This window comes from Taudactylus pleione, unplaced genomic scaffold (genome assembly GCF_031769625.1).
Source record: "Taudactylus pleione unplaced genomic scaffold, aTauple2 ptg000021l, whole genome shotgun sequence".
Taxonomy (NCBI): Eukaryota; Metazoa; Chordata; class Amphibia; order Anura; family Myobatrachidae; genus Taudactylus; species Taudactylus pleione.
The window spans coordinates 10,621,566-11,198,281 of record NW_028284423.1 but is presented as its reverse complement, the minus strand read 5'-3'; the positions used below and the strand labels follow the sequence as shown (position 1 = coordinate 11,198,281).

The window sequence follows — 576,716 nt, the reverse complement described above, 5'->3', positions numbered from 1 at the left end:
TTTACATCCCCGTGCTATAGCATCAGCTCCACGGCTGGTTCAGCCGGTGCTATGGGACAATACGGAAAAACTCCATGCAGTGTCTTCCCCCTATTTTCCCATACCAGCCCAGGCTGGAAGGTCTGGGGCTGGTTATTGATTGGGTGGGGGAACTCATTTTTATTTTATTTTACATTTTTCTTTACAGTTCACAGTAATGAAACCTGCAGAGGTCCCTACTGATCTGCGCAGTGATTCTCCCAAACACGCCTAACACAGGCAGGTCTATTGTTTGGGTGGGTTTGCCGTCGCTTTCCCATCTGGTTTCGGTTGGTTTTAAAACGGACCATTAGTAAATCTGCGGATCCTATTCTACTCTGTATAAAAATAAAATAATTGATTGTTGGTCCTATGTTCTAAAGTCGAGTTTTTGGTCAGCTTTCCTTCAGTTTTGGTCAGTATGCAAACCAATGGATAATCACCCAAAAACACAAAACCAACCTTTAGTAAATTTACTTCCTGGACTTAAGATGTTTCTCAATGGAACTAGAATAATACAGATCTTAAAAAAAAATCATATGTATCATGTATGTGCACATTTATATACTCAGACATTGGGGTTTATTTAATAATTGAATCTAATGTGCAAAAATGTGCCACTATCCATAGCAACCAATCAAATATTTGTTTTCATTGCCTAAGCTGCACTGGAAAATAATAGCTTAAATTTGATTTGTTCATAGGAGTAAAAAACAGTAAAATTTTATCAAGATCTGTTAAGTGGCTTTACTTATAATAATGATTTATAATAGTGATTCATTCATGAAGCCACTTCATTTTATTGTATATTAATGCTGTAATTTCACTCTGATCTATTCAAAGGATCATTGTATCCTGGGTCAGTTCTTGGAGGAGGAGCTGGCGAGTCTTCAGATTGTCATCAAGCAAAAAAATTAACTGATCCAGGCCCAGAAAAAAGATCTGGAGATCATGAAAGAGACAGTGAGTATTGGGTTATAGTAAATATTGCCCATGCACTATACAATGTCCCATCTACCCATGGTGTTATTATCAGTCATCAGACTGACTGCGCCACATTGGGAACTGTTGTCCAACAAAAGGACAACTGTCACAAAGGGCCCGATTCAGAGGTGGACGCAGCGGTATGCAGTCAGGAAGCCGACGGTCGAAATGCTGACCACCGCCGGCTTCCCGACTGTCATATCCCGGCAAGGTACTAATGATAGACGTAGAAATCCCAACGCCTATCATTAGACCTACGCTGCAAGACCGACGCCCGGCATACAAAACTAAGGTAAGGTAAGCCAGGCGGCAGAGGGCAGATGTGGGGGGGAGGGTTAGGTTAGGGGCTCCTGGGGGGGACTTAGGGTTAGGTACCCCCCCCGGGAGGGTTAGACTAGGGGAAGGGGGGGTTAGGCACCCCTGTGGGGAGGTTAGGTTTAGGCACCCCCCCGCGACGGTTAGGTTTAGGGGGTGGGGAAGGGGGGTTAGGTTTAGGCAACCTTGGGAGGGTTAGGCTAGGGGAAAGGGGGGTTAGGCACCCCCGTGGGGAGGTTAGGTTTAGGCTCCCCCCCGGGACGGTTAGGTTTAGGGGGTGGGGAGGGGAGCTTAGGTTTAGGCAACCCTGGGAGAGGTTAGGGTTAGGCACTTGGGGGGGAGGTTAGGGTTAGCACCCCTAAAGGAGGGTTAAGGTTAAGGGGGGAAAGGTTAGGGATAGATTAGATACTTACCATGTTGGGATCTAGTCCTGTCGAGCATCCGGCATCGGTATTACATTTGCCGGGCTAAAGTCCGGCGGGATATCGTACCGATCCCGATGCAGCAGCGATACCAAAAAGTTATTACCCCAGGAGGCATCTGAAGAACATAGATGCCTCCTGTCGGCATCTTAGCTCCGAGTGCTACATCTGAAGATGCAGCATCCGATCACCATCATGGTCATCGGTCGCAGCCATTGTCCACCTGAGTAAGCCTAAGCTTACTGGCCTTGACACTCCCAAAAAATGGGGACACACGCTGCCCAGTGCCGCCCCCAAAAGGCTCCTGCCTGTCAACTATGCTGTGGCTCAGGGAGCACATTGTGCGACGACACAGGACCCATTTTGCACATTCACAGACCACCCACCATCATAGCTGTATGCAAACCATTGATAGCTATGAATCAGGCCCAATTATCGGAACACTAACATCTTTATTATAGCAAAATAATCCAATCTGGTTTGAGCATTATATAATATCTAATATAGAGGAATTGCATTATATAATATCTACTATAGAGGAAGTGCATTATATAATATAGAGGAAGTGCATTATATAATATATAATATAGAGGAAGTGCATTATATAATATAGAGGACGGGTACTAATCAGAGTATGTTGTAAATCACTATGTAATACTGTATGCCTGTGGTTAGAATTCTGAATAACAGAATGACGCATTGTAATGTTACATAGCAACTGCCTAGTGAAACCCTGTAGGGATGCTGGAGCATAATATATGTTTCCTTCTTGCTATATTGTATATGACGGCCGCAGTCAGAGGTGCGCTATTTTGCTGTAATACAGGTATTATTGTTAAGGGCAGAGGGTTAGTCTTGGTCTGACCTAATTTATGAACAGCCTTGAGGGCTGATTTACATGGATTATTTGTAGCCAAGAGGCTAAGGGTGAGAGACAGTCTTTGAGCTGTTGAAGCAGCCTTGAGGGCTGGTGTGCCTTGGCAGGCAGTGGCCTGAGGGCCCGGAGTAAGATGCAGCCTTTGGGCCAGTGAAGCAGCCTTGAGGGCTGCTTTGCCTTGGCTGGTAGTGACCTGAGAGCCTGGAGCAAGATGCAGCCTATGGGCTGGTGGAGCAGCCTTGAGGGCTCATTTGCCTTGGCAAGTTGTGACCTGGGGCCCCAGGGTTAGATGCAGCCTTTAGGTTGTTGAGTCTTAAATGGTGGAAGCACAGGGACGTAGCGCTGCTACCAATGTCACCGGGTTGACACCGGCGGTGGTGCGCCGGAATGCGCACTGGAGATGCTGAGTTGCTACCAGGGTCGCCGGGATGACACTGGCAACGGTACATTGGTTTGCGCACTGGGGACGCTGAGTTGCTACCAATGCCGCCGGGATGACACTGGCGGCGATGCGCTAGATTGTGCAGTTAGAACGCTGAGTTGCAGCTAGTGCCGCCGGAATGACACTGGCGACGGTGCACTGGATTGCGCACTCGGAACGCTGGATTGCGGCCGATGTCGCCAGGTTGACACAAGCCGCCGGGCTAGGCTGGTGCTTCAGGAGGAAGAAGCACACCATGCTGCCTAGATGACACAAGCAACAGGAGCAGGTGGAATGCAGACTGTGCAGCCTGGATGATACAAACGGCAGGAGACAAACACAGTGAACTGGCTCAGGAACTCGACTGGGATTCAGGAGACTGGAACAACCGGAAGTACGAGAAACTCTATCACCGGCATGGATTGAAGGACTGACTGGAATTTAACAGAACCAGAGCAAGCCTTCCTTAATGACAAACTGGTGTGTATCTGGGCAGTGCACAGACAGGATAATCAATCAGTGTGCACCTGACACTGCACACAGACAGGCAGTAATTAGTGCAGTGCCTCAGCAACTACTAAAATGATCTGTTAAGTGCAGATCCTAACAATGATTAGTTTTCCAGGTCACAATAGTTGTCCTCTTATATCCTTGTTCCACGTTTACTTAAACCCCCTTTGTATTAAATGCTAAAGATTATAAATAAATGCTATACTGTGTTATAGCCATTTATATGTTCCTATTACACATTATGGTGTTATCCATTCTCCGGATGCTGCCAGTGGAGTCACACAACAAGGGAAATGATGGGTGTGGACATACATGTGTGCTGATGCTTCATGTTGCATTGTACCAGCTACGCCCCATCAGCGTGCAGCAGTATTGTGCATGGCTCCCCCGCTGGTGACCCTGTGTAGTTACATGCCAGGGCAGATTATTAGTCCCAGTCTGGCCCTGATATTACACCACAATAGCTGCCGGCCACCTGTGTTACACATACTGGAAGACCTGCCCATGCTCTCTTCCCTTACGGATGGAATTGTATGCAGGTGATGTTACACATGGCAGTCAGTACAGGCTCTCATGCTGATGTAGGCCTGATTATGGTTATACACAGTCTCACTATATGTGATCTGGCCGTTGTCCTTCTACTAATGTGATCATTTCCTTCTTTCCTTATGGCAGATGGAAACCAACATCAATTTAGAGAGAAAAGTGAGCATTGTGAAGCAGGAGAATAAGGAGCTGGGATTGTGTCTTTTCAGAGGCGGATAAGTAACGACAAATAATGGCCTTACACCCGGCCTACCCACCACCACCATCCCTACAAACAACACCTGGGACCGGAATATAATATAACATCCTTGTTCTCGTAATAAAGATCTTCGCTGGGGATGCTAGTGCTGAGTCGTCTTTGTGACAGAATAAAAATATAGTTACTATCTATATCTATCTAGCATTATAACTGTGTCGGCAATATGGTGTCGACGTAATGCTGCAACAGTGACTTTGCAGACAATATCACTGTGGACATAGTGACGTTATCCCATCTGCCGTTATAGCATGGACCTCCTGTTGCAGAGTATGTTATATACATTATTATGGATGGGAAGTCTCATTATGGTATATGTGTTACCAGTGCTGATTACTTATCACAGTTATATTGTTATCTTTCTTATGCTCAGATCATTGATTGGTAATAATATAAAGCACCTGGGAGCTTTGTCACATTGTATTTGATGTTTATACCAAGAAATCGTCCCCCTCTCATACATAGGGCCGTATTCAATTAGGCTGTGAAAACCCATTATCGGCGATAATTAATCGCCGATGACGTCATTTTCGCCTGTTTCACTTATCCCCATATTCAATTACAAAGACTGTTCGCAGGTGTGAGAAGTCTTTGTAAAAAAAACGGGGATACATTTTCACCACTGTTTAGATGGCGAAAAAAGTACAGAATTGGGGTTTAGGGGTGCAAGCTTAAAAAAATATAGCCTGCAGCCTTTGTAATGTCTCCATAAAGTAATCTGTGTCAAAAAATGTTTTAAAAAAGTTTCTTAGGGCACCCCAAAAAAAGGTATTTTAATTTTGGGGGGAAAAAATATTCTAAACTAGTGAAATCGATCCGAGGGGGGGGGGGGTTTTGCAGGGTCCCCAAGTATGCGGCAGGAGTTTTCTAGAATGCGGCTGGTAGCGGCAGGTGCATTTTTGAAGAATTTTTTAAAATAATTTTAGGGACTTAAAAATATGCTTGCACCCATTTTCATGTACCCCACATTTGATGGGCATAGTTATTCCCCCACCCCCCCAAAAAAAAGATAAATGCTATTCTTCACCCCTTCTTCACAGGCGCATTTATGCACCTGCCACAGCTATTTAAATACCCATAGTGAAACCCATAGAGCTATTTTAGTACCCATAGTGATCCCCCATGTCAGACCATCTTTAGAGGGGTGCCAGAATGATTTCCCGAAAATTGGCAGGACTTTTCGATACTTACCTATCCCGTTACTTCGCCGGATCCTAATTGAATACTGGGATAAGCGGGCACGCGCCAGGATACTTTATCCGAGTAAAAAACGGCGATGATGTTGAAAAGTCCGACCTCAGACTTTTTGCCTCTAATTGAATATGGCCCATAGAGTCTCATGGGATATATACTGATGGAGCCCTGGGTAATCTCGTGGCTGGGAAGGACCATGGCTATCAAAATTAACATACTCCCTAAATGATTATATACTGTGACCCCCGTCCATTAGCAGCCCCATAGTCTGTCCTCATTGTCAGATCAGAGAGCGTTTCCCAGGTGTCTGTGGTGGAGGCGCCCGGGGGGTCACATACATGGTTCTTACACAAAGCAATGATGGTGATTGGCTGGTGGTTTCCCTGACATAGGCTGTAGTATATCAGTCTCTCATCATCACTCCCAGCCAGCACTCACATACATCATATAACCTGGCTCCTGCTGGCTCCTAGATGTGGTGAAGTTTGGATGGATACTGGAATGAGGTATTTAGCCCATCGCTCTGATAATGGTCATTTATCTCCATTAACTAATATCCAGCACAATCATCCCTCACTGGGGGGCCTATTCATTAAACCTAAAAATTCTCTAGAGATAATTAGGTTTAGAACTCGCATGGAGTTCTACTTAATTATAGGGGGAATTAATCATTCCACCTCTCCATAAGTATCTATTCCGAAAAGCTGTCATTTTTGCGATGACAGCTTTTTGGGAAATAGATACTTTTCCCTGCCTACACTACCTTATCGCATCTGGAAACAGTGCTGCGCATGCGCTGTTACATCTGCCTACAGATGCGTTAAGTTTGTGTATACCCCCCTCCGCTCACCTCTCTCCCCCCCGACTTACCTGTCCACGCAGCAGCCTCCGGCTCCGTCCTGCTGGTCTGTCATGTGGTTTCCCAGTAGACCACATGACAGATTAGAAAAAAAACTTTCTTGTGCTCTGCTGGGGAGCACACATGTCCGACCAGCCTCCGGAGCCTGAGGACGGAGCAGAGCGCCGGAGGGACTCGTCGGGGGACCTGCACACACGGATACAGGTAAGTGGATTCTGCTATTCCAAATTTTCGGAATTTGATGAATACCACAATTTCCACATCCACATACTAATGTATGTGGAGTGTGGAAATTAACGCAGGGGAACTTAGCAAGGAGATATCTGTGATATCTCCTGTGCTAAGGGGCCTATTCATCAACACTAAAATAAAGTTTTTAAGGACATTTTCCTTAAATAACGTTATTTTGGTATTCATGAACAGACTTAACACAGGAGATATCACAGATATCTCCTTGCTAAGTTCCACTGCGTTAATTTCCACACTCCCCATACATTAGTATGGGGATGTAGAAAGTGTGGTATTCATCAAATTCCGAAAATTATAAATTTTCGGAATTTGATGCAGTTACTATTCGCCACTGTGAGGTGGCGAATAGTAGAATCCACTTACCTGTATCAGCGTGTGCAGGTCCCCCGACGAGTCCCTCCGGCGCTCTGCTCTGTCCTCAGGCTCCGTCCTGCTGGTCTGTCATGTGTGCTCCCCAGCAGAGCACAAGAAAGTTTAGAAAAAGAAAAAATATATATATATTTTTTTCTAATCTGTCATGTGGTCTGCTGGGAAACCACATGATAGACCAGCAGGACGGAGACGGAGGCTGCTGCGCGGACAGGTAAGTCGGGGGGGGGGGAAGGTGAGCGGCGGGGGGAGGGGGGTGGGGGGGGATCAAGGGGGGTACAAAACTTAACGCATCTGTAGGCAGTGCTGCGCATGCGCTGGTTTTACAGATGTAAAAGCGCATGCACAGCACTGTTTCCAGATGCGATAAGGTAGTGTAGAGAGGGAAAAGTATCTATATCCCGAAAAGCTATCATCGCAAAAATGACAGCTTTTCGGAATAGATACTTATGGAGAGGTGGAATGATGAATTCCACCTATAATTAGCTAGAACTCCATGAGAGTTCTAAAGCTAATTATCTCCAGAGAATTTTAATATTTAATGAATAGGCCCCTAAGTCTGTTCATGAATACCAAAATAACGTTATTTAAGGAAAATGTCCTTAACGTTATTTTAGTGTTGATGAATAGGCCCCTGGGTCTGTAACTCTCTGTGGGGTCTATTTACTAAGCAGTGTTAGGAGACAGAGTGAAAAGTGATAAGGTGCCAGCCAATCAGCTCCTAACTGTAATCTCACAGGCTGTGTTTTAAAAATGACAGTTAGGAGCTGAATGGCTGGCACCTTATCACTTTTCACTCTGTCTCCTAACACTGCTTAGTAAATAGACCCCTGTATTCCTGCAGATCGGGAACTTTGGGCATGATACAGAGCTCGGAGCAAAAAGAAACAACAATAAAAAGGATTATGCAGTGTAAATACTGTGGGCAGGATGTATCAAAGCTAAAAAATGCCATTTCCGGGGGATTGACCGCATTTTCCATATGCGCCCAGCTTGGACCCGATAGGCAACATGTTCCCTATTGGAATCCTATCGGCTTCTTATCAGGAAACTTCTCTAATAGGGATCTAATAGGATCCCTTCCAGGGTCCCTGCGGCTCATTTCAAGCGGTAGTTATATCCCTCCTCCATCTTCTTCCCTTCCAAGCTCAAGCCGCATCTAATTATAATCATACGTAGTAAATGTATGTTACTAACGGCTATTCACATTTTATTATTGTATTTAAATATGTTGTGAAAAAATTAGGGGTGTGCAGCGGCAACTTTTCGTGTTTTGTGTTTTGGTTTTGGATCTGGATCTTTCTTCGTGTTTTGGATCTAGATTGGTTTTGCCAAAACCACCCTTCCGTGTTTTGGGTTCTGGGTTTTGTGTTTTGGATCTGTATTTTTTTGAAAAAAAGCATAAAAACAGCTAAAATCACAGAATTTGTAGGTTTTTCTGCTCCTATGCTATTATTAACCTCAATAACCTTAATTTCCACTAATTTCCAGTCTATTCTGAACACCTCACACCTCACAATAGTGTTTTTATGTCCAAAAGGTTGCACCGAGGTAGCTGGATGACTATGCTAAGCGACACGAGTGGGCGGCACAAACACGTGACCCATCTAGGTGTGAAACTGCAGTGGCAGACAGGATGGCAGTTTGAAAAACTAGGCCCCACACTGTACATAATGCAAAGAAAAAAAAGAGGTGCAAGATGGAATTGTCCTTGGGCCCTCCCACCCACCCTTATGTTGTATAAACAGGACATGCACACTTTAACAAACCAATCATTTCAGCGCCAGGGTCTGCCACACAACTGTGGCTGAAATGATTGGTTCGTTTGGGCCCCCACAAAACAAGCTGGCAATTAATCTGTCCCTGCACAAACTGGCTCTACGGAGGCAAGATGTCATCCTCATCCTCCTCATCCACCGATTCCTCACCCTCTTCAGTGTGTACATCCTCATCCTCACAGAGTATTAATTCGTCCCTGCTGGAACCACAGGTCCCTCTGTACGTTCTGGAGGCTGGTCTCCCTGGAAGAGTTGATAATTCATTTTATGAACATCATCTTCTCCACATTTTGTGGAAGCAACCTCCTACGCCTTTCGCTGACAAGGTTCCCGGCTGCACTAAACACTCTTTCGGAGTACACACTGGAGGGGGGGCAACTCAGGTAAAATAGAGCCAGTTTGTACAGGGACCTCCAAATTGCTTCTTTTTCCTGCCAGTACAGGTACGGACTGTCTGACATGCCTACTTGGATGCTGTCACCGATGTAATTCTTTAACAGACAGACGCACGCTTGTCGCTGCTGCTTTGAGGATGCAAGTGCGGCTACAGCCCACACAATTCACAAAGACAGGAAAAAAAAAAGAATATTTTTATTGTTTGTGGAGCGCACTTTGAGGGTTACACCACCCTTTAACAGACAGACGCACGCTTGTCGCTGCTGCTTTGAGGATGCAAGTGCGGCTACAGCCCACACAATTCACAAAGACAGAAAAAAGAAGAAGAATATTTTTATTGTTTGTGTAGCACACTTTGAGGGTGTCACCACCCTTTAACAGACAGACGCACGCTTGTAGCTGCTGCTTTAAGGATGCAGGTGCGGCTACAGCCCACACATTTCACAAAGACAGAAAAAAAAAGAACAATATTTTAATTGTTTGTGTAGCACACTTTGAGGGTGTCACCACCCTTTAACAGACAGACGCACGCTTGTAGCTGCTGCTTTAAGGATGCAGGTGCGGCTACAGCCCACACATTTCACAAAGACAGAAAAAAAAAGAACAATATTTAAATTGTTTGTGTAGCACACTTTGAGGGTGTCACCACCCTTTAACAGACAGACGCATGCTTGTCGCTGCTGCTTTGAGGATGCAAGTGCGGCTACAGCCCACACAATTCACAAAGACAGAAAAAAAAAAAGAATATTTTTATTGTTTGTGGAGCGCACTTTGAGGGTTACACCACCCTTTAACAGACAGACGCACGCTTGTCGCTGCTGCTTTGAGGATGCAAGTGCGGCTACAGCCCACACAATTCACAAAGACAGAAAAAAGAAGAAGAATATTTTTATTGTTTGTGTAGCACACTTTGAGGGTGTCACCACCCTTTAACAGACAGACGCACGCTTGTAGCTGCTGCTTTAAGGATGCAGGTGCGGCTACAGCCCACACATTTCACAAAGACAGAAAAAAAAAGAACAATATTTTAATTGTATGTGTAGCACACTTTGAGGGTGTCACCACCCTTTAACAGACAGACGCACGCTTGTCGCTGCTGCTTTGAGGATGCAGGTGGAATCTAGACGGGATTTGGAACCGAGGACACACTACCTCCATCAATTGTCTAAATCCCACTGCACTAATGGCGGATACCGGACGCACGTCTAACACCAACATAGCAGTCAAGGCCTCAGTTATACGTTTTGCTTCAGGATGACTGCTGTCGTACTTCATCCTCATCGCTAGGGACTGTTGGAGGGTCAATTGTTTAGTAAAAGTAGTGATGTTCCTACTTCCTCTCTGGGATGATGAACAACTCCCAGCAGCAGCAACAGCACTAGGAGGAAGTGGTTCTTGATCTTTCCCTATTTTATTTTTATCGGAGAAAGTTTGGTCCTCCATTTATGTTATATTGATATATACGTTAGGCTAAAGCGCACACAAACACAGAAAATATTTTTTTATTTTTGCTGGAGAGTAGTGCACTTTGTGGGTTACACCACCCTTTAAGAAATGAGCCAGCCGGCTCTTTACTTATGGGACACAGGCGCACGCTTGGCGCTGCTCCTTTGTTGATGCACGTGCAGCCACAGTGCACACAAGTCACAAACACAGAAAATATATATTTTTTTGGTTTGGAGTGTACTTTGGGGGTTACAGAACCCTTTAACGGTCAAGCCAGCCGGCCCTTTACTTATGACACAGGCGCACGCTTGGCACTACTTTGTTGATGCACGTGCGGCTACTGCGCACACAATTCACAAACACAGAAAATAATTTTTTTTTTGGTTTGGACTGGAGTGTACTTTCGGGGGTTACAGCACCCTTTAACGGTCAAGCCAGCCGGCCCTTTACTTATGACACAGGCGCACGCTTGGCACTACTTTGTTGATGCACGTGCGGCTACTGCGCACACAATTCACAAACACAGAAAATAATTTTTTTTTTGGTTTGGACTGGAGTGTACTTTCGGGGGTTACAGCACCCTTTAACGGTCAAGCCAGCCGGCCCTTTACTTATGACACAGGCGCACGCTTGGCACTACTTTGTTGATGCACGTGCGGCTACTGCGCACACAATTCACAAACACAGAAAATAATTTTTTTTTTGGTTTGGACTGGAGTGTACTTTCGGGGGTTACAGCACCCTTTAACGGTTAAGCCAGCCGGCCCTTTACTTATGACACAGGCGCACGCTTGGCACTACTTTGTTGATGCACGTGCAGCTACTGCGCACACAATTCACAAACACAGAAAATATATAATTTTTTTAGCACTTGGGGGGAGCACCCCTGATGGACAGAGCACCCCCTGGACAACACTACAGCACCCCTTTAGGACTGGGACACTGCACAGGACTTTGGAGTGGACACAGCCCCTATGGAGAACTGACTGCACAACACAGTCCAGCCAGCCCCTATGGACTTTGAAGTAGTGGACACAGCCCCTATTAACAACAGCAGCACAGCACAACACAGCCAGCCCCTATGGACTTTGAAGTAGTGGACAACAGCAGCACTACACTACACTACACTACACTACACAGCCCTAACTCCCACCCTCCCTCTTCACTGTCCACAGCCGAGTGAGAAAATGGCGCCGACGCGGGTACCTTATATAGGATCCAAAACCCGCGAGACTCGGAAGGCGGGATGATGATGTTTTGCCTCGATTTCAGATCCGAGTCAGGCGGGAAAAGTCGAGCCTGACTCGGATCGGACTCGGATCGGGGGGGCTCGGGGGGGTTCGGATTTCAGAAATCCGAACCCGCTCACCCCTAGAAAAAATGGACTATGTAAATCTCCATTAGGCTGAGCTACAGTCATTTTGTGTGTGTTGAAAATAAAGAGCTTAAATAACAAAGGACATGAATGAGGTAGAGCCACCCTGCGGACTGTGGGTAAGAAGATGACAAACGCTGAGCGCTCCTACACTAAGTACCTGCCACAGGTGGCTACAAGCGCTAGTCACGTCATAATTACTAAGGGGTTAGGCCAGGAGGAAAACCATCATTGATCCCGATCATCAAGAATACATCTCCTTTGTGGAATAGTTGGGGGGGGATATCTATTATTTGAGTCTCTTATATAGATAATGTAGGGAGCCATGTACAGGAGGCATCCAGGAGATGAGGCACAGTAGTGGCCCATAGCCATCTCTAATATATAAGACCCACTAATGTCCACTCTCCCTCTGCACACAGGGCCCGATTCAGACCCGCTCGCTAGGCTGCTGGATGATTCTCGCATTCTGTGCATGCGTAAAAGTCGCAGTGCGCGTGCGCGAACCAGTCATTGCAATCGGGAAGAGAACGCAGCACGTACACATACTGCCCACAAGATTGAGTGACAGAATGTGCCATTTGTGGGTGGTCACAGGGGAAGGTCGATGGAAACGGGTGTGTGGTGATGCGAACGCAGGCGTGCCTGAGCATCAAAACGCCGTTCCTAGGACGTGCATAGTGAAGACACAGCGTCGTAGTACATGTCACATGGCTGTTTAAAACACTGCAGCGCTTGCGGTAGGGTAGGGTCAACCACAAGCGCTGTGTATGCATCTGATGGCACTCGATGTTACTGATTGTTGCATAGACTTCTTGGAGATGACGTGTGTAACAAAGGGAAAGTGGGGGGTCTTAAGACTGGCTGGCGATCGCACGTAAAGACATAGTGGGCGTACTAATGTCTTGCCGTGCAATCGCGGGATTTGCATACTTTAGCAGCTGATGGCTGCGTGCCAACACATCTAGCGAACGGATCTGAATCGGGCCCACAGACTCCTGCACTGTGGTAAGAATAGGGAACATAAGAAGCAATGCTTATTGGTAATGAGAGACTAGCAAGCAGGACTGGTTGGGGGCTACAGCTAATGCTGGACTGCTGAGGACCAAAGGCTGTGAAGAAAGGCTTGGCAATAACCGGCATAACCATTCTCCGGCAGACCATACTGGGTGGGTATAGTAACCGAGTGTACCTGCCAAGTCTCAAGCACCAACCAGCCAAGGAGTGTACCCAATTATAGAAATACCCCAGGAATTGGCTCAATGGCGGAAAATTATATAGAATTATCTGGATATTAATTTGGGTGTTTAAATTAGGGGTGTGCACCGGCCACTTTTCGTGTTTTGTGTTTTGGTTTTGGATCTGGATCTTTCTTCGTGTTTTGGATCTGGATTGGTTTTGCCAAAACCACCCTTCCGTGTTTTGGGTTCTGGGTTTTGTGTTTTGGATCTGTATTTTTTTTTTAAAAAGCATAAAAACAGCTAAAATCACAGAATTTGTTGGTTTCTCTGCTCCTATGCTATTATTAACCTCAATAACCTTAATTTCCACTCATTTCCAGTCTATTCTGAACACCTCACACCTCACAATAGTGTTTTCATGTCCAAAAGGTTGCACCGAGGTAGCTGGATGACTATGCTAAGCGACACGAGTGGGCGGCACAAACACGTGACCCATCTAGGAGTGACACTGCAGTGGCAGACAGGATGGCAGTTAGAAAAACTAGGCCCCAAACTGTACATAATGCAAAGAAAAAAAAGAAGTGCAAGATGGAATTGTCCTTGGGCCCTCCCACCCACCCTTATGTTGTATAAACAGGACATGCACACTTTAACAAATCAATCATTTCAGCGCCAGGGTCTGCCACACAACTGTGGCTGAAATGATTGGTTCGTTTGGGCCCCCACAAAACAAGCTGGAAATTAATGTGTCCCTGCACAAACTGGCTCTACGGAGGCAAGATGTCATCCTCATCCTCCTCATCCACCGATTCCTCACCCTCTTCAGTGTGTACATCCTCATCCTCACAAAGTATTAACTCGTCCCCACTTGAATCCACCACCACAGGTCCCTCTGTACCTTCTGGAGGCTGGTCTCCCTGGAAGAGCTGATAATTCATTTTGATGAACATCATCTTCTCCACATTCTGTGGAAGCAACCTCCTACGCCTTTCGCTGACAAGGTTCCCGGCTGCACTAAACACTCTTTCGGAGTACACACTGGAGGGGGGGCAACTCAGGTAAAATAGAGCCAGCTTGTACAGGGGCCTCCAAATTGCCTCTTTTTCCTGCCAGTACAGGTATGGACTGTCTGACATGCCTACTTGGATGCTGTCACCGATGTAATCCTCCACCATTCTGTCAATGGTGACAGTATCATATGCAGTGACAGTAGACATGTCAGAAATTGTTGCCAGGTCCTTCAGTCCAGACCAGATGTCCAAACTTGGTCCTGCCTGCCCTGCATCACCGCCAGCGGGTTGCTTAGGATACCTAAGTTTTTTCCTGGCAGCCCCAGTTGCGGGAGAAAATGAAGAAGGAGCCGTTGACGTGTCACGTTCCGCTTCAGCTGACAGTGTGTTCACCAGCAGGTCTTTGCACCTCTGCAGGCTTGTGTCGGCCGGAAAGAGAGACACCACATAGGCTTTAAACCTAGGATCAAGCACGGTGGCCAAAATGTAGTGGTCTGATTTCAACAGATTGACCACCCTGGAATCCTGGCAAAGCGAATGAAGGGCTTCATCCACAAGTCCCACATGCCGAGCGGAATCGCTCCGTCTTAGCTCCTCCTTCACTTTCTCCAGCTGCTTCTGCAAAAGCCTGATGAGGGGAATGACCTGACTCAAGCTGGCTGTGTCTGAACTGACTTCACGTGTGGCAAGTTCGAAGGGCTGGAGAACCTTGCACAACACGGAAATCATTCTCCACTGCGCTTGAGTCAGGTGCATACCCCCTCCTTTGCCTATGTCATAGGTGGATGTATAGGCTTGTATGGCCTTTTGCTGCTCCTCCATCCTCTGAAGCATATAGAGGGTTGAGTTCCACCGCGTCACAACCTCTTGCTTCAGGTGATGGCGGGGCAGGTTCAAGAGTGTTTGCTGGCGCTCCAGTCTTCGGCACGCAGTCGCTGAATGGCGAAAGTGGCCAGAAATTTTTCGGGCCACCCAAAGCGTCTCCTGCACGCCCCTGTCGCTTTTCAGAAAATTCTGCACCACCAAGTTTATTGTGTGAGCAAAACATGGGACGTGCTGGAATTTGCCCAGATGTAATGCCCGCACAATATTGGTGGCGTTGTCAGATATCACAAATCCCCAGGAGAGTCTAAGTGGGGTAAGCCACTGGGCGATGATTTCCCTCAGTTTCTCTAAGAGGTTGTCGGCGGTGTGCCTCTTACTGAAACCGGTGATACACAGCGTAGCCTGCCTTGTAACGAGCTGGCGTTTCTGAGATGCTGCTACTGGTGACGCTGCTGCTGTTGCTGCGTAAGGTGATACATCTACCCAGTGGGCTGTCACAGTCATATAGTCCTTAGTCTGCCCTGTTCCACTTGTCCACATGTCCGTGGTTAAGTGGACATTGTGTACAATGGCATTTTTCAGGACACTGAGGACACTTTTTCTGACGTTTCTGTACAGTCTCGGTATCGCCTGCCTAGTGAAGTGGAATCTAGACGGGATTTGGAACCGGGGACACACTACCTCCATCAATTGTCTAAATCCCACTGCACTAATGGCGGATACCGGACGCACGTCTAACACCAACATAGCAGTCAAGGCCTCAGTTATACGTTTTGCTTCAGGATGACTGCTGTCGTACTTCATCCTCCTCGCTAAGGACTGTTGGAGGGTCAATTGTTTAGTAAAAGTAGTGGTGTTCCTACTTCCTCTCTGGGATGATGAACGACTCCCAGCAGCAGCAACAGCAGCAGCGGCAGCAGTAGGCGTAGCAATGCAGGATCCTCCAGAGGAATCCCGGATAGGAGAGTCAGTCATGCCAGTGACATGGCCTGCAGGACTACTTCCGATCCTGACTAAGGAGGAAATTGACGAGGAGGGAGTTGATGGTGTGGTTTGCAGGCGCTTGGATACAACAGGACAACGGGATTTAGGTGTCCCTGGACTGCTTACGGTCTTAGCCAAAGTTTCTGAACTTGACAGTAACTTTTTATGAACGCGCTGCAGGTGCCGTATAAGGGAGGATGTTCCTAGGTGGTTGACGTCCCTACCCCTACTTATTTCACCTTTACATATGGTACATATGGCAAGACAGTTGTTGTCCGGATTTGGATAGAAATATTGCCAGACCAAAGAGGTGGAATGTTTGGTCTTCTGCCCAGGCATGACCGTGATGGGCTTTTTCATCCCACGGACAACAACTGTCTCCCCCGGAGCCTGATTTAAACAAACCACATCACCATCAGAATCCTCCTCGCCAACTTCCTCCTCAGCGCCAGCTACACCAGTATCCTCATCCTGTTGTACTTCAACAGTGACATCTTCAATTTGCATATCAGCAAGTGGACTGTGGGTGCTCCTTTCAGCACTTGCAGGGGGCGTGCAAATGGTGGAAAGAGCCACCTCTTCCCGTCCAGTGCTGGGAAGGTCAGGCATCGCAACCACCACCACACTTGGACTCTCCTTGGGGATTTGTGATATCTTCTTAGAAAGCACAGTTCTTCGCTGTGCTTTTGCCAGCTTAACTCTTTTGATTTTTTTAGTGGGAGGAGGGCTTCCATCGTCATGTGAAGCTGAACCACTAGTCATGAACATACTAGGGATCGACCTTAGCCGTTCCTTGCCACTCCGTGTCGTAAATGGCATATTGGCAAGTTTACGTTTCTCTTCAGCTGATTTAAATGTCTTTTTCAAGGTCATTTTCCTGAACTTTGCCATTTGGGATTGTATGTGCCCTCTACTATGACATTGGGCATCGGCCTTGGCAGACGACGTTGATGGCATGTTATCGTCTATGTCATGACTAGTGGCAGCAGCTTCAGCACTAGGAGGAAGTGGTTCTTGATCTTTCTCTATTTTATTTTTATCGGAGAAAGTTTGGTCCTCCATTTATGTTATATCGATTTGATATATACGTGCGGCTAAACACAGAAAATAATTTTTTTTTTGGTTTGGACTGGAGTGTACTTTGTGGGTTACAGCACCCTTTAACGGTCAAGCCAGCCGGCCCTTTACTTATGACACAGGCGCACTCTTGGCACTACTTTGTTGATGCACGTGCGGCTACTGCGCACACAATTCACAAACACAGAAAATAATTTTTTTTTGGTTTGGACTGGAGTGTACTTTCGGGGGTTACAGCACCCTTAACGGTCAAGCCAGCCGGCCCTTTACTTATGACACAGGCGCACGCTTGGCACTACTTTGTTGATGCACGTGCGGCTACTGCGCACACAATTCACAAACACAGAAAATAATTTTTTTTTTGGTTTGGACTGGAGTGTACTTAGGGGGTTACAGCACCCTTTAACGGTCAAGCCAGCCGGCCCTTTACTTATGACACAGGCGCACGCTTGGCACTACTTTGTTGATGCACGTGCGGCTACTGCGCACACAATTCACAAACACAGAAAATAATTTTTTTTGGGTTTGGACTGGAGTGTACTTTCGGGGGTTACAGCACCCTTTAACGGTCAAGCCAGCCGGCCCTTTACTTATGACACAGGCGCACTCTTGGCACTACTTTGTTGATGCACGTGCGGCTACTGCGCACACAATTCACAAACACAGAAAATAATTTTTTTTTGGTTTGGACTGGAGTGTACTTTCGGGGGTTACAGCACCCTTAACGGTCAAGCCAGCCGGCCCTTTACTTATGACACGGGCGCACGCTTGGCACTACTTTGTTGATGCACGTGCGGCTACTGCGCACACAATTCACAAACACAGAAAATAATTTTTTTTTGGTTTGGACTGGAGTGTACTTTCGGGGGTTACAGCACCCTTTAACGGTCAAGCCAGCCGGCCCTTTACTTATGACACAGGCGCACGCTTGGCACTACTTTGTTGATGCACGTGCGGCTACTGCGCACACAATTCACAAACACAGAAAATAATTTTTTTTTGGTTTGGACTGGAGTGTACTTTCGGGGGTTACAGCACCCTTTAACGGTCAAGCCAGCCGGCCCTTTACTTATGACACGGGCGCACGCTTGGCACTACTTTGTTGATGCACGTGCGGCTACTGCGCACACAATTCACAAACACAGAAAATAATTTTTTTTTGGTTTGGACTGGAGTGTACTTTCGGGGGTTACAGCACCCTTTAACGGTCAAGCCAGCCGGCCCTTTACTTATGACACAGGCGCACGCTTGGCACTACTTTGTTGATGCACGTGCGGCTACTGCGCACACAATTCACAAACACAGAAAATAATTTTTTTTTGGTTTGGACTGGAGTGTACTTTCGGGGGTTACAGCACCCTTTAACGGTCAAGCCAGCCGGCCCTTTACTTATGACACAGGCGCACGCTTGGCACTACTTTGTTGATGCACGTGCGGCTACTGCGCACACAATTCACAAACACAGAAAATAATTTTTTTTTTGGTTTGGACTGGAGTGTACTTAGGGGGTTACAGCACCCTTTAACGGTCAAGCCAGCCGGCCCTTTACTTATGACACAGGCGCACGCTTGGCACTACTTTGTTGATGCACGTGCGGCTACTGCGCACACAATTCACAAACACAGAAAATAATTTTTTTGGGGTTTGGACTGGAGTGTACTTTCGGGGGTTACAGCACCCTTTAACGGTCAAGCCAGCCGGCCCTTTACTTATGACACAGGCGCACGCTTGGCACTACTTTGTTGATGCACGTGCGGCTACTGCGCACACAATTCACAAACACAGAAAATAATTTTTTTTTGGTTTGGACTGGAGTGTACTTTCGGGGGTTACAGCACCCTTTAACGGTCCAGCCAGCCGGCCCTTTATTTATGACACAGGCGCACGCTTGGCACTACTTTGTTGATGCACGTGCGGCTACTGCGCACACAATTCACAAACACAGAAAATAATTTTTTTTTTGGTTTGGACTGGAGTGTACTTTCGGGGGTTACAGCACCCTTAACGGTCAAGCCAGCCGGCCCTTTACTTATGACACAGGTGCACGCTTGGCACTACTTTGTTGATGCACGTGCGGCTACTGCGCACACAATTCACAAACACAGAAAATAATTTTTTTTTTGGTTTGGACTGGAGTGTACTTTCGGGGGTTACAGCACCCTTAACGGTCAAGCCAGCCGGCCCTTTACTTATGACACAGGCGCACGCTTGGCACTACTTTGTTGATGCACGTGCGGCTACTGCGCACACAATTCACAAACACAGAAAATTATTTTTTGTTTGGTTTGGACTGGAGTGTACTTTCGGGGGTTACAGCACCCTTAACAGTCAAGCCAGCCGGCCCTTTACTTATGACACAGGCGCACGCTTGGCACTACTTTGTTGATGCACGTGCGGCTACTGCGCACACAATTCACAAACACAGAAAATAATTTTTTTTTGGTTTGGACTGGAGTGTACTTTCGGGGGTTACAGCACCCTTTAACGGTCAAGCCAGCCGGCCCTTTACTTATGACACAGGCGCACGCTTGGCACTACTTTGTTGATGCACGTGCGGCTACTGCGCACACAATTCACAAACACAGAAAATATATTATTTTTTTAGCACTTGGGGGGAGCACCCCTGATGGACAGAGCACCCCCTGGACAACACTACAGCACTCCTTTAGGACTGGGACACTGCACAGGACTTTGGAGTGGACACAGCCCCTATGGAGAACTGACTGCACAACACAGTCCAGCCAGCCCCTATGGACTTTGAAGTAGTGGACACAGCCCCTATTAACAACAGCAGCACAACACAGCCAGCCCCTATGGACTTTGAAGTAGTGGACAACAGCAGCACTACACTACACTACACTACACAGCCCTAACTCCCACCCTCCCTCTTCACTGTCCACAGCCGAGTGAGAAAATGGCGCCGACGCGGGTACCTTATATAGGATCCAAAACCCGCGAGACTCGGAAGGCGGGATGATGACGTTTTGCCTCGATTTCAGATCCGAGTCAGGCGGGAAAAGTCGAGCCTGACTCGGATCGGACTCGGATCGGGGGGGCTCGGGGGGGTTCGGATTTCAGAAATCCGAACCCGCTCACCCCTAGTTTAAATACATCCCTCTTATACAGTATTTGGGCTTGAAATACAGACTGATGTGTCCTAGTAAACACTGAAACGGTGCAGTCATGGTTACTTATCAGCTACAAATGCTCCGTAAGTGTATGTGGCTTTGTAGCATGAGGGTGCCACGGCATTGTGTGTCACATGACCATGCCACTATTTTAGAATGTGGCGTTTAGATTCAGAAACAACTCTTTGAAGTTGAATCATACAAGAACTGTGAGCTTTGCTCTAAGTTTTAGTAGCTCTAATGGCCTCGTATTACACTGTTTTGGTTAAACCACAAATATTCTCACCTGGTCACTGCCGGCTTATGTCACTGCTGCCATTTGCCATAAAACAGAGAAAAATGTATCAGCAGAAAGGCAAACAAACACATTTTAACAACATGATAAAGATTTTCTTTTGTAGAAAAGTTTTTTCTAATTTGAAACACACCAAGGGCCACAATTAGCGTTAGGAGAACATCCAGCAGGGTGGTTTAATTTGGGACTTTGGGCCTGATTCAGAGCCAGACGCAATTAGCGCTCGCTCGTCCAGAAAATGGGGGTGGCTATTCAAATGAACCGTTTGCTCTTTGTGGTCTGTTCACGCCTCTAAGTCTGAACGAGCGAACAAAACTTGCGGTAGTTTTTTGGAAAAATACGCCCCCTGGCCGCTCGCATCCTACGTCATGTCCACTATTTCTTAGATTAATCGAGTACATCGACCAGCGTATGAACTGACAAGACCCTAGGGTAGGGTCTCACTTGTCATAAGCCCCGGAGAGCTTCTGGCTCTGTCAGAGCCGGAAGCTTTCCACTGATATCACTAGTGATGTCAGTGGGGCCTCCCCCAAATGGCAGGTGTTCCCATGGGAACACCTCCGTTTGGGCTGCCACCCCCCCGGCCCGCCTTCCAAATGGGGCGAGCTGTCAATCAACATCGACAGCTCGCTCCCTTTGGAAAGAGACCCACTATGACCAGCGCTGTCGGTCGTAGCGGGTCTCACGCATGCGTACGAAGGAGCCAGCTCCCTTGTGCGCATGCGCACTGGGCAAACATCGAGGCGGCCGTGCGGTCATAGACCGTACGGCCGCCTCTGAATGAAACCATCAAACACACAGCTGTACACCAGAGGAAGGACTGATACCAGCATTAGCATAATGTCACACGTGCAGCTGGAGCAGAAGACACTAGTGCAGTTGCAGCAACCTCCGACTCTGAATGAGGCCCAGAGTGTGGAAGGACTGGGACGTCCACTGTGACCGGCTGCAGTTGCAACCATTGGTAGCACCATTGGGACTTCCACCAGCTCCATGCTAGGTACAGAATCTCCGTCAGAGTATGGCCTCCAATGTGAGTGAATAAGCGACTGAGGGCCTGTCTCAGAGATGTACACTAACCTAATGATTAGCATATATCTCCAATAGTGATTGGTCTGCGCATGCACAGGACCTGGTTTGCGTGAATGCGCAGAATGGGTCCTGTGATCTCGCCTGCAGACCCTCTTAAGTCGCAGCACAATTGACATGCTGCTGTGTTTGGGGGGCAGAGTGGGTGGTGGCTGGTCACAATTCCCAGAAACAGGGGCGTGTCACCCCCGTTTTCCGAGATGTACGAGGTCAGGGTCTGTGTCGATGGATGCAGATTTCGCCGTCTCCCGAAGCCTGGCCAAAGGATCAACAATCAAGACCATCGGTTGCAATGGTGATCACAAGCTGCGATCGACTCGGAATCAGGCTCTTTAGTGCGAGTTGCTGTTATCTCTACACAAGTCTCCAAATCCATCCTCACGTTTGGAACTCAGCAACTATCCCTCCCCCTTATAAACCCTCTTGTGTCTGACAAGCGATGACTTATTTCTGTAACATTTCCCACATCCGTAGCAGGCATAGGTATTTTCTCTGGTGTGGCTTCTCAGATGATTAGCAAGTGACAGCTTTGCTCTAAAGTCTTTCCCATATTCAGGACACATACAATTAACACCCGTTTGATTTCATTGGTGTCTTAGCAACCTCCTTTTGTCGGCAAACCGGTCTCCACAGTCAGAACACCGAAACGGCCGCTCTCCCATGTGAGTCCTCTGATGGGTAACAAGTAGTGATGTGCGCCGGACCATTTTTGCCGGATTTGGATTTGGTTCTAATTCGTCATCCGGCTTTGGATTTGGATTTGCCAAACTGCGGTGACTGGCTTTGGATTTGGATTTGGATTTGGATTTTTTTACAAAAATTGACAAAAAAAGCTAAAATCACATAAATTGGTCTTTTTTTTCTTCCTAGAGTATTATTAACCTCAATAACATTTCCAGTCAATTTAGACCATATCACAGCTTATAATAATGTTTTCAACATTATTGGCCAAAGGTTGCAGTGAGCTGACTGGTTACTAAGCGACAAAGCAGCGGCACAATGACACAGACACCACAGTATAAAGCACATCTATGACACATTGCCACACAGCAGTGGCAGAAATGAAAAGTAGTGCACCCACCCAGTGGGGTACGGCCAGCAGAATCACAGTACTTGTTTACATAGTGGGCTACGGCCCAAGGAGTCACAGTGCACAATCTTATTCACATTACACCGCACATAGGGCCTGATTCACATTACACCATAAAGTAGTGTCTCTTATTTATGTTACGACACACAGTAGTGCCCCTTTTACACAATGCCCACAGTAGTGACCCTTTTACACAATGCCCACAGTAGTGCCCCTTTTACACAATGCCCACAGTAGCGGTGTCCCTTACACAATGCCCCCAGCAGTGGTGCCCCCTATGCAGTCCCCTTAGTAGTAGGGTCCCCTATGCAGTGCCCCCAGTAGAATGCCCCCCAGTAGTATGCCCCCCATTATCAGGCCCCCCCAGTAGTATAGTAGTATGCCCCCCATTAGCATGCCACCCAGTAGTATGCCCCCCATTAGCAGGCCCCCCCAGTAGTATGCTCCCCATTAGCAACCCCCCCAGTAGTATGCCCCCCCCAGTAGTATGCCCCCCCAGTAGTAGGCTGCCCCAGTAGCAGGCCCCCCCAGTAGTAGGCTGCCCCAGTAGTAGCCCCCCTGTAGTATGGCCCCCCCAGTAGTAGTAAGCCCCCCCCAGTAGTATGCCCCCCCAGTAGTAGTAAGCCCCCCCAGTAGTATGCCCCCCCCAGTAGTATAGCCCCCCCAGTAGCAGGCCCCTCAGTAGTATGGACCCCCAGTAGCAGACCCCCCCAGCAGCAGAACCCCCCCCGTGTGATATAGCCCCCCCCAGTAGTATAGCCCCCCCAGTAATATAGCCCCCCCAGTAGTATAGCCCCCCCAGTAGCAGGCCCCCCCAGTAGTATGGCCCCCCCCGCACCCCCCTGTAGCAGCCCCCCCAGTAGCAGACCCCCCCAGTAGCGCCCCCGGCCCTTGCACAAGTAAAAAAAAACAAAAAAAAAAACTTACCTGTATCCCCGCTCCCGCGCCGTCCGCTCTGCTATCACACGCTGAGGAGGGAGCCGGAAGACGGAGCTCATGTGTGAGCTCCAGCCAGCTCCCTCCGTGCAGCAGCCAATGAGAATCTGTGTGACTCTCATTGGCTGCTGTAACAAACACACAGCTGCCGCTGGCGGCTGTGTGTTTGTGCCTGTGTAGGGCAGAGCGCTATCACAGCGCTCTGACCTACACAATAGGAGCCCTGATGTCGGATTCTCTAGTGAGAATCCGACATCAGGCGGCCGCTTTTCGGCCCCGAACGGGGATCCGAGTCAGGCGGTGAACACCCGAACCCTGTTCGGGTGGACTCGGATCCCCAATGTTCGGAGCGGTTCGGATTCCACAGAATCCGAACCGCTCATCTCTAGTAACAAGTGACCATTTTCACCTAACACCACGATCCTGGATCACGTCGCTGTGCTGCAGTCTTGAAAAATAAAGGATACCCAACGAAATACTGATAGGACAGTAACACAGGGATTTTCACCCTAAGTGTTGTTTTCACAGCATAACTTCCCTTGTAATGCAAATATTTGACCTCCGTTTATTGTGTTGATTTCAGCATAAAATTTCCTTTCATTTGATATATGAATCATTGCACTGCGTGAAGTGAAACAGTTTTTATAAGCATTCGAAGTTGATAAACATTCAAATTTCAAAAAGTGTCCGCAATTTTGGCCACCACTGTATTTTCATTTTGGGGGCAAACAAGATCAAAGTTGGGGGACAAACTTAAGTACCAAAATAGACTTCTGGTGGGTTCCCAAGTATGGGGCAGGTGTTTTTTTTTATTGCTTGTGGCTGGTGGATTTTTTTGATGTTTTTTAAAACTTCACATTACTAAACTTAAATATGCTTGCACCCATTTTCAAGTACCCCAAATTTGCTGGGAGTAGTTATTTTCTTCAAAAAATACTGCGAAATGCTATTCACAACTAATTTATTACCAGTTATTTATATAGCGCACACATATTCTGCAGCGCCTTACAGAGAATATTTTCCATGAAGGGGTTGGGTATGAGATGACTCGCTCGGGCTCCCGGCTGTTAGAATCCAGGCGCCGGCATCCCGAAAGGGTTAACATACTGACACTTGTTGGTCGTTACGCTAACCCTCTCCCTACCCTAACCCCCCATCCCCCTTTGGTGCCTAACCCTCCCTCTAGTGCCTAAACCTAACATCCCGATACTTACTCTCGGTATCCCGGCGGCCGGGTTTTCGGTGCTGGTAATAGGAGTGTTGGCATCCAGACTGCTGGGATGCCAAACACAAGTCCCTAAACATAACCTTCCAGCACCCTAAACCTAACCCTCCCCTTAACACCGCTACTTACATTTGTTATGCCAGCGGTTGGAATTCTGGAGCCAGGATCCTGACACTGGTATTTCACACGCTGGGATACTGACTTCGTCCCATATGAAGATATGCATCCGTGATATCTGTGTGCCACCTCCATCCAATTTATCACTGATCTTTTGGACTCCATCCTGAATGTGGTTATCTTTTAACCTTGAATTCAATTATTTTAGGATTAAGATAGGGCTGTAATTTCCATCTGGCTTCTGAACCAGAAATAAATTTGAATAAAACACTTCTTATCCTATCAGTGCCTGGATAATTACTCTTGAATCTAATAGACCCTTTATAGCCTGATTTAGAGTGATCATATTTTTGACTGTCTCTGCCATTTTGCCTCAAAAAAACACCTTGGGACTAATCCTAACATGCTGATAACCTAACCACTTTGTATGGTTCTTGTTGCCCAACTGTCTGGAGGAAATCATTCATTGCTTTGCAAATGACATGAGACGGGCATCTACCCGAGATTTCGCTGGGGGCATGCCCTCCCCGTCAAACAGATTTGTCCTGGACCTAGCTACTCTGTATTCCATGGTCCTTACTAACTTAATCCCCCATCTTCTGAATGAGGAAAAGTGTCCTCTACCTCAAAAGGACTGACTAGACCAGAGGTTCCCAACCATGGTCCGCAAGGCACACTACAGTACAGGTTTCAAGGATAGCCATAGTTGAGCACAGGTGTCTTAATTAGTTATTTTTATTTAACCATCTGTGCCCAAACATGGATATCACTAAAACCTGGAATGTTGGTGTGCCTTGAGGACCGAGGTTGGGAAACCCTGGACTACACCGTTTAAAGGAGTGGTTCCCAAACTGGGTGCCACGGGTTGGTGGTCCAGTACCAAATAAAATTATATTTAGTCAGTGTGATTGGCAGCAGTCAGACCTGGTTTTGCCTATCAAAAAAATATGTGGACAAAAAGAATTGCAGCCGTCAACCACCACATAACTGATCCTAAGGGTGACAAGAAAAAAAGCGCAATTCACTTCATTTAATGTTTGCTGAGTTTCTAAATAAGAATCTTTTGCCCCAGGTTTGCCGTGGATTTGAAAAAGTTTGGGACCACTGGTTTAAAGGGAGGTCTAAATGACCTCAGCTTATATATTGCCAAATCTTTTCTAAGACCAAATGGGTCTCCTTCCTCCCTTAGCCTCTGAAATTTGTTCTAAACAAATCCGTAGATATATTGTTCTGATTTACCTCATCCGTTATCCGCTAGATCCAGAACCTGACAGACTGCCTTAACGAAGTAATCTATACCTTGTACTCCCACACTGTCCTCCGTAAAAGAAACAGATTCCTCAATATCTGAAGGTGCGCCATGTAGGGCAGACGGATCGTTCTGGACCCCACGTCGGCAATCGCGCGGTCCCTGCAGACTGCACGATATGCCGGCTCCCCCTCCACCATTTCAATGGGATCGTACATCGCATCCCAGATCTCTTGGGTCTGCAGGAAGATCTGGGGATGCGATGTACAATCCCGCGGGAGCACGCAGCACGATATCCGGTACGATATCGTGCCCATACACGGCACAATATAGCACCTATATCGTGCCGTGTATGGAGGCCTTGAGTCTTCCAATATACCATTCTCTTCAGAGGATATCTCAGACTCGTCTGCACTTCAATTCCCTGTCTCTTGTGTGACCTAGGCCTTGCAGATCCCAACATCTTTTCAAGAAAAAACAATGTTCTTTCTAAACCCAGAGCTGTCCTTTCCATGGATCTGGCCCAAGAGGGATCCTCTCCCTGAGGCCTCAGCCCTGTTCTCTCTGTACATTTGTCAGCATTGTATATTATTTCCCAATCTGATTATAAAAAAATAAATAAAACAATTCTTCTTTCATAGCTGAAGCTATGGATAATGCAAATGATTTGACCCAGGCCGGCTCTTCCACCACACTGGTCAAAACTCCTGACACCTGGTTATTTTCACAAACAACACTGGTTCCCCCCTCCAACCTTCGTTTTGGTGGTATTTCCTTTTTGTGACATTTTTATGCAAAGAAAATATACACTATTCTATATATACACACCCTGATGCAAACCCTGGATATGTTTTTTTTGGGGGGGAGCGGGGGGTGTAGGTGTGTGTGTGTGTGTTTGTGTGTGTATGTATATATGTGTATGTATGTATGTGTGTATATATATATATATATATACACAGTATATATATATATATATATATATATATATACAGTATATATATATATATATAAGTTAGTACATCCGGAAAGTATTCACAGCGGGGAATACAGGGGGAGGGGCGGGGATGCTAACGGGGGTCCAAAAGTGTCCCCTCGCGGGCTCGCTACGCTCGCCACGCTTCAGGCACGATGGCTCGCTGCGCTCGCCACAAATATTTATTCCCCCTCTATGCCCTAGTGGATGGCAACACAGGAGCGGTCCAGCCTCCTGCAGCGGTCACATGGTGGATACGTCACAGAGGTCCTTTAGCCACATTGGAAATAGCAGCAACCATTAAGGTAGGTACCCCAGTTATGTCTATCACCCTATGTATGTGTGTGTGTGACCCTGCCTGTATGTATGTATGTGTGCTGCCTGCATGTATGAATGTATGTGTGCCCCTGCCTGCCTGTATGTATGTGTGTGTGTGTGACCCTGCCTGTATGTATGTATGTGTGCTGCCTGCATGTATGAATGTATGTGTGCCCCTGCCTGCCTGTATGTATGTGTATGTGTGTGACCCTGCCAGTATGTATGTGTGTGTGTATGTATGTATGTATGTATGTATGTATGTGTGACACAGCCTGTATGTATGTGGATGGATGTATGTATGTTTGCCCCTGTCTGCCTGTATGTGTGTGACCCTGCCTGTATGTATGTGTATCTATGTATGTGTGCCCCTGCCTGCCTGTATGTGTGTGACCCTGCCTGTATGTATGTATGCTCCTGCCAGCCTGTATGTATGTGTGTATGTATGTATGCATGTATGTGTGCTCCTGCCTGCATGCATGTATGTATGTATGAATGTATGTGTTCCCCTGCCTGCATGTATGTATGTATGTATGTATGTGTGACCCTCTGTATGTGTGTGTGTGTTTGTGTATGTATGTATGTATGTATATGTGACCCAGCCTGTGTATGTATGTATGACTGTATGTGTGCTCCTGCCTGCCTGTATGTATGTGTGTGCCCCTGCCTACCTGTGTGTATGTATGTATGTGTGACCCAGCCTGTATGTATGTATGACCCTGTATGTATGATCCTGCATGCATGTATGTATGTTTGTATGTATGTGTTTGTGTGTGACCCAGCCTGCCTGTATGTATGTATGTAGGTAGGTATGTATGACCCAGCCTGCCTGTATGTGTGTATGTGTGATCCTGCCTATATGTATGTATGTGTGAATGTATGTATTTATGTATGTATGACCCTGCCTGCCTGTATGTGTGTGTATATATATTATATATGAATGTATGTGTGTTCCTGCCTGTATGTGTATGAATGTGTGTGTGACCCTGCCTGTATGTATGTGTGTGTGTGTGTATGTATGTATGTATGTATGTATGTATGTGTGACACAGCCTGTATGTATGTGGATGGATGTATGTATGTTTGCCCCTGTCTGCCTGTATGTGTGTGACCCTGCCTGTATGTATGTGTATCTATGTATGTGTGCCCCTGCCTGCCTGTATGTTTGTGACCCTGCCTGTATGTATGTATGCTCCTGCCAGCCTGTATGTATGTGTGTATGTATGTATGCATGTATGTGTGCTCCTGCCTGCATGCATGTATGTATGTATAAATGTATGTGTTCCCCTGCCTGCATGTATGTATGTGTGACCCTCTGTATGTGTGTGTGTGTTTGTGTATGTATGTATATGTGACCCAGCCTGTGTATGTATGTATGACTGTATGTGTGCTCCTGCCTGCCTGTATGTATGTGTGTGCCCATGCCTACCTGCAAGTATGTATGTGTGTGTGTGTGTGTATGTATGTATGTATGTATGTATGTATGTGTGACACAGCCTGTATGTATGTGGATGTATGTATGTATGTGTGCCCCTGTCTGCCTGTATGTGTGTGACCCTGCCTGTATGTATGTGTATCTCTGTATGTTTGCCCCTGCCTGCCTGTATGTGTGTGACCCTGCCTGTATGTATGTATGCTCCTGCCAGCCTGTATGTATGTGTGTATGTATGCATGCATCTATGTGTGCTCCTGCCTGCATGCATGTATGTATGTATGAATGTATGTGTTCCCCTGCCTGCATGTATGTATGTATGTGTGACCCTCTGTATGTGTGTGTGTGTTTGTGTATGTATGTATGTATATGTGACCCAGCCTGTGTATGTATGTATGACTGTATGTGTGCTCCTGCCTGCCTGTATGTATGTGTGTGCCCCTGCCTACCTGTGTGTATGTATGTATGTGTGACCCAGCCTGTATGTATGTATGACCCTGTATGTATGATCCTGCATGCATGTATGTATGTTTGTATGTATGTGTTTGTGTGTGACCCAGCCTGCCTGTATGTATGTATGTAGGTAGGTATGTATGACCCAGCCTGCCTGTATGTGTGTATGTGTGATCCTGCCTATATGTATGTATGTGTGAATGTATGTATTTATGTATGTATGACCCTGCCTGCCTGTATGTGTGTGTATATATATTATATATGAATGTATGTGTGTTCCTGCCTGTATGTGTATGAATGTATGTGTGACCCTGCCTATATGTATGTATGTGTGACCATGCCTTTATGTGTATATGTTTGTGTATGTGTGTATATATATATATATATATATATATATATATTTATTATCTATCTATCTAGGTTATATTATATAGCACACACTTTATTTGTATGGGGGGGGGGCGGTAGCTTGCTCATGCTTCGCGCATCCTGGCCACATGCTACACCTCTGAGTACAGCAGGCAGATTACTGTACACTAGCAGCGCAGCCTCTGTGCACATGTGCAGCCCTGCCTCCACCACCAGTAATCTGCTATTGGGCAGGCAACTCCCGAGTCCTCCTCTCTGCTTTATCCATTTGCCGGGCTGTGTTATGCATCTCACAGTCCTTAGTGAGTGGCTGGATTCATGTGAAGGCCGGGACAGGGGCGGAACTACCGGCGGTGCAGCCGGTGCAGCGCACCGGGGCCCACGGCAGTGAAGGGGCCTGCCATCCGCAGCTGGCTGCGTTGATGAGTCAGACTGACTCATTACAGCACGTCGCGGCAGGCTGGGGACCCTAACATAGAAGCAGGACACCGCTGCGGTCCGGCCAGAGGAGAGAGGAGGGTAGTGGGCGGTCTGGCCGAAGGAGGACAGCCCCTCGGAGCCCGGACAGCGCTCGGGCTGACACTCTGCCTCACCCTCCTCGTCGTGGTCTCCCCCTCTGCCCGCGGCCTGAACTTTCCCCGTGTCCCCCCCTGTCCCGGCTCCTGCCAGCGCCTCCTGTGCGGTCCATGAGCGGGATCGGGGCCACCGCCGGCTCCCTCCTCTCCTGAGAGCCGAGGAGCAGGAGGCTGCCAGCCCCTCGCCCGGAGCCACCGGCCTCCTGCGGTTACTCCCAGCAGCGCTCCCTGCAGACTGACATCACCAGCCGGGTATCTGAGGACACCCGGGGCTGCCCTGTCTCCTGTCACAGCGTCACAAAAAGCACCTGCACCTGCACCCCCTCCCCCAGCAGCCTACAGTATAGCGCCAACACCCCAAATACCCCCACCCGTCCCGCGGCCCCTGTAATATAGCAAGTTCCGACCTCCACACGTGTGACGTCATCATGCCCATCGGACGCCACCCAGCATTCTGGAAGGAGCGCAGCTGCACTACTCCTTTTTGTTCTCGTCCGGAGTCTGATCACTCTGGCAGTCAGCTCGCAGTGATGTATGGAGAGGAGTCTGTGACTGTGCCTCCCCTGTGGATGGTTCTTGTAGAAGTAAGTCTATCTTTATTTTATCTGACGCTTATTTTTTTATCATCATATCCACAGTGGATATGATGCTAAAAAAATAAGCGTCAGATAAAATAGACTTACTTCTACAAGAACCATCCACAGTAGTTGCCCTTTTTCTATAACCCCTGTGTGCACCAATATATATATATATATATATATATATATTGTGTAGAATAACAGAAGGAGTGGGGTCCCGCAGTCCCAGCATAATGGCCATAGTGCCTCCTCCTTTTGGACGCTGGGAACTTGAGTCTTTATAGACTCCAACATCATACATAGAGCCGCATGGCCAGAACGCGACTGCATCCGCCCTGCGTCCCCACTCTTAGTGGAGGTGTAGCTAGCCCATGTCACTGTCTCTCTCCCCCCTTACAGCTGGTGGTCAGCAACTGGTTAATGGTCCCCCTATCGGGTGGTGCCCACGAGTGCCTGCACTGCCTTACAGCCCTGAAGCCGGCCTTGACACTCGCATATTTGAATAAATTACAATTATTATTTTATTGCTTAATCTGCTAAGATTTGATCCACAAGTATTTTGTACACTAACAATAGGGACAGTATCTGCACTTGTATCTTGCTACAAAACCCATTTTTTACTCTCCAGGGGGGTCCCCAAGTATGACCCAAGTGTTTTTAAGTTTGCAGGTGCTTGCGGCAGGTGGATTTTTACACGTTTTTTAAAACTTCACTTTAAAACTTCACTTTACCAACTTTAAAATATGCCAGCACCCATTTTCATGTACCCCAAATTTGCAGGGACTATTTATTTTCTAAAAAGACCCCTGCTAAATGCTATTCTTCACCACTTATGCAAAGACGCAAAATAGCACCTATTGAGAGCATTTAAGTACCACAAATACCTTCAGCAGGGCTATTCGGGGGTATCCATAGTGATCCCCCATGTCAGTGCATCTTTTGGGGGGTGTCAGGCTGATTTTCCCAAATCTGACAGTATTATTCGCCAGTTTCAGTTTCGCCGGGTCCCGTTTTCGCCGATCTCTTATTAAATACGGGGATAAGCGGGGACGAGCGCAATACTTTTTCGCAGGCAAAACCAGTGATGACGGCGGAAAGTGCAGCATGCGAAAACTACGGGACTTTTCACGGCTAATTGAATATGCCACTATAGGGCATAACTATAACTAGGATCAGTGGTGCCACTCACCCTGGTGACACCTGGGGGTAAATTTACTAAAGTGAGAGTTTTTAGAAGTGAGTTTTAAAAGTGATGTGTGTGGCAGGAGAGATCCGCCCACACAGAATACAAAAGCATTCTGGGAGATTGTGTAAGGGCTGTCGAGTGAACTCAGTGCAGGGATGACTGAGGCAGACCAGTCAGACAGAGCTCACTGTGCTAGCAAGCCAGTGTGGGGCCAGGAGGCTTGAGCCTAGACCTGTGAGGTACAGGGAAGGCCATCAAACCCTGGGACTGAGCTATGGTACCTGCAAGGAAGCAGGCCAGACTGTGAGAGGCGGCAGCCAACAAACTAAGGAAGCTATACCAGGCCAAGAGGCCAGCGTCCAGTCCTGCATGTGGCAGGAAGGACCACCAATCTCAGAAACTGTGAGAGACTTTCATACAGAGTAGCTGCTTCTGTAGAGAGGGTTCAAGAAAGGGCTAGGTGTTTATTATTTTCTGTTTGTTCCTGATTATGCTGGAAGGAAGGCACCACGTTCATTTGTTTTACTGTAATGCCATGTGTGGAGTCTGATCCTGCACCTAATCACTGCACCACTGACACTAGTCTACCAAGCTAATTACCCCAAGTTGTCACAATATATATATATATATATATATATATATATATATATATATATATATATGTATATATATATGAACACAATAGATAGCCTTTTATGAGAAAAAATTTGTGATGATAAGGAACAATGATTAAATACAGGAGTTACTGCCAAAACAGTCTGTAAATTACAGAGGTATATTTACTAAAGTGAGGGTTTTTAGAAGTGAAGATGTTGTCCATAGCAACCAATCAGATTCTATCTATAAACTTCTAAAAGGGGCTAAATAAATGTTAAGTAGAATCCGATTGGTTGCTATGGGCAACATCTCGACCTCTAAAATCTGCACTTTAATAAATATACCCCTTACAGTCTACATGAATTGTAACCCCTCCCTCCTCCAACCCCTCAAGCTGCAGCCACAAATTAATAAATGCCTTACATGGAGAAAAGCAAAGCTATATAAATTGTTTTTTTTAAACTTTCCGGCCCCCTTTCCTCTTCTTCTGCAGACAGGCTGGGCAGCTCATTGCTGTAGTCAGCGTGGGTGAGGCCGCAGCGTCCTCCTCCTTTGGGTGTATCTCACAGCACATCAGCTCCTCACTAGAACAAAACGCACCATCAGATTCATCCTACTGGTGCACGAGTGCGTGGTGACGAAATGCCGCCGGGCTGTGCGCGCTCATGCACCAGTAGCTTGAATCAGGGCCAGAGTAAGGTTATGGGGGCCCTGGGCCATTTCAGACAAGGGGACCCTATTACAGAGGTAGGCAGATGAAATTCTCTCTATATATAAAAAAATATGTATTTTTTTACAATATGTGTGTATAATTTATAATGTGTGTCTGCCTTATCTGCTCCCAGATGATATTACTATACCCCTCACCCCACACAGTGAGCCGGTTTCTGAGGTGGACGCAACTATGGTTACCGCCAGGGGACACAAATTGGAATTGCAGAAATCTATGCAATTTCGATAGGAATCCCGACCGCCGCAATTTCGAGCGGAATCCCGACTGCCGGCTTCCCGATGTCTAATCCCGGCAAGGGTTAAATGACAGGCGTCGAGATACCGATGCCTGTCATTTTACCTACGCCGGGAGACTGACGCCCGGATCCCCGATCGAAGGTGCGCCGGGCGCGGACAGCTGCCGGGGGGGGGGGGGTTAGGTGCTCCTGGGGGGGACTTAGGGTTAGGCACCCCCCTGGGAGGGTTAGGTTTAGGCTAGGGCAGTGATTCCCAACCTCGGTCCTCAAGGCATACTAACAGTCCTGGTTTTAGTAATATCCATGATTGTGCACAGATGATTACATCAAAATAACTGAGGTACTAATTAAGTCACTTGTGCTCAAGTATGGCTATCCCTAAAATCTGGACTGCCTTGAGGACCTTGGTTGGGAACCCCTGGGCTAGGGAAAGGAGGGGTTAGGGATAGGCACCCCTGGGGGGAAGGTTAGAGTTAGGCACCCCCCGGGAGACTTAAGGCATACTAGCAGTCCTGGTTTTAGTTATATCCATGATTGTGCACAGATGATTACATCAAAATAACTGAGGTACTAATTAAGTCACTTGTGCTCAAGTATGGCTATCCCTAAAACCTGGACTGCCTTGAGGACCGTGGTTGGGAACCCCTGGGCTAGGGTAAGGAGGGGTTAGGGATAGGCACCCCTGGGGGGGAGGTTAGAGTTAGGAACCCCCCGGGAGACTTAGATTTTGGCAGCGGGGAAAGGGAGGGTTAGGTTTAGGCACTTAGAGGGGGGTTAGGGTTATTCACTTGGGGAGGAGGCCGGCGGTAAATCATACCGATCCCCATTAACACTACCCCCCACAGATAACATGAATGCATATACCCCCATAATATAAGTAATGTACCCCCCTTCATATTAATACACCCCCATCCCATTAACACTACCCCCCACAGATAACATGAATGCACCCCACCCCCAAACTGCATTAATATGCCCCCTACACCTTATACACTGTACTTACCTCAGCAGGTAGATAGTTTCCTTGTCTCACTGCAGGGCTCCGGAGGAGGAGGAGAGAGACAGGCTGCCCTTACACAGACAGGGGACGCGGTGAGAGAGGACTGCGTGGTGGGTGGAGACTAGAGGAGGAGAAGGCTAAACACAGGTTAGAGTGAAAAAGGGGCAAGGCTTAACAGATATGAAGGGGCGGAGTCTCAACTGGAAGGTATGAGGAGAAAGAGGCCTACTCATCCTCACGGCAGTGCAGCAACTCCCACCCCCTCCACAGTGCATAGAGTTCTGGTCAGCACACAGCAGCAGCAGTGCTGGACCTGACCACAAAGTTTCCTACGGGACAGTGATTTTCTGCAGTCACTGTGACTGCTGTTGTTGCTTAAGGGCCTCTTCTGTCCCTGCTTATGAGCCCATTGGTGGTGCCCCAGCAGGATGATCACAAAAAGTTTTAAAATCTGTTTTTTTACTAAGAGATGGTCATTAAAATAAGTCTGTAATTTCTTATCATATTATTATTATTATTATTATCATTTATTTATATGGCGCCACAAGTGTTCCGCAGCGCCTTACAAAGTACAAAAACAAATTGTATACAAGTGACTTACAGAACAATACAATACAGGACATGTATAATATATATTGCTACATTAGTGACCATATCACCCAGATAAGCAACAGAGCATAAGCAACCAAGTGTTAGGTGCCCTAGTGGAGAGAAAGAAGTAAATGACACTATAGTAAGGAGAAGCACAAGAGGGTAGATGGCCCTGCTCATGAGAGCTTACATTCTAAAAAGGTGGGGGAAGACAAACTGGGTTGACACAGATGGGGTAGATGGGGATGAAGGAGCATGTAGCAAGGAGTTAGAATGATAGCTGGAAGGCTTTGATGAAGTAGTGGGACTTGAGAGCCCGTTTGAAGGATTACAAACAGGTGGAGAGTCTGATGGGGAGTGGGAGAGAGTTTCAGAGGTGGGGAGCAGTGCGGGCAAAATCTTGGAGGCGGGAGTGGGAGGAAGTAATCAGCTGGCATGAAAGGCGGCATGCATTAGTTGAGCAAAGAGGGCGGAGAGGAGCGTGAAGGGAGATGAGATCAGAGATGTATATGGGAGAAGATTGGGTGAGGGCTTTGTGAGCGAGCGTGAGAACCTTAAATTGGGTTCTAAAAGGGAAGGGGAGCCAGTGGAGAGCTTGTAGGAGAGGGGAGGCAGATGTAGAGCGCTTGGAGAGGAAGATAAGCCGTGCAGCAGCATTAAGGATAAACTGGAGAGGAGAGAGATGGGATTTGGGGAGGCCAGATAGGAGGAGGTTACAATAGTCCAATCTGGAGATGACCAGTGAGTGTATGAGGGTTTTAGTAGCATCCTGGGTGAGACAGGGTCTGATCTTAGAAATATTTTTGAGATGGAAACGACAGGACTGTGAAAGGTTACGGATATGTGGTTTGAAGGAGAGGGATGAGTCCAGGATAACTCCAAGACAGCGCACCTTGGGACTAGATGAGATAGTTATTCCATCAATTGATAAAGAAATAGTGGGAAGTGAGGTGATGTGGGAGGGTGGGAAGATGATCAGCTCTGTCTTAGACATATTAAGTTTAAGAAATCGCTGGGACATCCAGGAAGAGACAGCAGAGAGACAGTTGGAGATACGAGTCAGAAGAGAGGGGGAGAGATCAGGGGAGGAAAGGTAGATTTGAGTATCATCAGCATAGAGATGATAATGGAGGTCAAAAGAGCTGATGAGTTCACCTAGAGAGGAAGTATAGAGGGAGAATAGGAGAGGACCAAGAACAGAACCTTGGGGAACACCTACTGTAAGAGGCTGTGGGGGGGAAAAGGAGTCGTGAGAGGAAACTGAGAAAGATCGGTCAGAGAGGTAGGACGACAGCCAGGAGAGGGCAGTTTCACGTAGACCAAGGGAGTGAAGGATATTCAGCAGGAGAGGGTGGTCCACAGTGTCAAAAGCAGCAGAGAGATCAAGGAGAATGAGAAGAGAGTAGTGGCCTTGGGATTTGGCAGCAAGGAGGTCATTGCTGACTTTTGTGAGGGCAGTTTCAGTGGAGTGGAGAGAACGGAAGCCAGACTGAAAAGGGTCAAGGAGGGAGTGGGAGGAAAGAAAAGTCATAAGGCAAAGGGGATGAGAGAGATGGGACGGTAGTTAGAAAGAAGGTTAGGATCAAGGGTAGGTTTTTTAAGAATGGGGGAGACAAGGGCATGTTTGAAAGCAGAAGGAACAGTGCCTGATGAGAGGGAGAGGTTAATGAGGTGGGCAAGATGGGAGCAGGCAGAGAGAGAGAGGAAGCGGAGGAGGCGGGAGGGGATGGGATCAAGGGGGGAGGTGGAAGGGGGGGAGGACCGGATGAGGGCCATGACTTCCTCTCCAGATACAGGGGAGAAGGATGTTAGAGTTGGTAAAGTTGATGGGGAGGGGTGATTTGGGAAAGGAGGAGGTGGAGAGCTGGGGGACTGGTTGGATATGATGTCCTGACGTATGGAATCAATTTTAGATGTAAAGTAGGTAGCAAAGTCAAGGGCAGTGAGCAAGGAGGGGAGACGAGGAGGGGGTGGGCGAAGGAGGGAGTTGAAAGTAGTGAAGAGATGCTGGGGATTAGAGGACTGAGAGGAGATGAGGTTCTTAAAGTATGACTGTTTAGAGAGGGAGAGCGCAGCACTATAGGATGAGAGCATAAATTTGAAATGGAGAAAATCTGCCTTAGAGCGTGATCTTCTCCACTGTCGCTCGGCAGACCGAGAACACTTTTGCAGGTATCTGGTGCATTTGGAATGCCAGGGTTGAGGAGTAGATCTGCGAGTGTGAGTAGTGATCGCCGGGGCGACGGAGTCCAGAGCAGAAGTAAGGGAGGCATTGTATAGGGAAGTGGCTTGTTCAGGGCAGGAGTGAGAGAGGATAGGGGAGAGAAGTGAGTCAAGCAGGGAAGAAAAGGAACCTGTGTCGATAGCATCAATGTTACGCTTAGTAATGGAGGCTTTTGGAGGTAGAGGAGGGGAAGGAGAGAGGGACAGGTTAAAAGAGAGAAGGTGATGGTCAGAAAGAGGGAATGGGGAATTGAGGTGGTCAGAAATATCACAACGGTGTGTGAAGACCAGATCAAGCACATGGCCACTCACATGGGAGGGTGAGGAGGTCCATTGGGAGAGACCAAGTGACGACATGAGGGAGAGGAGTTTGGAGTCAGAGGATTCTGTGGGGATATCAATTGGAATATTGAAGTCACCTAGGATAATGGAGGGAAGGTCTGAGGAGAGAAAGTGAGGGAGTCAGGAAGCAAAGTTGTCAAGGAACTTGGAGGGAGGGCCAGGGGGACGGTAAATGACAGCTACTTGGAGGTGTACTGGGTGGAAGAGGCGTATAGCATGGACTTCAAATGAAGAGAATGTGAGAGATGGTTCAGAGGGAATGGGTTGGTATGAGTAACCAGGGGATAGAAGGACCCCAACACCACCACCATGGCGACCCCCAGGTCGTGGGGTGTGGGAAAAGGTGAGGCCCCCAGAGGAGAGAGCTGCAGGAGAAGTGGTGTCAGAGGGTAGAATCCAGGTTTTAGTAATAGCTAGGAGATTCAGGGAGTTGGAGATGAAAAGGTCATGGGTTGGGACCAGTTTATTACAGACTGACCTGGCATTCCAGAGGGCACAGGATAGAGGGACAGAGTTTGTTGGAGAGATTTGAATGAGATCAGGGTTGCTGTAGCGTGGAGGTGAGATTAATTTGGGGGACCGAGCTGAATAGAGTGTAGCGATGGTGCGGACTCCAGTGCTAGAAGGGGAGCCAGTAGAAGGTGGGCAGGAAGGGAAATTAATGATGTGTGGATGGATGTGGGGTAAAGTGACCTGGAGAGGGGAGTGGGAGGAGGGATTAGCAGTGAGGTGGTAGGACCCTGGTGGAGTATAAGAGAATGAAAGTGGAGTAATGGGAGAAGATGGGGAGGAAGGTAAACAGAGGAGAGGAGATAAGGGGAAGAGGAAATGGAACAGACAAGGGGGAAAGGATAAAGGTGGAAGCAAGGGGCAGAACAAAAGATTAGGTAGACACTGAGTGAAGGTGGGAGTTGAAGAAAACATGGTAATGCTAAGGCTGATGTAAATAGGGGAAGAAAAGTTAAAAGTAGGAATGAAGACAGAATGTAGGAGAGAGCAGATTTCCAGAAACGCAAGTAATAGTACAGTGTGGGAAAAGAGTCTGTACTGCAAAAGTTTATTATTGAGTTTAAAAAAGTGGAGATTTGGTGGGAGCAGAAGTTAAATAATAAAATAGACAGTGGTAGGAGCTAGATGATATAAGACTTAGAAAAAGAGTTAAGGTAAAAGTACATTATTATAGAGGTAAACTGACATAACACAGATAAGTATACATTAGGATTATATGTAAAGCACAGAGCCAGCACAAATAGTAGCAAGGGAGGCACCAGGTTTATGCAGCCACCAGACAGGGAGTTCAATAATGAAAGTCCTGGTTATGTAGTCCTCAGGATCTAGTAGTATGGAGACTGTGAACTCACAAGTGTTCATTCCACTTTGTCCATTTAATGGTGAGGTTGTTGTTTGTTTGTAGTTTGGTGGGTTTCCTTCTGTTTCACTGCTGCTTAACGCTGATATAACGCCAATTAATCGATTTAAAATGAAGTCGACACTTTTAAAATAGGACACTTCTAAAGATAGGGCATGCCAGCCAAGGCTAGTCCAGCCTTCTAATGAACCTTACATAGGAGACCTAGCATGTGAAACCACTAATTTCTAATTACCCCCAAAACACTCCCACTATTATTGCAAGCAATAAATTACCTTAAACAAACAAACAGCACATACCATTAAGCTACCATCTGGGTCTATATACCTAGAATCGAACTAAGAAAACACAAACATAAAACTATATTCTAAACCATCAACTACAGATACTATGCAGTGATATACTACTTAATTTAACATTACATCTAAGTTAATTGTTCAAAGCAGTAGTCCTTTACCTAGTACAGCTCGGGCAGGGACAAACAATTATAATGCAGCAAGAATATCATATGTGGTACACAAACTGTATTTAGGTGAAATATAGGTTCAAAAGTAGTTGAACAATATACTGTATATGTGATATAGAATATCAAAATAATAGCTTACCTTTAGTGTGATCTAAAGGTAAGCATATTTTATGTAGCTGGTTAATTCAGTGATTTGTGGTGGTCTAAAAGCAGCCTGTTTAAATACTACCAGGATCCCGTACACAAGGTAGCTCATGTGACTGATAAGTATGCTGTAGTATTACAGATAACAATCCATTCCTCTGATTGGAGAAAGTGGTATTTAATTAAGTGTATCTGGTGTCTGTAATGAATTGGAGGATACTAAAGTTATGGAAAACAGCACAGCCAATAAATAAATATAGGTAGGGCATGCAAGTTGCAGGCAGCCCAGGGTTCACACTGAAATAACATCTACTGTAATACACACAAAAAACATACTTAGCAACATATTCTCAGTCAAGAATATATGTTTAGGGTTGAATTCACACAATATCAAATTGCATTTGGTATTTATTGCTAATGCTGGGCATACACTGCCAGATAAAATGCCTGTCACCCTGCAGATATCTTGGGCATACACTGTAAGATCTCTCACAGTGTATTGGCCCCGATATCTGCGCTCCGCCCCCTGGGAGGAGACATTTCCCCATTCCTTCCATGGGAAATTGCAGGAAGCAATGTCAGTATCAATACTTGCAAAATGTCCTAAAATATACTGTTAGTTGACGCAACGCGCTTCGCATAGCGCATTCTACTATCAACTAGTTTTCAATAGTAGGTAATTATGACCTGATTGGTTTATGTTTTACACCTTTTTCTGTGCACAAGTTTCCATAAATGCCTTCTATTAAGTACAGGTACTCATAATGCCCAATCATAAATAGTTTTAGCTTAAACTGCATTAGGCCAAACACAGCTAATTGTTGACTTGTTACTCTTTAAGTTGCTGCACAATTGTACTGTTAATAAATAAACCACGTTAGTCCGATCCTGATTAGCAGACCTTTGACTTCTTTTGAGTCTATTTGTTGGGGACGACCCTCCACTAGGGGTCTTATTTCTACCATTTACTCATTATTAAGGGAGGAAGTATGTCCCAATCGGGACTCTCATAAATTGGCGTGGGAACGAGATTTGGGGCACTCCATAGATGCTGAGGATTGGACGGAAATTTGGGACAACGCCACCGCCAGTTCTATTTGCGTCGAAATTAAGGAGAACACAAATTGCTATATCATTGGTATTATGTGCCATCGCTGCTTCAAGTAATGTTTCCCGATGTTCGGATAGATGCTGGAGGGGTTGTGGTAGCGAGGGCACTTTTTTGCATATCTGGTGGACCTGCCCCAAACTAGCCAGTATATGGCAGGAGGTTGTCGATCTCCTCTAGCGCTTCTTTGAGACCATGATTCCCTCTGATCCTCAGCATTTTCTACTACCCTTATATCTGCCATCCCTATGCCGATATCAGAATAAGTTATTCCGACACATAGTCTCAGCTATGACCTGCCAAATTGCAGCGGATTGGAAAAACCCTAATTCTTCTCCTATGCAGGCAATATTATAACGTATTTGGTATGTCTACAAGATGGAATAAATGACCACTTTATTACGCAATACTTCAAAATCATTTGATAAAACATGGTCCCCTTGGCTGACATACCAAAACATTTCCTCTCCATTTAACATTTAATTTTTATTTTCTTCTACCACATTTAGGGCCTAATTCAGACCTGCTCGCGAGCGCTGAGCGCTCGCAAGCTGGTCGATGTTGGCCCAGTATGCATGCGCACGAGGGAGCCGGCTCCGTCGTGCGCATGCGCGAGACCCGGATAGCGACGGCCAAGCCGTCGCTATGGGTCTTGCTACAAAGGGGGCGTGCTGTCGATGGAGAGTGACAGCACGCCCCCTTTGGTGGGCGTGCCGGGGGCATTGCTGCCCAGACGGAGGCGTTCCCATGGGAATGCCTACCGTCTGGGGCCGGCCCCACTGACATCACAAGTGATGTCAGTGGGAGCGCTTTTGGCTCTGATAGAGCCGAAAGCACTCCAGGGCTTGCGGCAACGAGACCCTACCACAAGGGTCTCGTCGCAAGCCCGATGGTCGTGATGGTCTTGACCATCGCGACCATCTTTTTGGCCGCTCGCTATAGCTGTGGGTGGTCACCCACAGCTATGCGAGCGGCCAGGGGGCCACTCTAAAAAAGAGAAGGAGGGCACTGATTCATAGCGAGCGCTCTGTCAGAGCATCCGGCTCTGAATCAGGGCCTTAGATTGAAAGAGTGTTTTCCTTCCTAGAGTCCACCCACCCTTCTCTCCTCTTATTTTCCCCTGTATTTTTTTTATGGTTTTCCTCTCTTTTTCTTTCTTGCTTCTATATCTTTTTCTTCTTATACTGAGAAAATGAATCACTATATTATTGTTCTGCAGTGTTACAGTCCTTATTTTAAAAGCATATTCTATGCTGTAATTTATTTTTGAATGTTTGTACTTTTTATTGTGATTTGCTCAATAATAAGAGTTTAAAAATAAATAAATAAACCAAAGTGCAACACAAAATTCTCTCCAGTGTCGTTGTCAGGGTTATATGCACCTAGTTTTCTTCCAAAGCATATGAGTTGCAAAGCAGAGCTTGAAGAGTAGTATTATCTGGGTGACATTAGGGTGTTCCTTCCAATGTACAGAGTAGGCACACTAGTGCAGACAGTTTTGCGAGCATTGGAAACATTAGAAATTAATTTGCAGAAAACAATAAACATGAAATAACATATAGATAAATGCAAAGTATTAGTGTGCTGATGACCAATGAAATGAACAATTAGGGGTAAATTTACTAAAGTGAGAGTTTTTAGAACTGCAGATGTTGCCCATAGCAACCAATCAGATTCTAGCTATTATCTTCTAGAAGGTGCTAGTTCAATGTTAAGTAGAATCTGATTGGTTGCTATGGACATCTAAAACATCTAAAAACTCTCACTTTAGTAAATAAATATACCCCTTAGACTTATCATTATTAGACTAATTAGTAGTGATTAGTTAATTTGTTAATTCAATTGCTCATCAGCACACTTCTACTTTGCCATTTATCTATATGTCATTTCATGTTTTCTTTCTTTTTATCAGTGTTTAATATAGCTCGTTCAGCTCAAAACTGGAAACACCTGTCTCATCAATTACCTAGTTCAACACAGGTGTCTGCAATCATAAATTAGATGGGAAGTCTAGGAGCAGAGCATTTTGTACCTAATGGAATGGGTCATGTTGGAGGGTAGGTGGATGTCCTAATGGTGCCAGCTATGGGCAGGTAAAATGGGTCTGGTGTAGACACTGGTGCTTTGCCACCTTCTGACAATTTCAGTAAAAGATCCATTTTTGCCTGAGGCATCCCTGTATGAATTTTCCTCCATATATACTTTTTCCCCTCATGTTTTACCACCTTCGGGCAGTTTCAGGGACAGATCCATTTTTGCCTGAACTGGCATCCCTGAGTAGTCTCTGGAGGGAGAGGTGTCTTTTGGCAGTGATTTATACCTCAGGCTCTAAAATGTATTCTTCTTATTGTATTTGACAGAAAATATATTTTTTCATCATAAGTAACAGTTTAAGGGGGCTATTCATCAAACGATAAATGGCCCGGTAACCATGTGGAAATGCTAGTTTCCACATATTTAGGTTACCGGGCCATTCAGCCATTCATCATCAGGGGTCCGATAGGACCTCCTGATATTCAGCAAACTCTGAAAACTAAAAGTTTTCGGAGTTTGCTCACTAGAACAAGCACCAACTTCAGAGGGCGCTTGCTCTCGTAGCTCCGCTCCTTTTTATGGGAAGGAGTTCCAGGAATGCGAAGAGGGATCCCTCCGCCGCCTTCTCACGGACTCCCTGGTGGCTGTGCGCATGCGTGACCTCGGGTAATGCATGCGTAGCCGAGCCGAGAGGGAGGAGGTGAGTAACACAGCTACATCTGTAGTTGCGATACTAACCGAGGGGACAGCTGCTTTTCGGAGCAGCTGTCCACGCACCAGAGCAATTCCCCGCTGCGAGTTGGATACTTAAGTATCCCTTGCAGCGAGTCCAATACTTAATCATCAGAGGCCATTGAATAGAGGATAGAGATTACATATGGCAGTGACTTTGCCTCAGACTCTGAGGTAGAAAGAAAAAAATTACACTCACCTGACTATTTAAATCACAGTGTAAATGATAAATATTCACTACCAGCACTGCTTAGTGGCTCTGCTGTCACATTATAACAAGGCAATGGGGACAGCTGTAAGGAGTCTGTTAGAGGAACAGACCCAGCTTCCTCCCATGTCTGCTCTCTAGAAAAATCTACCTGAGGGTGGGCTCCAGCAGTCACATGACCACTAGCTCAGAGAGCAGATGCTTGGCACCGCCCTCCCCGGTAGGGACAAGCAAAGTGAAATTTTTTTCCACTTTACCTTGTCCCAGCGGTAATCGGGAGGCTTGCTGTTGCAGACCCTCCAACATGACCCTTTCCATTAGCTACAGAATGCTCTACTCCTGGACTTCCTTCTTTATGATTGCAGCCAGCTGTGGTGAAACACCTGTCTACTAATTACCTAGATCAACACAGGTGTCTGCCATCATAAATTAAGAAGGAAGTCCAGAGCATTCTGTACCTAATGGAATGGTTCATGATGGAGGGTAGGCTGTTGCTAGGTGGCAAGCCTCTTGGAGTTTCAGCAGCCTAGGGTTCAGTCCTCAAAGTTGCATATGTGAACCCCCTATGCAACAAAAACACATTACAAGCCATATCTTTAAAATTTTCACCTACTTTTGTAGTAATTAAGGATTGGGGTTATTATCACTGATATATCTCCTGCTTACCTTTCAGTCCCAATATGTCCCCGTTCACTAGTATGGGGACCTAAGTTTATCAAGCTCCAAAAATACAGTATTTTCAAAGCTTGACTTCATGAGCATTCGCCATCTTCAGATGGCGTTTACTTCCGCAGACCCGTTCCTTCCCAATGAGAAGAAGTCCCAGGCTGGACGCCGGACATCGGATGAACGTACATCTCCGAATCAGGCCCAAAGTCAATTGAATTCATAAAAAGAAGTCTGAAAATTAGCAAAAATACATTCATATATTAACGTGCGCGTAAATATATGCATGTAATACTACTGTAAGCCAAACTGTAGCTTGCAGCTAAACTGCATTCATTTACATTCACATACTAATACAAAGCATAGTCAGAAATCAACCCTGTCAAAAGACATTTGTACTAGAGGTTCAATGTTAACTAAACAATTTCTGCCATTGACACTACCAATAGTAAAAAGTAGAAAAAAAATACACTTTATTTGTATCGAACTATAGGTCGCAGCATCCCCAGGTGCCTATAAAACATGTTGTCGCTTGTATTACTACACACAAGCAAACCCAAGGCCTCCAGGGCATGCTGGCACTTGGAGAACCTTTGCAGATATCCTGAGCACACAGATACTTGTAGTACCCAAAGGGAAAAAAAAAAAAAACCATTGTAATTAAAAATCACTGGCAACTTCCCATGATATGAGTGTATAGGAACAACACCTTAGTTCACTTTGTGCTTTGATCTCGCATTGTAGTTTGCTTTTCGTAAGTTGAATAATGTTTAATGCTGCATACAGCTGCACGCAAGTTTGTTTTGGTGGAGGAAACTGGCAGATCTTGAGACACAATATCCTCACAAGAGCAGCAGTTGGAGAAAATACGAGCAGCGGAGAGACCCTGGCACGCAGTTCTTTGCACAAATTAGTTTTTTGTTCTTAAAGTGAATAATTTAAATAGGAGATACAGAGCAGCCAAACATCTGTTATCAATATAAAGGCAGCTTCAGAATAGAGTGCATACACAGAAATCATTGTATAGTATAACATAATGACACAAAGTACAGCCACATACAGTGCTGACCTATAGCTGTTGCAGTTGGTGTAGTGGTTGCGAAGGCCCAGAGATGAGCAGGAACACACAGTCGTCGCCTTCCACGTAATGGTGTTAGTTCCTGCGGAATCGGTATGATTTACCCCCGGGCCCATGCCCGGCGGTTGGAATCCCGACAGCTGCATCCCGGCATAGGAGGAAATCCTGATCGTCCAAGGTAAGTATTGTCTAACCTAATTCTACCCCCTAACCCTAACCCTCCCTTAGGGGTGCCTAACCCTAACCTTCCCCCCTAGTGCCTAACCCTAATCCCCTCTAAGTGCCTATACCTAACCCCCCCTTCCCCGCCACCTAAACCTAAGTCCCCCTGGGGGGTACCTAACCCTAAGTCCCCCCCGGGGGTGCCTAACGCTAACCCCCCCTTCCCCTAGCCTAAACCTAACCTCCCAGGGGGGTGCCTAACCCATAGTCCCTCCCGGGAACCCTAAACCTAACCCTCCCCCCCTGCGGCTATCCGCGCCCTTCGATCGGGATACCGGACGCCGGTCAAATGACAGGCATCTAGATTTAGACGCCTGTCATTTAACCTTCACCGGGATTAAGCAGTCGGGAAGCTGGCTGTAAGGATTAGGTCCGCCGGCTTCCCGACTGCATACCACTGGAACCACTAGAATTTCACTGCAACCACAGTGGAGACAAAACAAGGTTTCATTGCGCATGTTCAGGCCCTGACACATGCCGAGAAGAGCAGAGCGGGGGCTGCGGGAGGAGGACTGCATTAACACGGTTCCACGTTTGGAAACAAACATGGGCATTTGGGAGTGAAATCACCTTATGTATGAGAGAAATCCCTTAAAACACAAAGGTATCCAAAATATCCAAATATTATAACTGCAACACTATTATTAAAGTAGGAGTCATTTATTACTATGGTAAAACTCAAACTCTGCAAATATGTAAATAGGAAGTTTGATTAATCAGAGCTACTATCCCTCTCCTTTCACTTACAAAATAATTGTCTTTTGTTGAGTCATGAACACCAGGGACAGAAGAACATACAACAAAGAACTCAACACAAACCTTAATAAATTAAGGATCTCTATTCAGAGCCAGATCAACATTGGGGCAGGTGGAGCTCTGGGCCTCCACAAGGGCAGATGGAGCTCTAGGCCACAGGTTCTCAAACTCTCTTCATCCAATTCCTGGCAGGTGAGGTACATGGGCAAGCAAAGATGCAGTGCAGCTGCCTGGTGTAGGGGCTCAGGTCTCAGAATGGGGCAGTAGGGGCTAGTTGCTGCTGGGCCGGTTGCCCACCTACAGGTATCTTTCTCCAATACATGCAGGGCCGTGGATCACAGACACCACCAGGCTGCTGCTGCCAGAGAGAGTACAGCAGTGACAAGATGAGATGTCAGGAGGAGGGGATCTGTCACTGGAGATGCCCAGTCTGCCCCGATCTTCCTTTTGTCCCTGCCCGCGCACACAGCCCTTCTCCCAGTGACGACAGTCAGGGCTGAGTATGGGCAGGGACATTCCATCCGCTGTCATCTGCCACCTCCTCCCAAAGTGTTGCGTCCCCACGCCTTCCCCTGCCAGCTCCCCCAAGCAACCGCGGGTCTGCAAGGACAGTTGTTATGCCACTGGGCAGGCAGGCACAGGGCCGCGGGTGGTCACATGCTGCGTGACGTCCGCGACCACACACCATATGGTGCAGCAGACATGGAGGAGCGCTGCTGATGCCGATCGGCTGGACATGGAACGACCGGGACACGGGTGACAATGGAGGAGGTGCCCCCTTCAGGGCTGGCGCCCGGTGGCAACAAACTCCATTGTCTCTGGGAGTTCTGCCACTGCTCCTCACAGAATAACAAGTGAAATAATTAGCTCCACCTGTGGATCTGTTAAAATATGTCAGTGAGTAATGAGTACACCTGTGCACCTGCTGGGTGACCTGCAAAATGTGAACTGTGTGGGGTCCTGAGGACCGAGTTTGAGAACCACTGCTCTAGGCAGTACAAGGGAGCAGGAAGAACTGCAATCATGGGAGTCCCACTGGCAATGTTTTCTCTTGTTTTTAAGCAACTTTAGCGCCTGTAGGTCCGATAATCTTTTTTAGTTCATTTGAAATTTACTTGTTCAAAAAGGCTGAGCATACAATCAGGAAAAGTGTCCATGTGGCAGTAGCATAAATATAGGTAATGGACACTTGAAACAGGGATCGTCTATCCAAGTGGAGAATTGCCATATTGTAGACACATGATCGTTTATAGGAAATGGATGGCAAATTTTAGATGCATTACTTTTTCTTGTCCATAATCAACCATCAGTCACCTGGAAACGCTCAATGTGTAGAGGGGTTAGTGAACTCGTAGCCAACACATATTTTGACAATATAAATAGCAATATGCCTAACTTATTTGTGTGAAAAGTAATCCTTAGGGGTATATTTACTAGTGTGGGTTTTTAGAAGTGGAGATGTTGCCCCTAGCAACCAATCAGATTCTACTTAACATGTGTCTAACACCTTCTAGAAGATAATAGCTAAAATCTGATTGGCTGCTATGAGCAACATCTCCACTTCTAAAAACCCGCACTTTAGTAAATATACCCCTTTGGGTCGATCCAACAGAACTTAAAGGGAAAGAGTTCACAAAGATGGCTCCTTTCTTCAACTTTGGATATACCAGAACTTGGGCTAAACTGGTCCATGCCCATAACAAAAATGATTAAGGTGCTTTTGTATCTTCATGATTAGACCAAAGTTTTGCATTCAGACTTTGTGCTGATTAAATGGAGAATAACTTTCATATTACTTTCTATATGCAGCTCACTGTTACAGGTTATTTGGTGCCAAACAGGGCTTTCATTACATAGCATTATGGGATATTTACACTTTCATTTTATTTGTATTATAAGGGAGAATGTGTGTAGTATAATGTTTTTTTCTTGCCATGTACCCAGAATGTAAAACCTGCACTGTGCTAGTATAGAAAAAACTCCACAAAATAACCCGTCTAGAAAATTATACTCCCAAATTTATTCATTTAAGGACAGCTAGTTTACAGGGATTTCACATTATATGTGCATCACAATCTGTACAAACATTTTATTACACATAGTACAGGTTTGAGAAGTTAATTAAGCAGATAGATTAGTAAAATCTTTGGCATAATTAGGGCAGGGCATGTGCCCTGGGCGCCGCTGGCCAGGGTAGCTTATCCGAAAGTTGCCGTTATAGAATAAACATCCGCCCACAGTGTAGCTTCCTGCTTTGTGAGTTCCGCCATCTCCATAATCATCACATCTGCATAATAATCACATCTGCGTATCATCACATCTCCTCCCCTTCAGTCGTATTCACATTTCAAAATACAGTCATAGTTAGGACTCGAACCTGTCACTTCATGCTTTGCAGTCAGACAGCTTACCAATGGAGCTAACTGCTATTTCATGGGAAGAGTGTGAATTCTATATGAAGCTACTACACATTCTTATTAATCTAAAATACAGTCATACCTAGAATTCAAACTTAGGGCCTGATTCAGAGCCGCTCGTAAGCGGCCGCTCGTTCATTCCGAGCGATGTTTGCACAACTGCACATGCGTACGGATCGTAATACGCATGCGCGAACCAGTCAGTGCGGCCGAAAATTGTTTGTTCGCTAAATAGCGAATGCCTGCTATTTTGAGTGACAGGAGGAGGTGTATGTGGGTGGTAACAGGGGAAGGTGCTTGAAAACGGGGAGTGGAGATCAGAACGCAGGCCAAAGGTCAATACGGGCGTTTTAAGGGTGTGCATAATTAAGACAGCATCGTCATTGACCACGTCACTTGGTTATTTTATAGTCAGAACTGCTCGCAAGATTGCGGTAGGAAAAACCAACCACAAGAATAGCGAGCAGTTCATACACTGTTTGATGTACTCGATTAATCTAATAAATAGCGGACATGACGTAGGATGCGAGCGGCCAGAGGGCGTATTTTTCCAAAAAACGACCGCATGTTTTGTTCGCTCGTTCAGACCTAGAGGCGTGAACAGACCGCAAAGAGCGAACGGTTCATTTGAAAAGCCACCCCTTTTTTCTGAACGAGCGAGCGCAAATAGCGCCCGGCTCTGAATCAGGCCCTTAGCACCTTATGCTTTGCAGTCAGTCACCTTACCAATGGAGCATTTATTACTACAGTGAAAGCCTTTGAATTCTAACTATATCAAGCTACTTCACTTTCTCCTTAATTTAAAATACAGTCATACCTGGGATTCAAACTGGAATGGAAAGGAATGCTCCCAGAGTGACGAAAAATGGTGTTGTATCATGTTGACACCCCCCTTTTTTCAGCGGGCAAACGCCCATTTTTTTTCATCTTGTCCTGGGCGCCAAAGACCCTAGTTACGCCTCTAAATAAAATTCTTTATTTTTTCTTCTTTATGTGAAAACTATATTTTGTAAGCAATTGAAAAATCAGCACATAAATTCCAAACAGCAATGGGCAAAAAAGGTATACAGTATTTCAATTAGGCCCCCAAAACAGACAACATGTACATGAACTGCACATGATTTAAATAAGTGTCCAGCTTAAAAACAGACATGTGAGGTATACCCTGAAACATTAATAAAAGCCAAGGTCTCAACTGAAATAGTAATAATATCTGCAATTGCTCCTTTTTTCCTAATTTTCTTTGCATCTCTTTTTTTCTTATACATTGGAGGCTGCTCTTGTTTTTTATTGGGGGAATCAGACCTGGAGAACACCATACAAATGTATATTAGCAGAGTGTTTGATGACACTAGCCTGCATGTAACCTAGTTAGCAGAGTAAACTATCACAGTGCATGTTGAATATGTAACGCAGTTGTTGGTGCTGGTGGCGGTTAGGTCACACGTGGTTCAGCTTAACCAGTTCTTAGATTTTTTGAATCATGTAGAACAAGTAGCATATGACACTGGGATGCCACAGGTGTAGCAGCAGTTTGTAGAATAAATACATGAGAGCCACCTGTAGCTTAGGGTATTGCTGGGCATTGCAGTTTGTCAGGTAATAGAGCAGTAAATGCACCGGTGGCTGGCAGTGCCACACTCCTTTAATATATCGGCGGTGATACAGTGTGAATGTGGCACTATAGAAGCACTTTGGGGTTTGTTATACTTGTGAGTCTCTTAGGTGCGTCAATCAATGCTGAACGCCCATGAGGAAAGATGCGCAGTAGTCAGGCCTGTCTAACTGTACTCCGACAGATCCTAGTGACTGCAGAGTTAGCTCACCTTACAGGGCACTGGGCGGAGGCAATGAAGGAGCTCACTCCTTCTAGCAATATAAGCCTGCTTGCAGATTCTGACTCAGAGCCCTGTGAGGTGTTTTCAGAGTGATATATCAGGGAAAATATTATTTTCTTTCTGTAACAGTGGAAATTATCTCTTCTTCTTTAGAGTCTGGCATACAAGGCAGGACATACTGCCATTTTTCCTGGATATATGACCACTTTCTTATTCCAGGATATAGTTTTACAAATAACCATGAATAGTCCATGTGCCTGGTGTAGCCCACTAGATATACAAGATTTGTCCTTGAATTTATAGCACATCATGCCCAAAAGGTATAATATACCTAGCGCTACTAATATACGCAGAACTATCATGGCCTAGCTGTAGTAACATGCTCAGTAGTATTACTCTGTCCAGCAGGAGTCATATTACTCACCACATCCATCTCCGCTGTCCAGGTATTGCAATCTGCCAAGTGTCATAATGCCGCTCAGATAAGTACATCTACGAGCTATACGAAAAGGGCATCAGATTGCCACTTCTAACCTCTAAGTGATCATCACTTGTGGAATATTTCTGTTAAAAGAATTAACTATAAAAAAAATCCTATATGCGTTCAAACAGGAACAACTATTTGAGGTAATGAGAGTATTTCCTTTATTCATTAGGTCAGATTGACCTGGAATAATAGACAATTTCTTATCTCCCTGTATTGGAGGATGCTCCTACTCCATGATATAAACTATCAATAGATATTAAATTGCACTGCTTATATTGAATTGTCTATTTGTATAAACAAGCAGGGGACTAATGCTGGCCATACACTCTGCAATTATCGGGACGATCCGCCCGATATCGGTGGATCGCCGCGATAATTGCAGCGTGTATGCGGGCGACCGAGGGTTAAATATTGCTCGGGCGGGCATGCTGGATTGTCCAGCATGCCCGTCCGATGCGATATTTACCCGGGAAACTGTCAGCCGCATCGGGCAGTGTATGCCCAGCGCGGCCGACAGACAGACATTTCCTGTGTTCCTTCCTACGGAAGGAACAGGGAAATGTCTCCTCCCCCGGGGGCGGAGCGCGGATGTCGGGCTATACACTGTGAGATTTCTCTCACAGTGTATGCCGGCGACATCTGCGGCTGGCAGGCAGCCAGTTAAAATGTCTGTCGGTCTGACAGACATTTTATCTGGCAGTGTATGCCTAGCATAAGGTGAACTATATCACTGTCTACAAAAATCACATGAAGAGAAATAAGAGACTGCCACTTGGGGGGGACTGATCAATCATTTCATTTGAATTGCAAGAAACTATATTAAAACAAAAATAATTTCAATTAAATTAGGAAAAATTCTTAAAATAAAATAATGTACAAAATAACAAGAATGGCCATAGAGTCTATTATGATCAAGGCATAAAATCCACACTTTTTACTACATCGTGCTGAAGCATGTCAATTGTTTATGGTGGTGTCTGTGACATGATCTGGGTGAAGTCCGGTATGAAGGACTAATGGCTGTCTGCTGTGCTGGTCTTGGACAGCCCACAAAGGGGGCAAAGTTGACAACATAGTGGCTTATAGAACATTGCCATGCATAGAGGCTTATGGATCATTGCCATGTATTGCAAATAGATGATGACATAAGATTGACATAAGTATACTTGTGTTCACAGGACCGTTATAATTACATCTGGTGTTGCCCATGATTTATGGAGCATCGCCATGTTTTCTGAACACATCATGATGATATAGCAGAATTTTAATGTAGCATTGCCACTTTTTCTGAAAGAATGATTTACTGTGAATACACACATTTTAAGCTTATATGTTGCTGCTGAAGATACGTTGAGCAATGCCAGGTTTTCTAGATGTGTAAGCAACATAATGTTAATGAGGTTACTGAAGATATGAGAAGCAATGCCGTGTTTTCTGCATTTGTGAGCAGCATAGTGGTAATTACTGAGTGGTGATAAAGAAATAAATGAAACTTTTTGCATTAATGAAAATTTAAGTAGTGCACTCTGTCTTCTGGACATGGTTGTGGTGATAGCAATATGGCACTAGAGGTTGCACCTTCATCGCTGACGTTTTGAAATGATTGTGCATTTATCTACTATATATATATATATATATATATATATATAGTAACTTAATGTTATTTCCACTTAAATTTACCTTATCCAATGATACTTTTATTACATTTGTAATTTTGATATAAAATATGGATCTCTCAATCCATGGAATAATATGTATATATAATATAATATCAGCATTTCTTCCCTCACTCCAGAAACCATAAAATGTAATAATGTGAATTCCCCCGAGCACCCCATGTAGTCTGACTGTTCTTTTACGGACTGTTCTCTCATTTAATACTAAATCTGTAGCCAAAATAATGACACCCATTACATGTTATGGGACAGCATATGGGCCAGAGCCAATTATCCTTCAATTTCTGCTTCCATTAAGAAAAAATGCACAGATGGGTTATTTCATTGTTTCATTTCATTCAAATGTAACCTTGTTCCTTCCTGGCTGTAATATACTTGGCGTCCATCTGGACTGTCCTGGAGGGCCTCTGGCCAAATAATTGCTTTCTTTTTTTTTTCATGAACAACCGTGAGACTCATCTGGTAGAATTAGTCTAGTAGATTAAACAACAGCACAACTACAGAAGTGCATCAGAGCTCAGAGTATTGCATGAATTTCCCATTTACCAAGGAACAGCAGGCTTCAGCAGCGTGCCCTAGATGGAGTCCAGAAAATTAGCAAATAGGTTATTATGTAGAAAAAGACATCATCATATGGACACTTCAGACAGCAGAATGGAAGTCAGATGGGTTTTAATTAGAAACAAAAATGCGCCACAGTTTTGCCAGAAATGAAACACATTTTACTACTAGTATTCAGCTTGTGTTTTTTATTGTTCCATTTGTATTTTGTCAGTTTATTTTTAGATTTATCATTAACATTGCTTAATTTTAAAAAGTATCTCTACTGAGACAATTCTCATAGCTACTAACAGCCCATGGCTTTCCTGTACCAAAGAGGGTTGTTCCTGCCTGAAATAAGCTAGCTTTGGACTGATCAGTGCTTAATTAGGTGGATAGTGGGACTGCCTCAATTTATCCCAGTTCTTAATGTGGCATCTGCTCTCCGCTAACAGCTAATGTTGTGCCAACCATGAGGCAAAATGTGTGTCTATGTTATATACTGTATAAAAGACAGCGGCCAGCAACTTGTACTGGAGAACTACTGCTCTTAGTAATAAGCAAAGTGACTTATACAGAGTCACACACAAAGTGGCCACATTGCTTGCTTAATAATAGCTGTGGATTTCCTTTCCACCTTTATTAAAGGATGGCCATATATATGAGGCTGCATCGCCCTTATATATTGTCTTATGATGGTGTTACTGTGGATACAAAAAGAGATCTAGGGGTCTATTTATTAATACTTAAATATCCCTGGAGGTAATTAGGTTTAGAACTCGCATGGAGTTCTACCTAATTACCAGAGGAATTCATCATTCCTCCTCCCCATAAGTATCTATTCCGAAAAGCTGTCATTTTTGCGATGACAGCTGTTCTGAAAATAGATACTTTTCTCTCCTATACCTGTCTCCCGGATCAGCCCGGCTAATGTTACAGCAGCCGCTGTGGCCCCCGTCCTGCATCCTAAGTCTCCGCACCCCCCACCTACCCGGCCGGCTGTCAAAGGTTGCAACCATTGGCGCAGACCCTGACCTCCCGCCCAGCCCCGGTCTGCAGCAGCTACAAGGTGACAGGATGGCCTGGCAGAGGGGGCTGTAGATTTATTTTATTTTTTTTACTTTACTATGTTCTCTCCACAACAATGCTGCTGCTGCTACCGGGAAGTGTCTGCCCTCTGTGTGTTCCCTGGTGACATAGTAAATAGACAGTTAATTGAAGAGGCACTTACAAGTCTCACCGGGGGAACAGAGGGGAGACGCTCTCCGGCAACAGCAGCATGCAGCGGCGGGGAGAACACACAGCACAGCCAGGGTCGGAGGAGGGAGCCTGAAAAGGGACCAGGGAGCAACGGAGGGAGCCAAAAGAGCACCTGCCCACCTGAAAGCAGGGTAAGTATATCCCGCTGCTGCAGCCTTACGGGACTGTACACCATCTGAGGATAGCGTACAGTGACACCATCAAATTCTGAAAATACATAATTTTCGGAATTTGATAAATAGCTTAATTTCTACATCCCCATAGTATGGGGATGTAGAAATTAAGCTATTCATCAAATTCCGAAAATTATGTATTTTCGGAATTTGATGGTGTTACTGTGGAAAGTAACAAAAACGCATTTAGCCAGGAGATATCAGTGATATCTCCTGCATTAAGTGTGTTAATGAATACTAAAAATGGTAATTAAGGAAAAATGTCCTTAAAACCGTTAATTTAGTGTTGATAAATAGGCTCCTTAATCAGATCTTTGCATACATTTCTGAACAGGCTGCATTTCTGTCTACGGCAAACTTATGCTAAGTGCTGCCCAGTTGCAACCATATAGCTGCAATTGGAGAACCTGCTGACCTCTGTGCTACTTTGAATAGCCTGTAGATCTGCAGAGATGCATATGTTCACTTTAAGCGACACTGGACACGTGCAGTCTGAAGAATCGGAATTTGCGGCTACTTCATGTTAAACTCTGAACCAGGCATAAAGTGTAAATAAGAGGCCTATTTATCAAAAGGCAATAAGACATTTTGCTGAGTCTAGCCAGGTAAAGAGGTTAGTAACTGTTATTTATCACCAAATGAGTAACTACCACAGGTGCGAGGGGTGTAGCTGCTATGTTGCCCACAGCTGAGGTGAGCTAAACTTGCCTTTACTATATACATTTTTCACCATTGAGTGACCTTTTACATTTTTACTATGGAGCCCCTGCTTATTGCTTAGGGACAATATTACCAGTGTAGCAGACAGAAACGTAATTAGCTGCAATACAAAATGGTGGTTTTGCCAATAAAAATCAAATAATGATAAATAGATTCATAAATGCTGCATAATGATATTGCTATGTTTGCAGGAAAGACCAGTAGGCGGGAGAGGGCCAGACCTTCACACCTCTCTATTGCGAATCATATAATCCATATGCCAACATGAATAAAGATAGGTTAAAACAAAGAACTACACTATTTTTCTTATGAAATTCTGCATCTGATCGATATGTCACATGACTACCTTCCCAATTAAACAATTAGAGTTGCATCCAAGATGGCCAACTTCAAGATGGCTGCCATACCCTAAAAAGTTTTCCTCCACTCCCATATCATATGTGTAGACACTGGGTTAATATTTCCGTACTCATTTCCTTTTTATAAGGGTGTTTCCACACTTATGGACCACACTGTATAATTATGTTCAGGTTTACTTCTGAGAATGAGAGAGAAAGGGTCTGTAATGTACACAGTAGTGCATTACCACAGATAAAGCTGAATGTCTCAGCCAGTAGCCGAGTTTGGGAATCTGGAAAAAGTGTCACTTTGATCTTTCTCTCTACAAGCAGCAGCATTAAGCTCCATTGTTGCTTTACGGTGTTCAGCAGCTTGGCCTCTGTGACTCTGCACCTGCTGCACCAATGGACGTTCCGCTCTTGGCTCCAGAGTTTACAAGTCAATTTTATTATGCACAAGTGCCACGATTTGAGCTCATATAATAAGGGGCTATATCCTCCAATATACTGTGTATTCACCTTCCTCAATTTTACAGCATAAATACGAGTTACACAAACATTCTGCTGGGAGTCTGCTGTATTTTATTCTGTAATTATACTAAGAGTTGTGAGATATAGGTCAATTCTCCTACAGCAGGGACTCATTCTCTCAATGCAATAGCACAGAAATAATGCGTATTTGTGTAACTCTACATCATTTATGCCTGCAATAAACCACTATAAAAACTGAAACCATTGGAGAGAAACAAACACAGTAATGTATGCCTAGTGATTTTATGTGCACACAGAAATATACATATAAAAGAATACCACCCATAATAAACCAATAAAATAAATATATGAAACAAAATATGCTGCTCTACATTGATCAAAGTTTTATATATGTATATATCTATCTAGAAAGAGAGAAAAAGAAAGAAAGAAAGAAAGAAAGAAAAAAAGAAAGAAAGAAAGAAAGAAAGAAAGAAAGAAAGAAAGAAAGAAAGAAAGAAAGAAGAGGTGGCACTCCACGGTCTTGGTAAAAAAATATTACTGTCTTGGATACATTAATGTATATAATCCATATGCCAACATTTCAAGACCTCTGGGGTCTTTTCATCAGGGTGTATAAGTGTACGAATGAAAACGCTTACCGTAAATAATAAAGTGTATGGGGAGGAGACCCAAAGAAAGGGTTACAGCTATATCCCCTTCCGTAGATTGACCCTGTTTTCAGTTACTGTCCAATGTCATTCCCTACCATCCACGTGGGCATAGAGGGGGAATATAATGTTGTGGTGAGCGTAGCGGGGCACACAAATCGAGCCCACGAGGGGACAACTTTCTTTTTTTGATGATATGTTTTGTTGGACAGTATGGGCAGAAAACTGCACTTCCGCCCTCACTTACATCACTTCCAGGTACAGAATCTGAAGGGGAAATATACCTTACCCCAAAGAAAGTGAGCCAAAACAATTCATTCCTCTCCGGGATGCCACAGGGAGTGACGTCATCGGGGGACGTTGGCCACGACACTATCATGGCCAGGGGAGGCACCTGCAGACGGCGTCTTAGGGTGGTGTAGTCTGGCAACAAAAGATGCTAGTGGAAGTTATATGACTTAACTCTGTTGCTCCGTTGTTTAAAACCCTGATGCACACAAGACACCATGTACCTTAGAGCGATAAAATATAATAAGTGAAAGTTGAATTGTGAAAGGGATGTACACCCAGATTAAAATTACAACATGTTATAACTTATAAATGTGTTACCACAAATTGGGATATATAACGGCTATCAGTTACCAAACAAATGTGTTTACATATTATCTAACGATCCTACAAAACTAATAAGCACATTATGCATATCAAAGAGGACTGTAATATATCAATAATCTATTAAGAGAGCCAAATTCTTGTAAAAAACGTTCATTTTTATAAGAATGCATGCCAAGAAATATTATCATTTAATCCTTTTTGGTGAATATCCAACGGGATTCTGGTTTTAATAGTTGTTTAGCCCTGTCTCCACCACGTATATTAGGAGGGATGTGATCTGTTATTTTATATTTCAATGTTGACAATTAATATTTATGCACATAATACTTTGCCACAGGTTGGTCAGATGATTTGTCCTCCATGGCTGCACGTATGGCGGATCGATGGAGGGCCATTCTCTCCTTGCGTGTAGTTTGTCCTACATAGCAAACTCCGCATGGGCAAGTTATTAAATAAAGAAAACATTAGGTTGTACACGTGAGAGCATGCAATATCTTATATTTCTTTCTACCAGTGTGTGGATGATTAAAGGTTGAACCTGCGTCCAAATATCCACAGATAACGCACGATGGACATCTGTAACAGCCATTCTTTTTCCTCACTGATGAAGCTAAATTTTCCTTAGTCAATGCTGAAATTTCCATTTTATCCAAAATGTCCTTTAAGTTGGGGCCTCTGTTGTAAGCTACAATAGGGCTTTTCTGATGGAAACATAGAAGATCAGTGTCACTGCTGACTATAGGCCACAAAGCCCTTCATGCTTTATGTACTACTGTACTTACTAGAGTAAACCCTATTACCAGTGGTATTTTATTTGTATGGTTATTTTTATTTGTCTCTTGTAGCAATTTAGCCCTTTTCATTTTAACAACCTCCTTTTATTGAGAAGAACATTCTCCTTATAGCCCCTTTCACAGAATTTCTCCACAATTTTGTCCACCTGTGACTCAACTTCACTTGGATTGCTTATGATTCAAGCTGCGATTTGGCCAGATCATAGGCCAAATGTAATAGGGTGAGAGTTTAGAATATGTTTTTAAACTGGGCCAATGTAATAGAGCCCGAGAGCCTGCAAACTCGCATATTTTTAGACTAAAAAAACTCTCACGATTTAAACTCTCATCCAGATGTTTTCCCATTTTGAAGATACAACTCGACCAATGTGAGAGAATACTGCCAAACTCTCACATTTTCTAAACTTTCACCCTATTACATTCGTCCCCATTTTTTGGTGCAGGTGGATGAAAGATGTTTGCTGCTAGAAGAGTACTGTGGTCAGTTGGTCTATTATATACAGCCATGTAGATGTGATTGTCGTTCATTCTTACCAATACATCTAGGCAATGTACTTCTGTTCTACTGCTGGTAAAAGTGAGTTGAATTGGGGATTGTCTTTGGTTAATTTCCTGTAGTAGGTTATCTAACGTTTTTCCCCCTCCTTTCCAGACCTTAAAACAGATCATCAATGTAACGAGTGTACATAATGATTTGGTCAGAAATGTGTGTGTCTGGAAAGAAAAAATTCTCATGTAAGAACATTTTGTTGTACAGTAAATAAGACTTATTATTAAACAAAAAGTTATTAATAGTAAGCATAAATTCTAATAATATGAGAAAAAGTGAAATATTCAAATTATCAAATTAATTTTGGAGCTATGTATAGCGATCAAACCATCATTGTGCAGTGTTACTGTATATCAATTTTTAACGTCCATGGTACAGCACCTTCCCGTAGAGTTGGTATTTGATTATGAAGCTTTAAGAATATTGTGGTGTCTTTGAGGTAGGTTTGTTGGCTCATGACATGTGACTAAGTCAGGGGCATATTAAGAGAGGAGGAGGCCCGTGTTCACTTCCCATCCGGGGCCCCCTCCTCTCTCCCCAGCTGCCGTCAGATAACTGACAGCAGCAGTAGACTTTAGGTATGCGCAAGTCAGTGAGAAAATGGCGCAGCAGCCATTTTCCTGGTGATTTCCTACTGTAAAAAACACTGGCAAAATGGCCGCGGTGGACATTTTCCAGGCATTGTGTTTAGCACTACTCCGTGGGACTTCGGAGAGGTAAGTATAAAAAAAAAGGATAAGTGCAGGGTGTGCAGTGCCGGTTCCCCCTGGACCCAGGGGCCCATGCGCACAGCACACCCTGCACCCATTATAAATATGCCCCATCGCTAAATTAGGGCATCAAGGAACTGTGACATGTGTTAAAAAAGGGACCCCCTGACGGAATTAATTGACCTGCGAAGGGGGTGGGTAGGATCTTCATGGAATTTGGGAACTGGATACAAAACTGGTACAATCCTAAACAGCTGGATTAACGTCTTAACCACTTGAGGTGATAGATGTTTGTCCTCTTGTGCTTTGTATAACAGAGTGTCCAATTCCATTATTTATTTATAAGTGGGATCTCCAGATAATCTAATATAGGTATGGGTGTCTGATAATTGCTTACCTATTTCATCAATATAGTCAAGCAAGTTTTGTCTGATGTTTCCACCAGATTTGTCTGCAGGGCGGATCATAATGTCTGTGTATGATGCGTAGAGCTTTCTACCTAAGTCATACAGCTTCCACTAGCAACTTCTGTTGGCAGGCTAAACCTCCCTAAGATGCCATCTGCAGGTGCCTTGCCTGGCCATGATAGTGTCATGATGCGCTGGCATGCCCTGATGAAGTCACTCCCCGCAGCATCCAAGAGAGGAAAGATACATGTCGGCGCACTTTCTTTGGGTCTCCTCCCCATACACTTTAAAGTAAGCGTTTTCATTTATACACTTATACACCCTGATAAAAAGACCCTAGAGGTCTTGAAATGTTGACATATGGATTATATACTTTGATGTATCCAATACAGTAATCGTTTTTTTCACCAAGACCACGGAGTGCCACCTCTTTTTTGCCTAGACAGAGTATAATGGATTATATCTATTCCTAAGGAAGGCACTCAGGCATTTTATTACCTTTACCAGAGTGTCTAACAACATGCAACTGGTGTTTGCATGTGGTTAGGCAACACAGATCATTGAGCCTACAGTGCCCATGACCCTTTCAACAGTTCACCGGCTGTCCTTCCTTGGACCAGTTTTGGTAGGTACTAACCATTGCATACCGGGAACACCCTACAAGACCTGTTGTTTTTGAGGTGCTCTGACCCCGTCGTCTAGCCATCACAATTTGACTCTTACCAAACTTGCTCAGATACTTACGCTTGCCCATTGTTCCTGCTTCCAACACATCAACTGACTGTTCACTTGCTACTTAATATATTCCAAGTGCCATTGTAAAGAGATAACACTGGTAAACAAAGACTTTGGGCGGGATGCACTAATAATTACCGCTAGTCACCGCAATTGTACAGATCGCATATGCACTAACATATGCGATCTGTACAGCAAAGGACAGCTCTTCCGATAATAGCTGTCCTTTGCAATCCCTGCCGCCGTGTGGACTTCCGGGTTTATAACCCGGGAGTCCATCTGAGCATGCCCAGACAGACGCGGCGGCCGCGGGGCATGCTGGGAGGGATCCGATCGGATCCCTCATAGCAGCCCGATGCGGTAGAAGCCCATAGGCTTCTATAGGGTAACGCCAGCAAAAGCTGGCATTACCCTCCGCATCGGGGCCCGATGGCTAGCTTATTGATATATATGGAAAATGCGGTAAACAGGTGTTTTACCGCATTTTCCGTTTAGTGCATCCCGGCCTTTGTCACAGGGTACCTTAGGTGGTATTATATATATGTATTTTCTATGCCGATTAAAAAAATGGTCTTAGAATCTTTCTATCACCCATAGTTTTAATATTATGCCCTCTTTAAGAATATACATTATGATAAGTAACCCATTTATAGAGCATTGAGGACCTTTTTTTTTCTTCAGTAAAATTTTATTGTTTCTTTAATTATACTGTTCTAAGAAGATTAGTATAAGTTAAGAAGGGTACAGAATAATAAACAGTTGAGTCGCATTCTGCTGGTGATACACTTTGGACATGATAGGCGGTATTCAACTGTTTCGCCCCCTTACGCGCCCGACAGGAGCTATGCAATTGTTGCTCCTGTCTGGCACGATCAGCTGCCGATGCCCCATTTCAGCTCACAGTCCCAGGGGTGCGTGAGCTGAAATGGGTGAAAAGTAACCTGTTTGGACCTATATGGCCCAAACAGCACTTTTCACGATCTCACCCAGCCCTTTGGTAGGAGGTAGCCGTTTTTTATGCGGCTAAACCTGACCACTATGGGCGCGATCAGCGTGAAATGGGCATAAATTGAATAGCGCCCCGTGATCTCCTGTCACTTTAGACGGGAGATCCTTACCGCGAAAACAATTGAATACTGCCCAATAAGTCATAGGAATGATGACTAAGCAAGTAATCCTTTCTTACTAAGTCACCATTCCTAGCCAGGTGGTGGTCAGACTTCTATCTGTAAACATTTAATGTTGTGTGTTTCTATTAGAGATGAGCGGATTCGGATCTCAGACATCCAAACCCACCCGAATTTCGGAGATCTGGGGCGATCCTGCCTGCACCGGATCCCTCACCCGAGGCAAAACCTCGCGACCCTGCTGTCGGGTCGTGAGGTTTTGTATTGAGCGGGCTTAATGCTGATTGGCTGAGAGAGCCGTCTGTCACGGCTCTCAGCCAATCAGCGTTAAGCCCATTGAAAATACAAACAGAAGAAAAAGAAGATGGCGCCCGCCATCCCCTGCCGCTTGATGCCGTCGGCACCCCCCGCTGCCGACACTGCTGGCACACCCACTGGCAGCATCCCCGCTGGCGACACCACCACTACCGACACTGCCGGCACCCCTGCACTGCTGCCCCATGTAATGAGGACACCGTCAGCGACCCCCACACTGCCGACCCTGACAAAACTCCTGCACTGAGGACACCACCAGCACCCCTGCACTGTCGACACTGTCAGCACACATGCACTGAGGACACCGCTGGCACCGCCGGCACCCTGCATTGAGAACACCCCTGCACTGCTGACACAGTCAGCAAACCTGCACTAAGGACACCATTGACACCCCCGCTCTGCCGACACCGCCGGGACCCTGCATTGAGAACACCCCTGCACTGCCGACACAGCGGACACCGCTGGCACCCCCGCTCTGCTGACACCGCCATGACCCTTCACAGAGAACACTGCCAGCACCACAGCACTGCCATTCCATGTACTGAGGACACCGCCAGCAACCCCCGCACTGCCGACACAGCCAGTAAACCTGCACTAAAGACACCGCCGGCACCCCCTGCACTGCTGACACAGCCAGCAAACCTGCACTAAAGACACCGCTGGCACCCCTGCACTGCCGACATCACCAATACCCTTCACTGAGGGCACTGCCAGCACCGCAGCACTGCCATTCCATGTACTGAGGACACCGTCAGCCGACACTGCTGTCACAGTAAATGCACTATTGGTGTATCCAACCCACACTGTATAACACACTGTATCCTTGTTGGAAATTAGAACCTGAACTGCCACATGTTAGCTAGCTGTGCAAACAATATAGCGCTACTGATTCCACATGTAAACATAAAGCACCTTAGATTAAAACATGTGACAAAACATATAATAAACAAACAAAAAATGGCAGCTGCTCAATCAATCTAGCAGCACTAATCAGGTGCATGAAAGGAAGGGGTCATACTAAGTAGAAAAAGGAGGGGGGTTCAACCCCCTATTGTTCCGCAGCACACTGAATAGTACCTGCAACAATATATGAAAACTATATGGTCATAGAAATCAGAGATATTAGTCCCTAACACTAAGGGGTTCACATCCGTGGCGCAGTGCTTAGTGTTAGGGACTGCTGGTGACAGAGAAGCCGTGACGTGGCCTAGCAGCTTCCCATGTATTTGCAAATGCATGCAACTAATATCTCTGATTTCTATGACCATATAGTTTTCATATCTTGTTGCAGGTACTATTCAGTGTGCTGAGGAACAATAGGGGGTTGAACCACCCTCCTTTTTCTTCTAAGACATATAACAAATCACATAGGATACTGTCCAATGATTGTTCTTCTTTGTAGGATCAGTCCACCTAGCGATGCAAATGTTTCATAAATGGGAATATCCTTATCCTAAAATGATAAATGTATCTCCCACATATGCAGTTTATGCAAAATAGTGGGTAGACACAGGAGAGAAAGAAAAGAAAAATAGTGCAACACCTTAAGATAAAAGGTATGTTTTAATGACAAAAAACGCACTTACAAGATGTAGGTGAATAAACAGCATGTAATAAAAGTTCTTTGGTAGTGTGGCAGCGTCTACAGAGTTCTCCTTGGATCCCTCGGATGTAACAAGAACTGGAACGCATAGATTGTATTTATGTATGCTCTGCCCTTCCTGGTTAGATCCAGGAAGTCAGGACGTGGAACGCATACATGTGTTATATGATCGGAATCAGCTGCATGTTATTTCCGCTGCAATGGCAATGGAACACAGCGGCTCAGACTGTGGGTGAAGCGCACACTTTGGAACGCAAATTGGCGGGTCATGTGACTCGTGGCGCTGAAAGTGACGTCATTCCTACTGCCACGACAGGAATCTCCTGTGTCTACCCACTATTTTGCATAAACTGCATATGTGGGAGATACATTTATCATTTTAGGATAAGGATATTCCCATTTATGAAACATTTGCATCACTAGGTGGACTGATCCTATAAAGAAGAACAATCATTGGACAGTATTCTATGTGATTTGTTATATGTCTTGTCACATGTTTTAATCTAAGGTGCTTTATGTTTACATGCGGAATCAGGTAGCGCTCTATTGTTTGCACATATATCCATTTTCAATTACAGTGTTTGGGGTGTGGATGTACATCCCTTTGTGTAAACTTTAGCAGCATAACCTTGTTCATTACAGCGCACAGTTTATTAGCAATTTTTTCTTTTACATGTTAGCTAGCTGGCAACCCCGGTGTGACTTAGCTTAGTCAGCCAGCTAGCTGGATGCAACCTTTTGGCCTTAACTAGATGAAGCAAATAATATTGTGAGGTGGTCAATATTGTTTGGAAATTACTGGAAATAAATGTTATTGAGGTTAATTATACTGTAGGAACAAAAACAGGCCTATTTTATGTGAATTTAGCTGTTTTTATGATTTTTAAAGAAAAAATCCAGATCCAAAACCAAAACACGAAAACAAAACACGGAGGTGAGGTTTTTGCAAAACCAATCCAGATCCAAAACCAGGGGGGATCCAGATTCAAAAACAAAACACGAGGGTCGGCGCACATCTCTAGTTTCTATATCATAAGTTGATGTTTATCTAGTTCAGTACAGTGGTCGAAGTGGGAATTATAAAGTGGGGGTATGGAGGTAGCCTGTGCGAGCGCCGTAGGCATGCGTGCAATAAATGGATGTGGCCATGTGTCACAAGGGTGTGGTCACTCAAAATGGGGTCATGTCAGCATTTCTTTAGTGTTTCATGTCACCCCTGCTCCCCTTCCCTTACTTTCCCCCTGCACCACTCAAACATTATTCCTCTTTAACCCTGCACTTTCAGGTGAGACACACAGGGATGGAGGGGTATACAGCGGTGGTGAGGCACACTGAGGTGGTGGGGTACACAGAGAAGGTGAGGGACACAGGGGTGATGGTGTACACACGGGGGGAACAGTGAGGGAAGATAGCGCACACAGAGGGACGGTGAGGGAGGACAGCGCACACCGGGGGACGGTGAGGGAGGACAGCGCACACAGAGGGACGGTGAGGGAGGGCAGCGCACACAGGGGGACAGGGAGGAAGGACAGCTCACACATGGGGACAGGGAGGGAGGGCAGCACACATGGGGACAGAGAGGGAAGACAGCGCACACAGGGGGACAGGGAGGAAGGACAGCTCACACATGGGGACAGGGAGGGAGGGCAGCACACATGGGGACAGAGAGGGAAGACAGCGCACACAGGGAGACAGGGAGGGAGGATAGCACACACGGGGGGACAGAGAGGGAGGGCAGCACACATGGGGACAGAGAGGGAGGACAGCGCACACAGGGGGACAGGGAGGGAGGACAGCGCACACAGGGCGACGGTGAGGAAGAACAGCGCACACAGGGATGGTGAAAGAGGACAGCGCACACAGGGAATGGTGAGGGAGGACAGCACACACTGGGGGACAATGAGGGAGGGCAGCGCACACAGGGGTACAGGAAGGAAGGACAGCACACACAGGGGGACAGGGAGGGAGCCCAGCGCACACACGGGGACAGAGAGGGAGTACAGCGCACACGGGAACAGAGAGGGAGGACAGCGCACACAGGGGGACAGGGAGGGAGGACAGCGCACACGGGGACATAGAGGGAGGACAGCGCCCACGGGAACAGAGAGGGAGGACAGCGCACACAGGGGGACAGGGAGGGAGGACAGCGCACACGGGGACATAGAGGGAGGACAGCGCCCACGGGAACAGAGAGGGAGGACAGCGCACACATGGGGACAGGGAGGGAGGACAGCACACAGAGGGGAACAGAGAGGGAGGACAGCACACACAGGGGGACAGGGAGAGAAGGCAGCGCACACGGAAACAGAGAGGGAGAACAGCACACATGGGGACAGGGAGGGAGGACAGCACACACGGGAACAGAGAGGGAGGACAGCACTCACAGGGAGACAGGGAGGGAGGACAGCACACAGGGGGGAACAGAGAGGGAGGACAGCACACACGGGGACAGGGAGGGAGGGCAGCGCACATGGGGACAGAGAGGGAGGACAGCGCACACGGAAACAGAGAGGGAGGACAGCACACACAGGGAGAGAGGACAGCACACACAGGGGGACAGGGAGGACAGCGCACACGGGAACAAAGGGGAGGACAGCACACACAGGGGGACAGGGAGGAAGGACAGCACACACAGGGGAACAGGGAGGAAGGCCAGCGCATACACAGGGGCAGAGAGGGAGGACAGCGCACACAGGGGAACAGGGAGGGAGGACAGCGCACACGGGAACAGAGAGGGAGGACAGCACACACAGGGAGACAGGGAGGGAGGACAGCACACACAGGGGGACAGGGAGGACAGCGCACACAGGAACAAAGGGGAGGACAGCACACACAGGGGCACAGGGAGGAAGGACAGCGCACACAGGGGAACAGGGAGGGAGTACAGCGCTCACATGGGGACAGAGAGGGAGGACAGCACACACGGGGACAGGGAGGGAGGACAGCGCACACGGGAACAGAGAGGGAGGACAGCACACACAGGGAGACAGGGAGGGAGGACAGCACACAGAGGGGAACAGAGAGGGAGGACAGCACACACAGGGGGACAGGGAGGGAGGGCAGCGCACATGGGGACAGAGAGGGAGGACAGCACACACGGAAACAGAGAGGGAGAACAGCACACACGGGGACAGGGAGGGAGGGAGGACAGCGCACACGGGAACAGAGAGGGAGGACAGCACACACAGGGAGAGAGGACAGCACACAGAGGGGGACAGGGAGGACAGCGCACACGGGAACAAAGGGGAGGACAGCACACACAGGGGGACAAGGAGGAAGGACAGCGCACACAGGGGAACAGGGAGGAAGGCCAGCACATACACAGGGACAGAGAGGGAGGACAGCGCACACAGGGGAACAGGGAGGGAGGACAGTGCACACGGGAACAGAGAGGGAGAACAGCACACACAGGGAGACAGGGAGGGAGGACAGCACACACAGGGGGACAGGGAGGACAGCGCACACGGGAACAAAGGGGAGGACAGCACACACGGGCACAGGGAGGAAGGACAGCGCACACAGGGGAACAGGGAGGGAGGACAGCACTCACACGGGGACAGAGAGGGAGGACAGCACACACGGGAACAGAGAGGGAGGACAGCACACACAGGGACAGGGAGGGTGGACAGCACACACATGGGGACAGAGAGGGAGGACAGCGCACACAGGAGGACAGGGAGGAAGGACAGCGCACACAGGGGGACAGGGAGGGAGGACAGCGCACACATTGGGACAGAGGGAGGACAGCGCACACAGGGGGACAGGGAGGGAGGACAGTGCACACACAGGGACAGAGAGGGAGGACAGCGCACACAGGAACAGAGAGGGAGGACAGCACACACAGGAGGACAGGGAGGGAGGGCAGCGCACACACGGGGACAGAGAGGGAGGATAGCGCACACGGGAACAGAGAGGGAGAACAGCACACACAGGGGAACAGGGAGGGAGGGCAGCGCACACGGGGACAGAGAGGGAGGACAGCACACATGGGAACAGAGAGGGAGGACAGCGCACACAGGGGGACAGGGAGGGAGGACAGCGCACACGGGAACAGAGAGGGAGGACAGCACACACAGGGAGACAGGGAGGGAGGACAGCACACACAGGGGGACAGGGAGGGAGGACAGCGCACACACAGGGACAGAGAGGGAGGACAGCACACACTGGGACAGAGAGGGAGGACAGCGCACACGGGAACAGAGAGGGAGGACAGCACACACAGGGGAACAGGGAGGGAGGGCAGCGCACACGGGGACAGAGAGGGAGGACAGCGCACACAGGGGGACAGGGAGGGAGGACAGCGCACACGGGGACAGAGAGGGAGGACAGCACACACAGGGAGACAGGGAGGGAGGACAGCACACACAGGGGGACAGGGAGGACAGTGTACACAGGAACAAAGGGGAGGACAGCACACACAGGGGGACAGGGAGGAAGGACAGCGCACACAGGGGAACAGGGAGGGAGGACAGCGCACACACGGGGACAGAGAGGGAGGACAGCACACACGGGAACAGAGAGGGAGGACAGCACACACGGGGACAGGGAGGGTGGACAGCGCACACATGGGGACAGAGAGGGAGGACGGTGCACACAGGGGGACAGGGAGGGAGCACAGCGCACACATTGGGACAGAGAGGGAGGACAGCACACACGGGAACCGAGAGGGAGGACAGCACACACAGGAGGACAGGGAGAAAGGACAGCACACACAGGGGAACAGGGAGGGAGGGCAGTGCACACAGGGGGACAGGGAGAAAGGACAGCACATACATGGAAACAGAGAGGGAGGACAGCGCACACAATGGGACAGGGAGGAAGGACAGCGCACACATGGGGGCAGGGAGGAAGGACAGCGCACACACAGGGACACAGAGGGAGGACAGCGCACACGGGGACATAGAGGGAGGACAGCGCCCACGGGAACAGAGAGGGAGGACAGCGCACACAGGGGGACAGGGAGGGAGGACAGCGCACACGGGGACATAGAGGGAGGACAGCACCCACGGGAACAGAGAGGGAGGACAGCGCACACATGGGGACAGGGAGGGAGGACAGCACACAGAGGGGAACAGAGAGGGAGGACAGCACACACAGGGGGACAGGGAGAGAAGGCAGCGCACACGGAAACAGAGAGGGAGAACAGCACACATGGGGACAGGGAGGGAGGACAGCACACACGGGAACAGAGAGGGAGGACAGCACTCACAGGGAGACAGGGAGGGAGGACAGCACACAGGGGGGAACAGAGAGGGAGGACAGCACACACGGGGACAGGGAGGGAGGGCAGCGCACATGGGGACAGAGAGGGAGGACAGCGCACACGGAAACAGAGAGGGAGGACAGCACACACAGGGAGAGAGGACAGCACACACAGGGGGACAGGGAGGACAGCGCACACGGGAACAAAGGGGAGGACAGCACACACAGGGGGACAGGGAGGAAGGACAGCACACACAGGGGAACAGGGAGGAAGGCCAGCGCATACACAGGGGCAGAGAGGGAGGACAGCGCACACAGGGGAACAGGGAGGGAGGACAGCGCACACGGGAACAGAGAGGGAGGACAGCACACACAGGGAGACAGGGAGGGAGGACAGCACACACAGGGGGACAGGGAGGACAGCGCACACAGGAACAAAGGGGAGGACAGCACACACAGGGGCACAGGGAGGAAGGACAGCGCACACAGGGGAACAGGGAGGGAGTACAGCGCTCACATGGGGACAGAGAGGGAGGACAGCACACACGGGGACAGGGAGGGAGGACAGCGCACACGGGAACAGAGAGGGAGGACAGCACACACAGGGAGACAGGGAGGGAGGACAGCACACAGAGGGGAACAGAGAGGGAGGACAGCACACACAGGGGGACAGGGAGGGAGGGCAGCGCACATGGGGACAGAGAGGGAGGACAGCACACACGGAAACAGAGAGGGAGAACAGCACACACGGGGACAGGGAGGGAGGGAGGACAGCGCACACGGGAACAGAGAGGGAGGACAGCACACACAGGGAGAGAGGACAGCACACAGAGGGGGACAGGGAGGACAGCGCACACGGGAACAAAGGGGAGGACAGCACACACAGGGGGACAAGGAGGAAGGACAGCGCACACAGGGGAACAGGGAGGAAGGCCAGCACATACACAGGGACAGAGAGGGAGGACAGCGCACACAGGGGAACAGGGAGGGAGGACAGTGCACACGGGAACAGAGAGGGAGAACAGCACACACAGGGAGACAGGGAGGGAGGACAGCACACACAGGGGGACAGGGAGGACAGCGCACACGGGAACAAAGGGGAGGACAGCACACACGGGCACAGGGAGGAAGGACAGCGCACACAGGGGAACAGGGAGGGAGGACAGCACTCACACGGGGACAGAGAGGGAGGACAGCACACACGGGAACAGAGAGGGAGGACAGCACACACAGGGACAGGGAGGGTGGACAGCACACACATGGGGACAGAGAGGGAGGACAGCGCACACAGGAGGACAGGGAGGAAGGACAGCGCACACAGGGGGACAGGGAGGGAGGACAGCGCACACATTGGGACAGAGGGAGGACAGCGCACACAGGGGGACAGGGAGGGAGGACAGTGCACACACAGGGACAGAGAGGGAGGACAGCGCACACAGGAACAGAGAGGGAGGACAGCACACACAGGAGGACAGGGAGGGAGGGCAGCGCACACACGGGGACAGAGAGGGAGGATAGCGCACACGGGAACAGAGAGGGAGAACAGCACACACAGGGGAACAGGGAGGGAGGGCAGCGCACACGGGGACAGAGAGGGAGGACAGCACACATGGGAACAGAGAGGGAGGACAGTGCACACAGGGGGACAGGGAGGGAGGACAGCGCACACGGGAACAGAGAGGGAGGACAGCACACACAGGGAGACAGGGAGGGAGGACAGCACACACAGGGGGACAGGGAGGGAGGACAGCGCACACACAGGGACAGAGAGGGAGGACAGCACACACTGGGACAGAGAGGGAGGACAGCGCACACGGGAACAGAGAGGGAGGACAGCACACACAGGGGAACAGGGAGGGAGGGCAGCGCACACGGGGACAGAGAGGGAGGACAGCGCACACAGGGGGACAGGGAGGGAGGACAGCGCACACGGGGACAGAGAGGGAGGACAGCACACACAGGGAGACAGGGAGGGAGGACAGCACACACAGGGGGACAGGGAGGACAGTGTACACAGGAACAAAGGGGAGGACAGCACACACAGGGGGACAGGGAGGAAGGACAGCGCACACAGGGGAACAGGGAGGGAGGACAGCGCACACACGGGGACAGAGAGGGAGGACAGCACACACGGGAACAGAGAGGGAGGACAGCACACACGGGGACAGGGAGGGTGGACAGCGCACACATGGGGACAGAGAGGGAGGACGGTGCACACAGGGGGACAGGGAGGGAGCACAGCGCACACATTGGGACAGAGAGGGAGGACAGCACACACGGGAACCGAGAGGGAGGACAGCACACACAGGAGGACAGGGAGAAAGGACAGCACACACAGGGGAACAGGGAGGGAGGGCAGTGCACACAGGGGGACAGGGAGAAAGGACAGCACATACATGGAAACAGAGAGGGAGGACAGCGCACACAATGGGACAGGGAGGAAGGACAGCGCACACATGGGGGCAGGGAGGAAGGACAGCGCACACACAGGGACACAGAGGGAGGACAGCACACACGGGAACAGAGAGGGAGGACAGCACACACAGGGGGACAGGGAGGAAGGCCAGTGCACACAGGGGGACAGGGAGGACTTTATATACACAGGGGGGAGGACAGTATACACATGGGGACAAAGCAGACATGGGGACAGGGAGGGAGGGCAGTATGTGTACAGATAGGCCAGGGATAAAAATATATATAACTCACCTTTTTGCTCCTGCTGTGGCTGCTCCCAGTCACTCTTCCGCGGCCCCTCTCCATCCTCCGCCTCCTCCTTGTACTGTAGTCCTGGATGAAGTATCTGTGCTGCACCAGGCGGTGCCCACCTCCTGCTTCTCCACACACACAGTCACACTTCCTGGCACTGTGGCCTCTGTGATTCTCCTGCTCGGCTATCTGTCCCTGCTGAGCTGTCCCTGCCTGGCTGGCAGGCATTGCATCCAATGTGGTGGTGGCAGCGATGGCTGCCAGAAGTGATGTCACACGTCCATGAGGGGGAAGAGCTGTGGGGGTGGGGCTGAGCTTCAGCTAAAGGTTCAGAATGGGTCCTAGCTCTAGTCTATGCCAGGTGCTGTTGAGCTTGGCCCTGAGAGGCCACCTCCTTCGTTAAGGCCCGCTGTGACTGACCGGCCAACATACTATAAATAATGAGTCACTCAGACTCATTATTAGTACTGCTAATGCCACGGGCCCCGATGCTAAGCACCGGTTGCACTGCACGTAGTTGCACCCCAGGTACCTGTACTTTCATTACAGTGCAGTCCTAAAAACTTGGGAAAAAAAAGTTCAGTGCTTGAAGTGCCGGTATGTCATACCGTTACATACCGGCACACTTCGAACACTGGTTAAGTCAAAAATATTGAATACTCTACAAAATATGCCTTATATTTCAGACTTTAACAAAATCCCAGTTTACATATCAGGTGACCATTGAACATATTTTGTGGACATTTGGACTATCTCCCCCCCACCCCTGACGTCATCTCCCAGTGGGCGCAATTCCAGAGCACGAGCGGCACTCAGACGGAGAGTGCTCGTACAGCTGTGGGACAAGCGCTGGTAAATGGCTGAAGCGGGACGCACTGACGAGTGGTCTGAAGTGGCAGCCAGACGAGGACCCGGCGCTGAGGTCCACGGAGTGCGGCACCATAGGGACAGGTAGGGTTAACTTCTGCTAGCAATTCTAGCATGCTGCCTATCAGGGATGCAATCCTATAAACACCACACTTTTTCTAAAAAGAGCTTTTAAACATTACTGTCTGTCTATATATGTTGATTGTTGGTGTATGTCATTCAAACATTGGTCCTTAGTTACATTGTAAATACCTTATACAATATATCATATTACAAGCGCTTCTTTTTTACAATATAGCTTTTATGTAGCCAGTTTACTGACTACACTAATAGGAAGTTGCTATAGAATATTTGGGAGCGCTAGATATTGGTTCACTTGTTATTTTTCAAATTGACCTAAAACACAATATCAGATTGTTCTGTCCAAAAACTTTTAAAATAGACCTTGGATTGATTGGGAGTGTACTGTAAATACCGTATGTTTGCTTCAATTGTTAGCTTGGACAATTGTAATTTGTTGGTGACCAAATAGACCCTGTACGGTAATTTTCTCTGGTCTGCAGAAAACCAACAAGAAAATCAGATAACATACAAAATGCTAAGGATATGCAGATCTTTAATTGTAGCTCCTGACTACATTGTTTAACACACTTTGTGCATGCCAGTATCTGTGCATTTTGTTTATTCAATATGTATATATAGTACAGATCAGACATTTATATTAGAATTAATAGTGAAATGTCCAATGTATTATATATTTCCAGGCTTTTGTGGCTTACACAATACAAACATGCCTCCTACCCAATAATTTACACATAGTAGTCACACATACAACCAACTGTTTACACCAAAGTACAAATATATTAAAGAGAACAAAACCAGCTATACATATAGTCCAGGGACGGGACCACATATTAACATCGTGTTTGGGGTCATAATGTACAGAATTGTGTTAGCAGTAAGCTGGTGGTTGCGAATAGATTGTCACACATTGCAGCAAGCAGATATTAGCAATGCCAGATTTATGTTTAATATAGCATATAACAAAGGTTGATTTGAACTACCTTTTCGGCGGGAACCCAGAGGTGAACATCTGCAACAGCATCCTGAGCCTAGGCATCGCCCACTGTTTGAACCAACCAATGACCCACAGTGAACTGGAAACATCCCGCCCCTGGACCAATGGAAGAAGACACAGCCTGCTATTATACACACCCATAATTTAACTGTATAAATTAGGCTCCCCTGGTCCAGAGAGGAGTAGCTGTATTCTACTGGTCACTGTAATCTGGATCCAGGGAGCGCATGCGAAAGTATGTATACTAGTTTGTAACTCTGACCTTTTTTTCTGAATTGTTTAATACCGCTGTATAACTTGTGATAATAATGTTATATCCTTTTAATACAATATTTACCTTTGTGCGTTGGACCACAGAAACTGGTGTGTGTGTGTGTTCACTTGTTTTCACCTAAGATTATTATACTGTGATATATATATTGCACTGTAATTCACATTGTGTTTTGATACGAAGATAGCGACTATTACGCATACTGGTGGTGTTACAATAAGTGTAGGTATTGCGTATGCGTCACATGTTGCATACACTGTGCATCCACATTTGCGTATCGCCATACACAAGGTGCGTACACTTGGCATCAACAGCCATAGAGAGATTTAATTAGGATTTCACAGCATATATTTTATAGTGTTTAGAATGCCAAGTGGCACAATGCCTTATTAACCATCCGGACTCTTTTTGCTATATTTGTGGAGAGGTAAAATGTCAATTTCAGAAATGTTGTTTTACTCCAGTCATTAAGAAGAGTTATGAGCTTTACTTTGAATGCAAAGTTGGAGGCCAAGATAATAATTGGGCCCCTCATTTTTGTTGTATCACTTGTGCCAGACTCCCCACAGGTTGGCCAAAGGGTTCTCGACACATGGTTTTTGCCATGTGTCGAGAAAATATTACAAGACCATGGGATGCAAGATGTCTTTGAAAATCCATTGGACTCGCACCTGGATTTATTCCCAGCAAATATCACCAGGATATTTCCATAATGGAAAAGCGGCATCAGGGCAAGTGGAGTCAAGGAATGCTTGTTGGACCCTTAAAAGGGATGCTCCTGAGGCAAGTTACAGTAGAAAATTCTATACTTCTACATTGTAAGTGAGTTAATCGTTTACTATGTATGTATTGTTGCCTTATGCAGCCTGAGTACTCATAGCATGCGATGAAGTTAGAAATTCCTGAGTAAAGTCAGAGCTTGTGCAAGTGTGCGTGAGGCTGTGATTGTACTCGATGTTACCAATGGTTTAGAAGTCTTGCTAAGGATTCCAGATGTGCGTAAGATAAAGTTGGTGTCCTTATGTTGTGCTGCTGCGACATAGCGATCGCAAAGAATTAGCATTCTATCGCATTAAGGCTGCTTGCGTAATCGCTATTGCAATCGTAGTTTCAATCTGTAATGGATCAGGCCCTCTGTCAACTGTTTTGTAGAGTGCAAATTGCTTTCCACTCTTTTATATAATTTTATTAATCTTGCCCCATAAAATATGTAACTTTTACACAGATCTGCATAAATAGACATAAATGCACGGGTGTGCGGCCGGCGGTTCAAATCCTGACAGCGGCAGCCTGGCAAGGGTGAAAATCCCGATTGTCAAAAGGTAAGTATCGCCAACCTAATTCTACTCCCTAACCCTAACCCTCCCTTAGGGGTGCCTAACCCTAACCTCCCACCCAAGTGCCTAACCCTAACCCCCCCTTCCCTGGAACCTAAACCTAATTCTCTCGGGGGGGGGTAACGATACTGAATTAGAACCTCTATATACCCCTGCCTATACCTTCTAATAGCCTACCTATAAACCTCTAATGATGACGCTAATTTGCGTACGCAGTTATACAGTAAATAGAGACTCCAGACTTAGGACATGTGGTTCCAAAGCACAAAGTATTATTCAAGTAAAAGTACAGTCAGTTGCACGCTATTGATCCAGACACAATTCGGCGCAAAGAAATTATACAGACCCAAGTACAGTATACATATGCAGCGCTTCCGGACCAGATGTTAGGCATCAGCAAGAAACCCCTCGTCTATCAGCATTCACCAAGAAGACTAAAAACCCAGCACTGGAGCACACATATTTATACCCCCCAGGAATAGACAAAACAATAGAGACGTTTGTTGCTGATGCCATTGGTTCCCAAGGGGGATACATCTGTTACAGAGCGTTTAACAGGCTGATTCAAATAGACCCAACCTAGCCTCTAACAACTGGGGGTCTCTGGATTCCCGCCACATGCAACATCCTAACAGTTGTTCATATTATATACATTTTGTTGCTTGAAGTCTCTGCGGCCCATAAGTTGAGAATGCATGATGCGATCTCCACACCGACGATACCGGAATACTGTGGAAAGAGTACGCATCAATACAAAACCAAACACGGCTTACTTAGCATGTATAAAACCTTAGTTACCAAATAATCTTTATTTCACAGCATTTATACTAAATGAACGAACTTAAATCTTATACTTTAAAGCTTATGGAACCTTGTACGTGGATATGTAATGTGTGAGTATGCTGGGTTTGATATAACAACGCTAATTAACTGGGGACAGATGCGTGCGCATTTAGCTACTAAACAGCGTTTTCATATAGGGTCTTATGCATTCGCTAATATGCGACTAGTTAACAGCGCAATTGTGCGTATTAATGTGTATATGAGAAATCATGAAAGATGCAATCGCATGGTGCTAATAATAATATCGCCATATGTACTTAATTGTGAGTTTATCTAAAATGGCACTTGGGCGGCCATTCGCAGAATGGTGTCTTGCGATCTCATTTCCAAGATGGCGTCTTGCGGCCAGTCGCAAGATGGTGTCACCGCGATTCAATTTTAAACTGATCTTGTCTCAGCCAATTATCCAGCTTCGACAGTCCACCCTTTGATAGCAAACAACATGCTATCACAATCTGATTTTAAAATTTAGTTTAGGCTTACATTTACATATTATTTAGTGTTATTATGGGATGGCACAAGGTGGTTCTTAATCCATCAATAATGTGTCTCTGGGTGGGGACATAAAACTACTATTATACGCACACCGCGGATCTTGGAAGATCATGTGAAAGGTGTGGGGATGCACCAGTCTTATAAAAGCAGTCTTGAAGGGGAATTGAGACTTTACATTATCTAAGGTGTTTTAAAAATAACATTTCAATAATACATTCTATGTATTTCTAAATATGGTACATTAAATGATGGTATTTCCTAGTTCAGGGTTGTAATGCAGTTATATATTTACCTCGGCATTCATATTGTCATTTCTGACCACCATCATAATTTTGTTCTTTCGTTTTACTCTGTTTTTACATTTTCCACACTTCAACACAATAGGAACACACCGGACACATATGCCAATCATTATGATGACAATTAGTATAAGGATCAAGAATTTGCCTATGCTGGCAATCACTTGCTGAACCCATTCCCCTAGACCTGAGAACCATTTTACTGGGTTCAGCCATGTAACCCATCCTTCTATCTTTTCCCCTACTTCAGCCACTGAAGCGTTATGGTTCTTACGAAACTCCCATTTTAGCTGCAGAATTTCATCCATCTTTCGGTCTATCACCTCCTTGGGGTCGCTAGTATCATTAGTGACGTAGGTGCAACATTTTACTCCAAACTGGGTGGCTAATGTTATGCAATACCCTCCAGTAACAGCAGTTAAATAATTCAACACTAGCCTGTGTTGCACCAGTTCCCTCTTGTACGCTTGCAATTCTCTCCCTGTATACCTGAATGTGTCATCATACATCTCGGTGATATTATCTATCAATTTAGCAAGTTCCTGAATATACCTAAAATTTAATGTACCCCGAGCAATCCTGGTGGCATCCAGTGCGACTAAAACTTGAAAGCCAGTTGTCTCACTAATTAACTGAGTGGCTTTATGCACGTCACCAGGTATCATATTTCTTTTGCTTCTGTGTTCATATTGTATGTGAAGATATGGTGACGGTGTGTTTTTATGTATACCAAGCATTTCAACATGTGTGAGGGTCATAACTTCTGGGACTACTCTTCCCAGGTAACACAAACCTTCGGAACTCGGGGAGAGCCACTTATACGCTTTTCTTCCACATATAAAATATACATTATCAGGGAGAACATAAGGGATGGTATGCATCATTATCATTATTCACATTTCTCTTGCAAACAATCCTATTTCTGGGTCTTCCATCTGGTTCATGCAAGTCTCTGGCTGTATTATTTTAGCACAATAACCATCTGGCACCTTACCAATAATTACTTTGGTGGAACTCAATGTATACCGGTACCTAAAATGTTTCCCACCAGATTGAATTGAGCGTAACAGATCATGGTTTATGGACTCATTATCAGCTCTTTGTGAGAAGGTCATCGTCTGATTATTCCCCGTCACTTCCCAACTCCCGGGGTTATTGGGGTTGGTTATGTTTAAACACAAAAGTGATCTATCTACTTGGAATTGATAGAGTTTGAAATGAGGTGGTTTGGATGAGAGGAACTTTCCATCCAATGTTTTCCCTTTCTGTAATTCTAAAATTTCCGTGATATTCAGCGGAAATGGCACCAACACTACGTTATGCTGTCCCTGTGGCACGTGTGAACACACCCACCAATCAGTTTGGTTTAACACTTTGCCTACCATGCTATGATAATCCTCTAAAGGATACCCACCCCAGTACAGATTATATTTAGGTTGGCACCTTTGGATACAGTTCTCATCAACTAGGGACCCACACAGCTCACAAATACAGGAATCTTCAGATGATAAACCTCCACACCGTCCCTGAGTATCCGGAATGACAGCTCTCTTAACAATAACAGTACTAAGATTGGTCAGACACTCCCCTGATTGGCATTGCACTCCTCCTGACTCCACTCCATCAGCACTGCCATCAGGTCCCCTTTCCTCAATCGGTCTCCCATCACAGAAACTGGATATTCCCGAACCGGCCAGGATGGTGAACACTCTAAAAGAGAATATGAAAATGAACACAGTAGGCCCGTCCATTGTCACAACAAGACCTGCCAATTTCTCTCAGTTCAGGTATCTCACTACGACCTTTTCAATCCTCCTGGAACAAGCTCGCGAGCAACAGGTCCACGCTATCAGCCTTGTCTCCGACTTGTTTCTCCACCGGTTGATTGACCTTTTTGCAGTGAGTGGAATGGACCCAGGTATCTCTCTCGCCCACCTTCAAAGATGTAGTACTTGTCAGCAGCACCTGGTACGGACCTTCCCACCGATCAGTCAAACAACCTGAACGCAAGAAATTTCTGATCATAACATATTCTCCTGGTTCAACATCATGACAGTTAGTTTCAGGCATATCATGGGCAACAATTTCAGTTTCTGCTGCTGTTGTTTTAACTGCTTACTCATTGATATAAGATACTTTACAGTTACCTCGTTGTTACCCTTCAGGTCTTCCTGTGGACTTATAATCAAATGAGGCTGTCTACCGAACAGTATTTCAAATGGGGACAGATTTAGAGGAGGTCTAGGAGTGGTCCTTATGCTATGTAGGACCAAAGAGAATTATAGAACCCACTGGTCAATATGAGTTTAGGGCAAAATTGACCTTTTATAAAAAAAAAGAACCTCATGTTGATTAGTGGATACGTTTGCCATGATATTAGGTTCTTGGCCAATAACCAGATGTAACTGTGAAAGTGTGCAGTGCAGATGTGGTCAGTGTGACTTCTGCAGCAGAATGAGAATTAAACTTGGCAATGCTTACAAGAGAAACATACATGCAAATACGCTAAACATGACTTCAAACTAGGTCTTAAAAAACTATGTTTGAACTTCATATGGTATTTGTAAGGATAACGTGATACATTTTACAAATTGAAAATATCTGTTCCAATTCCTGAATATTAAATAAGTAACAGCCTGTACTGCTTTTATGCCTGGAAATGTTAGATGCATTAATACAATCATTTCAAATCCTAACAGCTGTGTAGGAAAAAGAAAATGATTTGTGAAACACTAAAAAATGGTGGTCCTCCGCTAATCTCTATTGCAAAACGTCAGAAAATGAAATACCGTACATCTGTCATCCCATGTACATTTATTATAAATACTAAGGATTTCACTTCATATGCTACAAAAGAGTGATGTAAATTAGAGTTACTGTCAGACTGATCATATAATTTATTTTTGTATACAAGATGTAAATTATATACAGGGAAAGAGCTTACAAACTGTAAATCCAATTATTGGAACATGTCAGTAATATTAAAAATGATAAATTATAAATAAATAAGCGACTGGTACACACATAATCACAGGGTAAAAGTCCAACATAATGGGCCTGATTGAAAGGTGCATGCACTGCCAATGTCAGACGTTATGGGAGTGTCGTGGGCGTATCAGTGAAAGTGGATGCGCACATAGACGCTCGACCACTCACATCGGATGGAGAAACTGCACATGCCATAAAGCTGGTTAAAGTTTCGATGGTGCGACTGTTGGGGCCATATAAGGAAACACCAATCTGTATTACTGTCAGGGGCGTATTTATAATGGGTGCAGGGTGTGCAGTGTGTATGGGCTCACACTGCACACCCTGCACCCATATGTTTTAATACTTACCCCTCCAAAGTCCTTTCTTCGGGGGGGTCCCTACCTCCCTGAGATCTCCATCTTGGCTTGACTGGCTTGGGGTGTGAATGGTTTGGCTGGGGTGACCCAGTGATAGTGGCATTACAGTGGCATCCCCTGGTAGTGGCATTACACCCCGGCTGGATTGAGTCTGGTGCTGGTTTTAAATATAGGGTTACCCCTATGCAATTTTTCCCCCCTATTTTCAAAACCAGGACTGGCTCAGCCAGGTGCTGGTTCCTAAAATATGGGGAGACCCTATTAATTTTTTTCTGAGCAGCCTGGATCTGGTAATGCTTTTGGGGGGGACCCTACATCAGTTTTTTTTTAAATAAACACTATAGATTAGGTATACAGGCAGAAACATACACAAATCACACTGATCTGTGTATGCTTCTGCCAAACTCGCAGCTCTGGAGGTGGAGTGTTTGAAACTTCAATTTATCAGCGAGTTTGCTACAATTTCACCTGAGATTGAAAGCTCAATTCTTGGCAAATTCCCAAGTTGCAATTTTTACATGAAAAGTACTCCCTAGTTTGGCCGATGGTGAGTTGAGTCGAGTTTGCGATCTCACCCGAGTTTTACCAGTGAAAAGAGAGAAATCTCACACAAGTTTGCCTTTAGTAAATTTGCGAGTTGAAAAAACTGCCTAAAATCACCCGAGATTGCAATCTTGACCAAACCCGAATCCTAGTAAATTTACCCCCCAATGTGACTTCCTGTACCAGTGTAGGATGTCATTAGCACTGTAGATACTAAAAAGTCTATATATATGTAAGTTACTTGTCGCATTTTAATGGATAAATTTGAAATTGGTTTAAAATTTCGCAGTCTCTTTCTTACCATTAGCTTTTGAAAAACAAATAAAATATTTTATAACTTCCAACTCTCATTATACCACTCACATTGTCACACAGAGAACGACATAATTTTTTTTTTTTCTGGTGATCAAATAAGCAGAGGTGGGGAGAGATGAGACAGGCAAGGAACAATACTCAGGCACTGCTCATGATGACCAGATCCACTCAAGTGTGAGCACTTGGGAAGAATACCTCCGGAGTGTACAAGCAGAGACTGGAGTTTAGTGCTGCTTTGGGGCTAGTCGTACTGTGACTAGTCATACCGCGGGTGCCGCTAATTGAATAGCTCTCGGCATTTTACTCAGGAGCTGAAGCCGCACAGTAAAGTCTGCGGCTAATTAAATTCCCCCTATAGTGTCATATGCCTCATATATTTTTGGGGGATATATTAAATTATCATGATAAGACACACCTGGAGATTGTGGGCCTGTTTTAGAGGTGGATGCATTTAAAATATCAGGCGCAAGATACATGGAATTCTGATAGGCATTACTGGACTGGGGGGTGGTTTGTGTCGGCGGTGCCAGTCGGTTCCACTAGCACCAGCGGTCATCTACCATAGGACATTCTGAGCAACCATAGGGCTGCTCTAATGTCCGATGATGCGGCCGATGTTCCGCTCAATGGCGTGACTATTTGCGCACTGCAGTGGATTATCATAGATGCGCAATAGCGGCTGTGACTGTAGCGGTAGCTTTTGAAAAGTACTGTAGTGGTTCCACTGTAAAATACAATAGTTTTGAACTATTTTCACCATTATTACTGCATACCCACAGCCGAAGGGTGCAAGGAAAAGCCCTGGGCTTCAGCCTAACCCTGAGATTTTGGGAGACGGGGGACCCCTTCTTGCTGGGGTCCCCACCTCCCCTGAGAACTCCAGCTTGGGCTGACCAGCTTGGTGTTTTAATGCTTTGACTGTGGAGACCCGGTGATAGGGTCTCCTGGCTGTGGAATTACACCCTGGTCGGTTTGGGTCTGGTGCTGCTTTTTAAATATAGGGGGACCCCTACGCATTTTTCCCCCCTATATTTAAAACCAGGACTGGCCCTGCAGCCAAGTGCTGGTTCCTAAATTACAGGGGGAACCCAACACATGTTTTCCCCGTAATTTTAGGAACCAGGACTGAGCAGCCCGGGCCTGGTTATGCTTTTGGGGGGGAGGGACCCATTTAAAAAAAAAAATTAACCCTTTTTTAAAGGTACAACACACAAGCAGCTTTCACATATCTCACTGATATGTGCAGGCTGCTTGTTCGGGAGAGTTTGGCAGAGAGGAGATATCTTGATCTGCTTCACCATCGGCCAACTCACTTTTAGCTAAACTCACTTCTTAGTAAAGGGAGGGGCTCTAGACTGCACACCCTAATAGTAATGAAAGGTGCTATCATGCTGAGATTTAAAAGTAATATACACAGAAAACGGAGTTGCAGATGCACTATGCGATCATTACTGTTCACATTTAAATGTATTTTCGAATTAAATATAATTTCAGAGGTACAGTAGTTAGCATATCAGTGGCAAATGGTACGGACCTGCCCACCGTCGTCAAGGTCACCTCATTGAGCAGGTCTCTAACACTTTGGGGTTCACACCTGGGACGCAGTGCACCTCAAAAGACAGTACAGCCAAACACCTCCCCAGGGCATCACACGAAAAAAAGAGTGACAGTAAAGTGTTATAAAGTATCAGGTGTGTAAAAGTAGCTAATAAGTGTTAAAATTAGTAATAAAGGTAAAAAATATGTGAAAAAATACATGAATAATAAACAAACATGAAAAGTGATATACAAATTACAAAGTGACTATGTGTATTAAGTGGTGATACCCTGAAAAGGTCCAGCCAGAACAGGTCAGGGGGCCCCACGCTCAAACGCTCACCCCAAATAAACTGCGTATAAGCTATTCTGCTTATACGCACACAACTGCATAGCTAATATCAGCGGTGATATTTGAATGTTTGCATTCACATTGCGATCGCAGCCTGACATAAGTATGCCAACTTCCCCTTACTCATATCCGCACTCTTGGCCAACATAGCGAAACAATCGGTAAAATCGGACCCAGACGCAACGTTAAGGCTGGTCAGACTCACTCAGTAATTGCTAACTTCTGCGCACATTATGAGACCTCAGGAAGCGTCTGGAATCGCAGTGGATAATTTATGCACGCCCATGTAAAATGCCGTTGAAACGCACTCGCATGGCCACCCCCTCGTCACCACCCACAAATGGCACTACCTGTCAATCACTCTGTCATGAGTATGCGTAGCCCCTGCCTACGCAGTTCTCACCGCAGCATCTGGCTCGCGCACGCACGCTGTGATGCATACGCATGCGCACTGCGAATTAATTGAATGACTGCGTGCGTATTAGCAACTGCGTTCCTTGCTGAATCAGGCCGACAGTCTATTGCACATGTACAAATGTTGGTGATTTCTGCAGTGCCGACATCGGACTCCGGAGAGGAAAGTATAATGTATGGGTGCAGGGTGTGCTGTGTGGGCCCCTATGGACCCAGGGGTCTGTGTGCATCAAAAACACTGTGCACACATTATAGATATGCCTATGCTATTTTCTATTGTTTTAAAACAGTTAACAAGTAGTTAATATGTAATTATTATGTGTTGATGCTATGACTGATATCTATATTCCAATCCTTTTGGTCCTCTGAATTGATGGATGCTCTCTAGTTCCACAACAAATTACAATTTACTAACTCGTTCTAAATTTGACTTTAAATAGACACCTGAGGCCAAATGTAATAGAGTGAGAGTTTAGAAAATGTGAGCGTTTAGCAGTAAAACTCTCACACTAATACAGTACATCGATCGAGTTGTATTTTCAAATCAGGAAACACCTGGATGAGAGTTTACATTTTGAGAGTTTTTTGAGTCTGTAAAACATGCACTTTTGCATGTTCTGTGACTTTGTTACATTGGCAGAGTTTAAAAATGTGAGAGTTCACCATCACATGGAATTGGTTGTTGTCACACATTCTATAGTACAGGTTGAGTCTCCCCAGGGCCGGAATATGGTGCGGGACGGACGGGGCGGTCGTCCAGGGGCCCCCACACATTGGGGGGCCCCACACTGCCGCAAGCAATTCGGGCCACTCTGGAGTTTGGACACTTTCTGGCTGGCTCCACCCAGCAGCAGACAGCAGTGACAGCTGAGCACACTGACTGATTTTGGAAGCCCCGCCACCTCGTTGCCGCGATTTGCAGGTGAATGGGTGGAGCGGAGCCTAATGACGTGACCCACATCATTCAGAAGCGCTGTCTGCCTGACCTGATCCTGCAGCAGGTACAGTGTGTGTGTCTGTGTGTGTGTGTGCACTCTCCCTCCCTCTGTCTCTCTCTCCCTCTCACTTTTCCACTCATGACTTCTCTGTGTGCGCTCTCTCTCTCTCTCTCTCTCTCTCTCTCACTTTTTCACTCATGACTTCTCTGTGTGTTCTCTCTTTCTCTCTCCCTCTGTCTCTCTCTCTCTCTCTCTCTCTCTCTCTCTCTCACTTTTTCACTCATGACTTATCTGTGTGTTCTCTCTTTCTCTCTCCCTCTGTCTCTCTCTCTCTCTCTCTCTCACTTTTTTCACTCATGACTTCTCTGTCTCTGGGGGGTACTCAATTAGCAGTGGCCTTTCTCTCTCTCTTCCCCTCCCTCCCTCCCTTTCTCACTGCTCCTCTGTCTCTCTCCCTCTTCGTCTCTCGTCTGTGTCTTGGAACGCATGTACTGTGCAACTCAGATGCATGATCAGTCATAACAGATGCGACTTTGGCCAACTGCTTGCGGCATTGACACTGCGTGCACCTCAGGCCCCTGAGCCCAAATTCCAATGGAAAAATGTCAGGAGAAGGTTCAACAAAACAAATTTTTAAATCTCTACTCACGAGAGATAAAAAAATAAAAATGCAGTCACAGCGCCCCCTATACTGACAGCAGCGTGAAATATATCACTAAAAATGTATTGAAAGGAGGATGGTTGTGTATACCTATCTGTTGCTCATATTGCAGAAAGACCTGAATTACTCCTAGACTCCATCATACCCTCCCCCATCCCATAGTATGCATAAATAGCATTTTATTAAAATGTTATGCTGTGAAAGTAGAAATGGGGCCAGTTGCAGTGGCATACCTGTAATGGTCTCTATCTCTCTCCCTCTCACTTTTCCACTCATGACTTCTCTGTCTCTGGGGGGTATTCAATTAGCCGAGGCCTCTCTCTCTCTCTCTCCCTCTTTCTCATTTCTTCTCTGTATCTCTCCCACATCTTCTCTCTCTCTTCCTCTATCTTGCTCACCCTTCCCCTCCCTATCCCCCTCTGTCTCAGTCTCTCCCTTTCTCCCACCTCCTCTCTCCCTCTCTTTCCTTCCTCTCTCTCTGTCTCTCCCATTCTATCCCCCTCCCTCCTCCCCTCTTCTCTATCAATCACCCCCCACTCAAATTCTGCGTTTGCCTCTGGCAGTATACTAAATCATGGGGCCAATTTATTAATTATCGCATTTGCAATAAGATCTGGGCATGACATTACCACCCATGATCGCACTGCAAGATGCGATAATACCGTTGAATGTATCAACCGGCACATTCAGGGACAGGGACTCCATCCTGTAGTGTGCCCGGAGTAGTGCCAGGGCTTCTGTGCATGTACAGTACTGCTGACTGCACATGCGCGGCCACCATTGCTGGGGAGGGTTCCGGGGGAACCCTTTCCTGGCTAATTATGCGATGTGTAGAACATAGGCTACAGCGGCTAACGCCATCTTGAGATGTCATTAGCTGCGGTAGCCAATCACCAGAATGCATCGCATTCCGCAAGTTGCTAAATTTGGCAGCATCTCATCCCCCATAAAAGCCTATGGGAGATGCGGCTGCCAGCGGGAATGGATACAACATGTATCAGAGATATCTGCTGGTCCCTATGTCATACTTCTGGGGGAAACTTAATATTTGCGGTTAACTCCTCAAAATGGGTGTTTTCGGGGATTAAGTCGCATATATATAATGATAAATGGGCCCCTATGTCCACTATGCTGCCGGGAGTCTGTTCCCAGCAGTGTTGTGGACAGTAGTATGCTGCGACCTTGCCGGTTAGTGGAGAGTCTGGAGACAAGGAAGGTGAAGGGCCATAGTAGTCGCTGCATGTGCAGTGGCAATTTTATTGATGGTGCCCCCACGGGATGTAGTCAGGAAGCTGACGGTCTAAATGCCGACCGCCGGCTTCCCGAACAAGGTGAGCCGGGAGCTGGGCGCGGAGAGCTACGGGGGGGAGGGTTAGGTTTTAGGGCTCCCGGGGGGGCCTAGGGTTAGGCACCCCCCCGAGAGGGTTAGGTTTAGTCTAGGGGAAGGGGGGGGTTAGGCACCCCCCGGGAGACTTAGGTTTAGGCTGTAGGGAAGGGGGGGTTAGGTTTAGGCACTTAGAGGGGAGTTAACCACTAGGGGGGAGGTTAGGGTTAGGCACCCCTAAAGGAGGGTTAGGGTAGGGAATTAGGTTAGCGGTACTTACCATAATTAGGGAATCGGGATCTTCACCCCTGCCGGGCTTCCACTGTCGGGATTTGAACCGCTGACCACATGGCAATTTAGTTGCCCCGGGGCCTTCACAAGCCTTAATCCGACCCTGAGTCTCCCATATCCAAACTGCTTGGGACCAGGGATATTCTGGATATCGTAATATTCCGTATTTTGGAATATTTGCATACCATAATATCTTGGGAAAGGAACCCAAATCTAAACACAGAATTCATTTATGTTTCATATACACCTTATACACAAAGCCTGAAGGTAATTTTATACAATATTTTTAATAATTTTGTGCCTTAAATAAAGTTTGTGTACTTTGAGCCATCAAAAAGCAACAGCTTCACTATCTTAGTCATGCTAAATAAATTCCGTATTTCTGAATATTCCGTATTTCTGAATATTTGGATATGGAGACTCAACCTGTATGGTACATATTTTTTTTTTTCTTTACCAATCATATTGAATTATTATTAGCCTAATGTTTGTGGGCTGCATTACACAGATTGTAATTTGACCAAAGAAAACCGAAGATTATAACACTGATGTAATTAATTCTGTACCATATTGTATATGCCTCAAGGGACATTCATTAACTGCGCAGAGAATGGAAAACATAATTGCAGAATTAAAGATAGTGTCAGATGGAACATCCCTTTTTCTTAATTAGAACAAAATGTGACTAACAGGACAAATTATACAGTGGGCAGGAAACTATTACCCATATCTTCTGTTTCCTTTTATAGATTTTTCCCTGATTACAATAAGCAAGTCAAAGTGAATTGTGCCCACACTTAGCAAAGCATAAAGCAATATACGCATTTATAAATTTGAGTTAAAACCTAGTTGTTAGCAACTCCGCTAGTTATAATTGCCTTTTTCCTTCACATAGAAGTCAGATAAGTAAATTTTTACATTGATGATAAGAATAAAGACTTTTTTTTTTTTAACAAGTTTATTTTGAATTTTACAAAAATCAAATAGTACAACAATACATGCATAGGCAAAGAAGGTATCGGCAATATACAAAAACAAACAAAAAAAAATACGGAGATGCATAATAACGTATAGGCATATATATAGCAATAAACAGATCTGGAAAATAGTAACAAAAAAATACAGAGAAATTAAAACTGCTAGATATAAAAGCATATATTGAAGTAAACTGTAAGCGACATTTCAAAACATAAGAAGAGAGCAAATGGTAATCGTAAGAACATAGAAAAGAGGAAACGAGAAAAGAGAGAGAGGAAGAAGAAAAGGAAGAGACTAATCCTAGCGTCAAGGGCCTCCTTGGAAAAAGAGCCACCAGACATCACGCCGCTGAACACCTCAGCAAGATGGGGGAAGAGTAAGAAGTTAAAAGATTCATAGTTGGTGGTCGTAAAGCCATCTGGGCCAGGGGTCTTATTGGCCTTGATTGTTGATCACTTCTGAGATCTACTGCGCCTCAATTTTGACACATAAGGATTTAAGGGTCGAAGAGGATAGTTTAGGTAGATGACAACTGGTTAAAAAGTTCTGTATAGAGAGATGAGAGGGTATAAAGCTTAGTATAGAATTTTCTAAACTCCTCAGTGGTACTCCCGGGATCCCTGACAGATTCACCTGATTGAGATTTAATCGTCAGAACATTGGGCCTGACTCAGACCGTAATTGCAGTGCGCTCGCTATTGCCGATGGTTGCTAATCTGCGTATGCATCGCAGTGTGTGTGCTCAAACTACACTGTGCGTTCACAGATCCCTCGCTCGCCCAGCAAAACCAGCTCAGCAGAGTGAGTGACAGGAGAGGCCGTTTGTGGGTGGTAACAGGAGCAGTCCAGTAAAAACGGGGGGTTGGAGATGCGAACGCAGGCGTGCCCGAGTGTTTCAACGCCGTTTTAGAGGTGTGCATAATTAACAGGCAGCGTCATAGTACACGTCACCAGCCATTTTTTTCCTCTGTTTTCCTCGTAATGCTGGCGGTAAAAAAAAGCTACCACAAGCACTGCGTTCCCAACCGATAGTGGTCGATGTACCAATGTTTTCATAAACTTCCAGGAGATGACGTGGGGCAGTGGGCGTCTCTGCATACGCTAAGGGGAGTCTGCATACACAAAGTGAACGCTCGTACAGGTAAGATGGGCGTGCTTATGCCTTAGCGAGCGATCGCTCCCCGCCGCGTCACTTTCAAATATTTGCATATGCATCATGCGAGCGTACGCTCATAGCGACCGGGTCTGAATCAGGCCCATTGTTCTGTGAGAGTTTAGATCGTAATCTGGATGCCAGTATTCTATCAGCTTTATCCCCTTTTTCATAAAAAGTTTGGTTAAGCCACTTAAGAGAAGTCTCAGCTTTTGCAGTAAGGAGGAGGCCAAGTTCCCCCTGGCAGCCACAAGTTTACGGTAATCATCAGCCAAGCATGAGGTTTTATGGATTCTGTCTAACTGAGCAGCGAGGTCATATAATTCAAGGAGTCTCTTATTCCTAGCCCTCCTACCAAAGGCCGCTGACTTAATCAGAGTTCCTCGGATCACTGTTTTATGGGCGTCCCAGAGAAGCTGGGGTGAGATAGGGCTGAAGTTAAAAAAGAAATAATCTTTAATCTCAGAGGCCAGTTGTAATCATAAAGCAGGATTTACAAGGAGCCTGTCATTGAGGCGCCAAATATGAGAGTGATTATGAGGGAAAGGACTCAAATCTACTGTAAATGAGGAGTGGTCTGACCAAGTGCTGGGGTGAATACTGGCATCCAGTATTAACTGCGTGGAGTCAACACCTAGAAAAATCATATCTAGCCTTGTGTGGACATCGTGAACAGATGAGTAAAAAGTAAAATATTTAGCAGTAGGCTCTTTCACACGCCATGCATCAAATAGGAGGTGATGAAAGAGAAACTGTTGCAAAGCGTCCGAATTAGTATGAATAGAGCTTACAGATGAACATGGGAAAGGTTTAGATCTATCAAGATGTGAATCTAGGGTGGAGTTAAAGTCACCTGCTGTGGCCACACTTTTCTATGTTGAGACAAGAGCGAACTTAGGGCCTGATTCAGCAAGGATCGCAGTTGCTTATACGAATACAGTTGGCAAATTGTTGCGTACTGCGCATCCAGCCTGAGGCCTCATAGCGTACGCTGATGTTAGCAATTCCTGAGTGAGATCTGACCTGCCTTAACTGTGCGTACGGGTCCGATGTTACTCGTTGTTACCGATTATTTTGCTACTGTATGTTGCAAAAGTATACGGATGTGAGTAAGGGGATGTGGGCGTCCTTATGTCAGACTGCGATAGCAATGCGAATGCAAACATTTACATATCACCACTGATATTAGCAACTGCGTTTTGTGCATATAAGCAGAATAGCGATTTTTGCTGAATCAGGCCCCAGAGTGCGCAAAAAGTGTGGTTGTGCGGCGTTGAGGGCGTAAATATTAACATGTAAAAAGAGTGCCATCTAACTCTCCAAGAAAGAAGAGATAGAATAAAGACTATTTTGCATACACAGGTACTAGTGGATTTCAAGCCTTTGTTTCTAAGCGGAGTGTAGACACTAGACAGCATTTTTTCTTTCTTTTAGTTACTGAAATTAATATATTTTTATTTTAAGGAGAACTTGTCAGTTGATTCGCAATTGGTTACTTATTTATTACATTTACATTAAGAGGTTCTGTTACAATGCTGTAATGGTGACTACTGCAGCACAGCTACAGCCCACAAGCCTCTCTATGCACTCTCCTGTGCCTGAAATGACGAGGGAGCGACTTACATGCAGTGAGATCTGAGATTTCTGAGAAAATTACACTCTGCCTCCTTTTGAGAACCAAATTTGGAGGGAGTAGCCGAGCCGGACTTGGGGCCTGATTCAGAGCCGGACTTGGATTCTACTCGGAAACCCCAAATTTAGTTCTATCGATTTTCTACGAATCCAAACTGTAACGATAAATACAACTGTAGGGGTAAATGGGTGAGGGGATGGCCAGATAATAAGGGCTGCAATAGTCAATGCAGTTAATAATGAAATAATGGATAAGGGTTTTGGGAATATCCATAGTGAGAAAGGGGCATATTCTGGAGGTTTTTGTAGCCCAAACATAAGAGAATTGACTACCAAAAAATGAGTGTATATCTTTATTATAGCTTTAAAGGCCACTGGAAAAATAATTTTTTAGAATTGGGAAAAAGCATAGCTGTCAGGGAATGGATTTCTTCACCAGAACAGGAGACAAGTCCAGTGGCCTTGGACCAGTCTTCCTCCATGTTCCTTTCTGCAATTTAAGCTGTCTATTTGGTGATCTGCTATGTATTTAAGCATAATAAAGTATTTCAGAGATTTTATATGCAACCCATGGTTCTGAAAATAAGACCAATGGATGGATAACCTAAAATACACTCATCTGTAACCCATGTGACTATACAGTTATGGGGGTCAATTATGGTCACTGGAAGATTATCTTTTTCAACACTATTAACATCCTATAGAGCCCAATTCTGCTTTAGTACTCCTTGTTCTACATGCAAAACCCAGTGATTGTTTGGAGGACTACAGAGCAGGAGTGGGATGATTTTTGCTACATCACTAGCAAAACTGACAATGACATGTGCTACTACAACAGATAAGGAGACTATAGGGGCTCCCTGTGGACTACCAAGGTTTCAGCTTTCAGCAAGATCTTTGACAAAAAAAGCAGACAGAGACAGTACTCCCCACAAAGAATAGGACTGTCCAACTGACCTGTGATCAAGTGTTCATGTCAAAGTCTAGTTTACAGGCCAAGTCAGGGTTATTTTATGTGTCAAAGAATGATGGTTTCATAAGACCCTGGACCACAGACAAATACCAATCAACAATGGTAACCCCATCTCACTCAGGTCTCTTTCACATGCTCAGTCAGGCCTAAGTCATCACCAAACTGGGTATGTGAGGGGCCTCCAATTTGATTTGAATATGGAAGGGGACTAATGGACAGTTTTCACGTGAAGTATGGGCACTATGAACACCACTTGGCTTGTGCAGTGCCCAGCAATCCTTCAAGCATCTCTGAATTCCAGGAGGATGAGGACATCAGTCCTCAACTACCTAGATCAGTGGTTCCCAAACTGTGCGCCGAGGCGGACACTTGCAGGGGTGCTTCAGGTTGGTGGTCCTGCACCAAATCAAATAATTTAAGGTCAACTTAATGTAAATATGTGGTAAAACAGGAGCGCAAACCTGTCCACCACCACCACATACCTGAACCTAAAGATGACAGGTAATCACAATTTATTAACTTTACTACTTTACTGCATGTTTTTATGAATCGCTCAATAATAAACTTAAACTTAGGGGTGCCGTGAAACCAATGCTGATACTCTACTGCGCCGTAATTCAAAAAAGTTTTGGAACCATTGACCTAGATGATATGTGAATTTTCTGCAGCATTCTTGAGGAATTTCACAACCATGTGAGAGAAATATTGCAGAGGCTCCTGGACAATCTTCTGCTACATGTACATGGAAACAGAGTAGCTCTCCATTTTATTCCATTGTCTACAGGGACTGCGAAAAAAGCTGCAGAAGAGGTTGAAAATGGTGGCAGCTAAAAAAAAAAAGGTTGAGGAATTGGGACAGCCAATGTTCTCAGAGGGCAATAATGTGTGGTTTTTCAAACATAACATTACCCTAAAGATGTCGTTAACTGGGGGCCTGACTACATTGGTCTGTACCCAGTCAGCTTGAGAATAAATCCAGTAACGTACAAGCTATGGCTACCTCCTTCTTTCTGGAATTACTTGGTGTGCGACATCTCCTTTCTGAAACTGGGGACGTGCTTAGTGTTGGTGGTTTCCCCTGATGAAGATGAAGAGTTAGATGGCCATTAGGAATTAATTATCCAGTTGGTCATTGGACCTGCAGATCTGAGTTAGGTATGCAGTACCTTGTGCACTGAAAGGGCTTTGGTCCTGAGGGGCGCTCTTGGATTAAGTTGATTGATGTTCCTATACCTACTTGTCAAATAATTTGGGCTTAATCCTGCCATCCTAGAGGTTCACCACCAGAGGGGAGACTCTGAGGATCCACCACAGTGATACTGTTGACAGGTGGCTATGACCCCGCAAACTGACAACTTCAGCATAATCACCTTGCACAACAAAAGTATATTGGATGATTCCATAATCTCATATGACACTTAGGGGTAAATGTACTAAACTCTGTGTTTGCCCGTATTAGCATGTATGGGAGTATTTTGACATTTTTACAAACACGGGAATCGGGAATTTACTATGAAAAACAGGGGGATTTTCTGTATTATTATAGGTGAACACGGACGATTCTAAATTAAAAATGCACCCGTAAATACAAGTAGAAATAAATACACCATTGTCTGAACACGTACGGGTGGCAGCCGCCTGCTGGCACTTGTAGTTCCACAATTGCCAAAGGGCAGGCACACTGGCACCTGTAGTTCCACTGTAAAAAACAATAGTACTTATCTATTTTTGATACTATTACCTCGGCTAGGGGTGCAGGGAAGAGTCCCGAGCTTCAGACTAAGCCTGGTGTGCTCGGGAGAGGTGAGACCCCTTTATAAAGGGTCCCCTGGCTGTGCAATTACGCCCCGGCTAGGACTAAGGACCTCATTCAGAGTCGGTCGTTGCGGCCGCACGGTCGTACGCCACCGGTGTTCGCTAAACTGCGCATGCGTAAAATTCGCAATGCACGTGCGCAAACTAGCTATTACGATCAGAAATTGCTCTCTCCTTCACCTTGGCCAGGTCGTTAGTTTGAGTGACAGGATGAGGCGCTTGTGGGTGGTAACAGGGGAAGGTGGTCGTGAACGGGAGATCCGAACGCAGGCGTGCCTGACTATGCAAACGGTGTTTTATGGGAGTGCATAATTAACTAAGTAGTGTCATGGCACATGTGACAAGGGCGGTTTTTACACTGACTTGATCGTAGTGCTTAAGAGAGGGTATGGTCAACCTTAAGGTCTACGAGCAGCTCCGATGGTTCCCGATGGTCTCGATTAATCCTTATATGCCCGGAGATGACGTGTAATGCAAACGAGAAGGGGGCGTTTTTTAGTCTTACGGCCACATCCTCCCCTCGCTCGTCCAGCTAACGATCCCATCTTAATGACGCAACTTGCAAGCGCTTCATTTGCATATCCGGTCCCTTTTACCTTACGACCGTGCGACCGCAAGACCGACTCTGAATGAGGTCCTGAGTCCGGTGCTGGTTTTAAAGAAAGGGGAAACCATATGCCATTTTTTCCCCTAATTTTTAAACAAGGACTGGCTCTGGGAGCCCAGTGCTGGTTCCTAAAATACAGGGGAGCTCTACACATATTTCCCCGGTATTTTTAGAAACAGGACTGGCTTAGGAGCCGGGGCTGGTTATGCTTTGGGGGGTCCCTAGATCATTTAAAAAAAAAATATTAACTCTTTAATAATTTTAACACAAACAAGCAGCCTGCACGTATCTCACTGATATGTGCAGGCTGCTTGTTCGGGAGGGAAACACGGGCAGGAAACAGGGATTAAACAGGGGTAGGAACGATCACATACACGATCCTGACAAACACGGAAGCTTGTTAAATTCCCAAACTTATTTTAAAAAAACTTACCGATTCTGATCGTTCCTATCTGTGTTTAATTAATGACGGACAGACACAGGCAGGACATGATTCTTTTGTAAATTTACCCCTTATTGAACACTTGGCAGTCCTGCTAAGGGTTAAGTTAATCAGGACTAAGGGGTCTATGTACTAATAATCGTGGACCAGCCGCGATGATCATATATCCATATCGCCAGGGATAATTTCAATATTAATGAAAATATCCCCGCTAAGTACAAATGGGAACTTGCAGGAACGGCGGTTGCGGTAACCGCTGTCCCTGCAAGTTATATCCCTGACAAATTGGAGAAGTCTTTCACAGAAATTAAGACTTCTCCGGGGGAAGCTGGCACTGCGCATGTATACAGTGTCAGCTTCCGGAGCTGGCTGGAGGCTGCAAAAGAGAGATCAAAAGATCTCTCTCCTGTCCCTGGAGCCTCCATAGGCTAACAGTAGTTTACACCATCTTAAGATGGTGTAAACTACCAATGCTAAACTCCGAAAAGCTTTGCTTTTTGGCGTTTAGTACATAGTGTTAGATCGTAGTCCTCATTTATAATAATGGGGACTGCTATTTGAAGTGCTAATTAGCCCTTTGCTGGAGATTTCTGTGAAATCTCCTGCATTGTGCTATTAGTACATAGATACACTACATACAATTATGAAGAAATTGCAGTCTCTGCTTAAAATTTATGTAAAAACTGCTTGATACATAGGCCCCTAAGAGACCTCACTGCATGAAGCATTTACAAAGCTCTCTTTGGACATGTGTTTCCTTATTGGTACTTTAAGGAGTCTTATTTTTGGTTTGCCTGTTCATCTACTTTATATTTGACCCTCATGATTCTACCTTCTCCAACCCATCAACTACAGACCTGTCCTGTCAGGACTAAACGGTCTTGTCAGGTGGTAGCGAGTCTCTGATAGTACCTCCAACCAAGTTCTTCTCTACTGTGAGCAACAAGAGCCATGATACTGAATAGTGCATTGTAAATTACTGTTTCTTGCTGTGATCCTTTAAAATGTTACGTATGTCTTTTATGTATGTATGTATGTATGTATGTATGTATGTATGTATGTATGCCTTTACAACCCAGTAAAATGTTAATGTTGATTCAAATTGTAAAGCGCAACGGAATTTGCTTTGCTATATAAGAAACTGTTAACTAAATAAAATGTTTACAAAGCACGCTAAGGTGGAGATGTACTCAGTCTTGAAAATTGATAAAGTGGAGAGTGATAAACTACCAATCAGCTCCTAACTGTCATTTTTCAAACACAGCTGGTAAAGTGACAATTAGGAGCTGATTGGTTGGTACTTTAACTCTCTCCACTTTATCACTTTTCAAAGCTTAGGGGCATATGTATCACAGCTTGATGTGAGATAAAATTGTGAGATATATATCACTAATCAATCAGTTTCTAATTAACATTTTGCAGGCTGTATTTAAGAAATGAAAGTTTGGAGCTGATTGGTTGGTGATATATATCTCACATCAAGCTTTGATACATATGCCCCTAAGTACATCTCCCCCTAATTCTGAAGCTTTTTATCTTAATTTATTAGTCAGTGCTTTCCTTGGCAATCATGACATCTAGTGGTGAATTATGTGCTATTACATACTATCAAATATTATGTAGAGAAGTGCAATGATTTATTTATTAACAGTTTAGTTATTATTTAAAAGTTTCTTATATAGTGCAGCATATTCCGTTGCGCTTTACAATTGGAAACATTAATAGAACAAAACTGGGTAATAACAGACAGATATATAGGTAGGAAGGCCCTGCTCGCAAGCTTACAATCTACAGGGAAATAGGTATTAATAGACAAGGATAGGTGCTATATATTGCAAATTGGTCTAGCCAGAATGCAGAGTTTCTTGGCGGGCTGTATGATCCAGTCACACAGAAATTTTGGCCTAATGTCAGGAGGATGTAAAAGAAAAACAATGTGTGAGGTTATGTGTGGACTGTGAAAAGGGATGTAATTAGATATGGAAGCTATGAAGGTTATGTGGGCAGTTCTTGAATCTGATAAGCTTGCCTGAAGAGATGAGTTTTCAGGGAACACTTGAAGGATTGGAGACTAGAGGAAAGTCTTATTGTGCGTGGTAAGGCATTCCATAGAGTGGGTGCAGCCCGAAAAAAGTCCTGTAACCGTGAATGGGAGCAAGTAATACGTGGGAATGAGAGACGCAGATCTTGTGCTGAGCGGAGAGGTCGGGTTGGGAGATATTTTGAGATGAGTGAAGAGATGTATGTTGGTGTGGTTTGGTTAATAGCCTTATGTGTAAGTAAAAGTATTTTGTATTGAATACGGTAGAAAACAGGCAACTAATGGAGGGACTGACTAAACGGGGCAGCAGACAATGAACGTTTGGCGATGAAAATCAGCCTTGCAACTGCATTCATAATGGATTGTAATGGCAAGAGCCTGTTTTTGGGAAGACCAGTAAGGAGACTATTGCAATAGTCAATGCGGGAAATAATGAGTGCATGGATTAGAGTTTTTGCAGTGTCTTGTGTGAGATATGATCGAATTTTGGATATGTTTTTTAGATGTATGTAACATGATTTTGAGACAGATTGAATGTGGGGAACAAAGGACAGTTCAGAGTCAAGGATGACACCTAGGCAGCAAGCTTGTGGGGCAGGGTGGATTGTCGAGTTATCAACAGTGATAGAGAGATCAGGTTGGTAACTGTTATTGGCCGGTGGAAATATAATTAATTCTGTTTTAGAAATTTTAAGTTTGAGGTGGCGAGATGATATCCAAGATGAAATGGCAGAAAGACATTTAGTGACACAGACCAATACAGATGGTGATAAATCTGGGGAGGATAGGTAGACTTGCGTATTGCATACAGATGGTACTGAAATCCAAAAGAGCGGATTAGTCTGCCAAGAGAGGTGGTATAGATTGAGAATAGCAGAGGACCTAAGACATAGCCTTGCGTTACTCCAACTGATAGAGGCAACGAGGAGGAGGCAGAGTCAGATAAACTAACAGTGAAAGAGAGATTAGATAAGTAGGATGAGGACCAAGAAGGAGCTGTGTCCTTGAGACCTAGGGATTGTAGTGTTTGTATGAGAAGAGAGTGGTTAACAGTGTCAAAAGCAGCAGAGAGATCTAGAAGAATTAGAAGTGAGTAATGGCCTTTAGCCTTGGCAGTGACCAGATCATTCTCTACCTTAGTCAGTGCTGTCTCCGTGGAGTGTTGGGAACGAAAGCCGGACTGAAGTGGGTCCAATAAGTTGTGTGAGTTAAGAAAGTGTGTGAGGCGGGTGTAGACAAGTCTCTCAAGTAACTTGGAGGGGCATGGGAGCTCGGAGATGGGACGGTAATTTGAGAGAGTGTTAGGGTCAGAATTGTATTTTTTCAGAATGGGAGTAATCACTGCATGCTTGAACAGATGCCAGTAGAGAGAAAGAGATCGCAGATTTTAGTTAGGGTTGGGACAAGCACAGGAGACAGAACTTTACTGATTTGTGAGGGTATAGGATCAAGAGGATAGGTAATAGAGTAGGAGGATGAGAAAAGTGTAGATACTTCATCTTCGTTTGTGGGGTCAAATGAAGAGAATGTGCCAGAGGGTTCAGGTAGGGAATTGAGCAGGTCACTAGCTGAGGAAGAGCCTACCATTTCATTTAGGATCTTATCAATCTTGTCCTTGAAATAGGAAGCAAGATCTTATGCACAGATAGTAGCAGGTGGGTTGGGTGAGGGAAGGGTAAGAAGCAGTTAAATATATTAAAACGTTGCTTGTGGTTAGAGGCTTGAGCAGAGATTACAGATTGGAAATATGTTTGTTTGCCAGCGTCCAAAGCAATACGATAAGAGTTGTAGATAGTCTTATATGTGAGGAAGTCGCTTGAAGTACGAGACTTACGCCACTGACGTTCTACTTTACGTGAGAGTTTTTGTAGATGTCTTGCTAATTTAGAATGCCACGGTTGACGTCTAAGTCTACGTGGAGTGTGACGGGTAGCTGGAGCTACTTCATCGAGGGATTTTTCTAGAATCTGGTTAGTTCAGTTAATGATCAGTTATTGGTGGATAACACCAGGAGAGTTTATACAGAACTGCAAATAAAAAGTATAGTGGTCGCTCACATCGGATTAATGATATTGCAAAGGTGCTTGTAAAGGGCAAGGTTTACACCGAACCACAGAAAAAAAGGGATATTCCCTCCAGCACACTAAAGCAATATCAGCAAGAATACTTGAATCCTACATGATAATAGAAATTCAGAGGTATTAGTTGCATACATTTGCAAATATATGATTAAGCGCCGGGCCAGCGTCAAGGCTCCTCTATACCGGCGTCCCTAACATTAAGAGGTTCACGTCCGAGGCGCAGGGCACCCTAAAAGAATAGTTTATACAGGATCCATGATCAGATATTAATTCTGATTTTCACAGCAGGAATCAGCTCAGAACACTGGATCTCATTCAGACCTGCTCGCAAGCGCTATGCGCTCGCAAGCGGGTCGATAGTGAGGGCATGCGCAGCGCTCGCACTGTGCGTTTGCAAGCCCCGGAGCAAGTGTCAAATTCACTTGCTCCGGGGCTCGTTACAAAAGGGGCGGCTGTTGATGTTGATCGACAGCACACCCCGTTTTGTAAGTGTGGTCGGGGGTGGCCGGACAAACGAGGCGTTCCTGATGGAACGCCTGCCATTTGTAGGCATCCCTACTGACATCACCAGTGATGTCAGTAGGGAGCTTCCTGCTCTGCTAGAGCAGGAAGCTGCCTGGGGCTTGCAAGCCCCGATGGTCGCGATGGTCTAGACCATCGCGACCATCACCTGGTCACTCGCTAAAGCTGTGGGTGGTCACCCGCAGCTTAGCGAGCGGCCAGGCCGTCTCTTATAAAAGAAGCGGCCGCCCTCATTCAGAGACAGCACTCGCTTTTTGCGAGCGGCTCTGAATGAGGTACACTGTCCAATACATTTAATATTGTAATGTACTGATTGTGGGTGTGTCTTGTTATAAGTCACCTACAGTAGCATAACAGATTGTACTAAAATTTAATTATTAGTACAAAATGAAAAGACAAAAATAAAACTGTGCTCCACCTCGATTTTAATTATTCAGCTATAAATTGGGACAATGAAACAAATGGTTCTGATTTTAAAAATAGTACATTTGTACCTATTGTAAAAGACAGCCGTATATCACAAGTGGTAGAAAAAACTATAAGTGGTAGACCTGCTTTACTTGGTAAATATTTGTAACCCCCCCTTTTAACACTAAAGGGACAGTAGGTTACTAACTCCCATGTTGTATAATGTTCCCACTTTTTACCTCCAACTAAGTGATGTACCTCCTTTAGATCAGTGCCTCCACCCAAGTAAGTAGTATGGGCAGTAAAGATCCACTAAGAACGAAGGCAGAATTGTTAGTCCCCTAAAGAGATTTAAGTAACCACATTGAGCCCTGTATTCATGTTGCTTCTCCTCTCAGGCCCTAGGTCCTCGTTCTATAATCTTATTCTTATTTCTATTTTACCTAGGCTATTCTAACTTTGGTAATTTGACTTTTACTTTCTCATTGCATGTCATTTTTGCCAAAGGATCACCTGTACCCACCATACTGCATGTTTTACTTCATGGACATGGAAGCTTCCTTACCTTCCGTGTGCCAGAGGAGAAGTTAAGAGATAAGAGACCAACCAGCATGCTGACCTCGGTTTCCCATATGTCTTACCCCCTTCCCCACTACCTAATGAGTCTCTTACTAAGGAAGGTCAAAACTGCTTTCTAACTAATACATTGCTGTTGTGTAGACATAAAGTAGCTCTTTCCGAATACCTTTCATGTTACCCTCCCCTCCCACCTCCACCTACAGTACACCACTAAGTTAAGTGCTGTTTTCCAATAGACATGCTCTCCAATTTTGACTGTGTAAAAAATATGTTTAGCTTGTTGTGTTTTTACTTTACATTGTATACATCATCCATGTGCTATTCTATGTTTATTTCTTTACATTGTTCTGTATTTTTGTCCTTTATCCCCCCCAAAAAATTATATTGCAAAGCTAAAATGATAAATGTTTGAACTTTATTGACCTATGTTTTTTAAACCTTATTATGTAACTATGAATAAATGTAGAATTGTTTTGAACATTAAACCATTTTTGAAAATGTCCTTTGCTATGCAGGTAAGAGATAAGCACATATTTTTCTGTGACATCCTAGTAGACCCTGTTGACAGCATCACAACTACAGTAATGATGATACTGTAAGTGCTATGCAGCTTTAATGGCTGCTGTAGCACTCTGCTTCTTTGTGATGGCAAATATTATATAGAATTTCATGTTTTTATTTATATAACGTGTTCTGGAAGTGGCAGAAAATTCATTTTCAATTCTGTTTTCATATCTACCACTAAATAATTGACACAATTATGTAAATGGATAAAAAAGATAAGAGTGGCTTTTTTGAAAGCAATGTACATAGTCTGAATGTGTTAAACAGCGCTATAACATTGTCAACAACAAAACTACTTATTACAATTTAAACCATGAAAAATGATATTGCTTCTTAACTTTGAGGCTGCTATTGGTGATCAAGCCCGTGGATAATGGGACCTCGCTATACTGGCATTTGGAGAAATTCCGCTATCCTAGCAGACACCGCCTCACATAGGTACTCCTTCTCCTGCCTAATCACTCTATCATCCGATCCGGCGCTGGCTACCAGCTTAGACAGTATCAGGGAGCACGCCGGTTAACTTCTCTATATGGACAGCAGAGGTGATTTATTTCTTACTTTGTGCACGCCGATTGTCTGATCCCCCTCCTACTACTTTCCATGTGTATTTGTTTATTGACAACCAATATTTATAAAAAGTGCTTATCAACAACCATACGGTTTTTCATATATAATATAATTTTTGTTTTCCCCCCTTTTTCTTCACAAAATGGTTTGACTTGATGATTTGTTGAGTAAAGAGGCATATACACTAGGTCTTAGGCGCCTAGTGATTTTTATACAAGATACAATAAAAGTTAAATCTTATCTTCTTGTGGATATTGTCTGCATTATGTTTTGAGGTTTGAGTTCCCATACAGAATTTTTTCTTCCTTGTTACTCCAACGGACTCTTCTCTTATGCTGGGTACACACGGGGCGATCTGTTCAGCGAACGATATCGCTGAACGATCTCCCTTGAAATTCCTGGTGTGCTGGATGAACGATATTGTTCATCCACACACCAAAGATTTCACCAACGATGAACAATCAACGATCGTTCTCCCATATAGAAAATTAATGATATCGTCCAGATTGGCCTGCATGCATGCCCAATGGATGATATCGTTATCGTCCATCGGAGATACCTGCTACAATCCCTCCATTGCCGCTGACAGCCGCCTCCCCCACAGGTTTCTATGGGGGATGCGATGCTCACACCAAAATAGTGTTGCACACCGGCGCATAGATACGTGTTCCTCAAGAATTTGTAATAATTTCTTACATGCACTTTAATGCTTTTTCAAGCAGTCATATTCTTCCAAGAGATATTGACCCCAAGAAAAAATAAGAAAACATATAGTATAATACTGTTTAAGAAACAAAGTATTTTAAATGATGCCAAGTATTATGCTCACATATAAATTGTAAAAATGTGCATATATCACCATATCCTAGGCATTTCTTTTGTTGGAGCATTGTATTTCTTCAGTATTCATTTAGAATCTCAAAAAAAGAAGACTATAATAGTGCAATATTGTTTTTGAAGCAATAAAACACATTTATTAAACATCACACTCACATTGAAAAATAAAACATCAGGCATATATCACCATATCCTTGGTAGCAGCAGATAGAATATTAACCCCTTCAACTGGAAAGTGTGAAGGTTGGAGTCCCCAAGTCCCGGAAACCTGTTTGCTCCAATCCTCAGAAAAAGGAGAATGCCAAACCACCACCGATATGTACTGTAAAAAAACCTCAGCTTAACGCGTTTCAGACACTAAATGGTCCTTCTTCAGAAGCATGAGGTTGAACTAAATTAGGCTTCTATATATACCCCCCTTGATTAACCGATTATTACAGCCAAATGCCTAAACCGGAAGCGTGTCGCCACGCACTCCGTCTTCCAATCCCGGAAGTGCGTCATTGGCCACGGTGTGCATGTGCTCCGAGTCCACACCGGACCGGAGGGGAATCCAGCGTGCCATCCTATCCATTTCCATTTTCCGGAAGTGCGTCATCGGATATGACGACTTGCCTGCCAGCACTTTTGGTCACTCTTAGTTACTTCCGCGTTCCATTTCACTGAAAGTCATTTGGGTATACAAAACGGAGTCCATAAAAGTCCATATAGATACATAAAAAGAACATAATAGAAACTAGAATTAATATATTAATTGGGTAAAAAGAGATTATTAGAAGGTATATTAAAACAATAAAAGTATTAATGAATAATTAATAAATTAATGAATTTAATACATAGGAAAAAGTACATCATAAAAAATACATCATAAAGAAAGGGTACATCATAAAAACCATTTTATCTCAAAATCACTATTGAGGCCCTGGGGGATCAGCGTCTGGAGCTTATAGATCCATTTCATTTCTGTCTTGGCTAAACGGATTTCAGTATCATTATTCTGCCAAGTTAATTGTATTTGCTGAATCCCCCAGAACCTCTTGATAAAACATGAATTACAATTGTGTGCTTTTTTAAAATGTGCAGAAAAAGTATGTGTTTCTAAACCTTTATTTATATTATAGGAATGTTCAGCTAATCTAATTCTCAAGTTCCTACTGGTTTTCCCAATATAAAGTAATCCACATTTACATTCTATAGCATAAATTACATTTTTTTAATTACATGTAGTAAAATCTTTTATGGGGTATGTAGTACCCTTTACTTGAAAATCCTTTATTTTGCTGTCCCCACTCACAGTTCTGCACATTTTGCAAAGCCCACAACGATGGAACCCTTGGCTCCTGATACTGTTTCTTTTAGGGGTTTCAACAGCACTGCGAACCAATTTATCTTTTATTGATGAGGCTCGTCGATGATGGCTTAATTCCTAGCTCTTTACCTAAAACTGGACCTTGTTTTAAAATCTGCCAGTTTCTTTTGAAAACTGCCTCAATTTCTCTATGTTGTGTGTTAAAATTACAAATAAAAGACCATTTCATATTGTCATTTTTGGGTTTTTTATCATTGTTATCCCATATTAAATTATTCCTTTCAACTAATTCTACTCGACAGCGTGTTTCTTCTATACATTTTGTACTGTAACCCTTATCCAGGGAACTTTTACTAATTTTACCAATTTCATCTTTAGACACCTCTGATTCTGTACAATTGCGTTTTATACATAAATACGGGGATGCGATCCTGCCAAATGTATCAATATAAGATATTGGCATCAGCAGCTAACGCCATCTGAAGATAGCGTTAGCCGCTGTAGCCTATGGGGACTTACCGCAAGTCAGCTGGCGGAGGGATCTCCCAGATCCCTCTGCCGGCAATGGGCGCCGCTCATGTGCAGTCCGTGGGACTGCGCATGCGCAGCAGCCTCCGGCCACATCACATGAACCCGTCACCCTGCATGTGCCGGATCATACATTCGGCCGCTATGATCGCATTTTGCATTGCGATCATGGGCGGTACTGCATGCCCTGATCGCATTGCAAAATGCGTTCATTAATAAATGGGCCCCTATGGATGGGAGACATCCTTGGACTGCCAATTTAAAATTAGGCTTCACCCAACTACAATGATGCATATTATTATTATCATTTATTTATATGGCGCCACAAGTGCTCCGCAGCGCCTTACACAGTACATAAAGAAATAGGTGACCAGTGACTTACAGTACAATTCAGTGCAGGACAAGGACATGGTTAGGGATAGCCTTTAGAGGGAGGGTTATGGTTAGGCACTAGGGGGGGAGAGTTAGGTTTAGGGTGCGGGGAGGGGGAGGTTAGGTTTAGGTACTAGGGGAGCAGGTTAGGTTTAGGCACCGGGGAGGGAGGGTTAGGGGTAAGGGTTAGTCTTACCTTAGTTCCCTTATGGGTGTCAGGATTCTGACTGTCGGGATGCTGCTGTCGGTATTCTGGCCAGCAGTATCCCGACAGCCGGCATCTCATACCCAACCCTCTTATTGATGATACAAAATATAGAGAGCACCATATAAAACAGTATACATACAGAAACATTTTAGTGATCTCTATATAATATAGAGCGCATCCTCAATGGCACTTGTCAAAACAAAATACATGCTCAATATGATATCTAATTTTCTGTGAATTATATATGTTATAATAAGGATACAGCACTAGAGGCTACACTGCAGCTTTGTAAAAGCAAGTGCTAGCAGTATTAGGAGGCTTTTGGTCCATGCAATCACTCTACCACACAAAGAAGCCAGCTGTGATAGAACCATGGACAAAGCTAACTTCATCCCTAACCTAATTAAGACCACCAGGCCTGGGGAGGCATGTATTTTACTAATTCCTCCTTCCCATCAACACTCCTACCTGAAGCTGCAGTCTGCAGTTACTCGCCACACCCTCACCACCCTTATTCTTAAGGTGCCCACACACATAGTGATGTGTTCTCAATCCCACGATGTGTACGATTTCCCCAGAACTCTCCCCAGGCAGCTGCCCGGCAGTCGTGGTCACGATTTGGAGTAAAAAATGTCCAATCTGACTTAAGATCTATCATGCATCCAGTGCATTGTGTCCCAGATTGGCTAATCTGCCATACAGCACGGCAGATTTGAAGATGCGAGGTACGACGAGCGGGGACGCGCATCGGCATCGTGAGTAGAAACTCACGATTTGGGCATATTTTACACGATTTGTCCTCAGGATTCATCAAAATCGGCCAAATCGGGTAAAAAATCGCTAAGTGTGTATCCAGCTTAAGTATTACCTACCATAACTACCCTCATCCACCCACCCGCGCACGCAGGGGGGGGTTCCGAGTACCTAGAAACCCCCCCTGGCCGCCGATCTATTGCAGCTGACCAGTGCTCGAAGGTCACTTCACTTCGGCATCTGGCAATATAACCGTCCCCTTTAAATCTGGCTGGTTGCGTGAGCCAATCACGGCTCGCGGACCGGCAGCCAATCAGGGGCGGCCACGTGGCCGCCCCTAATTGGCTGTCAGTCCGCGCGACCAGCATGGTGCACCGGGAATCCAGATGGAGAGGGAGCATGGCTCAGCGCTGCAGGCGATCAGGCGAGTGATGCGGGGCCATGATGTGCGTAACTGTGTTCACACCGAGGAGGTAAGGGGGCTGTGTGGAGGAGGGAAGGGGGCTGTGTGGAGGAGGGAAGGGGACTGTGTGGAGGAGGGAAGGGGACTGTGTGGAGGAGGGAAGGGGGCTGTGTGTGCACAGATAGAGGAGGGAAGGGTAGTGTGTGGTGGAGGGAAGGGGGCTGTGTGGCGGAGGGGAGTGGGCTGTATGTGCACAGATAGAGGAGGAAAGGGTAGTGTGTGGAGGAGGGGAGGGGGCTCTGTGGAGGAGGGGACTGTATGTGCACAGAAAGAGGAGGGAAGGGTAGTGTGTGGAGGAGGGAAGGGGGCTGTGTGGTGGAGGGAAGGGGGCTGTGTTGAGGAGGGGAGGGGGCTGTATGTGCACAGATGGAGGAGGGAAGGGGACTGGTGTTTGCACAGATGGAGGAGGGAAGGGGGCTGTGTGTGTACAGATGGAGCAGGGAAGGGGGCTGTGTGTACAGATGGAGCAGGGAAGGGGGCTGTGTGTGTACAGATGGAGCAGGGAAGGGGGCTGTATGTGTACAGGCTTATTCTGGTTAGACATTTGTCATTGGTTCTGTAACCAATTATTTGGAAACCCCCCATTCAAAATCCTGCGTTTGCCACTGCCACCCCCATACCCTAACTAACTGTTGAAGATTTCCCTGCTGTATCTGTTCCTCTCCTGTAGCAGTCACTCAGCAATGCCAAAGAAACAGCTGCCTGTCAGGCAGATCCCTCTTATACCCCTTTCACATCACTATTGGAAGGTCGCACCCGGGATTTGTACAGGTGTCCATCCCGTGTGCGACCCACCTGAGACCCCATTCAGACTGGCGGCCCGACCAGTCAATAATGCCGGGTCGATGACATCACCGCCATCTCTCCTGAGCTGGCGCTTGGAGATTAGATCATCTCCAAGTGCCGGCTCTCCCTGTGCAGTGAACGGGACCCGGGTTACCCATTCACACCGCACCGTGAGCCGAGTTGAACTCGTATTCAACCCATCTCATTACCTAGGTTGAAATGCCTGACCCGGGTTATTTCAGCTGGGCCCTTTCACACTGTGCAGTAACCCGGGTCCATGTGCAGAAACCCGGGTTCTTTGAGAGCAGTATGAAAGGAGCATTAATCTACACTTCTGCACTGACTTCTATGTCATTACTATCATATAAATATTTGATGTAAAATGTATGTACAGTATGACCAGGGCTCTCCAATATCTGCTTCTGTAACTCTATTCCCATTTGTTAGAACAGTCTGCAATCCCCATTAGTTTAAATTGGGACTGTGATCTGGCATATTTTTAAGCTCCGAAAATGGTCTTAGTCATTGCAGCCCATTGGCTTTTTATGGCGTTAGCCATTTTAACCTATAGGCTACAATAAATATCTCAAAAAACATTCGGAGAGGGATCCTTTGCATCCTTCTCAGTGACTGCTTACTCATGTGCAGCCTAATGTCTGTGCCTGAGCATTATCTATATTGGGTCTGAAGCCCAAAGTAAATACTAATACTGGGCTGGGAAAGCAGGATATTAGAGGTAATGTGCAGGGAAGCTACTAGTTACTGCTTGGCGGTGCAGTCGTGATTGGCCACAAAGTCGGAAATGATCAAATTTTCTGCAAACTTTGATACACCTCATCCCTTTATCTTTATTTTGAGAATTGCACCCCTCACTGCTGATTTAGAGGGGCAGCAGCTGGCAGCTTCTTAATGGTGAAACTGCCAGCTGCTGCTTCTCCATGTGGGAATGGGATGGGATAGCGCCCAGGGTTGGATTAAGGCTTGTGGGGGCCCTGGGGGAAGTAGGTTGTGCGGGCCCTCGCATTAGTGCAGGGTGTGCAGTGAACACTCCTCATAAATAAAGGGGGTTATCACTTGTGGTTCCCCTGCATTCATGAGTCCCAAAATCACTTTAGCATTACTTTGCCAGAATCATTCCCACGAAGGTAGTGAGTGTTATTTTTGCCAGACCGCCACCTTCCCCCTATCATTGTTGAGAGCAGGCAGAGATGAAATGCCATCATCAGTGATGACATACGCACATGTATTAGGGAGAGGGCACAAGCAGTGTTGCAAACAGGCCCGCAGTCAGCATACAGAGGTGCCCATGTTCATTGTGGCTGATCGTGGCACCACGTGCCCGCGAATCACACTATGCCATGCTATGGTGCGTCTCCATTCAATCCTATGAAGTCACGAAAGCGCGTGTACAATGGAGAGGTTGGGGTCCCGATCGGACCTCACGGTGGAGTGCGCTGGACAGAACTTTGACCCAGAGAGCCCAGTTCTGAGCTTCCACTGGATGGATTTGGACGACATCACATAATAAAACTTAATAATTTGAAGATACATCCCTGCACTGATTGGGCTGAAACCAACACGAGGTGGTCCAGTTAGATCCTAGCCAGGTTTTAGGGGGTTAGGGTCCCGGCCGGACATCTCGTTGGTGTACGCTGGGCAGAGCTTTGACCCGGGGAGCCTGTTCTGAGCCTTCCACTGGATGGATCTGGATGAAAACTTCACAGAGTGGTAGATCCCAGAAGACATACTAGGGGGTTGTGGTCCCAGTCGGACCTCCTGTTGGTGTACGCTGGGCAGAACTTTGACCCGGGAAGCCTGTATTGGGCCTTCCACTGGATGGATTTGGACATCACATAATAAAACTAAACCCGGGCAACGTCGGGTACTTCAGCTAGTGATAGTATAAGTAAGGGAAAGAGAAGCACGTGAGGGAAAAGGGCCCTGCCTGGGAAAGCTTACATTCTAAAGGGGAGGGGCAGACAGACATGGGTAACACAGATAGATAAGGTAAACAGTGAGGGAGGAGCATGGAGCAGTGGGTTAGGATGGGAGCTGGAAAGCTTTGATAAACTATGTTAATTGAACAATTTCTGAAAATCATTTTGACTATGAAGTATTTTAGGGTGTCTATTCATAAAGCAGTGAAAAATCCTGTTTAACCGAAAACAGGGCTTTTCACTGCTTTCGGCGATTCCTTGAGGGGGTTAGTGGCACGCCCGCTTCGTGTATGATGTATGGTGAGTGCAATTCATAAAGGAATGGAAAGCTCAGCTCATCTGAGGATGCCGCAGTCTGTACCGCAGAGCAGGGGAGCAGCATACTTTCCTGCTGTCTGCCCGGCACTCTGTGCTGCCTCCGCCCCCTTTGCCCAGGGTCCATTGCAGCAGGTCTGACCTGACCAGCTGCTCACGGACGGTGGCGCATGTGCAGTAAGAATACAGGCATATCGGCCTCCCAGTATGTCTGTATTCTCACTGCGTCCAGGAATCCGAGGGGCCGGACAGCGCCCATGAACGGCTACTAAATATCACATATATTACATCTATGTGATGCGATATATAGTTATGTTTATCGTGAGCCACTTCAAGTTCTTATAGCGCTTAGTGCTTAGTGGGTGTGCGTGTGCACCTGCATTTTCTTTTTCCTGCATACAGTAAAGCACCCCTGCAGGACTGATGTGCAAAGTTATTTGTATGATTGCAATACTCCTGCTACATCAGTTTCCTTTCGAACATGTCAAAGATGTGACCCCACATGACAGGTACAGTATGATTACAGGAGTAGCTGTGCTTGGGAAGAAAACTCAGCCGGAAAGAAGCAATGTGACGGATCTGCATTAGTGTAAGAAGCTAGCCAGGCGTGTACACAAAACTACACTGTTCATTATAGTTCTGCTAGTTTTCTGATTACAAACGTTATTTACCGTGCACTAATCGCTTTATAGACTGTGGCCTGAGTGGAGAACAATGTAGTCGGTTATGATATAGGTCAGGACAGGTGTCAGTGTTATAATCCGGTGCCCGTATGACGATAACGCAGCTGCAAGGTTTGTATCTGCTCCTCATAGACTGCAGTAACACAGCATTGCAGCATGGTGTCCCCATAGCAAATATGTCCTTTGCGGGGACCCGTACTTGTAGTCCGGCCATTGTAGTCCTGTCTGCGTTTCCCGTCCGGCTGTGTGCTGTACTGTAGTGTCCTGTACCATAGCTGCGACTGGTGCGTTGCTTGGGTAGCGGTGTAATGCTGCCTGACAGCGGCGCCGCCTGAGCTGCTGGTGTCACATGGTAATGTTCTCTATGTATACTGTAACTATATATATATATATATATATATATATATATATATACATATACACACACACACACACATACACAGCACTTCCTCCTCCACACAGCCGCTGTCTCACTCACTGCAGTGGTGACATGCTGAGACTTATGGTCCCACAACAGCAGCGTAAGTGCAGGTAGCCTACAGTATTTTTTACATCACCCATGAAATTGTTAAAGCACTGCCTACTTATTGTACTGTATCTAGTACCTATAGTGTACAAGACTGCTGACGGTCCCTGCTTTATTCCTTTATCCCCTACTATCCTGCCCACATTACAGTAGTCCTGGCATCAGGAAGTGTGAGGCAAAGCTTGTCATGTAGATACCAGTATATTTACCGATACATAGCAGCAAATCCCACCTTTTGCCGAGACTTGAATTCTCCCCTTAAGATAATAATAGAAATGTAAGATATATATCTCATATATGAAAAAGGGGAGGGTTAAAAGATAGTGCACAAGTCCGTATCCCTAAATATTTCACAAATAGTAACTAGGTAAAATTGCAATGAAGAATGAAGAAGCACAAATCCTCTCAATAAAGGCGTCAGCAGTCTTCCTGTAGGTCCGTTTGGCGGTAGGATGTAGGGTTTCTGAACAGTGGCGTCCCGCCAAGGGGTGACACCAACTTGCCGACTCCTCCTCAGTGACAGGTGGCGGGTGCTGCAGCATTCGGCTCCTGACACAGTGAGGGGGCCATAACTGCACACAGTATGGTCCCCGGGGGCAGTCCGCACCTCTGGGACCCCCGGAGTGACTAAAATGGGTGTGTGGTCCGTGAGGCCACGCCCACTGTCCGCGAGGCCACACAACCTTTTTCCGACTACAGCCATCCCTGGACCGGGTGTCACCGCGTAGAGGGAGCCACTGTTTCTGAAAAGAGGTTTAGAAAAGACTTTCCTGATAATGTAGTATTTAGTAATACATTTAAAGTGCTCTAGTGAATTGTGTGTACCAAAAATAAAATCTTTAGGCTTATCTGAATTCCACTGAAGAGATTCCAATAGATGAGGTAAACTCTTGATGCCGGCAGCTGGAGACCTTAAAACGGGGGCACTCAGTCATGTGCGGTGTCCCGGCCACAAGGTTTCTGCCACGCTACTAGCGTGATTTGGTAGTTATTAGACCTTTCCTTCATGTTAGTTTTTCCTGTATTTTACACCAATTTTTAATATTTATTAACAAATGTCATATTGGACATGACTGAAATGCATGCACAGTAGTGCCAGTACCGATTTTATACACCGTGCAGGGCAGATGTCTAGTGCTAACAGTATTCACTGCTCTCAGGGGGACGACGACAATAGTATTCAAAGCAAAACGCACTTTTAGTAAATGTACCCATGGCAGTAAACTCCTGCCAGTGTGGAACTTCTTACTGATGTACTGATCACTATTTTTATGTCTCCAAAAGTTGTGTGTGCCTGCTGGGGGCAGCCTTGTCAGAGTAATGTATTTTACTTGTACTCTACTTTTATAAATGCCACAAAGTACGTTTTCCTAATGACCAAACTAATATTCTAGGTTTAGTGACCTTTATATAAAAAAGTCACTGTGTATAATTATACAATCTCATTCTGTTAATTACCAAAGTGGAAATAAAATACCTACTTAATGCATACCTCCCAACTGTCCCGCATTCAGCTGGACAGTCCTGTTTTTTGGGACTGTCCCGCTGTCCGACCCACTGGCTGCAGTGTCCCACGGTGGGGAGGAAGTTGGGTAGAGCACGCAGCATAGCAGAGCAGCGGGTGAGCAGAGAGAGAATAGATGCCGTGCGCATGTGCGCGGCATCTATTCACAGTGCGGGGAGGAATCCCGTGGGCATCTCGGAGATGCTGGGCAAGCCCATTAGTGATGTAAAAGGGGGCGTGCTGATAGGCCATGCCCCTTTTGCTCCCCACCTCGAAGACTCAAATGTTGGGAGGTATGCTTACTGTAGTGTTCATTCTAGCACCCTGCACCTGTTAAAACCCATGCAGTTCCTTTTTCCTGCCTGGGGTGTCACTCTGCTCTGGTGCTTCTAGCACACAAACTGCTGAATCTCAGCAGTTTATTGTATCAGCAGAGTGTGCTACAAGTACTAGAGAGCACAGGTTTTGACAGGTGCAGGGTGCTAGAATGAAGACTATGAAGTTAATTACGAGTGCATGTCAAAATTATTTAGTTATATTATTGCATTAAATTTGGCTAGAGTCATATTGTATAAAATAACAGCCAGTTTTATTATTATTTTATGTAAATGTAGTATATTGCAATAATTAAATGTGTTAGGACAGACAGGAACATCTTGAATACATTATAGGCCTGAGTTTGAACTCATAATAGCCCAAAGTAAAATTTGCTTCATAAAATATATGTACTTAGGGCCTGATTCAGACCCGCTTGTTAGCGCACAGCATTCGCAAGTGGGTCGATGGTCGGCCAGTGCGCGCGAGCGCCTCTGAATCAGGCCCTTAGTTTGCAGATAATGGACTATAAGGAAATTTTTTTGTATATATAAAATGGTTTGATAAACACATAAAACTTGAAAAACAAAATTTGAGAGCATTGTATTATGGTGATAAGTAAACTATTAACTGCATCTTAAGCAGTGTGCCCATTAGAATGATATTGTGTATATATCATCTAATGTGTATACACAATTGTGTGCTCCTGTTTGACGATATACTGTACAATATCGTTTCATTGACTGTGCTGCATTTTAATGAAGGACAGAACAAGGTATCGTCGTTCTAATGTGTACCCGGCCATAGTTATGAGACAGTATAGACTGCACTGGTGACTCAATCACCCATGTAAAACAGAACAAGATAGCTGTAATTTCATTTTTAGTTTCAAAATTACCCATCTACTTCAGTATGTGGGATGCTGGAATTATGTCATGTTTATAGTTATTTAAAATATAGTTACCTTTATTAGACAGGTATATATTGACGTATATCTATCTTATATGCTGGGCATACACCATTAAGGCCCCCACACACGGTATGATTTGCAAACAATCCAATCTCATTTGCGATTTCCCTTGAACTCCTGAACACTCCCGGACAAACGATATTGTGCCTACACATGGAACTATTGTGCAAACGATATAGATGGTTCATTAACAACAGCAAATCGTTAACGATGTATCGTTTGGCAGCAAACAACTGCACAATGCATCTTCTGTCTCTCCGTCGGCTGGTACAAAATGGAGGAGGGGAGTGGCCGATAAAAGTGACAACATATCGTCCATCGTGCACACACAAAACGATGTGTGCCAAATCGTCAAAGACAGGTCAAGGAGCACGCATCGGAATCGTTATCATGCCCACACCCGGCACTTTTTAAACGATTTGTCGTTCCAATCGGTCAAACGCGGCCAAATCGTTTAATAAATCGTGCCCTGTGTGGGGGCCTTTAGATTAAAATGTCTGTCAGACCAAAAGCCCAATCTGACATGCATTGCTGACAACACCCAATATCGTTGCCATACACCATTAGATTATGGAAAAGATGTTGGATGCTTTCAGCATGTCAGATCATTTAAATCGGAGCACCAATCATCAGATCTTATGGAGCTGCTGGACGAATTTACATATGGACCCATATTATTAATTGATTATTGTTGTAGTAATCAAGTCAACAATATATTGACATCCCAGGATCTATATAGGACAAATTGATATGATCACTAGGAATATTCCAGAACCCAGTAATTACATGACCTCTATATATGGAATTAAGTTAACACAATAAGGATAGAGGTCATATGTAAATATCAGAATTAACACACTAAAGACACATTAATTTTCATACTCAATTTTTAATATTTTGCTTGCTTGTTATTTTAAGGATATTTAATAGAAGTTATATTTTACTTTTGGGCAATAACCTTTATTCTTGAATCCCAGATCGTGAGTGAATAATATTAATATATAATATGATTTTGTGAGTGCTTCATAATAGCAACACATGTTCTTTTGTTTCAATTTGGTTTCTGGGTGCACCCCCTCCATAATAAGGTAATAGTCATTGGATGAGAAAGAAAAATCATATTTAAAGCTTAAAATATTAGTCTGTGCGGATACAACTTTGTTTTTGTTCCAATTTGCATGTCCGTCAGATGATTACTGTTCAGTCGCAACAATGTATTGTTCAGTTGTCCATCGGATCAATTGAAAATAACTACTGCCACTGTTCTTAGGTGACTTTAACTCTCTCCTGGTGCTGTGGAATTTATGACACCATACAACAAGCAAACAGTGATGGTGATGATAGGGGCAGTAGCAACCCAACATTATTTTTTATTTTTTACATTTTTAATCAAGTGCCTGGGAGGTTTTAAATGCAAAAGGCACTGTGACACCATTTTAGATCAGAAAAGTACTTAGTCACTCATTAAAATCGTCACTTCAGAGTACACACATTTTGGGCTGTACAGCAATACCCAGTCAGGACCACTCTAGTCCCCCTATTTCTTCATTTAGACATCTACATATCAGTCCTGCTGTCAATACAAAGTAATTAAAAGGATAGTACAAAAGGCGGTGCAGAACAATTAAGCATGTAGACAAAGCATAGAGTACTTAATTGTACGACCAGTTTACACATAGCTGTTTTTTATTATTGTGCTTTTGACGTTACAAATCACAGGCATATGCCAGATATTTACAGACATGTAGAAGTAATACCTGTACCCCTTTCAGACTTAAGCCTAAAATCTGGGTTTTTGCGCATGAACTCGCATTAACCCAGGCGTTAGTCTGAAAGGTGCGACCCGGGTTGACAGTCTTGGTCCGCGATCCTGCTAGCTAGCAGGGCTTTTCCCGGGACTTGCAACCCGGGTCCACGACTCGGCTCAAGTGTGAAAGGTGCGATCTGGATCTTGATGACCCGGGTCACGCCTAAAACAAATTGATTGGCCGGGGACAGTGGCGCTTGGAGATAAGATCAAGACCCTGTGTGGTGTGATGGATGACGACCCAGGAATAACCTGGGTTGTCCCCCTTTGTGTGAAAGGGGTCGTCCGGCTTCAACCTGTGCTCAGTGTCCCGGGTCCGAGCCAGGCTGAAGCCGGGATTTTATATCTGAAAGTGGTATTAGTGGCAACAAAACAACATGATAGAAAATGCAGGCCGTGCTTTCTTCACGTATAACTGTGGTTTACATTTTTTTTTCATGTTCTAATAAACTTTTTTTTTTTTTCCCCGTAGATGGCCAACATTTCTGCTGTATTTGGTGGGTCCAGGGGGATAGGCAAAGCTGTCGCAAAATTATTGGTTCAAAGAGATCATAAGGTGGCTGTTATATCAAGACATTTGGATGTAGCCAAAGCCACAGCTGAAGAGATTGGAGGTTAGTAAATATAATTCATCTTTAGAGGGTGCCTATTGATTTTTGAATTTATGGTTTAGGAGGTGTTTTTCAGTCACTTAATTCTATTTCATATATAAAAGGGAACTGAAACTATTGCTAGTCCTGGGCATTTTTCAAGCTTCCAGTCCTCACTAGACATTATTTTTAAATATGTTTAATTATTCAAGTCACTATCCACTCCATACAACTTTAAGATCAATTTTCTTTAGAATGAAGCAGCGTTGCTACCCCTAAATGTTTTAATATCAAACAGAAGCCACATCCTTCCTAGTATTTTGCATTTAACAATATAAACATCTTCCCAACGCTATCTTTACTCCTTTTCAGGGTCATGCTTGCGTCACTTGAAAGGGGATGTCTAGCCACCCACACTGGGTCCCGAATTACCATTCCAAACACCCTTTTCTAATTAGCCTCTGCTGAAATCTGTAATTATTGTCAGATATAGGGGAGCTCATATTTGAATTGTTATGGGCAGATATTGCCTATATTACATCCAGCCAACAGAACAGAGATTACATTGAGCTTGTACATTCCCAGTAGCTCTAATGCAGATCAGACAGGCCTGCAAATTAGTCATTTAGGGCAAATGTAATAGGGTGAGAGTTTTCTCACACTTTTTAAACTCGGCCAATGTAATAGAATGAGAGAACAAAGCAACAGAGAAAACCAACATGGTTTTCAGACTCAAAAAACTCTCACGATTTAAATCTCATCCAGATATTTTCCCATTTTGAAAATAAAACTTGATCAATGTGAGAGTTTACTGCTAAACTCTCACCCTATTACATTTGGCCCTGAGTGCTTATAAAGATTCCAGTAAACAAAGAGCAGTTTCCTATTTAAATCAGTGTAATCCATTACTCCTAACTTTCCAGAATTGAAAATTAGGCCAATTTAGGGTGCACCCTGTTCCTCTGAGGCCACAGTCACAGACTTACCTTTTATAATGGACATTGCAAATCATGGGGTTTATGCTAATGGATGTAATTGAACTGTAATCCATATAGTACAGTACTAATCGCGCTTAAAGGCTAATGTTGAGTTGACAAAATTAAATTCTCATTTGTTACTGAACGCTATGTCTTCTAGCTCACCTGGCTCTAAGCTGTGATATCGCTGAAGAACAAGATGTTCAACGTACATTTTACGAGATTAGGAAAAATCTTGGCAATGTTAACTATCTGGTTAACGCAGCAGGTATAAATAGGTAATGTACTGTACATATCATCTACCCAATTGTACTAGACTACATTACCCACTGTGCCACTATACTTGTCCTTTGAAAGACTATTAGAATATGTAATACTGATTTAGAGTTTTTGATGTTCGCTAAAATCCTATGTGCATTATACTGAAAATATTTTTTTGTATTAATGGAATCAGTTTGCTGAGTACATTTTTGGTACTCTATACCGTGCTGTTTTCTGATGGTACTTAATGGTACACAGTATCATCACATTTTTCTGTGGTATAATATTGCTGACTGCATTTTCAATGTCATTGGCTGGCGGTGTATGTGGGGGCACCATGGGGATATTGAAAACGTTGTTTTAGTGATGTTATGTCATTCATTCAGGGTTTTAGGTTCCCTCTCACAACTGGTAGTACTGAGCCTGCTGGCTTTTAGCACTTTTATAACCAAAACCCCAAAGTTTGAGGTATTGCAAATCGGGATATACAGCTAATGCCGGGTACACACTAGATGATATATCGTCTGATCCGGCCGGATCAGACGACATGTCGGGCACATTGTCTAGTGTGTACCCTCAATGTCACTGACATTGCTCGTCGGAGCTGCATGCCCAATGCAGCATGGTGCCCACTGTCGCTTCCGACACCGGCAAGTGTGTATGCACTTGGTGAGTGTGTATGCACTAGCCGATGCTGGGACCCCCGCCGGGTCCCGTCCCACAATAGGTCGGCTGGGTACACATTGTTAAATGTGTACCCAGCTTAAGGGTGTGTAGCCACATCACTATGGTAATGTGGTCACAGAGCCTGACACATGCCTAGCACACCTGAAGTTATAGGCCGCCCCTTAGCCCCCTACACTCCTCTCAAAAGACCCATTCATTGCTGCACACCCTAGTGGCAAGTGCATGAGTTCACAGCACCTGTGTTATGTAGATCAGCAGTGAATAGGTTCGACCCCCAAATATCTGATCTGTGGGACAAGAGGTCTTTGCGAACGAGATGGCAGGGCAGGTCCCTCATATCTGGACTGACCCACTTTAATTGGTACAGTTGGGAGGTATGTACACCTTACTTCTGTAGATGGTGCCATAGTTCCCTTTTCAAAGCTGTGCCTAAAGCAGGAAAAGCACATACAGAAGGGAGGGTATGCAACCTGTAAGATATTGTGGCAAGAAAGTTGCACATTGTAACTACCAATATTCTCTTCTGTTCATGTTAGGTCTGTTCATGTTAGGTTGGTTACTGGTCTGATGTCTGGCAACACTTCCCTGCTGACACAAAAACATGTGGCTCTGGTGGAAAGTACCAGATAATTAATTGCGACAAAGTTTCTTACATGGGAGTTATTACATTTTATTCATCCACTGATCTAGGGTGGGGGCAGTGAGGTGAAAACTGCTGGTTAATGTAATTTGTTTTATATATTCTGTAGGCTCAACATCAGGTATGTGTACACTGACAGGCTTTGTAATTGAGCCTACACTTTGTCGGGCTGATTCTGAGTCGCATGTAAAAGTGAACGGTCGCCTGTTTGTAAATGTATGTATACGCCACTATCGGTCGCACCATCGAAAATTGCACCTCTGACCATGGCCTCCTGTCCTTGTTGCTGTGCGTTTGTGAATGCAGCCGTTTGTATTGACACGCCCACGACACTTCCATAATACGCCACTGAACAGCCCTTTTTTGCGTGCCCTACTAACCACCTCCCAGTCACCGCCCATGAATGGCCATCACTTTTCTGCGCAAGCGCAATTGCAAACAACTGCTCAACTATGAACATCAGTATTGCATGCAACTCAGAATTAGACTCTGTATCTGTTTTTGCAGCTGGCAACATTGTAATAAAATACACCAAAATTTATTATCAGGGGAAACCCTTCTCCTAATTGGTACAGGTTGGGTCTCCCATATCTAAATATTCCGAAATACAGAATTTTTTTAACATGACTGAGATAGTGAAGCCTTTGCTTTTTGATGGCTCAAAGTACACAAACTTTATTCAAGGCACACAATTATTAAAAATATTGTATAGAATTACTTTCAGGCTGTGTGTAAGGTGTATTGTATATGAAACAAATTAATTTCATTTATGTACACAAAATTAGTTTGAGACACAAAATGATTGAATATAATGTATAAAATGACCTGCAGGCTGTCTGTATAAGGTGTATATTATTACCAATTGTCTCAGTCCTACGGGCCGACCTTCAAGATACGCCAATCTGAGAATCGCCGCCCATGACTTTCACAGGTTACCTCAGCACGTGTGGTAACTAAACCTGGTAACTGCCACCAGCAGAAGAAGAATATAATGCTAAAGCATGAGGTGAGCTTATGCTCTCACCTGCATACACAATTATTAATACTTAGAAAAGTAGGTGACATGAGCCATATGAGGCCTTGGGTCATTAAAACACAGATCCAGAACTAGAATTAATATTTAATTCAAAAATTTCTTCAAAGCTTATGTACAAAAGGTTACAAAGAATATAATAATGTTAAAAATGAAACATAAATGCATTCTGTGTTTAGATTTGGGTCCCTTTCCAAAATACCCCAAGTATTTTGGATATAGGAGACTCCACCTGTATATTTACAGGGCTCCCAGGTCTGTGTCCACCCTCAGTTCCCACAATACCCAATTCTGCCTCTGCCCTAAAGGGCATGTCTTCATGACTGAAGAAACCCAGGTGAGCTTTCCATTGATCCCCTGCTTGGTGCAGTTCAGTCAGCACTGATTGGACACCTGTGCCTTGTACCCCTGGTTGATGGCCCTATCATAGTGAGAAATGATGGTTACTGAGGAAGGTGGAGATATCTAGGATGCAAGTGGTCCAGGACATGGAAACCCATGGTTATGCCAGTTGGAAGGAAGCGGGTTGCTTCACTATATTAAGTGGGTAGAATTTTTTTACATTTTTGGTCAATGAAATTGCTGAACACAATAGTTACTGTTAACAGAAAGTATTATGGTTATCTCATAAACCATGATTGCCGAGAAGTCCATACAAATGTGATACATACATAAGATATAAGTATGATAAAAGGATTGAATACAGCACATTTACACCCAGAAGTAGCAAGCAGGATCATTTATGTAATTTGCGGACTATGGTGTAGGATAAACCAGGGAACAGACAAACGCATCCTTTAAGGTGCCCACACACATAGCGACATTTTACACGATTTGGCCGATTTCGACGAATCGTGACGACGAATCGGGTAAAAAAAGTACAAATCGTGAGTTTATACTCACGAGCACGATGCCGATGCGCGTCCCCGCTAGTCGTATATATCGCATCTTCTGATATGCCGTGCTGTAGGGCAGATTAGCCAACCATGAACACGATGGATGCCGATCGTGAGGGTTTTTTTCCTCACGATGAATCGTACGATTCATCACACAATGCAGAATTTGACTGACAGAAGCCTGGACACGCCCCATCGCCATCTTTTGCAGCATCATGTATGGAGCAAGTCAGTCGCACTTTGGGAGCCTGCACACTGGATATTTGTTTTGTTGGATATTTGGTGAGTATTTGTACAGTTTAAATGCAACCACACTGACCACCAATATGTGCTCCCCACTGCCCACCAATGTATGCCCCCAGGCAATAAATGCATGACCCAGCCACAGCCCGCCGTATTGAGGCGGGCGGTGGCTGGGTCATGCATGAACTCCCACTGCCCACCAATGTGTGTAATACCTCAAATAAATAAATAAACACGTTTTTTACAAAAAAAACACCATACATTACATTTAAAAACACACATTATTTAAAGCTGGGGGTCTTCTACCTTTCGGTCTCCAGCTGTTGTGGAACTACAGATCCCAGGATGACCTGCCACCCACCTTTGAAACTGTTTTTAGGGAATCCTGGGATCCGTAGTTCTACCACAACGACAGGCCCAAAGGTGGAAAACCCATACTGTCAAACAAAGAAAGACATTATATTACCAAGCAATAAACACATAACATTCCTGTAAAAGAAAACATGATTAGAATACCATAACAAACCTTTAAAAACCTGTAAAAAGAAAATATTAAAACATTAAAAATGTGAACTATAACAACATTACATTTTACAAAACTATATACACAAATATTTAAATGTCCTTTTTTTTCTTATTCATAGATAATGTCCATGGATTCAGAACGTGAATTTGTTACAGGATTCATTGAAATCCTGCACTCGAAAGTCTGTCTGTGGAAGATCAGTTCTCGGAAGTACCACAATAAGTCACAGAAGTTGGCCGCACTCGAGGAACTTTTGGTGTATACAAAAAAATACATATCTGATGCAGACCTGAAAACTGTACGGCAAAAGATACAAAATCTCAGGACAGTATACATCAAAGAAAAAAAGAAGGTGGATGACTCCAAAAAATCATGAGCGGCTACAGATGAAATATATACTCCTGCGCTGTGGTACTACCAAATGATGTCAATCATCAGTGAACAAGAGCCTCAAAGGGAATCAATCATCTTGATGTATGAACGTGAGGGAGATGAGGAGGTTGCAGAAGTCTTGGTAAGTAGTGACACAGTTTAAACCAAAATCCTTAATGTTTTTGTTGTTAAATCCCAAATGTCCAATTTAGTCAGTAGTTCACAGATAGTCCTCCTGCCATGGTACAGCACCTGGTCCATTGAAATAGGTCATGTACTCCTCCCTCACTTCTTTGGCACGTGCGGTGGATGTTGTTGTAGTTGTTGGTGCAGACACAGATGTCAAATGTTCAATGTCCTCCAGGGGTCCTACATCTTCTGGTCTAGCTGGGACTGGTCCTCGTTGAGTAGATTTTCTTTGCAGAAAGTTGTGCATCACACTGCACGCCATCACGACCCAGTCTATCTTCTCCACATGGAGATTGATGGTGGTGTGGAAAATGCGGAAGCGGTTGCTCATTATTCCAAATGCATTTTCCACAATGCGCCGTGCCCGGGATAGACGGTAGTTGTATATCCTTTTCTCTCTGGTCAGGCCCCTGTGTGCAAATGGCTTCATCACATGTTCATGTAATGCAAAAGCCTCGTCTGCAACGAAAACGTAATTTAGGCCGTGCTTTGTCTGGTCCAGTGAGGGCAGGTTGAGGGTTTTGTTGGCGAGTCTCTGGTAGAAAGCCGTCTTTTTGAAGGACCCACCATCCGAAGCACGCCCATTCTTGCCGACATCCACAAACAGAAATTCGTAGTTGGCATTCACCACTGCCATGAGAACGATGCTGAAGAATCCTTTGTAGTTGTAGTAATATGATCCGGTGTTGGCAGGTGGGTTGATGCGGATGTGTTTCCCATCGATGGCTCCTCCGCAGTTAGGGAAATTCCAACGTTGTTCAAAATCTTTCGCGATGCTGGTCCACTCCTCCACGGTGTTAGGAAACTGTAAAAATAGGAAAAAAGATGTTAAAACATGACTATAATATTTTTTATATCTTTTTTCCCTATATAGACTCCCACCCAAGACCCTGATTTAACATCAACACCGGACCTCAGTCTGCTCGGTGGCGACAGTGATCCGGAGAATAGCACACAAGTGGAAAGTCAAGTTCCACCTGGACCCTCATCTTCGCAACAACCCCAAAAGAAGAAAGGCAGAAAGGACGCAGAACGGCTGCTGCAGAAACCCCCAGATGCAATTGATGATTTCACAGCTCATGTGAACAGCACATTGAGAAATCTGGATGTAGATATCCAACAAAATTTTTTAAGGTTAAACTACGACCTCTTGAGTCGCTGTATGAGCAAAAATATCTCAAATTCGACATACACTGCAGATCCAATGCTATTTTCCCCTGCCCCAAATAGGTATGTCCGCCCCCCCCTACCCAGTTAGATATTACTCTCCCACCAAGCACCCCAAGCACCAGCACCACCTTGTATAATGCTCTGCTGGATGCAGCAGATGAGTCGCCCCAATATACACAGATGTAAATTTTTTCTATATTGTAATATCACCAAATTTTAGGAATTCCAATAGGTGCTCGCTGCATGGGATAGGGTGGTGATGACGCCATTTGAACAAGGTCACTACGCACATGGCACAAGTACACATAGCTGGAAGCTGGGGCCACAATGTGTACTTGTGCCATGTGTGTATTGGCCTGTTCAAACTGGCGTCTGACCCACCCTATCACATACAGCCGGCTACCTATTGGGATTCATAAAATTTGGTGATAATGTTCTTTTGTAAAGTTGTAATAAAAAAGTATTTTGCACACAGTTTAGTGCACACTTTCAGTTGCCTGCAGGTCAGTGCACATTGTACTTAATGAAGGCTATTTTTTTCTTTGTTTTAGAAAAGAATAAAAAAAATGTTTTTCTTTACACAAGAAACCAATGTGTGGTGTTTTATTTCAACTTACCTTGCAATACTGGTACTGTAGCACTTTTACGATGGCTTTGCAGGTCTCCGGAATGATGACGCCCAAGGACTGAGGTGAGATGAGTGTCCCAAACTTTATGTCTTCCAGTGACCTTCCTGTAGCCAGGTACCTTAGGGTAGCCACCAGTCTGTCTTCAGCAGGGATTGCCCTCCGCCACCTTGTGTCCTGTCTCTTATGTGGGGGGTCACCAGATGCAGCAATTCTTGGAAGCTGGTGTCATCCATGCGCAGGTAGTTCCGATAGTCCTCCGGGTTGTTCTCCTTTATCTCTATCAGCAGGGACATGTGAGAGCGGGTATCCCTTTGTAGCAGCCACTCCTTGGTCCAGCATGCTCTCGTCCTTCTTCGCTGGGCCCTCTTCCTAATCTCCCGGACCCCGGCTTCAGCGACCAACACTTTATACTGATGGGGACGCATCAGTACAGAATTCAGGAACAGGATAGAATGCAGGTAGGTAGCACACACTTGCAGGTAGAATAAACTTTGTTATATGAATAAATTAAAATATAACTTTTATTAATTACTTATAAAATATATAGGCGAAAATATAATATGTGTATAAAATTACAATACATATATTGTTTACCACTAAACCTTAATGTGTCAGAATTATTGACGTTAAATTGCACACACGTCACTATCCCTTATTATATGTGAGTCGATCTACATTCTATCCACTGTGATGCTGGATTGTACTAGTATGGTATATGTAAAATATCCTGATAATCAAGTGTGAACCACCCTATAGTTCGTGATATCATGGTATCATTATTGCAAGTAAATAGATATATGTACCATGTCACTATATGCATTTCATATGTTATTCATCCGGATACAGATTGCCGCTGAGCAACATCAGGATTAAACTTGATGGATTATTCACATATTTGCAAGAGTAGGTATTAAGGTATGTAATTAACTAATTAACAATGTCACAATTAACAATCTGACGCCATACAGCGCTCAGAGTAAATATTAAAGCTATAAAAATAGCTAGTTTACAATGTCACAAATAATACTCTGATGCCAGGTAGCGCTCAGAGTAAATATTAAAGCTGTATAAGTAGTTAGCAAACAATGTCACAATTGACACTTTGACGCCACACAGCGCTCAAAGTAAATATGTATATGTAACTAGCTGACAATGTTACTATTGACACTCTATCGCCGTACAGCGCTTAGAGTGTATAATGACATATATAATTGTGCAATCCGCTATTCTTATTGAGAGACATACAAGTATCTTTCATATTGTAACACATGCAATAGTTATCAATTATCTCATCCCTCTATGGTTGTTAAATCACCTACATTGTTGCTACATAGGCAGTGTGTAACTCTGCCCAAACAGTTCATTTATTATCAAGGGATATTCTCTCTCATTCCACTACCCTTGTAATCAATTATGACTTCCTCGTTAGTCTCTGCTGCTAATATTCACAGCATTATTCTGCCTGGTTCAATATCTCGTTAATAAGCAGTCACCTCTGTCAACTCAGCTGACAAATCTTATCCGTGATTCACATTTTTTACATGATGTTCACACAGATTTATCACTCTCAGTAGATTAGTATGGGGACAGCTATGTTGATGAATGGTATTAGTCTGCCCTCCCTTATGTAGTTAACAAACCCCATACATGATTACCACATCTATTCTTATATGCAGTGTAACTCTGCCCAAACAATGCACTATTCTGATGAGAATAATCTCTCTTGTATCACTGTTCTATGTAGTAAGATGTGATCACCCTGCTAATCTCTGCTGTTATAACAGCCGAAGTTGCTCTGCTGGGACCGGCATTCCTCTATTATTATAGTGTGGGATGGTCCTCAAGAGAAATTTAGAACATTCATTAGCCTTTTAAATGAGAACAACTTGAATCTTAAACTCACCTATGAAGTGAGTGAGGTAGAGGTGAATTTTTTGGATCTCAAAATACGTAGGATGGAAGATGGAAAAATCGCGACAGATTTATACAGGAAACCAACAGCGACAAATAGTGTGCTACATAACACTAGTGCACACTTTCCACCGGTCCTTAAAGGTATACCTAAAGGCGAATTTTTACATCTGAGGAGGAACTGTTCGGACCCCCAATCATTTGCTATCAGATCTGAGGAATTACGATTGCGTTTACTCAAGAGGGGATACAGTAACAGGGCTATTAAGAAAGCAAGATATGAGGCCACTCAGCAGAATAGAAATTCTTTACTATACTCTAACCGGGTTAAAAAGAATGAACCAGAAGTTATTCGGTTTGTGGGGGATTTCTGTACAGAGTGGCAACACATTCAACATATAATACATAAACATTGGTCAATACTTAGGTTGGATGAGGATCTTGCTCATGCCCTGGGACCTAAAGCCTCAATAAGTTGGAGACGATCAGCCAACTTAAAAGACAAATTGGTTAGGAGCCATTTCAGTAGTAGAAGAGAGAGGAAAGCAGTGGCTGAAGGAACTTTTCAGTGTGCAGGTTGCAAATCCTGCAACTACATGAAACGAACAACAGAGTTTAAGGATAAATATAACAGAATGCATAAAATACGAGACTACATAAATTGTAACACTGTTGGGGTAATCTACTGTATCACATGTCCATGTGAGAAACGATACGTAGGTATGACATCAAGACCCCTGAAACAAAGGGTACTCGAACATGCAGGAAATATTAGGAACTCTGGTTCAGATCTAGGGAAGTTTAAACAACTAACTACAGTAGCAAAACATTTCTATGATCGACATCAAAGTGATCCAAGATATATGAAAGTATTCGGTGTGGAGCGAGTACATCTTGGAATAAGAGGTGGGGATATAACACAAGAATTGCTAAAAAGAGAAAGCCACTGGATTTTTCTACTAGGAGGGTTGCAACCAATGGGTTTGAATGACAACATCAATTATGGGGTGTTCCTTAAGTAAAATCAACAATCATCATAATACCCTTTAATAACTATAGTAGATCTGGATGTATTTCTATTTATTTATTTATTTATTATGTTTAAGTTTTATGGCAATATTTTTATATATAATAAATATTTTTTCACGATAATATGAGGGTTAGTATTTAGATAATAGTCTAGATTTTGGACTATCAATTTTGTCTCACTTGATGGTATATAGTTGATAAATTTTTTGAGGTTTTTTATGTTATATAATTATCTATAGTACACTATAGATATGATACTGGACATTGATGTTTGGAGAATTTATAGTCTAGTTTTGGGATTAATAATTTTATTTCACATTATTTCACTTTTTTGATTCTATTTTGTTTTTTATGTCACTTAATTAATCACATTATATTATATATATTAGATTAGATTTTATCACTTTTATTTATGGATAGGTCCATAACTTATTACATCTTGCTCACAAGATGTAGAAAAAATAATGAGCACTTTATTAGTTTCAATTTGGATTTTCTAATTAAGATAATGATTTTATAAATGAATTTATGTATTGGTGGTTTTAGATATCATTGCCATCTATTTATTTTCTTATCAATATAAGTAATTATATGATATTAACTTGATCCAGTCTAATTTGCTTATACATCAAATTGAGTGTTTGTATCCCAAGTAAATTAAGAGAAAACCAGATAGGTTATTCACATTTTAATCCTTTGTTTATATTTTAAGTTTGACATGGAGTACTGAATAACCAAGGGGAATACTGATAGGAGGTACCCATTGGTTACAAGGGATGTCAATCAGAGAACTCTGTGGTGATTGGGGGGAGACCAGGATATAGCTTTAGGCAGCCCTGAGAACGGGTTGCTCCCCTGACTAAGCCGATGGGCGAAACGCGCATTAGGAATGTACAGACACGCGATGCATAGCGTGGTCTGTTAATTTTAATTCAATATATATGTTTCCACGTTAAACTAAAACAGAATCTATGTGAATATTAAGTGTGATACTAACCGCCGATGTGTTGTGCTAACTGCGGGGCGCATAGCTAAATGAGTGACTGCATAATAGAGGAATGCCGGTCCCAGCAGAGCAACTTCGGCTGTTATAACAGCAGAGATTAGCAGGGTGATCACATCTTACTACATAGAACAGTGATACAAGAGAGATTATTCTCATCAGAATAGTGCATTGTTTGGGCAGAGTTACACTGCATATAAGAATAGATGTGGTAATCATGTATGGGGTTTGTTAACTACATAAGGGAGGGCAGACTAATACCATTCATCAACATAGCTGTCCCCATACTAATCTACTGAGAGTGATAAATCTGTGTGAACATCATGTAAAAAATTTGAATCACGGATAAGATTTGTCAGCTGAGTTGACAGAGGTGACTGCTTAGTAAAGAGATATTGAACCAGGCAGAATAATGCTGTGAATATTAGCAGCAGAGACTAACGAGGAAGTCATAATTGATTACAAGGGTAGTGAATGAGAGAGAATATCCCTTGATAATAAATGAACTGTTTGGGCAGAGTTACACACTGCCTATGTAGCAACAATGTAGGTGATTTAACAACCATAGAGGGATGAGATAATTGATAACTATTGCATGTGTTACAATATGAAAGATACTTGTATGTCTCTCAATAAGAATAGCGGATTGCACAATTATATATGTCATTATACACTCTAAGCGTTGTACAGCGTTAGAGTGTCAATAGTAACATTGTCAGCTAGTTACATATACATATTTACTTTGAGCGCTGTGTGGCGTCAAAGTGTCAATTGTGACATTGTTTGCTAACTACTTATACAGCTTTAATATTTACTCTGAGCGCTACCTGGCATCAGAGTATTATTTGTGACATTGTAAACTAGCTATTTTTATAGCTTTAATATTTACTCTGAGCGCTGTATGGCGTCAGATTGTTAATTGTGACATTGTTAATTAGTTAATTACATACCTTAATACCTACTCTTGCAAATATGTGGATAATCCATCAAGTTTAATCCTGATGCTGCTCAGCGGCAATCTGTATCCGGATGAATAACATATGAAATGCATATAGTGACATGGTACATATATCTATTTACTTGCAATAATGATACCATGATATCACGAACTATAGGGTGGTTCACACTTGATTGATTATCAGGATATTTTACGTATACCATACTAGTACAATCTAGCATCACAGTGGATAGAATGTAGATCGACTCACATATAATAAGGGATAGTGACGTGTGTGCAATTTAACGTCAATAATTCTGACACATTAAGGTTTAGTGGTAAACAATATATGTATTGTAATTTTATACACATATTATATTTTCGCCTATATATTTTATAAGTAATTAATAAAAGTTATATTTTAATTTATTCATATAATTTCTTTTGTTGGGTCATTTATTACTGTTTTTTCATTTAGATTAGTCTGTGTGTGCCCCGTTATAGGAATACTTTGCTCTTCTTTTGCTTATCTATTGTGATGTTTTATTCCTGGGAGCACCTCCCAATAAATATAAAGATAAGAATGTTAGATATTTAATTTATTATTTGGGAAGGACAATTAAAACAATTAGTCTGTGCGGCTATTTTACTATTAACAAGAATAAACTTTGTATAAGGCAAGCCAAATACAAAGAGCACAGTAGCAATGTACAGGATTCAGCAGGAATACACCTAGCCTCATCTAGTAGCAGAGCAGAATGTACACAGAGTTTAGGGTGCCTGCTATTTTTATACTCCCAAGCTAGCCCCTCCCATTGTTATGGCTATTTAAATTTCCCTCCAATAGTCAAGAGCCTGTTTTTTTTTTTTTTTCAACTCACGATTTGTTATGGCCAATCTCACGATGCGTACGATCCGATAGATCGTGAGATCGTAAGACAGATTGGGTGTCTTTTTTCCAAAATCGTGATCACGATGGCAAGGGAGCTCCCGTGAAATGAGGAAATTGGCCATAAAATCGTATCGTGAGCACATCGGTATATGTGTGGGCACCTTTACAGTTGTTCAATGAATAAGATCGGACAGCATCTGCTGTTATTACCATGGTTATTATTATTTAATATGTAGTACAGGGGTGGATTGGGCCACCGGAACAGCGGGCTATTTCCCGCTGGCCTGGTCCCATGCTCCCATCTGCGGGCCGGCTTACAATTCCTAGATGGACGCTACCGCGATTGGAGCTCCGCTGAGCTCTAATCTGGCAGCAGTTCTATACTAGAAGTATAATGGCCGCGCCACGGGAGGGCTGCTGCGCATGCCCAGCAGCAGCTCCCATAGGCACTTGCTGAGCGCTCCAGGACCGGGAGCTCCGGCAGCATGTTGTTGCTGTTCTCTCCGGCTCGCACCGACTCCTTCCTGGTCAGCTGGGGCCCTCCTCCTCTTCACAGCCGTGGTGACAGTTACAGGATCCCTCTCTGAGAGGCAGGGCGGCGTGCAACGGTCCTGGCTGTCCCTGGCTCAGATCAATGGTGCAGAGTGGAGCGCCTGCCCTGGAACATCCTATGCAGGAGGAAACACATCAAGCCACAGTCTGTCTGCTGAAATGTAAGTTAAAACGGTGCTGAAAATATATTAAGGGGGGGACTGTTGTACAGAAAATATATGGGAGATGATGGGTATAAAAGATATATAAGTGGGGGAGGTGATCACTGATGGGTATAAATTATATAAGGGTTGGGAGGTGATGGGTATAAATTATATAAGGGCTGGGAGGTGATGGGTATAAAAGGTATAAAGGCTGGGAGGTGATGGGTATAAAATATATAAGGAATAGAAAGGAAGGGAGCGCTGATAGAGATCATAAAACATTTAATAGCAATTGATGAGTATAAAAATAAAAATCACATATAAGAGAACATAAAATATATATTGCACATATGTACAGATAGAAGCTAAGTCTCATACAATTAGGTATATGAACAACAGCAATGTTACCATATGAGTAGTGTCCGTGGTTTAGAAGGTATTAAGTGCTGTTGTTGTAAGTGACCTGTATAGGATCATGAGTGTCCAATCATAAAAAGATGATTTCCATTCCAGAAAATGGTGGTAGATTAGTGAAAATTCTATGAACCAGTGCTATCCTGACTATTGTGCTTGCACTGTAGTGAAAAAAAGTGTTCCAGTGTATAAAAAAAATAGACGAGGGTTAACCCAGATGAATGAGATGACTAGAATATAAATGGATATTGGATCCAGTACTTAGCTGATGAATGAAAATTACCAGACCGGTCTCGGTGTCACTCGGTCAGTATTCCTCCTGGTCCCGTCCTCTCGTGGCAGGCAGTGTCCGGAATGCCGCTCTAGATGGCCTTAGGAAGGAAGGTAGCGGTGGAAGGGTAATGCTCAGCCTGAGCTGGTCCGTAGGTAGTGGAGCGTGAAATGCAGTCCTAGCTCTTCCTGGTCACACCGCGAGCAGGACGGGTGAAGCTGATGCGAAGCAGCTCACCCTAGATATAGGGGATGCAGCGGCTGACGGATTAGCCAGTCAGGCTAGATAGAAATAGCTCGTAAAAGTCTGAGCAGTCCCTTGATTCAAGGAAAGTAGCGGCTAATTAAAAGCCGGTCAGGCTGGACAGAGACAGCTCGTGGGGGTCTGAGCAGTCCTGTTAGGTGGTAGACTGTGGATGGTGAGAATATAGGATATCCTTTCCCTCTGAGGAAACTGCCAGACTACCACAGGCAGAGAAATGCGTTAGGATATTATATAAGGGCTGGGAGGTGATAGGTATAAAATATATAAGGGCTGGGAGGTGATGGGTATAAAAGATATAAGGGCTGGGAGGTGATGGGTATAAATTATATAAGGGCTGAGTGGTGATGGGTATAAATTATATAAGGGCTGAGTGGTGATGGGTATAAATTATATAAGGGCTGTGAGGTGATGGGTATAAATTATATAAGGGCTGGGAGGTGATGGGTATAAAAGATATAAGGGCTGGGAGGTGATGGGTATAAAAGATATAAGGGCTGGGAGGTGATGGGTATAAAAGATATAAGGGCTGGGAGGTGATGGGTATAAAAGATATAAGGGCTGGGAGGTGATGGGTATAAATTATATAAGGGCTGAGTGGTGATGGGTATAAATTATATAAGGGCTGAGTGGTGATGGGTATAAATTATATAAGGGCTGTGAGGTGATGGGTATAAATTATATAAGGGCTGGGAGGTGATGGGTATAAAAGATATAAGGGCTGGGAGGTGATGGGTATAAAAGATATAAGGGCTGGGAGGTGATGGGTATAAACTATATAAGGGCTGAGTGGTGATGGGTATAAATTATATAAGGGCTGAGTGGTGATGGGTATAAATTATATAAGGGCTGGGAGGTGATAGGTATAAAATATATAAGGGCTGGGAGGTGATGGGTATAAATTATATAAGGGCTGGGAGGTGATGGGTATAAAAGATATAAGGGCTGGGAGGTGATGGGTATAAAAGATATAAGGGCTGGGAGGTGATGGGTATAAATTATATAAGGGCTGAGTGGTGATGGGTATAAATTATATAAGGGCTGAGTGGTGATGGGTATAAATTATATAAGGGCTGTGAGGTGATGGGTATAAATTATATAAGGGCTGGGAGGTGATGGGTATAAAAGATATAAGGGCTGGGAGGTGATGGGTATAAAAGATATAAGGGCTGGGAGGTGATGGGTATAAACTATATAAGGGCTGAGTGGTGATGGGTATAAATTATATAAGGGCTGAGTGGTGATGGGTATAAATTATATAAGGGCTGCGAGGTGATGGGTATAAATTATATAAGGGCTGGGAGGTGATGGGTATAAATTATATAAGGGCTGGGAGGTGATGGGTATAAATTATATAAGGGCTGGGAGGTGATGGGTATAAAAGATATAAGGGCTGAGTGGTGATGGGTATAAATTATATAAGGGCTGAGTGGTGATGGGTATAAATTATATAAGGGCTGGGAGGTGATGGGTATAAATTATATAAGGGCTGGGAGGTGATGGGTATAAATTATATAAGGGCTGAGTGGTGATGGGTATAATTTATATAAGGGGTGAGTGGTGATGGGTATAAATTATATAAGGGGTGAGTGGTGATGGGTATAAATTATATAAGAGCTGAGTGGTGATGGGTATAAATTATATAATCGCTGGGAGGTGATGGGTATAAATTATATAAGGGCTGGGAGGTAATGGGTATAAATTATATAAGGCCTGGGAGGTGATGGATATAAAATAAGGAGTAGGGGAGATGATGGGTATAAACTATATAAAGATTGGAAGCCGAAGGTGATGGGTATAAACTATAAAATATGTATACGGAAAGAGTATATTAAATATAATATATACGGGATGGAGTGGGGCATAAAATAATTAAAAACATATTTGGGAAGGAATGGTGGAGTTTATTACATATATATGTGTAACAAACTAGGGTGTGCAACTGTAATAAAAGAAATAACATGATCAACTCTCTCCAGTTTTGATATAAAGGATATGTTATAAAAAGCTTGATGTCAGCATTTTATAATGTATCTTCTTTAAAACAGTATATATTTTTTATGAAATCAGGAGTGCCGATAGTGTTTATTTCTGTATTTAAAGATGCACACGCTTGGTGGCTTTCCTTCCTATGTGTCTTTTTATTATTATTATTATGTGTTTTAATGTTTAAGACAGTTCAGCCATTTGTTCATATGGTCACTACATTGCCTGTTTGTTCAGCACAATCTCCTTTTGTACATTGTAATTGTCATTTAAGCTGGGTAAACACTGAGATGATATTGTCATGATTTAGCCAAATCGTAACGACATATTGTGCAGTGTGTGTGCACATTATCCCCGCTCCCGTGGTATCGTGTCATCAGGTTTGATGTGCTGCATATTAATCCTGACAATATCCATACATGTTAATGAAAGAGGAAACGTTCCATCGTTCATTACAGCGCTCTAATGTGTACCCGCAGTACGATATGTCAGCCCGTTGGGCCGACACATTGTCTGGGTACACATAGTCAGTGTGTACCCACCTTTAGACAATATGGCATATTCCTCTATTTTTTATTTTATATTTAAATTTTTTACCACACTTAAATGCCTCTCAGACCTACTCACGTGCCACTTTTTTGCCATCTGAACTCTCCACATGCCTCTTTATAAACTGATTCTGTTGAATAACATCCCCTGGTGTGTAATATTGTCCTCCTTCGGGTGACATCCTAGCATTAGCACATATAAGATTTTTTTCCCACACAGAAAGTATTTATCCTTCTATGCACCCCAGATTGAAGTTCACCTTGGCAGAAGAAGACATTTACCACCTGCTCTGTCTCAGCTCAGAGGACAAGACCACTGATTCATTCTTCAGCCATCATGAAAAGTAGAACGGTAAAGTAAAAATTCATATACTGTAGCTATTTTTTCTAAAGAGCCGGTGCTCTCTCTCGCCCAGGGTGATAAAATATGTAGCTACAGCTCTGCTGACAGGCTGACCGGGTGAGTGCAGCAAAGACTGCTGCTGGTAGTAGCGACTCTACGGGTAGAAGGGCTGAGCTACCAGGACTTCCTCTAACCACTCAACACACCCTGCTGCTGTCATTGGCACCTACAGACACAAGCATCACTGCCCGCAGACAGGAGGCAGACAGAGGATGCTCCCCGGTCACAATCAGAGTGGCTGGCCAGCATTCTGTCTGCCTCCTGGCCCATAACTATGTCCGGTCCACACTCCTCCATTCCTGTTTAATTTTTTTTTTCCTTATGATAGGGGCACAGAAAAAAATATATGTGCATTTTAAATTCAGCCAAGTTTGCTTTTTTTTTTTGGCGCAGATGTCCTGCAGACCACAAAGGGACCTACAGCCCTATTAGAGTAAATGTGTCCTACAAACTGTATCTATAAAGGAGCATTGGCTGTGCCTGTTCACATTGGAGGCCATACTCAGTTGGATGATCTGACCTAGCATAGGGCTGGTGCAATTTTTGAGTTGGTGTCGAAAGGTGCACCAAGTGGTACTGCAGCATCTCGGTCATTGCACATACAGACGCATGGCTGTACACAAGGCAAGGGGTTTGTAGTGGCGGCGACTGTGTCCAACTCAACAGATCCCGCCTTCTCAACAGACCCCGCCTTCTCAACAGACTCCGCCCCTATTAGGGCTGCTTCCAAATTTTTCCCGGGCTGGTTTTCCGTCCCAATCCGCCCCTGATGTATTATAAAATGCTTACAACATGTCATCTATAGTATATAATTAGCGAGAAAGTATGTGTGTTTGTCTGTTTGTCTTTTATGCACGGCCACAGTTTTGTACCTAGCTTCACCAAATTTGGCATAGTGGTGTAGTTTGACCAGGGTTAGGTTTTTGGCCATGTTTGAAGTTCGTCAGGGCCATGGAGGACTACATGATGTCCACCAAGTAGGCTGTGATGTCTCTGATTTGAAATTTTGGTTTAAACAAGGTCACTCAGGATTTCTTCCAGTGCCTAAAACTGTACTGATGTGAAGGCACAGGCTGATATGTACCAGTGGGAGGCAGGCAGAACTCCAACGGAAGAGCAGTGAGTCAGAGGATCCACTGTCACACTGCACCTGCACTGACAGTTACTAATTTCCTCCAAGCACATTTTATATGCCATGATCTTCTATGTTGCTCTGCAATGTATACAAAATAAGGCTGTAGATGCACTTCAAGGTCCATTCTTAAACCCGGGCAATTCCAGGTATTCCAGCTAGTAGAATAAAAATGGAAACTTTTCACATGGTGGTAACATGCAAAAAGTATCTTTGCATTTTGAACAAATTACTGTAGTTCATATGCAGAAAGATACAAGGGTTTATTATATTTATTTAGTAAAAAAAAGTGCAGCTATGCAGGATCTAATCAGGACTGACCTTGGTTGAGATGGTGAAAGACAATTAATGTGGAATTCTCATTGGTTGCGCCACATATTTTCTGTTTGCACTGTGGTCTTAATTAAGTCCACTAGAATTTATTATTCTGTATATTAATTATTAGACTAGTACAACCCAACTTTAAAAAAAAAATCACTCAGGTTTTTTTATTATGATGTGACTACAGGCATGGTGCCGTAACTTCTTTAAAGAATCATATTATAAGGGAATCCTTCTGGTATTATTCCACATTCTTGTTGCTTGTGGTCTTCATTTGAGTGAGCTGAACCAATACAGTAAATTTACACACACAACAGGAAATAGGGAGGGTGAACCAGATCAGAGAAGTACTAAATCTGCCTAGCATTAGCTGAGACTCCACAAACTCCTCCCCTAACAATCCTATAGGACAGGAGAAAACTACAACTAACATTCACAGGCTTAAAGGGCAAAGAACTTCAACACATTAAAAAGGCAATACACAGAGGAAACACCTCATGGTTTAATCTCCTTCATGTTTATCTTAATTCAAACCTTTCAGTCCAAATAGCTCTGAAGTGCCGCCCGACGCCGGCACTTATTGTGGAGTTTTTTCAGGGTCTGATGTGTCCCGAAAAAAAATACAGGAAAAGTGCAGTTTTTTCGCCACCGCAATGGTGAAAACACATCTTATGTGTTTTCGTCTGAAATATCCTATTCTTTCGTCTGAAAAAATAGGATGGGAGGATCAGAAAAAATTGTCAAAAATCTGGGATTATCGGCGAAAAATCCAATTTTTTCATTGGTAGCGGGTAATTGGAACTTAAGAAGATCCTTATATGGTCCCTTATTGGCCTTGATGAGTTGTGTGATTTACTCCTTTATTCACATATGAAAAAGTATAGTTATTGCATTCTTGTGTTATCTCCCATTTTCCCAGAAGGTGGCACTGTCTTAGCAGTATACACTGTCTGTTGTCGCCTGTGTCTAAGTTTAAAACATTGGTGTGGAAGCTGATTCTGCCTGAATGACTACTCAACACAACTACGGTATACATTTCTTCTGCTGCCAAAAGAACTGATAGAACAGTATAGTAAATAGTGTAAGGATTATGTACATACAAAGATGTGGGACTGAGCACAAACACACACAAAACATTTATATGAATCCATGTTAGTTAGAGCTATCAAAGTAACATATGTACTTCCAGCATTGTCTAGTGTGCTATTAAAATAAAAGCATCACATAAATGGATATGTAATGTGGAATCCAAACTAATTCAAATCAATATCAAAGGGTAAGGCCATCAAATGTAGGGACGTAGCGAGGACGGCGCCAGGGTAGCATGTGCTCCAGGTGCTTGCTCTGGCCAGGGCGTAGCAGCCGCAGTCACCCAACAGCCGGCGAGCACTAGGTTCTGGCGTGACCACCAACATGCGCCTTCTGCACGTGTGGTTCACCCACCCCTGTGTCTCTCCAATGTTACAGCCGCTGACACTATAACGTAGCATTTTGCATACAGATACACCCGCAGTCACTCAGAGAACATAGGCATGCTGCATATCATTTTAATCAGCAGAAACTGCTTGTGCTATTATGTGAATAAGACGCATTTGAAGGCAAAAAGATGCTCGGTGCTACCGAGTCACAATGAGCTTCCGCGTTATGTGTGGCACGACTTGTAGCACACGGAGGATAGTTATATGTGGTTACATCTGTATGGTGCACTTATATTGCGTACCTGTGGAATGGGAGAAGATTAGTTATTACACAACTTGATTTTTTTTTCATACAAGGAGAGTCAGAATATTAGATTGCATTATATCTCAACTACTGCAGATGAAAAGCATCAGTCTTTCCAAACTCTGTGGTCATCTAACACATCAGAATCATGGACACAGTATGGAACATCTCTGAAAACTGGTGCACATGAAAAAGTTATTGCAACTCAGAGCAACATTTTAATTACTACAGTGTAGAAAATGAAAATATTATGGGTTGAGGCATCTATTTTTATGGACCAGGTTTCATAAATGTTCCATGTCTAAATTAGATTTTTCTGCTTTTTAAAGTTTTGGTTGAATTTCCACTTCAGAGCACCTGGGGGCGCCACATCCTTTTGTTTAATATTCAGGCTTTAATTACAGAAAATTCAAGTATACTGAGGGCCTGCTGCAGAGTTGGTAACAAAAATGGGTGTAAAATAATCTTGAAAAGAAAAAAATGAATGCAAAAGTTGTGTATTTCCAGCCATGTGCAGAGCTCAATATGGGCGGGCCGTGCTATTAATCACCTTTCATTTGCGATACTGTTGTACTACTAACGCAACGTCTTCGCTGGTATGAATAAAGAAATTCCTTGCTGCTCTTCCGCTGCGGTCACTCACATTTCTGTTATGCACAGCTTCCTGGGAATCTTCAGTGTCCATAGATACAGATACGATAGATAGATAGATAGATAGATAGATAGATAGATAGATAGATAGATAGATAGAAATATGTATATGAGATACATCTACTTTCCCTTTGTGTGTACATAAATTTATCACATCAAAATTATTGTAATTAGGATAACATTAAATTCAAGCATAAAAATATAAATGACCGGCTTTTACACAACATTAGTCAAATATGACAAAAAATAATAGTAAGCCAGAGACAGTATATAATCGCCAGGTACAACTGGTGTTAAGAGCTGACACGGTAAAAACCGTGAACCCTGTTAGTACATATGCCCAAGCGGGAATCCCCTAAACCGGCTATGGGAACAACTATCGCCGCGATAGTATCTCAGGATTTGGACGTGTGCGGAAGTAGAGACCTTTTTTATTCAAAGAAACTTTAATAGTACATTCCCGAAGACAACAGCGCAGCGGGACAACGGGCATTAGCATTATGGTAAGCGTTAGTACATATCTGTTATGGTCATCAACAGTAACATACGCTTCTGGTTTACTTCATTCATGTGTCAGAAGTACTTCCGTCCCAGTTGCGTCCATGGTCTAATTCATGTATTTCATGTACAACAAACACACTGCTATTAGGGGTCACTTAAACTAAAAACCTCTCTAATACAGCACAGCAACTCCAGATCCCACTTATGCATAAAAAAACACAAAGAAATTGCTTAAACATGCTAACTAAAGCATAATCCATGCCTCAGAGATGAAAAAAACACCATTCATAAGGAGCATTTAGAAACCACGAATCACAAATGCTACGCTAGTGCTGGCGACTGTTACCATTATCATCACCCATTGTTTGTGTCTGCACTGACCATCTGCAAATAATATGGCTCTCGGACATATTTGCAAACCCCCCCATAGCGTGCATTTGGTTACATTTACTTGAACACACCTGTCTGGACGCATTGTCTCACCCCAGTTCTGCCCCTACAGCCGTGGGCAAAAGTTTTGAGAATGACACAAGTTTTGGTTTTCACAAAGTTTGCTGCTTCAGTGTTTTTAGACCTATTTGTCAGATGTTGCTATGGTATGCTGAAGTAACATTACAGGCATTTCATAAGTGTCAAAGGCTTTTATTGACAATTACATTAAGTTTATGCAAAGAGTTAATATTTGCAGGGTTGACCTTTCTTTTTCAAGGCCTCTGCAATTCACCCTGGCATGCTGTCACTCATCTTCTGGGCCACATACTGACTGATGGCCGCCCATTCTTACCTAATCAATGCTTGGAGTATGTCAGAATTTGTGGGGTTTTGTTTGTCCACCTGCCTCTTGACCACTAGTTCTCAATGGGATTAAGGTCTGAGGAGTTTCCTGGCCATGGACTCAAAATTTCGATGTGATAATAGGTGCTACCATGCTGAGACCTGTAGTTCTACAGCAGAAAAGATAGGAGGGGAGAAGCAGGTGCACTCTGTAAGCACTAAGAATTCTAGTGATCAAAAAGTCTATAATAAAGTGCAACAATTAACATGGTTTTAAAAGTAAGGTTTCTTAGTACATGTTTGGCCACAGATGTTTGCCCACCTACCACGTCATGGTGAACCTTATACAGGTGGGTCCCTAACATCTCTAATAGTGACACACTAATTTATCTAGGACTTACCTATCATAGGGCCCATTAGATGTGTGTACTGCAATGCAAGGACCCATACCAATTAAAATCACCTGGAGCAGGTAGGAGGAGTGCTAGCCCAAGAGAAGGTGGTCTCACCTTCAGAATCTACCTTACATACACACACACAGGAAAAAGGTGGGGCTGGGCTGCACATCCTAATATTACACATGATAATAGGTGCTACCATGCTGAGACATGTAGTATGTGTGTGTACATGTGGTAGGGACTATAGAAGCTTCACTGGGGCAGGGAATGATGTGAATGGCCAAATGTTCTCTGTAAAGAGCTTCAGGATATGTGTGCTCTATAAATAATAACATTGCTTAGGTATTTTTGAATATGTCAGATATTAGGACCAAGGAATAATATTTTGTACACACTATAGGTAAGAGAATCCATAGCACCTAACTTTTCAAATGGATATTTTAGTAATGTGCATTAGACAGTACAGAGCATCTTTTATCTAAGTGTGTTCACTTTGAAAAGTATGAAACATTCAATTGGATGTATGGCCTTAACAAAGGTTAGTTTCCACTGATTTGTATTTCAGTATGCTACAATGTTTACTGTAAACTGCTAACCATTTTGGATGTTGTAACTTTGGTTGAACCTTTTTAAAATTATTATATATTTAATAATGTACATGTTATTGCTGTACCAGGACTCAGATAGGGCTCACAGCCTGGAGAAGTTCAGATAAAAAATGCTTTGAGCTGGTATTTGGATGGAAGCCATGGTGAGACAGTGATTAGTAGGGTGCACAGGACATTTTACGTGGCATGCTCATTTGATTAGCCACCAGACAAATAATATATTGTTTCAGAACCTTCACACTTTAGATACCAGCTATCTTCATACTGTAATTTATTCATTCATGGATAATGGGGGTAATTTATACCTAGTTCAATAGAATGCATTTTGCATTTTTGCTATATACATATTAAATCAAAATATGTGGTATTTCCTAATTCCAATCTATCTTACTGACAGATCTAAAATACATTGCAGCCTTCACCAGACAAAGTTATTTAACACTAGTATTATAGCAGAGCTGCGGTCACTGTAAATGTACAGTACAGATTCAGCAGAGATAAGGAGCATATACATTTTCAAAGCGCTCTTAGTTTATCGAGTGTCTAATAACAAGTGTCATTTAACTAAAATAACACTTAAACTTTTCAGTATTTATAAAATGTGCCCATATCAATCCATTTTATATCAGATGGCGAAAATATGTCAAACGTAGTTTCATCAAATCGCCAATGGTGTTTATGTGACTGAACACAGACCTCACATTAATGAAATCATGTATCAAGGAATTAAGATTTCTAAACAACCGCAGAAAATAAGCAGTATTATTATTATTATAATAAATGTATATTGGTAACATGGAAAGTATAGGTAGAAAAGATCCACTCCTCAGGAGCCAGACTTCTTCTGTCCGCCGTTTGCCATTAGACATTAAATAACGAATGATAGCTTTTGATCACATTAATTAGTGAATATAACAGAAGGATGTATAGTGATGATTTGTTTACAGACTTACATATCAGGGTGTAAATACTAATATTGTACTTCCACAGGTCAGCCGCATGCTCTATTCACAGTGAGGGGAGAGCTTGGGGGCAGCCTATCATGTCCATAAGTGCAGGTCACGCCCCCAAGAGTCATGAAAAGGAGGCACGTCTTAAAGACACGTCCCCTTTTCTCATGCCACCCCCCCCCACAGTAGTCTTTCTGCTGTCCGGCACCCTGCCCCGTGCCAGACGTAGAATGCACACTACATAAATATACATTTATGAGAATAATATTGTTTATTTTCTGTGGTTGTTTGGAAATCTTAATTCATTTGATCCATGATTTAATCAATATGAGGTCTGTGTTCAGTCACATAAACACCATTGGCGATTTGATGAAACTATTATTGTTTGACATATTTTCACCATCCGATATAAAATGGCTTGATATCAGCAAATGTTATAAATACTGAAAAGTTTAAATGTTATTTTAGTTATTTGTCACTAGTTATTAGACATTCGATATACTAAGTGTGCTTTGAGAATTTAAATGCGTGTTTTTTATTTTACTGAGACACTAATAAAATATTTGCAATATTTAAAAGTGCCCCCACAAAAAGGGTTTATTTAGTTCTTTTTTTGTGCTATGTACTATTCTAAACTCTAGGGGAGCATTACCAGTGATGCAGTTATAGCCCTACTGCTATATGGGAATTTACTTTCCCGGAGTTACATTCTCTGTATTCTGGTTTTGCACTACGTTATCTGAACCTGTGCAGGAAACTACACATATACTGTTTATAGTACAGATTGCACTACGTTATCTGAACCTGTGCAGGAAACTACACATATACTGTTTATAGTACAGATTGCACTACGTTATCTGAACCTGTGCAGGAAACTACACATATACTGTTTATAGTACAGATTGCACTACGTTATCTGAACCTGTGCAGGAAACTACACATATACTGTTTATAGTACAGATTGCACTACGTTATCTGAACCTGTGCAGGAAACTACACATATACTGTTTATAGTACAGATTGCACTACGTTATCTGAACCTGTGCAGGAAACTACATATATACTGTTTATAGTACAGATTGCACTACGTTATCTGAACCTGTGCAGGAAACTACACATATACTGTTTATAGTACAGATTGCACTACGTTATCTGAACCTGTGCAGGAAACTACACATATACTGTTTATAGTACAGATTGCACTACGTTATCTGAACCTGTGCAGGAAACTACACATATACTGTTTATAGTACAGATTGCACTACGTTATCTGAACCTGTGCAGGAAACTACACATATACTGTTTATAGTACAGATTGCACTACGTTATCTGAACCTGTGCAGGAAACTACAAATATACTGTTTATAGTACAGATTGCACTACGTTATCTGAACCTGTGCAGGAAACTACACATATACTGTTTATAGTACAGATTGCACTACGTTATCTGAACCTGTGCAGGAAACTACAAATATACTGTTTATAGTACAGATTGCACTACGTTATCTGAACCTGTGCAGGAAACTACACATATACTGTTTATAGTACAGATTGCACTACGTTATCTGAACCTGTGCAGGAAACTACATATACTGTTTATAGTACAGATTGCACTACGTTATCTGAACCTGTGCAGGAAACTACATATATACTGTTTATAGTACAGATTGCACTACGTTATCTGAACCTGTGCAGGAAACTACACATATACTGTTTATAGTACAGATTGCACTACGTTATCTGAACCTGTGCAGGAAACTACACATATACTGTTTATAGTACAGATTGCACTACGTTATCTGAACCTGTGCAGGAAACTACACATATACTGTTTATAGTACAGATTGCACTACGTTATCTGAACCTGTGCAGGAAACTACACATATACTGTTTATAGTACAGATTGCACTACGTTATCTGAACCTGTGCAGGAAACTACACATATACTGTTTATAGTACAGATTGCACTACGTTATCTGAACCTGTGCAGGAAACTACACATATACTGTTTATAGTACAGATTGCACTACGTTATCTGAACCTGTGCAGGAAACTACACATATACTGTTTATAGTACAGATTGCACTACGTTATCTGAACCTGTGCAGGAAACTACACATATACTGTTTATAGTACAGATTGCACTACGTTATCTGAACCTGTGCAGGAAACTACACATATACTGTTTATAGTACAGATTGCACTACGTTATCTGAACCTGTGCAGGAAACTACAAATATACTGTTTATAGTACAGATTGCACTACGTTATCTGAACCTGTGCAGGAAACTACACATATACTGTTTATAGTACAGATTGCACTACGTTATCTGAACCTGTGCAGGAAACTACACATACTGTTTATAGTACAGATTGCACTACGTTATCTGAACCTGTGCAGGAAACTACACATATACTGTTTATAGTACAGATTGCACTACGTTATCTGAACCTGTGCAGGAAACTACACATATACTGTGTATATATACATATATAGTACAGATTGAGGTCACGAATTGATTAAAAGAAAAAAACTGCCTCTCCTACTAGAAGAAAACTCAGCCAGTATCCTTTCGTCTTGTCTGAGCTTAATCTCCTGTCACCTGCTGATATCAGTCACCACAAAAACAAGGAGGCATCATGTCCTGAATCACACCGTATGTGCTAGTGTGGTATGTTCCCAGGCCTGCCATCTGACAGGGTTGCCGAGCAATGTAGTCTTATTGCAGGGTCAGTGGGGCTTTGAATGCAAGTAGACTGTTACTCGTTTCTGTAAGTGATTTACATGTACCAAAAATGATGCCAGATTTAAGTACAAATGTGCTGGTGAGGAATGTAAGCATGTGTTTGGCTGTTTTGGCTTGTGGTCAAATAAAATGTGTGTTTTATGTTATTTCTGTTTCAGAGACGGACTGTTACTGAGAACCAAGTCAGAGGACATATTGTCACAGCTATCCACCAACCTCATAGGATCAATGCACACATGTAAAATGGCGTTGAGGGGTATGGTCCAGCAGCAAGGTGGAGCCATTGTCAATATAGGTAAATATATAGAATTTGAAACAGCTGTTCTGCATAGAAGGATGGATATTTTTCCTGTACTGTATTGAACAGCAAACTATCAGAGTTAAGGTGTGTACACACTAGACGATTTTGGAATGATACGCCCGATTCCGATGCATCGGAACAACATATTGTTCAAAATCGTGTAGTATGTACGCTCTATGTCGACCGGTGCGCGCTCCCGTGGGGTCATCAGTACGCATCATCAGGTTGGCCTGCATATAGGGCCGGCCTGAGGATGCAGCTGACGACCCCATGCAGCGGGCTGCGGCAGGGACTGATATATTGGGCGGTTGGGCACCATATCGACTAGTGTGTACGGGCCGCTCGATATGTCGGCCCGTCGGCGGGGGGCACTGGTCGCATCGCTGCGTACAGACGTCGTCTAGTGTGTACCCAGCTTTACTTCTAGACTGTAATGATCAGCACCATTCTCCCCTGTGTGTCGTATGCTTTGTCACAGGCGTATGCACTTGTCTTGTTTTACAAGTGATTTGTATTTTGTATGATTTGCAATTGTGTCTGTTCTCAGATAAACAGTGATGACAATCTCTTTTAAAATAATGTACATTGCTTAACGTCACAATTAAATGCTCCTATTGGAAAATGGCCCTCATTCAGACCCGCTCGCAAGCGGGTCGATGGTGAGAGCCTGCGCACGCGCGCCAGCTCACTCGCTCCGTGGCTCACTACAAACGGGGCGGCTGTCGATCGACAGCTCGCCCCAATTTGTAGGTGGGGTGGGGGGGTGGCCGGACAAACGGAGGCGTTCCTGAAGGAACGCCTGCCGTTTGTAGGCGGACTTACTGACATCATCAGTGATGTCAGTAGGGAGCTTCCTGCTCTGTTAGAGCAGGAAGCTACCTGGGGCTTGCGGTCACCCACAGCTTAGCGAGCGGCCAGGAGGCCGGCTTTTAAAACAAAAGTGGCCACCCTCATTCAGAGCGAACGCTCGCTTTTTGCGAGCGGCTCTGAATGAGGGCCAATGTTTCCACAACAGATTGTAGGCCAAAAATAAAACTGGTGCACAAGTAACTATGCATTAAAGTTGCAGTAATACAAAGCAACAAATCAGCTATTTGCACGAACTTAGCTACTTGAATTACAAAGTTGATGGTTACAACATGATTGGTTGCTATGGGTAAGAGCACCTTTTTACAAAGTAACCAGTGCACAAGTTGTCATTATCTTCTCATTATGGGGGTCATTCAGACCCGGTCGTTAGCGCCGATGCGCTCGGACCGGGTCGATGGCCCCCCACAGAGCATGCGCACGACGGCGCCGTCGTGCGCATGCGTGAGACCCGCAACGACCGACAGCGCCGGTCGTAGCGGGTCTCGATCCAAAGGGGGCGAGCTGTCGATGTTGATTGACAGCTCGCCCCGTTTGGAAGCTGGGCCGGGGGGGTGGCAGCCCAAACGGAGGCGTTCCCATGGGAACGCCTACCGTTTGGGGGCGGCCCCACTGACATAACTAGTGATGTCAGTGGAGAGCTTCCGGCTCAGACAGAGCCGAAAGCTCTCCGGGGCTTACGACAAGGGAGACCCTACCCTAGGGTCTCGTCATAAGCCCCGATGGTCGCGATGGTCTTGACCATCGCGACCATCACCTTAGGCGGTCGTAAGGCTGTGGGTGTTAACCCACAGCCTTACCACCGCAAAGGAGGACATCTTGAAAATTCAAGACGTCCTCCCCTCATTCAGACCGACCGCACGCTCTGTGCGACCGGCTCTGAATGAGGTCCTATGTCTTTTAGGGATTTATTTTTTTTTTTTTAAATCAAAAGTATTGGTAAATTATTCTAATAAATATGTAATCGATCAATGGCTATTGCTGCAATGCAGGAAAAAACACTTTGTATAGTGGACACAAAGAATTATATATCTAATGGCAAATTTAAAGCTTCAGTACATCCATCTGTAATAATTTTCCGTGCCATATGCTTTCCTAGCTAACATAAAAATATATACAGACGTAGCCAAATTTCTTGGTACCCTTACAGCCAGGGGTTAAGGTGGGCCGAAACAGGGCAGAACTGTGTTCTGTCAATTCTATTTGGAGACTGAACCAGTTCCGCCTCCTCCAGCCCACCTAACCCGGCCTGTCAGTACTGTGCTGCAGGGAGTTGCTGGGCGCCCGCTGAGATTTTGTTACCAGCGGGCACCTGGCTACTTCCCTACAGCGGTAGCCGGAGGCTGTAGTTCACTCCTGTGCTCCGGCTCCTGCAGTGTGCACTATGGAAGAGACATCATGACGTCTCTCCCATAACTCCGAGGAGCGGGCAGCCAGACAGAGTGTAGCGAACGCAAGAGCGGGGCTTAAGGTAAGTATTGTTACTGGTCTTTTTGTGTGTAAGGGGCACTACTACTGGGGGAATTACTAGTGGGCACTATTACTGGGGGCATTACTACTGCAGGCACTAGGGGGCAGTACTACTGGGTTCATTACTACAGGGGGCACTACTACTGGGGGCACTAGGGGACATTACTACAAGGGGCATTACTACTGGGGGTATTACTACAGGGGGCACTACTACTGAGGCACCACTACTGGGGGCACTGCATAAGGGGAACTACTGCTGTGGGCATTGTATAAGGGGCACTACTACTGTGGGCATTATGTGAATAAGGGGCACAACCACTGTGGGCATGGTGTATAAGGGGCACTAATTTGGGCACTGTGTAAAAGGGTCACTACTTTGTATCATAACATAAATAAGGGACACTACTACGTGGTGTAATGTGAATCAGGGGCACTATGGGCCTGATTCAGAGCCGCTCGTAAGCAGCCGCTCGTTCGTTCCGAGCGATGTTTGCATAACTGCGCATGCGTAGGGATCGTAATACGCATGCGCGAACCAGTCAGTGCGGCCGAAAATCGTTTGTTCGCTAAATAGCGAATGCCTGCTATTTTGAGTAACAGGAGGAGGCGTATGTGGGTGGTAACAGGGGAGTGGAGATCAGAACGCAGGCGTGCTTAAAGGTCAAAACGAGCGTTTTATGGGTGTGCATAATTAATACAACAGCGTCATTGACCACGTCACTGGGTTATTTTATAGTCAGAACTGCTCGCAAGTTTGCGGTAGGAAAAACCAACCACAAGAATAGCAAGCAGTTCATACGCTGGTCGATGTACTTGATTAATCTAATAAATAGCGGACATGACGTAGGATGCGAGCGGCCAGGGGGCGTAGTTTTCCAAAAAACGACCGCATGTTTTGTTCGCCCGTTCAGACCTAGAGGCGTGAACAGACCGCAAAGAGCGAACGGTTCATTTGAATAGCCACCCCTTTTTTCTGAACGAGCGAGCGCAAATAGCGTCCGGCTCTGAATCAGGCCCTATGTGCGGTGTAATGTGAAAAGATGCTACTATGTGGCATAAGTTGAATTGGGGATACTATTGTGTGACCACGCCCCTTTCTTTCAAGACCACATCCCCTTTTTGGGATGGGGGGAGATGAGTTCCACCACGTCTCTAGGACCACTTTAAGCACTACTTACAGCTCATTGAAACAATGCTTCATCCTCCTGAAAGTGATGGAATTAAAAGATATTGGCCCTCATTCAGAGCCGTACGCTCTGAGCAGAGCGCACGCTCTGAATGAGGGCCGGCCTCCATTTTCATGGTGCGTCCTCCTGGACGCTCGTATAGCTGTGGGTCACCACCCACAGGCTATACGAGCGTGCATTGTGATGGTCGCGATGGTCGAGACCATCGCGACCATCGAATTTGCGAGCCGGAGCCTGCGGTTGAGGTTTTCAACCGCAAGCTCCGGAGTGATTTTGGCTCTATCAGAGCCAAAATCACTCCCACTGACATCACTAGTGATGTCAGTGGGCCGGCTTCTGACGGGAGGCGTTCCCGTGGGAACGCCCCCGTCAGGGAGGCACGCCCCCGGCACGCCCACCAAAGGGGGCGTGCTGTCAATCAACATTGACAGCACGCCCCCTTTGATCGGACACAACGGGCGAAGGACTTTCCTTCGCTCGTCGCGTCTGGCGCATGCGCACGACGGAGCTCCCTCCGTCGTGCGCATGCTCAGTCCATAACATCGACCCACTTGCGAGCGGACAGCCGCTCGCGAGTGGGTCTGAATCAGGCCCATTGTCTCATGTATAGCTGCAAGCCTTTGCTATGTCATAGAAAGCAAAGAAACTGTGAAAAGAGATCAATTATTGTTTGTTCTTCAAAGATATTCCAAAATGGCCTGAACAGATTTGTTGGTACCCCATAGAAAATATAATAAATAGATGGATTATAGTGATTATTTCAAACTAATTGCTTTCCTGAATTAGCATCACACGTCTTCAGTCTTCTAAACATTCATTCAGCCTATTTAAATGGAGAAAAGTAGTCGCTGTTTGGTATCATCGTGTGCACCACACAGAACATGGACCAAAGAAAACAAAGTAGAGAGTTGTCTGAAATCAGAAAGAAAATTATAGACAAGCACATTAATGGTAAAGGCTAGAAGACCATCAGCAGCTTGATGTTCCTGTGACAATAGTTGCAAATATTATTAAGAAGGGGGACTGTAGTCAACCTCCCTGGACGCAAGAGGAAAATTGACCCCAGAGTAAACAGAAGGATTGTAAGAGTGATATAAAAAGAGCCATTGTAAACGGATTGGGTACGGGATCCCGATGTTTATAATGCCAATGGTCAGAATACCGACAGTGGCATCCCGACGGATTTTGGTAGGTATTCTAACTCTAACCCACCCGTCGCAGCCTAACCGCAACCGTCCCCTCTCGCAGCCTCACCCTGTCTGTCCCTTCCTTTAGCCTAACCCTAACTGTCCCCCCCTGCAGCCTAACCCTCCCCCTAGTGCCTAACCCTAATTCTCATCGTTGGAATCTGTTGGGATTTTGATTGTCAGGATGCCCATGTCGGTATTGTGAACGTCAGCATACTGACCATCGGGATCCTGACTTCATCCCAATGTAAACATCCAAAGAGATACAAACTGAGCTCCAAGGTCATGGAACGTCAGTGTCTGATCGCCCATCTAATGTTTTTATGTGCGACAGTGGACTCCATGGAGGATGACCCAAGAAGACTCAATTTTTGAAAAAACAACCTAAAAGAAACCAGACTGGAATTTGCTGAAATGTATACTGACAAGCTTTGTATAATGTATAAATGTATACTGACAATACTTCTGAAAGAATGTCCTTTGGAAAGATGAGTCAAAACTGAAGTTTTTTTGGCAAGTCACATTAGCTCTATGCTGACAGATGAAAAAATTAAGCTTTTAAAGAAAAGAACACCCCACCTACTGTGAAACATGGGGGAGGCTCGGTTATGTTTTTTGGCTTCTTTGCGGTGTCTAGCATGGGGTGCCTTAAATTTGTCCTGTCAACTGGTTTTGACCAGTTGACAGGTTCAGAAGTCTAATTGATTTCCTCTAAAAGGTTTTGCAACAAAATATTAGGATGAGTCCCATCATTTTTGTCCATGCCATTTTCATTTGTTTTATCATTTAAAATATTCTGTTAAATAAAAAATGAAATGCAAAGTCTGATTTCTATTAAATATGGAATAAACAGTGATGGATGCCAATTATTTTTGTCACTTTTAAATGATTTCAGAGAACAATATGGGTGGTTCTTTTTTCATGGAAGGGAACTAAAAAATGTGTCCACGACTCTACTACTATATTAATGTTTCTGGTAAACATGATAATTAAGAGCCATCTTACGAGGGTGGTTTTATATATAAGGTAACAAGACCTCTCATTTTGTACATTTATTAAACTTGTACATATACGTTTAGTCAATAGCATAGCCTTGGTACAGATTGTTTTTCCACATAGTCCTCATTTCAGCATTTTTCCTAGCTGTACACCAAGCCATCTATCGCGGCATAGAAGAAATCAGTGTTAAGCGCCTGAAGCCAGGACATGACTGCGTGCTGAACTTCACAGTCTGTTGCGAAATGCAATCCACCCAGGAAATCATTTGCTGATAGGTTAGGGCTGTAGGGAGGATGGGCCAGTACCACCCAATGGTAGCGCTGTAATCTGGCTCATACTTGCCTACTCTCTCGGAAGTTGCGGGAGGGTCACGATTTTTCGTGAATAGCCAGATCTGCCGCATCCCATCCCCTTCCTTGTGAAGTGGGCAGGATGGGGAGATTTTACAGGGAATTTGCAGGTCCGGAGGGAGGGGGCGGGGCTAAAATTACAAATGTGTCATTTAGCCCCGTTTCCTTCTCGCGGACCCGCCATTTGCATCCTTTCACCATGAAGGGGAAGGGCCTAATGAAGTCTAAAGTCCGGCCTCGCCCCCCAAAGCTGTCAGTAGCAAAGTTTTGTAAAGTAGGTAAGTATGGTCTGGCCTGGCATTATCATGCAGCAATACGACGCCTGTTGACATGACGTTATAACCGAACACCTTGTTAAGGTGGCGATGAATTTCAGCTATGTGCCCTTTAGAAACAGAAATCTGGTCACACTACGCACCTCAGTGTTTGACCATGTTTCCGCCATCTTACAACTGATGTTGGGATAGTATGACTGATATGAGGCGTAGTCTAATGGTCATGAGGGGAAGCAGTGGTCTGGTCTGGTGGGAAATTAGAATGAAATAGAGAACATTACACATGAGAGGTCTTGTTACCTTACTTATGGAATCACCCTTGTATTTTTACCTTGATTTTTGATAATCCAGGACCTGATAATGCTCATTATTTAAAGGCTAGGAATAAATAATAGCACCAATTAACCTATAAAGAATTGTCATGATATTTTATTATTTACAGAGGGAACAGCATTTTCTGTAACAAGGGCCTAGCAGGACCATTGGCCAAGGCCCTCAGCAGCGACGACCCATGATTTTTTATTTTCTCTTCTCCATTTAGGGGACCCATCTGCCTAGGGCTCCATATAAAACAGTTTATGATCTGGGTGTTATGTGAAAGAGGCTATCTGCCCTTCTTAATAGCCTGTGTGCTTGAATGCTTAAGTATGATTTTGTTGTGGCACTACAGAATCTTGTTTAGCCGGTGGCAGAATGCAGAGCGGTCAAGTACAGCAATATGTGTGAATGTGAGTTCATAGTTTCCACTGGTAACTACAAGGCTTTCCTAATTCTCCTTTTGACTGATCTTTTCCCTTCAGTCCACAATTTTCTTTTTAGTTGTTGTTTTGTTTCATACTTGATCCTTAATGTTATTCTTTTTTTCTGTGCATGTAGGAAGTATTGTTGGTCACAAAGGGAATGCCGGGCAGAGTGTTTACAGCGCCAGTAAGGCGGGCTTAGTTGGATTCTCCAAATCACTGGCTAAAGAAGTTGCCAGGAAGAATATTCGTGTTAATGTGGTCGCTCCTGGTGAGAGTTTGTCCGTAAACCATTTTTATTTCTTAAGTTTATGTTTCTGTGGAAGCTGGGCACTAACTAATTTCTTCCTTCGACCAGAATCATTTTTTATTTACATCTATAATCGGGTTCTAAAACAAATGGCTTTGATGATAATGTATTTAGATGCTTCTAGGTCACAACACATTAGAGTGCCAAATGCGCACTTTCTGCTCTGCTGTTCTTTATTACATCTGTTTGTTCTTCAATGTCTTTTTTTCAAAGGAATTAGTTTGTTAGTGTATAAGTCTATATTCCCTAGGAAGATGAATTATTTTAATTAATTTATAAGGTGATACAAAGTTTCTGCTGTGCTGCACAAAGGGTAGACATAAAAACATCAGTATTCTAGAAATTAAGTACAAAACACAACAGATAACCATAGCGTAAGTACAATAGCATAAGTACTTACGATATAAAAGTATAAAACATTTGAATAACATATGGTAGTTGAGGGACAAGGACATATAACATGATAAAATGACAAACATGACAATTACTAAAAGGATGAAAGGATGCAGCTTGACCAATTTGTACATAAAACAGATTCAACATAAAACATGACAATGACATAAGAGGAAAACAGATAGTGGACAGACATGAGACTTAAAATAGAGGATCGTACTCGTAAGAGCTTACATTCTAAATGGAGGGGGTATTAAGAGACAGAAGGAGCTATTGGGATAATGAACAAGTGACTGATGAGGCAGCCATCTTGGTTGCAAGGCATAGGGGGGCGGCCACGTAGAGTGTTAAAACTTTACAGGCTGCTGGGTGCTTCGGTGGAGTCCATTGTCACAGTGGAACAGGCAGTATATCCGTATGGGTGAGCCTTAAAGTGGGAGAATGGTTATAATGCTTTTACAGAACTTGCTCTTTCACAAGGCTGAAAGTTCCCGTTAGTGACCCCTCGATGAACATCGCCCATTGATTTAGGATTTCTTTTTACTAGGATTCATTCACACAGACATGACTTCAAGTCTGGAAGAGGACTCGCTGAATCAGAATATTCCCCTGGGCAGATTTGGAGAAGCAGATGAAGTTGCTCATGCCGTTGCTTTCTTGCTGAATTCTCCATACATTACTGGTCATGTACTGATTGTGGATGGCGGGTTACAGCTACAGCTCTAGGCTGTCTTTTTAACGCCATTACCAGGAGTAGTTTGCATGGAGGATGAATGAAAAATCATGGACAGTTTTGACTACATTTTCAATCTTGATGGGCAAACATCTGTTTAACCCTAAGAAATCACCTAGATAATGATTTGGCAACATCCCATGCTTGACAAAAGATTAGTTGTACAAATCGCTGACCATAGGCCAGACAATACTTTCCTGTATGTGTCTTACTTCCTAGAGGACTGGTTTAAAAAGAACAGAGTAAAATATCCTTATGTATACTAGTTTTCTGAATCTGCTTTGGAATAGAATATAAATAAATTCTGTAAAAATGATATGCTCTGTCCTAGCGGAATTCCTATAGTAATTTGTTATGCAGTAAACAATGTTCAGATTAATAGGATGAAGACTTCAACAATTAGTGCGTGGTGCAGATGTTGAGCTAGTGTGTTATGGTGAAACCTCATTGTCACACTGTCCCAGCATGAAACAGTTGCGCATAAGCTGTTTGTAATGAATCCCAGACGGTTATTAGACTGCTGCTGACGGGAATTGTAATGTGACATGAGACTACACTAATGTTGGTAGTATTAGTGTAGCCCTAATTTGAAACAATTAATTCATGCTTGAATCTTTAGAATTATTTATTAGCTTAGCGGATTCCCTGCAAACCTCCATTATTGGGTATTTTATTTCTCATAGCATAAAGGCATGTGTTCATCAGCCCTCTGCAGGCCTGGACAGTGTGGCTTGTATTAAAATGGTACAATGTTAGAGTGGCCTGTCTCAGTGACAAGACAGGACACTACCCGTTTGTAGAATGCACCATTCCCCTACGGCAACACAAATTGTTATAAAGATTCTAAGACAGTTAAACTAAACAAACAAAAAAATATCGTACTCATTAGTGCACTGCTTTGCCATTCAAATTTATAATAATAAATGTATATATATATAATATATATATATATATATACACAAACACTGAAGTGCCAAAAGTCATGGGATAGAAGCCTAGTAACATGTAGGACCCCCTCTAGCTAGGCGAAGTGCAGCAGCTAGACGTGACAGATTCCACAAGTGGACGGAAGACCTCTGGAGAGATCCCATGACGCCTGGATAGCTTCCCACAGCTCCCTGATATTTGTGGGTGCAGGATCTTGGGTGTGAATGGACCTCTTCACCACGTCCCATAAATAATTGAGCTCATTAAGGGCGACCGTGGTGGCCACATCAGTCATCGGAACTCTCTAGAATGCTCCTTGAACCAATTATGGACAACTTGGGACCTAGGACACGGTGCATTATCCTGCTGGAATATTCCATCTTTGTGGGAATACATGAAGTCTATAAAGTGCTGCAAATGGTCATCAAGAAATGCAACGTAGCAGTTACCGGTCTATAACTAGGCAGACCAGTGGACCCAACCCATGTCACGTGAACACTCCCCACACCATTATGGAACCACCACCAGACTGCATGGTGCCATGTTGACAACTGGGTGTCATGTAGACAACTGGGGTCCATGGTCTTATGTGCTCTGGGCCACTCCTGAACCCTATTATCAGCCCAAAAACATTGGAACTGTGACTTATCGAACCATGCTATATGTTGCCAGTCTTCCAGTGTCCAATCAGCGATGTCACAAACCCAGGTCAGGCGCTGCGTCTTGGGTCATAGTGTTAACGGGCACTCTGGTGGATCTTCTGCTTCCATATCCCATGGAAGCTAAAGAATGCTGCACTGAACTGGTTGATATACGGCTGGTACCTCCTGCATTGAATGTGGATGAGATTTGAGTCAGTGTCGCTTGTCTGTTACTATAGACAAATCTGGACAGATGCTGCTGGTCACAATTATTAAACACCCATGGTCAGCCACTGCGCTGTCCACGGTGGGTGGTAATGCCTTGCACAACTTCGGAAATGGAATGTCCCATCCATCGGACACGCACTATCTTGCCCCGTTCAAACTCTGATAATGCACGTTGCCTAGTCACGAGCAGCCCAGCCAGTGTGCAAAGTGATCCATGAGATGTCAGATGACAATTAATGCAGGTTTGGGCATTTCCAAGATGTACAGTAGCACTACCACTACCTTTACATACTGCTATCTCATGACTTCTGGTACTTCATTGTGTGTGTGTTCATATATATATATATATATACATATATGTATATATATATATATATATATATATATATATATATATATATACACATTTTTTTTCTTTTCATAAAATGATGTGGTATATTGAGACACATACCACCGACGTGATTGGACACACTAGATCACCGAAAACACACTTCAGGCCTGGTCTACTTCCTACTGTAGTCTGAACCTCATGTTTACACTTGTGGAGTGATACAGCTGTGGATTTGTGATGAGGGTCATTCCATGGTAACTCACGTTACAAAGTGACACAGCAAGTTATCAACAGCAAAATTAATTTATGTGAAATTTGTTTTATTTACTGAGAAAATAATAAGACGGGTCATGCTTTAAAAAACTATTCAGAAATTGCTAATTGTTTGCTATGTCACTTTGTAACGTGAATTACCATGGAATGACCCTCATCACAAATCCACAGCTGCATCACTCCACAAGTGTAAACAATAACATATCTCACAGAGACACTGCTCACAGAAAAGCAGCACATCACTGCCTCACTGACATACACATTTCTGACAGAAAAACTTCAAGAAATGTCCAAATTACTTATAACTCAATGGACCTGATATTAGTTCTCACCAAAGAACTTGAATAGGACTTACCTGAGCAGCACATCAGAATCCAGTACAGCAGTGGTCGGGGAACAGGGGTAAATTACCCCACATGGGGTAAACATGAAATTCCTGGGGGTAATGGACGGACAGCCAGGCATGCATATGAATCATTCTATAATATAGAATGATTCATATGCATACCCGGCTGTGCCGCAGGGAGGCTCTAAGCCGGACGCTCGCTGAGATGTTATTACCAGCGGGTGCCCAGCTCCTTCCCTGTAGCGCCGCGTTAACCGGAGGCTGGAGTTCTCTTCTGAAGTCTGTGCACTGCTGTTTGCGCACTATGGGAGAAACGTTATGACTCTCCCATAGTGCGCAGACAAGTGTGTTTTCGCCTTTTTTCAGATTATGGAGGATTCAGGTCCCGAAGAAAACCCCCGATAAGTGGTAATTGGATAGCCCCAGGCGAGGTAATTAGCCGTGTTTCACTCTATAGTATTCTCCATGTAAAACTATTTTGTCATGCGTTTCATCATCCAGACTTCGTCAGAGGGAGCCCTTTGACGAAGTCTGGATGACGAATCCCATAGGGGCATGGCCTCTGTACACATCTGTGACTGATAAGGAAAAGGATATCTAGTATCGTTGTTATACTGGACTGGGAGCCTTATTTCCTTATGAAACATACTGATTCCACTGTGGTACGCATGTTTGGACCTATGTTGTTTTTTTTTATCTCTGCTTTCCTAAATAAATGTTATCAGATAATGCACTATGTGGCGGGGTAGTGGTTGCAGGGGTACTATGATCCATATATGGTGGACCTGCCAGAATATTGTCCCCTTCTGTACGCTCCTCTCCCTTCCATTAATCACCTGACTTTAGTTGTTTTTATTTTGCTTATCATTGTATTTAAAATTTTTGGCCTATATTGGGCTCTTGTTGCCCTTTTTTCCGTGTTTATTTCTATATTGACCATTTAAAATAAAGAATTTAAAAACATTTTTTTTGGATAATACATATCCCGAGAAGTGGATTTGGGTAAAAAAGGGAAAGATGCAGATCTTATTGAAGAGATCTCAGTGAGGATGAAATTGAGCTCATTGAGTTCTGGACTTGTTTTCTGGCAAAGCTATTTACTCTGGGACTTGTAGTTCCACAAACCTTGTGGGAAGACTGGTAAAAACACACAGATGTCTTTATAATATGTATGTGTGTTGGTTTGTGCCTGGACAGTCCAAAAACAAGACATACATACAGTGGTCCTTGAATTGTAAACCCTTCAGAATTTTCCACATTTCTGCTCAAATTTGGCCTAAAACTACCTTTTTCACACAAGTCCTAAAAGTAGATAGAGAAACATATCAAACAAATGAGACAAAAAAATTAGACATGCTCATTTTTTTTTTTTTTTTTTTTTTTGAGGCGAATGATCCAATATCATATATTTGTGAGTGTCAAAAGAATGTGAACCTTTAGGCTTAGCAGATATTTTGAAGGTGAAATTAGAGTCAGATATTTTCTATTCTATGGGATGACAATCAGGTGTGAGTGGACAACCTGTCTTTTTAAAAGAACAGGGATCTATCAGGTCTGATATTCACAACACATGTTTGTGGAAGTTATCATGCCACGAACAAAGGAGATTTCTGAGGACCTCAGAAGAAGAGTTGTTGATGCTCATCAGGCTGGAAAAGGTTACAAAACCATCTCTAAAGAGTTTGGACTCCAACAATAAACAGTCAGACAGATTGTGTAGAAATGGAGGAAATTCCAGACCATTATTACCCTCCCCTGGAGTGGTCGACCAACAAAGATCACGCCAAGAACAAGGTGTCTAATAGTTCACAAGGTCACAATGGAACCCAAGGTAACCTCTAAGCAACTGAAAGCCTTTCTCACATTAGCTAATGGTAATGAGTCCACCATCAGGAGGACACTGAACAACAATGGTGTGCATGGCAGGATTTCAAGGAGAAAGTCGCTGCAATCCAAAAAGACGCTGTCGGGATTCCGGCGCCGGTATTGTGACTGTCGGCATCCCGCACGCTGGGTTGCCGACTACATCCCTGTCAAAGCATGAGTGACTCCAACCAAAGCAAGTTAATACCTGTAGCATAATTTTATGATATTAAACTGGCACTGCATTCTGTGTACTAGGAGAAATAAATATACGTACACTAATAGGTGCTGTTATTGGATGTGGTTTTTGGAAGCCATGATGACATTTTTGTGCTTGTCCAATGTTTCTGCCATTTGTACACACTCATAAAACAACTACCGAGCAAACCTACCCCCAATGTACTCATTGTTTGTGACTGTTTTCTTTATAATGTCACAATTTTTGAAACTCAACAAAGTTATTTAAATTCCTCCCCACATTCACACTTTATTCACGTCTTTTAAAAAAAGAAAAAAATATTCTGCCATTAAATGAAGAATAAGCTGTTTTATATTGTACATCATAAATCAGTTGATCTCTGGAATGTCAATTTACTGATTGATATTAGCCAGTGCTGTTAAAGTAACTATAAAGTAGATTTGGGTAACCCATGGGGAAGTTTGGCATAGAATGGGGCCACTTTGTGTTGCCTACCTTTGCTCTAGTTCTAGTATCTAGATACATTTGCTTTCCTGTAACCATCTCAACCTCTGGTAGCACAGCACTGATATAAAGCTCTGTCATTTTATGACCATTTAAACAGTAATTTTAGTGACTATGAAGAGTATAGTGCAGGTATATTTATATTTCATTTTGCAAAGTGAGAAAAGCAATCCTGCAGTTAGTAGTTAGCGTCTCACCATTTTTAATACATTTTGTGACTACAAAAGTTGTGTACAGAATGACTCGTTACTTTCTGTACAAAAGACAATTTCCGTCATAATGGGAGTGGGTGTACATTGTATAGCTATACTTTGTGTCCATTCTTTCTTTTAATACTGGGGCATTTCAGGGATCTGTCACAGAAGTAGAACATAATAACTTTTTTTCTTCATGGTGTTCTTTGAAAAAGTGTAGCACAATATATATGAATCACCTCCGTCACACAGTAAATCAGCAGGAGCACCCAATGCACCAATCCACATTCCGTGTAATGCGATGACACAGACAGAAGTCGCACACTGTTTCCTGGAACAATAAATGAACTTGCAACCTCAATATGTACGTGCGGCCTCACTGGGATGTTTATAGACTGTAGCAGACACTGAGCAGGGAAGCTTGTCAGTGACTAAGGAGTCTATTTAGTACACGAAGAAAAGGCTTTTCAGCAGAATTTTAGCTGGTGAAAGGCTAACATTTCAGATCTCTATATTTAGTACAGAGAAATGACAGATTTCCCCACCTTTTCTATTGTCCTGACAGATCCCCATCTCCCCTTTTGTGCAGATTCGATATTTATGAAGATGAGAAATGTATTGTTTATAATGAGAGACTTATAATGATGAAAACATAACGCCATCTCCTTATGGGGTATTTGCTGAGGGGAGTTCTCCCATAGCGCATGGCCTGTCCCAGCATGCATAATATAAATAAGAATAGGGAAATGCTAGAACTGCCGAATATTTTCTTTTCTTTATTTTCCAGCGACTACTACAACGGTCTATTGACAACAGACTTAATATATGAAGGAGTTATATCTCGTATGTAATCAAAACGATCAGCCCGATTCTGAGTTGCATGCACTGCCGCAGTGGAGCGCTTTCTTTATTCTGCGTATGTGTCCACATGGCGGCGCACAGAATCTGGTGTGAATGAGGCGTACGGAAGATCCTCAGAAATTGTTGCAAATGTAGTGAATGTTTCTGGCAGTGACAGGGACGTGACTTGGCGCACGCACAGGATGGCTCATCTTATGGGCATGTTATGGGAATGTCACTGTGTTTGCGTGCACAGACGTCAGATAGGAGGCCATACTGGGATGGCGATACTGCACCTGCCATGGGGCTTGTGGTTGACGCAGCAACCGGTATTACAGCATCTACAGACGCCGTCAGTGGCCGTCTCAGTCCTTACACATTCGGATGCACAGATGTACACCGGGGAAGGGCTTTGTAGACGTAAACGGGCATCCACCAATAGACACAGCCGCGTCCGACTCAGCATCAGCCCCTATATGTTTACATGAATTACATAGGTTAAGCAAATGAAATTATTTGCAAGCATCAATTTCCCATTTATTAACATGTTGAAATAATTCGTTTTTAGTATATATATTACATGTGGTCGTAATGATCTCTCTTTGTAATATATAATCTATAGAGAACTTTTAGTTTTTAATCCTCCATCATCAGTAACAAGTGAATGAGATGAATCATGTACTATCCAACATTCAACTTATAGGGGCAGATGTACTAAACCTTGGAGAGATAAAGTACCAGCCAATCAGCTCCTAACTGTCATTTCTCAAACACAACCTGTAACATTACAGTTAGGAGCTGATTGGTTAGTACTTTTATCTACATCCACTTTATCTCTCTTCAAGGCTTAGTACATCTGCCCCATAATCAGTTGGCTGGTGATTCAGGGGAGATGTGCTAAGCCTTGGAGAGCGATAAAGTGGGCGGAGATAAAGTACCAGCTAATTAGCTCCTAACTGTCAATTTACAGGCTGTGTTGGAAATTGATAGGAGCTGATTGGTTGGTACTTTATCACTCTCCGTGGCTTAGTACATCTCCCCCATTAGTGTTTTTACGGCCACAGATGCATTTTTATATTTAGCATCCCAGTGTAGCACTAAGGTGAGGGTCTCATTCAGGAACTAGTCCTCATATGGCAGTTATTGTGAATGGAAGAATGGAAAAAGGCTTTATTGCCTAGCAAGAATAGCTACTGATGAGGACAACTATAATAGCACATTAGGCAACGGTCTGTGCACAGGGATAATAATAGTAACATGAGCTGTAGGGGCAATGTACACCGGATATTCTCACTCACATCTCTTTGCACGTAATTCTGTGTGAACTGCTGTGAAAGTAAACCTGCAGTGGCAAACGTGTTTTGAAGAAACAATCTTTATTTAAATCCTTGCATAGCAATTATCATAAGAACCTTACCCCACAAAAGTACATTTGTTCTTGTTATTTAACAGACGACGTTAAACTTCAAATTGTCGCAACTCATGACATGACCCATACACACAGATGGAGGCGTTTTCTATAAATACAGATAAATGGTGGTGGCATAGTAACACAGGTGAAATGGATCATTTTCTAAATAACAAGTCATATTAGAGGTGTTTTGGCAGATGATTAAAAAACAGATCTTAGAAGAAAATTAGGAAGCAATGTATGCCATGTTGACTAAGTTGTGCTATTCCATTCCAAAAGCAACACACTCCCTAGCCTTGCTGCATTTGCAGCACAATCTAGTTCCCCCCTGGTGGCTTATGGAATAGCAACATCTAGTAATAAAAAGCAATAAAAGGCATGTGTTGGTACAAGAACTGTACACCTTGGAAGAACATATATATATATATATATATATATATCTATGGTGTAATTCAAATAATGCATATAGTTTATAACTGTTTAAATACAGCACCAACGTCTGTACTGTGCTGTCACACTACAAAAAAAAAGTAAAGGAAAAATAAAAAGACTAAAGATTTGTATAAAAAGCCCCTAATGTCCTACATCGTAACATATGGTGAGTTATTATATGTGTGTAAAAAAAAGAACATACATATGTAATATAGCTGAGATAAAACAGATAAATAATGCTTCATACAAGGTATACAGTGATTTATTTTTTTTTGCTTTTTACCATGGCAGATTACTTTTGTACTGTTAATATTTTAAACAATTTATTTGGCTTTACCTGGTGCTTGTGTAACATAATTCATGACAGAGTAACACCTACAAACACGCAATCAATGTTATGCAAGGTCTGCTGTCACTCTGAAATCTCATCTTATCCATTCATGAATCTCACTGTACGTCTAATTACTGAATGTCATGAGAAGGGTGTTTTATTTTCTTCCTAGTAAAATAGCGTTCAGTGTCCGCAGACTTCTTTTTCCTTTCATTGAGATTACGGCAGTCATACTATAATAATTGTTTAAAGCATGATGGCGCTAAGTCTAACTTGTGTCCTATATTAGCTAAATACGCTGCCATATTCGCACACAATGGTTTGCGAGCATGTCTTTACCCTGGGAAAATGTACGACAAGCGGCAGATATATTAGTGGTATATAACAGGCAGTGTTGTATCAATACTGTGAGGTAGCTGACCAACAGTTTGCTATGTGCTGATTACATTTAAATGACTGTACACTTGTAAGGACTGCTGACAGTGTGCCCACGCTGTCTTCTTATTGCTGTTTGGTACTGTAAATGTTTTAGGAGACATATCAAGCCATAGAAATGGCTACTGGGCAGACAAAGTCTCCTTAGTGTTTCAGACTCAGGATGGTCTCAATAGCTGCTATTTAGTGCCTTTGCAGAAGTGGTGAAGAATAGCGTTTTGCATATTTTTTTAAAGAAAATAACTAGTTCCAGCAAATTTGGGGTACATAAAAATGGGTGCTAGCATATTTTTAAGTTGCTGAAGTGAAGTTTTACAAATCAGAAAAAATCCACCTGCCGCAAGCACCTGCAAACTTAAAAACACCTGGGGCACACTTGGGGACTTCCCTGGAGTATATTTAGCTAGTTTTTAAGTTTGTCCCCCCAACTTTGGTCTTTTTCACCCCCAAAACGAAAGTACTTTTTTAGGGTGATCTAAGGACTTTTAAAAACTTTTTTTTAACGCAGTTTACCATTGGGGGACTGTCCCAATGGTGCAGGGGGTTCCCACAGCTTTGCACCCCAAAACCCCAATTCTGCACTTTTTTCAATACCTATTCATAGGCGAAAATTTAACGCTGGTCCCATTGCACTGAGTTTCCGCACCAGCGAAAAGTCTTTAGAATTGAATATGGAGGAAACTTTTTGCATGGCGAAATGATGTCACCGGCGAAACTTTTCCGCAGAAACGGACTTATCGCAGCTGATTGAATACGGCCCTCAATTGGGAACCAGTTGGCATCTCTTTGTTAAGTAGCTGTCCTGTATTACAGCAAAGGCAGCATTTCCGCAGACTCCTCTGTACACTAACAGTATATGCAGAACCTGGGGTCTCTCATTAATGCATCCAAAGTTCTGTTACTCATTCTAGTTTATAGGACTCATCTTCTTTGCTGGTTGAGAAGGCTATTGATACACCGTCTGGGTCAGGTAATTGCATCATTGGTAAACAAATCTGTTCAGCACCTCCTGCACATGTAAACAGATCAGATCATGCTTCACAATAACTCAGACACTGGTGAGCCTTGCTGCTTGGATGTAAATACAGGGGGGGAACCTTGTCTTACCATAAACATTCCACACAGAGACTCAACGATCATCCACCTTGTTTTATACAAGTTCATCTGTTTGTTTAGTTTGCTTTTCATCATTCTGAAATATAGGGCCATAAACGTATTAGGACTTTATCGTCCATCCTCCTGCCCTGGGAAGGATGCTACAGCATCTTGTATATTAAACATTCACTGAATGACAAAACACTCAAACGCGTCACCTTCACTTTCACTAATCATCTAACAAATTCCAAACAAATGTTTCCCTTCTCTCACACTAAGTTTAAATGGTTTTGTAGATCTTGACTGGAATTCATAAACATTACACAAGACACTGTCCACAGCACTGACCTTGTGCATGGAAGGTCGCTATCTTCTATTCAAGAAACGGCTACAATTCATCAGACCATATCCCTGTAGAGAGCACTAGCTTTCATGTCTCCTATCTTGTTTGGGTATGTGTGGGCCACCCTGCAAGTATCCCAGAACTCCATTCATATCCTGATGCTGAACACTCTGCTTTCCCACCTCGTAACAAGCCCTGTTATTTACTGGGCAGTGGTAAGTTAGTCTTCAGTTAAAGGATATTAAGCTTAATTAAAAGATGTAGAAAGGCTAATGGGTATTGAGTAAACAGCAAGAATCATACATTATATCAGCTATCCCCTGCCATCTAACTGTCTCCATGTACTGTAAATAGTTGAGTGTGCATACAAACAAGCATAGAAGATATGAAGCGCTTTCTTCTGCTGTCTTCATAGAGAGTTCCAAGTCCATAGCCAGCTATGTCCTCTGACATCAGTGCTCGTCTGGTCTTCTCAGATCCTCTGACTTTTCTGGTGATGTCCAAGGTTAAGTAACATGATCATAGCCGTTACAATGCCGCAAAAAAAGCAAGCCGGATAAGTGTTTGTCAAACTCCTGAAGCGTTATAGCATCTCATCTCGACAGCCCTTAGCAATGGACAAATGCAAAAACATAACTGGGGTGTTTGAGGCAGTCCGACATAGAACATTGCACACGGTCATCCTACAGCACGTTGAAGGCACTAGTGAGTGGAGGAAATCCTGTTTTCTTAGACAAACGTGAATGCACAAACAAGCAGAATAAGCAAGAAATCCTTTCATAGAGCAGAAGAGTGATTGATACTTGTGTGCCATAAATACATAAGATTTATCCCTGCTAGCCTATGTTCTAGAAGGCTTACATGTATAATTAATATGCAGTTTAACATGCCTCTATCAGGTTAGCTGAAGGCGTGTCTGACTTGTTACATGATGTGAAAGGGCTGCCAGAGGGCAGCTTTGGCTCCTGGTGACTTCCTCTATGGCTTCTATATAAAAGTTCCCACATGTCCCATCTACAGGTCTTCGCTTTCTACCAGTGCTGGCTGCAGGTGCACAGGGTTTGCTTCTGGCAGGAAAGCTGCCTTGATGTCCAGCCCTTGGTCAGAAAGTGCTGCGTATCGGCTAGTGGCTGGCCGTACTTTCCTCGTTTTGGGAGTGTGTGATTGTTGCCACTGAGCTGTGGAGAAGCAGGAAAACATGGTTGCATGGAAGTCAGTAGGTGTACAACTCATCTGTAAACTTTTTCAACACACCCATTACACATTTAGTGGGATAAGTATTTTTGGGTAACATGGAAAAAGCAACATATTTGTACAGTAGCTGCAGTGTTTTATATCTGATTGTAACTTCTGGGAAACCGTCTAATGTGATGTTATAGACAGATTACAAATATATGACTATTTCATAATATCCAGAAAAGAGTATTAACAAATGTGCTAATATTCCATGAATCCATGGCAGCTTTCAGCAACTCAGATGTAAGGCTAAGAGAGCTATTTTACAAATGTGAGGTAAGACCATTACAAGAGTTGTAATCTGGTAAATTATTTTGTGTTCAGCCATTTACACAGCATGAAACGGGATGCAGTTAGAATAGGATGCATGGGAAGCCGTGTGATGGAATCCCGGCATCGAAATCCTAAATTAGTACTAAAGATAGGCGTGTAAATACTGACACCTATCTTCAGCCTGACGACGGAATCCTGGCAGACGGCCTCCTGAACGAAGGTAAGTGGGGGTGGGTTAGCTGTTAGCCGCAGGGAAGGGGTTAGCTTTAGGCAACCCCCCTCCTCCCCACGGGAAGGGTTAGGCTAGGGGAAGGGGGAGTTAGGGTGAAGGGTTAGGCACCACTGGGGGGGGGGGTTTCTTAGGCAGCACCCCGGGAGGGGTAGGGTTAGGGGGGGAGAAGGGTAGGGTTAGTATACTTAGCTGACCCATCGGGATTCTGGTATTTCGGGCTTCAGGCATCAGCATTTCACCCGGCGGGATTTCATACACAACCCCATGAAACACATATATAGGTAAGTCTAAAGCTGGGTACACGCTAGACGATATATTGGATGATTTGTCATTTTGAGGCGAATCGAAACGACAAATCGTCCACATCATCCAAGTTGTAAACACTATTGCGCACTCCCGTGCATCGTTTTTCGCATCTTCAGATCGCATGCAGTGCATATTAATTAAGCACTTAATGACGTATCATTCTGTTGTTCATTAAATCTTCCGCCAATCTTGCATGGTCCAGGGCAAAGGTAAATCGCCCCGACCGTCAGCAAGATTGCCAGGTCATCTAGTGTGTACCCAGCTTAAGGCATCTATGTCACATTTACTGTATTTCATGTGTGCTCAACTGCGGCAGCATGATCTGCAATCTGTATTCAGAGGGTGTCCAGGGTCATTACGCTGTAACTGCAGTGCTTATTCTGAGCTGGTCACAATCCATCATCAATATCTGTAAATGTTTGTAACCATACAAGTTACTCCTTGTTGGGTTTTTTTTTGTAGAAGACTTTGAATTTCCTAAAAATAACATTAGTAAGCTTAGTTATCCTCACACAGCACAGACAATTTACCCCAAATGGGCTGTTTATTGGTATTGCAAGAAACTGAACTAAATGAAAATGTGTGTATTTATCCTCCTCCCTACCACTGGAAAACCAGCTACTGTCCACAATGGTGGCATCTACAAGAGCTAAGTATATCAGGTACATTACTGAGTGTGAGTCACCATCATGAGTGTATTTAGTTATACAGCCACATGCACAATTATATGTCAATTTATAGGACAAGGCACTTGGGGTTTTTGGTTTCGGAAGTCAGGCCCAAACTTATACAATAGGGCACGTTTTACATTTTCTGTGGGTAAGCACATTTCTAGGTGCATTTCAATGAATGTAATAAAAACATTCAAACACCGAAAATTGACACATGTAATAACAAAAGTCCCTCACTCGTGATTAATGTACAGATGTGTCCTTAGTCATCTATCCTCAATACACCGTGCAGTGCGATATGCCTGGCGTGAGTGAGCCGTCAGGTCCAGTGCACCGCTGCTAGCATTAGGTGTCTTTTTTTGCAGAAAATCCATCTAAGTCACAATGTGCCGCATCTAGGCTGCACTAGGAGACTGCGCTGATTCATTTGATATGTGTTACTTGCATATCTGTTGCGAATGAGGCTGTAAATGGAACTTGGCATGGAAAAAAGCTATGGCCACTGTATCGTAGCACTTCCCATGCTGATTGAGAGACAAAGTTGCGCACAGATATACCAGTGTTGCATAACAAATTAATCAGCACAGTCTCCTGGTGCTTTCTAGTAGCAACGCATTGTGACGTAGACAGATTTTCTGCCAAAAAGACGCCCGGCGCTAGCAGAGTCTCGCGGGACCAGGCGTGTCAAGAGGGTCTGTTTGACGCGACTGCAGCAAATAGGAGTGAGGACGCATCTGTAGGACAGAAATGAGGGTACGTGGCAGCAGGTTGGACTGTGAAGTTGGTGTATCATGTTCAACTCTCAAAGCAGGCCCCTAGTGTCCATGTACTGTATTTTAATAATCATGTATTTACTCACACCTACAACACTTGATAATAATCCTGGTTAGGCTTTAAACTTCGTACGCCCATATCTTACATGTACATGTACTTTTAGAGTGGAAGCTCCTTTGGACAGGGCCACCTCTAACATGTTTAATTTCACTTTCAACTTTTTGTATCATGAGAACCTAATTGTACAGTACAGTGGAATATGTTATCACTATATAAAATATATAATAATAATACAGGATGTATTTGTTTAGTACTGTGATCCTTGTAAACAATTCAATATATTAACCCCTTCACTGCTAATGATGAGTGGAACTCAGGACTGGATAGATGTCTAATGACGTCATCACAACTGACCTGTGACATCATTAAGACCCACCTCTTCCAGAATAAACATCATAGAGCCAGGAAATAGGGGTAGAGAGTAGTTTTAATGCTCTCTCCCCCTATCTCCTGCATCCCGGTAACCACAGAATCAGGGGTACCTCTTTCAAAGAGGGTAGTCTCTTCTATCAAATGATGTGACACCTGAGAAGTTATTCTCTGTGATAACCAGAGAACACCCCTGTACTGCAGAAATCATTATGAAGTTCAGGGATGAAGGAATATATATCTCTCATCATGCCTTCAATAAAGTCAGCGGCACTCTTGTTTGAAAGAGGAGAATCCCTACTTTCAAATGCTGTAGTACTTGCACACTCAGGGGCACACTTGTTTGAAAGAGGGGAGTCTCCTCTTCCAAACATTGTGGACTTTTAGTAGCTATTATTTGGTGATCACCTGACAATAACGCAACATATACAATAGAAAGTGTTAAGAAGTCCAGAGATAGGGAGAGCTTCTAATGCCAAGATAGATCTCCAGCATCCTGACATCAGCAAACACCAGGGTCCCCTCATCTAATTCTGTAGGTTGTCTATTTTTCTAAATGGTATGTGCCTTGTTAGCTGCTATATTACTCTTACACATTACTCTTATGCATTTCTTTCTAACTCGTAAAGAAAAAAGCCATTATCATTTTCAAGTGCAGATTTTACTCTAAAAACGGGGATGGGTACGGGATGGCGGCGTTCGGGATCTGACGGCCAGAATCCTGAGGGCGGCATCCCGACAGGGTTGGAATACCCACACTGGTCGGTCAGTATTCTAACCCTCCCCCTCTCCCTACCCCTAATCCTCCCTCCCTAGTGCCTGACCCTAACTCCCCCCTAGTGCCTAAACCTAACCTCCCCCTCCCCGCACCCTAAACCTAACCCTTCTCCTTTAGTACCTAACCCTAATCCTCCCCCTAGTGCCTAACCCCTAACCCTGACTGTCCCCTAAACCCCGCTACTTACCTTCGGGATTCCGGTGGCCAGGATGCAGGCGCCATGGTTCTGCTGGCGTCTGCACTCTGAGCACTGGAATCCCCGCAGTCGGGATATTGACCGCATACCATAAAAACCTATGTGTAGAATTCAGCTTTCTGCTGGTTTGGAAAGGAGGATTGATGCTGCAGCAAGAACCATAAAGTAATTCTTAGTAGTGGTCACAAAAAAAAAATAAAAAAAAAAATGACACATTTGCTTTTAACTGACTTTCGTGTAACAGCGCTACAAAGGCACTTTTTTGCCCATTTTGGGTAGATTTACCGTGTGAGGAAAAATAAGCTATATTCAGGAAATTCAAAGTCTTCTGGAAAGATAAAACTGTATAGATGTTGGAATGTGACAGCTCAAAAAGGTGCCAGCGATTAACGTGCATGTCCATATATACCTGCATATATTCTGTTATTATTTTTTGCTGAGATTAAATCCTAATTCCTGAAAAACCGGCACATAATTTACAGCTACAAATAGGAGCCCATTAGCTCAGGAGCTGCGACTCAAAACTTACTGTGTACATCAAGTCTGGCAGTACAAGATACAATGCCGGCCTCATTCTTTGCTGATACAGTGTACCAGCCGGCATCTTCTTTGGTGGCACCTTGAATTAGTAGGCAGAGGTAACCATAGTTATCTTGATGCATGCTGGGAAAAGAAAGATAATTACAAGCTAAGTCATTGCTGATAATGTGGGCAACAAAAAACATTTGCAGGTTTAACAATAGTGGGTAGACAGTACAATCATATAACGTACCATTACTTTACACTCCATTGTCAGGGGCATGTAAAATAAACCATATAAAAATAAATCATCTAAAAATAAATGTTCATTTCAGAACATTATTTCTCAACAATTACTATTATGAGTGAGAAGGAGGTACAACAGTGAGGAAAATAACCGGACATTATATGGAAATTGCAGACCTCTGGGTATCCTTATGTGTGATAAATTTTATTACAAACTAAGTACAAAATCCTTTTAAAAATAACCTGTATTTAAGCCACATCTTTCCATAAGTTTGGAATCGGTATGATATACCGGTGGATGGGATACTGGAGGTCAGAAGACCGACAGCGGCACTCCGATGGTGAAGATCCCGACGGGCTGGTAAGTAACCTAACCCTCCCCCTCTACCCCCTAACCCTCCCCTGGTGGTGCCTAACACTAACCTCCCCCCCGGTGGTGCCTAAACCTGACCCCTCTACCCACACCCTAAACCTAACCCTCCCCGGACAGTGCCCAACCCTAACCTCCCTCCTGTGGTGCCTAACCATAACCCATCCCTCCCCACAGGCCTATCCCTAACCCCACCCCGGCAGGTCCCTCAACCTAACCCCCCACCCCCCCATCCCCGGCCTAACCCTAACCCGCATATTTACCGGCGTTGGTATCTTGATCCTTTCAGTATCCTGACGGCCGGCATCCCGTCTGGTGGTATCTTGACCGGATCCCATAAGTTTAAAGGTATTAAAAGATTACCAACAGATCATCATAGTGCCAATACCAACCTGACCCGTTCTGTGTTGTACGTCAGTGAATCATTTTCTTTCTTCCAGAATATTTGTGGAGGGGGCATCCCAGCGACACGACACTCCAGTCTCACTGGGTATCCTTCAGCCACTCCCGTGTTTTGAAGTTTTTCTATGAATACAGGTGGCTTGTGGGCATCTCTTGCTGTGGGAGACAGGAAATATGCAATAATTCTAAACCAAATTAATCATATAACATCTGCATCACTGATAAGATCCTATAACTATCACTGATAAGATCCTATCTATGTGGCCCAGAAATGGAAACATCACAAAACAAAATGCTGTGTACAGTAATGTGCATTAAAGACTGTATCAGCCTGTATGGTCTCTTGGGTATTTGCAAAAAGTTTTCCATATTATTACTAGAGAGGAGCGGCTCAGTTCTGGCTCGGATCTTAATTATTACTGACTGCTTCATTTGTTAGCATGCAACTTTGTTTTCTTTCCCTGATATGTTACTCATTTACTTTTTTAATTTCTTCATGTCCATGAGGAACATTTGTCACATTAGACAATGTTGACTTTGGACACAAAATCTTGATTACTTGTCTTCAATAAAAGTAAAAAAATAAATAATAATATATGTCAGCACAACAAGGTACTGTAGGTCATGTAGTTTTGTCCATAACCCTAGTATCCTAGTATTTGCTGGTGTATGCAAATTATTTTTCCTTGTTACAATAACTCAGTGTTGTGCAAATACTTCCATGAAGTGGGGCTCATTTCTGTAATAAGAACTGTGTCTGCTGATGATTTCAACCTGCGCAAAACACCGGCTACTGCATCGGCTGCAACCCCAAGAAACCAGGTAGGGCTGTCCGAAAGGCAGGGATTGGCAGTCCCAGGGGGAGAAAGCACCTCCCCCTGGGACTGCCTGTCCTGCGTGTGATTGGCAGGTAGTGCTTCCAATGGGAAGTTACAGCCAGTTACAATGCAGCCAGTGCAGTCATGGACTGCAACTGATTCACTGAGGTGGTAGCTTTTACTGGGGGGCTGCAGACTAGGTAAAATATCCCACTGATCAGGACTCCTGTGCATGCACAGGCTACTGACCACACATGTGAGGTGGTCATTCCCAGGGAGGGTTCTGTAGGCCCATATAAACTGTAGCGGCTAATGCCATCTGAAGATGGCGTTAGCCAAACTCCGGAAGTAAATCTGACAGCTTTACAATCCTCATAGAAACCTATGGGGGATGTGGCTGCTGTCGGAAATGGAGGGACCACATCATACATTGGGGTGATACTTAATAATTGTGGGTAATCCTTGAAAGCACCTGTATTCTGTAAATATTTAATGATAAATAGGCCCCTAAGGCTGTTACAGGCTACCTCTCTCCCAAATAGAGAGAAATTGGTGTCTAGCAACAGGAAAATGTTTCACACATGTGGGTGCACTGCTAGTATGTGGTGCCTGCAGACTAGTAATGGTCACCTTGGGCATGCCTGTCAATGATCCATGGACCTTGATCAGAATATTCTCAGGCAGTGCCAGGAATCGCAGGCACAACTGATACCAGCATTACAGTAGGCACAGATGCAGTCTATTGTTCCTTATTATAAATCTAGAAGTGATCTAGAAGCACATGTGAATGTTTCATATATGGTCTCCAATGCTACACAGGTATTGCTCTCATTAAATGTTAATTAAACAAAACATATAGGAACCTGCTAGTTATCTATTGCCTTGGAGCAAAATGGTTATAAAAATGACAATGCTAAACCTTGTAAAGAATCATTTGAAACAAGTGGAAATCTTGCCAAGAATGACTACAAACAGATGACAAGCAGAGCCGGTGCAATACTTTCCAGCCTGTGTATAGACTTTACTTAGCCAAAAAAGGGCTTACAGTTCTGCTGTACAAACGAGTACAGTGCTCCTACCATCCGGCTGCATTGCTCATATAACCAGAAGTCATAAAGCAAATGCACTAAAATAGTTGTGAATTTTAAAGTTGATGCCAAAAAGTTACAGGGAGTCCCCTAATCATCTTACAATGGTCTATGAGACAAAAAACAGCTCTTCTCTAGGCCTCAGTCACCATAGTTACAAATTGAACACACTGATACTAGGGACTGGGTCTATTGGAAATCTGCCTTTCATAGAATAAGCCTTTTGTGAGAACTCATTCTTGGAATGGAATTGGACATAGGTAATGAGCCCCATTCCTACCTTGAATTATAAAAATGAAATGCAACTAAAATGCCCCCAACGGCTTCCATACTTACCTTGTTCCAGGTGGACGGTCTGTCACGTCCCCCTAACAGTGGGAGCCATTGGAGGGTGGGACAGACTTCCGTTGCGAGCGTATTGAGGAGATGGGACAGACCTTACCAGCCCAGAGCTATAGACAATTGAGCATCAGTGATGACACTACAATATTCTGATCAATACCTTGCCCCACGTATAACCATATGTGGTACCTAGGATAATATGCTGATCTATCACCGTTGCTACTTTTGAATCACACCCAATGTCAAGAGTATATGCTGAGAAATATCTGGTGCCAACTATAGAAGATTGAGCCCTTCTGGTACTATTTATTTATACTAAAATTAAGAGTTAGATAATAATAATAGAATATGGTGTTACAACTAAAAGAGAAAAGATCTTTGGCTTAACACACAATAACACAGTCCCCACCCAGCACCGTCCATCAAAGTTCTAATAAAGTATTTTAGTGCTGGAGCCGTTATAATTTCTCATTCTACTGGAGAATCTTTCATTTCTTTCTCATTATAATAATATGAGATATGGTAAGAACTTACCCTTGTTATCTCTATTTCTACGAAGTCCATAGGGTTCCACAGGATACCTTGGGGTATAGGTGTGACGTCAGTCGCAGGGCACCAAAGAGTTAAGCTTTCAGCCTCCCAGGATGCACTAGGTCCCCCTCCTATACCCCGCCCCCAGGCCAAGGCACCTCAGTTAGTTACCAAGCCATAGGCCGGAGGAGGAGAAGGAAGAGAGAGAACAAAGATCTGGACACATACAAGAATCACATTCTCACCAGAGGGAGACGGAAAACCGGTGACCAGAGCAAAGCCCATCTGCAGCACAGGTGCGACAGGGCGGGAGTCCTGTGGAACCCTATGGACTTCGTAGAAATAGAGATAACAAGGGTAAATTCTTACCATATCTCATATTTTCTACTTCAGGGTCCATAGGGTATCCACAGGATACCTTGGGGATGTCCCAAAGCAGTATCCTTTAAGGGTGGGGACGCTCCTGTGCAGAAAGGAGAATCCGCCGCCCGAAGGAAGCATCCTGAGAGGCGAAGGTGTCAAACCTGTAATACCTCACGAAGGTATGGACAGAAGACCACGTAGCAGCCTTGCAGATCTGAACTGCCGAGGCACCACGTCAAGCTGCCCACGAAGGACCCACAGACCTAGTGGAATGAGCCTTCAGAGAAGGAGGGACCGGTAGGCCTTCATGAAGATAAGCTTCAGAAATAGCCATACGGATCCAGGCTGCCAAAGTTTGCTTTGAAGCAGGCCAACCCTTTTTACAGAAGCCATAGAGGACAACAAAGCGTCCGACTTCCTAAACAAAGAAGTGCGGTCCACATAAGTCCTTAAGGCCCGCACAACATCCAAAGAGGCCTCACCCACGGAAAGACCCGGTGAGTTAAAGGCCGGAACAACTATTTCCTCGTTAACCTGAAACTGGGAAACAACTTTGGGGAGAAACTCGGGCCGAGTGCGGAGCACTGCCCTGTTCCCATGAAAAAACCAAGAAAGGGGGTCTACAAGAAAGAGCCCCTAACTCAGAAACACGTCTGGCTGAAGCAACGGCCAGAAGGAAAACAGTCTTAGCTGTTAGCCATTTAATATCCACTGAGCCCAGTGGTTCAAACGGCGGTCCTTGGAGAGTCCTCAGGACCACAGCCAAATCCCAAGGCGCCACAGGTGGAACAAAGGGCGGCTGAATACGGAGAACACCTTGCATAAAGGTGCGCACATCCGGGATTGTAGCAATCCTACGGTGAAACCAGACAGATAGGGCCGAAACCTGTACCTTCAAAGAAGCAAGGCGAAGCCCATGATCTAGTCCCGCTTGCAGGAAGGCGAGAATCCGAGACAGACGAAACTCCCGCGGTGCATAACCTCTCGGTCGACACCACTGGAAGAACGTATGCCACACGCGATGGTATATCCTCGCGGAAGACGGTTTCCGAGCTCGTAACATGGTACACACCACAGAGCTGGCAAACCCCCAGGACCTCAGCATGGCCGTCTCAACAGCCACGCCGCCAAAGACAGCCGAGTCAGGTCCGGGTGAAGACAAGGACCCTGAGACAGAAGGTCCGGTCGTAGCGGCAACCGCAGAGGACTGTCCACGGACAGACCCTGAAGGTCTGAGAACCAGTGCCGTCTGGGCCACGCGGGAGCTATCAACAGGAGCGTCCCTCCTTCCTGTTTGAATTTCCGGATTACCCGTGGAAGAAGGGAGACCGGAGGGAACAGGTATGCGAACCTGAACGTCCACCGGACGGACAGAGCATCCACCAGAGACGCCCCTTCGTCTCTTGTGCGAGACCCGTACACCGGCAACTTGTTGTTGTGCCGGGACGCCATGAGGTCGATTTCTGGAAGACCCCACCTGTCCACCAGTAGTTGAAAAACGTCCGGGTGCAGGGACCATTCCCCTGGATGAACGTCCTGGCGACTTAGAAAGTCCGCCTCCCAATTTAGCACTCCCGGGATGAAGACCGCTGATATGGCCGGAAGATTGCGCTCCGCCCAAACCAGGATCCGAGAGACCTCTACGAGAGCCGCCCGACTGCGAGTTCCTCCTTGCCTGTTTATGTAGGCCACGGTGGTAGCATTGTCCGACTGGACCTGCACCGGGTGACCCTGGAGAAACCGCTGTGCCTGCAGGAGAGCATTGAAGACCGCACGGAGTTCCAAGATATTTATTGGAAGCTCCGCTTCTGTCGGTGTCCACCTGCCCTGGAACAAGTGTGGACCCGAAACTGCTCCCCAGCCCCGAAGACTGGCGTCCGTTGTCAACAGGACCCAATTTGGAACCCAGAACGGACGTCCCTTGTTGAGGTGGGTCATCTTTAACCACCACACAAGGGACAGGCGAACCTCCGGGGTGAGCACAATCGTCTGGAACTTCAGAGACTGAGGCAGCCCGTTCCACTTGGACAGGATCAGGTGCTGCAGAGGTCTAGAGTGAAACTGGGCGTAATCCACCATGTCGAACACCGACACCATGGAGCCCAGTAACCTCATCGCCGAGTGTAAGGACACCCGGCGGCTGTGCAGACAACTGCGCACCCTTGACTGTAAAGCAGAGATCTTGTCCTCCGTCACGAAGATCCTTTGCTGTCCCGAGTCCAATAAGGCTCCAAGATGCAGAATCCTCCGAGACGGGATTAGAGTGGACTTCTGCCAGTTAATTAGCCAGCCGTGCCGTTGCAGCAGTGCAATGGTCAGGTCCAAGTGGTGTAACAGGAGCTCTGGAGATCCTGCCACCAATAACAGGTCGTCCAAGTACGGTAACATGCGGACTCCTTGCAGCCGCAGAGAAGCCGCCATGACCGCCATAGCGTCCTGTATGTCCAATGACACCATGTAGTCCCCAGGTTCCAGCGCCAGAATGATGGACCGTAGGGTCTCCATCCGAAACTTCGGGACCCGCAAAGACTTGTTGAGTGCTTTGAGGTTGAGAATCGGACGATATGACCCATTGGGTTTCTGTACCAAAAATAGATTTGAACAGAAACCCTGGCCCCTCTGGGAGAATGGAACAGGCACTATAACTCCAGCCTGGAGCATAGTGTGCAATACCTTCCGCAGCTCCGTAGCCTTGTTCCGGTCTGATGGTAGACCCGTGGTGAAGAATCGAGCCGGGGGTCTGTGCCGGAAGGAGAGGGCGTACCCGTGAGAGACCACCTCCAGAACCCAAGTGTCTGTCGTAGTGAACGACCAACACCGGGAGAACTGCAGCAGGCGGCCTCCCACCCTGGGATCCCCCAAGGGGAGACCCGGACCGTCAGGCCGCAGGCTTGTCATCTGGCTTGGGGGCCGGACGTCTGGTACTCCATGCCTGTTTCCGGGGCTTGACCAATTTCTTAGGGCCAGCCTGTCGAGGAAACGACTGTGGTTTGGGCCTGCCCTGGGCCCTAGATGACCGAAAGGACGATGGTCCAGAACCAGAAGGAGCAGCGGCCGACGGGAGACAAGCAGATTTGGCTGCCGCCAGCATGGCCACAATCTTATCCAGATCCGGACCGAAGAGAACTTCTCCGGTAAACGGCAACGCTTCCAGACCTTTCTTGGATCTGCGTCCGCCTTCCAGGATCGCAGCCACAAGGTGCGACGAGCAGCTACCGCTGCTGAAGAAATTCTAGACACCAGAGTACTAATGTCTAGAGCCGCCTCGTTGATGTAGGTGGCCGAATCACGGAGATTGCCAATCAACTCCGCTTGTTCGGCCGGACAGTCGGATTCAAAAGAAGCCTCTAATGAATCCGCCCAGCGCTCCATCGCTCTGGCAACCCAGCAAATGGCCATAGCCGGCCGTGCTGCCCCCCCTGCAAGGGAATAAGCGGACTTCAGGCAGATTTCTACCTTGCGGTCCGTAGCATCCTTAAGGGAGGACATGGATGGCATCGGCAATGTGGCACTACGGACAAGACGGGTCACGTGAGAATCCACCTGTGGAGGGGATTCACACTTAGCAAAATAATTATCCGCGAACGGATAAGCCACCGCCAGGCGTCTCTGCGGCTGGTATCTTTTGCCAGGTTGTTTCCACGCCTCCTCTAAATGGTCCACCAACTGACCCGAAAGAGGAAAGACTGTGGCATCGCCCTTCACATCTTTGAAAAAGGCATACTTAGATTTAGCCGCTGGGGGAACTTCGTCCTCAATCACCAAGGCTGTGCGGACCGCCCGAATAAGTCCAGGAATATATACTTTGGACTTAGCATCAGCGTCCTTAGTATGGAAAGGTTCCTGATCGTAAGGATCCAGAATCTCCCCATCATCAGACGTCCCTTCGTCATCCTCATAAGGAGCGGACAGAGACGCCACCGGCCTTTTATGAGGCCGCATCACAGACTCCCCTTGCAATACATCCGACAAGTGCTGTAAAGAACTCGTCAGGGAGTTAACCCACGCTGGCTCCTGAGAACCCGGGAGCGGGGAAATAGGGAGACTGTGGGGTACCACCAATTGTCGTGGGAACCCCTGCATGGGTGACGACACCACAGACTGCTGGGACAAACCCATCGGAGTAAACGCGGGCTGCGGAGCTAACTGGCCCACTAAAGCTGTTAACGCCTGAGCGAAACAAGCCCAGGGCGGCTCCTGTACCGGTGCTGTAACCGTAATAGGCCGCGCCATGGACAACACTGCCGGCAAAGGCCCTCCGCGCTACCCTCCCCCTCCGCTAACGGTACTTTGCACGTGGTACACTGTAGCCGGAGGGGAAAATCACTTTCAGACATGATGGCACCACGTATGTGACCTCTCTCACCAATTAAGTATTAAATAGGCGAGAGACCACCCTGCAGCACCGCACCGCAAGGGCTTTAGCAGAAAGAACAGGGACAGTAATAAAGCTGACAGTTTAGTGAAGAATAGTTACAGGCAGCGCTAGCACAGTCACATACAATGCAGAGAAATAACAATTCCTGCACTAACAGCGCTGATCACTCAACTACACAGACACAGGGCCTGGTAGGACACAGCGCTGCATACACAGACCTGAGCCACAGCGGAGGAGAGGTATGCGGGGGGACCCAGACCACGATGCTTCCTTCCAGACTTCCAGCAGCGTTCACCATGCGTTGCAGAGAAGATGGCCGCCGAGGAGCAGAGAGAAGCTGGCCTGGGGGAGGAGCGCTGACACAGGACCAGTCAGCACAGTGCAGAGAGGGCTGTGTGCAGCGGGGGAGGCGCCGGCTGTGAGACAGGGAAGGCGCGCTCCCCTGGCATGCATTTAACCCCTGGGACGCCGCAGCGCTACCGCTCTGCTGCGGTCCGCTGTCCCAGGGGGTAGTGGAAGCGCAGGTTGGTCGCCTGGCTCCACGCTGCAGCCAGTCCCCAGGGAGCCCCCTGCCTGGGGACTTAGGACCATGTGATCAGCGGGGACCCACCGCGGGACCCCGCTGCTTACCTCTGTCCCCCTTGAATCCGGCCATGGTCCGGAGCATCTGGGGTCACCGCTAGCTGTGACCCCAGACGCCCACCAGCATCCCCGGATCAGTACCGGCGGGGTGTAGGGAAGACAGCATGGACGTCAGGACTGACTGTCCATGCTGTTCATCCAGATGTGCAGCCACAGCTGCATGAAGAAAAAGCTTCAGGGGCTCTTCTAGCCCCCACTCCAACAGGTGCACCCGACTCCGGCCGGGCACCAAACTAAACTGAGGTGCCTTGGCCTGGGGGCGGGGTATAGGAGGGGGACCTAGTGCATCCTGGGAGGCTGAAAGCTTAACTCTTTGGTGCCCTGCGACTGACGTCACACCTATACCCCAAGGTATCCTGTGGATACCCTATGGACCCTGAAGTAGAAATAATCATGACTGAAATGATGTAAGTATATTCAATCCCCTATACATGTAGGATACACAGCATCCGGTAAGGCCGTGTTAGAAGGGATTAGAATATATATAGGTGGATTCTTCCAATGTATGCTTATTGATACTGGAGCACAACATGTGATATTTGCTTGCTTGAAATATATATCAGTAAGAGCATAGTTTTGAGCTACTAATATTTTTTTGTTGATTTGTATTGTATGAAAATAATGGTATAAAAAGCTATACATAATGACCTCCCACCATCGCCAGCCCCACCACAATTTTGAAAAATGCATTAATGGTAAGTAATGGTAACAGGTAATGGCTGAAGTTTCTACCACAGTTGCACGGACTGTGATTTCCTCTCTGTCTCCAAGTGATCCCGCGACTTGAGACCTGCTACTCTTGTTGGGTCTCCCCCTTGGGGGATTTTCTATTGATTTTAATTGTTTGTAATAAGTTCATTGTAATCAAAAATGAGAGTCACCTGTGAGTGTTGATGGTGGAAAGTTTCCTGATGCTCTGTTTATAAGCATGGTTTACATATTCTAATGGGAGTGCAACAGTGCACATTCTTTTAATGTTTCCCTGTCATATTACACTATAGGGACAACTTTTCTTTTTCTGGGGAAAGAATGGAGAGCACTATGAGATGAACATACCACAGTGAGAAGAAAAGGTGAAGTGTCACTTATGTGCAATACTTATTTGAATTTGAGCTAAAATAGTCTGAAAGATTTGACACTATATATTTGGTTCTTTTGGTTCTTGGGAGAATATTTACCATCTATCACTGTGAAAGAAGTTTAAAGATTAACACTGGGGTGGTGGTAGTGATCCAGTGGCAGATTTTACCTAGGGGCTGCGGGGCTGCAGTTCCCCCCCAGTAAAATCAGCCACTTCAGTGAGCCAGTGCAGTCCGTGACTGCACTGTCTACATTGTAACTGGAGGTAGCTTCCCATTGGAAGCGCCACCTGCCAGTCACGCACAGGACAAGCAGCCCCAGGGGGAGGGGACGGCCAGACTAGCCAGCGACAGCCTCCCTCAGGTAAGAGGGCAGGAGATGCTGCTGGTGATCACTAATAAGCACTGGTACATGTGTTTGCTTTTCCCACTGGGATAGGGTTTGTTATTCCATATACTGTTTCAGACAGAAGCCGGGGCTTCGACCCTGCTTTTTCCCGGGTTATTGAACACGAGTTGAACCTGAGTCACAGCTCCTTATCTGAAAAGGATTTGGTTCTGAATTTTATGCAATATCTTTCCTTTGAGGACAGTATAGAAAATTTGACAAGAGAGTAACACTGAATTTGTTTGTAAACATTTGATTTTTTTTATTTCAGCACTGGGATTTGGACCTTTCCTTTGGAACTCTGGGCCTGATTCAGAGCCGGACGCTCTTTGAGAGCGCTCACTCTGAATCAGGGCATCCCTTTTTTCTTTAAAGATGGCCTCCTGGCAGCTCGCATAGCTGTGGGTGACCACCCACAGCTTATGCGAGCGGCCAGGTGGTGGTCGCGATGGTCAAGACCATCGCGACCATTGGGCTTGCGATGAGACCCTTGTGTTAGGGTCTCGTGGCCGCAAGCCCCAGTGGACTTCCTGCTCTAATACAGCAGGAAGTCCACCTACTGACATCACGAGTGATGTCAGTAGGGCCGCCCACAAACGGCAGGCGTTCCTGCAGGAACGCCTCCGTTTGCCCAGCCACCCCCCTGCCCGCCTCCAAAACGGGGCAAGCTGTCAATCACCATCGACAGCTGCCCCGCTTTGGTGCAAGACCCGTAGCGACGGAGCACCCGTCGCTGGGCGTGTCTCGCGCATGCCGAAGCTGGCTCCGGCGTGCGCATGCACAGTGGGGGACCATCGACCCGCTTGCGAGCGCTGTGCACTCGCGAGCGGGTCTGAATCAGGCCCTCTATTCAGGTTGATGGTAATCTTTTCTGTAAAAAATGCTGCACTGTGAGGAGTGCTGAACGAAAAATATCTCTACACTTTGCAAAGTACCTGCATGGTACACCAATCTGTACAAAAAAACACCCCAAATGTTATTAGTAAATACAGGCTAAAAGTTCTAAGTTTTTCATTGCACTGTACGCCGATCTTCAATCAGCCTTATTATTATTATTATTATTATTATTATTATTATCTTTTATTTCTATGGCGCCACCAAGTGTCTGTAGCACCATACAGGGGAAAAACACAATCAGATGAACAAACAATATATTCTAAAAAGGTTTAACAAACAATACACAGAGGAAAAAAAACACAGCAAAAGAGAGTAATTAACAGTACTCAAGAACCCATTGTCCTGTGAGGGGGACAGAAAGGACCAGAGTAGCTGACTATGAATAAGAGCGCACTGCAAAAGATAATAAAATAACAGGATATGCCACAGGATGACTTACCAGCGACTATAAGTTCCAGGCTGAATGAGTTCTGCCCAGCACGATTAGAGGCCACACAGGTATATATCCCAGCATCTCTTGCAGTCACTGGCTCAATAACCAGAGAGTGCACTCCATTCTCACGCACCAACATTTTGTGAGAGTTGTCTGGACGGACAGGTCTCCCATTCAGCTGCCAACTCAGGTCAGGTGTTGGTAGTCCACTCACCTAAAGTGTACACAGGATGAATCTGATGTCAGTATTGCTGAACAATCATTGCTATATAGTTCCAATGCTACATGGACCAAAGAGGATCCCTACATTTAGATATACAGTAGATGAACAACAAATTGGCACAAGAGGGAGTATTTATATCAATAAAGCCATTAGATATGGGCATGCAAATACCCGTAGCGACATGTAGTTTGCCAGCAAATAGAAAATTTTATTCTATTATTAAAACCATTTATCAGTCACACTCACAAGCCAGGGGTGTTTGGGAAGAGTCCTTACTCTTTATCAGAATGGTCTGATTTTCCTTGGGAATACAGCCTAGAGCTGTGGTGCAAGGTGTGCGAACACATATTTACTATACACTAGCTATTATATCACCCCTTATCTCTCTCCCGTTATGCATCATTAACTGGAAATACGTCTCAGTCTGCATGCAAAGTGCAAACCAAAGCACACTCCTCCCTACTGAGCATGTGCAGTACAAAACAAAGCAATGAGACACCAGTACATGCAGCCACTTCATTAAAAACAGCTATATAAGCAACACAAAACAATGTTCTGTTACATTCATTTCTCAGTGTGCTATATTATTAAAATGTAGCTTTTTTTTTACTTTTCATTAATGCAGCACATTCCAGTATTTATCATCTGAACTAGTTTTAAAAGCTTAATAAGGTATGTCTGTAATTTGCTAGAAGAAACAATTTATTCTGTTTATGTTACTTGATTCTATGTCTACCCCATGTACAGGGCTGCATAACACCTAATAAATAAAAGCTAATAATAATATTAATAACAGCTGTGCTATGTCACCTCCACATATGTGTGATCACTCAGGGTTGTATGATATTAGCGTGTATTATCATTACAAATGTTGCAATAGCTTTTTCACAGCTCTCCTATGTATTTTTTTTACAGTGCTGGTGCTTAAGACTCACAGTTCAAATCAGACATTGCTTCTAGCATTTACTAATGACAATCTTTAGCTGAGAAATACTGTAAGACTTTAAGCTGCTTTAAGTGACACAGGCTAATTTGTCTTCCATCACAGTGTAGCTCTATTACCTGCTGCTATGAAGGTCATACGATCTGCTCAGGTTTCCTTTCCCATGGGAAGGACTGAAGTGCCAGGAAGACATGCGGAACAATTCTCTCTTTGAAGCATTACCTCATTACACATGTGCCAATAATCTCTAAATCGCATTCCCCTGGTGTTTAACTTTCTAAATCCCTCCTTCGTGGTATCAACTTCTTTGAACCATCTTATGACAATTTTTGCCACCAGAACTGGTTGAGCTTCTCAACAAGCAAAGGCAGAGGGTCATGGATTGTGCAAAATGCAGTTGTGTAAGCACAAAGATTACTTGGAAGTGAGCTCAGACAGAACAGAGATATTGTTATGTAAAGGCTGAAGAGTCGTATTAATTTCCAGACTACAATGGAAGCCATCAGTGGTGACTCGCTGAGATGGTATATCTGTGTCAGACAATGGCAGAGCGTTTGGGAATGTTCATAGCAATCGGGTGTAATAATTGGCAGGGCAAGGCAGCCAGTAGCTGCAATAAGCTGTAGAAACTGGATTCTAAATGATGAATGTCATGTAGTGCTTGGTGGAAATCGGGCACGTGTGATCCCGCATTGCGTGCATGATAGAAGAATACGCGTTTATTTGCTAGTATGCAGAAAACTCATCTTATATTGCACCCGCCTTGTTTGGTATACAACTGGTCCTCAGAATCAGTGCATTAGGTACACCTGGTATACGGTATGCAGTCTGCACATGCTGGCACCAGTTAATTACAGTTGTACCACTTTAAGTAGCATTTTAACTGTGTCGGTATACTGGCGCTGGCATACTGCCGCCGATCTCCTGCATGCCGTCATTATGAATGTTGAACAAGCATATGTATCCCCTGGGAACAGGTGCATGTAAGCGTATGTCCACCTCTGCATAGCATGGACATACCCTCATTGAGCTTTTGCATAGGGGGAGGGGCCCTAGATTGCACACCCTAAGCACAATGTGAGGTGCTACCTGCTGAGACTAGTAGTGCTATAAGGCGAAAAAGAGAAAAGATGCAAGTGCACACTCTAACCATGCTAAACCTAATAATATTACAGCTATATTGCGTCAAATAGGTTCTTAGTATAATAATGGCCATAATTATGGGCCTGCCCACCGCATCCAGGTGACCTGAGCTTTTACCTACATGAGAACGCCCCAATACACCCCAGGTACACCTCTTCCCATGGAGATGCTGCTGACATGTGATGAGCTGCATACGCTTAGCTCCCAAAAATGTGTAGTGAGAAAATAAGCAAGACATGCCGGCAGGCGTACTGTATGCTCAACCTTGTATCAGGCCCACCATCCCAGACTGGCTCCAAACATCGGATACATTTATTTAGACGAGCCCGCTCTGGAACAGCCGTGGTACTTTAAGCGAGATGTGCTAGTTGTAAATGCCCATTAGCATGTCAATATGAAGTCAGTGCCCATAAAGAAAATGTACTTGTATACTTATAAACTTAGGTTACCATTCTCACCCTATTATCTATTGCTGAAAGTAATCACCATATAATCCTGTAGGAAGTTACAGCAAAGATTCAAAGCAAAGAGTAAACTAGCAATGGCTTCTAAAGAATAAAGCTCACACAAGTAAAAGTGTTTTTCAAATTCATTTAAAGTAAGTACAACTTATTCCAGGCAATAGGCAGTCATATAGTAGTCACTATGCATTTACACCTATCTTTACAGATTTCTATTATCCAAGGCAGCTTAGTCTATTACCCGTGCCTTAGATATAAGGTGGACCTCCTCAGTAAGACCTTGAATATGACTCAGCAGTATAACACATGAGCTATTTCTGTAACCCTGATTCATGTCATAGTTCCTTACCTTGCAGTCCATCCTGCAAAGCTTTCCTTCTTGAACAATGAGATCTCCCGGAGCTTGCAAGAAATGAGGACGGAAAAATCTCTCCTGGATGGGCTCATTTTCATCTCCGCTGTCCCTGGACCGAGATCGTGGTCTAAAACAAAGAAATGTAACACTGTTTCTTTCCACAGAAATGCCGTTTACACTCTGATTGCTAGACTATGATGCCATCAGCCAAAAATGCTGGGTGGCCAAAAGTCCATGAGTTTATACAAAAATATTCCAAGATATTGTTTCAAAGTCTTGTGGTAAGACGCCATGTAAATAATCTGTGATACATACTATGTGCAGTATATACACTTCATGTCTGAGTAATGTTTTAATATTTAAAGCAATGGAAAACCCTGAACTCAAAAGCGTACAGGAAAGTTTAATATCTTCTGTGCACCAAGTAATCCTTTCATCATTCAATTGCCCTTAAATATGTTATGCATTGAAGGGTAATGAATAAAGTCTCAATTTCAATATTGGACCGAACTCTTCTATCCCTTCTTAACCTCTGGGCTGTACAACAAAACATATGTGACCATGAGTGCAATCTTCTTTAACCCCTTAATGAGCAGGGTTATTCTGTACCTCACTGATTCTTTAACCCCTTAATGAGCAGGGTTATTCTGTACCTCACTGACCAGAGCCATTTTTATTTCTGACTTTTTCAAGCCTGTAATCAACGAAAAATAACCCACTCATTGACCCCACTTTGGGTAGTAGAGTTGGAGAACACATTGAATTCCCCCCTAAATACATATTTTTTAATAAGATATTCGATGGAGAAAACAGTATAGCGATATCTATGTTTATTATACACAAGTGATGATAATGTGTTTAGCGATTCCTCTACATACTAGCTTTATATACATTGGGGTCTGATGTTACTGCTTATAATTGATGAGTTCTGATGTTAATACTTCAGTGCACATTACAAAAAGATGTGTATAAAAAGAAAAAACATTCCACATATTGTACATTATTATATATTAGTCACCTCAGATTTCTATGGTCTATATACAAACGCGAGGCTTGCTACAGGTCTTCTTGGTTACAAACTTCTTACATTAAGCTTATATTATATTTATATTATATTTTTTATTAAGCAGGGGAGATCTCCAGCACCCAAACCTGTATCTAATAGGAAAACCTGCTATTGTATCCTGCTTTCTGTGACCAACTAACGCAGGCTGGGAGAGGAGACATAGGGGTATATTTACTAAAGTACAGGTTCTCAAACTCGGTCCTCTGGACCCCAAACAGTGCATGTTTTCCAGGTCCTCTCACAGAATCACAAGTGAAATAATTAGTTCCACCAGTGGAGCTTTTAAAATGTGTCAGTGAGTAATGAATACACCTGCGCACCTGCTGGGTGACCTGGAAAACGTGACCTGTGTGGGGTCCTGAGGACAGTGGGCCTGATTCAGAGCCGGACGCTATTTGCGCTCACTCGTTCAGAAAAAAGGGGTGGCTATTCAAATGAACCGTTCGCTCTTTGCGGTCTGTTCATGCCTCTAGGTCTGAACGAGTGAACAAAACATGCGTCGTTTTTTGGAAAAATACGCCCCCTGGCCGCTCGCATCCTACGTCATGTCCGCTATTTATTAGATTAATCGAGTACATCGACCAGCTCGCTATTCTTGTGGTTGGTTTTTCCTACCGCAATCTTGCGAGCAGAACTGACTATAAAATAACCAAGTGACGTGGTCAATGACGCTGCTGTATTAATTACGCACACCCTTAAAACGCCCGTTTTGACCTTTAAGCACGCCTGCGTTCTGATCTCCACTCCCCGTTTTCAAGCACCTGTTACCACCCACATACGCCTCCTCCTGTCACTCAAAATAGCAGGCATTCGCTATTTAGCGAACAAACGATTTTCGGACGCACTGACTGGTTCACGCATGCATATTACGAACTGTACGCATGCGCAGTTGTGCAAACATCGCTCGGAACGAACGAGCGGCCGCTTACGAGCGGTTCTGAATCAGGCCGAGAGTTTGAGAACCACTGTATTAAAGGCTTTACTAAAGGCAAAATCGACTATAAAACCGAATCCTTACCAAAATTGACCATCAACCAAACATCAATACTTTCACATAGACCACTACAAGATTTTCTCATTTACTAACAGTCGGAATGAAAATTGAAATAAAAATCCCCAAATAAATAGACTATTAAAAACTGGGGATTTGTAGCTTCAAAACACCATTCTATTGGTAGGAACTTAGGCCCTCATTCAGACCCACTCGCGAGCGGCTGTCCACTCGCAAGTGGGTCGATGGTCCGCACTGCGCATGCGCACGATGGAGGGAGCTCCGTCGTGCGCATGCGCGAGACCCGACGAGCGAAGGACTTTCCTTCGCTCGGAGTGTCTCATCAAAGGAGGCGTGCTGTCGATGTTGACTGACAGCACGCTCCCTTTGGTGGGCGTGCCGGGGGCGTGCCTGCCAGACGGAGGCGTTCCCAAGGGAACGCCTACCATCTGAAGCCGGCCCCACTGACATCACTAGTGATGTCAGTGGGAGTGATTTTGGCTCTGATAGAGCCAAAATCACTCCTGGCCTTGCGGTTGAAAAACTCAACCGCAGGCTTTTGCTCGCAGTTTCGATGGTCGCGATGGTCAAGACCATCGCGACCATCATCCTGCACGCTCGTATATGCTGTGGGTGGTGACCCACAGCTATACGAGCGTCCAGGAGGATGCTCCATATTAATGGAGGTGGGCCCTGATTCAGAGCGAGCGCTCTGGTCAGAGCGTCCGGCTCTGAATCAGGGCCTTAATTATGATGCCTATAAAAGGAAACACAAGCATGTAGACATGTACGTTAACTACTGACAACAATTTCTGCTGCATAATTCCCATGACCCGTTCCTAATACTCCATCTCAACAGGGCCATATTGGATCTGACACAGCATCTGATGTCTGAAAACCGCTTCACACACTGGTGCTTCTCGCATTTTAAATGCCCAATAGAATTCACCGCCCCAACTGCTGCCTGCCACCTGGCCCGCTTTCTTCTTGCAGATGTGCGTTGGGCCCGGCGACCAAATGACTCCTCAGTTACACAATAAGGAGCTTACAAATGCACATTTCTCCTCAAAGTTAAACCTGACATGGCAGCCAGATTTAGTTTTGCCAGGATGAGGCTCCTGTCTGAATTGGAGTCCTGGCCCCCTGCCTCCTCCATCACACTATCCTCGCCAAATGGATCCCTCTCCTCCACCTCCCTATCCTCTCTTACATTACTCCTGGCAGCCTCCATAACAAATAGAAAAGAATACAAAACTACACTTAAAAACTAACACAAAACGTAAACACACTCAATCCCCAGGTGCACACACACAGAAACACTGACAAAGGCAAATTAAAAAAGTTACACAAGACAAAAAACAAGACAAACTTATAAATGACAATAACAATACAGAAATTGACAGGAAAAACCTCTCAGAAATCACTTTTTAAAAACCTACTGTATATGAAATCACCACTCCCTCCTCTCTCTCCACATAATGAGTTTCTCTAGATTACAATGTCTGTGGTATGTTCTGCCCAATAGGAGTGCATAAGGAAGTGTTTGTTGATTTTGTAGGTGAAATTGTAGGTGATTTTGGAAGTGATTTTGAAGTGCACATTCCAAATCGACCATTTTTACACTCTTAAATTGACCCACATCGCATTCGATTTTGAAATCGATTTCAAGATTGAATTTTAGCAAATGAGAGATTTGGCCACTGATTTACGCAGTCGATTTTGAGTCAATTTCAGTCGATTAAAACTGACATAAAACCACTTAAAAAAATCGACCATTAGTAAATATTCCTCATAGATTCAAGTCTTTTCTACCTTTCCTTCGGCTGCTTTCCATCAATGGATGTCCTAGTGACATCACAATATCACATCGCATAATTACCATACATTGGGCGGGATGCACTCGCGATGCAATGCATTCCGCCAGTCATCGCTTGCATGCTGGCGCCCGTAACGCCGGTATGCATCAAGATGCCCGCAAAAGACCGCTCTGTCGGTAAGAGCGGCCCTTTGCGATGGAGGGACTTCCGGGTCTAAGACACAGAAATCCCTCCAGCATCCTTCTGTGCATGCGCAGAAGGCCGCGCGTGCCGCGGGGGTTGCTGGGAGGGATCCGATTTGATCCCTCTAACAGCACTCTGCGGAAAAAAGCCCATAGGCTTCTATGGGTAACGCCGTCAGGAAGATGGCGTTACCCACCGCAACTAAGTCCCAGAGTGCATTGCACTTCAGGGCTTAGTGCATATGAGAAATGTGGTCAAACCCGCATTTTCAGGGTTTGACCGCATTTCTCCCCTTCCTGCATCTCGCCCATTATGTGTAAGGACAGTGCACCACCCATTAGAAGCGCACAGTGTTTACTGCTAAGCCTTCTTTAATAGCTCTTTATAGCCAGTGTCTGTTCTGATATAGTGGATCTGCAGAATGGTTGTGTATAAATGTCCCACTAACAACAGGCTTTAAAAACTGACACTTTCTCCTATGCAAGCATGTTATTATTACACATCCCAAAATGATATGCATGCCATAAAGTGTGCAGATTCAACTCCACTACCTAATATTCTATGTAGTAGTTATCACATAATAAGTATATTTTTTCCAGTAATTATTAAGATGATTGTTTAAATCACTGTTTTAACTAAGTTGCTATTTGATGTCATCTATGTTTATTTATATATATATATATATATAGCACCAATCAACATACAGTAAATCCAGTGAGTTTTCAGACACGTTATAATACTGTAGGTTTTCCTATCTTTCATTGCCAATCTCTACTATATAGAGTATGAAGGCACCAATCTTGTCCATACAAGCGTTAGGAAGCTCCTCATTGCCTGATTGATTCAGTACATCACCCTCTGTCCTTAGCAGGTAGCCAGACCTGTTTTGTTACTGCTGAAACAGTTTACCTACAGAACATAGGCATGCCGCATATCATTTTAATCAGCAAACTATTCCCATCGCTTTGCGAATAAGATGCATTGTTAGGAAAAAGGTGACAGGAAAAGACGCTATGCGCTACTGAGTCTAGAGGGACTGTTAAACGCGCAAGGAGGCTAGACACATTTATACAATGCTTCAATGAAAAACAATTGACAAAAAAATGATTTATGATTATTACTTTCTTGTACTGAGCATCAATAATGATTGATAAAGTAATGTCATTTTAGCAGATATGTTACCATTTATTTCACATACCTCCTAATGTGGGTTTGGGATGTGGGTGTGCGGGTACTTCTCCCTCTCTGGTTCACTGCCTGTACCATCAGCCTTCCAGTGCAACTCACTCTGCCCTGTTACAATACAACAAAAAGGAAATTATTTTCACGCATATAAACTGATAGAGAAAAGTGACATAAGATAGAAGGATGGATATTTCTAGTGTGAAATGGTCTAACAGTACACAGCATCCTATAAAGAAGGGGTCTCCCATTGTCCTCTGGTCACAGATACATTTCCAAGAGTAGAGGACACTTTATTTTCTATACATCAGGGGCACATTTCATTTATAGGAAGTTGCCCAAATTATAGAGGACAAATCACAATTTAGATACAGCTATGTTTGCATAGTCATACCAATAGAACACCATAGAAATAAACAGAAGTAAACCAAATTGCTATTATTCACCTTGTAAACTCATAAAACAGTATCATCACATATACAGCCCTACTTGTGTTGTAGTGTGTAACATGTACTGATATAAATACAATTAAGATGACATAGCTGGACACAACACAGGGGGGGATCTAGATTGTTCTTTTAGGGGGGGGGGCTATTAAATTATTGATAGTTATAATTTATATATGTTTATAGAGAATAAACAAAGTTTTAGCACCAGCAGACATCTCTCTGCTCCCCCTTTCCCCCTCTCTGTGTCCGTGGACAGAAGCGGCCATCTCCCTGCTCCCCCTCCCTCCCTCTGTGCGGGGGCAGAAGCGTCCATCTCCCTGCTCCCCCTCCCTATGACAGGGGGCAGTAGCGACCATCTCTCTGCTCCCCCTCCCTATGTCAGGGGACAGGAGCGGCCATCTCCCGGCTCTCCCTCCCTATGTCAGGGGGCAGAAGCAGCCATCTTCCGGCTCCCCCTCCCTATGTCAGGGGGCAGAAGCAGCCATCTTCCGGCTCCCCCTCCCTATGTCTGGGGGCAGCAGCAGGTGGGTAGGTACTGTAGGAGGCTGTAACTTGTTCCTGCACAGTGTTCCCAGGTGACAGCTTCTGATGAGTCCAGCCAGCAGCAGGGTGCGGGGAGATGGCTGTAATATCTCCCTCCCCGGCTCGCTAGTGAGTCACTGACACACACCCCCTTTACCATGAGGCCTTACAATAGACAATTACATGGCCCAGAGTGGGTACTGTTTTCATGAAGTGTAGGGACCAATTTAGTTTGCTGGGGGACACCCCCATTTCTGTTTTTTTTTTGTTTAGTTTGACCCCCCCCCCCTTTCATGCAGCTTCCACTTTGTTATGGTTGCTGTTTTGAGAGACAGCATTTGGAGGGCATGCTGGTTCCTATAGTGCTAATTGGAGGTTCCAGGGGTAACTCCCAGGTAAGCTGGCTCTCAATTTGGATGTATTTCTGTATGTGCCTTTACCATGAGGTCTTACAATAGACAATTACATGGCCCAGAGTGGGTACTGTTTTCATGAAGTGTAGGGACCACCAGTATCAGAGAAGCCATAAAGTTGGCCTGGTGCCTGCAAATGCATACAACAATATCTCTGAATTTCTATTACCATATAGTTTTCAAATATTGTTGCAGGTACAATTTAGTTTGCTGGGGGACACCCCCATTTTTTTTGTTTAGTATGACCCCTCCCTTTCATGCACCTGAAGTGTATTGCCAAATTGATTTGAGCAGCTTCCACTTTGTTACACAGCATGGCTACACTGCTCAAATTATGTCTACATCTAATGTATGCTGCAGTATGTACACAGTGTTTAGCCGCAGCACAGAAGTATCCTGAATATGAGGAATAGTGATTGTGGCTGATGGGCTTATGTGTCACAGGAAATGCAGACAACAAACAATAGAATTGTGCAAAACGTATCGTTCCAGAAAGCCTGTGAATGGCAGTAAGGGGCTGGTTCTGTTACACACAATTCCGGCTGCTTATGGAGTTGGGTTACAGTACGTGTGGGATAGACTATACATATCTAGATAAATGTACAGATATATTTTTCTGAAATATCCAAAAACCAGAAATAAAAATAAGTGGACTTATACGGTCATACTCTCACATATAGGGCCTAATTCTGAGTCGCACACACTGCCATAGTCAGACGCAGTGGTGCATTTTCTTTATTTCTGCGCATGAGTCCACAAGGTGTGCGCATGTGTCCACAATGTGTGCGCGCGGAGTCGGAGGGGTGACTGAGGCGCACAGGAGACGCACGGTCTTAGAAATGTGTTGATAATGTAGTGGGCATTTCTGGGCAGTGGCTTAGCGCATATGTAGATGGCTCATCTTATTGGCATGTTATGGGAGTGTGGCGGCCATATGAGTGAAAGACGCTAAACAGCTCACTTAGGCGGCCATATTTGGATGAAAAAAACTGCACCTGTCATAGGGCTGGTGCAAGTTTCTGTGGTGAGACCGATGGTGGCATCTCAATCGGCATTTCAGTGTCTACAGATGCTGCCAGTGGGCGTCTCAGTCCTCGCACAGTCAGATGCACGGATGTATACCTTGGAAGTACTTTGTAGCAGCAGTTGTATATAGTCGCAGATGGGCGACCGCCAATAGATGCAAACACAGACACCGCTGCATCTGACTCAGAGTCAGGCCCATGGTTAATATGAGGAGCTCTGCTGCACAAGGCAATGAAGAATGGCATATACGGGATATGGTTGAAAAAGGCAAAACATATATATACAGACTCCAAGGGGGAAATGTAACAGCCTGCGAGATTCCTGCAAGTCTGTCCCATGTTATAGAGTAGCAATCATTTAAACCTTTTAAATTATTGATGCATTAAAACCTTGTGCAGACTCCCCAGAATCTCGCAGGCTATTACATCCCCCCCCCCATGGATTTATTTTTTATGTATTTTAGTGAAATGTAAGAACTCTTCTCCAAATGAAAGAAAATCCCAGCATTCTAGATAAAAGATATCACAAAATATTCACAAACAATAGGTGGATGGGAGGAAAAGGTCCCAGTGAAGATTTTGGTGACCTTTTCTGTCCCCAGCTATCTCGCAGTCAGATTCAATGTTCCCTTGCAGCTTATAAAGTACTGTACTGCTTTATTCCAGGCGCTTTGGTCTCCAGGCGTCATACTGTGTTGTGTAAAGGACGGGGGAGCAGTGTGTAGGTTTGGGGTGGGAGGGTGACGGAATCTACAGAGGGATGTTCTCATTCTTTGTAGGAGGATTAGAATTCACTGGAAGTAACTTTAATTCCATTTTAGTGGAGGGGAAAAAACAGGGGCTGTTCTAATAAAGTGTAAAGCACCACTTGTTTTCATACATATAATTTGTATATTCAGTAATCAACCATTATTGCCTTTTAGCTGTGATTGCATCGCTTTATTTAAGGGAAAACATGAGAATTATATCAGGCACGTGCAGCTAAAGACAGCCGTTTCAACATGGTTATAACATGTACTGTATCTTGGGAACAGAGGGGCTGGGATGATCGCTGGAGCTGGGCAAATCAATGACGGCCATCCCCAGTTGACCTTTCCTAAATCCCTGAAACAAAAAGTGGAAAAGGAGCGAGGAACACTCCCAGCAGCCAGGGCCTGTAACCTAGCAGCGTCAGAAACACAACACAGGTCTCATGCTTGGATTAGTCTGTGCTGCAATGGCAAGAGTTTATTTGTTTAGAATATTATCATTTTGTGTTTTTATCTTGGCACATGTCTCTGCGCTGCTTAAGCAGACACAGATTGCACTGCAGCTGATCTGTAATAGAATATTCCCATCTCTCTTCTTTGCAAATGTATGTAACATACCTTAGGAATAATTTAATCCTTTTTCATTCTAACTGCGATCCAGAGATTTGGAATTAAAAAGAAAGTATGCTGCAGCCTGAACTGAAGCAGAGAAGGGATGTGAGAGGCTGTTAATACTGAGACATTATTAGGCGGATTTATTCAGAGTGAGATTAACATGATAGGGAATATTTACTAAAATGCTGTTAACCGGCGCTGGAACAGTAAAAAGTCCCATTGCCTGCTGGCGAAGTGGAACTGTCACGGAAACGGACACAGAACAAATTATATAATAGATTCTAGTACAGTCACAGCATTAATTACTTTTTCTAGACTGTGGGGGTCCAAGCAGTGGAGCCCTTATTTTTTGGAGATGAAGTTATTTATTTTACAAATCAGTTTAAATGAGTCACAATTTGCAAACACTAAATAACTTAAAACATTATCAAACTAGACCACGAACACAAAAAGAATCATTGCCATAATCATATGTATGATGGTTTCGGTTATGCAGGATCTATAAACTTTTCAGAACATTAATAGGTTTACTAAAGAACATAAGATAAAAAAACGTAAAGTGAAATGCATGAACAAGAATAGCTGTAGAAGTGTAAATAATAGTCGTAGCAGGACACTTGGGACAGATGTATAGAATTACAGATTACAGTGCAGGGACACAGGTTAGAAACTGCCTGATAGGATAATCTCAAATCTGATGGCAATAAAGTACAGTAAATAAAGCATAAAGTAAAAAATGGGTTTACTTTAATTGTCATTCTGTATAGAATATTTATAGGTATTTATTACATTATCTTATCATAACTAAAAACAACTGTTCTTCTATGTGACTATGGGCCTGATTCAGACTTGGGAATAAAGGCCCTGAATCAGAGCCAGACGCTCTGACAGAGCGCTCGCTCTGAATCAGGGCCGGCCCTCTGAATTTAAGAGCGGCCTCCTGGCCGCTCGCATAGCTGTGGGTGACCCACAGCTATAGCGAGCTGCAAAAATGATGGTCGCGATGGTCAAGACCATTGCGACCATCGGGCTTGCGATGAGACCCTTGCAGTAGGGTCTCATTGCCGCAAGCCCTGGAGTGCTTTTGGCTCTATCAGAGCCAAAAGCACTCCCTCTGACATCACTAGTGATGTCAGTGGGGCCGGCCCCAGACGGTAGGCGTTCCTATGGGAGCGCCTCCGTCTGGGCAGCCACGCCCCCGGCACGCCCCCTTTGGTGCGAGACCCATAATGACGGCATGGCCGTCGTTATTCGGGTCTCGCGCATGAACACGACGGAGCCGCCTCCGTCGTGCGCATGCGCACTTGGCCAACATCGACCCGCTTGCGAGCGCTCAGCGCTCGCAAGCGGATCTGAATCAGGCACAGAGTGAGATATCTCTCTCAACGGATCATCTTGGTAAAACCATGTTGCACTGCAGGTGGGGCGATTTAAAATGTGCAGAGAGATTTAGATTTGGGAGGAGTGTTTCCAAACTGACATGTAAATTGTAGAGTAATAATAAAGCTGTGCAGTATTTGTGGGCTACATGCAAAAGCAGCCAGTATTTACCCCACATGTCAATTTTTTTATATATTTACACCCTGCAATATGGTTTGTTCAGGTTCACAGTTGCGAGAGATATCTCACTCTATTCCCAAGTCTTAAACAGGCCCTATATCCACTGATTTATTTGTTATTCTACATGACATTATACAGTACCAGTAATTTTACCAGCTACAAAATATGATGGGGGAATTTATGTTGTGTGTTCTGTTACATTGGTCAATGAATTCTGTTTCAATTTAGAGGGCAAAGAACCTATGCAAAATGGAAGTACCACTACTCATCCTTTACAGGAAAAGTGTTTTATTAATTATATTGAAATGAAAAGACTCACACCCTGATTATGGAAAATTAGGATGTAGCTAAATTGGCAATTGTTTAGGATGAGTTCATGTCTGAATATGAGGAATGTGTTTGTCATGAGATGGGTTAGGTAACAATACCTGTGGGTTGGCAGCCATGATGGTGTAGTTTCCATCATCATCCAGGGAGGAGGCTGAGGTGTGAAGGGAACAGGTCCCATCAGGTTCTCTTTGGATCCTGTAGTGCTCACTCCTTTTAGAGATTTGTTTCCCATCTTTAAACCAATATATCTGTAGATACAGAGGCAGAGGAACATAAGATTATCACATAGCATTGTTAGCAAATGAAAACATACGCAGACATAACAGCTGAAGCACTAGGCAGCTGCACATATGACTCTTCTACAGTTTAACATATCAAACAAATGAACAAGTTGATCCAAAAGTTATTTTAAACAGCAAGAAAAATGGATTTAAGCATTGCCAAGAATGCTAATCTCTGAAAGGTTACAGGGCATCATGAATTTGCGGGCATCTCATGCATTCCACACAAACAGTATAAATGGCATGAAATCAGACTCAGGCATCTGTACTCCTTCAAAGACAAGCTTCCAGAAAGCAGTGCAATGGCTCCAACATGGCTGCGTCTTCATAAGCACAGTCTGGACATTACAGCCATGCAGATAATTCACTGATTGGCGGTCATGGTCATTACAGATTAAGGGGGCGATGAGCACACATTATATGCCTTCACACCTTAGGGATGATTTCATTCTGGAAACCAAATTCATTTTTAGTTTAGTGGGACTTCTGCAAAAGGCCACACAGTATTATAAGGCTACATTCACATATGTCTCTTTGCCCACAATGCATTCAATGAAGGCAAATTGTACTAACACAAAAAGAAAAATCATAGTAGTCATAGTGTAACCTCCCTCTGTAACTTCATATCAGGCAGCAGCAATTGCATTGCCTGTACATGCTCCATTACAGTTCCTATATCTGCCACTAGGGGCAGTTACTTTTGAAATGAATATGTTATTGTTAAACACACAATAGTTTTACAGTACGTACCATGCCTAAAATAAGTTTCCTTTCAAAAGTTAATGCATGGTGAAGCCTAACAAGGTGCTCTGTCCAAAAAGAGGTATAATTTCCATCTAAACTGGTTGCATCATATTAGTGTTGTCTAAACTAATGCAGGGTACACACGGGACGATCTGCACAACCAACGATATCGCTGAACGATTTCCCTGTAGTGCAGGACAAACGATATTGGGTGTACACACTGAAAGATATCTTTCAGTGAAGTCATTCTATCACATCTCTGAACAGGCAATTCTTGAATATATAGTCCAAATTGGTCTGCATGTACGGACGACCAAAGATATCGTTATCGTCCAGCGGGAGCCCGCATCGTTGGTCGTTCATTGTATACACATGGAACGATATGAACGATATATCGTTGAACGATATCGTTCATAGATATCGTCTCATGTGTATGCACCTTTACTCCATTGTAGACAGGTTAAACCAAGTATATTTAGTTCTAAATTAATTCACTGCTCTGGAATGTATATGTCATGATGTGATATGAGTATTACTGAAAGTACACGAAATGTCATACATATGTGTCTTCATTTTTATATTATCTTAGTTTATACATCCACAGTCAAACTGTAGTAATTGCAACTGTTATAATGCCAATGGTACAAGTTTGCAAACTAATTAACACAAAAAAAACTGTTAAAGAACAAAATGCCTGAAAGCAAGTAACCACACAAACAGCTATTGTTGCTTATCCTATTTTTTATATTATTATAATAAAAGAAGCCCAGATTTGACATGCGGTAACATAGGTTTCCATCCCGCTGGCCATGTGTCACTACTGTTGCTTTATAAAGACTATGAATCATGTAATTGGACAGAGACTAAAGTACAATAAATCCCACATCTCTGGAACTTAACTGTACCTTATAGGCCTGTGGCTGTGTGAGTACATGAATACACTGCCCTCTCATAGCTGATGCATTCTAGGTTTTTGAATCTGCAAAAAGACACTATTCAACAATAAAAACATGTAGATAAAATAATGTTCTGAATGATTGTGCTATTTAAAAGCACTTGTGTTCTGTATTCCTAGTATATGCCAGGAAAACTATGCACTTCACTGTGACAATAACTCTTAGGGGTAAATTTACTACAGTGAGAGTTTTTAGAAGTGGAGATGTTGCCCTAGCAACCAATCAGATTCTACTTAACATTTAACTAGCACCTTCTAGAAGATAATAACTAGAATCTGATTGGTTGTTATGGGCAACATCTCCACTTCTAAAAACTCTCACTTTAGTAAATTTAGTAAATTTACCCCCTACAGTCTTTTTTGGTATAATTGCTGTAGTTCCATGTACTAGGTTTGCTATAAAGGAAATATGCTGATTCTCTGTATGTGCTAAATATGCTTTTTTCCTTTTTTTACTTATTAAGTTAGATGCCATGCTCGCTTCTACAACTACTTTGCGTACGACTCAGTCAGGCCCTAGTGTGGCTGAACGAGCCCTCACTGTAAGGCTGAATAATATTGAAACGGTATAAATATACAAGCAGCTGATTTTTTCATTTAAGAACAGACCTGGGGATATATTACTATGGTTCGATTTCTGTTCGATTTTGCATTCGATTTTGGTAAAAAAAAATTTATGAATGGATTTACTAAAGGTCAAATCGAACAGAAAAAGTTTGAAATTATTTGAATTTCTGAAAAACAGCAATGTTTTCACATAGACAATAGGATCCCTTCATTTACTAACATTCGATTTGTAAATCGAATGAAAAACAAACTCAAACTCGAACTGCAAATCCCCAAATAGAAGAACTTCATGCATTAGATTTCAGCATGATCAGTTAGATTTCACACAGATATAAGCATACATCAGTGAAATGCATGCATGTATCTTACTGTAAAAAGCTTGTAAAGAGTTAATGTTTAAAAAAAAATGACGTTGGGTCCCCCACGTCAGGGATCCCCGGCCTGGGCTGACTAGTTGTCAGGGGTAATGTTAAGGCTGGGGAACCCGGTGATAGGGTTTCCCTGACTGTGACATTACCCCCCCCCCACCACTAGAAAGGGTCCGGTGCTGGTTGTGGAAATTACAGGAGAACCCTACGCATTTTCTCCCCTGCAATTCAAGAACCAGGATCTTATCTGAGCCTGGTGCTGGTTTTGCTAAGTACAGGGGAACCCTGCGGAATTTTTTCCCTGTACTTACACAACCAGGACTGGCTATGAAAAGTCCGGGGCTGGTTGTGTATTTAGGGGGGATCCCACGTCATTTAAAAACAAAACATTAACTCTTTACAAGCTTTTTACAGTAAGATACATGCATGCATCTCACTGATGTATGCATGTATCTGTGTCAAAACGAACTGCTCATGCTGAAGATGAAAGCATGAAGCAGTTGTATTCATTTGAAGTTCGTTTTGGAGTGGGATTTGCTGTTCGATTTGGACATGAACATGCAAAATCGAACAGCAAATCCCTTCTTAAACCGAAGCAAGATCGAAATCGAAAGCAAAATCCATTTTTAGTAAATTTGAGATTTGCTAAGGGATTTTGCTGTTCAAGTTCAATTCGATCTAAGGAGATTTCAGTGATTCATACAAATGAATCTCTAACGGAACTTTAGTAAATTTCCCCCCAAGTTTAGATGTCACTGTAGCATGTACATCTAATCCATATGCTTTGCTGTCACCTGTATGTTAAAAGGGCAACCTCTCTGTTATCCAATCTAAGATCCAGGGTTCCAACAGTAAATTTAATTTAAGTCATTACCTAGGAGACTGAAAGTCAATTACTAAGATTTAGATAATCTTCATTTACTCTGCTCCTTATGTTAGAGTGATAGAGGCAGAGAAGTTCCTCCCTCTTAAAATTGCCATCTGTAACACAGTCTAAATGACTTTCTGGCCAGATTTCATTGAGTATAAGTATTGGTTTATAATATATAGCTCAGTAATATACAGGTTTGATATATATCTATAACTAAAAGTGGTATTACAGAACTACGGGTCTGATCTTTCAATGTAATATAGATACACAATGATACTAACTAGTTGAATCTATTTACAACTATTTAGTGGAGTCACTGACCCAGAGATAGAAGCTTATGTCACTCATTACTCACTGTATTAACAAAGGAGCCCAAGGCAAATATTCAAAGAGATTTACTGAAGTAACAGGGAAAACAAAAATAGCAAAGTTAACGAATGAAGCAGCCATTATTAGACCTAAAATACTTTGTCCTATCTCCAAAGACAACTGCAACAAAAGGGCCCTCATTCATTAGAAAATAATTTATCACTGGGAGATTGAAGTGAATTTATTTCATTATAGAAGTGACTGGCCATTTAATACATGGAAATGACTATATAGTGCATATCATATATATAAATTTCATTGGCCTGTTTGTTTGATTGTCAGTTTGATTATGCATATGGACACCGCTGAACCATTTAGGATGAAACCAACGTGAGGTGGTCCAGTTAGAGTGTGCACTTGCATTTGTCTCTTTATGCTTTCAGCACTACAAGTCTCAGCAGGTAGCACCTCACATTGTGCTTAGGGTGTGCAATCTCCCCCTATGTATTTTGTACTGTTTGTTTGATTGTCAGTTTGATTATGCATTCGGACACCGCTGCACCGTGTAGGATGAAACCAACGTGAGGTGGTCCAGTTGGGGGGGTTTAGGGTCCCGTTGGTGTACGCTGGGCAGAATTTTGTGTCGGGGACGCTGGGAAGAACTTTGACCCGGGGAGCCTGTACTGGGCCTTCCATTGGATGGATTTAGATGAAAACTTCAGAGAGGGGTGGCAATTGGTCTAGGATACCTAATGCAGTGGTTGGGGTCCAGGTCGGACCTCTCGGCAGAGTGCACCGGGCAGAACTTTGACCCGGGGAGCCTGTTCAGACCGGGGAGCCTGTTCTGAGACTTCCACTGGATGGATGTGGACAAACACTTCAAAGAGTGGTAACATTGGATCCCAGAAGACATACTAGGGTGTTCAGGTCCTGGTCGGACCTCCAGCTGCTGTACGCTGGGCAGAACTTTGAACCGGGGAGCCTGTTCTGGACCTTCCACTCAATGGATTTCAATGAAAACTTCACAAAGGGGTGGCAACTGGTCTCGGATACTTAATGGAGTGATTGGAGTCTCGGTCGGACCTCACGGTGGAGTGCGATGGGCAGAACTTTGACCCAGGGAGCCAGTTCTGGGCCTTCCACTGGATGGATTTGGATGACATCATATAATAAACTTAATAACTTGAAGATTTAAAACTGGGCAACGCCGGGTACTTCAGCTAGTTGTAAATACATGTTTGTGGGCCATATTCTATTAAACTATATAGTACTGGAAAATTGATACATTCCTTAATTAGGATTATTGTCCTCCTTGGATGTTTCCATCTTCTATGTTATCATATGCATGTTAAAAATGAGAATAGAACTTGGATGTATATGTCTTAAAGAACCTTCTGTTTAGGTGAGTATGAACCCAGTGCAAACATGCAGAAGTTGCTGTAGATGATAGTGTGGGGGAGAAACAAGCCCCCCAAGAAAAAATTGGGGGAACTTGCCTAGAAGCACGCCCCCTATTATGGTATTGCACTCACACTAGACTAGCTAGACGCGGACATGTCATCTTTTTTCGCAGTTGCACTTATACCGACTGCCATGTTTCGAGCAACCATAGGGCAGCTCTAATGTCTGATGGTGCAACCAATGGTGCAACCTTTTACGCAAAATGGCGGATTTGCAATGCAGCCTGTGGGCGTTTCTGTACAAATCCCATTGACTGCGGCATTAACATAAAGACACAGTCATGCTGCATAAAAACACGCAGTCGTAATTGCATTAACGTCCACCTCTGAATCAGGCCCACTATCATCTACAGCAGCTTGTGCACGTTTGCACTGGGTCACACTCACCTAAACAGAAGACGTACTATACCATCCAAGTTTTATTCTCTTTTTACATACACATGAGAACATAGACGATAGAAACATTCACTTGAGCACATCCCACTAAGGACAATCATCTTAAATAAGGAAGTATAATTCTCCAGTTATGTATATATTGTGAGAGCGCCATTTACTGCATGTATGTATGTATACAGTATGTATTTTATTTTTGGTTTGTTTTATACTAAAATGTGAGAACATTTCTGATATGATAGGTGTAATGGTTGCTCCTTTGCGTCACCTTTAGAGACCCATTACATATCCTCAGAGCTGTAACTAGACTTTTTGCTGCCTTGTGCCAGAGAGAGCATTGCCCCCCACCCTCCCCATTTTTTTCATAGGACCATAAGATATTGCACCTGAAAAAGGGCCATGGCCTTATGGGGAAGGGCCAGGGAAGAAATAGGGGAGGCCAGGAGATGCTGGGGATGAAATAAGAGGAAGCTACAAGTAATGATAATAAACAGGAAAATTGACAGGCCCAAACAGCGCCCCCTGCCCTGCGGTGCCCTGTGCCATGGTACTGGCCGCACCACCCTAGTTACGGCCCTGCACATCATTTGTTCATGTACATGAAATAAATCTGACAGCTGATTTTACCTCAAGCTATTTTGAAATATGCAGCCAGTCATGAATAAATCTGATAAATGCACAAATATTTTGTCATCAAATGTGAAGTATTTTGGAAAAGCCCAAACTGCAGAAGGATGTAATCATGCTGATTAGTAATGCAGGATTTCTGTGCTTAAAAATAAACTTTCATTTGACTGTTTCATCCCACATAAGGCATGTTCAAAACCTGCGTGGATGCTGATAGTTTACTTCTGGAATGCCTAGCATATTATCTAATAAACATGTTGCTATGATACCGTTGCTGTGTCTGTAAATTGTGTATTTAAGCTGCAACCCGCCAACACTAATAATTTTCTCAAGTATAAGAAATATCCCTTTATGACATTCATTGATCTCAAGTTTCTTAAGCGTTATGTGGACTAAATAGAAGAAAGGTCCCATTCAGAGCGAGTAGAAATTCTAGGAACAATAAAGGGTGTATTTTCTCCCACACCACCTACTGAAATGTTGTTTCAAATAGAACATTAAACATTTGTTAAGGAGAACGGCCAATATAGTTTCCAAATACAACAAGAGTTGCAAATTAGAAAATTAATCCTACTAAAAAATAAGAGGGAGATTAATTAAACCATCTAATAAGGAGAAGTGGGGCATTGCCCAAAACAACCAATCCGATTTTCACTATCATTCAGTGGCATATCTATAATGGGTGCAGTGTGTGCGGGGCACACGGCCCCCGGGTCCAGGGGGGCCCCGCACCCCACACACTGCATCCATATTTTTTTAAAACTTACCTGTCCGAGATCCCGCGTCGGGTGTCACTGCTGCTCAGAACAGCGGAAAAATGGGCGCTGCGGCCATTTTTCCCGCGTTCTGCGCATGCGCAGTAGACTCCAGGCACACTCTAGTGCCCAGAGTCTACTAATGCTCCGGTGGCTGGCCAGCCGCGTCAGTCGGCTGCCAGCCACCAGGGAGAGAGGAGGGGGCCCCGCACGAGGAATGCACACAGGCCCCCTCCTCTCTTAAAATGCCCCTGCTATCATTCATCTAGTAAATACTATAAAATGATAGCTTGAATGTGATTGGTTTCTATGGGAAACGCCTTCACTTGTAATATAAATACAATTATGTGGCCGCTTTTTGTAGATTCAGTTGATGGATTGTTTTGAGCTTTGCAAAACTGTGATTTTTCTACATAATTAAATGACAGGATGGTAGTTTTTTTCATGATCTTTGTTCTTATGTATGTACAGTAACTGTATGCACGTGGTGCGGCTGTAACTTGTAATCAACACACATAATTTGGTCTGACTACATGTAAATTTCTTTTTTAATATTCACCTTTCATTTGTATGCGCTGCTCCTAGGTAAGAGTTCTTTTGTATGGGTGTTCGTTTTTGTGCGCTTTTGCCCATGCAGTTATGTCATAGTATGTTCCCCAGTTCAGCATACCACATCTATAACTCTGAATACGCTCATTGTGTTTGCGGCTTTTTCACACACCATGCGTTCACTTTCAGACACAAATCTAATTCAGAACCACAATGTGTTAGAGGGTAAACTGAGAGCATTACATGAAAAAAGCAGCAGGGGAGCCACGATCCTGGCCAGCTTTCAGTGCACCTGGATAGGACTGGATTGCAGGAATTATTTACAGTTTGTTTACCCTTACATCCACTGCAGAGCTGCTGGTGCTGGCCCCTATACCACTCTATATGCATGGAATGGATCGGAGATCCTCTCCTCCTCTCTACTGTTTCCTGCTGTCCCCTAATCTTCTCTGTATTATATAGTTGTCACAGCAATGCTCTGTGGTGCGTGAGATCAGGGCCGCCATCAGGGGGTGGGCTGCCGGGACTGGAGTCCTGGGCCCAGACACTTAGCAGAAAAGGGTGGGCCTGCTTCTAGCACCTGCTGCCACCACGCACCCACCCCGTTGTTTCTGCCATTTTTATTTTACGGAGTGCAGCAGCAGCAACACTACTGCTGTCTCCGTCAGTTTAGATTGAGACGTTGAGCTGGTGGGCACTAGGAACATGCATGCGCAGGCGCGGCAAAGCCCGGACTCAGCAGAGCAGAAGGCAGTGCTCTGAAGCCAGTATGTTTAAACGCGCTGCCGGCGGGCTGTGCCTGTTAGAGAAGGGGGAGGATCGACACACATCAGGGGCCTGGCTGGACACACATTAGGGGGCTGGTTGGACGCACATCAGGGACCTAGCTGGACACATATCAGGGGCCTGGTTGGACACACATAAAGGGCCTGGCTGGACATACATAAGGGGCCTGGCTGGACACACATAAGGGGCCTGGCTGGACACACATAAGGGGCCTGGCTGGACACACATAAGGGGCCTGGCTGGACACACATTAGGGGGCTGACTGGACACACATTAGGGGGCTGGCTCGACACACATAAAGGGCCTGGCTGGACACACATAAAGGGCCTGGCTGGACACACATTAGGGTGCTGGCTGGACACACATAAGAGGCCTGGTTGGACACACATAAGAGGCCTGGCTAGACACACAAAAGGGGGCTGGCTGGCTGGATGCACATAAGGGGAGGGCTGGCTGGACACAGAAGAGGGCAGGCTTGATATTTTTTGGCCAAATTTTTTTGTAGGAATAAGATAGCGGGGGAAGGTTGGGTGGGGGCCACAATTTCTGATGGCAGCCCTGGGTGAGATCATGTAGTGGGGAGGGGGGGGGGGGGGTTGCCGAGCTGAGTGTTTGTCCCAAGGTGACAGAAAGCCCAGCTTCATCCTGGGCCCTGGAAAATTGTATTATTTACATTTATCTAATTTTTTTTTTTTATCAAATTGTCTCCTGTATTGAGGCATATCAATTACAAGCATAAGAAATATCAATTATAATACATTCAATGGAAATTCATCATTATACATTTCTGAAACACATAACCAATATACTGTACATTAAGTTAGTCGATAATAATTATGGTGAGAACCCGAATCTATATGGACTACTCTTCCCCTGTCCATACCCATGTAACAAATATAAAATAAAGTTTCACTATGATTAAAATCCGCCATAGTCTAGTCAGCAGTGAGGGAAATTGCAGGGTCTTGGTATTATTTTTTTTATAGGCTTTAAATATCCCGAAATGAATAAAGGAAAGCCAATCACCAAGGTGACACTTCTTCTTCAAACACAGCAAAGTAAAACTACTGTGAAAAATTGCCTAACTTTAAAACAAAACCTAATTAACCCTTTCAGCAAAACTCAGTTTTCCCATCTTTGATCTGTTTAAAAGTTGATTGATAATATATATACAGTATATACAGAGAGAGAGTTCTATCACTTTTGAAGACACGTTGGCACTGGTTTACCATACCAGAGTAAACAATTACCAGCCTATAAACATGTCAGTATACAAAGAAATAATATCCTTGTGCTGAGCCTAATATTTGTAAATAATGAATCTTTGCCTGTACTGTGCATTATGGAAACAAATGCTGTATCATTTCTGCTGTAGCATGAGGATGGGAACAGATAGCTGAACTAGTAATATTTGAATCGTATGTGGCTATAGGGAATAATGTCACCTGCCTGTGACATAAATGGTCTCTTAAGTGGCTTTTTCTTATAGTAAACAACAGATTCACATATGTTTACGATTTCCTCCTGAATTATTTCCTTGTGCAGTAACTCATTACTCCGGCCTCTCTCCATCCAATGAATTGGTAATGGAACGTCAGGTTCCAGCTACATCTGTTTCTTCTAAACTATTCTGTTTGTATACTAACTAACTCCACTGATTAACTGTTCTAGCAAACTGCAGACCTATAGGACATACACTTAGCACAGAGATCCAAACTGCAACCCAGCTACAACACTTTACACTTCATGAAATCACAGGAGATATCAAACTGATACTAAAAATGTATGTCATGGTTTAATCCTGATGACACTGTTTACATCTGCTATACACGCAACACCTCAGTTTTAGCCCAGATACAACTAAATGCACACTTCTATAAAATGAATACCGATACCTTCACATCTCTTCATGTTTGACACCCTTTAAATCACAAGCAGACATATATGAGACAAAGAACTTGATAAGATACAGATGTAGCAGATGATTTATTCTTGCATCTGCACTGTGATTGAGGCTATATAGGGGGAAATGCAGTCTTCCAATGCAGAAACAATGCAAAGTAACAGAACAAGACCACAAGACAAGGACCATAATCTGTAATAAACCTACATGATCAAAGTATACAAATGACCGTTTATCGCACCATGGATTTTGCGACGTAGCCATGCTAAAACACTAATCCTAAGTACCAAGTATACTAGAAGTGAGCTAAGTAAAACTGAGGAAAAAGGAGCACATTGGAGGAAAAAGTACACAATCCAGATTAAACAGGCAAAAGGCAGGTCTGATACGAGTGATCTGCGCCATGCATCATTAAGCTTAAGCCTTTATACTGATTCCTTTGCGACAATCCTAAGTACCAAGTACACTTTTTGTGAACTAAGACGCAATATTGAGGAAAAAATTGCACAATGAAGGAAAAAGTAGCAAGAAAAAACAGCAAAGTTGCGGAAAAGGTATGCAACATGGGAATGTGCTAGTTGTCTCGCGCCATATGGTGCGAAAGTAATAGGTGTATGAGGACATCTGTAATAGTTCTTCATAAAATCAAATCTATAAAATCACCAAACAAAAAGTTAGTTTTTGTTTTCTTGGTTAAGGATTCTTTACAGTACTGGGCTAATGCTGACTTGGTCGCAATTGTGTTTAAAAGTGCCTGGGTAAATTGTGTTTACACAAAAACATGCGATGATACATATATGCTGAGTCACACGGATCTCAAGATCCATGCGGTTCAGCATACACTGTATTGCATGTGAATGTGTAAGCCTGCAGTGCTGCATTTCAATTTCGATTAAATACAGAGCAGCTGATTGGTCCGAGTGTTTGAAGCTACTGTGTATTGGTTAGTAGTGGTGAGACCCCACGTGGGATAAATCCATTCACCGTAACTACTCTGTATTAATGCAAAGCATGTCGTACTTACCCCACAGGGTTTTCTGTTTTCATCTGCAGTACAGGAGTTACACCTGCCCTTCAACAGCTACTATATATAGACGTGGCTCCTGACAGATGTATATGTGACTGTGTCCAGGTCAGCCGCATATTCGTGAACCCACCTTTACTGCACTTGGCAGGGAAGCATTAGTGTCAGGTACATACGGATCTGTATGTGCAATGCAAATTTTCCCCTATATCTAAGCATCAACAATGTAACATTATTATTATTTATTTTCTCATTAGTCAGAGAACAGCAACGATCTTATTTTTCACAAGGAAAGGGCTAATGAGTCCCAGTGATTTGTGAAATGCATTTATCTATGTGACCCATACACACATTAATTACATCTTAAAAAGCAGAAAGGAATTCCTTACCTTTGGCTTTGGGTTGCCAGTCACCTTGCATGTAAAAGTGGCTGGAGTTCCCTCAAAGATCTTGTAATGCCTCAGTTTTGTCTCAAACTGAGGGGGGGCGCTGTCCTCCACAAACTCATCATCATGTTCCACTTCATCATCTGATTCTTCTACAGGAGACCGTTCAAGGCGATACTCAATTTCACTAATGAGTCTCTGCTCAAAGCTGGACACTTTGTACTCCTACCAGAATAAGAATAAAAATGTAGGCTTAATCAGCTTGAAAGAATAATATCTAATTTCAGATCTACAGTCCTGGAACAGTCCTGAAATCAAATAAACAAAAGTGAAAAAGTACAAATTTCCAAGTCTCCAAACAGTAGATTGACAACTTAATTCAAATTCTATAATCACAAAATGACCATTATTGCTGAAAATGTAAAAACAAAAAGACAGCGATTTATTTCAGACAAAACATCACATATAATACTCACTGTAGACTATCAAACAGCTTCTGTTCTGCTCAAACAGAATTACAAAGACACAGTTATTGACCCCTACAGTTGTTACTACCACCTCACGTGTAAGTTTAGGTTTCTCTGGGGAGATGGTTGAAGGAAAATATTAGCCCGGTAAGAACTGAAGTATGAGTATTTATTGGCCTGTAAATGTTACGTGAGGAAAACTATTTTATAGTGTCCTCTGTCACTTCATGAGACCAAAGCTGTCTATGCAACACATACTTTTCATAGGAATAACTTGATCTTTAAGGCTTGTATTAAACTCCTGAGATGTTTAATATGTTTATTCTAAGCACATTTCTGAAGCTTTTCTGTATGTCAGACATTTTTTATAGAATTTTTTTAAGGTAAGGAATGAGCAAACAGACCTACTCTGAGAGTAACCTAACAACTATACTGATAGAGATCCCTGCAGTGCTTGATTAATATTTGCCATGTGTCCACTAAACAAATAACATGTCTCCTCAATCGTCCCTTACACAATAGTGGGCTTTAAAACGAAGGTGAGAGTACTTCCAGTGTCAGACAAGGGTCTTTCTTTTCCTACTTATGCACGGGAGAATACATCAGTAACTACACTGAATGCTGCCAGCTGTACTGTGTGGGTGCCAGTCACAAAGGAACTGTCATTGGGGCTTAACTATTAAACCATTAAAAACATGTTTAAAATGTTTCCATTGTTTGACTTATATTGAACAAAAGTAGCTCCTTAAGAGGCAGGATATATCAGCACTTGTACATGTTACATTCAGCGGGTGTCCTCCTCCCCATATGTGAGGGCAGGCCTGTGTTAGCTAGGTCTCACTTCATGTCTAAACTGGTCCCTGTTCAGTAAGTTGTTTATTGTTCTAGTTCTTGATACCTTGGGGCCAACACCACAGCATTGGTGTAAAAGATGAATAGCCATTTACTCTCTTGAATGGTGGAGTATGTGTAAAATTAAACAAATAGCCAATGTCTTGCATATCCTGTGTACCTGTTTATCTTGTTTCAATGATCTTGCTCCACAAATATAAACTTTGTTATGCCTAGTCTGCACATGGAACGTCCTCGCTCCACCCAACGTCTTCCCTTAGACCTGTGCTAACATCTGCACCCCTGTAAACACAGCCATCTTCCTCTATAAACCTATGTATCAGGTGAATTTAAAGACACGTGGGCAAATCGAGGCACACAACCGGACTAAAGTTGATTTTACCTTGAACTCAAAAGCTTTGCGCTTTGTAAATGACCTTCCAGTGTAGAATCTGTGGACTGGGCCCACGGGATCTCTCAATTGGGCATTATCTAACTGCTACCAACAAATGTATAATAGTCACCATTTCAGTAGGTATCATATAATGTATTAGATATCAGCTAAGTTCTGATATGATTTATCAGACATGAGAGGAGCTCGGGGTTTTATAATGACCATTAGAAATAAGGACAGATGTATTTTTTAATTCAATTGGAATCTTAACAAACTCTATTATATCATTCTCCTTGCCTGTGTCCATAGACATGTAACAAGAGATTAAAGTCAAACAGAATATGGTATGAAGATACCAATGCTACTTAGATATAAAGTGTAGTGAGAGCAAGTCATGTGGTCACCATTGGAGGGACTGTCAATGTAATCCCTCTCACACATGGATAGAACTATGTTGCATGCACATCTGCCAGACACCTGCTTCTGCATATGGCACCAAGTTCCCACAATATTACCTATTAAGTCATATATACAGTATCTTCTATTATTTTCTGTGTTATGTTCAAGATACATGTTTGATAAAACAAATGCAATTCATTGGCGACTAGCTTACATGGTTGTTGTATTTACATGGTACTTTACAGTTTACACTCTTCTAAGTCAATTAAGGAGCTAAGAATGTACTTCTGCGGTGTGTGAAATTGTTTCACTGCAAAATATTCTCAATTTGTCTACAGTCTCTGACTACTATGCAGAGTAGCACGTCGGTACATATATCACATAGGGTTTAGAGAAAATGTCACTCAATAAACCTGGAGAATTGGCAGAGAAGCCTATGACTTCATGGAAAAGGTATTTTTAAATGTGCAAATAAGTAATTCTAACTCACCTCATTACACTATTTATGGGTTAGACATTTCAGGTGATAAACTATGTTGCTTTTGGTAGTGACGTCCTTGTGTACCTTGGAATATCCCGGGACTTTGCATTATTGAGGGGATTTCCTTTTTTGATCATTGAACTGTGTTAAATGAAATACAATTTCTTAACTCTTCCCCTTCTAATCCCTCTTTCTGCAGCAACAAGTATGAGATGTATGAAACCTAAAGGACAAGTGTAAAAGTTGCCCACATAGCAACCAATCAGATCCTAACTATAATTTTAATATGTACTAGACAAATGATAGGTAGAATCTGATTGGTTGCTATGGGAAACTTCCCCACCGCTTTAGGTTTCATACATCTCCCCCTAAATGTTAGATATCGCTAAACGCAAAAACTGTAATTTGGTCATTTAATTTACAAAGATTGACATGAAGCATATTTACATAACACAAGTACTTGTTTATCCATAAATGTGTTGGACTCTATGGGGGAGATTTAATCCAGTTGGAGTTGCCTCGCACATACTTTTACTGCGGCAAATGTGCCGATGCCAATTAAATTAGATAGCTCCACAATGAGAATCACTCCTGGAAAAGGGCTTAATATCTCTAATCTGTACTTGCAACTCATACTTAGCTGAATATTCACCCTTGGAAAATGTACAAACCCATATTATATGGGCGCTGCGCCTTTCCTGGTAGAGTAAATACGGGTTGATTTAACATGATGATATTTAAGGGCATTTAGTGATTGTAAATGAAGTTGTGGCACCATGCAATTAATACTTTTAATAGCATGCGTGACGGACACATAGTTATGTCTTGTTCACATAGGTATTTTGCAGTAAGGTTTTCTTTCAGTTCACTTTTCTCTTAACATAGGGAACCAAATACACATTATATAATGTGACACAAAACACAAAAGCATAAGTCGTACATAAACCGCAGAGCATAAGACTGTAGACTGTTTAGTGAGAGTAAAGATAAGTACAAGTGCAGATATGAAAGACAGGGAAATAGTAACCTTCTGCATGTCAAGAGGGTTCTCTACAGAGGCATCGAGAGAGGCAACTTCCTGCAAAGGTAGAAAAGAAGGTGAAAGCTGGTAGCAAGGATATAGTTATCACATCACTATGTGGTCTTTGTCTTTGTGCTGCTCTCCAGCATAAGGGCATCAAATATATAGTTATCACATCACTATGTGGTCTTTGTCTTTGTGCTGCTCTCCAGCATAAGGGCATCAAATATATAGTTATCACATCACTATGTGGTCTTTGTCTTTGTGCTGCTCTCCAGCATAAGGGCATCAAATATATAGTTATCACATCACTATGTGGTCTTTGTCTTTGTGCTGCTCTCCAGCATAAGGGCATCAAACTTAAATCCTTTCATGGCAATTTTGTTTAAAATGAGCCCATTGACTACTCACAATGGAGACTTTTTTTTCAGTCTGAAGCAATATTCAGGTCACTAAAAGCTAGTGACATTTTTGAGGCACAGGTTCCCAGTGCAATGATGTAGCTGACTCCTGAGGCCCAGCAAACCCTCTCTTTTATAACGCAGTACGCTTTGATTTGTGTAGGTGTGCCCTGTATTGGCTGCACATGTGAGTGAGGATGTTCCTTGTCAAGTACAGAGGGAACCTTTGTGACGTGACATTATTGAAATGAGATAAAAGGGTGGAGAGGGTACAGATGTTGGATCTTATTCTGTATTATTAATGGGACACATTTTGCACTCTGGCAAAGAATGAGTGTGTAGGTAAACAGACCACAATGCCAAAAAACAAATCTTCAAACACACAAAAGTGACACTTATAACAGAGGCAGTCCTGCTGTCCCCTCACTGTCATGATTTAGTTATGCCAGAAGTGAGAATAAACCCATTTTAGGGGAAATAGTGAAAAATGCAATTAATGAAAGGAGATCAATGAGAGGTAGGTCCTGGGTATGATGTTTAGATGCTTGCAGTGCGCCCCTAGAGACTATTCTTCCTCTCCACACACCGGGGCGCACTTTCATTTGCAGAGGTGGCTCCCAAGACTTATACTCCTTTAAGACTGATGACCCAGGAAATGCAGATTAATCAACCCGTAAATTTCCAGGGTCCCAGTCCCCTACCTTGGTACAGAGCAGGGTCGTGAACATCGATTTGGGTCGTCTGCACTCACACACAGCAAAAACCCAGGGTATGAAAATAGTGTAAGTGAATCTTTACTCACCAGTACATTGTATAATGACAGCTCCATACTAAACCATTATGCTAGTGTTAAGGGTGTCAGAATGTTTATTTAGTTGTTGTAGTCCAATGCTGAATCCCAATCATTTTAAATTTAAAATCCTAATAGTCTACAAGCTAACTATTTACACTGACATTGACACTACTGGTCAAAGGTTTTAGAACATCTTCTTTTTTCCAGTTTTAATTGAAATTGAAGTGATTCAAGTCCAGTGAATAACCAGAAATGATATAAAGGTAAGTGGTAAACTGATAGAGGTAAAAAAAAAAAAAAGTAAAAACTGAAAAATAATGTAAATTTCAGAGTTATAATTAAAGATCTTTTTCAGGGAACAAGTAATGGGTTAAGAACTTACAGCTACAGCTATTTTGCAGCAATGAAAAATAGGCCATGAAGCACTGACAGTGATCTACTGAATGTCTAATGGACTGAAGAAACACAATTTTAAGCCTTTGGTTCAACATGCAGGTTTTGTATGCCGTCGAGTAGGCGAAAGAATGGTTCTTCAGTTTGTGGGGCTTAACGCTGCTTCCTGGCATAAACTTAAAAGGTCAATGTTTTTAATAGTAAAATACCTCATGTTTTCCTATTAAATAGCACTGCCCTTTTATATTTCAGGTTTAAACAAGGTGGGAAGCGGTAGCTTATTCAGTAAATAAACTCCTATGACACCAAGGGGTGTAGCAGTGAAAAGCCCTTTATCAGTGATAACAGGGCTTTTCACTGCTTTCTCCAATTCATAGAAGGGGTTACCGTGGAAAAATCTGAGATTTCTCCAATGGTGCCCCCGATTGGTATACACATTGTTTCCCCATACGGTAGTATGTGGAGAGTGATTCATAGAAGCACAGAAAGCTCAGCTTTCCACTTCGCTTCAAAACATTTATTTCGCCATCTCAGGGTGTTGGTGACAGCCTCCTGAGAGGAGAAAAGCAGGGAAGACTGCCATCGACCCGCCTCCGCCCTTGTACTCTCCTGCTGACCAATCAGAGGAGCCCCAAGTAGAGAGTGGCAGAGTAAAATAACTACACTGCCTGCTCACTGTGTGATAGGGAATCATGTTATCACCCCCACTCCTTCCCAGCCACCGCTGCTATGCAGGGCCGGCTCCAGGGTTTGGAGAACCCTCTGCCGGCCCTCGAGATGGCGCCCTAACATCACACGCGTCGAAGCTGCGCGCGCCCAAATTTGGGGGCATGGCCTAATTACCATAGGCCATGCCCCCTATGTGACATTATTTGGAGGCGTGCCCGCATGGCACGCCTCCAAATAACGTCAGGCTGGGGGTAAAGCCCAGCACTCCGTCACTGGCTGGGCTTTCCCCAGCCTCTCCCATCAGTGAATGGTTACAGCGCGCATGCGCGCGGCATCCATTGACTCTCCAGGGTCCGGAACCGCCGCACAGCTGCGGCGGTGGGGGTCCCCAGCCTCTCGATTTGACCAGCCGCGGACCGATGTCCCGCTGAAATCGGGATGCTGGGGAGGGGTGCCGCCCCTCTACGGGTGGCGCCCCTGTGCGACCGCACTGGTCGAACACCCCTAGAGCCGGCCCTGCTGCTATGCCTCTCATCCCTGCTGCTTCCTCCCGCCCCTTCCTTACACATGTCGTTTGTGGATGGATGTACCGGATCTTAAAAAATCCAGCTGATTCAGCCCCCTAATCTGTGATCAGGCCGCTCTCTTCCCTTCAGTGTCTGGCTAGTGGGGACATGTGGTAGTCATACTGGGGGAATGGCTGCTGCTGCAGAGGAAAAGAGCAACCGGTGACCACTGTTTTTTTGTAAGTCTGGGCATTAGAGTCAAGTCTCGGCTCCCACCAATAATATGTCTGCCTCCAGTCCAGGTGACATAATTGTGCCGTTTGTGCGTTAACATTACCAGTCTGCATACATCTAAACAGTAACAGCGCTTCGCAGGAGGACAGTGATTTCCTTTCTCTTCACAGAGGGGGTGAGTGTTTGTGAATTACGTTGTAAAATGGTAAAATATCACAACAATATGATGCGAAGTTATATGATAAGTACCAATGACAATGGAGTATTCTCTATGAATAGACCCCCAACTGTCATACATGTAGGAGGAAGCGCTATGGCCTGGGACTTTTTGCTGGATCCTGATTCCATAACTGCCACAGAGTGACTGGCAGCCTGAAACAAAAAAGCTACCACAGCATTTTGCAGCACCATGTAATACTGGTTGGTCTACACCTAGTTGATCAGGTTTTCATCCTACAGCAAGATAATGACCCAAATCATTCCCATCAGTTCCTGCCCCATTGGAGCTTACAGTCTAAAGTTCCTACCAGACACACAAATCTATATATTAATAGCAGAGAACGACTTTTATGATTGATATATTTCCATGATGCCATTGTCTGAACAGGGCACATCATATACCAAATTAAAGGTCTTGGTCCCTAGATTTGCTGAAAAATATTGGTGTTGTAATTGGTTGCTTTGTTTCAGAGTTATGCAAAAACGTCCCTCCACCATTTACAATGCATCACCATTTTGCTCTGGAAAATGTGACAGTTGGTGAACTCTCCCTGTGCACCTGCTCGGTGACCTGGAACATGTGATCTGCTGGGTAGTCTGGAAACTGACAGTTATTTGCAGTCACATACATCAGCGCATCTTGCGCTGGGGTCTCAATACTGACTGCGGTGTTATTTCATCACTTCACCTCACTCTGTTTACACCAAACATGCCTAGAGTCCGGCCTCGAGGACGTGAACATGGTGGAACTCTTACAGATCAAAAATCTTCCAGTCAAGAATATTATCATCACAACCAACGTATATTAAGATCAACATACACTCCTTGCATTGGACATGACATATGCGCCAACATACTATTTTGGGTCCTATGGCCGTGCAATGTTTGAACTGTGGTGCCCTACACTTCTTGGTAGAGGAGATTTTTCAGACTGCTGTCACAATGTGGTTGTTCCACCATATTTAGCAGAAAATTTTATGATGAATACCCTCAAATTACAGACTCATTATCTCCTCAGTAACTAATATCCATAATATACTCCATAACTATGGCGGTTACCGTCAGAATTCCCTAGTAAACATGAATATACAAACTACACACAGATCGCACCCTGTTCAGAATCTATAACTTAACTCTAATTTAGTGAGACAGTAAATGCTAACCACTGTGCTCCTGTGTTGTGCAGACAGGTTAGCAAATGATAATGTTACTATATTACAAACACATTCATATGAACATTGAGGCAACACATGAAGGGCACATACACATTGGAAGTGTACGCTGCTTTACTTTCATCTGTTTGTTTTTCTGTTGGCAAACACCACTTGTATGGCTGTGTAAATAGAGATCATTGATCCATACAATGAATTAGGCATCTGTGCATTCTGCAGATCTTTGAATGCTGTACTCATCCTGTAACCGGTAGCAGTGTATAAGAAGGCGGCTGCACAATGCACTTTCAAGTTTTGAAAGACACCCAAATTGTGTTCACGAGTGGTGATTGCAGAGAGGACACATGGCCACGCTCCAAGTGTATGTGCCCTAAGGTACAGTACAGTAGTAAGAATGGCCGCAGTGAGAAACAGGCAGGCCAGGTCAGTGCTGAAGCAATATGGACAATTCCTGGAGAATACACATGCACACAGGCACAACCCAATGCTATAAATTCATGTTATGGATGAAGCATTCAGTTGTGGCACAATTGTAGTCATTGTTGGGAAAAAAACCACAGTGTCAGCACTTGCTTTCAGGGAAGACCCCTAAGGAAAGTTCACTTATTAAGTAAGTGCCTGTTCCTGACATAGCAGTTTCCGTTAATTATTACTTGGTTCGCACAATGTCCTTTGCATTGTTTGTTTCTCGATAAGTTAATTCTTAATTATCCCTATGTGTCGAAGGGCACATTCCATTTAGAATACAGGCAATAGCCGGTTCTCTGCCAAGGAATGCATAAGAGAAAATGGGTGCATCTCCTGAAGGTGAAACGTACCGAGATATAGGTAAAGAAAGGGCAGCCAGACTCCCTTAGCTACTGGCTTTTCAGAAAATGCATATCTGGGATTTAAATAAATGTGTCCCATTATAATCTTTCAAAGAGCATGCCAGGTGCATAGCAGATGGCTGACTCCTACCTGGGCATTTATATCATCTTCTGGTTCCTGCAGGTTAAACACTGTTGCTGCACTGTCAGCTCCAAGCAACCGTCGAGCCATTTTCTCCTCGTAAGTCAATTTCTATACAGGAGAGAAAAAAAATAAAGGAACCTTTCAGATACTTCTGCTATCATTACAGTCATGATGAATGGAAAATATGCGTATCCTAAGTCTTCCAGTACCAACACGTGGGAGCACTGTACCAAGGTTATATCATCATGGTTGTGGTTAAATCTGTTACAATGTGGTATTGTGTGTTATATCTGTCTGTTAAAGTCAGTGGCTAACAGAATTAGTTTTATTGCAGTACCTGTTGTCCGTTGTTTACTAGTTCCTCTTTGAAACGTAGTTTTCTCTCCAGATCTTGTATAACTGCATCCTTTGTCCCCTGTATCTCTTCATCGGATGCTATCCGGGCAGTCCGGCCAGACTTCTTTGGGAAGCCCCTGTCATAGTTAATAGGTATTATAAATGAATTTTATCATAGACACAAGGGAGATTTCATACACATTTTTATTTTAGATGCCATCTACACAATAGCATTACTGTGTTATGTGACTTACGCCTGACTCACTGGAATTGAGTATTAAAGAAAATATAAGAAAGACTAGTTCTGCCAACAAACTGTATAACTTCCTAGTATGGTTGGGGTGCCAGAATTTCATACAAAAAAATCAGGACATCCAGGAGACATGGCATTATTCATTCTGACCATAAATCCCACCACTGAATGCTTTCTTATGTATATTATGTATAGTATTTCAGTTATATCAGTTTCACTATTTTTTTTTGGATGGGGGGGGGGGTTGTAATACGAAGTTACAGATTTCCATTGGCTGAAATTGATTCTGCTGTGAGAAAACCAGAATATTTGGTAGTTACATATATGCTAAATGATGTTTAGTTACTGAATTTATTCACACTGTACTGATTGCAATTTTAAATACACGGGACCTTACATAATAGGTTGCAATTTGCTGGTCCCGACATTTCAACGACATAAACGCTAGTTTTAATATGAGAACAATCTAGATTTGCTTTGAATCTAGCGGATATCTTGTCGAAATTTTACCCAGGTCAACTGATCGCAACCTGTTACATGGGGGCCACTAGGGTAAGACAAAGATTTTTCAACAACTTTATTACAACAATCTATATTCTCCAACCCAACGTGCCAAGTTAACAGAAAAAAAAACTCTTCTTGAAATCCTGCCACAAAACTCCCAAAAATCGTCAATTTAGAAAAATTGTACCTTATTAAATATGCTCTTCAAAGTATTTTTCCATGGCATATTATCATGATTTATATTGAACAGTGTGTGAAGAGAAAACAATATTTAGCTAAATCCAATGTCCATGAGGGAACTAGTGGGAAATGATTCAGGTTACAGCTTGAAATAATTGTCTCCGAGCGATCAGATAATGATAAAACGATACATGGGCTGTGCAGAAGCTATAGGGAAGGCGCTGGCAATACACCAAAACATAACAAAAACAAATGATATCCAATATTTAGATTAGGTACAAAAGATCTCTACTTGTCACAGTAACCTAGCTAGAGATGCTGCTTATGGCTATATTACACTGCCCTTGCCATAGGCAGCTGGAATTACTGTAACCAAAACCAGATTGCACTCAATACTCATTTTAAATTCCTTGCCGGTTACATACAGATGAATAATAATGTTTCCAATTTTGTAATAATCTTTTTCCCAAAAACATCCAAAGTAAACATTTCTTATGAATCGTTATCATTAAAATTGAAGGTGGCTCTCAATAAACGTGTTATTTAAAATTAAATTAACTTTAATGGGTTTTTTTTTATGTTTTGTTCCCATAACTTTAAATGAGTGCTTTGTTTTATGGAAACTAAAAAAAATGTGTTTTCTTTTTATGATTTTACAGCTCTCTGCGTCCCTTTAGCTGAGTCCAGCCATATAAAACTGAAGTCATGAATCATACAATAAAGCACTGCGAGCTCTTGCTGTGTTAGGGCAGTTGATTGTCTCTTTGTTGTAAAGTAACTTTTTGTTGAACAAACACGCTACAGTCGGCTTTCCGACATGTGCCAATATGCTGATCATTACATCACCATGTGTAACTAGTCTTTGGTTGATTGTACTGTATGGGGCCTCACATGATCTGCTGATTCTCTCACTATATGTAAGATTGAGCTGCTATTGTGCCACAGATGTTATCATTACTAAACAACCTCGAAAATGAGTCGGCCAGCTATGCACAAGGACAGCCCAGCTAGACAGAATTGGGGAGTACAGAAGAATACAAGTATGGTGTACTAATCAATGGCTGCAAAGTGATTAGGAGAACTGTACTTATAGCACCCCTCAGCTATTTTTTGGGGGGTGTATCTTTTGCGCCAGGTATAAGCTGATGCAAGTGCCTTCTGATGATGGTGACTAGTACCAAGACCAATCATAAGGAAAGGTGCCGTCTGCACTGTAATGAAATATATATTCTGTAAATAGGTATATATACACAATTTTTCACTGCACACAATGTGCCCAATTTCAGTCCATCTCAGCATCAGGCCCATAATGCAGTGGTGTGGAGTGCTGTAGCTTCCATTCCTTTAGCAGTGGACTTCATCAACTATGCCTTCAGTAAGCCTCTAGATTACATGCATGATTTCAGAAGTAGAAAATTGTTTCAGGTAACTGTTTTTTTTTGTTTTTTTTTAATAGTTACTTATTTATGAAGCATTGGCGCACATTATGATTTATAAATGAATACAAGTTGATAACTTTACAGTTATGTTTTCCTAATTTCACTACCCGTCATGTTTCCTTAGTAATATTCAAACCGCGCACATATAGCATAGCTTTACATTAAGCTACTGTTTTGCTTTAAACATTTCTTTCCTTCTTTCCTTAATAGGTTTTTTATTTATCAATATTTCATTGCATTTATTTATGAGCATATCACCAAAAGAAGGTCATTGATGTAGGCAATACTGCACCCTGGGCCTGATTCAGAGATGTACATGAAGTACCCCCAAGTAGCACCATGACTGATATGCTGCGGCCGTTCAGGGGCAGGGAGGGGTTGTCGCCGGCCTGCGTTTTCGGGAAGGTGGGGTACTAATGCTAGGGTCTGCGTCAGAAGCACTCCCAGAAAACTGCAGAAAGTGACCAGTCTTAGTAAACTTACTGAGATGGCCGATGCTACAAACATTACGACTTATGGTCGTGATGTTGATCTGATACTGCGCCTTCGAACGCCGCACTCGGATCTGCAATGCCAGCTGGAGGTGTCTTTTACCTTCAGACACCTCCTGCAGGAATTAGCATATTTTAGCACAATAGCTGCATTCAAAGACATAGGGCCTGGTTCAGAGATGGAGGCAGTTAGCATCTCTGCACACGCCCGTTTTCAGGAGCGGAGGCCTGCCAGCCCCACAATGACCCCAAACAACGGCAGCCTGACAATCAGGCTTCGGTTCAGGGGTCACTGTGTGCAATAAAATGCAGGACCCGTTCTGCACATGCGCTCCACCATCTGAGATGTACACAAACCATCAGGTTTATGCACCTCTATGAATGAGGCCCATTCTCAGGTATACAAATAGAGAATGAGAAGGTGCTCTTGTAGCCCAGTCTCACCCTGACAGCCAATAGTGCCTGTGTAGTGGAACACATCAATTCCCTGTTCCTTATAGTCTGTGTCTGTTTCAGCCTGTAAAATGATAGTGGAACTGTGCATTCTGGGAAAGAATAAAGCTCTCTAAAACAGGGTACCCTTCTAGCAGATCTACAGCAGAGCCTTTCTTTAAGGTGACTGTGACAATAATCCTGATCCACACATAATGTCACTCTGATCAGAGATCATGAGATCTCATATGCTAGTGCAAAAAGGAAAGAGACAGAAACATATAACAATTGGATTTGCAGGCTGAGACACCTAATATAGGCTGTACAATATAAACACTCATCTTTCTAAAATGTAAATATAAAAGTTATTTAAAACTACAGGTTGAGTCTCCCATATCCAAATATTCCTAAATACGGAATATTCCGAATTACGGAATATTTTCAGTATGACTGAGAATGTGAAACCTTTGCTTTCTGATGGTTCAATGTACACAAACTTTCTTTAAAGCACAAAATCATTAAAATACAGTATACAATAACCTTCAGGCTGTGTGTATAAGGTGTATATGAAACATAACTGAATTTCATGTATGTACACAAACTTTTTTTGATGCTCAAAATTATTAAAAATATTGTATAAAATGACCTGCAGGCTGTGTGTATAAGGTGTATATAGAACATAAATGCATTCTGTGTTTAGTTTTGGGTCCTATACCCAAGATATTTCATTATGGTATGCAAATATTCCAAAATACGGAATATTCCGATATCCAAAATACCCCTGGTCCCAAGCATTTTGGATATGGGAGACTCAACCTGTATTATTATATTTTAGCAAAAACTAATGTGACATCTGTAAAATATGCTTGAAAATCTAATAAGCATTTACTATAATTATGTTTTGCACCTACAGAGCTTGTATGAAATCAGTAGAGTAAACTCTTAATATACAAAGAGAATAATAGTAGAAAATATACTTACGGGGGCATCACACCTTTTGGAAGCCCAAATTCGTTGAATGAGACCGGCGATGCCTGGGATGGTAGCATGGAACTAAGGAAGGCTGCGGGGCTGTGGCTTGAGCTAGGAGCTCTTGTTGTTGGAGAAAGAGATGGGCTGTATGACGGTACCGGTGCAGAGGCTGGGAGTGGAGGAGGAGGGGGAGGAAGAGGAAACGGGTCTTGGCTACAGTAATTTGCAGTTGGACTCATAACCGGAGGTGGAGGAGGAGGTGGAGAGGCTGATGTTGGAGACCAAAACTGTTCCCCTTCAGTGGGAAATGCCTGGGAGAAAGGAGGCACTGGAACTCTGCCAAACTGATTTTGAGGTGTTGAAGGCGACATTGGAGATGGGAGGCTGGAGGTAGAGGAACCAGATGATGGTGTGACGTAGCCTGGGGTGGTGTTCATGCTCTGTGCAGCAATAAACTGCTTAGGCCGAGCATAATTGAAGGAGCTTGCTGGCTGCATTGCAGGAGAATTGTGGGAGTTGAGAACACTCATTTGTGCTGGTGGAGGTATGAACTGACTGGCCTGGAGCTCCTGGAAGGAGGGTGGAGGAGGGAAGGAAGGCGAGGGAGGTGTACTCTGCTGAACGCTGGCTTGTTGCTTCCAGACAGCAGATTCCTTCTCGTGACGTATTTGATTTTGTAGCTGCTGCAATGTCTGAGAATCCCTAAAAGAAAAAAGAAAAACACAGAACAAAACATTATAAACAGGGAAATGGTATGCAAATGGTATGCATGGCATCTGAGCCTTGTGAAAGTGAATCTATAGAAAGAATGCTGCAGAATTATTTTCACATAGCCATCATAATTTAAAGAAACACATTGTTTAAACATATATCTCTCCTACATAAAAGAAAAAGTGATGAAAAACTCTTTTATAGTTATCGGGATGTCGTTTACATCCCGGGTGTCTCGATGTCGCTGCTGATACGGTTCTAGTGAAAGATACTCGGCAGGTTCATTTGCTAAGTATTATCTCATAGATGAGACTGATTCAACTCCAACGGGTTCGCTGCATCACAAATATTGCTGTAATATGGGGAATAACTGTAAGCCCACTTATGCCCACAAAGAAAATTTGCATATTTTCGATGCTCAAAGACAGCTTTTATGCCCGTTAGTCTTTGCAACAAATGACTGTACTATCGGCATGCTTTATGCTATGGCCCAAATGATTATAAAAAGTATAAGCTTGCAGGTCAGATGTATCATCCATAGGACTCAATTATGTTCCTATAATTATTTGGTTGCTTCCCACCATTAATTCCCAGAGACCACAGAGTTTGGCTTAACTACAGTGGGAAGAAAACAATCTACTTTATTAGTAATAAAAGCCATAACATAACATTTTTTTTAAGTATTTTAAGGCAGTTCTAGGAAATATATAAATTCCAAAAGTGTTTTACAGATGTAATGCTAATTTACATCCAGCATCCAACATAACAACCAGTGTAAGTTACAAACCAACAAAATAGGGTGACCCAACACAAAAAGCCTAATGTGATATCACACAGCAGCTAATCCGCCAGGAACACTTTGTATTTGAGTGACAGGTTGGCATTGATTTATGGGAAGTTCAGGACATACTATATAATTGATTTCCTAAAGCAGGGGTGGGGAACCTTTTTTCTGCAGAGGGCCATTCTGATATATATAACATTATTTGCGGGGCCGGTGCAGGCCACGCCCCCTCTTTGTGATGTCACACGGGGACGAGGTCACAATTGCCAGTGATTACAGCAATGCCTGGAACATCCTGAGGATGCTCCGGGGAGCTGTAAGGGCAGCGGTGTGACCGTCAGAAGCGTCCTAAGGGCACTCCAGGCGGCACTGCTGCATAGATTCTGGCTGCAGGGTGCTATTATAGGCACCCTGCTAGCCAGATGAGGCTAGCAGAAAAAAGCTCAGAGGGCCAGACCAAATGACAAATGCCTGAGGTTCCCCATCCCTGTCCTAAAGTGAGGTTTCATAGCGCACAAAGGGATGTTACCATGAGCTATAAAGGAGACACGTTCCAGATTTTGTGTGGTGCTTCAGAGCTATCACTTAGCAGGAATGCATTAATTTTATTGCTCCTTCAATTGTCTTAACAGTTCTATTTGCCCAACATCGGACCATAGAACATGGGCACACCACAGCAAGCTGCCACAACTCCAGTGCATTCATTAATATTAACTAGAAAATGAAGACAAGTCTCTACTATCACAAATTAATATATACATGAATATGGGTGGAAGTGCATAAGGATAACGTAGGACAATCAATTGAGCTGGCCCAGGTGTAAAGATGTAGTGATCTACTAAAGATGCCTTCCCCTTACATCCCAACACAAAAAGGAGAGCAAGGGGCAATGGATGCAGAAAAGTCAGCAGGTGAGAACAATGTTTCTCATCTGTCTGTGTGTGTCAGACCAATGAGGCACAATTTTGAAAATAAAAATGACGTAAAACATTCGCATATTTGAACTGTGCTATGCGGCTGAAAATGCGTCTAAATGGATGTAACAAAAATTATTACATATTGTTTTTCAAATAAAAAAAAAAAGTCTACGAAAGTATTTTCTAGTTAAATACCTCTGAATGGTCTTAAAGTCTGGCAGCGTGATAGTGATAGCATGGCTCCCTTACAACATAAACCAGCTCCAGGCTGGGTGATAACATTACTGAAGATGTGCTCCAATAATCAATCAGGACCAGGTTAACTCCCTGGAAACTGTTCTCAAAATGATAGAAGAATTATTGATAAATAGTACACAGGGAGCCGTGGAATGATACAATGCAGTCTCTGCTGCACTAGATAAAAAGGCCACAATATTTTATCTGTCTAGAAATCAGTCTAAGGGACCTATTTATTAAACTTTTTTCCTCCAAAATAATTCACAATTCGGTAATGGAGGTATTTAACACAAACGATATCTCCTGTGCAGTGTCATCTTATTAGGGGAGGGGGCAAAGTCAGAGAAGGCCCAGGTGGGCGCATGCGCATGGTAGACTCTATAAAGCTGTGATTTCTCTATTCTGCATGTCTCTGGAAAATTAGACTGGTTCCATTTTCCTGGAGGTTTCTTCCGAGATGGCGGCAGCAGCTGCAGCACAGGGAAATTATACTGAATGGATGCCGGTATTGTGTGGGCCCCCTGCATCTATTTTAGATACGTCACTGCTTCTGTGTTAAACCCTAGTACTTCTGAAATCCGCTCTCCACATAGTCCTGTATAGGAATGGAGGGCGCTCTGATAAGCTTAAAGCTGGGTACACAGTACATACTAGATGATATGTCGTCCAATCCCGCGGGTCGGAGCAACATAATGGGTACGTCTAGTATGTACCCATGATATGCGCGCTCCCGCGGGTCACTAGCGTCATCCCCTGTCGGCCCTGGTTCCCCAAGTATTGTGCTTTATCAGAATGTACAGTATTATCCATGCATCCATATCTTACTGTACTGTACTGGGTAAATTACCCTTATTGTTATAATATAAGAAGACCTTATGCAGTAGGCCTGCGTTGTGTTATTGATATAATGTTGGCTTTGCACACCCAGGCTTTTCCTGTCTAAATGTAATGTGTACGAATGCGGGGTACACACCTCGCCGATCTATCTAATGATTGGTAAGTGCATATAGTATACTGTACACTTACCAATTGTTCAAATGATATACAGAGAAGTGCCAAAAATCATGGGATAGCAGAATGTAAAGGTAATGGTAGGTGGCGTCACAGTACTGTGACATCTGAGAAATGTCTAGACCTGCAAAAGTTGTAATCTGACATCTCGTGAGTAAGTTTGAAATCCAGCCAGGCTGCTCATAAAAAGGTGACATGAATTATTAGAGTTCGAATGGGGCATGATAGTGGGTGCCCAACAAATAGGACATTCCATTTCTGAAGTTGTGCGGACATTCAACATTTCTCAATATACGGTGTCACATGCATGTCGGGAATACCTCATGGAAGGCGTTACCACCCACTGTAGACAGCACAGTGACAAACCATGGGTGCTTAATTATCGTGACCAGCTGCGTCTGGCCAGAATTGTCTCTGGTAACAGACAAGCGACACTGGCTCAAATCACATCCACATTCAATGCAGAAGGACCCAGATGCATATCCAGCAGGTCACCAGAGTGCCCCTGTTAACACTATCACAGCGGACACAGCACCTCACCTAGGCTCGTGCCATCACTAATTGGACCCTGGAGAACAGGCTAAATGTGCCATGGCCCAATGAGTTACATTTACAGTTATTTCCGGCTGTTGGTAGGGTTTGGGTGTGGCGCAGACCCCATGAGGCCATGGATCCCAGTTGTCAATAAGGCCCCATACAGGTTGGTGGTGTTTCCATAATGGTGTGGGGTGTGTTCATGTTGCATGGGTTCAGTCCGTTGATCCACCTAAGCACGTCATTGAAAGGTAACAGCTATGTTGGATTGCTTGATGACCATTTGAAGCCCTTCATGGACTTCATTGGAATATTCCAGCAGGAAAATGCAGTGTCATCGGTCCCAAGTTGCCCAGAATTGGTTCGAGGACCATTCTGTGACCACCATGTTCACCTGACAAGAACCCAATCGAGAATTTTTGGGACGTGGTGGAGAGGTCCATTCGCACCCATGATCCTGAACCTACAAATATCAGGGAGCATGGGTCAACAGCATGGGTCAACATCCAGACAGCATGGGTCAACATCTCTCTAGAGATCTTCCGTCCACTTGTGAAATCAATGCCACGTCAAGTTGCTGCACTAGAGGGGGGTCCTACACGATACTAGGCATCCATCCCATGACTTTTGGCACTTTAACTTATCTGCCAGCAGAGCTATTTGAATATGACTACCCACTGGTAACATCACATACAATTACTTCTGCTGCAGACATATCAGGCTGTAGAAGTATTGTCATCAGCTGTGCTGCAGAGCCAATCAGACATGTCTGTAAACAGCGTTTTTCACAGACATATCGGATGTTCACACCCACTGATACACTACAGATGTATTGCCCATTCAATGGAACGGGCAATATATCTGTCAGTGTACACCAGACCACAGTATAAACATTGTATTACATCTCATAACAGGGATAACTGAACCATATGGAAAACATTCCCATAGAATACATACGTTTTCATGGTAATGTTTGCAGTAAGGACACATTCTGTATGCTAGGGTTGGGTATGGGATCCCATTGGTCAGAATAGCGACAGTGGCACCCCAACAGTCAGAATCCCGACATCTGAAGGTAAGTATGCTAACCCTAACCCCCCCTGCTCTCTAACCCTCTCCACCTGTACCTTAACCCTCCCCCACAGCCTAACGCCCCCCCCCTGCCCCCCTCTCCCCCGCAGCCTAACGCTAACCCTCTCCCTGGTGCATAACCTTGAACTCTAATCTTAATACTTACCATCAGGATGATGCCGGCAGTCAGGATACTGGCATCAGGATTCCAACTGCACCGGTATTCTGAGCGCCGGCATCCCGACCGGCGGGATGGTAACTACATTCCATATGCAATGGTCCATCCGCTCACCCTATGTTAGCATAAACATCTTCTCAATACATAGACCCATAAAAAAAAACATACGTGTACAGCCCCTTAGTACAATAACAATATTTTTTTAATTTCTCTAATTCTAAACAAGTTTGCATAAGGCTATGTTATGCAATGCCAGGATTTCATAATGCTATAATGATAAAGACTTAGTTATGCAATGGGCCCCCAAGACTTTTTAACTCAGCCTGGCTGTATAATAACTAGCTCATTATAATCCCAATACCGTTCTAAGCAATACCATAATTCAAACCATATTTTTGAAGCAGGTACAGATAAGCATATGTGAATAGAGTCCTTTTAAAAAGCCAATCCAGAACTTGCCATCCGTCAATGATTTACAGAGTTCCAAGAAGAGTACCCGCTGGTCATATCTGTTGATTCTGGTCTCCAGTTAGGCCAATGCTTTTCGAACAACAATATCCACAGTAAATTGGCAGATGCTGTCATGTTTACTGTAGTAAAAAGTAATAAAAGCCCTGTGTTGCCAGCTCTCACTTTAATGAGCATGTACAAACATCTCTTGAAGATGAGAAGCTAGTAAAGCACAGCAATGCCTAAAAAGGTAGTCTTCCTTGTAACTCGCTTTTCTGACAGCTCATGGTTTTATCACTAGACGAACAAGCAACTGAACTGAGGCCAGTTTTCCTTTTTTGTTACTTTATCTATCCAAAGGAAATTATGTTAAGTCTGTTTAAAAGGAATCAGCTGTTCAATTGTGAGATGACAGAAATGACTCAGAACTACTCTGTAGCTGATAGTGACAATTCATCAACACATATGCATTACACCATACAGTATGTCATCCAGACACTGAAATGCTGCATTATACTGTAGAATAAGCAACATGCGGTCAATGCAGAACTAGCAAAATAAACATAGAAGGAAGCCAGAAAGAAAAGAAACATATTCGGTTACAGGGGGTATATACAGTACACACCAGAATGTGGATAACCCTCTAAGCTGGGAACACACCTTACGATATATTATCCAATATATATTTTGTCCCAATGTGGATTGGAACGATATACAGATGTGTCCTCTTGCATCTTCACCGCTTTCGCGGCACATCGCTCCACGCATGGCGCTAGATGCGTACCCGCTGTGTGCACACCCGTGACCCCATAAGATTGCATGGCGTTTGCACCCGCGACTACATAGGATTGGAAGGCGTAGCATAGTGCACGCGTCTGCGTCTAATCGCATGGTGCGATGCATGTGCACATTTGTATCACGATCGGCAAAGATGCAAGAGGACACATTTCGACATCGACATGCACGACCAATGGAACGATTCAATTAATGACATGGTGTAGTTACATGCTGCAACCAATTATATATTGCTCCGTTGTACCGTAGATTGTGCAGTGGGTATGGCGCACAATGTATCATTACATCGCTCACCACATCGCAAGGCTGCATCGCAAGGCTGCACCGTACCCAGTTTTAAACCTATCTGCAATAATAAATTGAAGGCCAGTGGCAGACGCAGGATTTTGAAAGGGGGGTTTCCAAATAATTGGTTACAGAACCAATGACAAAAAAGTCTAACCAGAATAAGCCTGCAGCATACACTTTATTGTGTACTTCAAGTGTATTAATATAAATAACAATAAATAATAAACAACAAGGCATCTGGGCATAAAACTTGCTTATGCACAATGTGTAACAGTATGTACAAACAAAATGTAAACTACCAGTTCAGTTTACACCACATAGTAGTCCCTTATTCATGTTATGACACACAGTAGTGTCCCTTTTACACATTCCCCACATTAGAGCCCCTTATACACAATGCCCACAATAGTAGTGCCCCCTATACAACGGACACAGTAGTAGTGCCCCTTTCACAATGCCCACAGCAGTAGTGCCACTTATACAATGCCCACAGCAGTGGTGTCCCTTACACAATGCCCCCTATGCAGTGCCCCCAGTAATGGTGACCCTTATGCAGTGCCCACAGTAGAGATGCCCCTTATGCAATGCCCCCAGTAGTAATGCACCCATTAGTAGTGCCCCCATTAGTATTGCCCCCATTAGTAGTGGCCCCAATGGTAATGTCCCCATTAGTAATTAACCCAGTTGTAGTTCCCCCAGTAGTAATACTTCCTGTAGTAGTGCCCCCAGTGGTAATGCCCCCTATAGTAGTGCCCCCAGTAGTAATGCCCCCAGTGGTAATGCCCCCTATAGTAGTGCCCCCAGTAGTAATGCCCCCAGTGGTAGTGCCTCTAAAAAAAAATACAATTAAAAATACATACACAATACTTACCTTAAGACCTGCTCCTGCATCCGCTGCCGTCCGGTCCGACTGCTCCTCGGATCTATGGGAGAGACGTCATGACATTTCTTCCATAGTGCTCACTGCGGGAGCTGGAAGCCAGAGCTCTGGTGTGAGCTCCAGCGTCCATCTGTAGGTAAGGGGCTGGGCACCCGCTGGTAACAAAATCCCAGCTGGCGCCTGGCAAATGTAACCTCCCTGCAGTGGCTGTAGAGAGGGTGCGGGTAGATGGAGCAATGGTCGGGGGAGGTTCTAGGTACTCGGAAACCCCCCCTGCGTGCGTGTATGAAGGCTATGCTAAAACAAGTAACTTGGTCTCAGTGTTTGTGTATGCAGCATGTGTTTTTTTATAATTGTTTACAAATTATGTTTCAAAGACATGTGACTTGTTAGTGCTAATAGTAAATGCAAAGGGCACATTACCATATTTGTGCACAATATAATGTAATGAAGTGTCATATATGCAAAAGAAAGTAGTATCAGTAATTGTTATTAATAAAATAAAAAAAGTTACATTTACCATTTAAATGTGATGAAACACAAACACCGCCACATCAGGCATTTAACGCTATGAGGTCAATCCAATTAGGTGCAAATTGCGAATAGTGAGTTTGTTTCTTGAAACTCGCAGACTTCACACGAATGTGCGCTCCCGAGAACTCTCCAATCCAATAAAAAATGCTTATTCGCGACACTCGGTTTACAAATTGACTGCCAAATGAGATGTGAGAGAAATGCATGAAAAAGTGGGGAGACCATCCTGGACCCCATAAATTTGATAATTTCTTTACCAGGACCATATAGAAGGCTGTTTGTGGGCATTAGGAAGGTACTGTAGGTTTTTAAATAGTGTCAAATGGCTGATTTGTGCTTTATTTATATGCAAAAAAAAATTAAAAGCAAACTTTTTTCGTTTAATCTCAAACAAATTAAACGAAAAAATGCAAAAAAAAGGTGCAAAAAAAGTTTTTTTGTTTTTTTGGGGGGGTTACTTTGAGGGCATCTTGAAAAACTGTAACAAAAATAAAATAAAATTATTTTTCAATTAAAAAAAATATTGTAATTAAATTTGGGGTGCCTAAACTAACAAAAAGTTTATGTTGGGGTAATTTGAGGACAATTTGTTTTTACCCAAAAAACACATGTAATTATTGGATTAATGAAGCTAATTGGAAACTTTAAATTGCCTAAATAGTCATTAGGGGGGGTGTCCAAGGGGTTCAGCACAGTGGGCCTGATTCAGCTCTCTCGCTGCCAAAAGGGGCCGGGTATGCAAATCCCGCGATCGCACTGTCTGGCTTAAGGACGCCCTCTATGTCTTAGAGAGCGACGGCAGTGAGCGTACGCAGGAGTATAAAGCCACCCACCCTTCTCTCTTAGCACACGTCATCTCCAGAAAGTGTGTGATTAATCGGGAACGTCGAGACCCATCGGAGCTGCACACAGCACTTGAGGTAGCCCCTACCCCACTGCAAGCACTGCGATCAGTTCAGGCTAGAATACAGCCAAGTGACGTGTTCAATGACGCTACTTTGCTAATTATGCACACCCATTAAACTCCGTTTTGAGACCCAGACACGTCTGCGTTTGCACATTCACTCCCCTGTTCACAAGCACCTTCCCCTGTCACCACCCACAAACGGTGCAATCTGTCACTCAAAGTAGCGTCCAGTCTGTGTACTACGAGTACAATTCCCGGCCACAGTGACTGGTTTGCGCATGCATATGTTGATGCATATGCATGCGCAGATGTGCGATAATCGCCCATAGCGTGCGTTCACAGCTTAGCGACCGGGTCTGAACCAGGCCCTGTGTCCCGACATTTTAACCTTAAAATAAAAATTTTCCTTTCCATCTCTCACCCTCAGGGAGTTGTGAATGGAAAAATGCGAATTCACTCTGGTTCAGTGCAAGTTACTAACTGGATTGCAAAATGAATTCGCTGTGCGTATTCGAAGAAAAAATAGTAACTCGCAGCTCGCAATTCGCACCTAATTGTATAGACCCCTATAAATCCAATTGGGAATCATCTTTCATGCAGTAATCCAAATGTAAATGACGAATTACTAATCCAAATAGACGACCATACAATTCAGCTGCAATTCTAATGAATGAAGTACTATTAAATAGAGGCGGTAATATGCAAGCAGCAAATCAGAGGCGGCTAGCTAGCGCTGCTATACCTAGATAAGATATGCATCATAAGAAGCATATTTGGGAATGCGTCACACCTCCAGGGGTTGTGCTACACTTGGTACACATGACCTCAATGTGCTCAACTTGCACTTGGCCGACCACGTTCTTCCTCACCAAGCGCAAGGGCCCTCATGTCCAAGAAATGCAGATATTTATGCAACAAAATTCATTACACGCAGCTCTGAATAAGGCCCTCTGTAACTGTAAAAGTAGCAATGGAAATATACTTATGTCTACAAGTAAATCAATCTAATGCGAGAATGCTGATGATTTTATACTTGAAGTAGGCTCTCCATTGCAATTCCTACGATGCTTCACCCACCACTGTAGATCACCAATTAGATGTTTTTCAACACGGCACAATATGTCCCAAAACACATAACAACGTAACAAGTCCTTTACTACTTCATACTACAATTTGACAAAGGTCTTCAACATGTATGAATTGAAAAGACTGCAAAACTATGCACATGATTCATTACGGATCGCTACTGAGATCGCAGCTGCGATTACACACGCAGTTCTGCTGCGAAAATATGCTGTTTGCAACTGCTCAGCCAGCATAGAGACGCCCACTACCGCTTTCTCACATCCGTAAGACCTCGCAGTCCTGCGTATACGCCGGTTACATTTAGTAACAACGGATCCTCACGCAGGATTATAGCAGGTCTGACCTGTCTCAGAAATTGCTAGTCTTGTCACATGCAGAGAGTACTCAGGCTGTGAATGCCGTCACAGTGGCTAATATATGCATGCCCAGGAAATGGCGTTCATACGGACAGGCACACCTGCGTTTCTCCGACCACTCCCTTGTCACCATCCCCAAACGCTGACATCCCATCCCTCACTTCGCCGATGGCTTTCTGTCTACGCGCGTGATCGCAGTGCTACCGCAATCCTGGCCTGTGAACAAGCACTGCGGAGCATATGCACCATTGGCCGACCTGCATACGCTGTTGCCATTGTAATGTTAACTTTGTAAGGCGCTGTGGAACATTTGTGGCGCCATATAAATAAATGCTAATAATAATAATAATGTGTGATATCTCAGTGAGGACAAGGATCCTGTATTCTTATATAGCTGTATAACAGAGAAATGGTTTAGTGTCCCACACACAACAGCAGGGTTTATCTCACTGAACACAGTTCCTGCAACACAATAATGAGTCGTCTGGGGCAAAACCACACAACAGGAAGGGATCTGCAAGGGCTGCTGAAAATGGCTACAATTAATTCCCATTGCTGGGAAGTTTTCCTATTTGTATCAGCATTTTATTTTCAATTTAACTTTCCAGATGTGGAGAGGCTTGGGGTTGATTTATCACTCTGAGATCCAATGTTATTACACCATATTTTCCTTTTATAAAATATATTTTTTTATATATTCAGTAACAAGGCTCAGGGGCTTAGGACCTGCTGTTGAATAGCATAGTTTTTCTTTTTATATATGAGGAAAAGGCTTCTGTATGTAACATATTTTATGTTAAAGCAATAATAGTTCTAAAAGAAATAAAGACCTTTAGTTCCATACAGGCTATATCTAAATTATTGCTTAGACCAGTGGTTCCCAAACTTTTTTGAATTGCGGCGCTCTAGTGCATCAGAATTGTTTTCACGGCACCCCTAAGCCAAACGTTTGTTATTGAGAAACGCAGAATAAATTGTAGTGAAGCAGTAAAGTGAAGTAAATTGTGCTGACCTGTCATCCTTATGTTTGGTTATATAGTGGTGGACAGGTTTGTGCTTCTGTTTGTGCACATATTTACATTACACTGACCATAAAGAATTTGATTTGGTGCTGGACCACCAACCTGAGGCTCCCCTGCAAGTGTCCCGAGGCACCCCAGTGTGCCGCGGCGCACAGTTTGGGAACCACTGGCTTAGACAGCAATGATGAATGTTGAAGTTGATTCTGATAGTATAAATGGATTGGATTATGAAAATAAGTCATTGTATGGGCCAAATTATTCAATTTTAATGTACCCTTCCATCACCCTTATATATAGGGCCTGATTCAGAGATGTACGTAATGCCAATATTTTCGCAGATCGAGCAATTGTTTGCCATTGCGCATATGTATAAGCCGCACTGCGGGTCTGGGGAATGACGATGTGGTTGTGTCATCGTAACCCTGCCCCCGCTATGCAATGCCGAGATTACCGGTATTGTGGAGAAGGGACGGAGCAATGATGGCACAATTGAATGCAAATTGAATGCATGTGTCGTCCACTTCACTGGGGAAGTGGGTGGCCCCCGGCCAGGTGGTCCTTAACCCGGGAGACTTGTCCACCTTTACGGGTCACCAGGAGTGCCACTCAATTTGATGTGAGCCTCCCGGCCGATCCAGAGGGGGTGGGCAAGTATGGCCTATCTTGACCACATTATGCATTATACATGTAATAACCTGGTAAGAACCTTGTACTGACCAGCCAGTATCTAAAACACAATGAGAACTGCATTAGGTCTAGTAAAGGCAAAATACATGCCATTGTAAAGAATTTTTAAATACCTAAACACTTACCACTGGGATGACTTAAATGTAGGTTAGTGAATAAATGCAGAGCTACAAAGCCATTCCAATCACTAGCAGGAACTGTGTTCATTATGTTAAAGCCTGCAGCCAACAAGAGGAGGGGACAGGGGTGTGTTTTGACCATCCACTGTGATTGGCAGGAGGGCGAATCATGGTGTAGCTTCTATACAGTAGATGCAAACCAGCCACTCATGTTCATCAGTGGTCCTGCTCCACCAGGTAACTGTCCCTCTAATAGAGTAACAATATATAATTTGAGTGCACAGGCTAGAACCTGACCTTTAGAGGAGAGGGTGATCCCACAAACATCGGGGCCCAACGGGGATATCCCCTGTACCCTTGTGGGCCAGTCCGACCCTACCTTGCCCTATATCAGAGGAAGTGCCTCTGCCATAACTAGCAAGATCTTTCCTTTCTTATGGCAGCAGGAGATGACTGACAAGTCCCTTCTTCCAGAGCTGTAACTACACATTATAATGCCTGAGGCAAGATGGAAAACTGACACCCCTTAGCCCTGGACTGTGACTAAATTAACTTAAAATATTCAATTCTCCACGGCCATCCTTCAGTTTTGTGCTATGAACGGTTGACCCTTTTGCACCACCCTAATACATCACATACAATTACGTTTCCAAAATGCTGTATACTGAAAATTCAGCCCTATATACAACAAACACAACTCATTTGTTCAGCATATACTGCCCACCATTCAGCATATTGTATACTGCCCAGAATGCCAATATGTAAAGATTAATATTCAGTGATTACTCATCCTCTCCCTCTTTGGTGCTACAGTGCCATTACAGAAATTGAGATCATACCTCCCTATATTTCTGATCGTGAATCTGGACAGGGGTCATGCCAATGTTATGATTGTTGATAAAAAATTTGATAATGGGTGTGCAATAAATATAGGCGGTGCAGCAAGAGGTAGAAATACCATAGAATAGACACCCACTATTCAGAGAAGCATGCAAATACAATGGATGTAGATCACCTTCTAGCGCTCATCTAGTCACAAGTGCACATTAGTGATATAACAATGAAAACAATAATCACCATAAATAGACTCCACTTGATAATGGATCTTGCAGTCTTTAATAACTTTTATGGAAGTTAACTCTCTTATCCTCCAATGAGTTGTACGCTGACCACAGCAACCAAAATGCAGGAGGAAAGGAAAACGAACATAGTATAGATCAAACTAAAACATATACATTTTAATGATGAAATACACTCACAAAGTGTAGAGAAAATCAGGCATTAAGAATCCATTCAAAATGGCACAGCAGCAGCACTGGGACAGGCTCTCTCCTGGTAGTCCTCTAGATGGTAGAAAGGAAAGCAAAACCTAACCATCTGACGAAGGACTATTAGGTCTGAAACGCGTTAAGTGTGGGCTCTGACGACTTTTATTGTTCCTGATCAGTGGAGCACTTGTTGAACTTGCTCAATCCTGTGGCATATCACTGCATCCGGAGCTGGTGGTTTTGCTTTCCTTTCTACCATCTAGAGGACTACCAGGAGAGAGCCTGTCCCAATGCTGCTGCTGTGCCATTTTGAATGGATTCTTAATGCCTGATTTTCTCTACACTTTGTGAGTGTATTTCGTCATTAAAATGTATATGTTTTAGTTTGATCTATACTATGTTCGTTTTTCTTTCCTCCTGTATTTTGGTTGCTGTGGTCAGCGTACAACTCATTGGAGGATAAGAGAGTTAACTTCCATAAAAGTTATTAAAGATTGCAAGATCCATTCTCAAGTGGAGTCTATTTATGGTGATTATTGTTTTCATTGTTATATCACTAATGTGCACTTGTGACTAGGTGAGCGCTAGAAGGTGATCTACATCCAATGTTATGATTGTAGCATGTTCACACGCACTGGGGCATGTATATGTCATGTTGTGGGCATGACCATGATCATAAAGTTGCCCCATCCTCGTCACTGGGCAAGCATTCCTTGCCCCTTTCGCTGTGTATGTGCATTTCTGCAGAGTAAGCCTGTAGATCAGGGGTGGGCAATAAGCAGCTCTCCAGCTGTTGTTGAACTACACATCCCAGCATGCCTTGCAACAGTTTTAGCATGGGCAAATAGCACAACTGAGGCAAGGCATGTTGGGATGTGTAGTTCTACAACAGCTGGGGGGCCGCTTATTGCCCGCCCCTATTGTAGAGTAAGCCTGTCTAGCTGTCAGTGAGAGTCTGCGTGTGTAGAGAAGCGCCACCCTCCTTACACGGCATTGTGCTGCTGTGAGTGTAAAAACGATTTGAGGACATGTTTAGTTAGTTTACATAACCTCTCCAGTTATTTCATGTATATTATGCAGCTCAGTAACATGCTGTCTAATATACATTAATATCAGTAACACCAGTATGCAAATTAAAAGTAGAATCTTGGAAAGGATCATTTTACTTTTTTTTGTTCCCCATTTTCTGCCTATAAAACAATACAAATAATCACAAAAAGACTGCATATTATTTATCCAACCACCAAAACATTGCTATAAATAGAACGCATCCTGAATTTAAAAAATTAAATTAACCAAGGTATTCTAGAATGTAACGATTACAGCTCTTGACAACGTTAGAGACGTCTGTTTATTGAGGTGGAAAATGCCCCCGCATATAAAGACATTGCGCCTAAGTTTTTGATCCTACTTTAATCCTCTTACCTTTTTGCATCAGGATCCATGTCATAAGCAGAATACTAAATCAGTGTAATTTTCTCCATCAACAATAAGAACATTTTAGTATTATAAACATTAGTGAATTCAGTATGGATTATGCATGTTGTTTTTCCCAGTGGCCTAGAGTGACAAGCTGTATGCAAACCTAGGCAGTTGCCCTGGGTGCCAATGGTTAGGGGTGTCTAAAACATGGCATGAGTGACATAATGTAACTCATCTTGTAATTTTAATGCTCCGGCTTTGCCCCACACACGGAGCGCCGGTTGCTGACAATTTTAGGAAGCATGCAGCAGCTTCTTACATGTGAAACTTCTCCCTGCTCCCTCTCCATGTCAGTGCTACACTCAGGGCTATCGGGAGCTCTGTCAGCGCCCAGTAGAGGAAGGGGGCGTGGCTATGCCCAGTTGAAAATAGGCCCCCGTACATGGGACTATTTGCAAACAATCCAATGTCGTTTGCAATCTCCCTTGAACTCTCCCGGCAGCTGAAGGGAACAATGTGCAGCAAGAGCTGCACTATGTTCCCCCAATCTATCGTTCACGATAGATTGTGTGCAATATGACAGATGCATAGCACGGATCTAGATCCGTGCTACATGCATCTGTATGTCAATGACACAGATACATAGCACAGACCAGAGAGATCCGCGCTACAAGCACCTGTGTCATTGACACAGAAGCACGGATGGGATCAGTGAGACCCGTCTGTGCTGCTCTGGCACAAAAAAAAAGATTCCAGTGTAAGAAAAAAAGGAAAAACTGGCGTACCCCCCCTCCCCCCAAAGAGAACCAGCCCTGGGCTTTAAGTGACCCAGTGCTGATTGTGCAAAATACAGGGGACAAATGACGTAGGGGTCCCCTGTATTTAAGGACAACCGGCACTGGGCAACTGAGAACCAGCCCTAGTTGCCAAAATACGGGGGACAACGACGTAGGGGTCTCACTAATCCCATCCGTGCTTCTGTGTCAATGACACAGATGCATGTAGCACGGATCTCCATGGTCCATGCTACATGCATCTGTATCGTGCATGACATCGTTCCGTGAGCACACACACTGAACAATGTCATTCAAATCATGGAAGATAGGTCGATATCTTCCTGCAGGTTCAGTTGATCTGCAACGACGATGTACAGTATGACGGGCAGGGGCGAATCGATATCATGCCAACACACGGCACTTTTTACACGATTGGTCGTGCCAGGTGATTCAAAACGGCCAAATCGTGTAAAAAAAATTGCACCGTGTACGGGGGCCTTTACTTTACATGCTACGATGGGAGTGGCTGCTACCACTGGCAAGTCCCATGTTCATTGGCAGGGGCAGAATCTCCCTATTCAGTCTTAGCTTACTAGTCAGTGAGGACCCCAGATCCCAGTAGCCCCTATACCCCCTAATGGGGGCCTGGCTAGACTGGGAGTGTGGCGCTAGGCTATGGCTTTTTATCACTTACAAAATAGCTTTGCTATTATCACTGGGAAGTTTACTGTGGCAGAACAAATCTACAAGCTTTTAAGTAAAAAAAAAAATCATTTAAGATCTAAGCATTTGTGAATGACATATGCATGATGCTATGTTAATGTAACAGAAAGACAAAAATGCAATAGGCCCTGGCCTGAGCTACTTTTCTGATGGACAGAAATATTTTTCTCATTTACCCCATATCATTAGCTATAGGCACATCACTATTTTCTGGGAATTAATAGTTTTCATCTTAATAAAACATCTGCTTTGAGTTTCTACAAACAGCCATCTCGGAAAAGCTGGACAAATAGCTGGAAATCATCTTTATATGAATTTCATTTGCTACATACTAAAGCGCATATTTTACTTAAACCGACAATCATGTGGTCAGTGACAGTGTTGAATCCTGCACAGACTGAAATGCTGTAGTGCAAGTTTATCCCATCTATGAAAGTTCTGATTGTAGAAACATGTATCGCAACTTACAAATAGCGGTTTAGCCATTTGTGTTATGTTTATTCTTACGTTAGATAAAACAAGATTAGGCATTAAATATTTCTCTAGTACCTCTATTATTTTCCTGACGATAACATGACTGTAACATGCCATAGGGAGCTCAGATAATGCAGAAGAAAAGCAGAGCTTGACAATTTGACATTTATTCTTCCTAACAACACAGACAAACATCATACTCAGCTGATTACAACCTACTTGGAACTACCCATAAATCTACATATGCTGAACATCTGTCTCATACTGTATCTAAGCGGCTGCAAAATCATGTCATTTGTTCTGTCAGCTACAGAAAACGAGTTAGCATTGAGCTGTAATATTAGCCGTTCGCTTCTCAGGCACCATTCCGCAAAGGCACAGAGATTAAAGGCTAAGCTTACATTTTTGGGCAGAATACCTGAGCTTCGATGTTGCAAGCCCAACAGAATAGCATTGTCCTTGACAGTGTAATTAAATCAACAGATTGACAAAAAAATTAGAAAGTGTAAAACGCGAAGCAGGAGAGTGATTATATTTCTTTCAACAGGCTACTGCAGAGGTAATCACCAAAGAATGCTAGTGAAGTTATAATTATATCACAGGTTAATACATGAACTACAGTATGCACTAGGGTACATTAACCCATAGTAGACAATATTGAGTTTTATCTCTATTCTACTGTCATAATGCTTCTTACATAACAGTAACTCATTAAAGATGCAACATATATTGTTAATCTGGTGTCACCTGGTGAGTGGGGCTACTCATATACACCAGGAGTAACTGTTACTATTTGAGGCACTGTGGTTCCTCGTGTTATAGTAAATAAGGGTCATCACTTACAGCTAGGAGTATATTGTGTGGTATTTGTGTGCTACAAGCAGATTCATTGCATTTGAACCCCTTGTGGAGCCTGTGCTACCATTGGGTGAACCTTGACGAACGCCTAGGGCCCCACATGGAGTGCTGACTGTATACAGAGGAAGCAGAAGCTGCCTCTAAGTGTCTGTGATGGGCTGAGAGAGTGTTGCTAAGGTATAACATACTCCCCAACAACTGAACAGAGAGCATAGGGACAGGGATTGAGGCTACAGCTGCCCAGCCAATCAGGATATTACAGTCTAAATGATGACGACAAGTCACAGCTCTCGAATTGGGACTGTCCCTCCGAAATTGGGATGGATGCCACCCCTACCTCCTGTATGCCAAGGTAATAAGCTGTGGGCATACTACATCATACCGGAGGAACGGGGGAAGAGCCCAGGGCCATTAGAGTGTTCCCAGAACCAGCCCTGGTACTGGGAATGACCCATCACTACATAGAAATAATGTAACATTAATGGCTCGATTCAGAGTTGCAGACAGATATCGCAACTTTTAACAACTGCGAATGTGACGGAGGTGGGTGCATGCATAGATGTTGGTTCCATCTTCGGCCTCTAGGTGGCAATAGGGCATTCGAACGCAGGCTACTTGAGTGAGTCGTTTTGTGGGCATGAGAACAGAGATACAGACTATGCAGAGTTGTGTGTAAGCAAAGGTCTCAGATGGATCTCTTGCACCACATACATGTGTGCAGCGCTGAATACAGCCAAATATATGCATTTATTCCACGGCCACAATGCAGCCGAATCGGCAACTGATTTGGGCGCAACTCTTTGTCAAGCTTACAGCACTTTATTGAAAAAAAGTAAATGGGTGGCTTTTCAGTACCTTACCTTCAAGTTAATCTGCTTTATTTGGGGTTTACACAGATATTAAGTGTACAATAAACCTAAATCTACAGAAACATCTACTACAAACTGAAGTCGAAAATTATTGAATCCAATACTGTATGTTTTCCTTCCAACTAAATTCTGCTAAGTACATTTTCTATCTAGGAAAAATATTGTAAACACAGTAACCTTTCTTAACCTGAAATTAATTTCACATCATAATATATTTTATCCTAGGACATTACGTCATAGTTAATGAGAGGTTTTATATATGCTGGGCATATATGCTAGTATGGGGACCTGCAGAAAAACAAGGGGTCCCTTGACGCTGGGCTGCAGGCTAAAATACTTAGATCAAATCATGACAAAATCCCCTTGGTTTTATTAGCTACACATATAGATTTGCAGTATATTATTGTTAGCGCCGATCGCAAAAGTTTTTCTGTTAAATTATATATGTATATGTATATATAAGTTGCGGTTTAGCAATCACGATTGTTGAATAGATGCTGTGCGCATGCGAACGGCATCTAATCACAGTGAGGGGAGAGCTTGGGTGCAGGCCAGCGTCTCTGTAAGTGCTGTGCATGCCCCCTAGAGAGATGAACAAGGTGTGTGACCTGAAGCAACATCCCCTCCTGGAGTGGCCACGTCCCCTTTTCGGGAACGTGTGCTGTGCCCCAACTCTTGGATGGTGCCCTGCCCGCTGTTCACCCTACAGTGAACACTAGATATGTGTGACATCCTTGCAGCCAAGCTAAATAGTCAGTGAGAGAAGAGGGGTTTGGGGTTTTTTAAATTAAATAAAAATGTAAATTCCATTATTAATTTAATTAATCAATACTGTTTTAAGTTATTAATTTAAAAAAATTTATAGAAATTTACAGTAATTTATTTTACAAAATGGCCTCAATGGATGGGGAGCCCTGGAATAAATGTATAGAACCAAGGGGAATAATTTGATCTCAAACATTGGTAGGTAATATATGTAAGTGCTTTAAGCTATTCAAATGTAATATTTATTTATGTATTCATGTTAAAGAAGTTATTTTTATTATTATTATTATTATTATTATTATTATTATTATGATTATAAACTATTAGCCCTCCAAGCTTTTCATCTTTACATTTTATGTATTTGTATTAATAAATCAATCAGGTAAAAGCTAATAATTAAGCAAATATAAACAGAAAAAAACACCTTAATTCTTCAGGTAGAAAGATAACACAACTAATCCATTTATGTGCCTAACCCTACAATTATGATACTGCATCCATTTCAAATAGATTTCTAATAGAAGCACATCTCTCAAAGACAACTCAAAAATTATACAATAATTATTTCCATTCCATATAAATCTAATGTTCTGTTCCCACTGAACTATCCTTGCTTTATATATATATATATATATATATATATATATAATGCTAAACTGTTGTGAGGCATTTTCCACTGGTATGCAGCTTACGTAAACAGTACGAGTGCGGAGGATCTGGCAGGCGCCCAAGTCTGTTACATCACTCTTCCCTATTAGGGAAACTTGTTTAAATCTGTCAAGTTGCTCTAAATAATAAGGGCTATTTATTACATTCACAATAAAGGAAAACGGTAACAATCACTTAGGTCTGTAGTGTTGTATTAACCAACTTCAACCAGACTGATGTTGAAATATAAACCTGGATGTATCCGGTCTATCTGTACAAGGGAATCAATCAACATCTAATTCTAACAATGTAAGTCACAAATCCCATTCATGGTCAAGCTATCCATGCACAGGTATGGAATTTATCCAGAAAACCTAAAAGGTGAAAGAATCATGATAATGATACTTTGGGGTAAATTTACTAAGCAAGCCGCTGCTTCTCAGAATGTTTAAGCAGGAAATTTAAAATGACAACACACCATGTTTTGCTTTGAATAACAATCTAATGAGGGGTACGCCAAAAGCAGTGCGCAGAAACACAGTGGTTAGTACCAATTCCCAACTATTTCCTACATGGTATATTAGACTGAGGATTTTTGAAAATAGTTCACTGAGTTCTAGTCCTTCATTGAGACGGGATTGGTATGAAATGCCGGGATCAGTTCAAATCCCGACGCTGGAAGACCGGCAGTGAAGATCCCGACAGGTAAGTATTTTAACTATTTACTTACCTAACCCCCCCTAACCCTCCTTTAGGGGAGCCTAACCCTAACCTCACCCCCCCAACCCCCCCACCCCGCAGCCTAAACCTAAGTCCCCCGGGGGGTGCCTAACCCTAACCTCCCCCCGGGGGTGCCTAACCCTAGCCCCACCTTTCCCAAGCCTAACCCTAACCCTCCCAGGGGGGTGCCTAACCCTAAGTCCCCCCCGGGAGCCTCTAACTTAACCCTCCCCCCACGCGGATATTCGTGCCCGGTATGCCGGACGTCGGGCTCCCGGCGTAGGTAAAATGACAGGCGTCAGGATGTCGACGCCTGTCTTTAGACCCCTGCCGGGATTAGACAGTCGGGAAGCCGGCGGTTGGCATTTTGACCGTCGGCTTCCTGACTGCATCCCATTGAGACACCTGGAGCTCAGTACATTTAATCTGTGGATCCAAAAGAAATCTTGAGTGCAGACGTTTTTATATCATTGAGCGCTGAGGGCCTGATTCAGAGATGAACGCAAGGGCGATTTTTATGCCGATAGAGCGATTGTTCGCCATTGTGCATACATATAGGCCGCAAACAAAATATATGACCATAAATCCTTGCGCCAAATACTCAATCCAATTTTTTCTTTAAAGAAGGATCGGAGATGAGATCTTCTTATACATGTGATGCTCCACATAGGTAATACCTAACAAGGTGAGATAGGAATCATATAAAGGTTTCTTTATAAAAACCAGACAAAGAAATGCTCACACTGTGGCTTACTTGAAAATAGATGCAGTAACTCTCATAAAGGTTTCTTTTTCTCTCCTCCATTTTTTTATGCCATACATATAGGCCGCACTGCGCATGCGCTGCGTTTGTCTTGCGATTCTGCACACACAGACAACCCATTCGCAAAGTAAGTTATAAGTAGTCAGCATTTGGGGGAGGTAAAGGGGTGTATTCAGAAAAATGCAGGTGCGTCTTACCCTTTAAATGCCGTTACAAGGGCGTGCATGAATTAGTCATTGTAATAGCATAGGCAGCATGAAAGCCCTCTGCGTGTCAGGAGCGCTACAGTGATTGCGGCTGGTCAGACCTGGATGGCTGCTCGATGTGCGCCGATGTTACCGGTATTTACGCAGGTAATCGAGGACGTCGCAGATGAGAAGGCAGCGGTGGGCGTCCTTAAGCTCAGGTAAGCTTTGGAACTATTAGCAGATTTTGGAAGCTGTGTTCCGTGCCAAATTGCAGTTGCAATTGCTTTAGCGTCCATCTTTGAATCAGGCCCAAAGCTTTATAAAAGACTCAATGAGCTATTTTTAAATTTCCAGACAGAGGAGCCAGTCCCAGGGCATAATATGATATAACTTATGTTTTAAAATCTATCATTTTTATTATAATTGTTAACATCATGCATACTGTACTTTCCAACTAGAGGCACATTAACTTGATACATGACAATATCTATGGTCTACTAAATAAAAGCTTTGCCAAAAACCACAAATTGTAGATTTGTTGGAGTTCACTATGTTAACAGGAAATACTAAGCCTGACTTACTTCCAGGCTTCCAGGTTCAACAAAGCCTTTAAAAGTGGAGCACTGCTGTGTTGTACACTATCACCACTCATCTGATTCCAGATGTTTGAATAAGTTGAGAGGGACTAGTAGTGTAAATCAAGGTACGAGATGATGACCCTGGCAGGGGGGTGCCAGCAAAGAAGGTACATTAGCTGGACTGACTCCCAGCTGCCAGTGAGCAATGTAGCATAGAGATGGTCTACCATGATCAGACAACCATCTAACCGCCATGGCATACTACTTTAGGAAACTTTTCTTGTGATCCATAAAAAGAAGATTAAAAATGTATAAGGAATCACGCAAGGTGCGCACTAGGACCCTTGTCTCAGCGTGTCATTTTCCACCAAACAAAATCACAAGTGGTTTTCCATGCTACCCCGATGTGATTGGCTGGGGATGAGGGAAGTAACAGGGACTCTCTGCATTGGTCACACAACAATGGGGACAGATTAAATTACTTTATATGAAAAAAATAAATAAATACTATGTCAATAGCCTATTCATTTCAATGGGCTATTCGTTTCAACAAGGGTTTTACATCTAAAGCATGTTGAAACTAGTGAGCAATTTATATGGATGTAAAAATACACAATGCTGACCATAGTGCGCTCCAGCTGAGATGACTTGCCAGGATGTAGATTAGCTGTCAACAGTTGGAAATCAACAATAAGAAGGGGGACAGCGTTATGTCGAACACGGCATGCTTACATGGTAGTAACGCAATTGAAAGCATTGTAACCATGATGGGTTTTGAGCTTTAAACGTGTTGCTTTACCAGATGCGCACAGGTGAAGGTATGAGCACTAGTGATGGGAATCATCAAATGGTTCTGATGTTCAATGTTTAACCCAGCAACGGTGAGGATCCAATGTTTCCTCACCATCACTAAATTTCTTCAATAATGTTTTTCAATGTTTTTTTTTACACTGTGTGGCTACTGGCAAGTGCAGTTACTGTGTGTGAGTGGTGCTGACTTTTCATTACACAGTTTACACACACTGCTGCTGCATTGTGCATGCTGCTGAGGGTGGTGGCTTACAGAGTGAAAGACACTCTGGACAGCCAATCAGCAGTAGCACATACAATAGCATTGCACAATGGTGCTGCTCTCAGTGGGTCACTGGCTGCAGGGTTGGGATGGCTGCAGGTACTGTATGTTGCTGGGGGCAGTGGCTGACAGTGAAAGACACTCTGGTCAGCCAATCAGCAGCTATTGGTAACTGAGAAGTGAGTGACAGTGTCAGTCACTCACTGCTTGTGCAGTGTATGTATGTATGTATACATTTATATCCAGGCACAAAGGGACAGCACTCCAATAAATAAATGTATTTAAACTACCATTAATACATAAATAGTATAAGTCGATGTTTTAGTGTATATAAACATTAATGTAGCAAAATTAAAAACCTGCAGCCAATAGGTGCTACTTACCCCGCTCTAGAGAAGATACCAACCCAGTAAGTGACTGCTGGTACCACAAAGCACAGACAGCGGGGCATTCACAAATAATGTCACACAGCTGCGGCAGGTGCGCTGTCGCCTGGAAACCATTGATGTGGCGGTGGTGCTAGATACCACGTTCTGGCAGCACAAATACTTCACCCCTTCCAAGGCCTCTGTATCAGGAGGACTGTTTGTAGTATGCTGCCTAAGAAGTACCACGTTTTTATGGATATTATAAAGGGAGCTTTGCCGGTTTTACATTCTCTGAGTGCCGCTGTTTTTTTGAACCGCTGGACAATATATACTGTAAGCCTCCATCAAATAAACATAACATAAGGATGATTTCAGAAGTTTATTAGAATATTTTTATGTTTAAGCTGTCTAGGGAATATGGGAAAACCTCTGCTGCTCCTTATGTGTAATGTGGGCTAGCTGCCGTTAGGGCTGGTATGTATCAAGGGTTCCCCTTTTATGTTTGACATAGATAAGTGGAAAAAGTAATTAACCCTGGCGCTACTAAACAAGGCGCTTGTGTATAGGAGTTCTAATAAACATATATTTATTCAGAATGTCAAAACTGTACAAATAATTCACAAACGATCACAAAATATATATATTTATTGTGCACCCCCTTAAAGAGCTGGGGTCTGGGACATTCATTGCGACCCTGCATACCTTGGTAAAGTCACTAATACATAAGCACTACAGAGTTCAGTACAAATACCATCATTTTTCCAATGGACGTTACATATTTTACTCAACTATAGCAAGTAGCTCAGTTTGTTTCATGTATTTTCGACCTGGCTTCACTGACTGTACTATTGGTATATTATCAAATGTATAAAACTAGATGTTCTTGGTTTCCTCCATTACGGTTTACATGAGTTTCCTGATTGGCATCAACTGCCATCAATGATGTCTCAGATGTGATACAAGAGAGAGTCAGACACAATTGACATTAGCACCGTCTGCATACATCAGTGTTTTTCAACCACTGTGCCAGTCTTTAAGTGTTCCGCCAGAGATGCCCGTCAGTGCGCAGCACTGGGCTCTTCCAGGTGGCTCAGACGCTGCCTGGGTTGTGATCTATGAGATGTGGCAGCGTAACATATAGGCATCTTGCCCGCGCTCACTGCTCTATCTCTGCAGAATAGGTGTGACTGAGTGAGACTTCACACCATTGACTGCTGGGTGACGATGCCACTCATGGCTGAGGTACATGGACGACTGGGAGCTCCTATCTCTGCTACCATCAGGTCAGGTAAGTCTTTTGTGGGGGTCTGGGGCAATAATTGAGTTTATTTTGTTGTCTTTGGGGGCCAGTGTCTTTGATTTTTTAGCGTGGGGGCCAATGTTTTTTATTTTTTTTGGGGGGGGAAGTGTTTTGGGGGGGGTTTACCTGTGGGATCCATTGTATTTGGTATTTTTCTGTGGGGGCCAATGTGTTAAATTTTTTTCTTTCCTCGTGGGCGCATATGTTTGTGTGTTTTTCTCCACGGGGGACAATGTGTGTGTGTTTTTTGCTCCATGGTGGCCAATATTTCTGGGGGGGGGGGGGGTTTCCCGGTGGGGGTCAATGTGTGTGTGTTCTTTTTCCAGTGGGGGACTGATGGTGTGCCTTGGCATTTTTAAAATCATGTTCGATGTGCCGCGAGTTTAAAAAGGTTGAAAATCACTGGCATACATGATCCAAACCATACTTGCTCAGCTGGATTCAATTTTATGGATCACTGGCACTGCTTACATCATGCAAAAGATAACCTGGAGCTTCAGAACTGAAAGGAGGTTCAGCAGGAATGAAAAATTAGGCAGCATTATTTTTTTCTATTCACTCTTCACGCTCTAACATTATATTTTATTTATATTAAAACTGAAAAACTATTTTGTGTGCTACAAACTTGTTGCAGCATATTGGCTGAATTAAATGTTAAATTGCTAATATAGTAATAAATTATATTATCAGGTAAGACACAAGTTCCTTTATTTACTCAGACACCCCTTAAATACTTGAAAAAAACAAGAGGCAAGTGTTGGATACGTAATATAATGGATATTATAGAGACAAAATGGACCACACGCAAGTCTCACATCTCACAGAGCGTTGCCTATGTATCTATAGCGTTGTGCCATTAGAACACGGAGGGAATGCATCTGTTAATATTAGCCACAATGGAAACAATTCAGCCCGTCGCCTCTCATATGCTGATAGTGATTACATTAAAACATATAAACATGTCCAACTATTACTTTGAACTGAAATTATGCTGCTGGATGGTCATTGGAATTGTATTTAGCTTCAATCAAAACAATTAAATTTTTTACTTTATTTTTTATTTTTTTTAGATGATTGAGTACAATATGGTTATACATAAATATACAAAAAGTGCGCTGTAACAAATCTGGGCAATGTAAATGGAGATCATAATACTTACACTGTATCAAAGCAAGAATTTGACTAGACTGCAAGATCAATACAATGTCTGCTATAAGAACCCAAAAATAACAATGATGAATGCAAACAGACTAAAAATTAAAAGAAAAAAAAAATTAGAAAAAAAAAATAAATTATATATATATATATATATATATATATATATATATATATAAATAATAATAAAAAAAAATATATATATATATATATTCTGTACCAGGTACGAAGTGGTGGAGCATCTGAATGTAAAACATCACGGGGAATCTTATTTACAAAGATTCTACCACTACAACAGACTTATAAACATTTGTCAATATTTGTGGATACAGATTTATATGTCATTTTTGTTCATGCTATTTCAGAAGTGCTTGGAACGAATAAGATCCCTTTCATAGCGTCATAAATAAAGATATCTATGCAGCCCAGTCCTCATGTTATTATATATAATGCTTACTGAATGACAGCATCTATACCTGATCTGGGACATATCACCTTATTTGCCTTGTCCTTTGGACCCATGACCAACTCCTCTAATACTTCCTTGTGTGTCTAATAATATACTGTAGACCAATTATGCCATTGCATTATAAAGTTTGCTTCCTCACTGCATGGCTCTGTAGTCTGTTACATTATATAGCAAGTAACCAAAGATATTGCCATGAAAGAACCGCAAATTTTATTCATTATACTTCACTTCCTCATGCCTTATTACCTTGACAATGCTATTATAGTGTTTAAAGTTCAATGTAATGATCCATAGGGATATTTTAATAATTAACAGCCCTACATGCTTATTACACAAAAACCATTATGTGACTAGAACAATTGTAAAGGTCACTGGTGTTACAGTATAGAAGTGTTGTCTGTCAAGGCAGAGAATGAATGGGTTTTAAAAGAGTGGTCAGAAACTTGAAATGTGCTTTATGCCTATAAAAGTAAGAGACATAACAAAGAGCCACCAAATAAGATATTCAAGAAATTAAGAATTAAATTGTTAGTAGTTAAGCTATTCAATTATAATAAATTAAAATCTGCAAACTAATTTCATTCTGTAACATTATACATTTATCTGGTTTAAAGTTTCTCTCTAGACTACTGCACAGTTTGGCATGACATAGGCCTGAGCATACGGTGAGAAAAGGTAATGTCACTGATGCCAGCCATATAATGCATGCAAGGCTGGATTATAGGGGGAAGAGGGGGCGGTTGCCCCGGGGGCCCCACACCTAGAGGGCCCCCAAACAGTCACCACAAATAGGGCAGAACATCATTTTGCTGCCTGCACTGCAGGTCTTCCCCTGGTGGCTCAGTCCCCGCCCCCTCCTCAGCAGCAGCTGCACCAGGGCAGACACCATGCTATTATGCTCCGCCCAGCTCGTGGCAAAATGCCACGATTCGCGGGTCAATTCGGTTGAAGGCGAAGCCAATGTGATGTTTGTGTGTGAATATATGTAATTATGTGTGTGTAAGTATATAAATATATGCATATGTGGCGTGTATATATATATGGCGTGTATATATATATATATATATATGTATTCCGTCGTGTCAGGACAGTGTCTGCGCACCTGCCCATGCACACCCACTCCCTGTCCTGCCTGCCTGTACAGCTCTCCTGTTCAAATATACATATATATACTTTTAATACAATTATATTGATAGGGGCCCCCACAGGGTTGTTGCCCCAGAGCCCCCACAAACCTTAATCCGGCCCTGACTGTACAACCCTGCTAATCTTCAAACATGGACAACACATTTACATTCTTTTTTTTTTTCCTTTTCTCCTAAAATACTGCTCATTGGAGCCTAATTCATGTCACATAAACAATCAGATACAATGGTATATTTGCATATATGAATTTACTTTCCCGTATTTTATAGCTTTTAAGTGAATTAAAAGAACAGTAGTATTTGCAGTGTCGATAACCAAATTGCTGTTGACCAGTATAAATCCAGGTGCTTGGAGAATGGCAAATGTAATTCCTCTATGCAGACAAGGCCAAATGGAGGTATATAACTACCAATGGCCTGTGAGTCACACATCACTAACAGGGAATTAGATGAGATCACCAACTTGGAATGATACAAATTACAAGATTGAAGGCATTAAGTACCTGCTACTAGGAGATCATGTCAAAGAATTCAAGTTGATCTTTTTGGTTTAGTAACTAAGGGGAAGGTCAGGATGGTCACTGCTGTAGACAATTGTGTATCAAACAGAATGACAGCAACAACAAAAGAAAGGGACCTGAGAGTTATAGTTTCAGAAGATGTGTCGGTAAGCAGGCAGTGTGGTCATGCAGTGGGAAAAGACAGATAAATACAGAAAAATACTTGATTATATTATCACACTACAGGTCACTGTAATACCTCACATTGAATGTTGTGTCCATTTGAGGAGGTCCTGTCTCCAAAATGACAGTAATAAAATACAAAACAGTCAGAGAAGGTTAGACGGTTACTGCGTTGTGCGCTTGTGCATGGGCTGTATAAGAAAACTTATTAGGACAAAGTACAAGAGCTGAACATGTTTAGGAAAGGTATACCACTGACATATAGGCCATTGTCCAATCACTGTTGCCTGCTGATGAATATGGCATTGAAACAGGCCTTCCACCCCAGCCCCACCCTCACACACACCATTGTAAATCAGCCATTGTGGCAGTTTAGGCCAATATCGTAAAACTAGCTGAGGGATATTGTGTATGAGCTGATCATTTTCTACCTGTGCCAGGAAAGTTTGTGCAATTATACTAACATGATCTATAAGTGAACATATCATAGTAGCAGTAGTTCCCTCTTATGACACACATTTGCTTTTTTACATACTTCAGGTTATGACAATCTGTATGCCAGTAAAGTTAATTGATTTAATATACAGCCTACGACCAATGATAATAACTACTGAATAATCAATAATTAAATGGCAGCTATTATAATCCAATTATGTTATTAGTTATATTCAGGATCTGCTCCATTTAATATTTCACCAAGCACTTAGTAGTGAATTTTAGATAAATTTTAGATAAACAGTTTATAAAGCATCCATAATTAGACTTTTCTGGGGGAAAATGACGACAGCCCTAGATAGGACTGACATCAACAGATGGGAATGGCTTAGATAGTGTCAGCAGCTCTTCTGCAAAATCAGAATGATGTTGCAGGCTACTGAACTCCTAAACTTGCACATATTTTGGAGAACGCCTCACACAGGGTGAAAATGATAGCCTCCCTTCACTCAGAGGTACTACCCTTCCTATCATCATCTGCCAACACAAGGGCACATGAACCCACACAACTTAAGAACAGGAAGTATTAAGATGCAGTTTTAATGACAGATAATGATGGGTCATTACTTAAATATCTTCTTTGCAAAACGTGTGTTGATTTTTACTATCCTTTTTTCCCTTTTAAGGGATGAACTCTACCAAGTTACATGTGTTGCAATCAAGGCCAAATATATATGCCAAAAACATGTTTCTTGCTTATGAAATGTTCTTTGTCAATTGGAAGTTTCATTCTGTCATAAATGTAAAAAACACTGGAAGCATTTCAATGCAGAGTCATTTTTGATTACTGAAATATTATATGTCCTCTATGAAACTGTGTAGATAGACATAGCTGACTGATATTGACAATTGTCACTGTCACTGAACATGTTCTGGATAAGCATGGCTGTACATTAACATCTACATCACACAGACCTATTTTGTACAGAAATATTCCATTCTTTTATTCAGGATCTCCTTCATTTACTTACCTGACATTGGTCACTTATACTCCTTTCAGATCACAATTGCCGGGTCAGGAACAGGGATTTATACACGCTTCGATCCCGGGTGCAACCCGGATGAGACCCCTTTCAGACTGTTGACCCGGTAATAATGCCAGGTCGATGACGTCACCGCTATCGCAGCTGAGCCTGCGCTTGGAGATGATCCCATCTCCAAACACCAGCTCTCCCTATGCAGTGAACGGGACCGGGTTGCCTCGACTCAGGTTACCTGTCCACACCGCACCACAAGCCGGGTTGAACTCGTTTTCAGCCCTGCTCTTTACCCAGGTTGAAATGCCGGGTCACTCGACCCGTGTTCTTTCAACTGGGCCCTTTCACACTGCGCAGTAACCTGGGTTGCTGCATGTTCATGTGCAGTAATCTTGGTTATTTGATGGCAGTGTGAAAGGGATATTAGAAATTGTGTTGTTTTTTTGTGATGTTTTCATAACACACAAGTGCGACTTCCTCTTATGGATAGGATAAATCTATTTCAAGGCAAACTGTAAGGACAAACTTGTTGCTACAAAAGCCACAGATTTTTAAAGGAACAATATAATCTGTTATTCGGACAAAGGTAAGGTCAGAAATCTCAGTGGGAAAGCATAGTAAGATGTAAGGGTTCATTTACATTGGCATAATGTACCCACATGTGAACTCTTCAAGGAAATAATAATGATTACCGGCAAAGCTTACTAATAGAACTTATAGAATGGCTGTTATCAGCTGTGCACATCAGAAACTTTCTTATATGATTTAAAGGACATATTTTACAATTTAATTTTTTCGCTACTTTCATTCCTGCATGTTTATATCTACACAGTGGAATCAGTATGAATGACCGCTGGCCACTGGATTATAGAGGGGTTTTTAAATGTATTTTAAACTTCTTTACGAATGCATTTTTCACTATGAAAACATATGTTAACATAGTTTTTTTGCCCTTGTGACCTGATGTACGCCTGATGTGACCTGATGTACGCCTGATGTGACCTGATGTGACCTGATGTACGCCTGATGTACGCCTGATGTGACCTGATGTGACCTGATGTACACCTGATGTGACCTGATGTACACCTGATGTACGCCTGATGTGACCTGATGTACGCCTGATGTACGCCTGATGTGACCTGATGTACACCTGATGTACGCCTGATGTGACCTGATGTATGCCTGATGTACGCCTGATGTGACCTGATGTACACCTGATGTACACCTGATGTACGCCTGATGTGACCTGATGTACACCTGATGTACGCCTGCCCTATACTCTACTGGTGCAGAGCTAGATGCATCTTGAGCTGCCCCTAAAGAGCATAAATAAACTATTCTCTACACGTGGGCCTTGCATTTTAGTGCTTAATTTTTTGAAGCATATATGTCCGATTCAGCATGAATCCCAAAGAGCATATACCATTTTCATCCATGGTCGCTTTACCTAATATGTACATTCAAATATCCAGTTCCTATATATTCTTATTATGTATACAGCAGACTATGTGGCAATGAGGTATGCTAACAGCACTAACTAAATAACTGAGGAGAGCAACAGGTAGAAACATATCTATGTTTTCGTCATTAGGTCTATTAAATTCTGACAGGAACAATAGTAAAAATAACAATGAAATTAAATCTGAGTAAGATTTACCTAATACAGAATAAGCAAATATGAAGGGTGTGGTGATTAATAAATACTACCACCCTCAAGGTGTAAGATGACATAATTCAAGACTGATTGCCAATAACGCGCAGACATTATACTGTTACCTCACCCTTGTTTTTCTGTTCTGTTCCAAACCAGGAAGCTCCTTAGTACATCTAATGTATGCTATCTGTACACTTTTGCTCCCACAAAGTAGGAGTACTGTTAAATTAAAAGTTACTGGTTAGAAACACATAAAATCATCCACATAATTCTTCATACAGTAACAAATAATCTAAGCTAATTTCCTCACAGATCACAGAAAGTCCTACTAGCCTGCAGAATACTGATTGCGCTATTTTATTACTTGTTTCATGTTTTTATTGTTGTGCCAGTGACTTGTGGTGGGAACCAAGGGCCTGATCAGACCCGCTCGCTAGGATGCGTCTGCACGTAGCCTGCCGATATTTGCTATCTCCACATGCATATAAGAGCGCATGCTCGAATCAGTCACTGCGTACAGTCGCCTCGCTAGAATGAGTGACAGGACATGCCTTTGTGGGTGGTGATGGGATGGTCGATGGAACCGGGGGTGTGGTGGTGCGAGCGCAGGCGTGTCTGTGAGTCTGAACACCGTTTCATGGGCGTACATAATTAAGACCCAGCGTCAGCATACACGTCAAATACACACGACAGCACTCGCAGTGCTTGTGAGAGGGAATGGTCAGCCACAAGTGCTATGTATGGGTCCGATATTGCTCGATGTTACCGATTGTTTCATACACTTCCTGGAGATGTTGTGTATTACTAAGAGAAAAAGGGCATCTTGTGACAGGCTGGTGGGCGTCGAAATACATACCGCAGTTGCACGCCAAGACATAATCCGATCGCGGAATTTGCATCCTTTGTCAGCTGATGGCTGTGTGTGAATGCATCTAGCTAGCGGGTCTGAATCAGGCCCTAAGTACAAACACACAAATCACAATAGGCCTGATGCTCAGTTGAATGCATGTTGGACAAATTATACGTTCAAAAACAGCCACCATAAAATAGCTTATTTATACCCATATGCTGAGGGATAGTCATGGCAAGATGCATGCAGCCCTGCGCTTGTATCTTATGCACCAGGTTTATGTCAGGCATACATGCACCTAGTGTGCCAACATACAACTAGAGGAGAAGTCTCCCTACCAAATGGGACTTCAGTGCACATGTTGTCTCTTCAGAGCATACGTAATGTAGCCCAATAGGGCCACAAGTCCAAACGTTTACTATGGAGTCTTGTGTTGCTGTCTTCTGGCCCTGGATCAGGTTAAAATTTCTGTAAATAACAAATGCAATAAGACTCATTCTAAACAGGGTGCAGCACAAAATGTAGAAGTGTCTGATGCCCAACCAACTGGCAGTGAGCTGTTTTCATTGGAAAATAAGAAACTGGAAACGTTGTTAGATATTTCTGCAGCTGAGCCGCAGGGAAGCTCAGAGCATTCCAAACAGGCCATTTCAGGTAACGGCTCAGATATGTACACACACTGTTGTGGCAGGATTAAAGGCTCATTCTCTTTCAATAAGCGTTCCTCTTACTTTAACATGGCTTAAGTAACAATCTCAGGTATTTACTGCTGCATGATAAAGTATTGCTTTATATCTACATATGCTTAACATTAAGAACCTACAGTTTTCCACCTTTTGCCAATAGGTGGCTAGCGTGATCAGGGTTGGCTAGTCAGTGATGTAAATCTGGACACATATGACAGACATGGGACCTGATGCAGAGTGGGATGTATGCCACTTTGCATGGCACATTTTACGTGAAATCACTGTGCTCATGCCCAGAACGAGGCTGCGCACAAATGCATCTATGCAGGTTTGTGCGATTCTGCAGAATTAGGCATATACTGTACGTCTCTTAGGTGTAACATCTGAACCTGCTACACATAAGTGCAGATGGCTGTGACTTGCTGTAAACCAGGCACACGTACTGCTGATGCGGAGGTGGATGCATTTTGTGTACAAATCAGCATATGTGCCAAATATGCAATGTTTTGTGCTATACATCACTCATTAGTCTGCGTCAGCCGCATAGTGGCTGTGTTTGCATGATGCCATGAAAGTCTGATTTGCTACCTTATGCTAATGCAAGTTTCAATAGGGCTAATATGAGGATCTATGTGGCTTCAAGCGGTATGTCACTCAGCCCACTGTTTTTCTGTTCACAGCTGCAACCATCATCATAAGTATACTTGTACCAACCCCCTTCTTATTGCAAGAGATCCATCTGAAACAGGCTTCCCTTCTCCATAAGCATGACTCAGAATAGCACAGAAGGCTAGTTACACACCCATGACACTCCATTGACAATTCAACAAGATAGAACATCTCTGTACAATCGTATTGTCACCGCCCACTTTCTCTTCCAAAATTCCCATTTCACTGAAAGACAGCAGGATCCAGCAAGATCTGTTCGACTCAGAATAGGACAGAGATACAAAGAAATGTGTACATTTCTCTCTATGCTAAAACTCACTATTTGTGCCCATGCAAAGAGATCCGGCTGACTCAGAATCAGGCCCTACAGATGTGTCCCCTTACATCTATCCTACAAGTTGCACTACACGTAACATGGAAGCTCAGTATGACTCAGTAGCGCCAAGCATCTTTTTATGCGATTTTTAAGGTGAAATGCATCTTATTAGCACAGCTATGCAAATTGCTAGCACAAGCAGCTTCTGCTGATTCAAATGATATGCAGCATGCCTATATTGTGTGTGTGACCAGGGGCGCCGAGAGGGGGGGAGGGCAGGCACCACTTCCCCCCCTCTTAAATCACACAGCAGCCCAGCACACGCTAAGAAGCAGCCACAGCAGTCTCCTACAGTACGCCTGTGGGGGAAGCGATCAAGCTGGTTATGCGCCGGGCTGAGGGGGCTCACTGCACCCCCCCTCACAAGCAAAACTTTTTTTTTATTACCTACGGGGGCGTAACCACACCAACCACAATTAGGCCACACCCCTTTTTTAACCGGGGCCCAGTGCGGCTTTTGACGGGCCTGCGTGTGACTACGGGTGTATCTGCATGCAAAATGGTACGTTACAGTGTTACAGCTGTTGACACTAACAGCATTTCACATGCAGATACACCCACAGTTGCTCACAGAATATAGGCATGCTGCATATCATTTTAATCAGCAGAAGCTGCTTGTGTAAGCTATTTGCATCGATGTGCGATTAACACGCATTTAAAAAGTTGCACAAAAAGACGCTCGACACTACCGAGTCACACCACGGCATGCCACGACTAGAAGAGTTGTTTAAGGTGCAAGGAGGCTAGATGTATTGTTTAAGGTGCAAGGAGGCTAGATGTATGAGGACACATTTGCATGTGCACATCCTCTAGTATGTTTTGGCCAACGGGTATTATACTTAAATGCTTTAAATTCATTTATAAAGCTGAGAAATTACATCCAGAATTGGGAATTTATCAGTGCTGTAAAAAATGATTATGGTATGACAAAGAACAGCAATCAACATTGTACTTACTAGGATTTGGTTTCCAGGCCAAGACAGTAATGAAAAAATAACCTGTTTGTTTTAAAATAAGGCCATATCCTTGTACAGTGGCAAAGGTGGAGTTGGACTAGTCACCAAAAGCAATTATTAATAATTACACCTTCAGGTCACACACAATGGCCATCCTCCACAGCTTTGCCATCAAATGTACCATTTCTCTTGCAGAGACCATTTCTCATTCTAATGCCACCTTATGAAATATAGAATAGAGATAAGTTGCATTCTGGGCAGTGTGAAATACAACTGGGTGACGTGTACTATGACACTGCCTGTTAATTATGCACGCCTCTGAAATGGAGTTAAGACGTTCAGGCACGCCTGCGTTCGCACTTCCACTCCCCCATTGTTAATGGCCAGCCCCTGTCACCACCCACAAACGGCTTCTCCTGTCACTCACTCTGCTGGGCTGTCTATGCACAGCAAGCGAACACTTACCAATCTCTCGCACTGGGTCGCAAACGCACACTGCAATGAGTACGCATGCGCAGAATGCGAAAATCAGCCAGCTACGAGCTAACGCATCCTAGCGAGCGGGTCTGAATCAGGTCCTTAGAACTAGTGATAACTAGGGGTTGTTATGGTCAATGGCAAGTGTATTTTTTCCATCGATGGCGGCACCCGATGTTAGGTAAAAACATTGGCGATAGGATGGCCGAGGTTTGAGGCATTGTTGGCTGAACCATCGATGGATTTCTACTGATGGTTTAAAACCATCGACCATCAATGGAACAGCATTCAATGGCCATAACTATTTGGAACGCCCCTCTGAGCTGTGTCCGTCGCACAGAAGTGCACAAGTGGAATGCTTAATCTGACATTTGCATATTTTTTCACTTGCGAATTTGTGAGAAATTACAGCCGCTCATGGACTGCGTGCACCTCTGAATCAGACCCAATGACTTTTAGGAACATAGGGCCTGATTCAGACCCACTCGCAAGCGGCTGTCCGCTCGCAAGTGGGTCGATGTTGTGCTCTGCGCATGCGCACGACGGCGGGAGCTCCGTCGTGCGCATGCGCCAGACGCGACGAACGAAGGACTTTCCTTCGCTCGTTGTGTCTGATCAAAGGGGGCGTGCTGTCGATGTTGATTGACAGCACGCCCCCTTTGGTGGGCGTGCCGGGGGCGTGCCTCCCTGACGGGGGCTTTCCCACGGGAACGCCTCCCATCAGAAGCCGGCCCACTGACATCACTAGTGATGTCAGTGGGAGTGATTTTGGCTCTGATAGAGCCAAAATCACTCCGGGGCTTGCGGTTGAAAACCTCAACCGCAGGCTCCGGCTCACAGTTTCGATGGTCGCGATGGTCAAGACCATCGCGGCCAACAAACTGCGCGCTCGTATAGGCTGTGGGTGGTGACCCACAGCTATACGAGCGTCCAGGAGGACGCTCCATTTTTATGGAGGGCGGCCCTCATTCAGAGCGTACGGCTCTGAATGAGGGCCATAGCCAAGAAACAAAGTAATACTATGGAATGCATGTCTAACAGGTATATTTTTTTTTTAAGAAAAATTGTAAATATATTAATTTCCCATGGAAACCAATGTAAACTGAGAAGAGACATTGGATACACTTAAAGTAACAGAGGGCCTGATTCAGAGGTGGAGACAGTGTTTATGTTTGCGTAGTTGAGCGATAATTTGCTACTGTGCAAAAAGCCAGAGAAACCCCTACGGCGGATGTGTACCACTGAGTATACGCAGAGACATCTGTTGTGAACTGAGGAGCTCATTCAGATCTGCTCGCTAGATGTGTTAGTTCGTACCCAGCATATGCAAATCCTGCGCACGCCCTGCAAGGTAGGCGATTGCACAGCAAGGCATTAGCACGCCCACTATGTCTTAGCGCGCGATCACCTTGTGTATGCAGACGCCCATCAGCCATTCATAAGACGCCCACTTGCGCACGTCATCTCCTGGAAGTGCTTGAAACCATTGGATGGTGTAATGGTTAGTGTTACTGCCTCACACAGCACTGAGGCCCTGGGTTCAATTCCCACCATGGTCCTACCTGTGTGGAGTTGTATACTCTCCCTGTGCTTGCGTGGGTTTCCTCTGGATGCTCCGGTTTCCTCATACACTCCAAAAATATACTGGTAGGTTAATTGGCTCCCAACACAAATTAACTCTAGTGTGTATGTGTGTGTGTGTGTGTGATAGGGAACATAGGGCCTGATTCAGAGCCGTTCGCTATTTGTGGTCGTTCGTTCAAAAACAAGGGGTGGCTATTCAAATGATCCGTTCGCAAATTGCAGTCTGTTCCCACCTCTAAGTCTGAACGAGCGAGCTAAACATACGCTCGTTTTTTTGATAAAAACGCCCCCTGGCCGCACGCATCATACGTCATGTCCGCTATTTATTAGATTAATCGAGTACATCGTACAGCGTATGAACTGCTCGCTATTCTTGTGGTTGGTGTTTTCAACCGCTATTTTGCGAGCAGTTCTGAGTTAAAAAAAACCAAGTGACGTGGTCAATGACGCTGCTGTATTAATTATGCACTCCCTTAAAACGCCCGTTTTGACCATTAAGCACGCCTGCGTTCGGATCTCCACTCCCCGTTTTCAAGCACCTTCCCCTGTTACCACCCACATATGCCTCATTCTGTCACTCAAAATAGCAGGCCCTCGCTATATTGCGTACCAATGATTTTCGGCCGCACTGACTGGTTCGCGCATGCGTACTAAAAACCGTACGCATGCGCAGATGTGCGAACATCGCTCGGAACGAGCGTACTGCCGCTAGCGAGTGGCTCTGAATGAGGGCCATAGATTGTAAGCTCCACTAGGGCAGGGACTGATATTTATGGCCAAATATTCTCTCTGTAAAGAGCTGCGGAATATGGGCCTGATTCAGAGTTGGGAATAGAGAGAGAGATAGCACTTAACTGTGTACCTGGACAAACCATGTTGCAATGTAAGGGGTGTAAATACATTAAAAAAAATGTACATGTGTGGTAAATACTGGTTGCTTTTACATGTAGCCCACAAATACTGCACAGCTTTATTATTACTCTACAATTTAGATGTCAGTTTGGACACCTCCCTCCCAAATCTAAATCTCTCTGCACATTATAAATCTGCCCCACCTGCAGTGCAGCATGGTTTCACCAAGATGATCAGTTGAGAGAGATAACTCTCTCTATTCCAAAGCCTGAATCAGGCCCTATGTGTGCGTTATATAAGTAACTGGTAATAAAGAAATAAACTGGTACATCGAGCACCATCGGATGCCATCGCAGCGCTTGAGGTTGACTATACCCTGCCGTAAGCACTGCAATCACTTCAGTGTGAAATACAACCAGGTAACAAGTACTATGATGCTGCCTGTTAATTATGCACACCTCTGAAACGGCGTTAAGACGATCAGACACACCTGCGTTCGCACCTCCATTCCCCCGCTTCTAGTGGCCTACTCCTGTCACCACCCACAAACGGCTTGACCTGTCACTCATTCAGGTGGGTTGTCTATGCTGGGTGAGCGAACGCTTCCCGATCTTTCGTAGTGGTTCGCGCACGTGCATTGCGATGCATATGCATGCGCACAATGTGAACCATCGGCAGCTACGAGCGAACGCGTCCGGGTCTGAATCAGCTCCTGAGTCACTTGTAATAGAGTTGGCTGTGGATAACCATGGGAGTTAAAGGAAGGTGACTGGTAGGTGGTGTGAAGTGGACGTGAAAAGGGCCATCTCGTGTTATAGGAGTGTCAGTGAACAGGGCTGCGTTCTTAAATGCATAGCCACAACCACAGAGGTCATGATTACAAAAAGTGCAAAAGGAGACAATGCTTCAGCCATAAGGCATCGCAAGTGTTGATGGTCAACACGATAGTGCGCCAATGATGAATTGTCTGAGTACAGCGGTGGATTTCCATTGTCCACGGACCTTGATAGTTGGCATCTCGGAGCTTGCTATCTCTGGCGATCACAATTACATAAGGGAAAGTCTGATTTACATATTATAGCAATAGGGAATCCAAAAGAAACTGCAGCCGCGCATTAGCGTCCATCTCTGAGTAACATAACCAATGATAAATTCCATTGAGTAATTGTCTTAGAGTCTAAGCTTTCTAAATATATATACTTATTTAAATGGCATTTAATTAATTACTACTGCAGAACCCAATCATCTCAGCGAAGGCTTTAAAGTAAAGTGTTCACTTACACGTTCACTTTACTGTTCACTTACACATTCACTTTACTGTTCACTTACGCGTTCACTTTACTGTTCACTTACGCGTTCACTTTACTGTTCACTTACGCGTTCACTTTACTGTTCACTTACACGTTCACTTTACTGTTCACTTACACGTTCACTTTACTGTTCACTTACACGTTCACTTTACTGTTCACTTACACGTTCACTTTACTGTTCACTTACACGTACACTTTACGTCTGTCTGTCAGTCTGCACATGAGAGAGCGGTGGTTATCAGAGAGGGATCCGAAAAGCTAACGGGGCCAAGCTTGTTGAAGAATGCAGTCCCTATTGCAAGTAACGGGATCTGTAGTACCCTTAGATAGTTTGTCTAATTGCATTTGGTAAATGCCCCAATACTAGAATCATGCAGAAACTGCTGTTTTCACATGGATTTCGGGGAAATTTACTTTAATAAATAGGCCCCTTTAACACTGATTGAAGGCTCCTAAAGAGAGCATTGACACTTGGATTGGGTTCTATTTGTCATCATGAGCTATTTCGAGCTCAGTGTGCACACATATTGCGTTCTGAAAGTAGACATCAACTAGGATCAATTGTCCTAAAAAATTCCATTCCCCTAAATAGCACATGGAGATCCCATGTTGCTGCTGCCAGTCACCTGCAATTCACACCAACGCATTCAGTGAGGATAAAATTTAAAGTCACCCGACTGTCACACCAGTGAAGGCAAGGGACTGGGGACCTCATTCAGAGTCGGACGAAGCTGCTGCTCGGTCGTACGGGAAAAGGGGCCGGATATGCAAATGATTCCCTCGCAAGTAGCGTCCCTAAGTTCGGATCGGTAGCTGGCCGACCAAGGGGAGGAAGTGGCCGGAAGACAAAAAAATACGCCCCCTTCTTGTACGCATTACACGTCATCTCCGGGCATATAAGGATTAATCGAGACCATCGGGAACCATCAGAACTGGTCGTAGAGCTTAAGGTTGACCATACCCTCTCTTAAGCTCTACGATCATGTCAGTGTAAAAACCTCCCATGTCACATGTGCCATGACGCTACTTTGTTAATTATGCACTCCCATAAACCGTATGCACTCCCATAAAACGCCGTTCGCATAATGAGGCACGGCTGCGTTCGGATCTCCACTCCCCCGTTTTCAAGCACCTTCCCCTGTTACCACCCACAAACGCCTCAATATGTCACTCAAACTACCGACCTGGCTGTGTTCAAGGAGAGAGAAATTTCTGATCGTAGCGGCTAGTTTGCGCACGCGCATTGCGAACTTTACGCATGCGCAGTATACCGAACATCGGTGGCGTACCACCGTGTGGCCGCTTCGACCGACTCTGAATGAGGTCCTGGGATCTGAACCGTCTTAACCACAGAGACCCCATCTATGAGACCCTTCCTTACTGCTAATTAGGTAGTAAGAGGAGTTTCTTGAAAAAAATGGTCTGTGATAGGTTCCCTTTTATTAGGGTCAATTATCTATTAGTAACCGCCCATTCACATTACCCTATCCTTACATTCAGCTGGCATAAAAGCTATAGGAGGCAAATTACTCAACAAAAACCACGTATTTCTACACATGCCTATAACAGGTGCAAAAGATACGCTTCCAAACAGGTATATATATATATATACTGTATATATACAGTATTTACACCATTACATCAAAGTAGTAGCAGTAGTACCATAGTAGCAGTGGCAGTAGCTGCCAAGGGGCACCTCCTCTGCCAATGCCAACATTTGTTTTTTTCACCCTGGGCCTTACAAAGTTCTGCCATAGGGACAACAAATGTCTAGTTTCACCTCTGAAAGGAAGTGTATTATTAATAACTAAAAAAATAATAATGTGCTAGGAAATTTTTCATGAAAGTGGTATAAAATTTCCCTGGTTAGGAAGTGTAAAAATATCCAATGGAAACAGAATGATTGCCAACAACCGACGGCATGTGCAGTATATTATTAAGTGCCATAATGATAATATACGTTTTCTAATGTGCTATTATTGTGAGCGAAATATGCTGTAATGCAAGTTTCTGACCTAACATTTGTGAATGCAGTCTGTAAATATATTGGCACATTTCTGCCTTTAATGTATAAAAGTGCCACAATGCCAACAGTTATTTACTGACACAGTAGTATTGTTACTTAAAGCACTGTAACTGTATTAGCATTATAACTTTAAACATGATAGTAAAGCATATTTAAAGTTATAATATCAACACGGTAAAAAGCTTTAAGCAACATTACAACCACGTCAGCATTGTCCTGTTGGCTTAGAGAGTCTTTGAAGGCTACAAGTACAACAACCCTGGGTGAAGCTTATGTAAGCATTACAGGAAACATAAATTGTTATTTTTTAATGTTTAGATGCATGTGTTATTTTCATGATACAAGAAATGTGTCTGTACAATACGGCAAATATAAACCACTATAACAAGTGATATGTTATACCAATACTTTGTAGAAGGAGCTTGTATAATTGTGACATCGGTGATGTCAGTAATTCCTGGTGAATTGATAGGCCATAATTCCATTATTGTTTTATCCCATTAAAATGCTGCCTCTTTTGCATATAAATGTTTAGGGAAGGGCAAAGGTAGAAAGGCTATAGGAATAGACATATGGGCGCAAGCAGGGTTGGATGTAAATGCAATTTAGCCGTTTTTTTCACATAAATTGTGTTTCTTTCAAATGTATTTTCCCATGCCAACTGTTCTTCCCAGGAGTAAAGCAGGTACATATACTACTGTTCTCTTCAGGAGTAAAGCAGGCCCATATACTACTGTTCTCTCCAGAAGTAAAGCAGGTACATATACTACTGTTCTCCCCTGGAGTAAATCAGGCCCATATACTACTGTTCTCCCCAGGAGTAAGTCAGGCACATAGACTACTGTTCTCCCCAGGAGTAAAGCAGGCCCATATACTACTGTTCTCCCCAGGAGTAAATCAGGCCCATATACTACTGTTCTCCCCAGGAGTAAAGCAGGCCCATATACTACTGTTCTCCCCAGGAGTAAATCAGGCCCATATACTACTGTTCTCCCCAGGAGTAAAGCAGGCCCATATACTACTGTTCTCTCCAGAAGTAAAGCAGGCCCATATACTACTGTTCTCTCCAGAAGTAAAGCAGGCCCATATACTACTGTTCTCTCCAGAAGTAAAGCAGGTACATATACTACTGTTCTCCCCAGGAGTAAAGCAGGCCCATATACTACTGTTCTCCCCAGGAGTAAAGCAGGTACATATACTACTGTTCTCCCCTGGAGTAAAGCAGGCCCATATACTACTGTTCTCCCCAGGAGTAAGTCAGGCACATAGACTACTGTTCTCCCCAGGAGTAAAGCAGGCCCATATACTACTGTTCTCCCCTGGAGTAAATCAGGCCCATATACTACTGTTCTCCCCAGGAGTAAAGCAGGCACATAGACTACTGTTCTCCCCAGGAGTAAGTCAGGCACATAGACTACTGTTCTCCCCAGGAGTAAGTCAGGCACATAGACTACTGTTCTCCCCAGGAGTAAAGCAGGCCCATAGACTACTGTTCTCCCCAGGAATAAAGCAGGCCCATAGACTACTGTTCTCCCCAGGAGTAAAGCAGGCCCATAGACTACTGTTCTCCCCAGGAATAAAGCAGGCCCATAGACTACTGTTCTCCCCAGGAGTAAAGCAGGCCCATATACTACTGTTCTCCCCAGGAGTAAAGCAGGCCCATATACTACTGTTCTCCCCAGGAGTAAATCAGGCCCATATACTACTGTTCTCCCCAGGAGTAAGTCAGGCACATAGACTACTGTTCTCCCCAGGAGTAAAGCAGGCCCATATACTACTGTTCTCTCCAGGAGTAAATCAGGCCCATATACTACTGTTCTCCCCAGGAGTAAGTCAGGCACATAGACTACTGTTCTCCCCATGAGTAAAGCAGATACATATTCTACTGTTCTCTCCAGGAGTAAGGCTGGTACATATATACATATGCTACTGTTCTCTCCAGGATTGTAAAGCTGTCGCATATACTACAGTTCTCTCCAGGAGTAAGCTTATGCATATACTACTGTTTTGCCCAGGAGTAAGCTTATGCATATACTACTGTTTTGCCCAGGAGTAAAGCTAGCGCATATATACTACTGTTTTCCTCAGGAGTAAAGTAGACACATATACTACTGTTCTCTGCAGAAGTAAGGCTGGCAGATATGCTACTGGCCTCTCCAATAGTAAAGCGGGAGCACATGCTACCCTTGCCAAACGGGAGGATGCATCTTGTGTATAGTGCAGGCTCAGCTAGTGCCTTTTTTCAGGCCATATTTTGGTTTTGCAATATAGAAGCAAATTCCATCTATCTGTGTATGCAACTATTTAAATAATGTAATACTAATAAGTATGACCATTGTAGAATATCAAACAAATCTGTAGATATATCTTAAACAAGGATAACATACCACACGGAGGCGGCTAGTTTACATTAAAAAAGCAATATGGAATAATGTCAGGTGGTCTAAATTACTGCCCCAGTATCTCACTAGCTAAAGGCAAAAGTCATACATGAACCATCATTCTCTTCAGGAACAGAACAATAATGACAATGCTTGAACCAAACATGATTAAAGCCAATCAAAATATGTCACCTATTATCAGTAACGCTAATCCCTTAAACAGAACCTAGGCAGAAACTTTTATACCACCTAAAGCCAAGGTTAGATGTTAAACCCCCAGACCACTATGTCGTCTCAGCAGACGCTGGTCTCTTTCCAAAAGCCAACCCTTCATCTCTACTTTCCAAGTTTCTGTAAACACATCATTAGAAGGCCAGTCTTTCATTTTCCTTCCCAGCGTTCCTTAAAAATACATTCCTTCTGCCAGGAAACTCTGCAGTATTTTTGTCTGCGAAACTCAATTTTAAAGAAATGTTCATAAGCCACAGTGTGAACAAGAGCAGCTCTGGGCAGTTTTCCTTTCCCAATGTGAGCTGGAGAATTTGCCTTAATACATAATGAATACATAATATTTTATAATGTATTTGAATGCATAGTAACCAGCTATGAGGAAAAACCCAGTCTGCAGCGTACCTACAAGTAGCCTTTCTCATATATCTCTATTACTACAATTCTCTAATTGGGGGTAATGGAATTGTCAGTCTGTGTCTATTTATGTTGCCTGATTCATTTTAGGACTGTGTCACGTTTCACAGACTGAAACAATAAAAAGAAACATCAAATGGAACAATTAAAGAAAAAGTCTTGACAATGACTTTCTCATAAACTCCAGTCATAAATCTATCTATCTATCTATCTATCTATCTATCTATCTATCTATCTATCTATCTATCTATCTACTCTACCCATCTATCTATCTATCTATCTATCTATCTATCTATCTATCTATCTATCTATCTATCTATCTATCTATCTATCTTCTCTATCCATCTATCTATCTCTCTACTCTACCCATCTATCTATCTATCTATCTATCTATCTATCTATCTATCTATCTATCTATCTATCTATCTAATTTAATGTACACAGGATACACACAGTACAGAAGTTCAACAAAAGAGATAGGAAACAGTCTGAAAGAGACAGGTGTATACATGGAATACAAATTACTTATATGTTGGTTAAAATACTGTTACAGATTATTTGTCAATTTTAACAATGTATTCCTATCATTACTAGGGCAAGCAGAGAGCGCCCCTGCAGCATCTTACCTTCCGCAGCACGGGCTGGCGGCAGCAGCAGTAGTGGCACTAGTAGTAGTGGTAGTGGTGGTAGTAGTAGTGGCAGTGAGCCGCTCCCCGGCTGCCGGGAAGTCACAGTGACGTGTGGCCGGGAAGCAGCGCTGTGTCAGAGAGAATCAGCAGCCGAAGCAGCACCAGCGTCATGACTCAGTGATTAGTCTGTATATAATAACCCGACGCCGGCTTCTCCTGCTGCTGTCCAGCTGCTGCTCTGTCACAATAAGAGTCCTCCCCCTGTGTGCAACATTCCAGCCTGTGTACAAGGAAGGGGCGGGAGCTGCACTGCGGGCACACTCACATTCATTACCTGCTGTGTGAAGGATCTAATGACCACATTGGCACAGTCCTCATCCCCAGTAGCTGTGCCACAACTGCAGCGCAGTAGGACTCCCTTTGTGCGCTGCCTATGTGTAAGATTATTGTAACTAACACTGGACACAGCAGCGGCTAATCCTAACAGCGCACAGCGCCTGTGTGACCAATATTGCCAGGTGCTGGGACAGGGCTAGCTAGTGTGACTAATACAGTACATAGGAGCCTGTTACGTAGTATACAGGTGGCTACCAGCAGCCTAGATGTACCTAAGTATTTTATATAACAATAGGCGACAGATATTACTATGTACTGTACGTGATGTGATAAATCATTGGGGCAGATGTATGAAGCTCTGGAAAGTGATAAAGTGCAGAGTGATAAACGACCAGCCAATCAGCTCCCAACTGTCATTTTTGAAACACAGCCTGTAACATGACAGTCAGGAGCTTATTGGCTGGTCGTTTATCACTATCCACTTAATCACTTTCCAGAGCTTCATACATCTGCCCATTATGTGTTGATGTGTTCCTCAGTAGTTGTTGCATATTAGTGTTTGTGGCATGCATACACTACAACTGCCCACAAGAGTTTACCATCACTGGGGGAGATGTCTCAATCCTTGGAGAGAGATAAAGTGCCAACCAGTTTGCTTCTGTCATTTTTCAAACACTGCCTGTAAAATGACAGAAGCTGACTGATTGGTACTTTATCTCTCTCCACTTTATCTCTCCAAGGCTTGATACATCTCCCCCTGTATCTGATATACATTGTGCTTTTAATTAAAGTAATCAGGATTTATCCCTGCCTATCAGCGACAAACACAAGATTTCCTATGTATACAGTATGTGCTTCCAATGAAAACACACCACTCAACACTAAGAGGTCAATTCATTTATCTTTCCCTCACAAGTAAGTGTGGTTGTATGCCACACATACAGTAGCTCCAAACTTGCTGATTTTTGTTCGCTGCCCCACAGGGCGAGATCAAGCCGCAAAGGGGGCGAGACGAGGTGCCATTGCCTGCGTTTCCACAATGTTGCAATAGCAACTTGACCCCCTTGCAACTAATTTAATTGACCCGTTTCAGGCGCAGTGTAGGAGCCAGGGCACATGGTGTTGACCAACAGCAATGGTCCTCTGCTGTGATGAACAGAGAGGACAGCCGAGGATGCAGCTGTCCTGTCTGTAAGAGGATATGTTCAATATCCCAGCACATGGGGTTCCAGCAGCCTAAAATCCTGACCGCAGGAATCCCGAAGGTAAGTAGCCGGGTTAGGGGGAGGGTTAGGTTTAGGATGTGGGGAGGGGGAGGTTAGGTTTAGGGTGCGAGGAGGGGGATGTTAGGTTTAGGCACCAGGAAGGGAGGGTTAGGGTAGGGAGAGGGGGAAGGTTAGCATACCGACCGACAGATGCCGGCGTCAGGATTTTCACTGCCAGAATCTCGAATGCCGGCATCCCGTCTGTAGGATGATGCCCTCTGCAGCTGGGGGTACTGTATAAGATTGACATGGTTGGGAAAGCAGTAATCTAATCCACAATCACGGCTGGGGGTGAGAGAGAGGGAGTCTATTGCCAGCCTATTTGTCCAACTTACTACAACACACCTTGTGCTCTCTCATTTCCTTCTGTTATGCCTGTTATTACCACCCTCATACTGTACACACTTCCTCTGTGAAGTTGCTTGACACGTCAGAATGTCTGTGAATGCACACTGGCGTTCTGCAGCATTAAACTGATTGTCTGCTTCGCAATCGGGTTGGGTATGAAATACCGGCAGTCGTGATACCCGCTGTCAAAATGCAGACAGTGGCATCTCGATGCTCAGTATCCCGACAGGGGGAATGTAAGTATCCTAACCCTTCCCCTTCTGCCTCTAACCCTAACCCTCCCTTCTTGCACCCTAACCCTCCCCGTTAGTGCCTAACCCTAACCTCCTCCAGTGGTGCCTAACTCTATCCCCCCTGTCCGTAGCCTAACCATAACCCCCATCCCCCCGGAGCCTAACCCTTTTCCCCCTAACCCTACCTTCTTGCACCCTAACCCGCCCCACCCGCAACCTAACCCTCCCCGTTAGTGCCTAAACCTAACCGTCTCCCTTTAGTGCCTAACCCTAACCCCTCCAGTGGTGCCTAACCCTAACACAACCCCAAGTGGTGCCTAACCCTAATGTCCCTCCCCAGAGCCTAACTGTAACTCCCCTGTGGTGCCTAAACCTAACCCCCCCCCACGGATAACAGCTAAGGTACCCCGATGTACCTTCGTTCGGGTTGGCCATTTTATCAGGGAAGGGTGGAAGGCCTACTCTCCTGGTAGTCTGAGAGAGCTCCAGGAAATTTAGATGTCTCCCTTCGTGGAAAGTGAGCACTGTAATCAGTGGCGGGCTGGGCCGGGGGGCAGGGTGCCATGTGCCCCCCGGGCCGCAGCGTCATGCGGGCCGCGGGCCGTTGCAGTCTGTGTCACTGTGACACAGACTGCACCGCGTGTGTAGCGCTGACCGGACGGAGTTCGGTCAGCGCTACACTGACAAACACACAGCCGCTGGCTCCGGCAGCTGTGTGCTTGTTGTAAGCAGCAGCCAATGAGAGTCTGTCAGACTCTCATTAGCTGCTGCGCCCACTGCGGGAGCCGCTCCATCTTCCGGCTCCCGCAGTGGGCAATGGGAGAGACGTCATGAAGGAGCAGATGGCGGCGGCGGGAGCGGGGATTCAGGTGTTTTTTTTTATTTTGTTTTCTTATATTATGTGTGTCTACTGGGGGGGAGTCTGGCACTACTGGGGGCACTACAAAGGGGGGCACTACTACTACTGGGGGCATTACAAGGGGGGTGGGGACTACAACTACTGGGGGCACTACAAGGGGGGGACTACTACTACTGGGGGCACTACAAGAGGGGACTACTACTGGGGGCACTACAAGGGGGAGGGGACTACTACTACTGGGGGCACTATAAGGGGACTACTACTACTGGGGGCACTACAAGGGGGGTGGGGGACTACTACTTCTGGGGACACTACAAGGGGGGTGGGGGACTACTACTACTGGGGACTACTACTACTGGGGACACTACAAGGGGGGGACTACTACTACTGGGGACACTACAAGGGGGGGACTACTACTGGGGGCACTACAGGGGGGGACTACTACTACTGGGGGCATTACAAGGGGGGGACTACTACTAATGGGGGCACTACAAAGGGGGGGGCTACTACCACTGGGGGCACTGCAAAGGGGGGGGACTACTACTACTGGGGGCACTACAAAGGGGGGGCTACTACTACTGGGGGCACTACAAGGGGGGGGACTACTACTGGGGGCACTACTGGAGGCCTGCATAAGGGTGCTCTCTCCTGTGACACACGGGGGCACTGCATATGGGCACTACAACAGGGAGCTGCCCTAATCTTTAAATCTTTATATTTACCTTACATTAATCCCATATGGACCCGCCTCCTCCCTGGAACACTTGAGGGGGGGGGCGCCGTAGCACGCATATTCTTCGGACACCCTGGCTACACGCTACTCTTCTGCCAGGGCCGCCTGCATGCATTTGCCCCCCAGGCTAAAAGTTGCCAGCCAGCCCCTGACTGTAATCCTCTTTGGAGTCCTCAGACATACATGAGGCTAAAGATGGGTACACACTTGACAGATATATCTGCTGCAGATGAAGGTTGTTCATACACACTGAACAACGATCATCTGCGGTCCCGCTAACCGCTCGTACACACTGCACGATGTGCAGATATATTTGCCATCGGCAGTGCAGCACAACCAACGCGATATGTCTGTGAACGACGTAATTCACAGACATATCGTCTGTGCACACTGGCAGACGGGCCCACGATATATCGTCTGTTCAACTAATCGGCGGATATGTCGACCAGTGTGTACCCAGCATAATCTGAGGGCGTTTCTAGGTAACAAGAACACCTGCTAACAGACTATAAAAAATGTATGAGCCTTGTCAATATCTTTGGACAGTTAAACAAGTTAATTATACATCATGTGTTAGATTTGTTGGGCCTAATGCACAGTTGAATGCAAATTGGATGCAGTTGCTGCCTTTTTGAGGACACGAATGAATGAATATTTTTGCCAATATACAGCGTTGTATGCATCCTTGCAACTGTCCCACCCCCCTATACTTACGCTTAGCTTAATAGCCTTCTTCATCATTAGGGTACACTTGCACCAGTCTATACTGTGTTGCCTACACATTTTTCTTGTGGTGTTCACAATATAATGAATGTAACCTGAATACCTATATGAGGAATACACTGCATTGTTAGTGCACACTGACAGTTTCTCATATAAACCCTACTATATGTTTTCATATAAAAAATACAGCCAGTAAGGTTATGTACAGAATTTCTACATTTAAGATGTGTTTCTGAAGCCACATACACACATAATCATATGCTCCATGAGCGATATTGTTAAGTGTTTCCCCTGCACTGCCCGGCCCAATGTCATTAACGACATTGAGCAAACATATTGAACGATAACGTTAACAATATCGTTCAGTGACGTCACCCTCCCTCATCCCCGTACTTGCAGAACCTGACGATGTCGTCAGGTTGCCCTGCAAGTACGGGCAATGAAAGACATCGTTAACGATCCGCGGGAGTGCGTATCGTTAACAATGTCTTGTATACACACTGGACGATATGGAACGCGATAAACGTCCAATTTATCGTCTAGTGTGTATGAGGCTTAAGGCACGATAAGCGCATGCAAATTAATTTGAAAAAAACAAAACATAATTGTGGTAACTGAAATAGTACACGTGTGCAGGGGCGTAGCTACCGTGGGTGCAGGGGTGCGGTTGCTATGGGGCCTGCAGCACCTCCGGGGCCCACTTTCCCCTGCAGCCAGCTCACCTCACCGACATTATAGTGAGAGAAGCCGCTGATCCCTCCTGCAAACTGCTTCTTAGTCACAGGCACACTTCAGCAGGTTGGGTACGAGATGCCGGCACTCAGGATCCCGGCGGTCAGAATACCAACGCCAGCATCCCGACAGGGTTTTGACACTGACTCCTGCAGGTAAGTATCCTAACCATACCCTTACCCTTAAACCTAACCCTCCCTCCCCACAGCCTAAACCTAACCCTACCCCCCCTGCAGCCTAACCCTAACCCTGCCCCTAGTGCCTAACCCTAACCATAAACCTAACCCTCCCCCTAACACTAATACTTGCCGACGCAGAGATTCTGACTGGTGTATGGATTCCAGCGCTGAAATTCTGAGCGCCACCATCCCGACAGCTGGAATATGAACTACATCCCACTTCAGCCTGTGACTAGGAAACCATTTGCTGCAGGGATCATCAGCGATTTGGGGAGAGTGCTACGGTGGCACGTGCCCCGGGTGCCGGACTTGAGGGGGCACCACAGTGGTGGATCCAGGCACTCAGGAGTCAGTAACGGCAAACACTCCCCCAGACACTGCCCAGCGTTATAATCCTGGTGCAACCACATTTAGTGCTGCTGGCTGATGGGCCCACCTCCTGCTCCGCTCCTCTCCCCTGCAGGGGATTACAGTAATGTCAGAGGCTGAGCCTGAGGATATTAGCGACGTGACAACGGCTCCTGGCTCCGGACAGTAGCAAGGGAAGCAGCATACTCACATGAAGGGGGGTTTCTGAGTATCCATTCTTGGTCAGAGAGTGAAACCTCAAAATCTCCCAACTAGACCAAAGACCCTGCAGCCCACTTTGTGGTATAGTATTCATAGTATAGTATCCATAATGAAAATCTTTGTACATATACACCCAGATTATATTCCTGGTACATAAATGGAATAAAAATAGCACAGCATTGGTGGTTGTATGTCACTGAGAAGTCACATCATTTTAGGCAGTTAGTCCCCGTTTCCCATGACACAAAGGTTCATGTGAAACTTTAGATTACTTGTTCTATATAATTAGAATATAATTTGCCATCATTTGTGTATACTAATAGGGTGCTCCTACTCAAAGATAAAGCTATGAATAGCTTATTATATCATAGCTACTGTAGCTAAGAAGTTCCGAGAGTTCAGTGTATGCGTGGGCGGATAATAGTATGCGTGGGCGGATAATAGTATGCGTGGGCGGATAATAGTATGCGTGGGCCTGTTCTGTTAGGACCACTGTACAGAATGGCACCTGAAGGAAAAATATCAAATTTAATTTCATTTTCACTTTATTTTCCTATCAGTGCTCAGTTTACAAAAGTTATGTGCAATCTTACAGAATACAGTAAATTTCAGCTACCAAATAGCTTTGATCTAATGCACTGTAGATTAAATACTGTAATTGCTAAATTTAACCTATGTTATTAAATACTGTAGAATAGGCACTCAACTTTATCAAAGAATGACATGGTCAAAGCAACTCAACTTGATCCTTCAAGGATGCCACATACTTTACTGGCATTATTGATCCCTCAAAGATCCCTAAAATGTGTGGCATCCTTGCGGGATCAGAGATGCTTATAAAATCATTGAGGGGACATCATGGATGTCCATGAAATATTTGGCATCCTTGATCTCTCTTTATTGGCGGAGTAGCAGTAGAACATTACTGATTCATCATTATGGCAGTAGAGATCCACTGGCGTAATGTGTTGCCACATTTGAAACTACAGTATTCTAATGCACTGAGCCAGTGCTTTTACATTAGTATTACTATAATTAAGAATATCACATGACAGCTGAGAGAGTACCACCTGTTTCTCCTCCTTGTTTAAAGTCATTAATATTTTAATGGGTATTTTAATTAAAAGAGGAGAGTGGCATTATATCAGCAAATAAAAAAAGCATTATATCAACAAATAAAAAAGTCTCTTTCAGGAGATCTTATATTAGAGCTAACGAAGAGACAACGGGGCAAATGTATCCCCTTTTTCTGCATTTTCATTAAAAGGCTTATTATTGCTTCTCCAAAATGTATTAAAAGGCAGTCGGTGGAGAAATAATAGATAATAATGTAGCAAACCTTGATGGCCACTTGATAAATGAAGAGCTGAGTTTAAACAATAACTAATTTACATTGTTTAGCTTATAAAATATTTTTTTTACAATTGTTAATTATTTTATTACATTTTTGCAGTTTTGAAATCATGGTACATGGTATGAAAACTATTGTATGGCAACCATCATTAACTATTTTTGTCCAACCTGTATAACTTTTCTTTCTTTAGTACAACTTGAAGCTTTGATTTATTATCCGTTCTAAGATATGGCAAACCATATAGGTTTGTATACTCATTATCCAATAGTTAGTATAAGCTTTAATAAATTGTAAGTAGGTTGGTACCGTAAAATCCAAACCAAAACCCCTACTGCAACAGTTTCCATTTTAACCTCACAAAGGTTTTCTTCTTCTCTGACCCCAAAAATAGCAATCAGATAAATTCCTTAGATCAGATACCCACATTTGATTATGGGCCTGATTTAGCAAGGATCGAAACTGCGATTGCAATAGCGATTATGCAAGCAGTCTCACCACGATGATATGCTAATCCACTGCGATCGCTATGCCGTCGCAGCACAACATAAGGATGCCCACTTTACCTTACACACATCCGTAATCCTTAGTGAGAATGCAAAACCATCAGTAACATCGAGTACAATCGCAGCCTCACGCACACTTGCACAAGCTCTGACCTTACTTAGAAATTGCTAACCTCATCGCACGCAGTGAGTACACAAGCTGTGTATGGCATCGCAGTGGATAATTTCCGCACGCCCCTGTAACAGCGTTCAAACTCCCTGGCACACCTGTGTTTCGCCGACCAATCCCCGTCACCACCCCCAAATGGTACTTAATGTCAATCACTCTGCGATGGGTCTGCGTCCCAATCGGAATGGAGGGTTCGTATACGCATGCGCAGAATGCAACAATTGGCCGACTGCATACGTAATCGCAGTTGCGATCCTTGCTGAATTAGGCCTTATGTCCTCTATTAATAATAATAACAACAGGTAACATTTATTTTAGAGAAGAAAGAAAGGCAACCAGCACATTTATAAATTCTGTTTATGAATTTGCCATTACCACCCTGGAAACATTTGCACAGCTAATCCTCCTTACAACTGAGGGTGAAAATATGTCTCTTGTGTTACAGCAGATTATAGTATAGTTCATGAAAAGTGATCTTTCCTGTTTCGATCAACCATATACATTCTAGCCTGAGCCCAACCAAACTCCTGTAACATTTAATGCAAATATAGCATTTTATTAGAGTGATCGTTATATTGAGAAAGGTACTGTAGGGTACACTAGGTTCACTGGCTCTATACATGTTCAAAACATAATAATGGAATAGTCAGACACTGGTGTGTAATGTACTCATTACGTATTAGTAAACTGTCGCTATTATTTTCCAATATTTTTCCCATATGTAATATTTACTAGAGGTAAATGAGTGATATACCAAATATATGTCTTAAAAATTAGCAAATCAGTAGCCCATAGGCTACTATAAGATAACGCCATCTGGAAATGGCATTATCCCATCGCATTCCGGAGCTTAGTACATCTGACAACTTAGCTGCCCCCTTAGATGTCTGCTGCGGTCCCTTCATGATACATTCAAGGGATACTTAATATTTGGGATACTTAATATTCCCTGGAAATTACTGTTTTTGGGGCATATCAGGCAAATTTTATTTGATAAATAGGCCCCATAATGTGAGAGGAAAGCATGTACTTCAGACTTATCATAAACACTCTGAGTGGACTAATAAATATTGCTCACCCAGGAACCATACACATTCTTCAAAATAAAAGCAAAATGTTGAAATGTAACCTATGTAAACTAATACCTTATAAAAACAATCATCTATGTTAGTTCTCTTTAAAGATCTCTGTTTTCAGTTTTTCTTATTAACTGTTTAGGACAAAGACACAATGGTTTTACATATATTTACTATATTACTTCCTCTAGTCTATGAATCTCTACCAGGTTTTTCTATATTGGTGCTTTTTTAATATTGTGGTGTATATAGCGCTACATTGTAAAAGCCAGTCCAATATAAATTAAATGTATCAGATTGGTTGCTTTGGTTTACAGAACATTAGCAGTATGAGTACGACTTTATTCAAAAGTCAGCTAATCCATATAACCCAACATTATAAGTAACTGCATAGGTTCTGCCCCAACCTCCTCCCCTCCACCTAAAGCACCTTTGAACTGCCTGACGCACTTGATGCACCTACTAGCTCAATATAGACATGCCTCCCAAATTTCCATGGGACAGCAAGTCAGTCTTCTCAAATCGAGACTGTCCTGATGAAATTGGGATGGTTGAACGTTATGGTTAATCTAAAGTGCAAGCTGGCTTGTATAAATCCTGCACTGGGTATAATGTTGTTTATAGTACCACTATTCCACAACATTCACAACTGTACAGTTTATTCAAACTACTGGGTACTTTTGTACATAATTATATTTCCGATAAGGGTTTGACCACATGCACTTATTTCTGATTTCTTGTATATAGCTATTTAAATAACTACTCACAAGCTTTTGAGATTGTACACCATTCACTAGATCGGAATAGTTAAGTTCATATTGCAATGCAGTGTCCTATATTCACTTATAATGCACTGCACTGAGGGCCTGATTCAGACCCAGTCGCAAGCGCTGAGCGCTCGCAACCAGGTCGATGGTGGCCCAGAGTGCATGCGCACGACGAAGCCAGCCCCGTCGTGCGCATGCGCGAGACCCGGATAGCGACGGGCAAGCCGTCGCTCCAGGTTTCGCACCAAAGGGGGCGTGCTGTCGGTGTTGAGTGACAGCACGCCCCCTTTGGTGGATGGGCCGGGGGGATGGCTGCTCAGACGGAGGCATTCCCATGAGAACACCTACCGTCTGGGGCTGGCCCCACTGACATCACAAGTGATGTCAGTGGGAGAGCTTTCGGCTCTGTTAGAGCCGAAAGCTCTCTGGGGCTTGCGGCCAGGAGACCCTACCACAAGGGTCTCGTCGCAAGCCCGATGGTCTTGCCCGACGATGACCATCATCCTGGCCGCTCGCTATAGCTGTGGGTGGTCGCCTTCGCGTGTTTTTAGGCGATACTTTTTCTCTGCGCGCTCCCGCTTATCTCTGTATTCAATTCCAAAAGAAGCGGAAAGTCAGCCGAAATTGTTGAAAAGCAAAACTGGTGAAATGTCCATAAGATTTAGGGGAAATCAGTCTGTACCCCAGAAAAAGCTGCACTAACATTAGAAATCAATATAGAGGTGTTCTCATAGCCCTAATAAAAGTGTTTTGTGTTCTTAAAGTGTCAGAATTGGCTGTTATAAGCGCTGAAAATGATAGAAAGGAATTTCTTTTTGGAAAAATAAGTATCGAGGCAAATTTGGGGTACATGAAAATGGGTACTAGCATATTTCTCTAAAGTGAAGATTTGAAAAAAATCTTAAAAATACACCTGCTGCAGCCTGGTGCAATCCCCAAAACACCTGTCCCTGTCCCTGTCCTATCCATATAGCCCCCAAAGTACCAGGCCCCAAACTTTTATATATAGGACAAGCTTGCAGGTTTATCATTCACTCTAGTCACACACTATTGCATCCTGCTAGTGAGGTCATAAGACTTCTGCACACACAGACCAGTAATGGTCATCTTCTCACTACATTTGTGCCATGACCAATGACAAATGTTTTCATTTTGAGTATTGGGATTATTTACAGGTTACAGACCACACACATGACACTACTTACTGGCACCAACATTACAGTGTGCTGTCACCCTTGGGACTTAGCCTTACATCCTGTGATTGTCACCACAGACCATGTCAGCGTTTTCAGTGCATAATCAATAAAAAGATAACATGTCCCATTGAAATTGCTGGGTATGGGCATTTAAGTGTTCGGTGGAAAAAAATCTGGCATACCACTAAGCTTTAGCTCCATGAAGTCATGCTGTGTCACATTCTCCTCTAGATAACAACACTTCTATTTAAAATACAAAGTACAAGTGGAAAAGGTAGGGATCATCCATTATATTTAGCAATGTTTTTGTTGATCCAAAAAGAGATATGCTTACTGGGTACTCATAGCACATACAGTGGAGGTTTTAAAAGCTTAGATATGTTTTTTAAATAGTCTGACATCATTTGTTTTAGCAGGATTAGTCACCCACATTTAGGCCATCACTCAGCAATGACTAAACTTGCTGTGGGTCTTAGTGGCATAGTCACACAATTATTATTTTTAGTAGGTCATAGTCATGCACAGAAAAAGAAAGGCTTTACTTCACTACCATGAGTTAAAACAATTGATTGATAGAAGGCTAGATAACAGTAAAATGTCCAGAAACAGTGGGGATGATTCAATTGTTTTGACAGTGGCTATTTTTTTAAGCCCGACGGAGCAATTCAATTGCTGCTGCGTCTGAGCTCGATAGCCGCCGATGCCGATATTTCTGCTCGCACCCTCAGGATAGTGCGAGCAGAAATGTGCGAGAAACCAGTGGTTAGGGCGCGCAAACCACAGATAGGGCTCCCTAATCACAACTTTAGATGGGTTTGGCTGTTTTACACGGCTAAACCCGGTCTAATAGGTCGTGAAGGGGGCGATAATTAATGAGCGCTCAGAACAATTGAATTGCAAAACTGGGCACTCATTAGTTATCGCCGCCCACGCAACATTTGAATCACCCCCAGTGAATTTTATTTGGACTGGTATTTCCACAGTAAGGATGTTGAGTCATCTTTCCAGAATTTGCTATCCGTCACTTTCACAGGAATTGTATGTTTATGTTATATTTTGTAATATATTGTATATTTATGTTAAGAAAATATGTTTAGCATGTTTAGAAGGCAGAAACAAGTGTTACCCTATTACCTAACAAATATTAGATACTCTAAACGCATTATGTTGAAGAATAGATATAATGAGAAGGAGGAACATTTTCTGTGTACATTTAAAGGTAAAATACTGACTTTCCAACATGACCCCTTCTACTTAATGCTAAATGCTTAGCTCCTGAAATATACACTTAAATAATAATGGTATATAAGTAGTTACTTGCGTCCCTTTCCAAAAGTTTATATAGCTTAGGGCAGTGGTGTAACCAGGGTCTTTGGCGCCCAGGGCAGGATGAAAAATGGCACCCTCCCCCCAACTTGTCACTCTGGGAACATTCGTTTCCATTCCATATGCACCTTAATGCTCCCAGTAGTAGTGCCCCTTATGCAATGCCCCTAGTAGTAGTGCCCCTTATGCAGTGCCCCCAGTAGTGCCCTTTATACAGTGCCCCCAGTAGTGCCCTTTATGCAGTGCCCCTGATACAGTGCCCACATTAGTGCATCTTATACAGTGCCCCCAGTAGTGCCCTTTACACAGTGCTCCCAGTAGTGCCCCTTATGCAGTGCCCCCAGTAGTGCCCCTTATGCAGTGCCCCCAGTAGTAGTGCCCATTACACAAAAAACACGCCCTGGGTGCAATAGCCAATAAGAATCTGTCTGACTCTTATTGGCTGCTAAATCAAATACACCGCCGCCGGGTAGTACACTCACAGTCAATGAATGCACTACACGGCGCTGGCGGTGTATTTGTTTAACTGTGTAGAGCAGCGCCCCCTCCCACTGCCAGCGCCAAGGGCACATTCCCCGCTCAACCCCCCCTAGTTATGACACTATCTTAGGGTCTGACAAAGGCAAACACTCAAGCAAGGGAACCAGCTAAAACTCTTTAAAACCGGTCCTATTTTTTGTCGTTACTTCTGACACACGACTCAAAACTGGATTTTCAGTTTTTAGAGGAAACATTTTACTTGCTATTTGCGGTTATCCTCAATTATCATCATTTAATTTACAACTGCAGATAAAAGTATGCAGTTTCTTTGACTGTTTTCCTAAAGTTATTGAACTTAAGAAGATGTCCAATCAAATTCCATATGCTACAGGAGCTCACTGCCAACTAAACAAGATTTGTTATAATTTTAAGTAGTTAGCAATACAGTCTTACAGAAGTGTCAAACTGTAACGTAGGTGCCCTCAGGCACACAGGCTTTCCGTCACTCTGGAAGCATACATGTTTTACATGTCCTGTGAGATGATGATAAATATGTGCTGGCCATTTCATTTATAATTAGCTCAATCTAGATGCATTTAATGCAAGAAAACTCATTTACATGCTCACTTCATAATACGAGTATATCAGCAAATACTGTACAAAAAACCCATCCAAATGTATAAATAAAAAGCATGAAATAAAGGGATGGTGACTATGAAATAAAGACATGGGGCAAAATGTTCTGTAACGGAGTCCGAGTTTTAGTGCGACTATGGACTCATATCAATTCGCAGCGAGTTTGACACGAGTCTGTACTTAAAGTCGCACTATATACAACCTACAGTGTGTGTGTCTTGTCATTATTTTAATATTTCTTTTGCAGTGGGAGTAGAGGTACCAGCGGGCCCTTAATACCCACATGCGGGTACTTGTGGTTCTCCAAGTATCCGCACTTGGAATCCACACTTTTCTTGTGTCAGAATTTCTACATTGCAAATACCATGGTGCACTGCCATAGGTGCAATGCAAACTGTTTGCATGCAGGGCAGATACTATTGCGTGCTTCCTACATTTACTGGCAGGAGGCTTGATTCATAGGTGCAGGCAATTTGAACGCAATGTCGATGTTCACCTAGCTGAGCGATTATTTTCCACTGTAGATGCGCGAAAAGGTTTGATAAACCCCTACAGCGTGTGTGTTACACAGAATGTATGTACATCGATTCTTCTGCAATTGGAAGAGATGGTATGAGAAATGTGGCAGCAAATTCATGGGCGATCCTGGGTGGTGATTGGGAGGTGGCCTAAAGTGAATACAAAAAAAAAATACTTCTATGGTTGTGTTATGGGAGTGTTACGGGTGTGTCGGTGAAAGCATCTGCGTTCTCATACGCACAGCCGCAGTCATGTTCAGACAAAAAAATGACACCTATCGTAGGGCCAGTGCAAGTGTCTTTGATGCACCAATGGTGACATGTCAAGATTCACTGGTGTTAGTACAGTGCGCACAGATGCTGAAAGTGGGCATTTCAGTGCTTGCACGTTCAGACTCAGGCTAGTGCACCAAGGGAAAGCTGATAATAGCATTTGCATATTACTGCAGCTGCGACTCCGACAACAGATGCACCAGTGGACGCAGCAGGCCCTAGATCTATTTGCACCCAGTGGCTGGACTTGTCCTAACTGTTAATCGCCCCGAACATGTTCTCACTATGGTTCACTTGTTTAGCACAACTTTTGCACCTTTAAATTGTGTTGCTGTTAAACAAGTTTCCTTTATTGTTGAATGCCAGATATTACACCTTCTTTCAACAGTGCCCACACCCATTTTTATTTGTTCCTGTATACATACAGATGTGTGAGATATGTACTCTGGCACAATAACTGTATGTCTGTGTCTGTGCTGCTGTAACCTGTTACATGTTCTGTAGTGGATCAGTCAGTCAGAGTCATTCTGTGATAAATATGTATTTCTGACTACTTGTAATGTCACAATATGAAACTACTGTTACTCAGGGCTGTGAATGTACAGGACTTTTTTTTAGCACCAGCTTTTACTGGTGATTTTTTATTAATGGTAATAGCTTAAAACACGAAACCATAAGCAATTTACACGAGTAAAGTTGGAAATTGTTGCTAACAACCCTATTCCATATGTGCCCAGACTGCAAAACTTCGGTGAGTTCCCCCAAACTACCAGGAGAGTGGCCAACCCTCCCAGATTCTGCCCACTCCACTGTAGAATCGCGTCATTTTACCCTTGTACCCGCTGGCATTTTGCAGCAGTGATGGGGCTGTGATGATGAGAATTGAGTCTCTATGCCCCCACACACCTGCAGGGCTAATGGTTGGGTGGATGATGAATTAGGTTTTGGAGGAAACAAATAATAAACATGTTTTTGCACTGGGCAGTTCCCAGGGCGTTGGAGAAGGGTACACTTTAAATGCTATTGTTAAGACCAGCTTACTTAAATTGCTGGGTGAGAAGACATCCTAGGGCAGAAATTTGGGATGTAACATGCATATAGACATTGTGCAGCTATAACATTAAAACCAGTTGCTTAATATTGTGTAGGTCCCCCTCATGCCGCCAAAACAACTATGACCCATCAAGGCATGGACTCCATAAGACCTTGGAGGGGTCCTGTGGTATCAGGCACCAAAATGTTAGCAAAGAAGTCCTGTAAGTTGCGAGTTGGGACCTCCATGGCTTGGACCTGTTATTCCAGCAGATCCCACAGATACTTGTTCAGATTAAGATCTGTGGAATTTGGAGGCCAAGTGAACACCTTGATCTCTTTGTCATGTTCCTCAAACCATTCCTGAACAATTTTCCAGTGTGGCAGGGTGCATTATCCTGCTGAAAAAGGTCACTGCCATAGGAGATTACTGTTGCCATGAAGGAGTGTACTTGGTCTGCAACAATGTTTAGGTAGGTGCTAATTGTCAAAGTAATGTCCACATGAATGCCAGGACCCAAAGTTTCCAAGCAGAACATTGCCCAGAGCATCACACTAACTCCACTGGCTTGCCTTCTTCCCATGGTGCATCCTGGTGCCAACTCTTCCCCTGGTAAATGACGCACACACACTCAGTCATCCACCTGATGTAAATGAAAATGCGATTCATCAGACCAGGCCACCTTCTTCCATTGCTCCATGGTCCAGTTCTGAGGCTCATTTGCCCATTGTAGGGGCTTTCGGCAGTGGACAGGGGTCAGCATGGGCACTCTGACCAGTCTCCAGCTATGCAGCTCCATACACAGAAAACTGCAATGTAATGTGTGTTTTGCACCTTTCTATCATAGCCAGCATCAATGAGCCTTGGGCGCCCATGACCTTGTCGCTGATTCACTGGTTGGCCTTCCTTGTACCACTTTTGGTAGGTACTAAACACTGCATACCGGGAACACCCCACAAGACCTGCCGTTCTGGTGGTGCTCTGACCTAGTCGTCTAGCTATCCCAATTTGGCCCTTGTCAAAGTTGCTCAGATAATTACACTTGTCCATTTTTTCTGCTTCCAGTACATCAACTTCAAGAACTGACTGTTTACTTTCCGCCTAATACATCCCACCCCATGACAGGTGCCATTATAACAAGATAATCAATATTATTCACTTCACCTGTCATTGGTTTTAAATGTTATGGTTGACTGTTGTATGTGCAACGCTTCAAAGAGAGATCATTCACTATATATATATATATATATAATATATATATATATTATATATATATATATATATATATATATATGGAACACAGAGGCGGCACTCAGAGATCTAAGAACGAAGAATGTAATGAATCAAATTTATTCCATCATCGACGTTTCGGGACCTCTCGTCCCTTCCTCAGGATGCAACATATAACATATATGTTATATGTTGCATCCTGAGGAAGAGGCAGAGGCAGAAGGGGGAGGGTTAGGATACTTACGTACCCCTTGTCGGGATACTGAACATCGGGATGCCACTGTTGGTATTTTGACAGCTGGCAACCCAACTTCCGGTATTTCATACCCAACCCGTCCACATCCACTGTTATCAGCTATTGCTGGAAGTCCTCTACACAAGCTTCACAAATGATTGGCACTATATTGCACATGGATGAAGATAATGTGATAAGAAAAGTAAATAATAAAAGGATTAAGTTGGGAAAAAGAGGGTGAAGAACAACTGAAAATAAGAACATAGTGAAACAGGTATTAAAAATGCAAGTTTGAGAAAAGAGAGTGGGAGATAGGAAAGGGGTTTGGTACAAGCCAAGGCAGGGGTTAAGGTAGAGGGTGATGGAAGCCAAGTGGGGGCTAGGGAAGGGACATGATGTAAGACATGGTGGGGGTTAAAGGGGCGTGATGCAAGCCAAGGTGAGAGTTAGTAGAAGTGGCGTGATGCAAGCCAAGGTGAGAGCTAGGGAAGAGGATTGATGTAAGCTAAGGTGGGAGCTAGAGAAGGGGTGAGATGCAAGCCCAAGTGGGAGTTAGAGAAGGGACGTGATGCAAGTTTAGGTGGGAGCTAGGGTAGGGGTGTGATGCAAGTGTAGGTGGGGGTTAGGAAAGGGGCATGATGTAAGCTAAGGTGCGCGTTAGGGAAGGGGCGTGATGCAAGCCAAGATAGGAGCTATGGAAGCGGACCAATGAAAGCCAAGGTGGGAGCTAGGGTAGGGGTGTGATGCAAGCCCAAGTGGGAGTTAGAGAAGGTGCATGATATAAGCTATGGTGAGGGTTAGGGAAGCAGAGTGATGCAAGCCAAGGTTGGAGCTAGAGAAGGGGTGTGCTGTAAGCTAAGATGGGGATTATAGAAGGAGCGGGATGCAAGCCAAGGTGGGGGTTAGGGAAAGGGTGTGATGCAAGCCCTGGTAGAAGTTAGGGAAGGGGAGTAATGTTAGCTAAGATGGGAGCTAGGGAAGAGGTGTGATGCAAGTCAAGGTGAGTGTTAGAGAAGGGGCGTGATGTAAGCTACAGTGGGAGTTAGGGAAGGGGCGTGATGTAAGCTACGGTGGGAGTTAGGGAAGGGGCGTGATGTAAGCTACAGTGGGAGTTAGGGAAGGGGCGTGATGTAAGCTACGGTGGGAGTTAGGGAAGGGGCGTGATGTAAGCTACGGTGGGAGTTAGGGAAGGGCCGTGATGTAAGCTACAGTGGGAGTTAGGGAAGGGGCGTGGTGTAAGCTACGGTGGGAGTTAGGGAAGGGGCGTGATGTAAGCTACAGTGGGAGTTAGGGAAGGGGCGTGATGTAAGCTACGGTGGGAGTTAGGGAAGGGGCGTGATGTAAGCTACGGTGGGAGTTAGGGAAGGGGCGTGATGTAAGCTACAGTGGGAGTTAGGGAAGGGGCGTGATGTAAGCTACGGTGGGAGTTAGGGAAGGGGCGTGATGTAAGCTATGGTGGGAGTTAGGGAAGTGGCGTGATGTAAGCTACGGTGGTAGTTAGGGAAGGGGCGTGATGTAAGCTACAGTGGGAGTTAGGGAAGGGGCGTGATGTAAGCTACAGTGGGAGTTAGGGAAGGGGCGTGATGTAAGCTACGGTGGGAGTTAGGGAAGGGGCGTGATGTAAGCTACGGTGGGAGGTAGGGAAGGGGCGTGATGTAAGCTACGGTGGGAGTTAGGGAAGGGGCGTAATGTAAGCTACGGTGGGACTTAGGGAAGGGGCGTGATGTAAGCTACGGTGGGAGGTAGGGAAGGGGTGTGATGTAAGCTACAGTGGGAGTTAGGGAAGGGGCGTGATGTAAGCTACGTGGGAGTTAGGGAAGGGGCGTGATCTAAGCTACGGTGGGAGTTAGGGAAGGGGCGTGATGTAAGTTAGGGAAGTGGCGTGATGCAAACCTAGGTGGGAGATAGGCAAGGAGCGTGTTGAAAGCTAAGGTGCGAGTTAGGGAAGGGGAATGATAAAGTCAAGGTGGGAATTAGGGAAGGGGCTTGATGTATGCTAAGGAGCATTAGGGAAGGGGCGTGATGTAAGCTAAGGAGGGTTAGGGAAGGGACCGTCATGTAAGCTAAGGAGGGTTAGGGAAGGGGTGTGATGCAAGCCAAGGTGGGGGTTGGGGAATGAACAGGAAGCAAGCCCAGGTGGGAGTTAGGGAAAGGGCGGGATGTAAGCTAAGGTGGGAGTTAGGGAAGGGGTGTAATGCAAGCTAAGGTTGGAAGGGAACAGTGGAAAGTAGAAAAATAAGAATGAATGGAATAGATAAGAGGATAATTAAAAAGCGGTGTATGCATGTTTCCAGCCTTTTGCTTGTCACAAACAGTGTGCCTACATCTACTGCTGTATCATTTTCTGCTAATAAATACAGATTTAAGTTACAAGATGATCCTCAATATTCATGTTTTCTATCACTAAATATTATTCCAAAAAAGTCCAAAAAGACATTTCCAGTAATGATAAATATATTCCATTCTGTTAGGACACACTGACTCGGTGTACTTCTGCAAACATGAAAAATGTGCCGTGTTTTATCCACCGACAGATTCAGATATAAAAAAAAAGGACATATAAAGCAGGATATGTGAGCATTGCGCCATAGATTTAGTAGCCTTTCTTTTTGCTTTTGTTGGTGCTTTGTGTGCATCCAGCATGTGAAGTGCTGCAGCCCTGCAGTATGTATTATATAACACTCTCCAGCAACATGGTCTCCTTAGGCAAGGTCAGCAAATACTGGCACCAGGATTACACAAACCTTTCCTCAGTATTAAAGCTGGTAAGGTTACAGTGTTTCGCTGCATGGAGCATTTAAGGCTTTGGTGTTGGAAAATTCTCTGCCTTACAAGACAAAGCAACTGTCTTAAAGTCTTAAGGTAAAATAACAAACATATTTTGTACAGAGAGGATAAGAGATCATAAGAAGGGTGTTTTTCTTTTGCTGTTTACTCTGATGCCTGAAAAGAAACCCCTGAGTTACACAAGTACTCCCTTCTGTATCATTCCCAAATTCTCCAAAATAACTTGTATTCTGAAAATCCTGGGCTCAGAATTCCTTATTTGGTCGCTAGTGCTGTTCTTTGTCTGCTTGGAACGCTCTGGGAAGGCTGATCCAGCCCCTTTCAGCTGCTATCCCACGTCTCTCCATAGACACAAACTCACACAAACAGGTCACCCTGACTCTGCCTCATTTGTACTTCTACAGCCAATCACACAAGCACTTATGCCCATTTAAGGAGCACCTTTCCTTTCATAAATCCAGAGGCCTACAGGGAGTTATGCTCTCTTGGAAAGTATCGTTGTCTAAGCAATGTGAATCACACAGCCTAGCAACTATGGGGAAATTAGCATTTCTGTGTATCTTGCTAGTTGCTTTTATCTTTAAGAATAGTTTCCCGGAACTATAAACTGACTTGCAGGTAGTGACTTAATACAGGCATGAATAAAATTTTAGGAGCCTATGTATCAATCTGTTTTTTACATAAAATTATGCAAAAACTGCAGTTTCTGCATAATTTTATGTATTGTAGTTATGTACTAAAAGCACAATGCACTTCAGATTACAGCCCCCATTATTATCAATGGGGACTATGATCTGACCCCTATGTACGATACTCCAAAAGCAAAGCTTTTCGGAGTTTAGCCCTGGTAGTTTACACCATCTTCAGATGGTGTAGACCAGTGATTCCCAACCTCGGTCCTCAAGGCACACTAGTGATATCCATGATTGTGCACAGAAGGTTAAATCAAAATAACTGAGGTACTAAGTAAGTCACTTGTGCTCAAGTATGGCTATCCCTAAAACCTGGACTGTTAGTGTGCCTTGAGGACCATGGTTGGGAACCCCTGGTGTAGACTGTTATAAGCCTGTGGAGGCTTAGGAGCAGGAGAGAGATTCGATCTCTCTCTCGCAGCCGCCGACCGACTCCGGAAGCTGACACTGTGCGCCTCCAGAGAAGTTGTTCACTTCTGTGAAAGACTTCTCCAATTTGCCGGGGATATAACTCGCAGGGACAATGGTTACCGCAACTGCTGTCCCTTTGTACATTAGGGGATATTTTCATTAATAATGAAAATATCCTTGACGATATGGATAGATAATAATCGCAACTGGTCCACAATTATTAGTACATAGACCCCTTTATGTTTACATACTCAATTCAGTTGCCATAATTTTTGAAGTGCTAGCCAGATGCAAAGGCTCAGTGTGGCAGCACTGTTCGCACACCTCTAGTTACAGCCCTGAGTGTGTATACAGGTAATTGGATGTTCTCTGTAACATGTCAGCTGTCAAAAATGGTAAATAAAATAGTGGATCGTTCCTCTGATCTGTCAGCTGCGTTCTAAGTTTATTTAATTTTTTGTTGAAAGACTGCTTAACCCAGCCTAACCCTACTGGTGAACACATATACAAGAAGTCTATCATTTATTGGATTTAAGTGATCCCATACCTTTATATGATAATATTACAGTATTACTGCGCCCAGAGCTGCATTAACAGTAAAGAGAGAACAGAAAAAACACCTCTTGTAACTACTAATTTTTCCTAATCTATTACACCCAATTTTTTTGTACCGCTGATGTTGATGTTCCGATGTTTAAAGCATTTGTAGCATAGATGATGCCTTTTGATGTTTCATCCTTAGTAGGTAGGGGTGACAAGAGGAGTAGATGAGACCTGCAAGATAAGATGCAGCTGCTCTTCCAAGATGGCATGGCAACTCCCCAGTATCTGCAATGGGATGTGGCCACACCCCCACACTGATGGTCAGCTGCCTTGTATTAGGACCCAACAGAATGCCAGGCAGCCCTGACTGTAGGAGGTATATTTACTAAAGTGCGGGTTTACAAAAATGGAGATGTTGCCCATAGCAGCCAATCAGATCCTAGCTATCATTTTCTAGAAGGTGCTCAATAAATGGTAAGTGAAATCTGATTGGTTGCTATGGGCAAACCTGCACTTTAGTAAATATACCCCTATGGGGTCTATTTACTAAGCAGTGTTAGAAGACAGAGTGAAAAGTGATAAGGTGCCAGCCAATCAGCTCCCAACTGTCATTTTTCAAACACAGCATGTGACATGGCAGTAAGGAGCTGATTGGCTGGCACCTTATCACTTGCCACTCTGTCTCCTAACACTACTTAGTAAATAGACCCCTAAGAATTAGAAAGTCAAATAATGTGTGTTTGATAGAAGTGGTTACACGTCACCTGAGCGGTGATCAGTTTACCTGAGGATGCTACAGTAATTCAATGAATGAAGGAATGAATTGTGCAATACCGTGGCACTACATTTACTGTGTGACATGACCAGTTACATTACAGTATGTTCTGTGTAAAACAGGTGTAGCAAGTGGGTTGGGGGTGAGAATTATGGTTGTGTGCCAAAAGATACACATATATCAATTCTTCCCTGATCAATCCACTACTACAAAATCCCAACCAATATGCAGCATGAGAGGAATTGTGCAGTACTGTATATCTGCCAACTATGACGTTCTGTATCGGCCCTCCCTAAACTTTAATTGACTAAAATGTGACACTTGAGATTATTGTAAACAAACCTTTTATTTGTGTTTCAGCTATAGAGAAAGATAAACGTTGGCATAGCTTCAGATTTATGTTAACATTAAATACAGCTTTACATACAAAGCCATACAAAACAGAAACCAAATATACCCTAATTGTGTGGCATATCTGCATTCCAGAAACACTTGGGTTATACCCTATCTGGCTACAATTGCTAACCACAGAAAGTTTGCAGACATTTGGCAAAGGGTGCTTTGAAGAAAAGGGAGACAATGCAGACGGAGGTATCTGATTGGTCGGGAATTGTGGATGTGTACAATGCCTTTACACTAGTATAGAACACTAGAATCCTATATGTATATAAAAGGCATCAATGAGCCCTTCATGTACAAACAAAATGGATCTCATTTAGGGTCATATTTATCACAATCCACATTTTTCATGTGGATGTGATAAATATTTTTTTAAGTAAATTTGCATCGTGAAATGAATATTTTCACGCAAACTTACCATGGGTCTCTCGTCAGGAGACGGGCTCTTATCGCTATCACACTGCTTCCTGGTTTGTATGCAATATAGTAGCGCATAGGCGACTATAGGATAATGCTGTAGCGGAGCTTTTTAAATCCGACAGCACAGCAGCTCCCATAGAGACTTATGCTTACAAACACTATCAAGCTGCATCTCTACGCTAATGTTAGCTTTTTGTATACACCTTATGTACGTCTGACGCAATGCGCCTGTTTTTGGCTTGGACGCATCTTGAGATCCGTCCAACTCAGCAAACACACAAACATACGTATGCGTCTACATTTCTCTGCGTACATTCTATTTGCAAATAGATAACACTTTTATGAAGCCCTGTAGTGAAAATTGTCTTCAATGGATAACACTTTCTATTGTCTTTTGAAATGATCAGTAATTTCCCTATCTTGTGAAATCTCCTGCGAGGTTATTTCTATGTAACTTGTGCCTGATAGAGGGCGGTGTAACCAGCGAGTTTTCTGTAGTCATGGGACAAAAATCTGTCTTACTTGTGATATGTTAAATGTAATCAGAGGTCAATAATTGTAAAAATGTTGGATCAAATAAAAGAGAACGAAAGTATATGTGACTGTGTTTACATAATGCACATGTTATATGCCCCATGTCAATACAGGTTAAACAGCCTGGCATGCTGAATAAATTAAACGTAGACTGACTTTATTTCACATACGTAGTTTAAATTCCATTAAAAGTAAGTATTGTCCAACTACATTCAGTGATTTACGATTTTGCATAAAACAGCTTCCTTGACACCGTCACATAATTTCCCACCCTCCCATTCATTCCCACTTCCTTTTGTGTTAGTTTTTGTTTTAAAAGGGAGTGTTTCTCCATGCACTATCCTCCTACTGACTGATGTCAGAGGTAAGGATGCCAGGGAGGTACTGACTTGACTAGCTATAATAAGTATTATTTATTTTGTGCTTAGAAAATGAACAGAGGAAAACAATCAAAGTTAAAGTGTACCCGCTCTTTTGTAAGTGCTGGTGGAGACAATTATTTGGATATTGGGCTTCTGATGTCACTGGCTTTAGCATGGTCATGAGCCAGTCATTTGCCCAACATATTTATTTATTCATTACCATTTATTTATATAGCACACATATTCCGCAGCGCTTTACAGAGGATATTTGCCCATTCACATCAGTCCCTGCCCCAGTGGAGCTTACACTCTATATTCCCTATCACATGGTCACAACCATACACACTAGGGTTAATATTTGTTGGGAGCTAATTAGCCTACCAGTGTAGTTTTGGAGCTTCAAAATAACCAATAGAAACACCTAATGAATTCAGACAAACCACCTTTTCCAGTGGCTTATTTATAATGGGCCCCTGCACCCAAGAGCCCCTGCACCCAAAACATACCTTCCTGGTGCCAGCAAACGGGTCCCCCCTCCTATGCGGTGCCATCTTCCCAGTGACCCTGCTATGCGGCCAGTGACCCTCCTATGCAGTGCCATCTTCCCAGTGTCATCTTCAGAAAGACGGTGCCGCACAGTGAATGCAAAGACCCTGGCACTGTACCAAGCCTTTACTATTTTGTGCACCTGCACAATTGTGCCAAATATCACTGGGAAGATGGCACCGTGTAGAAGGGGTTACCCGCTTGCCAGAGAGGAAGGAATACTACCTCCCACCTTACACCCGTGGAAAGAAAACAGTTGGAAATATTCATCTTCAGGTCCATTTCCACTTTTCCAATATCTCTGTCCCAGTGAGTAACAAATCTTAAATATACAATACAAATAAATGTAGTTACAATCTAACCAGATGGACAAACTCTTGATAATTTATGAGGCCATTTTGGCCAGAGACAGGATACCACTTACAGTATATATTACATAAAGTGAGTATTTAGCCTTCTGTCAGTCAGTGGTTAGACAATAATGATCTCATAGTGAGTCACTCAAAGACCTAGGTCAGAATGGGGATTCTCTTGTTATCCAGCTGTTAGGTGCTGCTCACAGACAGAGACATTTTGCTGCTATACTCGTACTAGTAAGTGGGGTAGATTTACTAATACTTTTTAAAATTAAAAATGGAGGCATTGCCCATAGAAACGAATCAGATTCTACCACTGAACCTCTAAATAGCCATATTGTATGTAACTATTTACAATTCTTATTATACAAGAGCAAGCCACATTGCTCTGATGTAAAATTAAAAATAAACCATAATCAGAAGTATTTTACATGCAGTGGCGGCTCCAGGCATAGGCAAGCAGGTCCGTCGCCCGGAGCGCCATTGTATACGGTGGGCGCAGGAAAAGCCATCCCTCCTGGTGGTAAATTCAGATCTATGCTCAGGGGAAGGGAGCCGAGGAGGGAAGGGGCGGCAACACAGGATGGCGCTGGACGCGGCAAAACCTAGCGCCGGCCATGGTTACATGCATGGTAGCCAAAATGACAAGACAAATCCACATCGCTTGCCAGCATCATAGGTGGTGTACTTTTGTTTTAGTGACTCTGGGAGGGGGCAGCCAGGTGGGAGGTGCAGGTTGTATGGCACAGCGATCGTTTCTTCGTGGCCTCCCATAATACCCAAGCGCGATTCCCGGTATTGTAAAGTAGGGGTCAGGCCACAATGCCACGATTCGCTCATTAAGCTGCCAGGAACTTCCACTTTACTCAAGATGTAGCCAGCAGTGGATGGCAACAAGAGGTTTGCGCAAGACTTGCCTACTCCTCCTGGAGTCTAGGAGATCCACCCGAGAAAGTGTAGTATCCACTACTAGCTTTTCAGCATAACAATTCACTACACCTTTATTCAACAGTATGATTTTAGTACTTCCTAATGAATTAACAGAATGAATATTGGATAAATCCAGAAAATGGGCTCAGTATATTATGTTGACAGTCACCATGTCAACATTCATAATGCTGACAGGGTTAATATGTACACATGTTCAATAGCTCATTCAGCAGCATGTCAACAAGCAATTTTCAACATGGCATATGTCAACATGTTCATCATGTTGACATTTTGCAGATGTCGACATGGTAACATTCAACATTCTGGTGTTGACAGTGAATGCCGATATGGTGACAGCATACCCAGAAAATGGCTGTATTTGCCGTGCATATTTTCCTGTATATACTCTGAATGCAAGTTTGGGCTCATCTGGAAATCATTGTCAAAAATCTAAATTTCAAAGTGTTCAACTGCCATTTCTGCTACATGAGTACAGTCTGTCACCATCTGTATTGGCGTGCGGTACTGAATGTCTTTCTGCCATTTTACCTTGGATGTTGTCTCGCCATCTCAACATCAATCTTGCAGAAACAGCGCTGATAAAATACCCTCTAGCCAATAGAATTTACCTACCTGACATCTCTATTACTGTTTACAACGCAACAATAAACCTATCCCTCAGTTCGTCACCTAGGTGTTATCCTTGTGTTGTGTGAGAACTGTACTTCGCTCCCCACATACAGACTGTGGGCCTGATACAGACCCGCTCGCGAGCGCTGAGCGTTTGCAAGCGGGTCGATGGTGCCCAAGTGCGCATGCGTATGACGGAGGGAGCTCCGTCGTGCGCATGCGCGAGACCCTGATAGCGGACCATCTGGGTCCGGCCCCACTGACATCACTAGTGATGTCAGTGGGAGTGATTATGGCTCTGATAGAGCCAAAATCACTCCAAGGCTTGCGGTGACCGAGATCCTACCGCAGGGTCTCGTCGCAAGCCCGATGGTCACGATGGTCTTGACCATCGCGACCATCATCATGGACGCTCGCATAAGTTGTGGGTGGTAACACACAGCTATGCGAGCGTCCAGGAGGACGCTCCAAAAAAAAAAAAAATGCCCTGATTCAGAGCGGGCGCTCGTTCAGAGCGTCCGGCTCTGAATCAGGCCCGGTATCTATATTCTGCTACATACATTTAAAAAACCTCCAAAATATGCATATATGCACCTATCTTGCACACGACACTGCATAAACTTTGATTCATTAACTCATTATTGCCAGTACAACATCCTCTTTACTGATCTGAGTTTCACTTCTGTAATGTATTTTGAATACTAGATTGTTTTTCCTCACAAGACATTATTTTACCACTGCTCCCTACAATGGTTATCTGTATTTTCTACTTCAGGGTCCATAGGGTTCCACAGGATACCTTGGGGTATAGGTGTGACGTCAGTCGCAGGGCACCAAAGAGTTAAGCTTTCAGCCTCCCAGGATGCACTAGGTCCCCCTCCTATACCCCGCCCCCGGGCCAAGGCACCTCAGTTTAGTTTGGTGCCCGGCCGGAGTCGGGTGCACCTGTTGGAGTGGGGGCTAGAAAGCCCCTGAAGCTTATTCTTCATGCAGCTGTGGCTGCACATCTGGATGAACAGCATGGACAGTCAGTCCTGACGTCCATGCTGTCTTCCCTACACCCCGCCGGTACCAGAACGCCGGTACTGATCCGGGGATGCTGGTGGGCGTCTGGGGTCACAGCTAGCGGTGACCCCAGATGCTCCGGACCATGGCCGGATTCAAGGGGGACAGAGGTAAGCAGCGGGGTCCCGCGGTGGGTCCCCGCTGATCACATGGTCCTAAGTCCCCAGGCAGGGGGCTCCCTGGGGACTGGCTGCAGCGTGGAGCCAGGCGACCAACCTGCGCTTCCACTACCCCCTGGGACAGCGGACCGCAGCAGAGCGGTAGCGCTGCGGCGTCCCAGGGGTTAAATGCATGCCAGGGGAGCGCGCCTTCCCTGTCTCACAGCCGGCGCCTCCCCCGCTGCACACAGCCCTCTCTGCATGCTGCCGACTGGTCCTGTGGCAGCGCTCCTCCCCCAGGCCAGCCTCCTCTCTGCTCCTCGGCGGCCATCTTCTCCAGAACGCATGGTGAACGCTGCTGGAAGCGCTGGACGGAAGCATCGTGGTCTGGGTCCCCCCGCATACCTCTCCTCCGCTGTGGTCAGGTCTGTGTATGCAGCGCTGTGTCCTACCAGGCCCTGTGTCTGTGTAGTTGAGTGATCAGCGCTGTTAGTGCAGGAATTGTTATTTTTCTGCATTGTATGTGACTGTGCTAGCGCTGCTGCCTGTAATCTTTTCTTCTCTAAACTGTCAGCTTTATTACTGTCCCTGTTCTTTCTGCTAAAGCCCTTGCGGTGCGGTGCTGCAGGGTGGTCTCTCGCCTATTTAATACTTAATTGGTGAGAGAGGTCACATACGTGGTGCCATCATGTCTGAAAGTGATTTTCCCCTCCGGCTACAGTGTACCACGTGCAAAGTACCGTTAGCGGAGGGGGAGGGTAGCGCGGAGGGCCTTTGCCGGCAGTGTTTGTCCATGGCGCGGCCTATTACGGTTACAGCACCGGTACAGGAGCCGCCCTGGGCTTGTTTCGCTCAGGCGTTAACAGCTTTAGTGGGCCAGTTAGCTCCGCAGCCCGCGTTTACTCCGATGGGTTTGTCCCAGCAGTCTGTGGTGTCGTCACCCATGCAGGGGTTCCCACGACAATTGGTGGTACCCCACAGTCTCCCTATTTCCCCGCTCCCGGGTTCTCAGGAGCCAGCGTGGGTTAACTCCCTGACAAGTTCTGTACAGCACTTGTCGGATGTGTTGCAAGGGGAGTCTGTGATGCGGTCTCATAAAAGGCCGGTGGCGTCTCTGTCCGCTCCTTATGAGGATGACGAAGGGACGTCTGATGATGGGGAGATTCTAGATCCTTACGATCAGGAACCTCTCCATACTAAGGACGCTGATGCTAAGTCCAAAGTATATATTCCTGGACTTATTCGGGCGGTCCGCACAGCCTTGGTGATTGAGGACGAAGTTCCCCCAGCGGCTAAATCTAAGTATGCCTTTTTCAAAGATGTGAAGGGCGATGCCACAGTCTTTCCTCTTTCGGGTCAGTTGGTGGACCATTTAGAGGAGGCGTGGAAACAACCTGGCAAAAGATACCAGCCGCAGAGACGCCTGGCGGTGGCTTATCCGTTCGCGGATAATTATTTTGCTAAGTGGGAATCCCCTCCACAGGTGGATTCTCACGTGACCCGTCTTGTCCGTAGTGCCACATTGCCGATGCCATCCATGTCCTCCCTTAAGGATGCTACGGACCGCAAGGTAGAAATCTGCCTGAAGTCCGCTTATTCCCTTGCAGGGGGGGCAGCACGGCCGGCTATGGCCATTTGCTGGGTTGCCAGAGCGATGGAGCGCTGGGCGGATTCATTAGAGGCTTCTTTTGAATCCGACTGTCCGGCCGATCAGGCGGAGTTGATTGGCAATCTCCGTGATTCGGCCACCTACATCAACGAGGCGGCTCTAGACATTAGTACTCTGGTGTCTAGAATTTCTTCAGCAGCGGTAGCTGCTCGTCGCACCTTGTGGCTGCGATCCTGGAAGGCGGACGCAGATTCCAAGAAAGGTCTGGAAGCGTTGCCGTTTACCGGAGAAGTTCTCTTCGGTCCGGATCTGGATAAGATTGTGGCCACGCTGGCGGCAGCCAAATCTGCCTGTCTCCCGTCGGCCGCTGCTCCTTCTGGTTCGGGACCATCGTCCTTTCGGTCATCTAGGGCCCAGGGCAGGCCCAAACCACAGTCGTTTCCTCGACAGGCTGGCCCTAAGAAATCGGTCAAGCCCCGGAAGCAGGCATGGAGTACCAGACGTCCGGCCCCCAAGCCAGATGACAAGCCTGCGGCCTGACGGTCCGGGCCTCCCTTTGGGGGATCCCAGGGTGGGAGGCCGCCTGCTACAGTTCGCCCAGTGTTGGTCGACCACTACGACAGACACTTGGGTTCTGGAGGTGGTTTCCCACGGATACGCCCTCTCCTTCCGGCACAGACCCCCGGCTCGCTTCTTCACCACGGGTCTCCCATCAGACCGGAACAAGGCTACGGAGCTGCGGAAGGTATTGCACACTATGCTCCAGGCTGGAGTTATAGTGGCGGTTCCATTCTCCCAGAGGGGCCAGGGTTTCTATTCAAATCTATTTTTGGTACAGAAACCCAATGGGTCATATCGTCCGATACTCAACCTCAAAGCACTCAACAAGTCTTTGCGGGTCCCGAAGTTTCGGATGGAGACCCTACGGTCCATCATTCTGGCGCTGGAACCTGGGGACTACTTGGTGTCATTGGACATACAGGACGCTTACCTGCATGTCCCTATTCTTTGGCGCCATCAACAGTTCCTCAGGTTTGCAATCAGCAGCGACCACTTCCAGTTTCGGGCGTTACCTTTTGGCCTGGCAACAGCACCACGTGTTTTCACCAAGGTGATGGCGGTCATGGCGGCTTCTCTGCGGCTGCAGGGAGTCCGCATGTTGCCGTATTTGGACGACCTGTTATTGGTGGCAGGATCTCCAGAGCTCCTGTTACGCCACTTGGACCTGACCATTGCACTGCTGCAACGGCACGGCTGGCTAATCAACTGGCAGAAGTCCACTCTAATCCCGTCTCGGAGGATTCTGCATCTTGGAGCCTTATTGGACTCGGGACAGCAAAGGATCTTCGTGACGGAGGACAAGATCTCTGCTTTACAGTCAAGGGTGCGCAGTTGTCTGCACAGCCGCCGGGTGTCCTTACACTCGGCGATGAGGTTACTGGGCTCCATGGTGTCGGTGTTCGACATGGTGGAATACGCCCAGTTTCACTCCAGACCTCTGCAGCACCTGATCCTGTCCAAGTGGAACGGGCTGACTCAGTCTCTGAAGTCCCAGACGATTGTGCTCACCCAGGAGGTTCGCCTGTCCCTTACGTGGTGGTTACAGAAGACCCACCTCAACAAGGGACGTCCGTTCTGGGTTCCAAATTGGGTCCTGTTGACAACGGACGCCAGTCTTCGGGGCTGGGGAGCAGTTTCGGGTCCACACTTGTTCCAGGGCAGGTGGACGCCGACAGAAGCGGAGCTTCCAATAAATATCTTGGAACTCCGTGCGGTCTTCAATGCTCTCCAGCAGGCACAGCGGTTTCTCCAGGGTCGCCCGGTGCAGGTCCAGTCGGACAACGCTACCACCGTGGCCTACATAAACAGGCAAGGAGGAACTCGCAGTCGGGCGGCTCTCGTAGAGGTCTCTCGGATCCTGGTTTGGGCGGAGCGCAATCTTCCGGCCATATCAGCGGTCTTCATCCCGGGAGTGCTCAATTGGGAGGCGGACTTTCTAAGTCGCCAGGACGTTCATCCGGGGGAATGGTCCCTGCACCCGGACGTTTTTCAACTACTGGTGGACAGGTGGGGTCTTCCAGAAATCGACCTCATGGCGTCCCGGCACAACAACAAGTTGCCGGTGTACGGGTCTCGCACAAGAGACAAAGGGGCGTCTCTGGTGGATGCTCTGTCCGTCCGGTGGACGTTCCGGTTCGCATACCTGTTCCCTCCGGTCTCCCTTCTTCCACGGGTAATCCGGAAATTCAAACAGGAAGGAGGGACGCTCCTGTTGATAGCTCCCGCGTGGCCCAGACGGCACTGGTTCTCAGACCTTCAGGGTCTGTCCGTGGACATTCCTCTGGGGTTGCCGCTACGACCGGACCTTCTGTCTCAGGGTCCTTGCCTTCACCCGGACCTGACTCGGCTGTCTTTGACGGCGTGGCTGTTGAGACGGCCATGCTGAGGTCCCGGGGGTTTTCCAGCTCTGTGGTGCGTACCATGTTACGAGCTCGGAAACCGTCTTCCGCGAGGATATACCATCGCGTGTGGCATACGTTCTTCCAGTGGTGTCGACCGAGAGGTTATGCACCGCGGGAGTTTCGTCTGTCTCGGATTCTCGCCTTCCTGCAAGCGGGACTAGATCATGGGCTTCGCCTTGCTTCTTTGAAGGTACAGGTTTCGGCCCTATCTGTCTGGTTTCACCGTAGGATTGCTACAATCCCGGATGTGCGCACCTTTATGCAGGGTGTTCTCCGCATTCAGCCGCCCTTTGTTCCACCTGTGGCGCCTTGGGATTTGGCTGTGGTCCTGAGGGCTCTCCAAGGACCGCCGTTTGAACCACTGGGCTCAGTGGATCTTAAATGGCTAACAGCTAAGACTGTTTTCCTTCTGGCTATTGCTTCGGCCAGACGTGTTTCTGAGTTAGGGGCTCTTTCTTGTAGACCCCCTTTCTTGGTTTTTTATGGGAACAGGGCAGTGCTCCGCACTCGGCCCGAGTTTCTTCCCAAAGTTATTTCCCAGTTTCATATTAACGAGGAAATAGTTGTTCCGGCCTTTAACTCACCGGGTCTTTCCGTGGGTGAGGCCTCATTGGATGTTGTGCGGGCCTTAAGGACTTATGTTGACCGCACTTCTTCGTTTAGGAAGTCGGACGCTTTGTTTGTCCTCTTTGGCTTCCGTAAAAAGGGTTGGCCTGCTTCAAAGCAAACTTTGGCAGCCTGGATCCGTATGGCTATTTCTGAAGCTTATCTTCATGAAGGCCTACCGGTCCCTCCTTCTCTGAAGGCTCATTCCACTAGGTCTGTGGGTCCTTCGTGGGCAGCTCGACGTGGTGCCTCGGCAGTTCAGATCTGCAAGGCTGCTACGTGGTCTTCTGTCCATACCTTCGTGAGGTATTACAGGTTTGACACCTTCGCCTCTCAGGATGCTTCCTTCGGGCGGCGGATTCTCCTTTCTGCACAGGAGCGTCCCCACCCTTAAAGGATACTGCTTTGGGACATCCCCAAGGTATCCTGTGGATACCCTATGGACCCTGAAGTAGAAAATATGAGATATGGTAAGAACTTACCCTTGTTATCTCTATTTCTACGAAGTCCATAGGGTTCCACAGGACTCCCGCCCTGTCGCACCTGTGCTGCAGATGGGCTTTGCTCTGGTCACCGGTTTTCCGTCTCCCTCTGGTGAGAATGTGATTCTTGTATGTGTCCAGATCTTTGTTCTCTCTCTTCCTTCTCCTCCTCCGGCCTATGGCTTGGTAACTAACTGAGGTGCCTTGGCCCGGGGGCGGGGTATAGGAGGGGGACCTAGTGCATCCTGGGAGGCTGAAAGCTTAACTCTTTGGTGCCCTGCGACTGACGTCACACCTATACCCCAAGGTATCCTGTGGAACCCTATGGACTTCGTAGAAATAGAGATAACAAGGGTAAGTTCTTACCATATCTCATATTATACCAATTCCAAATGAAATACTTCTAATAACAAACAAGGCCAGCTCCACCTAGGGGCATGCCTAAAAGATGGCATATTCTAATTTCTTCACAAATCCAATAAAATTATTAGCTTTCACCCCCAACATTATATGAGATTATAGCAGGTACAGCCGTACTCACTGTTACGTGCACACCATACTTGCCCACACTCCCGGAAGTCGCGAGAGGCTCACGATTTTTTGGGTGGCCCCCCGCACCCTCGGAAGTGTAGGCAGATCTCCTGCATCCTGCCCACTTTCTAGCGAAACGAGCAGGATGGGGAGATGTAATGGGGAATTGCGGGTCCGCGATGATGGTCTGGGGCTAAACGGCACGATTTGCTTCATTTAGCCCTGCCCCCTCCTCACGAACTTGCAAATTGCTGACTTTTCCCTTTAAAGAGGCGGGGCTAATTATGTCAACGGTCCGGCCCTGTCCCCCGAATCGGCCTGCAACAGCAGCTCTCCGGGCTGCTCTCAGAAAGGAGAGCAGCTCGTAAGCGGGTCGATGGCCGGGCAGTGCGCAAGAAATTGACTTGCTGCAGGGCTCGCTATAAACGGGGTGGCTGTCGATGTTGATCGACAGCTCGCCCCGTTTTGTAGGCGGGTCGGGGGCTGGCCAGGAACGCCTGCCGTTTGGGGGCAGCCCTACTGACATCACGAGTTATGTCAGTAGTGAGCTTCCGGCTTGCTTCTTGGGCTTGCAGCAGACGAGACCCTACAACAAGGGTCTCATCGCAAGCCCGATGGTCGCGATGGTCGGGTCCATTGCGACCATCACCTGGCCGCTCGCTAAAGCTGTGGGTGGTAACCCACAGCTTAGCGAGCGGCCAGAAGGCCGGTCAATAAAAAAAAAAAAAAAAACCCTTCAGACCTGCGAGCGAGCGGGTCTGAATCAGGGCCAGAGCTTGAGTGGAGCAGGGTTCTATACAGCTCACCAGCCGGCAACTATATGCTGCAAATGGGCAGTGGTGCAGGGATGCTGTAACCACTTTAAATGCAGGTATTAACCAAGTTCTCGTTAGGAGCTAGGTAGAAGATTTATATCTCCCACCATGTCATTCTCACATGATACAGACAAGATGGCTGCAGTCACGTGCAGTAGCACATCAGTTTGGAGGTTGGACCTCCCTGCCGACTCTGGGTCCTAGTGCCTAGCATGTATACACAGTGAGGAGACAGTGCAGGAGCGCACTGCTCTCTAACACAGATGACTGTGGAGCATATGACATATGACATCCAGGAGAGGCAGTGGCCTTTTTGAATGTGGCTGTGGGAGTACAGTCAAAACTTTGATTTGGATGGAGCTTGGGTGCAACTTATTTGGTCTTAGTTTTGTATATTTTAAAATTTTGGGTTGTATAAGTAAATTACTTTATTAATGTTTTCATACCTGTAGCTGCTGGAGCTGCCCCAATTCCAAAAAATTACTACTGATGTATTAGGGGGCGGAAGGGCAAGCTCTCATATGTACAAGATGCACCTTCAGTTACATCCCCCAGTGCCATGACAGGACTTTTCGGTGCACTGTGCTGGCCAAGTCCCCTTAGCGCATGACATCATGCCGAGGAGGGCGAGGCCACCAGCACTGGGAAGAACAGCACTTACCAGAGCAACCGCAGGACTACATAGGCTGCAACGTGTATGCCCGGTGCGTCCAGAGGATTCTGGCTGCAAGGTGCCATTTCAGGCACCCTACAAGCAAAATGCAGGGACCGTGGGCCAGCAACGGTGCTTCCCACAGGGCTCTGCACGGAGGCACCGCTCGAGATGTTGCCTTTAGCAACAAATAAGATTCTACTTGACATTTATTTACTGTAGCACGTTCTGGAAGAAAATAGCTAGAATTTGACTGGTTGCTATGGACAACATCTCCACTTCTAAAATCCCACACTTTAGTAAATATACCCCTCAGTGTGGAACTTTCCCTCTCCCTTCTCATCTTTCTCACTTGGAAATTGTACTATAGGTTCATTATCACCCAGGTATATTGTTTGTTAGCAGTTGCCTGTTCCTTATTTGACTGGACAGTGTCCTGTTTTCAATTATTGTTACCGTATCTTTGCACTTGTGTTTCCTTTGGTCCTTTCAATTAACAAACTTTTAAAATAAAAATGCTTATTAGGACAAGCTTTTTTATACTACTATTGCCACTTATTTATGTATATTCATGTTTACCTTTCACCATGTTAAAGACTACAAATACAAGCATTCTCAATATACAGTACACCTCTGAATGAACTCAAATGACTGTATATACTGCTTACATTAATTTTTACATTTCTTTACGCCAGACTAATCCACATATACAATGTTCACCATTGTTGTAAATTGTACAGATGTTAAAACATTAAGGGCAAAGAAACAAAGCTTACAAGCACATGCAAGAATGTTTCATTTCCCTGTGAGGGCTTAGGAACATCACATATTTGTGTGATCACTAAATTCACATTATATCTCACCTATTTCTGTGAGTTTAGCCTAATGTCTCCTGCTCCCATTGAATGATGGGCACTTTCCATTGTGGTTTAACTGCATTCTATTCATCTCATTACCAGCATTCAGCTTGTTCTCACACACATTCTACACTATGGCTTTCGGTAAGTGAAAGTATGTCATATGATGTGTAATCATTTAATGATGGATTTCTGCTCTCTTCGGAATGTGGCAAACAATGAAGAATGTTGCACTAATGAAGGAGAAAGGCTACTTCAGGCATTGCCAGCCAGAGCCGTAACTAGACTTTTTGGTGCCCTGTGCCAGAGAAAGCATTGCCCCCCCACACTTTTTAAATAGGGACATAAGATAGTGCACCTAAAAAAGGGCCATGGCTTCATGGGGAAGGGCCGGGAAGAGATAGGAGAGGCCAGGAGATGCTGGGGATAAAAGAAGAGGAAGCTACAAGTAAGAATGATAATAAACAGGAAAATTGACAGTCCCAAACAGCGCCCCCTGCCCTGCGATGCCCTGTGCCAGGTCGCACTACCCTAGTTACGGCCTTGTTGCCAGCAGTACATGTAACATTAACATAACTGTTTTTACACAGTCAGTAATTGGCAAAGTTATATCACTATTCAGCCAGTTGTTGCTATAAACAAAAGAAAGACAACCTGTCTCTTTAGCTCTTCTGGAACTACAAGTTCCAGCATACCTTACTAGCCTATTTGCTTCTACCACAGGTTTCCTAAGCCTATTTCATACCATTTTAGGGGCTATTTATCAAGTCCCTTTTACCTTAAAATCAAGCAGTTTTCCACATGATGTAGGTATCGAGGCTATTCAAGAATAATGTAAGGCAGGAGATATCTCAGAGGTATCTTCTACATTAGGCTAAATAATGTTGCAGACTGCAGTAACCATTACTATATACCAGGACTGCTGTCTGGCCCTACTTAACAAGTTTTGCCCCATAACCTAACACCATCTGCAGGAAGCTTTAGCAGGGCCACAACTAGGAGGGGGCTGGAGGTGCACATGCACCGGGTACGCTGCTGCACCCCCCGCCAGTATGGGCACTACTACAGGGGCATTACTATATGGGCACTATTACAGGGGCATTACCATATGGGCACTACTACAGGGGCATTACCATATGGGCACTACTACAGAGGCATTACTATATGGGCACTACTACAGGGGCATTACTATATGGGCACTACTACAGAGGCATTACTATATGGGCACTACTACAGGGGCATTACCATATGGGCACTACTACAGAGGCATTACTATATGGGCACTACTACAGAGGCATTACTATATGGGAACTACTACAGGTGCATTACTATAGGTGCACTGCTGAAGGGGGCATTACTATAGGGGCACTGCTGCAGGGGGCATTACTATGGGGGAATCACCAGGGGGGGCACCAAATTGCTTGCCCCGGGTGACAAAAATCCTAGTTTCAGCCCTGGCTTTAGCCACTTTAAGTCTATTTGTACAGTTGAGGGAGGGTTCCTCTGATCCATTTCTGACAGACTCCATTCTCCTTACCAGTCATTGTAACAAATGATCCTGAGCATACCTAATAGCCCTGAAAGCACAGTGTCAGAATAGGCAGTGATGTGATAATGCCAGAAATCACTTCACAGCAGGGAGAGTCTCTTATCTTAGCTGCTGTCCCGGCAAGAGCTCCTTGATAAATAGTTATGAAAAATAATTTCTTATTGCAGCGACATGCGGTGATAAGGACTGATAAATAACTGTGTCTATTTCGCAAAAATGATAAATAGTCTAATTAGTTAGGACAAATTGTATATGAAGGACTGCACATTTTATTTTGCTTATAAACTTATTTTACTTACAGATGTGTCCTCCTACACTATTGCTGCCGTCGTGCCAAACAGCCCTTCTCAGCGCGCCAGTTCCCATCTGACTTGGCTTATGCCAAGCGTCTCTTTTGTGTCTTTTTCACATGAAAATGCATAATAGTCGACACTTGTATATCTGTGTATGACTGAGTCTGAATATGAAGCGCTACAATGCAGCGGGGGCAGCTTTTTTCCATGCCAAGGGCCATTGTGCTTCATAGACAGATTCAGTCACACAAGATATACAAGTGTCGCATAGCAAATTAATCTGTGCAGTCTCGTCAGGCGGTTTGTCCTATCCATGTGCAGACTGGAAACATTGACTGTTTGCATCCGATATCAACACCATGTCCACCTCTAAATCAGGCCCAATATATGTGGATTTCAGCCCTACCTCATTAATGATGATTAATGATGCTGGTTGTTTTATAAATCGGATGCCCTATACACTTATTGCAGTACAGTACGCAGTACACTATTGTAAGCTAGGCTGAATTGACGGCCCAAACTCATGTGGAATAGCTGAGACATGAGGCTCCAAAGTAAAGCACTTGTGAGAGTTGTTTATAGATGCACAAGTAGAACGAAACACTAAGCTGCATAAACCGCTCTATTTCCCAGTGCCTTCCCACTACAATATTGTCTGTAAGCGGTAGACTGACAGTGCTCCAGCATGGGTTTAAGAAGCCACACGTGATCATCACATTGTCACCAGTCATAGTTGGACGCAATGTCAATGTCTAGTGCCTCCGAGCAATTTTCTTCTACTGCGTATGCATCTGAGTCACATTGTGCATGCCTCCAAAATCCGTGTGCGCAGCCCGTGCGCACCGGGACTCATAGTTGCGATTGAGAGGCAAGGTCTCAGAGAGGTGAGGTGACAGGGAGGTGGCTATGCGGATGCACAGAGATGGTCCGTATTACGGCTGTGTTATTGGAGTGTCTCAGGTGTGTCTCTGAAGTGACTGCTGACATTGAAACCCATACTCTGAAGGAAAGTTTGTACTTAGCATGGGGCTGGTGCAAGTTTCAATGGGGAGGACGATGGTTGCCTCTACAGGCGCACCAAGCAGTATATGAGCATCTAAAGATGCAGAAAGCAGGCGTCTCAGTCCCTGCACATGCAGACACACATATGTACACCTGGAAAGGACTTGTAGTGGTTTTTGCATAAAGTCACAGGAGCAATACCTGCAAAAGACGCACACACGGACGCTGCAGCATCCAACTCAGAATCAGGCACATAGCCAGGGCCATATCTATATGCAGGGTGTACAGTGCACCCATTTATTAAATACTTACCTCTCCGGAGTACCGCGCCGGCGGTACCATCCCTCTACAAATCACCTGGAAAATGGCATAGCACCTAGAGTGTACTCTAGTGCCCGAAGTCTGCTGCGCTCAGTGCGCAGCTGGAGCTGGGCAGAGTAGGGGGCCCCAGACGGAGACTACACACAGGCCCCCTCCTCTCTTCATACAGACCTGCCTATAGCTTCTGCACAGAAATGCTTTCAGCTGTAATAACGCCATTATTTGTAACCCTATGTATCATGTTTACCTCTCTATAAAGCCATATTTATGCAGGTGGTGTAAAGAGGGCGCTCTATATACAACATGTGCTGAATAAATCATACTAGTGTGTCTCAAAGGTGTCTATTCAACAATAAATTATTGCCGCAATTTAGCAAGTTTGATCCACCTCCTCAGCGATACTGGCTTGCAGTGGTAAGAGGACACTTCACTAGCCATTCACTAGCCATTCCTGGTCCTCTCTTTGCCAGCTCACACACAATGCACTTACAGTAGTTTCCTGGTGCACTTTCATGAAAAATTCAAAATAAATAGAAAAAGAAAATAGAACACTTAGTAAAAAATACAGCTGTCCTTACTAAATAGGCTTCCCTATGTTTTTCTGATCTTTGAAGTCTCAGAAGAGATGATTTTAGCACAGGGTGGAGGGTAGAAGGGTCACCAAGATGGGTTAGGAAGGGTGTGGCCAAGAAGGCTTGCCTCCTGTGCCCTATGCACCATCACGTAAGGGGCCTGGTTGCACCATCTTGGAGGTATGGTTACACCATCGCACCCCTTCCCTGTACCTCTGGAGGGGAAAGAGAAGCCAATAATTGATATCTTTACCATATGTTTACACCCTCGATCCACCCTGACTGCTCCTACGGCTTCAAATATTTATATATAGTTATTTATTTTCTATTAAATCTATTTATCGAAAAACTGTTACTGCAAGACCAGTCTCTGGGGATATGCACATACGTGATCTCACTAGCGGATCCCACATGTGCAGTGGAAGTGTGAAGTCATGAGGGACTGTAATTACTTCTGGTTACTGTCCTGAAACAGAGCCAGCCTGGGGCATGGATCTGGCAGGGACTTAACTGCTCAAAAAGTACTGTTCCAACAACACTGGCAAAGCCAATACTTTGTTCAGGAATGTTTCTATTGCAAAAGCTATCTTTACAGATTAAAGCAAATGTTTATGCACTGGTAAAATAAAGAATAGATAAATTACACTGCATTACCATCTGACTGGAAAGTAAAGCATCACTAGTTATTATCTCTTTTTTTTGTTTACTTGAGAATAATGAAAATAGAGGGGAATTATTGATACCACACCGAACTGAGCTGGTTGGGTGGCCTAAACTCAGATATTCTAGATTTACCCTGTTAAATCCTTAAATCACTCTTTAAATCTGGTAAACAATTCTTATTTCATGTCAAGCTTCAAAAGTAATAAGAATTTATGCAGGGAATACAGCCTTATTGGATAAACAGAAAACCACAGACAATGAGAGATGATGAAAAACTGTACAAAGAGATTAAAGGAAGCTCACATTGTGTGTGGGATATTTCATATTTTAACCCATGAAAGATGATTTCACAGCAGAATTACACAGGTTTAAATTTGTTTGGGTAAAAGTTTTACAGATGTCCCACATTTGTTCTCCTTTACTTCCCTGTAACACGTGTGTGCATGCTAGGTAAGAGCTCTGGTACATAGACAGTCCTAAGGCGATGACACTGTGTTATGAATGGGGGCTCCCACACAGTTGGAACCAAACCTAGGTTGCAGCAATTCTGTTTGTGTATTTAATAGTTGGCAACAACTACAAATTCATGTACTGTACAAATGACACATAGGGGTAAATTTACTAAGATTCGAGTTTGGCCGAGATTGCAATTTTGCAGTGTAGGCATTTTCTTCAACTCGCAAATTTCCTAAAGATAAACTCGGGTGAGATGTTTCTCTTTTCACTGTAAAACTCGGGTGAGACTGCAAACTCGAATAAACTCACCATCGGCCAAGCTCGGAAGTATTTTTCATAAAAAAGATACAACTCGGGAATTTATTAAGAATGAGATTACAATCTCGGGTGTAATTGTAGCAAACTCGTAGCTAATTAGAAGTTTCCAATAGACCACTTCCTCAGCTGCGAGTTTGGCAGATACACAGATCACTATGATTTGTGTATGTTTCTGCATGTAAACCTTATGTAAAGGGTTAAATGTGAAAATATATGGGGAAATAAACGTGTAGGGTTCCCTCGTATTTTAGGAACCAACACTGGGCTGCTGACCAGTCCTGGTTTTAAAAATAGGGGGAAAAAATTGTGTAGGGGTCCCCCTATTTTAAAACCAGCACCTGACTGAAATCCAGCCGGGGTGTAATGCCACAGTCTGGGGACTATTTCGCCTGGTCTCCCCAGCCAAAGCATTAACATCCCAAGCCGGTCAGCCCAAGCCGGGTATCTCAGGGGAGGTGGGGACTCTCCCAATAAAGGGGTTCCCCCTCTCCCAAGCACCCCAGGCTTAGTCTGAAGCCCAGGGCTCTTCTCTGCACCCATGGGCTGTGGATATGGGGTTAATAGTAGTGTAAATAGTAAGAAACTATTGTTTTTTACCGTGGAACTACATGTGCCAGCATGCCTGCCCTTTGGCACTTGTGGAACTACAAGTGCCAGCAGGCGTCCGCCACCCATACTCCCGGTATAAAAAATAGTTAAAAAACCACAACACGCACACCGTAGAAAGTACAAGTTTATTACATACACCTACCTCACTCACACATATTTACCTGCAGCCCGATGTTGGGTCCACTTCTCCAAGTAGGGCTCCAATGGGAGTAGCAGTGAAAAATTATCCTATACTCACCTCTGTCCTGTCGAGACATTCGCAAAATGGACTTGCATGCAACTCTGAAACAGGCCTGATAGTTCACTCTACTTAAATAAAGAATAGCAAAACCTGCCTATCAGTTTGCTAGTTAGGCATACTTACTTACTTTTTATACCTCCCTTCAGAAGTTCCAAGAGAGGTGAGTCAGACGCAATCAGATGTTCTCCTGATTTAAATTTTTTTGCAAGTGAGTATGCATCAAGCTCTCAAAAAAGTCGCACAGCGCATGTATTCCACAGTGTGTGCGTGCAGATTCGCAGGACCTATTGAGCTGCACTGACTCTGGAGTGAGTTGGGCGTTCCTGTGCGGTTACTGGGAGGTGGCTATTTAGAAGCACAATGATCTTCCTTCTGATGAGTGTTTTATGGGAGTGGTGTGGGCGTATTACAGGAGTGGTACGTGTACATTGGAGGCCAAACTCTGATGGAGATTCTGGACCTACTGTAGCATGGGCTGGTGCAATTCCCAATGGTGCTTCCGATGGTTGTGAATGCAGCGGCTCACAGTGGGGGTCCCAGCATTCAGATGCAAGCTGTACAACAGGGGAAGGGCTGGCACTAACATTAGCATATAGTCGCAGACAAAACTACGGTAAAAGATGCTAAAGTGGTTGCAGCAGTGGGTGACTCTGACATCACAGTGTGCGAGACCAAAATAAATGGCTATCCAAGCCAATGTCTAATGATCAGTCCAATGTGCCTGCTGTAGTACAGATGCCTCAACTGATCTGATAGAAACTGTTCATAATAAAAGTAGACACAATACTAATGCTATGTAAATGTCCAGAGTATGTAATGCAGACAGTTTTCTATGCAAGGGGACTCCGGGTCAGATGCAATGCCCCCAGGGATTGTTGCAATTTAAATGAATAGGTCTGGATTTCCGATGGTGAAAGTTGGCTCCTCAACTGAGCGTAAATGTCATAAATAAAATGTTCAAAAGGCTCCTATTGTGTGTAACAGTAAAGATGCCAATTTGAGTACAGGACTAGTGTGGCATCCCAAACCCTTCGTACTTTTGCCTTACCCACCACAGGATGTGTATATTGTTATTTGTTGCTACTGAAACAGTTACATCAACTATATTTTACACAATTAAGTTGCCGCTTGCATCTGATACACAGGTGTTACAGATACTGATCTCACACAGTACACAACATTTATACATCTGATACATTAAGGTGATTGCAGACTGAATGCTCACTTAGGCCACTATATAATGTTCATAGGCTAGATATTCCATGAAATGTGAATTTGTACATTTAGTACAGATGGAACTCAAAAATTGTACTACTGGAATATCACATCTCTCTGAGGGGAGATGCCTCAAATCTTGGAGAGAGATAAAGTACCAACCAATCACCTTCTGTCATTTTTCAAACATAGCCTGTAAAATGACAGTTAGAAGCTGATTGGTTGGTAGTTTACCTCTCTCCACTTTATATCTCTCCAAGGTTTGATCTCTCTCTCTCTCTCTCTCTCTCTCTCTCTCTTCTCCTCTAGAAAGACAGATCAATTTACACAGTGCTAAAGGACACTACCAATATAAACACAAAGGAATGCCATAATTACTAAATATTTAGAACACACAATTGAAGTTGTCAGACTGCTGACTCATAGTATATCAAGTATCACTTTTCTTTTCTTATCTCATGTTTAATAATCAGAAATAGATCCCTGCATACTAGTTGAGTTCAGAGCCTCCCAATGTATGGTTATAGGTAGCTTACCATACTATCCCTTTAAACCGTTGCACACATGAATTACACAGGTTCTGGGGCTGATTAAAACCAGGTAAAATGCAGATTTGAAGTCAGTCAACCACAAGACCTGTGTAATTCATGAGTGTCCAGGTTTAAAGGGATACTATGGTAAGTCTAGTTATAGGTGATAGAGTGGCTAACCTCTTTCTCCTTCTCTCATACAGATAAGCTTATACACACATTGTACATGTTTCTTTTTGTGTGTTTGTGGTAGCAGCAACTTCAGGAGAATCTCAATAAATTAGGCAAATCTGATCTATATAAGTCTCTTATATGTTCAAAGTCACCAGGTACAAAACATGTTTTCATGATAGTAATTGAGCATTCAGACAGCACACGACAGAATGTAGTGGATTCCAGAATTAGAAGTCACACAAAAATCAAGGAATAAAGACTTGTCAATTGTAGTTTCTACCCAAGTGAGATGTTAGAGAAAAGTGCAGGCAGGCTGAGCTGAGATTGTATCTGCATCCACACTTAAACCACTCACTGAAAAAAAAAATGTTTCCATATGCCGGGTACTATTACAGTTCTTCCGGAATCTCCATCTGGAAAAGCAGTAGGGTGACCCGGACCATGGTCTTGTTACCATGTGTATTATCAGACAGCCTTCAGCATTACTAGCTCTGCTGTGAGAACTTTGTATTTAACAGAAATTATTTTATTGCTGGCAAGAGATATATATATATATATATATATATATACTGTGTTTCCCCGATAATAAGACCTACCCCGAAAATACCCTTACTCTTGAAAAAGGGTCCACAATAAGCCCTACCCCGAAAATAAGCCCTAACAAGTCAGACTCCAAAACAAGCTTTCAATGAAGCTTGTTTTGGAGTCAGCACGCGTGACTTCATGATGTCACGGCGCATCTCTGATGGGCGAGGTCGATGTCGGAGGAGCCGCGGATCAAGAGGAGCTGTGGACCGTGGAGGAAGGAGCCGCCGCCGGATTCTTCTTATCGTCGTAAAGGTAAGTGGGGAAATGGCGCGCCGCGCACAGACTGCATTCAACAGGGAGAGGGAGATGATTTAATAAAAAAAGGTAGTAGCCGGGGGGCCCGAGGGAGGGGGGTAAAGGAGGGGCACAGGCTGCATTCAACAACAGGAAGGGGGGGGAGGGGCACAGGCTGCATTCAACAACGTCAATGTTAATTAAAATGAGCCCTACCCCGAAAATATGCCCTATGGAGGTTTTTTGAGCAAAAGAAAAAATAAGACAGTGTCTTATTATTGGGGAAACACGGTATATATGTGTATGTATGGAAAATATATATATATATATATAATATATACGTGGCCATCACCACCGCTACTTGAGCGACTTTTTTTCAAAAGCTTGGAGTGCCACACCATGTATATATTCTGTCTACCTCACCCTGTGTGGGCAACCAGCTAAGTATTCTATAAGTTACAAGGAGTGCCGGACACTATCTATTTATATATATATATATATATATATATATATATATATATATAGGTTGAGTCTCCCATATCCAAAATGCTTGGGACCAGGGGTATTTTGGATAACAGATGTTCCGTATTTTTTAATAATTGCATACCATGATGAGATATCTTGGGTATGGGATCCAAATCTACACACAGAATGCATTTATGTTTATATACACCCTATACACACAGCCTGCGGGTGATTTTATACAATATTTGTAATAATTTTGTGCATCTAACAAAGTTTGTGTACATACATGAAATTCATTTGAGTTTCATATACACCTGGTACATACCGTCTGAGGGTAATTGTATAACATGTTTTTAATATTTTCGTGCCTTTGTACATTGAACCATCAGGAAGCAAAGGTTTCACTGTCTCTGTCATGCTAATAAAAAATCTGTATTTCGGAGTATTTAGATATGAGAGACTAAACCTGTATATATATATATATATATAGATATATATATATATTGGCCACAGTGGCGTCCCTCCCCACTGCGGGGAGGGACGCCATGCACGCGGCACCTGCCGAAATGGGGGCGTGGTCTTCGGAGGGGTGTGTCGGGGGCGTGGCCTCGCATATCGGTCCTTCGGGAGGGGCGTGGCCTCGCGGCGCGAACCCGGCCCGTGGCCATGGTTAACAAAATGATAGATTAGGTATCAATGGGGTGGTGCCGGCGGGGGGTGCAGGAGGTGCGGGCATGGGCAGTGCTATAGTGCAGCACCCGGCTCCTGTCACTGAGGGGGATCCTGCACCTTGGTGTCACCCCTCGGCGGGTGACACCCGGGTGTGGGCCGCACCTCCCGCACCCGCCTTGTGACGCCACTGATTGGCCACACCTGCTGCTATACAAGTATCTTAAATGATCCTAATTTAAGGTAACTTAGTATATTGGTGATGAGAAGCTGACACTGTGACACTGCCCAGTTTAAGACATTTAAGAAATGAGTTTTACAAGTAACTGCAGAAATTATTTCACCTATAATTATAATAGTACAATTTATCATTTGATTGTAACTTCTGACTGCTTGCTATGGATTACAACAAGCTTTTTTCACAGTTAGGCCCTGGCTATTGGCACCTATGTTCTGACTGTTGGAATGTTGGGTGATATGACCATTTCACTGCCACTTAGAACAGCAAAGCAACGGTAAATGGGTGCTGAGCACACCTGACACAGGTGCATGCAGCAATGCTGAAATATTTATAGAGGATTGAGGTTAAGAGTGGCTACGATGGAACGCATAAAAGTCAGAGAACGAACAATAGGCCTAGATATAAGCATCAACTTTCCTTCTAGTTTTCACCCATAGCAATATTTGTGTAGCAGCCAGAGGATGTGGTCAGTGGCGCCGAGACGGGGGGGGGAGCGGATACTGTTTACCCAGGCCCGGGGTTCCTGAGGGGCCTGGGTCCGGTGCCGCCCCCCCTCCCTTCTCTCACAGCAGCCCAGCACACCACGTGTGCTGAGCTGCAGTGGGAGACTGCTCGTGGCTGCTGATCAGCAGCCGCAGCAGTCTCCTTTGCCTGTGGTGGTGGGGGGGGAGGCGATCACACTGATCGTGCCCCCTCTTTTTTTGTTTTTATTTTAGCTCAAGGGGGCGTGGCCACAACTCCTGCAATTAGGCCTCGCCCGCTCGGTACCTGGGCCTGCCAGGGCTCTCTACAGCCCTGGATGTGGTATATTATGTTGACATGTTCTGAATGACTACATTCAGAATATTGATATAGGCAGAATATTGGCCAGGGCCGTAACTAGGGTGGTGTGGCATGTGCCACAATTTTCTGTTTCAAATCATTCTCACTTGTAGCTTTCTCTTCTTTGATCCCTGGCATCTCCTGGCCGCCCCTATCTCCTCCTGGCTGACTCCCCATCAGGGCTGGCTCCAGGGGTAGGCCACGCCTCCTAAATGACGTTATTTGGGGGCGTGCCCGTATGACATGCCTCCCGTTAACATCAGGCTGGGGGCGAGCCCATGACTTCATCAGTAGCTGGGCTGCCCCCAGCCCTCTTCCTGCACTGAATGGATGCCGCGCATCATTCTTCTTCTCCAGGGCCTGGCACCACCGCACAGCTGTGGCAGTGGAGGTGCTCAACCTCCCGACTGCTCGCAGGACACTACGCCCCACGGGTGGAACAGCGGGGCAGTGCCCGAAAAACAGGATTGTCCCGCTGAAATCGGGAATGGTTGGGAGGGGTGCGCCCTCTATAGGGTGGCGCCCCTGTTCGACCGCACTGGCCGAACGTGCCTCGAGCCGGCCCTGCTCCCACCTCCCTCAGTCACATCCTCCTTTATTTATCGCACAAATTTTAAAATACTGTCCTATCCGGGACTCGATCCCGCCGCTGATATCTGCTGCATATACACTACAAGTAGCACTCTTTGTATACCTTCAGCTGGTGATCTACACTGTCAGCTCCATGCTTGTGCACCGCTGTTCTGATTACAATTCCTGCTGCAGGTGCAGCTTTACCAGCACTGCTCTCCTACATCTAGAGCTGGTGAGCTATACTACATAAGTATTGTGTATCATCACTGCAGCCATTGGATACACACTGTATTTGGCACCGACACCTGGATAACATTAGTACAATGGTATGGGTACCCCTTCATCATCGTACGGGACAAATCAGATTTGTCAAGCCCCTTCCCTATGAGGCCACACTCCTTTTCCAGGTGTGTGTCTTATGTCTCTATTCGAAAAACGGTAGGGAGGCGCTAATGCTCTTTCTGGCCCACCATAAAATCTAGTTACGGCTTTGATATTGGCATTCACAATATTGACATTGTGAATGTCGTCAGTCGGCATGTTGGTAATGGTTTTTTAGCCTTTATTCTGCATTTGGCCCTAATGCTAACCGTAACCTAACCCTAGGGTTAGGCCATTATGACAATGTCGACATTCTGTCAGTCTCATCATTGTGAATGTTGACATACGTCATGACGTCTCTCCCATGCAGGAGAATAGCGGGCCGGGACTCGGACAGCGGCGGTCGCGTCAGGAGCGGGGACCAGGAAAGATGAATTTTTTTTGTTCTTTGTGTGCGTGTGTAAGCCTGGCACTACGGGGGAAGGGGGGGCACTGAAATAGGGGGTGTCCGCTACTGGGACACTTTATGGGGGGGTGCCCGCTACTGTATTGGGGTGGCCACTACTAGGGGCAATTTATGGGGGTGGCCACTACTGGGAGCACTGTATAGGGGGGTCTACAACTGGGGGCACTGTATAGGGGGGCTACTACTGGGGACAATGTATAGGGGGGGACTACTACTGGGGGCACTGTATAGGGGGGACTCCTACTGGGTACTATTACTGGGGGCACTGTATAGGGGGAACTACTACTGGGTACTATTACTGGGGGCACTGTATAGGGGGGACTACTACTGGGTACTTATACTGGGGGCACTGTATAGGGTGGACTACTACTGGGGGCAATGCAGCATAGGGGGGATTACTACTGGGGGCACTGTATAGGGTCGCTACTACTGGGGGCATTGTATAGGGAGGACTACTACTGGGGGCAATGCAGCATAGGGGGGATTACTACTGGGGGCACTGTATAGGGGGGGCTACTACTGGGAGCAATGCAGCATAGGGGGGATTACTACTGGAGGATTACTACTGGGGGCACTGCATAAGGGGGGTAGGGGGGCGACAGTACATTACATTGCCAGGGGCGCTTGGATCCCTAGATACACCCTTGCTTCTCAGCATGAGTGGCATAGCTCATGCGCCAGCTCAGAGGAGGCCTAAATACTGCTGTTTTCAGAGTACTATAATAAGGAACGATGTAATGGTTAGCATTACTGCCTCACAACACTGAGGTCTTGGTTTTGAGTCCCACCACGGCCCTAACTGTGTAGAGAGTGTATATTCTCCCCGTGCTTGCGTGGGTTTTACCTGGAATAGAGATTGTAAGCTCCACTGGGGGCAGGGACTGATGTGAATAAACAAATATTCTCTGTAAAGTACTGCAGAAATAATAAGAAATAAGGAAATAATCATTTTAGAAACTGGATTTGTTGGAAAATATTAATTCTGCTGAGTTATACTGAATTTGTTGCCATATTCCTGTATACGAGGATCCTCTTTTATTTTTCAATAATAATAATAATTTACAACCTGCTTAATTTTGTTCCTCAGAAATTTGAGGTAAATTGTGTCATTTATTTCCACCTATGATATCATGCAGGACTAACTTTGTGAGTACACTGGAAAAATCACACAGATCTGGTGGAATCGGTATGACATACTACCGGAATAAAGTCCGGCGGATGTAATACCGACGCCGGAAGGCAGATGAATTAAGAGCCCAACATGGTAAGTATTTAAGCTATACCTAACCCTTTCCCCCTCCTAACCCTATCCCTCCCATAGGGGTGCCTGACCCTAACCTCCCCCCTAGTGCCCAACCCTTATGTCCCCCCAGGGGAGCCTAAACCTAACTCCCCCTCCCCGCACCCTAAACCTATCTCTCCCGGGGGGGGATGCCTAACCCTAACCTCCCCCCCCCTGGGAGTGCCTAACCCTAACCACCCCTTTCCCTGGCCTAACCCTAACCCTCCCGGGGGGGTGCCTAACCCAAGTCCCCCTCGGGAGCCCCTAAACCTAACCCTCCCCCCCCACAGCTATCCGCTCCCGACGCCCGGCTTACCTTTGTTCGTTGTGCCGGACTTCGGGATTTTGGAGTGGAGATAATGGTAGGTGGCAGGATTTCGACGCCTATCATTACTCCCATGACGAGATTTCACAGTCGGGAAGCCGGCGGCCGGCATTATGACTGCCGGCTTCCTGTCCGCATACCGATATGGTGTAACAGCAGGTTTTTTTTTACAAAAGACATAAAAAAAAGTAAATTATGCAATTTAAATGTTAATAAACACTGAGAAAGGATTTCCATATAAAGCATAAAGCAAGGCTTAGTATGATACCTTGACAAAGCCTAGCTAATAATATAAGTTCTTCCTAAGCCAGTTAGACTCTATAAAGGACTTGGTCCATGACATAGCTGCTCATTAATGTGGACAGGAAGTCATAATGGAAAGTTACAGGGTGCCCCATGGATCCTCATTGATATTTTCCATTAAAACAAATGTTATTTTCCCTTGGCTCACTTTAAAAGAACAATAATCTCCTGGGTCCGAGCCATATAGGAGGGAATATATCCTCCAAAGGGATCATAAACATCAGTCCCATAAATGCACAACATAACAATAGATGGGCAGTAAGCCAGTCACTGGAGAATCCAGGGAACGCATTGCATATCTTCAGTCTAGAAAGTAGGTTTCTGGATTTTGTACTGCCAGAGCATATTATTGTACGGACATCAAAAGCTGTCTCTATTGCTGCTTTCTTATTTGTTTTATGGAATAACTAAGCTGGTGGTTAAAGCCCTGTGCTTTGAAGTGGGAGGCTCAGGCTAGCGGCACTGCTTTTTTAAATATTTTTTTTTATACAATTAACCCATTGTGGTTGGGAATAAATTCATATGTACAATAATAATGCGACAGGAGCTGTAAAGGAGATATCAACCTATGATCATCTTCCTGCTATGTGGAAATATATGTGGGGAAGGGGCTTTATGTGGAGGGTATAATTCTGTATTTGGGTGCTATTGAATTATGATGGACAAATAAATGGCTATATATCACGGACATGAGGGTGTGTAATATAAAAAAAACAGTTGGCTCTAATGTCTGCAATATTTACAGTTTGCTGCAGTATGTCCTTTACGTAATATTTGCTGTAGTGCTGTCACAGTCAATAACATGCACTGATATAAGTATAAAGTATAATATATATATATATATATTTATATTTATAGTCGTGATCATATACTTGTACAGAATAAGTACAGCACAAAGTAGTGGCAATATAATGTACCTGCTCGTAAATATCAGTCGGTCTTATACAGTAAATGACTAATAAGAGGCCACACATTTATAGCAGGTATGTATTACTAGTTAAAACGATGAAGAAAGTGTTGATTTCATCCGTTCACAGGGCCTGGTTCAGTAAGAATCGCTATTGCGATCGCAGCTTCGTAAGCGCACGCAAGTCTGCTGCAAAAATATGCTAATGATGGCAATCGCAATGCCGTCGCACTGCCAGCATAGAGACACCCACTGCTTCCCACTACAGCTATCTCACATCCATAATATCTTGCAAACCTCCATAAACATCGGTAACACTGAGTACCATTGGTCCATTACGCAGAATTATAGCAGCCCTGACCTTACTTATTATTATTATTAGTTATTTATATAGCGCACACATATTCCGCAGCGCTTTACAGAGAATATCTTACCATTCACATCTGTCCCTGCCCCAGTGGACCTTACAATCTATATTCCCTATGACATGCACACGCACATACACACTATGGTCAATTTTTTTTTTTTTTTGTGGGGAGCCAAGTTACCTACCAGTATATTTTTGGAGTGTGGGAGGAAACCGCTGTACCTGGAAGAAACCCATGCAAGCACAGGGAGAACATACAAACGCCACACAGTTAGGGCCGTAGTGGGAATCGAACCCATGACCTCAGTGCTGTGAGGCAGTAACGCTAACCATTACACCGTCTGTGCTTAGAGATTGCTAGCTTCATTACACGCAGTGAGTACTCTGTATACCATCGCAATAGCTAATTTATGAACGCTCATGCAACGGCGTTCAAACACACTGATACACCTGCGTTTCCCTGACAACCCCCACGCCACCACCCCCAAGCAGTCACTTCCTGTCAATCACTCTGCGATTGTTCTGCGTGGTCTCCGTGATTGCAGTGCGATCGCAGTTAGGCATTCGCGCACTGCGATGCATGTGCAGTACACAACAATCGGCCGTCTGCGTACGCGATCGCATCAGCGATCTTTGCTGAATCAGGCCCACAGTACACTGAGATGACATTAATCACTCTAGAACTGTTATTATCCATATTTTTGTAACTGGGTACCTCCTGGATGCCTATTTGCATTATTTGTACCCCCAATAATTGCAAAGGAAAACATATGTTATTAATACAATGAACAAAAGGGAAGGTACAGTACTTACCCGACCCCTGGCACAGGGCACCGCAGGGCAGGGGGCGCTGTTTGGGCCTGTCAGTTTTCTGTTTATTATCATTCTCACTTGTAGCTTCATCTCCTTTTATTGACAGCGCCAATGCTCTTTCTGGCACTGGGCACCAAAAAGTCTAGTAGGACTCCTCATCGATATATAAATGTCATTTGGGTGCTGTTGGCCCTCTAAGTGTGGGACAAGAGCTGATCATTGTAACTTATAGCAAGGAAATTCCTGAGGATAACAAACAAATTACAAGAGAAGTGGAGGCCAAACCTCTGAAACAGGGAGGAAGAGGTAGCGTCTGTCTTAGATACTGTACTAGCTAGGCAGGTGGTATCACTGCACTTCTGTTTGCAGAGCATCAAGGAAGCATGTCTGTCATTGATGGATGGCAAAACTTATCCAGCACCCCTACCCGCCAGCCATTACTGACATTTCTTTTTGGGTACCCCTGAACGTCGCGGCAAGAACTCCTAAGGGGTACTCGAATCCCAAGTTGAGAATCATTGAGAATCTCCAATATAATCTTCTAATGTAGATAGCGGAATTCAATTAACTAAAACTCATAATTTAGCCCCGCTAACAAAGTTTGGCCTTTAATTTGTCCTTTACTTGTAAGCAGGAGCATTATATTGTTACTACTTTCAGCTTTATCACTTATTGTGGGTGAATTCTATGTTCAGAACTGGCACTACCATTAGGCGATCCTAGTCGACCAATTAGGGTTCCACTGGTTAGTTGGCATCTAAAACCCAGAATGAGTGACATAATGTCTCTAAGGCATGCACATGGTATGCTGACTGCTGACAGTGAGGATCTGCAACCAGCAGCCTCTTACTTGTAAAACAGTTGGTTACAGCTTCTCAAAATCAGTGATTGACAGAAAGAGTGATGCATGGCAATGATGCCACTCTTCCAAGACTGGAGCAAGAAGGTCCTGGGCACCATCTCCAGAGAAGGGAATCTGCATTCCAAGTGGGTGCCTAGGTGAGGGAGCAGCAACAATTCTTCTGCTAACCTTGTCTATGTGCCTCATTTGGAATATAAAGCCTTGATTATGTACCTCTAGCCTTCCGCCAGCCTTGTCTATGTTCCTGATTTGTGTGTGAGACCTACTAATAATTACCATTCCTTAACAGCTGTATGAATTGACAAGCAGGAGCAATACATTGTTATTACTTTCAGCTTCATCACTTATTGATTGTATGGGCCTGATTCAGAGCCGGACGCAATTAGCACTCGCTCGTCCAGAAAATAGGGGTGGCTATTCAAATGAACCGTTCGCTCTTTGCGGTCTGTTCACGCCTCTAGGTCTGAACGAGCGAACAAAACTTGCGGTCATTTTTTGGAAAAATACGCCCCCTGGCCGCTCGCATCCTATGTCATGTCTGCTATTTATTAGATTAATCGAGTACATCGACCAGCGTATGAACTGCTCGCAATTCTTGTGGTTGGCTTTTGCTACCACAATCTTGCGAGCAGTTCTGGCTATAAAATAACCCAGTGACGTGGTCAATGACGCTGCTGTTTTAATTATGCACACCCTCAAAACGCCCGTTTTGACTAGGGATGAGCGCCGGACCATTTTTGCCGGATTTGGATTTGGTTCTAATTCGTCGTCTGGCTTTGGATTTGGATTTGCCAAACTGCGGTGACTGGCTTTGGATTTGGATTTAGATTTTTTTACAAAAATTTACAAAAAAAGCTAAAATCACATAAATTGGTCTTTTTTTTCTTCCTAGAGTATTATTAACCTCAATAACATTAATTTCCAGTCAATTTAGACCATATCACAGCTTATAATATTGTTTTCAACATTATTGGCCAAAGGTTGCAGTGAGCTGACTGGTTACTAAGCGACAAAGCAGCGGCACAACGACACAGACACCACAGTATAAAGCACATCTATGACACATTGCCACACAGCAGTGGCAGAAATGAAAAGTAGTGCACCCACCCAGTGGGGTACGGCCAGCAGAGTCACAGTACTTGTTTACAAAGTGGGCTACGGACCTAGGAGTCACAGTGCACAATCTTATTCGCATTACACTGCACATAGGGCCTGATTCACATTACACCATAAAGTAGTGTCTCTTATTTATGTTACGACACACAGTAGTGCCCCTTTTACACAATGCCCACAGTAGTGAACCTTTTACACAATGCCCACAGTAGCGGTGTCCCTTACACAATGTCCCCCAGCAGTGGTGCCCCCTATGCAGTCCCCTTAGTAGTAGGGTCCACTATGCAGTGCCCCCAGTAGAATGCCCCCCAGTAGTATGCCCCCCATTAGCAGGCCCCCCCAGTAGTATGCCCCCCATTAGCATGCCACCCAGTAGTATGCCCCCCATTAGCAGGCCCCCCCAGTAGTATGCCACCCAGTAGTATGGCCCCCCCAGTAGTATGGCCCCCCTAGTAGTAGGCTGCCCCAGTAGCAGGCCCCCCCCAGTAGTAGGCTGCCCCAGTAGTAGCCCCCCTGTAGTATGGGCCCCCCCTGTAGTAGGCTGCCCCAGTAGCAGGCCCCCCCCAGTAGTAGTAAGCCCCCAGTGTAGTATGCCCCCCCCCAGTAGCAGGCCCCTCAGTAGTATGGCCCCCCCAGTAGCAGACCCCCCCCAGTAGCAGGCCCCTCTGTAGTATGGCCCCCCCAGTAGTATAGCCCCCCCCAGTAGCAGACCCCCCCCAGTAGTGCAGACCCCCCCCAGTAGTATGGCCCCCCCGCACCCCCAGTAGCAGACCCCCCCCCCCCAGTAGCGCCCCCGGCCCTTGCACAAATAAAAAAATAAAAACTTACCTGTATCCCCGTTCCCGCGCCGTCCGCTCTGTCACACGCTGAGGAGGGAGCCGGAAGACGGAGCTCATGTGTGAGCTCCAGCCGGCTCCCTCCGTGCAGCAGCCAATGAGAGTCTGTGTGACTCTCATTGGCTGCTGTAACAAACATTGGCTGCTGTGTAGGGCAGAGCGCTATCACTGCGCTCTGCCCTACACGCGAGGAGACCTGATGTCGGATTCTCTAGTGAGAATCCGACATCAGGCGGCTGCCATTCGGCCCCGAACGGGGATCCGAGTCAGGCGGTGAACACCCGAACAGGGTTCGGGTGGACTCGGATCCCCAATGTTCGGAGCGGTTCGGATTCCACAGAATCCAAACCGCTCATCTCTAGTTTTGACCTTTAAGCACGCCTGCGTTCGGATCTCCACTCCCCGTTTTCAAGCACCTTCCCCTGTTACCACCCACATACGCCTCATTCTGTCACTCTAAATAGCAGGCATTCGCTATTTAGCGAACAAACTAATTTCGGCCACACTGACTGGTTCGCGCATGTGTATAACGATCCGTACGCATGCGCAGTTGGGCAAACATCGCTCGGAGCGAACGAGCGGCCGCTTACGAGCGGCTCTGAATCAGGCCCTATGTTCCTTATCTTATACCAAGATTACTGCATATCATCTAATTTGCATCAATTTATGTTGAATGTATTAATATTAACATGACTGCTGGTCTCGGACTGAAGGCTGATCAGCATTAATTAATACACTCACACACCTGATCATTGTCTCTTTCATGGTAGTAGTATATATTGTTTTATAATTATATAAGTTATTGTCTGATAAATTATGATTTAATAAAGGGAGCCTTTTTTTATCCAATTTGGAATAGAAATGTGTTTGTATATAGGCCTAGCTTTCTTCATTGTTTTATTATTTATATTTGTATTTAAAACAGTAAAATTATATCTCAACTTCTCTTAAATATTATTTGTTTCCATATTTTGCGATTGTCAGCACAATCCCATACTAGTATTAAGCTTCTTTTGTGTATAATACATTGTTTCTTTCTGTAATACTGTATATTTATTTGTAAATTCACAATCAAATTAATCTAAAGTTAAATTGAAAAAAAAAAAACACTAAAGTTGTTTCTTAATAAATACAAGCAATTTGGATAATCGATTACATTAGTATTCACTTCTTTGCCCTAAGATACACCTAAAAAATCCTTGGAGCAATCATTTACTTTCAGAGATCATGTAACTAATGAATGGAGTCTATCTGTTTCAATTGATTAAAATATAAATACTGTCCTTGAGATGTGTGCACTTTTAGGCAAATGCTTCATCATGAAGATCAACAAACATTTAGCACAAAGCTGAGAAAAGAATATTGCATAATCATGGTAAGAATATAAAAAGATTTTAAAGATTTTTAATATCTCATGCCACAACAGTAATTTATCAAAAGCATGCTATAGTCAAAAACTGTGAGCACATGTACAAGATTTACTAGGGAGATCACCAAGCTTCTATTGCAGAATTGGGAAAGACTGTACACTGTTCACTGTTCAACAATTGCAGAATTGGGAAAGACTGTACACTGTTCAACAAGTCTTATGATTAGGGTGAAACATGGTAATGGGAGCATAATGCTATGGGGATACTTCTTGGCTTCTGTGACTTGCAAATTAGAAATCAAAATGTATTGAGCAAGCCATACACAAAACCTGCTGCAGTCTGCAAGAGACCCAGGACTAGGAAAAATAGTTATATTTCAGCAGGTCAATGATCCAAAGCATAGAGCAACAGCCACAACATACTAATGACAATATGAAGAATGATTGAAAAATTGTTGCTCACCAACTGCTCCCATCCAATTTATTAGAACTAAAGCAATATTGCAAAGAACAGGTGGAAACTGCAGTGGAGCTGGTGGAGAATTTTCCAAATACTGTCACAGCTGTATATTGCAGCTCCGGGGGGCAGTCATTATCCCCGATAATATATCGAGGTGAAAAAAGGTGTTAGCCTCGGGCTATAAAGCAATGCAATTACAGCACTTTTTTCTCGCCCAATAAATTATCTGTTATCGGGCGTCAACACATAAGGCGCACATCAACTAGGCGATATTAAAGAGCGACTGAACGATAATGACATTGTTATCGTTCAATCACTCATTAATCGCGCACTATAATGTCAGAAACGACCAGAGATGCGCACTCCCGCTGGACGTTTCCGACATCAATCATCACCTGAACATGCTGGTCAATCTGCCGATAACAACAGACTGTGCATGTTCGGGGATGAGGGTGGATGCCTGCACTGAATGACATATCGTTCAGTGTAGGCACTGCAGGGAAAGAGGAATGACAGTACGATTACAATGTTGTAATCGTACTGTCATTCCGCTATCTGCTAGTGGATATGTCCCATGCTGGAAAAGTTCCAGACCTATGTGTTAACCCTGTGTATATACCCGATAACAGGCTAATTATCGCATATATCTTTTCGGGTCTGCACAGGCCTGAAAAGAAATACGTGTTAAGTGCAGCCTGTGAACTGACTTCAGGGCTAATTGTATAGCCCAGGAGGATCAATTAGCCACAGGTAAATTACCACAGCTAATTCAATTCCCCCTATTAGAATAAGTGGGGGGTAAAGACTTTTTGTGATCCATTTATACTTACCTGCTCTCCCAGAATGTTCAGGAAACTTCCAAATTTTTGGGAATCCCAACAGAGAGAGAGTAGGTCACGTTCCGGCATCCAGTCACCCCTTGCTAGCAAAATGGGCAGAGCTAGGGGCACAATTATGAGAGTCTCAGTGAATCTCTCTCTCTGGGTGATTTATTACAATGTTGGGCAACATCTAACAACACCTACCTTCCCATCCCCTCATTGGGGGCACCTTCGACTCCCCTCAGCTCTGTAAAAGTTTGTAAGTAAGGATCAATTATTATGGTTTTTATTTGTAATTAAGGAAAAGCTTTACAATAGTGTTTATTTAATAAATCAATTGTGATTGCATGATGTTCTACCTATATGTTGCATTGTAATTGTTAAACATATGTATTTCATAAAACATGATATTTTCTTCTTTCCTATCATCTCATAGACATTAATATGAGGAATTCCTGTGCTGTTCTTTTAGTGGCTGTAGGGGGCACACTGTATACATGTTTTATGGGTGGTTAAACTTTGTATGCAATATAAAGATAAGGGTAGGGCTGCATTCTTGATACTAAATGGGTGGAACAATTAAAAATAAGGATATAGTCAAGCAAATAACTCAGATAACACAGTATCCGAAAATCATTGAGGGTTTTAAATCAGGAAATGTGAGAAAAGTAACTCCCCACGTCTGCATCTTTGTGAATACCATGTTAAATTTGTTCTGTGCTGATTGAGGAAATAAGTTCAGAATTGTTTTGACAACTAGACACAGTACATGCCAAATAATTATTATTACACTTATAGAGCGCATATTTGGAAAGGGAAAATAATGACCATATTTGCACAATAACTGCAGGGTCTTTTAAAGGTTAGGCACTATGCCAGTTCCTAATTCTAAAATACTGACCTGGGCTTTGTTTTTGGATAATCTCCTTGGAGCATAGTTATGTTTTAGGTGCATTTAGCCTAACAACTAGTATCAGAAGCATACAGTAACTAGGGATTATTGGGCTGCACAGTAAAATATTACACTTTCACCCCACCAAAAAGCCTCATCTTCTTCTAGAGAAAACTTTGCACAATCTTCAGTAGTAATACCCTAACTTATAGAAAAAGTGGTGCCCTGACCCTTGTAGTAATTCACTAGCATAATTAAAAGCCTATACGTAGTAGAATACCACCAGAAACTTCCCAGTCCACAATAATTGTCCTCTTATACAGACCTAAGCCCCATGAATCTGACGAATGCAGAGGCAAGGAGTTAAAGCCTGACCTCACTCAGAACTGCAGGGAGTAGTGTAGGGCCCAAGTGTACTTGCTGAAGATAGGGATGTTTGACCTCCCCTAAACCAGGGACATTTCCTGCTAATAGCACATATGATATCTGCTTTGTAACACAAAGAGTTTACAGAGTGGTGCTGTATTGGCAGATGTTACCAGGATCTCAAACAAGCCAGCACTCTTTATAATTGTGCCCAATCAACTTAGATTCAAGCCCTTTACTTGGCAGACATATACCTGGAGGTAATGCTGCTATAGACGTTGGCGCAGTGACCACCAAGAAAAGAGGTGCCAGTTGCATATGCTGCCTGCAGTGTTTGAAAAACCTCTTTCTTTCTAAGAACTGCAGCAAATAGGAGGGAAAAAAAAACGAGTTGGGAGTAGGAGTGGGAGAGAGAAATAGTAGTCGAGAAGGGGGAGGAGAACCAAAAGGGCATAGGGGTTGAAGAATGAGAGATCTGTGAGAAAGGGCGGGGGTGAGAAAATCAGCAGGCGGAAGGATAGAGGCAACAAGGAGGGCTGAAGGGAGTTAGAACCAATAGGGTGACAAAGGTTGAAGAAAAACAGGAGGTGGTTAGAGACAGACCAGTTATGTAGGGAAGAGAGAACAGAGAGGGGCAGAGGGACAAAAAACAGATATTGTGGAGAGTAAATGGTGGGACAGAGAAAGCGAGAGATACCGGGATGTTGGGGAAGAGAGAGACTTGGGTGGGAGGGGAAGAGATTGAGAACTAGGAATGGGATGAAGATGGTGAGATAGAGATAGAACAACGGAAAGGGGGAACAGAAAGCATGAGTACCTGGAAAGAAGTAAAATAGAAATTTGGGAAAAAGAGAAAGCAAATAGGGGCAAGGGACAACTGGACAAGGGGGAGGGGAGTTGACAAAGAGAGAAACATAGAAGGGGAGGGAAGGAAGAAAAATGGAAACGGGAGGGGTGAGGGATGGAAGAGAATCAGAAGTTGGAAAGAGAGAATGGGAGGAGTGGGAAGATGCTAAGAGGGAACTGGAATCAGTAAACGGGGGGGCAGAGAGAGACCTGGCAGGGGAAGAGAAAGGGAGGGTGAGAAGATAAGAGAATCAGGAGGGGAAAAGAGAATGAGACTCGGGAGGGGAACGTCAGTGAGAATTGGAAAGAGGTGTGGGGAGACATCCAGGAGGGGGAAAGAGAGAGAGGACCAGGATGGGAAAGAGAAAAAAATGGGATGCTAGGAAAGAGAAAGAGAACCAGGAGGTGGGAAAAGAGAGAAAATATGGAGAGGGGAGGTAAAGAACCAGGCAGGGGAGGGGAAGAGAGAAGCAAGAGGGAGAAGAGAGATGTGAAAGTCGGGACAACAGAGAAAACAGGGAAAGGTGAAAAAGAGAGAAAGAACTAGGAGGAGGGAGAGTGGCAACTAGGATGGGAAGAAGATAGAGAGAACCAGAAGGAAAGGAGAGAAAGGGAGAACGGGGAGGTGGTAATAAGATCCAGGAGGGGAATGGTAGAAGGAGAGAGAGAGCCAGTGGTGGTGAGGGAGGAAAGTTGAGAAATATGATGGGGATCTGTAGATAGTGATATATTATTAGATTTGGGGTGGGGAAATAACTATGGGAAGGGAGAGGACAGCAAACTAGGGATGGGAAGGCTGTAAACAAATATAGTAAATGAATACAGATAGATAATGAAGGGGCCACAATGAATATTGCACAGGGCCTTCTTTGGAGAGGCCAGCCCTGTTCTCATGTGACCCTCATAAACCTGGCCACCCACACTTCCATTATGCAGGGATGCCAAGTTTTCTGGATTTTTCTACAGCAGGGATGAGCAGTAAACAGACCATCAGCTGTTATGGGACTACACCCATGCCTTGCCACAGTTTTGCTATCAAGGCATGCTAAAACTGTGGCAAAACTGTCCACAGCCAAGGATTAACCCACAGGACAGTCACGTCTGTGTAGGATGCAATAGTGATTAATACCAAAATGTAATTATGGCGCTTTTGGAACCACGGATAGTACATTGAACATTTTCCAAGATACCATGCAGCATTATCAATACATGTCCACATTAATATGTTTTGGGATTTATTTCCTTTGCTTTTTTTGTGTTGACATATAAGCAGGAAATGCATAAATGTGACCTACCTTGTATTTGCATGATTCATCAGTGTGACAATATTAATCTAGCTTTATGCCGAATTCCTACAGTGAACAATTGTTCTAATCAAAATGCCCAAAGGAATATAGTTCCGCTGATCATACTAAAACTAAGATATCCTGTGCAGCCCTAAAAACATAACCTCCAAAAATCTGACAGGTGAAGAGGTTAATTTTGCTTCACTGTCAAAAATATGATCTGTGTGAATTAACTGGCAATACAAGGAGGATAGAGGGGAAACACCCTTGAATATGAAAAGGGCTGGAAGCCATCAAAAATAAAAATGTAATCAAGCAAATCATTCAGATAACAGATTACACAGCACAGAAAGGCCAAAGAGAGATTGTCAGTCAGGGAAATCGTTAGCGGAAACACTTTCTATAAGCACAGAGCTGACTAGGCAACTAATCATAGCACCTGCCAAATCATTGTTATACTAGGTCTATAAAAGGACTGTATTGTAATACGATGCATTTTAAATACCCATAAGTACTGAAATAAGTACTGTAGCTGTCTGTATCAAACTATGTGCATATTTATTTGACTACATCAACCCCAACTTTACTTTTAGGTCCCAAATAAGACAAAATGATTTTAGACATTTCTTCCAACTTGTATTGTTTATTGCTCCTGTTTAAGAATTTGGAAAAAAAGATAAACTGGGAGAGACATACATGTGACTCTTTGGAGAGTGTTTAAATGTCAGTTTACTGTAAAGCAGCAGAAAGATAACTATAGATGGAATCTATTAATCTGACTTGAAACTAAAGGTCAGAGTCGACTTTTCATCATAGAAGTGGCACGTCATAGGTGTCATAGGCTGTTTCGGTAGTGAAGACTCTGCAGATAGCAATAGACTATGCAGATAGCAATGCTACAAGTCTGCCTGTAAGGCAGGGGCACACTGACGTTTTCTTTGGATGTATAGAAGCAGCAAACATGACAAATGATGTTTACATTGTTTCCCTGTGCTCCTTGACACTCCAATGTTAGTGTGCAATTTGCCTAACAAGACATCCAGACAGTGATATAATAGGCATTATAGAGTGCTTATCAGCAGCTCCATTAAGGGAAGTGGTTAATGAGTGTTTAACAAGAATTATCTGGAACAATATGTGATAATAGTGCTCTATGCTGAATATGCATCAGGATCATTAGTTCTGTCATTTCAGAAGACACATGAAGATGAGACATCCCCAAATATGGGCAATCTAGTGTGGATGATATACCAGCTAACCCATGGCTTCTTCAAATGGTATTTTAAACAGCAAATGCATGTATGATCCTTAATTACAGTAAAGTCTACTAATCGCTCATTAAATGCTCAACTGAATAAGCACCAAGTGAGCAGCCACTAATGAATGTAGGCAGTTGCCTAGGGTGCCAGGGCGTAGGAGGTGCTTCAAATACTGAATGCGTGGCCTAATGTCTCTCATTCAGTGTCTTATTACCACAGCATCTCCTCACTGAGTGCCTGCTGAGGGCATGGAGGGGCAGCATCTGGCATCTTCTTACCTGTGAAGCTGCTGCTGTACCTCTATCTTTGTAATGGGCAAGGGGGATCTACTATGATGTCATAGCCGGGCACCAAATTTCCAAGAACTGAATACGCCACTGAGAGGGGGGCGGGGCAGGTCAGCACCAACTATTGGCACATTCTATGATGTTGTGCCAGCAGTGAGAGATGGCGGTTAGTCCATACGACAGATAACTTAACCAGGGATTGGTTTATTAACTGGTGGAAACCAGGTGCAGAATAACAGAGGTAAACAGTATGCAGAAGGTACACGATGCAGTATCGCCAGAAGCAGCCAGGTACTCATGGGGTTAATGCCAAATGGTGTAACACACCTGTATGTATATAATCAGTGGTGGCAGTAGAATATATATATATATATACTATATATATACTATATATATATATATATATATATGTAGTGGTGGTGACACAGTGGGTCTTGGCTGTGATATACCGTCTCATTTGTGAGGAGACACTCAGGGTCACGTTCTTTACCATACAGGAACGGAAGACAGAACTGCACATGCTCAGTAGCGCACTTGGTCAGATTGGAGGTCGCGCCTCAGGTTGTCCAAGGTCCTAGAGCCAGCTCAACTTCAACATCAACAACCCATGTGCCACCCAGGAGAAGGCTGAATGTCTTTCAAGCACAGGTTGTTATAATGTGCAAAGAAAGAACAGAGACTTTCTTTCTGCGCACTGGGCCTGATTCAGCAACGGACCCAATTCTGCAATGTACACAGTAAGTCGCACTGCACATGCGTAGCGATCGCTTTGCGATTATGTATTGCACATGGGAATCATTCACAAACTGAATGTCATGTGGTCAGCATTTGGGGGAAGTAACGGGATAGTTGGGTGAAGGTAGGCATGTCTGACTGTGTAAAGGCCATTCGGTGGGCGAGCAAAAATGACCCATTGCGATTGCTTTCGCAGCATGAGACCTTTCTGTGTGCGAGGAGGGCTGCAGTATTTGAAACAGGTCAGACCTGCCGCAATGGCTGCATGGGTGTCCGATCTGCGTCGATGTTACTGATTTTTAAGCAGGTCCACAACATGGGACCAGGTGAGAAGGCAGCAGTGGGCGTCTCTATGATCGGGTAAGCTTTACAACTATTAGCATATTTCTGCAGCTGTGTTCCGTGCAAAATCACAGCTGCGATTGCATTAGCGTCTGCTGCTGAAACAGGGCCATTGTCCATTACAGCTAGAAAAACATACATCAGGTGTAAGAATAGGTGTATAGCCTGCATCACTTCAGCACTGTACCACATAGACTTTACACCAGGTTATACCAAAGCAAAATCTCTATTGACGGAAAAAGATGCAAGGGAAATAAACTAGACTGATCTGCATGTCTGTCCTGCCACCTTCAGGCAAAATCTCACAACAAAGAAACATTTAACAAAATTAGCAGTAATAATTATTACAATGCATTAAAAAACTTTTTTTTTTTTAAGAAAGTCTGAGTTTATTTACTTAAAAAATGTTTCCATCCAGCAACTGTGAACACATTAAGCCAATGCATCATAAATCTAGTGGGTTTTTTTCTATCTAAAGCTAAAATTTATAGCAGCAACAATGGCTGAACAGAGACAAACAGCAGAAGATGGCGCACCTTACAGGTCCACCCCCCCCAGTTGCTACTGATGGGGAAAATTTCTTCTACTTCTCAATTTTTGGGCCACACCTTAAAAACCTCTCAACATGGCCCTCTCCGGGAGGGACACAATGCTCTGCTCCTGGTCTTCCTCTGGTCCTGGACTTCCCTGGTAATTTATGATTGGTGGCGGCTCCAGAGGTGGGGCTGCAGTACAGTCCAAAATTCAAATAGGGGAGTCACACCAACTGCCAGTGAGTCCCAGCCAGTGATGTTTGGCAGTGTGTGAAATGACAGTTGGTGTGGCTCCCCTATTTGAATTTTGAACTGCGCTGCAGCCCCACCTCTTACCAGGGAAGTACAGGACCAGAGCATTGTGTCCCTCCTGGAGAGGGTCATGTTGGTATGTATGCATTGGCCCTGCATAAGAGTTGGATGGAAGTCCATTTGCATCATGTAACAATGCAGCTCACATAAAACTATATATATTTACAAATTAGCTTATTTCTGGGTACATACAACATAAATGAACATACACTAAAGAGCAACACAGGTAGAAACTGTGAGGTGTAGGATTATCCTACTATGAAGAAGATATGTATTCCCCTAGGGTTTAATCAACAGCAAAACATACACATATAAACATGTATAACATTGGTCTATTTACTAAGCAGTGTTAGGAGAAGTGAAAAGTGAAGAGTGAAAAGTGATAAGGTGCCAGCCAATCAGCTCCCAACTGTCATTTTTCAAACACAGCCTGTGAGATGGCAGTTGGGAGCTGATTGGTTGGCATCTTATCACTTTTCACTTCTCCTAACACTGCTTAGTAAATAGACCCCTTAGGGGGAGATTTATCATATCCTGGAGATAGATAAAGTGGAGAAGTTGCTCATAGCAATCAATCAGCTTCTGACTGTCATTTCCTAGCACAGCCTGTAGAATGACAGTTAAGCTGAGTACACACCTGAACGACGGTGCGATGCAGCAATGCGATGAGCAATGTAATGTATCCTTACATGCTGCATGTAACTACATCGCGTCATTCATTGCATCATCCTATCTGAAGTGCAGCACAGCAGATGGGACAATGCGAGGAACGACAGCCGGGAACGACGGATTGGATGTACACACAATATATGATGTGTACGATATATCGTATGTCCCCATTCCTACTGTAGACTGACCTTCATAATTTAAAACATACCTATTAAAAGTTATTTTTTAATTATTTACATATTGCCTTCAGTGCTCCCAACAAAGAGTAATTTCCGTCTTCCATATTATACTTTGTATTACTCTAGGGAGGCACCACCACAATTATTATACCCTTTTATGTAGTTTGGACAACTACCATTCAATTTATCACATATTCTCCAGTGCAGGAATCTATCCTTTCTTTGGTTCAATGAATATAGAGCCTGATTCAGGGGCAAACAAGGCTGATATTACGTATGTGCAAAATATTCTGAAAACCCAGACAGCGCATGTGTAACCCTGAATGTGCGCACAAAAGCGCTGCTGAGTATGGGACCGCTGGCATTAGAAATGGTGAGGGAAAACCACGGGCATTCCTGGATGGTGACTGGGAAGTGGCTTGAAATGAAGGGAAAAATGATCCGTAGCCTGGGCGTGTTATGGGAATGTTGCAGACATGTCAGTGAAAGTGGCTGCATTCTCAGACTCAGAGCCTCAGCCACAGAGGTCATGTTTAGATAGAGTTCAGATAAAGACGCTGCACCTATCTTAGGCTGGTGCAAGTGTAGATGGTGAACACAATGATGTGCCGATGGTGGAGTGTTCAGAACCACCGGCGGAGTTGCTACGTGTGTGAGCACTGAAAGCGGGCGTCTCAGGGCTGGCACATTCCGGGGCATGCTAGAACACAAGGGGAAGGCTGAATCTAGGCAGAAAGGCAGAGCCGCGGTGGTGACTGCGTGCACTTATTAATCAGGCCCATAGGTTGTAGGCTCTGCTGGGGCTGATGTGAATGTTTGCTGTAAAGCGCAGAGTAATAAGTAAACGCTATATAAAAACCTGCTGATAAATACCAGCCACAATGAAAAGAAAACAACGATCGAATAAGATTACTAGTACAATACTGTTATTTGCTACACTCTTTTATACTGATGATATATATACTGATGATATATTAGACTGCCCAATAGATCTTTATGAAGATGGGAATCTTCATTACAGGGGCTTTGCAAATCCTGCTTAATAGGCTTTATACATCCATGATCACTCTATAAACATCTTCATGTTGGGACATTCTGCACACGATGCTGCGTCAAACCTGCTTGCGGCCATACACACATCCAAGCAATCCTGGCAGCCCACTGTCTCCCTTAGAACCACAACAGTGCCGCCTAAATCAGGACAATTGAGAAGCATATCTGTATCAATATGAAATATAACCTTGTTCAAATAGACATCTCATCTTTGTGTGTTCCTTTTTGGTATTTAGTGGGATTAAAACAAAGTCGTCTTGGAACATAAGGAGTTTAATTTGTCTTTGTTAAAGTGTATTGGCCACTGAAGTATAAGACCAAACTTGTGTGAAATCAAGCAGAGACTGTAGCTAATGAAACCCATGTTGCCGCTATTGGCATCTGTATTACAAAGGGTATTTGCTTTAAGATATTATTTTTCTGACGGAAGAGTTGATTGATTCTGAAGGATTGATGTTAATTAAACAACAAGACGAGATGGAAAACACATGCTAGCACAAAATGGTAACCAGATTGTAGTGGCATGCAGTTGTTTTATCCCACATTATGGAGAGTTGCTGAAAGACTGTGTTGTATTCTGTAAAAATACCCTAATAGACCACAGTGATATAGATCCCATCATCACTAAAGCACTGAAGCAAGGGCAGATCATGCTTTTCAATCTAAAGTACTGCGGCCATATTGTGAATTACTTCAAATGAATCTCCTCAAATAGTTAGAACTAGCATGTCAAATGTTAAATTAAATTAACTGTTCAATATTAACTGTGCATAGATGGGCAACAAGGAATGACAGAAAACTGTATCACTATTTCACAGTGTAAGGTGTTCAAATAAACCAGTAAATTATTGTGGGTTCTGTATTGATTTAATGTAGTTCTGATCTGTGTGCAAATAGTTTATATTGGCTGTACGAGCTGCAGTGATGTGGCAGATGTATTTTGTGATACGTATATTATTTTGTGAAAATAATCCTTAACTATAAAGGGCCTTATTCACAGTACGGAACAAATCAGAGAAAGGATCCAAAAAAGACATTTTCATCATAGCAAAACCATGTTGCACTGCAGGTGGGGTAGATTTAAAATGTGCAGAGAGATTTAGGGGAGAATCCAATCCATGGCTAATTACCCGTGAAGCGCGAGGAAATGCGCTAACCCTCTAATTATGCATAAACTGCGCAAGGAATGGGTTTTTTCCCGCGCTACAGCCCCTTGCTGCAAGGAAAAGTCCACCCCTGCCGTTTAACGTGGGGGGAGGATGAAGGGCGTGCTAATTGGAGCACCCCGTTCGAGGTGGGAAGGAGCGTGTCCTACCTTAATTCTAAATTACAGTGTAAGAACAAAACTGCACAATATTTATTCGCTACAAACAAAAGCAGCCAGTGTTCTCCCCGCATACAAAAAAAAAAATGCATTTGCACCCTTTGTATTGCAACATGGTTTGTTCCAGGAGCAAACTGCTCCCTTTTTAGATTTGCTCCTAACTGTGAATCAGGCCCATAACAAGGATTTCCTAATTTTCACTAATACCCCTTTTACACCGGAGCTAAAACCCGGGTTTTTGAAGGGATAACCCGGGCAGCTCCCTGATGTAAAAGGGGAGAGAGTTGGATCGCCGGGTCGAGTGACCCGGCAATCCAACCCAGGTAACTAGCAGGGTTTAACACGGGCGTAGCCCGTGAAACCCTGCTGTGAGAACAGCGCACTCCGGGTCACAATGACCTGGAGTGCGCTGCTAGCTGGCCGATTGGTCCGGCTTCAGTGGCGCTTGGAGATGACGTCATCTCCAAGCGACCACTTTCACTCCGCAAAAGCCGGGTCTATGCAGACCCGACTGCGGTGTGAGCGGCGTTGACTCGGGAATATCCCGAGTAAGAACCGGCAAAATTCCGGGTCTGATCCGGATAGGAACTTTGTTCCAACTCCAGGTCAGACCCGGAATTTAGATGGAAAAGGGGTATAATTGTTCAACAGAATGCTGAAGTCTTAGCAGCGTGACCCACTTTACTCCTGTGAACGGTTGAGAAACAATCTAGTCTAGCGGAGAGATGCCTCCTCCTATGTAAGCTGGAACAACAAACGTCCAGAACATTTAAATATTTGTGGACTCCCACATCTAATAAATGATTGTCACACTGTGTAAACAAAGCAAATCATATTTGGTGCTACAGAACTTGTGGTGCATGTGGAATGTTTATAGATAACCATAAATGCCAATTAAATCCATTATCTGCACATTTTCTGTCTGAGCCATTTAGTAATTGGGTGTTTATATACAACTGAGTTTATATAACCAAGCAGACAGATTGTATCAAGGACAACACATTTCCAAATGTTTCTCATTTAACAACTAACATGATTGTAATCATCACTATACACAACTCTATTAGTGTTATCACAGATCTCCTTCCATACAAATCACTTCACTCTGGGGGGTTTCTTTTAGAAATGCAAATTTAAACTTTTTACGAGCAGAAGATTGTATTGTGTATAAAGCTTGTGTTTGATATCCTTGTCTATTACATGAAATGGATCTGTGCTGAAATACACTGACAGATTACAGAGGGTGCTATGCTGTATATAAAACATTCTCTAAAAGCTGAAGTGCAGGATACATTTTGCTCCTTCACATCTGACATCAATGGCATGTACTGACTGTACTTCATTATACAGTATATATCATTTCTACTACAGTTTTTCTTCATGACTAAACAGAGAAGCTAGAAACAGAGATGGGTTTTGCGCTAATTGATATTATGTCTCTGAAAAATATGATATATAATAGGGATATGGTAGAACGCACACAAAGATCAAGAAGGCATATTTTATTTCATATAATGTTTATATATGTATTTTAAATAAAAGTAACAATGATATAACAAGAAAAATACAATACACCCACATTAAGGGGTAATTTTACTAAGAATCGAGTTTGGTAGAGTTTTGTATTTTTTAAACTCACTATGCTTCACCAAAACTCGGGTGAGTTTTCCCTTTTAAAACTCACAAATTTACTAGGAAGTGAGTTTAGCTGAAATTGCGAGTTTAGAGGAGAGTTTAGATGAGAGTTTAAATGAGATGACTTACTCAAGATTGCAGTGTTTTCTCTCTACAAAACTCACCGGAGTAAGCAGGATGCACATATCAATGAAATATGTGAAGGCTGCTTGTGTATTAAACCTGTAAAAAAAAGTGTTAAATGTTAGATAAAATATGACATAGGGTCCCCCCCCCCAAAGGTATAACAAGCCCTGGACTTGCAAGCCAGTCCTGGTTCCTAAAATTACAAGGAACAAAATGTGTAGGGTTCCACTGTAATTTAAGAACCACCACCAGGCACTAGAGCCAGACCTGGTTTAAAATATAGGGAGAAAAAAATGGCGTGAGGTTCACCGTATATTTAAAACCAGCTCCAGACCCTTTCTAGCAGAGGACTGATGCCACAGCCAGGGGAGCCCTTTCACCAGGCCCCCCAGCTGCAGTATCAGCCCTGACCACTAGTCAGCCCAGGCCAGGGATCCCTGAGGAGTTGGGGACCCGTTCACTGAAGTCTATGGTGGGAGCCGCTACATTGTATCACTGATGTAACCACAAAGTTCACCTCAATTAACCTTGTGGTTACAGCAGTAGATACAATGTCACGGTTCCCACCATAGACTTCAACGGAGAATTCCTCCCATTGAAGTCTATGGGGAGACAGGCTGACCGCACACAGCCAATCAGCGAGCTTCACCGACTGAGATGCCCGCTGATTGGCTGGCGGCTCCTTCAATGACGGGGCATACGTGTGCCCCGGTCATTCACGTGGAGTATAAGGATGTGGAAACAAATACCTTTACTCAGTCCGGCTTTGATTCGGGAGCACCCAGTTTTTTGTTTTAACCCCATGGACGCTTACTTGGAGAAGAGGACATGAACTACCCATCGGTGAGGTGAGTATGGATTTTTCTTATAGGTACCCCTATGGATTACTTCGGATACTAGGTGAGTATGTGTGATAGTGAGTGTACATGTATGTTATAATAAAATTTTACTTTCACAGTGTGTGTTTTTTTCGCATTGGTTTGGTTGCGGAACTACAAGTACCAGTGGGCCCATAATGCCCCGCATGCTGGTATTTGTGGTTCTCCAAATACCAGCATGCGGGGGAGGCTTGCTGGTATGTGTAGTTCCACAACTAAGGACAATATTTAACCATTTATTTTACACTACACACTAACACTATCAACCCGGCACCCACCACCCTAGGGTACTGGGGATAGCCCCGGGCTATCAGCGTAGGCCAGGGGTGCCCTGGAGAGGGGAACCCCTTTATTGGAGGGGTCCCCAACTCCCCAGGCATCCCTGGCCTGGGCTGACTAGCGGTCAGGACTGATGCTGTGGCTGGGGGGCCCGGTGAAAGGGCTCACCTGGCTGTGGCATCAGTCCCCCACTAGAAAGGGCTGGAGCTGGTTTTAAACATACGGTGAACCTCATACCATTTTTTGTCTCTCTATATTTAAAACCAGGTCTGGCCTTGCTGCCTGGTGCTGGTTCTTAAATTACGGTGGAACCCTATTTATTTTGTTCCCTGTAATTTAGGAACCAGGACTGGCTGGCAAGTCCGGGGAGGGTTATGCTTTTGGGGGGGGGCCCTATGTAATTTTTTAAAAACAGAAACACTTTATATTAGGTATACAGGCAGAAACATACAGAAATCACACTGATCTGTGTATGTTTCTGCCAAACTCGCAGCTCAGGAGGTGAGTGTTTAAAACTTCTACTTCACAGTGAGTTTGCTACAATCTCACCCGAGATTGGAAACTCAATTCTTAGTAAATTCCTAATTTGGCCAACGGTGAGTTTTTTCGAGTTTGCAATCTCACATGAGTTTTAACAGTAAAAAAAGAGAACTCTCTTCCAAACTCACTCGAGTTTGTCTTTAGTAAATTTGCGAGATGAAAAAAATGCCTAAACTCACATGAGATTGCAAACTCACACAAACTCACCTAATCTCAAAGTTTAGTAAATTTACCCCTACTAATCTAGTAATAGCAGCATGAATATTAGCAGCAGCCCACTGGGATGTAATAAGAAATCCATAGAGTCCAGACCTGAACCATCGATAGTCAGCTTTGAAAAGTATAATTGTGTATATAAATACAGATTTAGTGCCCGCAAGGGAACCTCACCACATCCAATCGGAAATGGACACCAGAGTCCACTTTAATATCCAGTGATCAGTCTGTGGCCACAGTAGTTGAGCTCACACAAGCTCAAAATTGTTTTGCTGCTTTTTCTAGACGTAGTGATATATATCTTTAATTTTTTATTAGCGTCTGCTTAGTGGTTTTTTTTGTCCTATAAACAGAGAAGCTGAATGAGACAGCCACACTGTGACTCAATGGCATATTAGACATAATAAAACATTACGCAGCAACCTGATATTTGATTTTCGTCTTACATCATGACAATATTGTGAGGCATCTTTTATGGACTTGGATGCAGTCATTTTCTCATTGCTGGGGCAATTGTCACCAAGTGTTCTATTTAGTAACTTTAACAATTAGCTACACTAAGTTATCAATTAGGAATACATTTATGTTTACCCTGATAACTATATCATATTGTTCACGTTACAGTGTAAAATGCTGAATTGATCCCTATTTGCCAGTCATTATAAATTTCAGGTACGTATAGTGGATGAAATTCAGCTACAGCTGATTTTATGAGAAAAATATAAACATTATCCAGATGCTACAGCCTAAAGTGTGCTCTGATCCTAGATGAGTTTCTTCATGGAAACTTGCTCCAAATTTACTGTATAGCACACAGTCCTAGGACAAGGGGCAATTATCACTATGATCCAGTTTCTGCAATATATATACAATATTTTGCCCTTGTTTTAAACTTTGAACATTTTGACATTATTCTTTGGATATTTTACATTTGTCAGTTTCCAGGAAATGTTTGTAAAAGGGTAAGTGAGAGGGCGTGATGCCACAATTCGCTTTGTCATGTCCAAATCATGTCATAAATCCCCTTCATCAACCTCTATGGTTTACTCTGACAGGAATCAGGAATCCAGGTGGACTTTCTTAAATTCATGAGTCAACTCCTTCCAACCACGGGCGTTGGAGCGGTGGGGGGGAGGGGGGGGGGGGTAATGGGGCAGATCACTTTCCCACAAACATTTCAAAGGCGCGGTGGCCAGGGGCTGTGCTTTATAGTAATAGGCTGCACAGCCCCTATACTGCAAGGAGGAGGAAGTGTAATGTGCGGTGTTCAAGTTAGAAGACAGCACATTACATCTCCTCTGTGCAGTGCAGAGGCCGTGCAGCCTATTGCTATAAAGCACAGCCCCTGACCGTCCATGGGCGCCAATCCAGTCTCTGCGCGACCAGCAACAGGTAAGTTGGAGGGAGGGAGGAGGAGGCCCCATTGCATGGAGGCAGGGGCGTTGGAACGATTTTATGTTGCCCCCCCCAACATAAAATCGTTCCGACGCCCCTGCTAGCAACATTTGAGTGGTGAAGATCAGGACAGGGTGCGTGAAGTGGAGTGTGGCCTGCGTATAGGGGAGCGTGATCTGATATCATGGGACGTATCAGAGCATCACATCTCTGTTCTCGTCTCCCAGGCATTCCGGGACAGTAGGCAAGTATGTTATCACTGCTTTTTCAACAAGTCACTTCAGGAGTGAGAGATGGAGGCAGAACCTATTTAAAGTAAGTCACTCTGTATTTTAGCCATGTATCTGCAAAATATTAGCTCTGATAAATATAAATATGTAACAATTGACTGGCAACTGCTCCACAGCTAAGACAGTGATCTGTTAAGGATTTGTCAAAAAAACAAAAACTAGTGATTACTTTTAATGTTGCCTTTTAGTTCCTTCACCAATTTTAAGAATAAGCACATTCTTGTATAAAAACATCAGGATTTGTCTTTGTGATTTGTCCAAGTCTGTGATGATATATCCTGAGAAGTTAAGTTGGGTTGTTTGTTGAGTTTCGTTGGCAGCAGTTTTGGCTTGGGACTTAGTTATGTGGTTTAAAATAATACTTGGACAGTTCCTACTATGGACTATTCATGTACAATATGATTTATATCATAGCCTGAGTAATGTCTGTGTTTTAAATAGTGCTCTTCAACTTCATAGAATATTCCACAATACAAGTGCTAGCACAAAGCATGATTTTCTTGTATCGTAACGGTTTCAAAACAGCATATTATAAACTCAGGTTACCTGTTCTATAGATCGGAACTGAACATCTAGTTTGCCTGTACAGAAAATATTGTATATGGCAAAAAAGGGCATTATAGTGTAGGATTCAGGATACTTTTAGTGGCAATGAAGAGCCAACATGAAAAAGATTTTTTATTTCTTAGACCGGAGGCTGCCATTTTGTAGACTGAAGCTTTATTTATGAGAATGCAATTTATCAATTAACCATTAGTGTAAATATATACAAAACCCCAGAAATTCTATTTATGACCATTCACCGAAATTTGTATGCAAATTAGCTTATCAAGTCTAATTTTGCATCGCCCAATATTCAAAATTCAAGTGATTTTGTGGAATGGAAATGGCCCTTTCACAAACAAGAAACACCCCTAAAAATGTGCACTCCCCTACCCTTTTATTTCATTTTAATAATCTCATTGTGCAAAACAAAAAATTTCCCTAAAAACCAGGTGCCGTCGGTACGTGTAAGTGCCACCATCTTGCCCAGCAAACCCATTTCCCTTCAGCGAGTAACCAGATTTAGCAAATCTTTTAGAGAGATAAAGTGGAGAAGTTGCTCATAGCAACCAATCAGCTTCTAACTGTCATTTTCCTAACACAGCCTGTAAAATTACAATTAGAAGCTGATTGGTTGGTGCTTTATCTCTCTCACTTGATATCTCAAATTCATGGCGTGATACATCTCCCCCCCAAAAAACAGCACTTGATATCACCAAAGATTATGGGGTCTATTTATCAAGCAGTGAAAAGTGTGGAAACGTGAACCAGTGGAGAAGTTGCCCATAGCAACCAATCAGCTTTCATGTAACATTAGTATAGTCTATAAAACAATAGGTAGGAGCTGATTGGTTGCTATGGGCAACTTCTCCACTGGTCCATTTCTCCACACTTTTCACTGCTTGATAAATAGACCCCTATGTTTTAACCAACTTGTCTGAAGGGCCATTTTCATCCTTTTTCTGGTGTTTGGGAGCAAACGCCCATTTTGCCAGATTTTCATTCAAACCACTCAAATAGTTGGCTGGACGGAAAGATAATCTTCAGTCGCGTGGCCAGATGTATTGTATTGTGTATAAAACACTCTTTCCTGATTTCCTGAGGTGATAGATAACTCCGTAAATGGAAAGGATATAATAGTCTGTATTGTAGCTTGTGCATAAAAATGACTTGTATTTATCTGTAGTTAAAACCTGCTGTTTCTGATGATATTTCTGGTGTTGTAATCAACTCAAACACAGTTATATTTAATTGAAATGCATAAAATGTTTTGCGCTCAAAATTGACTGATGTGAAACACATTTGAAAAATGGAAAATTGTCTCATTCTTTAGAACTCTTTGGAACTGAGGGGAAGTTTTGTCTATGTTCACAAAACATCTACACTAGTAATGGGAGAAGATAAATATGGACATCCCTTTGGAATGCTGCAACAAGTGTGCTCCATTGTACTACACTCATTTCTTGTGCAATATGACACTATTATGTTCTATATTATACTCCTTTGTAGAAAAAGACACTAATGTCTCCAGTTTTATGTAGAAATAGCTGGTTTGTTCTAGTTATTTCAGACAAAGCATAATGTTTTATGCAATGCCTTTAATCTTGCTGTTTTGTTAAGGATATTTTAAAATAGTTTTTTTTTAGTTGACATTTGTATTTGCTTTTGATTTGTACAGCGCCACAATGCTATGGACAGTGGGGAAAACAGAGCGCACAGATTGTTCCAGACAGTATTTGTGGGGGGTCGCGATTGCAGAAGGGGGGTGTAGCAGCGGCCGGTCGACACATGCGCGGCACCGTGTCACTGTATTTTTCCAGAAAATTACAGTGATAAGTGTGTGGAGGGGATTCGCAGGGACAGAGTTTGCAAGAAATCCCTGTAAGGGATTTTTAATAAATCCCTGTGATATAGCCTGAATTCGCAATGCAAATTCAGTTGAAAATATCACAATACAATCTGCATTCTAAATGCGGAATGTAGTAAATAGGGATTTGAAATGGGGCCAAAAAGCTAAATTTTTGTCTTATCCGATCACAAAACCTTATCCCACATTTTAGCTGGGTCACTCTGATGTTTTCTCACATGCTTTGATGTGTTTTTACTCCCTTAATGGATTCTTTCTAGCCTCCTTCCCATACAAACCAGTTGTGTATCTGGTTCGTCTTCACTCCAGTCTCAGCCACTGAACTCTGAAGCTCCTTCAAAGCACTAGTTGGCCTCTCTGTGGTCTCCTACCTGCTCTGACACTGAGTTTTGAGGGACGGCCATTATCTATTCAGTGCTTGAAGCAGCTTCTATTTCCACACAACTGATCCAACAGTACTCACTAGGATATTCAAGCACTTGCCTATTATTTTGTTGTTTTTTTACTATCTTGTGCATGTCTATAACTTTCCTCACAATGCTCTTTGGTATTTATTTTCACAGCTTTCCTTCAGATTCACAGTATGACCTTTTTAATAATACACAGGTATCATTACCTGGAAACACAGGTTTTCCATACCTGGAAACACAGGTTTCCATACCTGTATATTCCATACCTGATACACAGGTATGGAAACAGAAAGGCTAATTGAAAGTCTATTGTTAAGGCAACAACTTACATCTATTGAAACTTGGACATTCATAGCACAGGTGTTGAATACTTATGCAAACATCATTTTTCAGTTCTTTATTTAAAGATAAAATATGCAAACAGATAAGGAATAATTGTTTTGCAATAAAAATATAGTCTAGAACAATCCGCGTGTCATTTGTCATACAGACAAATCTGTTGATGGTTTAGGAGGCTGAATACTTTTCGAAGCCACTTTAGTGAGAAGAGGATAGAGCTGGGACAAGAGGAATTAGTGTGGCTCAAGACTAGAACAATAGCAAGGGGATACCAGTCTGAGTAGTATCGGTGGGAGTAGAGTAGGCCTAAGTGAATAAGGTTTTCAGAGATAATTTCAAAATGTTAAAATGGTGAAAGCATGACCAGAAGTAGGGGGAACAGTATGTTGAGATTAGGTTTGAGATGTGTGAAGGGCTTTAATTTGTAGATTGTGGGAATATAGGGAGCTAGCATTGGGATTTGCAGAGTGGAGTGGTGTATGTGGAGCGATAATAGAGAAAAGCCTTGCTGAGCATTTAGGATGGATTGAAGGTTATATAGATGGGTGAAAGGTATGACAGATAGGAACAGGTTGTAGTGGTTGAGTAGCGATATGGTGAGAGAATAGATAAGAGATTTGGTGGTATCTTGGGTAAAAAAGTGTAAGAAGTGCAAAATAGACTGGATGAGTAGATTTAAACAGAGGGCAGGGGTTGAGGTCGAGTGACCCAGGGCAACATCCTTGGAAACAGAAAATTGGTGTTGAAGATTGTGAAGCAGATGTGCAGGGAAGTGTTACTGAGGAAAGGACAGGTAGATTTGGCTGTTATCAACATAGAGGGAGTAGAGGAGAATGAACAAATTAGTTCACCAGGAAATTAGGTTTACAGTGATAAAATCAGAGGACTGAGAACCGAGCCTGCACTACAGGAAAGTGTAGGGAAAGATGGCGTGGTGGATACGCCAGAGGTAAAGACACTGGAGTGGTTGGATAGTTGTGGAAGTGAACAAGGAAAGAGCTATGTGACTATGTAAATATGCTGTTCAATGGTATTGAAAGTGGCATAGGGGACCAGGAGGATGAGTACGAAGCAATGACCCTGAGGCTGCTTTAAACAGATCATTGATTTCCCTTTGTGAGGGCAGCATCAGTGAAATGTTGGAGGTTGAAACCAGATTTCAGAGACTTAAGAGAGGAGAGAAAGTAAGAGGATTGTATACAAGCTGCTCAAGTAGTTTGGAGGAAAAGGCAAGGAGAGAATGAGGGCAGTGGATGAATAGAAAAGCTTGGGAGATTGCTATTTTTTTGAGGATTGTTGAGAAGACAATGTGTTAAAGAGGATGGAGAATGTGCCAGTGGAGAGAGACATGATGGAAGAGGTGAGCTAGAGGTTGGAATAGCTGAGTGGAGAAGTGGAGAGTGCAGCAGCTTCGTCCTTACACAAGATAGGGTAGCTGAGGAATTAAAGAGAAGGTCAGTGGAATACACCTCACTGTGTTGGGCAATAAGTGGCCTACCAGCTGCTGTAGAACTAGACATCCCAGCATGCCCTGCCACAGTTTTGCTATTTGTTCATGCTAAAACTGTTGCAGGGCATGCAGGAATGTGTAGTTCAACAGCAGCTAAAGGGCTGCTTATTGCCCATCCCTGGTTTAGAACATTGTGTCTCATGAATAAACATTTCTCCCACTATGAGCCGTATTCAATTTGAGCCGAGCCGCATTAAGTTAACGCGGCCCGGACTTAACGCCGACTTCGCCTGTTGTGTAGGCGTTAAAGTACAGCGCGCGTGCACGCTTTACCCCGTATTCAATTTCAAAGTACGCGCAAACGGCACCCGGCGATACTGTAACTAGCGGAACTACTGTCATTTTTGGGGAAATCAGCCTTCACCCCCCAAATGATGGTCTGACATGGGGGTTCACTATGGTACCCCCCGATTTGGCTCGCTGAAGGTATTTGGTGTTTTTAAACGGGCTCAATAGCTGCTACATAGCGTTTTTCTATATCTAATGCAGAATAGTATTTAGGAGTATTTTTTCCAGAAAATAAGTTATCCCAGCAAATTTGGGGTACTTGAAAATGGGGGCCAGCATATTTAAAGTTGAAAAAGTGAACTTGAAAAAATCGTGAAAAATCCACCTGCCGCAAACAAGTTTGTACCCCAACATTTTCTTTTCGCCCCCTTTTTCAAAGTCAATTTTTGGGGTGTCCTTAAGGTTTTTTTTTTTTTTTTTGACACAGATTACCTTTGGGGGACTGTCTGAAGGCTGCACGGGGGTTCCCACAACGTTGCACCCCAAAACCCTAATTCTGCAGTTTTTTCCGCCTGCCATTCATAGACGATACTTTAACGCCTATTACATTGCATTGACTTTCCGCCTAGGCGGAAAGTCTTTCAAATTGAATACGGGGTAAAACCAAAACAGGCGATAATGACATCATCGGCGGTAACTTAACGCGGATCCAGACTTAACGCTTCAAATTGAATACGGGCCTATATATGCTTATTTGTCTCATTTCTTCATTCCACGCTCTCCACTCAGCAATTACATTATGTCAAGTCTCTAGGGTTTTGTGAACTCTGAGCAGGAGCTGGAGAGGTGGCTTGGGTTTTTAAGAAGCTTGGAGGCTTGATTAGGCTCTTCCTCATGTGGAAGATAGCTGGGTACCAGTAGTGTTTAGACTGAATAGCAAAGATGCAGTGAGAAGACAAGCCTGTCAGTAAGCTGGTTCGGAACTGACGGTAGTAGACGTTATGCCAAACCAAAGAGCACTGTGCAGAATGATGAGGAGGAATGTCAATAGCAGGGTCTGAAGGCAGTGGCCCAGGTGTGCAATCCAGTGAGGGTTGAAGTAGTGCTAAAGAGCCCGCTAGCAGTCCTAGATTAATGAACTGCTGAGAATGAATGCTGATATTTGCAGACTGAAGTGCACTGCTTAGAATGGATGATGGTACTGACAGACTGAAGTGCACTGCGTAGAATGAATGCTGGTATTTGCAGACTGAAGTGCACTGCACAGCATCGATGATGGTGGTGCTTGCAGACTGAAGCACACTGCGTAGAATGAATCTGATATTTGCGGACTGAAATGCACTGCGTAGAGTGGATGATGGTACTGACCAACTGAAGTGCAAGAATAGAGGAAGTTGGGACAGTGGTGCAAATGGGCAGAGAAGAAATTGAAATATGGCAAAGAGGCATTAGGGTTTAGAAGACTGGGTATAATGGAAAAGGGAAGTAGGTTTGCTGAGAGTTGAGAAGGGAGAGAGTAGAGAAAGCACAATAGGTGATTGTTTACACAGGAGAATGACAGGAGAGTGGATGGAGGTCAAGAGAAAGGTGGATGGTGAGTGCGGGATATGGCATAAGGGGATACCATGTAGAATGGGGCCGGTTTCATCTTTGAAGGAAGTGTGCAGAGTTATAGGCTATGAGGGAGCATGGGAGGGAGGTGCACGTGCAAATTGCGAGTAGCGAGTTAGTTTCTTGAAACTCGCAGGCTTCACACTAATGCGCGCTCACGTGAACGCTCCAATCCAATTAAAAATACCTATTTGCGGTACTTGCAGCGGAAAGATGCAAATCGACTGCCAAATGAGATGTGAGAGAAGTGCATAAAAAATTGGGGAGACCATCCTGAACCCACCAAAATTTATAATTTTGTTAGCAGGACCATATAGAAGGCTGTTTGTGAGCATTAGGAAGGTACTGTAGATTTTTAAATGGTCTCAATGGCTGATTTGTGCTTTTTAAAAAAAAAATACCAAAAAAATAATAAAAAGCAAACTTTTTTCGTTTAGTCTCAAACTAATTAAACAAAAAATGCAAAAAAAAATTGTAAAAAAGGTGATTTGGGGTATTTTGAGGGCACCTTGGAAAATGAAAAAAAAAATGCTAAAAAATAAAATACAATTATTGTAATAAAATTTGGGGTGGCTAAACAAACGAAAAAAACTTGATTTGTATGTAATTTGAAGAAATTTTTTTTGTACTCCCAAAAATGACATAATTATTGGACTAATTAAGCTAATTGAAAACTTCCAATTGCCTAATTAGTCATTAGAGGGGGTGTCCAAGGGGCTCAATCCAGTGTCCCGACATTTTAACCTTAAAATAAAGATTTTCCTTTCCATCTCTCACCCTCAGGGAGTTGCAAATGGAAAAATGAGAATTCAGTCTGACTGATTCAGTGTGAGTTGCTAATTGGATTGCAAAATGAATTCGAATTTGGAGTAAAAATAGCAACTTACACCTCGTAATTCGCACCTAATAGGATTGACCCCTTTGACTGGTCTATACCCACAAGACAACCCGTAGTAAACAGTATTACACCCACTGACACTAACATGAGGATTAAACAGTGAGGATGTGTCAGAATGTAACACTGCTGTCCTCAATGCTTCTCTCATTCGTTTTGTCATATAAAACCACTTAGGAACACTATTTAGCAACGTCTATGATATCTTTATATTTACATTTTAGTTAAAGGTCCCTTAAAGCCTCTTCATTTTATTTATTCTAATCCAAGTAAACAACAATGAAAAGTGACCGCATCAGCATTTGTGTCAGCAGCCTGTAAATACTTTCCATGAATTGTGTACAGTATATTTGAATAATGGACTGTGGTCACCAAAAATTGTGCAGTTTGTAACTTATTCCTGTGTTTAGTGTATATATGATTCAAACCAATTAATAAATACATCCTAAAATGTATATTATACCAAAGTCATTCTAGTAAACAGCAGCAACAACAAAACAAAACAAAATCAAAGTAAACAGCTGGCAATTACTGCACCATAGTAACACATGTACTGTAATATGTGTTTTTGATTATATTTAACATTTTTAATTTGTATGGGGTAATATATTATGACAAATGAAGGTCAATTATGCTGACATAAGATGAACAGGCCACAAATACCCTAATAATGTAGAAGTAAGCGTATTAATCGAATTCTAAGTACATTTATGTTGTGTCTCCTAATAATTACTGCATATATTTATAGTGGTCTTGTACTGAAATGTAATAAGTTTAAGTGTAAAAAGAAGAACGTCCACCCCTATAACACTTTCCCAAATAGGAAAAATTATTGTCACAAAACCATAACCCCAATTAGAGAATGAAATTGCAGATAGAAGTACTCACAGTTTAGGCTTGAAAGGCACCGGTGGTGGTTCTTTGGTTGGAGAAGACAATGCAATGGGAGATGCGGCGGTATGATACTTGCTGTCCGGATGGCTGCTAACACCATTTACACCATTATCAGTGTGCACACCATTGCTCTTCCGCTCCAGGGGATTAAGTTGCAAACTACTGGGCTGGGAGCACTCCAAAGGTTTCTTTGATGGTATTTCAAGACCACTACATTTAACTGCTATTGGAGAAGGAGATGAATGTTTCTGGAAATCATAACCACTAATCTCTCCACTTGACACATCGCTTCTGGTCCTCTCATTATTCGCTAAAGAGAGAGAACAAAGGACCCAAGGTGAAAAACATGAATCACCCTGAAACAACATGGATGCATTCCAGAACATATTCCTGTGCAATAACAAGACAATAGGTATATTCAATGTATAACTCTTAAAAGAAAATTATACAATCTGTCCATTTAGCTATGCAAGACTGCTCCTAGATTGCTCAGGAGTTTATAATATGCATCATACATTCTGTAAACTGTAGAATAAAGTATTTTAAACCTTATTAAACATTTTGATGTATTTGAATATTTATTGCTTTACTGGTTACATTGTGGACCTTGTAGATTAGACATGCAACCCTCCAATTGCTGTGGAACTACACATCCCAGCATGCCCAGCCATATTTTTGCTATTAGGGCTTGCTAAATCTGTGGCACAGCATGCTGGGATGTGTAGTTCCAAGCAGCTGGAGGGCCGACTGTTGAATACCCCTGTTGTAGAGCAGTAGCCGCAAATTGCCTATCTTTGCCTTAGGCTAGCGCTGTCCATCGGGCCTCATGTGGGCTTACAAGTGTCATCTGCAGTCTCCACCATCTCTGACAATCTCAATAGACTCATACAATTTCTGTAATAAGGTCAGTACGTAGTTGTAAAAAGGATGCGGCCCTCATGTATAAGACCGCAGTACCTTAGTCTGGACCACCCAAGTACAATCCCCCCAATTGTATATCATTATCAAGTCAAAAAAGAGAGCGCTAACTAATCAATCTATAATACAAGATTAATATTCTTCAATATAAACAATTAAAAAAGACATTATGGAGCAACTGCTGTATAACGGTACTATCAATAGGAGATAGTGACGTGTACTAGTCGTTTATATACTTTAACAGACAAGAAAAAATAGTTCTATTTCCAGATGATAAACTGTAAGGAAGATGACAGGACCTGTGTGGAAGATGGATCCCACATGGATGGCAAAGAATGTGACATACCAATCACTACACTGATAGTTACATGCACACTGACTCCCCTGGATTTTGCCCATAAACAACATCAGATGTGTCACATATTTTCCTCGCTTTTCAATATCCCCTTTATTATTTGTTGTGTCATAAAGAAATTTCCCAGTTTTTATTTTTTGTTGATTAATTGTATAAAGAAGATTCCGGATTTCATTCTTTTGTCACCTAATCGAGGAGCCAAAATGTAGGCCAGTGATACATTTATGACATAAAAAGACAGAAACACTAATCTTCCCAGAAATTCCAACAGCTAATAGCGGTTTTAATGTTTTTAGAGAAGTGAATCATAACTTATTTTAAAAACAATATAGGTGTTATGTAGAGCAATTCTTTGGAGTATCATTATTACATTTCATTCACTAGGGGAGTTTTAGCATAGTGCTGTATTGCCAAACTGCATATTTTTAGGCAGTTATATGTTTGGTTTGTAAACCAGATGATCACTAAAGGTAAAACCATGCATCAAACCACATTATTTTAAAGCGACAATTCTGAAACTTCCATCACAATTTTTGCACACATAAATAATACAGATTGTGTAATGTATCAATTTGCAGTTTGCACTACTGCACATCAAACTGACAGAAGAAAAGGCATTTTTAGACGTGGTTCTAATAGGTGAGATAGCATGGACAACATGTTGTTTTTAGATTATCTGGCCTATCATAATGAGAAAAAAGAAGATAGGTATTTGTTAATGAGTCTACACTGGCTTATTAATTATGGTGGACAACAATAATTTATTTATTAAAGAGCAGGTATTAATGTATTATTTCATTGTATTATTTTATTAAAGAGGTCATATTCATGTATTATTTTATTATGGGAGCAATATAATGTATTACACTGTAATGGGAATAGTATTCATTCATTATTTTATAATACATTTTATTATTTATACATTTTATGACGAGAGCAACACATTATTTCATAATTGTGGCAACATTTATAGTGCACACTTGTGATACTATAAGTGTCAGCACGAACATGGGCACAGGTGCTATTCAATAAATCAGAGCTTGGACCATGTGTGAAGCAGGGAAGCTGCTCCTGCAACTTGTAGCTGCAGGAGAGGGAAGAGGGAGCTCAGACCCGCTCGCTAAGATGCATACTCTCGCTGCTGTCGATGGTATGCAGTGTGTATGCTTAGCATAGCGAAAGTTCACAATGCATTTGCTCGCTGCACATAAACAGCCCAGCAGGGTGAGTAACAGGGGAAGTCGTTTGTAGGTGGTAACAGGCTGACCATTATAAACAGGGGAGTGGAGGTGCAAACGCAGGCGTGCCTGAGCATCTCAACTGCGTTTTAGAGGTGTGCATAATTATAAGACAGCATCATAGTACACGTCACCTGGCTTGTTTTTACACTTAAATGCTCGCAGTGCTTGCGTCAGGGTATGGCAACCTCAAGCGCTGCGATAACATCCGATGTACCGATGGTTACATACGCTTCCTGGACATGACGTGCACAAGTGGGCATCTTAAAACAGGCTGGTGGGTGTCTGCATACACTATGTGATCGTGCTCTAATAAATACTGGGTTTGCTAATGCATTGCTGTGTGGTAGCACTGCCTACGCAATTTGCATACACATAACGCGAGCAATCGCATCTAGCGAGCGGCTCTGAATCAGGCCCTCAGATCAGTACAAGTCAGAAGAGGTTATATCTCCCCTCTCACTCCACGGTAACAACCAGAATCCTGACTGCAAAGGGAAGTGCACTCTGTGGGGAAAGTGACATAGTGGTAATGTTATATAGTTGCTATTAGTTAACTAGTAGTACTTATGTCTTAATCAATGGTGGCTTCAGGACTGCAGTCCCCCAGTAGAATCTGCCACCCCCCAGTGAGCCCCTAGCAGGCGCTTTGCAACTATTGGAAGCTCTATCTTCTGCTAATTGCATGTCAGATTGGCACTGCCACAGGTAGGTGTTTTCTCTGCTTGGGGTTGCCAGTCCAGGCCACGATTACCAGAAATCACTTTCAATGTGAAACCACTCCTCATATATTCTGCCAGCCTTAACTTGCTTCAAGGGGCTGCAGCGAATGCAGTCCTTAGAAGCCTGTTTGTTATGTGTGTACATGCTTGAATGGCGTTTGCGCACCCCTCCACTAAAAAGCTAGGAGCCGCACTGGTGCTTACTGGTACTCCTGGGGGTTGAGGGTGTCTAACACAACAGGTGGTGCCAAGCTGCAATCTCTTTTTGTGCTTGGTGCGTCAGCTTTTATGCTCACTACAATTTCATATTATGCATAAATGTGCCAAGGATGGCTGTCTATCTGAGATGGCATTACATTGCCCTTTGCATGTTTAATGTCTATGCCATCTGTATACCAAAAGGACATAACCCTTAAAATAAACCAACATGGCATTATGTACTGTATGCTTATTTTAATACTAAAACAACCTTTGCAGCTACATTAAGGGTTTTGTTTTTGTTGGCTTTTTTTACTCCCAATGTTTCCTTACTCCACTCTAATGGATGCCTCTCTACATTCTCACTACAATGAAGCGGCATGCTTGTACCAGCCACTTAATGGTGAATCTGCCTGCAATCTTCATGACACAGTCAGCCCCACTGATTTGATTGAAACTGGAAAACATGGCCAATGACTTTGATTTCTGTAGCTGTAGGAAACCCTTCCTCATTTATCAACATTTTGCATCCTATTGGGTACATAGGGGGTCATTCAGTCCCGCTCGCGAGGGAAGTTCGCTCGCAAGCGGGTCGATGTTTGGTGAATGCGCATGCGCACGACGAGAAATACGTCGCTCGGGGTCTTGCACCAAAGGGGGCGTGCTGTCGATGGTGAGTGACAGCACGCCCGCGGGGGCGTGGCTGCCAGACGGTGGCTGCCAGACGGGAACGCCTACCGTCTGAGTCCGGCCCCACTGACATCAGTAATGATGTCAGTGGGAGTGATTTTGGCTCTGATAGAGCCAAAATCACTCCTGGGCTTGCGGAAGCGAGACCCTACCGCGACCATCATCATGGACGCTCGCATAAGCTGTGGGTGGTAACCCACAGCTATGCGAGCGTCCATGAGGCCGCTCCAAAAACAGGTAGGAGGGCCCTGATTCAGAGCGAGCGCTCTGGTCAGAGCGTTCAGCTCTGAATCAGGCCCATAGAGCGTACAAGTGCCTATATTGTATATTTGCTTAGTTGTGGGCCCCTCATCAGTTTGCCTGGTAGGCCCTTCACCCCATAGTTATATAGATTGTAAGCTTGCAAGCAGGGCCCTCTTAACTCTATGTCTGTCTGTTATTACCCTGTTTTGTTCTATAAATGTTTCCAATTGTAAAGCGCAATGGAATATGCTGCGCTATATAAGCAACTGTTAATAAATAAATAAATAGTTCATCACTGCTAGGAAGGGCCATGCCTGGCGGGTGATATGTTTTGTTCCACTTCATTAGCTATGTGTATCTGACAAACCCTGCTTAGTGCTACAACATAGTTTGATAAATGACGCCTTAATGGATGAAGTTCTGACATAAATAATGTTGACTGGGATATCAGTGTCAGGAAACTATAGCTGGCATCCTAAAAGACATACCAGAAAGCACTGTGAGCTGTGCGCTACAGGTCATTGATCCATAGTCATTTCTAGCTGTGCAAGTGAAGGTCCCAGCATCTTCTGTGAAAGTCTCTGCAATCACCAGCGTACAGATCTCCTCTGGAAGAAAACAGATGATATTCCCATACCGTTATTTTGCTGTCTAATGTGTTCTGTAGAATTTCATAAATAAATGGTTTAGGCAATAATTGTTTGTTGCTAAGTTACAGGTCCTCTTTAATAGGTAAGCACTAGCAGTCACTATGTTGCTATTAAAATGTGTTTACATTCACAATGCCGACAGTAGGTTGACATCAATTATGCTGACATGGATAAAATATTGGCATCATAATGTTAGCATCTGCAAAATGTTGACATTGACAGAATGTCGTCATTGCAAATTTCAAAAGAGATTTAGTGTTAGGGTTAGGATTGCCGTTAGGGTTAGCACTAGGGGTTAGGGTTAGCATTAGGTAATGAGAAGAAAAATGGTATGTTGACATGGTCAATGAGTATGTCAACATATTCAATGTCGACATGACAACCTTGTCGACTTGAGATGAATGTTGACATGGTTATTGTTGAACATATATACCAAACCTCTTTCATATTGTGCAACATAACCATTGTGTAATATACTGGGTAACAGTAGAAATAACATTCTGTAGTATAAAGCCACAGACTAGTGATCTTGATGCACAATAAATTTCAGCCATTGGCCCATAAGTACTAATGTATTTTAGTAGAATCAATTAGTGATATATGTTATTATAGCTTGTGCAATAAACTAGAAAACATATTTAATGTACAGATGTGTCCTCAAACATCTAGTCTCAATATGCCAGGCAGCGCGACTGGCCTGGCGTGAGTGAGCCGCCAGGTCCTCTGCTACTCTGCTAGCATCAGGCGTCTTTTTTTGCTAAAAATGTGTTTAAGTCACAATGTGATGCTACTAGGACGCACCTGCCAACTGTACTGATTAATTTGATATGTGACACTTGTATATCTGTGTGCACCTAAGTCTGTATATGAAGCACAATGGAATTGTAATGAAAAATACTGCGGCCGCTACATCATATACAGTTTCAGCACATCGTATACAGATTCAGCACATCGTATACAGATTCAGAACATCGTATACATATTCAGCACATCGTATACATATTCAGCACATCGTATACAGATTCAGCACATCGTATACAGATTCAGCACTTCGTATACAGATTCAGAGACTCAGGTGCATACTGATATACAAGTGGCGCATATAAATTTCTCCAGCGCAGTCTGCTGGTGCATTCTAGTTGCATCACATTGCGACGCAGATGAATTTTTGGCAAAAAAAAAGACGCAAACAAGACCGCCAAGTGCTAGCCGAGTCTCACGGGACCTAGCGCGTTGAGAGGGTCTTTTTAGCGTGACTGCAGCAAAGATGTATAAAGACCCATCTGTAGTTGGAGTGTTTGCAATCCAGTTTATCAATATACATAGTATAAATATATATTCTACATGCTAGATAAATATTATTTTGTTCAATTTATATAATACAGTACTGTACAGAGAATATGTAATCAAGCACATCAGGAGTGCACCATTTGAGTTTACACTCACATGCATGAGTGCATACTAGGGGAATTTGGAGCATTCTGTAAAAAAACCTACGCAAACACAGGGAGAACATACAAGCGTTACACTGATGGGGTCCTGGACCGAAATGAATACATGACCCCGGTGCTGTAAGGCAGCAATGCTAACCACTACAAGTAAATTGACAAATTCATTGTAAACAGTTTTTTTTCAATCCAGTACACTATTTATTATTCTATCTACGAGGATTACAAATACAGGTAGTTGTCCCCAGTACTTTTTTGTATGAATTAGGCTGGTATTCACCTAAAGTTACAAAATATAAGATTAACAGTAGCTTTCAATCTCTGTACAAGTCTTCAGACACTTATTTTATTAATTTCTGAAATAATTTCACAGATTTGATTCTGTTTCTGGAACCAGAATTCAAAATTATACAAAAAAAAACAAAAAAGTAAGATCAGCCACTTCAGTACACTGTGACAGGGGGTGGCTTCACATTGAAAGGGCCACCTGCCAGTCACACACAGTACAGGCATCCCCAGGGGAGGTGTCTTCTCCCCCTGGGACTGCCCGTCTGGGCTGTGATCAGCGGTATCCGGTCATTAGGTCTACAGTAAAACAATGTTTGGGTAGACAATGGGAGTTAGCCAGGCAATAGCTCGACAGGGTCTGAAGGTCGACAGGGTCTGAAGTACCACCCCCTGGTACTGTGTCATTTGCTGTATTAGATTCAGGTAACTGCTGCAGCCGTATCTCCCACAGAAATACCACAGACACGCTCAGAGATGGGAGAGAAATGTTGATAAGAGAATAGTCTCCAAAATAATGCGCTAGCCAGGGCAGCAGTCATTTGCAGAAAAAGGGTTTTCACTGAAATGTTCCTTCAGATCCCCTGACTAACATAGGCTGTAAACACACACCAATCCTTTCTCCTAATCAGGAAGCCATTAAGAGATAACCTACTGGGTTTCTCCCAGCAGCTCCTCGTGCAATCGGGGGGAAGGGAGCAGACCTTGTAGGTTATATAATAATGTGATTACTAATCTGGGTGATGTCTTGGACGTGTCAGTGAGAGTCTCAGGGGCGGTGGTGGGAGACAGCGTGGCACGCCCCTGCGGTACCCCACTGCGTTCTTCCTAACAGTAAGTGAGCTAAGCAGAAACAGGCGGGCGGGGAGCTGAGTTGTATGGTTGCCATGGTGATCTGAGCTGCTGGCAAAGCTTCCCATGTGATCCCCAGATACACATGTGGGTTCCATACATGTTCTGTGGGTTCTATTCATGTTATTACTTATATTTATTATACAGGCCCAGTACATTACACAATGCTACACATTCAGGGACAAAAAGCTATGAGGGCACCCAACACTATCTCAGTCATCATGCCTCCTGGTGCCATGACTCTAGGATAAAATTGCTTTCAGTGTGGGTGCGATCATTACACTCCATGTACCAGGTGAGCCCAGATGGGAGAAATATCCTTCCGCAGCTATCAGCTCTACTTGTCAATGTTCCCCTCCTTCCTCTATTTCTCTCCATGTGCCAGGTGAGCCAAAATAGAAGCAATCTCCTCGTCATTGAATAAAATTAATAATCACTCGGCATCATTAAATAAAATTGATAGTCACTCGGGTAGGCACCACTAGTTTACCTATAAAATACACAACAGCTTTATAGTACATTTCAACTTTAAACAGCTGTATTTTCCATTAATAACTCCCCCTTCCTTATTTAGATTTTGCTGACAAATTAAAATTTTGTCTGGCTCCAAATTTACTTTCCTGGCACACAAATTGAGATTCAAAACAGTCCTATAAATAATTTGACTTGCATTATATGCTCATTTCTTTCTTATTACACTACATACAAATTTATGCTGCCTTACATTTTCCACTGTCCCGTATTCTGTATGAGCCAAATTTGTACATTCGGGGAAGGAGAACAGACTCTATAATGTCTGTATTCTAAAAAATTGATGGATTGTCAGTACAGTATATGTTTAAAACTTAATGTACAGTACACTTAATGGAATGGGTACACCGGCAACCCCAAGGGAAGTTCCCGATAGGGCAGGTAATTACCCTATCCCTACCCCTCTCCCCCCCTAACCCTCTCTTAGTGGTGCCTAACCCTAACCTCCCCCACAAGTGCCTAACCCTAATCTCCTCCTGGGGGTGCCTAACTCTACACCCCTTTATCATACCCTAAACCTAACCCTCCCAGGGGAGTCGCCTAACCCTAACCTCCCCCTGGGGGTGCACAACCCTACTGTCCCCCTAGGGTGGCCTAACCCTAGCCTCCCCCCCACACCTAACCTTGATACACTCCCTAAACCTAACCCTACCCATTCCCCCACGGCTAACGCTAAGGGCGCCCTGTAATTGCCTCGTTTCAGGCTGGCGTCCTTGGTCGTTTCGGCGTCTTGATTAAGATAGGCATCGGTAATTCGACACCTATCTTAAGTCCCTTGTCAGAATACGGATGTCGGTATTGAGACCGGCGGCCGCAATAACTACATCCCCACTTAATGGCATGATTGATTCAGAAAGAAACTCTGGACTGTATTTACCTAAAATATTCAAAATGAATGTAGACAAAGGACAATGAGAAAAAAAACCTCCGCTTTTTGTGATTAGTGTTTTCTTCTCGCTTTACACAGAGAACTGTTTTAGCACAACTGTAGTTAGGCCATATAATTGTTTTCACTAACTGTGGTGAGTTCCATGTAATGAAAGTGTTACAGTAATGTTAAGGTAACACATGCATATCACTTACTGCTGACTCAACAACTCCATCTAGCAGATGAGTAATCATTGTGAAAAATAATTGCCTAGTTTTGTAATGCTCAGTACTCTCACCCCCCATCAACAGCAGACACAAATATTTGTTGCAAATATCTGACAAACAAAATGACTTAAATGCGTAGAGTACAGTGCGGCTACTTTCTTTGATTGGTCCTTTTGCTTCTCTCTTGGATTCCTATGACCCAGTGTTTCTCAAGTCCAGTCCTCAGCTACAGGTTATGTATTGTGGCTTTCTAGAATCATGCACAGGTGAGTTAACCCATCTGCTTCCACAGACAGAAATCCTCAAAACATGACCTGTTGGGAAAAATCGTGGGCTGAGGATGAGGACCACTGCTATAAGAGAGAGAGAGAGAGAGAGAGAGAGAGAGAGAGAGAGAGAGAGAGAGAGAGAGAGAGAGAGAGAAAAACCAGCACTCAGGATTAAGGTGGGTTCACACCTGACAGATACTGTATATCTGCAGATGATTGTCGTTCATACACACTGAACGCCCATCATCTGCTTGTCGCCCATGTCCCGCTCCCTCCTCATACACCTGCCGATGGACAGATATGTCTGCAGTTCGCCCGTACTCACCTGCCGATGGACAGATATGTCTGCAGACCGCCCGTACTCACCTGCCGATGGACAGATATGTCTGCAGACCGCCCGTACTCACCTGCCGATGGACAGATATGTCTGCAGGCCGCCCGTACTCACCTGCCGATGGACAGATATGTCTGCAGACACATCTGTCCATCGGCTGTGCAGCACAGCCATGCGATATGTTCACCGATGTTCACCGACATATCGCGGGTACACACTGGCCGACGTGCAGCAGATATATTGGCCGATCCATTGATCGGCCAATGTATCTGTCAGTGTGTACCCAGCATTGGATGCAATAGACCAATGTGTTTATTGTGCAAACAGCATCATGTGATTCTTTTTGAAGCTTAACAAAGCATGTTACCAACTAACCCGCAATTAAACCTTGAAACTGGGAGAAAAACTGCATAATTGATGACAACATTCAAATGTCTATCGTCGCTGTTTTTTCAGCAAATGTTTGTTCACTGGGCATAGGTGATGAAAATGGGCCAAGATAGACACACTAACCAATATATTGTGAATCTATGCAGCCTGGCTATTGTATGTATAGCCTGTGCATTGATGGCCCAGGAAGGTCCAGTGTTTAAACAATGAATACCGTTAGTTAATACCACCTTGGCCCATAAGAAGTATTCATATTTGGTCAGACAAGTGGAATCCAAGTTTGATAAAATCTGGTATAAAAAGATTAACTTTAAATATTTGACATATTTCTCAGAGTTAGATTCATCTACTGAGTCCATTTTGTAGTTTGTTTGGCTTAGGCGGGAGGTGTGGGGGGGGGGGGAGAGGAGAAAAAATATTATTATTTATATACTTTTTTTTTGTTTGTTGTTGTTCTTTTGTGCTTTTGTTTTGCCTTGATCTGTTTCTGTGTTTAGGTATGTACAGAGTGTACGGTTAACACCTATGATGTGCAATGTGTATGTATTCTATATGTTGTCTGAGATAATTGTACTTGTCTTATTGTTTTGACATGGGAAAATTAATAAAAGAATATTGAATTTAAAACAAAAATTGTCCATCATTATTGCAACAATAAACAGTAAATAAGATCACCATGCTGTGTAAGTTGTTACAACATAATATCTCTCAAATACGTTGCAACATAAGTAAATACAGTGAAATAATATGATTTATGGTATATAGATGCCGTATGGTACAATGTATTAATTGTATAGTTTAACCAGATATCATACGAAAATGGTAAGGTTGCAAGGTACTGTTATCATATGATATTCGGTTAAACTATACAATGAATGCATTGTGTCATCCTGCATCTATAGAGCATAAATCATCTTGTGTCACTGTATTTACTTCTAATTATGTTGCAACATATTTGAGAGATATTATATTGCCAACTGCATGACTGACAGTTACCTCCACCCAGACCACAGATGCTCTTGATGTGGCTACCTGTCCAGTGCTCAAAAGAGTTGGGGTTCATCCTGACTCCTTGGGCTGAAGGTGCTGGGGGATCTAACAAGGCTGTTTGGGGTAAGTAACAAGGTAGTTTGAGTGGCAGGAAAATGTAGTGCAGGGAAGGTAAATATCACCCTTTCAGAAACTCATTGATCACACAGTAACATCATGTAGGTGACCAAACTTGACAGAGCCAGTATTTTGGGACCATCACATGGACCACCTTTAATTCAGGCAGCCAAAACCTTACACAATATATTGTATAGGCAATTCTAGACATTAGTAAGATCAAAGTTGTATCTAATTAAAACAAAATTATATCCAAATGATTATGAGTATTATTATTATTATTATTATGAAGAAGTTGTTTGAATGATCAGAATAAAAAATGTATACTGTTATAATCCACACTTTACTTCAGTTTGGCCCATTATTGCAGCATGTTGCTCCCAAATCATATGTGATGACTGGTTAAGATTTGATTTAAATTTATCAGCCATGTAAGAAAATGCAGATACCCCATGACCATTACCAGTCTGCGTGTGCCGTCATCTTCCACACAAACCGGACCTAGTGTAAATCAAAAGTAGTCTGTCTTCTCAGTTGATGAGTTGTGCTGCCGTCACTCATTCAATCTCAAAAGCAGATGTGAGTTGTCTAAGTAAACAGGCCGAGCACTAGACTGGTCCTCTGATGGACTGACTGGACAGTCTTAATATAGGGAAGCATCAGACACAAAGAAAAATATCCATGGAAGTTAAAGCAACATGAACAATATATCTAAAAATCACAGCCTGTAGTAAAAAGTTATCAGATCCATAATTTATTGCTGGACTCCTCTTTGCATATTTACAATGGTGGATAAGCACTCTATACATTAAGTAAAAAAAAAAAACAGTAGATAAGAGCCTGTGAAAAAACAAGCCTGCATATGAGTGCAATTATCTGCTTAGATTGTGTCAAACCCAGCGAGCAAATTGTTTCATCCCTTGGGCCATGCATGGTTAGAGCCATATATTATTGCCGCTAATTTAAATGCCTAGAAACACTTCTCACTTTTGGTTTTACTGTGAAAGTTTTTACTGCAGTGATCAGACTGTTACATGGGCTCAGACAAACAAAAGAAACAGCCTTATATATGGTTTAGACATTATAATAAAGTTTTTTTCTCCCCCTTTTATCTATTAAAACCACTTTTCCTTTTGCATGTCACTAAAAGAGAACATACAGCAGAAATTGGATAGGCCTTTGTTTGTAGACAGCTGAGTAATGGATGAAAGCAACAGCTGGCCATTGATTCATTTTTCAATCAGCAATGAGTCAAACGAAGCACAAAAGAGAACACATCAGGTAATTTGACAAACTGGGATGTTAGCCTTAAACAACTGGACTGTTTATTAACTCAAAAAACATTCAGTGATACGGGGTGATTTCTGTCTAGACAGAACGAGTGGAGAACACATTAGACGGAGAAGGCAGGGGTGACGAGAAAAGGCTGTTGTAACCGGGATCCCCAGGCTGTGTGAGTGTGCAGGGCATGTAGGGACGGACCTCCGGACAACACAGTAATCTGTGACTTATTGTCTGCAAGTAAATCTGTCCCTAAGGCAATATTAACATGAGTTTATAGATGAGTTGGTGAACTTTGTCATAGGTTTTTTTTTTGTATTTATGACACATATATGTTCTTGATAAGCAGTGATTCAAATCATGCATAGGAGAGTCATTCTAAACACTACATCCATATAACCTATGTAACAAAACAAGGCTTGATCCCTCATTACTGTAATGCCTGTGTTGTAGCAATATTTGATATCCGGTAAAGCACATGTTACAGTACTGTAAGGTAAAGGGACGCACATGATTCTGACGTTATAAAGCATTCAGAGAACAGTCAAAAGTCACTAAGGATCTGTGTCCCACAAAAATGGTGTCTTTATTATTGTCAATCTTTTCAATTTCTAAAAATATCAGGTAGCCACTTTTATTAATGTAAGCGTGGATCAGATTTAAGACCTTGCTTTTAGAACAGGGAGTTTATAAAACATTTATAAAATTGGTTGTAGTCATCTGTGCAAATAAATATCTCTCCTTCTTCGGATTATCTCAAAATCTGTTCGAAATTATAGAGATGCTATTTATGTCAACCGCGCTGGGCTTTCACAGGCACCCGGCTGCCTGTCAGCTTTGTCTGGCGGCCCCTGCCTACGGCTTAGCCTCTCTCTCGCGAGAAGAGAGGCCAGCGTGGCACCCTATTTAAACACCACCCAACATACTGTCGGCGTCACATGCCGCAGAGGATTCAATAGAGGAAGGTGGCGTGGACCCGCGGCCAGCGGAGTAACATCAAGGGAGGTAAGCTGTGGCAGAAGTGGGGGGCTGCGCAGGCAATCTGTTAGCCTGATCGTCTCCTCTCCACTCTTTCCTCCCCAGGCTGTGAAGTGTCAAGTTTAATTTCACAGCCTGGGGAGAGGGCAAAGCGGAGAGGAGATAATCTGGCTAGCTGCAGCAGGGGCCAGGGGCGGGCAATGGGGCTGTGGGTGACAGCGGCCTCAACACCGGCGGAATCTGAGGGGGGGGGGGCGCGATAAGGGCGACCACCCACCGGCCCAATTGCCAAAAGTCCCGCCCACTTATTGTGTGCTGCTGCCTGTCAGCAGCTACCTGGGGGCACTGTATAAAGGGGGCTGCTACCTAGGGGCACTGTATAAAGGGGGCTGCTATCTGGGGGCACTGTATAAAGGGGGCTGCTAACTGGGGGCACTGTATAAGGGGGCTGCTACCTGGGGGCACTGTATAAGGGGGCTGCTACCTGGGGGCACTGTATAAGGGGGCTGCTACCTGGGGGCACTGTATAAAGGGGGCTGTTACCTGGGGGCACTGTATAAAGGGGGCTGCTACCTGGGAGCACTGTATAAAGGGGGCTGCTACCTGGGGGCACTGTATAAAGGGGGTTGCTACCTGGGGGCACTGTATAAAGGGGGCTGCTACCTGGGGCAATGTATAAAGGGGGCTGCTACCTGGGGGCACTGTATAAAGGGGGCTGCTACCTGGGGCGCTATGTCCCTGTGATCGATCAGCTGCAGTGCTGGATCTAGGTGCCGTGCTCAGCTGATCCGATCAGAGGTTGGCTAGTACGTGAGAATGTCTCACCCGTCTCGCAGTGAGGTAACAGGGTGCTCATACTGCTCCCTGTCTTTCTCACACTGCTCCCTGTCTTTCTCACACTGCTCCCTGTCTGTATCACACTGCTCCCTGTCTCTCTCTCTCTCGCACTGCTTCCTGTCTCTCTCTCTCTCTCACTGCTTCCTGTCTCTCTCTCTCTCGCACTGCTCCCTGTCTTTCTCGCACTGCTCCCTGTCTCTCTCTCTCGCACTGCTCCCTGTCTCTCTCTCTCTCGCACTGCTCCCTGTCTTTCTCTCTCTCTCACTGCTTCCTGTCTCTCTCTCTCTCTCGCACTGCTCCCTGTCTTTCTCGCACTGCTCCCTGTCTCTCTCTCTCGCACTGCTCCCTGTCTCTCTCTCTCTCTCACTGCTCCCTGTCTCTCTCTCTCTCGCACTGCTCCCTGTCTTTCTCGCACTGCTCCCTGTCTCTCTCTCTCGCACTGCTCCCTGTCTCTCTCTCTCTCGCACTGCTCCCTGTCTTTCTCCATACTCACTTTCCAGTCCTCCAGTATCTCATGGTACCCCTCTCTTCCTTTATTGAATATTGACTTTATAGCCACTACATGATGATGACATGATGGCTTATTCCTACACAAACAGGCGGCTTCCAGACCATGTGATCTCCTGCATGAGCAGTGAATACCGACTCAAGACGCTGCCTGTCCAGAAAGGATCAATTTCTTCAGAGGCTCCCCATTGCAGAGCAATCATATAGGTAAGAAAATACTCATTCACAATGCATGCTTGCTTGGAAGCACATAGCCAAGCCCCTTGCCACAAAACCATGCCCCCTTTTTGGGAACGCGCATATAGGGCCACTTTCGGGGTATTTTCCAGGGCCACTTTAAGTTCCCAATCCGCCCCTGTCTACAGTATACTAGTACAACCACTTACTGTGCCACCACTTTTATCTAATGTTTATTACTGCTTTTACCTGCAATATAGCTTTAATTTCCTTTACACCCATATATATTTATATTGTTTGTGCTTTAATAACCAAAAAACAAAGAATGCAGGAGAGACTGAGTGATCTTTTGGCACTGGCCACTTCTCAGATATAGAAGGCGAATGAAGGGGATTAATATGAGCAGGGAGACTACAGAAATGGGGAAAGAAAGGGTATTGGAAATTAAGAATTATATACAGTCCAACTCATCTTTACTTTATACTAATAGCATATAATGAATGATATCAGTTACACCACTATCTGGAATTTAAATAAACCTACAGATAGAATTATCAGCTAAATGGTGTGGCAGCTATAAATAATAATGCTACACTCCTTCTGAAATTCTGTCACAGTCATACACTGCCGATTAGTGATAATGATCTAAAGGCAAAGGAGTAGGCCCAAGAATTTCATGTTCAAAATGTAGTTGACTTAGATGATAATTCTTCAACTATGGGAAAGGGAGGAGGGAATAAAGGCACTAAACTCTTGCAATCCTTAGACATTGCACCTCCCATGCCAAACAGAGGAATCTGATTGGCTGAACCTTGCACAAATATGTGTGGAGACTAAAGGTGGGTACACACCTGAAAGATATATGTGCAGATGGAGTGATCTGCAGATATATCTTTAGATGATGGTCGTCACACTGAACGGCCATCATCTATCAAGCAGCCGCGGGTCCCGCAGGCAGGGAGGTGGGGCCGCCCCCTCCCCGCTGCTGCTCCCGCTGTGTGTGTACGGGCGGTCTACAGACTGCCCGTACACACTTGCTGATGGACAGATATGTCTGCAGACGGGATTGGTATGAAATACCGCCGGGCCTATGTCAAGCGGTTCAAATCTTGACGCCGGAAGACCGGCAGCAGTGATGATCCCGACAGCTAAGAAGGTAAGTATAACTAACCCTATTCTCCCCTCTAACCCTAACCCTCCTTTAGGGGTGCCTAACCCTAACCTCCCCCCCTAGTGTATAACCATAACCCCCCTAAGTGCCGAAACCTAACCCCCCCCATCCCCACAGCCTAAACCTAAGTCTCCCAGGGGGGGTGCCTAACCCTATCCTCCCACCAAGGGTGCCTAACCCTAACCATCCCCTTCCCCTAGCCCTAACCCCCCCAGGGGGTTGCCTAACCCTAAGTCCCCCCCAGGAGCCAATAACCTTTACCCCCCCTCCTGCGCAGCTGTCCGCGCCCGGCTTACCTTCGTTCGTTATGCCGGGCGTTGGGATAATGATAGCCGTCGGGATTTCGACGACTATCATTAGACCCAAGCCGGGTTTTGACAGCTGGAAAGCAGGCGGTCGGCATTTCAACCTGCAGCTTCCTGACTGCATCCCCTGCAGACATATCTGCCCATCGGCTGTGCAGCACAGCCAATGCGATATGTCTGTGGACGACGCGGTTCACAGACATATAGCCTATACACACTGGCCGATGGCCAGCAGATATATTGGCCGATCAATTGATCGGCCAATATAGAACTCTTAGTCCCTCCAGTTTGATTTCGTGTTATGCATGGGTGCTAAATGGTTTGTTTTTGAACCCTTTCTCATCCTGTCTTCACTCAGGGTTATATGTCAATGCTTATCTGTGATGTCTCTTCTTATTTCTCTCGCTCTTTAGTGGTAATCACTCTAAAGCTGGGTACACACTGACAGATATATTTTGGCGATCAATTGATCGGCCAATATATCTGTTGCCCATCGGCCAGTGTGTACCAGCGATATGTCTGTGCTGCAGAGCCAATGGCAGATATATCTGCCGACCGCCCGTACACATGCAGCAGAGGCCGCAGGGAAGGGGACCGACCTGCCCCCGCCCCGCCCCACCCCGGCCGGTCGGGAAGCAGATGATGGCCGTTCAGTGTGTATGAGCAACCATCATCTGCAGATATATTTACAGATCACTCGATCTGCAGATATATCTTTGCAGTGTGTACCCAGCATAAGTGGCTTACAAAGTCTTATCATAGATAATTCATATTTTCTCTTTCATCCACTAGGGGACACTGGAGGTGCTTACGCTGGGGTATAGAGGCGTGGATAACTGGAGCCGGCACTTTAAATAATTTAGAAGTGTGAAGCTCCTTCCCCTCTATGCCCCATCAGCCCTCAGTTTAGAAAATGTGCCTCTAGGAGCTGGTCACTACATGTTGTGCTCCAGCAAATACATTTAATTTTTTTATTTATTTATTTTTTTATTTATTTTTATTTATAAGCATCTTTTACACTCCTATAGGTACCCTTCGCCACCTATCTAAAAGGTGGGGTCCGGGTACCTGGCGCCCTGGTGTTTTAGCAAACACCAGGAAGGAGTGCACAGGGCTCATTACAAGAGCTCCTGACAGCTCCTTACCGCCACAGCAAGTCTTCACAACAAGAAGAGAAAGACTGCTGACCTGCTGAGAGAGACCTCTGGGGACACGCAGTGAGTAACAAGCTGCGCATCCCCCGGCTCCTGACCCCGCTGCCCGGCTCTGACACAGCATGCTGCGCTGTGTCAGGTGTGCATAGCGCTGTTAGACAGCGCTGGCAATGTCCCGCTGTCTGCGCTGCCTTGCAGAAGGGGAATTGCTGTGTTAGGGAAGCTGCGTGTACACAGCACTACACGCGGCTCCCTGCTTCTCCCCTCTCCCCGCTGATACACGTGATGTAGCGCGGAGGGGGAGGCAATGGCCAAGCAGCCATTATGGAGCCCTTAGGGCATGAAGAAGGGGCGGAGCCTAATCAGCGTGGGCTCTCTCTCTTCTATGCGCGGCAATTGGCTGTGTTAAACAGCGTGGCTGACGTTTTTTTAACTAATACATGCCTGCATCTCTCCCTTATACAGGAAGTGTGCAGCAGATCTGCAGAGGATGGATTCTCTTGCTCCCCAACCTGGCTACAGTGTGCAGATACAAATTAAGCACAGAAGGCTCTGGTGCTTAATACACTGGGGGTGCAGGGAATCTGATCTGTGGGAGGGAGTGGGGTGTATCTCCTCCTCTGTGTCCCAAGTCAGCCTTCTGCTTTTCTTTACTTCTATATATACTCTGTCCCTCTGTGTGTGGTGACTGTGTGTATCCATGTTAAACAGAACAAAGGCATCTCAAAAGATGTTTGTTTGTTCTAGGTGTAACAACAAACTATCCAAGCCGCATGCTGCTGGGTCCACGTTATGTGATGCTTGTATAGCAATTGATCCACCTGTGGCTAATACTACCTCACCTGCACCTACATGGGCCGCTGACATGGTAGGAGTAATGACGGATTTAACGTCTGAGTTAGCTGAGGCACGGAAGTCTCAGCCTCCCTGGGTTGCTGGGCTAACCAAGTCTCTTGACACCCTGGTACAAGTTATGGGTACAGCTGTGTCTGCACCCTCCACTTCCCTACAAGGACCGACACAAAAGCGTCCTTTATCGACTGTTCTCCAGTCAGAAGAGTCTGACGAGGAATTCCTCGCTACGGAGGATACTGAGGAAGGAGAATTGGAGGAAGCATTACAGGACGATACCCCTCTAGAATTAGAGTCCACCTCTCCCGGGGTGGAATCTCTAATTTTGGCGGTCAAAAAAATCCTTAACTTACCTGAGGATGTTATTCCTGCATCCCAGGAGTGTGAATTATTTCATGAACAACCAAAGAGTTCGGCGGTTTTTCTGTTCTCACTGCATCTTCAACAACAGCTCTCAGTGGCCTGGAAGCAACCGGATAAACGGTTCCAAATTCCGCGCCGGTTTCCTTCTAGCTACCCTTTTCCATCATCCATGATGGAGAAGTGGGAAACACCCCCTCCAGTAGATGCATCCGTCTCCCTAAAAAAACAGCACTCCCAGTACCGGGAGCTACAGTACTAAAAGATCCTTCGTATCATAAATTGGAGACAACGCTAAGATCTATTTATACCGCAGCGGGTCCTCAACTTAGGCCCACCCTTGTTACTGCTTGGGTTAACAAAGCAGTGGTTTGCTGGGCTGACCAGTTGATTACAGGTTTGGACTCGGGTACTTCTAGAGCAGAGTTACGCTTACTAGCTGAACATATCCGTGAGTCTGCAGTTTACTTGGGAGAAGCGTCAAAAGATATCAGTCAGATTAGTGCTCGCATATCTGCTTCTGCTATTTCGGGCCGTAGAGCCCTCTGGTTGCGCGCCTGGCATCCGGACGCAGAATCCAAGCGTGCGGTGGAGGGTTTACCATTCAATGGCGACATGCTGTTTGGCCCGGAATTAGACAAATGGATATCCCAGGCCACGGGGGTAAGTCTTCCTTCCTCCCGTCAACTGCACCGGCTCCCAGACGATCTTACACTGGACCTTCCTTTCATTCCTTTCGTGCGCCACATTCCTTTCGTGGTAGAGCCAGAGGTGCTCCCTCCCAAGCAAGAGGCGGCAGAGGTAGAGGTCGCCCACACTCAGTTGCACGTAGACAGGAGCCTAAGCCAGCTGAAAAACAGGTGGCATGACAGTCTTCCGTCCCACCTGGGACCACCTACAGTGGGAGGTCGCCTGCAAAGATTTCAACAAGTTTGGAACCAGACATCTCCAGAGCCGTGGATCCGCAGACTAATTTTCCTGGGGTACCGAATAGAGTTCGAGGTCCCCCCTCCACCTCGGTTCTTCACTACAAGTCTGCCAATACCTGCAGACAAGGCCAGGGTTCTACAGGAGGCTATCCAGTCTCTAGTAGTATCATCTGTGCTAGTCCCGGTTCCAGAACATCAACGAGGTATGGGGTTTTACTCAAACCTGTTTGTAGTACCCAAACCGGATGGATCGGTCAGGCCCATCTTGAACCTCAAGTCATTGAACCTGTATATTAAGATGTATCGGTTCAAAATGGAGTCTCTGTAGTCCGTTATTGCGAGCTTGGAACCAGGAGAGTTCCTATTATCCATGGATATCAAGGATGCTTATCTCCACGTTCCCATTTGGGAACCACACCAAGCCTTTCTGCGTTTCGCCATATTGAAGGATCATTATCAGTTTCGGGCATTGCCGTTTGGGTTATCCTCGGCTCCCCGCATCTTCACCAAACTCATGTCAGTCATGATTGCTCTCCTTTGGTCATCAGGAGTGAACATAATCCCTTATTTGGACGACCTGTTACTCAAGGCGCAGTCGGTATCTCTTCTTACAACTCATGCCTTACTGACATATCAGACTCTAATCCAACACGGTTGGATAATAAACTTCAAGAAATCCAATCTCAATCCGTCCCAGAAGCTCCTGTTTCTGGGCATGATCTTAGATATGGCATCACAGAGGATCTTCCTTCCAGTAGACAAGGCCCGGGATATCCGGTTGTTAGTTCAGCTGGTCCTCAGACCAAAGAGGGTGTCCCTCCTTCTTTGTCTGCGTCTCCTTGGGAAGATGGTAGCGGCCTTCGAGGCAATACAGTTCGGGCAGTTCCACTCCAGGGTGTTTCAGCTGGACCTACTAACACAGGGGTCAGGGTCTCATCTGCTCCTACATCGCCAGATCCGGCTGAGCCCAGCTACCAGAGTGGCCCTTCTCTGGTGGACACAATCCAACAATCTTCTTGCGGGCCGGAGATTCGGAGTGTGGGACTGGATCATCGTAACAACGGATGCCAGCCTTCGAGGATGGGGAGCTGTAGTACTCGGTTATCATTTACAGGGTCGATGGTCCCCTCTAGAACAAAAGTGGCCCATAAATGTGTTGGAACTCAGAGCGATCTACAATGCTCTGATAGAAGCGACAGAGTTTCTAAGAACTCGTCCGGTAAGAGTTCAGTCCGACAACGCGACGACCGTCGCGTACATCAACCGCCAAGGAGGGACTCGGAGTCGCATGGCCATGCGAGAAGTAACTCAGATTCTCAGGTGGGCCGAGAGCCAGTCAGTAATCCTGTCGGCGGTATTCATCCCGGGTGTGGGCAACTGGGAAGCAGATTACCTAAGCCGACAGGATATCCACCCCGGGGAATGGAAGCTTCATCCAGACGTGTTCAACGCGCTGATATGTCGATGGGGATATCCTAAGGTGGACCTCATGGTGTCAAGATTGAATCGTCAGCTCCCGGTATACGTGTCAAGAACTCGAGATCCGCAGGCAGTGGCAGTAGACGCTCTCACAGTTCCATGGAACTACGACTTGGTTTACCACCTTCCTCGACTGCTAAAAAGGATAAAACACGAGTCAGCCTCTGTCATTCTCGTGGCTCCGAACTGGCCTCGGAGAAGTTGGTTTGTGGACCTTCGGTCCCTATTGTCAGACGATCCGTGGCCCCTTCCTCTGCGCCCGGATCTGCTACAGCAAGGTCCTTTAGTACACCCCAACCTAGCGCAACTGCGTTTAACGGGGTGGCTCTTGAAACCGATATCCTAAGACGCAGAGGAATCCCAGACTCTGTCATTCCCACCATGCTACGCGCCAGGAAACCAGTTTCTGCTGCGCATTATCACCGCATCTGGCGTTCTTATATCTCGTGGTGTTCCAGTCGGGATCTTCCATCTAGGACTTTTCGGTTGTCCCGGTTTCTGCTTTTTCTTCAGACGGGTCTGGATTCTGGCCTTCGTCTTGGAACTTTAAAGGTGCAGGTTTCTGCCCTTTCCATTTTCTTTCAACGGAAATTGGCCCTCATTCCTGAGGTGCAGACGTTTCTTCAGGGGGTCTTGCGGGTGCAGCCTCCTTTTGTACCTCCGATTGCTCCCTGGGACTTGAACTTAGTGCTTTTGTTTCTTCAGTCGTCCATGTTTGAACCTTTGGAAGAGGTTGATATTAAGTACTTGTCTTGGAAGACGGTCCTTCTCTTGGCTCTAGCTTCGGCTCGTAGAGTTTCGGAATTGGGTGCTTTGTCCTATAAGCCACCTTACCTTGTGTTTCATGCTGATAGGGCGGAACTCCGGACGGTAGCCGCCTTCCTTCCCAAGGTAGTGTCGGCTTTTCATATTAATCAGCCTATTGTGGTACCGTCTTTGGTGGAGGACTCTGGTGGTTCTTCTACCTTGGATGTGGTTAGAGCTCTCCGCATCTATGTTGACAGGACTGCTTCCCTCCGTAAGTCTGAGTCACTTTTTGTTCTCTATGATGCGGTTTGGAGGGGTTGGCCAGCGTCTAAGCAGACTTTGGCACGTTGGATCCAACTGACTATTCATAAGGCTTATGTTGGTGCCGAACGCCGGCCTCCTTCGTTCATTTCGGCTCATTCCACACGTTCTGGGCGGCCGGTAGGGGAGCCTCCACGTCACAGTTGTGCCGTGCGGCCACTTGGTCTTCTGTGCACAAGTTTGTCAAGTTTTACAAATTTGATACGTTCGCGGTTTCGGCATCCTGTTTTGGCCATCTTGTTATGCAGGCCCCGCAGAGCGCTCCCGCCCGTGGGGAAAACTTTGGGACGTCCCCAGCGTAAGCACCTCCAGTGTCCCCTAGTGGATGAAAGAGAAAATGGGATTTTGGTACCTACTGGTAAATCCTTTTCTCTGATTCCACAGGGGACACTGGATGCCCACCTCTGCGCTCTTAGCCTGCCTGTTAGGTTTGTTCCATATGTTGTATGTTTTGATTATTGTGTGTTCTCTCCCTTTTTACTCCGCTTGTTCTCCATCTCCTCTCGGTCTTCATTTTCTAAACTGAGGGCTGATGGGGCATAGAGGGGGAGGAGCTTCACACTTCTAAATTATTTAAAGTGCCGGCTCCAGTTATCCACGCCTCTATACCCCAGCGTAAGCACCTCCAGTGTCCCCTGTGGAATCAGAGAAAAGGATTTACCGGTAGGTACCAAAATCCCATTTTCAATTGACCTTGCTTTCTTTGTTATACAATGACAATGCTGTTATTTTACTTGTTTTGTTCTTATATTTGATTTTTTTTCAATAAAAATATATATATAGGTTGCTCAGTTTATGCCTCATAGTGCCCTAATTAATTATATGTCCCATAGTAGTGTCCTGATTAATATGATTTACCATAGTAGTCCCCTAGTTCATTTTATGCCCCATAGTAGTGCTCTAGTACATATTATGCCACAGTGTCCCAGTTCATATTAAGCAACTTTTAGTGACACTGGTTCATATTATGTCACACTATAGTGCTCCCAGTTCATACTGTGCAACATTACAGAGCCCACCAGTTCAAATTATGACACGTTACAGTGACCCCAGTACATTATAACATTGACTACATCTCTCCCCCTTACCATTATAACATTCATTGCACACCCCACTCACTGCAAATGTAATGTCAGCCCATTAAGAAACCATATTATACACAGAAGTTTGGTAACAGATTGTAGGCCTCATTTATCAAAGAGTTTTATCACTCATTGTGTATGATAGATGATGCTCAAGCCAATCAGCTCCCAACTGTCATTTTTCAAACAGACATTTTATCTTTCTTTATTTGCCGCTGTTGATACTTCCAATTATCCATTCCTATTGGCAGCTTTTGAATCTTACATGGCAGTCCCATATCTGCAGGGCCTTCAGGGCTGAGAAGATTGCAGTTCCAGTAAAACATGGGAAGAGGGGACCAACTCCAACCTGATTAGGTTACTTCATAATGCAAGAAATTCCACTTAGAGTGGAGATTGTCTTCATTTCAGGATGCTGTACCCTTCTGAGAGACACCTAGGGGTTTATTTAAGAGCATTGGGTTGTAAAACCTGCCGCTTCTGATCGTGTTTTTGCTCAATACTTAAAAGGGCAATGCTTTTACTAGACGTGTCTTGCTAGTAAAAGCATTGCAATTTAAAATATCGGGCATAAACACAATCAGAAACGACAGGTTTTACAACCCGAAGCTTCATAAATAAACCTCCTAATCTCTCAGCTCATACCCTCCCCTTCCCCCGGTCACTTCACAAAGGCTGTAGAAAGGAGAAGCCTACTCTCCAACAATATATAAGGCTCAGTGATTTGCTCAGCTGTGCCTGTGAAAGAGGAGCACGGGAGATGGATCATATCAGTGTTAAGCTTTACTGAGAGGGAGAGACAGAGACCGCCACCTATAAGAGCACTGTCAAATCCCCCTTTTCAGGCAGGGCAATGGGCCAGACTCAATTGATTAGCTAGTAGTTTTGGGAACTTAGCAGACAAATATATGACCTATGTCCCCTAAGTCTCTGGGCCCCATAGCAACCGCACCCACTATAGCTACGCCCATTGTGGTATGTGATTTCTGTGTTAAGCAGTGATAATGATCTACTATAGCACAAGATAATAAATGCACCCCTTAATGTTAAATATGGACTTTCAAAATAATGAACATACTACAAAAAGATAAAGAAGAGTATCCAATAAATCAAGTTATGGTTTACTGTAATAAAAGTAAAATTTCACATGCACTTACAGTTAGGAGGCAAGCTCGCTAGCATGCAGGGAAATCATAGGTAGATACATGTATATAGATAGACCGACAGACAAAAAAGAAACAGAATACTGAAATAGAATTGAGAAAAAGGTTTGCCTCCAAATGTACACAGTTTACATCAATTATACCATCTTTGATCAGTTTTTAGTACATCTGCTTTGGTATTGATAACCAGGGAATACATTTTTAAACTACAGTCAGGTCCATAAATATTGGGACATTGACAGAATTTTCATATTTTGGCCTCTATTCACCACCACAATGGCTTTGAAATGAAACAAACAAGATGTGCTTTAACTGCAGACTTTCAGATTTCATTTGAGGGTAATTACATCCAAATCAGGTGAACGGTGTAGGAATTACAACGGTTTCTATATGTGCCTCCCACTTTTTAAGGGGCCAAAAGTAATGGGACAAACTAAACAATCCTAAATCAAACTTTCACTTTTTAATACTTTGTTGCAAATCCTTTGCAGGCAATTACAGCCTGAAGTCTGGAACGCATAGACATCACCAGACGCTGGGTTTCATCCCTGGTGATGCTCTGCCAGGCCTCTACTGCAAATGTCTTCAGTTCCTGCTTGTTCTTAGGGCATTTTCTTTTCAGTTTTGTCTTCATCAAGTGAAATGCATGCTCAATCGGATTCAGGTCAGGGGATTGACTTGGCCATTGCATAACATTCCACTTTTTAGCCTTAAAAAACTCTTTGGTTGCTTTTGCAGTATGCTTCGGGTGATTGTCCATCTGCACTGTGAAGCGCCGTCCAATGAGTTCTGAAGCATTTGACTGAATATAAGCATATAATATTGCCCGAAACACTTCAGAATTCATTCTGCAGCTTTTGTCAGCAGTCACATCATCAATAAATACAAGGGAACCAGTTCCATTGGCAGCCATACATGCCCACGCCATGACACTACCACCACCATTCTTCACTGATGAGGTGGTATGTTTTGGATCATGAGCAGTTCCTTTCCTTCTCCATACTCTTCTCTTCCCATCACTCTGGTACAAGTTGATCTTTGTCTCATCTGTTCATAGGATGTTGTTCCAGAACTGTAATGGCTTTTTTAGATGTTGTTTGGCAAACTCTAATCTGGTCTTCCTGTTTTTGAGGCTCACCAATGGTTTACATCTTGTGGTGACTTTGACACATATACACCTACCTCCTGGAGAGTGTTCTTAATTTGGCTAACTGTTGTGAAGGGGTTTTTCTTCACCAGAGAAATAATTCTTCTGTCATCCACCACAGTTGTTTTCCGTGGTCTTCCGGGTCTTTTGGTGTTGCTGAGCTCTCCGGTGCGTTCTTTCTTTTTAAGAATGTTCCAAACAATTGATTTGGCCACACCTAATGTTTTTGCTATCTCTCTGATGGGTTTGTTTTGATTTTTCAGCCTAATGATGGCTTGCTTCACTGATAGTGACAGCTATTTGGATCTCATATTGAGAGTCGACAGCAACTGATTCCAAATGCAAATGTCACACCTAGAATCAACTCCAGACCTTTTACCTGCTTAATTGATAATGAAATAACGAGGGAATAGCCCACACCTGTCCATGAAATAGCCTTTGAGTTGATAGTCCCATTACTTTTGGCCCCTTAAAAAGTGGGAGGCACATATAGAAACCGTTGTAATTCCTACACCGTTCACCTGATTTGGATGTAGTTACCCTCAAATTAAATCTGAAAGTTTGCAGTTAAAGCACATCTTGTTTGTTTCATGTCAAAGCCATTGTGGTGGTGAACAGAGGCCAAAATATGAAAATTCTGTCAATGTCCCAATATTTATGCACCTGACTGTATTATGCATTTTAAGGATCTTCTTGATACGATTTATCATATTCTCTATCAGGCTATGATCTCTATGGAGGCAAATGCCTCAAGTGTCCCAAGAGTGTTTCTGTGTTTTGTTTTGTTTGTATTATGTGTCCCAGTTGGAATATTTGTACATTGCATGGTTATTTCATATACAGTACAATGACTTGCTGGTACTGGATTTATGGAACCTATATAGCTGTATATTCAGCATTGCAGGCATGTAAATTAATAGAAGGGAGCCGATACTAAATGTTACTTCTTTCTTGCAAACATCCTAGATATAAAATTGTAATATTGAAATATTACAATTGTTTATGTTGTAAATTCCTTACCAGGTTCAGAAGCACATCGTGGTTCTGTTGGAAAGAAAGAGAAAAAGGCAGCTAAATAATAATAATAATAATAATAATAATAATAATAATAATTTGCTCAAATACATATATATTTTACAAAGGATATAAACTGAACATTATTTGGTTCCCTTACTAATCATTGGTGTGCGTAATTGCCTCTTGTAATTCAGTTCTGATTTACAAGTAACAGGGCACAGAATGTATGTAAGCACCCTCAGTGAGAGTAATCGGTTCTAATGACGTCCGATAGGGCTGCTTAGTTTACAACTGGACAGACTGGTTCTTGAGTGCTGTGCCAAGTTTATAAGGATCTGGATACTGGACACACACTTTCCTTTCAGGAGGCTGCTCAGTCTGCCAGTCTACACAGAGAGGCCGACTCACAGATTCATGCAACTGCATAGAACTAAATGTGTGTATATGATTGTATGCTGAGCTGACCACATCTAAGTGACCACACACCCAATTTACATATTCTTGTGCAAATAGCTGTCACCAATGTCAGGGTGCACATGTACCAGCCCTATGCCCGGTGCGAGACAATCAGATGGATCTCTGTGTAGGCACAACCCAGAACTGTGACATGCCATCAACAAACTCAGTCTATGTGCCTACCCCCATTGCTGCCTAGTTATTCCCATTCAGCTGCAAATGGAGTTGCACCTGAGATGGGTAAAACTCAGAATTGCCTATAGATGTGTGCGCTCGCCTGTAGAAAATGCATAATATTAAAAGTTGCACAATCCGTCTGCAAAAAGGACGTGTGTGCAACTCTGCATGAGCCCCTAGGGGAGAGTTGGGACTTAGTGAGTTCAGGAAACCAGAGGTGAAAGGGTGCAGAGTTTCTTTGGCAGCACAGAGAGGAACTCACAAACATATAATCAAACCTGCAATTAAATGAAACTGTTCACAAACATGATCTCTGTACTGTACTATACACACCAGAATGTGGGCTTTACTCTTTGCGATGGTCACCAGAATACGGCTCTATTTTGTTCTACAGTTGCCAAATTATGGGCTCACAGTGCTTGGACTATGGGCTCGATTCTGACCAGGGCACTTTCTGGGGATGATTCTGAGTTGGATGCAGCTGCAATGTCGGACGCAGTGGAGCAATGTTTTTCATCTACGTGTTCTGATTTTGTTCATACAGAGGCGCATAACACAGTAGCAGAAATATAAGGGGCTAAAAAGACGCACAGAAATGTTTAGTTTTATGGCAGACATGGCGCTGCAAGCGGTTGCACACAGAGAAGCACAGCCGCTCGCATAGGAGGCCATATTCGGACAGAGAAACTGCACCTACCAAAGGGCTGGTGCGACCAATGGTGCATCTAAAGACGTACCCAAAGGTAATGCAGTGTCTATAGATGCTGTGAGTGGGTGTCTCACTACTGGCACATTCGGACACACAGATGTGCACAAGCAAAGGGCTTTGTAGTGGTATTAGCATAAAGTCGCAGATGCAACTACGGCAAAATATGCAAAGACGTCAGCGATTGTGTCCAACACAAAATAAGACTTAATTTTTAATGAAGATTTAAAGTTTCAAAAACACTTAAACATAGATGTATATAGTACTAACATATAAAACATTTCTTAGCTTCTACAGTAATCAGCTATTTATATTAAATAGTTTTGCCTTATAAATAGCTAAATACAAGCTAAGAAAATGTGTTTATATGTTTGCACTATATATGTTTTTGTTTAAGTGTTTTTGAATTTTTACATCATTTTTCATTAAAAGTTAAGTTTTATTTCAACTGATATAAAAAGCGTGCACCAGAAAGGAGCCTTGGATTCGCTACTGTGAATCCCCTTTACTGAGTAGAATTACCAGTATGCTGGATTTGGATGCTGAGATACATAGCTCTATGGTTATGGATTGAAAGATCTACAGTAAAAAGGTAGCCAATGTCTAGATAGACACCAGATGTTAGACAGGCAATAGGTTGACAGGGGCAAAGGGTAGACAGGGACATAGGGTCGACACACTAAAGGTTGACATGTAAGAAGGTCGACAGGTACAAACGGTTGACAGGGTCAAAAGGTCGACATGCATATGGTTGACATGAAAATGGTCAACACGTTTTTTTTTCTAACCCTAATCTTCACCCTAACCCTAACCCTCCCCTTGGTGCCTAAACCTAAGCCTCCCTCCTGGTGCCTAACCCTAAATGTCGGGGTAGGTGCCTGACCCTAACCGTCCCTTCTAGTGCCTAACCCTAACCCTCCCTCCTGGCGCCTAACCCTAACCGTTGGGGTAAGTGCCTAACCCTAACCACTGGGTAAGTGCCTAGCCGTAACCGTCCGGTAAGTGCCTAACCCTAAAAAAATCATATGTCGACCATTTTCATGTCTACCATTTGTATGCCGACCTTTTGCCCATGTCGTACCTGTTGACCTTCTTACGTGTCGACCTTTTGCCTGTCTAACATCTGGTGTCTATCAAGACATTGTCTACCTTTTATTGTAGATCTTTAGAGCGGATACCAGCTCTATAATAACTGAAGACATACCTATCCTGGTTTGTATTTTATTCCTTCAAAATCCTTGCATATCTCACAAGCGTGCACACACATATACTACATACACTTATAACATGCTTGTAAAAACAAACATCAGTTAGCTACTTTCCTGTCTGCTTCTCCGAGACCAGCAATACAATGTATAACCTCTCAACCTCTCCAGGAGCAAAGAGATTAGCAAGCAGAACAATATGCACTTGATGACTTTAACCACTTGCTCTTTCAGTATACATGTACCGGATAATAATGTGGGAATGAAAGTGATATATGAAGTATTTGGGGAAAACAAAAGCTTAGCATTTTTCTGGCACACAATCAAACAGCTATATTTTGCAATTAAACAGTAGTATGATTGTAGCTGTATTTTCAAACCAAGTTTAATCTTACTTTAGAGTTATGACCCAAGCTGGCTGTGTTTACTTTAACTCCAAAGTTCTGAAGGACAAGACCACCCTGTTACTAGATTATAAAATAAAACTGCACTGTAGGCAGTAGAATTGTGGACCTTAGGGCTACATTTGTCTTATACCGTATATAAAAACAATCAATGGAGAAAAAGATAAAAGCAATGCAGCAAAAACATTATATACACTGCTTTGTCACGGGTTTGGTATGAAAGATTACATTAAAAAGATAGACAATGTCTAGATAGATCCCAAATGGAAGAAAGTCAATACGTAGAAAAGGACAAAAGGTCCACATGGATAAAAGGTTGACAAACAAAAGATCAACATGGATGAAAATAGACAGGTATAACAGGTCAACATGGTCAAAAAGTCGACACAAAAACGGTTGATGCAAAAAAATGGTCAACCTGTTTTTTGTTTGTTTTCTAACCCTAATCTTCACCCTAACCCTAACCCTCTGGTAAGTGCCAAACCCTTACCTAAAAAAAATAAAAAATAAAACAGGTGTCGCCCATTTCTCTGTTGATCTTTTGACCATGTCAACTTTTTGTACCTGGCTATCTTCATCCATGTTGACCTGTTGTACCTGTCGACATTTTGTCCTTGTATACCTAATGACTGTCTACCATTTGGTGTCTATCTAGACTTTGTCAACCTATTTAGTGTAGATCTATTGACTGGAACCCCTTTGGAACAAGAGTACCAGAGGTAAGTAAAAGAGTAACAGAAAAGTTACACCAATACATGTAAAGTACCAGATCAAGACTATATTCCTCTAGGTCTGTGCAATAGATCTGACATTCTAAGGTACTTCTGTGCCCCCTCGCCATTCCTGACAGTCTCCATAGACTCTATTGTACGAATGTACAACCTAATATTTTATTTATAACAGTATTAGTGTAGCTAGTATAGAAGAGTATTATTCTGCCCACACATGCAAGTTGGTCTACAAACTTGTCTGCCAGAAATACTAATTTCATGATCCTCAAATAACCAGTAATGTTCAGTTAGCATAGCTATAATCCAGTCTTGTCATGTTAATTTTGTTCTATGATGATAACACTGTTCCAGGTAGAAAACCTGTTCACCTTACAATGCCACATCAATGCTGATGTGATCGCCAAATTGGTAACAGTGCACAATCTAAATTCAATCCTGTGCATACTGCCTCCAGTAAATCCAAACAACCACATCTGACAATTATGGTCATGATGTCACCAACATTAAGTTTATGCAAATAGTCAATATTTGCAGTGTTGACCCTTCTCTGTCAATCAATTTCTGGGCCACATACTGACTGATGGCCGCCCATTCTTGTCTAATCAATGCTTGGAGTTTGTCAGAATTTGTGGGTTTTTGTTTGTCCACCCGCCTCTTGAGAATTGACCACAAATTCTCAATAGGATTAAGGTCTGAGGTCAGTCTTCCGAGGTAGTTTGAGGCGTGCAGATGGAGATGGGATGGGTTTTTTGCACCCAGCATTGGGATGCTGCAAGTGTTGATACTAATGATGGCTTCTGCGGCTGGGAGAACAGTGCGATGCATATACATGAAGCACAACTAATACTTACATAGACAGATGGATACTCTCATTAGTATAAAGTAGTAAATCTGGCTGCCGCAGACTTTCGCACTTACAGTCCTCAAGGCACCCTAACCAGGGCCGCCCTCAGGGGAGGACTGCCGGGACTAGAGACCCTGGCCTGGACAGAGAGGGGGGGCCCATCTGCCCGGAGCCGCTGCCAATTTTTTTTTCTTTTGGAAAGTGAGACCCAGCCGCGCTGCTGATAGAGAGAGGAGACGCGGTTTGTGAGGACTGAGGAGCAACAATTAGTAGCAGTTAAGGGGCAGGCTGTCTGGGTCTGGCTGGCTGGGACTGGCTATCTGGGGCTGGCTGTCTGGGGCTGGAGTTGATTGTCTAGGGCTGGGGCCGGGTGTCTGGGGCTGGGGCTCACTGTCTGGGGCTGGATATCTGGGGATAGCTGTCAGGGACTGGTGCTTATTGTCTAGGGCTGGGGGCGGCTGTCTGGGGCTGGGGCTGAGACTTGCTGAGGGGCTGGACTGGAGACTACAGTCGGACAGCAGGGTTGGGCAGGAGAGACAGAAGGGGGCTAGAGGTGTCAAAAATGAAGCCAAAAGACTGCACAACCTGGTGTCATTTCAGTGATAGAAAGATTATCTCAAATATCAAGGGCATATATAATTATTAATACCCCACTGAAAATACTAATACCCACACATAATTGCTGCTGTTCAAACTAAAGGGGGAGGGGGGGCTGCCCATTTTGTCAGTCCTGGGCCCCACTATTTCTGATGACAGCCCTGACCCAAACAGTTATGGTTGAACACGGGTGGCTAAATCAAATTGAGTGAGGTACTAATTAAGGCCCCTATTTAACAACGAAGCATACCCCCTTTAGCGCTTGCTAAAGGGGTTATGCCACCCTTTCTGGATTTAACAAATAGCGGTAATCTAAGATTAGCGCTGTTTGTACAGCATCGCTCTTGCCATTTTTTAGATGGTGAGACGATGCGCTCCCCATTACCGGCAATGGAGACCCGGTGGTGCCTTTCCGGATTCAGTTAAGCCTTCCAGGCACTGCCGGGTCCATGTGTCATGAACATGCGCAGACGGACCGTCGCACAAGCGCATTACTTCGAGCCACTTCGCTGGCAGCGTTAGGTTGCCAGCAGCCCAGCGGAGGATCTCGCCGAGGACGAAGACTTCGCGGGACCTCGCCGGAGGGGTAAGTATTGGTAAATACCAGTGAATTTTTCGTTAGTATCACAGTGATACTAAACGAAAAATTCTGCTGGTATTTACCTTCGTTGTTAAATGAGGGCCTAAGCCACCTGTGGAAAAGCATGGTTATCCTTAAAACCTGTACTGTTAGGGTGCCTTGAGGACCATTTTTGTGAACCTCTGGTTTAATGTACAGCTGCATAAGACGTATGATTTTGCACACTGCAATGTCCCTTATGAAGAGATTTCTGTATTATGCCTAAACGTGTATCTATATTCCGATTACATCTTTAGGCTTAATACTTTTTTTCAGATTTGTGAAAGGAGTTTGTTTGTACACAAAACGCATTGTCCTTACTTTTCTGTAGAATTCTGAAGTCGGGTGAATCCTGAATTTCCGTGCCTTGTCTAAGCCATTTGACAATTACTGGGGGAGACCCCTTTACTCTGCACTCCAGCACCACAACTTGTCCCTCTGTTGCTGTCAAGCTCTGAAGCTCCTGAATGGCAATAGAAAAGAGATTAGCTCTGTTAAACAACATGTGGAAAAGAAAACACGATGATGCTCTGAACAGTGACTTATATAAAACTGCAGACTTATAGTACATCATCATATACAGATGTATCCACATACATCTGGGTTACACATAACGCGTGAGAGCAGTCTGACTCGGTAGCGCAGAGCGTCTTTTCATGCTAAGTTTTACCTTCAAATGTGTCTTATTTGCACAGTGATGCGAATAGGAGGCACAAGCAGCTTCTGTTCATTAAAATGATATGTAGCATGGCTATATTCTGTGTGCAACTGCGGGTGTATGTGCATGCGTACCGCTTCATTACAATGTAGGGCAGGGACACTGTAACGTAGCGTTTCGCATGCAGATACAGCCGCAGTTGCACACAGAATAAGAATATATGCAAATAAGAAGCATTTGAAGGTAAAAAGTTGCACGTTGGTGCTACCAAGTCACACCACAGCATGACACAACTAGAAGGGCTGTTTAACATGCAAGGAGGCTACATGTATGAGGACACACCTGTAGTGTCAGCGATACCTCATATAACGTCTTCGCAGTACCCAGACAGCATGCACAGACCACCAATAATCGCTCAACTGTGAAAACGACGCTATTGCGTCCATCTCTGAATCAGGCCACATGAGGGATTATATTATCCAGTCATAAGTGCCTGGTTAATTTACTAAGGGATTGATATGAATCTGATGTGACAGCAGCGCTGATTGGCTGGCACCAGTACAATCTATTTAAAGCTGCAGTTTGTTAACAGGTTCCAGAAGAGGAAAACCGAGTGCAACTGCAAACACACATGCTGCATATTTGTATTGTTTCTGAACCTCCTATTATGCATATGTAACTGGTGTGTTATAACCTGATGTCTAGTACACACTATTAATATTGCACATATAAGATCTGATGCAGAGTTGTATGCCCATCTGCAGAGCGTATTTTGCGTGAATTCATATTGCTCCGTAAATGGGCGCATGCAGATTTGGCCAATACAGAGTCATACGAATTTGCTGATTACGATCAAAATAGGATTGTGATTTGCAAACCGGTGAAATTTAACATGTATACTGTCACCGATCCTCTGATGGATCGCGGAGCATCGATGGCTGTCGGTCGGCATTTCTGACCAGCGGATCAGCGTTATCGATCCCATTGCAGGATCCGGCGGATAGTGTATGGGGGGGCCTTAAGTTATGTCCCTCTATGTTTTCACAATGATTGGGATTGTAGGGGAAGCGCTTTGTAGGTATAACTACGTCGCTGTCACTTGCTTTACACAATCTAGAATTACAGATACAGTATAAAGTAAAATAGGGTATATGCCCATGCAATGTTGGAGCTGTGCCCTCTCTGTGAGGGATCTCAGACTCTATACAGGAAAAAGGTCTTGTTGTTATACCAGAGCTGCCATAAGGCTGGATTTTCACTGGAAACCTGATTTCTCACTAGCGAATGCATCGTAACACTCACATCTGTGTCACACTGGGATAATGTAAATAATATGTAGCATTTGACAAATTAAAAATAATTACTCACTTTCTTTCGTTACTTCAATAAATGATTTAATATGAAAAGTAAATTAAAACAAGCAGCTAAACAATATTCAGGTAATAGGGATTTAAGGAGTTGAGTTGCCAAAGTAACATGGCTACAGAAGGCGTTGCTGACACATGCACCTTAAAGTAAAGGACACATGCATGCGTTCAATACAACAGCAGCAGGACTACTGCAAAATATATTAGCGCTCATGATCTTTCCCACTGTGCCAAGCCTTAGGAAGGACTTTCCATTTACATGGGTATATTTCTACATTTAAGTCCCGCCTCCCCGTTTTAGCTCCCATGTTCTAAACTGAAATGAAAACATGAAGCAATGTTTTTGTGTGCTCCCTTGTAAAACAAAGCCTTCTGTTAGCATTCTTAGAATTCATGTCCCAACAAATCAAAATAAGTTTTACTGGTTTATTCACATTTAAATACAATAGCACTTATTAATCCGTCACTTTCACAATATTGAGTGACTAAGAAGGAACGAAAGGAGGCTTGTTGTGTTGGGAAAGCAACTACACTTCCAAGTAAATTACGTACATTGCCTGCAACAGTCTAATAGGCAACTTGCGTCTTAAATCCTAATATTACACTCTCAATCTCCCATCGGGTTTATAACTAGAGCTGGGATTGATAGTTAAGAAAAAAAAAAACAGTGATACAGAATTCCAACTGTGCCCCGAAACTTGTTAAGCAAAATCTTTTTAAAGTAAATTATCTAATTTCAGCAATAAGAAGCCGAGCAAAGGATGTAAGATAAAATGAATTTATGCTTTTCTTTATACTATATATTTTTCGTCCTACACTGTTCTGGTCCCTTAGTTCAGTGCTTCTCAAAATCTGTCCTCACGACACACTGACAGTCCAGGTTTTAAGGATATCTATGGTTTAGCACAGGTGACTCAATTAGTACCTCAGTCAATTTGATTTAACCATCTGTGTTTAAGCTTGGATTTCCTTAAAACCTAGACTGTTAGGCCCGTATTCAATTAGGGAGCAAAAAGTCTGTGCTGGTAAAGTATCGGGCGCACGCCGGCTTTATCACCACATTCAAATTGAAAGCTGCGAAAACGGGACCTGGCGGAAAGGTGAGTATAGGAAAAAATTCAGGAATTTTCAGGAAAGCATCCAGGGACCAACCTAATGATGTCCTGACATGGGGGATCATTATGGGTACCCCCATTTTGACCTGTGGAAAGTAAGTATGTTTTTTAAATAGCTGCGGCAGGTGTTTTTTCCTGACAGGGAAGAAGGGGTGAAAAAGAGTACTTAGGTTTTTTTTTTTTTTAAAAACTAGGTGCTTCAAATTTGGGGTACATGAAAATGGGTGCAAACCTATTTTTAAGTCCCTAAGGTGCTGCTACCACCTGCATTCTTTAAAACACCTGCCGCATACTTGAGAACCCCCCCTAAATTATTTTGGATATTTAAAAACTTGTTCCCCATATATTTTTTTTTTTACCCAAAAAATTTTTTGGGGTGTCCCTATTTTTTTTTTTTTTACTTTTTTTGACACAGTTCGTTTCTAGGGGCTATTCCCAGGGGTGCAGGCTATTTTTTTTAAGCCTGCACCCCTAAATTTTTTGCATTGGCGAAAAGTCTTTGAAATTAAATACGGGGACAATTGAAACATGCGAAAATTACGTACTGCAGAGGTTCCCAAACGCGGTCCTCGAGGCTCTTCAACAGTTCAGGTTTTATAGATATCCAAGACTGAGCACAGGTGGTTAAATCAAATTGACTGAGGCACTAATTAAGTCACCTGTGTTTAACAATGGATATCTCTAAAGCTGCATACACACACAACGATTTATTAAATAAAGATTTTAGTAAACGCTTTTCGTTCATTTTTTCAAAAATCGTTTACTAAAATCGTTCATTTACTAAATGTAATGAATAATTTGTTTGAACTACAAACAATTTTTGCATATTCCCTTACTGAAAATCGTTGAGTTGGTCAGTCTGACTGAACTACAAACTACAAACATGAACGCGCATGAATGATAATCGTTCGTTTTAACTCAGAAAGTGAACGATTTTTTCAACGATTGAGCAATAAACGATATTGTTAACGATAATCGTTCAAAAAATCGTTGTGTGTGTATGCACCTTAAAACCTGAACTGTTGGGGAGCCTTGTTGACCACATTTAGGAACCTCTGGATTACTGAGATATTGGAAGGAGCTATTAATCCTTAGAACATTAGTAGGCATTCTCCTCTGAAGTACTGTACAGTGTCTTACTAGGCCATGCATTGTTAAGATTACACTACCTACCATATTCTTTAAGCTAACAGAGGATACCTTGCTTTAGAATGAGTTTTGAATTTGGATGCAGTGGTAAGCCAGTTCATTTACCAATCACTTTAGTGTATACACACAGCTTCCCATAGTTCTGTCAAAGCAGCTTTTATGTTTTTTGCACAGACAACAGTTCTTTAATGTATACAAAAAAACACAAACATTTGCATACAATACATCTCACACAGTGACATTAGCAGGTAATTTAAATTCCTATACCTTAGTGAAGGAAGGAGGAGAAAATGTAGAGGAACTGGACCCATCTTGACGATACAGATACGAGGTGGGGCTGTGGACCTGTTAATAAATAAGAATATTTAATGAGCTGTCTCATGAATGTCATAATACTTGACACTATTTTTAAACATTTCCACACAGAAGTTGCAGCTGGTGGGGTAACTGTAATTATATCAGGTGCGGTACGATGATTTTGGTGCATTAAAATCCACACCATCACTTTACTATAATATATTTTGTTTGCATGTTAAATAGATATTTCCCAGCGCTCACCCAAATGTGACACAATAGAATTAGTAAGTATTTTGAAATAATATAGTCAAAAAAATATGTAACAAACAAACTAAATAAAAAGTATTTATTGGGTAAAGTGTCAGTTTAGACTAGTGGTTCCCATACTGTGCGCTGTGGCACCCTGGGGTGCTTTGGGAAACTTGCAGGGGAGCCTCAGGTTGGTGGTCCAGCACCAAATCTAATTATTTGTGGTCAATGTAATGTAAATATGTGGACAAACAGAAGCGCAAACCTGTCCACCACCACAAAACTGAACCTGAGGATGACAGGACAGCACAATTTACTACACTTTACTACTTTACTACACTTTTTTCTGAATTTCTCAATAACAAACTTTTAGTTTAGGGGTGCCGTGAAAACAATGCTGATACTCTAGGGTGCCGTGATTCAAAAAAGTTTGGGAACCACTGGTTTAGACATATAAAATGTAACCAATTGGTTAGAACAAACACGATATGAAATGACAGCTAAAAAATATTGCTGATTCCACGACACCATTCTAGGTGTGCATATGCTACCAGTTAAAGGTATATGATAGTAATCTGAATGTATCGCCTAATACCGGTATACAACATCAATTTGACAATACAGGACAAAACAAAACACACGATATATAGATGTGGTCCGGCTCAGCTATTAAGCAGGCAGCTCTAATGGTTTCCTCCTGGAAGGATCGCATAGGTCGTGTGAGCGAACAGCCTATCCCTTCTCCTTCCGGACAACAGCAAAGGCACAGACAGCCCGTCGTGATCCTTACAGGAGGAAACCATGAGAGCAGCCTGCTTAATAGCTGAGCCGGACCACATCTATATATCGCATACCTCCCAACATGACCCTCTCCAGGAGGGACACAATGCTCTGGTCCTGGACTTCCCTGGTAATTTATGATTGGTGGCGGCTCCAGTCACACCAACTGCCAGTGAGTCCCAGCCAGTTATGTTTGGCAGCGTTTGAAATGACAGTTGGTGTGGCTCCCCTATTTGAATTTTGCAGCCCCGCCTCTGACCAGGGAAGTCCAGGACCAGAGCATTGTGTCCCTCCTGGAGAGGGTCATGTTGGAAGGTATGATATTGTGTGTTTTGTTTTGTCCTGTATTGTCAAATTGATGTTGTAAACCGGTATTAGGCAATACATTCAGATTACTATCATATACCTTTACCTGGTAGTATATGCACACTAAGGCCCCCATTTATTAACGAGTTTTATCACCAAAATGAGTGATAAATGTCACTGTGTATGATAAATGGTGCTCCAGCCAATCAGCTCCCAACTGTCATTTTTATAACAGTTGACAATTGGGAGCTGATTGGCTGGAGCACCATTTATCATACACAATGAAATTTATCACTCGTTTTGGTGATAAAACTCGTTAGTAAATGAGGCCCTTAGAACGGTGTCGTGGAATCAGCTACATTTTTTAGCTGTCATTTAAATTTTTTTAGCTGTCATTTCATATCGTGTTTGTTCTAACCAATTGGTTACATTTTATATGTCTAAACCAGTGGTTCCCAAACATTTTTGAATCACGGCACCCTAGAGTATCAGCATTGTTTTCACGGCACCCCTAAACTAAAAGTTTGTTATTGAGAAATTCAGAAAAAAGTGTAGTAAAGTAGTAAAGTGTAGTAAATTGTGCTGTCCTGTCATCCTCAGGTTCAGTTTTGTGGTGGTGGACAGGTTTGCGCTTCTGTTTGTCCACATATTTACATTACATTGACCACAAATAATTAGATTTGGTGCTGGACCACCAACCTGAGGCACCCCTGCAAGTTTCCCAAAGCACCCCAGGGTGCCACAGCGCACAGTATAGGAACCACTAGTCTAAACTGACACTTTACCCAATAAATACTTTTTATTTACTTTGTTACATATTTTTTGGCTAAATTATTTCAAAATACTTACTAATTCTATTGTATCACATTTGGGTGAGCGCTGGGAAATATCTATTTTCCTCCAGTCTTTATCACGCAGGTGGGGTGTCCTGCTTTTTTCTAGCAGCCCCTTATTTAGTGTACTTTGATCCTATTACAGCGCAGCCTCTTTTTCTACAAATTCCCTGCATTTTAAATACACCTTTCAATAAACAGTAAGTTATTAACCAAGATACTATGAATAAATAGTAATTATACTGTGTAACTGCTCAAATGGGGACAAATCTGCAGAATATGGGAATTTTCCTGGAAAGTAGGGACAACTACAGAATGTTTATGTAGCATATCAATGTAGCCTCTCTGCTACGCCATCATACTGTAGTGTAAAACAAGCAAGTCCAAGGTTGCATGTGTGCATTGGGAGAAATGGTAGTACAATGGCTTTTATTCATATTTTAAACTATTTTCCTGGTTTACATGGTGAATTCAGGCACTTCACTATGAATAATACAATACAGACTGGGAGTGTAACAGTTTTCACGTATACAAAAGGCTTGAAGGGTCCCTTCCTAAATACAACTAAAGGATTCTAATCAATAATCAGCAGAAAATGTTATGGTATGTCTACAATACCACTTTGAATAGAGTATTTACAAAGACACTTTAGGCGGATTAGATGGACCAATCACCTACACATAGTGGCAGCCATTTTATGCACCCAACAATATCAGTACACTTCATGCTTCATTAATATCATTGGTTCCTAGTGACACAATAGGGTGATTATTGTTTCACCAACCACAATGCCTGTCTGTGTTTAGGTGACAGATCCATATTAATACACAGCACAAAGAACTTACCGGCTGAACAGGTATGGAAATTGACTGCATTACTGCAGTGGTTATTCCACATTTGGGTGATGAGGGGCCAATGGTCAATGACACTGATGTTGTTTTCTTTTGAGCTCTATAACAAATAGATATGATTGCATTAAATGTACAGTATGGAAAATTAAAATATACAGGTATCATAGACAGACAAGTGAAATGTAATGTCTATGTCATGTTGCAAGATAAATATATAATCAGCATAGCAAACTCAGGGGTAATTTAATATATACAATGTAATAAGCATTGACATAAAAAAGTAACTCCTAAGCTTAAAAATATAATCTTGCACTTTCATTTATCAGAGGTAAAATTATACATATTTGTCCATTGTTCCGTGATAGACAGCTAGAGATAATCTGAGGGGTGAAGGGCCTTCAAGTACCCTGCAGGTATGTGGTAAATATATTGGGTGCAGCACTATTACATTAAACTTTTGGTTACACTCTCACAATTTCTGTTCAAATGTATTCATTATTTATGTTTCTTCAGCTTACAAAATATTTTGTGTGTGATTCTTTTTGCTTTGAAGTGATTTTTTTTAGATATGTTTTAGCACTTCACTATGGATTCCCTGCGGGGGAAAAAAACAATAACTGCTGTTAGTATTGGCCATATTTCATTTCAATAATTTTCGGTATACTTTGTCAAGTATGGGTAAAAGTTTACATGTTAATGCAAGTTTCCCCCCCCCCCTCCCCAACATCATGCTGTACTGTAAAAAACAAGCCAGTCCATGGATTTGTAAGTGGGAGAAGGGGTAGGGCAATGGTTGATATCCAAATTTGAATTAATATAGCAGGTTTACGTGGGGATTACAGGTACCTGTAGTACAACCCGCACTTCACTATGAGGAACACAATACAGGTTGGGATCCTTTCTTTGAACTAATGCCCCCCAGAATAATGAAGGAGATGGCACAGTCTTTCTACACTGGTATAGTTGTTAAGAAAGCAAACAGGATGATACAGTCCGTCTGTCCACACATCTGTATCAGTATCATAGCTAAAAGCTGGGGTCCCCTGGAAATGCAGAAAACAGCAGAGGGGCCTGTTCTGGAGACCCTGTTGCTACTCTGTATTCATCTACAGTGTACAGCTATACACCTATATTCATCTCCTTCTCGCCTGATGTGTCCACATACAGTGCCTTGCAAAAGAATTCACCCCCCTTGGCTTTTTACATTTTTTGTTACATTACAACCTGTATTGTTTTTTAAATCTGAATTTTATGTAATGGATCTGCACAAAATAGTCTAATTTGGTGATGTCAAATGAGAAAAATATATATAAAAAAGATTCTGTCCACTTGTGTGAAATCTAAGTTTCACATGATCTGTCAGTATAAACACACCTTTTCTGAAAGGCCCCAGAGGCTGCAACACCATTAAGCAAGAGGCATCACACCATGAAGATCAAGGAGCTCTCCAAACAAGTCAGGGACAAAGTTGTTGAGCAGTACAATTCTGGGTTAGGTTATAAAAAAATATCCAAATCTTTGATGAAGAACATGGTACCACAACAAACCTGCCAAGAGAGGGCCGCCCACCAAAAATGTACAGACCGGGCAAGGAGAGCATTAATCAGAGAGGCAGCACAGAGACCAAACGTAACCCTGAAGGAGCTGAAGAGTTCCACAGCAGAGACTGGTGTATCTGTGCATGTGACCACAATAAGCCGTACACTCCATAGAGTTGGGCTTCATGGAAGAGTGGCCAGAAAAAAGCCATTACTTAGTGATAAAAATAAGAAGACACGATTTGAGCTTGCCAAAAGGCATGTGGGTGACTCTCCAAATGTATGGAGGAAGGTGCTCTGGTCAGATGAGACTAAAATTGAACTTTTCGGCCACCAAGGAAAACGCTATGTTTGGCGCAAACCCAACACATCCCATCACCCCAAGAATACCATCCCCACAGTGAAACATGGTGGTGGCAGCATCATGCTGTGGGGATGTTTTTCAGCAGCAGGGACTGGGAAACTGATTCGAGTCGAGGGAAAGACGTATGGTGCTAAATATTGGGATAGTCTTGAGCAAAACCTGTTTCAGTCTGCCTGTGATTTGAGACTGGGACGGAGGTTCACCTTCCAGCAGGACAATGACCCGAAGCATACTGCTAAAGCAACACTCAAGTGGTTTAAGGGGAAACATTTAAATGTGTTATAATGGCCTAGTCAAAGGCCAGATCTCAATCCAATTGAGAATCTGTAGTCAGATTTGAAGATTGCTGTTCACAAGCGGAAACCATCCAACATGAAGGAGCTGGAGCAATTTTGCCGTGATGAATGGGCCAAAATCCCAGGGGCAAGATGTGGCAAGCTCATAGAAACTTATCCAAAGCGACTTGCAGCTGTAATTGCTGCAAAAGGTGGCTCGACAAAGTACTGACTTTAGGGGTGTGAATAATTGTGTACGCTGATGTTTTCTGTTATGTTGTCCTAAATGTTGTTTGATTCACAATATATAATATATATATACACCGCAGTCACACACAAAATATAGGCGTGCCGCATATCATTTTAATCAACAGAAGCTGCTTGTGTGTCCTATTTGCATCGCTTTGCGAATAATACGCATTTTAAAGGAAAAAGTCACACGAAAAGCCGCTCTGCGCTACTAGGTCACACCATGGCATGGCACGACTAGATGGGCTGTTTAACACGCAGGGAGGCTAGATGTATGTGGAAACGTGACTCGGTAGCGCAGAGCGTCTTTTCTTGCGACTTTTTCCTTTAAAACTGTCTGGAAATACAGTAAAACAGTCAGTAAATCTGCTTCAATCTGAAAGTTGAGTAAGTTCCCATAATGTAGACACACGTGAATTTCATGACTTAATGATGGACGTCACCTGGACGTGGGTCAATACCTTAGTGTGACTTATTATTACATAGCAGCAAACTAATAAAATGTGTGAAATGTTTTCATAGTTGTATATTTTATCACCTCTTCATTCGCTGTACACTGTATATGAGCCTTCCCGATAAAGGATTCTTTATACACATTCTCACACTGAGAAGAGACGTGCATAACTGACAGGCCGGTGATTAATCTTCTGGCAGCAGCAACACGGTCACTCTTGCTCGGTAACTGCTATTGAAGTTTCCGAATATGTCAAGTCTGATTGCAGACACCTGAATCATTGCTGTTATGTGCTCCGTATTTACTTGGTTCTAGGATTCTGTATATGGAGACAGACTGCCCTAGGCTGGAAAAAAGCCAGTCACACCTCATGTGAGTCTGAGAGGGATACACTCTGTGCTAGAATTTTAACTGTTTGAAGGCAACAGCGATATAATACTGTACTTATAAATATAATACTTTGTCTTTGTGTTCTTATATGGATAAATCAGAACATATTTCATATTTCACCCGTCTGTGCGTTTTAAAGTAATGCTATAAATAAGCATTAATGTCTCCATCTTCTCATTATACTTTTTGGTAGACCGTGTAAAACTATCATTGTTTAGATGACCTAGAAAAAAGCTCCACTCATTAAAAGTTTGTTAATGAGTTCTATTCACACTTCAATATACACTTTCTCAGTCTGTTCTTCTCACAGGACCAGATCTACTTCTACTGACCATGCAGCCAGCTTCTGCCCCGGAAAAAAACATGAAAGGTTGATAGAACTGGAAAAGATTGACCTAAGGGTGGCATTTTTAGATGAAGGACCACACTGACCTTTACGGTGGTAGGAGCTCTCTCTGCAATTATTTACAAGTGCAGCTTCCTGCAGGGAGAATTTGTACAAACTGTATGTGCACAATTGCGTGTATAGTAACACATGAGTCCTTGGGGATTATAAGACCGTTCTGGTACAAATCAAGCATTTGCCAAGCTGACCCACCAAGGAAATGGGTCTCTGTATATAGAAGTTATCAATCACTGCTTGAATTTTCATGTCAGTAACTCAAATTTCTAAGGAAAATATTAAGCTCAAAGATAAGAAGTAAAAACTTGACTCACTGTGGCATCGTTCCTGGTTTGGGTTTGAAAGAAAAACTTTCACTTTCTGAGTCTGATGAACTGGCACCTTAAATGCAAACAGAAGACTTTACACACACATTCCATTTATTTGGCTTCCTCCATATAATAAATAATACAACTAACATGTGTAACTACCAGTAAAAGCAATATAAAGGACGCGCACACGCTCACACACTCATAGTTACTTATTGCATGAAGACTATTAGGCTATATGTTGTGTGTCCAGTGATACAGTTGGTGCCACTAGTCATGAGAAACAATGTATTTGCATAGGCCAATCCATGGTTTTCTTGTATCACAGACAGAGAAAGCACCAGAGGATCTTTGCCATAGATGGGGGCTAAGCATAGCTTCTAGAGGTGTGCAGTTTTTAGAACTCCAAGAAGTGGCTCCAACTGTACAGTCAGTTTGCACATACAATTGTCTTGTCATTTTACAAGTCATGCAAACAAATGAGTAAGGTGTCAACCTTCTAATGATGGTCCAGTTTAATAACACCATGTTATCACCTGCGTTTGTCTCAAAACTGTGACAAATATATTTTTAGCATGCTCAGTGACATTAGAAAAGGTTCAGTTGGCATTTTACATAGTTACATCATTACTGAAACTAACAAAAAGTCACAACTTCATCCAGTTCAACCATTCACTTTTCAGATAATCCCCTTTATTTGGCATATTTGCTCCTCACAAAAAATGACAACATTAAGTATGTGCTCTATTATTTGCATTTATAAATACATACATTCAAAGAGGATTCTGCACTATGCTTACAAATGTACATATTTACTAAATAAGCCCCAACAAGTTTTGATCTATTAAATGCAGATGTTAGTTTTAATTGTCTATTTTGGACTATACGCATTAAAGTAAATGTCTCATTGGTTGCTATTGGTTACTGCACTTTTGGTCTATTTGCACCTTGTTAAGAAATAAACCTATTTTTAAAACAATAATTTCAGATGTTGATAGGGGCTAAATAATAAAAATGTTAAATAATATTGTTTGTAGACAGACAATCATTTATTGGACAAAAAAATACAGAAATATCGTTACTAAAATGATCACTTTTCCTACATTGAATTTTAGACCAAATAAGTATTTACCTTCAACAAATATTTCTGCGGAAGATGTGTCAGAGCCGAGGCAATTAGATGCCACACAAGTATAGCGCCCTGTGTCGTCCTCAAAGGCCTCAGCAATGACAAGCGCATGAAGACCGTCTCTCTCGGAGGTGATGATAATGTCAGGCGAGTTATGCAGCTCTCTTCCTTCACAGAACCACCTGGAGACATACAAGCATCCCAGATATTTAAACTTCACAGGAGGGGGAGGAGAGCCAGGGATGGGTAGCGGCAAACAGAAGTGAGAGACATCAGAAAGAGCAGACAGATAGGCAATGAGTCATTATGGAGATTGTATAACTGCATATACAGGACAAATAGCTAGAACTCTAATAATGCTTTGTGCTTCAGTTATAAATGAACTTTATAGACAAGACATGTTTTAAAATCTGTCGGAATAAGTTGAGGCAGAGTAATGAGCTGCAGGATATGGTATCTTCTGGGAGGATTTACACATTTGTACTGTCTAGACTACACTTTAACCTCTGCCTCAGAGAGATATGGTACATGCTGGCACTTTTAAGCTGGGTACACACTTAATGATATTTTGAACGATTTGCCCGATTTCCGAAGGATCGGAACGCCAAATCGTTCAAATCATCAAGGGTGTAACCACTATGTCTTCCGCAGTGCGCGCTCCCGTGGGGTTGTCAGCCGCATCGTCAGGTCGGCCCTACATGCAGCTCTATCTGACGATGCGACTGACGACCCCATGCAGCGGGAAGCGACAGGGGCCGACATATCGGGTGGTCAGGCAGCGGATCGCCTAAAGTGTAACGGCCGCCCACTATGACGGCCCGTAGCCGGGGGGGTCGTCAGTCGGATCGCTGGGTACCCAGCATAAGTCCCACAATAGCTAAAGATCTACACTGCTTATGTCCTTTCTAGTGTAACAGCTCACTATATACAGTATTGAATGTTTACATCATACTTGCCTACTTTTGAAAAAGCATTTCAGGGAGACTGTGAAAGCACCACCTATGAGCGAGTGTTAATGTGTGCGTGTACTGATACATCTGAGAGGCGTGTCATAGAATTGATTTATAAACAAATGGAAATGAGCCATAAAGCAGTTGGTAAGATCTACTTGGTGATAAATACACACTGATACTTTTCAGAAAATGTATGTAGCCGTAGGGATCCTGTGCTTATAACCAACGCAGGAAAATGATACTAATAATCCCATTTGAAAATATAGATCTTGGTTTTTTTTTGTATATAACAGCTACATAATGGGGGTAAGGTGCAGTCAGGGAGATTGCTAGAATCTTCAGGGAGTCAGGGAGATTGCTACTTTTCCAGGGAGTCATCCTGACAATCAGGGAGAGTTGGCAAGTATGGGTTAGATAAACATGCCATTCATATATATGGAAGATCCAGCCATTCCTACTGTATATGCTATCTCTATTCAAGAACCGGCAGTGCCACAAGATAGTGTTTATTTGAATGACAGAACATCTAATGTGTAATCGGTGTTACATTAATTATGCTGTCAGTGATCCAACAAACAATATAGTGGATAATGTCATATAATCTATATTCTGACAGTATTATCATGGTTTAACCTAGCATGAGTGGTCAAAATTGATTTTTGTGTGGTGTTTTCTATAAGTGTCAGCATAAGCTAATTAAAGCAGTGATAGACAAGCCTCTAACCTTGACAAGGGCCAGACATTACTTTTAATCTCTGCAATAAGTTAAATCAATACATGAAATCACAGAATGAGACACCTATCTGTAATAGAATATCAGCAGGCATTTTAAACAAACATTACATGCTGTAAAAAAGAAATATAATAAACCAGTAAGGACCTAGAGGATGCAGGTGAAGGCTCAGAGGGTCACCTGTTGCTTATCTCTGAATTTAAGATTGACCATACAGGTTACTTAAGAGGCCCATACACTAGGCAACTGATTGCGCGATCTTGCGATCGGATCGGACACGCTGTTCCGCCATTCGGAAATGCCTGGCAGCCATTGATGTTCCGCGATCCGTCAGAGGATCAGAGGTGAAATAATACATTTTAAAGCTAATCATGATTATATTTTGATTGTGATTGGCAGATCAGTGAAATCCAACATGTTGGATTTCACCGATCCTCCAACCCAACAGCTCAGGATCGCAGCGCCCTGACAATCCGTCGCTTGTGAATGGGAGCCATTAATTTCATCATTATACACATATCTGACAGTGTGACTTCATTTCTTTATTTTGTTTCTACTGGTGTACAATAAGTACAGTTGTTAAAATAACTTTAATAAACATCTGTCATCTAAAATTTTTTTTTTTTTTTAAACAAAAATATACGAATTCACTTGGTAGCAATACTTTAATCATGTAAACAAAGTAAAACAAAAGCAATCACATGCTTAGGGAGGAATTCAATTAGCTGCGATAAAGCGTTAACTTTTGCGTGTTAAGTTTTCACAGCTGTCGCGTAATATATTTGTGCAATATATGCATCTATGCGCGCTCCCAATTTAATTGCAAAGGTCGTGTTGCAGCATTTGTGTGACAAATCTTGCTGCTTTTACCCGCGATAAGTTTCGGTGAAAATGGGGAAATCTGTCAGTACCCCAAAAAATTAAAACAGAATAGAAATGTGCAAGTCCCGAGTATCGTAAGTGTGACATATAGCTGCACTTAAGGTCCCCACACACTTACCGATGTATTGTCTGATCCTGCGGAGATGCCGACCTGCGGCCATCGATGTTTCCTGATCTGTCGGAGGATCGGTGAAATCTTACATGTTAACATGTTGGATTTCACTTATCCACCAACCTGGCATCTGTGGATCACAGCATCGCGACAATACGTCGCTAGTGTATGGGGGCCATCACCTGATTGGAACAAGCCCATTGAGTTATTTTTTTAAACTGACCAACTAACATCACACTGTACTGTATATTAGCAGCTTTATGTCTGAAATAGATGTTGCAGATTAGGCTACTTTTTTCAAGATTCAACACAGCAAGATCTCAACATTCAAAATCATACAGAAGAAAGTAAAAGATAGAGAACTATCATAACAAAGAGAAACTAAAAGTGGCATAAAGTATAAGATACAGTGTCACCTTCTGTCCATCCAGTATTATACTCCAGGGATGTGCAGTCAGGGTAGGCAGGAGAGGCAGAGCCTCCCTTGTCAAACTCCTGAAATTTGATATTAAAAATTATTAGAATAATACAAAGAAGACATTTATAACTTATAAACATCTTATTTGCTTATTGTAATAATTTTTATAGGTAACACATTTACCAGCTTTGTGTAGCACCATGGGACTGCAGGAAGACGAGAGTTGAGGCAGCAACATATCAGCCTCACTTCTGTATACTCAGACACTGCTTGCAGAGCTGGGGATGGGGGCCACACCACGGGTAGTAAGCTGCACAGAAAGAGAGCTAATAAAGGCATGCTTCTGATTATGGGGGGGTGCCTTGAGCACTGATGGACACCTTGGATGTGTCATGTGACCAGGAAGTGCACTGCAGTGTTTTGAGATCAAGCTCAGTCAGCAGAAGCAAGAGAAGACACAAAAGAGACTCAATGAACACTGAAGCTTAGTGTAATGAGGGGAGAGTTACAGTGAGTAGGGGGTGAGACAGGCTCTCAGCACTCAGTCCCATCTCCATGTGTGCCTTCCCAGCCATTGACCTCACAGCACGTCCATGGTATACTCCAACAACTTTTACCTATATGAAGATAACTAATAACCTTATCTTGTATCAAATGTGCATGAATTACACTTGATCTAATTACACAAAACATTCTGTTTCCAATCACTAATGTAATTTGCTGCGCAGTATGTTAAATTAATTTCTGCTAATTACAATGTTACAAGGGAATGTATCATTCAAAAGGGTAACTGCAAGACTGTGAAATGTAATTCCCTCTTCCAGGCAGTAATGCTAAACCTTTTCCTTGACACTAATGGCAGCACTGACATCTGCAGCATAAATATATTACTTCGCATACTAATAATTAAAAAAAACAGTACAGGTAAGCATCAATAGGCATCTAACCTCTATTAAATGTCACCCATCACCTACACTGAATGAAGACATCCATTTCGTGAGCTGAACCAATGATCAAAGGATTGCAGTATATCCCTTTTTAGTGGCCATGAATGTTCCAAATTCATATTTTAGGATTTAGCTGTATAATCATTTTATAACAGATTTTGCTGAACACTGAATAGAATTCAAATACAATTGCTTACATTCAAGTGAAGCAGATGCGACTTAACGAAAAAATGTTATCTGTAACTCATACTTTTGAAAAATGTGCAATAAACATCAAGGCATGGTGTTATGCTGTAAGAGGTGTGTTCTGTTTCACCCATTTAAGTATCAGGGCCAGAGAATGTCCAGCACCACCAGATGGGACCTATACCTTAACATCCCCACAACAACCCGTACTTTCACCTAATTTCTCTCCACTACTTGCTCTCGCTCTATCTCTCAGACTCTATCTCCCATGTGTATATTTCTATCTCTCTACTCCCTCCGCTCACCACATTCCCTCACTCTCACACCTTCTTTCATATCCTATTCTTCACTGAATGTCCAATTGGTATCAGTGTCCAGCGAACTGCAATGACAGATCTCAAACAATACATCACACGTGTGAAATTGTTGAGCCTACCGGCAGTGTGGGAGGCACAATGAAACCAACCCTGCAAGTCTAGGAGGTCTCCTAATATCTGGGAAAGTAGGCCTCTATGCCTCAGTGTTTCCTAGCAATGGCTATATCTATACTGCATATAGGATATTTCCTTTATTATCCAGAAGAAACATTGGGAAAAAGTAAAGTTAAAAACTACATCTGTGTACTGGAAAACAGTGGCCCTTTTGTTGTAGCACATTTCTAGTTGAAAATAACTTTGATTTACCAGGAAGATGTAAGTTACAAGAAAATGGTTGGCACTCTTCATCACACATTTGTAGTCGTTACTTATTATACTGTAATAAGGGTTTGCCTTTAGTAAATCTCCAAGTTGCAAATTCAGGGGAAACTCGCAAACTCAGTCAAACACAGTTCTTAGTAAATATACCCCTGAATGTAAGTCTTGATTGAACTGTATAGAGGGGTGGTTATTGGGTAGAACAGCTTAAGGAGATTAACAAGGTGTTCAATAAACTTGTACCTGTATAAAAGTGGTGAGTTCTCAGAAGATGCTCAAAGGTTTGGTAGCTAGTGAGGAGGCTTCCTATACCTAGGAAATGTCACTTAGTGGATAAAGCCTGAAGAAATGCAAAACCAAAAAAGTCTTAAAAAGACTTGTTGATATGCCTAGTGTGCTGCAACCAAGCATTGTGGATGGGAGCACCAGTACCCATGTTACCTGTAACCTTCTGTTGTTTGTTTTGTTCATTTCTTTACTTACAGTACAGTCTCAGACGTAATCCCGACTGCATGCATCCCGACTGTCTAATCCTGGAAAGGCACTAATGACGATTTCCCGACTCCTGTCATGAGACCTACGCCGGGAGCCGGACACTTGGCTTACCGATCGAAGGTAAGCCACGCGCGGACAGGCGCGCGGGGGGTTAGGTTAGGGGCTCCCAGTGGGGGTTTAGGGTTAGGAACCCCCTGGGAGGTTAGGTTTAGGCTAGGGGAAGGGGGGGTTAGGGTTAGGCATCCCCCCGGGGGTCTTAGGTTTAGGCTGCGGGGAAGGGGGAGGTTAGGTTTAGGCACTTAGGGGGGGATTAGGGTTACTCACCCCTAAGGGAGGGTTAGGGTTAGGGGGGGGAATTAGGTTAGTTATACTTACCCTAAGGATGATCGGGATTTCCTCCTCTGTCGGGCTACCGCTGTCGGGATTAGGACCGTCGGCGGTAAATCATACTGAATCCTGGAGAGGGGTTTCAATGTGTGAGCTGTGCGTGTTTGGGGAGGTGTCAGTGCTGGAAAGGGGATAGTTGGGGGTCAGTGCGTGTTGTAAGGTTGGCTGTTTTGAGTTCACTGTGTGTGGGCAATAAATTGATCTGGGAGGGAGGTCATTGTGCTGGGAGGGGGGCAGTGACAGCTGTGAAGGGGTCAGTAGGATATGCACTGTGGGTGCTCCCCTTCTGGATATAGATATATATACTGTATGGTTTATTGAAAATGCATGAAACAGAATATTACATGAGTTTCACATGTGTTTGGAGTGCTGCTCCTTGTCATGTCTACTATACAGTATATATTCTGTGTCAGAAACGCTGGAAAGGTTATCAAAGGGAGATATTTATGCCCCAGGTTTTTAGCTCTGTCTGGTAGACATAAGCTGATTAGCAGCCTTATTTGCCAGAACACATGTGAGAGACTAATAAAGGGTGTGTCAGTCCCTGTAGTCAGTCTCTCATTGCTTGGGGAGCAGGTTATAGGCCTGCTTGTGACTGCTTAATGTAAGTGCTGTGCTGCAGTGTGGTTTTATTTGTTGAGTTGGACACTAGGGTCTTTCACTAGTCGAGAGGGAAAACAATGTTTAGTTAGAGCCAAACAGGCTAGTATATATTTTATGCTTTATTTTTTTTATGACAAATAAAACTAGCTACTGTTACTTAGGCCCTGGACTGCTGTGCTACTAATTGGGTGCTGCATGTACATTGAAAAAAAGAAGAAAATTAATGTAAAAATGCAATTTTCAGCAGTGAATATTTTTCTTCTTTTTTGATATTTGGAAGACAAAAGGAAATTCTGCCTGAAGGGGATTAGATCCTCAAACATATTGTTGGTCTTTGAATGAGTCAGACAGTGGGTGTTGTGTGGCTAATTACATAGGCAAATTTTTCATGAGTGCAGGGTGTGTGGTGCATGGCCCTCCATAGGCCCATCCACTGCACACTCTGCACCCAAAATATACTTATCTTGCTCCGGCAAGCAGGGCCCTCCTCCTCCGCTGTGCCATGTTACTAGTGACAACTTCGGGAAGATGGTGCTGCACAGTGAAAGCAAAGACTCTTTCCACATGCGCCATCATCACTTTGAATATCACTAGGAAGATGGTGCCATAGAGGAGAGACCCCTTCACTTGCTAGAACAAGGTAAGATGCTGAGCTTGGGGGCCCGCTGCTCAGAGGAGGGGTCCGATGCACATGGGCCTCCATAAGTGTTAATACATTGCTGGCTAGTTAGCTAATGTGGAGTAATTATGGGAGGGGTTTAGTAAGAGACTGAATACTAAGGACTGTGCCTTTGACTGAGGTCTCTTGTACAAGAAATAACCCCACCCTCCCTCTCTCATATTTTTGTTTTCTTGTTGCGAGGTGCTGATTAGGGTCATACTGAAGAATGGTGTACTGACTGACATAACCTGTAGCTGGGAGACAGCAACGCCACTCTGCCCGGTGTGTCTTCCATTAGGCATGATAAGAGCGAGTAGGTGAAAACCACTGTACTCACTGTTGGGCTACTGGAGGTCACTGCTGACTGGCAGGGCACCATAGGTCTTGTTTAATCTGCTCACTTTTGCCCTTGTCACAATGTTAGGTGTGTTATGAATAAGATTGTTGACCAAGTATAACGTCAATTCTTATGTCCAAGAGTCGTTGCACACCAATTCTTATGTCTAACGCCAATTCTTATGTCTAGTAGTACAAAGCTGGTATATGCTATTAAGCACATACCTGGCACGTTTGCATCCCAGCCAGCTGGGCTTTTGCTGACATGGTTGTAAAGAGAAAAAATATATATTGACCTTTGGGTGGGGGGTGGGGAGTTATTATACAGACATGTATAGTGAAACATGGGTGGGGGCTTGCTACACAACTTTAAAACTTCTCAAGTTGTCAGATGAATGAGAAATGTAGCCATCTAGGTGAGCGCTAATGACACCTGGGTCACACATGTGATGTTTTTATATGCATTAGTTTTTCAGCCACGAGGCTCCAACATGCAGAGTGAGATACTTTACTGACTTATGTGAAGGGTTTGCACAATCTTATTTGGTTTTTACTAGCTGAAGTTAAACAATTTCTATGTAAAATAATGGTGCCTGGAGGTATTATGACAACTTTATGGCACATGTTGTTGATGTACATGTTGAGTGAGATGCTGAAAAGCACTGCGGGACTTGTGTACCAGAAAGCAATGGATTATCTTTATATTCTAGCTCTTTGTATTGAAAGAATATATTAAAAGTTACCAAAATACAATAATGTAATCTAGGTGATTTATTATTGCTCCCGATAGTTATAATGTGATTAGGCACATTATACATTGGTAATTACATTAAACTGTACAGATGTGTCCACATACATCTAGCTTTCATGTGCGTTAAACAGCCTTCTAGTCGCGCAATGCCGTGGCACGACCCTGTTGCTCCAAGTGTAATTTTGTTCCAACTTTTTCCTTTAAAATGCTTCTTATTCACAAAGTGATGTTAATAGGACGTACAAGCAGCTTCTGCTGATTGAAATGATATGCAGCATGCCTATATTCTGTGTGCGACTGTGACTGTATCTGCATGCTAAATACTACATCACATTATCACAGCCGTCAACACCGTAACGTAGTATTTCGCATGGAGATATAACTGCAGTAGCACCCAGAATATAGGCATGCCGCATATAATTTTAATCAGCATACACTGCTTGTGCGTCCCATTTGCATAGCTTTGGTTAATATGATGGCAGGGGGACCCCACGCTGTCCCCCCTGCTATGGAATTATCCCCCTCGGCTGGTTCAGCCTGGTGTTGGTTATTGAAAAATAGGGGGAACCCCACGCTGTTTAATTCCCCTTATTTTCAAATACCAGCCCAGGCTGAGGGGTCCAGGGCTGGTTATGGATTTTTAGGGGAACCTAGGCATTTCAAATTTTTTAAACCTATTTCTAGGCTTTTACACCTAATAAAGCCTGCACAGATCATAGTGATATGTGCAGTGCTTCTCACAAACTCGCACTCCTCAGGCAGGTCTATTGTTTTAGCAGGTTTTCCGTTGTTTTGCTGACGGTTAGTAAATCTGTGGATCCTATTCTGGTCTAAGTAGAAAAATTGATTGTTGGTCCTACAGTATGTTCTAAAGCAGGGGTCTTCAAACTTGGCCCTCCAGATGCTGTGGAACTACACATCCCAGCATGCACTGCACATAGTTTTAGCATGCTGTTATATCAAAAAGGTGGCAGTGCATGCTGGGATGTGTAGTTCCACAGCAGCTGGAGGGCCAAGTTTGAAGACCCCTGTTCTAAAGTGTTGGGGTTTTGGTCGTTTTGCCGTTGGTTTGAACTTTAGTAAATGGTCGGTTTGCGAAACCGATGGAAAAACTCCCAAACCAACCTTTAGTTAATATACACCATATTGTGAGCATGGAAGAGATGATAAGAAGGAGGTAAGTGTGAGGTCAGATACTGGTAGACACAATTAATTTTGAGCTACACCTTTAGTTAATATTTAGCGAGGTCACTAAGGTATTTAATAAATGTAATGCACAATAATTTAAGGTAATTGAAAAAGCAGTACTATTTGTAAACTGCTTCTAGATTTCCGAGGTTTACAAGCTGGGATCGGAGCCTAGCAGTAGGGTTGCTGCGCTGACCAAGAAAAACATACAATGGAGCCAGTGCTTGTTCCAGAATACTTTGTCAGCTACTGTGTGTCCAGAATGTGTCCCAGGTGAGACCTGCATAACCACAGTCTATGCAGCAACATATTAATGTATTACAGTCCAAGAAGATCGCAAGCTTTACCACTACTAAATCATAACTACAGTACATTGTCAAGCTAATAGCCAGTATATTATAAATTTAGATGTTTATGACATTGAATGCAGAATGTGTGTTTTGGGTTGAAATGTAACACGTCAATAGTATTACTGTATGTAACCAATTACACTACTCTCTCTTTCTTCTCTTCCCCTCACATGGTCCAAACGGGATGTAGTCGGCATCCCGGCGTGCAAGATGCTGACGGTGTGAATACTGGGGATGAAATTCCGACAGGTCGGGGTCCTGGCACCAGTATCCCAACCGTCGGCATCCCGAAGGTTAAGTATCGGGGTGTAGGGGGAGCTTAGCGTTAGGTAGCGGGTTTAGGTTTAGGCATTAGGGGAAGGGTTAGGGTTAGGCACCGGGTAGGGAGGGTTAGGATTAGGGTGCGCGGAGAGGGGGATTAGGTTTTGGCACCAGGGAGGGAGTGTTAGGTTTAGGGTAGGGATTAGGGTAGGGAAAATACGTACCTTGCATTCCTATGGGTGTTGGGATTCTGGCTGTCGGGATGCCGCTGTTGGTATTCTGAACAGCGGCATCCCGACAGCCGGGATATCATACCCAACCCGGTCCAAACATACTTGGCATGATCTCCAAGGGAAAGAACCTGTTTCTAATTTGGATGGAAATATGGGTGTATAAATTTGTCAACTGCTCGGACGTTGCAACCAGATCACATGGGGACCTGTTAGTGTGGTTTGCATTTGACCAAAATGACAGGCAACGCAGAAGTCATCTGTTGACTGGATGCCTCAAAATGATCTAGTTGATGTTGAGTGGATCATTCTCAAGCATTACATTCGTCTGAGGGCCATGAATACAGCGTTATCTAGACAATTTAGCAGCATTCCTTGTGATATTACAGATTAAGCTTGCAGCAGCAAAAGTAAAGTAAAAATGATTACCAGACAAACATAAAATATAATTTCTAATGGAAATATTTCTATAATTACTTTTAGACTATTTTATTTTAAGAAAGTAGTACGATAAAATTCGACATCATTGGCATGGCAAGCATTTCTCCATTACATTTCCATCAAACATAAAATGCCATACTATCTATATGATTAGAACATATACAGCAACATAGTAATAGTACAGTTACTGTATGTATACAAGTCCCATCTGTGAATACTCTATAAGTCACTAAACAGACGAAAACATAGGATAAGTGTTACTAAAGTAAGTAGTACTCCATCAGCCGTACAACCTACATGGTCCCCAGCATTTCAACAAGTAAATTGTTTTAAGTAGGGAGATCATCGATAACGTCCCCACCTATGTACAAACAACAAAAGCACAAATAAAGGGGCACACTTTGTGGCTGATGCATAAACATGCTCCGGAATCTAGTGTGTGTAAGTAATGGTGATGCAGAGTCATGGGCATATCAGGCGCATTGATTAAAGGGCCATAACTGGGCTGTAATGGGGCATTGTCACATAAGCAATTTTCACATGTCAATGGGACTGCGGGCTTTGGAGAATCGCCAGAAACGTAAATATGCCTGTTTTCAGATGTATCTTTAGCACCGTGGGTAGGGCTGGTGTAAGTGTGCACTGATAATGATGATGGGGATCCAACCAAGTGTACAGGTAGAGAAAAAGGAAAATATCAGCTGTTCAGTGAAATCACTGATAGCTAATTATCCTGGCGCTTGGTAGGCAATTGTGATATACTAAAAAATGTCATAAAAACCTACACTGCTGCTAGTCCATATGCCAGTCTCTATGCTTGATTGATCAATAATACAGGCTTCTCTTAACCATAAAAATATTTAATAAAGAACAAACATATTACACGCATATTGCACATATGAATACTAAAACAATCATAATAAGTCACATAATTAGTACTCAGTAAAAAGTATCCAGTTATCGAAGTAGTAGTAGGCAACTTGCTGAATATTCCTCTTTATTTTATTAGACATAAAGCAATTGAAGGCAGGAGCCACCATGTGTATCATCTGCAATGCTAATTAAATTAAACATTTGTCTCATATTTCTTTAACTGAAACAACTTTATTCATTGTAAAAATATACTATGAAGATGCGAGGAACATATTTTTGAATCACGACTTACAAGCCTACACCTGTTTGTTGTTTTGGATAGGTTTTATGTCTACCATGATGACTTTTTAAAGTAACATGGAATTCAGCTACAGAACATATGGAATGATCCTATAACATATCATATATCAAATTCTTTCATTTGTCGCCTTCAACACTTGTGAGAAACCCATTTGTATGTCAGAAAGTATGCCTCATAACATGTCTGAACGCTGTCGGAGGCAAGGGAGGCAACATGACCTGGATGTTTCTTTTCAAATTTAGAGTGCACCTGTTACTTACACTGTAGAGGCGGCCATTTTGTGCACCGAACCAATGTTCCTGGGGATTTATCACTGATATTATTTAGGTATATTTTGCCCTTTAAAATCAGCAATTTTAGTTGACTGATGCAACATCTTCAACAGTATGCAGCCCTGATTCACTAGGAATATTTGATTTAGCAGACAAAATGGCTGCCTCCAAAGTACGAAACAGGTGCTCTCTATTAGTATGTGCACTCTTTTTTTTTTCAATATGTTTATTACGTTTTTCTTTTTTTAAATGAGCATACTGTAAACATAGAAAAAGAAATGTTCATTGACATAGAAAAAAAGAACATAAGAAAATTAATATTCATACACGTAGCTGCTGTAAGTGCAACAATAATCAAAAATAAATACAGCAATATGGACTTCTGGAACAATCACACAAGAAATCACGTTTGTAAATGAAGACAGAACAAAGGAAGGGGGAGGGAAGAAAGGGGAATGGGAAGGAGAGACCTACACTACTTAGCATATCCAAAAGCAAGTAAAAACATCGGAACACTCTAGTCCTGGCGCTACATGGCTACTGTCTGTGGTAGAGACTCAAACATTGGCTGCAATATAAGTTGCAGAAGACTTAAATTATAACAATGAGAACCAGGTTGGGGAGAATTTCTGATACCTCTCTACTCCAAGACGAATGTCATCCATAGTCATTTACAAGACTAATCTGGGGAACCATTTTTTAAGTGATGGTGGTGAAGTGGACCTCCAGTGTACTGTGGGCCTGATTCAGAGCCGAACACTCTGACCAGAGCGCTCGCTCTGAATCAGGGCCCTCCTCCCTGAACTTGGAGCGGCCTCATGGACGCTCGCATAGCTGTGGGTTACCACCCACAGCTATAGCGAGCGTCCATGATGATGGTCGCGATGGTCAAGACCATCGCGACCATCGGGCTTGCGACGGAGACCCTGCGGTAGGGTCTCGCTGCCGCAAGCCCTGGAGTGATTTGGGCTCTATCAGAGCCAAAATCACTCCCACTGACATCCTTACTGATGTCAGTGAGGCCGGCTTCAGACGGTAGGCGTTCCCATGGGAATGCCTCCGTCTGGCAGCCACGCCCCCGGCACGCCCACCAAAGGGGGTGTGCTGTCAATCAACATCGACAGCATGCCCCCTTTGGTGCGAGACCCGGAGCGACGGCTACCCCGTCGTGCGCATGCGCAGTAGGGCACCATCGACCCGCTTGCGAGCGTCCTGCGCTCGCGAGCGGGTCTGAATCAGGCCCTGAGATCACTGCCTTCACAGCATCATTGAGGTATTTAAATAGAGATTTTTTGAAGGTTGCCAAAGAACCAGGGTACAGATTTAAAAGCCAGAATGAGGGATAATTGGGGACTTCATAACCCACAATAGATTCAGAAAAGTAAATAACCTTCTGCCAGAAAGTGCGAAGAGTACGGTATTCCCACCGGAAGTGTGATGTGCAGTATCTTTATTTATGAGGTATCATTACAATACATATTAATATGTTATGTACAGTTATAATGCAACTTCTATTTGAAACACAACACTGTTTTGTTATCATTTAGCTTCCATAGATATCCCTTACAGCTTATGTAAGTCACTGACGCTAACTATGGAAAGATTTAGTCATAGACAAAAACTGCTCACAACCAGAAACTGGAACACTGGCATCCACAAGGTGGTATGAAATAAATGTTTAGTTATTACTGATGATGTTATGAAGAAAACTGGCAATATTTGTGCCATTGCTTAGGTAACACTGTCCAAATGATGGACCGTAGGCTGCATTAAGCCCAGCATTCCAGGTACTGTGCTCTGTAGCATTGCATGGCATACTGACTGTGAAGACAAATGGGATCACTGACCCATTCATCTTTACTTTGCACAAATACAGCAAGAAACAGCTTCAGTGGCGTCGCTATGTGGAAGCTTGTTGGCTCATGCACTGTGTTTTCAGTAGAAGGAAGCCCAACATCCTCACTGGATAGTGGAGCTTCCTCTTCACTGACTTCCTACCCTAGCAGGAAGGTTTTGTCCCTGTTGGTGTGGAGAGACCACTAACCTTCACTGAGCGTAAAACCGAGATGCTAGTAGAGGCAGCATTGAGATGGGACTGACTATCATTTGGCACAAGCCGCTGCAAAGAAATATTCATGGTAGTCCTGTACTACACATAGGAAAAGGCACATATATGTATAGTGGGTATTTGCATTGGTTATATCCGTTACCTAAATGTTGTGAAACCTATACAATATTTCACCATTGCATGCGTCATGCTATCCGTCCTTCTACCATGTAAGGTAAAATATGTCTCCCTTCATATCCATGAAGTTGGACAGCACTGCACTAATGCATTCCATTAGAAATATGCATATGTGTTGTATCTGGATAACATAGGTCTAAAGTGACTGATTAGAAAACCCAACTTTAAGATAATAGCAGTAATACACTGCATACTGTAAGGAAAAGTACAGCAGATCTGCAAGAGCTCAAATGGTACTTAGAGCGTGCCTTACAGGCTATTAGATCATGATGACAAAACAGTCTGTAGCTCGTGATATAGAAATGTAAAAATTATAGCAGGGTGTCACTACTTTCCTACTGTTTTTCCTGAGCTAAAGGGAAACTTTTTTGAACTTAATACTTTTCTCTTGCATTGATCTGAAAATGATATTTGTTGGTCCACTAAACATCACAGAAGCACCCAAAAATGTGGGAACACAGCGCCTGATTCAGAGAGTTACACAAATCTGAAATTTACGTAAATCTCCATGTTTGCAGAGCTTCACTGGCCCCGGCAGTGTGATTTCCCCGGATACCCTGAGCAACCTGAGGGTTACTCAGATGTACGATGGTCACGCAGTCGATCCGATGCTGTGTCTTCAGAAGCAACAGCTGATATGAGAAGTCGGCAGGAGGCATCTTTTTACACAAGACACCTCCTACGCCATTTACATATTGTCGCACAGCCGCTGCATACAAAGACCTAGTGGCTGCCACAATAGTGTCCATCCCTGAACCAGCCCTACAGAACAAATTAGTTTGTGATGTCACATGCCTATTGTTGCACAGATTCACCAATTTACATTTGGATACCCATGGATATGAGGTTATGATGGTGTCGGGTTCAAGAGTATAAACTCATCTTCTAATGGGAGGGGCTGTGCAGATTGGGAGGTTCCTTGTTTCTAGGCGAATTCACTCACCTCATATTACGCTCAAATGGAAAAACACATTTAATTTTGTAGATATTTAAATGAGATGAAATGGGTGGAGTGAGTACTGTAGCCCAAAAAATGCCAATTTTTTTCTTCATTGTTATTACAGTATTTGTCTATTTTTAATCTTTATTTTGTTTAGTAAGTTTTGCATGTTTATTCATTACATGCTTGTCATTAGTGAGCAATCTTGATCATTAGCTAAACCACAGCTACAGTCCGAACAGAGACGCATGTAATTTGTTTGGACTGCTCAGATTGCATAAGAAGCTGTTAATTACTGGCAAGTCTTTGAAGCATTGGAGATCAAAGGAGACTCTTATTAAAATCATGATTCATTGGGATGGGATAGACGTCCACAAGCTGCACTACACATAATCTGAAAATGATTAATTACTTTTACAAATTGCATTCAAATGCACAAATCCAATGTATTGTGTTGCTCATGTACACATTTAAGTAAAATTAAATGCACAATTCCTGGCCTAAGAAATTGTGGGACATGTGTAAAGTTTATGTTTTAATGCTTGCAATGTTAAGTGTTTAAATATACAACAAAAGTGCTAAGGTTGAGTCCCACTCATACTAAGAACTGCAGAAGTTCAAAGTGTGGGGGACTTATCTAAAAGTACACCCCCACACTACTGTTTGCTGTTGTTGGGAGACTGGGAGGTGTAAGGCTTTATGGACACATTGTGCCAGGGGTGCCATCTGTAAGTCCTGCCTCTTCCAACCAATACTCTATACATAATAATAAAAAGCCTGGGAATATGGGTAGGACATTATCCTGGCATTTAGGCACTCATGAGGATCATTAGAAAGAGTGTGATCACCAGACAATAACTTTGACACCACATAATTCATTATGATGTCAAGGGATGGGAGAATCCTGGCTTCAATAAACTCAAAGGCTTACTCATTTGAAAGAGATGAATTCCATCTTTCAAATTATATGGCCCCTTAGTGTTTAATGAACAAAAACCTCCTGCACTGAAGACATACTAGCAGCACTAACTGTGCCAGATCTCCTCCTTCTAGGCAACTAGATGATCAGGAACTCTCTCTCTTTCCCCTTAGTAGTTGTTAACTGGTGAGCACCCCATACTACAGAATGCATTAATAAGTCCAGAGATGGTGGTTCTAATGCTCAAGCTCCCCTACCTGGCTTCAATAACCTCAGGGGTGCCCATATTTAATGCAATATTTTGTCTAGTATGGACTATATTATTCCTATACAGTTTATGCTTATTTTTAAAACTAGCAAAAAATGTTTATAATTTTAATGTACAGATATTATTGTTATGACAATCTATGTCTACACTCTTGCTTTATGCTGTTTTGGAAAGGTGGATTAATACCAAAGCAAGAACTACAAAGGGCAGAATTTACGAAGCAGCGACTTCTGTACGCCGCTGCGTCCTGGCGTGTTACAGGTGAATATTTTAAACGGCACCCGGAGTCAGTGTAAAGCACGCCGGGGCTGCCGTTTTAAATATGTACCTGCAACCCACCAGGAAGCAGCGGCGTACAGAGGTCACTGCTTCATAAATTCTGCCCAAAGTATTTCTTGGTGATAGGTTGAAAAACATAAAATACACATACAGTATTCACTTTCAGTTCACTTTCTTGCAATTTCAATTTAAAACAAAACATAACACTATGGTGTCCACTTTGAGTACATTTTATTTGCTGTCTAAGGAGATATAAACAAATTAACTAATGGCATTTTCTGAAAATTCAAAGTCTTAAAGAAAAAAGGTATAATTTGGATTGATATTGCATAAAAAATACTGGTACTAGTGTTGGAGTGTGAACAGCCCAAAACATGGCAAAAAAGGCTCAGCACAGGGATGAAAAAAAACATCAGAGGTATAGGGGTTAAACAACTACATACTCCTAGAAATGTAATACAACTCCCTATCCCATAATTTGCCTAGGAGAGGGAGCGGTCAGGACAACAAATATGCTGATCGCTCTGTCTCTAAGTCATTACTTAGTTGCTGCTGTCTTAAGGGGGGTATCCACTAGACGATAAAGTTGAACGATTGAACGATAATGACAAAATCGTTCGATAATCGTTCAAACATCGTTTGAACATCGTTTGCAAATCGTGCAGTAATTGTTTCTAACGATGTACGATGCGCGCTCCCGCTGGTCGTTTGATCGTCTCCTCCATCGACTGAACATGCAGGTCAATTTCACTTGATTGCTTACAAATCGTTTACACATCGTTTACACATCGTTTACACATCGTTTACACATCGTTCATGCTGAACGATCAAACGATGAACCACTGTCTGCCCACTATAGCTGAAAGCTCTCAATTACAGATTAAAACAACATAGTTTATTGTTAGATCTTTTGCAAATCGTTTGCAAATCTTTTGCAAATCCTTTGCAAATCTTTTGCAAATCCTTTGCAAATTGTTCAGAGTGGAAGATCATATTTCAAGGGAAACTTCAAGGGAAAATCGTTAAGAGGTTGGACAGGGATAAAATCGTCTAGTGGATGCCCCCCATTAGGCATTGCAAGTGGAGGCACACCAAATCATACTTACCTACTTTCCCAGAAGCTCCATAACATTCCCAACTTTTAGGGTAGTCTTCAAGACCCCTGGAAGAGTGGGTGGATCTCCTGCATTCAACCCACTTTCTAGTGAAGTGGGCAAGACAGGGAGAAATTACCATGAATCATGGGTAAGTACAGAGGGGATGGGGCCAATATGATGCGATATGACGTGAGGAGTCTGGCCTCGCCCCCCGATGTGGTCATCTGCATCTCCTCTATGGGCTTCTCCTGGAGAGGAGAAATTAAAAGTCGGCAAGTGTGCAGCAAATTAGTGATTGTGCCTCACACATTCTCATGCCTCTCCTACATGGCACCCCCTTCTCCATTATTTTTAATGAAGAAAAACAATATGTTATTTATCGTTTGATACCTTGCCGAGGCAGCTGAGTGATACACAATGGCAGTGCAAATAGAAATAATAATAGAAAAAATAATGAAGTGCAAGCCATTCTGAATAGTAAAAATGTTTAATGACAGTAAATACATCACATGAGGTTGTGATAGCATCTCCATGCTTTGCTTAGGAAAGCTATGCCAGGGGAGTTATTTCCAGTGAATGCCACTGGTAGCCCTTCAATAGAAAGGGAGAAGCCCTAACACAGGCGAAATCACTTGTTTTCGCTGGAAGGGGTTACCTCCTTTTAGTAAACAGATTATTATTAGTGATTACCACACTAATTGTGGTGAGAGGCAGTGAGTAATTATCATCCTGGTTGTGCTGAGGGGATTTATTTTGTATTATGTTTCTATCAATATTAGTCTAATAATTACAATAAAACCCTGTCCTACTGGTGACTGGTTTTCTTTCATTTACGATTATTTTCCAAATTTGCAATGAATGCGTATGTATGCAGCAATTCTGCCAGCCAATTACATCCTATTAGATTTAACTGTTCACAAACCACAGCCTGCAAAAATTCCATAAATGACTAGCAAAACCTCATTGGACCTTTCAGATCGGGTTGGACGATGACTGCATCTGCCCATGTGTGAGGTTACTGTCCACCTACACTGTACCCCAGAGGTTATGTTCCAACCACTTCCTATATAACCATTAAAAGTATAAATTATCTCACATTTCACAATTTTATACTGTATTATTTATTACAGTAGGTCTGTATTATTATTATTATTATTATTAACAGTTTCTTACATAGCGCAGCATATTCCGTTGCGCTTTACAATTGGAAACATAAATAGAACAAAACTGGGTAATAACACACAGATATATAGGTAGGAAGGCCCTGCTCGTAAGCTTACAATCTATAGGAAGTATGTAACTTAGATACATATATAATTATACATTTTTCTTCCATTGGTTTTCTGCACAAAATGTATTTATTATTTATTTATTACCAGTTATTTATAGAGCGCATACATATTACACAGCACTTTTACAGAGAATATTTGGCCATTCACATCAGTCCCTGCCCCAGTGGAGCTTACAATCTATATTCCCTACCACATGCTCACACACATACACACTAGAGTTAATGTTTGTTGAAAGCCAATTAACCCACCAGTATATTTTTGGAGTGTGGGAGGAAACCGGAGCACTCGGGGGAAACCCACGCAAGCAAGGGGAGAATATACAAACTCCACACAGATAGGGCCGTAGTGGGAAACAAACCCACGACCTCAGTGCTGTGAGGCAGTAGTGCTAACCACTACACCGTCTGTGTCGCCCACAAAATGTCACTTACAGCTATTTATCGCTGTTTATAATGCTGTAAAGCAGTGTTTATCTCATGGATGGATTTTTGTTTTATACCATGAAAACCTGAAGTTAAAAAAAATAAAAAATAATGCCTGATTATACTGGTGTGAAAATGTCAAACGCCTCAGACCAGACATAAACCATTTTCAATGCAGCTATATTATTCCTGGAGAAATTTTAATTTTAAACCAGATAAAAACGATTTAATACCAGGACAAAATAGGGGAGAAAAAGGAAAAAGTTATTATACAGATTAATACCAAACTTCAAGGTTCAAATGTGTTTAGTATAAGTCAACAAATTAAAATAAATATATATTATATATATATATATTTTTTTTTTTATTTAAAATATGTAAACTAATTCATATTACATTACATTGGTTACCTTTGTAATACTGTATAAGGCACAGAGCCGGATTTTGGAAGGGAGAGGGGCACGGCACAGGGGGAGTATGAAGGGTGAATCAGACAAGTTGTTCATATTTTAAGTTGTCACTGGAAATCACCAAGCTAAAATCATTATGTTGTTACCACTCCCCCTCCAGATTGTAGAAATGTTCCTGTCAGCGGCGACTTACTAAGATTAAGAAAACACACTTCAATATTGTTGATTTTGAATCCTTGCCAATTTTCTATTTTGTCTAACAATATAGCCTTATAATATCAGGGAGTGTCTCTCTAATTGTATACCCTGGCTTCCCATGCAGAGGTTACATAGACGTTCAGGATTAGCAGTTATCCGTGTTATCATGGAGGGTGGGAAACAGATCTAATCATGCTCAATTGAGCAATGCCACGACAAGAACGATTCACTCCTGCTGTCAGATCTGGTGGAGGGTTGGAGTTTTTTCCGATAATTTAAATATACAAATTGAAAATATGAGATATGGTAAGAACTTACCCTTGTTATCTCTATTTCTACGAAGTCCATAGGGTTCCACAGGATACCTTGGGGTATAGGTGTGACGTCAGTCGCAGGGCACCAAAGAGTTAAGCTTTCAGCCTCCCAGGATGCACTAGGTCCCCCTCCTATACCCCGCCCCCGGGCCAAGGCACCTCAGTTAGTTACCAAGCCATAGGCCGGAGGAGGAGAAGGAAGAGAGAGAACAAAGATCTGGACACATACAAGAATCACATTCTCACCAGAGGGAGACGGAAAACCGGTGACCAGAGCAAAGCCCATCTGCAGCACAGGTGCGACAGGGCGGGAGTCCTGTGGAACCCTATGGACTTCGTAGAAATAGAGATAACAAGGGTAAGTTCTTACCATATCTCATATTTTCTACTTCAGGGTCCATAGGGTATCCACAGGATACCTTGGGGATGTCCCAAAGCAGTATCCTTTAAGGGTGGGGACGCTCCTGTGCAGAAAGGAGAATCCGCCGCCCGAAGGAAGCATCCTGAGAGGCGAAGGTGTCAAACCTGTAATACCTCACGAAGGTATGGACAGAAGACCACGTAGCAGCCTTGCAGATCTGAACTGCCGAGGCACCACGTCGAGCTGCCCACGAAGGACCCACAGACCTAGTGGAATGAGCCGGTAGGCCTTCATGAAGATAAGCTTCAGAAATAGCCATACGGATCCAGGCTGCCAAAGTTTGCTTTGAAGCAGGCCAACCCTTTTTACAGAAGCCATAGAGGACAACAAAGCGTCCGACTTCCTAAACAAAGAAGTGCGGTCAACATAAGTCCTTAAGGCCCGCACAACATCCAAAGAGGCCTCACCCACGGAAAGACCCGGTGAGTTAAAGGCCGGAACAACTATTTCCTCGTTAACATGAAACTGGGAAACAACTTTGGGAAGAAACTCGGGCCGAGTGCGGAGCACTGCCCTGTTCCCATGAAAAACCAAGAAAGGGGGTCTACAAGAAAGAGCCCCTAACTCAGAAACACGTCTGGCTGAAGCAACGGCCAGAAGGAAAACAGTCTTAGCTGTTAGCCATTTAATATCCACTGAGCCCAGTGGTTCAAACGGCGGTCCTTGGAGAGCCCTCAGGACCACAGCCAAATCCCAAGGCGCCACAGGTGGAACAAAGGGCGGCTGAATACGGAGAACACCTTGCATAAAGGTGCGCACATCCGGGATTGTAGCAATCCTACGGTGAAACCAGACAGATAGGACCGAAACCTGTACCTTCAAAGAAGCAAGGCGAAGCCCATGATCTAGTCCCGCTTGCAGGAAGGCGAGAATCCGAGACAGACGAAACTCCCGCGGTGCATAACCTCTCGGTCGACACCACTGGAAGAACGTATGCCACACGCGATGGTATATCCTCGCGGAAGACGGTTTCCGAGCTCGTAACATGGTACGCACCACAGAGCTGGAAAACCCCCAGGACCTCAGCATGGCCGTCTCAACAGCCACGCCGCCAAAGACATCCGAGTCAGGTCCGGGTGAAGACAAGGACCCTGAGACAGAAGGTCCGGTCGTAGCGGCAACCGCAGAGGACTGTCCACGGACAGACCCTGAAGGTCTGAGAACCAGTGCCGTCTGGGCCACGCGGGAGCTATCAACAGGAGCGTCCCTCCTTCCTGTTTGAATTTCCGGATTACCCGTGGAAGAAGGGAGACCGGAGGGAACAGGTATGCGAACCTGAACGTCCACCGGACGGACAGAGCATCCACCAGAGACGCCCCTTCGTCTCTTGTGCGAGACCCGTACACCGGCAACTTGTTGTTGTGCCGGGACGCCATGAGGTCGATTTCTGGAAGACCCCACCTGTCCACCAGTAGTTGAAAAACGTCCGGGTGCAGGGACCATTCCCCTGGATGAACGTCCTGGCGACTTAGAAAGTCCGCCTCCCAATTTAGCACTCCCGGGATGAAGACCGCTGATATGGCCGGAAGATTGCGCTCCGCCCAAACCAGGATCCGAGAGACCTCTACGAGAGCCGCCCGACTGCGAGTTCCTCCTTGCCTGTTTATGTAGGCCACGGTGGTAGCATTGTCCGACTGGACCTGCACCGGGTGACCCTGGAGAAACCGCTGTGCCTGCAGGAGAGCATTGAAGACCGCACGGAGTTCCAAGATATTTATTGGAAACTCCGCTTCTGTCGGTGTCCACCTGCCCTGGAACAAGTGTGGACCCGAAACTGCTCCCCAGCCCCGAAGACTGGCGTCCGTTGTCAACAGGACCCAATTTGGAACCCAGAACGGACGTCCCTTGTTGAGGTGGGTCGTCTTTAACCACCACGCAAGGGACAGGCGAACCTCCGGGGTGAGCACAATCGTCTGGAACTTCAGAGACTGAGGCAGCCCGTTCCACTTGGACAGGATCAGGTGCTGCAGAGGTCTGGAGTGAAACTGGGCGTATTCCACCATGTCGAACACCGACACCATGGAGCCCAGTAACCTCATCGCCGAGTGTAAGGACACCCGGCGGCTGTGCAGACAACTGCGCACCCTTGACTGTAAAGCAGAGATCTTGTCCTCCGTCACGAAGATCCTTTGCTGTCCCGAGTCCAATAAGGCTCCAAGATGCAGAATCCTCCGAGACGGGATTAGAGTGGACTTCTGCCAGTTGATTAGCCAGCCGTGCCGTTGCAGCAGTGCAATGGTCAGGTCCAAGTGGTGTAACAGGAGCTCTGGAGATCCTGCCACCAATAACAGGTCGTCCAAGTACGGCAACATGCGGACTCCTTGCAGCCGCAGAGAAGCCGCCATGACCGCCATAGCGTCCTGTATGTCCAATGACACCATGTAGTCCCCAGGTTCCAGCGCCAGAATGATGGACCGTAGGGTCTCCATCCGAAACTTCGGGACCCGCAAAGACTTGTTGAGTGCTTTGAGGTTGAGAATCGGACGATATGACCCATTGGGTTTCTGTACCAAAAATAGATTTGAATAGAAACCCTGGCCCCTCTGGGAGAATGGAACAGGCACTATAACTCCAGCCTGGAGCATAGTGTGCAATACCTTCCGCAGCTCCGTAGCCTTGTTCCGGTCTGATGGTAGACCCGTGGTGAAGAATCGAGCCGGGGGTCTGTGCCGGAAGGAGAGGGCGTACCCGTGAGAGACCACCTCCAGAACCCAAGTGTCTGTCGTAGTGAACGACCAACACCGGGAGAACTGCAGCAGGCGGCCTCCCACCCTGGGATCCCCCAAGGGGAGACCCGGACCGTCAGGCCGCAGGCTTGTCATCTGGCTTGGGGGCCGGACGTCTGGTACTCCATGCCTGTTTCCGGGGCTTGACCGATTTCTTAGGGCCAGCCTGTCGAGGAAACGACTGTGGTTAGGGCCTGCCCTGGGCCCTAGATGACCGAAAGGACGATGGTCCAGAACCAGAAGGAGCAGCGGCCGACGGGAGACAAGCAGATTTGGCTGCCGCCAGCATGTCCACAATCTTATCCAGATCCGGACCGAAGAGAACTTCTCCGGTAAACGGCAACGCTTCCAGACCTTTCTTGGATCTGCGTCCGCCTTCCAGGATCGCAGCCACAAGGTGCGACGAGCAGCTACCGCTGCTGAAGAAATTCTAGACACCAGAGTACTAATGTCTAGAGCCGCCTCGTTGATGTAGGTGGCCGAATCACGGAGATTGCCAATCAACTCCGCCTGTTCGGCCGGACAGTCGGATTCAAAAGAAGCCTCTAATGAATCCGCCCAGCGCTCCATCGCTCTGGCAACCCAGCAAATGGCCATAGCCGGCCGTGCTGCCCCCCCTGCAAGGGAATAAGCGGACTTCAGGCAGATTTCTACCTTGCGGTCCGTAGCATCCTTAAGGGAGGACATGGATGGCATCGGCAATGTGGCACTACGGACAAGACGGGTTACGTGAGAATCCACCTGTGGAGGGGATTCACACTTAGCAAAATAATTATCCGCGAACGGATAAGCCACCGCCAGGCGTCTCTGCGGCTGGTATCTTTTGCCAGGTTGTTTCCACGCCTCCTCTAAATGGTCCACCAACTGACCCGAAAGAGGAAAGACTGTGGCATCGCCCTTCACATCTTTGAAAAAGGCATACTTAGATTTAGCCGCTGGGGGAACTTCGTCCTCAATCACCAAGGCTGTGCGGACCGCCCGAATAAGTCCAGGAATATATACTTTGGACTTAGCATCAGCGTCCTTAGTATGGAAAGGTTCCTGATCGTAAGGATCCAGAATCTCCCCATCATCAGACGTCCCTTCGTCATCCTCCTAAGGAGCGGACAGAGACGCCACCGGCCTTTTATGAGGCCGCATCACAGACTCCCCTTGCAACACATCCGACAAGTGCTGTACAGAACTCGTCAGGGAGTTAACCCACGCTGGCTCCTGAGAACCCGGGAGCGGGGAAATAGGGAGACTGTGGGGTACCACCAATTGTCGTGGGAACCCCTGCATGGGTGACGACACCACAGACTGCTGGGACAAACCCATCGGAGTAAACGCGGGCTGCGGAGCTAACTGGCCCACTAAAGCTGTTAACGCCTGAGCGAAACAAGCCCAGGGCGGCTCCTGTACCGGTGCTGTAACCGTAATAGGCCGCGCCATGGACAAACACTGCCGGCAAAGGCCCTCCGCGCTACCCTCCCCCTCCGCTAACGGTACTTTGCACGTGGTACACTGTAGCCGGAGGGGAAAATCACTTTCAGACATGATGGCACCACGTATGTGACCTCTCTCACCAATTGAGTATTAAATAGGCGAGAGACCACCCTGCAGCACCGCACCGCAAGGGCTTTAGCAGAAAGAACAGGGACAGTAATAAAGCTGACAGTTTAGAGAAGAAAAGTTACAGGCAGCGCTAGCACAGTCACATACAATGCAGAGAAATAACAATTCCTGCACTAACAGCGCTGATCACTCAACTACACAGACACAGGGCCTGGTAGGACACAGCGCTGCATACACAGACCTGAGCCACAGCGGAGGAGAGGTATGCGGGGGGACCCAGACCACGATGCTTCCTTCCAGACTTCCAGCAGCGTTCACCATGCGTTGCAGAGAAGATGGCCGCCGAGGAGCAGAGAGAAGCTGGCCTGGGGGAGGAGCGCTGACACAGGACCAGTCAGCACAGTGCAGAGAGGGCTGTGTGCAGCGGGGGAGGCGCCGGCTGTGAGACAGGGAAGGCGCGCTCCCCTGGCATGCATTTAACCCCTGGGACGCCGCAGCGCTACCGCTCTGCTGCGGTCCGCTGTCCCAGGGGGTAGTGGAAGCGCAGGTTGGTCGCCTGGCTCCACGCTGCAGCCAGTCCCCAGGGAGCCCCCTGCCTGGGGACTTAGGACCATGTGATCAGCGGGGACCCACCGCGGGACCCCGCTGCTTACCTCTGTCCCCCTTGAATCCGGCCATGGTCCGGAGCATCTGGGGTCACCGCTAGCTGTGACCCCAGACGCCCACCAGCATCCCCGGATCAGTACCGGCGTTCTGGTACCGGCGGGGTGTAGGGAAGACAGCATGGACATCAGGACTGACTGTCCATGCTGTTCATCCAGATGTGCAGCCACAGCTGCATGAAGAAAAAGCTTCAGGGGCTCTTCTAGCCCCCACTCCAACAGGTGCACCCGACTCCGGCCGGGCACCAAACTAAACTGAGGTGCCTTGGCCCGGGGGCGGGGTATAGGAGGGGGACCTAGTGCATCCTGGGAGGCTGAAAGCTTAATTCTTTGGTGCCCTGCGACTGACGTCACACCTATACCCCAAGGTATCCTGTGGATACCCTATGGACCCTGAAGTAGAAAGAAGTTGTATGTTGTTATTCATGTTATGATGTTTTGTTTTCATAGAATTCTTCATTTCGATTTGCGTAATTTTAGCACAAAGGAAGTGGGCGAGATGCGGGAGATATGTCTACTCTTCCAGGGGTGTGGGGGGTACCCGAAAAATTGTGAGCCTCCTGCAACTTTCGGGAGAGTACACTTGTATGGGTAGCATGTGACAGAGGTAACTACACAGGTGTAACAGCGGTAGATGTAATACACTGTGGAAGCCAGGAAGCTCAGGGTGTTGCTTTGCGTTATAGTGCACCGGGTGTGATCGTGGTACTGACACCAGCTGATAGTAACACTGGTGGTCTACTGTACAATGGTGCTGATATAGTGTACTAGCGGGCATACAGCCTGCCACTGTAGGGCTCTTTGGTGGTTGAGAGTCTCCTGGTCTAACCTGTCCGCATGCACGCAGGGGAATAAAGACGCAGGGAGACGCAGCGCAGTAGCACATGTCAGAGGTCAGACCTCTCTCAGCTGAGTCCCAGCGGTTCCTCGTGACTGTCAGCTCTGTCCTATCTAGATAGTGGTGGAGGGAGGCAGCGCAGGAGTTCAGTACATAGAACATTAACTGCTCCATAAAGACAATACCACAGAAGACTGGCAGCTGTGTGGAAGCAGGAAGCAGTGTTGGGGTGGTATGTGAAGGGAAGAGCAATCTTAGGGCAGTATGTGGAGAAGGGAGCAATGTAGGGAAAGCATGGGGAGGGGACACCCACTGCAGGCTTCTGTGATCCAATGCTGCATCCCTCAAGTTGCCCAGGATGTTCGGTGAAATCGCGATTCCAGGGCAAGTTCCAAAGCTTACCCGAGCATAAGGACGCCCACTGCTGCCTTCTCATATGCATCTGATGTCACTTACCTGGGTAAATATCTGCAACATCTATGTGCATCAAGCAGCCGTCTTGCCCTTGTGGCAGGTCTGACCAACCGCAAACACTGCAGCTCTCCTGGCACGCAGGGAGCGCTCATGCTACGTTGTAGAACACAAGGGCTAGTTTATGCACGCACAAGTAACAGCATATAAACAGTAAGACACACCCGCTTTTTCCTGACCACCCCCCCGTTACCTCCCCCAAACGCCGACTACCTGTCACTCACTTTGTGAATGGGTTCTCTGTGCATGCGGAATCGAAAGATAATCACAGCATGTGCGAAGTGCGGCTTATACGCGTGCGCAATGGCAAACAGTCACTTGTCTCTGAATCAGTCAGATGTAGGCTGCCAACACATCGGGTCCGTCAGGTAACAGAAAAAGAGAATCTCAATGCAGCAGCATTTTTGTGTTGTTCTGCCTGGGAAATAATCCCAACGGTCTATTTAAACATTTAAAAATAAATAAATAATTAAATCATGGCGTGGTTGGCGCCTCCCACTAGAGCCAGCGTCTGGAGAACAACACATATAATGTCGCAAAATACGGAAACTGGGGCCATAATGTTAACTAAATCACTCTATTTGGCATAAAATTAACTAGGACACTACTGTGGAGAAGTAAATAAACAAGCGCTGGGGCCTATAAAGCGCCGGTTACAACCTTGAGTGTTAACCCTAAAAAAAAGGGGTCATTACTAATTGATAAATAAACCTCTATACGGCAAAAATATTTTTAAGTTAATCCTGTTACTTCTCATAGTCCATTAGAATCACAGTATCATAATTTAACAAGAAAAATGTTGCCTTTTGTACATGTCCATAATAAAGACAAACAATAATCTGTTATTTCGATAGTGGTTCTTAAATAATTACTATTATTCATTATAATTACTGTTTTAGATATTTTTGATTAATGCATTTAAAAAAAAGGTTGAATTTCATTAAACCATTTTTGAGTGCTATAAGTAAAAACTGCACTGAATGTACAATATGGTACAATATACTCCCTACTGTAACATTATATGGATATTAGAAGTCACTTTGTGACCATACACAAGGCTGCAAGTTGAGTGCTTTTATAAAGTTCACAGAGTTCTGAAGTGACTGCTAATATCCATCACAATTTACAGTAGGGGGTGCATTATTCCTTATAATAACCAGGTTTTTCTAATGCACACTGAATTGATTAGTTCAGAACTTGACAATTATAAGCTACTAGCTGAAGTACCCGGCATTGCCTGGGTCTAAATCTTCAAGTTATTAAGTTTTATTATGTGATGTTGTCCAAATCCATCCGATGGAAGGCTCAGAACAGGCTCCCTGGGTCAAAGTTCTGCTTGGCGCACTCCGACGTGAAGTCCGACCAGGACCCCAAACACTAATTAGGCATCCCAGACCAATTTCCACCCCTCTGTGAATTTTTTTTTATCTAAATCCATCCAGTGGAAGGCCCTACAGGCTCCCCGGGTCAAAGTTCTGCCCAGCGTACACCACGGGAAGTTCAACCGGGACCTCAACCCCCTAGTGTGTCTTCTGGGATCCACTGTTACCACTCTATGAAGTTTTCTATGATGTTTTCATCCAAATTATGTGATGTTGTCCAAATCCATCCAGTGGAAGGCCCAGAACTGGCTTCCTCTGTCTAAGTTCTGCACAGCGCACTCTGGCGTGAGGTCCAACCGGGACCCCAACCAGTTTATTAGGCATCCAACACCAACTGCCACCCCTCTGTGAAGTTTTTATCCAAATCCATCCAGTGAAAGGCCCAGAATAGGCTCCCCGGGTCAAAGTTCTGCCCAGTATCCAGGGGACAAAGTTCTGCCCAGCATACACCAACTGGAGGTCTGACCGGGACCTCAACCCCCTAGTATGTCTTCTGGGATCCAATCCCCTAGTATGTCTTCTGGGATCCAATGTTACCACTCTGTGAAGTTTTCATCCAAATCCATCGAGTGGAAGGCTCAGAACAGGCTACCCGGGTCACAGTTCTGCTTATCCTTTTTTACCATAGCAGGCATGCTAAGCATTAACTTTTATGCTGTAATAAATTTATTTTTTCCCAAAACCCAGATGTCAGATCTAGATCTCATCATTGTTGCTTGCTTCTCCTACTGCCCCTGCTTGATCAGCGGTGACTACTTGGAGAGTGACACGTGACCCGCCAGGCATTGAGAGACCCTGTATCCCCTGCCTCTTTACCCAACTCAATGTTGTTTAACTTGCTGCTATCTCCTCTACCCCTCATCTTCTACCCCACTCAGTATTGCTGTACTTGCCACCTCCCCTTCTTTCTCATTTTCCTCTGTATATTTCTTGGTATACGTCATATCCCACCCTTGCTCTAAGCTATATACATTTAGATACTTTAGTCTTTCCTGTAAGGTTTTGCGATTAATACCATGCATCAGTTTAGTTGCACTTTTTTCCCATTTCTTGCCCTGCTTTGCTCAAACAAATTGTTCTATGCAGCTTGTTAAAGACAAATATTTCTAGAGGTAAATCTTCAAAACCCGAGAGTGTTCTCTAAATATTGGGGAAAGGTGAAAAGAAGAGTCTAATACAGATATATAGAGATGTGCGGCAGGCAGTAGCGGCTCCAGGCACTGGCAAGCCGGTCCGTCGCCCGGAACGCGCTACTGTTTCCGGAGGGCGCAGGAAACCCCCACCTCCCTCCCAGCGCTATAGGACATATCTAAGCTCAGGGGGGAGGGAGCGGTGGAGGGAAGGGGCGGCAACACAGGACGGCGCTGGGCGCAGGTATGCTTCCTGTCACTAAAACGGATCTTTACTAAAAATTCTGCTATCGGTTTTCCATTTTGCAGTACAGTAATATTTGTATAACAGCAAGCCAAGTAGTGATGCGAGGGAGAGGGGTATGAGCATAGCTCCCTCCACACTTAATTGTGCCCATTCTGAACCAGTAGTATCAATAATAAGACAGCACAGTGCCACAGTGGTTAGCATTGCTGATTCACAGTACTGGGGCATGCTTGCCTACACTTCCTGAATGTCCAGTAGACTCCGGAATTCCGGGGAGTTCTCCCGCACTCCTGTGAGTGCAGATCAGCCACCCAAATCCTGAAGTTGGCAGTCCACGTGCTTAATGACGAAATTCCCATTGACAAATCACATTATTGTGGTCGCACCACCAGCTGCACAATGTCTCAATTTGCAGCACTGTACAGTGACTTCAAGGCCACAATAACGCGATTCCTGACACCAAGCAACTCCTACCTGGTCCGCCACCTTCCCATTCCCCAAAGAGGACAATTAAAACGTCAGCAAGTATATGTTGGGGGGTCAATTCCGTACCAGGGTCCTATTTGTGTGGAGCATGTTCACGAGAATTTAAACTGTAAGCTCCAATGGAGCATGAACTGAAGTTGTATAACAAATATTGGTTGTATATTATTATTATCATCATTATTATAATAATAATAATAATAATAATAATAATAGTAATAATAATAACAGTAATAATAATAAAAATAACATACGGAACAATTAAATATTTGGCAAAAACATTTTTTTTTATTGTGATAATACAACATATAGTTAATGTTCAAAAATAAATAAAATTAGCTTTTTTTTTTTTTAAAAGGAGACCACTATGTTTTAAGACAGGTTAAATGCTTTCCTCTAGTAGTCATAAAGTTAATTTATTCATAAAAATCAATATAAGAGATTATAAAAAGGAGTGAGCTGGCAGAACACAAGCTTGGCTGTAGTGGCAAAGAAGCTAATTGACCCTTGATACAGCCTAATAGGAAAATAAATAAGTAACCTGTGACCCATCAGCTACTGTGCTATTACCACTTCCATGGAATGCCGGGAACTGTCATCTACAACAGCTGCATAACTGTAGGTATTATGCTGCATACACACGGGACGATTTTCCTGCTACGATATGAACGATAACGATATCGTTTAACAATAAATCGTTCACATAGTTAATTTTTATGCAGTGAACGATCGACCAACGATGCGCGTTCCAGCATGAACGATAACGATATCTATGGTTGACCGTACATTCAGGCCAACTTGGACAATTTTGTCAAGATTTGCCTGTAAAGACATGACTTCATGAAATATCTATCATAGATATGTATCAGTGTGTACACCCAAAATCGTTTTCCCTGCACTACAGAAAGCTGGAGGGAAATCTATCAGCGATATCTTTGGTTGTGCAGGTTGTACCGTGTGTATGCAGCATTACTTCTCTACAGAGAGACAACAGGAATAAAAAAAGATAAAACTATGAAATGATGGTTTTGCAAATAGAAAACTGAGGTACAACCAAACTGATAATAACATCAATCAATGAACAGTATATGACTTTTTACAGAGGACTGCATATCAACGATGATTGTAGCAAATCTTATTCCTGTGGTGGTCATGAGAACCATTTAGTAGTTGCAGATTAGTACATTTCTTAAGATAGCTGCTGCTATGAATATGTGCTCAATTGGGGCTTTATTAATTAACGTAATCGCAGACACAATTTACACTCATTAAAAAAGCCATCATTACAACCATATTCAAAACAGTAACTATTTATGATGTGTGCCAGTCAGGACAGTAGCATATGTACCTGGTAGTTGCCAGGCATGTGTCACCAAGGTGCGTACACACTAGACGACTCGCAAAAGATGCAATGTCGTCAACGATTTCCCTTGAACTCCCCTGCACTCCGAGACAAACGATATCTTGCATAAACTGTCCAATCTGACCAACGACCTGAATCTTGTTAACGAGATTGGCAGATCTTGCCTGCTGTAGGCAAAATTTAAAGATGTGATGTATGACCCGCGGGGACACGCATCATGATCATGAGTGGACACTCACAATTTGAACATATTTTACACGATTTTTCATTCCGATGTGTCGAAATCAGGCAAATCGTGCAAAATATTGTCTAGTGTGTACGCACCTTTACACTTACAACCATGTGTCTATGGGAGTGATGCAATTCATGTGTGAGAATTTAGCTCCCGCCCACTGTAAGTGCTATTCAGTTAATTTCCCCGACTAGTCCACAGGCTGCAGTTATCGTGAATTTCTACTTGTACCCTTCTGTAGCAGTGAGCAGAAATCCACGTTAAGTAGGGCTTCTGAGCTGGTTGCGAGTGCCGGGTGAACCATAATTGCATCAAACCCAGCACTTAGCACAGGAGAAGCTGCCTAACGCACAAAATAGTGGGTGTCATTGGAATTAATTAGAAGGCTCCCGGGCCCTTGCCTCAACAAATCAATTGAATCGCCTCCTGTTTTGAACGCTATATTTTATTTGCAACAAACACATTCAATATTAGGTATCAATAAAACTGCAAAGACATCACTAATAAATGCCCTGTCTTGTGCATGGAAAATATTACCTCTTTAACACGACATAAAAATCCGGGATTTTTGTCAGTGTAAATGGATCCACCTAGGTCCAGGGACCCAGGGATCCAACTTGGGTACTTTGCAGGGTTGGCCACGGGTCGTTACATGGCACCCTGTAGTGTAAATGGCGCAATCCGGGTCACGATGACCCGGATCGTGCCGCATGCTGCCCGGTTGGCCAGCTTCGGTGGCACTTGGAGAGGACATCATCTCCAAAGTTCCACTGCAAAGCCGGAAGAGGTGGGTCACTGCAGACCCGGTTACGGTGTGACCTGCGCCGACTTAGAATTATCCTGGGTCGGCGCTGCAGTATGAAAGGGGTAAGTTCCGGGTCTGATCCGGATTGGAACTCTGGACCTGATTCAGACCCACTCGCTAAAAGCGTTCGCACGCTAGATGCGTATGCAAATTCGGCAAGGCAGGCGATCGCACGATAAGGCATTAGCACGCCCACTATATCTTAGCATGCGATCGCATTGTGTATGCAGACGCCCACCAGCCTGTCTTAAGAAGCCCACTACTTCATGTCATGTCCAGGAAGTGTATGCAACCATCGGCAACATCGAGAACCATCGGATGCGATCGCAGCACTTGCGGTTGACCATACCCTTCCGCAAGCACTGTGAGTGCTTCAGTGTGAAATACTACCAAGTGACGTGTACAATGACGCTGCCTCTTAATTATGCACACCTCTGAAACTTAATTAAGGCGCTCAGGCACGCCTGCGTTCGCATCTCCACTCCCCCGTTTCTAGCGGCCAGCACCCACAAACGGCTTCTCCTGTCAATCATTCTGTCAGGCAGTCTATGCGCAGCGAGCGAATGCTTCCCGATTGCTCGAACTGGTTCGTACACACGCATTGTGATGCGTACGCTTGCGCAGAATGCAAACAATTGGCTGGCTGTGTGCGAACGCATCCTAGTTAGCGGGACTGAATCAGGTCCTCTGTTCCAGCTCCCTGGTCAGACCAGAACTTTGGTAAAAGTGGTATAAATGTATATGCCCCCTTTTCTGGGTATACACTATTTATCCTACGCAAGCTGATCGCATTGCATCAGCTAATAATAAAACAGACTGAACAATGAAAAACAGCTTAAGCAAAAACAAAACGTTTAGCGTGTGCCAATCATGCAGGTCATTAAGATGCCTTTGGTAGATAAATGTCAATAAAGCGGCATCTATTACTAAATCAAAGAATATAAAGGTGCTCTAGTTCCTGCTGTCTGAGGCCCAAGCTTGCCCACACCTGTTGTCTAAGCCGCCCAAAGGTATCTTAAAAACAACTATAAACTGCAATGTTTGCTTTTCTAATAAAACAGAGCTATGTGCGTTATTACATCTGGCATAAACAGCAAAGAGTTGTGACAGTAACGTTTAGTCTTAAGGAAAAAGACTTAATAAAATATCCTAAAATAATTTTTGCAGACACTCAAACCTAAAAAATGTGTAAGCATGAGCTGGAACACAAGGAAATGGAAATAAGAGAAACAGAATAGACTTAAAATCCTTTCACTGTGAAGCACTAAGGTGGTATTTTGAACAATGTATTGTATCAGCCTAAACTGTGTTCTCCACAGTGCATAGGTGACAGGTATACATACTTACCTACTATTTCTCTGGGGAGATGCACATGTGGATTGCAGGGTGAATTATGTCATCTTAGTCACGTACCCCATTACACAATACAGCAAATAGTTGCATCACGCATGGTAATGATGACGCAACGAATCACGTCATCACGCCCCTGTGTCCCTCCTATTTAACATTTCCTAGGAAATGGGCAGAATGTGTTAGAAAGAAGTGCGCTCCTGAGCTGTCACCTCTGCAATACACTCTGGGCACTAGGACCTGGAGCCAACCAGTGGCGCAACCTCCGACCTAATGCTGTAGTACGCATGCACAACTCTGCGCACGCTACTGTGTAGAGCGTCACAGTACTGCACACACATGCAGTATTACCTGCTATATACTGCTGCCATAGCCTATTATATACTGCTGTTAAATTTGTGCATCACCGCTATCACCGATGTACTACTGTTCCTGCTGTTAACTTCTGTGTTACCAATAAACCTGCAAGCCTGGTTAAGAACTCTCTGGACCCGAAAAGGGGGCATGGCCATTGAAAAGGGGGCGTGTCTATAAGACGCGTCACCTTTTCGTCACTCTTGGGGGCGTGTCCGGCACTTACGGGTAGAATAGATGCCGGGCGCATGCGCCCAGCGTCTATTCACCAGCGGTGACCGGGTCACCGCACATTTCCCCACCCGCGGGACACTGCGACCAGCGGGTGAAGAAGGCACCCGCAGGCTGTCTTAGCAGTGAGCTGCGCGGTGAGGTCAGGGCGCTTTTTGCCCTCCAGAGGGAGGACAGGGCACAGCGCCCCGCTAAAACAGCCTAGCGGGAATGCTAACTAACACCCTATTGAAGCCATCCTGGTTCAACTAATAGGTCATATCAAAAGGATGGAGGAGGGTGACCAGCTCTCAAAATTCAGGTGTTTCCCAGACATTCCAGGAGAATAGGCAAGTATGGAACTACATCATTGCTCCAAATCAATTTTCCAACTAGGGCTTTGGTACCCAGCAGCATCTTTTATAATGGGTTTCCCCTCATTGATGCATGGTCTCAAGTAGTTGTTTCAAGACAACATATGGTAACGCAGCACAGTACTTGTTACAGGTGCCTCAACAGAGAAGAAAATAACTTTGCTTAAACTTGGCTGTGATATATTTCACATTGGAATTCCTACACTTTGGCCCTCATTCAGAGCCACTCGCTAGCGGCAGTACGCTTGTTCCGAGCGATGTTCGCACATCTGCGCATGCGTACGGATCGTTATACGCATGCGCGAATCAGTCAGTGCGGCCGAAATTCATGTGCTCGCAATATAGCGAATGCCTGCTATTTTGAGTGACAGAATGAGGCGTATGTGGGTGGTAACAGGGGAAGGTGCTTGAAAACGGGGAGTGGAGATCAGAACGCAGGCGTGCTTAAAGGTCAAAACGGGCGTTTTATGGGTGTGCATAATTAATACTGCAGCGTCATTGAACACGTCACTGGGTTATTTTATAGCCAGAACTGCTCGCAAGATTGTGGTAGCAAAAACCAACCACAAGAATAGCGAGCAGTTCATACGCTGGTCGATGTACTCGATTAATCTAATAAATAGCGGACATGACGTATGGTGCGAGCGGCCAGGGGGCGTTTTTAACAAATAAACGAGCGTATGTTTTGCTCGCTCATTCAGACTTAGAGGTGTGAACAGACTGCAATTTGCGAACGGATCATTTGAATAGCCACCCCTTGTTTTTGAACGAACGTCCGCAAATAGCGAACGGCTCTGAATCAGGCCCTTTATCCCATAGTGACTGTACTGGCTCATTAATAAGTTTGAGGTGACATAATTAAATCGTGATTCATATGCAGCGTTTTATTTTCTGTTTAAATGTTTTTTTTCTGCAATATAACATTTGCATCACTATTGTGTACAGTGTTACCTCTTAAATGCTTGAGAGATTTAACAGGAAAGCAAAAAAGAATAATGATATAATATAAATCAGAGACATCTCTTGCTCTCTAGGAAAGTACACACCATCTTTTGTCCAACTTATTTTTTTGTTACTAGAATGAATGCTTAGGCATTCCTTATTGCAGCCACAATGACCTATGACTGAGTCACAAAGCATTCTACGTCAGCCACTGAATGGAGAAAGCCAATGACTCCCATTTGGGCTGTCAGGCCTCTTGAGTTATTTGACACCAGTTATCTGCTATTATAACAGTGCTCTAGATGAGCTTTCCCACTCCAAACTGTTGAAACTTTCTGTTTTCGTAAAACCTGACCTGACTTTTAATGACCTATTTTTAGCCCCTTGCGTACTGTGGGAAAAACACAAATACAATCAATTTTGACATTTTATTGTGATTATTACCTTATTTTTAAGCAAATTACATATATAGGTCACAGATTATTGCGCTATATTACTTCAGGAGGATAGTAGATTCCATTGGCCTATGATAAATATTGCAAGCAGATATACTATTATTTAGATCAGGGATGGGGAACCTCAGGCCTGGGGGCCATATAAAGTCCGCGGAATCATTTGATATGGACCTCGGAGCATTTTTCTGCTAGCCTTATCTGGCTAGCAGGGTGCATAGAATGGCACCCTGCAGCCAGGATCTATGCAGCAGTACCGCCTGGAGTGTCCTTCAGGCGGTCACACCACTCCCCTTACAGCTCCCCGGAGCATCCTCAGGATGCTCCAGACATTGTTGCAATCACTACCGTGTGATGTCACACTGAGGGTGCATGGCATGCACCAGGCCCGCGAATAAAGTTATATATATCAAAATGGCCCTCGGCAGCAAAAGGTTCCCCACCCCTGATTTAAACGTCCTGATTGTTTGTTGGGCCTTTAAACTTAATACCCAAAAAATTATATTATATTATAGAAAAAGTAGAGATGAGCGTTCCGGTTTTGGCTTCAAACTTCCCTCCAAGTTCAGATCGCGGACAAAAGATGATGTTTTGCTTCGTGTAAGAACTTGCGGGAAGATCCAAGCCAAAACCAAACCGCTCATCTCTAAAAAAAAAAAATATGGTATAGCAGCTCAAACTGTATGTGTAAACTGTAGTGACCTTTTAATCCCCAAAAAACATTACTTATTGTTTAATACTGTATTTTACGTTAGTGTAAGAGAGTTCTGAGCAATGTATAACGTACGGAATGTAGTTATGAGACCTGCAGCCGTGAGGCCACCGGTCTTAATGCCGACTCCGGAATCCAGGAGGACGCGCGCCTGAATGAAGGTAAGCCGGGGCACCCTTAGTGTTAGCCGCGGGGGGAGGGTTAGGTTTAAGTAAGTTAGCAGGGTTAGCCTTAGGTTTAGGGGGGAGGTTAGGGTTAGGCACACCTAGGGGGGAGGGTTAGGGTCAGGCACCACTGGGGGGGGTGTCAGGGTTAGGCACTAAGGGGTGAGGGTTAGGTTTAGGCACGAAGGGGGAAACTTAGGTTTAGGCACTAACGAGAAGAGTTAGGGTGCAGGGTGGGGAGGGTTAGGGTTAGGCTACAAGAAGGGAGGGTTAGGGGGAGAAGGGGTGAGGGTAAGTATAGGATACCAACCATCGGGATGCTGCTGTCGGTATTGTGATAGGAGGCATCCCAACAGTCGGCATTACATACCCATTCCATAACGCACGATGACTAATACTATGGTGCATTTTCTTTCATGAAGGCCTAAGGCAAAACATGCTGTACATAAACCCTTGAGTAACCCATGCTTTCCAACTTTCCCAGAAAGTCTGGGACACTTCCTGGGAGACTTCCTATAATTCAAGGATAAGCCACCCTGCTGAGGGCTTGATCACACAAATTGCTTTGCCACACAACCCACCCTCTCCGTACCTCCTACTTGGACCTTTCTTCTGTGAACTCCCAGAGGAGAGATAGTAAAAGTGTGGGCAAGTATAGAGTAACAAGCTCCAATTAAGGCACCACATTTCACACACTGATAGGTGGTGGCATTGGATTATCAATAATGGGTTGAGGGTTTGTGGTGCACACAGGCCCCTGAGTTAAAGGAGGATGCACCGACCACCCTACACCCAGAACAAAGGCTGAATAAGCACCATATGGCTTTAAATTTCATGAGGATATGGTGTATTCACAAAGATGCCATAGATTTTGTCTGCACCATATTGTCAGGGGGGCAGGTGCACACATATAAATGTGGCACACTGCCTTCCTCCTTCCTTAAAATACCTCTGGGCGGAGGAATGAAATTCAACATTTTTTCATTCTCCTAGGTATAGCCTCTAGATTAATTGTTTTTTGAGGCTGCCATGTGTACCATTTGTACAGAGACCCCCAACCATACAGTGTAGGACTCACAGTAAAAGATTTATTGGCTGCTTTGACAACCCCTGCAATAAAAGTGCATTATGGAGTTATAAAATGAGACCCCAAAGACATGATCTTTACCAAACAAGCAGCCATTTTCATGACACATACGAAAAACAGACTATTATCATTCTGGGAAACACTGAGTTCTTCTGTGTTATAAATTAGCACCACAAACCACACTTCATACAGTTTGTATATATTTTTTATTATTATTAGAATTCGTAAAACATATACATTTACATGAGCAGCTGGTAGTATGTGTTTGATTACAATAACAGAAGCTGAATTGTATCTGTATGACTGTATTTAAAAATTACACATTCTTGAAAACCTCAAGAAAAGTATATTGAATATAATTATAACTTCTGTACTAATATCTTTAACATAATAAACTTACACTGTAAAAAAATCGAGGAAAAAAAATCACATCAACATGTGTTTAACATTTACAGGATCTATTGTATCTGACAAATCTTGAGGTGTCCTCAAGAATATATATATATATTCTAGGAGCATGTCTGCACTCACATAAATGAAAACACATTACTGGTGTGCAACAGACAGTAGACACAAAATTTTGGTGTACTCAAAAGATTTAGCAGAGATTTAGAATGAAGGACCAGTGTGTGGGTGTATATACTTAGAATGACCGGCGCTCACTCCCTAAGTTTTGGGTCAATGTGTCTAGGTGCCCTCTGAAGTGGGAAGCACGTAAAAAAAATGCAGGAACGGCAGCAGTCACAGCGCTTGCAAAAAGTGAGGGTCAATGTTTCAGTTTAATATAAGCATTTGTCAAGCCCCGATGAAAGTTTATATGAAACTGAAACATTGACCATCACTTTGTGCAAGTCCTGTGACTGCCTCTGTCTCTCTGTCTCTCTCTCTCTCCCTCTCTTTCCATTACAAGCCATTTATCTCTCTACATGTAATCATGAGGGTGTTTTAGAAATACTTGTGGAATCCTAAAGAAAAATAATTATCCACATTTTCTGAAAACTAAGTTTATACTTACATTTAAAATAGACAATTTACTTGCTTTGTCACTGGATAATCAAACATTCTACAGACTATTTACAAATATAGTATACAGTGGCAAATTTTTTACGTACACCTGCCCTTCTCATCTAACGGGCTGCTCAGCTAGTGACAGTGTCATATGACCCATGAAAGTGTTGATCGCACTTGTATGTATACAGTTCAGATATAGAATGAGCAAAGACAGAACATTTAGGGGTTCATATAGGGGGAGATGTACTAAGCTCAGGAAAGTGATAAATTGGAGAGTGATAAACTACCAACAATTCAGCTTCTAACTGTCATGAAAATTGCCAGTTAGGAGCTGAGTGGCTGGTAGTTTATTAGTAGAATTTATCACTTTCCAGAGTTTAGTACATCTGCCCCAAAAGAGTTGGATGAATATGTACACCAAACATCCGTAGGAAGAGATACATTTATGAAAAAGTACTTACCTGAATGTGTACATCACAAGCATATGAGCCAGGTTTATGTCATAATTAATAAGTGCGCATACTGAAGCCACAAACTAGCATAGATATGCAGATTCAGGGCTGATTTTGTGTTGGGAGTAAAGCAAAAGAAAGCAAGTAACCTTGCACCTGGTCAGACCATGTTGCAATGCAAGGGGTGCAAATACATTTACTTTTTTGCATGCAGTGTAAAAACTGCGGTTCTGATGTGGTAATATCAACTACATTCCCAAAGTAAAAAGTAAGAAGTTTGTTCCAATTTACCAAAAATCTCTTGCAGGGACAAGGGCTCAGATAAGTGCCTGCCCCGACAATGGATTTGATTCAATTCAACGTGAATTGAATAACACCAGGAAGGAGCTCCCAGAGCTATTCAGTTAAGCGCGACTAAGGATTTCTTCTCGCATCCCTCCAGGGGTGCGAGGAGAAATCCGACAAAAGTACAGGCGCGATGCTGTTTTCTGCCCTTAGCGTGGCGGAAACAGCATTGCGTTGGGAAGTTTAGTCGGAGGATGCCCGTTCTCGCGACTAACACCCTGTTTAAGGCGGGAGGGGCAGGAGAACGGGCATTCCTCGACCTAACAGCACGCAGAATTGAATAGCTCCGGGAGCTCCTTATCGGCACTATTCAATTAGCGTTGAATTGAGTCGAGCACAAAGAGTTGCAAGCAAAGTGATATGTAGTGTCGCTATCACTTTCCGTCCTGGTTTGGACTCAGATGGACTAATTCTGCATACACAGCCCATCAATCGGGCCTTGCAAATGGAATCTACTATGGAGGCTACTATGGGCTAACAACATTTGAAGATGGAAGATAGAAAACTATGGGGGCTGCTTTTGTGATCAAAGAGGGACCACAGCACATCTCTCCGATATCTGCTGCGGTCCCCCATTGATACATTCTGGGGATGTTTGAAATTTGTGGATATTACCCTACAACATGTGTTTTCCAGGGATATCCAGCCAATCTCTTTTGATAAATCTGCCACATTGTGTTATATGCTAATTGCATTTTACTTTTTGTAGTTAGCCTACTGCATAATAATAACAGAAAGTGTCATACTGTATACACAAAAAAAAAAAAATAGTGCCTGGACATTGTTATTAATAAATGCTAAAGTTCAGTATAAAATAAATACATATAAGAGCATATCAAAATACAAATTAAATTAAGTTAATTTAACTACAAACATATATTATTTTCCTCTAAAAAAAAATCAGCCCAAGTGAAAATATCTATTATGTAACACTGTAATGAATTAAGTACTATAAGATATAAAGGTCACTCCACAATCACTTAATCCAGTGACTAGACAGTGCTGCTGATGGTATGTGTGTCTCTGCAATGACCCTGCAGCACCTGTAAGAGATACACCTCAGTACAGGTGTATATGCTTCTGTGTACATATCTACCTCAGTTGAAAATACATGAATATACCCTAAGCTTCCCTGCTCCTTCCTGTTCTGACTGTCCAGTAGTAAGCAGTCGTAAGTGTAAAACTGGGTAGTATTATTATTATTTTTATTAATATTATTGTTTATTTATATGGCGCCACAGGTGCTCCGCAGTGCCTTACACAGTACATAACCAAATAGGTGACTTACAGTACAATACAATACAATGCAGGAAAAGGACATGGATAATATACATTCCTACATTGGTGACCAAAACACCCAAATAGCAACAGAGCATAAGCAACCAAGTGTTAGGTGCCCTAGTTGGGAGTAAGAAGTAAATGCAAATAAAGTAAGGAGAAGTACAAGAGGGTATAGGGCCTTGCTCACAAGAGCTTACATTCTAAAGGGGAGGGGCAGACAAACAGGCGTGACACAGACGAGGGGTAGACAGGGAGGAAGGAGCATCTAGCAGCAAGTTAGGATGAGAGCTGGAAAGCATTGATGAAGAAGTGGGTCTTGAGAGCCCCTTTTAAGGATTGTAAAGAGGTGGAGAGTCTGATGGGGAGAGGGAGAGAGATGGGAGAGGGAGCAGCATGGGCAAAATCTTGGAGGCAGGAGTGGGAGGAAGTAATCAGTTGGCATGAGAAGGGAGATGAGGTCAGAGATGTAATTGGGAGAGGAATGGGTGAGGGCTTTGTGAACGAGTGTAAGAATTTTGAATTGGGTTCTGAAGGGGAAGGGGAGCCAGTGGAGGGCTTGTAGAAGAGGGGAGGCAGATGTAGAGCGTTTGGAGAGGAAGATGAGACTAGAAGCAGCATTGAGGACAGACTGGAGAGGAGGGAGATGGGAGTTGGGGAGTCCAGATAGGACAAGGTTACAGTAGTCCAATCTGGAGATGACCAGTGAGTGTATGAGGGTCTTAGTAGCATCCTGGGTGAGAAAGGGTCTGATCCTAGAAATATTTTTGAGATGGAAACGACAGGACTGCGAGAGGTTCTGGATATGTGGGTGCACACTTATCTATATATTGTTTGGTCGATCGATGAACAATATATCTCACAAGCATCGGTGGGTGTGTACATCCGATGTCTGTGAACTATGTTGTTCACAAACATATCAGGTTAGCCCTGCAGCACATCTGATGCCGATATATATATTTGGTGTGTTTACACAATTAAGACAGGCGTAAATCCATCTGTACATGTATACCTTTTTACATTTGTTATTTAAAGGGAACACACTTTTTATATGTGATTGTTGAGAAAATGAGCTATGGCCCTCATTCAGAGCCGTACGCTCTGAGCAGAGCGCACGCTCTGAATGAGGGCCGGGCTCCATTTTCATGGAGCGTCCTCCTGGACGCTCGTATAGCTGTGGGTCACCACCCACAGGCTATACGAGCGTGCTTTGTGATGGCCGCGATGGTCGAGACCATCGCGACCATCGAAATTGCGAGCCGGAGCCTGCGGTTGAGGTTTTCAACCGCAAGCTCCGGAGTGATTTTGGCTCTATCAGAGCCAAAATCACTCCCACTGACATCACTAGTGATGTCAGTGGGCCGGCTTCTGACGGGAGGCGTTCCCGTGGGAACGCCCCCGTCAGGGAGGCACGCCCCCGGCACGCCCACCAAAGGGGGCGTGCTGTCAATCAACATTGACAGCACGCCCCCTTTGATCGGACACAACGAGCGAAGGACTTTCCTTCGCTCGTCGCGTCTGGCGCATGCGCACGACGGAGCTCCCTCCGTCGTGCGCATGCTCAGTGCATAACATCGACCCACTTGCGAGCGGACAGCCGCTCGCGAGTGGGTCTGAATCAGGCCCTATGTTCTTTAGCTCCATTTCTTGTTTATCTCCATCTGTGTGGTAGTTGGCATACATATATAAATATAAATCTCAAAAGTATAAAGAAAACGTGGCGTACAATATGTGAGAATATTTAGATCTTGTTCCTCTCACTAGATTAAAAATCACGTAAAATATAAACTTCTTGCACGATTTGCACGCATGTATACTTAGACACCAGCTATCCTGATTCCACAGTGTCCGCGCTTCCAGGACAGATTTAAATCCACCAGACGAAGTCCAAACGACAAAACCGGTTGGGTGTGGCTAAACTGGTGACACACACGCAGTCCCCCGACTCCAGAACTATTGGGAAATCGAGAGACCTGGAAGCGCAGACACCGTGGAAGCAGTGTAACTGGTGTCTAAGTATACATGCGTGCAAATCATGCACTTTATCAAGATATTTATCCTGTACGTGATTTTTAATCTGGTGTGAGAGGAATAAAAACTGTACTTACACTATTGTGCGCCCTGTTTTCTTTATACTTTTCAGATATACCCTCAGGAGAAAAACTGAGATAAAGGGAGCAGCACTAATTAAGGATTTTAAAAGACATGCCGCTCTACTGTGTGATGCAAAATATATCAGATCTGCAATACTTTGCGCTGGACAACTACTGTATATTGGTGGATATAAATATAAATGTTTCATTGTAAGGGACCTATGTATCAAAGCTTGATGAGAGAGAAAATTGTGAGATATAAATCACCAACCAATCAGCTTCTAACTTACATTTTATTGGCTGTGTTTGAAAAATGACAGGAGCTGATTGGTTAATACTTTTCTCTCACAATTTTATCTCTCATCAAGCTTTGATACATAGGACCTGATTCAGAGCCGCTCGTAAGCGGCCGCTCGTTCGCTCCGAGCGATGTTTGCCCAACTGCGCATGCGTACGGATCGTTATACGCATGCGCGAACCAGTCAGTGCGGTCGAAATTCATGTGCTCGCAAAATAGCGAATGCCTGAAATTTGAGTGACAGAAATAGGCGTATGTGGGTGGTAACAGGGGAAGGTGCTTGAAAACGGGGAGTGGAGATCCGAACGCAGGCGTGCTTAAAGGTCAAAACGGGCGTTTTATGGGTGTGCATAATTAAAACAGCAGCGTCATTGACCACGTCACTGGGTTATTTTATAGCCAGAACTGCTCGCAAGATTGTGGTAGCAAAAACCAACCACAAGAATAGCGAGCAGTTCATACCCTGGTCGATGTACTCGATTAAGCTAATAAATAGCGGACATGACGTAGGATGCAAGCGGCCAGGGGGCGTATTTTTCCAAAAAACGACCGCAAGTTTTGTTTGCTCGTTCAGACCTAGAGGCGTGAACAGACCGCAAAGAGCGAACGGTTCATTTGAATAGCCACCCCTATTTTCTGAACGAGCGAGCGCAAATAGCGTCCGGCTCTGAATCAGGCCCATAGGCCCCTAAATAACCAATACTATATTTTAATAATCAACGTATTTTCAATTGATTTTTTTTCACAATGTGCTAACAAACTTTGATCCTGTCCATCAGTCTATAAAGACGTACCAGAATATCCACTGCTGGATCACAAATCTTTGTGGGCCTCTGACCTCATACTAAAAAATAGTCTTAAAGTCATTGTTTTTCCACATTGTACTCAGTTACACTGTGTGCTTCAAAATACTGTTATGTGAGATATTATATACACCAAGTAATACTGCCAATTGTGCACAAAGGGCCTGAAAATCCATCCGCCCAACAGGTAAATGAAGATAAATTGCATTGTACACTGGAATGTGAATAATGCTGGTTACTTTTACATAGCGCCTTTGTATGTCTCACTGTTCTTGGTCTAGGATGGATGTCCCGCACACATAAACTGAGGCTGTGGAGTTTGGCAGCATTGTTCATGCAGAAGCCGCAGCTGCCACTTGGAGAGATGTGTGTGCAGTGAAACCTGACAAGCCTGCCACATCAGAAAGGAAACAGCTCTGTAGAATGCACCACTCTTATTCTGCACTGGGATTCTGATCCTGGCCATTAACACTCTATAATTAGGCACAACGACAGCATAAGGGAGAACAGCATGAGCAGTTGGGAAGAGAATACAAAAATAAGACGTACCTAGCACGTCAAATCGATTCATACTATAGCATCTTTCTCACTTCCAGAATGTTAATCCCCAAACTATTTTAGTTAACAAACGCAACATATTTTATAATGGTTTAAATAGAGGCAAAAGTATAATACATAGTAAGTGTTTTCTTTACTATACAAACGTGGGAAGGGTCAGCCATTCATTCCAGCATTCCACAATTAAGGTTTCAGCACAGAACATGATAAGGTAGAAGCTGCACTATTCCTCTCAGGTACAGGACTTAGAAAGCCCTTATTACTGACTTACCTTCTTATACCAATACTAAAGGAGTAGTTCACCTAAGTGACATTAAATTCTGCCAGTAGGATTTGTTTATTGCCGGGTATTCTTTAAAGAGAGGAAATTGTTCAGTGCCATAGAAGACACCATCTGAAAGATCGTCAGATGCCAAACCATGGGCAGCCATGCCTTGCTATGTGTAGACTATGGCAATGACTGGTCCTGGCAGAACGCAGAGAAAGCCAATTGTTACATGTAAACTACCAAGAGATCAGACACAATTGCATGTCTCATTTACACCAGTAACAGATACAAGGGTCTATTTAGTAAGATGGACAGATTTATATCCATTTGTTTTGGCCACTTATAGGCAAGGGCATATCACGGTGTATATATGTAAAATGCCGCCCTGACAGCCCATGCAAAAACGGGCTGCCCCGGAGTGGAGATTCTTTAGATCTTTTGTAGATCTTCAAAAGATCCACCCGTTAGAGTCGGTCATGTCAGTCACTGATTGTAGCCCGGGCAGGGAAGCACTGAAGATAGAGAGACGCCTGGAAACGACTCTTCCCTGCTTTTTGTACTTCAACAAACAAAAATATACATAACCCCATCCAGAGATAGCGTCATGTTTGTCAAAAAAGATGGTACTTATAAATACTGTTCCTGCACAGCCCCCAATTAATCCAATGGGGGCTGCAGGATCATGAGTGGAGAAACAAAAAGGCAGAAAAAAGCACTTTCAGTTTTCTAAATATACAGAAAAGTATAGTTTTCTCCTGCTAAAAAGATAGAGAAAAACTGTTTTTATTTTCGGTTATTAAATAGGCCCCTTAGTCCAGTCCAGACCTGCCTGCTCTGACATACTGTATATACACCTGTTTAACAGCAGACTGACATGTAACACTGTCTGCTGTGCATTGATTACACAAGACAAGGATTACACTGTAAATTCTCCGGGCAGGTGTAAGCGTTCCATGGTTTTACAGCTGAACCCATGTTAGACACGTCCTGATCTTAAGAAAAGTACTAAGGCTTTGTCACCATGATATTTGTGTGCGCAGTTCCCCAAAACGTGAGCTGCACTTATCCTAATGGTTAATATTATTTACATTATTTTAGGCCCTGAATTTGCACATTAACAGGTATATTTATTGAGTATCAAAGGCCAAAATCAGAAAAAAACGTCTGTTTCTGTCTGAGAAAGGCTCTTTCATGACTTTGTTACTAACACAGGGTTAATAGATTTCTCAGACATTAAACTAGTTACTAACACTAAGGGTGCATACACACCGGGACAATATCGGCACGATTTGGCCAAATCTGAACAACAAATCGGGCATATCGTGCAGTATGTATGCCCCATTCGCACACTCCCGCGGTCGCATGTGGTATTGTGTGATTGGCCATGCTGCACGGCCAATTACACGATATCGCATGTGAGGCTGTACATATTAATGAAGGACGGAACGGTGATCGTTCCGTCTTTATTAAATCTTATAAGTGTGTACCGGCAATCATGTGATGTCCAGGGTGAAGGCAAATCGCCCTGAACATCGGCACAATTACCAGTCGTCTAAGTGTGTACCCAGCCTAACAGTCATCTCCATAGGCCTCTATGGGGACACCAAAATGACACAATTTATCATGCACTGAAAAACTTTCCCCAGGCTGGCGTTACTAACCTTTTATACGGTGTCCAGTGTCACTGGAGAGGATTTGTTGGATCGCTCTCTGTGATACATTGATAAGCGCATAGCTTATATAAGGAAGTAAACAATCAACTCCAGGCTGCAGGCTAGAAGAAATGAATCATCGCAGAGAAAGGAGGTTTCGCAGGTGCTCACAGATCAGCCCAGGCATGATAAATAGCAGCAATTTACAGCGATACATAATGATAGTTACCGCAGCTCACTAGCCATCAATGAATATAATTTCTGTACTAGTTATTTTGTTCATTACAAGCTACTTATCTAAATATATAAATATATGTGACTTTATAGTAAAGTCTCTGTTTTTGTTTTATCCGTTGTGAGGCAGCATCATTCCTAGGAAAACTTATGCGAGTAGGTGGGCTCATGCCAGTCATCTGCTGCAATGCCCAGGTGAGCCTAAGACCACTACAATGCCCGTTATGATAGTTTACTGATATTAAAATGTATTGTTTTGTGCAATTGGTCACTAAAGACTTTTGCAATTATACAAACTTCCATGACAAATCTTTTGACACTGATATAGTGTCCATGGAAATGTGTCAGAGTTGCCCCCTTTGTTTATTAGTCCCATCTCTCCTGTAATACAATGTCCCTGATCCCCTGGCAGACACACTGGGTGCTGGGTAGTACATTACATCCCAACGTTAATGATTGACACTCACGTCTCCGGCTGGGCAGCTACTCCCTTGTGACAGCACCAACGTCACACGCACAACAAACTTATCTACAACATCTCATTCACTCTAGTTGTAAATAGGTACGAGAAATGTAACTAACAGGGATCAGAGGAAGGATCACAACAAGTTTGCCATTAATCATTTTCATTCAATACTAAAATAAAAAAAAAAGACTAATTACAGTTGTAAAGTAATACTTCTGTGTGGGCGATGTACATATTATTAGCACTGCAGAATATAGAATGCTAGTGTCCTGCATGAGGCAGCTGGCATAGTATATATACATGTATTATATAGATGCCACTTACCAGAGATGGAGCAGGGCGCACAGACACCAGGGGCTGCCTTCTGACTATTTCCAGCGCTCAGCTTGGCTGCCCCCCAGTATACCAGTCTGATGTGTCCAGTAAGAAGAGAGATCCCAGTAACGCGCACATTCCAGGCTGCACACACTGGTCACATGCACGGAGACCGGCTCCTCCTGACCGCACACAGCACACAAAAGCCTCCTGCTCCTGGGGCTGGGACTGGGAGGAATCACCTCTCTCTCCTGCTGGCTGGCTGCAGAGCAAGCTCACTGTGTGCATGTGTCCATGTGAGACTAGTGTGTGTGGGTGCAATAACAGGAGCTGGTAAAGCAGGGTGTGTATTTTGGGGAGGAATGCTAACATCCAAAAATAACACTAACACATTCACTTCTGTGATCTTCCCTCCGCTCCTCCTCCCTCTTATCGTCAGGGTGAAGTTATCATTGTCTGGGGATTTGAATGATTTCCCGCAGAGAAGGTCGGGGAATGCGTTACTAGGATGGAGAGGTGAATGCAGAGGTCTGTCTGATGGCTGCAATTCCATAGCAAATGCTACTAGTACTAGCTATAATAAATACATGCTGAAGTGTTAAAGTGTTAAACAGAGATTACAGAGAGAGAGAGAAAGAGAGATCAAATATTTTTGTAACACTTTTTGGGGTCTATTCAGCACGAGTGACGATGTTGCCCCCGATGGTACCGGCCGCACTACCCTAGCTACGACCCTGACGCTGTCCCTGCGATGTTACAGAAGTCAATGTTTTCGGGATTCCGAAAACAATACCGTCTGTTTGTTCTTCTACGCATGCTCAGTCATGCACTCGGGAATAGTCTCCGTCCCAGCTTGCGGTGACTGCCGATGGGGTAAGTGCATCTCCAGCCTGTCCAAATGGATTGACGTGTATACGAGCCTTATATTAGTCTGTATACATGTATATTTATGTGCTTTTATAGTTAACAGTTATACATAAATGTTAAATATAATCACACATAAATATAAATGTATATAGACTAGTATAAAGCTTGTATAGACGTGTCAATCAATTTCGGCAGGTTTAATATCCTCTAGAGTTGACTTACCTGTCGGCGGTCACCGGAGAGCAGGCTCGGAGACTGGGCTGACTTACAAGATGCTGCATGGACTTATGGGAAATTGCCCTCTGTCCCTGCAGTTTTCGGGTTATTTAAGTATTTTCTTCATATAACGCCATTGCTTTGCTGAATAGCAAAAAGCATTAAAGCACTGTAGATGTAGAGATCAATGGCTGATCCCTACAATGCAGTACTCTGCGAGCAGGGAATTAATGGAGAAGATAATTGCATTATCTTCTCCATTATCCCATTGCTGAATAGGGGATTTACATTAAAAATACATAAAGTATAATTTCGTATGTAAAAAGATCATTGCTGAATAGACCCCTTTGTACTTAAATATGATGCTAGTTTGCTTATTATTTTGTAATTAATCAATCAAAATAAGGAGATAAGATAAATTGTTAAAAATGAAGACTTGCAGGGGCGTCTTAAGAGAAGAGGGGGCCCGTCTGCATTCCCCGTCTGGGCCCCCCTCCTCGCTCCCCGGCAGCTGACTGACGTGGCTGGCTGGTCACCGCAGCATCAGAAGACTCTGGGCATTAGAGTGTGACCAGAGTCTACTGTGCATGCGCAGATCGCCGGGGAAATGGCGCTGCCACCATTTTCCCAGCAATTTCTTCACTGCGTATGCGCAAAACGACAAATAAATGGCCGTGGCGGACATTTTCCGGCATTTTGAGCAGCGCTGAGACATGCGACACGGGACCTCGGAGTGGTAAGTTTTAGATAATATGGGTGCAGGGTGTGCAGTGCGGGCCCCCCCTGAACCTGGGACCTCGTGTGCACCGCACACCCTGCACCCAGTATAGATACTGCCCTAAAGACTTGGTTTACGCTAAGAAACTGAAACATCACAATATAAAGTCAAACATCAGTGATCGCAGCAAACTGCTTAGTCTGGAAGTTCCCACATTTGCTTCACATAGTAATTAACAACTTAATATGTGTATAGAAAACCTGTCATAATGGGAGCTAAAGTACAGTATCTTGTTAAGGACTTAATTATTCATGCCATGGCTACTGACCGTCCAGGGACGTGCGGTGAGGTAAGTGGCTGGGGAGGCACTGGCTAGTATCAGAGCCGGATTTACACACATACATATATATATATATATATATATATATGTACCCGAGTGTTCATGTGGGCATTATACAAAGGTGCAGCGTTATACTGTATAGTGCTGGAAATTTGGTGCATTTTGATCAAGGATGTGTGGAAAAATTAGACAGGTGAGGTGGATTATAAAGAATATCTGGTTCCATCACTTCTCACAGTAATGTATAGCATAGTCAGGAGGTGGATTATAAAGAATATCTGGTTCCATCACTTCTCACAGTAATGTATAGCATAGTCAGGAGGTGGATTATAAAGAATATCTGGTTCCATCACCTATCACTAATGTATAGCATAGTCAGGAGGCGGATTATAAAGAATTTCTGGTTCCGTCACCTATCACACTAATGTATAGCATAGTCAGGAGGCGGATTATAAAGAATATCTGGTTCCATCACCTATCACACTAATGTATAGCATAGTCAGGAGGCGGATTATAAAGAATATCTGGTTCCATCACCTATCACTAATGTATAGCATAGTCAGGAGGCGGATTATAAAGAATTTCTGGTTCCGTCACCTATCACACTAATGTATAGCATAGTCAGGAGGCGGATTATAAAGAATATCTGGTTCCATCACCTATCACACTAATGTATAGCATAGTCAGGAGGCGGATTATAAAGAATATCTGGTTCCGTCACCTATCACACTAATGTATAGCATAGTCAGGAGGTGGATTATAAAGAATATCTGGTTCCATCACTTCTCACAGTAATGTATAGCATAGCCAGGAGGCGGATTATAAAGAATATCTGGTTCCATCACCTCTCACAGTAATGTATAGCATAGTCAGGAGGCGGATTATAAAGAATATCTGGTTCCGTCACCTATCACACTAATGTATAGCATAGTCAGGAGGTGGATTATAAAGAATATCTGGTTCCATCACCTATCACTAATGTATAGCATAGTCAGGAGGCGGATTATAAAGAATATCTGGTTCCGTCACCTATCACACTAATGTATAGCATAGTCAGGAGGCGGATTATAAAGAATATTTGGTTCCATCACTTCTCACAGTAATGTATAGCATAGTCAGGAGGCGGATTATAAAGAATATCTGGTTCCGTCACCTATCACACTAATGTATAGCATAGTCAGGAGGTGGATTATAAAGAATATCTGGTTCCATCACCTATCACTAATGTATAGCATAGTCAGGAGGCGGATTATAAAGAATTTCTGGTTCCATCACTTCTCACAGTAATGTATAGCATAGTCAGGAGGTGGATTATAAAGAATATCTGGTTCCATCACCTATCACTAATGTATAGCATAGTCAGGAGGCGGATTATAAAGAATTTCTGGTTCCGTCACCTATCACACTAATGTATAGCATAGTCAGGAGGCGGATTATAAAGAATATCTGGTTCCATCACCTATCACACTAATGTATAGCATAGTCAGGAGGTGGATTATAAAGAATATCTGGTTCCATCACTTCTCACAGTAATGTATAGCATAGCCAGGAGGCGGATTATAAAGAATATCTGGTTCCATCACCTCTCACAGTAATGTATAGCATAGTCAGGAGGCGGATTATAAAGAATATCTGGTTCCGTCACCTATCACACTAATGTATAGCATAGTCAGGAGGTGGATTATAAAGAATATCTGGTTCCATCACCTATCACTAATGTATAGCATAGTCAGGAGGCGGATTATAAAGAATATCTGGTTCCGTCACCTATCACACTAATGTATAGCATAGTCAGGAGGTGGATTATAAAGAATATTTGGTTCCATCACTTCTCACAGTAATGTATAGCATAGTCAGGAGGCGGATTATAAAGAATATCTGGTTCCGTCACCTATCACACTAATGTATAGCATAGTCAGGAGGTGGATTATAAAGAATATCTGGTTCCATCACCTATCACTAATGTATAGCATAGTCAGGAGGCGGATTATAAAGAATTTCTGGTTCCGTCACCTATCACACTAATGTATAGCATAGTCAGGAGGCGGATTACAAGGAATTTCTGGTTCCATCACCTATCACACTAATGTATAGCATAGTCAGGAGGCGGATTATAAAGAATATCTGGTTCCATCACCTATCACACTAATATATAGCATAGTCAGGAGGCGGATTATAAAGAATATCTGGTTCCGTCACCTATCACACTAATGTATAGCATAGTCAGGAGGCGGATTATAAAGAATTTCTGGTTCCATCACCTATCACACTAATGTATAGCATAGTCAGGAGGCGGATTATAAAGAATATCTGGTTCCATCACCTATCACACTAATGTATAGCATAGTCAGGAGGCGGATTATAAAGAATATCTGGTTCCATCACCTATCACACTAATGTATAGCATAGTCAGGAGGCGGATTATAAAGAATATCTGGTTCCATCACCTATCACTAATGTATAGCATAGTCAGGAGGCGGATTATAAAGAATTTCTGGTTCCGTCACCTATCACACTAATGTATAGCATAGTCAGGAGGCGGATTATAAAGAATATCTGGTTCCATCACCTATCACACTAATGTATAGCATAGTCAGGAGGCGGATTATAAAGAATATCTGGTTCCGTCACCTATCACACTAATGTATAGCATAGTCAGGAGGTGGATTATAAAGAATATCTGGTTCCATCACTTCTCACAGTAATGTATAGCATAGCCAGGAGGCGGATTATAAAGAATATCTGGTTCCATCACCTCTCACAGTAATGTATAGCATAGTCAGGAGGCGGATTATAAAGAATATCTGGTTCCGTCACCTATCACACTAATGTATAGCATAGTCAGGAGGTGGATTATAAAGAATATCTGGTTCCATCACCTATCACTAATGTATAGCATAGTCAGGAGGCGGATTATAAAGAATATCTGGTTCCGTCACCTATCACACTAATGTATAGCATAGTCAGGAGGCGGATTATAAAGAATATTTGGTTCCATCACTTCTCACAGTAATGTATAGCATAGTCAGGAGGCGGATTATAAAGAATATCTGGTTCCGTCACCTATCACACTAATGTATAGCATAGTCAGGAGGTGGATTATAAAGAATATCTGGTTCCATCACCTATCACTAATGTATAGCATAGTCAGGAGGCGGATTATAAAGAATTTCTGGTTCCATCACTTCTCACAGTAATGTATAGCATAGTCAGGAGGTGGATTATAAAGAATATCTGGTTCCATCACCTATCACTAATGTATAGCATAGTCAGGAGGCGGATTATAAAGAATTTCTGGTTCCGTCACCTATCACACTAATGTATAGCATAGTCAGGAGGCGGATTATAAAGAATATCTGGTTCCATCACCTATCACACTAATGTATAGCATAGTCAGGAGGTGGATTATAAAGAATATCTGGTTCCATCACTTCTCACAGTAATGTATAGCATAGCCAGGAGGCGGATTATAAAGAATATCTGGTTCCATCACCTCTCACAGTAATGTATAGCATAGTCAGGAGGCGGATTATAAAGAATATCTGGTTCCGTCACCTATCACACTAATGTATAGCATAGTCAGGAGGTGGATTATAAAGAATATCTGGTTCCATCACCTATCACTAATGTATAGCATAGTCAGGAGGCGGATTATAAAGAATATCTGGTTCCGTCACCTATCACACTAATGTATAGCATAGTCAGGAGGTGGATTATAAAGAATATTTGGTTCCATCACTTCTCACAGTAATGTATAGCATAGTCAGGAGGCGGATTATAAAGAATATCTGGTTCCGTCACCTATCACACTAATGTATAGCATAGTCAGGAGGTGGATTATAAAGAATATCTGGTTCCATCACCTATCACTAATGTATAGCATAGTCAGGAGGCGGATTATAAAGAATTTCTGGTTCCGTCACCTATCACACTAATGTATAGCATAGTCAGGAGGCGGATTACAAGGAATTTCTGGTTCCATCACCTATCACACTAATGTATAGCATAGTCAGGAGGCGGATTATAAAGAATATCTGGTTCCATCACCTATCACACTAATATATAGCATAGTCAGGAGGCGGATTATAAAGAATATCTGGTTCCGTCACCTATCACACTAATGTATAGCATAGTCAGGAGGCGGATTATAAAGAATTTCTGGTTCCATCACCTATCACACTAATGTATAGCATAGTCAGGAGGCGGATTATAAAGAATATCTGGTTCCATCACCTATCACACTAATGTATAGCATAGTCAGGAGGCGGATTATAAAGAATTTCTGGTTCCGTCACCTATCACACTAATGTATAGCATAGTCAGGAGGCGGATTATAAAGAATTTCTGGTTCCATCACCTATCACACTAATGTATAGCATAGTCAGGAGGCGGATTATAAAGAATATGTGGTTCCATCACCTATCACACTAATGTATAGCATAGTCAGGAGGCGGATTATAAAGAATTTCTGGTTCCATCACCTATCACACTAATGTATAGCATAGCCAGGAGGCGGGTTATAAATAATTTCTGGTTCCATCACCTATCACACTAATGTATAGCATAGTCAGGAGGTGGATTATAAAGAATTTCTGGTTCCATCACCTATCACACTAATGTATAGCATAGTCAGGAGGTGGATTATAAAGAATATGTGGTTCCATCACCTATCACACTAATATATAGCATAGTCAGGAGGCGCATTATAAAGAATTTCTGGTTCCATCACCTATCACACTAATGTATAGCATAGTCAGGAGGTGGATTATAAAGAATTTCTGGTTCCATCACCTATGACACTAATGTATAGCATAGTCAGGAGGTGGATTATAAAGAATTTCTGGTTCCATTACCTATCACACTAATGTATAGCATAGTCAGGAGGTGGATTATACAGACTTTCTGATTCCATCACCTATCAGTATAGTCAGGAGGTGGATTATAAAGAATGTCTGGTTCAAGGGAGAGAGACATGAGAGCTATATACTGCTGGACAAATCAGGGTAGGTTGTTAGTGCTGAGTCTGCTCTGCCTAATTGTACTGTGGAATGTTAGGTTACTTATTACTAATATCTTTAATCGAATTACTATTTTTACAACTACTTGGAAGTCAAAGTTCTTTTTTTTCACTTATTTAGAGTCAGTAAGTTTAGGAGACCATTAGGAGTCATCTGGGACTCAAATCAGTCTCTAATATAAATAAAAAAGAGCAACTGTAGTAAAAAAAGCAGCCACAAAGTCTGTAATAGTTAAATTAATGGGCCTGCAGATGTATAAAAAAACCCCACACCTTTATTAAAGTTCATGTACGGTCATAGGGGGGAATTCTTTAATTAGCTGAGATAAAGCGGACCTATCGCGCAATAATTTAGCTTATAGCATTTATGCATGCTCCCATATTTCACACAATTCAATTGCAACGGTCAAGTTGTGGCATTTGCGCTATAATGCTTCCTGCTTTTATCCTCTGATAAATGTAGGTGAAAATGGGGAAAAATCTGCCTGTACCCACCTCCCCAAATAAAAATGATATAGGATAACAGTATAGAAGTTTACTAGTGACCTAATAAAAGTTTTTGGGATTCTTAAATTGTGTCAAATGGCTGTCATATGCATTTTTCTAAAACATTCAAATAATGATATAAAGCAAGTGTTTTTTTGGCACAATAAATGGAATTAGCATTATTTACCGCCGACTGCATGGCAAGGGTGAAGATCCCGAACGTCCAAAGGTAAGTGTCAACTAACCTAATTCTACCCCCTAACCCTAACTCTCCTTTAGGGGTGCCTAACCCTAATCTCCCCCCCAAGTGCCTAACCCTAACCCCTCTCTAAGTGCCTAAACATAACCCCTCCTTCCCCGCAGCCTATCCCTAAGTCTCCCGGGGGGTGCCTAACCCTAACTTCCCCCCGGGGGTGCCTAACTCTAACCACCCCTTCCCCTAGCCTAACTCTAACCTCCAGGGGGGTGCCTAATTCTAAATCCCCCCCGGGAGCCCCTAACTTAACCCTCCCCCTCGCGGCTGTCCGCGGCTGACTTACCTTCGATCGGTAAGCCAAGGGTAGGGCTCCCGGCGTAGATCTAATGACAGGATTTCGACGCCTGTCATTAGACACTTGCCGGGATTAGACAGTCGGGAAGCCGGCGGTCAGGATTATGTCCATAGGCTTTCCGCCAGCTTCCCCAATAAATGTCCTACTTAAATTGGGGGTGTAGAAAAATGCCTATAAGCATATATTTGTGTCATTTAAAAACACTTTAAAAAAAAAATCAAAATATGCCACTAACACCCACCTGCAATCTTAAAAACACTTGTATCATTCATATAGCATCACCATATACCTATCACATTCATATAGCTCCCCAAATACCTATCCCATTCATATAGCTCCCCATATACCTATCACATTCATATAGCATCACCATATACCTATCACATTCATATAGCTCCCCATATACCTATCCCATTCATATAGCTCCCCATATACCTATCCTATTCATATAGCTCCCCATATACCTATCCCATTCATATAGCTCCTCATATACCTATCCCATTCATATAGCATCACCATAAATCTATCACATTCATATAGCTCCCCATATACCTATCAGATTCATATAGCATCACCATATACCTGTCCCATTCATATAGCTCCCCATATACCTATCCCATTCATATAGCTCCCCATATACCTATCCCATTCATATAGCTCCCCATATACCTATCCCATTCATATAGCTCCCCATATACCTATCCCATTCATATAGCTCCCCATATACCTATCCCATTCATATAGCTCCCCATATACCTATCCCATTCATATAGCATCACCGTATACCTATCCCATTCATATAGCATCACCATAAACCTATCACATTCATATAGCTCCCCATATACCTATCCCATTCATATAGCATCACCATATACCTATCACATTCATACAGCTCCCCATGTACCTATCCCATTCATATAGCTCCCCATATACCTATCCCATTCATATAGCTCCCCATATACCTATCCCATTCATATAGCATCACCATATACCTGTCCCATTCATATAGCTCCCCATATACCTATCCCATTCATATAGCTCCCCATATACCTATCCCATTCATATAGCATCACCATATACCTATCCCATTCATATAGCATCACCATATACCTATCCCATTCATATAGCTCCCCATATACCTATCCCATTCATATAGCATCACCGTATACCTATCCCATTCATATAGCTCCCCATATACCTATCCCATTCATATAGCTCCCCATATACCTATCCCATTCATATAGCATCACCGTATACCTATCCCATTCATATAGCTCCCCATATACCTGTCCCATTCATATAGCTCCCCATATACCTATCCCACTCATATAGCTCCCCATATACCTATCACATTCATATAGCTCCCCATATACCTATCCCATTCATATAGCTCCCCATATACCTGTCCCACTCATATAGCTCACCATATACCTATCCCATTCATATAGCTCACCATATACCTATCCCATTCATATAGTTCCCCATATACCTATCACATTCATATAGCTCCCCATATACCTATCCCATTCATATAGCTCCCCATATACCTATCCCATTCATATAGCATCACCATATACCTATCACATTCATATAGCATCACCATATACCTGTCCCATTCATATAGCTCACCATATACCTATCCCATTCATATAGCTCCCCATATACCTATCCCATTCATATAGCTCCCCATATATCTATCCCATTCATATAGCATCACCGTATACCTATCCCATTCATATAGCATCACCATATACCTATCACATTCATATAGCTCCCCATATACCTATCCCATTCATATAGCTCCCCATATACCTATCCCATTCATATAGCATCACCGTATACCTATCCCATTCATATAGCTCCCCGTATACCTATCCCATTCATATAGCTCCCCATATACCTATCCCATTCATATAGCATCACCGTATACCTATCCCATTCATATAGCTCCTCATATACCTATCCCATTCATATAGCTCCCCATATACCTATCCCATTCATATAGCTCCCCATATACCTATCCCATTCATATAGCTCCCCATATACCTGTCCCACTCATATAGCTCCCCATATACCTATCACATTCATATAGCTCCCCATATACCTATCCCATTCATATAGCTCCCCATATACCTGTCCCACTCATATAGCTCCCCATATACCTATCCCATTCATATAGCATCACCGTATACCTATCCCATTCATAAAGCTCCTCATATACCTATCCCATTCATATAGCTCCCCATATACCTATCCCATTCATATAGCTCCCCATATACCTATCCCATTCATATAGCTCCCCATATACCTGTCCCATTCATATAGCTCCCCATATACCTATCCCATTCATATAGCTCCCCATATACCTGTCCCACATCAGTTAACCCATTTTCCTGCACTTTGTACTTTATCACCCCAAATATGACATGTCATTATTGGCCAACTTAAGCTAATTAAAAAAATAATTTTTGCCTAAATAGTCATTAAGGAAAATGTCCCAGTGGTTCTGAACCAAGTCCCGACATTTCTATCTTAAAACTGGATTATCCCCAACTTTTCACTTGCTCAGGAGGTGGTGAACAGAAATTTGAGCAAAATCCTATGGAGAATTCGCACATGCGAAAAACCGCGGCTAATAGGATTGCGCGATAAGTATTCACATGATAAGACGTTTAAAAAAAAATACGGTTTATCTCAGCTAATTGAATTCCCCCCTACGCTTGCACCCGGATGCCTTGATGAAGTACTGTACAATTCAAAGTGTGAAACTTTGGCTCATCTGCAAATGCCCAACATAAAAATGAAAGCTACAAGGCAGAAAGTCCTATGATAAAGGCAATGCTGATGGATCCTCACTTTCATGATCAATTTAGGCTGTAAGTGAAGCTAATCTAAGCAGTATTTTAGGAGTACAGCTGAAAGTGTAATTTAAAGAGGGGGTGGTACTAAGGTGATAGGAGGTTGTGACATTGTCATTTCATTGCCAATTTATGAGTATATTATATATACTATATTAAATATGAATTATTTGTATGTGTATATATATATATATATATATATATAGACAGCAAATTCAAAGAACCAGCACATCCAATAAATTAATGCAAAAAAAGTCTGTATTCAAAAAAATATATCACAATAGCAGCAAAGAGCGGCAGCATGAATGATAACAGTCACTGATAGAGTCCAACAGAGGTGAAGCATAACTTCATGATAATATACTTAATGAAACCAGGGTGGTCACCAAACTGTCAGTGTGCATCTCACCGGACCCTAGAGCAGCAAGCCTAATCTTGACAGCTGTTTCGGCGCTGCATGCGCCTTCAGGGATAAAGGCGCATGCAGAGGCAACTACTGGGACAGAGTTGCCTCTGCAAACCACAACTTTGGCGGAGACAGAAGGAGATACTATATCACTGTTTGCAATATGGATCAGGTAAATGAGATGCTAAAAGGATACTAAGATGCAAATGAGCTGAGTATTGGGTGAGCTACTCTGGCCCAGGTGACCCATCCATGAGCACATATGAGTCCAATTATGTTTGGGGGAAAGTGACTATGTGGACCAATACCTTAATATAGGTCCATATGGTCACACCACTCCTAGGCTGGGCACACAACCCTGTTAAATTGGAGGAATACAAGGGACACATCCATTAGGCTTTTGCCAAGACTGGACATACAGCCTGTTGGGTAAGGGGGGTCATGAAGCAGGCCATTGCCTGATATCTCTCTTGTCAGCTTTGGTCAAACTAGCTAAGCTTCAGGGGTCAACACAAAGGGAACCAAGAATCAAGACAGCCTTTTGAAGCCGTAACATAGACACAACTGTCGATGAAGTGGCAGAGGATCGCTTTTTAGCAGGGGTTTATATATGCCTGTGATTGTGAATGTCAGAAGCAGCTGTGTGTGAAGAAGCACCCAGCTGCATCAAGTACGTTCCAGAGAGATACATACTGAGCATGCTCAGGCACAGAATGCCTGACACAAAACACAACGGAGCATGCCTAGGAGCTTTGAGGATATTCTATATAGAGAGTGTAACTGGGCATGGTCAGAGAAAAGGGGTAATCCAGACAGAATGCCTACAGTAGGCGGGCACCTTCAAGTGCACTGATCATAAAGTTACATTGGAGTATACCCAATGCCAGCGGCGATGATCTTATAACAACAATGTTGTCTTTATGTTGGAATGTTGGATTTAATTTAAATGACACAATGATGTAAAACTTATTTTCATTTAGAAACATATTCTCGCACTTTGCTCCATTTCCCAAAATTCCTTTCGACTTCCACCACTCCATGTTCTTCCCATGACAGGCTCTTCTGGAATGTATCCCACTCATATATGATTTCTTACTGCTCAATTTTGGAATCCAGTAATGTATTTAACATTTTTTTTTCCACATTTCTCTCTGCCCTTCTCACCTCATAGATATAGGTAGTTATATCCATCATACTGTTCTGATAAAACTCAACCTCTACTCCATATATCACTCGAATAACCCTTCCATAATGGGACAGTGAGCTTACTCATGTTCCCTGTATGCTGTTGCTAGCTAGGGGTGGTTTACCAAAGGGTTAAAATTGGCTTAAAAAATAGCTCTGTGAATTAATTCCACTTTTCCCCTCAATATTAGTTTTCCTTTCTTACTGCTAATTTTGCTGCTGCACATTTTGTCATCTTTGCCAATACATTGACTAGTTGTTCATTAGTCCATATCAATGACCTTACATCTTATGTGGAGTCTGTCGTTCGCCAGAAACCAGCTATATAGGGATCTAAACAAGTGTGGACAATCGTAGTTGGGATACAGAATGTGCATGACTACAGTATTATTAATGTAGGGTACCATAGCCCATCCAGTCCAAAACTGGAAACGTGCTTCAGTGCAGCAGAGTTCGTCAGCTCAAAATGAAGATAAGATGAAAAACAATGTACCAGGGTTAGTTATGCACAAAAAAGATTGATGGTGATCAATTATGGAGGCCCATAATCTGGGAAAGTAATTTATAAATGAAATGTAATCTATCATTAGCTAAATAACTTAACTGAACTAGTTTCATTGCCCTCTTACATTTCAAAATGTCGCTTGTTTTTGTTTGATATTTTTGCACCTTTTCACCCAATTGTGTTCATGCTCCTAAATTCATTCTAAACAGTAAATAAATATGTTCCTACTACCAAACCATATAAGAATACACTAGTGAAGCAAAGGTGTGCAGGAATTGATTTGGATCAGCTTGGGACTGTCAAGGGTCTGTGCACAGACCACCAAACACAACCATTAAGCAGCCTTTTATTTATTTCTCTGTACTCAGGTGAAATGCAGAGTTTTAAAGTATATTTTAGTTCAACTCCATATCACAGCAGAGAATACAGAGATTTGATGATCAGAGACCAAGAAAAGAAGGCGTAAGGAGAAGGTATGTTACACTACATCATATGCTAGTACTGTGACTTCACCTAAGTAGCAATCTAAGGCCAATAGTAGCAAACTCTTATGCAACAATTCAAAAGCTATCCAGAGGGCTGCTATTGCTAGACCCTCCCCCCTCTTGAATATGGGGATAAATAAATTATTATATATCTTTATATATGTTGTCGGAGCAGTGTATGTTAATGTAAATGCAAAAATGTTTTGAATGTAACTATATTTCTAATGTATAATGCCCACTCACAGGATTATGGTTTCAGACTAGTTTGGTCTAAAGATAATTGCTCCATGTATGGCCAGCTAATGATATACAGTATCACCAGTTAGCCAAGAGGTGTTACCAGTCAAATTAGTATTGCATTTTCTGCCTGAACTGATCTGCTCAATAAAATGTACACCATGCATAGGGAATAAAATGTACACCATGCATAGGGAATAAAATGTACACCATGCATAGGGAATAAAATGTACACCATGCATAGGGAATAAAATGTACACCATGCATAGGGAATAAAATGTACACCATTCATAGGGAATAAAATGTACACCATGCATAGGGAATAAAATGTACACCATGCATAGGGAATAAAATGTACACCATGCATAGGGAATAAAATGTACACCATGCATAGGGAATAAAATGTACACCATGCATAGGGAATAAAATGTACACCATGCATAGGGAATATTAGTGCTGGTACATGAGAATAAAATAAACGTTTACAAGTAATAGTTTGCTAACACCAATACCAAGCTACAGACAACAAGCATTAACATGTCCGCAGAGTGCACTGTATTTTGGCCAGATGTGGTCACTGTTACAAGGAGTGGGGATATAATGGTATGGATGGAAGGTTAGAGGGGTCTTAAGCTCACATTTTGACGGACCTATGGTTTTTAGTCTACTTGCTGTTAGAACTGTATATCCTTACTGAGATCGGTTGAAAAGAAAAACGTTTTGAATGACCGCTCAGAGATGTGATCTTGAAAGAGCCCAGGTATGAACTAAGCACAAATCTCCATGGGATAGGACAGGAATGCAATACACTGAAATGTGATCTACTGTATACATCTCTATCGGGATGTTTCATTTTCCTGTTCTATATTCTAATTTCCTGTACAGGGGCAAAGATCGGTTATACCAGCTCCAAAGACAGAAAATATTTTTTAAATTAATTCTTGGCTAGAACTGTAACGTGTCAGCTGCCTACCTTTTATGAAGAAGAAAAAAACACTTTGAAAGTACATACTGTACACTAACCCATGGCCATTAATATTCTTGAAGGCTGCTGTAAATCTCAGCGTTATGTAGTGAACTCTTCTGATAACCTTTTATTTCTCAAAATTAGCTTTAAATTCCATGGCTTTAGAATAAAGTACAATCTGTTCATATATAAGATGAACTGAACCCCATAACGTCATAGTAAATTACTTTTTGTTTCTATATTGTAGATACAGAGAGAATCCCGAACAGAAACATGAATTAAATTATATGAGAACCATTGTTTCTTTGTATTATCTGTCATAATGATATATTTATAATTTCATGACTATTATACTATTATTCCTGAACCAGGTAATTATAGATTCATTTTTAGAGATGAACACCTTCACAATCTCACTGGTTTTACAAGCTCATTACCATGAGTTGTCAATGTAATAACTGATAGATGTCCTTGTCGACAGATATTTAATGTCACAAAATCAGTAGTATATTTCTTGTATACCACTTTGTGGAAGTTGCCGTATAAGAGGCAGCACATTGTCTGGGACCTTGGAGGGATTATACCTTGAGCCTGGGGTAATTCCTTGATTTTTTGGTAAAAATGGCAATTCCATCATTTGGATTTTTTGGCAACAATATCAAATCAATTTATTAATATAGATAATTACATAAATATATAAATATTTTGCTGAGATGCCATAACCATGCCAACACTCCAGCTCCAAAGTCCACATAATGTCTCCATGGCCATGACCATGTGCTCGAGGTATATTTTCGCCAGGTCCCAGATTTTGTACCACCCGTTATACCTCGTACATATGGTTTTGCAGTATCTTTTTCTCTTTTATGATGGCCTGTGACACAAGATACTTATTTATGAAATCATACAAAAAAATGCAATATGTAACTAGGACCAAATGCAGGACTGTGACATTCTTCTCACTTTGCAATAACATAATTTTATCTTTCATTATTATGAACAGCCACTACCATCCACATACTATGTGACTATTGAAATAGCCTATTGGGATGGTGGTCACAATCGGTGTCAGGCAGAATGTGAGTCCTTAAAACAGATGCTCGGTTTATTGATATCAATAGGGTAACAGGTAACAGCAGTATTAGTGGTAATCAGAATAGCAGTACTGCAGGGGTTAACATCTGTATTTGGGTGTATCACCTCAGGAGCTAAGTACAGAGCATCCGCACAGTAATGTGACACTCTTCACTGTAAAGATGGCGCCAGCTGCACATGAAAAGAAGCCCAGCCTTGACATCAGGTCAGAGGTTGTGCCTCCCTCTGGGTCCTAGTACCCAACATGTATAATAGAGAGAGGAGACAGTGCTGAAGTGTACTATCTAACACCCCCCTTCGCTCTGGGCTGTCTCCCGTTACTTAAAAACATATCATGCTTTCTCATTAATGTGACCAAAAACATTTAGGTCTTGCATAAAAAAAACACAATGAAACATATCAACACATACTGTATTAAATGTATTCCAGTCCACATGGTTTTAGGAGTACACTCAGACTTGTGACTCCAGTCCCTTTGTCATCACATCAGTGATGTTATCTTCTTATGCCACAAAGGTGACACTGGCAAACTTTCTTTACACTAGCTCATGAAGTGATGTCTGATAGCTATGTACTTATGCCGTTCATAGTATTTTGTGCTGTAGGACATGTCTATTGCATCTCTATTGTCTCATTCTATGTTGATTGCTTAATCCTGTTCCAGCAGACTCAATTCACATAGTCTCCTTTTGGTATAAGGCTTCCTTAGTTGTCTCTGTAAGTGCCATATACTCTGCCTCATTGGTGGATAGGACAGCAGTGGGTGGTTTCCTGCTTGCTCAGCTAACAGCTGCACCTGCCAGTACAAATAGATATACCGTGTAGGAACAACAGTCATACTCATATGATCCCCAGTCGGCATCACAGAAGGATTACATCTTAAAATTTACTTGATGTGAAAACTCTAATTTTAAGGAATTTTAATCCTTTAAATGCTTCATGATTCTTTTAACTTCAGTCCAATGTCGTTACCCAAGATTAATGGTGAACTGACTCAGTCGGCTTATGGCATGTGTAATGTCAAGTTGAGTTCCAATACTTGCATACATTAATCTCCCAACAGCACTATGCTAAGGAATCCTTTTCATATCCTCTATTCTTCCTCACTTTTTGGTGACAAGGCTTTTTTGTTAATTGTATGCCTTTATCAAAGGGAGTATTTACTGGCTTTGCATCTGACATTGCATACTTGTAAATAGGGAAGTCAAACCCAGTATCCCTATCCACAGGACCCCGGGATTTTGCTTCAAAAAGTTTGGTATTTTAATACCAGGATTGGAGGCAACAATTGCAGGATTTTAGGATTTGTAATAGTGGCCCACCTACATGCAGAATATTGGGGCACACTGCAGTGCACTACTGGGTAAATCCAATGAAACTCTGCAAAGAGAACAGAGGAGCATATTTGAGCTCTGATTGGAGGAGCCCGTCACATACCCCACTGACCCGTGGGAATCAGCAGCACAGCCTCATGGGAGTGATTCATCAGAGAGGCTGTTACTGAGTCTGTGCCTGGCAGGTGAATAAAGTATAGACAAATACATTTCTCTATTCATTTCACCATTGATCACAATAATGAGTGTGATCCTAAACCTCAGTCTCCACCTGTCAGAGACATTTATTTTCCCCTTTTAAAGCTGCCCATATGTAGACATGTTTTGTAAAAACTGCGTAACCTAAAACTTTCAAATTAATTTTCCAAGGAAAAAATAAATAATAATGACTTCTCGAGAATAAGGCATAGTACCATACCTAATACATTTTGGGGACCACAGGATAATAATAATTTGTTTGTACAATTGAGATTTTTTCAGTTCCGAATCCCAGATTTACAAAATGGGACAGGATTGGCTTCTCTACTAGTTAAGTACTGCATTAATATATCCTTGTTGATCAACTGTGACAGTTCCTTTATTCAAGTTTTGCAAGATCTTTAAGTTTAACAGGTGATGTGCAGGCCCTAAGTCTTTCAACTTGAACTTTTGCTCTTATAGATGCTTGACACTGGCTATGTGCCTTTCTTTACCTGCTAGTAATAAGTCATCCACATGCACAACAATGATGAAAAGTCTCTGCTCTATTGTTTTGTGGTATCTGAATGTACAAAGTCAATTTGTAAAAGTACTGCATCTAACTTAACATATCATCAGCGGGTGTTCTGCTTCAGACCGTACAATGCTTTCTTTAATAAACAAACTTTTTATTTTTGGAACATGTCATCATTATAATATTCAGGAGATTCCATATAAATATCTTTATCTAAATCTCCATTCAGGAAAGCTGAATAAAAATCTAACTGGTCCAGCAATAAATAATACATGGCAGAAATTACTATGACAAATTACAATGTACTGTACCTTGCCACTGGCGAAAAGACTTCACTGTAGTCAAACCCAGATTTCTGCGACAAGACACGCTTTGTAGCGGGCAACAGTTCCGTCTACTTTTGTCTTGTGACAATGATGCCATTTTGTTGTCAATTGCTGGCTTAAATTTTTCCCAGTCGCTGCTTGATTTTGCCTCATGGATATTTTGGGGTTCACAGAAAGCAATATCACCAAACTTCTCATGATATCTCTTAGGGGAGCTCTCCTTTGTTTGTTTTTACAGAACTCCTGTTCTGCGATTTGGTATCCACACTGGCAGTCTCTAACTCAGACACGCTTCCAGCTGTAGGCATATCCAACAAAAAGCAAATTTGTGCTGTGATCTTTGTTCCAGTCTCTAGGTAGCACTGTTTCACAGAACACTACATACCTGGACTTTATAAGTTTTTTATTTGTAATGTCCCATAGTCTGTATCCCTTACTCTTTTGAAAGTATCCAAGCAGGATACACTCCACTGACTTGGGATCCAGTTTGTGGATCCAGTTTAATGAATGTGCGCATAAGCTTTACATCCAAACACACTGAGATAATTGACATTTGGCATGCTTTCAGACAATGCCACCAGCATTGTTTTGCCTGTTACAGCAATTGTAGGTGCACAATTATTTAAGTATACTGTTGTACACACTGCTTCTGCCCAAAAACACTGTTCCAGGCCTGCGTCACTCAGCATAGTATGCTCTCTTTGCAGTTGTGTGTATTGTATGCTCGTTGACACCATTTTGTTCTGGCATGTACGTAATGGTTAACTTGTGCTCAATGCCATATTTTTTTAGAAAGATAGTTACATTCTTGTTTTCGCATTCCCTGCCATTGTCAGATCACAAGATCTTCAATTACTCACGTGTTTGAGTCTCCACCAGACTTTTGTAGTCTGCTATTTTGTTCACTACTTTACTCTTGCTTTTGATTAAATAAATATGTATCATTCTCGTGAAATAATCGATGAAGATGAGGAAATATCGGTATCCACTTATTGATTTTACTTCCATCTGGCCACACACTCTGTATGCATTAATGCTATACATTATACAATTCTCACACCAGTTTCTCAGTATCACACAGCTATTCCTGTCACCATTCTATCAAGAAGTATTTGGACATTCTCATACCCCAGGTAGCCAGTTCGCCAGTGTCACAGTTCCATATACTGACTAGTCTCAGAGGCAGTCATTGCACAACACATATAGTTGCTGGTACCGGTTTGCTGTTGCTATCACAGACCCTCTTTAATTTTGCACAATACTATTGCCCTTTGCTAACTTGACCTTGAAGCCTTTAATTTCTAGAATGCTTATGACAATGAGGTTTGTCCCCAAATATGATCATTTCTAAAGATCTGTGCTGGTACAGTTTGAGTCTCCCCTGCTACTGTTGCTGGACAGTGAGCTGGGACCCGAGACACCTGTCTGATCTGCTATCCCAGGAACTACTGGTAAAGAGAGCCCCCTGCCGGAACCACTGATTCTGCATCACAACAAATGGTAACAGAGCTGGCTGAAACTTGATGAGTCTGTCTATCTCTGACCCACTGGCCATTGTCACACAGCATACCTGGAGCTGTGGAACAAAATTTACATATTAGGCACAATTGTATATAAGCATCTCTGCCTGATTCGGCGCTGCCAAGGCTAACCTTGTAAAAGGTGTGGTGCTGTGTGTCAGAGGTCACAGGTACAAATTGTACAAATACATATATATGTTTGTACCTATGCACTTACGTTAGAAGAACTATTCCTCGGTCTTGATATGCAGGATCCCAGGGCTTGGCAGCACCAAATCAGGCACAGACGCTCATATACAATTATACCTGATATGTAAATTATCATACACCATTAGGCCCCATAGAATCATATTTACATATTCAATTTAAGTGGATTGCGTGGGTATCTATCTATCTATCTATCTATCTATCTATCTATCTATCTGTCTATACACACACTATATTTGTTTTTCCTTTTTATTTGGGGGGGGGGGGCGCCAAACTCTAACTTGCCTCCGGGCAACTGGGATGAGTGTATGTCCCTGCCCAAGTCCATGTATCAGTAATCCTTTCTGCGACTGTCTGTAACATTTAAAGCTGACTCATTTATTTTGTCATGCTTCTTTTGTTGTGTACCACTTCCATTTCTCAGTCTGCATTCAGAGGCTTTATGTCCCACCATGTGACACTTGTACTTAGGCTTTTTAGACTTTAGTGTTCCTTGTGAGTAATACAGAACTCTCAACATTGGTCTTTACCGGTATGCATTTTTTGAATTGCAGCAGTATAGCCCTCATTATCTCCATTTATAGCTTAGTCTCAGTGGATTCTAAAATCACCACTAAGAAGTCAAAATCAGGCATTAGATTTTGTAGCATTTCCATCGCAACCTCCTTAGCCTCCATCTGGACTCCTACAGATGTCAATTGCTGAGATACGGATAACATCCTGCCAGTGTACTCAATCATGTCTCTGCATGCACTCAGTTTGAGACCATACAGTGTACACCTCAGGTTTTTTCTTCACAAGAGACCCTTATCTGTCTGCAGCACTATCCACATGCAATGTGCTGAGACTTTCCCATGAATTATGGACTACACGTGCTGCTCCACAGCAAGGCCTATCATTCCTATGGCCCTATTCACTTCATCAGGATTTGGATTATCACCAGGCTCATTTGTGATTTTCCACAGCTTCTGCAGCTTCAGCTGTATCTCCATAGCATTTGGGGATGCACTGTTTCTTTATGTATATGCAGATTCAAATATAGTAATTATGCTGGGTGTATTGATTTCAACAGGGTAACAGGTAACAGCGGTAAGCAGAGAAGCGATATTGCAGGGGTTAACAGCAGTATTTAAGCGTCTCACCACAGGAGCTAAGTATCCGCATAGTACTGTGACACTCTACACAGTAAAGATGGTACCAGCTGCACATGAGCATTAGCCTAGTGGTGACAAGAGTGAAATTGTAGCAGGCGAAACTAGCAAGATCCACTGACCATAATACAGTTTACCAGAGTGATCTGAAAATACCTTATTTATATTATTCAAACAATGGAGCTACCACTCTTCTAAAAGAAATGAACCGAGACCCATCAGAAGTGGTCAGATATGTTGGTGGAACAATGGAGTAGTTGCAGAGTTACAGATCTGCAGCGCCTCACTGATCACATGCAGGAAGCCAGGTGAACCTGTAGTGACTGGGGGAAAAATAGAGCAGCAAAATGTTTTCAGATCTACAGAAGTCAAAAAGGAAAGAAGCACCCTCTACAGTCTCATACTAATAAGAACAAACCAAGAAAGTTCAGAGTAATATATTGTATTAATCAAAAACAGAATAGTGTTCAACACTGGAACTTTTTCAAATAAAAGTGATACGAACTATCCTATAACATAACTAACTGATCCTCATTGAAGGAATAGAGATTAACTAAATTTGGACCTGTTTGCACCAAGGCATTTCCATGCATACTATAGATGACACAAACGTGTAAATGAGATTTCCCACATCCCTTCTGGCGGTATAGTGTGCTATAAGTAAAATATAAACACTAAAGAGGAAGAATAGGCTGAAGTATCTTTTAAAACACTAATAAAGTCTTATACTGCTATAAAAGTTGTTTAACTAGAGAGACAACTGAAAGTTGATCGTTCTCAGTTTGAAGGGAGCAGGTTCAGGGCATCTGTCAGGATTCAGCCTGGGATTGGGCATTACTCACCGGAGGGTGACACGCTGAGTATTATCCCCAGGGCCCTGTTGACTTCCATGCAATCCTACATATTGGAGTTCCTGTGGTGGCGGTCATGGGTGCAGCCATATTGTCGGTCTCACCTGACTGGACCCTCTACCAATGGTAGCCTGGTCACCTCTAAGCTGACTCTCTCCTACAATGGACAGCTACCTAACGTCACTATCGATACTCTTCCGTGATATTCAACATCGGTCACTACCGATACTCTCCAGTGAAATTCTACATTGGTCACTACCGATATTCTCCAGTGTTGTTCTACATCAGTGATTACCGATATTCTCCATTGATAATCTCCAGCCACTCGTTTTTCTTTCTTATCTCCCTGTCAGTTGCTAATTCCTGGGTCCCTGATCAGGGGACCGCGACCTGCTCATTGGGCGCAGCTAAACCCATATCCCAATTGGAAGGGTCACTGGTGAAAATCGCCAATGAGTTAGACTCCGCGCCTCTAATCAGGTCTTGTCAACACCCGGAATTAGCTGATGCTAGTACTTCCTCCTCGTCTACTGCTGCCTCCCCACCTAGTCACCCCGACTCCCAGTCCTCTGACTGGAAACCTCAAGGGCCAGGTCATGACAGCATCAAATGTACGTTTCATGTACATGTTATTTAATGCTCCCCATCTAAGAGTCAGTTAAAAATTCTAGGCAAGTTAGACAGTTGCATTTGGCCCCAAAAGTATTAGGTCACCACTGTCAGAAAGTTGAAAAGATTGTGATCCAGTGAAATAAAAATGTAAAGCGGAACTTGAGCACAATTACAAATTTCCAGTTACCTAGCTGTATATAAGCCATAGTCAGCGAACATAGATAAAAAAATCTCACTTGCCATACTATACATTGGAAACTGGTGGATGACTATCAACAAAGACTGAGAGTGATTTACTTTAATGGGCCTAGTGGTTGCTACTTTGTGTCAGAGAACTTGTTGAGGTGATAATAAAGGTAAATCAATGATTGGAGATATACCTGATCTTTAAACTTCTGCCTCGATGTCTATTCCAAAAAGAGAAACAAAAAAAAAATTAGTGTGCATTGTGTGATGGCAGATGGGTATAGTGGATTGCATGAAATGCACTCTCCTGTGGTGAATATACAGGCACAAGGGAGCTCAAAGTAATATTGCAAAGTAAGTGGCCACACTTGTTCTGGTGGCAGTGTAAGCCCAAAAAAGGCTGAAAACAATAGTGTACATTGGGGGCGATTAAATTCAGCGCAATGCTGAGCAGCCCCGGGAGGCTGTTTGGTCGGACTTAAGGATTTCTTCTCGCACCCCCCTGCGGATGTGGGGAGAATCCGACTAACGTGCCGGAGCGCAGCTGTTTACTGCTTAGCGCAGCAATGACAGCCATGTGGCTGACACTTTAGTCGAAGACTGATGGTTCTCACGACTAAACACCTAGTCGCGAGAGCCGGCATTCTCTGACTTAACCACTTGCCGACAAAGCAAACAGCGCAATGAATTGAATAGCTCCGGGTGCTCCTCCCGAAGCTATTCAGCATCGTGCTGAATTTAATTGCCCCCATAGTGTGATGGGTGACAGATAAGTTGGGCAGCACGGTTGGCTTAGAGGTCAGTATTAGTGCCTCACTCATGACCCACACTCCAAAAACATACCAGTAGATTAATTGGCTTCTGACAAAAAATGAACACTAGTGTGTATGTGTGTTCATGTGATATATAGATTGCCAGCTCCACTGGTGCAGGGACTGATATGAATGATTACCACTAGTGTAATTGGATATTCCAAATGTAACTGGTAAATAGTAACTCCATAATACATAACCAAAATGTTAAACATATAATTGTGTGATCTGTGCAGAGTTAAAGAGGAAATAAGAGACTGAAGGGCAGGAGAGAAGAAGACAGGGCAACAACGGACAGGAGAGAAAGAGACAGAGGCCCTGATTCAGAGCCGGACGCTCTGACAGAGCGCTCGCTCTGAATCAGGGCCGTCCCTGCTCCTTTTTGGAGCGGGCTCCTGGCCGCTCGCATAGCTGTGGGTGACCACCCACAGCTATTGTGAGCGGCCAAAATGATGGTCGCGATGGTCAATACCATCGCGACCATCGGGCTTGCGACGAGACCCTGCGGTAGGGTCTCGCTGCCGCAAGCCCAGGAGTGCTTTTGGCTCTATCAGAGCCAAAAGCACTCCCACTGACATCACTAGTGAAGTCAGTGGGGCCGGACCCAGACGGTAAGCGTTCCCATGGGAACGCCTCCGTCTGGGCAGCCACGCCCCCGGCACACTCACCAAAGGGGGCGTGCTGTCAATCACCATCGATAGCACGCCCCCTTTGGTGCGAGACCCTTAACGACGGCTTGGCCGTCGTTATTCAGGTCTCGTGCATGCGCACGATGGAGCCGCCTCCGTCGTGCGCATGCGCACTTGGGCACCATCGACCCGCTTGTGAGCGCTCAGCGCTCGCGAGCGGGTCTGAATCAGGCCCAGAAACAGGAGAGAAAGAGATTGAGGGGCAACAAGGAACAGAAGAGTAATTGACTGAAGTCAGGCTTCACAGAAAGGATCAGACACGGGGAAAGGGAGACACAGGAGGGAATAGACTGAAAAATAAATGCAACCACTACTATTAGATAATGAGACAATGGTTTACAATTGGCAAACAATCTGAGGCGGTTTCAGCTATTAACTTAAAGCACACGACTTGGAGGTGGTATGGAGATCCTAGAAGATTCAGTGCAATATAACCTCTGTTAGCTAAAAAAGCTTCTCCTATTACATTGCTTCCAGAAATACATCCTGTGAGGTAACAGGCAATTTTTTAAATGTGACATTTGAAACACTTTGTAGGCATGCACATTATTGTGTATAGTTAAAGAAGTAATGTCATATATCCAAATTAAAGATGTGCTCTATATAATTTCACATGTAAGCTAATATAGCACTTATTTCTGATATGAAGACATGTGATGTGACAATGACCAGGGTATGGTTCTGAATAATGGGGTGTTCTTGGCCTGGAGCATATAACTGGATTTGATCCATTCATGTGACCATTTTCTATTTCACATGAAGTGCACTTCAGACAGGAACATGCTTCAGTTTTATATATTTCACATATCCCACATTATGGGCCTGATTCAGACCCGGACGCTATTTGCGTCCACTCGCTGGCTAAAAAGGGCTGGCTATTTAAGTCATGCCTTCGCACTGCGTCGCGTAAAGCCACCCACTAAGTAATAGCGAGCGGCCGCACTATGTGCTCACACCTGTATAAAGATGCCCCTTTGCCACTCGAAACACATGTCATCTCCAGCAATTGTAGGATTAATCGGGAACATCGAGAGCCATCGGAGCTGCTCGCAGTACTTGTGGTAGCCTTTTCCCACCACAACATTGTGAGCAGTTCTGGCTAAAATACAACCCAGTCACATGTGTAATGACGCTACTTTGCTAATTATGCACACCCATTAAACGCCGTTCTGATGGTCGGGCACGCCTGCGTTCGCACATCCACACCCCCGTGTTCAAGCACCTTCCCCTGTTACCACCCACAAATCTGTCACTCAAAATAGCGGCCCGACTACGGGCGAGCACTTTCCCATCGCAATGCGAGCAAGCGCGGCATAGCGTCCGGGTCTGAATCAGGCCCTATGTTCTATGAGGAATCCAGTGTGCCATCAATTTTTAGTAAGGTGGGTGATGGGAGTAAAAGTACCAGATACCTACACTCAACTGTGCATTAAACAGATATCTAAACAGAAAATACATAAATAAACATATGTTTACATGAACAGTAGCGTGGAACTGGCCCACCGAGATACTAGAGAAATCCCCTACCCAATGTCACAGCTTAACCAAACACTGCTGTGCACATAGATGGTGTGATGACCCAAGGGCCCCCCAGGATAATAACCCAGACTCTGCCCAGGATAGTAACCCAGACTCGGCCTAGGATAGTAACCCAGACTCGGCCTAGGATAGTAACCCAGACTCGGCCTAGGATAGGAACCCAGACTCGGACTAGGATAGTAACCCAGACAGTGTACTTTTTACAGCCTGTTTCTCTGTTTCTCAGTGTATAAACACAAGGAGAAGAAATTGCATGACCAATGAATCCCCTGTCTGCCTCTTATAATATGACTTTGCCACCCCAGCAGGAGGCCTAGGATCCTTCCCATATTGCCCAGAACACATTTACATCCTGGGATTCAAAATCCACCCAATCCCTCCAATGGACTGAGGTAGAAAAAGGAGCTGCACCAAACACTCTGTTTTATTTGTTCTATGACCTCATGGCTTCATGGTTGGAGCTGACCTAAGACTCTGCAGATCCTTCCAGACTAGTAGGCAGCGCCAGCCCTATAACAGGGCACAGTGGCACCCTCGCCCCCTGAGCAGCGCTCATAACGTCATAACCCGGCACCCCAGGTTACCACTGCATCGGGTAACTAGGGTGCTTCTTGGACCATTACAGTGCGGGAGCTGGGTAGACAGAGCAGGTGAGTATGGCCGGTACCGTCCCCAGGGCATCCTGCTCTGTGCAATGGCACCCGCCACACCGCCTTCCTTATGGCCCTGGGCATCGCTACCTTCCAGTGTGTGGCAGTGGACTAAACACAGCCGTGAAGGCCCCTGCAAAGCGGATGCTCCATCTGGAGCTGTCCGTGGCCAACTGACGTAGTGCACCTGTTAGGCACTCCTTACCATGCTGGTAAAGGACACATGAGTACACTGAAACACACATAGGCATGGGTGTAACTACCATTGGTGCAAGGGGTGCAGCTGCTATGGGGCACAGAGCTTAGGGGGGCCCATCTTCCTTGTCAAAGTTAAATTTGTTATACACATTTTCCACCTTGGGTGGAATATAGGGTATATTGGGGCCCTTACAAGCTTTTGTCTTCACATACCTATTTACGCCTCTGCAGATAGGTGTGACAAGTGCTTCAAAGTGGGGCACACACGACATCACAGCATATTACAAGGTCTATGACAGGATTGTGCATACCATATTTCAGTTGTGAGTCACAGGTAAATCACAAGCATATACTCAGTTTTTCCCAGGTAGGAGCATGCCACTTCACAAAAGTTTGTCTGTAGCAGATAATGCATGTTTTCAGTATTTCCCAGGTTTTGGCCTACCAGCAGAGTAGCCTATAAACAGGATCTATTTCTTATACAGTGATGCTAATACACATAGAACACATCACATTTAATAGTGTAATAGTGCTTTATTACTATTATTATTATTATCCTTGTTTATATGGCGCCACAAGTGTTCCGCAGCGCCTTAAAAAGTACATAAACAAATAAGTGAACAAGAAACCAGTGACTTACAGTATAATACAGTGCAGGACAAGGACATGGTTTATACACATTGCTGCGATTAAAACACTCAAAATAAGCAGCAGGGAGTCAGCAATCAAGTATTAGGTGCCCTTGTGGGGAGAAAGGAGTAGAAGGAGAAGCACTTCAGGGAAGAGGGCCCTGCTCGTGAGAGCTTACATTCTAAAGGGGAGAGCAGACAAACAGGTGTGACACAGATGGGGTAGACAGGGAGGATAGAGCATGTAGCGGATTAGGTTGAGAGCTGGAAGGCCTTGATGAAGTAGTGTGACTTGAGAGCCCATTTGAAGATTTGTTGAGAGATAGAGAGTCTGATAGGGAGAGGAACAGAGTTCCAGAGGTAGGGAGCAGCACAGGAAAAATCTTGGAGGCGGGAGTGGGAGGAAGTAGTCAGTTGGCAGGAGAGACGGCATGCATTTGTTGAGCGAAGTGGACGGGCGGGAGTGTGAAGGGAGATGAGGTCAGAGATGTAAACAGGAGAGGATTGGGTGAGGGCTTTGTAGGTAAGTGTATGAACCTTGAATTGGGATCTGAAGGGGAAGGGGAGCCAGTGTAGGGCTTGGAGGAAAGGGAAGGCAGATGTAGAACGTTTGTAGAGGAAGATGAGCCAAATAGCAGCATTGAGGACAGATTGGAGAGGAGAGAGGTGGGAATCTGGTAGGCCAGACAGGAGAAGGTTACAGTAGTCTAATCTGGAGATGACAGTGAGTGGATGAGGGCTTTAGTAGCATCCAGGCTAAGAAAAGTGTCTAATCCTGGAAATATTTTTGAGATGGAAATGGCAGGACTGTGAGAGGTGCTGAATGTGTGGTTTGAAGGAGAGGGAGGAGTCCAGGATGACTTCAAGACAGCACACTTTAGTGCTAGAGGAGATAGTTGTGCCATCAATTGATAATGAAATTGTGGGAAGTGAGGTTATGTGAGAGGGTGGGAAGATGATCAGCTCAGTCTTAGACATGTTAAGTTTAAGAAAGCACTGGGGCATCCAGGAAGAGATAGCAGAAAGAGAGTTGGAGATACAGGTGAGGAGAGAGGGGGAGAGATCAGGGGAGGTAGATTTGAGTATCATCAGCATAGATATCATATTAGAGGTCAAAAGAGTTGATGAGGATGTATATATGGAGAATAGGAGAGGACCAAGAACAGAAATTTGCACAGAGATTTAGATTTGGGAGGGGTGTGTCCAAACTGAAATCTAAATTGTGGTGTAAAAATAAAGCTGCCCAGCATTTGTGGGCTAAATGCAAAAGCAGCCAGTATTTACCCTGCATTCTTGTGGCAAATATACAATCCAGAAAACAGTATAGTTATACTACACATAAAGCATTGTTATATACAATATAATATGCATTACAAAGAGTGTATTGACTGATGTACGGTACACATTGTATTAAAATTACTACAGATACTATTCTGGACTTCACCATGTGCATCCCAGCCTGGCCCTGATGGCAGTCATATCCAAACATTGAGTGAGGTAAAAGGGGATCCCAAAAAGTTCAGGGGGGGGCCCACATTGACCCTTCAACCCTATCAATTGCAACTACTGTATGTGCTCAAACTCGAGATTTGACCCAAGTAGAAAATGGTTCTTAAATATCAAATGTGACAACAATAAATGATCTTGAGTTACACCTGGCACGCAGTAGCTTAGGAGGTTTTGTAGAGAACAGCAAAGACTGTGGGCACAGCAGCAAGAAAGATGACTGTTTTTTTCTTAAACAGCACAAGAGTCCTGTAGAAAGAGCACTGTATGGGCTGAAGGATATATTTATACATACATAATAAAGATGACTGAAATGACATATACTCTTTCACATTGTAGAATGTATTTACTGTAAGTCAGTTGCCTATATCAGTGGGTGAATTTGTGTGCATATATATTAAATGTGTCAATATATATTACAATATAGGGAAAGATGACAATAGCTTTTCCTATAAAAATACATTTCTAGAAAATCCCTTGCCTGCCCTAAATGCCTGACACAGTGCTGTTAATGACAGAGTGCATATTGGAAGAGTTGGCACTCTCTAATAAGTGGGCACTCTCCATTTACAACCACTGTATCGGATCTCAACTACTGTGCACAAAGCCAAGAAAACGCTAACGTGATCGACAGAGGTCCCAGCGCTGGGACACAGCAAATGTAAAATGATAGTACATATAATAGTGTAGCAGAAACTCAGGAAGGGAGGAATATACCAGAAGTGTATTTACAGGGCCGTAACTAGGGTGGTGCGACATGTGCCATGGCACAGGGCATCGCAGGGCAGGGGGCGCTGTTTGGGCCTGTCAGTTTTCCTGTTTATTATCATACTCACTTGTAGCTTCCTCTTCTTTTATCCCCAGTATCTCCTGGCCTCCCCTATCTCTTCCCTGGCCCTTTCCCATGAGGCCATGACCCTTTTTCAGGTGCACTATCTTATGTCCCTGTGCCAGAGAGAGCCAATACTCTCTCTGGCACAGGGCATCAAAAAGTCTAGATACGGCTCTGTGTATTTACTGTGGAAAGCCCCTTTACATGCAAATAGTTGCCAGAAAGTAATGGCCATAGTTCATTTGTGCACGGATGGCTTTTTTGATCACCAATGATGTTTAATGAAAGTTGAAAAATATGAATACATTTCAAGATATTTTAAGGAACACTTCAGAGAGAAGTTATTTTACCTTGAAAAAATCACCTACCATGCTGGTGACAGATTGCATTTTTGAAATTTGTAAAGTGAAAGGAGTGAAATATGTTAGATACTGAGAAGTGAAATTGCTGTCAGCTTTGATGAAAATCAGGTTTATGACTAATGTTTCTTTGGTCCTAAAAGATTTACTTTATCCTGAGTTACATGTCAAAAGCAATATCAATGGTCATATGGCAGGGAAGCAGATACAAATAAATGATCCACTTCTCGATGTTTAGAATGGAGCTATTAATGGGTCTTTAATAACAAAGATAGTGTTACTTTATTTGTACTGGTTGCAAGAACATTTGAGAGTATCCTGTCTGGGATTTTCTGGGATCCATTTCTTAGTGCACTAACCTCTGATTTGACATGAGCTGAACTGTCTGCATGGGTGATGATCAGTGGCATTGCTATGGGGGTGCGGGCTGCACCAAAATGCCAGCTCCTCCGCAGTGACAGGAGCTGGGTGCTGCAGTGCCATGTTCTCCTGCAGCACTTGGCTCCTGTCACAGAGCAGGAGTAGACAGTGCAGGAAATAGTCTCTGGGAGCAACCCAGCATCACTGGGAATGCTGGACACGCCCCCAGAGGGATTTCCTGTTAGGCCATGCCCCTTTTGTTAGGCCACGGCCTTTCCGGACACACACATCTCTGTCACGCGAGGGGGCTATGGAGTGCCAGGTCTGGTGTCACCAGACCTGGTGACGCCTCTGGTGATGATGTACAGGGCGGTAACTATGGATGTGCGACCAGTGACGCCTCACAGAGCGCAGTGCTCCTAGCAGGCTCCCTGCAGCCTGTGCTGCTGACTAGAGCATCCTCAGGATGCTCTAATGAGCACTGCACTTACCAGTGCTGCAGGCCCAGCCCCCTCTGTGCAATGATGACATCATGCACTATGGGAGTTGGCTGGCACAGGGCTCTATTTAGCCCTGTTACACTGCTGAATCTGATGATGTACACAGAAGTACATTAGGGAACCCTGTGTACATTGTAGAAGTAGTTACTACTGTAGAGGTTGAGCAAATAATATACTGACTGCAGTTAATGCCATGCCAGAATGGCAGGCAGTGGGCACATGTGGAACTCTGGGTGTTGTAGTAGGAACAGATAAGTTACAGCTGAGACGGCAACTCCAGCGGATCTTCCTTCTCATTTGGCAATAACTCCACAAGGTTTATCCATGAAGTTTATAGCAGAGGGGCTAGCCCCATACATAGAGTAATATGACATAATGTAACGGCCTTGGTAAATTGAATAATCAAGCAGATTTATTAAAGGGGGTGTCGGAGGACATAGATCTAGGGCAGGTCACTGTATGAAAATATTGATCACCATACATACATACATACATACATACAGTATAACAGGAGATTGCAGCAGAAAAGGGAATATAGTATTTTTAACACAGTGGTTAGCAATACAGTAGTGAATAGGTAATGGACAATAACTCTTTGCAATAGTTAAATAGGCTTTATCTTTGCTACTGCAGCACCTCTTTGGCTATAACTAGGAAAAGGGCAATTTCTCAGTTGCCTCAATATACTATACTTAGTTTAAACACACATTAGCCTTTGCAAAACAGGGATATACAGTAATAGCAACACCAATTATTACTCAGCACATTTAGCAAAAACCTCAAAACTGTTCAGTATTTTGCTCTAAAGTGCACACTAAAGTTCTGTCATTGGAGTACTCTGCTGCTGGACGATAACTGACATATAACATGCATGTATTTGTAATCCACAATTGGTAATAGCAATAAGCTTAGCACTTAATGCTGTTCTTTCCTGATTTCAGAGAGCACTAGCTTTAGTTTTCCAATGACAAGGCACAATAAACACAGTTCCACTTGCAATATATGGCAATTATCTTCAGCACTGCACAGTAGTAATAACTCATTCCCAAAGTTCTGTTTAACTTAGCTCAGTATTCACACAAAATATCTGCTGCTCTTTACACTGATAAACTCAGGCTCTGTCCCTTTTATTGCTCAAACAGGACGAATATTGTTTACTCAAATTCAGTCTCTTGCACAAATCAGGATTACACAGTACTTGAAATATAGCAGTATCTCTTAGCAATTCTCATTATCTGTTGATAATTTTTAGTATCTCTGAAACACTCTTGCTATTGCTCTATAACAGTTCTCAGTAGCTCTCATACAGTAGGGACGTCTCCCTTTTACAGCTCTTTTACTCGCAGCCTTCATGGATCTCAGCTGCGGCTCCCAGTGCTGACACACTGTCCCCGGCTCTCAGTCTCAGCTAGCGCTTCAGCAGAGGTCATTTAATGCACCACCAGCAGGTATTCAGTGACTTCTGTCATCTCTCCACTTCAGTGATAACACTTTGTCCAGTTTATTGTCTCTCACGGCAGACCTGTGGCACCTCACCCCACTCTGCACTCTGCTCCTCGGTGTCTCCAGGTATCAACTGCACATGTGCAACCCCAAACACATTGTCCTGTTGCTGACTTGTCTACGTTTTGGTGCATAATGACTCCACCTGGCTGCAGGCTCCTATATTGCAATGTCTATTGACTCCTGTTAGAGCCAGGGGTATCACACACGCATATCTCCCTGTGGACAGCTCACCAATTGCCAGTGCTGGCCCGACCATTAGGAATTGTATGCTGAAGTGTAGGGCGCAAGGTACCCTGCACAGCACAGAGTAAAAAAATACCTCCGTCTCGAACTGAAGTAAGGGGAAAGGGAAGTGGAGTGAGGCACATGAGAAATGTGCAGCTTCCCAGCTGTAATTAGGTCTGTCTGTCCCCGCCAATTGGTTTGTGTGAACCAACGTAACCAGGGAGATGAGAAGGAGAGACAAGGTCGACACAAATAGACCTGGTGGGTTGTGGATGGGGTTCAAAGTCATCATAACACAGAAAATTCAGAACCTATATAATTCTCCTAATCTATACTCAGGATTAATTATTTTCAGAACCTGGTGGGTCACATACTTTCAGAGGAATCATAAGAAAGGGGGGAATACTAATGGCACATAGGAGTTTTCCTGTGGTCAGGGGAACTGTTTTGTAGAATCAATAAGGGTCAGTTCTGAAAAGTACGAATCGCACAACTATCACTTACCAACTTTTATGTCAATTCACTTTAAATTTTACACATAAGGAATTTTCAGGCCAAGATTACAGTGTCCGAGTGAATGTAATTGTTGATTTGGGCAAGTTGATGTGTTCCTTGCTAAGGGCCTGATTCAGACCCGGGCGCTATGAGCGTACGCTCGCTTGATGCGTCTGCAAATATTTGAAAGTGACGCCGCGGGGAGTGATCGCTTGCCAAGGCATAAGCATGCCCATCTTACCTGTACGAGCGTTCGCTTTGTGTATGCAGACTCCCCTTAGCGAATGCAGAGACGCCCACTACCCCACGTCATCTCCTGGAAGTTTGTGAAAACATTGGTATATCGACCACTATCGGATGTGAACGCAGTGCTTGTAGTAGCTTTTTTCTACCGCAAGCATTGCAAGGAAAACCGACTAAATAAAACGGCTGGTGACGTGTACTATGACGCTGCCTGTTAATTATGCATGCCTCTAACGGCGTTGAAACACTCGGGCACTCCTGCGTTCACACCTCCACTCCCCCATTTTTACTAGACTACCCCTATTACCACCCACAAACGGCCTCTCCTGTCACTCACTCTGCTGGGATGCTGGGATGCGAGCGAGGGATCTGCGAAAGCACTGTGTAGTTTGCGCACGCGCACTGCGAAGCGTACACATGCACAGATTAGCAACCATCGGCAATAGCGAGCACACTGCGGATAGCGTCCGGGTCTGAATCAGGCCCTAAGTGCTCTAGATTTGCACTTTGCTGCAAAAAAAAAAGATTTAATTTCACAGGACAAAATCGTTTCAAAAGTATGTTCACAGCTTTTTTCTCTGACTCGTCAGAAGTGCCCGAGACCTTGACTACTTTGGTGATAAAAGTACTGTGGCTGCCCACTGTGAGGTGATTATTAGCTAATGGCAGGACTGTAGGAATTAAGATAGGCCCTTCCGATTCTCTGGAAGAAAAGAGAGGAGGCAATGCAAGATACTCCACAACTAGAAGTATACAGAGCAATGCGGTTGGTACAGAGGTGACTAGCTGGGTCTATGTGACCCTTAACAGTTGGAAATAAAAATGGAAGTCCAGGGGTTTCAGTAGATTTTGAGTTCAATTATATATCAAGCCCATTGGGAGAGTCTTGGTGTTGTCTGGTAGTCAACTAGAAGTTTGCTTAGCCAATTACTAACAGAAGAGATACAGACAGAGATAGAGACAATGGGGTATATTTACTAAAAGTGTGGGTTGTTAGAAGTGGAGATGTTGCCCATAGCAACCAATCTGATTCTACTTATTATCTTCTAGAAGGTACTAGATAAATGATAAGTAGAATCTGATTGGTTGCTATGGGCAACATCTCAGCTTCTAAAAAGCTGCACCTTAGTAAATATACCCCAATATGTGTGGTGGGGCAGATTTCTGAGTAGGAAATATCAGAAAGAGTCATGTGTGTCTGCATGGGCATTATGTGCTTTAATGGGGATGTTGGGAATTAAAGTGTTCTAGACCCGAAACTGTTCAGGTAAAGCCTTGAGAGAGTTTATCTGTAAAGTCTGGCACCCTGAACATAACAACAGAGCCGAAGTAAACTGGGCAGCTGTAAATTACGTAATATCCCTCTTTAGAGATAAAGTGACAAGAAACTCTTAAATACTATGGCGACAACCTAATGCTACAGGATCAGGGCAGCTGCTTTAAAGAACTGTATAGAGGATAAGAGTGAGAACAATTATCCTTATGGTGTGTAGTGTCAGCTCTTGTATGACATCTAAGACTGAATGTTACATTTTATTGCAGCTACTGTAGTATATATAGAGGTATTCAAGTGCCTCTTTTTGTGCTCATCATTCCATAGGTCTCTGCTACGGCTTCCTCTCTTGGTTTTTCTCTTACCGCACCAACCAATCACTCATTTCCACTAACTATTGGTGTTTCCCTACTTCCGTCCATGACCCCCTTCTCTTCCTTCTATTCTATCTCTACATCTCCTTCCTTGGAATTCTCGTCTGCTCCTTTGACCTTTTTACCATCTCATCCAGGATGACCGAGCGCTTCCTGTAACTTAACATGGCGAAGACTGAACTCATTGCTTTCCCACCTTGGAGAATGCCTCCACACGCCCCTCATTCATCAAAACCCTCTCTTATGTGCCTCGTATCCTCTTTGTAAGTATCATTCTTTATTCTGCTCTCTTTCCTTCACTCCCCACATTTAAGTAATCTGTTAGTGCTGTCACTTCCACCTCCATAACATCTCTAAGATTCAGCCTTTCCTCACCCCAGATGCTAATAAAACTGTTACACATGCACCCATAGAATCTTGACTACTGTAACTTTCTCATTTCTGGCATCCCTCTATGCCACCTCTGCCCTCCCCAATCTATCCTTAATGCAGCTATTCGTCTCATTTTGCACTGTCACTGATTATCACCTGCCTCCCCCTTTGCAATGTCCTACACTGGCTACATGTCTCCCTCAGAATCCAGTTCAATCTTCTTATCCTTACTTATAAAGCCCTTAATCACTCCTCTCCAACCAACATCTCTAACCTTAACTCTGTCCACACTCCCTCCCACCCACTCAGTTTTTCCTCCGACTGCCGCCTCAACTCTACTCTTGTTACTTCCTCCCCTGATCGCCTCCAAGGTTTCTCCCACTGTGACCCACTCTCTCACCAATCCTGACTTTCTTCTACTCTCCATTGAACGTTGCCTGAAGACACACCTTTGCACTAAAACCTACCAGGCCTCTTCCTAACTCTTCTCTCAGTAGCTCATTTTACACACTTTGCCTCCTTCCTAACTGTTTATCCCCCCTTATAATGTAAGCGCTCAGACGGAGCTCTTTTTTCTCTTGTTCTTTCTCTGCACTATACTTACCACCTGTGCTCCTTATCTTTTGTCTCCTTCTACCATTCATTGACTGTGACACGGTCCTGCTCACCCATATGATGGATACAAGATAATTGAGAGCTGTTGTGCCTTCCTCTGCAACTCACCATTGCCTGGCAACTTGCCCTATACTTCCCATGTACTTGTCACTGTTTTTCTTTATTTTATTGCAATATTTGTATTTATTTGTATTTATGTGTTGTACTGTTCACTATTGTGCAGCATATTTTTGTAAGTTTTAGTTTTTATGTTTACACACAGAGCTGTGTACATCTTGAGGCACCTAACAAATAAAACATAATAATAAAAATAAAAGCGTGCCAGCTAGCACCCTTTCTACATTTTAACTCACATGGATGTGAAGAGTCTGATCAAGTCTCATAGAACCCTAACCACCCACATTACACATACATGTGAGAAAGGGCTCCTGAACTTCATATTACATTTTACATATGTAAAGTCATTCTGCTAGAGAGAAGATACATGCAGAATATCTACACCTGGCTTCACATATTTCATCTAAACAGTGTTTATAATACTGATACAAGCAGTTCCTTATCATGAGTATTGAATAACAATTTAGATTTTTCCAAAATAACTTTGACTTTGGCATGGTTCAATCGCCATCATTAACTTGTCAACAGACACTAAATGTATTTGCAATGATGCTTAGCAAAATCCCATTCACGCCATAGCTATGGAGGAAAACACAATTAATCATGGAAGGTGAGCCATGCAGGTAGAAGACATCTTAACATCCCATTAGGCAACCCTTTTGGAAATGTTAATAGCCAATTGTTATTGAAATGTCAAGACATGGAATCATTTACAGGTTTGGAGACTTTAGTAAGAATATAATTAAAATGAGATTTATACATTTATTACCAGTTATTTATATAGCACACACACATTCTGCAGTGCTTGAGAGTATCTGCCCATTCACATCGGTCCCTGCCCCAGTGGAGCTTACAATCTATGTTCCCTATCCAGGGCCGCCATCAGGGAGGGACTGCCGGGCCTGTAGTCCCGAGCCCGGAGAGAGAGGGGGCCCGGATGTCAGCATTAAAGGATTATAGCTGCATCCAGGGAGAAGACTCAGCGCTGCGCAGCGCAGGCAGTATTCCAAATAAATAGACAGCCGTGAGCCAATTAGAGCTTGCGGAATGGCAGCTCCTGATTGGTTGTCGTTCTACAAGCAGCCAATCAGGAGCGATCGCTCCTGATTGGTTGTCCCGCGAGCAGCCAATCAGCAGCGGTCGCTCCTCATTGGCTGCCGGTCCGCGAGCTGTGATTGGCTTGCATATTTGAAGTGACACCGATGCTTTCCAGCTGCCTGCCGCTGCGTAACTGCACTGCTGCTCCCGCTCTCTCCGGACCAGCTGAAGTCAGTCCATAGGTAAGTCCTCCTAATGTATGAAGTGATCTTCTCACAAACAAATCGAGCAAATCTGGTGCCCATAGCCATTACAATAACCTTGAAGAAGAAAATATGAGATATGGTAAGAACTTACCCTTGTTATCTCTATTTCTACGAAGTCCATAGGGTTCCACAGGATACCTTGGGGTATAGGTGTGACGTCAGTCGCAGGGCACCAAAGAGTTAAGCTTTCAGCCTCCCAGGATGCACTAGGTCCCCCTCCTATACCCCGCCCCCGGGCCAAGGCACCTCAGTTAGTTACCAAGCCATAGGCCGGAGGAGGAGAAGGAAGAGAGAGAACAAAGATCTGGACACATACAAGAATCACATTCTCACCAGAGGGAGACGGAAAACCGGTGACCAGAGCAAAGCCCATCTGCAGCACAGGTGCGACAGGGCGGGAGTCCTGTGGAACCCTATGGACTTCGTAGAAATAGAGATAACAAGGGTAAGTTCTTACCATATCTCATATTTTCTACTTCAGGGTCCATAGGGTATCCACAGGATACCTTGGGGATGTCCCAAAGCAGTATCCTTTAAGGGTGGGGACGCTCCTGTGCAGAAAGGAGAATCCGCCGCCCGAAGGAAGCATCCTGAGAGGCGAAGGTGTCAAACCTGTAATACCTCACGAAGGTATGGACAGAAGACCACGTAGCAGCCTTGCAGATCTGAACTGCCGAGGCACCACGTCGAGCTGCCCACGAAGGACCCACAGACCTAGTGGAATGAGCCTTCAGAGAAGGAGGGACCGGTAGGCCTTCATGAAGATAAGCTTCAGAAATAGCCATACGGATCCAGGCTGCCAAAGTTTGCTTTGAAGCAGGCCAACCCTTTTTACGGAAGCCAAAGAGGACAAACAAAGCGTCCGACTTCCTAAACGAAGAAGTGCGGTCAACATAAGTCCTTAAGGCCCGCACAACATCCAATGAGGCCTCACCCACGGAAAGACCCGGTGAGTTAAAGGCCGGAACAACTATTTCCTCGTTAATATGAAACTGGGAAATAACTTTGGGAAGAAACTCGGGCCGAGTGCGGAGCACTGCCCTGTTCCCATAAAAAACCAAGAAAGGGGGTCTACAAGAAAGAGCCCCTAACTCAGAAACACGTCTGGCCGAAGCAATAGCCAGAAGGAAAACAGTCTTAGCTGTTAGCCATTTAAGATCCACTGAGCCCAGTGGTTCAAACGGCGGTCCTTGGAGAGCCCTCAGGACCACAGCCAAATCCCAAGGCGCCACAGGTGGAACAAAGGGCGGCTGAATGCGGAGAACACCCTGCATAAAGGTGCGCACATCCGGGATTGTAGCAATCCTACGGTGAAACCAGACAGATAGGGCCGAAACCTGTACCTTCAAAGAAGCAAGGCGAAGCCCATGATCTAGTCCCGCTTGCAGGAAGGCGAGAATCCGAGACAGACGAAACTCCCGCGGTGCATAACCTCTCGGTCGACACCACTGGAAGAACGTATGCCACACGCGATGGTATATCCTCGCGGAAGACGGTTTCCGAGCTCGTAACATGGTACGCACCACAGAGCTGGAAAACCCCCGGGACCTCAGCATGGCCGTCTCAACAGCCACGCCGTCAAAGACAGCCGAGTCAGGTCCGGGTGAAGGCAAGGACCCTGAGACAGAAGGTCCGGTCGTAGCGGCAACCGCAGAGGAATGTCCACGGACAGACCCTGAAGGTCTGAGAACCAGTGCCGTCTGGGCCACGCGGGAGCTATCAACAGGAGCGTCCCTCCTTCCTGTTTGAATTTCCGGATTACCCGTGGAAGAAGGGAGACCGGAGGGAACAGGTATGCGAACCGGAACGTCCACCGGACGGACAGAGCATCCACCAGAGACGCCCCTTTGTCTCTTGTGCGAGACCCGTACACCGGCAACTTGTTGTTGTGCCGGGACGCCATGAGGTCGATTTCTGGAAGACCCCACCTGTCCACCAGTAGTTGAAAAATGTCCGGGTGCAGGGACCATTCCCCCGGATGAACGTCCTGGCGACTTAGAAAGTCCGCCTCCCAATTGAGCACTCCCGGGATGAAGACCGCTGATATGGCCGGAAGATTGCGCTCCGCCCAAACCAGGATCCGAGAGACCTCTACGAGAGCCGCCCGACTGCGAGTTCCTCCTTGCCTGTTTATGTAGGCCACGGTGGTAGCGTTGTCCGACTGGACCTGCACCGGGCGACCCTGGAGAAACCGCTGTGCCTGCTGGAGAGCATTGAAGACCGCACGGAGTTCCAAGATATTTATTGGAAGCTCCGCTTCTGTCGGCGTCCACCTGCCCTGGAACAAGTGTGGACCCGAAACTGCTCCCCAGCCCCGAAGACTGGCGTCCGTTGTCAACAGGACCCAATTTGGAACCCAGAACGGACGTCCCTTGTTGAGGTGGGTCGTCTGTAACCACCACGTAAGGGACAGGCGAACCTCCTGGGTGAGCACAATCGTCTGGGACTTCAGAGACTGAGTCAGCCCGTTCCACTTGGACAGGATCAGGTGCTGCAGAGGTCTGGAGTGAAACTGGGCGTATTCCACCATGTCGAACACCGACACCATGGAGCCCAGTAACCTCATCGCCGAGTGTAAGGACACCCGGCGGCTGTGCAGACAACTGCGCACCCTTGACTGTAAAGCAGAGATCTTGTCCTCCGTCACGAAGATCCTTTGCTGTCCCGAGTCCAATAAGGCTCCAAGATGCAGAATCCTCCGAGACGGGATTAGAGTGGACTTCTGCCAGTTGATTAGCCAGCCGTGCCGTTGCAGCAGTGCAATGGTCAGGTCCAAGTGGCGTAACAGGAGCTCTGGAGATCCTGCCACCAATAACAGGTCGTCCAAATACGGCAACATGCGGACTCCCTGCAGCCGCAGAGAAGCCGCCATGACCGCCATCACCTTGGTGAAAACACGTGGTGCTGTTGCCAGGCCAAAAGGTAACGCCCGAAACTGGAAGTGGTCGCTGCTGATTGCAAACCTGAGGAACTGTTGATGGCGCCAAAGAATAGGGACATGCAGGTAAGCGTCCTGTATGTCCAATGACACCAAGTAGTCCCCAGGTTCCAGCGCCAGAATGATGGACCGTAGGGTCTCCATCCGAAACTTCGGGACCCGCAAAGACTTGTTGAGTGCTTTGAGGTTGAGTATCGGACGATATGACCCATTGGGTTTCTGTACCAAAAATAGATTTGAATAGAAACCCTGGCCCCTCTGGGAGAATGGAACCGCCACTATAACTCCAGCCTGGAGCATAGTGTGCAATACCTTCCGCAGCTCCGTAGCCTTGTTCCGGTCTGATGGGAGACCCGTGGTGAAGAAGCGAGCCGGGGGTCTGTGCCGGAAGGAGAGGGCGTATCCGTGGGAAACCACCTCCAGAACCCAAGTGTCTGTCGTAGTGGTCGACCAACACTGGGCGAACTGTAGCAGGCGGCCTCCCACCCTGGGATCCCCCAAAGGGAGGCCCGGACCGTCAGGCCGCAGGCTTGTCATCTGGCTTGGGGGCCGGACGTCTGGTACTCCATGCCTGCTTCCGGGGCTTGACCGATTTCTTAGGGCCAGCCTGTCGAGGAAACGACTGTGGTTTGGGCCTGCCCTGGGCCCTAGATGACCGAAAGGACGATGGTCCCGAACCAGAAGGAGCAGCGGCCGACGGGAGACAGGCAGATTTGGCTGCCGCCAGCGTGGCCACAATCTTATCCAGATCCGGACCGAAGAGAACTTCTCCGGTAAACGGCAACGCTTCCAGACCTTTCTTGGAATCTGCGTCCGCCTTCCAGGATCGCAGCCACAAGGTGCGACGAGCAGCTACCGCTGCTGAAGAAATTCTAGACACCAGAGTACTAATGTCTAGAGCCGCCTCGTTGATGTAGGTGGCCGAATCACGGAGATTGCCAATCAACTCCGCCTGATCGGCCGGACAGTCGGATTCAAAAGAAGCCTCTAATGAATCCGCCCAGCGCTCCATCGCTCTGGCAACCCAGCAAATGGCCATAGCCGGCCGTGCTGCCCCCCCTGCAAGGGAATAAGCGGACTTCAGGCAGATTTCTACCTTGCGGTCCGTAGCATCCTTAAGGGAGGACATGTGGCACTACGGACAAGACGGGTCACGTGAGAATCCACCTGTGGAGGGGATTCCCACTTAGCAAAATAATTATCCGCGAACGGATAAGCCACCGCCAGGCGTCTCTGCGGCTGGTATCTTTTGCCAGGTTGTTTCCACGCCTCCTCTAAATGGTCCACCAACTGACCCGAAAGAGGAAAGACTGTGGCATCGCCCTTCACATCTTTGAAAAAGGCATACTTAGATTTAGCCGCTGGGGGAACTTCGTCCTCAATCACCAAGGCTGTGCGGACCGCCCGAATAAGTCCAGGAATATATACTTTGGACTTAGCATCAGCGTCCTTAGTATGGAGAGGTTCCTGATCGTAAGGATCTAGAATCTCCCCATCATCAGACGTCCCTTCGTCATCCTCATAAGGAGCGGACAGAGACGCCACCGGCCTTTTATGAGACCGCATCACAGACTCCCCTTGCAACACATCCGACAAGTGCTGTACAGAACTTGTCAGGGAGTTAACCCACGCTGGCTCCTGAGAACCCGGGAGCGGGGAAATAGGGAGACTGTGGGGTACCACCAATTGTCGTGGGAACCCCTGCATGGGTGACGACACCACAGACTGCTGGGACAAACCCATCGGAGTAAACGCGGGCTGCGGAGCTAACTGGCCCACTAAAGCTGTTAACGCCTGAGCGAAACAAGCCCAGGGCGGCTCCTGTACCGGTGCTGTAACCGTAATAGGCCGCGCCATGGACAAACACTGCCGGCAAAGGCCCTCCGCGCTACCCTCCCCCTCCGCTAACGGTACTTTGCACGTGGTACACTGTAGCCGGAGGGGAAAATCACTTTCAGACATGATGGCACCACGTATGTGACCTCTCTCACCAATTAAGTATTAAATAGGCGAGAGACCACCCTGCAGCACCGCACCGCAAGGGCTTTAGCAGAAAGAACAGGGACAGTAATAAAGCTGACAGTTTAGAGAAGAAAAGATTACAGGCAGCAGCGCTAGCACAGTCACATACAATGCAGAAAAATAACAATTCCTGCACTAACAGCGCTGATCACTCAACTACACAGACACAGGGCCTGGTAGGACACAGCGCTGCATACACAGACCTGACCACAGCGGAGGAGAGGTATGCGGGGGGACCCAGACCACGATGCTTCCGTCCAGCGCTTCCAGCAGCGTTCACCATGCGTTCTGGAGAAGATGGCCGCCGAGGAGCAGAGAGGAGGCTGGCCTGGGGGAGGAGCGCTGCCACAGGACCAGTCGGCAGCATGCAGAGAGGGCTGTGTGCAGCGGGGGAGGCGCCGGCTGTGAGACAGGGAAGGCGCGCTCCCCTGGCATGCATTTAACCCCTGGGACGCCGCAGCGCTACCGCTCTGCTGCGGTCCGCTGTCCCAGGGGGTAGTGGAAGCGCAGGTTGGTCGCCTGGCTCCACGCTGCAGCCAGTCCCCAGGGAGCCCCCTGCCTGGGGACTTAGGACCATGTGATCAGCGGGGACCCACCGCGGGACCCCGCTGCTTACCTCTGTCCCCCTTGAATCCGGCCATGGTCCGGAGCATCTGGGGTCACCGCTAGCTGTGACCCCAGACGCCCACCAGCATCCCCGGATCAGTACCGGCGTTCTGGTACCGGCGGGGTGTAGGGAAGACAGCATGGACGTCAGGACTGACTGTCCATGCTGTTCATCCAGATGTGCAGCCACAGCTGCATGAAGAATAAGCTTCAGGGGCTCTTCTAGCCCCCACTCCAACAGGTGCACCCGACTCCGGCCGGGCACCAAACTAAACTGAGGTGCCTTGGCCCGGGGGCGGGGTATAGGAGGGGGACCTAGTGCATCCTGGGAGGCTGAAAGCTTAACTCTTTGGTGCCCTGCGACTGACGTCACACCTATACCCCAAGGTATCCTGTGGATACCCTATGGACCCTGAAGTAGAAAGAATCCTTACATTGTAAACAATTGTATTATGGTAAATGTTATCTGTATGTCTGGAAACTGGAAAAATAACTTCTAAGTGATATATACTGAAACATACAGTGCCAAGAACCAGCCCCAGGGGCTGTACTGAATCTGTAACCAATTTACCTTTTAAAATGTTGTGCTTGTAAAGCAAACTGTATTACACATCACGCCAAACTGAACAAAAGTATATTGTAAAACACATTTTTTATACAAAATAAAAAAAAATTTCAATCCATTTACTTGATAAAAGTTATTTGTCCCCAATAACTTCATTGTCTGCAAACAGGAGGGCAGAAGATCTGCATACTGTATCTATAATCACTTCCACCGCAACCTCATTCAGTTCCCCATTTCCTAATGACTATAATGTTCCCCTTGTGGCACCTTATTAACACTTCTCTAAATGTATTAAAAGGCAGAGCGTGAAGAAATTAGAGATTTCTACAGCGATGCCTTCAGCCTCTGTAAATAACTGTACTGCCATAGGCAGCTTACTCAGTGACACATAACACATATCGCTATCCAGCTGGTACTAGTGCTGCCGCTGCCTCCTGACCTCTGAGATCTCATTTTTTTTATTGAGATCTTGCGCATGCGAATGGGGATCCATGACATAACAAATTAGCACTAAGCTGATACACAATGGGATTGGCTGTAATCACCAGATAAATGAGTTTTCTCTCCCCCACTTTGGCATAAGATTTTTTAATACATGCTTTCAGCTTTGCACTGATAATCAGGGAAGCAGGAACAAGATAAGCACAGCATTACATACCATATTAGTACATGCAGTGGCATAACTAGGGCAGGGCGAGTGGGGCACGTGCCCTGGGCGCCGTGTGACCGGCAGCATGGGGGGCACCGCCGGCCACGGTACCGCCCGTCCTAGTTAGCCAGTGTAGTGCCGACCGCAGTGAGTGCGATCAGCACTACACATTTACACAGGACCGGCACTAGGCTTCCCAGCGCCGGTCCTGTGCTGCACAGCCAAGCCCCTTCCCTCCCCCTAAGTGCTTGTCCAATAGCGCCAGGAGGAGGGTGGCAGGTGGGCTAATACTGTGCATAACACACACATCGCCGCCAGCGCTGGCGGTGATGTGTGTGTTAAACAGCAGCCAATGAGAGTCAGATAGACTGTACTGCACTGTATAAGGGGCACTACTGGGGGTGTGCATAAGGTGGAATCACTCCTGGGGGCACTGTATAAAGACACTGTATATGGGAGATCACTACTGGGGGCACTGTAAAAGGGGCACTACTGGGGGCCTGCATAAGGGGGATCACTCCTGGGGGCACTGTATAAGGGGAACTAATGGGGGGCTGCATAAGGGAGACCACTACAGTGGGCACTATGTAAGGGGCACTGCATATGGGGGACCACTACTGGGGGCACTGTATAAGGTGAACTAATGGGGGGCTGCATAAGGGGGACCACTAGAGGGGGCAATGTATAAGGGGAACTAATGGGGGGGCTGCATAAGGGGGTCCACTACAGGGGGCACTGTGTAAGGGGAACTGCATATGGGGGAACCACTACTGGGGGCCTGTATAAGGGGAACTAATCGGGGGCTGCATAAGGGGGACCACTACTGGGGGTACTGTATAAGGGGCACTACTGGGGGCCTGCATAAAAGGGACCACTACTGGGGGCACTGTATACTGGGGGTACTATATAAGGGGTACTACTGGGGGCCTGCATAAGGTGGACCACTACTAGGGGTACTGCATAGGGGGGACTGTATAAGGGGCACTGCATTAAGGTGCAAATGGAAAGAAATGTTCCCAGTGACAAGTAAGGGGTGTGTGTTATGTTGACACGCCCCACTTTTCAGTGGCCACGCTCTTGTGACCACGCCCATTTTTTGGCGCGCGCACATAGTGGGGGGGGGGGGCCTCCATTTTAAAATTTGCCCTGGGCTCCAAATACCCTAGTTACACCACTGAGTACATGTACCCACCGATAAGCTCATCTTAACAAGACTATCACTACCCATAATTGCCTACTTGCTTGTATTCCTCTTCATGAGAGACCTGGAGTTGAGCCACAGAGGGGGCGGGGCTGGGTGCTTTGTGTCATTAAAGCTGCGTAACTTGCAGGTCTAAGAAAGGGTGGGGCCAAACTTAAAGTGATTCTTATAGAATTACGTTATATTGGCCACACCCCCTCCCTATGGACGTGCGATTCCTGATATTACTCTGCCAAACCTGGCCACTTCACTAGGAAGTGGCCGGGAGGTGGAAGATCCACCCACTCTTCCAGGGGTTTTGGTGACTATCCAAACCAATCGTGAGTCTCCTGGACCTTATGTTTGTAAATATGTCTCTAGCCTATGATTTCATATGTCATAGTGTGCAAATCTGCTGTATCCATATATCTTTATTGCACAGCCTCGTATCTATACGGTACAATAGCACAATACGGCAGATGTGTACTACTGTAGCTCACACATGCTGAATAACAAAAATGCTTGAGCTTATTAATGTGCCATGTGTACCAGGTTTAATATTTGCCAAAAATACAGACAGTTAGGGGTATATTTACTAAAAATCGTGTCTGGCCGAGATTGCATTCCTGTGCGAGATTTCCAAACGTTGAGATTTATTAAGGCAAACACGAGTACAAAAACACATTTCCGCACTGAAATAGACAGCAAAACACACAAATAGACATCAATAGAATATCTAACCTAAATGCGAGTACTTTCCATAGACAGGAATACAACTCACAGATTTACTAAAAAATGTGTTTAAAAACACGATAGAACACAAAAAACTATAGAAGAAATAATTAGAAGTGTCGTAAAAAAGCAAATTTTAAAAACTGTAGAAAACCGCCTGCTGCGACCGCGTGCGATGTTTAAAACACTTGACGCATCCATGCCGCCCCCCGGAAAAACATGACCCAATACGTTAAAACAATTTTCAATGGTTTTTTTTTGCCAAAATGTGCGCGGTCATTTTTTGCCAAAGTACGCAATGTACAAATTTTTGGGGGTAATTTAGCATTAGGGGTGGTATTCAAAGGGTTCTGAAAGAAATCCCCACATTTTTAGCCAAAAATAGGGATTTTGCATTTTTTTTTCTCCTGTTCTGGGATTGAGAAAACTTTTCGCCAGTTTTTTTTCTCTAATTTCGCCTGTTTGCAGTTTTCGCAGTTAATTGAATACGGCTCTAAGCCTCCTGTGAATTAGGTTAAATTTATGCACTTTCCCTAGATGCCGGATAATTTTATTACCAGTTCTAGAATTCAGTGGTAAAAATACCTCTTGCTGGAAAAAACTATTATTTTCTCTCTTGGATAAAAGTTATACTGTGTCCAATTAATACTTTCGTGAATAATATAAATTAATCATGTGTCAATAATGGAACAAGAGCTACATTTCATTGTGGATTAATTGGAAACACTCTTCCTTGAGAAAATGTATCCATCGATTATAAAATAACAAATTGAAACACGTTTCAAGTTCATTGGCTACATTCTGCTAGAGAAAGTGATTGCTGTCTACACACAGGGGGGATTACTACTGGGGGTACTTGAAGGGATTACTACTGGGGCACTTGAAGGGGGATTACTACTGGGGGCACTAGAAGGGAGGATTACTACTGGGGGCACAGGAAGGGGGGATTACTACTGGGGGTACTTGAAGGGGGGATTACTACTGGGGGAACTTGAAGGGGGGATTACTACTGGGGGTACTTGAAGGGGGGATTACTACTGGGGGAACTTGAAGGGGGATTACAGGGGGCACTAGAAGGGAGGATTACTACTGGGGCACTTGAAGGGGGGATTACTACTGGGGGGGACTACTACTGGGGGCACTACATGGGGGGGAAACCTCCACTGGGGGCACAACAATGGGGGGACTACTACAAGGGGGGACTACTAGGGGCACTACAAGAAGGGGGACTACTACTGGGGGCACTGTATAAGCTTACTAATGGGGGCACAAGGGGCACTGCACAGGGGGGACCACTACCGCGGGCACTGCATAGGGGGGGCGCCAAAAAACCTACTCGCTTACCAAAAAATTTGGGCTAGGGCCGGCCCTGTCTACACACTCCCTATTTTATTGAGTGCTGCTAGTATTGAGGCCATTTTTAATTAGTCCATTTCTGTTTTATGCTCTATGATTTTTTTTTTTAATTATTTGATGTACAGTATATATGTATATTTATTTTTTAAATAAAATGTATATTTGATAGCGCTTCGGATTATATTACATTTATTTTCCAATAAGAGATGTCCTTTGCAGCGTGAGACTTCTGGGTTTATGACCTGAGAGTTATGCTGCACAACCATCTGCCTGAATATACAGAAGCCATGAGGAACGGGGGCAGTGGCATCACAAGGGGAGTGCTGGGGGTGCTGGCCGCACTTGGGTGTCACCCGCTGAGGAGTGACACCAAGGTGCAGACTCCCCCTCAGTGACAGGAGCCCGGGTGCTGCATTCTATAATAAGTGCAGCACTCGACTCCTGACAACTGTGAGGGAGCCAGCCGGTACTGCACACAGGGCAGTCCGCACCTCCGCCCCCCTCCCTGTCCCCACAGTAATAACGGGACCATGGGGGTTCGGTCACTAGGCCACGCCCTTCCTGCATGGCCACACCCAGTCAGTGAGGCCACACCCCCTATTCTACGGTGCACCGTCCCTCCCCGGGTGACATCACAGGGAAGGACGCCACAGGCCGGGGGGCGAAATTTTCAGAAAGGGATCCTTTGGATCTCTCTCAGGGGAATTCTCTATAAAGAAGCCCATATACTTCTATATGCAAACCTATTGGGTACAAGCTCCAAAAAGTTTTGCTTTCTGGAGCCTAATACATATGGGGAATGAGGCAAACCTCTGAAAATGCCAGTTTTCAAGGTTTTGACCGCATTTTACCCTTAGTACATCCCGCCCTTGGCATTTTATTGATCAAATTAGTGCTGTGGCTCTGTTACTGCAGGTCAGTGGAGGGTGCTAGATTAAGAGTAAACTCATTCATTTAAAGTTACAATTCTTTTCCATTTAGACAAAATGTGTATCCTGTATTTAAGTAATGAGTTCCAACCAAGAGTTTCAGAACCTCTGAGAAAAAGGTTAAATGAGGTCTCATACATAATGTAGCAGTGTCTAAGTTCATAGTGTGGTCGCTGCTTATTAAAGCATTGTATATCATTTATAAAGCACTCTGCTATTAATAAAATGACTGACCCACATAGGGTGATAAGTTATTAGCTTTCACAATACTGAGCTTATGGCTTAGACCATATGTTGAAGAAGAAAAACGTTATCAGATTGAGTTATGTGAGACATCTCGCAGACAGTGCTACCCACTCTGACTCCTGCCTGGTGACTTTCCACATTCCAGGGTATGTTTATATGCATGCCACAATTGGAACATTTTTATTGTTTAGGCCCTGACCTTTTGTATTACTGCTAGCTGTCAGATAGCCGATGAATGACTCCCCCTTCAACCCAATATGTAGACAGTTTCTACAACCATCATCATTTTAATAACATCCTTGGGGAGAAAAATAATAGCATAATCCAAATATGATATTATTGACTCATTTAAAAATCTAAAGTTATCAGCAACAAGAAAAATATAGTAATCAAATTGAGACTTTTATTAAAATGGCAAATAGTAAATTGAATGAATGACCTGTTAATGTTTAGAGGTGCATTTGACACCCCTATCCTCCAATATATTGACAGGAATTACATTTTATTACTGTGTGCTGCTGTTGTCGATGTATGCTCTGATTCACCACATCACACAGGCTGTTCCATTGTGTTCCATTGTGTCTCCTGCTCATTCATATGTCCCTGGTTTACTGACAGGAATTATTTTCCTCCAATGACTGTTATGCATCCAATCATAGAAGGCCTCCAAATGAGTGGGCAGGTCTGTTTAGAGAATGTATGGTCACACAGATGACTCAAGGAGCATATATGGGCAAATTTACTAATTATCGGGTTATAGACCCAATCATTATAATTTCTTATGGGCACTACTCACATTGCGGAGCTTGGTAATTTTGGCAGGAAAGCAACTCCCATAAGATTCTAGGTGGCTGCTTTTGTGAATGAAACTGGTGACCACAGCAGTTCCCCCATAGATACATTCAGGAGAATCTTACTATTTGCTTGAACCAGGTTTGTCTTAACAGCAGTGTGGGCCCTGGGCAAAGCAATGCACTGGGGCCCCTACCCACACATTCACAGGAAAAAAATGTAAATGGTCAATAAAATGAAACCCTCCTGCATGCCCATCAGACCTCCCACACATGCAGAGACTCTGTCTGACTGGTCTGAAGCTGGTGGATGAAGTGAAACTCGTCACCAGGGGGGGATGGGGTGGGGGAGGCTTTTAAAAATATCACAAATTTACCAACTGGCCGCAGCTGCAGGGGGGCGAGTTGGTAGGCCCCTACAAGCTTCGGACCCTTGGGCAACTGCCCAGCAAGCCCAATGGAAGAGATGGCCCTGGCTTGAACCCCCCGAAAATGGGTGTTTTCTGGGGATAAATTGGTAAATGGGTCCCAAACGGATATTCCTGCATCTGGCAAATGCAGCCTCAATGTAGTATACGCACCACTTAATCAGATAGGTACAGTGGTGTACCATGTGTATAGAATCAGCAGCACAGTACCCTACTGTACCCACATTATCTTTAATGTATGGGCATTCATATGGCATTCTTGAAGCTCTTAAATTATAAATGGTGTTATACTATTTCTAGTTTTTATGTTTTTTTGGATTGTGGATTCCCATTAAAATTGTGAAAAAATCCTACTGATGTCAGTGACCTTATGAGGATCTTCACTAAGTATTTGAGATAAGCTGTTATAATTTTACTCATAGCCTTCTTCACACACTTTTGGTGTTGTCTTCACAATTATTGCACTAGGAGGTGCCCTTGTTTTTTATTATATTTCAGATTGAAGGAGTTTGTGTGTTTGACAACAAAAGGAGCTTTTGGCGTCCAATACGAGTGGATTATTCTAGGCGCTTAGCACAGACTTTGGTCAAGAACTTATGTATTTTTTATTTTTATTTATAATTATTGTTCACTGTCATACACCGTCCTAGTGCCGAACTTACTTATATATATATATATAACACTCCAAGAGACGGCGGCACTCAGGGATTTGTAATAACAACACACACGAACTAGCAGTCTTTTCTACATCAACGTTTCAATACATAAGTTGTTACCATGGTGATGGGTGCACATGGGTGACGTCATCATTTTGTGCGCAACGGCGCGATTCCAGCCGGAAGCTGGATGTTTGCACACGGAACTCTGGTGAAGGGGAGCACTTATTTAAGGTATGTATTGTTTTCTATTCTGTGTCCTCATGAAAATGCCTATGCATTGAAACGTTGATGTAGAAAAGACTGCTATTTCGTGTGTGTTGTTATTACAAATCCCTGAGTGCCGCCGTCTCTTGGAGTGCTGTTGGTCCGTGCAGTGATACTGCACGGTTAGCGGAAGGCAACGGGGTGAGCTTACCTTCATTGTAGTGAGTGCCGGATTCACCATACTTTTTTATATATATATATATATATATATATATATATATATAGCCGTCCTTGGTCTGGAACTCTCAATAACAATGTTCAACTGCTGCTGGTGCCCTCACAAAAAGAAAGTACAGTGCAAAGGTGTGGCACTCCCGGAATCTTAGAATGAAAACTCAGAGATAGGCTTCACTTATAATGTTTCAGTTTTGTGGAAAGAGTCATGAATATATATATATATATATACATATATATATATATATATATATATATACTCCAGACAGGCAGGTACTTGGTAAAGCAGTGTTTTTTTAATGGCAGCAAACACTGCACCTTAGCAGACATAAGCATTGGCATGGATACACACATGCACATAACAGAAAATAAGCAAACAAACATAAAGGTAAATGTTCCAAAACTCCTTGTGCTTAGCAGTCAGCAGTTACAAAATCTGTGGACCCTCCTGGCACCCTAATGTAACCACCACACCTGGCCTATTGCCTGACCAGTTTGTCAGGAGCACGGAGCATCAGGTGTGTGGGAGTTTTAAACCCTTCCTGTACTCCAGTAATTATTCCAGCTGTGTCTGTGTAAATGTTAAAAGGTTTCACTCCAGCTTCCTTTTCAGGGAGCTGATTGCACCAGAATGTGGGCAATTCAGGTGAGAGATAACCCCACTCTCCACACATCCCCCCTTTCGCTATTCCAAGCATAGGGAAGTGCACATCTTCTTTAACGACAGCCTTTCTTCTTTAACACTCAGCTTTCTCAAACTTCCTGGACAATGCGTCTGTGTTTCTATGTTAAGCTCCCGGCCGATGCTGTATGACAAACTTGTACTGCTGGATGGTCAAGAAGCAGCGCATCACTCTGAGGTTAACTTCTTCGATGAGGTGCATCCACCTCAGAGGTGTGTGATCCATGACCAAGACAAATTCTCTACCCAGGAGATAATACTTCAGGTCTTCTATTATCCACTTTATCACCAAGCATTCTAGCTCAACTATGGCGTATCTTGTCTCTCATGGTAACAGCTTTCTACTTAAGTAGTGGATTGTTTTTTCTTCGCCCGCAATGGACTGGGACAAAACAGCTACTAAGCCTGTCGTGAAGGCGTCAGTTTGCAAGACAAAAGGTTTTCTGAAATCTGATGCCTGCAGAACTGGTTTGGAACACAGAGCCGTCCTCATATCTTCCCAGGCTGCTTCAATTGTTTTGATCCAGAGAATCTTTTCCAATTGAGCCTTCTTAAGAATCTCAGTCAGGGGTTTAGCTCTGGACACAAAATTTGGAATGAAACGACGGTAATAGCCTAGCAGCCCAAGGAAAGTTCTCATTTGTTTCTTGATGGAGGTCTTGGCCAGGACTGATTCGCTTCTACTTTCTGCAGTTTGGGTTTCACTTGTCCATTGCCAATCATATAACTGAGGTAATTGGCCTCTGAAAGTCCAATGGTACACTTGGCTGGATTAGCCGTAAACCCGTGCTGTCGTAAGCTGTTCTTCTTCTTCTGCACTTCTTGGACTTTGGGCAAGTGTTCTTCCCAATTTTCTGTATAGATGATAGTGTCATCTAGATAGACTATAGCATAACCCTGGTGTGGCTTTAGCTGGCGATCCATGGCATGCTGAAATGTCGCTGGTGCCCCATGAAGGCCAAAAGGGAGTATTTTATATTTAAACAGGCCATCAGGGGTCGAGAAGGCAGTCTTCTCCTTGGCGGTCTCAGTTAGGGGAATTTTCCAATATCCCTTTGTGAGGTCCAGGGTCGTAAGATACCAGCTACTTGCCAAATTTTCTACTAATTCATCCACCCGTGGTAGTGGATATTCGTCAAACATGGAAACCTGATTAAGCTGCTTAAAGTCGTTGCAAAAACGTATGGCTCCTGATGGCTTGGGGACCAGCACAATAGGACTTGTCCAGTTACTGCTGGACTCATCAATGACCCCAAGTTGGAGCATCTCTTTCACCTCTTGCTGGACTGCTTGCCGCCATGCCTCAGGGATGCGATACGGTCACTGCTTTACAACCACTCCTTCAGGTGTATTTATCTCGTGCTCTACTAAGGCAGTGCGCCGTAGCAGGGAACACAACATCCTGGTTATTGCAAACTAAGGCTTCTGCTTCTTTTTGCTGTTTTGCTGACAAGGTGTCTGCCAGCAGAACTTCTGTAGGGTAAAGTGAACTAGAGGTGCCCCCAGGAACCTGAGGGGTGGCAGTTTCCAGCACATCCATGGCAACATCTGTATTGGGTATGACATCTCTGCCAATATTTTTGTCTGGCCGTAACCGGGCAAAGTGTTGCGGATTTCTTTCCTCAGACATTAATTGCGCAGAGGTTCCCTCTCCAAAGAGGACTGGCCCTGATTTTACATTGACATTGTCCCTGTGGTTCCTTTAAGAGCGCAACATATCCTAGGAAATTGTGTCCCAAAATGATAGAATAGGGGAGTTTAGGACCAACCACAGCGGCCACCTCATAAGTGCGCCCCTTTATGGTGAGGCTCACTCACACCCTGGAGAAGATTTTTGTGGATCCATGAACACAGAGTACTTCAACTAACCCTGGCACCTTTTCCACTGGCCTGGGCAGGACAGCCTCTGAGATTAGGGTAAGCTCACTCCCTGAGTCTATAATAGCTGGGAGTTCTCGGCCATTCAGTAACACAGTTTCATTAACAGGGGTCTGGAATCCAGGGGCACCACCATGCAAAAAGCGGGGTACGTAGCACCCATACTAGCAACCCACACTCCATAGCCTCTGTTTTCCTGGGACAGTCCTGCCTTACATGACCTGGCTCTCTGCACTCATAGAAAATAACCCTGGCGTCTCCAGCTGTGTTTCCTTGAGGCGGGGTGACAGTCGGGGTCACAGGCCCATGGGGTGCCATCTTAACAGGTCACTCATTCCCTGGTTTCTTTTATGGAATTTTTATCATATTTCCTGCAGTCTCATACCGCTCCAATACTGTACTTAATTACTCTAGATTTTGAGGATCAGCGTGTATGACCCAGCGCTACATATTCTGCCTTAGGGTTCTAATACACTGATCAACAACCACCGTCTCTACAACCTGAGCGGCAGTGCGGGCTTCTGGCTGGAGCCAACTCTGCCCCTGTCTGGCGAATTCTGCAACCTGCTTCCGAATAGGGACCCCTGGCAGTAGGGCTCATTCTTGGAAGCGCTGCGCTTTCCCAGAAAGAGTGAGAGCTGACCTGGCCAGAATGGCACCTTTGACTAGGTCATATTTCTCTGCATCAACAAGACAAATCAGCAAAGGCTTCCCGAGCCTCACCAGTGGGATAGGGGGCAAGTCTATCAGCCAAAGTATCTGCTGCCCATTTTAAATGCTGTGCTACCCTCTCAAATATCAGCAAATACGCCTCGGGGTCATCTGAGGCAGACATTTTCTTCAGATGCCCAGCACCTGTTGTGCCCACTGACTGGGTCACTAACTGTAACATTTGTTCCCTCTGTCTTTTAGTGAGAGGTCAACAAATTTACTTTAGTGCGAAAAAAAGAACACGGGAAAAAATTATAATTTTTTTTTCTTTCAGCACTGCAGTAATTAAACCTCAGTATGTGTCTTGCTTTGTTCAAACAACAGTTGGTCCATTACACAACTTGCACTAACTGGTGAACATACAATGTAGCATTTTGATATGTCTTAAGCACCTTAGTAAAAAAAAAGTAAAGTAACTCTTTTTTTTCAGTACACACTCAAACAGCTTTTGCACAGTGCATAGCAAGTTACACAATGTCCTTATTATAACCATACTCACGTATACTGACCGTTTTACCTAGTCAGATCCTTCGCTATGCAGTAGGCGTCTAGCAAATGCGCTGCAACACTGCACGTACAGGCCACCATATGTAAAATGGGTACTTGAAATGAGGACTCCAGATAGGCAGGTACTTGGTGAAGCAGTGTCTTTTTAATGCCAGCAAACACTGCACCTAAGCGTTCGTGAGCATGGGCCTGGATACACACAGGCACATAACAGAAAATAAGCAAACAAACATAAAGGTAAATGTTCCAGCACACCTTGTGCTTAACAGTCAGCATTTACAAAATCTGTGGACCCTCCAGGTCCTGGCACCCTAATGCTAACCACCACCCCTGGCCTATCGCCTGGCCAGTTTGGCATCAGGAGCAAGGAGCATCAGGTGTGTGAAAGTCTTAAACCCTTCCTGTGCTCAAGTGATTATTCTAGCTGGGTCTGTGTAAATGTGAAAACCTGGAATTCCACACCTCCACTACTAATGCAGAACGCACAGATTTCACTCCAGCCTCCCTTGGAGGGAGCTGATTCCACCAGAACGTGGGCAAATCAGGTGAGAGACCACCTCACTCACCACAATATATATATATATGAATTTTATATATGCCAGAGTCTACTGCACCGCCGGAGAAGAGAGGGCCCAATCAGAGCCTGCACACGGGCCCCCTCCTATCTTAAAGCGCCTCTGGGTCAAGGAAATAGTGCAGAGAGGTAGGAGTATGGAGGGGTCAGGGAGGTAGTGCAGAGAGGTAGTGGTGAGTATGAAGGGGTCAGGGAGGTCGTGCAGTGATATAGTGTTTGGTAACGAGGGGTCAACGTGTAGTGCAGATAGGTAGTGGTGAGTATGGAGGGGTCAGGGTGGTAGTGGTAATGCCTACACTGTATACCACACTGTAGTGCCCACACATTATGCCACACTAGTGACCGACACATTATACCACACTGCAGTGCCGCCGCATTTTGCCACACTGTAGTGCCTGCACATTATTCCACACTGTGGTGCCCGCAAATTATGCCACACTCTAGTGCCCCCCATATTATACAGCACTGCAGTACCCCCCACATTATGCAATGCTGTAGTGCCCACACATTATGTCACACCATAGTGCATCCACTTTATACCACAATGCATTACCCACACATTATACCACACTGTAGTGCCTCCAACATTATACCACACTGTAGCACCCATCACATTATACCACACTGTAGAGCCCCCCCCACATTATCCCCCACATTATCCCACACTGAAGTATTCACACATTATTCCACCTGTAGTGCCCACACATTATGCCACACTGTCACACCATAGTGCATCCACTTTATACCACAATGCAGTTCCCACACATTATACCACACTGAAGTACCTCCAACATTATACCACACTGTAGTACCCACAGATTATACCACCAGTAGTGCCCACACATACCACACTGTAATGCCCATACATTATGCCACCTGTAGTGCCCACACATTATGCAACACTATAGTGCCCACACATTATGCAACACTGTAGTGCCCACAGATTATATCACCTGTAGTGCCCACACATACCACACTGTAATGCCCACACATTATGCCACCTGTAGTGCCCACAAATTATGCTACAATGTAGTGCACACACATTATGCCACACAGTAGTGCCCACACATTATGCCAAACTGTAGTGACAACACAGTGTATTCGCCGGAAGCATCCTCAGGCAGCCAGTAGAGTAGCAGTCACAGCCGCACAATGAGTCACACTCATGAGGCTGCGCTGCTGCTGATCTCTGGGTTAGAGGAGCATGTGATGAGCTCATCCAATAAGAGTGCAGCACATGCAACTCTGACCCCACTGCAGAGACTACTGGTATTTATTACCCAGTAGTACACTGCAGTGCTGAGTCTGAGTGACTGCACTGTGCCCCAGTCCTCTCCTTGTGTAGCTGCCAGGAGCATCAGTGACGGCCTTGCTGACTGCCCAGCAAGCATTTGCACTGCAGCCTGCCATACAGACAGCACCATAGGCCACACCCTTCCGCAATAGAGGGTGTGGCTACAAGTCACTGTGGCCCACCGGGGACTTTATCGGATCTCCTATGACCCAATCCGAGCCTGGATAGGAACCAATTTGACGCTTATAATTAAAAAATAATATAAAGTAAAATAAACCCCTGCCCCCACCCCCCAAAAAAAACAAAAATAATATAAAGTAAAATAAACCCCTGCCCCCACCCCCCAAAAAAAACAAAACACAAAACAAAAGAAGCAAATACTCACAAACCACTCAAACTTATAGGGGGACATATATCAAGCCTTATAAAGAGGACAAGTGGAGGTGTTGTCCACAGCAATCAGCCAGCTTTGTGCTATCATGTTATAGATTTTACTAGATAGAAGACAGCTAGAGCTGACTGGTTCTATGGGCAACTTCTCCACTGGTCTTTTTTAGAAGGTTTGATACAGTACATCTCCCCAGTGGCTTCACAAGGGGAGGGGGTGGGGGCCGCAACCGGGTGTCACCTGTCGTGGGGTGAAACCAAAGTGCCGACTCCTCAGTGACAGGAGCCGGGTGCTGCACTGCACACAGACTGGTCCCCGGCGGCAATCCGCATCTCTGGGGACCCCCGTAGAGACTAAAAGTATGGGGTTTAGGCCGCAAGGCCCCTCCTGCTACCCACGAGGCCATGCCCCTACCTGTGAGACCACGCCCCCTCCACACAGGCTGTAAGCACAGGGAGGGCCGCCACTGCATCTCCCCCTTAATCCTTGATGTTTTATGAGGTGTACATGGGCTGTTAAAGACAATATATTTTCTCTCTCTGTGGCCACTGATATCCTTGGTGGTGGTGTATATCTTTTATCTGCTCTTTTGGTGTTTGATTCTGAGTTGGATGGATCTCTGACACCAATGGCGACTCTTTGCATACAGCATATACGTAGGTGCGAAATTATGCACTTTAACATGTCTTTCCTAGTCAGAGCCATGCGGAACTCTGCAAGATCTATCTTTCTGTGAAAATGGGCATTTTAGGGTGGCAACTATGCAAGTGCATGGTATTATCCTGTCTTGTGGGAGTGTCATGGGAGTACCATGTGTGTGTCATGGGAGCACCATGTGTGTGCCTTGGGAGCGCCATGTGTGTGTCATGGGAGTGCCATGGGTGTGTCATGGGAGTGCCATGTGTGTGTCATGGGAGTGCCATGCGTGTCATGGGAGCGCCATGTGTGTGTCATGGGAGCGCCATGGGTGTGTAATGGGAGTGCCATGCGTGTGTCATGGGAGCGCCATGTGTGTGTCATGGGAGCGCCATGGGTGTGTAATGGGAGTACCATGTGTGTGTGTCATAGGAGCACCATGGGTGTGTCATGGGAGTACCATGTGTGTGTCATGGGAGCACCATGGGGGTGTCATTGAGTCTCATGAGTATGTACCTAAAGCTCTATGCAATTCTGAGTCATACATAGGGGAAGGGAAGCCTGTTTCTGATGGATCCATTGCACCTGATATGGGGCTGGTGCAAGGGGTGATACTAATGATGTTGACTGTCGAAATATTAATGGGCAACATGGGTTTCCTGATGCACACCCATGAACCCCTGCATTAGCCCTATGGATACTCGCATTAGTATAAGGTAGTAAATCAGGCTTCTGCAGCTGCCTGCAACCACAGTCACTGTATGTGCGACTTATGCTGGGTACACATTGGACGATGTGCTAATGACAAGATGGTCATCCCGATTTCCCTTGAACTCCCGGACAAACGATATAGTGCATATACACTGTGCAATCTTCCAAACAGTTAAACTATATATCGTGCGTCTTTCGGTCATTTCATTGTTAACTATATAACTATATAATGTTAGCATATCCCTGGTCCTCCAGTAGTGCGTCAATCGATTTTATTAATATCAATTGAGGGGCGACCCATAGATGTGACGGACGACACCACGGGAGTGCGTATAGTGCGTACACACTTGACGATTTGAACGATTTGTCGTTCCGATCCGTCGGAATTGGGCAAGTTGTTCAAAATATCGTCTGTGTACCCAGCCTTATAATCAGTTCCTTGGGGTGCATTATTGAAATATAATTCTTACATGATATAATAAATATACTGTACCGGTATTACACTATAGGCACATTACAACTAGGGGTGTGCACCGGCCACTTTTCGTGTTTTGTGTTTTGGTTTTGGATCTGGATCTTTCTTCGTGTTTTGGATCTGGATTGGTTTTGCCAAAACCACCCTTCCGTGTTTTGGGTTCTGGGTTTTGTGTTTTGGATCTGTATTTTTTTTTAAAAAAGCATAAAAACAGCTAAAATCACAGAATTTGTTGGTTTCTCTGCTCCTATGCTATTATTAACCTCAATAACCTTAATTTCCACTCATTTCCAGTCTATTCTGAACACCTCACACCTCACAATAGTGTTTTCATGTCCAAAAGGTTGCACCGAGGTAGCTGGATGACTATGCTAAGCGACACGAGTGGGCGGCACAAACACGTGACCCATCTAGGAGTGACACTGCAGTGGCAGACAGGATGGCAGTTAGAAAAACTAGGCCCCAAACTGTACATAATGCAAAGAAAAAAAAGAAGTGCAAGATGGAATTGTCCTTGGGCCCTCCCACCCACCCTTATGTTGTATAAACAGGACATGCACACTTTAACAAATCAATCATTTCAGCGCCAGGGTCTGCCACACAACTGTGGCTGAAATGATTGGTTCGTTTGGGCCCCCACAAAACAAGCTGGCAATTAATGTGTCCCTGCACAAACTGGCTCTACGGAGGCAAGATGTCATCCTCATCCTCCTCATCCACCGATTCCTCACCCTCTTCAGTGTGTACATCCTCATCCTCACAGAGTATTAATTCGTCCCTGCTGGAACCACAGGTCCCTCTGTACGTTCTGGAGGCTGGTCTCCCTGGAAGAGTTGATAATTCATTTTATGAACATCATCTTCTCCACATTTTGTGGAAGCAACCTCCTACGCCTTTCGCTGACAAGGTTCCCGGCTGCACTAAACACTCTTTCGGAGTACACACTGGAGGGGGGGCAACTCAGGTAAAATAGAGCCAGTTTGTACAGGGACCTCCAAATTGCTTCTTTTTCCTGCCAGTACAGGTACGGACTGTCTGACATGCCTACTTGGATGCTGTCACTGATGTAATCCTTTAACAGACAGACGCACGCTTGTCGCTGCTGCTTTGAGGATTCAAGTGCGGCTACAGCCCACACAATTCACAAAGACAGAAAAAAAAAAAGAATATTTTTATTGTTTGTGGAGCACACTTTGAGGGTTACACCACCCTTTAACAGACAGACGCACGCTTGTCGCTGCTGCTTTGAGGATGCAAGTGCGGCTACAGCCCACACAATTCACAAAGACAGAAAAAAGAAGAAGAATATTTTAATTGTTTGTGTAGAACACTTTGAGGTGTCACCACCCTTTAACAGACAGACGCACGCTTGTCGCTGCTGCTTTAAGGATGCAGGTGCGGCTACAGCCCACACATTTCACAAAGACCGAAAAAAAAGAACAATATTTTAATTGTTTGTGTAGAACACTTTGAGGTGTCACCACCCTTTAACAGACAGACGTACGCTTGTCGCTGCTGCTTTAAGGATGCAGGTGCGGCTACAGCCCACACAATTCACATAGACAGAAAAAAAAAGAACAATATTTTAATTGTTTCTGTAGCACACTTTGAGGGTGTCACCACCCTTTAACAGACAGACGCACGCTTGTCGCTGCTGCTTTGAGGATGCAAGTGTGGCTACATCGCACACAAGTCACAAACACATTAAAAAAATAGTTTTTTATTTTTTGGAACACTTTGAGAGTTACACCACCCTTTAACAGACAGACGCACGCTTGTCGCTGCTGCTTTAAGGATGCAGGTGCGGCTACAGCCCACACATTTCACAAAGACCAAAAAAAAAAGAACAATATTTTAATTGTTTGTGTAGAACACTTTGAGGATGCAGGTGGAATCTAGACGGGATTTGGAACCGAGGACACACTACCTCCATCAATTGTCTAAATCCCACTGCACTAATGTCAGATACCGGACGCACGTCTAACACCAACATAGCAGTCAAGGCCTCAGTTATACGTTTTGCTTCAGGATGACTGCTGTCGTACTTCATCCTCATCGCTAGGGACTGTTGGAGGGTCAATTGTTTAGTAAAAGTAGTGATGTTCCTACTTCCTCTCTGGGATGATGAACAACTCCCAGCAGCAGCAACAGCACTAGGAGGAAGAGGTTCTTGATCTTTCCCTATTTTATTTTTATCGGAGAAAGTTTGGTCCTCCATTTATGTTATATTGATATATATACGTGCGGCTAAAGCGCACACAAACACAGAAAATATTATTTTATTTTTGCTGGAGAGTAGTGCACTTTGTGGGTTACACCACCCTTTAAGAAATGAGCCAGCCGGCGCTGCTCCTTTGTTGATGCACGTGCAGCCACAGTGCACACAATTCACAAACACAGAAAATAATTTTTTTTTTGGTTTGGACTGGAGTGTTCTTTCGGGGGTTACAGCACCCTTAACGGTCAAGCCAGCCGGCCCTTTACTTATGACACAGGCGCACGCTTGGCACTACTTTGTTGATGCACGTGCGGCTACTGCGCACACAATTCACAAACACAGAAAATAATTTTTTTTTAGGTTTGGACTGGAGTGTACTTTCGGGGGTTACAGCACCCTTAACGGTCAAGCCAGCCGGCCCTTTACTTATGACACAGGCGCACGCTTGGCACTACTTTGTTGATGCACGTGCGGCTACTGCGCACACAATTCACAAACACAGAAAATAATTTTTTTTTGGTTTGGACTGGAGTGTACTTTCGGGGGTTACAGCACCCTTAACGGTCAAGCCAGCCGGCCCTTTACTTATGACACAGGCGCACGCTTGGCACTACTTTGTTGATGCACGTGCGGCTACTGCGCACACAATTCACAAACACAGAAAATAATTTTTTTTTTGGTTTGGACTGGAGTGTACTTTCGGGGGTTACAGCACCCTTAACGGTCAAGCCAGCCGGCCCTTTACTTATGACACAGGCGCACGCTTGGCACTACTTTGTTGATGCACGTGCGGCTACTGCGCACACAATTCACAAACACAGAAAATAATTTTTTTTTTGGTTTGGACTGGAGTGTACTTTCGGGGGTTACAGCACCCTTAACGGTCAAGCCAGCCGGCCCTTTACTTATGACACAGGCGCACGTTTGGCACTACTTTGTTGATGCACGTGCGGCTACTGCGCACACAATTCACAAACACAGAAAATAATTTTTTTTTTGGTTTGGACTGGAGTGTACTTTGGGGGTTACAGCACCCTTTAACGGTCAAGCCAGCCGGCCCTTTACTTATGACACAGGCGCACGCTTGGCACTACTTTGTTGATGCACGTGCGGCTACTGCGCACACAATTCACAAACACAGAAAATAATTTTTTTTTTGGTTTGGACTGGAGTGTACTTTCGGGGGTTACAGCACCCTTAACGGTCAAGCCAGCCGGCCCTTTACTTATGACACAGGCGCACGCTTGGCACTACTTTGTTGATGCACGTGCGGCTACTGCGCACACAATTCACAAACACAGAAAATAATTTTTTTTTTGGTTTGGACTGGAGTGTACTTTCGGGGGTTACAGCACCCTTAACGGTCAAGCCAGCCGGCCCTTTACTTATGACACAGGCGCACGCATGGCACTACTTTGTTGATGCACGTGCGGCTACTGCGCACACAATTCACAAACACAGAAAATAATTTTTTTTTTGGTTTGGACTGGAGTGTACTTTCGGGGGTTACAGCACCCTTAACGGTCAAGCCAGCCGGCCCTTTACTTATGACACAGGCGCACGCTTGGCACTACTTTGTTGATGCACGTGCGGCTACTGCGCACACAATTCACAAACACAGAAAATAATTTTTTTTTGGTTTGGACTGGAGTGTACTTTCGGGGGTTACAGCACCCTTTAACGGTCAAGCCAGCCGGCCCTTTACTTATGACACAGGCGCACGCTTGGCACTACTTTGTTGATGCACGTGCGGCTACTGCGCACACAATTCACAAACACAGAAAATATATTATTTTTTTAGCACTTGGGGGGAGCACCCCTGATGGACAGAGCACCCCCTGGACAACACTACAGCACTCCTTTAGGACTGGGACACTGCACAGGACTTTGGAGTGGACACAGCCCCTATGGAGAACTGACTGCACAACACAGTCCAGCCAGCCCCTATGGACTTTGAAGTAGTGGACACAGCCCCTATTAACAACAGCAGCACAGCACAACACAGCCAGCCCCTATGGACTTTGAAGTAGTGGACAACAGCAGCACTACACTACACTACACTACACTACACAGCCCTAACTCCCACCCTCCCTCTTCACTGTCCACAGCCGAGTGAGAAAATGGCGCCGACGCGGGTACCTTATATAGGATCCAAAACCCGCGAGACTCGGAAGGCGGGATGATGACGTTTTGCCTCGATTTCAGATCCGAGTCAGGCGGGAAAAGTCGAGCCTGACTCGGATCGGACTCGGATCGGGGGGGCTCGGGGGGGTTCGGATTTCATAAATCCGAACCCGCTCACCCCTAATTACAATACACAAGATATGTTACTTAATAGTGTAACACAAATAATACAAATAGGACATAGTATAAGATACATTTTGATAAATGTTTAGTTCTCTAAGACATCACATTCCACCCTCAATTGCCCCTCTATCTTCCCTCAATCACGGTATAGAAAAAATAACTTATAATAATCATCTTTTCTATCCATCTAGGCCAGTGTTTTTATACTGCTGTAAGTCTGCCGCTGGAGAAGCGGCGCCAGCGATGCCGTGCCCACAGTAAAACTCCTAACTTTAGGTTCGGGCAGCACTGGACTCTTTCGGGTGGCTCAGCCGCTGCCTGGGTCTTAACCAATGGAGACACGGCACGTAACCAATGAGGACATGCCACGTCGCTGTCCTACACGTACAGTGCTCCCTACTCAGCAGTGAGTGTGACAGGCTGCAATCCGCGGCTGAGGGACAGGAGCACCTTTCTATGCAATGGACAGGTAGGGGCCAATATACAATATTCTGCTTTCTGCAGAGGCCACTGTGGTTGTGTTTTTTATATGGGGACAATGTATAATACTTTGCTTTCTGTGGGGACAATGTGATTGTTTTTTATGTGGGGACAATGTATAATACTTTGCTTTCTGTGGGGGCCAGTGTGATTGTTTTCTTCTGCGGGGGGGGGGGGGCAATGTATCTGTCGTCTCGTCCTGTCCCCTCAATGTGTTTGCCACGAGTTGAAAAAGGTTGAAAATCTCTGATCTGGGCCATTTCCCTGCTCTTAATGACCTCACACCATTAAAGCAGTAACTAGACTTTTTGGTGCCCTGTGCCAGAAAGAGTATTGGTGCCCCCCTCATTTTTCAAAGGGACATAATGCACCCAAAAAAGGGCCATGGCTTCATGGGGAAGGGCCAGGGAAGAGATAGGAGAGGCCAGGAGATGCTGGGGATGAAATAAGAGGAAGCTACAAGCAAGAATGTTAATAAACAGAAATTTGACAGGCCCGAACAGCGCCCCCTGACCTGTGGTGCCCTGTGTGGTGGCACCGGCCGCACTACCCTAGCTACGGGCCTGCACACCATTGTAAAGTTCCTCAATGTATACCCAGACTCAGCGCCGTAGCTAGACGGCAGTGCGCCCTGTGCAGCACTGCCGCCCCTCTCACTCCCTCTCCGCCCCCCTCCCCCCCCTGAGCGCTTACCCTTACTTCCGAGGGGAGGAGGGAGAGCGGGATCCTGCGCCGACATTCACTGTGCGGCGTGCACCACTGCCGGTGGTCTCTTCCTGCAGACCTCCGGCGCAGAGAAGTGTGTGGCCGGTGCCGCTGGAGGATTCCGCCCTGTGCGGAGGCACCGGCCGCACCACCCTCCCTACGGGCCTGCCCAGACTCCCCTAATCTATCATGTCTCCTCACTACACTAAATATGTTCAAGAATAAAATATCATTATATACTAGTTTGTATTAGCAAAATATATGCTGTACAAAGGGAATTGAATTAGAGCAACAAGGAAATCATAATAAAGAGTAGAGAATTGCCTTTCCTGGTGCACATAACACCTACCAAACATGCAGGACAGATGCATTTTAAATCAACAGCAATTTAAAGCCAAACGTTTTTTCACATTGAGATGTTTTCTGCAGAGGGAGCACAGAGGCAATAGGAAACCTGAGAACAGAAAGAATGTATAGCAAACAGCAAAGGGCGAGAGACAATAAATACAACTGATACTAATAGTTCAATTCCCCTCTGGGGGAAGCAGAATGTTACAGAAATAAGCGCATGGTATTAGAAGTAACTATGTGTTATTGTGTCAGCTCAGTCTCTATACAAATAGTGATATAACTTGATAGCTTGAGGGTAGATTATAAAGCTAATAACATGGCATATGCAAGAAACATTTGCCGTTAACCTGGTTTTATATGACGTTACACGATTGTAGATCCTCAAATCACACCAGTACATTGAATTGTACAGTAACCATTACAATCTACAGTAAACTGGTTTCCTAGGCTGTTGTGTCTTAAGCTGGCCACACAGTAGACCAACTTACAGCCAACCAGCCAACTTGTTGATTGGTTGGAATGAAAATCTGGTAACGTATGGGAGTAACTGATGATCAGCAATTTGCTCCCAAATGCCAGAAAACAGATGAAAATGGTCGTCAGACAAGTTTGTTAAATGTGTGATCTAAACAATTTGTTCAAACAACAGTTTTTGTTCATTTTCCAGCGTTTGGGAGCAAATTGCTGATTGTCATTTGCTTTCATTCCAACTAATCAACAAGTTGGCTGGTTGGATGTAAGTTGGTCTAATGTGTGGCCAGCTTTAAACCAACTTCTTTCAACTCTTCAAAGCATGGTGGCAGGAATCATTTATTAAACTATTACAATATCTCTGCTACTACTGATTTTTATTATTTTTATAGTTATACAAAAATTACAAATCAGCATACAGCTACTGGTGTTGGCAGTAGAGCCAGGGGCGCCAAGAGGTGTGTGGGGGTGTGGCGGGTATTAATTATCTGGGCTTTTTGGGAGGGGTCTGGGTCAGATCTGCCCTCTCCCTCCTTACCTGTAACACTTCTTACCTGTCAGCGGCAGTGGTAGGCTCCTTTTTTTAATGATTTTTTTACATTTAACATTGGTAATGTTGTAGTTATCATCACAAGAAGATCAACTGCATTATCATTTAATAAACATAACTTAGGGGCCTATACATTAATAATCGCAGCAATGCAGCGATTATTATCAGACAGTATCCTGACAGACTATTTCAGTTTTAACTAGTCTATCTCAGCTATGTACTAACATTTAATTTCTGGGCCAGTGGTTTGCGTGAACCATTCTCCCTGTGAGTTCCATCCCAAGCACATCGGAATAGACTTTCACATTTTCGAAAGACTCCTCCTAAGTTTCTGACACCGCGTATTAATGCTTCCATAAGCATCTGAGGGTGGTTTTAACAAATGGGACCAACACTACGATTTTTGGAGTTTGGTACTTAGGTGTCAGTCTGCAGCGCTAATTAGCCTTTCCACAAAAATCCCCTGCATTAGGCTATCAGTACATAGCGGGGATACATAAAATGATGCACAAACTGCTGATAAATAGGCCCCTTGTTCTTAGTCTGTGTTATATGTGTGTAACTTGCAGCCTAGTAAATGGATCCTTGCAGAGCAAACAAATGCTGGAATAAGTTACCTACATTCCAACACTTCCGGCACTTAGCAGTCATTGAGGGATAATGACATGGGCTGAGGCCCTGTACACAGGACCTCACTGTTGCAACGTTCGTCTAGGTCTTTGCTGAATGACAGAAGAAGCCAGATTTATAAAATTGTGAACAATGAAGCCTTTTAAAAAGAAAATATTGTTACTTTGTCTTCAGTCATCTATATCATGGCTCCTTTAAGGACTCCTTAAAGTGTTAGATTTCATGATCTTTTCATGTGAAAACATGGTGTCCACAGGAGGAATTGTTTCTGCGACTCTGAATGAGACAGCTGTATTTACATAAGGCAATCCTTATTTAAATCACCAATTTCTTCCCAGGGTCTCCTACATAAGCCATTAATTGGTCATCCTATTAAACATTATGGAGTAGATTAATCGCCTGAAGACCATGAAAGGAGGTTGACCTGCAGCATTGTGTGATTGAGCATTTGAAATTGCTAGTGTAGCAGAGCACATGGGAAATAGTGAGTTAGAAAACAAGCCATATCTGATATGAGAGTAATCAATTGAGAGATTATAGGCCTGATCCAGAACCGCACGCATTGCCGATGTTCACGTATATGAGCGATTATTTGGAGTGGCACATGCTTAAAAAGTTCTGTCAACCCCTACGCCGTTTGCGTTACACAGATAGTAGGAACAAAGTTGCTGTTGTGATCGGGTCAGACGGTATTAGAAATGTGTCGGAAAAGTGATGGACGCTCCTGGGTGGTGATTGGGTGGTGGCTACTAGTGCATGCAAAAACTGTCTGTCTGCTCAGTAGGTGTATTATGGGGGAGAGACACAGTCATCTTCATTCACAGATACACAGCCGCAGGCATAGGAGGTCAAGCAGTGGTGTTAGTTCATCCCAGACGCCCGGAGGAAAGTTATCATTTGGTGCCCCCCCCCCCCCAAATATGTGACTAAGGCCCTCATTCAGAGCCGCTCGTTAGCGGCAGTACGCTCGTTCCGAGCGATGTTTGCACATCTGCGCATGCGTACGGTTTTTAGTACGCATGCGCGAACCAGTCAGTGCGGCCGAAAATCGTTGGTACGCAATATAGCGAGGGCCTGCTATTTTGAGTGACAGAATGAGGCGTATGTGGGTGGTAACAGGGGAAGGTGCTTGAAAATGGGGAGTGGAGATCCGAACGCAGGCGTGCTTAAAGGTCAAAACGGGCGTTTTATGGGTGTGCATATTTAAAACAGCAGCGTCATTGACCACGTCACTGGGTTATTTTATAGCCAGAACTGCTCGCAAATTTGTGGTAGCAAACACCAACCACAAGAATAGCGAGCAGTTCATACGCTGGTCGATGTACTCGATTAATCTAATAAATAGCGGACATGACGTAGGATGCGAGCGGCCAGGGGGCGTTTTTAACAAATAAACGAGCGTATGTTTTGCTCGCTCGTTCAGACTTAGAGGTGTGAACAGACTGCAATGTGCGTACGGATCATTTGAATAGCCACCCCTTGTTTTTAAACGAGCGACCACAAATAGCGAACGGCTCTGAATCAGGCCCTATGTTTCTATTAGGCCCACTTACTAAAGTAAATTTGAAGGATATCCCCCCAAAACACCCTTTTTCAGGAGATATCTGTAGATATATAGAATCCCCTGAATGTATCTGCATTCCGGAGACTGGCTCACTGGATCCCTACCATCACTCCCTGGCACTCTACTCAGACCACTCATGCACAGTAGCGCTGAAGGAGAAGTGAAGGGTTTGCATTAGAGTTGCATTTGGGTTCTGTATAGATCCCCTTCACGCAATGCACCTGGAACACATGCAAAGCAGTTGGGTGTGGAATGTTGGTAGTCAGGATTCCAGTGTTCAGAATCCTGTCTCCGGCATTACGACACTTGTTTGTCACTATGCTAACTCTCCCCCTCTCCCTACCCTAACCCTCGCTCTTTGGTGCCTAACCCTAACCTCCCCCTGGAGTTCCTGAATCTAACCTCCCTTTCCCCGCACCCTAAATCTAACCCTATCAGCTTAGTGCCTAACCCTAACCCTCCCCCTAGCATCTGCATCCCTACTGCCGGGATGCCGAACGCATCCCCATGCAAAGGTATACAGCTCTCCAATCGAATACCAGAGACACAAGATAAGGGATAACATTGCAACATTGTCTATTATAAAGATGGGGACTTCACTGCTTCACTGTGGAATGTAATGTATGTACAGTATGAAGACTGATCTCAGCTACAGCCCTGGGGTTAATTAGGAGTATATACAGCTATGCATTAGTCACAGATAAGATAGTGACCTGTATAGTGCCATTAGCATGAGAGTCCTCCTGATGGAGGTGAAAGCCACCTGATGGGGGGGCCCTCCTGATACCCCTGGTGGAGGGGAAAACTACCTGATGTGGGTGGGGAGCCCTCCTGATACTCTGATGAGTGGGGGTTTGAGGACTGAGGGGTCGATTCAGACCTGGACAATAAGCTGTGCTCTCTTGCTGCCAAAAGGGTCTGGGTATGTAAATTCTGCGATCGCACTGTCTGGTGTAAGGACGCCCTCTATGTCTTAGAGAGCGACGGCAGCGTGAGTGCATGCCGGTATAAAGATGCCCACTTTTCTTTCTTAACACACATCATCTCCAGAAAGTGTATGATTAATCAGAACCATAGAGAGCCATCGGAGCAACACGCAGCGCTTGAGGTAGACCCCACTTCACCGCAAGCACTGCGATCACTGCAGGCTGAAATTCAACCAAGTGACGTGTACAATGATGCTTCCATGCTAATTATGCACATCCATAAAACTCAGTTTTAACGCCCAGTCACGCCTGTGTTCGCAGCACCTCTCCCCCGTTCACAAGCACCTTCCCGTTACAACCCAAAAACGGCACTATCTGTCACTCAAACTAGAGCTCAGTCTTTATGTTAAGAGTGCATGGTTCCCGATTGCAATGACTGGTTCGTGCACGCACACTGCGATGGATATGCATGTGCAGACGGGCGACAATCGCCCATAGTGTGCATCCACGGCTTAGCGTCCGGATCTGAATCAGGCCCTGAGTTTGAGTTAAGATGCTGTAAGACTACCACTCTGGTGGGACTACAGATCACAAAATGCCCAGTCTACTGCCGATTGCTTCACATGCCGGGAAGTTGCTCCACTAAAGATATGCCCCCAGACTCAGTCACTGGTGCCCCCGGCCCTCGCTTCCCATGTACTCTTACCCGCAGCTCTGTATGGTGCATCCTTGTTGTCATTGAGCTCCTGGAAGATCTGTAGCCATGCATATGCTCGGGCCCACTGCACAGGTCTCCGGCTATAGGTTCCACCAGAGAGGAGTGGGCTGGGGAGTTGTGGGTGAGGGGGGCCCTGGGACTGCTGCATGGGTCCATGGCTAGGGCTGCTGCCAGGGGGGAGTGGGACGGGGAGTTGTGGGTGAGGGGGGGCGCTGGACGTGTCACACTAGCCTAAGAAGCTGCTGAGGAGCAGTGACACCAATGAGTAGGTACAGGATATATAGATAGATGGAAGCGGCATCTGATGGTCTGACACAGAGCCCTCCATTAGTATATGGTTATGGTAGTTTCTCAGGTGCCAGGAAGTGGTGCCATGTATTGAGCAGCTGTGACCGTACACTCCGGGTACATAATTTGATTTGCCTGTAAATAAATATCAGAAATCAGAGCTTGAATTTCACGTCTGAACTCACTGGAATCATAATTTCATAATTCATACCTATGAGAACTGCATGTTTTTGCAAATATATATATATATATATATATATATATACATATGATAAAACGTATGTTACTTGAACTTTATCTATATTTATAATATATTTCTAAATATAGTAAACAAATATTATTATTGGAGGCTCCATCTTCAATAATTGGCACCCCAGGTATAAATATAAATTTAAAATATAGAAAAGTTTCCTCTACAGTTCCTCTTCCACTATCTGTTTGCTTTATTTTGCATTCTGCTCCTTGTGGAGACATATCCCCTAATTCTGGGGAACTTCAGTTTGTGTCTAAATTTATATTCCAAACATCTGCTCCGAGAATCCTCACCATTTCCCTCTCATCTTATGGCTCACATCTTCCCTTATGCTATTATTGTAAAATCATTTTGACAGAGATTTCTATACTGCTTGCTTTAGTTATTTTATTACTTGTGATATGTTTCTACTGTGAGCTCCCAATATTGTACAGTGATGTGGTTTATGCCTTACAAATGCTTAAATATGATATAAAATGTAACATACAGTAGGTACATTTACATTAAGAACAAGAGAGGACTTGCTTTCATACTATCATATCATCCCGCACATCCCACTTAGCTACGCACTATCCACCCTACACCACCGACCAGGTTGTACCCTCCCAGTGGGGGCAGCACAGAAGTTGGCATTTATGTAATAGAAAAGTATGGAGAAGGGATATAGGGGATATGATAGAAACATATACATCCCATAGTAGCAAACGTTTTAATAGACTTCAGGAAAGCAGTATTTTTAATAACAGTATTTCTAGAACAAACAAACACATTTTGAAATTTGGGGGAAGAATCCTGAAATATAACATAACAGTAATATACTGTAGATTCATGTAATCATTACCCAAGAGTTAAACATATGGCTGTTGTTAAAACCACACATACAAAATAGAGCAAAGTACAGTAGATGGAACTGTCATTATTGTTTGCCATCAAATACTATGTGCCTATCTAACTTGCACATAAATAGCTTTGCGTTCACCAAGTCACATATCATTTTCATAGCTGGATAGAAAGAGAGATATCATAACTACTGTGTTTTGCATTAACGGTGCTACAATTCATATTAAATAGTGTCAGTAGGGTTACTGGCACTGTGCCTGGACTTAAATGCCACCTGCTCTGAAATATATTTGAATAGCTGCATGTAAGCAGTATGCTATGCAACGTGCTATAATAACCCATTACTCGTCCCTGTATGCCATGACCTATTTAATCTCTTGAACCCACAGTACTTACCTAGCAGGGCTGCACGAGCTGGTCCTGGCCAAAGGACTTTCACATGACTATACGTATGTGTTGTCCACTTCTCAAATACCAGGTCCACAGGATGCCCTGACATGTAGCTAGTAAGTACACTTTATCATTCAGATAGGTACAACCAACTTCTAGGCAATCAGTTCATTCAGACAGGATGCGGTCAATATCCTGGCGAAGGGGATGCAGGCCTCAGGCATCTCGTACCCAATTGCAATTCAGCAATTTATAGGGCTAGACCAAGCAGTTGTTATTTCACTAGCCACACACGTGGAGACCAGTCAGACCACAATCACAGGTTGATGCAGTCACTAGATGACAATTTTCTATGCAGGTCCAGATGGAGTAAATTTGTTCAAGATTATTTATTTGAGGGCTACATTTATGCCACTTTGTGAACAATTTGGTTGCAGATTCTTGTATATGCCAACAAAATCTATGAAGCCTTCAAAATCATTTTTGCCAACAAAATCTATGAAGCCTTCAAAATCATTTTTTAGTAATATCATATGTACTACTGTACTTCATATGGGACTTGTGATTCACTGATATATTAGCTGCAGGCTGATCTACTCTCTGAACATTGTACTGTTCTGAGTGGCTACAAATTAGTTTATCAAAATAATTTTCTACTAATCTGATTGATTATAAATTGGTCTACACTATGACATTTGCACAATGGCTGCAAGTTGATATACCCAGGGAATATGTGGGTTACTTGATGACTTTAAAATGGTCTTCTCTGTGACTCTTCTAATGCTCTGTTTAGCCATGTGAACATTCAAGAGCTGCATGTTGGTGAGTGCCTATAAATAATATAATGCGTTGTTTGGATTTAGGTTGATTTAGACTCCAATGACTTTACAGACACTTTGGGCTCAATCCAATTAACTTGCCCCAGCCTGCGAGGGTGGCAGCTTGCCATTCCAGCCACGAGTAAATACCAGCAACAGCAATCAAACTCCCCTCCTAAGTGGCCTTTCTCGCCCCAGAATTGTGGATTTTTGTACACAGCCCTATGGTGCTCCGAACAAAAGTCCATGAATCCGGCAGTACCGTACCAGCGGATAATTGGATTGAGCCCTTAGAATATTACATAGTAGCTAATATGAAATATTATTTAAAATTATATAGCTTTTGTGTAATACAAATTCTACAATTCAAAATGGTTTCTAGTCCCAGGATTTTCAGAGTCAATTATATTCAGTACAATTCATGCCTGGTTTTTAAATCCCATGGCTGAAACTGCCGATGAATCGACAGCTTTGAAAAGTGCTGCATAATAAATTTAGCCCATAGTATCTATGACATGAATGAATATTAGTGTCGCGTCTTGTGATGGCTGCGTGGGAAAACCAGTTCTAATTCCTGAATTAGTCACTCTCTTTGTCTGCTAAAATAATATGCTATAAGGCAATATTATCTTTATAACATGGCTATTTCCCCAACAAAAAACAATTGTTACACACATACGTTTGATTTGATAATGCCCTAACATTATAGTTTTCATCCAACCAATGTAATAATGTTCCCCAGTTAATATAAATACATTAAGCCCAATTGATCCTTGAATATTTTGCTTGAAGTCAGTAGACCAGCTCTGTTATAATAGACAGCCTAAACTGGGAAATATAGTGTAGGTTTTGCAACAATCTTGTGTGTCATAAACATTCATTTACTTTCGTATAGTACATCAGGAAGATGAACTAGATTCGAAGATAGAAGTAATTACACTTTGGGGAATAATCAACTTTGACTTTGCAATTCAAAACAATGACTGACCAATTGGAGAACTATTAGCTACCTAACAAGAAGTTACACTCAGATATACATGGCTCCTGCTATTTGTGAGTATCTGTAAGCAATTCTCCTCTATGAGTCATGCATTTGCTACATTCCCTTGCTGGGATTTGTGGTTTTACCTTGCGTCTGATGAACAATGCAGGCTTTACAGAGAACTATTTTTGGCAAGCAAACATTAAACCAAACTGAAGTTCAGATAATTGCAAATCGGTCCAAAAAGAAGTCCTGTTTCGAGTTGACTGCACTTGATCCAGTATGTAATGAACAATTTTTAGATATGACAGGACTTCAAACACTAAAAGTCATATTTGTATGTCCTATAAGTGAGGAATCCATTCAAACTTTATTTGCAAAAATGATATTGTCAGTATGATAACATGATTTGCAGATTTGGATTGATTTTTAGAAAAATAACATTATGGTTAAAAGCTTGATACTAACGGAGGATAGTCATGGATGTCTGGAAAATTGTATTATAGTGAATAAGTAAGGGAGGGGCATGTGTGAGCCCAGTTTGAGAACTGAATTTATGCATCTAACTGGAATCTCCAGCTCAGGGCACCATGTTGGTTCATTTCATTCAGTAAGGTAAAGTACAGGAAGCAGGAACCCACAAGAGAAGGGAAATACACAATACATATATTACATTTAATACATACAGTATAGTACATATAGAATATATTACATATACTGTATATTACATACACGGTTGGACTGGCCCACAGGAGTACAGGAGAAATCCCCGGTGGGCCCCACCCCCTCCTCTAGGTGTCAGGTTCCAGACCTTACATCATACATTCACTCTTTTAGATGGTCAGTTACCTGGTGGAGTAGTACCACTGATCAACATAGGTTAGCCAAGCGGTCTGAGTGGCTGGCCACACCCCTTCAGCATGGTCCTCTACCACTGCATTCCCTCGGTGGGCCCGTCATGCCCCAGTCTGACACTGATTAGATACATCATATCTACCATCTAGCCCACACACCTACAGATGGTTAGTGGCACCACAAATATTGGGAATCCTTAACAAAATGAGTTTCCCCCAGCCTGTTATTAACCCTTTATCTTGTCCCAGGGTAGTGACCCAGACCATGTACCTTTTACAGCCTTCCTCTCTGTTTCTCAGTGTATAAGTGCAGAGAGAAGGGGCTGCATGACCCTGGACTGTCCTTATTGTATCTTATATTCAAGACTGGGGGTATTTTATTGTACTTGTTATAGCCCATGTAATGAATGTTTATTACTAGTTATTGCCTTTTGTGGTATATATGGAGCAGTTGCCTCTGTTTCCCAATACTGTAAGGATATGTTTTAATGATACAGGGAGGTGATCTTTGCCCAGTCAGCTAAATTCCTCGTAGCCCCCATCCTTGAAAGTCGCCTGTGACAGAGGTATACGGATGCCCAATTGTCTACTTTTAGGGATCTATTTATTATCACTTAATTTCTTTTGGGACCATTCATCGAAAAGGTAATGCAGGAGATATCACAGATATCTCCTCCTTACCTTTCACTTCCGATGTGGCCCGATATGGGGTCAGGAATTCATCAAGCTGTGAAAATACAATATTTTTTGAGCTTGACTGCGGGAGCATTCACCATCAGGTGGTGTTTGCTCCCACAACCCGCTCCATCCCTATGGAAAGGAGTCCCGGGTAGCAAAAAGGCTGGGTATTCTTTTATAGTTTATAACATTTTAATAATGGGTGATTATTATTATTTGTTTTATTCTAGCACTTGTTTTATGGAAGCTTTATGAGTTTTGTTATTAATGTAAAACATAAGGGTATATTTATCAAGCAGTGATAACTCCTTTTTCCAGTGTTTTTGCCGGAAAAGGGTTAGTCTGCTTCTCCACCTGTATTGAATGGCATTCCGATATTTCTCCAGTGGCATCTCTGTTACCGCCGCCATAGCCTGTTATGGGGTCAATAACGCCGCCATAGCCTGTTATGGGGTCAAGTGTCTGAATGACGTTACAGAAACGTACAAAGTGCTAGAGAGTAGTATCTTCCCAAACAAACACTCTGATAGTCTCCTTCCTTCCCTCAGTAGGGGGTCTTATGGTTTGGGTACGGGATGCAGGCACCAGGGGTCAAAGTGGGCCGGAAAGGGGCGGGATTGCATTCCGTCAGTTCTAATTGGAGGCGGAACCAGTTCCGCCTCCGTCCACCCACCTTGCCTGGCTTTAGAAACTGGCAGCAGTGGGCTGCAGGCCTGCGGCTGTCAGTCTGAATGAGCTCCGTTTGTACTGGCTAAGCCTGCCCGGCCGGCCCGCCTCCTTTGCCTGGTGGCCCGCCCCCCTTTTCCCGGCTGGCCCACCCTCCTTGCTCAGCTGGTCATAGACATGGCCCTGACATGACGTGACAGTGACAAGTCACAAGTTGTAAGTACACAGGCAGCCGCAGCTGTGCGCCACTTGCTGCATGATTAAGTACTGCTGAAGAAAATAAATGATAATGTTGTTGTGTTTGTTTTGTTTGTAATGTGGGGGTTAGCTAGTCCCAGCTGTTTCCCGCTATGGCTGCCCTCACCCTGCTGCGTTGCCCAGGCCCAATCAATAAATGTGGCAGGTGGGCGGAGCTACAATTGTATGATTAGTCTAAATTATGATTGATTTGTCAGCCGCCTGCTCCCTTTTTGCATTCTCCAGTCCGGGGACAGTTCTCCTCTGGCGGGAATGAGACGTTTGTCTCTCCCTCTGCGTTAAGAGGAGCCACCCTGAGAGGGCCCAGTCCATGCGGACAGTGGACACTGAGGCCAGCACTGAGCACTGCTCTGCTGTCTGTGTGTGAGGGTGCTGAGCACTGAGCAGAGCAGGTCAGCAGGATAACTGGATAGTATTTCTATTCTTCTGAATAGAAAGCTGTTTGCATGATAACTGCCTGGTTGAGCTGGTATGACAATGAAATCATCTCTGCAGCAGTACTGCTGCTACCCTGCTACACTAGAACCTTATGATTATGAAGTTTTTATATTTTATAAAATACCTGTGTTCTCCCACTGCTCCCCCTCCCCACTGTGTGTTCACCCTGCTCCCACTGCCACCCTCCCCACTGTGTGTTCACCCTGCTCCCACTGCTCCCTCTCCTCACTGTGTGTTCACCCTGCTTCCCACTCCCCACTGTGTGTGATCACCGTGCTCCCTTCCCCCCTCCCCACTGTGTGTGTTCACCCTGCTCCCACTGCCCCCCTCCCCACTGTGTGTTCACCCTGCTCCCACTGCCCCCCTCCCCACTGTGTGTTCACCCTGCTCCCACTGATCCCCCTCCTCACTGTGTGTTCACCGTGCTCCCTCCCCCCCTCCCCACTGTGTGTTCACCATGCTCCCACTGCCCCCCTCCCCACTGTGTGTTCACCCTGCTCCCACTGCTCCCCCTCCTCACTGTGTGTGTTCACCCTGCTCCCACTGCCCCCCTCCCCACTGTGTGTTCACCCTGCTCCCACTGCTCCCCCTCCTCACTGTGTGTGTTCACCGTGCTCCCTCCCCCCCTCACCACTGTGTGTTCACCCTGCTCCCACTGCCCCCCTCCCCACTGTGTGTTCACCCTGCTCCCACTGCTCCCCCTCCTCACTGTGTGTGTTCACCCTGCTCCCACTGCCCCCCTCCCCACTGTGTGTTCACCCTGTTCCCACTGCTCCCCCTCCTCACTGTGTGTGTTCACCGTGCTCCCTCCCCCCCTCCCCACTGTGTGTTCACCCTGCTCCCACTGCCCCCCTCCCCACTGTGTGTTCACCCTGCTCCCACTGCCCCCTCCCCACTGTGTGTTCACCCTGCTCCCTTCCCCCCCTCCCCACTGTGTGTGATCACCCTGCTCCCACTGCACCCCCCTACTCCACTGTGTTCACCCTGGTGCCTTCCACCCCTCCCCACTGTGTTTGTTCATGCTGCTCCCCCACCTACCCCCTCCCCACTTTGTGTGATTACCCTGCACTACTGCTATGGGCATTATGTGTAAGGGGCACTACTGCTGTGGGCATTATGTGCATTTGGGGCACTACTACTGTGGGTATTGTGTAAAAGGGGCACTACTGTGTGTCATAACATGAATAAGGGACACTACTATGTGGTGTAATGTGAATCAGGGGCACTATGTGCAGTGTAATGTGAATAAGATTGTGCTACTGTGTGGCGTCATTTGAATTGGGGATACTATTGTGTGACCTCACCCCTTTTCTTTTGAGACCACACCCTTTCTATTGAGACCATGCCCTTTCTTTTGAGACCACATCCCTTTTTGCAACGGTGAGTGAGTGCCACCACATCTCTAGAACCACTTTAAGCACTGGCCGACGCTGACAAGGTTAGTGTACCGACACCTGTCGGTAGGTATCCTAACCTTCTCCCTTTCCCTACCCTAACCCTCCCTCTCCAGTGCCTGCACCTAACATCTCCCAGTGCCTAAACCTAACCTCCCCCTCCCGCATCCTAAACCTAACCCTACCCCCCTTAGTGCCTAACTCTACAGGTGTTGGTATAATAACCCTGTTGGGATGCCGGCATCAGTATTCTGACCGCCGGCATCCCGTACCCAATCCATTTTAAAAGGGTTGTTTACCCCATTCTTTGTAGTTTCTTGTACAACAATAAAACATAAGCACTTCCTACATCTTCAGCTTCTGAAATGAAGACAGTATACTTGTATACTTCTAATATGTGTTGTGATCTGGATACTGAAAAATAACATTTTATTTGTAAAATCTTCCACCAGTAGGTGCAATAAAATTGTGTGTGTTTCCTTTTTAGGAGAGTGGCCAAACTTTGTAAATAAATTTGACAATTTTCAAAAGAAAGTTTGACAGATGGTAACTTTTATAACACATTCCTGTGTTACACTAAATTTCCAAGCAAAATTATTAACAGCATCTAGAGAAATAGAAAATATGTTCTTATTTGTAATATACGGACAGCGAACTTCCTATCACCTCTGGAACATAAATGGGCTGGCAACCCAATCATCTGAGTCTTATTTGTATCCCACTGGCATTGACGCTGAATACTTTGGAATTTGCCAGCTGTAAAAAATGTACTGCCTGAATAGCACAGAAAAGAACATTATAAGGATGTAGTGAGTTCGTTTTGCAAGTCATTGGCAGTTACTTTATATTGTACTTTAACAAAGCCCAAAAGATTCACTGCTGTATTTCTGGAGCCAGAACCTTATGAAAAAAAGAACAAGCTTACTGTTAACAATCATCTAATGAAATGAGATCAACTGTATTATTTATATTGAAAACATAATATTCACATACTTTCCAGACTTGAAGACAGAGATTTTTTTCTTAGATATACTGGTAGTCTATACAAAGATTAACCAAGTAATACAGGGAAAATGAACAAGCACATGAAAATAAAGAATGTAAAAAGCATCCTAAATTTTGAAGAAGTTAAATAACAATAAAATACCACATTGAAACATGCTGTAGTTCCTTATAGGGGGCTGAAAGAGTCCTGGACTATGTGTAGTGCATTGGAAAATAAATCTTGCATTTTTGTGAATATCCTTAAAGTTTCCATTGTGTAAAATGATCACTGTAATGTTACTTAGATGCTTTTAAATGGCTGTATTGCGTACAGTTTTATTTTATAATTACTGAGTTGGGTTGAAAACATTCTGAGCAAGAAAATTGGAAGGTCATTGCTAGTATAGTATTCCTAAACAGCCCCAGTGCTGACACCTCAAGGGCACATTCTAGTGGCAGAGGTATCTAGGTAAACAGGACTTTATTCCTTTCTTGTTTTTTTCCCCTCATTGAGATATTGATCGTTCTATTGATTTCAGCTGATAGCTGTATATTGATCGTTCTATTGATTACAGCTGATAGTTGTATGTATGTCCGTCTGTCTGTTCATTTTGAAATACATGCTGATTATGACATCAGCTATATATCTGTGTTTGGAGGCAACGTCTGCTTTTTCCAGCTGATTATTTAATTGTTTATTAGTATGTTAGCGGTTCATCGTTTAACAGTGTTCATTTTATGTACAGTAGGTTATTTTTGTGCAAAGTATGTATGTTATTTTATTAATCAAGGATTGTCAGGATCAGAATAAAGGAATTATTTGATCAGCCTTGATTAACCCCGTGTAAGTCAGGTGTGTCATTTGGATATTTTGGAGAGTATGTGGGACACATACAAGGATAAACCTTAAAGATACCATTACAAGCTTTAGCTTGCAGCTTTTTGTGTAATACCCCTTTTACGCCGGAGCTAAAACCCGGGTTATTGAAGGGATAACCCAGGCAGCTCCCTGGTGTAAAAGGGGAGAGGGTTGGATCGCCGGATCGAGTAACCCGGCAATCTAACCCAGGTAAATAGCAGGTTTAACATGGGCGTAGCCTGTGAAAGCCTGTTGTGAGAACAGCGCACTCCGGGTCACAATGACCTGGAGTGCGCTGCAAGCCAGCCAATTGGTCCGGCTTCAGTGGCGCTTGGAGGTGACGTCATCTCCAAGCGACCACTTACACGCCGGAAAAGTCGGGTCTATGCAGACTAGGGATGTGCAGGCTCGGATAGGTTCGAGTTTGCACGTGGAGTTCGGATTTTTCCCTCCAAAAAAACGGAACTCAGAACGAGGCAAAACGTCATCTTACATGGACGAACATCATCATTCCTGGTCTTTTGTCCAGGAATGATGATGTTCGTCCATGTAAGATGACGTTTTGCCTCGTTCTGAGTTCCGTTTTTTTGGAGGGAAAAATCCGAACTCCACGTGCAAACTCGAACCTATCCGAGCCTGCACATCCCTAATGCAGACCCGACTCCGGTGTGAGCGGCGCCGACTCGGGAATTCCGGGTCTGATCCGGATAGGAACCCTGTTCCAACTCCAGGTCAGACCCGGAATTTTGGTTGAAAAGGGGTATTAGTAAGGTGTGTCTATTTAGACTGACAACACATCAAGGTTTTTATATTCTAAGTAACACATTATCATGGGGGTGCACCCACCTGAAATATAAAATAAAAGAGAACCACATCCTTTCACCACCATAACGTTTTATCTAAATTATACAATAAGTGTGACTTTAATGGAAACAACACATTATATATATTATTCTTTCTTTTTATGTGTGCATGGATAATCTACGTCCATTGAAAAACAAATAAAGTACCACAGAAAACATCCAAAGCACAGAGAAGAATATGACATATGACATACGAAGATAAGTATAAAAGTTTGGTTTTTGAAGACACTACCCGTAAATTATAAAAGACATTTTTTGTGCTTTATATTGGTCAGACTTTGAGGGATAAGTCTTTTTTTTTAGTGTGGAAAGGCTAAAGCCTTTTGATTGTCTCCCCGCACCCCTGCAATGTAGTAGAAGGGCTGGCATATACCATTATACAGAAAGCCTGCTTAGGGGAGCAGAGGTGTCACTTTTACATCTAAGGGCCATATTCAATTAGGCTGCGAAAACCTGTTATCGGAGATAATTTATCGCCGATGATGTCATTTTCACCTGTTTCACTTATCCCCATATTCAATTACAAAGACTTTTCGCAGGTGTGAAAAGTCTTTGTAAAAAAACAGGGATAAGTTTTCACCACTGCAGAGGTGGCGAGAAAAAGTGCATAATAGGGGTTTTGGGGTGCAGAATAAAAAATAATAGCCTGCAGCCTTAAGATTGTCCATATAAAGTAATCTGTGTTAAAAAAATTAAACAAAAAAATCAGGACAGCCCAAAAAAGATACTTTCATTTTGGAGGCGAAAAAAAAAGGGGGAACAAACTTAAAAACTAGTGAAATAGCCTCAGGGGGGGTCCCCAGGTATGCGGCAGGAGTTTTCTAGAATATGGGTGGTTGCGGCAGGTGCATTTTTGAAGAACTTAAAAAAATTACTTTAGGGACTTAAAAATATGCTTACACCCATTTTCATGTACCCCAAATTTGATGGGAATAGTTTTCCCCCCCCAAAAAAATAAATAAATGCTATTCTTCACTACTTCTTCACAGGCGCATTTATTCACCTGCTGCGGCTATTAAAAAACCCTGATTACCTTCAGCAGGCAAAATCAGGGGTACCCATAGTGATCTCCCATGTCAGGATATCTTTAGGGGGGTGTCAGGATGAATTCCGGAAACTTGACAGGACCTTTCCGCCGGGTCCCGATTTTGCAGCTTCTGAATTGAATACGGGGATAAGCGGGCACGCGCCCGATACTTTATCCCCTGTCAAACCTCCAATGTGGTGCGAAAAGTCTGGCTTTCGAAAAGCCCGGACTTTTCGCAGCTAATTGAATATGGCCCTATGTCTCACATGGGTTTCTGCACCCCTCTAGCCTGGGGTCTGGTTACCATGATTTGGGGGTTGGTCACGGCAAACACAGCATGGTTTTCCTAAATTCTTCTAGGCAGCCTAGACTAATTAGAAGCTTGAAAATGGCCACTTTACCATGTGCAAACATTGCCGCATCTACTTACTAAGCAAATATTTTTAAGTGTCCATCAGTGATTTATTAAACGCTCTGCTCTTAAACCATTACAACATAAATGACGAAAGTGCTGGGTCCCATAGGGTTCCTTTTTATTTAATTGTCTATGTTTTTTTTAGCATAAAATATATATAACATTTGTGTTTTAACATTTTTTGTTGGAATTAATTACTTTGCCTTTTCTGTACAACAAAGTTAAATCCAAATTCCCTATTTTCTATACACAATGTGGAATAAATGAAGACATATATTTTTATTGGGGTTAATGCTAAACTGGCAACGCTAGCCTTCCCAACGTGCACTAGACAGGTCATAAACGTGTAAGTGCTTAGTTAGACAATGTTTTATGAATACTTGGAACATTAGATGGAAAGCCAAAGCGCAGCTAATTATAGCTTATATTTAGTCTATAGCACGGTTATGTCTTTTTTTTATTGGCTGCAGAGTTACATTCTATAAAGGCTACACTTTTATAAACAGCCAGTCTCCAAGGGGAACACATGTTATATTTACATTTAAATTAATATTATTATATGTTTCCAAAGGTTGTTATAGCAGTTGGAACATAATTAGAACAGAGACACATTTGAGCCTGCAAGCCATCTTCTTAATAGTAGAGTATGACTATGGTGATAAGAATGGACACAATGGCAGCTGTGTTCAAAATGACTTCAAGAGTTGTTTTCATTTATGTTTTACTAGCAGAGGTTAACAAGTTGTTTCGTATTACTGCCCTGCTCCTATGTAGGAAAGAAGAAAAAAAATCTGTAATTCTAATGTCTCCAAATTTCATTCCCCGGATACCAGAAAACAACCTCGTTAGACCTTGTCTCCAGGGCCAAACATCATAACCCTCTAAAACATTGATGATAGTTTATGAACCTGCGTTTACGACATGCTCATCATAATAAACGTATTTCAATCTAAATCAAAATAATCACAAACAAATGTTAAGACGTGGAAAGCATGCGTGGGGTGATGTGTCTTACTTTCCTGAAGATTTTGAAAACAATCTTAGGTTTATTGTTGTAATTGAGAGATGTACTGCCAGCAAGTCCTGACCACATGCCTAGCTCACTGGTGTTCTGTTTTATTGCCTCCTTGAGTGTGGCACTTAGGACCATGCCAAACTCAAGGAGGATTTTTGACCGGCAGCTAGCTTAGTTATCATAGCTGTGGGTAGGAAGGTAAACTTACTATAGGATGCTATATTTCACTCTATTGTAAATATTTGTATAACTAAACTTGCTATCATAGTATTTAACGTGACACCTGAGCCACATCTGCACAGGCCATAGGGCATCAAATACTTCTATATTATGCTTGTAATATTTTAATCTTCAGGGTGAAATTTACTAAGCCAAGAGTTTGAAAACCTGGCAGGATTACAACAATTTTTGGGGGGGTTTGCATCCTGCCGATTTCCAAAAAGCTGAATCCCAATGCTAAATCAAACTTTAGACCAAAAAATGCCATCCCAATGTTTCCCCATTACAAGTGGGTTTTTAAACTGCCACCAACATGCTGAACAAAATGAGCTGCCTGCATGTTTGTGTAAAGCAGTGGTGCATGCAGTATAGTACATAGAGGCATTTTTAATGAAACAATAGGGGGTGCGGCGGTCTGAGTACTCAGAACCCCCTCCTTCCATGATGGACCAAATTTGTATTTTTTCTGAGATGGACACAGCTTTGTCTTTCTTTACCCAATGTTTTGGATCAGACAGATTCTTTATCAAGTTATACCATTTGTATGGCTTGATAAAGAATCCATCTGATCTGAAATATTGCTGTGCAAGGGTAAACCAAAGTATTTATGGGGTCAATTTAGTATTTATAGGCTACAATGGCTAACTCCATTTTCAGATGGCATTAGCTAACGGGGCCAAGCTCCGGAATGCGCTTGGTAAATCTCCCAATATAGCAGCCACCATACAGTAGATTTCTATGGGTCTGCTATTGTGATCAGGAACAGGGAGACTGCAGCAGATATCTATACAGGATGTAGTCGGCATCCCTGCATGCGGGATGCCGACTGTCTTAATTCCGGTGCTGAAATCCCGACAGGTCAGGATCCCGGCACCAGTATACCGTCCATCGGCATCCTGAAGGTAAGTATCGGGGTGCGGGGGGAGGTTAGCATTAGCTAGTGGGGTTAGGGTTAGGCACTAGGGCAGGTTTAGAGTTAGGCACTGGGGAGGTAGTGTTAGGATGAGGGTGTGGGGATGGGGTGGTTAGGTTTAGGCTCTAGCAAGGGGGGGTTAGGTTTGGGCACCGAGGAGGGTGGGTTAGGGTAGGGGTTAGAAAAATACTATGGGTGTCGGGATCCTGGTTGTCAGGATCCCGCTGTCGGTATTCTGAACAGCGGCATCCTGACAGCCGGGATATCATACTCAACCCATCTATACTATACTGCACTTTGTGCCTGATGGCTGTTGCAATCAGTTCCTTGTAATTTTCCTCAGGGGCTTGTATTATCTCCTGTCATGTAAGCCAGATACACAGTGATTCCAGCTGTCAGACAGTTGATGCTGGTTGATTAACCTCTGTGTTTTGGTGCACTTTTTCCCTACATATCTGGCTTACATGACAGCAGGCACCACAGGCCCCTGAGGAAAATCACCAGGAGGTGATTGAAGCAGCCGTCGGGCAAACAGTTACACTGTAACATGTTGATTTGATACAGTAAAACAATTCTTTTTTTTTTTCAACTAACATGAGTGCTGTTCCTGCGTCTTCCCTGCTGGATCTGGATGAATCCATGGATTCATATGGTTTATTTTTAAATCATTCTGACCCTACAATCTACATATCACAGCTGAAATTGAGGTTCGTCAGACCAGGTGATGTTTTTCCAATCTGAAACTGTTTAGATTTGGTAAGCCTGTGAACACTCTAGTCTCAGTTGCCTGTGCTTAGCTGACAGAATTAGAACCTGTTGTGGTCATCTGCTGTTGTAGCCCATCTACTTCAAATCTCAAAATTCTGTGCATTTGTAGATGCCCTTGTACCACTTGTAACCAAGCATCATAAGGTGCTGGGTGAAGGGGGCTTTGGTGACATTTGTTGGGTGCATTGTAACACCTCCCTAGCAAGTTTGGGCCCCAGAGAGGTCTGGATACTTTGTACAAACCCCACCACCCTCCTGGTGCTGCTGCTTTTATTTAAAAAACATGTTAGTTATTGTCTTTGAGCTTAAACCAATGCGGCCATTCTCTTTTGAGCTCTCTCATTAACAAGGCTTTTTGGCCCACAGAAGTGGATGTTTTTTTCACAGGAATTTAATAGTTTCTGAGATCCCATCTGGCTTCAATAGTCTTTCTAAAATTACCTCTAGTATGTATGTTGGTGCATTTGTGTTCTCATGTGCGCTGGGATAGGGAATATAGTAGAGATTGCCACTGATGAATTAATCATAGATGGTTGATGATTGCAAAGCATCGAGGGAAACCATCTATGGTCAGGGACAGCAGTTCCCCTGTGCCACGCCCACAAAAGGGGTGTGGCCTCACCTCAAAAGGGCATGGCCTCGCTTCATGGGGTGTGCTGTGAGTCACGGGGCATGGCCTCGCAACATGCCCCCGTCTTTCAGTATCCCTGGCCGAGCAGACCGCCGGGAGGCAGAGCTGCTCGGCTGGGGTTTGACGCCAGACCAGCCCATCTGGCCAGATAGGCAGTCCAGCCCTGTCTATGGTTCAAGTCTGCACATGCACAGACTGCGACTGCATGTGCAATGCTTAAAAGCGATTGGATTTTGCCATTGGAACTCTCATACTGATATAATCCTAACCAGTGGGAGGAAGCCATCGTTAGTTATGAACCATCGCTGGTTGATGGCCATCATTAGAATATAGATTGAAAGCTCCACTGAGACAGGACAGATGTGAATGATTAAATATCTCCGTAAAGCACTGTGTAATATGTAGGTGCTATATTAATAACTGTTGATAAATAATAAATGTTCAAAAATATATCTGTACCCCCATAAAGTTCAGTTTATAAAACCTCAAAGTGACTAATTTGGTCTGATCACGACTTGCATAGCTAGGTAAGCAGCGTACCCATTCCTTACATATAAATTACATTTGTAAACACATTTTTCAACATAATTCAAAACACATCATATTTTGCAGCACACTTAACTTAACTATGTGGATGGATCTTTTCTAAATCCTTCTTGAGCCAAAATATCATTTGTTTGTTTCACAGGATAGATTATGTTCCACTGGTGGGAATGTATCCAAGTAAGGTTCTGACAATTCTTTCTTGTACTCGTCTATTATATAAATCATTGCTATAATTTTCTTCTTTGTATATCACTGAATTCCTTATGTGGATAATCTAGATACTATAAAGTCTGAGAAAACAACGTTACCAGATGGATAAAATATATAACAATTAAATTGGGCTCACACTATTTTTTTATCTGATTTATTTGCTGTGTTTTTATTACCTTTGGGTTTTGTCACTATGAAGAAAACTGGTTTTCATAGCCTCACCAATAATTGTATTGGTAATGGACATATTGTAATGATTAGTCCAGTTTTGTGGGATTTTTTTGTAGTCAAAGTTTGCTAGAAACCCACAGTGTTATATTTGTAATTTACATTCCCTTCCTATCTGATCACATTTTAGATATACTGTATGATTGAGTGCATCTAATAGTGGGCCTGACTCAGACTTAGAAGCAAATCAAATAAGAAAAGGAGCAAACAAGGAGCAAGTTGCAATTCAAGGTGTGAAAATTTATTTATTTAATTATTTTTGCATGCAGTGAAAATAGTGGCTGCTTTTGCATGTAGAACTTACTCCCAATTCTGAATCCAACCCAGTATGTGTAGAGATTATGGCATGGCAGGAGATAACATGTTCCCATGCTCCCCTCTGCCGGTTCGGCTCTCACTGCCTGCTGGGCTGAATGGTAGCTACCTCGATTGGTGCTGAGAGCTCAGCTCAGATTGGGTATTCCGTAGTAAACTGGCTGCAGAAGGGCTGCTGCGTATGCCCAGCAGCAGCAGATACTCCCATGGACCTTTGCGGAGTCAGTCACAACCTACGGCTTCATCTCCAGCAACAACCAATTCCAGTCTGGCACAATGAAGCTATTTTTCAGTGTGGCGGGTCAGGTGCAGTGCACAGAGCATCATGATGTCACAAAGAAGAGGAGCATCCAGAACAGAAGACAGAGAAAGAAGGTAAATGTGGGCTGGAAGTGGAGAGACAGACAGGCTGTAGAGACACAGAAACTAGAGCCAGAAAGACACAGGGGGTCTGGACTGAAGCCAGGGAGACACAGGGGGGCTTGAGAAATGCAGAGGGCCTGGAGAAACACAGGGGGCCTGAAAATGGAGATGCAGGGAAAAGACACAAGAGGCCTTGAGAGACACAAGGGGGCTTATGAGATGGAGAAATGCAGGGGAGGCTGGGGAGACACAGGGGCTCCTGGAGATGGAGAGATGCAGGGGGCCTGGAGAGACATGGGGTTCCTGGCAGATGGAAGGGGGGCTGGAGAGGCACAGGAGTGTTTGAAGAGATTTGTTCAAAAAAAGAGAGATAGATCACTGCACCAGTCATATCATCAATATATGAAAAATACCCCAAATGCTACCATTAATAAATCCATGTTATCTAGAACTGGGGGTGCTGCCAATGACAACCAATACGTAATACAACAAAAAGAAAAAGAAAGAGAGTTGTCTTGGGTGGCGCACAAATATAAAGAGAGAAAATAAAAATTAACATTTAATGAATCTCATTAAAATATTATGACATCAAAAGCGAAATATTAAAACTTATTATACACACACATACACATTCAATGACAATAGCACAAACAAATGAAATAACAAAGAATACAAATGTGAAATAATAAAATTCCACTAGACACTTGTTATATTGTATTGTATACTATATATGTTCCGATGTACAGATTTAGGTGGCAAAATAGATTAACAAATCAATGAGTTCATTCACAGTCCGGGAGGAATTTGTATCTTGATATTGGGTCACTATTCCAATCATATGGGAACATATGTCATTGGAAGTAAACCTATAAGGAATATCTAATTTCGTTTGCCGTTGTATAAATTATAACGGATCCATAATGTATGACTCAATATTGATTCCTCCACCAGTTGGTAAAAAAACGATAATTAAATAATCTGCTAATGATGACATACACTATCATACGTTGCCCCCGTACTTGCAATTCATAGGTGTTAGTTTATATTATTGTTGGCTTTGTAGTATGTCTATTATGAACATTAAATCATTCATTAATCGGACAATTCCAATTAATTATATATTCTTGCAAAAACACATTAATTGCTTTGTTAGGCAATTTAGGTTATAGACATACTACAAAGCCAACAATAATATAAACTAACACCTATGAATTGCAAGTACGGAGCAACGTATGATAGTGTATGTCATCATTAACAGATTATTTATCGTTTTTTTACCAACTGGTGGAGGAATCAATATTGAGTCATACATTATGGATCCGTTATAATTTATACAACGGCAAATAAAATTAGATATTCCTTATAGGTTTACTTCCAATGACATATGTTCCCATATGATTGGAATAGTGACCCAATATCAAGATACAAATTTCTCCCGAATTGTGAATGAACTCATTGATTTGTTAATCTATTTTGCCACCTAAATCTGTACATCGGAACATATATATAGTATACAATACAATATAACAAGTGTCTAGTGGAATTTTATTATTTCACATTTTTATTCTTTGTTATTTCATTTGTTTGTGCTATTGTAATTGAATGTGTATGTGTGTGTATAATAAGTTTTAATATTTCGCTTTTGATGTCATAACATTTTAATGAGATTCATTAAACGTTAATTTTTATTTTCTCTCTTTATATTTGTGCGCCACCCAAGACAACTCTCTTTCTTTTTCTTTTTGTTGTGTTTGAAGAGATGCAGGGGGCCTGGAGAGTCACGGGATGGACTGGAGATACAGGGTGGCCTGGAGAGACACAGGGGGCTGGAGAGACACAGGGGAGCCTGGAGATTGAGAGACACAGGGTTGTTTGGAGAAACACAGGGGGGCTGGAGATGAAGACACATTGGGGGGCCTGGCAGACACAGGTGAGCCTGGAGACACACAGGTGGGCCTGGAGATGGAGAGATACAGGTGGGTCTGGAGAGACAAAGGGGATCCTGGAGATGGAGATACGCAGCGGGCCTGGAGAGACACAGGGTTGCCTGGAGAAACACAGGGGGGGCCTGTAAAGACACAGGGGAAGGTACTGGAGAAATGAAGGAAGCCTGGAGAGACACACAAATCCTGGAACTGGAGAGACATTTGCACAGAGCACAAGGCAGAGAGGGCACCACTGCCCCAGTGGCATCCTTCTCTTGCATGTCTAGTGTCTGACCTGGCACCCTCTTCTTGATGTGATAACTTAACATGTACTGGGGGTGGTGGTGTCTGTACAGGGCACATAAGTATCCTGCAACGGCCCTGAAAGTTCATATAGATACATCCTTACAACCAGAGAATGTTACTACAAAACAGAAATAGATGGAAACTATGTAAATGGTGCTCAATTTTGGTGACAAAGATTTTCCCATAAGAATCCTTTAATCTATATGAGATTCATTTATAAAGTTTTCAATAAAGATTTAGGAAATGTCGCATTCTATAGCCTAGAGAATGTTTTCATGGTGAGAACATGCCAATCTACAGTACTCCTGTGGTTTATGAGCTAGAATGGTTTGTGAAGTTATATAGTGCAGGCCCATCAGACAGTGCAGAGGATATTAGGTCAGTTTATGGGACTGTGCTCAGGAGATATAGTAGAAAGGCTATCTACTGTGACTTAAAATACAGCCGTTAATCTATTTTTCTCCTACTGTATATAATCTCACTGGAGCAGTAACCTTGGAGCAATAATATCACAGATAGGAAATAAAATGAGTACACTGTTTGTGGACATTTAATTTATAGGATAAATATATCAGAAGATACTGCATATATAGAAATAATTGAACTTTGGTGCCGTGGCCGGGAAAGTGTATTGTAGGTTATGCAAGGTCTGTTCTGGTGATCACACTATGATATCCTCTTCTAAGAGGTGGCTGCTCTGTTCCTTCAATAGGCCATCTGGTATAACGGTGTGTGCTGAGAATTAGAAAAAGAGAGAGGGGACAAGTGCCTTATAGTGTGGTATTGTCAGATAATACAATTAACAATTTTTAGAAGTAAGTGAGTACCCGTACTATAAGTACACTTATATATTAAGTGTAACAGTAAATCCGTCTTTAGACAGGGATCCCTCACGTTCCACCTTTCTATTAGATCTCTTCCCTCGACTCCAGTATGCCACCAATTTGGATATCCTTAAAAGTGAACTACATTCACTAGTATCCAATGATTAATATTTTTATTTCATGGTGAATTATTTTGAAAACAATTTTAAAATAAAAGTAAAAGAACTCATCTTGAAAACAGGGTGGCTGGTCCTTAGGTGAAGTTTTTTGTAGAATTGTGATATCCAGGGATGCACAGGATAGTCTCTTATTCAATGGTGCAGGGTGTAGGATATAGTTCCCAACATGTCTTGCCTCATAGGCTTCATGGCTGATCCTGCCCTCTAATTGTGAAAATTGCACCATTTAACAATACTTCCGGTTCGCGGGAGCCCGGGACCGGAAGTGCGCGTCACTTCCGGTAGAGGTTCTGGCGGGGCCGCATGTGGGCTGTGGGAGGCTGTCCTCTAAGTTAGGGCAGCATGTCTAGTTTCTGTGCTGTTTGTATCAAGAACAGATTCTAGAGGAACAGTGGTGCAGGGCTACTTAGTATTCCCCCTGGGAGGCACCATTTTGTTGGTGATTCCTCCAATGCATAATAATATAGTGCATTTCTAATAGGGAAAAGGCAGGATCCCCAGTGTATACAAGGTACTCATATTCTAACCGCGTGTTAATATATTATAAATCCAAAGACAATATTCAGATAAACATAGGAGGTATAACTATGATAATAATGATTCGTAAAGGTTTTTAAAAGAAAAAAATATTTTTTTTTAAATTCCTTAAACAAACCCCTTTAAAAATTCTTTTAAAAAATTATAAAAAAGTTCATAAAAAAATTCATAAAAAAATTCTTTTTTATAAAACATTTTTTTTTACATTTTTTTTCCCTTTTTAAAAAATTCCACAACATTCTTAATAACAACTTCAAAAGACATTGGGGTGGAGAATTTGAAGGAGTATATAAATAGGGACACATCTAATAACAAAAAGATTATACAAACGGAGCAATTCCATAACTTTCATTATGTCCATGCGTATGTAATGTATTCAGTTCGTATATCCAAAACATCTCTCTGTGAGTGCAGTTTCAACAAGTCTCCACCTCTAGGACCCAGGGTAACATTTTCAATAGCTTTATAGGTAAAAGTATCTGTGGAGGCATTATGGTGGCTAAGAAAGTGTTTTGATAGTGAATGACTTTCCACCCTATATTTAATATTACGAAGATGTTCCTGTATACGTAATTTGAATACTCTTTTGGTCTTACCATCATATTTCATGCAACACCCACACTCTATCAAGTAGATGAATGAAGTTGTGTTACAGGTTGTGAAATGTTTCAGTTTATATTCTCTGGTATCATTAAAGTTTAAAAAGGAATGTCTATTGGGGTGGACATATTTACATACATTACAATGGCCACATTTAAAGGACCCGATGCATTTCAACGATGAATGTGTAGTCTGTGAGTTTTCTCTTTGTTTTAATTGACTTGCTGCCAATATTGTTTTAATATTGTTTTAATTGACTTGCTGCCAATATTTCTTTGAGGTTCCTTGATCTCCTGAAGACAATGTCCGGTCTGTTTTGTAAAATGTCCTTCAGAATTGGGTCCATTTTAAGTATATTCCAGTGTTTTTGAACACGTCTGATATAGGATTCCTCACTATTATATTGGGTAATGAAGGGCACAAATACCTTATCCTTCTATTTCTTATGTTTCTCTCTTCTTTGAATTAGTAGTGCTTCTTTGACATTGCTGTGATAGTTTTGCCTAGCTACTGTTTGTGAGGAGATATTCTCCACAATACATGAAGGGCCAAATGTAATAGGGTAAGAGTTTAGAAAAATGTGAGAGTTTAGCAGTAACTCTCACGCTTTTTAAACTCTGCCAATGTAATAGAGTCTGAGAAAATACAAACTCGCATGTTTTTAGACTAAAAAAACTTTCACGATTTAAACTCTCATCCAGATGTTTTCCCATTTTGAAGATACAACTCGACCAATGTACTTACTGCTAAACTCTCACATTATCTAAACTCTCACCCTATTACATTTGGCTCCATGAATATACAACAAAGAATGAAAACAGTGCTTTACGAAGGGTAATTGTAAAACATGAATGGTGTCTAAGAAGTTAATAATCCCATGACACTCCCATTACACACCCATGAGACAGACTTTTTTTTGCAATATTTTCTAGCCACCTCTAGTCATCATCCAAGAACGGCCCTCACTTTGCCCCCCCATTTTTTCTGTGCATACACTTTGTGTAACGCATGTTTTCTGCGCAGTTGCAAATAATGGCTCAGCTACATGAAGTGCACTCTGGAACAGGCCCAAAGTGTGATAAAGCACTTGGCACATTGAGAGATATCCTCGGCACATATGGGATCTCATTCAGAGGCGGTCGTTAGATGCAAGCGATCGCTCTGAATGAGGGCGGCCGCTTGCATCTTGTAGTGCCGCCTCTTGGTCGATCGCTAAGCTGTGGGTTACCACCCACAGCTCTAGCGACTGACCAGGGTGATGGTCGCGATGGTCAAGACCATCACGACCTTCGGGGCTTGCGACGAGACCCTAAGGTTAGGTCTCGGCACTCGCAAGCCTCAGGGAGCTTCCTGCTCTGATTGAGCAGGAAGCTCCCCACTGACATCACTGCTGATGTCAGTGGGGCCTCCCCCATATGGCAAACATTCCTTTGGGAACGCCTCCGTTTGGCCGGCCACGCCCCCTGCCTGTCTCCCAAATGGGGCGAGCTGTCACTCACCATCGACAGCTCGCCCCCTTTGGAGACGCTCCTAGCCGGGTCTCGCGCATGCGCACGTCGGAGGCGGCTCCGACGTGCGCATGCCCAGTGGGGGAACATCGACCCACTTGCGAGCACTCAGCACTTGTGACCGGGTCTGAATGACCCCCATGGTCTCAATGTAGTTGACTTCGGTATCACGTCATTTTAATGAAGCTCTGCATTTTCTTCCATTGATAAACTGGAATGCAGTTGACATCCCAGAGATCGGGATGCTGTCGCACAAGGTGCCGCCATCCCATAGCCAACCGATAAACTATACTTCATTTTTAAAATGTTTCCTGTACACAATCAAGATTATATTTGAACCATGAAATATCTGCTTGGTCTTTGATGAGGCAAATATTGTATATATAGAGAGATTTAAAATGCTTAATGCTTCTAGTATACAGCATACACACAAAGGGGTGCAAAATCTGAAAATATTGTTGCAAATTTATTCACGAAATTCCATACCAACAAGATGAACAATTTGGCATGCTACAATAATACATAACATCAGCAGCAATAGCAGCATATTTATGAAATAGCTACCTAAAGAGAAAGTCCACATAATTTTGTTATATTCCCGCAATTAATAATAACATTTTATAATAAACTATTACAAGTGACATTTTTTCTGGTGAACAAAGTAAATACATATATCAAAATATTCCTAACCTACCTGCCAAATGTAGATAGGTTAGGACAGTGCTTCAATGCACAAGAGCCAGTCCCAGAATACATGTTCACAGGAAAGTGTCGGAACAATTTCCAAGCATGCTTTGGTTTGACGCTTGTGCAGTGAAGCACTGCATGATAAAGCCCTGCATAGTGAAGCCCTACAATGAAGTGCTGCATAATGTAGCCCTGGGTGAAAGCATATCACCATCGGACCAAACATTGTATGAATAACATTGACACCAATGCAAATCTCAAATTTACTAAGAATCATGTTGATCAGCACAAGAGAAGTTGCACCCAAATCAATAGACTACCTACTGAGCAGCGCATTGCGCAGATGCTTACACTGATCAGTGAGATTCGTATATGCCTAAAAAAAGCTATTAAAGTGTTACAATTAAAACATTTATGTGGAGTCCCCCCCACAAAAGTGTAACCAGCACCGGGCTCTTTGAAGCAACGCTGGTTCAAAAAATACAGGGGAAAAAATATTAGGGGCCCCTAGTATTTAATGAACCATCACCAGGCTCTTTGACCCAGCGCTGGTTCTAAAAATATGGGGGATAGAGGCATGGGATCCCCCGTATTTTTACATCAGTATCTGGCTCCACTAGCGAAGGTGTAATGCTGCAGCCGGGGGACACGCTTCACATTGGTCCCCAGGCCAAAGCATTCGCACCCACACTAGTCAACCAGTGCTTGGCAGCAAAGGCCGCTAGGCCCTCCCACCACTGCTCGGCAGTGGATGTGTGCCCTGGTCCTCCAACCATTACTTGGCAGTAGATGCTCCCCCATATCTTCCTACCACTGCTTGAGGGAGGGCAAGCCCCCAAGTCTGGACCCTAAGTAGCTGCCTTGGTCGTCTAATGGGTGATCCGGCCATAGCACTGCTGGACTGGTACAGGACAGAGGGGGCAGAGGGATTGGATCCCCTTTCTCAGCCCGGACATCCTTCCAATAAGAAGAAGCAGAGCTCCGGGAACCAATGCTATCTTAAGATGATGTAAGTTACCGCAGTCAATCTCTGAAAAATAAGGCTCGTAACTAGGGGTGTGCAACCGATGTGACCGCACAGAACACAGGGCTCTGGGGGTGGCACCAACACCACTCCATGGCCCCTGCCTCTGGCTGGAAGGTGCCTGGAATGATACCCTGCAGCCAGTACCGCCGTGGTAGTGCTGTCTGTAGCATCCATTGGACGCTACAGACAGGCACCCTGACATAATTACAGCTGCCTAGAGCATCTTGAAGACGCTCTGGGAACTGCTGCAGCTTCAAGTGCCAGCGGCCCCGCCCCCTTATGCGCAGCATCATGATATCACTTGGAAAAGGGGTGGGGCTGGCACAGGGCGCTCAGAGCTTTAGTTACGGCTCTGCTGAAAACTTTTAGTTTTCGGAGTTTGAGGAATGAAGGTCCACATAATAGTGTATAGGAAACGCAGATAGCATCTTCTGCATTACCTATGTAATTAATAACTCTGATACCTCAATAAAAGTAGATGAATATTAATATTTTCATCTGCTTTAAGGAATGATGAATAGGCCCCTAAGATTTATCACATTAGTTAATAATCTCCTCTTTCAGTTGTTGGTAACAGCTGCTTGTCATAACATAATTTTCCTTTACATGTTAAATTGGTTTGTAAATAAAATAATAAGCGACCTTTAACCTTGTGAGAACATGGTGTTGGTGACGTCCTAATGCCTTTTGTGCTGTTTGCTCTGTGCTGACATGCTCTGTCACTTCCTGAGAGCTTGCATGGGCTTATACATGCAGCTTCCTGGCACCGTATGAGAGAACGCTCTCTTTTGTCTAGCTTTCGTTTACTACTTTCTATTATAAAGACCACATTCCTTATTATTCTGAAGAACAAGTTGCTATGTATAGTTATGTCTAGACCTTTATGTACAGTAACTGTTGTCATATTATGATAGGACCTAAACAGTAACAGATAACATGTTTTTGTTGTTTTAGTTAAAAGGACCATGTGATTTTCTGTACTGTATACTATTTTATTATGCCAATTTTTTTTCCACCTCTGCTGCGTGTCTTAATGTATAACATGGTTACGACAAGTGTGGCTGTAGATCATTTTACTTGAGGCTTGCCTTGACACAAATGACCTGACACTAGTGCAGGCCTACATACTGTATCCTGTGGCTCTCCTGGTGTTGTGAAAGTACAAGCCCCAGCATACTTTGCTGATAGCTGGCAGGGTATGCTGGGACTTGAAGTTTCACAATACCTGGGGAGCCACAGGTTGGTTGAGCCTGTATTAGAGGCTAAAGCTGGCCACACACTAGACCAACTTTCATCCAACCAGCCAACTAGTTGATTGGTTGGAATGAAAATCTGGTAACGTATGGGAGTAACTGATGATCAGCAATTTGCTCCCAAATGCCAGAAAACAGATGAAAATTGTTGTCAGACAAGTTTGTTAAATGTTTGATCTAAACAATTTGTTCAAATAACAGTTTTTGTTAATTTTCCGGCGTTTGGGAGCAAATTGCTGATATTCATTTGCTTTCATACCTTACCAGATTTTCATTCCAACCAATCAACTAGTTGGATGGTTGGATGTAAGTTGGTCCAGTGTGTGGCCAGCTGAAGACCTGTAGTCAAAAATGACACAAAATTGCCTGGAGCTTTTACTTTTTCTTCCTGTGCTCCTGCAGATCTGGGGATGGTCCAGACGGGACAGGCGGCCACAAATCATGATGACGTGATTCACAGTGAATTGTGTCATTATGAGAGAGATGCCTACCAGGGCCGTAACTAGGGTAGTGCGACCTGTGCCATGGCACAGGGCACCGCAGGGCAGGGGGCACTGTTTTGGCCTGACAATTTTCTGTTTATTATCATTATCACTTGTAGCTTCCTCTTCTTTTATCCCCAGCATCTCCTGTCCTCCCCTATCTCTTCCCTGGCCCTTCCCAATGAGGCTATGGCACTTTTCAGGATGTGCGTCTTATGTCTCTATTTGAAAAATAGGGGAGGGGGGGCGCCAATGCTCTTTCTGGCACAGGGCACCAAAAAGTCTAAATACGGCTCTGATGCCTACTGCCCCTGGGAAAACTACCTCAATTCTAGGGAAGTGTGGCTTATGTGTGTAAATACAAAAGGCATGTGGAGGTTATTCTCTTTAGTAATAAACCATTTGGGAGGAACCATTTTGCTTGTTGGCATATCTTTATTGCAAAAATGTTTTAAAAATACCTTACTATATAGGGGGCCTAAACCTTGCTACATATACGTTAAAATTAAAAGTAATGGATATTCCAGGGTCAGTCACCAAAGTTCTATTATACGGATGAGGGTTTTGGCAGAATTCTAATGAAAGTGGAAAACACAGTCTACACCTGTTATGCAAAATGATCAGAAAAAGTATATACTTGTTATTTTGTGAGAATACAATAGTTGGATGAGGGGAATGACTGGGGCAATTACATTTTTGAAAAAGTAATTTAGTATATTTTAGGCATGGTGTTCCAAATGACCCCAAGTTGCAAAAAATTCAGATAGTACAGCGATACACTCTCATCATGTATTGGAGCAGATGCCTAGATGTAGTTCAAAGTATTGAATAAGAAATAGAGATACATATTCATAGGATTTGAAAATAAATGAACAATAAGAAGACTTTGATGATGATATTTCATTCAGTGTTAAGATGTTCTATAGAAGTGATGGCTAACACCAATACACCAATAAATATGCCTGGATATGTTTACAAACTGTGAGTTGAAATGTAGAGATTTATTATTATTATTATTATTATTATTATTATTATCGTTTATTTATATGGCGCCACAAGTGTTCCGCAGCACCTTACAAGGTACATAACCAAGAAGTGACTTACAGTAAAATACAATACAATGAAGGACAAGGACATGGATAATATACATTGATACATAGGTGGTAGGTGGCCATAACACCCACATAAGCAACAAAGCATAGGCACCAAGTGTTAGGTGTCCTAGTGGTGAGTAAGAAGTAGATGAACATAAAGTAAGGAGAAGCACAAGAGGGTAGAGGGCCCTGCTCGCAAGAGCTTACATTCTGAAGGGGAGGGGCAGACAGATGGGCATGATACACATGGGGAAGACAGGGAGGAGGGAGCATGTAGTAGCAAGTTAGGATGAGAGCTGGAAAGCATTGATGAAGTAGTGGGTCTTGAGAGCCCGTTTGAAGGATTGAAGAGAGGTGGAGAGTCTGATGGGGAGAGGGAGAGAGTTCCAGAGGTGGGGAGCAGCATGGGCAAAGTCTTGGAGGTGGGAGTGGGAGGAAGTAATCAGTTGGCATGAGAGGCGGTGTGCATTTGTGGAACGAAGAGGGCAGACAGGAAAGTGAAGGGAGATGAGGTCAGAGATGTAAATGGGAGAGGAGTGTGTGAGGGCTTTGTAAGCGAGTGTGAGAACCTTGAATTGGGTTCTGAAGGGGAAGGGGAGCCAGTGGAGGGCTTGTAGGAGAGGGGAGGCAGATGTAAAGCGTTTGGAGAGGAAGATAAGCCGTGCAGCAGCATTAAGGATAGACTGGAGAGGAGAGAGATGGGATTTGGGGAGGCCAGATAGGAGGAGGTTACAGTAATCCAATCTTGAGATGACCAGTGAGTGTATTATTTGATACTGTACGTGGACTCTATGGACATCGCTCATCCTGCACCAAACTGCAGTTAAAACACTCCCATTACTGAGAATTTTCATCTCATTGGACTCTGGTAAATATACTTGAAGCTGATTGTGGCCATTTGACTTCTATCTAATAAGCAACAACATTGAAACAACCACTGTGGCCTTTTGACTCCTATCCAATAAGCAACAATATATATACAATTACTATGTCTCTGGCAACTATCTGGTGAATAACTTATTTTCCATAATACAAGCAATTTCAATGAATTTATTGTCATTACATTTTAATATATTTTTCGTTATGATGTCATCTATTTTAAATAAATAAGAATAAAAATAGTTTTCACCTTTTTTTATATTGCAACAATCACACGTTTCCATTAGTATTTTTGTATGTGTAATATATGTATTTTTCCACATATGGTACTGAGATAAATCTGTTATATGGTTTAATTATTAGTTACACCGTACAGTGCTGCTTGTTTTTCTTTTATTTAGTACAGTTGTTTATATCCGGGTGACTACCTGGTTTGTTAGCGGCAGCCTCTACAGGTGATACCAATTTTTTGATAATTGATGGTACTAGAGATATTATATTAGATTGTCTACTTTTTCAAATATTTATCACCATTTAGGGTGCCGTGGCAGCGCCTTTGTATTATTATCTTTTTATTCAGCATTTTTTGAGGATACAAGAGGGCTGAGATAAAGCTATGTGATGGTGATGATGATGATGATGACGATGATGATACTATGAACATTATATAGAATACTTCTGATTGCCTGTTTGCATATTACTTTCGCTAGCTGATATTTTATTTGTTAATGTCACAGCTACTGTATATTATGACAATAGTTACATTTGGAGATTTGCTTTCCTTATAATTTATATGTAAATTGCATATTTTGCATTTATTACCAATACTGTCAACAATGTCTTGTGTATACAGGGCCATAATTATGGCTGTGAGAATGGTGCTACTGCACAGGGAGCAGGGCCCGGGCGGTGCCCCATGGCACCTGGATTTGCACCCTGCAGCTAGTAGCACTGTTGCAGTGCCTTAGATACTCCAGGAAGGCATCCTGTAGCCTGTGGAATTTCTACTTTGTAGAGCTGGTGGCTCCATCCCCTAGGTGTGATGTTATAACGTCACAGGTTTAGGGGGCTGTGCCGGCACAGGGCAGCATAGAGCCCTGTTCCGGTCCTGTGTGTATATGTCACTTCCTAACATTATATTGTATATGAATAGGGTAATATGACTTTGCATTCATAACTATGGACCTCATTCAGAGTCGGTCGTTGCGGCCGCATGGTCGTACGCCACCGATGTTTGCTAAACTGCGCATGCGTAAAGTTCGCAATGCGCATGCGCAAACTAACTGCTACGATCAGAAATTTCTCTCTCCTTGAACACAGCCAGGTCGGTAGTTTGAGTGACAGAATGAGGCGTTTGTGGGTGGTAACAGGGGAAGGTGCTTGAAAACGGGGGAGTGGAGATCCGAACGCAGGCGTGCCTAATTATGCGAACGGCGTTTTATGGGAGTGCATAATTAACAGTGTCATGGCACACGTGACATGGGTGGTTTGTACACTGACCTGATCGTAGTGCTTAAGAGAGGGTATGGTCAACCTTAAGCTCTACGACCAGTTCCGATGGTTCCCGATGGTCTCGATTAATCCTTATATGGCCGGAGATGACGTGTAATGTGTACGAGAAGGGGGCGTATTTTTTGTCTTACGGCGGCATCCTCCCCTTGGTCGGCCAGCTAACGATCCGATGTTAAGGACGCATCTTGCGAGTGCATCATTTGCATATCTGGCCCCTTTTCCCTTACGACCGTGCGGCCGCAACGACCGACTCTGAATGAGGTCCTATATCTCTATGGCACAGGTTGTCAAACTCGGTCCTCAGGACCCCAAACAGTGCATGTTTTGCAGGTCTCCTCACATAATTACTAGTGAAATAGTTAGCTGCACCTGTAGATCTTTTCAAATGTGTCAGTGAGTAATGAATACACCTGTGCACCTGCTGGGTGAGCTGCAAAAAATGAACTGTGTGGTGGTCCTGAGGACCGAGTTTGAGAACCACTGCTCTATGGTATTGATTGATGTAAGTATATTTGTATGCCTGACAAAAATTCTGCTAACTTTTCAGTTGAATGTTCCATTAGATATGTGCCACTCAACCTACAAATGTGAGACAGCAATTTTTGTGACACAAATTTTATGTGTATGTTTGGAATGCAATATGTGTTATACTCTAATTGAGGCCCTTAGATACAATGCAGAGTGTGTATAATCAGTGGCAACTGTCGAGCCTCCATATTGTTGTTTTTCATTTTTATAGCACAAGAATTACATTTCTCGTACATTCCTGTTTTATCCAAGTGTGTGACATTTTATGTATTTCATTCAACAGAGCACTGGTAAAGACCATAACACTATAGCAGTTGAAGACTTCTGGATTATTATACTGAGCTGTGGGTTTTTCGGATATGGTTATTTCTCCAGCGATTCACTTACCAGTTTTTGGAATGACAAAGTTATGTAAGGCAAAGCTCAATGTGTTCTACTGTTAAAATGTGTTTTACTGTTTTGCCATCTCCAGAATTGCAGAAAAGCAATTTTGAAAACCTGTATCTCACTACATACCTGCATCTCACTACATTGACCTGCATCTCACTATATGTACTCCTTCAGTTCAAATTGTAACATTTTCTTAAGATTACATTAGTTAGGAAGTTCCCAGCTAAGGGAATGTGCCACATACTGTGATCAGCAATGCTGGTATAATTTCCCATTTACACAATGCATAATGTACCAAAGTTATTAAATAATATTTATTCACAGTCTATAAGCGCCACCTGGAGGTAGCAATATGTTTTACTGCGAGAGAGAGAGAGAGAGAGAGAGAGAGAGAGAAAGAAAGAGAGAGAAAGAAAGAGAGAGAGAGAGAGAGAGAGAGAGAGAGAGAGAGAATTAAAAGTTGCAAGGAAATTGCAAGTGCAAATGCGCCCTGGAGAGGGGCAGGTTGTACTTAGTTTGCAGAACTGACCATACAAGCAAGATATGCCCAGCTTGGCAAGGGTAGCATGTGAGCCTCTTTTACCATCAGAAATTGTAGGTCTTAGTACAATAATACAGACAGGCCCCTCCACCGCCCTTTTTACATACCATCTTTTACCCCTGTTCCTTTCACAACACCCCTCACCTTTTCCAATACAATACAGCATAGAGAGCATACCGGTGTCTACCATACAATACTCAGGGCATACCAGTGATCGCAATATGATACACAGAGCATGCTAGTGTCCTCCATCAGGGCTGTAACTAGGGGTGTGCGAGCAGTGCTGCCACAGACAGTGCATGGCATAGGGGCCGGCACCATCGCTGCCCCACAGCCCATGCATCTGGCTAGTAGGGTGCCAGGAATGGCACCCTGCAGCCAGTATTGCTGCTGCAGTGCCATCCGGAGCTTTCTTTGGATGCTCTAAGCATGCGCCCTGTAGCCTGTACAGCAGTCCGGAGCATCCGGAGGACGTTCAGGGCAATGCTGTATTTCCCGATTCTAGTGGCTCCGACCCTCTGCACAACATGATGATGTCATACGTTCAGTGGGCGGGGCCAGCACACGGTGCACTGCCACCCTGTTACGGCACTGCTCACCCATACTATAAACAGAGCATTTATAGTAGAAGTGAAAAGGGGACCAGTCCTGCATCAAATAAGATAGTTATATATTTTTTATGAAAAACAGATATTTCATTGAAAGAAGTAAAATACTGACTGTTTAGTCTCACAAATGTGCTGGTCTGGTGATGATCCCTAGCGTTGTGTAATGATGGGGGAAAAAGGAGAGAATGAACTTTGTTTTTGGCACACTCTTGTCTAATCAAAATGTAATTTTTTATTATTCATTTTAAAATAAGAGAATACTCACTAGGAAAAATAACATACAGTATAAATTTAATGGAAGAGCAATATAGTGCAAAGAATGTTTAAGTGTAACAAACCTGTCTAAAAATACAATAAACAGCAGAACTTCCTCCACAGTTTAGAAAATGAACAAAAAAGTCAGATTCCTTTTTTGTAAACCTTATAATAAAGATAATATAGAGCAATGTATAAAATTTAGGGGTCTATGTACTAGTAATTGCGGTACTGCCGCGATTATTATCGGTCCAACTCGCAGGGGATATTTTACTAATAAAAATATCCCCGCTATGTACAAAGGGGAACTTGCAGGGACAGTGGGTACTGTGACTGCTGTACCCGCGATGTATATCCCTGGCAAATTGTGGAAGTCTTTCACCAGAGTGAAAAACTTCCCTGGAGGGAGCTGACGCTACGCATGCGCACAGTGTCAGCTTCGGGGTCCGGCCGGGGGTGCGAGAGAGAGAACGAAAGATCTCTCTCTTGCATCGGGAAGCCCCATAGGCTTACAGTAGTTTACACCATCTGAAGATGGTTTAAAATACAGTGGCTAAACTCCGAAAAGCTTAGCTTTTTGGAGTTTAGTACATAGGGGTCAGATCATAGTCTCCATTGATAATATTGCAGCGCTATTTAGCACTTTGTGGAGATTTCTGTGAAATCTCCTGCATTGTGCTATTAGTACATAGGTACACTACATAGAATTATGCAGAAACTGCAGTTTCTGCATAATTTTATGTAAAAAAATGGCTTGAACACAGAGGGCCTGATTCTTAGGCATACACATCTGCAGAAGCTTCAAATGCAAGTGGAAGAATCCACCGAAGCATGCAAAAAATCCTTACAAATGAAAGCTTAATCCAGTGCCAGAACAATGCTGTATGCCACACTATAAGGGCTTTATGCTCACCTAAAACTGTGACGGCATTATATCACACCATTAGAGCAGGGCTACTGGTGTTAAGGACACTCCAGGTGACTCTGTCGCAATGCTACTGGCTGCAGGATGCCGTTGCATGCAAGTAGGGGTGTGCACCGGCCACTTTTCGTGTTTTGTGTTTTGGTTTTGGATCTGGATCTTTCTTCGTGTTTTGGATCTGGATTGGTTTTGCCAAAACCAGCTTTCGGTGTTTTGGGTTCTGGGTTTTGTGTTTTGGATCTGTATTTTGTTTAAAAAAGCATAAAAACAGCTAAAATCACTGAATGTGTTGATTTTTCTGCTCCTATGCTATTATTAACCTCAAAAACCTTAATTTCCACTCATTTCCAGTTTATTCTGAACACCTCACACCTCACAATAGTGTTTTTATGTCCAAAAGGTTGCACTGAGGTAGATGGATGACTATGCTAAGCGACACGAGTGGGCGGCACAAACACGTGGCCCATCTAGGAGTGACACTGCAGTGGCAGACAGGATGGCAGTTTGAAAAACTAGGCCGCAAACAGTACATAATGCAAAGAAAAAAAAGAGGTGCAAGATGGAATTGTCCTTGGGCCCTCCCACCCACCCTTATGTTGTATAAACAGGACATGCACACTTTAACAAACCAATCATTTCAGCGCCAGGGTCTGCCACACGACTGTGGCTGAAATGATTGGTTCGTTTGGGCCCCCACAAAACAAGCTGGCAATTAATCTGGCCCTGCACAAACTGGATCTACGGAGGCAAGATGTCGTCCTCATCCTCCTCATTCACTGATTCCTCACCCTCAACAGTGTTGTGTACATCCTCATCCTCACAGAGTATTAATTCATCCCCACTGGAATCCACCACCACAGGTCCCTCTGTACGTTCTGGAGGCTGGTCTCCCTGGAAAAGTTGATAATTCATTTTTATGAACATCATCTTCTCCACATTTTGTGGAAGCAACCTCCTACGCCTTTTGCTGACAAGGTTCCCGGCTGCACTAAACACTCTTTCGGAGTGCACACTGGAGGGGGAGCAACTCAGGTAAAATAGAGCCAGTTTGTACAGGGGCCTCCAAATTGCCTCTTTTTCCTGCCAGTACATGTACGGACTGTCTGACATGCCTACTTGGATGCTGTCACCGATGTAATCCTTTAACAGACAGACGCACGCTTGTCGCTGCTGCTTTAAGGATGCAGGTGCAGCTACAGCCCACACATTTCACAAAGACAGAAAAAAAAGAAGAATTTTTTTATTGTTTGTGGAGCGCACTTTGAGGGTTACACCACCCTTTAACAGACAGACGCACGCTTGTCGCTGCTGCTTTAAGGATGCAGGTGCGGCTACAGCCCACACATTTCACAAAGACAGAAAAAAAAAGAACTTTTTTATTGTTTGTGGAGCGCACTTTGAGGGTTACACCACCCTTTAACAGACAGATGCACGCTTGTCGCTGCTGCTTTGAGGACAGTATCATATGCAGTGACAGTAGACTTGTCAGAAATTGTTGGCACGTCCTTCAGTCCGGACCAGATGTCCAAACCGGCCCTTGACTTATGACACAGGCGCACGCTTGGCGCTGCTACTGTGTTGATGCACGTGCGGCTACATCGCACACAAGTCACAAACACATAAAAAAAATTGTTTTTTATTTTTTGGAGCACTTTGAAGGTTACACCACCCTTTAACAGACAGACGCACGCTTGTCGCTGCTGCTTTAAGGATGCAGGTGCGGCTACAGCCCACACATTTCACAAAGAGAAAAAAAAAGAAGAATTTTTTTATTGTTTGTGGAGCGCACTTTGAGGGTTACACCACCCTTTAACAGACAGATGCACACGTGTGTTGCTGCTGCTTTGAGGATGCAGGTGGAATCTAGATGGGATTTGGAACCGGGGACACACTACCTCCATCAATTGTCTAAATCCCACTGCACTAATGGCGGATACCGGATGCACGTCTAACACCAACATAGCAGTCAAGGCCTCAGTTATACGTTTTGCTTCAGGATGACTGCTGTCGTACTTCATCCTCATCCCTAGGGACTGTTGGAGGGTCAATTGTTTAGTAAAAGTAGTGGTGTTCCTACTTCCTCTCTGGGATGATGAACAACTCCCAGCAGCAGCAACAGCACTAGGAGGAAGTGGTTCTTGATCTTTCCCTATTTTATTTTTATCGGAGAAAGTTTGGTCCTCCATTTATGTTATATTGATATATACGTGCGGCTAAGGCGCACACAAACACAGAAAATATTTTTTTATTTTTGCTGGAGAGTAGTGCACTTTGTGGGTTACACCACCCTTTAAGAAATGAGCCAGCCGGCTCTTTACTTATGGGACACAGGCGCACGCTTGGCGCTGCTCCTTTGTTGATGCACATGCAGCCACAGTGCACACAATTCACAAACACAGAAAATATCTTTTTATTTTGTTTGGAGTGTACTTTGGGGGTTACAGCACCCTTTAACGGTCAAGCCAGCCGGCCCTTTACTTATGACACAGGCGCACGCTTGGCACTACTTTGTTGATGCACGTGCGGCTACTGCGCACACAATTCACAAACACAGAAAATATTTTTTTATTTTGTTTGGAGTGTACTTTGGGGGTTACAGCACCCTTTAACGGTCAAGCCAGCCGGCCCTTTACTTATGACACAGGCGCACGCTTGGCACTACTTTGTTGATGCACGTGCGGCTACTGCGCACACAATTCACAAACACAGAAAATATTTTTCTATTTGGTTTGGAGTGTACTTTGGGGGTTACAGCACCCTTTAACGGTCAAGCCAGCTGGCCCTTTACTTATGACACAGGCGCACGTTTGGTACTACTTTGTTGATGCATGTGCGGCTACTGCGCACACAATTCACAAACACAGAAAATATTTTTTTATTTGGTTTGGAGTGTACTTTGGGGGTTACAGCACCCTTTAATGGTCAAGCCAGCCGGCCCTTTACTTATGACACAGGCGCACGCTTGGCGCTGCTCCTTTGTTGATGCACGTGCGGCTACTGTGCACACAATTCACAAACACAGAAAATATATTATTTTTTTAGCACTTGGGGGGAGCACCCCTGATGGACAGAGCACCCCCTGGACAACACTACAGCACTCCTTTAGGACTGGGACACTGCACAGGACTTTGGAGTGGACACAGCCCCTATGGACAACTGACTGCACAACACAGTCCAGCCAGCCCCTATGGACTTTGAAGTAGTGGACACAGCCCCTATGGACAACAGCAGCACAGTGCAGCACAGCACAGCACAGCACAACACTACACTGCACTACACTACACAGCCCAGCCAGCCCTAACTCCCACCCTCCCTCTTCACTGTTCACAGCCGAGTGAGAAAATGGCGCCGACGCGGGTACCTTATATAGGATCCAAAACCCGCGAGGCCCGGAAGGCGGGATGATGACGTTTTGCCTCGATTTCAGATCCGAGTCAGGGAGGAAAATTCGAGCCTGACTCGGATCGGGGGGGCTCGGGGGGATTCGGATTTCAGAAATCCGAACCCGCTCACCCTTACATGCAAGTCACATGCGGGACCTGCACCAGGGGCGTATTTATAATGGGTGCAAGGTGTGCGGTGGTCCGCACCGCACACCCATACTTTTTTTGTATACTTACCTCTCCAAAGTCCCACATAGTACTGCCACCATTTTACAGCATTTTGCGCATTCGCAGTAGGAAATCATTGGGAAAATGGCTGGCGCACATTTTTCCCGGTGACCTGCGCATGAGTCGTAGACTACGAGCACACTCTAGTGCCCGGAGTCTACTGCTGCTGTCAGTTCGCTGACGGTAGTCAGGGAGAGAGGAGGGGGCCTATGTTCGCTCCCTGCCCAGGACCCCTCCTCTCTTAATACGCCACTGGTGGGCACTGCTTGCACACCCCTAGTTATGGCCCTGCCGCCCATTAGATTTCCATCTGCAGACACATTGTTATCAGTACTGTATCTCGCATTCGGTATGAAATCCCGCAGGCCGCATGGCCGGCAGTTCGATTCCCGGCTGCGGAAGCCCGACAAAAGAGCAGAGCCCGGCAGCAGAAGCCCGACAGCACTAGAAATCCCGATCGTCCCTAAGGTAAGTAAAAACGAACCTAACCAACCCCCCTAACCCTAACCCTCCTTAGGGGTGCCTAACACTAACCTCCCCCCCAAGTGCCTAACCCTAACCTCCCCCCTCTAAGTGCCTAACCCTAACCCCCGTTCCCCGCTGCCCAAACCTAAGTCCCCCGGGGGGGTGCCTAACCCTAACCTCCCCCCGAGGGTGCCTAACCCTAACCCTCCCTCCCCCTAGCCTAACCCTAACCCTCCCGAGGGGGTACCTAGCCCTAAGTCCTCCCCGGGCGCCCTAAACCTAACCCACCCCCCCTCGCGGTGCCCGGCATCCCTTCGATCGGGATGCTGGGCGCCTGTCTCCCGGCGCCGGGAAAATGACAGGCATCTAGATTTTACATGCCTGTCATTTAACCCTAGCCGGGATTGAGGATTCGGGGAGCCGGCGGTCGGTATTGTGGCCGCCGGCTTCCTAAACATATCCCCTGTATATGGACTTGCACCAGCATTATGCAGGGTGCAAAGAATCCATCAGAAACAGACATGTCTCCATTTGAACTCTACAATTGCACTTGGAATTTGAGATTCCCATCCAGGACAATCCCATGACACTCCCACAAAATGGGGCTTTTTCAAATATTTGTTCGCTATCCAGTTACCGCCCTGAAGCGCCCATTTTATGGCAAGCATGTCAACAGACAGATCAATCCATTTGCATGCTCATTATGGTGAAAATCCGCAAGATACGTCCACTTCCCACTTGTGTCTGACTCAAAATCACCCTTAGAATTTGCATCTGCACTCATGGAGGGCTCCCTTCTGCTATACACTGTGTGCTAGAGCAGTTAACAATTGGATGAGAGTAGTATACCCAGCCAGTGTAGCAGAGCTGAAATTTAAGTAGAGAGAAAACAACAATGTGACTTTTGTACACATATTGTGATTTAATAAAGATATATATTAGTAAATCCGAAAGTACTTTCCACACAGTGGGGAAATAATACCCAATATACTGTACTGTTGGATTAATATGATGATGATGATATGATCATATATATTGGTGTTAAAAGTATCCTGTCTTATATTAAAGGCCTATCGTAGTATAAAAACCCAGTGGTATCACACATGGGCAGCTCTCTTAGTGAGTGTCAGTCAAAAGTCTGTGCTGGTGCTGCTCTTTCAGTCAGACTGAGGCCTTCAGCTTGACGGGATGCACATGCTTGCGATTCAGATATGTATTGTGTGAGTGTACCCCCCCACCACAGCCGAGCTGAGTACACTGATGCAGCGTCAGCTTTCACAGCAGGGCCCTCCTCCTCCCAACTCATCCCATTGGCTGGCAGTAGGTTACAAACATGGTGTTAAATAAAAACATAACTTACTTGTGTTGACCCCTCTCTGTCACCCATCCCCCATACCCCATGCTGATTGGATGAGGTCCACAAAGTGGGTTATCTATTTGGTGGGGGCGGGGCTAAAGTTAAATGACAGGTTAGTGTACAAATGATTACCAGTATAGGGTTGGGTGGGTGGACTATGGGCCCGATTCAGCAGCGATCGCAACTGTGATTACACATGTAGATGACCGATTGTTGGATTCTGCGCATGCATCGCTGTGCGTGTGTAAGAACATTCCACTGATATCGGGACTGCAATCACAGTGACAATGCAGACCCATTGCAGAGTGATTGACAGGAAGTACCGTTTGTGGGTGGTGACTGGGTGGTCAGCGAAATGCAGGCGTGCCAGTGTGTTTGAATGCTGTTGCAGGGGCTTGCATAAATTAGCAACTACGATGCCATATGCAGCTTGTGTACTCACTGCGTGTGATGAGGTTTGCAACTCCTAAGTAAGGTCAGACCTTGTGCAAGTGATGTGAGGCTGCGATTGTACTCAATGTTATCGATGGTTTTGCAGTCTTGCTAAATATTACGGATGTTTGTAAGGTAAGGTGGACATCCTAATGTTAGGCTGCATATGGCATAGCGATCGCAGACATTAGCATATCTTCACAGTGAGACTCTGTGCGTAATCGCTATTGCGATCGCAGTTGCGATCCGTACTGAATCAGGCCCTATGTGCTGTGTGTACACAGGAAGGGAAGTAAAAAGGAACTGTGTGTTCCACTTGCACATGTATTCGACTTCCCTTTGCCGAGTCTGCATGCTGCAGTCCTGCATCAGACCAGAGATCACCAGCCAGCCAGTGGGACCAGCAGCCTGCTTGCCACTGCCAGTCATAGGAATGAGCCTGCTTACAACTGCCAGTCAGAAGAACCAGCTTGCTTACAACTGCCAGTCAGAGGGATCAGCCTTGTTAAAAACTGCCAGTCAGAGGGACCAGCCTGCTTGCCAGGCAGAGGGTCCCGTCTGCTTACAACTGCCAGTCAGAGGGACCAGTCTGCTTACAACTGCCAGTGAGAGGGACCAGCCTGCTTACAACTGCCAGTCAGAGGGACCAGCCTGCTAACAACTGCCAGTCAGAGGGACCAGTCTGCTTACAACTGCCAGTCAGAGTGACCAGTCTGCTTACAACTGCCAGTGAGAGGGACCAGCCTGCTTACAACTGACAGTCAGAGGGACCAGCCTGCTAACAACTGCCAGTCAGAGGGACAAGCCTGCTTGCCAGTTAGAGGGACCAACCTGCTTGCCAGCCAGAGGGACCAGCCTGCTTGCCTGCAAGAGGGACCAGCCTGCTTTCCATTGAGAGGGCCCAGCCTACCTACCCTTCAGAAAACTGCCAGCAATCTGCAACCTAATTAAATGTAATTATTCCTATAAAAAGAGGGGGGCACCAGTTCCTTACTTTTCAAGGGGTGCTCAGACCCCTAGATTCACCACTGGTAGGTAAAGGAGACTCAGACAACATAAGGTTATTTAAAATCAAAGATCCTGTATATCATAGTTTCAATAAAAATACCATAGAAAATGAAGACAAGCACAGAGGGCCAATAGTGAATGAGCCACTATTTATATTCCAAACAAAATATATTCGAATCAAAGTTACCCCTATTGATTACTAGGCATTATATATTAATAGTTGGAGCTGTAATACCAAGTCCTATTACGTTGAGCCATATCTCTTATGCTATAATTGCACATAGTATTATAATGCTCAAGCGTCAGTGGTGCTCCAGCAACTGTGTCTTTAAGCACTGTAGCATGCATATACCATAGATAGGGTACAGCTAGATATAGTTCCTTCTAGATATAGGAACATTTATAAAATGCATCAAAGGAATAAACAACATTTATAGAAATGGGAAATAAAAAGCCTGTATGTAGCAGCAGGTTTCCTTCTGCTGTCTGCTATGTGTCATGGACAGTGAAAAGCAAATGGTTTAGCTAAAACGCGGTAACTGGTTTTGGATTTTTTCCAAAAATTTACAAAAAAGCTAAAATTACATAATTTGAGCCTTTTTTATTCATAGAGTAACATTAACCTCAATAACATTAATTTACACTCATTTCCAGTAAATTTTGACCACCTTGCACCAAGCTAGCTGGCTGACTAAGCTGAGCAACAGCGGTGGGCAGCACAAACATGTGGCATTTCAACTTCCAACATGGCACATCAGGAAACAAATGTTTTCATTAATCAAGAAGCCTGAGGGAGATGGAGTATGGACAGTATGTAGTTGAAGGCAGGGAAAGGAAGCGTTGATTCGTAGTAATTTAAGTTTTGGATTCCAAAGCAAATTTATGAGGGAGGAGGGGAGGTATTTCCAAAAAATATTTTATTAATTCACATCAGTACTTGCCCCAGTTGAGCTCTTCGGTGGTTCCAAATATTTTTTTTAAATCAAAGGGGCATGTAGGAGATACTGTCTGTGGCCATAAAAATGTATGAACATTTTTCTCAATTATCAACATAGCACATCTACAGTAGGATAGAGAATGGCACTGCAGTGGCAGACAGGATGGCAGTTTAATAAAGTATAACAATAATGTTTGTCGTCTACACACAAAGACAGTCAGCGATGCCCCAAACAGCGCATAATGCAAAGAAAAGAGGTGCAAGATGGAATTGTCCTTGGGCCCTCCCACCGACGGGAGTAATGCCGGTATCACATCTGCTCATTTCAATTTTTGAACGGGTGGTATTAATGTGGCAGCACACAAAATGGAAGCTCTGAACAGGAAGGGGGTAGAGGGATTATTAAAGTCTGGTACTAAACATCTCTCATCATTTTGCTTCTGAGATTACAGTATGTATGGGAAGGCTGGGAGGGGAGAGAACATCTCCAGATACCATCACAAAATATACTCTCCATTTGGTGCTTGAGTTGCATCTGACCAAACATGGCTGTTATGATCAAGGAAAGCCAAGCCCATCTGTTGTTACACATTGGAATGAAAGTTTAAGAAAAAATGCAACCAGGTTGGTATCTACAAATCAAGGTTGAAAAAGGCATAAGAGTATTGTCACACCTGAGGATAGGATTTGGTTGGAACAGGCATGGGAGGCTGAAGAGGAGACTTGGGAGGCGTGGATAAAACTGGATGGCTTGAGCCAGGATTTCTTTATGTATGCTGTGAGGAGTAATATGAATTATAGAGGATGATTGGCCCGAAGGCAAGCACAGTAAAGTAAATGTCTTTATTGGATAGTAGGTTGGAATTGGAACTGGATATATAATACTGAAGATAATCAGATTGGGACTGATGATGTTGTATTGAAAGCAGGATCTGTTTGAGACCGATATTTGTGAATTGAAGAACTTGATCGGTTTGAAACCAATGTGAATGAATTGAAGAACTAGATTGATTTGAGACTGATGTTGATGAATTGAAGTTCTTGGGGTCTGATTCACTATGGATCGCTGTTGCGATCGCAGCTGCAAATATGCATGCAGGTCTGCTGTGAAAACATGCTAGTGACTGCAATCACAAAGCTAGTATAGAGACGCCCAAAGCCAGCATGGATATGCCCATTACTGCTTTCGCACATCCGTAATACCTTGCAATCTTGCATATACATCGGTACCATCGAGTAACATCGACCCCTCAGGCACAATTACAAAGGTCTGACCTTACTCAGTAATTGCTAACCTCATTGCACGAAGGGAGTACACAAGCTGCGTATGCCTTCACAGCTAATTTATGCACGCCCAAGTAACGGCATTCAAATGACCAGGCATGTGTGCTTTTCTCTGACTACTCCCCTATCATCACCCCCAAACACTGACCTGACGTCACTCACTCTGCGATGGCTTTGTATCTGCATAGGCGATCGCAGGGCGATTGCAATGCTAACTCATGCATGCGCACTGCGATGCTTACGCATAGGCAATATGCACCATTGACTGAGCAGATGGGGCAGAAGCAGCTCAGACAGACCCCAGCACCAGCCGGGAGAGATGAGCAGTTTGAACGGACCTCTGTGCTATCCAGGAGTGATGCACAGTGCGAGCTGACCTCAGCGCTAGCCTGGACAAACACCAGAGAGGTAAGAAAGTGTTTTTTAAGGGCCGGAGCATGACAAGTATTTTGCAAGTATATCTATTTGTGATTTTAATTGAAATAAATATAGTTTGAAACAAGAAAAAGAAAAAAAATAAGCTTCAGGCAGACATTTTTGCAGTTTAATAAACTATAAAAATGTCAGTCAGCAATGCCTCAAACAGCGCATAATGCAAAGAAAAGAGGTACAAGATGGAATTGTTCTTGGTCCCTTCCACCCACCCTTCTGTTGTATTTTAAACAGGACATTCACAGTTTAACAGACCGATCACTTCAGCGATAGTGACTGCCACTTGCGGCTGAAGTGATTGGTTTGTTTTGGCCCCCACAAAATAAGCTAGCAATGGGCATAAGGCAGGTAACAGTATTAATAATCCTCTCTACAGTCGGAACTGGAAGAGGACATTCTCCTTATCTGAGTCCTCACCCACATCAGTTTGTACATCATCCTCACACAATATTAATTCATCATGGAATCCACCATTACAGGTACCACTTGAGCTGCCAACTTGTTTAACAGGAGCTCTTTGCATCGCTTAAGATCTGGGTCAGTTGGACACAAAATATGACTTAAACCTAGGATCAAGCACAGTTGCCAAAATGTAGTGATCTGATTTCAAGATATTATCAACTCTTGGATTTTGGGAAAGCAAACAAAGGACTTGATCTACAAGTCTGACATACTTAGCGGATTCTCTTTGTTTAATCTCCTCCTGATTTAACAAAAGCCTAATTAGGGGAATAATCTGACTCAAACTAGCAGTATCTGAACTCACTTCACATGTGGCTACTTCGAAGGGTTTGAGCAACCTTGCACAAGACGGAAAGCATTCGCCACTGCACAGGAATAAGGAACACTAATAATTAGGTTTTTTTTAAAGTCCTGGTACAGCCGAGGAATAAATTTTCAGGTAAAATGGAACAAAGATGAAATTTGGTACTGGGGACACAGGACCTAAATTATCTGTGTGAAACCCACTGCATTAATGGTGTATATTGGTTGCAGATCTAATACTAGCATAGTCATCATGGCATCAGTGATCCGCTGTGCGAGAGCTGTCATACTTGCCTCCCCTTGAAAAGGATTGTTTCACAGTCAGTTTTTTTTTTAAATACTAGTCTTCTTCTTGGTCTTCTTCTGGGATGAAGATCCATCCCCAGCAGCAACAGGCCTAGCACTGAAGGATTCTTCTGAGAAATCCTGGTGGATAGGGGAGGATGCTGGACTACCTCCGATCATTACTATGAATATTGAGGATGAAGGTGTTGGTGGTAGAGATTGCAGAAGTCCCGGGATCTCGTTGAACTTGGGAAAGGGAATAAGCTGGTGCTGGACTGCTTGTTGTTAGTTTTTTAGCACCAGTTTCTGATGTTGTCAAAAAATGTTCATGAGTTTGCTGCAAATGATGTAACAGGGAGGAGGCTCCTAGATGGTTAACGTCCCTACCTCTACTTTTCCGTGGTTTTACAAACACTATAGATGGTTTGACAATTGTTGTCAGGATTTGGGTAAAAATAATTCCACACATAAGTTCATTTGTTGGTCCTATGCCCAGGCATAACAATGGCCTTCCTCTTATCATGGCCAAGAGCTGCTTCCACTGGTGCCTGACATACACAAACAACATCTCATCCTCAACATCCTCATTAGCGCTGGCATCAGCTACACAAAAATCCCCCTCATCCACTTGGACTTCCTTGGTGGCAACCTCAATTTCTATGTTATCAGCTATAGTTGCGCTGCTTATCCCCACATTTGCAGAGAGAGCAGAAATGGTTAAAGGCTGCTTTGCTGCAGATACAACAGTATTAGAAAGGTCAGGCTCACACATCACACTCCTGGACACACTTAGGCCTGTATTCAATTAGAAGCAAAAAGCCGAGATCCGCAAAAAAATATTGCCGATTGCGTCTTTAAAATTCCTGGAAAAAACTGAAGAGCACCCCAAAAAAGAGTACTTTGAATTTGATGGCGAATAAGCACAAAGTGGGGGGACAACTTTGCAAACTAGCAAAATAAGGTGCTGCATATATATATATAGATTGTAAGCTCCACTGGGGCAGGGACTGATGTGAATGGCCAACTATTCTCTGTAAAGCGCTGCGGAATATGTGTGCGCTATATAAATAACTGGTAATAAATAAATAAATACATTTTGCGATTGAAGGTGCTTTTATGAGGGTGGAATTTCACTTTTATTAAAACTTCACTTTACAAACATTAAAAGATTTCTTGCACCCATTTTCAGGTACCCCAAATTTGACAGGACTACATATTTTCTCCAACAAATACTGCTTTATGCGATTCTTCACCACTTGAGCAAAGACAGAGGCAATTGTGCGAACTTAAGTGCCCCAAACAGTTTTATTAGGACTAATCGAGTACTACTACATTGATCCGCAATGTTTCTGCATCTTTTTGAGGGGGTTCAGGATGATTTCCCCGATTCTGACACCACTTTCCGCCTGTTCTGACTTCGCGTGTCGCTGTATTTGCATTTTTTGGAATCGAATATGGCAAATAGCGGGTACGTGTATGATAAGTTTCTGCGGCTAAAATACGCAATGTAGGCAAAAAGTCCGGCATGCAAAACTTATTTTGGGTGCGAAACTAATTGAATACCGCCCTTAGATTCTCCTCAGGGATTTGTGACATTTCTGTTTCTGAACAGACAGTTTGTTCTACTGCCTTAGTGGTTTTAATTTTTTTTACACCTCTTCTACACTCTGGACCTCATTCAGACCCGCTCACTAGCGCTGTGTGATTGCAAGCGGCCCAATGGTTTGTGCATGCGCACACTTCGTTCTGCGCGTGCGTGAACTACTCTGTGCGAGCGCAGCCCGCTCGCTCGCCCAGCAAAGACAGCCCAGTGAAATGAGTGACAGAAGAGGCCGTTTGTGGGTGGTAACAGGGGCAGGACACTAATAACGGGGGTGAGGAGGCCTCAGTGTTTCAACGCTGTTTTTAAGGCGTGCATAATTAACAGGTAGTGTCATAGTATATGTCACATGCCTGTTTTATCCACTGAAGTCCTCGCAGTGCTTGCGACAGGGTAAGGCAACCACAAGCACTGCAATAGCTTCCGATGGTGCTCGATGTACCAATGTTTTAATACACTTCCTGGAGATGACGTGCGCTAGTGGGCGTCTCAACATACGCTTATGGGCATCTGCATACACAGAGCGATCGCTCGCACAGCCAAAGTGGGTGTGCTTATGCCTTGGCGAGTGATCGCTTCCCATGTCGTCACTTTGACAAATTTGCATACGCTGGATGCGAGCGATCGCATCTAGTGAGCGGGTCTGAATCAGGTCCCCTGATGAGTGATAAGGTCTTGCATAGTCATGAGAGGAAGATGCCTCACTGACACTTGCAGAATCATCATTCATAAATAAAGGCTAAGGCCTCAGTCTTTCCTTGCCACTGTGTGTGGTGAATGCCATGTTGGCAATTTTATGTTTTTCTGCACCACACTTTCCCTTATTAGATGTGTTTTTTTCACTTCACTTTAGCACTGTACTGTATATTGTTTATTTGATTTTAGATGCCCTGACTTTGACCCTCTATGCCCTTGAGCATTGGCTTTAGTAGATGATGTTGAAGGACTAGCGTTATTATCATGACTGGTGGCAGCAGCTGCAGCGACAGTATTTTTTTGCTCTTCTCTAAACTGAACGCTATCCATTTTTCAATTTGCAGATCGCTGCATGGATTATAAATGCTCATGAACAAAGCACACTAAACAGTACACACAATACAATTATTTAATTATTTTTTCAAATCACAGCTCTATTCCTGCGTGGACTGGAGCAACAGGGCTTGCCTTATATATGCACGTGAACAAAGTACACCAAATGGTAAAAACAATACAATTATTATTATTATTATTATTTTTTTATGTCATAGCTCTATTCCTGAGTGGACTGGAGCCACAGGGCTTATATATGCACGTGAACAGGGGCGCCGAGAGGGAAGGGGGTGGGTACAGATTACCCGGGCCTGGGGCTTTCTGAGGGGCCCGGGTCTGGCGCCACCCCCCCTCACAGCAGCCCAGCACACAGCGTGTGCTGAGCTGCAGTTGGAGACTGCTCGTGGCTGCTGAGCAGCAGCCACAGCAGTCTCCTATGCCTATGCGGGGGAGCAATCACACTGATCGCGCCCCCCCTGGCTTTGCGCCGGACTGAGGGGGCTCAGAGTGCCCCCCCTCCCTTCGCGGCTCCTGCAAATCTTTTTTTTTTCCCTCTCGGCAAGGGGGCATGGCCACCCTCCCCCTATTAGGCCACGCCCCCTATTACTGGGGCCCGCCACGACTCATGGTGGGCCTGCACGTGAACAAAGTGCACCAAAGAATATAAACAATACAATTATTTAATTCATTTTTTTTATTTCGCAGCTCTATTTCTGCATGGATTGGAGCCACAGGGCTTATATATGCACATGAACAAAACGCACCAAACAGTACAATTATTAAAAAAATTATTTTTATGTGTCAGCTCTATTCCTGCATTAACTGGAGCCACAGGGCTTATATATGCACATGAACCAAGTGCACCAAACAGTACAAAGAATACAATTATTTATTTAATTTGTTTGATGTTGCAGCTCTATTCCTGCATAGACTGGAGCCACAGGGCTTATATATGAATTAAGCATGTGAACAAAGTGCACCAAACAGTACAATTATTTAATTTATTTTTTTTATGTCACAGCTCTATTCCTGAGTGGACTGGAGCCACAGGGCTTATATATGCACTTGAACAAAGCGCACCAAAGAGTACAAACAATACAATTATTTAATTTATTTTCTTGATGTTGCAGCTCTATTCCTGCATGGACTGAAGCCACAGGGCTTATATATGCACATGAACAAAGCTCACCATTTTATTTGTTGATGTTGAAGCTCTATTCAAACTGTGTGGAGTCACAGGGCTTATATATGCATGTGAATGTCTTTACTGATGGACATAAAACAGCAGAGTACAGCACAGCATACAGCAGTGTGCACCCCCTTTACACATTGATTAAGCAGCACAGCCACTTGAGAGTCTGGACACAGCACAGCCTATACAATAGAGTACAGCACAGAATACAGCAGCGTGCACCCACTATACACATTGACAAAGCAGCACAGCCACTTGTGAGTCTGGATACAACACAGCCTATACAGCAGAGTACAGCACAGCATACAGCAGCATGCACCCACTATACACATTGACAAAGAAGCACAGCCACTTGTGAGTCTGGCCACAGCACAGCCTATACAGCAGAGTACAGCACAGCATACAGCAGCATACACCCCCTATACATATTGACTAAGCAGCACAGCCACTTGTGAGTCTGGACACAACACAGCCTATACAGCAGAGTGCAGCACAGCATACAACAGTGTGCACCCCTATACACAATGACTAAGCAGCACAGCCACTTGTGATTTGTGAGTCTGGACACAACACAGCCTACACAGCAGAGTACAGCACAGCATACAGAAGCGTACACCCCCTATACACATCCACTAAGCACAGCCAGTTGTGAATCTGGACACATCACAGCCTCTACAGCAGAGTAAAGTGCAGCATACAGCAGCATGCAGGGCCGGCTCTAGAGGTGTTCGACGAGTGCGGTCAAACAGGGGCACCACACATAGAGGGCGCACCTCTCCCCAACATCCCGATTTCAGCGGGACAGTACTATCCCATTGTTCCACCTGTGGGCCGAAGTGGCCCACGGGTGGTCAAATCGGGAGGTTGGGGACCCCCACCATGCGCGGCATCCATTCACTGATGTGAGAGGGCTGGGGGAAGCCCAGCCAGTGATGGAGGGCTGGGCTTTACCCCCAGCCTGACATTATTTGGAGGTGTGCCACGCGGGCACGCCCCAAATAACTTCACTTCGTGGGCGTGACCTATGGTGATGAGGTCACACCCCCAATTTTTGTCGCGTGCGGCTTCGCCATGCGCGATTGCAGGGCGCAGCATACCAGGCCGGCACAGGGTGCTCAGATCCCTGGAGCTGGCTCTGGCAGTGTGCCTGACAAGGAAATAGCACCGAGACCCATCTGAGGTGCCCTATATAGAATCGAAAACCCGCAAGAATCCGAAGCTGCGAGCAGGGGCGTATCTACTCAATGGCCAGGATGGCACTCGCCAGGGGTGCTGCCTCCCAGCAGTGCCACACATGGCCAAGGGGTAGAATCGCATAGTAGTTTGCCAATCTGCCATGTTTTTTAATGTAATCAATGCCCGCCCAGTCAGAAACGCATTACCTCTGCCTGACCGGGAGGACCTGCATCTTGTTCCCCAGCTCCACCTCCCCTGCTGCTATACTACCAATAGGATCAGAGTTCAGCAGTGATGTCATGACATTGGGCCATGCATGATCATCTACAGTGAGGAGAGGAGCAGTTTCCCCGCCAGCGCGCCATCTAAATAGACGGTGCACGGCGCCTCCCCACCATCTGAAACCACCGCGGCAGGGGAGTCATGTTGGCCACTCACTCTCCCACCCACTGCCTCCCGAGTCCCAGAATGCCGGTGCGGCACTCTCCGTAAAGTCGACGTTGTCGCACAATGCATTTTGGAAACAGAGCGTTGGGGGGGGGTTGAGAAGACCTGGGACATTGGGGAGCGGCCTGAACATGGAGGTACAGCAGCAAGTGAGTCACTGGAGGGGCGAGAGGAAGGAGTGGGGAGTCACTGGAGGGGGGGAGAGGTGAGTCACTGGGAGGGAGGGGCATTACAAATTTTGGCTATGTATAAAGGAATTACAATATGTGGCATTATGTGTAAAGGGCATTACAGTGTGTGGCATTAAGTGTAATGGGCATTACAGTGTGGTATTATGTGTAATGGGCATTACAGAGTGGCGCATAATGTGCAAAGAGCATTACTGCATGGCATAATGTGTAAAGGGCATTACTGTATGGCATAATGTGTAAGGGGAATTACAGCATGGCATAATGTGTTATAAGGGGCACTACTACAGTGTCACATAATGTATATAAGGAGCACTAAGTGAATGGACTCTGTGTGGCATAAAGCGCATACTCTGGCAGCGCCATATTCACAAACTGCTGCAGTGTAATGCGAGTAAGGGGCAGTAATGTGTGGCGTAATTTTAATTGGGGGAGTTAATGCATGACCACGTCCCCTTTTGCAGAGCGAGCTGTCCATAATTACAATATGGGGGGCGCCAGTCCCTTACTTTGCCAAGGGCGCTCGGACCCCTACATACACCCCTGGCCGCGGAGATGATATTTTCCCTCGAAGTGGAATCTGAGTCAGACCGGAAAACTCGAGCCGCCCCTCGGATTGACTCGGATTCCTGATGTTTGGGCGGGTTCGGATTCCAAGGCACCTGAACTGCTTATCTCTAGTAGGTACACACTAAATAGTGAATTGATATTTTTTCACAGTGGAATTTGAAGTGAGGATTTTCTAAATTCTTTCAAATATTTATTTTATTAAATGGGGGAGTAAATACAGTAGTCATGAATTTGATACAGTTTCTGAAGGTGTTTAAGGGTCACAGTTGGGGCCTCCAGTTCTTAAGCTGTAACTGAAATCTATTTACAAAAGCAGCAGCTGTTGAATGTGTGTTACAATGTCTGGAGGACTTAATGCTTCCAGCTTATACATATTTTTAAAGATAGAAATCTGTGCTGATGATTTGGAGACATTCAGCCTACAGATCACCATTGCTGGTCAGTCAGTAAAATGTGACTTGCATTTAAATTGATACACAATCCCGTTACATGAAGGATAATGAACCTGTGTATATAATCATATCCCCAAAAGACTTTTGTGATGTTCATCCTGTGGCAGCTGCTGACTTGCATGCTTTCTGTGAATAAACCTTGAGACAGCATGTATTCTTGGCTCATGGTGGTGAAACTTGGCAGCCTTGAGCCATTATCTAGTCATGTAACAGGTGGCTGCAAAGTGCACTGAGAGATTAATTTTTTTCACCTCAGGAAGGGGATAAATGTTAACACAGGTTACTACTAGTGTTTTACTTCATCACAGATCCATCTTTTCATAGCTATAGGTAAATACTGTACAAACATATTCTATCTATCTATCTATCTATCTATCCATTTCCTAGTGAAGTGGGCAGCATGGGGAGATAATCCCACCGGGAATCATAGTTCATAGGGAGGGGGCAGGACTAAAATGACACAAACGTGTGAAAGCCTGGCCCTACGCCCCAAATTAGGTAGCTGCAGCTACTCTCTAGGATTCTCCGGGAGGGGAGATAAAAGAAGTAGGCTAGCATGGTTATACTTGAAAGCACAATGAATATTAATCCAATTATATAATTGAAATCAGAACATGCTAGGAAAAAATTATTTCAAAGGGTTGGGTACGGGATGCTGGTGCTCGGGATCCCGGGGGTCATAATCTCGATGGAGGCATCTCAACAGGGTTAGGATACCGACACCTGTCAGCAGGTATCCTAACCCTCACCCTAACCCACCCTCCCCAGTGCCTAAACCTAACCTCCTCCCAAACTTAACCCTATCCCCTTAATGCCTAACCCTAACCCTCCCCCTAGTGCCTAACCCTAGCCCGAACACTGCCCCTAACTCCAGTACTTACCTTTGGGATACTGTCGGTCAGGATGCCGGCGCCGGGATTCTGACAGGTGTCGGGATTCCGGCGCCGGTATTCTAAGCGCCGACATCCCCTTTGCTGGGATCTTGACCGGATCCCCTTTCAAACTATTAACGCACTGCATCTCCAATCTTTAAGTTTCCCTACTACTGAAGCCAGAGTAAAAATGAATGATTATAATCACAAATAAATTGAAAAAAAAGCACAAATGGTTAAAGTTATCTTAATTGTTTTTGTATTATATTCTCAAATAAATGGCTAACCTTCTGCTGAGGGAAACAAACATCATGTCTTCACAAAAGAATTCTAGTTTTCGACATAATTTGCATAGTGAAACAGATATAGTAAATGATTGTAACACAATAGGCTACCAATAGTAATAATGGAACGTGCAGATAATGTAATGTGGATTTGGTATGTCATAAATACACTAACAAATTAACTTTTACTGGCTTTGCATCTGTGAATCTAATTTGAATGTGTTATTTGAATAATGCCATATATTTGCTTAACATTAATTCAAATTACACTATTTAAGGATAACTTTAAAAATATAACTTCTTCTTAAACTACATTATTGTTTCTAATCTTGTCTTGTTGAAGACAAATCAAAGTACACTGCAAGAATTCCTTTAAACTATGCACTGTGAATTTCTTGAAAAGCAGAAGAGAAATCCCCGACTCATTGGCTTCCATATTCCAAAGTTATATTTACAAGCAAACAAGATGATTACCGCTGGACAAGTGTGAGGGTTCTAGGTTACCAGTACATTACATCCTACTACACTGCACCCAAGGAGTCCGACTTACAATATTATGTAGAAAGCTGTGAAACCTTTAAATTTATTATTTTGATTTAAACATAACGCACATTACACTTTCAGGGAAACAAGTTTTGTGACCTTGTCATTGAAACACCATAACATTCCACTCCGCCTACTTGAATTGTACATGCCATATTTAATTCCAGATAAGTAAATCTACTATGTGATCAGCAATTCATAGAAAAAGGCACATGATTATAAAGGCTACTACAGTATTACAGTATCTTATTTAAAAACCTGCCAAACTGGTTTCCTTTACTGAATTAATGAGTAAAGATGCCCTGTTTTCAATGTTGATAAAGAAAATTGACTTATTGGAAAGCGTTAGACTCCACTATTTTAATGATCACATTCCTGATAGGCCACAATAATGTTCTGCAGAATACATATTATCCTATATCTATAACAGTCATATGTAAAACAGTAGAGCATTGACAAAAAGTAAACACCAATATAAAAGATTAGTTACTTGTGCATTGCTAATTGCTGTTACAATAGAAGTTATGAGTATATCCTGATCAGTGGCGTCACTGAGGCCAGTGAAACCCGATACGCACAATAGATCACTGTCCAAAAAGGGGCTGGCCCCATTGGGAGGGGACGTTACCTTACGCAGCCCCCCCCCCCGCTCCGTTTTATAACTCCAGGGGTGACCGTGTGTTCAGCACTCCCAGAGATGCCAGGTTGCCCCCAGAGGTTTGCCAACACTGTAGGCCCCTGATCAGTGATTGGGAGCTGGGCATTACACACTTTCATAGGTATTTTGGTGTATTTGGTGTAACCCCTTCAGGGGGTGACACCTGGTGAGGTCCTCCCCCCACACACACACATCCACCTAGTGACACTACTGATACTGATGACCTGCAGAATTTTTGTGTATTGTGTCTGCACTTTTTGAAGCTAGACTGTGGCCAGGTGGCCTTTAATATGTTTTGAACAACATCACAAAATCAGAGACATACTATACTGTAAGGATTGAAAAATGGTGCAGGAGTGTTTCTTCCATTGAGGACACAAAACATATCTCCTGTGCCTGCCACTTAGACTTATTGGGCGGAATTCAATTGTTTTTGCGGCCTGCATCTCCCATCTAAATTGACAGGAGATCGCGGGCCGCTATGCAATTGTTCCAGATTTCCGTGCTGATCGCGCCCAAAGTGGTCGGGTTTAGCCGCGTAAAGCAGCTAAACCCAACCAAAGTGCTGGGCGTGATTGCGAAAAGTGATGTTTGGGCGCCCAAACATGTCACTTTTCACACATTTCAGCTCTCACCCCCCTGGGGCTGCGAGTTGAAATGTAGCGCTGGCAGCTGATCGCGCCCGACAGGAGCAAGAATTGAATAGCTCCGTCGGGCGCGATGGGAGCAGGAATCAATTGAATTCCGCCCATTAAGTAACAATCTAAAACACTAGTTATTAGTTGTCCGAGTTTTGGTTTTGCTATTTAGGACTGTATTAGCTCACCATTTGCCTATTTTATGATACAGCTCTGTATATTGAGTGATGTTAGCCAGTAAAGTCTACAGTCCATCCTATTGAGGCATACTGTATTCTTAAATGCAATTTAAAATGTAGTTTCGCTTACATGTATTAAAGGACTCTTTAAGCAGTTTTCATAAAAAAAACTACCCCAAGGCCTTTAATTCGCATATTTTTAGTAAGCAGATCACATTTCCTATACTTGTAATGGGAAATGCGATCTACTTCAAATTTACAAAGGTTGAATTGTAAAAAATACTGAGTGGGTGGGACACTCTGTGATAATAACATCGCCTGCTCAGCCCGGAGTAGGTGTCTGTAATCAGCCTGCGTGTCTGATAGACCGCAGTGCTGATCACAGTGTAAAAAAATAGATAGTTAGATAAAAATAAATAACACCTACCTGCCCCCAGACAGGTGATCAGTGCATCGGTGAAGTCCTTCTGGACTCTGACCAGGTGGTCTCGGGGATCCTGCTCTGTGACCCCAGTCAGTTGCTCTATGCTATAAGAGCAACTGACCGGGGTCACAGAGAATGAACCCAGAGACCAGCTGACCGGAGACCTAGAGGACCTCAACGGAGCACCGATCACCGGGCAGCTAAGTGTAAAGCTGAGAGCGGGTAGCGCGGGAAGGGGCGGGGGGTATTGTTAGAAGAGCCAGCAGCGCATGCGAAACGTACCCTGGAAAGTGTGTGTGCAGTGCTTTCTGCTCTGTTCCTGCATGCGATATTTGATACATCCTTGTGATGTATTCAAATATCGCATTGCGAATCCTGGCGATACTATCACATCTGCATCTGAGATGTCAATTGTGATAAATAGGGCCCTTATTAAGTGTAGAGATTTGATTAACACTTTGGCTTCGCTCTTGTCAAGAATGTTTATGCTGCATATCTTGACAGCTTTCTCTGTGGCGTTTATAGATATAGGTGTTAAAGGTGAGTAGGCACTTACCTAACTTCTGGCAAGGGGTTTCCTGTCACTCTGCATTCCAAACTCACTCTACTCCCCTCAGCCACTTCTTGACTTTTAAGCTTCTGTAGAAATCGAGCAACTGAAGGAGGAGTATAAGATTTATTGGCCTGACTGTGAGTTTTCTCTGTTTCAGTCTGCTTAGTTTGTTTCTTTATTGTTTCCAATTTCCCCCCTGCATCTTTTACAATTGTCATTTCCATTGTTTTTACTTCTTGCTGTGGTTCTATTTCACTTTCAGTGATTGTGGGATTAATGATAATCACCTTGTCCTTTTTTGGAGAGAGATAGCCACTATCTGGTGAGGAAGAATCTCCATTTGGTCGCCTGTCTCTTGCTTTACTAGTCTCTCGGAATATCGCAGAGAGTTCTTCAATAAAAGTAGCTGCCTTTTGACACATGTCACTTTGAGCACCAACTTCCCTGTTAAATGCTTTTGACCTGGCTTTTGGAATTGGAGCGGTGGTTAAGCCACTTTTACCTTGATGTTTGGAAGCTTTTTGGGCTTGTAGAGTCCGAATTATACTTGGACTAGTGGTTAGAAGTGGTGATATCATTCCTCGAACGTTTGAAGCCATTGAATTACTAGAAGCGTTGGCTTTTCCTGATTTATTAAGTGCATTATCCCTTTTCCTGAAGTTTTCTGATGCAGAGTTACTTATTTTTAATTCCTTAAAAGACCTGTCAGGTAGGTTAGCATGAGATGCCTTCAAAACATGTCCTTGGGTTGTAATCTCAGACTGAGGGCCCGAAAAAGCTTCACGTGCAATGTCTAGGCTCTTGTTCATTTCTTCTTGACTAAGGAAAGCAGAGAGTTCTGGGACATCAATGGCTTCCCCGTGCAAGTCTGACAAAGAATCATAGAAGGAGTCATGGGAAGAAGCTTCAGACATGTGTTCAGATAGACAGTCTTGTGTTTTCCTCTCATCGGAGTAGACATCTTTCATCAAATGAGCAACAGGCAGAGCTTGATCCACGGCACTTTTTGCCATCCCAAAAAGTTGTTCTAGTACAAGAAGTAAATGCAAGTGTCAGAATATGTTTTAAAATGTAACTATTGGATAACATGTCTCTCTAATAAGCACACATGTATTGTGTTCACAATACAAAAGCTCTTAACCTCAACATAATCAATTTAATATTATAAATCACATTTTTCAAATGTATTTCTGTTTATGTTAAACATATGAGAAATTAGATTCTTCTTATTCTTTACTGTAAATATAAATTACAGAAAACATTAAACCATTCATGTCTTAGATATCACAGTCTTTCTTTTATAAAGCTTGCCATAATATCATAGAGAGAACATTATGGCATAATATTATATACATAATTTTAGGTGTGCTGTTTTTGATTAGTCAAAACATATAATAAATTACAAGGTATATGTATTTTAAGTAATATATTTGTATATGAGCATTTCATTATTTTAAACCAAAAGAAATATAGAAATGAAGCTGAAAATATAGGCTTATACATTAATAACAAACATTGCTCTCACTTTTCAACGTGCTACAAAATGACAGTTATATTTACTGTACAAAGACACATGACTATATGTTTTACTTGCAATTGTAATGACATAATGATATATGATTTGGACATAAAGAAGTAGCACTTACCTAAGAGTTGACTAAATGCGCTTAATTATGAGAAAGAGATGTGCAGCTATACATTAAGTATTGCTTTGTCCCCACAGCACTCAAGAGGTGAATGTGGAATGGAACTTGCATCTGTTCCCACAGGACCATGTCATTCTTCCTCCAGTCAACTATATTTGGTAACTGATCTCATGTTTCAGTGAACTGCTATCTGGAATTCCAAGAGAAAAGCTGTTGGGCCTTGCTGAAATAACCTCACCAACACTTGCCTCTCAGATATCGGAGGGACTGTATGTTTCAGTTTATTATCTCCAGAAGAGTATCGGCATTACTACTCACTTTACCTAAAAGGCTTTCAGAAAAAATATAAATGTCACTGCATAGATAGTAAAAAGAAGCCTATGTGATATTATGGAGTTCTTGTTTAGGACATTATAGTGTATGTGTCATAATTGTTGTATTTTTATTTGCTCCTTTCTACTTGTTTTACTTGTTGATCTGGTCTACTAGTCAAATCAGTGTTGATTGGTATGGTAATCCGATGGGAGACAATTTTATTTTTGTATATTGTCCTAAAGTAATGCTGTCTTTTTTTCTGGTGGTAAAATAATGTTGTAAACACAGTATTCAGATATATTGAAAAATCTGATTACCATTGGCTTAAAAGACTAATTTACAACTGTACTGACCTTCAAAGTGTTGAAAGAGGAAAGCACTATTGTGCAGACTACAGTCTTCCTGCTCTTTCAAGGAGGCTTCATGCCCTGTTCCAAGATGGCCACCGAGCTCACTACTGAGCATGTGCAGGGGCCATCTTGTCTGTACTGTGTAAAGGTCACCATACATGGTGCGATATAGCAGCCAATCCGACGGGTTGGAACGATATTGCTGCTATATCGTTCCGTGTGTGGCTATGATATCAACCAGTGCGTGCTCCTGTTGGATCATACATCACTCCTCCAGATCTTACATGCTGCACATAACATCTGGTGAAGTGGTGTACGATCCCATGCAGCGCTATGCAGTGGGGGAGGGGGGTAACAGCATATCGAGTGGTCGGGCAGCAAATCGCTTTGTGTGTGGGGACCGCCCAATATGTCGGCCATCGGATTGGCCATTGTGTCACAAGGTGCATATCGCACCATGTATGGGGGCCTTAAGAGTGACATGGTGGGAGACAAAAGCCTCCTACTTAGCTCCTAAAAAGAACTTGGTTAATACATGCATTTAAAGCTGTTCCAGCATCCCTGGACTGATACTCATCACCAGCATACATTCATTGTTAATGAGCTATAGAGCCCACTCAAGATCCCTTCCATTACCAGTGTACATGTAATGTAACAGTGAGTACGGCTGTACCTGCTATCTCTCAGTAAACCAACGCCACTGGTTAAGTAAATAGACTGTTCATAGTTTGAGTCATCTGTTGGTGTGCGCCTATATAACTCTGCAATATTAACACCTTCGCATACATAATTTCCAACACAAAGAACCAATACGTAAAAGAAAAGTATATAATCACCAGAAAATGTAGTGAATAAGAGATGAAACAAGACATCTCAAATATCCTGTATATATACCCCTTTACTCCTCCGATGTAAGGGCCGTGCAGCATATTTACGCAGGGTACAGTCCTCCTGCATCCTCCCTGGTAGCTCCTCCTCCTTAAATTCATGGTGAGACTTCCACATGCCATTTCTGCACTGTGTGGCAGCAGCATGACCACAAATGAGAAGTCAAATGAGATCAGCAACAGGTGAGTTAGCCCCTAAGATGAAAGAGTTCACAATAGTTTCTGTTAGCCATTATCCCAAATTCAATGCTAGGATTTCTAATTTACTGTTTATACGTTTTTCTTCATGCTCCCATATATTTGTGCAGTCAGATTAGTATTGTTGGTAACAAAAGAGTAGTGTTGAGATGTGAGTTGGAGAAAATACATTGAGCTGAATGGAAACATTCACAATATAGCTCTTATGTCACGGCCAGGGTATTTCAGCATGGCGCTAGGCGGGTGTTACCTGTGAGGTCGTTGTGGCGCGGGCTGTCTGGTGGCGGAGCTGGTGTCTGGCGGGGGGCTTTGGCTGCGCGCGTTGTTGTGCGGCCCTGTTGTCACTCTGCACTGGTGAGGCCTGGCGGCGTCTCCGTTCCGTTTGGCATGGGCGCCGCCATCTTGCCTTCTGGCCATGTGATGAGGCTGGCCAATCCTGGTGAGTCACATGTTCCCTCCGGCCAGTAACAGCACGGCATGGGGTATTTAGGAAGGGTCAGTGCCTTCCTTCCTTGCCAGTGCAACGTGCATCTCAGCCTAGCTGAGAGGGAGTTCTCTGTGCTTTTCTGTTCCTGTGAATTCGCTGTCTGCCAGTCTGCCTGTCAGCTCCTAGTTCCCACTGGACTACCCCGCTACCTCCATCACCCTTGCCCATACCTGAGTGCCTGAGCCTGCTGACATCCTGCGCTTCAGTTCACTATCTGCAAACCTGGCTTGATTATTTTCAGTTCACTACCTGCAAACCTGGCTTGATTATTCTCAGTTTCACTACCTGCACACCTGGACTGCTCTAATTGTTCTACCTGGACATGAACCCTTTTGCTCCCACCACAGAACTCTTGTGCACATTTATATTTTCCTGGACTTTTGTTTACTGCCATTATATGTCTACTCAAGCACTTATTAAAAATCCTAGTTTTATTTTCAAATCTGCTTCTGTGATCGCTCCTGCTACCACCCCGGGTCCACAAGCAACCCAGAACATAACATCTTATATGGAAAATACACATGCCGCACTATTGGTATAAATTAACTAATTTCTGCTGCAGTGCACCATGTTTTTCCATTTGGCGGCTGAATTTGGGGCATGGAGTGACCTGGCGGTGCCTTTTTGTCACGGACTGAGGAACGTGGAGTTGTGTACCCGAACTGGGGTGTTGGACAGAGACACCTGGATCAGTAGATGGTTTGAAACTGGATGGTTTAATATAATTTCTGCTCATACAGTTGAAATAAAAGAAGATTGTAATATAAGGTGAAATACTAGAGGCAGAGATAATGCAACTAGAAGATGATGAATAAGAATGTAGGGGAAAGTCTCTAATTAGTCATTGAACTTGGAAAATAACTGTGGACTTGGAACGTGAATGAACTTGAACTTGATCTCCGGAATGGAGTATCGTGGACTGAGCTGAAGAACTTGAGATTTGACTCCAGACTGGAGTACTGTGGATTGAACTGAAGAACTTGGAATTGACTCCGGAATGGAGTATGGTGGATTGAACTGAAGAACTTGGATAAGTTTTGTTGTGCTGGGAAGCATAGGTTTCACACTGGAAGCTCAGGAACATAGGTCATGCTGCAGCAATGGACATTGTTGCACTGGCAACCAGCATGTGTTACAGGAAGGTCTTTTATTCCATCAAGCTGAAGCGGATTGGCTGAAGCAACTTGAGACTGCTGCTCACTGGATGCATGAGTATCACCTGACCTGACCCAAGATGACTGCGCCCATGTTCTGGACAGCTTGTGTAGTGGCTGCAGTGACACAGCGGCTGGTCCCTGCAACTCCCGCTGGCATTGGGAGGAAAGTGGCTGCTTCTCTGTCCTCCTGAAGTGGGCTCCTTCTTCTGGCTGGGTGGTTAGTCACTGCCGTTATTGTTTCTACTGCCAGGGGCTGTGCCCCTCCTTACTCCCTTCACTTCCTGTCTGCCTTACTCACTATATTCCCCTACTATTTAACACTGCAGCTCCTGTTTCACTATGGGGGAAAATGGCCAAAAATTAGAGCGATATGTTCGTTCATCCACTCCTGAGCCACCCTCAGATGAAGACACTTGAGGCCCACCAGCCCTATCCCCCTCTGTCTCCTCACAGTCTACTGGATTGCCTGGTCCTCCAGAGGTCACATTGCAGAAGGTCTTGGAAGCTGTTAATGGCTGTGAGACTAAATTGTCAGACAAGGTCAGGAAAGTTCAGTGTGACATATTCTTACTGTTGCAGGACCCGCAGAGGGTCAGGGAATTGGTGGGAGAAGCTGAGACATGAATTTCCACTTGATGGATTCCCATTCACCAATAAAAACCCAAGTAGAATCACTGGTCACCCAGATGTCCATCGTGCAGAACAAGATATCGAATATGGAGGGCTGTTTACGTTGCAACAATGTCAGATTTGTTGATTTACTGGAAAAAGAGGAGGGATCTAGTCCTGAAGAATTCCTAGAGGCCTGGCTCATTGCTACTTATGGATGGGACTCTTTTACATTTTAATTGGCGGTGGAGTGTGTGCATTGTATCTCCATTAGGGCCTTGCCACCTGGTGCCCCTCCACGTACCTTCAATTTTTACATTACCAAGACCGGGACTCTGGACCTCATTCAGAGTCGGTTAAAGTGGCCGCACGGTCGTACGCGAAAAGGGGCCGTATATGCAAATGATTCCCTCGCAAGTTGCGTCCCTAAGTTCGGATCGGTAGCTGGCCGACCAAGAGGAGAAAGCGGTCGGAAGACAAAAAAATACGCCCCTTCTCGTACACATTGCATGTCATCTCCGGGCATATAAGGATTAATCAAGACCATCGGCAACCATCGAAACTGGTCGTAGAGCTTAAGGTTGACCATACCCTCTCTTAAGCTCTACGATCATGTCAGTGTAAAAACCTCCCATATCACATGTGCCATGACGCTACTTTGTTAATTATGCACTCCCATAAATCGTATGCACTCCCACAAAACGCCGTCCGCATAATTAGTCACGCCTGCGTTCGGATCTCCACTCCCCCGTTTTCAGGCACCTTCCCCTGTTACCACCCACAAACACCTCAATCTGTCACTCAAACTACCGACCTGGCTGTGTTCAAGGAGAGAGAAATTTCTGATCGTAGCGGCTAGTTAGCGCACGCACATTGCGAACTTTAAGCATGCGCAGTATAGCGAACATCGGTGGCGTACGACTGTGCGGCCGCTTCGACCGACTCTGAATGAGGTCCTCTGTCCTTTGTTTGGAGTGTAACGGAGACCGAATATATGTGTTTCGTGATTTTGCTATGGACTTTCAGAAAAATAGAGCCCAGTTTATGGCTATTAAATGTTGCCTTCAGAACTTAAATCTGGCATATGCTACATTATTTCCATCCAGATTACATGTTGTGGCCGATGAGGAAACAGAATTCTTCATGACATCACATGGAGATGTAGCCTCGTTGGATCGGTGAATGCCTGGAAACAGACAGTTATCTGGAGACTGATTATCTCGGTGGCATTTTTCTGTTATCCTTTACTACCTATGGCTCGGAACTCTACTGTTTATTTATTGCATAAAGATGGTATAATTGTTATTTTGCCATAGGCCATGTTAGCTTCCTACCCTTTAGATTTGTTTTATATATAATTGTGCTAGCCGGGGCCCCAATGAGAGCTGTTATTGTATTGTTCGACAAGTTTATTCTATGCTCTACATGTAGCTATCTTGGGTCTCTGGGCCTGATTCAGAGCCGGACGCTATTTGCGCTCGCTCGTTCAGAAAAAGGGGCCGGCTATTTAAATTGAGCGCTCGCTCTTTGCGGTCTGTTGACGCCTCTATGTCTGAGCGAGCGAACGAAACATGCGCTCGCTATTTTGTAAAGACGCCCCCTGGCCGCTCGCATCCTACGTCATCTCCGCTATTTATTTGATTAATCGAGTACATCGAAAGGCGTCTGAACTGCTCGCAGTGCTTGTGGTAGGATTTTCCTACCGCAATCATGCGAACAGTTCAGGCTAAGAAACAACCAAGTGACGTGGTCGATGACGCTGCTTTGTTAATTATGCACACCCTTAAAACGCCCGTTTTGACCGTTTGGCACGCCTGCGTTCGGATCACCACTCCCCGTTTTCAAGCACCTTCCCCTGTTACCACCCACAAACGCCTCATCCTGTCACTCAAATTAGCAGGCACTTGCTATTTTGCGAGCGCTCGATTTCCGACCGCAATGACTGGTTGGCGCATGCGCATTACGACCCATACGCATGTGCAGATGTGCGAACATCGCTCGGAGCGAATGAGCGGACGCTTACGAGCGGCTCTGAATCAGGCCCTCTGTTTATTGCACCAAACACATCAGTGTGTTAATAATTTAATATTCTATTTTATTTTAGCTTTTGGGCCTTCCATTGGAAGAGTGCCCCTTAGCATATGTGGCTATTTTATTCAATGCCTCTCCTACTGATTGGGCTGTAAGCGGCTCTTCAGGGGTGTCTAAAAGATGTTTTCTGTTTAATTGTGTTTGTAGTTTTCCAGGATATAGGTATGCCAAAGTTTGGGGAGGTATACAGGGGAGGTATACAGGGTGGGGTGGTTTGAGTTTGTTTATTTTTTTCTTTTTTGTTTAAGGTTGTTATTTTTCTTTGGAAATTTACATTTACATTTTTAATTGTAATTATGTGCATATTGCTCTGCTTGTCTGCATCTACTGTTACTGGTCTTTATTTATTTTTTATTATGATTATTTTTTATAAGGTTTTAGAGAGTGTTTCCGAAGCAACGTATTAAGGGGTAAACAAAAAACTTTGCAAATAACGGACCCTAAGTACAAAATACAAGAGCTAACCATAGCAAAACTACAATATACAAGAGCTAACCATAGCATAAGTACAATATACAAGAGCTAGCCATAGCATAAGTACAATATACAAGAGCTAACCACAGCATAAATACAATATACAAGAGCTAGTCATAGCATAAGTACTATATACAAGAGCTAAGCACAGTGGCGTAACTATAGTTTTTGGAGCCCAGGGCAAGTTTAAGAATGGCGCGCCCCCCCACACACACAAATAAACACCCCAAAAAAGTGTGCGCGCCACAGGCGCACGTCAAAAAAATGGGTGTGGTCACATGCAGAAGGGGCGTGGTCACATACCGAATCGGCGTGGCCACATGCCGAATGTGGTGTGCCGACATGACACACCACCCATTTCTAGTCACTCTGGGAACATTCCTTTCCATTCCATATGCACCTTACCTATGCGGTGGTTTCTCACAATGTGGTATCCTCCCTGGGACGACGGCGTCTTCAGTCGGTATTCAATATTCATGTACTGTAGGTCACATCATCTGGAAGATGCCTGTTTGTGTAAGAATATTAACAAGGTCATCATCATCATACAACAGCGGTTCAACGAGACTCCTTCCCCCTGTGTAACTTCCTTCCCCCTGCGTCTCCCAGCCACACAATCTCCCCCTTGTGTCGTCTCTCAGCCACACCATCACCTCCCTCCCTGCATCGTCTCTCAGCCACACCATCACCTCCCTCCCTGCATCGTCTCTCAGCCACACCATCACCTCCATCCATCCCTGCATCGTCTCTCAGCCACAACATCACCTCCCTCCCTGCATCGTCTCTCAGCACACCATCGACTCCCCCCCTGCATCATCTCTCAGCACGCCATCACCTCCCCCTGCGTAGTCTCTCAGCAACACCACCTCCTACCCCCCTGCGTCATCTCTCAGCACACCATCTCCCCCCCTGCGTCATCTCACAGCCACACCATCATCTCCTCCCTCTGTCATCTCTCAGCCACACCATCCCTCCCCTTCGTGTCATCTCTCAGCACATCATCACAGATACACACGCACACTGACAGACACACACTGACACAGATACACTTACACACTGACACAGACACACACTCTGACACAGACACACATACACTGACAGATACACACACACACTGATACAGATACACACACAGTGACACGCACACTGACACACATACACTGACACAGATGCACACACACAGTGACACGCACACTGACACACATACACACACAGATACTGACACACATACACACACACACTGACACAGACACACAGTGACACGCACACTGACACACATACACACACACTGATACAGATACACACAGTGACACACACACACACACATACACTGACACAGACACACAGTGACACACACACACATACACTGACACAGACACACAGTGACACGCACACTGACACATACACTGACACAGTGACAGACACACTGACAGGGCCGCCATCGGGGGGGACTGCCGGGACTGGAGTCCCGGGCCCGTACACTCAGACAGTGAAGAAGGGCCCGCTGCCCGCTCCTACACCTTCCCTCTGTGCCGGGCCTCTCAGTTGTCTGCCATGCTGCAACAGACACAGGCTGTCTCTCACTGCCTGGTCCGATACAAACATGCTCCGTTTGGGCAGTGTTTAGCCAATTTGAGCATCTGTGCATAAGCAGGGCTGTAGCGAGGATGCTCCAGCCCAGCTTCTCTGCCCAACCAACTGCCTTCAGGTGCCGGGCGACTTACAAATATACGACTGACTGCCGGCACCTGGCTGTTCCTGTTGGCTTCCTTCCTCCGGTGATGATGACAGCGCCGCACCACCTTGGGACCCCAAGAAGACAACGGGCCAGAAGTAGGCTGGCTGCTGGAGCTCAGCTGCCCAAGTAGGAATGTTGGGGCCTGGGAGGACTGAGCAGAACCCAGACCACCCATTAGCGTAGGTGCTATAAATCATTATATATATTATATAAGGAGTGGGGTGAGGGGGAAGAAACTAATGCAACACATTTTATAACGGGAGGGGGTGAGAAACATTAAACCTATAAGGGGTGGGGGTGAAGTGTTGTTCGGACAGGGAAGAGGCTATATATATGTGTGTGTGTGTGTGTATGTATGCATGTGTGTATATATATATATATATATATATATATATACACAGTATTAACCACACTGCGGTTGCCGGGCTCAACTAGGGAGTTTCCCTTCCCCTCCTCAGACACCGCCTCTCAACACACCCACCCCCATATTAGGGCTGCTTTCAGAAATTTGCCCTGGGGAGGGGGGGCGCTGTCTATTACATCAGTCCCGGGCCCCACACTTTCTGATGGCAGCCCTGCACACAGATACACACATACAGTGACACAGATACAAACACACAGTGACACACATACACACACACACACACTGACACACATACACACACACAGTTACACACACATGCTGACACATAGTGACACACATACACTGACAGTGACACACACACATGCTGACACACTGACACACACACACTGACACAGTGACACACACATGCTGACACACATAGTGACACACATACACTGACAGTGATACACACACACACATGCTGACACACTGACACACACATGCTGACACACATAGTGAAACACATACACTGACACAGTGACACACACACACACATGCTGACACACTGACACAGATACACACACACAGTGACACACACACCTTTCACACAGAATAGATGCAGCCAGCCAAGTAAAAACAAGGCTGACATCAATTGAAAGTTACCCCTCCCCCCACTGGCAGCCCGACCACCACCAGCAAAAAAATAATAATACTTACTTACCTGGCTGCAGTTGCTGGTCCGGAGCAGAGACAGCGCTGGGGAAGGAGATTCATCCTGGCCTCCGGCGTCAGCTCTGAATAGCAACACTGCCTGGGAGGGGATGCACACTTCTGCTGCAGCTCCCCCTACAGTTCCCAGCAGCAACAGCAGGCAGTGTTCTTTACAGTAATAAAGTCGTCCAGGACCTGGTGCAATGGTGGCGGGGGGCGGTGCGGGTACAATGTCCTGGTGGGCGGCGCCCCCCTCTGCTGGGCCTGCCACGGCGCCCAGGGCACGTACCCCACTCGCCCTGCCCTAGTTACACCACTGGCTAACCATAGCAGAAGTACAATATACAAGAGCTAGCCATAGCATAAGTACAATATACAAGAGCTAACCATAGCATAAGTACAATATACAAGAGCTAACCATAGCATAAGTACAATATACAAGAGCTAACCATAGCATAAATACAATATACAAGAGCTAGTCATAGCATAAGTACTATATACAAGAGCTAACCATAGCATAAGTACAATATACAGGAGCTAGCCATAGCATAAGTACAATATACAAGAGCTAACCATAGCATAAGTACAATATACAAGAGCTAGCCATAGCATAAGTACAATATACAAGAGCTAACCATAGCATAAGTACAATATACAAGAGCTAGCCATAGCATTAGTACAATATACAAGAGCTAGCCTTAGCATAAGTACAATATACAACAGCTAACCATAGCATAAGTATACACATTACTACAACATCACAGACTGGGAACTTACATAGCACACTAAGTTGAAGGTTGGAGGATACAAAGATGAGGGGTAGAAGAGATGGCTGACATGCTATGAGGAGGGCTGGTAACCTATAATTAAAAGATGCATACTTAGGGCACATTTGAAGCTGGGGAACCATGTAGAGAGTCTGACTAATCTAGGGAGTGAATTTCAGAGGAGGGGCAAGTCAGGTGAAGTCTTGGAGGTGAGCATCAGCGGGAGTGATCAGGGTGGAGATAAGGCAGCTGTTGGCGTAGGAGCAAAGACAGTAGGTTGATGTTTGGACAGAGATGAAGTTAGAGATATACTGGTTTAAGGCTTTATGTGTGAAGGTAAGATATTTTATTTGGATTTTGAGGGGTGTAGAGAGCCAGTGAAGCATTCTGCAGAGAGGGAAGCTGATGTCAGACAATGGGAAAGGAAAATGAGATAAGCAGCAGGGTTAAGGCTAATGTGAAATGGGTAGAGACCAGTGAGAAGGCTGCTAGAGATAAGGGTGTGAGGTTCTGAATTTGTTGTGGACTCGGGGTGGTGATAGAAGCAGACACAGGAGCAGACTTAAATGAAAAAGTTGGGTTTTTAATAAGGGACTGAGAAGACATGGGAGTGGCAAACAAATGTCCAGGTATAGCACTAAAGTGCACTTGATAACTGTTGTGAGGGTTAATGAACAAATGTCCAGGTAGTGACAGGCAGGAACAGTCCAGTATAAGTATGGTGAGCTAAAACAGAATGCAGGCTTGATGAGCTGTAAGTGAATGCAGGTTTGGTGAGCTGTAGCTGATGCAGACAGAGGTAGTGAAGTCCAGCTGGGAATGAAATGAAGCAAGGTGCAGGGAAACAGCAGGTTCAGGTACTCATGCAGGTAGAAAGGTATATGGAGGAGGTAGGGGAATCCAGCAGGGTTTGGAGCAGGTTAGGAAAAGCAGGCTTAGGCAATGAATCCAATAGACAGGTTTAAGCACAGGAACACTGTCTCTCAGCTCTCGCAGAGAAACACGTTGCACTGGCAGTGCAAGGGAGCTCTGAACTCCCTTAAATCCCCAGTGCTCAGCCATGACTGGTCAGAGAGGAGCATGTGACAGGATAGGGCAACTAGGTCACATGTCCCAAGGCAAGATGGCGGCGCCCATGCCAGAACGGAACGGAAGCACCCCCAGGCCTAACCAGACCAGAATGACAGTATGCCCCCACAGAACCACGCACAGCCAATGCTCTTCACCAGGCACCACCGCCAGACGCCCCTCGCCATAGCATCCTCACAGGTATTACCCATCGACTACCATGCCGAGAGATCCTGGTCGTGACAAAGGGTAAATGATAAGTGTGTGGATGAAAGGAGATGTTCCAGAAGTAGAAGATTGAAAGGTGGTCTGAATGTAGGAGGAGTGAAGGGAGGGTAGTGGACTTGGTAGACAATAGAGATGGCAATGTCATCAACAAGTAGAGAAAGAGGGGCCTGGAAGGGGGAAAAACAATGTTGGGCAGCAAGATCCTGGAAGGGGGAAAACAATGAGATTGGTCTTAGCCATGCTAAGTTTCAGGAAGCTCAGGCGCACCCAGGAGCAGATGGCAGAAAGGCATTATGAAAGGGACGGAGAGGTAGTTTTAAGTATTAATAGTGTATAAATTGTAATGGAGACAAAAAAGATGATTTGTTTTTAAAGGGAGGTGGTGCAGAAGAGAGAGAACAGAAGTGGTCAAGAACTGACTCTTGGGGGACACCTAAAAGTAGAAGAAAGGAGAGTAAGGTTGAGTCAGAGGTACAAACTG

General features: G+C 43.9%; 2 protein-coding genes across 7 annotated transcripts; one reads left to right on the top strand and one right to left on the bottom strand.

Moving 5' to 3' along the window:
- The first annotated feature begins 108,984 nt into the window (after positions 1-108,984).
- CBR4 (carbonyl reductase 4) lies at positions 108,985-153,844 on the top strand. 4 transcript variants are annotated; one of them, XM_088448051.1, is made up of 6 exons: positions 108,985-109,253; positions 115,022-115,163; positions 116,277-116,394; positions 143,075-143,211; positions 150,429-150,563; positions 151,543-153,844. In XM_088448051.1, exons 2-6 carry the CDS (start codon positions 115,022-115,024, stop codon positions 151,719-151,721), a joined length of 711 nt encoding a protein of 236 aa, XP_088304177.1. In that variant the 5' UTR covers positions 108,985-109,253; the 3' UTR covers positions 151,722-153,844. The 4 variants fall into 4 exon arrangements, with proteins under 4 accessions (XP_088304177.1, XP_088304186.1, XP_088304169.1 ...); XM_088448060.1 differs by lacking the exon at positions 108,985-109,253 and adding an exon at positions 109,265-109,333; XM_088448043.1 differs by lacking the exon at positions 108,985-109,253 and adding an exon at positions 109,645-109,779.
- A 5,589-nt stretch (positions 153,845-159,433) lies between these two features.
- Positions 159,434-564,900, bottom strand: PALLD (palladin, cytoskeletal associated protein). Of its 3 annotated transcripts, XM_088448442.1 has the most exons (22): positions 564,813-564,900; positions 563,170-564,193; positions 390,581-390,759; positions 389,455-389,521; positions 385,462-385,567; positions 382,419-382,496; positions 378,184-378,325; positions 372,127-372,150; positions 350,144-350,263; positions 345,286-345,601; positions 219,068-219,760; positions 214,789-214,924; positions 214,458-214,559; positions 209,117-209,167; positions 205,521-205,742; positions 193,638-193,787; positions 187,893-187,987; positions 182,632-182,764; positions 179,519-179,726; positions 168,544-168,709; positions 167,546-167,679; positions 159,434-163,299 (listed from the first exon to the last, which is right to left on the bottom strand). In XM_088448442.1, the coding sequence occupies exons 2-22, from the start codon at positions 564,177-564,179 to the stop codon at positions 163,136-163,138; spliced, it is 4,296 nt and encodes a 1,431-aa protein (XP_088304568.1). In that variant the 5' UTR covers positions 564,180-564,193; positions 564,813-564,900; the 3' UTR covers positions 159,434-163,135. The 3 variants fall into 3 exon arrangements, with proteins under 3 accessions (XP_088304568.1, XP_088304569.1, XP_088304570.1); XM_088448443.1 differs by lacking the exon at positions 209,117-209,167; XM_088448444.1 differs by lacking the exons at positions 345,286-345,601; positions 350,144-350,263; positions 372,127-372,150; ... (5 more) ...; positions 563,170-564,193; positions 564,813-564,900 and adding an exon at positions 264,434-264,578.
- Positions 564,901-576,716: the final 11,816 nt, after the last annotated feature.

Bases quoted from the DNA above. Each gene is read 5' to 3' on its own strand.
- CBR4 (XM_088448043.1), top strand. The intron at 116,395-143,074 runs GTAATGTACTGT...TTTCTGTTTCAG, and splicing joins AACGCAGCAGGTATAAATAG to AGACGGACTGTTACTGAGAA. The intron at 143,212-150,428 runs GTAAATATATAG...CTGTGCATGTAG, and splicing joins TGGAGCCATTGTCAATATAG to GAAGTATTGTTGGTCACAAA.
- PALLD (XM_088448442.1), bottom strand. From the start codon at position 564,179: ATGGCAAAAAGTGCCGTGGATCAAGCTCTGCCTGTTGCTCATTTGATG. The intron at 219,761-345,285 runs GTGAGTACTTCT...TTTTTCTTTTAG, and splicing joins GTGCCTTTCAAGCCTAAACT to GGATTCTCAGACATTGCAGC. The intron at 179,727-182,631 runs GTAAGGAACTAT...TGTACACTTTAG, and splicing joins TTTGCAGGATGGACTGCAAG to GTGAGTGGACTACCAACACC.